This window comes from Amblyomma americanum, chromosome 1 (assembly GCF_052857255.1).
Source record: "Amblyomma americanum isolate KBUSLIRL-KWMA chromosome 1, ASM5285725v1, whole genome shotgun sequence".
NCBI lineage: Eukaryota > Metazoa > Arthropoda > Arachnida > Ixodida > Ixodidae > Amblyomma > Amblyomma americanum.
In genome coordinates, this window is record NC_135497.1 from 285,139,922 (window position 1) to 285,716,637 (window position 576,716).

Genomic DNA, 576,716 nt, shown 5'->3' on the forward strand with positions numbered 1-576,716 from the left:
CTATAGAGCACCATGTATACGGCATATCTCAACGTGAGGAAAATAACGGGTATTAAGAGCAACACCACCCTTCAACCTGTCAGTCGACTTTAATGAGACCCCGCCTCGTCACCGTCATGTGCTGTTGCCCGCCCTCTTCAAGGCAACGTGGTGCGACACCCCCATGTCGAAATGCTCGCGATTATTCCTGGAGTTAGCCACTATGAAAACCAAAAATGAAAGGAAAAAAAGTGGTTGGGTTTTAACGTAGTTAAACTGAGTAGAAGTGCGAAAGCATGTGTTTAGCCTGGCTGGCTCATGGTTTTTGCTTTGCTGGGTCGTCATCACGTCTGGCGACGATATTACACTCAAGTTAAGCGCTGATCAAGGTTTAGCTGATTTCATCTGTTCGCGCCGCAGATGGAAGTTGATGAAGACGACGATGTGCAATGCACAGCGCGAGAGTGTGTTGCAGTTTAGCACGAGGCGTGCTCGGCTGGTGGGGATAGGATAGTGCTTTCGTGCAGTGAGTGGCCAGCGAAGCACACCTGTTCGTTCCGCCGCGGGTTCGAAACCCAGTCCCGGCAGTATTTATTTTATGTCTGCATGTGGCTGTTGCTATGCTAGGTTTTGCAATGGTCACCTTCAAGGTCGAGCTTTTCACAAATTGGGTGAGCCGGTTAGACCTCGTGAAGTAGTATTTTCGCAATAAAGGATAAATTTCAAGGTCTTGTTCACCCTTTGTGAACTACAGGCTGTGTTGTTGCGTCTGCTTTTACATTAGGCCCGACAGGCTCCTCGTTTACTGCTCCGCTCTTCTGATTCGCTCTGCGTTCTCCCTTTGAAAGTTCGCGGGTTCGCTCGCGCTCTCCGGGAACGAAAAATCTCGCCTTCGATCCCGGCGGCTGTAAACAACCGCACTGCGCCTGAGCCCCATTTCGCCGCAGCCCGTGCGATCTGATGTGGCTGCAGTTTCACAGCCACTGGCAAGCGAAAGCCTGCGTACGAACAAATGCGCGTCTCAGGGCAAAGAATAACGTAGCGACATTTAAAAGCAGACATATTCCAAGAACGTATAATACACGCACCCGATTATCGATTACTTGCATTGCGAAATAGTAGCAGGTTGGTTAGTCTCGGAGCTTTTGCAAAACTCTCGAAGCTGGTTACGAAACTTCAACTTTATACCCGGCTCCATCGCCGTGGCCACTTCGTGGAGGACAAAACGCGACGGCGCCGCATTTGAGCTGGACATCCAGCTATTAGTGGCGTCCTTGCAGCTTTTATTTCTCCGTTATATTCGTGCTTCGGGCTGCGCTGCGAAGCGGCTGAATGCCGCAGCTGACGCAGTAGTGCGGTAACCGCCAAGTTTTTAGTTTCAGTTTATTCACTTCATATTTGTGAAATGCAAAATCCGGAAATACTGATTGATCTCGTAGCAAACGGCTCGTTTCTGGTCAAAGAACTGTACATACAGGGTGACAATTCAAAAGGCAGAACCTATAAAAAATGTAAGAATTTTCTGTCAACGTGAGTATGCAAATTTAAAAGGACAACAGTGTTAAACAACTGATCATAAAATACTCACCGTGAATGCATGCAGGTATAGCAAGCCTATGCAATAAAAACAAACGGACACTGAGTATTTATTAAGGTCTTGCGCGACTGCAAAAAAGGGAGCAGGAAGGTATGTAGGACTGCAGAAATGTCTAGCGAGTAAAATATCTATCATCAGGTAATTTTTCTCTTAAGCAGCAAAACTTCTCTTGTCTTTACAAGTAGTGAGTGTTCCTTATTTTAGTACCAGCAAATTGCAAAAATCATTCCCCTCTGACTTTGTGTGTTGATCGGAGATTGAAATTTCCGAAAGACTTCTAGTGAACGAATAGGGGAACGAACAATGCTACATGAAAATGGCCGTTGTATTTTACTTTGTTGTGAACCGGAACAGATGTTTTTAAACGGATGTAATAAAATAATAAAGGAAATAAAGGTAATAATAAAGGAAAAATCCGCAACTTGCGAAACAGCGGCTTGTTGCAATGGTTCTAGTTGGATTATTTAATACGGACTACAACATGCTTTTGCAATAGCATAATGAGAGCTCAATATGCTTTCTAGGTCCCACCGCGAGCTTTGCCAGGATAAGATATCATGTCGATATATTTATACAGGAACCCCTGTATGAAGATTGCATGATGAAGACTAAATGTATTCGTCACCACATATTGACGCTCATTAATATAACTTGCAAGGAAGCGAGAAATGTTATGATGAAAGCTATCGTGAATTAACTTTGTTACTACAGAATGACGAACTGTGTCGAATAACATATGCGACGTGGATTATGTTATTCATTATGCTAAGGAGCAACGTTGGCCTTTAATTACTTGGACCGTCATGTTCACAGTTCTTATTTGCTAGTATAACCGCCGCTTTCTTTAGAACTCACAGATATTTAGACACACTAATAAAACGATTAGAAAGAGAGCATAAAACGAGACGAAGGATATTAATATATTCTATAAATAACCGTAAGCTTATAGAATCTCGACCTGTTGCTTTGTTCACAGGCATTTTTTGTAACGCTCGATTAAATTTTTCTAATTCAGCTTTTAACATCGGAAAGCTATTAGGAGTGCTGGACGTGAGATTGGTTCCGTTATTTTAGTCCGTTATTTTATCTACAACCCTTTTTCTTTACGCATTCACCACATTACGGGAGAAAGAGTAGCCGGTTCATTAAACGGATGGCGACATGTACTCATATTGCTGCGAAGGAAGAGCCAGACGTTGACACGCCGGTTGTTTGGGAATTTTCGCCAGTAATATAATCGAAGGGCTGTGGGTTTGTATGGCTCGAGTGCTAATAAGAGGTTGCTGGGAAAAACACTGCAGCGGCTAAGGTGGTGTTGGACGCCAAACGCAGTACAGAGCACACAATAGTGAGGAAGACAAGACGCCGGCGTCAGGCGAAGCATCTGGACAATGATTTTATTTCGGAGACGTTTGACACATTGACAAGTTGTGACCCAGTATGAGTCAATATCGCTTTTTAATAAAGTTGTAGTCTTCCTTCTTCATGCTGCCGCCTTGCTCCTGTAGATTTCAAGTTCCTGGAAAATCCCTGTGAGACAGGAATAAAAAAAAACACTAAATTATGTTCTCACGTTGGCAAGCCCAGCTTTTCGTCTGGAACAGCTGTTTCCTTATTGGACACCCGACGCATTCTGCAAAGAAATTAAGTATATATTTATATGGACAAGGCAAATGAAATGAGGGGCTCGTTTCACAAACATATGAAGAAAGCCAACAGTCACCGAAACCAAGGTGCATAGGGGAATTTGTCTATTTTTTTTAATTGGTAGTGCCAATCAATTGGTTTAAAGAAAATTACTTATAAAGCAGCAGAAAAAACAACCATGTCACCGGTTGGATCCAAACCCACGATATTCGGAGGTCGTAGGTTCGGATCGCACCGGCGGCATGGTTGCTTTTTCTGCTGCTTTGTAGGTAATTTTCTTTAAACCAATTGATTGGCACTACAAATTTACAAAAAATTGAAACATTCCCCTATGTACCTTAGTTTCGGTGACTGTTGGCTTCCTTCATATATTTGTATATATATATATATATATATATATATATATATATATATATATATATATATATATATATATATATATATATATATATATATATATATCAGTTCGGGAGATCAAGGTGCCTTAATTAATAAAGCGCTCACTCCCTACTGATTAACCAATTTATCGGAGCATTCAATCAACCTGAAGAAATAAAATCGCTCCTCAAGACATCTGTAAATTTTAAATTCATAACCGCTCGTCTGTCACACCACATTTCTGCATTCGTAAACACCTCCCTCATGCCGCGACGTCACGAAGTTGCGGTGGCGCTGATGCCAGTAGCGACTTTCGCGCGGTAGGCAAAGCACGTTCCTCCCGTACGTGTCGACCGTAGCTGCCGCAGCTACCGGCAGGACGGCGCGGCCGCACCGAGACCGCGCACTCCAGAAGCAGCATGTATTGACCAGCTGCGTTGCTGTGGGATTCGCTTAGTAGCGTAGAAAGGGAGATTAAATCAGCCTCGACTGGTTTCTTGTAGATTAATACTGCAACAGGCCGTGGTATAATGTTTAGCGTGGGTCTCGATTGACACTGCCATTCAGAGCACGCGCCAAAGGTTTCGTACCGGGGAAGATGTTACCCTCACTCGCCTATACATCAACATTGTACGCTTAAAACACGACAAATAAAAAAGAACAGTGCAGATTTAGCTGCGCATGTTGTTATCACCCGGAGCCGTTTTGGTTAGCATGGGGCGCCGGCCGGCTCACTTGCGACGAAGGAATGCGTTTTTGTTGATTGCACAGCACATTTTAACGAGTGTGGCAGTTATACGAACATGCAAGGGAGCGTTAAATATTTACCTGAGACTATATTTTAATACGAACGACCTAATTTAATTTCATTCGTGCAGAGATGTATGATAAATTGGGCCGCTCTTGCACGGTCGCTGGCCGCCGCGGTGGCTGAGTGGCTATGGCGCTCGGCTGCTGGCCCGAAAGACGCGGGTTCGATCCCGGCCGCGGCGGTCGAATTTCGATGGAGGTGAAATTCTAGAGGCCCGTATACTGTGCGATGTCAGTGCACGTTAAAGAACCCCAGGTGGTCGAAATTTCCGGAGCCCTTCACTACGGCGTCGCTCATAGCCTGAGTCACTTTGAGACGTCAAACCCTAATAAACCAAACCAATCTTGCCCGATCACGTTAGTATGTTTAGAACAGCGCACATTAGTGTGTGCGAAAATGCACGTAAGCACATTTAGCTCTTCCCATTGCATGTTGTGTCATTAGCTAGTTAATGAGGTTGCGCGTGATTGCTAAGCTGTTTGCAAGAAAACAGCCGCGGGCAGGAATTGCCCGATTTGCAACGTTCTTTGGTCTTCGTTTTTGTCACCGCATGGCAATGGCGGGCAAACGATACCATAAAAGCACGCGGTGACAACGGCGAGCACGCCTAACTGTCTCCAGCATATGTTTAGTGTGCAGGCGAGTGGCATTTTGCGACCTGTGTCGCTGCGTCTTTCAAACCCCTGAGTTCCTCAGCAACCGATTCGTTAAGGGGGTAAGCTAACTGTCGGGTGAAGCACTTTAACGAGGTATTGGGGATTAAGCTAGTAAATGCAGCGCTAGCTGGTGTAAGGCACTGCACGGCAGGTGTGTCAACGGACGGCGAGCGCTCGTCTGCTCGGCCGAGAGAATGCCAAAACTTCCTCTCACTACTGTCCTGCTTTAAGAACTTCTTGGCTTGTGCAGCATGTCAAATACTGGTGATGTTATTCAAAGTCTAGAGTAGAAATCAACGGCAGCAACGCTACTACCAGCCACATGCATCACGATGCGTAGTGCTGAGCCCTTAAATTTCCCCGAACAGGCTGTACGTGTCCAACGCGAGCCCGTGTAGTTCGAGCTAAATTACCACGGTTAATGTATGAACCACTGTTATGAGTGGCGGAAACTGAACAAACGCCGACAAGCCTGAACACCCGCGCAAAAGACCTCCCCGTGACGCCCTCTCCCTATAGCCTCTTGCCCACCGCGAGCGCGCTAGGTACTGCAGCTGCACTTTGTACGCAAACATGCAGGTGGTCTATATGACCTACGCAAAGCTCTCTGAACAAACTCATAAAGCAAAAATTGGGTACACTTAAAGTGCACCTTAAGGGTATGATGTGATAGCGTTAATGGTTATTTCAGTGGCCTGGGGTCCTCCTTGCATATAGCTTTGCAGACACGGGCACTGTTGTTTTATTTTATTTTAGTTATTTTTAATTTTCGCTACACCACAAGACACACACAAAAGGCCTCTCTTTAATGAAGTCTAATGGACGTTTCTCAGTAGATCGGGGTAGCGCGCCTGACTAACGACCTAAGGGGCCGAGTGCGAGTCCCCGGCACGACCATTGTTCTTTTCAGCGCAATTGCTTTTCTTTCTTCAGACGTATTCATCATCATAATCATCATCATCAGCCTGACTACGCCCACTGCAGGGTAAAGGCCTCTTCCATGTCTCTCCAATTGACCCTTTCCTTTGCCAGCTGCGGCCACTGTTTCCCAGCGAACTTCTTAATCCCATCCGCCCACCTAACTTTCCATCACCCAGCTACGCACGCCTCCTCTTAGAATCCACTCCGTTACCCTTAAGGACCAGCGGTTATCTTGCCTTCGCATTACATGTCCTGCCCAAGCACATTTCTTCCTCTTGGTTTCGACTAGGATGTCAATGACACGCTTTTCTTCTCTCACCCATTCTGCCGGCTTCCGGTCTCTCAACGTTGCACCTATCATTTTTCTTTCCATAGCTTGCTGCGTTGCACTTATCTTAAGCTGAACCCTATTCCTTAGCCGTAGGTGAGTGCCGGTGATATACAGCTGCTGTATACTTTTCTCTTGAGGGATATTGGTAAACTGACATTCATGATCTGACAGAACCAGCCATATGCGCTCCACCCTATTCTTATTCTTCTAGTTATTTCCCTCTCATGATCCGGATAAGCGGCCACTACCTGCCATAAGTAGACGTAACGTAATCCCCTACCACTTGCAGCACTTCGATACCAATTCTGAACTGTTGTTCCCTCGCGAGACCGTTGAACATTACTTTGGTTTTCTGCATGTTAGTTTTAAGACCTACCATTCTGCTCTGCCTGTCAGACTCATTTATTATGCTTTCCAGCCCATCTCCTGAGTAACTCAGCAAGGCAATGTCATAAGCGAATCGCAGATTATTTAGGTATTTTCCATTAACTCTTGTCCCCAACTGTTTCCAATTCTCACCTCGGAATACCTCCTGTAAACAGGCGGTGAATAACATTTGCGAGATCGTGTCTCCTTGCCTAACGCCCTTATTGGAATTTTATTGCTGACTTTATGAAGGATTATGATAGCTCTGCAGTGGCTATAGATATCTTCCAGTATTTTCACATAAGACTCTTTTACAACCTGATTTCGCAATTCCTGCATGGCTACTGAGGTTTGCATTGAGTGCTTTCTCGTAATCAATAAACGGTATATGTAGGGGTTGGTTATATTCTGCGCATTTCTCTATCACCTGACTGATACGGTGAATATGATCTGTTGCCGAATATCCTTTACGAAAGCCTGCCTGATCATTTGGTTCATTGAAGTCTAAGGTTGTCCTGATTCTACGTATTTGCGATTGCCTTAATAAATACCTTGTAAGCAACGTACAGTAAGCTTATCGGTCTGTATTTTTTCAAGTCCGTTACGTCTCCTTTCTTATGAATTAAGATAATGCTAGCGTTCTTCTAAGCTTCTGTTACGGTCGAGGTCATAAAGCATTGCGTATACAGGGTGGCTAGTTTTTCTAGCACAGTCTCCCCTCCGTCCTTCAAGAGTTCTGCTGTTACCCGACGATCACCAGCTGCTTTCCCCGTTTGCATGCTCCTAAAGCTTTCTTTACGTCTTTCGTTACTCGCGGGATGCCCCATTGCTGTGCTCTGCTGCCTCTCTCATTAACGTTTTGAATACTTTGGCTACTGCTTAGAGTTGTGCAGAACGCTTTGGCCACTTTAAGTACCTTATTCATATTGCTAACGACATTTCTCTCTTTGTGTCTTAGCGCATATACATCTCCATGTTAAACTTCTTTATGTTGGGTTCCTTGCACTTATTTATTAACTTCGATAGTTCTGCTAGTTCTAATCGGTCTGTAGGGTTAGACGCTTTCATTCTTTGGCGTTTCTTAATCAGATTTTTCGGCTCCTGAAATAGCTTTTCTGTATCCTGTCGAACCATCCTACCGTCTACTTCTACTGCGCACTCCGTAATGATAGCTTTGAGATTATAGTTAGAGCCGAATATCTTTTCTGCAGTGATATCCTGAGTTCTTAAGTTTCCATCTCACCTCTAACTCGTCAATAGACTTCCGCGTCACTAGCTTCTTCCGTTCCCTCTTCACGTCTAAGGTAATTTCAGACCTCACAATTCTGTGGTCGCTACAACGCACCTTTCCGAGGACCTCCACATCCTGCGCGATACCAGGGTCAGCACATAGTATGAAGTCTATTTCATTCTTAGTCTCACCATTGGGGCTTTTCCACGTCCACTTCCTGTTCTATCGTTTCCGGAAGAAAGTATTCATGATCTGTAAATTACTTTTCCCTGCGAACTCTAGTAAGAACTCCCCCCTGCTATTCCTGGAGCCTATGCCATAGTCGCCTATACCGCCTGGTCTCCATGCCTACCTTCGCATTGAAGTCTCCCATCAGTACAGTGTACTGTGTTTTTACTTTGTTCTTTGCCGATTCCACGTCTTCATAGCAGCTTTCAACGATCTGGTCATCATGGTTGGATGCAGGCGCGTAGGCTTGCACCACTATCAGCTTGTGCCTCATATTAAGCCTACTTGCGATAGCGGCCCCGCTCTTGTTAATACTATAGAATTCCACTATGTTGCCAGCTATACCCTGATTGATGAGGAATCCCACACGTAGTTCTCATCTGTCCACTAATCCACGATAGCACAGTACTTGAACGCCCCTTAGTGCTGTATACGCCTCATCGGTCCTCATAACCTCACTAAGCCCTATGACATCCCATTTAATACCCGCTAGTTGCTCGAACAGGATTGCTAGGCTAGCCTGACTGGATAATGTTCTGGCGTAAAACGTTGCCAGGTTCAGATTACAATGGCGACCTGTCCGGAGTCAGCGATTCTTAGCACCCTCTGCTGCGTCACAGGTCTCACCACCGCCCTGGTCACTTGCTCCGCAGCCGCTGGGGACTCAGGGCCGAGAGTTAATTGGCTTGTCCATAGAAGGTTGTGGCGAAGTACTACACCAGGATGGCCAAATCCTGCTCCGGTGAGAAAGTGCGCTGTCGGTTCCGGTCACCGAGATCAGGCCGCACTTCAGGCCTGGTTATGCAATTCTATCGATACACGCAGTTTTTTTTTAAACCCGATGGAGAAATAATACGCGGCGCCGGGATTCGAACCCCCGGCTCTCTTGCCGCGAGGTTGATGCTCTACCTCTAAGCTATCGCAGCACCCCTAGAGCATTACGTAACGGTACAAGAATGATGTCATGACCCCGTAGAGCAATGAAGAGTCGTTTAGTGACGTCATAATTGATGTACTGTGTGAGCGTTTTTGGATGTTTGAATTACCCTGGCCACCGCCTTTCTTGTAAGGAAAGTAAATAAACTTCAGCTTGAACCCACGCGTGGTCGTGTGGCTGTGACGCCTAGACCTTCTCAACCGATCCCGATTTTCTCCGCTCAAAGGGACTCAACACAGTCGCGCTAGAACCTACAACGACTGGTTAATATTTATGCAAGCACTTTCGCTCAGGACGAGTAATGGCGATTTTCTGCACGGCCAATGGCGCGGGTTACTTTTTGGCTGCCCCGTTCCTGCCTTATGGCCGTACCCAGTATCACGGCCGGTTCTGGATGACCTCTGCACTGTCTCTCTCTTTTTTTTTTTTTGTGCGAGGTGAGGGCGTTGTCCTAGAGTGCCCTTGGAACTGCGTTCTTCCGCGGTCGTTGCTGCGGTCTTCTGGCGCGCTGTGTTTGTTTTTTATTTTTTACGGTGAGTAAACAACAACAACAGGAAAGAAAATAAACACTCAACAGCAGGGCGCTCACGCTGCCCGGATAGGATAGAAAGAGGAGCGGTGATTAAGATCTGCTTTCAAAACCTGCCAGAAAAAAAGAAGAGATGGCCATGCAATGAAAGAGTAATCCGCGAACGAAGCGTCGCTGTTTTGTTTTGTTGCACCGAGTAGAAAGAAACAACGCGGGTACATAAACAAAGATAACAAAAAGTAACAGAAGAGGAAAAAAGTAAACCGGAACGACGAAGACACGAGGTGAGAGTGAGAGAGGTGCACCGTGATTAGGCGCCCCGCGGCGCTGAAGCGTCCCTCCCCGGCCCTGTCCTGCAAGTTTCGAAAAGCTGCGGAACCAGCCTCTTCCACCGCGCGGAATTTCTTACTGCGACGTGGAACGAGCGCTAGTCTGCGGGGAATGTACGGGGCGCACGGTTCCGTAGCAGCGGTGAGAAGAACGGTGATTCCAGGCTACTTTCATTTTTCTTTCCGTTCTTTTTTTACGTCCGGGGAATATCCTGCGACGCGGTACATGACCGCCACTATAGATACTCTACCCAAAGGAATGACGCGCCTTCTTATTCTTTTCCCTTTCGCGGCCTTCATCTTCGGTCGTAGACTCAGCGAAGAAAAGAATACATGAGAAACAGATACGAAAGTACGGACTCTGGCTATGGACGTGCGATGGCGATTTCGTAGTGGGAGTTTCAAAAGAGATGACGCGCGCAAGCTGATCGAGGCGCATTTGGTGGCAGTTGACGAAGCCGCCGGGATGGGAAAGTCTCTTCTTATCGACACTATTTTTCTTCCCCGCAGTAATAAAGAGAGAGAAGAGTAGCGGTATTACAAGGTGGCGCGTTGTTTAGTCGTCACACGACCACGAAATGCGCCAGATAAATATGCCACGCGGCGAGATTCATGCCGGCAATTATTTCGTTCTAGCGGAGTTACGAAGTTGTCATTGAATCTTTCACTCTGCTCAAAGACGAGTTGGCGGATACTCGAGGAATTTTTGGTTTTTATTCTAGAGAGCAGCCCTTAGACGCCCGTTCCTATTGCGCGCGTCGGCGTTGTCGGCTTAACACGCCACCTGACAGCCTTGGCAGGTAGTAGCAGAGCGAAACACCACCTGCCACAGCAAGAGGAGAGGAAAGCGACAGCCAGAAGGTGGCTACCACGGAGAGATTACGAAGGGTGGCTAGCAGCGTAACATGCCACCTTCCAGCTGTGGCAGGTGGCGTGTGAAAAGCTGGGCTCAAATTTCCAATCACCGGCAATCGTAATCGTGTACATGTGCGGACGAAATGAAACGGAGCACACTCTTGCGTTGTGACATTTTTCACGCGTTGCCTAGTTGAAACTGCGTACAGTGGTGGGTACAGGTTGGTAGTGGACGCGAGTGCGCTTTCCCATGGGCAAATAATGTTTATTCGTGTCCGATAGGGAAGGCGTGGCTGCTAGTTAAAACATAAGAGCGCGCTCCGTTTACTTATGACAGCACCTGCACCTATTCATAGCAGTGCCTGCAAGTGTCGTTCACTGCTGAATGGGGACTCTTGAGCCGACGAAGCAGCGTCGTAGCCTGTGACCTGATCGAAGCTTCGTTCATGAACAAAAAATAATGGAGGGTGCACTTAAGCTCCGCCTTAAGGGCATGGCGCGATAGCGTTAATGGGTAAAGTGTGCATGTATGCGCAATTGGTCATTCTCGACATTACGTTCATAGATCCCTGGGAGTCCTCGTACCTCCAAATTGCTCTTTCCGAGCAACCTCTTGCTGCGGTGGGTAGTTTGCTCACAATCCGGAGGGCAGGTTGTGATGACGTCACAAGGTCACGTGACTTAGTTGGCAGGAGGGCTACCTGTTTATAGCGGCAACCGTGGCTCTTCTGTGAGCTCGCTGGCGCCACTTCCACTTTCCTTTTAAGGGCCCGTCATATAATGGCTGTCGGACTCTTTGGTAAATACTCGTAATCAGTGGGACTATAGGAAGGGGCTCTGGTGAATATATACTTTGCGCGGTGGAATATAATAAGGGTGTCTTTTTCAAACCACGTTCACTCACCGTCACTTGCTCTCGCTCACTGCTAGGGCGGCTTCTATTCCCTGACACTCAAGAAAGAGAGGCGACGCATCCGCCCAGGGGCATTACTCCGCGCAACGCGATGAGACACAAGCCCGCGTGCTTGCCGCCGGGGCATCCCGGGCGCCACGTGCGGAACTTCCACGAGCTTATTCGAGTCCTTTGCACCTTATCCTCGTCCCGAATGACGGGTAGAACTGCAATAGAAGCTGCAGGTGGGCTGCCAGGGAAAGATAGCTTTTCGTGTTTCCACGGCACTCGTGAAGAACGCGCAACAACATAAAAAGATGAGAGAAAACGGCACGACATGATTGAGTAGAAGAGTCAGAATATCCCAAACCTCTGGACAATGCGCGGTATAGCGACGCGCAAATAATGATAGAAGTGTTCTTGTATTTTATTATATATCTCATACGTTTACAGAACCACGAATACAATCGTAACCACATGAAACCCAATAATGCGAGTAGATGGCCATCTTAAGCGCCGTGGTGAAGCGTACACGTGTTTAGAGGCGATGGAAAAAAAGAAAGGCTGAAAAGAAAAATCTAGTGAAAACCGGCACACCATGCTACTATTGCGTCTTGCACGGACGTACTTTCCTGACTACATTAGTTTATTTTTTTTTAATCGAGATGTGCTCCAGTTTTTCGCACACCGGGTGAATATATATAACGAAAAATTGCTACATTATACCGGCCTAGGATGGTTTTAGCGATCAATTGTTTGGGTTTTTTCCTTCCCTGATAGCAGTGCGTAAGGCAGCAGAAGGTTACCACGCGACGCACGTGCCTTACAGCTGTGTTGCGGAGCTTCTGTAGAGCGCGACGTTCGTTGAAGCCCGAGTATGGGTACACGTTCTTGGAAAGGCCGTGCTGACGAGCTTTATCCTTGGTCTCAGTGGGATACGGTATTCTTCGTGGACCTACGGCAGGCGTCAGCAAATTACGAGGCCGAACTCTCAATACTGCTCCCACCTTGAAACGACCCGCCCCCTGAGCGAGTCACGATCCGTGTCCACGTGTGAACAGCTTTGGGAGCATGACGTGCCATGTGCTGAATCCCGATGTAATTTCCACAAGGCTATAACATCGCAGTGAGACCGGCTATTACTCGACAGTGTTGATTTTTTTTTTTCAGAGACCATTGTCCGAAGACCAACGACTTGCATAGCACTTTTTCCACTGCCTATTACTTGGATGTGTCTGCCGGGTAACTTCGTAGCGCTTGGCAAGTTGGAGTGGTTAGGGTTAAAATGATAGATCTCATGTCAGTATCAGCTTTGAGATCAGTCAGCAGCTTACCTTCCTGTATGACAAATGGTCACCGTACTCACCAGATCATTTACAACTCCATGGAAACATCAAGTTAGTTTTATTTGTTACAATAAATTTTATTCAAAAGTAGACTGAACTTGAAACTATCATGCGGAAAATTCCATGAGAAGGATTTTTTTTTTTACTGGCGAATCAGTTCGTCAGAAAAAAATGTCATTAGCCTCCATGCAACTGTTCCCACCGAAAGCGAAGCACCAAGTGGCGAAAGCATTTTTTCAGAGTACTGTATTATTTTGAACAGCTTGACAATATAATTTCAAGCGATCAAAAATCTTTGTTGTTTTTTCATTTTCCGAGCGGAAAGGAATGCGGCGTGAGTTTCATGATTTGCAATCCGAGTTATGGGTAGCCGTTCGCTTCAAAAACGATCATGGTTTCTTTATTATGGGTTTTTTTTGTGGGCAACCGTTCTCACAAAAAGGCGCAGGCTTCAATGTTTATTTCGAGGAGTGCTTCTTCCGCCCCATAACTCAGAGAACCCGACGCTGAATTTTCCTTCTTGTCCTTTTCATTGTCTTTCTTTTTCGCGAAGACGACCGAGAAAACAGAAATCACAACTGCAGTAAAGTTAGGTTGCTCTACCACACACTTTTCGGCAATGAAGAGGTAGCTACAGCTCGTGTCAGCAAATCATGGGCCGCACGCTCAACGCATATTGATCGTTACGAACGAACAATACGCACCTGGCCATTTCTTACAACGTTTCAGTGTCACCAGTGACATCAGTTCGTAACTGATTCGTGCCCGTGGCAGTGAAGACCGTAATAGCCGGGAGTATAATAAGCGGAAACGAATGCCGTACAGGCACTGTTCAAACGCGCGAACAGCTTTCAGATGTCGGTTCCTGGTTTCCTGGCGCCAACTGTGGCTTCCGGTTCATTGTCAATAAATTGTTAACCTGAGTACACCCTTACCATAAGATGAATTATTAATAGCGCAGCAAAGCTGAATGACATGCGGACGATGCTGCCGCGTTGGCGATGCAACAGCTGCCACCCCGTCCTAGCAGCGCTTTTTGGACATTAACCCAAGCGTTATTCCACTAACCAAAATCACAATGCACTATTTCATGCCAGCAATTTTCATGTCGCGCCAACTATAAGCATTTTATTAATCGCTGGTTAGAGGCATAATGTAACCTTAACCTTAGCTCGAAGCTAGCTGGAAGGCTGCGCACTGATACACGAACAAGTGTAGACCGATTACGTTAGTAACCTTCCGAAAGCCGGTGGAAAATATAGTCATCGAGTGTTTACACTTACGACAGTGCGCGACCTTCAACTAAAGCCCGCTTCATAAAAGCCAGCTTCACGGCTCTGGCGGAGACTTCCCGAGGCCATTCATCACCTGTTTCCTTCAGAATTATTGGAGCTTTTGAAATTTTGCTATTGAGGTCATCCACCAGAAAGTCACGCTGGCGGCTTTGACAGAGTAAATTTATAGGACAGAGCGAGGAAGAAATAACTTTTATTAATGCACAATGTTCGGCGCTGACATACCATGCATGATATACGCGTGGCTCTCCTATAGTACCGTCGAAGTCGGTGTGTCCATGTGCAGAAGAAATACGGAGAGAGAAATGACGATGAGAGAATGAGCACTATGCAAAGTAGCGAGAAGCCTCACGCTCTCTGCGAAGTCACTTTTATCAGCACTTAGATTATGTGGTATCATCAACTTTTCAAGTTTTCTGAAAGCTAGGGCAAATTTACGGAGGCATCCGTCGCTGTGTCTCTGTAGCTTAGGCATTCGTCTGCGGGATGAAATCCCGGCCGCATTTTGCTGGACACGACATGCAAAAGGCGCCCATGGGGTGGCGGCGTCACTCATACCCCACGTGCAGCTTCGGAACGTCAAACCTCATTAAGCAAGAAATGTCACAATCTTGAAGGAAGGCAGCTGAACATCATTTCATTCCTGTGACAGTTCTGCGGTGTATATACCGTATACGCTGCATTGTGACGCTGGGCGAGAAGTGGCCTGCGGTGCCGTTTGTCAGTACGCGCTAAACACATACTGGGTGAACCACGCTCAAGGTTAAAGGATGCCACTACATAACCTTCGACCGCATTATGTCGGGAATCTTACAAGGAAATGTCTACCAAAAGGCAAACTAATTCACTTCATACATTCCCCGCTGCAAAGCTTCTGCGTCGGAATCCCGAAAGGATGGCGCCCAACGGTGTAGATTCCTATCGGTGCGGGCTGGTTGCACTAACAGCTTGATGCTAATTTTTAAACATGCTGGGTCAGGTTCAGAACTCACCGCGTAGACGTCCTGATGTCTCTCAAAGGAGCTCCTCCGGCCAATGGTGTCGACCGATTTTCATTACGCCGCAGTTAATTAGATTTAGACCTGGTTATTCCCTATTCATCTGCACCCCCTGTTATTTCACGCCAGCAGGTCTGAGGGTATCGATCAAGAGAGAGAGGGGGAGGATCGGTCGACGCCATTGGCTGGAGGAGCTCCTTTGAGGGGTATCTGCCTCTTCGTACTTTACTTGTATCCGGTTATAATACCCTGATGGCCAATGTTTAATTTTATTAGTTCGGCACTGTAAACTTTCTTGAAGTATCCAAATAATTGATTTTGGTTCTAGATTATGCTCATTTAAACTTTCTACAATTTCCGCTACAGTTTATCGTGTGTTGTGCGATTTTATATATTTGTTCAACCCATTTCTTTTTGGCTAAATAGGGCTACTTCGATGGCGTGAAGATTATTTATGTATCATAAAACTACATTCTAATAATTTTGGATGTTTCATTTACTTTTTTTAACTATGGTTGGTTTACTGTATTATCAGCGACTGCTGCTTCATACTTTGTACTTCATTTTTATTTGCCATTTAGCGAGTCCCAATACATTCGCTGGCTCTGTTACCTCCTTCTGCATGTAATCTATGTAACAGATTATAACATGCTGAAATAAACTTGATTGAATTTTGCTTGCGCTCATATGCTGTGCTTCACTAAGAATGGGTCAGCTGGGTACCTGCGTCTCCTCCCCCCCCCCCCCCCTTTGCGTTGACGTCAGTTTTCCCACCATATCCTTCATTCTCTCCTGATGCCATCTGATTCACAGTGACAACGCGCAAACTAAAACACAGGCTTGCAGTATATGCACTGTAGTGGGTGAACATTGCGGTGAGCCCATAAGTTTTAAGCTATTCATGCAGGCTGCAAGAAAATTCAGATTTTCGGTCGTTCGCGTGCTGCGTTGAGTTTTAACGCCGCGAGAAAATCTCCCAATGTGATGGTTATTCATCAATTTGATGCTATAGTTTGGCACAGAAAAAGTTCGAATGGCGTGGTGACATGGTGTGGTGATAAAATTTAAAAAGGGTGTATATTTTTGTTCATTTTTGCACACTGCATCCTCACATAAGGCTATGTCAGTAGGGGGGGGGGGGGGGGAAGGAGCCCTAGGCATAAACACATCAGTCACAGTCAGCAGTATATAAAAATCCTTTAAAAAAATAAAGAAACACGAAGTGCAAACAGGTAATTTGTGATGAAAGGTCTTCTGCTTGAGAGCGCACATTCAGCACGCATTTTTTTGAGTCCTGCTCGCAGTGCAGCAAACTAGACTTGCAGAAGTTTCGACAATCAAGGCGGAAAAGATAGAGAACAAAACTCTGCAGTCCATCTCAGTCGCATTAAAACAGGCCGACATGCCCTTGTCGCGAAGATGTTCGTTAACTACAGCCGTTAGGTACACCTATCGCAAAACCGAGAAGAGTTAGCATTTGCCTTTAGAGGAAAAAATTCAGGGGCACTTTGGCGATCTAAAGTGCGCGAGGTGAAAGCCTTTCTGCGCCCACTTTGGCTGCTTCTTTTAATTATTTATTAATTTATCATTCTTAATTTTCATTCGGTTATTTATTTTTATTTTTTACTTTTTAATCTGTTAAATTTATATTACTGACATTTTTATTTTTCGTATTTGTAAATTTTTGTGAGTTATATTGGGTTTTATTTTTATTTTCACCTTGTTTATTTATTTTTATGTATTTGCTAATTACTAATTAATATCTAATTACAAATTAATCGCTAATTACTACTCACGCATTACTTAGTAATTCCTAAAGGAATATGGGTTATAGCAACTGTGCCATACTGATGACGTCACAGTGTGACAGATTTCGCGAACGGCCGGACGAACAACAATGAGTCATTAAAGGCTTTCGCCTTAAAACTGTTGGCATACGGCGATGGCTACTTGTAGGAACTAAACATTTGGCTTAGAGCTTGTCAAAAAATGGCCTAAAACGTTTGGCAGCCAACCTGGCCAGAGAAAGAAGCAACAGCCATATCCTGTTTAGTTAACTGGTTGGATACTTTGTGCATGGCATCGGAAAAAGTCGTTCAATAGCTATAGACGATTCTGATCCACACAGTGAAGCTCTTATAGCAAAGATGGTCAAGCTGGCACGACCGGCTAACGCTTATCAGCGTGCTAAGACGGCAATGAAAATGCTTCATGCGGCAATGTAACCTAAATATTTCCGTTTGTATCATAGAGGACAGTGTTCACTTATAAACATTCTAAACACAGATATTTTTCGCATCTGATTTGCTGCCCTTGAAAGCTTATAGTAGGGCTGCCCACACGTAAATTTGATATTTATACAAGCTCTAAGTTGGCTGCGTAATTATATTCTAACGTGACTGCAGGGTCAGCTGCTTCAGTTGAACACTGCCCTTCATTTGTTCCGTGCAGTAGAGCGAGCTGTCGGCTCAAGCAGTGCCATTTCAAGTGCGCAAAAAATGGAATGGCGGAGGCGTACGTGATTCTGGCCTAGAGGTTACTGGCAGGTCTATTTCCAATTATCAGAGTTTTATTCTTTTTTCTCTTCCGTAGTTTTCATCAATCTACACAAAGGCCACTAAGACCTGCTAGGGTTATAGTTATAAATTAGTGACGGTAGGTGAATGCACGGTGCTACAAATCCAGCTCTTACAGCAGGCACGAAAACGAGAGACGCTACCTAATTGTTTTGAAAAATTGCAAGCTGAAAAAAATAAACTCCGGCTACATGGCGGAATGCCTTAGCAACAAAGGGAAGAAAAAAACGTTAGCAATAATCAATGTAGCCGAAGAAGTGTAAAACTAACAGTTGGAAGGCTCGTAGCACATAGTTGTGTGGGGCTCAGTGGTTCAGGAAGAAAAATACTTAATTTTAAAATGTGTTATTCAGACAGAGGTCTCCAGGATTTCTTCCATTTCCGTTCAATATAAAGAGATAACGCACTTCCATCTACTCAAGTATGGTGTATATACGCAAGACCATATACGCCAGAGTCTCTGAAGCCTGTTCCCAAAAGCTTCCGTTTCTCTTGAGCACTAACAAACTTGCATAGGGAGGTAGTTCCATTTCGCTGTGTACGCGATTTAGAACATACCTAACAATTCTGGACAAACCCATTTTGAGCGGGAAACCGTTTCTGAGCGTAATTTATCAGATAACGCAAGATTTCGCTATAGCAATCAATATATCCTCAGATCACCCGACGGCAGTCTTGTTTTTTGTTTTCTAATAACGCTTTTGCTATTGTCAAAAGCGCTCGCCATTGGTTTTCAATGAAAGTGTTGACTATTCGATGCGATCGATGGAAACTCTTCAAAAGAAAGATTTTGCTACATATCACAAGACTGCTCCATTACCATCAATATTTCCATAACAGATGATCTTACATTGTTCAAATTTTCAAAGTTTTTGTCCAAGAATGTTGGACATGATTGTATTATACGTACTATATACCGCTGTACAAAACACACTAAGTGAAGACTCGGTGTATTTTTGTTAAACGAGCTTCGTTTCTCCTTTTATCATTTGCCTCTCATACCGGTTTTGTTAACACTGTTTAGGCCACTGTGTGCCCAGCCGAAATCTAACATATAGTCCAGTTACTATAGAGTTCTTCGCCTCCTGAGCAAGCTAAGCGTAAGGATGGCCATTCCCGTATTCTGCACCACTTTTGAGCAAAGAGAGAGGGCAAAGAAGGAAAGGCGGGGTGGCTGACCAGAAGGTGCCGCATTGCTACCCTGCACTTGGAAGAAAGGAAGTGGGACACAGAGCGAAAGCAGAAAAAAAAGAGATCTGAGCTGTAAATGGAGTAGACAAGAAAGTGTGCGAGCGTTGGTTAAGATTCATATTTGAAAAAGCAGCGCGATCAAGAAGAAAACGCGGAGGAAAGAGCGCTTGTCCCGTGTGCTCTTTGCTACGTGTTTCTTGTTGTTCGCGCTGCTTTTTCTGATACGAAGTATGGAAAGGAATTATGACTTTGAGTAAGACAAAGTCATAGCCTATCGCGTAGGAACGACGCCCTCCTTCGGAGCCTTCTATCGCTGCGGCCACCATGCAAGGAGAGAGAGAGAGAGAAAACTTTTTTAGGATCCCCAGTTCCGGTTCGGTTTTGGACTGCCATGTGTGCGGCCTATGCCAGCTATACTAAAGACACGCTCTCTGTGCCTTGCGTAGCATCGACAATGAAGGTTTTTAGAATAGGGTGATGCTATCGGTTACAGCATAGGGGAATAGCGGGGGGCCCGTGCACAGGCGCAGGACACTACCCAGAGGGAGGGGTGTTATTGTCCTGCGCCTGTTCATTGGCCCCCCGCTAATCCCCTATACCCCTAACCGATAGCGTCACGCTGTTCTAAAACTTTTTAATAAGTTTACTAACATCCCTTGGGTATATTCAGACCGTCAATTGACGCTTTTCACTTTCTTGTTTTCCTATTTTATTTCCGATTCAAAGTTATGCTTTATTTTGCGCATGCTATTGGATCTCTGACTAGCGGCTTCCAGACCGGTTTTTTTTCCTCTATAGCTAGCTAGGAGCTGCCTTGTTGGAACTGCTCCACTCAGTCACGCAAATAGCTCAACATATATATCATGCAACTTGCTTATAAGAGTCAAAAGTGTTTAGGTGGTTTATATCCTACGCTCGTCAAGCACAAGTTTACGCCTATATAAAGGATGGTCTGTCTTACGCGAGGGGAAAGCTGACATATCCAGGAAAGGCGTATTTCCGCGTGTTCACTAGTACTCCGTTAATGAGTGACTGACATGGCGATTTAAACGCCGCGGTGGCTCAGTGCCTTCGGCTGGTGATCCCATGGTCGTGGGTTCGATCACGAATGCGGCGGCCGTGTTTCGATCGAGGCGAAATAAACAAAAACCACCCGTGTGCTAGCTGGACGATGACAACGCGCGTTAAAGAGCCCCAGGTGGTAGACATTAATTGGGAACTCTTTACTACGGCCTCCCTTACAGCCAGCGTGTCGTTTCGGGACGTGAAACCCAACAATTTATTTACACTGGTGACTTACAAACCTATGAAAGAACCTATGGCGGGCCATTTGGTGACATAGTTAAGAATTTGGTTTTCGGTGTGGTAGCACAGATGGTAATTTCTGATTGGTAAATCTCTTTAAACTGACGTTTTGGGTAGCCACCGCGGTGGCTGAGTGGTTATGGTGCTCGTCTACTGACCCGAAAGACGCGGGTCTAATCCCGGTCGTGGCGGTCGTATTTTGATGGAACCGCAACGCTTGCGGCCCATATACAGAGGGCAAAACACATTTTTAGAACAACCGGACTCTACTCCGCATCTCCCAAAGCCGCTGCGACCAGGAAGACAAACAGTAATGATGAAATCCTATGAGTTTACCTGGGCATGCTTACATCTAGACCACTTTTAACCAAATGCTGCCGCTAGATATCACGTGTTGAGTACGAAACGCTTCCAGAACGGGTTCGAGACGACTGTTTTGGCCTCTGTGATGTGCGATGTCAGTGCGCGTTAAGGGATCCCAGGCGGTCAAAATTATCCGCAGTTCTCCACAGGGGCGTCCCTCACAGCGTGAGTCGCTTTGGGACGTTAAACACCAGAAACCAAACGAAACCATCAAGCTTTCGTGTAATTTCGCCTTGTTTCTCAAGCAGCTGAAAACTTATACAATAATTTATAATGTATAATGACATATAAATACGGCGTCGTAAAACAGTTTTATATTTGACCCTGCACCGTAAGCAGATTCTGTTGGGGGGCTTCCTTCTGCTTTCTCAATATCACGTTCACAAGTCATTGCTAGGCCATATAGATGCAGTGTTCAGTTTCTTTCGTCAGGCCACCGTGGTGGCTCAGTGTTTATGACTGTCGGCTACTGACCCAGAAGACGCGGGTCCGATCCCGGCCGCGGCGGTGTGGGGGCGAAATTCTAGAGGTCCGTGTTACTGTGTGATATCAGTGCAAGTTAAAGAACCCCAGGTGGTTGAAATTTCTGGAGCCCTTCAATACGGCGTCCCTTATAGCCTGTCTAGCTTTGGGACTTTAAACCCCATAAACCAAAACTAAACCATCTTAGATCTGTTCTAAAGTAAACGAAATGAGACATTTTGTGGCTGTACAACGTCCTTCTTTCATGCTAACGACCACTCGGCGTTCTCCCATGCCGTACAAATGCGAGGGACGCAGGTCCAGCTGCTTCATACAGTCTTTTTTTTCAGCTAAAATAAATGAGAGTCGCAGACTGTTTTTCAGAGCAAGAAGCTATTACAGAGCTGTCCCGCCGAATGGACAACAGCAGTCCATCGCTCCTCAGAGCGACGCGGAAAAATAACTTCATTCCCGAGTGGGATTCCGACCTCCACCGGCGAAGCGAGAACCGCTTCGTTTCCCAATGCCTCACGGAAAATCGGCCATTGCCATAACCCTCAAAGCAGGTGTGTGCGGACGTGCTCTCGTCGACGAAAAATACAAGAAAATGATGCGGCGGTGGAGGGGAAGAATGGAGGGAAACAGTGAAAAGCGCGTTAGTGAATTAAGCTTATTTTGGCGAATTACTGAGTGAGCTTTCAAAATGAAGGACGACTGCTACATGTACAGGAATTACTCCTTTCTAAGCGTGGGTTCCAAAGTCAAAAGGCGGACTTAAGTAGTCAGAAACCGAAACTAAGTGGACTTTCCCACCCCTGCACTGGAGGGAAGGTGCGAGCGGCAACAAGACCCAGGGGTGGGTGACGCCGAGCAAGAACTGGACAGACTTCGTGGCCAAATCGAGCACCGGCGTCAGCTTCTCACCTAATTATTCGGGTCAAGCCATATTAACCGTCAGTATCTCTTTCTTACTTTAGAAAGTTCAAACCGCCTAGAACAGAGACATACAACAGATATGACAACGTGAAACTCAAAGCTTAATGCTCCGAATTGAGCGTGTTGGCACATACTTGGAAATAATGACAGCAGCGCAAATAAGGGACAACCGACGGAGAGTAGACAAAGACGAGCGCCTAACTTCGAACAACTTTTATTGTGAACGATTCACAAATAGACATGCTGTCCGAGCCAGCGGTTATCGTCTGCACATCAGCAAATATGCCAGCTCTTTGTCTGAGAGGGTGATGGAGGCCATGCTGACGCAGCCCTCCCCAAGTCTAGATAACCGTTCAGATTCTATGATTTCCCGGGCGACAAGTGTTTTGCTCTTCTTAACAACGAAAGTGTTTTCTAAGCCGGGCGAACAGTCCTTGCAGGTCAGACAATGACTTGCCAGAACACGTTGAAAGTCTTATGCTTCACGCGTATTTTTTACGTTCTTTGCATGTTTCCTTAAGCTATTGTTAACACACCTCCCATTATGGTCAACGTACACTTTTCCGCACCTTACGGGATAATGATATCCTACACATTCAACAGATGGCCCCCCGTGATTCTTGCCGTAATCATGTCGCTGGATTGCTTCCAGGTCCGCCATTCTCCACAGCTTTCACATCATGTGGGGTGCAGAGAACACGACCTTCACGTCGTAACGCTGGGCCGCCTTTTTCAGTATGTGCGATAACGTGTGAATGTAACGTGTCACAGCTACATTCAGCCTAAATGCTGTACGCGGGCTTCACACGTGTGCGGCTCTGTGCGCATCTTTTTGAAAAGGTCTTCTGTGACCGAAATAAATAGATTCTGGGGACATCCGTCGCTCAGCACTCTTTCGGCTTGATGGTTGTACGCTTCTGGGATAAGGTGCGGGTAAGATTTGACGAGTGCGTTCTTTGGGCACAACGTGGCAATAGCTCGTTTATCGAGCTTAGAGTGGGCGTAGTTGAAAGGCAGAAGAGTGTTGTTGGCGCGTGGTTCATAGCACCAGCAGACACCAACACCTTTAAAACGGAACCGAATATCAAAAAGCTAATTTAGTCATTGACAGGAAGTTCGTGCGCTAGATCAAGGGGGCTCATCACCCTTTTATACACAGACAACGCCTTTCTGCTTTCACATTCAATGATCACCGCTTCACAATTTAAAACAACTAAAAATTGCCCACAAAACGGAAGATTTTGAAGAGCATTCTTGTCCAGAGCGAGGCGTAAAGGAGACGACTGAAATGAGCAAGTACTGTGTCACTAAAGACGGGGGTGGTGCGGAACACAATACATACACCCTGCTTTGGCAAGCGCGGTGTCCCTTCAAATTGGCTGCAGGTTGACCGTAAATAAAAAGTTAAAAGTTCTGAAAATAAATTTGAACGACTGTTTCATTTTGGAAACAAATGGAACCGTATCTGTCAACAGCATGCACAACGCATTCAAGAATGAGGTGGTTATGGGATAAAGAATAAGCGAGATCTCTTTTGCAAATTGAGAAATCCTGGCTGCTCTTGTCGGTATTAGTGTTCAGAAATTCTAAAACCTGGTTGGAGTTGCTCACGATGAAAGGGTAATCCACAGACAAGAACGTGAGATGACGCTGAAACCAGGGAGCAACAAAGTGCTGCCATGTTCCAGGTTCAGAGTCAGTGGCCTTTAATGGTACATTTTTCGCGCTAAAAAGGCCTTTAAACAGTTCTTGCACTTCTCGATGGCCTTCACAAGTTCAGAAATGTTTAACCTCTCACGCCGTTTCTTTGCGCGAGACTTTAGTTTGTTCAGAGACGCCTTTCAATTGGTAACGAACACAGAGGAGACAGCATCTCTCGATTTTGATTTACATACTTCACTAGGTAAAACCTAAGTCTAGCCGTTAGACGCGTGGCATCTTTTCTAAGCGACCCATCTCTCCGCGTTCTCCCGGCTGACAAAGAGGGTGGTCGTGTTCTCTGCACCCCCCAAGCTGTAAAAACACTTCATAATGACGGACCCGGAGGTAACCCAGCAATGTGACTGCAGCAAGCAGAGGCGGCCTCTGGTTGAATGCACCGAAGGCTTAGTATTTCAGTTTCCATTAAGGCACACAAAAGTATATGTTGGCCAAAGTGGGAGATGTGTCACCGATAGGTTAAGGAAGCACAGTAAAGAAAAGTAAAAAATCCTCGTGAAGGAATAAATTCTGAAGATTTTCTGGCAAATGATTGCCTGACCTGCAAGGACGGTTCGCTCGACCTAGACAACACTTTCATTAGTAACCCTTTCAGGCCCAGTGATTCCTATCGGGATCACAAAATTTAGAGACCACCAGTCTTGAATTGAGCGAAAAAGTCCTACTGTTTTTGCAGTAGTTCCGACATTTAGGAATTCATCAACATCCGTTAGCACTCTTTCACCTGACCGGCATATGCTAGTAGGTACGATAGGGATGTAGAAACTGCGTACGCTTTATTGTCATCTTCGCTTGGCGCCAAGTTTCCCTTGCACCGAATAGAAGAAAGAAAACTATTTTTATTTCTTTCTCTCTAATCCCGAGTAAGGGTACAAGTAATGCTCACGTTACTCATTCAGAATAAATTCTATCAGCAAAACGCATTTACAAGCGCTTAAATATTCAGAAAAGAATAATTATTCCAAATGGAATCGCTAGGACTTCGATGCCCTGTGGCAGAATAAGCAGCGCGGACGTATTAGAGTTACCTTTGACTGTTTGTGTGAATTGTAAACATCGCTTCGTCGGCAGTCTATATGTAACAATGAATGTTTTTTACTCCGAAGATGTCTACATTCAGCGCATGCACTTGTCATGCGGAAAGGGAATTTCCAGAGATTCCCACCGCACATGTAGAGGTGCCGATTCATCCAATGAAGAATATACAGCATTCACTGCATGTAGGTCAACAACAACTCAAAGAGAAAGCATAACACAAGAGCACTGAACCTCTATGGCAGCAAGTTGAAAACTGCAGGAATACATAGAACCGAGTGGCAGCGCAACCGCGCCGATGGTTGAAAGCAAACATTCAATCTCTATGACAGCTAAGTGAAAACTGCAGAACGACGCAGAACAGAGGGGCAGCGCTGCTACGCCGAAGGTTGAAAGCAAGCATTGAAACTCTATGGAAGCAAACTGAAAACTGCAGGACGACGCAGAACCGAGGGGTAGCGCAACTACGTCGAAGGTTGAAAGGCGTACAGCGTCCAACCTTCGAAAAGCCGAGCAACTCCGCAAACAGCAGGTCATGTTTTGCGCCAGAAAAGACACCCTAGAAAAATCTCTATTGTGGATGCAGCACGATACTGCTGAACAAGGCAGAAATCATGAATGCGAACTCCCACCGCAAGGAGCACCTTCACCGTACGAATACTTCAAAGGTTTCTGCATTGACTTAATCTTGAATAATTTCGCTTGAATGATTTTTAGTCAGTGCAGTAAGCTAGATGCGGTGAGTTCGATGTTGGAAATGTGGTTACTGGGGGCGCGGGCGCTCTGCTTCTTACATGGCATCTCTCAGAAGAACCAGTGTGTGTTGTCTTCAACCAACACGAGAATTCCGCTTGCATAGGACCGCACACCAGCTTGCACATAATAAAAAAATAACAGAGGAACAAGCTCCGTGTCATGTCATGCTTATGTATTCCTGGCAGGAACTGTGGCACAGTCTACTTCCGCAGAGAGAAAGTGGGTTCAAATCACTTGATATTTAATTTGATTGTCAAAGGAATAAAAAAATCGTACCCCCACCTTCCGGAAGACGTTGAAGTAACGAGCGTTAGCTATTTGGTAACGCAATCTATCATCCCTGCGAGGTACTACCACATGATTAGGCTACTTTTCTATACCTCACGGCGAGCGAGCGCCTATCGCCTTGTGAGCTGCCGAGTGCTGACGTCATGGCCGCCATGTTAAGCCTAACTTTAACTAAATATTAGTCTAATTAGGCGATATTGGCGTCAAACATGTTCTACACATCGAGCCCGTTACGAATATGCCATTAGTTAGAGGATTATGTGGTCTGTTAATTAATTCAAGCAATTAAATTTTCCCTAACAAAAACTAAATATTAACTTCATTAGTTAATAGTGTTGTCTAACGTATTCTACTCATCCAGAGGATTCCAAATATCTAGTTGGTTTTATGATGACATTATTAATTACTGAGTTATAAGTGATTAAACATAATCACGTGACTAGTTAATTATGGCCTCACAAAATAAGTGACCTCACCAATCAATCACCAATTCGATATACTAACGGCGCCATCATTCAATCACCACTTGGGTTGCTGTATCGATTTACTAAGGGGCCGCCATCTTGAATTCCTCGGACTTAGAATATTTAACGCCGAAGGGAGGTGGTAGCAGACCCCAAGAAATCGAGAAACGTGATGAATAAGACTAAGCATTTCGCACCCTCCTCATCATGAGTGTGAAGGACGCATGATTTCGAAACTTGAAATAGAATCATGATTTTGCATGATTCTATTTCGAATCGTGCAAGGCACTTCCAAAAAATCGACAGAACTTCGATTTTCTTAACTTTTCACGATTATCTACTTCCTACACATGCAAATCTATGGATACCAATGTTTTACATTGAACAGTTTTAATTTGGGTTGGAAAGGGTTAAGAAGAGCGCAAGAGAAAGACATATCAAAAGGGAAATGGTAGAATCTGAGCGAACATTTAACTTGAGGAGGGCTGCGTCAGCATGGCTTCGATCACCCTCATAGAGAAATAGCTGGCATACTTGCGCATGTCCAAACGATAGCCTCTTGCTCAGCTAGCATGTATGTATTTGTGAATCGTTCACAATAATAGTTGTCGGGAGTTCAGCGCTCCTTCTAGTCTACCCGCCGTTCGTTGTGCCTTTGTTGCGCTGCTGTCAATATATCAAACAAGGTGTGTGTATTGCGCGAGAAAAAAAGAAAAATATTTCATCTGTTGCTCCTGAGCAAAGCTAAGCGGATGGCTTTGTGAGAGGAACGTGAGACTGCTGTATACAACACGCATATAGTATTCTTGGCCTGCCTGTCTAGATAACTTCCTGCAATATGCGCTCGCCATTCTATGAAAGATACAAGGGTTACGCGCATCAGTAATTTAGTTGCGAGATATCGCCTGCACTACCCTGTCTTTTTGGTTTCAAATGTGGGCGTTTCAGTTTGCAGTGAATATGATCTGTAGCTGATGACGCCCCCTTATCGACCAACATTGTTTCCTGAACTCCACACACACACAAAAAGGAAGTGCGAGATGAGCTACAAGTGACGCAAACAATACCGTACTCTCTGAATGCCGTGAAAGAGGCTCTCACTGGCATCGCAAGTGCGTTCCGATGGGGCAAAAATGCTGATGACGTTAAGTTCGGTCAAAATGCGTTTAGTCTCGTGCATCAAAGTAATTTCGCCCCTTCTCTTTCGCACAATATTCAAACAAAAGGCTGTCGCAATAATGAAGCGTTTGTGAGAACAGCAGCAGCATGTTTTCAGTGCTCCTTACTAGTTCGAGTGTAACGAGTACAAAGAAGAAACAGCGTGCAATGTCGCGCTTACTAAATTACAACTCAACGCCCTTACCTTCACGAGCGAAATTAGTGCACTAATTAACTGAGCAACATTGACAAGTGGAGCCGTATATATGCGGCCGGTCTTGTTTTCTAAACTGAACTAGACATACCTCATAGAACGGAGCAGTATTATTGAAGTATGCGTCTATATAACGTGCGGTGATAATCAAACCTACGACGAACATATCGCCTTGGATTGTTCAAGCCAGCTGCGTCAGCACTCTAAAGCTCTACGGGGCAGAGACATTTCTCGATTCTGGCGGTCGAGGCTTCGGGTCATCAGGAGCCAGTTTACAATTCAAATCTCTGGACACGCACGCTGAAACCTGTGTGCTATTTGCGAATGTATTACATGGTCATCAGCGCAACAGCAGAAGCGAAGGGATCAGTTTGCGTTCCAAGATAAGTAGCTACACTTCTCGGAAGGTTATTCTAGAAACGTCTATGAGTTTAGCTCGCTCAGTTTAGATGCATGTATGCCAACATTGTGTGCGGCAAGTGCATACGACTGAGAACAGGGAGCGTGTGATAAAACCGTCCTTGAACTCAAATGCAAGGAGATCATGAGAAAAAATGGGCCTACCTTTGGTGGCACTCTAGTGCAAAAACTCGTTAAGCAGAGCTGGTCACGTGTCCACATTAGGGGCGTTAGGCTCACCTTGGCAGCTCTTGAAACGCAACTCTCGTCAGTGAAAAATGTGCACGATGCCACTCGACAAAGAAAATAAGGAAAAGGGTGGGCGAAATAAAGAGAGGCATTATGCAATGGAAAGACAGAAGACGTTCATGGTCACTCCCACCCTCCCTCCCAACGGACAGCTATTTCTCAACAAACTAGCCAAAAAGAAACTACGACCACTAAAAACCAAGAAGCGAAGTAATAACCAGCTGGAGCTAGCAGCAAAGCTCGTTTTAGAAAAGTCCAAATCGATAAACAAGGCGTGTGCATGTACTTTGATGATTTACAACATGAGCGGTACAGGCGTTCACGATGGGCTAACAGGAAGAAAAAAATATCGAATCGCAATAAAGCCCCGGTCGAGTCAACGAACGCGCATCCTTTGATGCGGTTAACGTTGCAATCGTTTCTTTATTTCCTTTTCTTCTTTCCCCTGCTCACGGTATATATCTGTCCGCGGGCACTGCGATGGCTTTGGCGCATCCCCCACGGCCCGTCCCGCATGTACGTCACCTTTCCGGCGAGCCTTTCGCTTTCGACATGATCAAGTTGGGGTGAGTGAGATCGAGAGGGAGAGGGCAGGAGGAGAAAGTGAAATGCAGAGCGGGGAAAATGGAAAGCGTCGCCGGCGCACCTGGCTCAAATGACCGGGCAGCCCCCGATATGCGAAACTGGAGGGGCTTCGCTTCGCTCTTCAGGCGGTGGCCGCCCCCGGTCAGCCAAGGTCCTTCGCGGAAGCAGCCCGCACGAACCAGTCGGAAAGCTTTTGCGGGTCGACGTCATCGCCAACGCGCCCGTTTTCAATCCCTTCGCCTTTTTTTGTGTGTTTTTCTTTATTCGTTGACTTTTCGCACCGGCCTTCCCAACGGCCCACGAATTCACGAGCAGCTCATCTCAAATTAAGAACAAAGAAATAGAAGGGAACAGCTAAATGGCAGTGGGAGAGGAGGAAAGAGACGAAGCTATATTACAACCCCCCATTTCCGCGCAGCCCACTCGTCTGTGAACGAAATATCGCGCTTTTGTTTTGTTCCAACCGCGACGGGTCCGTGTCCAGCGTTCGCGAGCCGCCTGACAATTCAGCAGCCGTTATGAGTGCTCAGCGGATAGCTGGTGCGTTACTGTTGCTGTGCGCCTGTTCATCGACGTTGCTGACCTTCGTCAGCGCGGCGGCCAATGTGGAGACGACCTCATCGACAACGTCGACGACGCCCTCTGCCCCGACGTCAACCTTCAAAAGCCTGGGCGCCGACTTGGACGATGTGGCTAAAGTGCTGGTCTCAAAGTTTCTACCCAGCGTGTCAGACGTGATCGCGAGCCCGGAGTTGAGCGTCGCCTGCTCAGCGAGCATCGCGAAGCTCCTGCTGGCAGTAAGGAACAAGGATGCCTGGGCCATAAAGAGTAAGCGCCGCGACTACGCGCACGTTTCGTGGAAGGGATCAACTCTTGCGCCTGTGATGCGGCGAAAACGGGGAATCGCGTGCCCCCCCCCCCCCCGCTTCAGCCGCTCCGGAACGGAAAAACGCCGCTAAGGTGCGCGCGTGTATACCTGAGGAAACGCGGTTGATCGACGGAGGTTAAGGCCCTGAGGGGCGTACCTGTGGTCGTGCAGCATGATTTATGATAGGGAGTGATTAAAAAAGGGAAACGCGAATGCCTTCGTCGCATGTGGTTTTTTTCTTTATTTCTACTATGCTGTCCCTAATTAAGGGTTCGAAGGGGGATAGTTGCAGCCTTGTATCTATGCAAGAAGAAACACTGTAGGAAAACACAGAGATCATGGCAGTAGCAATTTGTGCTCCCGACCGAAAACTGACGTTAAGAAGGAAGTAGAAAACTGGAGTTTTGTTTTGTTTTTGTTATTTGCGCGTGCGTGTTTTTTCATCGTTCGGCGGACGCGTGCTGGCCGGCCTCAGGTGGCGAAGCAGCCGTTACGTACTTGGCTCCGCGCATATCTCACCGGCGGGGAGCGCGTTGCCGCTCCACCACATGGCTTCGGCAGCGCGCTCACCGCTGGAGCAGGTCTTACTGTTGCATAAGAATATCAGCCGCTGCTTAGAGCATCCTTATAGCTATATCAAGGACATGTTAATCATGTGCGTGTCAAACCTAGCTGACAGAGTTCAATTATTACTGTTATTCGGTTTACTGGTGTCTTTATTCCAACTTGACAGTCCGATTGATCACCTTTTTGCACGTATTGGGCCACCATTAGTATGTACTGTGAGAATCGGTTGAATTGCTTATTATATTAGACTTGATGGCCAGGATTGTCTAGAGCCCTCAAGTGATGCGCATCGGAGCAAATAAAGTGAACTATCAAAGCAGCAGCTCGGCGCCGCCTAGGTGGCTCACTGGTTACGGCGCGCGACTGCTGACCAGAAAGACGCGGTTTCGATCCCGGCAGCGGCGGTCGAATTTCGACGGAGGCGAATTTCTAGAGGCACGTGTTACCGTGCGATGTGAGTGCTCCTTAAAGAACCCCAGGTGGCCGAAATTTCCGGAGCCCTTCACAAAGGCGTCCCTCATAGCCTGAGTGCTTTGGGACGTTAAACCCTCATAAACCAACCAAACCAACCTATCAAACCATCTGCTACGTGAGGGGTGCACTGTGTGCGTGCCTCGTTTGTTTGGTATGTTTGTTCGGCTGCGCCAAATCGCAAGTATTTTCGGTGAAACTGAGTAACTACTTTCAAAATGCTGTTCCTCTGCTCCGATAACCCCAGCTTAGCGGCTGTGGAAGCGGAGCTTCATAATTTATTCTTGCGTTCGAAAAGCTACTGCTACCGAAAGTTGCTCTGTGCTGATGTCATCTGCCGCGCTTTTTGTTTGAAAGGGGCGTCTTGCTTCTGTAGCAACGGGTTTAGCCCTTGGGAAAAATTCTTGCTGCGGATTCTGTGTAGCGAACGGAAGTCGATCTTAAAATCTTTTTGCGTGAGTTAGCGGGTGTCTGGATTCGTCCAAGAGGTGTGAAATGAGACGTATAAGTATAGCACAACGCAAGGGAGCCAAAGGCGAAAGAACGTATACGTTCCCGATAAACAAACGTGAACAAAACGAAAATTCTAGCGGGGTTATAGATTGCAGCCTTTGTAAAAAGATTAGAGACCAGGTGCGTTTGCTTCTAAGCTGCTTAGTGGGGCCTTTGTGGCAACCGTGGAAGTTGTAACTTTCGGATATGAAGCGACAAGAGGTCTTCTTACCTTCGGTGTGACGCTAGAAGCAAACCCCCCTTGGGCTCTAAGCTTTTGACAAATGGTGTGCATCTCTTGCGCCCCGCCCCCTTAAAAAAAGAAAAAAAAAGGGAAACGGTCTGAAGAGCGAAACAGTACTGTGTCAAAGGAGTTCACGTATCGAAGGCTTTAATTTCGCAACCGACATGGAATTTCCGGCAGGTGACTACCAGAGGTCTTAATTGGGCGCGGCAATCCCACTTAAAGGCAGATAACTAACTGAGACTCCCAGCGGCATTCAGTCATGTCACCGGGGAGAATCTTTCAAACCTTACGCACACTGCTTAACGTCGCGAAGGGTGCTCGAAGCTAATTCGATATCCCGCCGAAGCTTTTCGTTTATGAAAAGCTAAACCAGCTGCAGTTTTCTTGCAGCTTCAAACGACGCACGCGTTGCGCGTTTTTGAAGTTGCACTCCGTATACATGCGCATGCTTAACGTACAAAGACTGCAGAGTTAAGCAGTTAAAAGGATCTCGTTTCGGAAATTGCAAATCAAAGCGTAAAGGCAGAGCGAGTTTTGCGTTAAAACAGGAACCCAGGCGTAAGAAAAAATATATAGGCAGAATATTTTTTTCATTTACACCCCAAAACGAAATAACAGGGACATATAGATTCCATTAACAGGTGTCACACTGTACATCGATATAAAAAGAGAACAAATAAAACACAGTCATGAGAACTCCCAGCAAAGCAAACTGTTCTTCAGAGTTGAGTGAAACTGTGAAATGAGATACTGTGACACAATTAGGCTGTTTGCATGGCCAAATAGCGAATACGGCAGCACTCGCACGTTGAGTTACTGGTCATTTGCTGATCGCCATTCGCAGTTAAATAGGCGTTCTGTCCCGAAGAATACTGTCTTATTCATGTTATGTAGGCGGCACATACGGATTCATGCACGCGCATTTTTTCTTCCCACGCGAAGAACGAATAGCGTTTGGGCGCGTTCGACATTCCAGAGAAAATGATCGGACGCAATGATAATAGCGAACGACTGCGCGGGAGGGAGTCAAGGTGCAGTCAAACGGGAGGCTCGATTCTGTGAAAAGACTAAGGCTTGACGGGCAGATGCAACAAGCTATGGAATTATAGTATGCGAAAGAGGAAGCGTCGGGTCAGCGAACGACATGAACTTGAAAACGATTTTTGAATGATACCAATGTCCAGGTGCCTTCATGCATGTGATGTGGGCTTCTTATTTTCTGGATAATGTTTTAGGCTCCTGGTAATATGTAGGCATATAGTCACAGCATAGCCACACCCCCTCCATTTTCCTTACACGCGCATGTGGGTGCATAGTTCACTCCATGCAACAAAATGAACGTACAGGCAAACAGGATAGGTATATCACACGTAGCATAAACTGAATTGGGTCACCGCCTGAATATCAAGCATGCATTCAACATGAAGGTTATACCATCGTGCTTTAGAATATAACCACACAATGCAGAGCGTAGAGAACGGTATAACGCGGATAAGAACAGCAGGACTGCGCACCGCGCTACAACACCGTCCACCATGTAGTTTTGTCCAAAACAAATAATTGTGCGCGATTTTTTTATCGTATTTGCGCGAATACGTCTTGATGATCTGAAAATTTCGAAACAACAGCGGCACACACGCGCCGTCCAGTTAGGGCGCTGAAATACCTTTCTAGCGGTTGTTGATATACGAAAGGTTATTAGACTTAACGATAAGTTTAGCATAAAACTTTATCGTTTAATGTAATACTAAAAATACACTTAGTATTACGCGAAAGCTGCGACTAGAAGAGCGCTGCGTACAGCTAAAGCTGATTTAGGGCCGGGCGCGGGTCGAATGGTGATGGCGGTCGTGTTGGCCGCAAACTGGACGAGGAGCAACCAAACTCGATTAATGGAATGGTGTAGACTCTTGAAAGAGCAGTGATATTAAATATGGAGGTTCATTGTCTTCCACTGTAGAAAAGGTGTACAGAAGAGAAAAAAAGAACAAGAGAGAGAGAGGTTGCGCCGACACAAAATCCGATAAAATGAATTGTATTTTGCCCCCCCCCCCCCCCCCCGCTTCGCAGCGCCGCATGCTTGATCATTGCAAAGCAGGGGATTTATTGCTCTTTACACGTAATCTGGGCAGAATTGGCGAAGAGGGTACTTTTTCGGGCAGTGGACGATGCTGATGAAGGGCCTGCTTACCCGCACCGATGGAAACAGAGACGGGCCCCGCCGGCCAACATGAAGCACGCCGGACCGGCTGAGACGGCGTTTAACAGCCGCGTCACGCCGTACCCAGGACGCAAGTACCCACGACGCAGGAATTCACGCGGACGCACTTATTTTTACGCAACATAGCGAAACACGGACACTTCAACTGGTGGCCTTATTGAGATACGCTGTAGTTCACCTGCATGCAGGGAGGAAAGCCCGGTAATGAAAACGGAACCGAACACGTAGTGTGTACGCGCCTGGTATACGGTCCCTTGGTGCGAAATAAAGGCCGTTTCTGAGGCACGCTACAGTCCCGAGGAAAACATCTTGCGTACTGTGAGCCACTGTAGTTCGCTGTGCGCAATATATAGTTATGAAACACAAATATTCGCGTTAGTTTACTATGCCCAGTGGTCATCGCATATCCAAGAAAACAACGGTTGCGACGTCAATCAATGCATGCCGATTGGATCCGCAGTCGTGGCCTAGTGGTCTGGGCGTTCGCTGCGGCTGCGGGAGGTGGTTGGTTCGAAACCCACCGCCGGACACCCACCGGTAAATATGGGTACAAGCCACCCCCGGCCCGGCGCCCGGCTTCTTCAGGGGTGTGTGCTTGGAGGAGGCGCCGCAAACCCCGCGGCGCCCCATCGGGGGCAAACCCAGTTTCGAACAACTCAGCCTGCAAAGGTGGTTCGTGTTTCACTCCCCAGTGAAGAGTTCGACTCAAGACTCGTACGCTCTAACCAGTGTCAGGTTCAAACACTAAGGTCCTTCGTCAGAAGCGATTCAGAGTATCACTACGGTCATGGGCTAGTCCGTCTTTTCGGCTGTCCGACTTTGTGAGAAAAACCTTTGCACATGTAGAACCCCGGTGCGCCTACAGAACCGAAAGGATGTTGGAAGTTTAAAATTACGGAGATGCAACAGCGGCAAAGGAGGGGGAGAAGGAAGGGATGAGTGGGCAGTGGCAGCTCCGTCATGAATTCAAAGGCGGCCACGTGGGAGGTAGTGTGGATTTTATAGCTCCTCCTGGTTACTCGATACGTGTGCGGCATGCTGGAACAAAATTTTCCCCCTTTTTTTTTCCTGAGCCGACCACTTTTTTCTTCTGGCGTTAGCTCGTTACTTACCTCTTCACGCTTGGGGAACGCCCCTAGATCGCGCTTTTATGTGGGGCTGACTTTGAACAGGCTTGTATGTCGTTTTTTTTTTCTGATTGAATGCAGAAGAGCGCCGACTCTTTCGAATCACATTTGCCAAGTGGGCGAGCCCATGAGCTGTAGACAGATATTTGTCGATTAGGCGCTGCCTACAAATGTATCCCGCACTTTCGTAGACATGTGTGCCACTTTGTTGTGTATTAACGATTTCAGTGTATGGATAGTACTTTATTGAGGCCTTACACTCGAGTTACTTGAGGGAGACAAAGTGAATTTGACGAATAATGAATTTCGACGCCCTTTCCCGGCACACAAGTAGGTTGTTGCTGTTGTTGGTGTGTTCGGTAGCATATCTCGCAGGCCGTGCAAGTTTGTGAAAGCGAAGGGGGTCACACACCTTGGACAAGCACATAGTGTCCAAAAATCCGCGGCTGTCGTCTTTATGTGTATTGCATGCGGCCAGAAACGAGTTGCGCAAAGTGGTACGACAACGCGGCAGCATCTGCATTCGAAGAGCTGTAGGATGCTTTGCTGCTTTGCTAGGACGCCTCAGCAAGTTGTAACCACCTTTTGCCGTTAGTCCTCTGCATGCCCCTTCGATTTGCACAGGGATACTATGCGATACCGAAAGCAAGTCTAATAACGGAAGACAGAGACGACTCTCAAGCTTCTGATAACGTTCTACTTAATGTCAATGAGGTTTTTAGTGATCGCTTCTGCATTATGCACGAAGCTAAGGTTCCGCGAACTTGCGGGATGATTCCTTATGTATAATAAAAGTAGTTGATTTTAATGACAGGACATTGCAAATAAATCAAAACCTTGACTCTTGATTAACAATTAAGCCACTCAGCGGTTATCAAGCTTCACAAGTTGCACAAATAACCCAACACGGAGTAATGCTGCTTTGCTCGTGACCAGCAACAGACGCGCTGGCAGCGTTTAAGATAATGGTGCTGTGTTTGCACACAAATGCAACGGAACAAACCAAGTGAGTTTAATTTTTACACGAAAGATGAATGGGGAGAAATGAAAGCAACAAGTTAAAATCTGACGCGTTTGAAGCGACAAATTCCAGACACTATAGAATTACTAATGCGCAAGGTTAATCACATGTGTAATGCTCGAAACGCACAAGCTCGATGAGAATTAGTGGATGTCTTTTAACACCTGCGGAAGATATGTAGAGGGTCAAGATTGATATCCACTAATTGCTGTCACCAGAAAACAGTGACAAAGGGAAACGCCGGTATGCGAGGACGGCAATATTTTATCACCAGCTGCATGAGGAAAAGCAAAGTTCTAATTTCATGGAGCGTGTAACAGTGATAACACGCTTGTGTCGTGCTGTATGCCACATCCGCACTTTTAATTAAGCGCGTGCAAGTGGAGACGCAACAATAATTTCCGCCATATTCGGCAATCTGGTTTTAGAGCAGGATCCATTTTCGTTAACGAACCGACTCTTCTCGTTAGTCTTAGGGGCGGCAGAATCGTCAACCGAAATGAAAAATTGCGCAGATTTATCGCTCACACATTTTGCCGCAGGCGACAGACACGAAGTAACAAGGACGTACTAACAAAGTACGAAGTAACAGACAGTAACAACGACGAATTCACTACGAATTGAGAGGTCTTGTTTAAAGGTACGCCACCATTGTGGAAACGCTATCCTTATGCGTACGTAAGAGCCACGTACTCTAAATTCGCGAGCTTGCATTAAAGGGACTATGCAATAAATTAATTGAGGTTACATAAAGCAGACGAGAGATTAGCATTCGATCACTCGTCACACCAGTGCAAGAATTTTTGAGCTAGCGGCAATAACAACGTAGATATAGCAGATTAAAAATTACGCTCCTCCTCTCTCCCCTCAACTCGTACACGCGGGATACCAGAAAAAAAATGAAGAAAACAGGTCTGGGACTGGGCCCCGCCAATGAACACGTCATGCGCTGACGTTCGGTTTGCAACTTCCGGTTGTCGCACCCAGCGCCCCAGCAGCACCATCGGCGGCTTGATTGCGGCGCGCGTCGGGTTTCTTTACTGATCTCTACTAGGATGCCGCATTCCCGCGTTCCAAATTGGGTGCAAGTGAAGCCATCGGAAGTTCGGAGGCATGTCCCGAAAGTTCGGTGTCTGCTGTGCATTTCAATGCAAAAAGTTGCGTCTTTCGCCCTTCCGTTCTCAACTTTTCGCTTTGTTTTCGTGTAACGTCTGCTGTAATATCAAAGGAATAAGCAAGCTCAACGCGAAAAATGTGTGCATTGTTTGGGGAACCCTATAATTTCAGAGAAACCGAAGATAACAGGCATGCAGGTCTCACCATGCCGCGGCAAAGGGGTACGTGCATTAAACACTATTTTCTGACTTGGTTCTTGTCTTACGAGCGTAATCAGCGTAAGTAATGGAATGACGATCAGTCTAGGCCATCTTATAAACAAATTTTCGTGTAGCAAAGAAAAGGCAATGGCGCGGGAATCCTGACACTCGAACTGCCACTGTCTCAGTTTCGGGTTGATGGCGGACGATGTCTCTTCTCATCGACGGCAGCTGATGTTATCGCTTTAGGGTGTCATTTACCTTCCAGACGTGCTTTTAATATAACTCAATAGCACAACCATGTTTCATCCACACCGCGCAAGAGAAACGACTGACGAGAAAGACGAATGCTGCAGCACATGTGACAAGCGCTGTTAGAAGTCAACTGCACCAAGCATCACGAATAACAGCCCATTCAGGCATAATTTGCTACAGTACGAAGCAGTACTTGATACACTAGCTCCGTCGAAAAAGTAGTACCGTATACCTTAATTTTGGATGCGCTAATGTGTACCAACAGAACACCGACGGCACCCCACCATATTGTGGCCTCGCCCCCACTCCGGTTCGGTCTAAACATAATTCGGTAAAATGGTTACTGCTAAGTCAGCTGCCTAATGAAGGCTTCCACTTATTCTTTCTTAAATTTATACCCCATTGATGGAATAACTTGGGCTTAGAACGCGACAACATGCATCACAACAAAGAGCAGAGTTGACGACGCTAGCGCAACGGGACGACACAGAGCTGAGTAGACGAGGCTCCATACGTACTGTGTGTAGCGATGTTCTGTCGTCTGCTAGTGTCGTCCAATAGCGATGCAATGGAGCCTCATTTTTGAAACGTCTTTCCCGGGGACTTTGCTGCTCTCCTCATGCAGTTGACGGCGCAACAGGTAGGCATTGTCATGAAAAAAGACGAGAGCATCGAAAAGACATGGTGCTAAGTGGAAAACGAAAACTAAAACAGAAAAGCCGCGCTGAGGTTCGATTTCATGCACTGCCAAAGGCTGACTTCCGGGACATGCTGCCCAACTTCCGGTGACTTCACTTTCGGGCGCCCGATGCGGCATTCAGCCCCCTAGTGGAGATCAGTGGGTTTCTTTGCTTGTCGTCTGTTGTAGTTGGCAATAATGGATCCTGACGTCGAGGCGCGACTGCTCGCTCTTACGGCCGCGATGGGCATCGAGCCCTATGCGTTCACGCCGTACCGGCTGAAGGCCAGCGACGACAGTAGCGACTCGGCGAGGCACTGCGTGTGGCTTCGGAACTCCCGACAGAAGGAGGCGACAAAGGAAAATTGAAACCATATGCGCGAAGGCAATGCCCTGGCTCGCGCTTGCCCGAGAGGATCGCGCGGCGGCACGAGCAGACGATTTGCACGGCTACCGGAAGTGTGCCTGTGACGTCGTGGCTGCCGTGGCTCCAGCGGATGACCGCGTGTGGTGGCCTAGCGACGTCACGGCACAGGACTATTGACGTCTATTTTCACTATTTTACTTTCAGAACCAGTCATTATATAAGAAAACATCAATCGGCTCACAAATTAAAAAAGCACGGTTTTTAAAAATTCATAATAAATTGTCGGCTCACTTCCGAACACTCATACATAGTGTGTATGCTTCTTAGCATCATTTCTAAGCATTGAAAACATTTGCAAGCGACTTTTAAATCATTACATATTCCCTTTAAGAGTCGATTTGAAATAGTTTGGCGCATCCGCGTTACGAAGCACCCTATTTTTCAGCGTACGCTATTCCTGTGCGTATGTTCGCATACGCTGCAGCAAAACTGCTTGCCCCAGTTTTGTACAAGTAGAGGTAACTGGCGTTTTTCTAGAAGATGAAAGTTGATTACTTCTTATCAGCGGATATTTATTAGTAGGGTATTTAGGTAATTTGTGTGAAATAAAAATTGACCCCACAAAATGCATGTAGGGCGGAAAACATCACAAATCACTGTCTGTGCTTTTCAGTGTTGCTCTCGAACGGGTTTCTGCCGAGTAACCTGTTCGAAGGCGGTCTGGTCAACCTCGGCTCCTACGAGCAATGTCTTCGCACCAGCGCGGTAAACAGAGTGGGCGAGAAAACCATAAGGGGCCAGTATTGTTCTTTGCACTTCAAGCCGCCTGTCGAAGCCTTCAAGTCACTTCTCGCCAGGTTCAACGAGGTCGGAGAACTTATGGTAAGTGGTGCTTACTCCCGGTTTTAATCGCGAAGGTCATCTCAGAGCGACCATTTCAAACGACACTATGTAACAGAACGAGTCAGAAGTTCTTTTCCTAAGTTGTGTGCATCTTCGGTTACTCTTTTTAGCGTATTATACTTAATAATAACATGAGGCGCGGCCTGCGAAGTCAAGAGAGTTAAACAGCCACATCCTCTCACTCGCACTTCTTGTTGCTATGTTTTTGCACCGTACCGCTGTTCTGTATACTGAGCTGTTCCCAGTAAAACAGCTCCGTGCCCTTTTTCTGCTGAGAAGGCAAAATATTGTGGATTTTTTAAAACTCCACTGACGGATAAATTTTCCTTTTAAAGAAGCATCACTTGGTCAGACCAACGCAAGTCGGTAAACACGATTTATCAGAATGTTTTGATATATGACAGGTGAATTTTTTCTTCTATACAAGTAAAAACTAGCGAACTCTATATTATTTGGTTTTTGAGAATACATCTGAATTTTTTCGTGGTGGCAATAGCCATTAGGGGTGAAGATGACCGGGCGATGACTTCCCCTTTGTGTTCTATGTTGACCTTCCTGTATTCAAGAGCACTGTTGACGATTTCACATGTATTCCACCGACTTTCACGAAATAGAATTGCATAATATTGTTTTTTTATTAAGTAAACTTTTATGAAAGGTTATACTACTAAGAGGAGTTTTGTAGAGTGGAGTTTCATAATGCGGAAGTCACATTAAAGGGAGATGAAGTCAAGTATAGTTAATACTGCACGAAAATATATTCAACGACATTTAAATAAACTTTAATTGAGCAGAACTTCATTGTAGAGAGCTCCTGCCAAATGGGGTCCGCAGAATGAAATCCCGTAAATTGGAGCCTAGAACACTTGTATTGCTTTGAATGCGCATTTAGGCGCATTTGTTTTTTGGAGCAAATCGCCTTCGGCGCGCCTTTTTGTCTCTTCCCCGCTCTCAATGTAACTGGTAATATTTGTCATTATATTAGGTTACAGTTTAAGACTGCATTGAAGCTGCGCCCGCATTCAGGACCGTAAACAGGATTCCTCCATGACAAAGAAGCATTACGTTGTCAAAAGTTTTTTGCTACCTGAACAATAAGCAAATCACAAGAAAAATTTATAAGCTGCTCAATTTTAATGCCTGACTTGTTTCATATAACCAGATATTAAAACGTTGATTGTGTTTACTGTCGTCACTCGCCAGCGGAGTAATGCATGACGCCCTGGACCGCGGCCCAGTGTTACCAAATGCTGTTTTTTAAAGCTGTATCCGACTATAGAACCACAATGGGTGAATTTTGGCTCGTGTTTGCTTTTGTAGCCGTCGCCTGCTTGGTTCATCTTGCTCATTCTGATTTAAGGGACGGCAGAGATCTCTGATTAATACTTAATAACCAAGTCAACTTGACCAGAATTACCTAAGATTTATTATGTTGTAGCCAGCGGTGGTGAAGTACAGAAGACTGAGCCTTCTGTATTTTTGGGTCTTTATTAACAAATGAATTTACTGGAGACTGACAGAAAGGAGCAATAATATTTTGTAAAGTCATGGAAAAAAATTTGCGACATGCTGGTGCGCGAAAAAAAACATTTCTGCGAGGTCAGACCAACCAGTTCAATGAAAATCCTGACAGCATGAGGGAAGATGCATGTTCCATCCGCTGGAGCGAATAGGTACCCGCCGACTGGGTATCGTGACAATACAGCGGCCATGACTTTACAGTTAATTCGACCAGCTACTGCTGCGAGCATATTCACTGCAGTCCCCAAAACAGAATTGAATGAGCCCTGAAAGTCCGCACTGCTGTGTACGACAATGCGTAGGAAGCCACCCTTCAATTCCGTCGTACGCAAGAAGAAAAATGCTTTCACCAAATTTTGCCCGAAACTTGCGACTGTGGGGTCTTCTGATTTTCCGATCTCGCAACTTAACGCACACCTGCCCCCCCCCCCCCCCCAACCCCCCTCCCTCCGATCATTATGCGTGCATCTTAAATGAAGAAATAGAAGCAATAACCAGCAACGAAATAGACCGGAGGAGTAGGCAGTTTCTGGCCTCCCCGCGAAAGCAAGATAAATTACCTTTTTTTTTTTGTGCAGGGACGCGAAAACCCACTCACAAGGACGTCCCGCGAGAAATTCGCAAGCACAGATTTTCGCGTCGGGATCTGCACCCCGTCGACGTGCTCCGAAGAAGATCTCCAAGTAGTGACCAGGAAAAGTGCGTATATCGGATGACTGCACGCCAGAATGCTCAGGCAAGGCGTTGTAATTGTTGACAGTTCTGTGTCATAACCACTGGGTGATAACGTGAGGCCTAGGGACTACTGTAACACGGAAAGAATGTGCACAAGCATCACAAGCCCAGGGTATCTGGACAAGCACTTCTAGTTTGTGCGGCTGCCAATACGTGTTGCATGTCGCTGAGCATCAAGAATTAACACGAGATTTACTGCGGGAATTTTACATACAAGTTATTGCTTTATTGTTTTGGGGGCAAACAACCCTTAATAATCTAAATCGCTTACACATACTAAAAAAAAATGCATTCGCCTTATAGCAGGAGTCGACCCGCAAGCGCACACAGGCTATTATTTCATCTACAGTTGAGTCTCCTTATAACGAAGTTGAATGTACCCGGCTATTACTTCTTTATAGCCGCAGCTTCGTTATAACCCGCGTTGACCGAGCTTCCAAGGAGAATCCTCATTCCTGTTTTATATCAATTATTTTGCTATAAACTATTGAGTTATAACGAGGTTCGACGGTAGTTTAATTTAGCAAGTGTGCATGATCTTTATTTACATGCATTGGCGAAAGGTATAAACAACAACCACAAAATAGTCACCAATAACTAAAATCTATAGAGCAGTTAATCATTTCAACATGTGCACGTGACACACGTTTCCCAGAAGTCTGTAAGATCCCTTAATCACGAAGTTTCGGTCAACAAATGCTACGTTATTCTCCACCAATATAATCAAACAACCTTGAACTTAATCGAATTCACGTAAGCCACGCTGGCATCTCCGAAGTTAAGTTTTTTCTTTGAGCAAGTATCAGCCAGCTAAAATTGATTAACACTGCCCAAATAAGTATTTGCCATTTTCCTGTTAAACCAATTGCCCCTTTAACGGTGTATATGTGCTTTGCGTTCTGATTAAGAAAAATTTCTTTCTTTGTATTTACTCTACTTAATATAGAATTGTATCAATTCCACAAGAAAATTTTGTAAAACTTAATTCCTATGCATGCGGCGACCGTAATAACGAACCGCACGACCGCCATTTTTGTTACAACGGTGTGCGTTTTGTTCAGTGAAATCCAAGAGTACCTGTTTTGATTGAATACGAACCTGTGGTCACTGTGTGCCACGAAAAAAATGGGGCTCTAACTCAATCAAGGGTCAGTTCTTGTTCGATCCTCCTCCGCTGTTTTACAGCAAAAAAAAAGGAATTTAATTTTAATGACTCATGCATCTCAGTGATTCCCTATGGCCGTCATAACTGTTCTGTGTGAGCGCAGGAAGTATTTTATGAGTCAGATTCTGCAGCGCGTAGGAAGAGTAAGCCATCAGTACCAACATATTGGCGCACCGTTTCATGGGAAGCTTTAGTTTCGTGTTGATTACAAAAGAAAATATTACTATTTCAGTTAAGCGGTGTTCGACATTTGCGGCCGGCAGATGGCGGCAGTTTGTGATGTCCAGGAAAGCTGAGCATGTAGTTTCCACCTCTAAGGAAGACAAGGACAATTCGTCGTGGTGAAATGAACGTAATCAACAAAAGTTCTTGCGGTACTTATAAACTGAGAAAAAAAGAAACAAAAGCCGGTAATCAAAAGATGGCTGCCGGAAAAGGAGCGAGGCACATTGTGCGCGCCTACTGCACTGTACAGTCGCGCTCAGTATGAACTGCAACGCGACGGCGAGGCGAGCGCTGTTTTTCGCAGTCATAGGTCGCCTGGCACAAGCAGGAATATTGAAGAGCGCCACATGCCTTCAATTTTCAGTGGGATTAGCCTCTTACAGGAGCTGCGGGGCGCACGCTGTCCCGTAAGTCATGCACTTACAGTAATTCATGCGTTACAGGTCGCGTAGAACGCGCCTGTGCTCGTCCTGTCTTCTTTTTTTTTGGATTCACAGCCATACACGCGTTCCCATTAAACACGGTCTCTATTATTTTTCTTGAACATGCGCGGACCATATTACCAAACCGCACGTGTGCCATTTTTGTTACAACGGTGGTGGCACGTTGCTTATGGCGTCATGCGCTTTAGAAAAAAGTCACCGGGCAGCCTCATGCGGTGAATTTTTTTCTGCGTGAGGTTTCCTCTTATTTACTTTGCTTCCTTTTGTTGTCTTCAGTGCTCGGCCAGTACGGGTTCGACTCCACAGTTAGAAGCTGCCGTACGGACAGTCCGAAGAACATCACAAAGCTCCAGGCAGCGTCAATGTGAGCATTGCCCATCTTTACTCATCGTCATTGGTCTCTGCTACAATCGCTACCAGTTCTCGACTGCTAGTAGCGCAACGCCTTTGCCGCGAGTCAAGATAAAGAAAATGCCGTAGAGAGTTCTCCGTGTACTCCGAATGCACGGAAGTGCACAAAACGTGCTGTAGTTTCGCAGTACATCTCTTATTTCCATTGGACGCAATCGGGCGCGGGTAGCAAGTCGACTTAATGTGATTTCCACGTTTCAATGTCGGCATTTGGTGGAAACAAAGCAGGATCGGCATCGTCAGTGGCTTTGCGTGCCGCGAAATGTGCACCCCGGAATGTAGCGCATGCTCGCTGCATTAATATCCAAAATATCCTAGCCTGTCGTAGCTCTCCTATGAGATGAGAAACGATAGCTGGCCTGCTCATTTTTATTGAGGACAGTTTATTGGGTGCCGGCGTGGAACAGAGCGCCGCCTTGAGGATGTCGATCCGGCTTCGCCAACAGCCTGCAAGCTCGGGAAAAGTGGTTACTCTGGACCTGGTAATCTAAGCATGCTTTCCTGGACCGATCTTGCTATGAATCATGCACCTGTAACGCATGAGCTGTAGGTATAGTAGCAGTTGCTCATCTATGCACATATAGAAGAAAAAAAGAAAAACAACCCTCCATCCTCGTAGTCATCTCGATCTCGTCATTAACGTAACCCCGGCGAAATGCAGTTCAACTCAACTGTCTCTAAAAAAAAAAAAAAGCAACGTATTACACCTGCCTGCGCGCTGGCCCACTGAAGTGCCTGACTTTCCTACGGCGCACAGCTGAGTTGTTGTTAGATTCCTGGCATCACATTATTTTGCGATCCGGTGTAAAGCTGCGCCGGGACAGAGCAGATGTTGCGAAGCCTGGAAAGTTGGCACAGACTGGATGAGAATTGGTTGATAGGTCAGTTGGATCATTCACCTTTAGATATGAAAAGTTTTGTGCATTTTAATCTCTCGCAGTAAAGTACAGCACTCGAAGCACAATTTGGCGCAATCAGCGGTAAGTTCATGGCTATTCTGTCAAACTAAAAACACAATAACTGCTCACACTGAAAAAAATTGGCTTCTAGAAAAATGCGGAACTGTTTATGGAATGTGGTTCGAAGAATCAGCGCTTGGTCTTTAAATATAGCTCCGATACGTTCCTACTCTTTGAAAGGTGACAATAGAGTTCATGAGCGTTACAAAACAACAAATTTCGCAGTCATAGTGTCTTGTTCCTTACTCGTTGCCTCCGTAGTATTATTACTCAGTAGTACTCAGTAGTAATATAAGAAAAGGAGTGCCCGTGCTAAACAATTCATCCCTTTTTCATCGTAGCCTTATTTTAATCAGAGTAATATTGACAGACTCGTGGTGAGGGCTATGTGGCATCAGTAGGCTATAGAGTATATATGCGGCCATATTATTACAAAGGAACGCCTTTTACATCGTACTAAAAGCCTTATCTCGAGCAGAAAAATTACACCATAACCCTAGTTTTACTTCATTTTATGTCCTGTCTTTCCTCGTTCTGTTTCCAGGGCAGTTCTGGGAACTGTGGTTCTTACGGTGGTCGCGGCTACGCTCACCGAGTGGGTCGTGCAGGCACGGGCTGCTGGCACCGTGAAACGAAAGGGTAAGAGATACGTGCTGAAATCATGGCGGAAATAACTTCGCAACGAATTTTCCGTAAGCGCGAAATGTGATTGAATACCTTTCTATGACGCTCTATAACACCAAGAATGTAGGGAGGAAAGGCTAGGAGACGCTCTCGCTATCCGATTCCTTCATCCATGAAACCAAATGACCGCGCAAGCCACAGAGTGCTTTTAATTCTTGTGTTGCTGTTCTGGTTTTGCTCATATGTTTCTCTCGGGCGATCACAGGGTATGAGAAGGCTTAAGGTGGCGTTGTAAAGTCGTTCGGTCGCATAACTAGCATAAAAGCAGTGATTAGAAAGCTCAGGTTACACGCGTAAACAAACTTTTGCAAAGTTCGCGTTTCTGCTTGCTTTGGTTTTATGAGGTTTAACCTCCCTAAGTTACACATAGGCTACGAGGGACGCTGTAGTGGAGAGCTCCGACTAATTTCGACCACCTCGGGATCTTTAACGCGCAATGACATCGCACAGCACACGTGCCTCTAGCACTTCGCCTCCAACGAAATGGGACTGCCGCTGCCGGGATCGAATCCGCGTTTTCGGGTCATCAGCCGAGGGCCATAACCACTAAGCCACCGCGGCGGCGGCATTCTTGTTGATGAATTTGATCTTTGTCGAAATGAAAATGGTAGGTATCCGAGGAAACTGTCCATTGAGGTCCGTGTACAAACAAACGCAACAAAGTTAGGAAGATTTCATTTACAATTAAATATAATTTCCCCCAGTTAATCAGCCTTTTTGTAGAGCGAAACAAATCGGACTATGCCTTCCTCCTTCTCTTCAGAAATGGCTTGTTAGGCTTCATAACAGCGACGAGTTCTATCGTTTGCCTTTTACACTCATCAGAATGCAGCCGTCGCTGGCGATAGCCTGAGACTTTAAGATAAGCCGTGCACACTTGGAGGGCAATAGCGTTGTGAGCGCGTGCAAATCTTGTGACACGCGTACTATCACGATGGAAGGAAACGCGAACCGCACAGCGCATACGCGCTCCGCTGTTCGTAGTTTTTTTCCGATCACGTTTTAACCTGGGTGGTTAAAAAAACTCGTTAGAGGCGTCCTAGAATGCGTCAAGGGCGACTCTAACGTATTTTTTGCTACCACCGAAGCAAAAGCGTGGTGAAAAGAAATGCGAAAAGCGGAGCCCCCAGGCTCCGCTCTGTTCCCATTTCCTTCCATCGCTCCTTACGTGCGTTTACATGTTAAGCGCCAAATTTTTTCTCCCCAGTCATGAAGTAACAGAGGACCTTAGAAATTAACGTAAGTATTACCTGAGGCAGCGAAAATGGTCGACGGCCAAAACAGGAAGGCAAATGCCGACAAACAAAAAAACCGACGTAAAGATGAACGACTGGAATTCTGTCGACGTCCACACATCGCCGCTTGCGCCGTCCCAGAAGTGAGTCGGTAAGCAAGCGGTTTTTCACATCTCTAGCTGGCAACGCTCGCCTGGAAATTGCGCAGTCGCGGGCGCGTCGAGCCGCCAAGTGATGGATCGGCATACAGCTTTCGCACTGGCCCGCTGCCCGAGCCAGTGGTCGCTGCGACAGCTTTACACTCCCGTGTTCGTGCACAATAGCGGTGCCTGTAAATAGAGGCGCGTCTTACGTCATCCGAAGCGCGGTAATCAGCAGCAGATGTGGACTGTCGTAGCAGGCATTCGGAAAACGGTTCCGCTAGCTAACGACTCTGAATACTTCCGCAGAAATTTCAGAGATTTTAGTCTACCAGAATGAATTCAAAATTGTATGGTGTATTTTTTCCCCGGTGAATGCGCTTGTCTCGGGAAATTCCCCGCTGCGTGTTCAAGTCATGATTGCAGCTCTGTCACGCAGCTGATAGAACGGAAGCAACAGAAGATAAGAGAAACGAAATATAAGAGCACATCACACATACAAATGGGCAGCGGCCTTGGCGTGAGCTTTCAGCCCCCATGTCTTGTTGATGATGGTGATGGCCTCTGGCTGTCCTAGTAAATTTTTCTTCTTCTTTCTTCAATGGCTGAAGGTCTCGCCATAAGCGTCAGTGCTTCCTTATATCTCTCGCCTTTTATTTCCTGCCTTGTTGGTAGAAAAGTTGAGCTTCGGGACTGGGAGTTCGTCGCCTGGGTGAGGGGAGGTTTTTTGCAGAGCAGATGTTCGTGACCTGTTTGCCGTTAGAGTGTCGCAGTTGGTGGTGGTGTTTTAGCAATAGCTACGAAAAATCGCTCGGCTACTGAGCCGGAGGGCTGGACTCGAGCCCGGCAGCGGCGGCCGTGTTTCGGCGGAGGCGAAACGCACAAAGGCGCCCGTGTGCTGTGCGATGTCAGGGTCCGTTAAAGCTCCCCAGGTGGTCGAAATTAATTCTGGAGCCCTCTACTATGGCACTTCTTTCTCTCGTTCTTCTTTCACCATTACCTTCCTTCCTTTCATTAAGGCGTGTTTCGGGCGTGCACCGAGGTGTGAGACAATTACTGCGCCATTTCTTTTCCTCAAAGAGTAATTTTAAATTTTCATGTGATGGTGAACTATTTCCCAATTGCAACTTTACACGCAGCGTGTGCAGCGATTCAAAAACCAATTAGCTCATTTTAAACAATTTTATCTTTACTCACAAACGTAAGAAAAACGTATGTTGAATAACACTCGGTGACCGCCAAATTCAATACGCCAGCTTGATTTTCACATAATGTCCCGCGTAATTCAAAAACTTAAGTTGCGAGAAAAGCTCTTCGTGCCAGCTAGTTTGTCTTCCTGCTCTTTCTTTTCCTCCGAGAGTAAGAACCGACCGTTTCTAGTGACCTTTCCCACCCCGTTCTTTGTTGCCTCCACCAGATGGCACGGCACTGGGCACTCTCCTCTACTTCTCCGCTCTGAGCAACACGCGCTACCTGCTGCGCACCGAGAACACGGAGAAGAACCGGCCGCTGCTCTTCCTCGGCGGCTTCAAGGTGGTCCTCATTCTCTGGGTGATCTACGGGCACTCCTACATAATGGTGCAGCTTGAATTTGCCCGTGAGTAAAGCGCGGACTCAAAACGGCCCGTGTACGTTGCGTGCGATACGCTGGCAATGTTGTTCTCGAGATTCACATATAATCTCACTTTCCACGTTTGTAGCTTCACCGTCTTTGTCCTGGTATTGCGGGATTGCCTGCTTACGCCAGTAGCTAGGCATACCTGCACAAACATGCCTTCTTATGGGAACCAGTTTTTCGGCTACAAAAAAAAGATACAAACGATAAAAAATTAGCCACGTTGATTGCAGCAACTTTAAATCTGTCGAGCACATTTCGAAATGAGGAACAAGCAAGAGTTGCATTGCGTGCTTTAACGTACCGGCAGACACGGTATAAGAAAACCTCACGGACGGCTCTTGGCCTTGCACTGTGCAAATATATCGTTCGTCTCCTTTGCCCCTTCCAGCTCCCCCCCCCCCCCCCCTTCAAGCGCGCTGTCATTTTCTTCTCGTTTTTCTCTTACAGAGGACCTATTCGAAATCGGCGCTGTTTTCAGGAAGGTCGCTTCACAAATCATCCCAAACGGTTTTCTGAGCGTGTCCACATTCCTGTATCTAAGGTGAGAACTGAAAGGCAAAATAAACTAGTGTGAAATGAGTAAAGAATTAGAGGCGAGACATTGCCGCGAGAGCAATGAACCATCGTGTTTTTCGTTTTTCAAAATTTTTAATCTTGGTGGTTTGTCAAATACAACGAGACACGTATCTCGATGCACCTTGTGAAGCACGAATTGTCCCGAACGCGTAAAATGTTAGGGCCGTGTTTATTTAAGTGTGCTAGACAGTGTGTTCTCGAGGACCCTTCGTAATGCTCGAAAAAAGGCTATATTTTATTCGTCACTTCATTTTGTCACTTACCAAGGAAGAGCCGTCACAGAGAACACATCGCGTTAGACACCAGGCAACGCGGCCGCTTGCTGAAATTCAGAGGCTCCGGACACAGAAGAAAAAGCTCATTAGAGCTTTTACAAGTCGAGCTTTCTCGGGCAAAAATTTTAAAAATTGGGAAATTGTAAGACACTGTTGTGGAAATATTGATGGTAATGGTCCATTATTCTGATATGTAGCAAAATATTTCTTCTTAAATGTTTCCATCGATCGCATCGAACAGTTAAGACTGCCGTAGAAAACCAATGGGGAACGCTTCTGACGATAGCAAAAACGTGAATAGAAAAAAATACAAGACTGCAGTAGGATGACCTGCGGGTATTTTGATTGTTATAGTGAAATCTTACATTACATAAAAAAATTGCGTTCACAAACAGTTTCCTGTTCAAAAATGCTTTTGTCCAGAATAGCTTGGTATGATTTGCACGTAACGTGCTTCAAAGCAGGCTTCAGACGTTTCAGGTTTCACAACTCAGAAGCAATGTGTACTGTACAAGCATGATGAGCTGGGCTAGTCGGTACGAGTCCATATTGCACAAAAACCACCGCACGAAACTGGAAGAAAAACGGCGATAGCGCTGTGTGTCGTACGCTGGTTTTTCTCAAGTATGGATTTATGAGCATCGTGAAAAATGCTGAAGTCGGGCGAAATTGCTTGTGATTGTTGCTGAATCAATTCCCTCAGCAGCTCTTGCTGCTGCCCGACGCAGCTATACTCTGTTCAAAAGCAGGTTTTCTAGACATCCGTTCTCATTGTTTTCTCCCTCTCTTCAGTGGTTTCGCCCTGACGTTTTCACTGCTTGGCTTCCGGCAAGGGTTGTACAAGCAAAACCTTCTCGTCGTTTTTATTATCGGCTGCTGCAAACGTTATATCCGGTGCGTACGATAAAATCTTTTTTCATTAATTGATTCCAAGAAGTATACAGTTAACTGAGTTGGAGTGACTACGGAGTTACGTCAGTGGGTAACTTAGCCCGTAACTGGGTGTCCACTGAAGTGATGCTTATTTCAATTACTTTTTATATGAAGCGAAATGTGGTCTTTCTCTGGCGGCTGTGTTTTGCTCTTTGCCTTGCTTTCCATCTTGTGGCAGAATGAAAAGGCAGCAAGTCGTTACAAGGCAACCCAGATGAGCTTAATTTAATATCGGAGGCTCTCTAAACAGTTCACTGACCTTATTTTTTCCCTTTTTGGTGAAAATCTGCAAGGACGCACCTATGCTGCCAGTAAGTTCGTATCTGTAGCAAGGTGCTGTCGATATCTGCTCTAGAAACGCCGTATTTCAGTTGTGTAAATCAGGTTTTTGAACACCACTCCACAAGAAACACTACGCGTCCTTTCATTGCGTGCTCTGTGCGACCAAGCATATATAAACATGTAACAGCATTACTGGTTTATTCACAACGTCCAGGCTTACAATACCAGTAATTGGAGTCATCCTGGGCACATTCTTGCTGCCTCTGCTAGTCGACGGTCCCGCAGATGAAGAGTTTGTGGGGAGCGAAGTGCAGGGCTGCATCACGAATTGGTGGACCGTGTTCGTGCAAGCCAACAACTTCAACTCGATGGATGACATGGTACGTACAGACACTACTGCCAGTGCGTACCAATGTACGCGGCGTTAGTTCAGCCTACTGTGTGGTTTTATTTCATCGCACTTTATCAATGGCGCACATTCTTCATTATGCGCATGAAATGAAGTAGCGCACGTGATACGGTAGTTAAAGTGCACCTGCACTGCAACATTGAAACTGGTGCAGTCCAGAGGATGTTTTACACAGTTTCAGCGCGCACTCGCGGCACTGAAGCTCCTCGGTACTTACTGCGATCACACTAGTGAAGATGCCGCAGAAGCAATAACATTCCAGAACCCATGACCTTAATACTGCGCTCCTTACATGCGCAAATTCGGATTGATAGCATCTGCGGTTATGCACTATTTTGGGGTGTGCACATAATGCTCACATGGTAAGAGGTGTATTTTCATAGCTATTAGCTCACGCGGTGTTCCAAGTTCAGCTGATTCTCACAGCGCAACGATTGCCTTTGGTGTGCTTAGCTACATCGTTTTCAAGATTTAGCTAAGTACCGACAGTTGCACTGCATAACTGAACTATTCTGCGCGGCTGCGAAGCTAAAGAAGAAGGCACAATAAATTCGTGAGATATGCAATGTCGTGCTGATCAACTCGGAAAGCAGCAGCATTCGATTGAACTGAGTAATCCTTTATTTCCAAGTACGTTGCTCCGTACTGTAGTGCGCGATAGTCAATTCACTGGTCATAACAAGGCTACCCAATGTACGACGAAAAAAATCTTTCCGTGAAGTTTTTTGTCAGAAAAGTGGTGATTGAAATACCCTATACGCATTTCCAAGGTTATACGTGCGTAAATCGTTGTGGGGTGTCCACATATGAAGCGATGCTATGGTACAACCGCGGACACTTAAACGAGGCCGTTCCCTCACGACGCAAGAACCAGGACAGCGCATGAGCAGAGAACGCGTGAGGGCACTGCGCGTGTTGTAAGAAATTGAACGCTTCGTTTCACTTATTTCTGCCTTCGTAATATTTTCAGTGCCTGCAACATCTGTGGTACGTCAGCGCTGACATGCAGCTTTTCTTCTTCATGGCACTTCCTCTGACGCTCATATTTGTCAGGTAAGCCTGCTTTAAAAGTTGGAGCTCACGACTAACGGCTCACTACGAACCTATTGGCGCCTGGCTCTCTGCCTCCATTTTATTAGTTGAGACATTATTCGGGTGACTGCTTTTAAAGGAATTTGATAACAGTCCTATTCGCAGCTATATTTCAAGGCAGCACTACTTTTCGGTTCGCAGGTGTTGGGATTCGTATACGATGACTAAAAGGTTCAAATGTCACAAAGTATTATGACAGCAGTGGAGCCAAAGCACTGGCAGGTTTCATTCCTAAAGAGTGACGTATCATCTGTTAGGGATTCATGAAAAGGTAATTTTTTTCATGGCTCCATGCAGGCACCCGAAAATAGGCTTCGCTCTGTCTGCTGCGGCAGCTGTGGGGTTCACGGTGCTGACAACGCTGCAGATTTACTATTGGGACGTCGCATACTCCATGACTCTGGCGACAAATGATCAAAGGTGAGCAAATGAGAGAAGTTCGTTCCTCGCATCATTACACATTATGAAGTGATTCATTCCCTGTAGGCTCTATTTTAAACTTACCGTCACGCGCACATTTTCATCCCAAAACGCCATCGCGTAAAAATGAGCGTTGTATGTTCATGACGGTGCCATTATGAGAGAAATGAACACTTGTCAGGGCAATAGAACTGCTATTATATTGTGTTTAAATAATAATGAAGCAGTCGTTTTTTTAACGCTAACTATTGTTTATTCTTTCTCTATTATATTTCTTTATTGATTTTTATTTTATAACTACATGGTATGCTTTCATTTTGCTTTCAGAAAAACGTATCTTTCTCTAGAGCTGATCTATTATAAGCCTTTCACCCACGTCGGCACCTACGTAGTTGGCCTTGTAACAGGTTATCTCGCCCTGGAATACAGAAACAAGCCTATTCACAAGGTGAGAGTCCATTATTTAAACATTAATCTTTACGCAATCATTACATTGCGAAGTGCGTTTTAAAGTTGTCACGTTTGTTACGGACACTTCTTTGTCATACAGTATGCTGGGGTATAATGCAAAGCAGGGAGTAATACTGAAAAAAGTGCTCAACCGAAAAGTGGTACAAAAAAAGGATGATAACACAAATCCAAAGCTCCGCTGCTGAGGTATCAGTGTCAGTAAAGAAAAAGCCTCCCAAACGCCTTAACGCTAATTGGAATCGTTCTGATGACAAACAGGTACCTTTCGCTGAAAACGCGGCTTTTACGATCTTTAAAAGGTCAAGCGAAAAAGTGCAGGAATCACTACCGCCGGTTGTTTTCCTAAGAAAACTGCAGTAACATAAAGGCAGTTATTAGCGCACGGGTTACTGAGGTTAGGATGTACCCCTTTTCACTTCCAGGTGGCGATCGCAAAGTCCTTTTCGATTTTGACTTTACGAATTTGAATCGAGTGTCGGGAAAAACTTTACATTCGCGGTCTAGTTTTCTCAGCAATAAATGCGTGTGTTGCTGCCAAACAAAATAGCCGAGGAGAGCCGCGCAATCGATATTTTTTAAGTACATAATTTGGAAGGAGCTTTCCTCAGTGTCGCTTTAAGTTTACCTTCAAAGACAGTACTACAGCTTAATGTCATGAATGTATAAAACTACCATAATTATATTAGCACCCACGTTAGAAAGGCTGTACGCCAATTTGAATGAATGCTTTTTGCCCTCGAAGGAAAGTAATTTGGACAAAAATAATGTATAATGTATTAGAAATTTAGTTAGGTATGTGTGCGGATTATTCACCTTTACACACGTTACCGAGGAAAGAATGAAATTCTTGTGAGTATAACGAGCGGCGAACTCTACAACGTAGTCAGGAGAAGGGGACATTGCGCGGACATTAGCCTCTAAAGCACTCGTAAAGAATGACTGGCTCGCACTTGTTCTACGTGTCAGTAACGTAACAGGACTTTTCAGTTTGAGCCCTCCCGCAGCGGATTCATTTATTCTGTACATTTCCTCGTTTCAGATATTAGAATGAGGCATTTCGCTAGCAATTTCGGGGTATATATATTCCACGTATTCTGTCGGTCATCCTGGAGTAAGTTGAAAATTGCGGTGCTTGGCCTTCAGAACGTCTTTTTTGTTTTATGCCTCGATATTTTCTTTAACTGATTATGTGTTCTTTTATACCAGGCTTGTTTTTTTTTCTAAACAGCTGTAGCTGCACTCGATTTGCGGAACACAAACATAATATTTCGTCCTGCCAACCTTTCCAGGCTGTCCAGGCGGCTCAGTGGCTGATGTCCATTGGGTTGGCATGCTTCGTGATGTTTGTGACGGTGCACTGGAACAGAGGCAACCCCCCTAGCGACGTGGTAAACGCCCTGTACGGCGGCTTCCACCGCCTGCTCTGGGCGCTTGCGCTCGCCTGGCCCTCCTTCGCCTGCGCCACTGGACGAGGAGGTGGGCATAGGCACGAGCTATGCTCTGTTCAGTGGTTGTTTCGAGGACATGCGAACGAGCAAAGGGACGTCGTGCTGACTATACAGAGTGTCTGTATGCTGTCTGCACGGCCGATATGAGGCGGCTTAGTCTACTGCGTGATAGAGTGTGTCGTCGTTGAAATTTTATTTTTTGCATAATTATACAGGATGTGCAGCGGGCACCCTGCGAGCCATGGCGGCGCATATGTACGCGTACTACAAGAAAATGCTCAAGCACAACGAATAGGTGCTAAGATCTTATCGTTAGTACTTAGGATGCGTTTTGTTTAGACCTTGTATTTGCATGTAAGGTAGAAGTGACATGAAAAATTAAGACAGCCAATAAATGACTTTATAGGTAAAAATACAAAATCTGAGCCGTCATTCCGGAGGAATTATTCCCTACATAAACAAGTACGCACCGTGTTGGCAGCAAGGCAGCAGCGAGGTAGAAGATCGTCGATATTATGCGGAGTGTATTGCTGTAACCCTTGACAACCCGCCTTGTGGACAGACATAGGTTGTTGAGCATTCTACTATGCTTGCATGATCAAAACGCGGGAGAGGGATGCGGTGCGCAAAGGTGGCTTAGTCGTTCCTACTTTACTTTTACGGAAAAGAATGAAGCATTGTCTCTATACTCTAAAAAAAATTGCAGAGGTCGTTTCACATGTCTGCTCGTTGATGGAATGACTCTTGAATATATCAGTAACAAGAAAATGCGCATGGACATAATGATTGAAAATATTTCAAGCCCAGCGCAAAAACCAAAGGCAGTGGTGCAATACAAGGCAGTGGTACAAGGCAGTGGTCCAAGGCAGTGGTCCCTGTGCGCCAGCATTCGCGCAGCCCGACTACTTGCTAGCCTTTTAGAAGTAATTTTAAGGCGATAGCCATTAATGGGTCATACTCGCGGCGTCTGACCGTCCGTCCGTCCGTGCCCTGGAACGGTGCCAGCTGTGGCCTCTCCCCTTTACACTCTCTCAGCAATCACGTGATGGCACAGCGGCGTGCGCGGGAACGCTCCTTTGTCAGACGTCTCGTTGCAGCAGTCGAGTTGGTCGGATGGCTCCCAAGCGGCCCGGTGTTGATTCCACGGCAAGCGGTTAAGTGAAGAGCCCCAAGAATGTGGATTCCCCCGCTACCAAACGCCAGAAGAATGAGCGAATGTGCATGCGGCGGGCTAACATGTTACCGAGCACCAATGCCAGGGAAGCGGAAAGGCATGGTATAGTCAGTCCAAAGGGCACAAGCTTTCGCGTAACACACTTTATAATTTACGAAGTTTCCTTGAATTTTTATTTATTCCAACGCTAGTGTAAGCGAGCTTTCCTGCAACTTAGCACCAGCTAAAACCGCTTGTCCATCCCCCCCCCCCCCCCCCCCCCTCAGTGAAGAAAAAAAAAAGATACTGGGGACATTACCACGACTAAGGCCGTAACTGAGAAGATGACATTGTTCTGACGGCAGACGAAAGAAAAACTATCTGCTGATATATTGACTTTGTACTATTACCTTCTGATCTTACGATGTGAACTCCTCCCTTTTGTCCCTCTATAGTCTGCGTACTGGCTACTTCACATTTTACCGCACAAATTTTATCTCAGAAGAGTACAATCCAGGGACTTGTGGGCTATCGGTGACTGCCCGTTCAAATAACCAGAAAGATTTGTCAACATGTGCTGCTTCGTAGGCCAGAGCTTGGCCAAATGGTGCCGCAGAAGAGCGAATGCTCTTGCCATCTGTATTGTTTAAGCACGGATCAATTCATTATAGTCTAAAGGCAATTGCATTTTTTTGTGCTTGACTTTCATTCACAGGAATCTTGAATGGTTTCCTCTCATGGAAAGCCCTGAGGCCACTGTCCCGTCTCACTTACTGCACCTACCTCGTCCACCTCTGGTTTTTCCTGATTCGCATGGGGAGCCTTAAAACATATTTTGATCTCGGCGAATACGTGCAGGTAAGTCTTTGCGAAAAAACTCCAGTGCGAGATTGATAGTTTCAAATAAATTCTTTAAGTGCATTTTTCAATGGCCTGAAAAGACACGGCGTGCACAACCGCAGTTGCAGTGAAAACTGTCGCGACCACAAAGTTTATCGACCCACTTTACCCCCTTAAAACAAAGCGGATGAAGTCAGTTCGATATCCGTTTCATTGGCGTCGTATTCTGTGTCTACTAGTAGCACACGGATGGGATAAATCGTCGCATACAATATTGATTGCAGTATAAGCTCTGAAACTACGAAGCACTTACCGAAGCTACATAAGGGAAACCTCGACCCGGACCCCTCTCCCCCCCCCTAGTTTCGAACCATGTTTCTTCCCTCAGTGGATCTCTTTCATATATATTAATCTGTTTCACTTCAATGTTGTGCGCCCGAGTAATGATGGAACAGTAAATTCTTAACTCAATACATACCGTAGTTCGTGTGTTCTGTGAAGCAAAATGTATCAATGAGTACGTGCGCCTGTGAAGCAGCATCATGTGTTTTGAATGTTTCGTCCTAATTATGGCCTCACCGGCCATTAGTATAACGAGGAGAAACTACAACGTGAGTAAGCCAACATAACGATTTATAAAGGGCTGCATTGAGAAAGCTGTCCTCGACTTTTATGTAATAAGGCGCTTTTTGTAAGATCATAATTAAGCATTAAACGATTACAAAAGTGAGCAGATCTGCAAACTGGCTCACTATTGAACTTCACTCACTTTCATTTCATTTCATTCCTATGCTCACTGGTATGTGTGCTGGATTTTGCTGTTGAGAGGGCTTAATTTTTGTTCAAAATAGTCCTGGAAGAATTATGACAAACTTCAGGAATAAATCGCGGATGATGGAAGGGCACCTTTAATAAAAGTACAAGTTGAGGCATCTTCATTATAAACTGCAATGCCGAAAGTGCAAGACATATTGATACTCATGTAATAACAAATTGGTGCCGTGTGTTTCTTTCAGCTGATGACGTCGCTGGGGATATTCTGCTACAGCGTATTTTTCGGCTACCTGCTGTATTTGTGCTTCGAAGCCCCAGGCTACCACCTGCAGAGGATTTTGTTCAACATCCCCACCAGCTCCAAAGAGTCGCGGGAAAAGAGCGATGACCATTCAGGCACTGAGGTTGACATCGAGAAAGCCAGCTGCAAAATCAACAACAGCGACCACGGCGGAAAATCCAGAAACCTGAAGCCAGTCGATAATCCGGGCTTCGAAACAGACGCCGAGAAGTCGCGCCTGTAATTCAAGATTTGGCTGTTGTGTGTTTTCCTGCCAGCACGTTCTTTGTTGAAAATTGTCTATGATTTAAGGTGATTTAACAAGCTACTTGCTCTACCTATGTCGCCACCTGAAATTTCCGAGCATGTAAGGTGATGTAGGGAACTAATTACCCTGCTAGTGCCGCTGCCTGGTGCACGGTGAACCTTGGTTCATGACGTAGATGGATAGGTGCGTGATACTGTGCTCTGATACTGACTGAGAAAGTACGTTAGCGCGCACCGTCTCCCCCCCCCCCCCCCCTTGTTCCCGTGCGCGCTTTTGGCGACACTTTTCGTAAGTGCGGCTGGTCGGGTACTTGTATATATTGCAAGCATATGAAATTGTTTCATGAGCAGTTGACTCCGAAAAAAGATAGGGATGTTTAAAGACATATTTGCGGATTTGTTTTAGTGTTTTGAAAAATGTCTGCGAGAAATGGGATATCGAGAAGTATAGCAGGTGTCTAGAAATTTGTGGAGCGCCCGGGACATGGCACTACAGCCGCCCTTCGTCTTGCACACGGCCAATTGATGAAAAAAGAAGGTATGGGACGTCACTGCTGCAAGCGCAAAGCGTTAAAGTTCATCGTATGGAACCTTCTTTAGAGTTTCCCTTGGCAGTACACCAAAGTTATCACGAGGAAGCTTCTACTGAGGTGCATCTTTGTACGTGGTATACATGGTATACATTGTGACAGCCCCTATGGCCACGGGAACCGCGCACAAGTGGCAGTGAGGTGTCACGTTTTATAACGAGTGTCCATCTGTCCGGCCAAGAGAGGGAAATTTAACTTTATTTTCTCTGGGCGCGGCGTCTCCCTTAGTATCCATTGCAGGACGCGGAATCGGCAAACTTGGAATCACCATAACTGAATAAAAGCCTTATTTGCGGTAATTTTGTCCCCCCTCGCAAGCACTAAAATTCCACAAACGAATTAACTGAAAAGGTTACGCTTGCCTCCTCAGGCACATTTTCATCCACTCCTCTCTCAATAAGTACATTTTCATATGCGGCTGTATTTTTCAGGTTCATGGTGATTTTGCTCTTCACTTCATTTTCATTGAAGATTGTCTGGTTTCGGCCCTCTCTTTCTGATCTGGAATGGCTGTAGCTATTTCGACACAGAAACTCTGACTAAACTAATACTTCGCGCATCATCTGAAAAATACGAAATTTCAACATTTTGTTCATAAAGAGACATCTGAAGCAAATGTATAGTTTTTACTTTTTTTGCAGTGTATTGTTAAATTTATTTCGAGTGGAATGAATCACGGCTCTGTGGCGACAAGTTTTATTCAAAGCGAATTATTTTTCCCAAATATGCTGTCACATGCTTACTCAGTCTTGTTAGCCATGCACTTGGTGATCAGCACAAAATGTTATCGCACTTGGTCAAGCAGGCGTTTAAAACGCTATGTGCCTAGTCTGCGTGCAAGTTTTGTCGTGCTATTGTTCATATTCATTGACCAGAAAAGTTGGACGAATCTTCTCCCCTCCCCTTTTGTTTTGTTTCTTATTCACTGTCGCATGTATTAGCAGAGTTTACGCGGTAAAAGCAACAAAAGAAATTGTACTAGAATACTTGGGCATGTGATTTCTACGATCGGCTGCATACATTGTAGTACTCAAAATTGTACCCTTCGACACGAAGGGCCGCAAAAAAAAATCAATGGTTCAGTGTGTGCAGAAAAGCAAGGATATTATTTTGCAGTAGTCACTCCACATTTTGTGTAACTGTCACTTCAAGGAGAAAGGTGATCTAGTCATGAGGCGCAAGCCTCTTCGAGCCTTCTTTTTTGTTATGGTACAGAATTTCTGAAATAAAATACCTGTGGACATCACCTGTTTGTGGTATTGCATTTTAACTTCAGCTCTAACGGTATTTCTACACAGTCGATACGATCTTCAGGATGAGCTCAATAATCGTGTTGTTGAACGAATGTCGTAAGCATTCAGACACTTTCTCCACAATATTCAGGATACAAGGTGCGATTACTAGGATACAATTGACAGTAGAACAATGACCAATATGCTTTATCTGCTCCAAACCTCGTTCGGTCAAATTAAAAATTCCAAAGCATCCATCATGGAGAGGATATAACGCATGTATTAAGAGGCAATCGTCGCTGCATGCAAAGCAACGCAAGCTTTGTTGAAGAATCTCATTATACTAGAAGGCAAAAACCGTGCTAGAATATTCGCCACTTTTTTTCTCCGTTGTACAGCACCACACATGATGACGCCATGCATGCAGTACGGAAGAAGTGGTCTGGCGAACCGGCTTTATCAGAACAGTGAGGCCTTATTAGACAAGGCGCTCTGCGCTTGCTTTCAGCCTTGACACGTCTCATTACTAAATCTGATTCATGTAAAGACATTTATTGGCTAATATACGGTCCGCTTATAGGAATCAACGAAATGGCTTGGACAGCGGGTGCGTGTCAGCAGTAGAGAGCCAGCGGCGCTCGATCGTAATTTACCGACTTAACACAATGACCTTTGGCCTTCGCGACCTCTCTAGTTCGATGAGGACGTGTATTTGAGTAAAGGAACTCCGTTTGCATAGCTGTCACTACAGTTCTCCGTGCAGTCTTCGGCAAAGATAATTGAAAAAAAAAAACTAGTCAATCGCCCATCGTGAAGCAGGCTGTTACTGCGCTACAGCAGGCTTCAGAGATTTCGAAGTTCGTCACCCGCGGCAGGGTTTTCTTCCTATCATTCAGAAAACTGCTGGGTTTAGCTGCTTCAGGCTGCGTTTAGTAGAGTTTACAACACAAGGTTGCCTATTATTCCTCAGTCGGGAAAGCTAAGAAACAATCAAATTACGAAAGGGTCTCTGTATGAAGGCAGCGAGGCTCGAAACCCTAATAAGCGCACACTTGCGTTGCCAACAAAACATTTTTATCAAGCCGTTACTGGCAAAAAAAAATAAGTACGTTTTACACACCGATGTCTTTCCTGTGCGCTACTTTAGTAGAGCTTTTTATGCTGTTCTACCTGTATTTTTCGTATGGCGACTCAATGTTCTCTTGGTCGTGTCTCCGTTTCATCCTCGAGTGCGCCCTCTGTCAACTCCTTCGCTGTAAGTTCGGTGCTGATACCTTATTTCGGTGCTGATACCTTATAAAACACAAATGCGAGCTTAGTTTACAACTTCTGCCCTCCGCTCAGCGCTTACGGTGTCTTGCTACTGATTTAGAAGTATTTGTGTTCGATCCCCAGTGCGGTGGTCTCATTTTGGTGTAGGCGAAATGCATAAACGCTCGTATTCTGAGATTTCCTGACCGCTAAAGGGACACTAAAAGAGAAGATCAAGCTAAGCAAGCCGGATAGATTATTCCTCGAGAACATTACCGGCATTTTTTTTTCTGCGCGAAAAGGTGGCTGCGCTGCTGCGAAATCCAAAAATGAAAGTCCTGAAACCCTTCCACATTCAAAGCGCCTGCGAAAATGAACTGCCGCGATATCATTTCTATGACGCCTTTGCAATCCCACCAACAGAGGCTCAACTTACAAAGACCGAAAACGCGGCCGGATTAGTGCTCACGGCGATTAGTGATTATAGGCGGCGATTAGACAGATTAGTGTTCACGGCGGTAAGCTCAAGTGCAGGCCGCCTCCGCCAGTACAATTGGGATCGGGGCACTCCGCTGCATCACGTCCATCTGCGGCTCGTTGCAAGGCGCGTGTACTGTAGAAATGGGCTCTGTGGGTGCGAAAGAAACGGCAGGTACTTATCGAGCGAAGCCGTAAACTGCAGATCAAACTGCCCATCACGCTCACACATGAATGTATCGGCGACGATAACGCGATCGTGTGGCCTTGGGTGCGTTGTGTGCTGTCGTGAAGTGTAGATACATGTAAACGTAGAGGGATCCTCAAAAGCATTATACCAACAATCGCGCTCTGGCGTATTCGCTCAACACTGTATCTGAGTGCAAATTGGACTCGCATTTCTCATAAAACGGCGCACAGTGCTGTCGATTATCGCGTGTTTGTTGACTAACTACGCAGTAAATATGATCGCAGATTATCCTTGTAATTGTCTCTGCTGTGGTCGTTGCGATTTCTACTTTCGTGAATTGTTTTCTGTGGGTTGCAAGCAGAAACGAATCAGGGTACGTTCCGCCCAACCGTAGTTGCCGCCAGCCGGCTATAGCTGTCGGCAGGGGATGCCAGTCTTGACGAACACTCATACGCTGACTGAACGTTTTCCTCGCGGGAAACCCTGCCTTGCGTGCCAGCACCGCATGTTCTTCACGCATGATGAGCCGCGTTGGAAAACTTATGAGCCAGATGAGGGGTGGTGGCGCGTGCATGTGGTACTTCTCAGATATTTTTCACTGCATGTAAAAGCATATTCGCCTTTCCACTGAGGAGGAAACATATAAAACCATGCGCTCGCATAGCGCTTCACACGTTGACGACGTGCACGCATGCGCGTGTCTGCATGGGCGCCAACTAAAAAAGAAATAGACAAAGACTTTCAAATTTTATTACGCCAGCAGCGTGCACAAATAGCCAATTCGAAGCCTGAAGTGCGAACGAAATCGCTTCGACGGCCTCGTAGCAAGCACACGCAGCATGAATGTCGTTGAGAGCTTGCGGTTCTGAACTTTCTGCATACAACACTTAAACGCAGCCTGTGTGCGCAGAATGCGAGGCGAAATATTCAGCGATCGTGTTTGCGACTGACCTTTCCCTCCGTCGTATTTTCTGCGCTGTTTTAATTACGAAACTCTGCGCAATGTCGGCTATGGTCGCTGCGCTGCTTTCCTCGTGTTTAGACCGTAATTGCCGATCGAAACGGCGAAATAGCTTTCCTCCAGAAAACCCGCGATTACGTCACTCGTCGCCGCTGCGGCGGTTTCCCATGTACCTCGCTTTCACGCAGTTTTCTGGCTTATAAAGGCGTTGTTTTAGGCAAAAATGATATATTTGCCAGTAGGTGACCCTGACCTGTTAGCCTACACACTGACCGTTTGGGCGACCTTTAGTATATAGCCTGACTTGGTATACCCGTTCAGTGTTCCTTTAAAGAATTAACTACATTCGGTAGAAATTAATACTGAGTCCTCAACTACGGAATGCTTCGTAGCCACTTTCATGGAACTGATACGTAATTTATTAGGTATACTGTTACTGGTTTTCATAATCGGGACAGTAGTTTCAATTCTTATGAACAGAGTGCGCAAAAGAGTTTTTGAGCTGGCAGTAACGCGACGCTACTAGCGTGGGCCACTGGCTGTTCCTCCCCTTGCCCGGCCATAATACGTTCCGGCGTGCTTTTATAATCATATTCGTTAAGAGATAAATTTTCCTTCAATTTTTATTTCAGTTTAACAAAGTTCCCACTTTCTCTCAAGTTTTCGCCTTGGCCCTGTAGGAATGCCATTGCATCCAAAAAGGCGCGAACCCAGTGTGGTAGCTACTTCCTTCGAAGAGGCGTAGAGCATCGTAATCAGCATTCTCGACCCACCGCGCATTGTATTCCGAGGTCGTCGCCGAATCGATGGCGGAATGTTTCTCTCAGTCACGGGCTGTGTGTTTCTCTGCTTCACCGCGGTGTCTACGCGGTGCGCTAAACAATCGATCTCAGAGTGGTCCCAAACACGTGTATCACTCGCTTCACAACAATTTCTGAGAGAGCTGCGCGGCGAATGTCTGGAGACAACCTTGGCTGCAGGGCAATAGCACGCACAACAACGCATATCCTCACCAAAAAGAGACATTCATTTTTTTTGTTCAAAACTGACTAAATTTCTTTGCTAACCCTACAGTGTCAATTTGCTACAAGTGACGCCAAGCGTAGGGCTCCTGGTAAGCCTCTGACCACCTGGATTTTTTTAAAAGTGTACCATAACCTTTGCGCACGAGTGCTGAAGCATTTCGACAGTATAGAAATTCAAATGCGGCCATGTGACCAGGATTTACACCAACTAACTCAGGCTCAGCGCCCGAACACCGGAGCCGCTGAGCCACAGTGGCGGGTCACCGACATAGCCTCAACAGTATTTCACTACAGGGACCCCGGAACAACAGAGGGAGGGGCAAGGGGGGCGGTCGCCACCGCCCCCAATATTTTTCCGGAGAAGCGCCCCCCCCCCCCCCCTTCCAGTCTCCAACTGCTTGCACTTGGATCAGATTTCTGACAATTGAAAGACTTCAGTTCTAGGACTCTTAATTCAAATCACAGGGGGGCTGAGCTACGTTTCTTCTTAGCCAGTTGTAAAATATTCCATATATTAGTAACCTAAACTAGTCATGTCCCAACAGAAGTCGACTGACTGACCAGTGTACGTGATCATGAATAGCATTATTCAGACAAACTATGCACAAACTTTTTAATGCAGTTGATCACTCCTCATGCGAAAGCTTCTCATTTCACTTCGTTTTATATTGCTGTGAATATTTTCACCTTTTTCTTCGTGCACACTCAGAACCGCCGGCACGCGGCTTTATCATTCTGTTTTGTAATGCGAGATGCGACCAGACTTATCTCCACTTATCGTGGCCGCGTGCACATGCTTCCACATTTTTGTAGATTGTTGCAGTTGCTATTCGTTCTTTATCGAAGGTTACTTGCTAGTTTTAAATTGAGTACGGCCAAGAACTGCAGGCATTCATTTCGATGACTGCCGAGCACGTTTGTGGCTATCGCCACCGCCGAGTCATCCAGTTCTTAGTGGGCGCGAGTCACACCCTTAACAGTTTCTTTTGGAAGCCTTTTCATTGTCTTCCTGACTGCTAGGTTGTCGTCACCTCAACGTAACAGTTTCCATCAATCTTTCAACATTAAAAAATAAACAAATATAAAGTTTATTATTTAAATGAGTATTAAATAAATAAATAACAAAATAAGTTTGAAGTCTTGCCCCCCCCCCCCCCTTCTCACTAAAAAAAAAGTTCTGGAGTCCCTGTTTCACTACCATTCCTGCGATGATTACGGGATAAACCCACTGCTTTCGTCGGTCCCATGCCCAACCATTTTCTTTCTTGTGTTTATACTGAACAGATTGAGTGTGGAGTGACTTTTCAACGCTATGGCGTTAAAGGTCCCGTTCATCAGAAAATCCTTTGCCAGCGTTGTCGGCGTCGCCGTTGTGAGCAAAAAATTACGGTAATGGCTCTGGCAGGTGCTCCCCAGAGAGCAACGTAAGAGGCACGTGGGCCACCTAGGTCACGTGACCTTGCGTTGTCATCACAACCGGCAGGTGGCAGGTGGCAGTTAATGATTGGTTGCTCAGGAAGAGCCACCTGGGTAGCACAGGGCCCAGCGCTGGGAGCACCTGCCGCCGCAAGCCAGTGGCGCACCGCTTATCCGCTGCATCACTGCGCCAGGAGGGGTATGAGAACTTCAATGGATTTATGAATGTAAAGTAGAGAAAAATTCCCTGCTTGGTTGGAAGACGAAGTGTCCTTGTTAAGGTGCCTTCACATCGCTCTTGGGAAAATCACGCCTGCCGCGTAACCACGTTCCCTATAGCAAACGAACTGGATTCACGCCATCCGAACAGGCTTCGGACGCGCAGTCGCCGCCTGATTGCGTCGCATACAGTAAATGTCACGCAGTTATTCCTGGACCTGAACTGCGCACCGAGGCCGAGGTGACGTGCTGGCGGGGGTAGCTCCGCCTGCGCCGCTTGCCTCGGCGGCATTCCCGCCAGTACAACAGCCCACTCAGCATGGGCCGGACCTTCAAAAACGTGCCTTTGTTTCATCAGATACGGCGCCTGCCCTGCCTTCTCCAGATGTACAACAGCTTGTGAGTGCTTTACCCTCTGGACGGAACACAGATACGGCTGCTCAGCCTATACTTCTAGATCGACCTCTACCAATACCACATGGCACGTTGAGCACTCCAATGGGCCTGTCATCAGCCCCGCCAGTCGGGCCGCCGGCCCTCCGCTCTCCTCAAAAGCGCCCTTCGGGAGACGCTGCAACGGGTTCCTCTTCGGCCAGCGGCGGCTCACAAGGCAAACGTTCCTGCCTAACCACAGACCTCCCAGTTGTGTCTACCCACGGCTCAGTGAGTTACAAAGCCACTATCAAATCTCTGGCAACGAAAAGCCTTACAGATATACCGACCAGAATTCTGCAAGCAAACCTGGATGCATGTCTCGGAACGGAAGGTTTTCGCGGCTTTACGGCCAGAAAGAAGTCCAATACCATTGCTGTGTGGCTCCCGACCTTAGCTGCCGTGGAACGTCTGCAAACGCTAAAGTGCATTACAGTTAGCAGCGAGGTCTCGGTACCGGTACAGGTGTACCTGGTTGATGGATCCGACTTGCAACGCTGTGTTGTCTACAACGTCGATGCTAATGAGGACCAGGACGCCCTTCAGCGTGAGCTTTATCGTCCCACTCACCGAGTGATCCAAGCACGTTATTTGTGAAAAGGGCGCTCATGCATCGTCACCCTGCAAGGCCCACCAACTCCGCCGGCCTGCTTGTACTATTACGGCTGCATTTTACGGCCTCGGCCAATACAAACCAACCGCCGTCTACTGCTACAGTTGCTTCAGACCTGGCCATATGCGTAGATCCTGCCCTTTCACAACTCAAGTGGAACCTGCATCAGAAGGCGCAGCGGCGTACAGATGTGGCCTCTGCAAAACTGACGACCACGACATCACATAACCCACTTGCCCCACAAAGCAGAAGGAAACAGAAAAGATTCGTCGTGGGTATTCTCAGCAAATGACTGATAATGTGAATACGCCCCTTGTGCAGACTTCCAACCGCTTTGCACCTCTCCAGTCGGATGATAACGAGTGGCCCGAACTTCGCGTGCTGCACACGCATTAAACTGCTACCCAGAAGACTTATAGCGATAAAGTGCGTAAGGACTGCCGACATCAGCAGGCTACAAAACAGCGTAGAATCCCGGAAGCTCTCAACGATGACATGGTAGCAGTTGGTGACCAAATTGCACGCCTTTTGGCAGAAGTCTCAAGGCTCCGACAACACCGTGAACTGCTTGCCCGCCGTAGACACGCAGCGGGATCTGGCACCGCCACTAGAAGTGATGAATCAGCACCGAACATGTCCCGCCCACCAGCTTCTTTCACCGCTCCTCCCAGAGTACCTGCTACATTGCCAGACAATTCTACAGCGTCCCTGCTCCGCTTCATAGTTTCCCAGTTATCCAACCTGACATCTGTTCTCTTGCAACGCTTGGTCTACTAACCGAAGATGGCGCGTTCCGGCTTTTCTGGTGTTCTCCAGTGGAACTGCAGAGGCCTCTCCACTAAAGTGGGAGAGCTCAACACCCGTCTTCGCTTGCACAAGCTCCAGGTGTGGGCCATGTTACTGCAGGAGACCAATGCCTTGCCAGAAATTCCGGGCTTCAGTGGTTACGCGTCGCCTTCGATGAACGACCATCGTGTGCACACTGCTTCCCCTCCGGGAAAGGCGGCGGTGTACGTTGACATGCGTTTCCCACATGTATGCCTCTCTCTGGAAACTTGGTGCACCTCGTATCAGGAGGTAGTTGCAGTTGCTGTAAAATTACCGAAGGCAACTGCTGTGGTGGTATCCTACTACGTAAGACCAGCGGGTGGCGCTCCCTCCCGTATTAATCTGGGCTGGTTATTGACTGCGCACAGGAAATACCCCGGGTGTCCGATTTTAGTCGGAGGTGACTTCAACGCCCCACACCCAGACTGGAGGTACCCTACTTCGAGCCCCCGCGGCAGGCGTGTGCAGGATGCCTTCGCGGATGCGTTGTTTATTCTTCTAAATCACCCCAGTTCAGCAACGCGGGCTATGCGTCACAGTCACAGTACCACCTATGCTCCTGATTTAACGGGGTGATCTGGCACCGACACTCCCTCGTGGCACCTTGAGCCTGACTGTTGGGGCAGTGACCACCACCCTATAATCATCGGTGTCCATCCATCACGTGCTCGCCGGTTACGCCGCAAGTGCACGGTGGTCAACTGGGATTGGTTCCGTGCTATTCTCCAGGATCTCCCTGCAGAGTCGTCACCATCGCTTGTTGACCGCATACAATGCGCGTTAAACAGGGCTACCACCTGCACCTGGACAGACATCGATCGACCGGTTCCAGATATCGGTCTGCTAAACTTGTGGGCTGCTCGCTGACAGGCCGAGCTGGCAGCCTCACGTGATCCCACATCTGCACAGGCACGTATAAGACTGAACTATATTACTGCTAAGGCTTGAAAATACGAACGCGATCTATCACGAAGGCAGTGGCATGCGTGGTGCGAGCAGTTTTCTGCGAAGTGGTAGAATCCATCTCTCTGGCGAACTTTCCGTGCAATGGAACACGGTCACCGTCGCCCCGACGCACCTGGCACCGCATGATTCGCAGCTAACTTGTCTCCGGATGAATTGGCCAGAGAAGCGGCACAGAAATTCTTTCTTAAATATGATGCATTGCCGCCCTCAGCTACCCCATCTAACTTGGCAGGGATTCCAGCTCACGTAGATACACTGCCATCAGCACCAGATGCCGAGGGTATTGCGTCTCCTTTACCATGCCTGAGTTGCTTGCAGCAATAGATGAGTCTAAACGAAAGACATCGCCCGGTCCGGATGCCATTTCATATGAGGTGTACAAGAACATGAGTTGTGCTGTCCTCCCTCAACTTCTCGACACCATTAACACAGTATGGCTAAACGGCTCAGTGCCTGACACCTGGAAATTGGCCACTGCGATCCCAATTCCAAAAGCAGGGAAGCCGCCAACGGACCTTGGCAACTTCAGGCCTATTTCTCTAACATCAACACTGTGCAAGCTGACAGAGAAAATGGTAGCCACACGACTGTCGTGGTGGCTGGAGCACCACGGTTTCTACCACCCCGCCCAAATTGGCTTCCGTCCATTCATCGGCACTGAAGATGGTTTAGCTGTCTTGGAGTCTCAAGTTCTCTCATCAACTCGCTGCCACAGTGTACGTACCGTCCTCGCCATGGATATCGAAAAAGCTTACGATAATATAAGTCATGCTGCCATTTTGCATTCTATTGACATGCTGAACTTCCCTCTTCCAGTATGCAATTTTATAAAATCCTTCCTTGAAGGCAGACGATTTGCCATACGCCTCAGTGGTGACTCCATGGGATCATTTGTATCTGTTCCCGGTGTACCCCAAGGCTCGGTGCTGTCACCAACACTGTTCAATATTGTCTTCCTTCCTCTTGCATGGCGCTTACATGACGTCCGTGACGTGAGTTTCTTACTGTACGTGATGAGGTTCACTGGTCACTGACCAAGGCCAACAAAATAATGACGTTTCGGGAGCGCTACGGCTCTTTTGTTCACAATGAGCAACCAGCTGGACGTCCTGTGCTTTTTGTAGCGGTTACTATCGTTCTCAGGCATTTCACGTAGATAGGGTGCAATGTGCCGTCATTCTTATTTTTTGTGTTGGGCGTAGTCTGGATGATTAATGACTCGAGATTTCGGCGGGCTGATGATATCACGGTATGGAGCACTCACCATGACCTGCTAACTCAAGCGGCGGCCCTACAGTCAGCCTTATATATTACCGCCAATAACACTATGCAAGTCGGCCTACAGCTTTCAGTGAGGAAAACTACGTTCATGTCAGTGGCCAACCGCTGGGGACGTCGTAAACTCGCTGCCACGCCTATCCGTCTCCAACTATCTGGAACCCCAGTTCAAGAATCTTCGACATGGAAAATTCTGGGTTTGTCCATACATCAGTCCGGAACGGGTACTGCCTGGCTTTCTCAGGCTAAAAAGCAGACTTTGGGCTTAATCAGACGTATCGCTCCCAAAACTGGCGGCTCTCGCTCCCATGTCGCACGATATTTGGTGAAAGCGGTTTTGCATCTGCGCCTCATTTACCAAGCACAGTTCCAACACTTAACCAGAGCTCAGTGGGATCATCTGGAAGCCGTCAATCGAGAGGCAGTGAGAGCTATCACTTGCCTTCCACGCATCACGCCGATCGTGGCACTTCAAGAAAATGCTCAGTTAAATACCTTTGACGAGCTTGTGCAGCAGCGCCGTGATGCTCGTAGCCTTAAGGCCACCCTTTTGCATTCACCGCGAGCACTCCGGACCTTTGTTTCATCACACACCACACTGTCGCCACCACTGTCAGTTATTCTTCCATGGGACTTTGTGCAGCTGAGCGACAATAAACCTACTGATCTACGTCGCCCAACCTCACCTTATGCGGCATCGTCCCTTCGTGAGCGAATCGCGGAACAAGATAGTCACCTACCCCGCGGCTCAATTATTATATATGTTGGTGCCATTATCCAGGGCTGTGTAACGACGACTGCACTTTACTGTCCCTGCCATCCTGAACTTAACAAAACGGCCAGGTTTCAATTCGCGGAACCCGCTACTTCCTTCTGTGCTGAGCTGCTTGGTATACAAGATGCTCTTCGCTCTGTAGTCGCCGTTACCTTGCGCCCTGCAGCCCACATTATAATCCGTACTGACGCCTTTCAAGCAACTCGTCTACTCCGACGCGTCAGCCGCAGCCCAGAAATATGCCAGAATATACATCGCCTGGCGGCTCGCATCCCGCAAGCCATTCGAATTGTGTGGGTCCCGCGTGACATACTCAAGTCACAAAGATCTGCAGATTCAGCAACCCGCTTGCCAACCCTACCCACGTCAATGCCTCAATTCCTCAGTATGGATGATGCTACCCTCCTTCTCACAAGATAGGAACACCTCCTGCGCCGCACACGTGTTCTCGTCCCTCCGTGTGCGATAACCCTCCACCGCGGTGTTACCCGTGCTGAGGAGGTAGTGCTCCGGAGGATCCGGGTCGGAGTTGTCCTCACTCCTGCCGTTACTCGGACGTGGCCTCAATTTCGCCACTTATATCCTCTCCTAGGCTGTCCAGTCTGCAACTCACAAGACACTGAGGATGACATTCACCACTTGTTGTGGGTTGGCCCGGCATTGAAGCCAACTAGAATTCGCTACCTGGCAGCAGCGGGTCTCCACCCAGACAACCCATCCTCATATACTGATTCGACGCAGGGGCCACATCGCCGCTCCCTCCTTGCCTTTATTAGATCGGCACACCTTTCCTTCTTTATTTAACACTTGCCCACTCTTTTCATTTCTTTCTTTTCTCTTTTCTTCCCAACTCCCCTTATGCCCAAAGGCAATAAACAAGGCTATAAAAAAAACAAGTAGACAATGACCTACTGTATATATAGGAATTAACCCGTTACGCTATCGCGTCATACCCTTAGGACAGAGCTGAAGTGTCCCCTCGAATTTCTTTTTTTGAAACAGGAGGGTTTGTGATGCGGTTAGCGCAGGACATGCGAAATTCTGATGTTGGCGTTTCTCTCGTGGTTTCGAAAACATGTTTAATGTAAGCAGCGCTAGTTCTCTACTGCGTTATTTTTCGAGCAGCGCGGTCGTCTCGTCATTACAAAACTGTCTACAGGATCGAGTAGGCCACGTACTAAACAGCGCGAAATTAGACGGTTAAACTTGCGTGTGGCCTCCCATATAGCTCACCTACAGAAAAACAGCGAAGTTCAGCGCGCATTTTGTGTTTTTAACAATCATGTTAAAAAACGGCCGCGGCTTAGCTTGGTTAAGCCTGGTGATTGCGAAGCTTCTCGTTCTTCTTCCGTCTCCGTAGCTCGCTGATGCTTCCTCTTTGCATTCTGCCGAGCTGCCTTGTTCGTAGGTACCATCGTAACATCTGGCTGTATGACTGCCTTGGCGAGAGGAGCGGAGCTGTTTTATACAGCTGGTTTGACGTCACTCTGACCGTAGCGCCCCTGGTGAGAGGAGCGGGAGTTAGGCTGCCGTTGGTGGCTACCGCCTCGCCTCGCGACGGCGTGAGATGGGGCCCCGTTTTTACACAGCTGGTGTGACGTCACACCGACCGTAGCGCCCCTGGTGAGAGGAGAGGGAGTTAGGCCGCCATTGGTGGCTACCGCCTCGCCTCGCGACGGCGTGAGATGGGGCCCCGTTTTTACACAGCTGGTGTGACGTCACTCTAGGTCACATGGTGTGAAATCACGCAGCGAGGTCACGCTAAAGGTCAATGGTGCCTACCACCGCCTCGCCACGGAACGGGCTGAAGTGCGACCTAAAGTAGTATTGCTTCGCAATAAAAAATGGGGGGACATTTAAGATCCGCCTTTAGAGTGTGACGCGGGGGTGTAAATGGTTTATTTGCTACTTTCTTTCTTAATAGTTCCTCTTTAAAACTACACACACTCTTGAGCCAACATCAGCCGCCGCGGTGGCTCAGTGGTAATGGTGCTCGAGTGCTGACACGAAAGACGCGGGTTCGATTGCGGCTGCGGCGGTAGCAATTAGATGGAGGCGAAATGCTAGAGGCCCGTATGCTGTTAAAGAACCGAAGTGCTCGAAGTTATCCGGAGCACTCCACTACGGCGTCTCTCATAGCCTGAGTCGCTTTGAGTCGTTAAGCCTCGTAAACCTAATCAGACTAAACCAAGATCATATATCAGTAGGTGCAATAGACAACGTACAGCACACACACGCGGTCTCCCGTTAACCAAGTCGACCGAACGTGCCTCAGTGGGCTGTGAGTAGCGTGTCTGACTCTCAACCTGAGTTTCATGGGCTCGGTTTCCAACTAATTATGCCATTTTTGATTTTAGCGTAATTAATTTACCTTACATCCTTACATGTAATAATAATATTTTAGTCATAGCACGACCTCGTAATCACCACTTAACTCAAGTTTTAAATTTTCATTCAACAGCCAACGTGTGATGTCACTTTGCTCTCGACCAATCGGGATTTTCTCAACATGCCAAAGCTAAGAACTACGTCAGTTTCTCCGCTGAACAGGAGCTTAATGGTGTCGCGTAAACATCATCGTTCTCGCTATTCGTGTAAAGTATACTGGGTATACCGCAAGGTTACGTGAAATTGGTCGAGCAGCCTCTCGGCTTCCTGCCAGCCCACTCAGTCATCATGAGCGTACTGGTCAATTACTGCGCCGTGCTAGCCGCTGTTGCTGAGTGGTTAGCGCGCTCGGCTACTGAGCCAGAGTATGGGTTCGAACCCGAGCGCGGCGGCCGCGTTTCGATGGAGGCGCAACGTAATAAGCGCCCGTGTGTTACGCGATTTCAGAACACGTAAAGTTCTCCAGGTGGTCGAAATTATTCCGGAACCCTCCACTACGCGGCACCTCTTTATCTCAAACCTCTTTCAGTCCCAATTCCCCTCCTTTCATTGCGGGGCCGTTGAGGTGTTCACCGAGAAGTAAGACGGCTACTGCGCCTTTCATTTCCTGATAACCAGTGCCTACGCCGTAGGCCCCACCGGCAGCGACAGACGGGATGTTCTCGTCGCGTTCGTTGTGGTCGCAGTAATGAGTCTGGCAAGGTAGTGAACGATTATAGGAATTCAAAAGTGGTTTTATTTTCTCGTAAAATATGTGAGCTTTGAAAACATTATCGGGAGAATTTCTGCTGTGAACACAAAAACTGCTGGTTTGTATGTGCTTGACTGATGTATTTGCCTATGTATGGGCCCCACTAATGACTAGAATTACCTTAATTCACTTTCGGAGCAGCCAACCGCTCATAAAGCTCGAAGTTGGATGGTCGCTATGCAGATCTCCCCCGTCCACTACGAATTATACGTCATACCACAATGCGCCTGACCCAATTCATATGAGGCTACACCAAAGATAACGCTACGAACTGGCGGGAAAACAATGCCAGTGTTCTTTTCTGGACTAGAAAGCACAGGCGCAAGACGGCAGCTCACGCTTTGAAAGTAGTCAGTCAGCTTTATAATTGGTAAGTGATTAGAAAATGGCGTGAAAATGTTGCTTCATCTCAAGCGAGCGTTCCATTCCATTTGAGTGGGCCAGCTTGAATATTGAGACACAGACGTAGATAAATATAAATAGCACATATGCCACTCTGCAGCGCCAATCAAACCCAGTTAATGAAAGCAGGTGGACTGAATATGCGACACTCACTGGCTTTGTGAAAAAAACGACATAAAGGCTCTAAAAACAAAATATCCTCGGTGAATGGCAAGGAAAAATGTTGCTTGACTCCCACCCAGGGCGAAAGCAAACAGCGTCCTCGTCGCGTAGAGTAATACCTTCGTTAGACGGACGAAGTGAAGCGGCCTTCGAGGGACTGTCACTCCTGGTTCGCATCATTCAGAAGAAGACACACAGCAATTCTAATGACACTCGCCAACATGCCCCAGAACGCACACTGCCCCGTCCACGTACGCAGCTTCAGACCACTTTCAGGGGTTAAAAAAAAAACGCCTGAAAACGAGTTTATTGGCGTAATCCTAAACGTATGAATACATTTTAATGCTAAAAAGAGTATGTTCTCGGTGTTCCCGCTACAGGTAAATGCCACATTCGACCACATTTGGCTGGAAGTCCTTCATGCTAGGCTACACCACTTGCTGGGCTAGTTGGTGCATATTGAATAAAGGAACAGTACCACAGCAGCTCGTCTTTTTTAACGCTGTGGACTTCCTTTATTCAGTAGGCTGCAATTACAATTAGATTTCATTATATGTTGTTGAAGTTGCAGAATTTCTTTAGTCACCCCCCAAAAGTATTTTAAAAGTTTTTCGTCAACAAGTTTTGAGGTCCTCAAAATCCTTTTGGGCCCTTTAAAGTACATTGCATAAATAAATAAATAAATAAATAAATAAATAGCTCTTTTGCACCTCAGATAATGTTTCATGCCAGCTGATAGTTCCCAGAGGAAGAAAGATTCATGACTCGTCGATGGGTGCGGTTAGCGCTTTTCTGTGCATCTATAGGGCAGCTTGTACCTCCGCATCCCACCACGCTTTGCCTGACACATCCCCTCTGCATTTCCTGCGCCCTTCATGTTGCTGCATGGTGCGTTTGAGATCGTCAAAGAATCGATCATAGCTGACATGAACTCAGAAATCAATGGTTTTCTCGAACCCCAAAGCAACCGTTTCGCACATCCATCCAGGTAGGGACCTTTGTGCTGGTTCCCGGTGCTGTTTCGTCTTCTGACGCCATGTCGACCTCCCGAAGGTTATTTTGAGGCAGTAATGGTCGCTGCTGGCACTGACCAGGCCCTGTTCGACGATATGTACGCAGCGGACGGGGTGTGCCGGCTTATGGAACATAAGTGCGCAATCGATGCACGACCGGCTACTTCTCGCACACCACGTGAACTGTCCTACACAGTCTGGTCGAAGGTTGACCACCTGCAGCGATAATGCCTCTGCGGCCTGCAGCAGCAGTGTCTCGTTTGCATCCTGAAAGCCATCGGGCCCCTAAATATGAGAAATTCATCCACAATGAACACTTCTATTTCACCTGCCCATATACATGCATCGTTGATAGCACATTTCACGACTTCTGACCTGCCTGCATGTTGTCTGTTACTGACACCGACCGTGACTGGAATACCAGAGTGTTGCTGTACATCCATATATGATCTCGGTGTGGGCAGTAGAGCCTAGTCCACGAGCTTCCCGATATCCACAGGAAGCCCAGACCTCCTTATTTGCGATCGCAGGTGTCCCGATACTGGCCAGCCCGTCGCCAGTAAGAGTGAGCGGGTGGCTCCTCGAAGTACTTCATATGCGTCTCCACGACAGCATATATTGTCATGTCTTCGGCATCCAGCGTTCAGTACATCAGGTCCCATTTCCTGGCCTTCTCTAACTGTTGAGACTCAGAACGCCCACTATCTGACTGAATGCCTTCGCGCGGTTATGGTGCCCACGTCTACGAGTTATTGGACAAGATGGTAGGTGGCCGGCTGTGTCGTCACATCTCTCAAGCAGTAGTGCGCGTCATTGGGTAGCCGAGCTGGTGGCCTCAGTACATTGTCGCCAGTAGTATCCATGTGGGGTACATCAACTGATGACTCAGACGACAAAGAATGGAGGGCGGAAATGCGGACAAAGAATGGAGTTGGAACTTGGCAACATACTTCATGGGAAGCTGGCGTAATGCAGTGCAGCTCTAGACTGCTGTAAACAACGGGAACGTCACCCCGTTTGGAGCATTTCTAATGGTATGCAGCGTCGCATACCTACTGTAACTTTGTGCGGGTGGCTTGTCTCTTCTGAATTTTTATTTGAAGGCAGTACCGCTTGGAGTGTATTTCTTCCGTCGAACGGGATTATGCATGTCCTATGTTGCCGATTGCTAATAAACGTCGAAAATTTGCTTTGCCCAAAAAGAACGAACACAATACCGAAATGAAATGGTGTTGATGTCTACAGGAACTGCTGTGTCTGGTTTATTTTCGATAGTCAGCACTTTGTTGCAGCAAGTGTCGAAGAGAGAGAGAGAGATATATAAAAAGGAAGAGGGAAAGCAGGATTGGTAACCAGAAGGGTGTTCTGGTTGGCTACCCTGCACTGGGGAAGAGGGACGAGGCGATTAAAAAGGAAGAGAGAGAGGGGGCTATGGGCACAGTCACAGCTGGTCTCTCAAGCGAATTGGTCTCAGGGAGCAAAGCAGTGCCTTGCAGGCCTTCAGGGCAGTCGAATGCTGTGGCCACGGCCCCAGGATCTTATCCCCTGTTAAAGGGCGAGGGTCAAGGAGGTCCAGTGCACAACGTAGCTTACATCTTGTGGTATGCAAAGCAGGGCACTCACACAGGAGATTGTGCAATTGTCTCCTCGCAGCCGCATCTTTCACAAGCAGGGCTGTCAGCCATTCCAATCTGAAAAGTGTATTCCTTCGCAAATGCAACACCGAGCCAAAGACGGCAAAGCAATGTTGCTTCACGACGCGGTATATTATGGGGAAGACGAAGGCGCAGTCCAGGATCCAATGCCCTGAGGCAACGGTTGAAAAACTGGCCAATGTTGCACGCAGAAAGTGTGAGCTCCAGCGCCAAGCTTCGTAGCTCACACGCTGCGTCGACTCTTGGTATGGGAATACAGACTTGAAGTCCGTTATTGTGGGCAGATCAGGCAGCCTCGTCCGCGTGTTTTGTTTCCTTTGATACCGCAGTACCAATATGATATGGCGATATGGCGCAGTGGCACAGCTCGCGAATCAACCAATTGTTCATGCGACCCGCATGAACGAGACTGTGGTGGGCCCGATTTTTTAAATCTTTCTCCTTCACCGAAGACGACAGTGCCGTGTCTTTTCTGATGCGGGACGCGCTCATAATAAGATTTTCTTCCACCGCAACGTTCACAGCTTCATCACGAACGATTGAAACAGCAGCTTGCCGCTATGCATGAGTAGCAACTAGGTTGAGGAAGAAGTGCACGAAACTGTGCCACCTTTACTTGTCGTATGTATTAGTGCTGCAAAACGTAATACGAAATGCATTTAAGTGAGAACGCCTATATCCTTTAGCAGCACCAGTGTGTACTCTGTCAAGCAGACGGAGGCAATGGCGTTAAAAAAGCCGAATGCCGTGAAAAAGTAAACAGCAGTAAAGTTGATTCGCTTGGTATCATCCGCTTTTAAAAAAAGTTCCGAGTGCGGGAGAGTTTCATTCACGCGCTTTGCAGTACAAAGTTATGAAATGCGCAGATATATCAGTCGGTACGTTCACTCACAGGTGATGCTACATGCCCGATCCTTTTGGGGCTTTTGCCTTGTATACCACGCACTGAGGTGGCATCGCGCGGGTGGCTTTCTGTCGTATGCGGCTCCTTGATTTAAATACCTTGATCCCATGCCTTAATCCCCTTCATCATCATCAGCCTGGATAAGCCCACTGCAGGGCAAAGGCCGCTCCCATGTATCTCTAATTAACTCTGTCTTTTGCTAATGTGGCCAACGTATCCCCACAAACTTCTTAACCTTGTCCACCCACCTAACTTTTCGCCGTCCCTTTCTACGCTTGCCTTCTCTTGGAACCCATTTCGTTACCCGTAAGGACCAGCGGTTATCTTGCCATCGTATTACATGCCTTGCCCAAGCCAGTTTCTTCCTTTTGATTTCGACTAGGATATCATTAACCAGCGTTTGTTTCGCCACCCACTCTGCCCGCTTCTGATCTCTTACGCTACACCTGTCATTTTTTTTCATAGCTGGCTGCATTGTTCTTAACTTAAGATGAACCCTTTTCGTTAGCCTCCACGTTTCCGCCCCATAGTTCAGCACCGGTAAGATAAAGCTGCTGTATACTTTTCTATTGAGGGATATTGGTAAACTGCCATTGACGGTTTGATAGAGCCTGCCATATGCGCTCCACCCCATTCTTATTCATCTTGTTATTTCCCTCTCGTGATCCGGATCTGCTTTCAGTATACCTGCCTTTGGTAGACGTATTTCCTTAGCACTTCCACCACTTTACTACCAGTTGTGAGCTGCTGTTCCCTTGCGAGACTGTTGAACATAACTTTGGTTTTCTGCATGTTAATTTTTAGACCCACTGTTCTGCTCTGGCTGTCAAAATCATCGGTCATGCTTTGCAATTCATCTAGTGAGTGACTCAGCAACGCAATGTCATCAGCGAATGGCAGATTATTTAGGTATTCTCCATTAACTCTTGTCCCCAACTGTTCCCAGTTCAGGCCTCGGAATTCCTCCTGTAAACAGGAGGTGAATAACATTGACGAGATCGTGTCTCTTTGCCTGACGCCCTTTGTTATTTGAATATTATTGCTGACTTTATGGAGGACTATGGTAGCCATGCAGTTGCTATAGATATCTTCCAGTATTTTCCCATAAGGTTCTTCTACATCCTGATTCCTCAATGCCTGCATGAGTACTGAGGTTTCCACTGAGTCAAATGCTTTCTCATAATCAATGACGGCTATATATAGGGGTTTCGAGCCCGAAACCAGGCTCGAAAACAGAAGTTTCAAACCGAAACTACAAAAGTGTTTACTCGGGAACCGCGAACATCGCTCACAGTCGTCCTGTATTAAATAATAACTGTGCTAACTGTTAAAAATATGTATAAAAACATAGAAAACGCCTAAGAGTGGTATATAATATTTTCTCTACCGCATTTTCCCGTATTGAAGTTTGAACTTCACTTAGCGAGAAAAAACTGTGCTGACTACAATAATGTGTTGTAAGATGGCGTACGATGACGACTTACCGGTGTGGACCGCTTTGCTAGTTCAGCTTTACTCTCTGCTTCTTAAAGGTTTCCGGAGCGGCAAAGTTCTGACACACTTCGTGCACATCGCATACAGCACTAAACAATCGAGCTGCTTCTTTTTGTGTGTTATTTACTGCATCCGTAGCCAACACTGTAGTACCCAGATGACTTCTTGTACTTCCAGGCGGATGACACGGACATGTTTAAGCACTCACAGAGGTTACAAAGCCCGCTTGTTGTGCATGACGCAAAGGCACGTCGTAGCGTTTTGGCAGCCCGGCGAAAGATGGCGCCCGCTGTCTGGGTTTGAGAGTCTTTGCGAAACGGCCTTTTACGAGCGTATCGTATTCTGGTCTATACATAGAGTTTATCTGTATTAACTGGAGGGAAAGCGGGAGGTCCTGCTCTTCATCCACCAAGGACGCCCTAGGCATGCCGGGAAGACAGAGGGTTCGGGTTTACATCTGGTGGTTTGTTGACTGCGCTACGGATTAGATTTCTTGGTTGTTCAATTTCGTTTTCATTGATATTTTGTGTGCTTTGTGGTGGTGTTGTTATCCAGCTACTTATGAGTTCATTCGCGATCCGAAGCACATGAAGGCGCTTTAATCGAATTGAGCTGAGCACAGTGACTGGTACCTGCTAGGCCTGAAGTTCGTTTGCCCCATCGCTTGGAGCCATTTATGCAGCAAGCTGGGTTTGCTCAGCGGGAACCTGTGCTACCTGTGCACTGAACGGTGATAGAAGGAAAAAAAGTATTTCTGTGAATTTAGAAGTCAACAGTCTGCCACTGTGACAACTGTGCACATTTCTCGTAGGAGTCTCGGAGACACCTTTTAGAAGTGCAAAGTACTTCGACAAGCGCAACTTATGCTAACCGCACTCGTCGAGGATTGTATTCACTTCAATTAAAAGTCTGGTGGTGGCCGCACATTTCAGGCAGGAACGACTTCCACTTCATGAATTCACGCAAATAACCACATGTTGCACTTGTCAGCATGAACATTGCCGCCAGTGACGAGAGACAGGTTTCCGCTTCCTAATTCATGTTTTTCTCCGCAAAATCTGTGAGCGCAGCGCCAGGTTACGGTGAGAACCAAAACTTAACATGTGCAAACTGGTTTCTCATAGAATAGTGAGGATTGCGAATTTCTCATGGCATGAACCATAGCCTGCGCACGAACATCGGGCGCGAACCTGCAAAAGCAGACGACACCATTGGAACGTTCCTATTTTTCAGGTCTGCGAGAACAGAAGCTTCTAAAGTGCACTTTTTTAAGCGCGTAACATTTGTTTAACAATGTGTGCCCTTAAAAGTGAGTCATTAAACGCAAAATAATTGTTTTCGATGGTTAGCTAAATTTGGCGACATGAAGACAAAACCATTTCTCACGATTGGTAAATTCGGTGGTCGTTTACGCCTATGTGGATTTCTGCATGCTCATTTATTGCAGTGTGCAGTAACGACATTTTTACGCCTATGTAGGGTAACGCCATTTTATTACAGGACATATTGGTTATAAAATAACGTTTCCTCGCAATATTTTTTCAACAAAAATTTGCATTTCTCCAGTTGCAGTAATGTTTTAGGGCTAACACTAGCTAACCCAAGTACTTACATCACCTTTGTCTTCCCTGCATTCCCGTTGTGGATGACGTGCTCTTTAAGAAACTCGGATAGACGGGCGGGGGCACCAGCTTTCCCTCTAGGTATTATTTAGAAACTTTATTGGTCTATTAGCTTTACCGAGCGTCATCGACATCAGCTCTCATTCATTTTTGGCAGTAGCTCAGCGCCGCAGAAGTGGTACTTCAGGAGGAAAAAAAGTGTAATCGGTCGAAGTGGAATAAATTTGGCCTTTTTATACACTGGGCGTAAGGGCGCAGTATTAAATGCTACTTACAACTGAGACATTCTTTACATACTGAGAGACACACATGGAATTTCCCTGTAAATTAAACATCTGAGCATATGCGCAAGCGAAACCATGAACTAACCCCAAAATTCTTCATATTGAAACTCACGTACAGCACTCTCACTATCCTCTGTATCTGTGCATGACGTGAGCCTTTCTCGCGCACTTCTTTTCACGCCTGACGTGGCGCACAAACCGGGTGGAAGCCATGCAACACACTCACTGAGTGGCATAAAATACATCTGTGTCGTGCTTGACGGGCTTGGTGAATACTGAAATCATACGCATCATGCCAGTGGGCTGTCACGATATTGCCGGAGCCCTGTGTCGTCAACCAGGCTTTGTTTGAGAGCGCAAAATACGGATATAATAGCGCCTCTTTCCGCCGCGCCACGGAGAGCGGAATGGTCTTTTCCCATTACCGTGGAGGCGTTACTCCTGGTGATGTTGGCTCACTGACCAACCAGGAGAAGCGACGCGACCAGCGTTCTTATAGCGCAAGGCAGCATAGTTTTGTATTGCAACGCTGGGATATTGCTGAATGCGAGTGTGCGTGTGGCTATGCCGTGGCGGTCATAGGTGGGATTAGCCTTGCGGATTCTGCCAGCCATTGGTCCACCCTAGCGACACTTATATGTTAAATGAGGTCCACAGATCGGGCATATACCTGAGGCCTGGCTGATCTACATCACTATACACACACTCGCCCAAAATAGTCAATAGCCAACTGCTGCTCTCGCGACATGGAGCCAAGATCCGAGTCCTGGAGGAACTTTAAAAGAAGGCGCGAAGCTTTCTTTCTACATGACTTTTCCGCGTGTGTCGACTACGTCCTGAAGGAAACTGAGGGGCTCCTGTATTTTTGAGGGAAGCAAACTGCACACACCTTTACACGCAGTACATTGGACAGCACATAAGATAATGTTCTATATTACCGCACACACCACGTGTTGAACATAGCGGAGACGATATCAGACTCTATTTTCGTCTCCAGGCGCAGCACACCCTCCTGCTTCCCTCTTGGTCCTACCGCATTATCTCCTCACTACTCGCCTTTAAGCAGCGCACTTTGGCAGTTTAATTGGTTATGAACTCCTCTTGAAAAACTTATAATGTTCACCAGAAAAGATCTCGCCCTGGGTTTTGCTTCAGGTGCAGTATATAAAGAAGGTGTGCCGACGCTGACAGAAAATGACTTGGCGAGCGCTTCGACGCAAAGTTGGAGCGAAAAAGGCTGCAGACAAAAAAAAATCATTTCAAACTCGAAAAATTGTATAAAATCCCCGCTTACACAACTAAGTTATTGCATTAATTGTTCTTGCTGCGGTGAACCAAACAGAATGCTCGCAATAGCGGTGAGATCATGTGACCAAAATGGCGGCGACCGTGCTCCCGCTCTGTAAATCGTCTGTAGATATACGTTGGAAATTTCGTGTTGACACTTGCCGTGCGTAACGTGCGCAAGGAGGAAAAGTGAAGGCGTTACCTAGTTAATAACTATCGGTTTCAAATACCCTGTGCTAACTGGACACGCGTCCACTTCGGCCTGGTCTGATTGGTTGCAGCCGCAAATGCGGAGGTGCCGGCTGCGTGCCGAGAGCTGACCCGTATTTCCAGTTAATTCATCTTGACTGAAAGTGCCCACGCCATATCATCAATAATTGTACTGCAAAAAGTGAATATTAGAAATACTGTGGTATAAGTACCACCGATTTAAGCTAAAGCGTTCGAAGGCAGAAGCAGGCGGCTGTGCTTGATTAAGAGACGGTGGAGCTTCGACCCAACTAACGTGAGTCGATGCGGCGACGGCATTTTGCCATTTTCTGGAGCAATAGAACGTGTGCGCTCAATGCCACGCCCATTTTGAGATGTCTGCTCAGTAGACACTCCCAGAATATGGGGCCTGATGTTCTGCAACACACCACAAGTGATTCCACTCACTTTATCTATCAGTGCACGTGTAATCGAATAAATGCGTTCGTGCTAAATTCCGGACATGCGTCCGTATTCTGCGACTCTTGGCAATTTCCAGTCGCTGAGTCCTTTCATCGCCCTGTAGAAGACTCAAAATTCTAACAGCATCAGGAGCACCTCTGTATAAGGTTTCGCCTCGTAGTCACAACAGCTCATTCCGTAATCAGGAAAAAGGCTCAGCACCATAGGAGACGCCTTCCTCCTGTTTTAAGCCGCCATCACCATAGCCTACGCTGCGCGTACGGGCATTCGGCCTTTTCTTCTTGATGTTTGCTTTCCTGCCTCATAGCAGCAGGCCGAGTCATTCCGACGGCGGCGAAAGATTTTCGGCGCTGTCCACTCTGGACTGTTCCTTTCTCCTGCAGACCGCCTCCATGATGGCCGCCGCGCTCCGTGCTCTGCTTTGCGTGCTCCTGGTGGGCTCCGCAGCGAGCTCGTACGCGGGGCCGGCGCCCTACGCCGGGACAGCCTCCAAGAACATGATGGACGACTTCGAGCGGCTCATCCACTCGTTGGTGCCGAGGGTGATGCCGGCTGTGTCCGAACTGGTGGGCAGCACCAACGTGAGCACCGCCTGCGCCGCGGGCCTGTTCAAGGCCTTCCTGGCGATAAGGAAGCACGAACCCTGGGTTCTCAGAAGTGAGTGGTGCACGCTGCAGACATTGGCTTGGCCATAGACGATCCTGAATTCGAGGTATGAGCGATGACAGAGCTTGACTCTTGTTAACGCTCATTTTTGGCTATCTTATCGTACCAACTCCCTTGTTCTCGAAAAGCTTGATTTCGCTTCGCTGCCGCAGTCGCACCACAACGAGGCGTAATTGTAATGACTGGATTTTAAGGTGCAAATGCTACGCTCCGAGCTATGAGAATACTGATATTGCGAAAGGCCCCTGGCTAACTGCGACCACCTGGCAGGAATCTCAGCATTAGAAAATTCCTGCATATATCTTCCATCGTAACTAGACCTCCGCTGAACTCGGGAGATGAATGTCATAGCTGCTGAACAACCATGCGGCGATGTTAACCAAATTTTCAAGATATGTTCTTCTGGTCTGCTTTTCTTTGCCCTTCTGCTGGGCCTAGCGCCGCCTATCTCTAACGAGTGTGTACCTATCGTTTTTGCATTCATAATAACTGAAATCTTTTCTAGGGCCTCTTTACTGCCCTGGTAAGCTGTACGTGACAATAATTCTCAGAGACTGCATGGAAATGATCAAAGAGAAAATGATGAAATTACTTATGCGCACATATGATGTCTCGTTGAATGGGAAGGAAGGCCAGATGGTGCTATTTGTAATTCGAAGAATGAATCTTCAACTTTCTTTGCTCGTATTGGCGCGAAAACACGCGTTCGTGTTACAACAATAAGTACGAGTGCGAAATGAAGCGGATTGCGTAATCACTCCATCACGCGGTTCGCCCACTGCTGATTCGTCTTCTTGTTTGGGGCGCATAGTTAATTTTTTTGTGGTGCTTCAGTAAAACACGCAACATCGTCGAAGCCACACTTGGCATCAACCATTCAAGGTCCGTATCCAGGAAGTTGTTAGCCCGCTTAAGAACAATTAATGATTTGCCGCCGATTAATGCCATCCAAAGGAACCTCTCTTGAAGAGGTTATAAACTTGACTTCAGATCATATGACGGTGGCTGTATCACACACAGCACTGCTCGAATTTAGTGGGCCAAATTACAAAGTGGCTAGAATAGGGGACGAGGGCTGTCCATGCACGGAAGTATGGCCTCATCCGTATTGTTTTTTCACCTTCATTTTGACGTTTGCAGGCATGAGATAAATTCTGGAGTGGACAGTATAGTTTTCAAGCTTAAAAATTTCACGTTATTGCAATTTGACTACAATGTTAGCCCATCCTTGTGGTTTTTCTGCCATATCGTGTGGCTACGGCGAGTAAGGAAGGAAAGAGGTATGGTGAACACATGACAGGCTAGGGAGCTAGTCACATACTCAGCCCAATTTGCCCATGACCGTTTAGTTTCCTGCGCATGAAGAACTGAGATTGAAAAAAAAATGACTGAAATTAAGCGCTGTGAAGGACTCACCTTAGGCGACTGTTCTCTTTTCATCGGCGGTACTGTCTACGCATCTTTTGACCCGACTTATCGAGTGTAGGAATATTTCACACAATCTGAGAAATCTTAAAGCCACGCCTGGGGAAAAAAGTTTCCGGGACGCGAGTTCTAGGAAAAAGGCTTATTATAGCTCCACCTCGCTACGCCCCTTAAAAAATGGCCTATAGACAGCCTACACACTTTTTATAGACTCTATTGCCTTCCTACCGATATTTATTTGTCTCCTCATAGTCTATAGAAGGTCTAAAAAAAATGTCTTCTAGAAGTGTATGGCCATCAATCTATAGATGGTCTATAGACTGTCTATAGGATTTGTATTGCCTATACACTGTTCTCTTGGGTTCGTCATGGAGAGTCTACAGACTTTATAGACAGAAGTATATGGACAGTGTACAGACTGTTTAAAAACGTTTTTGTAAGAGCCAGTCGCCTGATATTGTATGAAGGTATTAAAGGCCTAAATGCTCCTTCCTCTCTTCACAATATCAGGCGACTGTGTAGCGAGGCGGAGCTGCAATAAATGTTTGCCTAGAGCTCGCGCCTCGGAAAAATCTGTCCCCAGTAGTACAATAGTGAGGATGTGAGATTAAAGAAGGTTTGAGCATCCACTTATTGACTACTCCATAAATATGTGCGGCAAACAACGCTTGTTTTGTTTTCTAGCTAGTTTTTCTTTTGGTGTATAATATCCAAAAGTCATTTTGAAATTCAGTGCTGAACCACAAAATTCAATCTTGTACAAAATTTTCCTCCTCACACTGCTTACTACTTTAGTTACACCAGCGTTGAAGGCAGCTAGAAAATATTTGGATGACTGAGCACTAATATAATTTTAGCACTTAAACTTAGGTCATTACACACTACAAATGCACGAAGTGGTGAAATGACAACTAACGACACGAAGGCAGATTTTTCGTTTGGGATTGTTCGAGCCGGAGGATAAAAGCGCGGAAATGCGACGAATCGCGCCAAAACCATTCAGCCCTGTTCGCGTTTCATTTTCATTCTTTCCCTGTTCAATAGATGGAGCCACCACGCCGCAAAAGTGCTGCTCAGTTCTTATAGTTGCGATAAATTTGGGAATCGGCGCGTTTGTCGGAAGGTCTTTTTATGATGTCAGTATCGGCGTCAGATTTTCACTTTTCCCTCCCTCGCTCAAACACAAAAACACAAGCGCGAACTTAATGACTCCTTTTTTACCGGTTGCTCTAAAAGTGCACAACGAATGATCTGTCATCGTCTGACCTTCCATGCTTAATGTTTAATTGCACTGCTATGGTATGAAGGCCACAGCGGGCCCCCAAGTTTAACGGTAAGGATCGAATCCATGCATGAGTTTCTACTAAACTAGCCTGCTACACCCAGTAAAGAACGCGATCAGTAATACTCCAGGTAGGAAATACACTGACAGTAAGACAATGTGGTTACAAATAGGCAATTAAAAAGAGGAGGTGGGGCGGGAACGCGAAAAAGAAAGGTGACAAAGGAAGCGCTAAACGCATCACGCCAGTAAGCGCATAAAGCAAATTTGATTACTATATGGCGTACCTGTATTTTTCCAGACATATTTGAAGATACCAGTACAAGACAATATAATGTTTAATCCTTTTCAAGTCTGAAAATCGTTTTGATGACGCTTAGGACTTGTTCTGATCGCTCTTTTCCAGTATGGCTTCTGTTATCCGGCAGAACTTTGTAGGCATGCTCATCAGTCCTAAACTGCCACGTACAAATGCAAGGGCGTGATCTTCTGTAACAGCAGTATTACCTCCAGGCAGGTTTTACACAACTGTCTTCGCATGATGTCTTCGTGCAATGTCCTTGGACGTCTCTGTGCAATATCTTATCAAAATAAAATGCAAAGTGACAAGAACCGCCTTTTCATCGCCAACGTGGTTCGTGCTCCTTCCCTCTCTCCCCTTTCATCCACTTTGCCTTGATTCTTTTTTTTTGTACACAGTTTCATGAAATTGGAAAAACTTAGTGTGCGTTCGTGCAACGACTTTGTTGACAAAGCCGAGCTTCACACAGTGCAGAAAACTGCGATATTTTGGCCTTTCTGCACGTATATATGGCAGGCAGTGTCAACTAAAAGTTAATCTGCATGTATTTTTTTGTTCAGTAGTTAGCCTTGGGGATAGAAGCTGAGTTATTTGATTAAACTAAAGGCAGCTAAACCAGACATTATTCTCGTCGCGCGTATGCGGGAACCACATTCGAGAGCTCAGCTGCGTGCCCCCGAACCGAACGGGACTAATCGCAGTCTGCATCAGCTCATTATAGTAATTGTTTAAATACGCGTCTGCTTAGGATGCTGCTGATTTTTACGCGTGGTCTGCAAGTACTGTACTTGAAAAATGCGTTACTTCGGCCTTAGGCGATTCTTCTATGTACTTCTTGTCTTTCGTGTTTGTCTTTCGCATGTGCTATAATCCTTCGTGAAACTATGAACCATCTAGCCCGTCTGCAAATTCTGTTGAAGGTATAATATTCATTACCTATTATAACTGCTGCTGAATGATTCAAACAAAGCGTTTTTCGTAGCGGCGAGCGCTTCCCGATAAAAATTGGCTGCTGTGTACAGCGTAGATTTACTGCGACTGAGCATGTTGTAATGCGTAGGGGAATTCTCCGTTACCGTGTCCATTTCAGAGCCAAACGAACCGTTGTCACATAATGAAAAGAGCAGCGAAGAGGTTCTTTTTTGATTCTTTATATATCCACCAGCTACTGGCTTTCCTGGAGTTTCCTGGGAGATAAGCAACTTTTTTCGCGAGGCTTCAAAGGAGAGAGATAGACATATAACAGTCTATTGGAAACTAATAAAGAGTTTTATCCATCCATCCACATAGTGTTTCGCAACATTGGAAATGGCAAAATATGAAAACCTTTTTACTGCCTGGCTGCACTTTATGCCCTAAAAATGAGACTAATAACCACTATCGACCAAAATAAAGAATAAAAAAGGGTATGCAGTTGCTGGGTGATTACATCCTGTCCTGCCGGCGTTTTGCACCCCAGATAATTAAGAATTTGCAAATTTCTCTCGCTCGATTAGGGCTGCCGTTTACTATTTCCGTCCTCCTCTCCATCGACGCCACCGTTAAAGGGCTCGTCCTAGATCCGGTGTGTGAGTTTCTTTAGAGATATATTATGCAAACCGGGATATTTTTGCGTTAACGCTTCTTTTTCCTTTCTCGCAAAATTTGTTTTTTTCCTTATTTATTTGTTTCCTCGATTTCCATTCCTATCATCCCAAAATCTTTCAGAATCCGTTGCACACCTTCTCTTATTTCTAAATCTTTATTTATGAACTGCTTGAGCTAAGTCTGAGCAAAGTTTACTTCTGCTTAAGTCATCACCAAACTCTGGCCAATCTCTGGCTCCTTCAGAGGCAACGACATCAACTAAAAGCACTTAGACCCGCCGCAGCTATAAAGGGGCAGCACCCGATGCCACTGTCAGGTACGTAACGTGCGTTACGTACCTGAAAGCGTTAGGAAAAGCGATAGAATGCACCGACTGGAATGCAAGAATGCGCGATAAGTAGCTTTCAGAACGCTTCAGCAGCACGTATACCGGCATCAGATGCATACTTTGCCTCGGAGCCGGCTAGCGCAGCTCTTTTGTGTCGTGCGTATGCAGCATTTGCTTGTAAAGGCTCCTAGGGGATGAGGAGTCTACTGTTGAACTCGCGTTTCGTTTGCGTCATTGTTCCGCAGATGCGACCGCACCGGTGAGACAAACAAAGAGGAAAACCGAGAGCGAGCGCCGAAGCGGTGTCCTCCGTCACTTTATGGAACCTATTGGCGGTCCTGGCGACTTCCGCGTGGCAGCACATATATTTACCCCCTACACTTTCCTTGACCTACAAGGGCTTTGTGCGCCTTGTTTGTATGTTTGGTTTCACTCTCCCCGGCGGCTCTTAAGATGCCCTTTTCCTCCTTAGTGTGGTGTGGGGCCCCGCATCTGGGCGCACATCCCCCCCGCGTAATGGCAGCGTTGAAAGCGGTGGCTGAGTCCCCAGCCGGCACCTGGGCATGCGCGAACCGTCGCGCAGGTGCTTTTGTTCCGACACCACTGTATCGAGACTCAATGTGCTCTAATGGGCATATATATGGTGCTTAACATCTGTTAGTGGCCGCGAATTTAGTAACCTTGAAGCCAACTCTCAGGCAGACATCCCCAGTGCCCATCGAGGTCGAAGGCACAAGCAGGGGCTGAGATCGCACGACATTAAGGAATTTCTTAAAGAAGCTTTGCACGCTGAAGCTGCATCTTGGCTACAAAGAACGCCCGTACCACATTGTCACATTTAACGCTCACGGCAAGCTTAGAACAGGCCAGTGTTTGTATTTTTGGCTATATCAAACTGCGGCTAGAGTGGCGAAGAAAATTAGCCGCGAATTTATGCGCAGATGCTGAACACGGCTTAGCCACCAATCAACTGCGGAGGTTGAGGTCACAAACCCCGTCCGTTGAGTTGCACAGCGGTCGAGAGGGAAGCGTGGGCTCACACAATCTGGGGGGAATAGGTTCCAGGCCAATGCGCACTGGGCGGCACCGAGAATATATGCGCCTGTTGGCGAAACAGATCCTCTCATTTGCTTGCGCGGGGTCAAAAGCAATAGCACAGATACTATTAAATCTTTACTTTCAAGATATAAGATAAATTTTGTACTCAGTTGCACAGCATCCAAACAAACGTCCTTCATCCGTTTTCGTCGCAAGTAATCTAATGTCGCGCATGAATGTTACGTTTTTAACACCGCTACTCCCTGTACTCGCTACTTGAGACGTAGCGTTTCGCCTTACACAGCTGACTTTACTCTGTGCGAAACTTTGGCCTGCAGAGTCACAAGTCTGCATTTTGGCCTCTGGCCAAGCAACCTTAACTTACAACCTTCAGTCTATCCAAAATATGGGCCCTGCGTTGTCGAGTATAATTATCATTTTCGTTATGAAAAAAGTGGGGGGGGGGGCGAAAAAATATATAGTCCAAGAAAATGCGCCAAGACGACATGCTCTGATGAGTGCCTGTCCCTCCATACTTTTTTCCTGTTCGTGCCTCTTTCACGTTCTTTTTTTATGGTCACCCAGGTTTTTACATCAGTGAATGGATTATTACCGTTGTCACGCCTGCATCAGAACAGCGGTAAAGCTGTCAATCTATCCATTTTCTTATACTGCTGTAAATACAGCTGCCTTTTCTTATTTCACAAAGTTTAATGCGCCAATTTAGGAAAAAAAATAAGGAGCTTATTCTTTCCCTTTAATGTCTGTCATTAATGTTCAAGCCCCATTGCGAAATATTAGTGACGCGCTGCTAAACTTACAATAAAAGCGATTCATTTATGAGGCCAATATAAAACGGCTGAAATTGCCTTCTCGCAGCCACCGCCTCCATCTCAGTCCGCACACGTCCGAAGAATGCCATCGGTGAAGCATTTTGTTAATCTTTTATCATTTCTTATACTTTTTGCTTCTCATGACTTTAACCTCATTTCTCCTGCAACACCCATGGGCTTCATAATTTGTCAATTAATAGATAAAATAAATAAACCCAGGCCGCACTTGTAGAAATGCTAGCACCGAATAATTGCCAAATGCGATGGTAATTTAGAAAGTACGTCAAGCTTTTCGAGCAGTTAAGAGAAGAATAAGGACAGGTGAAAGATCAAGTGAACGTAGACTTGCTGAAAGACCTCAAATGTTTCTGCATTCAGGGAGTTCAAAACCCTGCATATAAGGCTTCATGGCCTCAATTGTGCCGGCCGCATCGAAGAACGTCCATTTAATACTAACTAATAAGAAGGTAATAAACCTATTAGCCCATGATCTCTTATGTACAAGATGTCTACTAAATTATTCAGTAATAGCGCCAGGGAAAGCCTCGGCAACAGTTACCCTACGGTAAAAGTTAGGTTTCGGAAAGGGTTGTGGAGAATAGCTCATACTGATATCACCGAGCACGGCAAAGAGGTGTGCACAACATGCGTAGAAAACGCACCTAGAAGTGGGTTTTGTATGTAGCATAAATTGACAGGTGATCATACAATGAGATGTTACAAATTTTCGATGGGAGTACTGGTTTTATGCTTCGCTGTCACATTTTCGCTTTCCCAGTGACAGCCTTGCCCCTGGGTCTTTGATTTTGGTTTATGCGGCTTAACATCTCAAAGCTACTCAGACTATGGGGGCGCCGTAGTGGAGGGCTCTTGATTATTTCGTGGACTTCTTTAACGTGCTCTGACAACGCACAGCACATGGGCATCTAGCATTTCGCTTCCTTTCACCATTTGATTTATTTGATTAATTTGATTTCACCGTCTCTATTTTGTTCCGCTGCTGCGTAGGGGCCTGGAGACTTCTGGAGGGCGGTGTTAGGTTGAGGCTTTGCGTGGGTGGCTGTTGGGTAGATCCTTCTGGAGTGTGTAGGTGGGTCGGTTTAGGGAGGGTTCGGACACTCAGACAGCGGCATTTTCGCCGAAGGAGGACTGTACTGCTAAAACAGTAAAAAACTATCACTTTAACCCAGCAATGAGTGGTAACGCAGGCATCGTGCAAGCAAGGGATTGAAGGAGCGTAGGTTAATATGACAGAAAATACCTTCCAGGACTGCCAGGTGGCAATGATCTTTTATATATTAGGAATGATAAAAACTGATCACCGATCACAAAGGGTGCCAAAAAAGAATGCATACTTTCAGTTTTGATCTGACTGTATATCCACAGAAAGTAGCCAGGGAGTTATCTTGAATGAAGTAGGTTTAGGAGTTATTAGGAAGCTAAGTCCATCCGATTCACTGATGGTATCGTCCTACTAAGTAAGCGGCGATAAATTACAGTTCATGATTGGCGATTTGAACAGGCAGTGGACGAAGATAGCTTTGCAATTTAACGTGAACAAAACTAAAACCATCAGCAACCCTCCGCGAAAATAATAACTGCTTGAAATAAGAGTTTTACTGGAAGTGGGTGAGGGTTTCATAATTTTTTCCAAAGAAAGCAGATAACGGAATAATCCTGCCACTGCTTGCCTATACGGGGCCGGAACTTACATGAAATTGGAGAAAGTGCCAGTGCGTATAAGACCAGCGCAGCCAGGTATGGGTTGGAAAATAATGAATGTAAGGTTAAGATACAAAAAAACAGCATTAGTTAGATTGCGAACACGAGTCGAAAGGGATGTAGCTCAAATTAAGAATACAAAATGTACCCGGACTAGACATGTGAGGCACACAACAGATAGCGGACAGTCCCTTTGTCGTATAGTTCAGTCTAACCTCAGCAGGCTGCACTTCGTAGGGGCCTCGCCCATTATATCCATTTAGAGTCGTATTCAGCACCAACGCTACAACATCATAAGCAGAAAAGTGCAGGGCACCACACAACAGCGGTGTCTGGCATTCCTCTCATGGTAATATTACTCCACGTTCCTGGCGCAAGCATCTCGAAGAGTGCTAAAAATAAGTTTCTACATATAAAGAAACTATGACAGCTACCAAGATGCGCCTGTTCGTTCTCTAAATTCAAAGTATGGGACCAAGCGCCCATGAAGTTCAGCAGGATTCTCAAAAAGCCAGGGCCCACGAAGCGTTGCCACACGGTTTTAACAGCACACCCTTGAGCAGATATCCAGAAAAGAGAGAAGCATCTTACTTCTAATGCTGACGGAATGAAAATCTAGAAAGACAATTTGAATGATGACAGATTTCGTTAATCTTGGCTTGGAAACCACCCATTTACATCAGTGCGCGGTATCGACGGGGCACCGGAACAAAAAATTCCTATGTCGCCATACCATTCGCGTCGCACCTGGGTTTGTTAGTGACTTATAAGCAGCCCATCGGAACGGAAAAATGAAGCGGCCAGATATGGTTGGTTTGCGTGCCCATCGATTCTTGGCGGTATATTGCGGCTAGTTTTACGGCACTTGTTAGCTCGCAAGAGAATTCAGCGTATTGTTCATTCTTGGGTCTTGTCCACAACGCAATTCCTGAAATTCTAGAAATGGTGCAACCCTGTAAAATGACTGCTTCTATCTCTGCTACTTACACCGGGTGTTTAGGCGAAGCCCGCGACTAATATTTAAAAAGAGGCTTGATGAGATATAAAGGTGGAATTTAGCGCCTTAGTAACACTAGTGTTAGCGGACATCAGAAAACAGGCGAATCACGTCAACTACTACACTCAGCACCTAATTTCTAATACTTATCATTTTTAACTATTTCACTCATTTCTAGTTGACTGTTAGCAATAGTATCAGTTTCAGAAACGTTACTACCCTCAGAACTGTGGCTCAAGATATTTTGGTCATCCCGGGCTTCTTGTGCTTCTTTGCCGCGCGCACAGCAACGCCTACCAGTACACGTCACTCACGCCCACGTGCGACGAGACCCTATCTCATTCGAACTGCGTCGCTCGCAGCTGCAGTCCAGACGGGAGAGGCGAATCATGCGGTGTACACGAGAATATCGAACGCTGCATGATGCGCGGCGCCATAGGATGAGAACGGGAGCTCTGACCTTGAGACCAGCGACAGCAGGGCAGTTCTTTCAAATGTGCAGCAAACATGACATTGTTGGTTTTCGAATATTCCACTGATTGGATGACAAATTGGTAGATTTGGTTTATGTTAGAAAATATTTGCCGTGCTAGTTATGGGCTTTCAAGGAATAACAAAATCACGAAAATTTAATTACATGCAGACGATTACACACATGAGCAGGTGGCGTGAATTTTTCACCTTATTATTTCACCAATTCACACGGGTATGGAAGAATCACAGGTTTCCGACAAAGAAATACGAATGCACCGAATTCGCCCTCGAGCACATACGCACATTCTTGGTACTGAAGGGAGCATGTCGAAACCTTTGCGGGTGAGTTAAGAGAAAGAAAACGCTCAGAAGCATATATCCGCCTTTGCTTCGGGTGCGCGCCGTTTGAAACGCTACATGAGCGGCGTCCGAGTACCCAGCTTCCCAGGTACAGAATATTTTTGAATGGAACTCATCTGCTGCAACGAAAAGTAATTTCGACAGAATTAATTCAACAGTTACGGTATTAACGGTAAGTTATGGCGAACGAAAAATTACGCGCTGGTGATTAGAGCAGTAGTAAGAGAGTACGCCTTAAAATTACTGTTTTGTTAGACACCCAGGCTACCATTTGGGATACAAAGGAAGACAGACACTCTCGCTCATCTGTTTTGACTTACTTGTTTACGCTTCTTTGTCGAAACAAACTTCTCATCACTAAATGCATCATTTTAAACAATCAGATTAGGATGCATCACATTATCAAGACCATTGGTCGTGTTCTTTATTTCATAAATGACAGCATTCTCCCCACAAATTCACCTCTAGCGTCAATGCATCACACGGGATCTCATTAATTATTCTGAAATAACCACTGCAATAATGAACCATAACTCTGACTAGTTTTACTGGAGCAACGCATCAGAAGCTGCTTTGTTGTGTTCTAGCTAAATGCACTTATGAGGTTTAAGATTGTCAGATTTGCTTTGTATAGAAATTTCAGCCAAAACATGTGCTCTTTAGACTTGAAAACATGTGCTGAAGGCTGTCGCTGCCATGTGCTCCGAGCATGCCACACGTGCGCACACCAGTCCAGTGAGAAACACGGCGACTCGCAGGAAGCGCTTCTTGTAATGTTCGCAAACAAGCAAAGCTGAATTTTTTCTTGCTGAACGACCAGGCGTCATGAACAAATTGAAAGGCCTAATATCTTAGTCAGCAAAGACTCTTCCTGATACAGTGGGTACAGTGCATGTGCCAGAGCTGCTAACGTGTTGTGAACCTTACCTGCTGGAAGCACAAGAAACATACACTCGCCAAAGAAAAAATATTTAACACATGACGTTTCGAGACCCGTACGGGTCCCTTGTTCACAATGAGGATGGGCGGAATGGGCTGCTACTTATAAGCGGACTTGACTGCACAGTGAGTGGGCGTAGATATCGGGGAGATTCCCTCTCGTTCTGTTGATAGCATTCTTGGTCGTCCGTATGTAAAATGATCCGAGAAGTAATCGTGAAGATAAATCTTGGACACAATCTTGGACACGAAAAAACCTTTATCTTCACAATTACTTCTCGAATCATTTTACATACAGACGACCAAGAATGCTATCAACAGGACGAGAGAGAATCTCCCCGATATCTACGCCCACTCACTGTGCAGTCAAGTCCGCTTATAAGTAGCGGCCCATTCCGCCCATCCTCATTGTGAACAAGGGACCCGTACGGGTCTCGAAACGTCATGTGTTAAATATTTTTTCTTTGGCGAGTGTATGTTTCTTGTGCTTCCAATATGCTTCCCCCTCACCAGACAGGATTCTGTCGAACCCTTGATTATGTAACCTTACCTGCTGCTCGCTATTTGCCACTGGCGCCAACATGGTGCTACATATCTGTGGAAAACACGGGGCCAGGAAATGCGAAAGGAACAAAGAGTTTGCTGCGTGGTGTCAGCGAACACGTTTTAATGCAGGCAGTATAAGCCTAAAAACAGTATTGACCAAAGTTATTCCGCCTGCACCAAGTAGTAACAAGGTGTTCCGAGCTGCTACCACTGCCCTGAAGTGCTTGCGTCCCTGAAAAATTCGCATGTAGCCGAGGCAGTGCACGCCTTGCAGTTTACAGTGCTGAGAATAAAAACTAACAGAAAGAACATCCCCTTCCTTCTTCTCTCTGCGGTTCGGAATTTTGTAATCTTAAACTCAGAAACAGTGAGTCCTCTACTATTTTAGCACAATTTTTCTTCGCTGAAGATTTTTTACTGCGTTTGTCATTTGTGTGTCTTACTGCCCCCTCAATCTTTTATTTTCATTGAGATGGACTTCCGACTGCTTTAATGCTCATTGGATCAAGTACCGCATTATTTTCGTTGAACTTGTGTAAAAGGCTCCGCTCCCGGTGTTAACATTGCGACCTCACCCTGCCTATTTCCCTGTCTCCGTACTATTTGTTTAAATAATTACGGTTTAAATAAGATATATTAAGTATCTTCCGAGTGGCCAGATATGTTTGACCGATGTAATTTGTTACTTCAATGCCTGCGGAAATGATACGCCATCTTCGGGTCATATGCACTTTTGTTTAACAAATCTGGGCTGCTGGAAGACGTGTGTCGCTGCGTGTCAAAGCACACTGGCCGACCCCGTTTCACGACGTGCTCCTCTGCGCGCAGTGCTGCTGTCCAATGGTCTGCTGCCGGCCAACATCCTGGAGGGGAGCCTCGTCAGCGTCGGCTCGTATTCGCAGTGCCTCAAGACGCGAGTGCTGGACGACCAAGGCCGTATCACCTTCAAGGGCCAGTATTGCTCGCTCTCCGTCAAGCCCGCCAGGTTACTGCTCAGGCAGCTGGTCGAGAGGTACAAGATGGCCGCCGAACTCACGGTAAACCCAGCCGGCTTTCTAGCGAGCGGCCAGCAGCGCGTACATGGCAGGGAAAGGCTGAGTAGCAAAGAAAGCGCGCGTGTTGTAAAGGGAAGTATATTCTATGAAGCATAAAGGCTATACCGAGTAGCGTACTTTAAGAAAATCGGGCTTTAGTATGATGTTACTAAGAATTTCGTTCTTGCGGCAGCACCGGCGGATCGGCCGGGCGTTGATTACTCACGACGAAATGAACGACCTAACTGCTGATTACAAGGCATAAGCTTAGTTTTCAGCACTGTGTGTGGTTTGTGTTCGAAATACGCCATTTTATATAGTAAATTAATTTTATTCAGCACCAACGTCCCAATTTATCTCTGTAAAAGTTAACAAAACTCGGCAGGCTGTTCAGAGAGAAGGAGGAGGAAAAAACTTTTATTGCTCTATTAAGCAGAGGTGTTAGCGGCTTCCGGATGTCTTCATCCTTTGGGTTGAAGTCCCGGTTGATCCGGTGGTTGGTTCCCTTGTTCCAGGGCCCTTACTGAGCCGTGCCACCTCGCATGCGTGCTGCACTAGTCCTCTTTGGACCGACAGCTCGCTGCTGGTGAGCAGGCCCTCCCACTGTTCCGCACTGGGCTCTTTTAACTTATGAAAGGAGAAGTTGTTCTTGCATTCCCATGTGATGCGGTATAACGTGGGGGTTGCCCCGCACCACGTGCATGTGTCCGCGTATTGGTTCGGATACATTTTGTGGAGTGTGTGTAAGTTGTGGAAGTTTCCTGTCTGCAGTCTTCGCCATCCCACTGCTTCGTGTTGTGTTAAGAGTGGGTGTGGCGGGGGATACGTTATTCCCCTGCCTCTGTGATAATTCAGTATCTCCACGAACGTTGGCTCCCCCGTCGTGGTGGGTTCCGAGTCCGTTGATGTATCCGCTCGGCTAGTAAGCTCGCGAGCTAGATCATCGGCCCTCTTCACTCCGGCGTGTCCCGGTACCCAGGGAAAAACTCCTTGCCCGCCGTAGAGCGTCTTCTAAATTTTAATGACGCTGTTAGCCAGTCAGGATTTTTCACTTGATTTCTTCAGTAAGCTCTGCAAAGTTTATCTTTCGCACATGAGGGAATCAGGAAGGGGGGGGGGGGGGGGGGGCTTGCCAATGTATTTTTTTCGTGAAAAAAAGTAGGTGATATTTTTCAGCTTATTAGAGTTCATTTTTTTTGTAGAGGTTATCCTCATATAAAATTTTCGCCTGAACAAAGAGCCCTACTATGAATATCTCACTCATTTATTTGCGACAGCTTAAATAAAGAAACAAAAATTTTCCGCCCGCTACCAGTGCCTATGAAGATATTCGCGCCAAGGGTGTATACGTTTTGAGAATCAGTGAGCATTTAGTTTCCTGAGTCGTGCAGATCGGCTGACTGCCACAAAAACAGCCCACACAGAATACAAGGTCGATGACAGCGTGTCAGTCGTCCAACTGTGACGATTCTGAAGCGGGAGATTAAACTCTCCACCCTATTTTCCCAGTTGCCAAAAGCCTGGTGATATGCATATATTTTTCGGTGCCCCATGAGCTGCTTGAAAAGCCGTTTCTTCTTCAATGTAATTGAGGCGCTAGAAGCGTCCATCCAGTATTCTTTCTCCTTCAAGGTTTTCTGCGCTGCTTTGTAGCAATAAGTTCTTACTGAGCTCGCTCGCATCTATACTGCGCAGACCGGAATCACTACGTTCACCAGACCACCAAAAAATTTTCACAGTCGCAATGCCCACTATGATGCTGCAGTGTTCGGACATGATTGCAGAATGGGTGTTGTAAACGCGCTGAACCCACGTAGTTCGTGCCCAATATTTTTTTACATTCTGCGTCCTGCGTTCCGACTGAGAAAAACAGCTGCCAAAGACCAATTGGTTTTCAGCTGGCAAATGCCGTTCAGAAAGTTTACGCCACAAAAAGTGGTGAAGGGCCTACAGGGCTTACCCTGTAGGCCCTTCAAGTGTGGTGAAACCTAGACGCGTACAGTGGTAGTAATGCTTACGTAGTAATTTGGGTGGCGTCAGCACGGGAGTAGACACAAACACATGAAAGACGAAGCATAACGGTGACACACAAGTGGGATGCAGAACATCAAGTGAGGTGACAAGCTCGGAGAGGCTAGAAAGAAACTGCAAGACTGGTTGTATCTGAGCTGGTTGGTACATCGCTGTACCTGTGCTTACGCCACTCAAGCGATGCCTTCTAAGGCCACAACAATATTATATTGCAGCCAATATTAACAAGACAATATCAGTCTCAACGACTAGCGGCACCGCTTTGAAGCAAGCTACGCCATACGTTCTCCGTCTCCAGTCATGACTCACAACCCTTAATTTTTCATTGAGGTTAGGAGGACCATTGAACACCTTGGCACTTTTTGGCGATGACAAGCATTATTAATACTTGTCGTTCGAAGGCGTTGCTTGTTATCTTTGTAAAGAGACGTGTTCTGTTTGAAGTCTTTACCTCTCACATGCTTATGTAAACTGTAAAACTGTCTGGAAAGCTTCTTTTGTGCACCATCAAGGAACGACAAGCATTTTCTAGAAACATTACTTACGTGCTGGGTTGTGAAATGTACTTTGTGTGCATTTGTAGATGTGTAGTATAGCGTAACATCTTGTCAGTATTCGAGTGTTTTGTTCACATCTGCTACAAGAATAGCGCGCGCCGCCTTAACCCCTCCTTATTTGTTCAACGGCTCAACTGAATGTAAGTAAACAAGGGTGATTTGACGACTTCGAGCGGATATATTATTAATCACGATGTACGCTCGAAAACAGACTTTAAGACCCCTGCCTTACGCTTGAATAGCGGCACGACAGCTCGATGCGAAACCAAAAAGCATGTTCCATAAAATTGCAGAAAATTTCACCTTAATATTGGAAGCAGTCTTCTAGTCACACGTTATGCGTTGATTATTTATTCCCAGATATATAACTGTCGGTATGGCTCCCAAACAGAGATATGGCTCGTTAGGGCACTGAGGAGTAATTTTGTTTTGTTTTTTTCTGTGAGTTCAGAGTGGTTGTTTCGGCGTTTGTCAATAGACGACGGCTCTTAATACCCTTTTCTTTTTTAGGCGTCACTCATCCGATGTCGTTTCTTTTCCGATTAAATCTAAACATCAGATTTTATTTATTCCCACTCTCGTGAACGATGGATGCATTACTCTTCCCCTTTTTTTTCCTTTTGCCAAGGTATGTAAAAAGGTTATGCAATGCTTTACAGGACACGTACAGCCTTGTCAATGGGACGACGAACGAAAAGGTTAGCAATCCAAACCTGAGACTTGGGATATGTACTCCGTCTACGTGCTCGGCGAATGATTTGCAGTTCATCACAACGAAACGTAAGACCTTCCAATGGTTTCTTCTCTGCACTTTTTAGCCGAAGGATAAAGTGTGATACTAATGTGGCTTAAGCTACTCTACAACTGTAGAATGATGTAGCTTCATTCCCTAAGGGTTAATATTTATTCTTCGGGAAAAAAGTACGATTGCTTTATTTTTGTAGAAGGGTCGAGGGAGGCAAAAAAAAATCACGGTTAACTTACTACCACCCAAAAAATAAGAGCTAATCACTTTGTGTGTATTTTTTGCGCGGTGTTTGTGCCCAGAGGGGCAAGGGCCTTGTCAGGAGACTAATAACATCCTTTTCTCCTGCCCCGCGGGAATCACCATGTATCGCCTATACCAACAGCGGATAAGTGAATAAAAAATGAGAGGAGTCGAGCTTGAAAGGCAAAATGGTAGGCCGACACAGCAAGTAAAGATTAAAATTAAATCGGTATTTTCATTAAGAAAACAAGGATGCGAAATAATCTAAAGCCGCGTGCAAGTTGTAGGAGCTAACGAAAAGCGGAGAAACTAGCACCAAACTAGAAATTCTTTACAGCACTTTGTCGCTGACGCGAGCGAGAGCTGCTCGTTTGGCACGACACTGACATTACGTGGATGGAATGTCCTCGTGCAGAATATTCGATGCATTTGGACAGAGTAAATGTATGAGCTCAAGCTGCGGATTGTTCAGATACGTGCGTAATTATACGTATTCGTTAAACTTTTGCATCGTGAATTTCTCGAACGAATTGTCACCGCACAGAACCTACTTAACGTGAAGCTTGTTGTGAATATTAAGTAAATGCAAATAATGATCTCAGGTTGTTTAACTTTCAGTGTTTCACTATCGGCTACCGAAGCATACTACGCGGCGACCGTATTTTGATGGAAGCGAAATGCAAAAGACTCTCGTGTTGTGTGCGATTCTTGTACACATTGGAGCACTCGGAGCGGTAGAAATTAAGCTCACCGCTGGGGCAAACCTAAAAGCCCACAGGCACTTTCAGGACGTTGCGGACTACATACCATACCGATGTATGCCATCGGCGCAGATACCAGTGACAGCGTGCTCGGTCGCAGCTGTCGAGCCCCGCGTTTGGCACAGTGATGGTCTCGCGCTTTGTGAAAACGCTTTGCGTGATGGTCACGCGCTTTGTGCAAACAGCCATTGTGAAACGCATGTCAAGGCACTTTCGTGAAGAAATTAGCAACAGTACTTTTGCATGCTGAGCACACGAATGTAACTGCAACTAGAAGTTTCCTTAGTAGCGCTTTCGGCTACTCGTAAAAAAGTAATTTCTTAACACTCCCTAGAAATTTGATTTAAACAACGTAATGCACTTCTTTGGTCGAATGTTTAGGGGAATCCCCCACTCGGCTACATTGTGGAAGCTGCATTACTTCACTTTGTAGGCGTATGGCTACGCGTGGGTGGATGTCAATGAGTAATTACTCCATTATTACTAAATCTACTTCATCTTAGATGATACCCCTAAACATTGGGCCAGATTTTTCCCGTTTCGAGTTGTTGACCAATTCGCTCTCGCCCTACTATGTGCATACCGTATGTGCATACTATGTGCAGCCCTCCTCGTTAGCTCAGTTGGTAGAGCGACTGCTACGGTAAGGCGGTGGTCCCGGGTTCGAGACTCAGACCAGGACGAATTTTTCTTCAACTACGAAGTTTTGGGGAAGCTGTGTAGCTTTCCTTACCAGACATATGGCTGCGCTTGAGTGGATGCAATTGAGGATTGACACTTGCAATTTTAATGCACTTCTTTGAAAGTTTTGAAGGAAATGAACCTCATTAATAATTCCCAGGCAGTGAGACAATTCATTGTGTCTTCAGTGGCTGCTGTTTTCAGCTCAACTCAACAGTTTGCTGGCTACTATGTACCGGACTCGGGGTGTGGCACATACGGGCCTTTCGCGTTATCTCGTTTCCATGTGATATCCGTATATTGTGTGGGCATGTCAGTTTAACTTGCGTGATTAAAAAAAGTGTCTGGACATTTCATCGAGAGGGTCCGCGCTTATTGATGCAGTATGGACTGAGTGCCAATAAAGCAAACGCCTGCTTCGACACGGTGCTCAAGCTTATACGGTGCTAATTCAGCCAGTGCTCGACGTGTGTAGAACGCCCTGAGCGGCCAGAATATCACTCATGCCCAGCTTTGTAGGACATCAGCAACTAGCGTTATTGGTTGGCGGCCAGTATTGAACTTCCTCGCTGCAGAATTCGAACTATAAATTTTTTCCTGCTCTCCCTCCAGCTATTTCCATTGGTCATAGAAAATCAATAGGATATACCGAACATTCGAAATTCCCGCGATGATTCTGAGTGTTAAGTGCCACGCAGCGTGTGGTGGCAGCCTTGCAAGCTGGAAGCGTTCGTCCAGGTTTCCTTGTCTTTATGATTTCTGCGCCATGCCAGATATATCAGACACTATATTAGACAAATCATATATTTGCAGCAACCTGGACAAATTTATTGCCAGAAAAACATGAGAGGCAGCTCTAACTGTGTAGCAGAATAAGTTGAAATAGCTGATATACTAACATGTTAGAACGCATTAAAACTGCAACATAAGATGGAGACGTAAACATGGAGAAACAAGCTAAGTTTTAAATTTTAGGCGTGTTTATATGCGTGCACTTTGCTTCGCTGTTAACACGAGCACAACATATCATTACGCCCTGCATCAAAAGCAAGACAAGAAAAAAGAAAGGAAACAATCGCCAACACGCTGCTGAGTGTCGGGTGCTAAAAGTTCTGTTATGGGGATTATTCATACTATGAAGACAAAAGGCTACTTCCTTTTCCGATGTTTCTAATTATTCACAAAAATTATTTCGTACAATCAGCCCAGGTAGCCATTTTCAGACGAGGGCCTTTTCTTGCTCCGCATCTTCGAAGGTGTTCCTATCGTCGACATTTCAGAGGAAAAATCAAAATCAAAATCAAATCAAAAACATTGTATCCTCAGGGCGTGTCCTGCGGAGACAGAGACTAAAGGCTGATACAGCCTGACGAGGTCTCTGCCCCCGTTTTGTTCATACAGCGTAGCAAAAAGGTGCACTCGACATAGAAATTTAGGTTTTCCATTCGACATCCAACAAAAATGACTTAGAATATGCCAGGAAAAAAAAACAAGCAATACTACTCATATACACAGTTCACAAATATCATGTGCCCAGACAAACTTCATAAGAATTACAGCGCGTTACAGGCATTCAGTGAGCACTGATGCCGCAGTACACACGGCGCATAAAAAGAAAAACCGTAAATCAGGAAGAAAATGCTCATATTATAATAAAAACGGTCTACGGAACGCATGCGGTTCTCACAAAAGAAGTTCTATACATTCTTTTTAATTTAAGAGTGTTATCTGTCCGATTTATTATGCCTTCATGTTTATTTATAATATTGATTGTTTGGTAGGTCAATGACTGTTTAGCGTAATTTGTTCTAACCTTCAGTAGCCTTCTTGTGTGATGTCTGAAACCGTACTGGTGATCAACTGTTACGCCGAGATCTTCGTATATGTGTGTGGCGTGTATATGTTGAATTATTTTATAGAAGTATATTTGGTTGCCCATGATCATGTCGTGCTTTGCAAATAGGTCCCTAGTGTGTAAATTGCGGATGTCTCCTATATAATTTTCAAAAATACGTAGCATTCGTTTTGTAATACCATCAACTTATAATAGTTATGTTGAGTAGTGGTGCCCCAAACTAGCGAATGATATTAAAAGCTTAGTTGGAAGCTGTTCGCGTAACATCAGCGAGAAACAAATCAGTGTTTCTGGTTATTCAAATAAAACTAAACACAGATTAGTTCTAAACGCGGTGTTTGAAACGAAGTAGAGTGACGCCGTTGTTGAGGGATTTTTGCATCTTTGAATGCAATATTGTGGGTTACCGAGGGAAACAACAGCGCTTACAAGCTACGTAACTGCTCACCCGTTTTCTTTGTTTGTGGAGACAGTATCAGAGACGTCGTAGGTAAACAGCATGAGCTTTATTTTGGCATGCCAAAGTCTCTTTAATTAGGAGAAAATATGGGGATGGTAAAATAAAAATGTCCTTCTGGAGGTTTGCTTTTGAAATTCACCGGCTTTAGGTGTGTTGTAAGCCATATTGTTTTGTTTTTTATTTCTCCTGTCTGCTTCAGTTGTTGCCCCGTACGGCATCACAACAGAGGTGAAAGGCTGCCGCACGAACGACCCGAAAAAAATGACCACGCTACAAGCTGGCACAGTGTAAGTTATTGAACGTTCGTGAAGCAAGAGTTGAAGTTGCAGACTAGAGAGAACAAGAACGGTTTTGAAATCTTAAAGGGAAGCTGAAACGGTTTTCAAATCGCATGAAACGCTGCGGTTGGGAAGAAAGGACCTTGAAAATCATGTGTGTAAATTTTTTCCTGATTCTATCCGCAAACAGAGCTTGCTTCGCTGCGGCCCGCACTTTGGCGAACGACACATCAACGTAATCTTCTGCCATCGCCGTTTACTTTCTCTTGTTCCGTCGTTCCCTGTAATGCGTGAAGCCTGTATATTAACCATTTTTGGCATGGTACTTCTTTCGAACAGCGCTCAGCACACAGCGTGGTAAAATCCGTCGGTTGTTCTCCCCCAGCCTCTTACACGTTAACCAGACAACCTGGTGGTACGCAGAATGCCGAAACTGCCTGCACAAAATATGTGCAGCAATATTTCTCTTTTCTTTATATTACTTTCTTACCTGTTTGTAAACTCTTTGCCTTTTCCAGCTGGTTCACATCCATGCTGAGCTAAAGCCACTTCCAGCAATGCTTTACTGAGGCACAAAGTCGAACTTTTTTGAGCTCGTTACGCACTGTGTGCCTTTTTGCTTTTTCCTGATTGCTTGCACCTCATGGCAGCACAAGCAATTCTCTTAATCTTTCATCAGCGCGTAGCACATGCAGCCGCACCTAGCTAACGGAACAAAAAAGCGATTATATAAGCCTAGTATACTTGAGCAAAGCAAACATTTGCATTCATGAGCGCTTGGTTATGGCTGCCGATCTACAATGGCGCCAGAATTCATACAAGTTTGTCCTTGATTCAGAACGGCAAAGTGGTCGAGCAGCGGTACGCATATATCTGCCACAAGTAATTCTGCTCGTTATCTCGATACGCAACAACAGCAACTACATCTCGCAGCACACTAGTTTTAATGAGCAGCACTGCGAGCTCCGAAACGCAGCCATAATTATTTTGAAAAGCGTTTTCAGCTCGAAAAAAAAGAAAACAACCCACGGGGGTAAGTGCAAAAGTTTCATGGTTGAACAGTAGCCCGAACATGCGACAGAAGGAAAGCGCACACGGGAGCTTCCTCCCGGCCGCCTCGTCTCTTCGCGCTGTAGTACAGCAGTGCACCCACTCCAACTCATGCAGTTTTGCATTCTTTTGTAGTTCTAAAAGGCCTTCGGGGGTAATTAAGCAAGTAACTATAAATAAATAAACAAATGCTTTACCTCGCGCGACTCGTGTAAGCGTGCCGGTGATCTGATTTAGACCATGTTTACAGGTGTTACAAGAAGTTGGTGGCCAGGCTTTCATGCAGCAGCGGTACACAACAACGTTTCGGCGCGATTTTTTCTTCTTTTATTGCCACTTGCCACTTATTGCCACCTACACAAAGATATGCACGCGCATGCACCTACGCAAGACATACGTATCAGTCGAGATTTGGTTTTCGTGTTACCCTGGTAGGACGTGAAAGGACCATACTGGGTTAATGAAATTTCCGGCTTGCAGGCGCCGCCATGCGGTCGCTTCTCTATTAGCTCCTTATTAGGTGGTGGCGCCAGTTTTCTGTTTAGTCTGTAGTTCTCAACGATTTCGGAATAGGTTTGCGCGCGCTAGTCCATATTCCGACAGTCCGGCGGTTCCACGGTTACCCGGAAGCAAAGAATATGGGAAGGTGCCGACTACCCCAGAGTAGACGCAGATATTGATAGCAGAGAAAGCTGGGAAGCCCTGCTGCGCAGCGAAGAACCCGCTCGGCAGAAAGAAGCCAATCCGCCTTGCGGCTGATGCTGCAAAGAGAAAAAGTCTCTTTGTTAGCCTTTAGTCCCGGAGGCTTCGGCCCCCGCCCTCCAGGCCTGCGTGCCGGGGGCGGTGAGTAGTAAGGTGTCTTCATTTCCGGTGGAAATAAAAACTGTCATCCACCCATCCATCCAGTCGAGATTTCCAACACGTGATAATGTCGAGACTTGACTTTCGCTGCCGGCGCACTCCGCGGTGTCGTTGGTTCCGCCGTTTTCTGAAGCTGCTGATGGCTGGAACATGCATGGTGAAAGTCCAAACTGTTCAACACTACTTGAATTATCCATAATTTTCAAAACGTAGTCCTTAAAAGCCCGCTAAAGCAACGCGCTACGCAGCAACGCCGTCGGTGCCGGCCGGAGATCCCCGTGGATGACGTCACGACGGTCCCGACCAATCGCGGGCAAGAGCGGCGTTCGCTCGGGGCCCTGAGGCGAGGGGGCGCGTTTTCTTCTAAAAAACAGCTTTGTGCGTTTATTTCCGCTCTTTTTGAATGAGATATTCTGTTTCAGTGGACTAAAAACTATAAAATGACGTAGAGAGGTCATTTTTTTCGAAAAGTGCTTCAGCTTCCCTTTAATTTGTGTTTTATGGCGCAATATTGACCGCTTTGGTGCTGCATATAGCTTATCGTAATATTAATAAGTTGACTGAAGTGTTTAACGAAGAGAAGATCCACTTCCCAGAAATAACCAGCTAAGGAGTTGGAGATTTTTTTTATCTTGCGTATCTTTTCTTTCTTCGTGAACAGGCACGTATTAAGACAAAATCTTACACAGTACCTCATTTTGAACTGCGTTTCAAATTTACATCTCCTTAATATGTTTAACAAAGTATTTATTTTGTGCTTTGCCCTGATATGACGTCATTTTACAGGGCATTCCTATGTAGCCTCGCCTCTCTCGTAGTTCTTGCCACCGCAGTGGAGTGGTTGCTAATGAGGAGACCAGTCGCTCGCAAGAAACACGAACGTGAGTAGAAAGTGCTGAATAAGAAAATGCTAGCTTTTTATGCTATCAACCTATTTATTTTCACTTATAGTCCCGCTTAGTAAAACAATATATTTAAGAACGCAAACCCCCCTTTGCCAGGCACGTGTCTTCACTAGCTAGTAAGCACAATCGCTCATAACGCAGGGACAAATGTGAATAAAATAAAGACAGAAGAAAGATGATAAAGATGGGAAAAAATAGCGTACTTTTCATTTTGTGTAGGAGGATTAAAGCTTTTCCCACTGATGTTACGAGGTAGAGGTGCTTCTTATGTATTTCCTCTTGCACTGCAGGAGGTTGGGGTGGAAGCGAGGGAGGAGGGCATGGTGCTACTCGCGCTCGACTATTTAGGCCTTGGCCTTTTATTTTGTCACCGATGCTAGCAAGCGCATATTATTTTATTTTTCTAACAGGAATTTCTCTCGAGCTCCGATGAGTTCAATAGCTTGCTACCATGCTCGCAAAGCAAACATTTCTGGCATTTCCTTACCTATTGTTTGAAATTACATTCTTCCCGCTGTGTATTATCACAACACAAGCTCCAGTTTCCCTTTCTCGAAATTTGTCTCTGGAATTAGGAGACGGCTGCTCAGTGAAACAATGCGAAATGTAACAAATATACTCACTGATTTCCTTTGCTTTTCCTAACCACTATGCGCAGCAGAGGTACCTCTACGGATACTGCTGATGTTCTCGGCTATCAAAAACATGCGCGCCCTGCTCAGGACAGCCGTACATGACAACCCACTGAATTTTGTTGCTGGATTAAAGGTGCTTCTGGTGCTGTGGGTTGTCTACGGCCACGCCTTCATCATCATGCCGATCGAGTTTGCAGGTATCACACCACTAGTTTACGCACTGCCAATTACTTGATCCGTACGGTGAACTGCGGTGGGTATTCAAAATAATTGAACTCAGTGTGCTTACTTACACGGACACATGACAGACACCATGACGCACAGCAAAAAAAGAAAAGAATGATACAAAGAAAGAAAGAAGAATACATAGCACTAGTGAGGCGGAAGAATATATATATATATATATATATATATATATATATATATATATATATATATATATATATATATATATATATATATATATATATATATATATATATATATATATATATATATATATATATATATATATATATATATATATATATATACATATTAAGGAAGCCAACAGTCACCGAAACCAAGGTGCATAGGGGAAAGTTTCTTATTTATTTTTTAATTTGTAGTGCCAATCAATTGGTTTTAAAGAAGATTACTTATAAAGCAGCGGAAAAAACAACCATGCCGTCGGTGGGATCCGAACCCACGACCTTCGAATATCGCGTCCGGTGCTCTACCAACTGGGCTACGGCGACGGCTGTCCAATATGCTGCTTTCGCGCGGGTATTTATGTCTTGCGTGTAAGCGAACCTTGAGAATGTTCACCAGCGCCACCCTCGTCCATAGCGGTGGACGTAGCACGTCCTGTAATAGCGCGAGTGCGACGTAGAACGTCATCTAACGGCGAGGGCTCCTGTTAGCGATATTTCTGCAGCCGTGTTCAAGTAAGTAATGCTTGTTTCACTGAACTAAAACACACAATTCCAAAGCACACAATTTGGGGTTTCTATACTCACGATAGACGCTGCTTAGTTCTTCGCGGATCTGCAGAGGGAACATTGTCCTAACAAAACTTTTCTCTTACAGACGATCTATTTGCTCTCTTAGATATCTTCTCCAAAACTTCAGCACAGGTACTTCCGAACGCCGTGCTAAGTGTCTCCACCTTCTTTTTTTTAAGGTAACTTCTGCTTCCTAAATACATTGTGTGTGTACAATTGAATATAGAAAAAAACTTTGCAAATTCTTGAAGAAAAATGAAACCTGTAAGGCTTCTAACAAAGCGTCACTTCTCAAATATGTATGTATTTATTTTTCACAGTGGTTTTGTCCTGCCATTCGCGGTGCCCAATCCCAAAAACCCAACCAGGAGGAGAGCCATAGGCACGGTGTACCTGATGGGTGTAATAAAAAGATACATAAGGTAATTGCTCCAAATTAACTTGCCAATATGCGCTTCCGCGACATTCGACGTTTCTGTCGGGCCTAATCTTGAAGTACCGCACAATGCGACGTGAGAATTCAAATGCTCGAGGAGCTTGTACCTCGTGCACAGTATGTTTTGTATTGACATTTTGTTCCCAGCTATGTAAAGTACTTTTTGAACCATTAATACCGACCGTAAAACAGAGCGCAGCAGGGGAAAAGGTTTAACGAAAATGATCCGTGCACTCCCTGCGCGACGTGAGTGCAACAGAGGGTGATATGAGACAGGTATTGCACGAATCATTCTTTCAGACTGTGGAAGATCAAGCACTATAACAAATAGAGCGTTTGCTATCACACTGGTTTAATAACGTCCTTGTCCCGTTCTGGATGGCAAAAGCTGAAAAGAACCACCGATACGAAGAAAGGTCAGGTGCTTTTCATAGTCTCGCTGTAGACATTTCGTTGTAGGTACCAATGCTGATCGACAAGGGCTGCTGTACATTTCTAGTGCCTTTTGCTTGAAGGAGCAGGCCCTAGAAAAAATTGTTATGAGTCAAGTCATTAAAACGCATTTATGCTTTCGGGGATTGATAACAGTCATCCTTATACTACATAGTTCACGACTATTTACTGATAAAGTTTCATCGTTGCGGCCTTTCCTTCGCTTTCTTGCATTACCCTGCGAGCGAGAACAATGGTGAATTCGCAAGTGCTGATCGAGCTCGACTCTAGATAAGATCAAACTTAAGTGCCGACAGACTGTTCTGCGATATATTTCTAATCTGACATCTATCATATTCACCGCCGGCATTACGAGTGTCTGAAAACTCACGCAGTCCGCAGTGGGACCGAAGTGTGATATCCGAATGGTTTATTTAAGTTACAGACCAACCTTGCTTTAAACTTTACTCGATGGGAGAAATAATCGAAGAATTGATTGCTGATATTGATTGATAATTTAATCAATTTTCTGATGAACGCATGAGCTGAATAATTAGCTTTGCCCTTCAAGTTATATCAATGGTATGTTAATGCTGAGAAGCGAAAGCAGCGAAAAGTCTTTTCAGAAGCGGAAGTCAAATGAAATTTGCGGGACGCTTTTTGTTTGTTCATACTTAGAACACGTGAAAGGAAAAGCCATTCAGCCATATGTCCCGTACAGCTGTGATACCATTCATTTCTGTTCCATCTCGATCAGTGAAACAGTTAAAATAAGTGTACCAGATAGTGTCTGTGGTGTCGAAGAAATTTAGCTCGCTGAATTGTTTGCTCAAGTAATTTTCAATACCATTGTTCTTGAAACTACACCTTTCTTCTAGGGACCCTGCCGCGAAGAAAAACAAAAAAGATAGATGTGCAACACCTTTTCCGGTTTCTTAAAGCTTGTGAAGATGTGACTGCGGCTTCGTTGTACAGCAGCTGATTCGTTGCATTCGCACTAACATTTCTGTTCTCTCACCCCTAAGGGTCATGCTGCCCTCAATGGCACTGATACTGTGCTTTTACCTCGTGCCGCTCTTGGTGGATGGCCCCGCCGACCAGGACAGCCTGGCCCTGCACGTGCATAACTGCATCCAGAAACCTTGGGTTGTGCCAGCACTCATCAACAACTTCCTACCACTTCACCTCATGGTGGGTGCGAACAGCGATACGTGCTCTGCAGATAAGCTATGCTCACTCTGTCCTCTTCGGTTAAAATCCAGGAGAGGTGTGAAACCTAAGAAAAAGTGAGCTAGACAGTTTGGAATTTAAGTGTTCGCGTTGTTCGTTATTGAATGATTTCATTAGAAAACACTTTTATATTAATAACGCTTCAAGAACGGAGAAAAGCGCCCCATTCTGAAAGCTTTAAAACAGTGTAACCAAGACTGTAAATCGTAAGGGGAACAATTCCGAACAGAATAGTGTATGCGATCTAAAAGAGAGAGCGTGTACAAATACTTAAGCGTAGTGGTGACATTACCGTACATTGCATCTTCACCTCGTGATTTTGTAGCTATCCTGTTGTATTTTTTTTTTTTCAAATGATGAAATGGGGAAAGGTTGAGTAAATCTGCTAGCATGGCATATAGATTTGGCAAGAAAGAATAATTACCCTTCAGAAACTGGATATTTTTACGCGCAATGCGTCTGAAATTTAGTCAGTCCTGTCACTGAGCCTGTAGCAACAATAGACGTCCGGAACGTCCCGAGATGACCTGACACGAAGCGCGCGCCCTCCACCACTGTGTTACCTTGGGCAAGCAGCTTCGCTCGCTGATTTCGCCTCGGCTTAAGCCAGTATGAAGGTTATTTTCCTCTCTCCCGAATACGCAGAACCGTGTAGTTACGTAACCCTCAAGCCTAAGTGATCCCAGTCACGCAAGATTTGCACATGCCGGTGCGATGTCGTTAAGCCTTCTTTCGGAATTCACGGGACAGCAGACATCGTAAAGTGGAAGGTGCCTATTCAGTGTTCGCGCTCCTTCCACTGAATAAGAATTTAAAAAAATGACAAAATAAGCGCCGCTTTTTGACGCCTTTGGGGAGTCACGACTTCGAAAAGAACACCAGAAAAAGAAGAACGTGCTTTGAGGCGCCGGAAGATAAAAGTAGTTCGTGATAATCCCTTCGTGATAAGCACGATGAACGTGGAAGTAATGAGAAAATTAGATAAACTGCAGACTTGAGTGGGTTCATTGTTTTTTTCTGGGTTTTCCTGGAGCCTCTTTGCATTAGGTGAAGGTTAGCGGAACCACGACAGTGGCTTTGATAAAATTATCTGATGTCTCACTCTTGTCAACACAATTCAATGCGTATTGTTGGGGCTAGGTATAGCTAAGTAAAGCCTTATAAAGGAACACAGTGCTCGCATAGCGTTTAGTTAAAGTGCAAAAATTACTATGATGAGAAATAAAAACTTACTAGAACTATGTCACACAAAAATGCAAGACTACGGAAGTGTTTATTTTCGAGACATGACTGGGTATGGTAAGGAGTAGGTAAAGGTTCGCTGGAATTGTCGTGAGAGGCCACGTTTATGTGAAGCTGACTGTCTTCTATCATCTTTCTATGACTTCCTTCTTCGTATTACAGTCGGCGTCTTATTCATCTGCTTCTTGTAATAGGACCGTAACAAGAAGCACTTAGAGGAACGTAGTATGTTTTGCGTTCTGATCAAACTATTTGCTGCGGAATTGTATGTAACATGCATTGAAATACGCCTACTTCTTTTGATTATTTCTTATTGTTGTGTCCGTGGTTCAAATCACGACGGCCATAATGCAGATAGGGAGTACAGTCGCTCCTAAAATTTTTGCTCTTAAACAGACGCCTTGTTCGGCTATAATGTTATCGCTCCAACATCACACCGCCATTTTAAAATGCGCACACTTGCGTTGCAGTGCTTGAACCACCTGTGGTACGTCTGCGCTGACCTTCAAATATTTATCGTGATCGGTCTTCCCATGGCGCTGATGATATTAAGGTAAGCTTCTGTGTATCCCAGCGGGTACTCTAAAGCTTTCTTACACGCATATTTCCCGCATTCTTGGTGTGCTCTTCGACATGAAGTGTTTTACCTTTCCTTTCCACCAGGTGACTAGGAATCGCTCTTTAAAGCATACCTAAACCGATACGAAAATCTATTCAAAGCCGACAGCGAATTTCCGGGCTCATGAGCTCGTCGAAGCAGATGAAGCAAAGACACAGGATCTTGCAGAGACGATAGAATAAATGGGTAACCTCACTTCGTTCCAGTGGGCGTAGTGCGCATAGGAATAGCAGCTGCTCTACCATTTGTAGACCAGATGCTTTTGGTTGCCAAACATTGAAAGAGAAGAGCTAAGTTAGGAACCACGACAAATATTGTTTTTCGCTTGGCCAAGTATACGCCTGCTTGTGTGTACTATCGCGATCAAAAGTTTACGGGACACAAGTATGAGGGAAAAAATTATTTCAGCGCAATCACGTAATTCCGTTCCCTGAAATGCGTCAATGTATGAGGTAACGTGCATACTCTATCCGCTGGTAACACTGCCAAGCTACTGCGTAGAGAGGACGAGTCGCAATAAACACCTTTCCGAAAACACGCGTCCCGTAATATTTTGATTACGATTGTACCTACGTGCATCACACAGTCTTGTAAGTCGATAGAAGGCCACATCGCTCGTTGCAATTGTAGCTCCCAGGCTGCAGTGGTATACTCCTGTGTCTCTATTGCGGTTCAGAGACCTTATAAAGTGTAGAGGAAAATTTACTTTGCCTAGGGCTATAGAGCAGTAGGCGCTCAGCAGTGCACTCGTTTATACAGCACGAACCCAGCAGCTGGTCCGGTGACGTGAAGCTTCTTATCAATACTTATCCAGCTCATCCTAATAAACTGTGCAGTGGGGTCACTGTTATTCTACTTAACACGAAGTATTCGGTGGTGAAAGCTCCATGGACCACGTTCACGAAGTTTCTCATACGGCTTCCTTGTCAAGATGCGTTCGGGACACGCCTGGACCTTTAGCTTTCGTCTCGCCGTCGGGATTGGCCAGAGCACTCTCGAGTCCAGGTACGCTGTTTACCGTTTATGGAGACGTTGGCTTCTGAATAATTTACCATGAACTGTTAAGAGAAGGCGCGCAAACCGCGTCGTGTACCTGAACACTGTTTCTGTAACGCGACCGCGGAGCCACTCATTGAGCTGCTTAGATAGCACGACCCGTCAGTGTACTGTGCATTGTTTTCTTGCAGTTAGAGTACAAGATGAAAAATACAAACTCCAAAGCGTGAACGTAGCAATTCATTTGATATTATCAACAACCTAAATTTTCTGTGGTGCGAGACGTGCCGTACAATGACCAACTTTACAGAATTACTCTCGGTGGACGAGCTCGAATCAGTCTCAGATCAGTCTGTTATCCGGTGGCGACCGCCCATGTGCCGATCAAGGTGACCAACTAGAGTGTAGGGAAGACGCGTATCATAGTCGAGCCAAGGTTGAGGCATACCGATGGCTACCGAGAGGGTAGCTCACGTGCACGAAAATTGGCACGAAGCGACAACAAACGACAGAATTCGAAAACCTTTGGCCTTCTTTCCTACTCAAACGAGCATCCAGTCGGCCACAATACCGGCAACTTTAGCTGGTTAAGCCGAAGACGCCAGTTGTCGCAGTGACCTTCTGTCGCGCCGATAGGCACTGGACGGAATGATTTTCCGTGTGCAGATAGTGGAGCGCTTGCGGGCTCAGAAATGAACGCGGATGTCATTAGAATGAGCGTGCCTGCTGGCGAAGAAACCATATTTCGGCACTGTCTCAGACGTCAATGCCTTGAAATGCTAGCCGGTCTATCCAACGATCAAATTACTTCATTGGTAGCTCAGGGAGTAGATTTGAATTGCTGAGAGTGCTAATGTTCCCATTACTTGGAAATTGGGACAAGTGCTTCTAGTTCCCTTGGCTGCTCACCACGTGTTGCATGCCTTTGAACACACAAAACTAGCGCGTTGACATCACCTTTGATGTAAGAGGAAATAAGAATGACCTAGTGGCTGCAGAACAGAACGTAGGCACTTTCTTGAGCTACTCGGTACATGTTCATTAGGTAAACGCACAGCGCGACTGAGACGGGGCAAAAGAAGTAGACAGACACAGCGCTGTTAGCAGGTTTGCTGACGCACTTGTCTTGCTCCCGATGAATCATAAGCAGTTCAACGATTTCCCGCGTATGCTGGTACTTATGCTTGTACAGTATGGTTTCGGGCTTAAAGCAGGGATGCAGTTTTCGCATGACAGCCAATGTATGGCCACATTGCTTTTGGGAGGTGCACATTCAAGGAGCGGTCGTGTTCCCTCAGGCTGTCAGACAGCGCTGTGTCTTTCTACTTCTTTCCTCTTTTCTCATTCGCGCTGTGCCTTTACCTAAACAACAGAACGTGATTAGCCGCTATGCTTAGCTGCACTGGCTAGGCGCTGTCCCGCATTTCTGGCGATGTTAAAAGATGCAGCATAAAGCCTGCGAAGCGAACGCAAACCAGCATGATTTCAGTGACCGCTCTGGTCACAAAATTGTCGCCAGCTGGTTGTTTCAAAGAAACTTATGTAACTTATTTTCGTCTCGAATATGTCGTTAAGAGAATGAGCCAAATTTCCGGCCACAGTGAAATTTTTCTGCTTTTATTGAGTCGAGTTGGCCACCATGGGTCTTGGTTGTAGAAGCGATGCAATGTTTGAGTAAGTGAGTACACGCAATGGTCGTGCCATAGGATGGATGTTCGTCAAATGTAAGAAACATCACCTTCAGTCTTCAGTGCTCCACCTGAAGAAATGATGCTGCCGTTTGTCTGAGGCGCTCACTCCACAAAGAGGGCCTAAGCCTTTGGCGTTGCATAGATTTAGTTCTACAGATTTCAGCTGTTATCCAGAGATAGGATCGCTTATCCTATAACATAACACTGGACGGAGAGGCGTTAGGCAGATCGAAATGTTGGGAACAGAAGAATCATGAATTGCCGCCTTAGCCTTGATTTGAAAAGTAAACGTGGAAATAGACCAACGAGTTAGCAGTAAGGTGAAAATCGCGGCAGTTCAGGATCTCGCTCAAGGGAATGTTTTCCGCTTTAGATGAGGAAGACAATCATCATTGTGAAGTACGCATTCAAAGAAATCACGTGAAACTAATTTATGTTAAATAAGTTAATAAAGATGAATATCAAGGCAGGTCTTATTGAAATTGTGTTAAATTCAAATTACTTCTGTCAACGCACCGATTTCTTGTCCGTTCGATTAGCAACGATTTTCTTCCTATGAATTTTTCTTCGTGCCGCAGCGGTTGCTTATACGTCTGAGCATCTACCTCTAATTTCATCATATACCTCTCAACTTAACTCTCTACCTTGTACTATACTGCTTTTCTACCTTCCTTGCTGTGTTAGTGGTTTTGCCCGCCTGTTGTTAGTTCCACGGATCAAACTTCTTTGTGGAGCCCCCTTCTTTTGTTTTCGGGCCGCGTTTATTTCAAGTGATCTGACTGTTGCACGCGTGTGTTCCCAGGTATCCGAAAACTTCGTCCGTGCTGTCGTGTGCTGTGGCGCTGTTCTGTTGCGGCCTTACATCGTACCAGATCTATAAGTGGGGAGTCACATACTCTGTGACTCTGGGGACACATGACGCCAGGTAAGGCTCCAGAAGCTCCGCTTACAAGCAGCCTGCTTACGAATGCAGATGAACGATCATAATGATGATGATTATGGAATTTTATAGCGCAAGGGCGTCTATGTCAAAAGAGCGCCATGGCACAAGTTATTTTTCGATTACTCAAGGTGGGGTCAAAGACACATTTTCCAAGCATATCACCCCTTACTAGCCGAGCACCAGGCCAGGGGAAAGCTTGTACCCACTGTATCACCGGTGGGTACCCGGCGGCACTGGGGATCGCACCCCGCACCTCCCGCAAGCGAGGCGCATGCCCAAGCACTTGGCCACCAAGATCATGAAGCGATTTGTCGGGGTCAAATGGGCAGCATAAATTTTTCACGGCAGCAGGTATGTATAGCCCAATTAGTTTAAGATAACTAAATGCCTATACATCATACCTCCGGGCAGGTAAGGTTGTTTCGAAGATAGGGAAGATGAAAACTACATATTTTCAGCGTTTTAAACCACCAAAGAGCACACGTTATGCGCGAAAGTTCTTCGCGCCTTACATCTGCTCTCGATTATTAAGAAGAAACTGAAGGAGGCCAGCCACGTATAACATGCAGAGCATAATCGCGCTGCTTGCGCCGGCGGGCGACGCTACCGCATTTCTGACATTTTTGGAGGCAGCCAACAATACGCAAAGCCTTTGCAAGAGAAACGGTGCGAAGGCGAAGAGCACTTCTCCAACCGTATGGCACCGACCTCCCTGGCGGTCTTGCGCGCTGGTAAGAGGTCTTGCTTCGAAGGTTACGCCAGCGTGTCGCCCTCATCCCAGCGTTAACCTGGTCGTGACCGGCACAGTACCATGCCCCTTTCGGCGACTCCTGCCCCTTCAGTCCCGCTCCTGTCTGCGAGGCGGACACTAAGCGCTTGCTCTGGACCTGCCCCTCTTTGTGCGCCATCCGGCAGATACACCTACACAGGTCGGCCGGGGGGGAGTGATCGCCGGATATTGAAGACTGGGTATCTGGACCGCACCACTGGATTTTATTAGACTTCCTTTGAGAGCCCAATGTGTATCTATATCTGCCAATAATACTATGTCAGCAGGTACACTGTCGCAATAAAAAAAAATACAAATACGGCGCTGGCGCATAATTTTTACCCACAGATAATTATCGCTCAAAATGTACAGCTGCAGTATTCCTATGACTGGGGCCATTGTCACCGAGAAATCTTTGCAAAAAAACACGGAGATGCAGAAAACGGGTCAGAACAAAAACAGCTCAGCAAGCACATGTATTACATATGCCATTGAACGCTGCTAAACCACGCATAAAGAGTCAAACAAAGCAACGCATACAACAAATTACCAGGCCAGGACCACTATCAAGAGAAAGACGCACATTCACAACTGGGAATCTCAAGAAGTCAAGTTGCATTCGGCGAGCAATGCCAATTACAGAACGCTATGAATAAAACCGGTACAAAGGGCCAGAGTAGTAAATCAAGAAAAGGTAAAATCAATAAAAAATGACGTGAAATGAAATAGGCAGTAAATGCGTTCACAGAGAAGATAAATACAATCACTGGCCTGGAAACTGCGATGAGACTAGGAGGAGAAAAAAAGGGGGGCTCTTGGAGAAAAATTGAAAACAAACAAATGGATGGCATGCTTGCTCAGTCGTCGCCTACTTTGATCGCGTAGAAGCCTGCGTCATCTATATTACTGTTCAGTCTTTAGTTTCAAAGAAAATCAGACCCTGCAAGATCGGTGTGCAACCACGGTAATTGCAATGCCTAGAGATACTTCCTTTCGAATTATTGTGTACCCTACTTGATCATTAAAACATCACCGAGCTGGTTGTTGTAAATCGCCCTCGTGAAGGGTAGCTGACAGATGATACCCGATACACCCTTAAACAACCCTTCGGAGCGCTTTCTGAGCATGAGCCCTGTGAAAGGCTGTGAAAATTGAAGTCAAAAGTCGATTTACGGTAGCTGTGGGCACAAACAATCGCCTTGTCCACGTTTTTCGTGCCCCGCGGAGAAACGGGCCCACAGGCTACATTAAAAATCGACGAGGCATTTCGTTGGTGAACCGTCTTGACCGACGAGTAACACGCTTCTTCAAGCATTTGTATTCCTGTGCAATGCTCCTGGTCTCATTCGCAGTGCCATTCGTTTTCTAACGTGAAGCGGGCGTTCAAGCTTCGCCTTACAGTCGTCTGTGCTTTATGTAATCCTTGCATTTCCGTCGTACTCACAATTCCTTTGTTCTTGTGACGGAGATTTACGCGCGCTCGCTGCCGCGCTGTGTTTCCAAAAAAGCTCAACTGCAGCACGACTTGAAATCGACTTATTGCGTGTTAATGTGCCAGCATAGAACAATTAAATGACCCTCCGTGTCCAGGTGGTGGATGACGGCGCGTACCTGGAATTACGCAGGAGAGACGTATGATGAAGACTTATACTGTAGCTTCGATTGTGCTCCTCCAGAACGAAGGAGAAAAGGAAATGTCGGTAGCGTGGGTCACTCGCCAGATTTGGGATGGAAGCCGTCTAGGAGAAGGAACAGCTGTGATAAAATGGCGAAATGGCTTGACTGCGACGCCTGCAACTCTGCTACGTTAGCCTTTTTTTCCAGGAAAGTTTTCTCTGACCGCTTGCTTGTTCCCTGGACGATGCCTCGCAACCACCGGTGCCTAGCAGTACATTTCGCTTTAAGGGTTTTGGAGACCTTTAAACGAAGCCCGAAGCACATTTCACAAAAAAAAACTGCGAAATCTCTTGATTACCAGTTGGTACTTATGTGAAATCGCCAGCAGCTAGAGCTTTTCTAATGTCACTTTTATAGCGGTGTTGCGACCGATCAAAAATTTCCCCTTCGCACCTCCGAGGCTTTACATCTCTCTCGCCATTCATCGTCTGCTGGGAGCTACGTGCTTTCTCAGGCCCTCTGAGGAGTTCGGCCAGTGACCGCACTTTGTATTTTCTTTTCCTTTTTCTGGTGCACTGAAACTATAATTGCCATCTGCGAGGCGCACGACTCGGAGCGTCTTTTCTGCCTGCTCTTACCGCCGCTCTACCCCCGTTGGCCCCTGCCATTCGGGATGCAGAAAGGATCCAGCTGCCCGCTATGAAGTGCACAAGTATAATTGGAAATAAATTTTTCGGAGCAAAATCGCAAGCCCCCTTTCTTTGTGTAGATCGTTTTCTTCCGGTTTGGTTGTAGCTTTGCAAGTGATCTAAAATTGTGAAGCCATGACGGATGTGATGCTGCGACCATAGCCTTAGAGGTTTCGGAGCATCTGTTGATACCATGGTAAGATCGGCAAATGATTCCATGATGAGGGCCATGACAGCGGAGCCAGTATGGCTCGAAATTGTTTCGAGCTTTAACTTCTAATACGTAGAGGATCCACTTTGAGTATGCCCTGTGGTTAGAGTTAAATGGCAAACGCTCTGCTGCGCCCGAACGCGTCGACCCTCGCACGTTTTTAGAGAAGAGCGAAATACCAGGGTACGGTACCCACATTAGGGGTCGGCCCTGAAGGCATGCCAGGCGCTCTTTCGGTTCCTGAGGGGGTCGTACTTGCGCGACAGACAGAATTGACTCTGGAATACCCAGATCCTGAATTTATGCCCTTTTTCTCTTACATCAAGTTTTTATTTACCCTTTCCATCCTCCTCTCATTTCCCAGGTGTAGGGTAGCCAATCTGAACACTCTTCTGGTTAACCGCCATGTGTGCCCTCTTCCCTCTAATCTCTCTCACTGTTTTTAGCTTGAACTTGCAGGGCAGATAGAAGGGCACAGCGTAGGCGACGACGGTGCAACTCCTGCCAGCAATTCTATATAACTCTGCCAAATTGGCTTCACCCAGCGGGCTTGTTCGCGAAGTGCACAAGGATCCGTACTGCTACGGGCTAGTTGGTTTGTCATCATGTAAGGAAGAAGCGCGGAGACAGCAAGACGATGATGAAGCGCCTCTGTCGTCTTCATTGTCCTGTCTCCGGGCTGTTCCTGACCGTCATTTGTTCGTGAAGTTGGAGCTAAGCGATAATATCAATAGATTTCCTCTGAATTATAACAATAAAAACAGCGGAGAAGTCCCTGAAAGAGTACAATTTATTTCATGCACCCACTCACAGTGTCGAAAAGGACATTAAGAGAACAAGCCGTCCTTCAGCAACTTTTTTTTGCCCGCAGGAATGGTAAAATGGGAAGAAAACGTTGTATTGAGGCACATTCTCTAGCAAGCAAGTAAGAATTAAATGCTGAAATATTTTTCCTGTACTTTATGAGCAAGAAGTAAGGGTTCTTTAGAACCATTACATTAACGCCTACACCATATTTCGGTTTGCACGCAAAATATATGCAGCGACATCCAGTGATGTGGAAGCAAATTTTCCTTCAGTGTCACGAAGTCCTCCACGATGACATGGCTTCGGTGATTAACTCCAACCACACTTCTTGTTCGCTTTCGTAACAGGCAGCCGAACCAAAGGAATTATGAAGGCTTGGCGATTGCCTTATGTGAGAACCGCCTTCCTGCGACCAGGGAAAACTTGCACGTGTCAGGTCTGTCCATACATGACGGCATAATATCACACGCTTTCGTGAGCGTGCGGTGGAGGAAAGACCCGTTTTCGTTTCGACAGTGGGATAGGCGCAGAGCTTAGGAGCTCCATGCTGGAAACAAAAAAAAAGCGCTTCGATCGTGCGCCTTTGAAGGGTTACTGAAAAAAAATTTAAAAATTGAAGAATACGCTCGAAGTGCGCTCTCACAATGCAATTATGCCGAGATGTAGTCGCCGCTTTGTGAAAGTTTAAACCGATGGTTCAACTTTCGACACTGTGAGTTCGCGCTAGGTCGCCTTGTCAAACTAGAGGCGAAGACTGTGACGTCATAACACTCTCGTCAGCCAGGCAGCAGGCTCTGGTCACATGAAGTGCGTCGCCGCACATTTGTGGTACATGAAACCTTGTCCTGGCGGCTAGGAAATGTGCTCAACAGGCGCACATATAGGCGCGCATGCACGCACGCACGCACGCACGCACGCACATGCGCGCAGACACAAACAAACAAATTTGGGATAACAGGCTACGAGCCAGCGGCGTCAAGCGAGAAGTCACCGAAGACAGCAATAGACAGCCGACGTCAGCAATATACTAGGCTTTTTTCTTGCATGATCAACATTCAGTGGCAACAGCCGTTAAAATAGCGCTACGTCTGACGTAAAGGGCACAGTTTTGCTTGCGGAGATGACACAGAAATGCTGTTATTAATGCTGTTTAGTATCGATCATTAGGTAGTTCATCACTTCATGCGGTCCGACGCAATTGGAGGGTCATTACGTAGCCTTTACTGCCGCACTTCAAGCGGAACACGAAGAAACTGCACCTCCACTCCAGTCGGAAGTTGAAGAGCGCCCTGTGCGCAAACGTGAACGCACGCAAATGCCAACGCGCCAGTAATAATTCAACGTAAGTACAGTGAGCTCAGCGAACGAGAACGCACAGAACTCAGCGAAGCATTTAATTAAACAGTTGAGTAATCTAAGCAGCTCTTTGCCTCGCTAATAATTGACACTTTATGCGCGAGTAACCAACTTAACATTTTTCCAGCGTTGTTTATTCTATCAGAGTAGAAGTGTAACGCTCAAAACAGGGACAACGAGAAGAATTTTGTCGTGCTTTTTCGCACCCGTATCTAGCTGCTGTCAAAGTGAGAAAGCGCTGTTGATAAATTGGCGGTTACATTTAGTTATAGGCGCTGTGGTACTCAGTACAAGCAGACTTGCGATTGTTCGCTGTTTATTAGCGCTAGTACGAAAATAGCAGCTGCCTCAAGTCCCCTCCCTCTCGAACACGTAGCTGGCCTCGTCTGCTCTGCGTTCTTTGGAACCGCCTCAAGCTTTAGGCGTTGTCTTTGGAACGGCATGCTTAGGATTCTCAACACAGCTGCAATAACTGCGAAGTATCCGCGATAAATGAGCTCGCAGAAAATGAAGTCGCCATTCAAAGGCATCCTGGTTGGCCATGACGGCTGAGCACTAGCAGCAACGAATCTCATTTCTAGTCATCTGCCAGAAACGGCTGCGAAGGTGTGGATCAACCAATGACGCTGTTATGACAGCCTTGGGCGTAGCATGTTAACTAGAACTTGGCGCAAAAAAGACACCACGAAGGAAGGCAGACATAGGATGTCTGTGTTCGTACTATGTTTGTCTTCCTTCGAACTGTTCTTTTTTTGTGTGTGTGGTATGCGCTTCTTAAGGTGGACGACCAGCTCGCCCAGCAGAATGTTTTATTGAGCGTAGCAGTACCTTAACATTTTGCTCCGCCTCTGCAAAATGCTTCATTACGAAGACCGGCCGTGAGAAAGCGGCAAGTTTTACACAGGTAACTTTATCTCGTCAGCCATCTGCGTGCAGTTCGTGCGGAAGCAGCGGGGGGGGGGGGGGGTGTTGTGACGTCACATCTGCAGCTCCCATAGGAGGCCGCCAATTGCGGTGGTACAGTAGAAAATCGCAGAAAAGCGTATTTCTCATCATTTTTTCTGAACAAGCTTGTCGTATTCGTCAGTTTCAGCAGGCTGCATAATTTTGCTTCAGTATCCCTTTAATCCTGATTCAGTGGCACAGCAGTTGTACAGCCTTCTCTCTCTGGTCTGCACAAAAATTCTTTACTTCGATCGTGGTCACTGTGGTAAAAAGTGGCATATCACCGTATTAATTAATGGCCTCATTACTTGGAGAGGTCAGTGTCCTAACGTCACATTTTGGATATAGGCAACAAAAAGCGTAGATGTCGTCATGTTGACGTAATAGTCAAAAACGCCGAAACTTAGCATGAATCGTTATAGGTGGGAGGGTTCCTAACTTGAAATAAAGCGAGGTTTAGAAAACTTTCAGAAGCAGCTTTAAAGCAATGATGAGTAAGTTTGTGTCAAATAATTAATCAAACGAAGTATTTCGAAAGAAAGTCGCACGTGCATCGTAAAGAGGACACTTGAAGAGCCTTTTTGTTACCATGCGTCACGTGGATCCTAAGCTGGAACGCTACGCTCTTTTGTCATTTACAGGAAAGTGCATACTTACTGTCGGAGGGTATAACATAACATTCTGAGGCCATTATGAGGAGTGGCCTATAAATATACTAAATTTTACAAGGGTCGCCTCAGGCAGATGTCATTTGGTTTATCACAAAGCTTGCAATGTTACATGTAAACAAGTATCGTTTCGCTCTTTTCGAGCAGCAGCGCAGTTGAGAGTTCGTTCGCAAAAAGCGTATTATAGGTATCGATAACTGAGTACACCCAGAACAACAAACTCAGAAGAGATGTTTATTTACAAAGACAAAGAGGTCGGCCTGAGTTAGGACGATCTGGCCGGCTACGCTTCACTGGAGGAGAGGTGAAGAAAGAGAGGCATGATGGATGACGATGTGAGCAGAAGGTTGCGAATGCACAAGCACACCACATACACCATATATCACATATTATTACATGCGATGTATAAACTCAGCATTTTTTAGCCTTCATATTAGTGGCGAAAATCAAGTGCCGCGCATAATTTCACAGCTAATGGGGGTCGAGTAATCTGCAAAAATTTGCAAGCTAAAGGCAGAGCAACCAATATTGCGTAACCGTTTTTCAGCCCCAGGGCACCTCGTAACAACCTCCGCCACACACGAAACACTTTTCGCGTCTTCTTACGTCACTGCAAGAAGAAATAAAAGGGATATTGTCTGGGCCTGCACAGGGGGCGGTTTCTAAGCGCAGCCGTTCGGGCAGCAGGCTAATCAGAGGGGTACGTACGCCACGTGGACAAACCATACCGCAGAAAAGACCGCTCTCTTCCTCGTAAGGCGATCACCAAGGTCGCAGCCCAGCTGCTAGATGGCGATGCGGAGGCTGAATGTAATTCTTTGACACCAGTCGCCAGCCTTTCCTCGACTACTTTTATTTTTTCTTTGGGTGTGTGTGACTGAGAGCAAAGTTTTCCTCCCTAAGCTCCATTTGCCCCGAAGAGAAGGGCTTTCTCCTGGCCGGCATTCTAGACACGGGCTCCCGCGTTCTTTGTTCGCTTGTTTTCTGCATTTATAAGAAAATCGAAAGGCACGTACGCGCCACGGACTTGGCACAGTTTATTTTTCGTCTTTCCTGCCAAGCTATCGGTACGGTCGGCTATCGTTCGCGTGACGCGGTATTGGACGAATTGTCTCGGCTTCCGCGTGTTTTCTGGCTGGCTTCTACCGAAAGGATCACTTGCATAGGTGGCTGAGAATCTGAAGCTCCTCGATGCGTGATGCGGAGGGCGTGATGACCTCGATTAGAAACTGGCATCTGCGTCAGGATTGGGGTGTACGCGACAAACAAACCGCTCCTGTTCACGAGAGCCCCTATTTCGGTGCGTCCGGCAACAATCAACAGAACGCGATGTTCCCTCCTGTCTTTTCACAAGCACGCATCTCACCGCCATGAAGTCAGCTTACGCAAATTATGAACGATTTAGGTCAGCTGTCACTATAATTCTTCTACTGTGTCTTGCCCTTTAAAATCTAAAATACTAAACGTGCGGGAGGCGCTGACGCCACTCGTAATCCAAGAAGCGACATAGCTCAAGCAAACGTCGTAGGCGAAAAAGACAGCCTTCTGCTTGTATTGTGCATCCAAACGCAACGACAGTACCTGAAAAAATTAAAGGCGCGGTCGAGAGGGAAGCAATTTTTAGCGAATCCTCACAACGAGGCTCCTGATTCAAGTGTGGTCGAGGCGCAGACGAAAGACAGAGGCAGACAGGACAAGGCGTTAGCTAATATTTTAGAAGTTTTATTAAAAGGCCACACCGGCTTTTACGCAGAGACCAGCCGTAAAAATAGAAAAAACCCACAAAAGACATTAGAACAATGTCGTCTCTTTCAGTGTCCCTCTAGTTACAATATATACGCATTGTTTCCTTAATCCTTTGGTGACATTTATGTGTAACTGTGTCTGGTGGACTCTCAGCCATACCGCGCGCAATGCTGACGGCTATATAATGCGCATGGTACCGGCCTTCTCTAGTTTACGCGACTCAGCTATTTTATCTTCCCTGTCCGTCTTTCCATCGGCGCCCCTCTGCTGTTTTCGTAAAGAAATGCTCCAACGACATTCGTGGTCGTGAGCCGACTTACGGCCTGCCGCTGTCCTCGTCACATTGTGCTCTTGCTTCTTCAACTATTCGTTTAATCATATGCTATAGTCAGGGACAACTCAAGAACAAAGCGGCTAACACCCCTGGCATGGTATTGCCAGGGTTGGCGGGCATCAGGAAACCGGTGAATCATTTTAAGCAGTAAGCTGGTTAACTAATTTCCAGGCGGCTGGTTGCAATTAGAGATTTCTAGCCGGTCGTTACAAAATGCCATATCACTATTCAAAATTTCGAAATGCAGTTGCCCTCGGCGCTGAGGCCTAAAAAAGTTTGGCTACATACATGCGCATTCGAAGAGCATGCAGGCAAAGCAGCCCCTCCAGTGCACGTAACTAGTCGAAAGGGACAAATTCTGTCGAGCCACAGCGGCGAGGGTAATGGCGTTTTCTAATTCTAAAAACTGATATGGCTATTACTAACGAGCGGCTACAAATCTCTGATTGCATCCAGGCACCTAACTGTAAGGGTTACAAAGGTCATCATTGAAAATTAGTTAACCAGCTTGCTATTTAAAATGATTCACCAGTCTTCTGGTATCCGTCAACCCTGGCAGTACCATGCCGTGAGAGCTATATTTTTACCTCAAAAATCCTGTTTTTAAGAATTACTTAGTCTTTCCTAGAACACCCGGTATAGAACTCGAAGGGTATCGCAAAAAAAGGTCGATATATAAAAAAAATCGATATATAAAAATGGCAACAGAAAGCTTATCTGCAACCAGGAAGCAATAATGTATTGGACCCGCGCTAGTGACGCGCTTCTTGTAGCGACGTCCGGTGCACAGTACATTTGGTGCTGCTTCGAGCACGCGGTTGTAGCACTTTCAGTGGTCGCGCTGTTAAAGCGCCTGGATGCGATCCAGGCATTGTGGCTCCCTGATAGAAACTTTAAAGCGTTAGCTCTTAGCTCGTTCCTCAGTTTCGCTCCTTCGTCGGCGTCCACGTGGTCAGGTGCCTGTGTTAGCAGGTGGCAAAGTGGAGAGGGAAATCCCCCTCTTGACATTTATGGAAAGAGAAAGGATAGGGAAAATGGGAGAGAGGGACAGGGAAAGAGGGTGAGAGGCGACGGGTGGCCTAGTGGCTTGGACGTCCGCCTCGGCTGCGGAAGGCGGTTGGTTCGAAACATACCCTTAGAGAAGCATGGGGATCACTGTCCCCCGACCCGGTGCCCGGCTTCTTTCTTTGCCATGACACCCCACCCACGCTCAAACATTCTAAAATCATCCTGTGATTTTTTTTAAATGGCAGGTGAATAAAAGTTTTTATCCACTCGGCAACATGCATGCCATGCGTTTCATTCAGTGAACACTACACGAAGGCGAACACGGACAAGATAATAATAATAATAATAATAATAATAATAATAATAATAATAATAATAATAATAATAATAATAATAATAATAATAATAATAATAATAATAATAATAATTGGTTTTTGGGGAAAGGAAATGGCGCAGTATCTGTCTCATATATCGTTGGACACCTGAACCGCGCCGTAAGGGAAGGGTAAAGGAGGGAGTGAAAGAAGAAAGGAAGAGATAGGTGCCGTAGTGGAGGGCTCCGGAATAATTTCGACCACCTGGGGATCTTTAACGTGCACTGACATCGCACGTTAAAGATCCCCAGGTGGTCGAAATTATTCCGGAGCCCTCCACTACGGCACATCTCTCTTCCTTTCTTCTTTGACAAGATGGGAAACACCACAAAGCGCCGACTTCTACAACTTTTATTGCTGCGCGCAGCGTATACATGTACGGTACAGCGCGCATGCGCAGCAACGAAAAAGAATGTGACGCTAAGACTACGTGCAATGCATGCCAGCAATCTTCGAAGTGCGCTTTATTCTAAAACGAAAACAATCATAGAACGTAGTCAACAATTTCCGATTACCATAATTACTTTTGCACTGGTGCGCGCAGCCTTCATATCACCGCTCAAAGCCGGGCTAATCTGATGCATTGAGCGCTTGGTATCGCATCATTTACACAGCGTCGGAACTTGATAGGATTGCTGGATTTACATGAGCATAGCAGGTTCCCGCATTGCAAATGCACTGCCCGTTTTGAGTTCTTTTCGATGATTTTGTAGCATGCTTCACAACTTAGGTTGCAAAGCTGTCTTTATATATGTTCATTATTATTATTATTATTATTATTATTATTATTATTATTATTATTATTATTATTATTATTATTATTATTATTATTATTATTATTATTATTATTATTATTACATGAATTGCATTAAGGATGTTGCACGTTTTGCACATCTTTTTTGTTTACTTCTTTCAGGACTTTTTTCTGAAGTGCTACTGTCAACTTTGGTATTGTGTTCTTTGTTGTCCTATTTACCCCTTTGCTTCTCAGCGCAGCAGATCAGCAGTTATTTATTAATATGCTTATTGCCATTATAGCTATGCTGATATGAATACTTCTGCTCCTGCTAACAGAATTTGTGAGACTAGAAGAATTCTCGTACAGGCTATGCACTCGTATGGATGGAGTCGCAGGAAATTTCATACAGCACTACTGACCATGCTCGTATTACCCTGCCCTTTTCTGTGCAGCCTCAGCCTGTCCCACTTGGAGTACATCTACGTGAGGCCGTTCTGCCACGTGGTATCCTATGTCGTTGGGATTTTGGCAGGGTACCTGTCTGTCAGCCACACATCAGTGTCCTTGAACCGCGTAAGGCATTTGGCTTTCTGTAGACGCACCACCAGTCCGCTTAGAGAATGGATCCCTATTCGAGATAGAAATTAAAGCTCAGTAATCATGCGAGTCGCTCAAAAGTTAAACGGAGCAGGCGAGAGTCGGAGTCGGACCAATTGAATCGCAGGGCGCTCTAGCCGCGTAAGCATTCATTAGAGAGGTTTAACACAGCGTGATCCGCGATCCATACCGCATACCGTTTCCGGGGGGGGGGGGGGGGGGGGGGTTGCGTAAGCTGCGCATGCGTAGACGGCCGCGATAGGCTCACACCCGCCACTACATAGGTAGAGCTGGGCCACTGCGGAAGCGGATCACTTTAGCGGAGCGGATCGCGGTACATCGATGGACATATAGGCAATATTTTTTATGTTTGCCTTATCAGCGGCCTCGGAAAAACGGCTCTACTTTGAGGTGTGCGCGTCAGCAGCGCGACGAATTCGCTCCTGTGCAAAGCTCAGCCACGGCGCGCATATGAGAAATCGGTATTAACGTTATCCCGTTCTTGCCAATGCAAAAATGCGCGGCAAAACAGCACGCACCGCTGTTGCAGCAGGCGATAGCTTCGGCAAGATGAACGGAAGTGATAAATTCTGGCACGAAGTGTCAAAATCGCCGACGACGCCCCTACTGAAAGCAGCACTGCTTGGCCAGGCCAGTGCCGCTGATAAGGCGAACATTAAAAAAAATTACACCCGTTAACCGCCTGTGCTTTCGGTGCTATGAGTATACATCGTCTCTCAGAGCACGCCATGACTGAATCTGAACATAGCTCGAGTTCTCGGTTTAACTCGCGAGGGAGCAGCAGTAGGTCTCGTGCGCTGGTGTGAAGGCGCCACCGCTCTGCTAAACCGAACATTTTCTTTCTGTTCGGTCTCAGGCGTCTAGCAGGAAGGCAGGAGCGCGAAGCGAGAGCCGTGTGCGGTTTTGAGGCATCAGATGGTTTAAAACCGTAAGATAGTCCTTTAAAGGCAGTAGAGCGGAACTAGGCCAACATTTGTACTCGTTACTGTTGAGCGCGTCTACAGCGTTTCAGAAGAACTTGCTGGTGCCGCATGGCATTTCTATATCATTAGAAATGCAAGACCGAAGCGAACAGCTAGCTTCGTTGGGTACTTTGTTACACCGCTCTTCGCTATGTTGGCATACGTGAAGCAACGCAACGCTTGCAAAAAAAAAAAAAGTGGTACGGTTTACAATGCGCGCATATCAGCGCTGGTGAAGGACGTGTAAAGCAAACGAAGAAGCTTTACAAACTTTGCACTTCCGTCTTTTTTTCTTGTGTGTGCTATTCTGAATACACTAAAGCGACTTGGTTAATAGCGCTTACCTACCAGGCACGCCGTACCGCTTTGATCCAGCATCTTCTCGTCTCATTATCTAAGGACTTCCACGGAAATCGAAAAGATTCCACCTTTGGAAGTTTCCGGTTATATTGTTGTGGCTGTTCTAGAGAGAACAGTACATAGAGGGGACATCATCATGGCTACATCGCCGTGCGACGCAATAGCAGTCACTAGCAGTCGACGCGGCGAAAAAAGACGCTTTTTGGGGCTATTCACCACAAGAGGCGCCACGTGTACGCGTGAAACCCCAGCGTGTAAGGTCCATTCTGACTGCGTCGGTAGGCGTTGTAATTTTATGTGCTAACCATTCAAAACTGAAATATCTAGCGCTTTGTTCGAATCAGCGCCTCCCCCCAAAAAACTGCCAAACAAGCCCTCAGCGAAGTATTTTATTATCATGTTATATTGGCGTCGTAATACCGTGAATTAGGTTCTGGTCGTTCTTTCATGCTAGTTAATAGCACCGTTTTGAATAGTTAACAGAATACATATTTAAAAATGCGGATCCATAAGTGTCTCCAAAAGTGTCGCCAACAGAGTCGCACAAACGACGGTCCACTGTGCAGAGAGGGCGAGACGAGAGGACTTTAATAACGGCCGAAACAAGAACCTGCAGATGCTCTAGCCGCTAAGCGGGCAAGCGCCAACTGTCTCGCGCTAAACGCCGAGGCCAGACACTCGCACCAGTGGGGAAGAAGTTGGAGTAGCCGGGAGGGCGGACGGTGGTGAGGACAGTATCGCGAAAGACGCACGACAAGACTGCGCGGTCTTATAGTGGTCCCCCACTGAATGATATCTCTCACCTCATTTTCCTTTTGACGCATCTTTGTAACCTGTTTGGTTTGTGGGGCCCAGTGGATGCAGACAGCGCTGTGGTTGCTGTCCCTGGCGCTGTCGTCGTTCGTGATGTTCGTGACGGTGCCCTGGAACCGGGGCAACCTACCCAGCGCCGCCGTGAACGCTTTGTACGGCGGGTTTCAACGGCTGCTCTGGAGCCTTGCCTTGCTCTGGCCTTGCTACGCCTGCGCTACAGGATACGGAGGTGCGTCACAGGTGGCCTGCTCTGCCTCTCCGCCTCATTTTCATTGCCGTGACTGCACAGCCTCGTCAAAAAAAGAGAAAAGAAAACGTGGTGGCAATTCCTTTGAAACGCAGAGCCGTAGGTCACGTAGAAAGAAAACACATTTTTAAACACGGGCTAGGCCTGGCTCTTCCCAGTCTGACTTTTCCAATCTTGTTTCATATCATGTCCGCGAAAACATGCGATACCGTTATAATGCGTGCCTTACGAAAAAAAGTGTAAAGTATTATTGCGCCGATTGTGCGATGGAATTGCTATTTGACGCCTCGGGTGTGGGTAAAAACCACATATTTGGGGGGGTGTACAGGAGGGTCCAATATTAGGGTGAACACTCGAGTGTGTGGCTGCGCTCTTAGGAGCTCCAGTGCGTCCATAGCGGCGCGCATGGAAGCGAAGCAGCAGACGACGCGAAGCACCAACTTCTGCGCCTTTGGCACTTTGCTGCGATGCGCGGCCGGGACGGAGGCACTGGCGCTCCAAAGAGCGCAGCCACACACTCGAGTGTTAACCCTAATATTGGACCATCCTGTACGTGCGCTTCTTGCGTGAAAGGGGCGAGGAGAGACGAAAGAACACAAATGGCGTGTGTGGTGCGCGCACCGCACAGTTTCCGACTCCGGCGCCCCAAAGTAAATCAACTACCTCACTTGACAAATAAACGTCCGATATGATCCAACTATAGACACAATATATAAATGCGCTTCGTCCTGCCGCTGAGATGAGCGTCCGACGGTCTGAGAGCCAATCCATATTGAAAAAACTACGAAAGCCAGTCGCGCTCCATGATACAGTTCCTGCGAATCTGTTGCACTGCCGTCCTGGCTACAAAAATTCGTGAGTGTTTTACGCTTCGCACAAATTTGACACTGTGTCGCTCGCAGGCGGGCACAGCATGCCTCTTCAATTCCACAAGGTAGCGCGTCAGAACCCTTTAATCACGCTTCGTTTAGGCGGCAGTTACATACGCGTGATATGTCGATATGGCGTTCTGCACTCATAATTCAATACTGCGGGGATCTTACGCTGCGTCGTCTAGTTCGTGTCCTGTCGTCTTCGTTCTTCGGGCGCTGTTTATCGGCTAGAAACTCACCCCACTACGCGGGCCGCGTTGACGCGCTTTTGTCTCCCGCCGGCCAGCAGCCGCAGAAGAAAAAGGAGGCAGGAGTCCAAGAAAAAAAGTAAACACGTAAAAAGTTAGTTGACAGAAGCACATTCAGAGACAAGAAACCGATGTGAATAAGTAATGAAAAGCCCGACAACTAAAACACGCCTTTTTTCAGTTGTTTTCTTTCTTCCCTCGTATATTCGAAGTCTTTGGGACCATAACACGCAAAGCTAACTATTGACGCAAGCAGAGATGACTGAACCTATTTAGGAAATACGACTGCAGATTATCAGACAGAAAAAAAGAGGAGCGGGTGAGGTTCCTACGGAACACATTCTTAGGGCCAACGGGCCGCACGGCAACGTCTGGGTATTTGAGACCTCTACAATAAAGCAGCAAAGCCGCGGTCACTCGCAGAAGTGATGAGCTAACTGAGAATCTCGAAGGTGATAATTATGCTGCCTTCAAGAACACATACAGGGTATATGAAACTGGGAAAGGTCGCTGTAGTAAACTTCGCTTCCAGCACTTCTTTTGCTCATCTCAGCAGCTGCCGATAAAATGATTCAACGTGCAGCTGAGGAGGGACGCCACCTCTATTTATCTAAGGTTGAGGTGAAACTGGCATATAAACAGCATGCTTAAGAGTACGGCTGTAGCAGTGCTCGAGCGGGTTGCCACGTGTCTTTATTTTTTATATGTATTGCGCATGCGTTTTTTCCACTGTAAAAAAATACCGTTAGTGTAACAGTTAAAATGCCATTACAACTGTTGAATCAAGGTGTTTATCAAATACTGCACAGATTTCTGATCAGAAGTTTTCGCCCTAAGCGAAAACATGAAAATCAGAATAAAGATGAAGCTTATCACTCGTTTAGAAGCAATAAAAACCACAATCTGGCTTCCTGTGTAGAGCGGCCAACAACATGCTTTCAGTCACGCCCTCTTCTAGTGCTGCCAGGTAATTTTAAACCTAGGCTCAACACCGCACAAGGAATGAAGCAGCTCTAACAAAAATCAGGCCACCACCCCCCTGAAAAGAGCGTAATTCAAGCAGCAGAAATCGGATTGTTGTCAGTGTCCAATTGGAATGCGTCCTTAGTTCATCCCTTGTGCCTAGGTTATCAGTTATCAGGAATGTTGGGAGAAAACGTTGACCAAAGGTGCAACTAATACCAAAGGTGCAACTGATACTCCCCCCCCCCCAAAAAAAAAAGCGACGCTATGCTCTTTCCTATGTTCTATGGCGTGTGATTTTTAGCCCCACACTGGCTATTAAAGTAGGAAGATTGTTCGCATTTCATTACAGATATGGCTATATTCTTCACAGTTAAAAGCGGCTGGTCAGTTCTGTGATTCGCAGTAATTTATTAAAGGTATCTCACAATGCCATTGGTTACCTCCGAAGAGTGGTAAGAGAGCGTCCGCAGCTCTGGGTCTCTGTTTTTCATCGCCTGTGTTTCTGCAGTGCTGAATCGCTAATCGCCCTGCTTCCAGGTTGGCTCAATAGTTTCATGTCGTGGACCGCGTTCCGGCCCCTATCAAGGCTGACGTTCTGCATTTACCTCACACACGTTCCCATGTTCTACATTCGGGCAGGAAACATGAGGACAAACTTCGAGCTCAGCGAGTTTTTTCAGGTACGATTTTCATTTGTAACCTTGATCACATTTTACAGCGAAGCCTCTGTGGCGAAATTTGTATGTGGATTGTTTATTTTTTATTTTTTTTAGATTGTGGAGTGAAAAGGCACTTGCATGTGGTGCCTAAGCATTTTTCTAGGAACCGCTTTCTCCTGTGTAATATCGAATGTTATGAATGAGAAACGCTCCATAATGTACCGGAGAAAAATTTCTCTCTTAAAATTTGTTATTTTGATCACACTGCATGCTTATTGGAAGTCCACCTACTCCTCTGCCGTGGTGGCTCAGTGGCTATAACGTTCTGCTGCAGAGCGCTGTAACGAGGCAGGATTCCGGCCACGGCGGCCACATTAAAAAAAAACGTGAAAGATATAAACGCCAATTTACTTAGAATTTTGAGCTCATTAGAGGAATTCGGCTGGTTCAAAATAAACGCAACTTCGCCGCTGGGGTGTGCACCATAGTCCGTAGCGTGGCGCGTAGAAGTTCATCACTCATGTTAGCCGTTCCATCCAGTTTGACCGCCATTTGGAATGCGTTAAGTACTATAAAAGTCAAGCCCCATTTGTGCTAATGAAGGAAAGCTATCAATACCGGAAGCCCTGCGTCGTACATTCTTTGAGGTGTTGAAATTGGCGCCAAAATCAACAAAAAAACTGAAGCTAACGAACCAAAATAGCTCGTTTTAATATGCTTGGAATATTTGACTGAGAAAAATTACGACACTTTTATAATTTTATTCCTGCTAGTTGCGTAAACATGGCCTTAGATCAGGTGATGTTTGTCCGAAATCAGCACCAGAGGCCGCGCCATTTGTGCTAAGATTACCACTCCGAGTGGTAATTCTAACACGTAAGTTACGTTCAAGTCTAGCTGATATCAAAAGTTAGAGTAGACCGGAGGCGTCTTCTGATGCATGCTTCACAACTTAAAATAAATTATTGTCTTAATAAGCTGACCCTTTATTGCAGTGTTATGATGAAAGAGTGTTACAAATATTACGCATGTTAATGCTTGCAGAGCAGTGCTTCAGATAATGAAAAAAAAATGGTAATCATAAATTCATATGTCCCTAGAAGTGGAGTAATATTTAAGTGATGCCTTGAAACAGAAAAACAGAGAGACTGGATGCCCATATTGGTAGAGAGAAAAAATAACAATCTGGTCTGAGCGACTTCAGAAATATTTTCCCAGTAAAATCAGATGACAACTAACCTAATTATAATCTGACAGGAAGGCATCAATAGGCCAAAGCCTGCCCTCATAGCGGCGGTAAAATAGAGAATATAGTCGTGACACTCATGGATGTTAATAATGGTTCCATAAAGAATTAAAGAAAAATTGGCTTTGGTTTAGCTCTGGTTAACCCTAGTTGAATTGCGAAAGCTTCCTTTCCTCGGCACGTCGTCTACGCAGCGTCTCATTCCGATGCTCTCGAGAACTCAAACCGGTCTCTTCCGCAGTTGAAGAGTCACTCCGGGACGTGGCACGACTTCTAGCCGCATCTTCGTTACGACGCTTCTCGAGTCGTGCGGCGCGTTCTTCTGGCGTCTCTCGAGCGCGTTGTCTCTTTCTCGCTTCGTTCTGTCGTTGTTGCGTCTGCTTCGCGCTTTCCATAACGACTACAATACAATGAGGCGAAGCGAATATATATATACCCCCCGCGAGGCGACACCTCCTCTCCCTCTACCCCAACGGACATATTTGGTGGAGCGAGCGGCGACGGCAGCGGCGTCGACGGCGGCGCCATCTGTTGGAGCGCGACTGCGGCGTTGCTAGGCGATGGCGGCTGAAGGTCGTTCGTCGGCCAGAGGCATACGGCATACGGCTGAAGTGCGCGACGAGCCTAAATGGCTCGCTGGCTGGCGTAGTAAAGCTTTCGGTTTAAAAATGCTGATGCGCACGGGGCCAAATTCAAAGCCATAAGCCCATCTGCTGCAGCAAAGCCATACAGAATTGAGCTAGAAAAACAACACAAAGAAAGACAGACAGGACACAGGTCTCTGTCTTTGTGTCAGGTTTTTAGCGCAATTCCTTACGGCTTCACAATACGATAGCCAACTAGCCCGACAACAACTTGCTCGTGTGAAGCAGTTCAGGAAAAGTGATTAGTTTATGTTGTTTTCACTAGGTGCCGTGTATGGCTTGGATTATCCGAATTTTTCGCAACACTTTTCACACATAGCAAACGGTACGGTTAATCAACAAACTGGCTCCTTTGAAGTCATATATGTGTTTCCCCGCAACGGTATCCGTAAGAAACTCTTGAAATTTATTACAGGAAGTGAGAGCGCTTCAGATATTGCGCATGCGAAGTTTGGACTAGCAAGATGAGGAAAGCAGTACGAACCTTCCTAAAATAAATAGTTTTTGGGCAAGACAGTGTTGCGTTAAATTTAGCAGGAGCCGTTAGTATGAGGTACCGGATAACAGTGGGCAGGAATAGACAAGATTTGTGGCTATAGGGAAGAAGAATGCTAGTATGGCAGTTCCCTTGGGGCATAAACGCCATTATACAAAACCGGCAATGGTGCATTGATAATGGAAATTTAAGCATGCTCTTGATATGACTTTGTATTTATAAAACTAGTGCTTGCACAAGCTACATACAAAACGCACCGAGACATGAGACTCCGTCAACAGTAAATAACGTCCGCTGGCCTAGCCTACTTACAGGCCAAATTTATTCCAGCTGTTAATTGCTCCTTGGCGATTTCTGTAGGCTGAAACAGCACACCTAGTTCCCTTATCTGGCTAGTTCCTAAGATGGGGAAATTCTCAAATTTCTCTTTGTGCATTTTATAGCAGCAGCCTTTCAAGCTCACAATCGTTTTGCGAGTGAAAAAAAGCCAATTAGGTCAAAGCGCGGAATAACGAACTGCGCACTCCATTTCATTTAAACGTGCTGAATAAAACGACGCACCATTTCGAGCACGTCACTCATAGCCTGCAGTTTTGTTGGAGCTCAATGCATTTTGTGCCATCAGGGTTCATTTTCTGTAATTCAAAATGGAGGGATCATTGGACCATTGAGGGCGCCCCTGGAGACGAGATGCTTTCTGACATTAGTTTTCCTCCTTCACCCCCCTTTTCCCTCAACGCACTCTTTGTACGGCGTAGCTGAACGCCTCCGTCGGAATCTACTGGTTCAGCGTCGTCTTTGGACTGCTGCTGCACTTGTGCGTGGAGGCACCGGTGGCGCACCTGCAGAAGTTCCTCTTCGAACGAGACTCTGGCGCGGGCAGGACGTCTGCTGAAGCTAAGCCGTCGCCTGTCGAGAACGGGGAGCAGCGTTCAAAGCTCTGAGCCCACAGAACGAAAATAAAAGGTTGGCCGGAGCTGATTCACCCCGCTTAGTATTGGGGGCTGCTATTGTTACTTCGCTTTCCTCAATATTGGTTACTACACATCTTCAGGTCAAAGTACCATTTTTTTTGTTTCGGTGAAGGAAACTCACAGACATGATGCACGACTCACGATGCGCATAAGTTATTGAATGTAACCCATCGCTTGCTTGTTAATTATCATGCGAGACCAATAAAGGAAGTAAAATTATAAATGCCTCCAGAGTCTCTCTGAACTGAGTGTCATTACCCGCCGTGGTCAGTGCCCGTGGCATTCTTCTGCTGAGCTCAAGTTGGAGGGTTCCACTGCAGCTGCGGCGGATGCGTTTAGATGCAGCTGAAATGAAAAACGGTCGTGCGCTATAATTTTGGTGCACGTTCAGGAACACCGGGAAGTGGGAATTAATTAGGAGCCTTCCATTACGGCGTGTCTCAATAGCTCAGGATGTTGCTAGACATGGAAGAATCAATCACTCGTCAAACCTTAGACTCACGTAACGTGCACTGCTATCTTGCAGTACTTTATTAAGCCCAAAGTTCGTTTCACTCTTGAAATTCCAGTGAACATTAAACCACCTTATAAATTCGAAAGCATTATATGGCTCAATGGCAACGAAACCCGATGTCGGCGTTGGCCAGAAGCAGTGGTCCCAAACATCTCAGAGGATGTCCTCATAGTGGTAACAAAAAAAGTAAGATTTCCTCCGCAGGTGCGGACAATTTAACCCAGGAATTTCAGATTGCGAGCCTAGCACACAACCCATAAGCCACAAAACAGCACTGCTTCTTGGTGAACAAAACTTAACCTAGTATATGCGTTGCCTCACGACTGTATGCTAGGGAGTAGGTATGCCATTAGAAAGAGAGAGAGATAAAATAAATAAATAAAAGTTAAATCAAAATAAACAAAAAATGCGAGCGGCAAATGCCCCTCAAAGAAGTCCCCCAGCCAATGGCGCCGACAGATTTTCATGGCACCGCGGTTAATCCAATTAAACCATGGTTATTCATGGTTATTCCACATTCATATGTCGCCCACTACGATGTCACGCTAGCTGGTACAAAGAGATTAACCACGACGTCACCAGAACCGGTCGACAAGCAGCAGAGATTGTGGAATCAAACTAGACATTTGGCTTCACTCCAGTTTCCTTCGAGGTTTTAGAACTCGCTGTCTCTTTGTTAACGCGTCTATGAGTACAGGTTTCGAAGTGGCTATTCATCAGATACACCCCGTAACGTAGGAACTGCAGCGGAACAGTATCTAATATAACGAGCAGACGAAGCACGGCCGCCCGTCAGGTGCGCCATGAGCGGAGGTATTTGCATCGTGAAATATGTGAAGGGAAAAGAAACAAATGACGTCGTGATTACGTCAGCGATGGCGTTTCACTGGACGTGGTTGCAGAAGAGGGGGCTATAGTTTTGAGTGTGCCGATAAACACGACAGAATAGGAGGTGCAAATAAGGTAAAGGGTATATTCTGATTTCCGATAACTCCGCTTCAACAAAGCGCCTTCGAAATATTCCTCTTGGCGCAGACTATAAGACAGTGTCCTTTAACATCGAATGCATACCAAACCTTTACTGAAAAGTGTTTTCGGACTAATTTAATTTTGAAGACTTCAAATAGCGAGGAAAACTGAATTCGGGATCACTTTACACGTGAAACGCAGATTTTGTCCCCGTATTGCAGGTTTAAAACATGGCTGCAGCGATATTGATTAAAATGCAGCAGTAATTTGCCTCACAGCGGTTAATTCAATGGTATCTTATTATCGATCGAGGGGACGAAATCTACAGTGATGTTCCAAGCTCGAGCAGTGGTGTCCCGTCGACATGATCGCCGAATCAGGAGAATACACGACCATAATTTTCGGAAATACCAAATAGCGTCTAAAAATTGCTGAATGGAGATGGTGTTACTATGAACCGCACGTTGAGAGGTTGTCGTTGCCACCGCGTGCCAGCTCATGCTTAGCGCAGCTGTACGTGAGCGCAAATAACGAGCGGAGGACCGGCTAGCCTGAGTTCGTAATGCAAGCCAGACGCGAAAAAATTCCCATGAATAATGGTAGCGAAGAGGACAAACGCAGAAGCGATGTTTGCGGGAGAGGACCGGCGCAAGTTTCTTCCGATCCCGTCCCGTCGTCTCCATTTCTTTGCCAGTCGTCATTTGCCCTACCATGTTTCATGTGTGTAATATTGCATTTAGCTTGTTTAGTTGTCTTCTTCTTGTCGGTTGTCTTGTTCGATTTCTAGAACAACGAAGTTGAGCACTGGGACACATTTTGTATATGTTCGCGGAATGCATTGTGCATTCTCGTATTTAACTTGTAAAGTAGCCCCCCGCAGGTTCGCTCTGGGGCTTCCTGCTGAACGTTACCCTTATACGTATTCACGTATTTGAAGTATACGTATTTGAGACAGACAGACAGACAGACAGACAGACAGACAGACAGACAGACAGACAGACAGACAGACAGACAGACAGACAGACAGACAGACAGACAGACAGACAGACGGACGGACGGACGGACGGACGGACGGACGGACGGACGGACGGACGGACGGACGGACAGACAGACAGACAGACAGACAGACAGACAGACAGACAGACAGACAGACAGACAGACGGACGGACGGACGGACGGACGGACGGACGGACGGACGGACGGACAGACAGACAGACAGACAGACAGACAGACAGACAGACAGACAGACAGACAGACAGACAGACAGACAGACAGACAGACGGACGGACGGACGGACGGACGGACGGACGGACGGACGGACGGACGGACAGACAGACAGACAGACAGACAGACAGACAGACAGACGGACGGACGGACGGACGGATGGACGGACGGACGGACGGACGGACGGATAGATTGATTGATTGATTGATTGATTGATTGATTGATTGATTGATTGATTGATTGATTAAATGACTCATTAATTCGTTGACTGAATGACTGACTGACTGACTGACGAAACAAGAGGTATGAACAAGTGGAAGCGCAAGGGAATGTTATGCGATTATTGAAGCGGTGCCACTACCACAATTATCCTCGTAGTGTACTGTACCTCTGCTTAAGTTAGTGCGCGGCCTTGTTTACAATCACTTGCGCTAGCTCACAGGTTGTGCATGCTTTGATAGCTAATAACAAACAATTTTTTAGATGCCAGCGGTTTTGAGGCACGCCGCACTGGAGACATTCGGATTAATTTAGAGTGCTTGAAGTTCTTAAACGGGCAGTGAAACCCCAATACAAGAGCGTCTTCGCATATTGCCTCGGTCATTGTCGACAGACATGGACGCTGAAACCGATATCGAACCGGAAAAATACCAACATTTGAGGTAGTTGGTACAACATATTCAAAAACAAAACAGCGCAGAAAGACGTCGGACGTCGATATTAAGCTGGTGGCGTCTGTTCTTTCTTGATTCGTCGTCTTTTAGCGCCGGTAGCGATCGCGGCTTCGTGCTCAGGCCGAAAACGAAAGAATGCTGGTGTAATAATATATCAAAAGCAAGCTGCGTAACATATTTCTCCCACCAGACCTGCACATTAAAAAAAGAGGGTGGGGAGACAGGGTAGCCAGCCACATCACTACCCCGATCGATCCTTTGCTTTATGTCTGTTCCAAAAGGAATGCCTTAAAAAGCCATAATTTGTAAAGTACTGAACATTTTATTCATATTTTGACAAATACAGATGAGAGATTTATGAATAGAACGGTATCATTCAAAATATTTTTCAGCAGACTGCCTACATTTCTTTCAAAGTTGAACCCACGCTGTGGATTCATTTTAGAAATATGCTTCGGTTTGTTTTCTCAACCATGCTTGTGTGGCTTGTTCAACTTCCTGAACGTCGTCAAATCAGTGGTCGTACTCACTTTTTTTTCATGGGGACGAATAAATAGAAGTCATACGGAGCCAGATACAGGCTCTACGGGGGTGAGTGCAATAGACTAGCCCATTTGTCCAAACACCTCTAAAGTATGAAATGAGGTGTGAGGGCGCGCATTGCCGTGCTGTAAATTGAGATTTTCCAAGAATCTCCAGTATTCATTTTTTTTTCGTATAACTTCCCTAAGCTTCCGGAAAGTTTCAATACCGCGAGCACCGTTCGCAGATCCGCCGTCCTCAAGAAAATCAGTATTACACCTCTTATGTCTCAGAAGACTGTTGCTATCACCTTTTTCGTGACCTCCGCGTTTCAAACAATTACGCGTATGCATAGGCGACCCCGTACGATGCCATTTTGATGATTGCGTCTTAGTCTGTGGATGTAAGTTTCATCTCCTGAGTCGTTATATTTGAAAGAAAGGTGTCCTTTTGGGCCTTATAGAGATCCAGTAGCTCTTTACTGACGTTAGCTTTTTGTTCGCGTTGATCAGGCGTTGGTTTTCTTGGAACCATTTTGCATAGTTTTTTCAATAATCTATATGTTCAATAATTGTTTCTATTGCATTGAAATATGGTGTCTATTGCTATTAATTTTGTGCCTATTGCAATTTTTGTTGCTTTAATTTTAGGCTGATGTTCCCCCTCTGCAATACACGCTCGGGCTTTTAGGGTATTTTTTTCCAAATCAAATTAAGGGTTAATGAGTCCAGAATTGGCACAACCCTCAAACTGTACAGGCAAGGGTCCCAACGTCCAAGGACTGTGCCGGGAGTCTCGATAGATCATTTCAAAATAAAGAAAGATTAGCAGCAAAATCAGTAAAATGATTAAAGCACACAAGAAGCAAGATACGAGTAATAACACGCAGAAACGCAATGTCATTATGACCATAGTACCAAAATTATATAGAAACAAAAAAAACAAAAAGCCAGTTTTGCAAAACAAAGTCTTTCAGCTTAATGAGGTGTTCAATGAAAATTGCATTGATTTCCAGAATTAAAACGCTGTTCAGGTGACGTCATTTTTGTATAATTAGGACATTTGGAAGCATAAAATATTTTCTAGGCACAAATGTAGCAGAGTTCAAGTTGCTTAACAAGATATGATTGATAAATTGGAAAAGCAGCGTGGGACTTAACAGCTTAAAGAACATGCATGATGCCAAGGTGATTGAAAAATGTGATGGACTGAAAAGATATTGTGATCATGTTACAAGGAACGAGCATTTGCATAGAAAGAGCTGCACGTGATAATGTGGATGGCCTGTTTTATAAGTGTTGCAGGGAAAATAAGTGGCAGTGGTAAGTATTTCCCAATGCAACAATGCCGAAAGTGACTTGACTAAGTATGAATGCATAATACAATGATCAGAGTAGGTTACAAAAAAAATATAGACAAGCTTTAATGAGTATTCTAATGCCGAATGGCAGACTTTTTTTACATGATCGATGCGGTAGAAAATTTAATTCTTTAATCCATAATGACGCCGGGACAGCTGGTGTACTGAGGTGCCGAAGTAATACTGGAACAAAGGGTTAAAGCCGGTGTGCTGGAAAGCATCTAGTGGCTAGTTTTAAAGACTATAAATTTGGTTTTAGAGGAATTTATGATCATTCACGACACCAATTTTAAACCTTACTTGATACGGCATTCAGCTGAAAAGCTAGATCGACAATAGGTTTGTTAGACAACGATTTGTTAGTAACATCAGCGTATAATAGACAGTGGGCTGGACTTATACAGTCAGGAAGATCGTTAATATATAATATGAACAGCAACAGTCCCAATATAGAGTTCTATCGATATGGATTATTTGTTTAGGATCATGCAAATAGCTCTTGAGAAGGTGCGCCGCAGGGTCTGCAATCCGGTAAAGTTCAAATTTAATGCAAAGCATTACTACTTTCACTATGTGTAAAGCAGGCGGCATCTGTTAGTACGTAAGTGGATGTACCGCAGATGTTACAAAAAGTCACAGCGATGGCAAGAAAAATAGAGTGGCGTCATCGAGCGGCCGTAGGACGCACACAGCTTACTGAGCAGTAGTATTAAGTGTTTTTTATTAAAATAATAATAAAAGGAAGGAAAAATTTTTGCTAGCCCCGGCATCTGCCATCGATACTGAAGCACCTGAGCTGGGGCAGCGGAAATAAAGGATAGCAGGCAGAATGGAGAAATGAAATTAAAGAGGTGAGGGGACAGGAAGACAGGATAGGGGGAGAAGTAATATACACAAACTATTTACACAATAAGAAATGTATCTAGGTTGTGCGCGTGATTAGTTCATGATGAAGCAATAAAAGCACACGCGCACAGCACTGTGCTGACTACCACTGGACTGGGGCGTCCAGTTGTTAATCGTTCAAGGTAGAATTCGCGGAGCGTTCGGTCACTGCGTGCAACTACCTGGCGGAGAACAGACGGGACGTTAAGCCCGTGTGTTCGAGGAATGCAAAGGTTCGCTCACGGGTGCGCGCACTGCCCTGCGGCCACAATAGCGTCTTTAGGCACTCTGGTAGTATGCCCAGCGCCCTATAGGCCGCAAGCATATCGCGACGAGCATCGGCGAACGCGGCACAGTGAAGGAGCAGGTGCTCTAGTGATTCCACTGCACCGCATCCGTCACACACATCACTCGTCGCGATTCCGTGACGCTCCCGCCGTTCCCCGGGCCACACAGAGCCAATGCGCGCGAAGGATCATCACACGTTGCGACCGCGTAAGTGCGCGACAGCCGGTGACACTTTCGATGCGCTCACCTCCTGCGATGCGTGGGTCGGGGTGCTGATTTCGGAGATGGTCATGGATGACCGCACGCACGTCCTCCAGTGCAAGAGGCAGATCGCTGGCAGGTAGTTGGTGTGCGGCGGTCGCGAGGTCGTCCGCTTCGTTGCCGGCGATGCCGCAGTGACCGGGCACCCACTGTGCACGCACGGCACATCTTCTGTGCGCGAGGCGCTCGATGCGCGAGCGGATGTCCCGCACTGGCGGGGTACCGCGGCCGTTGGACTGCAGTTGGCTGAGGGCGGCGCGGGAGTCGCACAGCAGAGCACTCCTGGGCGGCGGAGGGCAGAGGGTGAGCAGCAGGTGCAGCCTGACCCGGATCCCTATCAACTCCGCCGCGGTGGAGGAGCCCAGGAAGGTTGCGTGTTGATGGCTGTGCAGTCGCAGGGCGGGGATGGTAACCGCCGCTTCAAGGGAGCCATTTCAGAATTGTCTCTATGTCTGTTGTTGCCAGGAAGGAGCAAAAGTGAACTGCACAGGCCTGCCCACTGGCTCAAGCTGAGCCACAATCGCTACCGCGTGCAGATAGTAGGAGAGTTGAAAGATGGGATAGATAGACAGGATAGTAAAGACGAGCAGTATAATGACCCAGGCCGATCCCGGAGGCAGTGCAATACCGGGCTAACCGGTGGCGGAAGTGAAGCAACCTTCAAGCACACCACCACATTTCCAAAAATAAGTCCAATTGGGATCCGTGTCAGATATTCTACGGGGTCTCCTATGACAATGCTATGACATCAGAATTACACATAAGTCGTTCTTCTGTATATACCCCCCCCCCCCCGCCCGACTAAATTCGCACCAGAATTAGGAACAACCGTTCATCGTACAGCGCTCCGGGCGGTGTCATACTATTCCTCGTAACATATAGCTTACATGTGCTAGTTAGGTTGGAGGCTAGCTTGCGACAGGGATTCGAGCCGACGACATATGCACCTAGAAGTGTTTGACTATCCAAGGGTGAGGTCCACGTGTCCAGCGAGATGTGAAACAAGTTACTGCGCCATTTCCTTTCCTCAAAAACCAATTTTTCATATAAAAAGTTTGATGCAACCGTTCATCTTACACTGTTGCGGGTGGTGTCATACGATTTCTCATTGCATACAGCATATGTCTCTTGGTAAGGTTGGAGGCTATATATCACGACAGGTATTCGAACCAAGTGTCCGAATGTTTCACTCGGTCTGTTGTGGATTCAACGTTTGTGCAATCAGCGTTCGGAGGCACGTCTTCGTTTCATTTCTCAGTGCGCACCCTGCGTCGAGGTCGAACGCTCACGATGACACACTAATGCTTTCGCCTTCACAGCACGTAAGCAGCCTTAAGAGCCCACTGAATTTCTTTTAAGCAAAATGGAATGATTAATAGTGTCAAAACCTTTAGTACATTCTAAGAACATAGTACCAACAAACCAATGAAACCCGAATTTCAATACTATGACTAAAACGAATTAATTAATTAATTAATTAATGTTTTAGCAAACTACACAATTCCCTGACAGTTAATTATTCGGTCATGGTGGATGTCATCAACCGTGGCTTCGTTGTGAGGGTTGGTTACTGCAGACTGTCTCCTAGCCCGCGGTTTTTAATTTTTCAGGCAAAGAAGTTTCCCCACGTTGAAACCTTTTCGTCCATCTTGTTACAATGTTTATACCAACTGGGGACTCTGTGTAGGCAGTCTTCTGTCTTTTGTGAATGTCTGATGCTGAACAATCTTTCAATGCCATAAATTCTATTATAGTTCTCTGTTTCTGTCCCGTTTGCATGCTTTTGCTTAAAATTAAAAAATAAATTTCTGTTTATTAGGTAAGGCTTTATTTACAAACATATAATTATTTAAATAAATTTCGTGAAATGCCATTCGTGCTCTCGGCAAGCTGGGATAACTTTTGGAACACGCGTTTATACATGAATCTTTCCACAAAATAAAAACACCATTTATATGGTCTCGTAACGTTTAATTCTGCCGGTATGGTGGATGGTGGAGCACGGTCTAGCGAGTCGCACAATATCGTTTGCCGAAAATCGTTCCATCCTGCCTGTCATGTGGCAAAATGCACGGCTTTAGTACGGAGGCATTTCTTCAAGCGCTACTGAACGAATGCGCCTGAACGCATACTTCGATCTACCCTTACCTTTAATGTTATATTTCAGCCTGCGCGGTGAGTCACCGAGAGAACCATTTTTCGGCTTAGTTGCCAGTTTAAGCACTGACCCACACAATGACGCCCTCCAATGTGACCGGCGTAGAATTAAAAAAAAGCAGATAACCTGATTACAGCAAGCCAACTGGTGCGCCCAAGCATCATCGAATCATAGCCAATACCCATGGCACTGTTACTCTCTCTCTCTTTTACAGTGTCCTCAATGGCACCGGAAGGCTAACTGTGAATGTGAGCATCCTTAGAGGAAAGGTCTCCTAAATGGGATTGCCCAATGAACAAGAAAAACAAAAATCAAAATTCTGCCTGAGGTCCCACAAGGCAAACCACACGACACATCATCAGTTGCGGAAACAGATTATGGATAGTGGCTGTCAGCTGACGAAGCGTGCCGCCACACGCCAACACGCGCCGGCAGACGCCTCGTGAACCCTCCCTGCCCCCCGCGGTCATTTAGGCGTCGTGCCAAGCCGGCCATAATCTTGCGATTCAAGGGCGCCTTTGCGGGGATCCAAGGGCCACGTCTATTGGCGTGAAGCTGCCGATACACTTTTGTTTTCTTCTCTTGTTTCTCTCTCTCCATCGTGGACGTTAGCGAGCCGTCTCGGCGTCCGGTATTATAGATTGAGGAAAGCATGTCTGTACAATAGACGACCAATGTTTTCCATCATTATAGGATCCATAAGATCCTTCGCCGAAGAGAAGAGTGTACTTCGAGGCACCCTTGCGCATGTTGGGAACACATCCGCCGGGCACCTTCGCAATGTAACTGCGCTAAGGACGAAGTTATCCTGTGCGCGTCCAGAGGCAAACGTGGTGAGCACCGCAACGCGTTAGCCCTATGGTGGCGACTTCGGAACCGACACCAGTGCAGCTCCCGAGCGTCTCCAAAGTGAGCCCGCGTCCGACTATCCCTTTCATCGGGTCACGCCGTCAGCGTTTGTCAAGATTAGCGACACGTGTATTAACTATTAGACCCGGAACTGCGCACTAAGATTTCTTGCTTTTTTCAGACATCAACTTTGCCTGAGGTGATCATGATTCAGAGCTTCTGGCTCTTCTGAGAGGCACCGGAGAATAACTTGGATTCTCTAGTGAATTTTTTTTTTTACCATTTGAATCCTGCACTCTGCGGTAAGCAGCGGCGAACAGCGCTCAAATAATGAATCCGGCTTTGTTACTAGTAGCCGCCTCGCTCCTTCTGGACCGCACTTGGAACAATGCTCCTTTCGTCTGCGGGGAAGAGACGGCAACGAAGAGCCTCGAAACGGAGTTGACGGATATCGGCGGCATGCTCATGAAAAAACTGATGCCCGTCGCGTCGGAGCTGGCCACGAGCCCCGAGCTGAGCCCCGAATGCGCTGGAAGCCTGTTCAAGGTGCTAAAGGCTACAAGAACGAGAGAGCCGTGGGTGTTAAGAAGTGAGTGCTCTTTCTTCCGCTTCGTATATCTTCCATTAATTACTCTTTCGGGGTGTAATGCCCGTCATGGAAGAACCTAAGACAGAAATAGTTTCGCTTAGTTTTCGCGGAAAACAAATGAGAAGTTTTAATTGTTTTGAACGCCATTTTTCTGCCCGTGTAGTACGGCCGCGCAATATATCGGCCTTCTCGCCTTTGTGAATTTTGTGAGGGTGTCAGGGCCTCCGTCGGATGCGTACGCTTGCGCGGTGCGTGTTGCTTCGCAGCCATTGAGCCTCACTTTTTGTGCGTGTTTCACGAACATGAAGCGTATTCGTGAAAGGTTACGCGCGTTCCACTAATACGCTTCGTGGCTTCGACTTTTTTTTTTGTTCTAGAATGTCGTTTAGTTCATTTTGACCTGGCGCCAAACGTCCTTTGCCTTTTCATTAACATGTTTTAGAAGGGCAGCGCTGAATGGCCCCTTCCGCCCAGCCGTTTATATCCTATTTCATTACTTAGCCGCCAGGAAGAGAACTGTAACCTCTCCTTGTGGCCCAAGTGCTAGCCTGATAAATGCAAACTTTTTCTATGTATGTGCAATGACCAGCCACCCTATGCGTTGAAAAACCAAGAGGGAATTAAATTCATCACACTTTGTCTTAAGAAAGCACATAAGTTGGCCGGTACAATTCAGAATTATATTTACTGAATTATTTAATATTTTATTACAGTTAGCACAATATTGTGGCTTTCACTACATTTTCTCTGCCTACACTGAAAAAGCACTCAGTTGTATATTTTCTTTCCTTGCTCCCGTACAATACAGAGAACATTGTTCTTTTATACATATATTTCAGAAAAGCAGCAAATAAACAAAATTTAGGGAAGTATTACCTTCCGCTGAAATACTTTCACAACTGAAAGCATGTTGAGTACAACGCTTTCAACAGGAAATAAGAAGGTCCTGAAAAGAATTTTAAGTGCAAGACCAGAAAAAAAGGAGGCAACACATGCATGGCCAACTAAACAAATCCTCTTCTCGACAGAAGCGACGATAAAGGCTTATTAGATCAACAACGTGACGATTCTGCGGTCGAAAAAAAGAGCAATGTTCAGAATCTCATTGACCGGCAGCCTTTGCTCTACTTAATACGCATCTATAAATGCAGAGTGAAGGCATATGGAACAAAAAAAAAAGATAAAGCGGCAGTGAGGGCAGCGTTTAACCTACGCGAAATGCACTTTACTCTATGTCTTAGGCTTTGCTATTCATCGCCTTAAGGTTTAAATTAATATCTTTTTCTCTTCATTCAATGCGGGGTGTTTTTTTTTTGGAAGCCAAGTGTAAAGACGGGCGCGAACCCCTTTCTCATGCTCAGAACACGCTTACAGAGTAAGCCCAATGAACTGCTTTTTTTGTCTACACGCCGTGCTAATATGTTCCTCGTTGCAGTGATTCTTGCTAACGGATTGATTCCAAACAACCTCCTCGAGGGGAGTCTCATCAGCCTGGGCGGTTACGAACAGTGCCTCAAGACTAGGGTGTACAACTCCGAGGGAGAGTTGGTGCACAAGGGCCAGTATTGCAGCCTCTTCGTCTATCCGCCCTGGTCCCTCCTGGAGACTTTCGTTAAGAAGTTCCAGGCTGTCGGAGAATTTTCTGTAAGTCGCTGAGCTCACCTGAGGGTATAAGCTCCGGGTAAATATTGTTAAGCGTCATCAGTGTTCCCAGCAATAAGAGTGTACCGTTTAACCTTGGACTATCTGATCAGTTCACGGAAAAATGGGATGACTCCCTCGGTGCTTCGTGTTTCTGCATGCACTGACCGAAAATGGGGAGTAAATTTTGAGGCTACCGCGGGCGGCCCTGTTTAGACTTAAGCCCCAACCAAGCGTCAGAACAAATTATATTCTTTTGCTGCTACCTTCCTTTTGCAGTTACTTAGATGCCAGACACTCGTGCACTGAACGCGCGCTTGTATACACATAGTTTGATAGAGTTGAGGATTACTAATTTATGCGACCACGCTGTCGCACATCACGGATGGTACACGAAGGCCGTGTGTGAACGCATGCACTCAATTCAGACGCATCGGTAACTTTTTTAACGGTAACCTTTTATGCTTATTATTTGCTCCCATGTGCTTTTTGAGTATTTTTGTTATTTTCCGCGCTGCAAAGCGCAACTACGTTTTCGTTGTTGAAGCAGCATCACAGTAGATGTGCTCACCAAACAACTCAACAAACTGGCTCTAAAGAAAAGTATAAGTCCTAGGGAAGCCTTCCATTTAAGCCAAAGAATGCACTGTAACAGAAATTTCTGCGGAGGACAGTTTTTCCCGAATACGCACCTACGGTGTCATTTCCGCGGCGGGATTGCCTGCCGCTTCGTCAACCATGCATACTAGTCGTGCAAGTCGTCGCGAGTGGCCCGGCTTGAGTGCGAACCCTTGCGCTTTTATCATGCGAGCAATCATTTTGGCACACGTAAGAAAGCATACGTGTAACTCTTGGCAAAAACCCTACTAGGAAGCCTTTGGAAATCTGTCACCGCTCTGGATGTTTTAGCCAGCGGCTATGATTAGACACGACGAGCCACCTTTTTTGAGTGCACGTAATGTTTCGTAGGCTAATCTGAATCCCTTCATGATCCAACGAACTGTGATATGGGCTGTTCTTGCTGTCATACAGCACTAAATTGCATAATTAATTTCCACCTAAGAGGAAAAAAAGAAAGAAAATAAAACACTTGCTATGGTCAAAAAATTTCCATAGTTCCCTCTACAAAAATTTCCTGAGAAAAATATCCCTCTAGATAGATTCCAAGGTGTCTTTTGGGATTTGAAAATCCTTAGGGTTGTGTTAAAAAGCCAACTCTATTCCTACGATCTGATTTAAAATATCTGTTAGTTCTCAACATGTTTATGAAATAAGCCACTTACATTACTCATGCTTACTGACGCAATAATTTTGTGGAGGTTGTTTGAAAATAGGGTCACTTGTCCTTAAGTGTCATTCTTGGAGACAAAATTGCCTACTGTGATCATGATACGTAGCGCGAACAGGACGAAGGACAAAGAAAGAGGTGCACAACACAGGAGCTTACTTCTGACTGAAGGAAACCTAAGGTGACCAAGGCGAAACGGAACACTCAGTGTTCCGTTTCGTTCCGGTCCGTTACCGACTCGTCCAACGTTCCACTCTTGTGAATTATATTTCCTACTGTGCCTATCTCTACGATGGAATTCTGGTGGTTACTGCGGATTCTTTCCACCACGTAAATAAAATAACGAAAGGCTGCGAACACAGACATTTCTGCCCGTTGTACAAAAAAAGCGCATAAAGATTTGCAATAGCTCTGCTTTCGTTCGCAGATAAAGCTTTTCCAAGCATGCTGTACTGCGACTTCTTGGGGTGCTCCTTTGCCCACTTCGTTGCCAACTGGGATATTCCCGTACCAGAGGCTCTTCGTGTCTTTTCTTATGCGAAAGCATTAGAGCCCTCATGTCGGAAATGTAGTTCTGTCCGTCTGAAGCATCAGCTGGCAGTGGCAGGTGGCAAAGCAGAGACGGAAATTCCCCCCCCCCCCCCCCCCCCCCCACACACACACTTTAAGGGAAAGAAAGTGGGAGTGGAAAGACGAAGAATGGCTGGGTGGCTATGGGTGGCGGATGGCGAAGTGGAGAGAGGTGAATCGTCTTTCCACTTACAGTGGCGTCAGGTGGCGAGTGGGGGAGAGTGGAGCTGGGGTACGGCGTACCACATGGTGACCGGCGGACAGGTCTGTACGCATGGTCTGAATCCGTCAGCGGTAGCAGCTACTCCGTTCGGGGGCAATGCTTATGCTAATTAACGCATACTCTGCCGCATCAATCGCACTGGTTGTCAATAATTCTTGAAGCGAAAGCTTCACTACGGGACCTCGGGCTTCAATCGCGGGCCGTGCAAATTTCACCTTCAGTTGAGTTAGAGGCCGCTGGAGTTAATTGAATTCATTGGCGTTTGCGTTGACAACGTTATAGACTCCGTGATTTGAGAAAAGGAAAGACTCATAACTGGCTCCCAGGGTCAGTGGACACCTCAATCACGCTTTCAGGCACGTGGCGATGGTGTCCATCTGCAACAAACTACCTTCGCACTATATTCAGTGCTTAGCAATGCTTAACCGGCAACAATTTTTTTTTCAAGTCCAATTTTATTTTCATTGTATCGAATGTCGCTACAAGCCACCACGGTGGCTCAGTGGCTATGCTGCTCGGCTGCTGACGCCAGACATGGGTTTGATCCCTGCCGCGGGGTCGCATTTCGATGGAGGCGGAATGCTAGAGGCCCGTGTCCTAGCGATGTCAGTGCACGTTAAAGAACCTCATATGTTCAAAATTTTCCCTAGCCCTCCACTACGGCATTCTTCATAGTCTGAGTCGCTTTGCGAAGTTAACCCCACAAACCAACCAAAGTCGCTACTAGAAAATTATTGGCTAAACAAGGCTACGGCTAAGTTAAAACACTCGTCTAAAGCTGTCAAGTCCACTCCTCTCTTCACGACGGCATCCCTCTTTTTTCTCCCCATCATTCTGCCCTCTCTCTCGCCTCTTTCTTTCTCTTCAACTTTTGCATCTTTCTCTCTCTCGGCTTGGCTTGGTGCCGATCCGCCAGGGGCACCAAGCCAAGGATAAACATCTACAACGGACTTAGTGTGGCCTCCTAATAACGACGCCTTAAAATTACATAACGGAGGAGGTCCCATACCGGTCGAGACAAGCACGCTTCAGAACGCTAGATTTGAGCGTCACGCACTGCCTTTCTTTCCAGTTTTTCATCTTTTTTCTGGACGCATCTTGAAGGCATGAAATAATTGCTTTAGTAAATTGAGGTCACTGTCATAACTGCTAAGCAACGTTTTTCCTTGGACACCTCTTTTAAAAACTGCTTGTACATGTAAAGGCCCGGACGCTTTAAAGCGAGATACACCTACACCCCACAGCGTCCCTTATTGCAGCGAAAAGCTGCTATAGGTAGCTCACCAGCGGTGGCCACACGTCCTTCGTCACAGCGCCACTACAACGCATGCGCGAGCGCTCCTCATGCGCCTGTGGCCTCTTCGTCATCTTTGCTGCTCAGAGGGAAGGTCGCGTGGTGTGTGCATCTCTTTCACCGCCATGGCAGACGCGTGTGAGAGTTGGATCAGCAGCAATCAGCGGCTGAGATTCGACGTGTTTGTGGGCGTGAGTCAAAGCGTCGTCCATAGCAAAATCCAGCCATGCGTGAAGCGCAACGCGAAGCCGCTAGGCTGTGCGGTCAAACCGGACATCGTCGCCAGATTAACGCTCAACACGTCCGAGAGTATCGCAAGCGCAAGGGGAGAGCATCCGGATTAACTGTGCTTTTGGCCTTGCGCGAACCGTAGACGAAGCCGCCGCCTGCTAAACGTGTGCTAACGGATGAACAGCGTTCTCTCAAAGTCGAACAGCAGCGGGAACGCCCCTGCATGGAGAGATTTTCGCTCGATGCAGATTTTTTTTTCGTCTCTATCTCTCTGTCTTTAAGTAAAGGACCCGGATTTCACCAACCCTCAGCAATCCCTTCGATCATTTGTCCTCGCGTATCCATTATCGGTACGCCCCCTAAAGCAGTGTCGAGTTTTTGTTCGTTACCGCAACAGTCGTGGAGTTTATTGCAACTCTTCTACAATCGAGAGCTCAAATGATTGAGTGAAAGCAAAGATAGTGCACCCGTAATAATCTTTTTTTCAGCCTTCAGCTCTGTTGCTACTCCTGTGTCAAGCTTTCCCAAAACTTCATGAATTATTTCCGAGTCTCAGACTATACGTTGTGCTATTTGTCCAGCTTGTTGGCGACAGCTTCTGATTGCTCCTTTGCAAAGGATACAGCACCGATTTTCTTGTTGTAAATGACATATCTACGCTTTTTTACCAAGTTAGGAAGCAGTGCCCGCCCCCTTCTCACTTTTCTGAAAAAATTTTCTTTTATTGATCCGGCAGAGACCATACACCATGGTAAAAAAAATGTAAGGCACGTTTAAAGCGATAAAGATGGACAGTGCATGTGCATCCTAGATGGTTCATGCGCATTCAAACATGAAAAAAAGGGAAAAGGGCCACATCTTAAACACCTTGATTCTAAGTAATCAACAAATAGCCACCCTAAGGACCTGAAATTTTTAGGAGTTTACTTTTCAAATATCTGAAACTGGTTTAAGCGTATTCATCAGATGAGAGTGGTGCAAAACGCAACGCAGTTTAGAAACCCATCGCGTCGTTTGATTATTAGCGAGCATTAGTAAACAAATGCCACAAACGTATTGCCGCCTCCCTGACTTCTCGCAGAGTAAAGATGAACAGGCCAGCTGAAGAGGAACTTAGTAAAATTTGAAAAGTTACACACTTAGAAATCTCACATTTTGCCTCAACCCGCGCGGATCAAAATGAGACAGCGCACAGAACTGAATAAGAGACTGTTCGAAAATTAATACATTACTCAGTCTTGCAACAAATTCAAAGGAAGTTTGCCGCATGGGTATAAGACACTCTTTCTGAGGTTATTAGCACGACAGACACTATTCCTAAAGCTAATCTGGCACTGTTGTGTTCCATTACCTGCTACAGATTGGACGATTCTACAGCCGTGTTCCTCGCGTAGCATGGCTACACGATCCTTCCGCAATCCTGCCTGCTTAGCAACTTTTTTTCTGCTTTAGTGTCGCAGTTGTTGCTCTTTCGCTTTTTGTGTGTTGAATCCACATGTGATTTGGTTCGGTTCATGGTACATAAAGACGAGTACTTGCACGTGACTGTAAGTCAAACTGAACAGAGCTTGCTCCACTATCAGATTGCATTGTGAGTGCAACCTTTTTTTTCTCACCAGAAAAAGTGTGCCGCTTAGGTTCCAAAGAACGTCATGCAGCTCCTCAGCTCCTGTCCTTCATATACCTCACCTTTTGTGTTCTGTGGAGGGCGTCTTAAGGACACCAGAAAAAAAAAACACTTGGTGGCACTGGCGCTGTTTGATGCTTTCCAGAGCTCTCTTGGTGTCTTCCTCACGCCATTCTTCCATCAGTCATTTAATTTTAAGTTTGGACCATCCTAAAGAGCCATATATCGAGGGCAGAGTGGTTTTGCAAGCAATTAAGCAAATATCTTTACTTTATAGGCTCCGCCGAACTCCAAGCTGTCACGTTTTGCCTCATCTGTAGCCTGCTGCTAGAATAATTTCCGCGGAAGAACACGATGCACGAATATTTCAGAACTTTGCATAACACAAGCGCTCGTGTTGTCGTTTCTTTCCGTTGTCCTTGTCTTGTTTGCGCTGTTATTTAGAATGAGTAGATACCAACTCGCCCAGGCTTCTCCTTTGACAAGAAATAACAAACACTTGTAATAAAAAAATTCTCATCCTATTCCAGGACGTCTGGTTGTTTAAGCTGCGCAGTACCAAGGAAGATGACATGCATAAATTTGCGTCTCTTCGCACGCTTTTTCGTTCACCAACGCTCACTTCGCAGTTTTTTTTTCTTGTTGGAAAATACCAATCTTTTCAGCGTTAAGTTGAGTTCCAGTGAACATGTGGCGGGTCGTTCCAACTAAATATCCAAATAATTCGATTCTTATTAAAGTTGATTGTTAATTTGCCCTCGGTGTCAATTTAAGGCTTAAAAGATTTCGTACGCGTATGCTTCTTGAAGCACCATGGGGATAACGCACGTAACTTATAAAAATTATTTGAACTTTTGTATCTCAATGTGCGAAGTCAGATAGCTGTCTTGTCCTTACACAAAGTTCGCATGTTTGCGTGATCTGACATTTTTTGATAGACTGATTTCTTCCAAGTAGGAGCATCCACAAGTCGAGCTGATCTTAAACTCCTTGCAAGCCTGCAGCGCTGCTTTCTACGGGCGGCAGTACTTCTGGGCCCAATACCGCCTCTATACCTGACAACACGCCGACAACAAATTCCGCTTCGCGGATCTCGCACACTTTACGTTAGCTGCATAATGTTCAAATAACTGCCACCGCCGTCCGATTATGCCGCCGCTCGGTATTAAGGCGAAAGCCATACTCCCATCTCATACTCCCGGTCGAGATCTTGTCCGTCCGTTACATCGCCAGCCGGTAGTCACAACAACGAAAACGACGTCATATTGTCCGTCCATTCGTTACGCTCTTCAACTCGACATGAAAAAAACCTTTATGCACGATGGGATTCAGCCACCATCCTTCCATTCCACAGCCGAGCGTTCTAACGACTACGCTACTTTATGCCAATGAATATGTAGCTCTCCTTGTCTAGGACGCTGGAGAGTGTTTGCGGAAGGGCATCAAATCAGACGGGTGCCTCACAAACGCCCTCCAGCGTCTCCAGCATTTAAGATTCACAAACAATTGTGTACCTAATCAACATCTTAACCACACATCAGTGACACAAGCAGCAACACCGCGCTAAAGGCTTTCGCCTCACCGCACTTTAGGTCAACAGAGTGCCCCCTTGAACTTTTTTTTCACGCAACTTTGACTGCCCTGAATCTGAAGCACTAAGTCCAGCAAGTTTTCAATCTTAAGCGCAGCACCATCTGCTCAAGACTGCACAGTCCCGATTTTCTGCGAAGGCTTTGTGAGTAGGAAATGACTTCAAAAGTAATTATGAGGAGTCTTATAAGGAAGCAGATTAGGTGGTGAGGTATACTGGACTACGAAGGCTTCATATATGAAACTTCATAGTGATGAAAAGATCTTTATATTTAAAAAACCCAAAAAATCTTTCAAAAGAAAAAGGGTTTAAAGGAGGATATTCGACCAAAATAAATTACAAGCTGCAAGACGAGAACGTTCGCTTAATTATGAATTTAAAGGCCATGGACTTCAGGCAGACAACAGTGTAGTGACGGGAATGACCTCAACGATAGAGTTGTCGCAGTACAAGACTGACATCAGCATTTAGAAAGCTGGGGCGAGGTCACGTTTGAGTCACATCATGGCTGACGTGACTCGGCAAGACAAGCGCTGTAAAAGATGTTGTAACTGCCAAGATTATCATGTATAATTGCGGTTCTTGGGCCGCTTGTGCCGGTCGTTGGTGTAGATCGTGACTAACAGCTTTATTTTTATTGGTCTTGAGACCGTATATCTTTCAATGAGCCGGTAGTAAAGAACAAAACGCATTTCAGGCATGACAGCCTTACGACAACTATGTAACCTCAGGACAAGAATAAAAGTCCGCATTGCGAAAGGCCACATCCTCGTAATGCAAGTTACGAAATCGTCGCAAGAACCAAAATGGCAAAACCGCGAATTAGGGAGGCGACGAAAAAATATGTGTTCAGACAACGAATAAATGCTGGAAGCCCCAAGTGGGCTCCATAGCAATTTCTAAAAAGTCACGAATCGTCTGAACCCCAAAGACCAATTTCTCCCGAGCGCCATTTGCCGAAAATTTTCTGAGATTGTTAGTTTCAGCGGAGTCGCAAGGAACAAGAAAAAAATACACCTCTTACCAAAGTGCATGATGCACTTTATAGCAACCATGGGGCCCAATATACGCGGCTGCTCGCAGGTGACTACAGGTTGCGACTGGGCACTGCACTGTTTACTGTGCCATAGACTATAGTATGTGAACAAATCGCTGGCGCCAGTGAATAACAAACTTTCCTCGTGTGTGAGCAAAGTTTTGCACTGCGCACCTGAATGGATGGTGCCAACTCCCTCTGCAGCTCCCCACGTTTTCAGTAGACCGATTTCCTCGTTGCCGCCGTTCCTGATGGTGTGAAAACACCAAATTTTTCATTGCGTGTTTTTTGTTTGCTGTGATCCGCAAAGTATTAGCGTGGGCAACCGCATGAAATTCGCCTATGCCGGGAAAAAATAACTGATAACTGATTTTTTTCTGCAATGTAATTTCAGTTGCAGTCTGACTAAACGATCGTCGGCACTGATGTAACGAGTAGGCGTGAAATCACGCGAGCCATGCAGCGATGCTCTATTCGGGGCATTTCTACTTTTTCAAGGAATTTCAGGAGTAATGCATTTTTCCAAAAAGAGAATACTTGCAAATTTTTAAGAACCGAAATTTCCTCGCCTTTCCCTTATTGCTGGATCTTTCAAAATACGGCAGGAAAAAAGGGGAAGAAATGGAACATTTTCGTGCCTAATTAAGGGAATGTTTGATTACGGCACGGAACATTACTGCAACCATGCAAAACCTGCGATATAATCTCTACTCCGTCGCATTAATTCGCTGCAGTTCTTATTCTACTGTAATGCGGTCTCTAAACGAATTAAAACGACGAAGCAGCGGTTATTTTGCAGGTTTCGTATGCTTCAAGTCATATTTATAGTCTTAAACCTGTAGACCCTTCCTTCTACTCATCTGCGTAAAAAAACATGCCCTGCCTCTACACCTCTTCCTTTATTTTTCTTGTTCACTACTATCTTTAGGGCAGATTGAATCCCCTCGAGATCACCACAAATTCAAAGATAGGAAGGAAAGCGTTACGAATTGGATTATGCACACTAGACGCCTGCTCCGAAGATGAAGTCAACTTCCTTGCTGCTGGAGGTAAGATTGGTATGAATATTTGAAAGCATGGTATTGTATCTTCTTAAACATTAGTAATCTGCTCCGTATATGTAGCTCTTTCCTCCATTCTATATTGAAAAGGTTCACCTCCAGCTTTCTGGGACGTGTTCAATGCAGTTCTTTACAAGCCCCGGCTCGAAGTGCCGCGATTTTCGTAGAGAGCTGCTCGAAGAAGAAAAGTACAAAAAAATAAACAACTAAAAAAATTAGCAGTGGCTTAGCTCGGCTATGGCAGGATATACGTAGCGTGAGCTACGCTGAGCCGCTGAGTAGCAATTTCGCTCTCCTTTTCCATGGCTATACCACACTGGCAAACGCCCCGCTATATGTATACCCCCACTGATACATCTGTGCATGCGCACAAAATGAGAGGCGCTATCAAGCGGCTCTTGCGCAGCGTCAGACTTATCTACTGCGGAACGGAGGCGCACAGCTGGGTACGCACCGGCGCCAGTGCGTCTGCCGCGGCTATGACCGGCGAGGCGCGCGCGGCGGCGGCGGCTCCGGTACGCCAGCTGTGTGCCGTGTGACGTCACTGCTCCTCGCGCATGCGCAGCACGGCTCTCCTGGAGCCACGCAAAATTGCTCAACCTCGGCCAGTGTAACGTAAAAACCTAACGGAAGGAGTGCTTGCGCCGGCGAGTAACGACTAGTTTTTTTTTTTAATCGCCCCAGACATGCAGCTCAAAGAACTCATCAGCTAGCTTAGACACGTCCACAACCGCTAGTTTACGCGGCTTAGTGTGGTGTTTTCCTGTCGCGTGAATGCTCGGTACTTTTACAATCGAGGGCCAAGGGTCCAGAATTATGAGCCCTAGCTCTCGCAACATATGCATTTCCTGGCTAGTTTTCTTACTCGGGGCGTTTACGTCCTGAAAAACGGACCATGATACCGATGCCTTATGTAGGCCGCCTCTTTTTATACATTGCCTCCTTTGGGAACAAAATTTCAGCCACGCATTGAAATCCGGCTTTGTTAGTCACGTGAAGCACGGATTCTGGAAGTTTCTTATTGCAGGAGATTTGCAAGATGTTGCACGACACATCCTTTATTCGTGAAAGAAGAGAACGCCGCCTTAAACATTAAGCTTGAATTTCTCTGGCGTCATAACATTGGCCTTTCGCATTTTGTTAAAGCAGCCTCTCTTTCTCCGTAAAAGCCGCTAGGTGCATTGCGTGACACGCGCTGCGAAGTAATGTCCACGTTAATTCTGTTTTTTTTTCTGCTCCTTGCAGTTTTCAACCAATATGGAGCCAACACAACGGTTACTGGGTGCCGAAATGATGATCCAAAGGAATTTACGAAACTTCAAAAAGCTTCGATGTGAGTACTAAATACGGCTGGTAATGAAACTGCGCAAAAAGAAAGGGTCAAAATTGAACAGAACAGTGGAACTGAGAGCCTTGCGTCGTCGCCTCTTTTGCCCATACTCGACAAATTAACTGAGGGGATCACTGGCCTTTGCAGGCCTTCTCGCGTGGTCACAGCACGCGCGAAGGCTAGCACGCAACTTCGGGCCTGTTTGCTTAGAATAGAATGCCCCAAGTACCTGCAGTTTCAGCCCGGGCTGGTCAGTCTATAACCATATATGCATAACACATCCTCTGCGGGTAATAACATTTCTAATTCATACTTTAACCCTTTATAGCAAGCGGTTTTATTTGTTGTAAAATCTTAGCGGTGTAATATTATTCGTCGCTTTTAGTGACATTTCTATTATTTCATTTTGTTGCTAATCTTCATCTCATATTTTCTTCTTTCAGAATTTATCTGAGCGTCCTCGGTCTTCTCGTTGTCATCGGCACACTTATTGAATGGATCTTGATCAAGCTTCCGGCGCCTGACAAAGAAGCCAATTTGTGTTCGTACTCTAATTATGCATACTGGGCATTGCTATGTAGCGCAGGCAAAAGCTGCTCTAATGCAACGTTATTTATTTCCCAGTTGAATGAAGTCTGAAGAGCTTTTAGAATAAAGCTTTTAGGTAATATTATTAGCGTACAGTGACATTCTGTGATATTTTCATCATCCCTTGTGCAGTTGCGAGAAACACAGGACGGATGAAAGAATTACACATTATGGGGAATTCGCTGTTATCCGATTAGAATACCTGACGGCGCCTTGATTAGAGTACGTGCGTAAACTGATTGCCCCAGCCGCCTTCTTAGGGGACATTCTAAGCGTGCAATTATTTAATATGTCCTTTGTAATAAAATGATCGGTCGTGCAGTACGTCCTATAGCCACGATAGTTGTGGCATGATGCAAAGTCACCTGTTAGGTACCCATATCTGTCTAACTTAAGAAGGCTAGAAGTGTTTGCGATTCTTTTGTGTATTCAACAAACCAGCCGCTAACTTCTGCAACTGCTACCCGCATGTCACTAACCGGCGTAACGTAAAACAACGAGACTCGTCTACTTTGGCTTCAAGAAAGACGACGCCTCAGCCTGTATTTCTGAACTTTCGTGAACGATGAAACGTTTATACCATCTCGCCGGCAACTCCCATTTGTCCGTCGTTACGGGGCAGATGTAAACACAGTTGAAAGTCAAGGAGCCTAAGCAACTGTCCGCACATTTCCTGGCCTTAACATGCTTCACCGTCTCTGTTTACGTCCTACCCCTTTGTCCTGCCTGCCAGCAGTACGCGTTTGGGCGCCGCTCAAGCTGTTCATGTTCTTCTCGGCGATCAGCAATACGCAGCGGTTGCTCAAGACCGAGGCCCGAGCAGAGAACAAAAACCTGGTTTTCCTGAGCGGGTTCAAGATTTTCCTCATCATATGGGTCATCTACGCGCACTGCTACGTCTTGATACAACCAGAGTTTGCGCGTAAGCACTGCGATTCTGCTCTACAACCCCAATGATCTAAGCAGCCCCTGATCAGCGCGTTTTCTATTTTTTTCAATACCAGAAATTACGCTGACTCGAAGAATCAAGGCAGTTTTCCTCTCCTCCTTCCTTTCCTCCTCTCTTGTTCTTCCCCGTGAGCTAGCCTTCACGCCTGCTTCATGGCTGTGGGGGAGATTTCCCTCCTGGTGGCACCCAACGACTGAACGCGCATGAACTGAAGCAGCCGAAAACGGCCGCATTATGCGCCGCATGCAGCTCCGCAGATCAGTGCATTCCACCATTTTTAGAGCAAATCCATCTGGCTGGTGCCTCGTCGCGGCATTTAATTGAATTCAGCCGTTCGAAAGGCGCTTATTTCGCGCGAAGCGAGCGATACGCCTGGCATTGAAGAAACTCACAGGACGGTAACGATTGTGCAACGCGGTGTTCAGCGATAGCAGTTTAGGCGTTTAGTTTTGGGCATATATTCCTGACGCACTGGTGTAGCGATCCAGTGATGCATCCCTGCACTGGCAGGCGCGTGTTCTAGCAGAGCCACCCGTAGGCTCATGCGACCCAGGCTGACCATGACATAAGGTCGCGCTACATTAACGCCACGTGACATGAATGTACGTCTCCGGCTTTCTCATCGCCATCGGCGTAACCGCTGGGTGCTTTAATGTCCTGGTCACGTGTCATTCATGTCACGTGACCATGACATTAAAGCACCCAGCGGATACGCCGACGGCCACGGGAAAGCGAGGAACGGGCGCCTAACAGCTATCGCTGTAAAAGCAAAGGATGCGCTGCCCTGATCAACCTGCGCCCCATGTCAGTAAACATGGCGTCATGGAAGGCTTTCAAAGGCATGCAGCAACCATTCTGGCCGGCAGTTTCGATGGAAATTGACTGAGTGACTTCGACTGCATAAACCTAACTGAACAGCGCGTAATAAACTAAAATTCAGATTTTTAATGTACAATTTTAGTCAAGCCAGTGACCAGAAACAACCCGGACCTTAATTTTTGGAGATGCAGTGTATGGCGTGGTAACGATGGGGATCACGTCGGAGCAGGACATTCATGACTTCCCGGAAACTCTCGAAAATGGTTGATCTTCGCAGGATTTTATTTAGCGGATTCAAATCTTGGGTGACACCTTGAGAACGCTTTTTTTCCTATGATGAGTTTTGTACGTCTTTGGTTTGAAGTAAACAGGTATGGCAGGAAAAATAAAAGGTGTTTTAGAGGAATAATTTAACCAGCAAAAATAAGAAAACAAAACTGCCTTGGAGAAAAACACCCAAGAGAGTACTTATCTTTTGCGCTCAAAGTTAGCTGGACTATTGTAATAAGTTGCGTAGCCCCTCTCCTGACATCTGTAGTACTGTTTCCCTCTGTACCAGACATAGCGCTAAAAAGGTGCCCCACCCACACTAGGAATCTTTCCTAGGAGAACAAAAACTGAAGCTATGCAGTGAATGAATGGCACGTCGCTTCCATTAGCACAAGTCTGAAGACATTCACTAATATATTTAGTGAAAACAAAAACCTTCGGCATATTTAAGCGACCTGAATTTTTTCAGTGAACACTGCATCAGAAACAACTCTCTACGTGCGCTGATCGCAAAACGTGCCTGGTAACAACCTGTTTCAGCTGATAGCAAAACATATACAAAAATTGTAATTGTAAGAGAGGATGTTTTTTTGCGACTTCCCTTCAGTTGAGAAAAGTCATCAACGTCACGGCTAATTTTCCTTTTACACCAGTCCGCTTGTGCACACTTAGTAAGCGCTTCTAACATACGTCTATTCCATTTGCAGGAAGCCCGTTTGTGTTCGTCGACCTTTCTGGCAAGGTTCTCTTTCAGCTTATGCTCAATGGCCTTCTCAGCGTATCAACATTCCTATTTTTAAGGTAGGCGTGGGAAATAGACACAGTTGAGTCGCGAAGTGTTTTATTTTATATTGATTGATCGGAGTTTTGACCACTTTTTGTTGCTTGTTCTGTTCCAGCGGATTTGTTATGTCATACCTCATGCTGCAATCACGCTCCATACTACGCAAGCAAAACCCAATTGCCATTTACATAATTGCAGCTGTACGGCGATACTTCCGGTAAGAGCGAATTCGACACTGCAATAATGACAGAAAAATATGTATATTTTTTTTCAGTTTGAATGCAAAGGTAATTCATTGAGATAGTGGTCAAAGGACGAGAAAGGTAAAAAAAAAACCTGCCCCTAATGGCAGTACCTTGCTGTAGACTCCGGGCCCCTAGTGGCAGCGGACACACTGCCCTTAACTACAAGCAATGGAGATGCCAAGTCCAATTCTTTGTCATCCTGTATGGCAGCCTGCTGAATAGGAAAGGATTTCCGAACGCTGAAAGTTTGTCCAAGAACTGAATGTAGACTCGTTCAATAATGAGCTAATCGCAGTCTTTTCAGCCAACACGAATTTCGGTGGGAAAATTCTCAACGGTAGAGGGGAACGGGGCTCCTGGTTCCGTTTTTGCTATTGAACTCTAGTGTTCATTTGATGAAGACTTTTTTTGGCGCCAATTGTTGCCAAGAACGCCACGTCGAATTCTAACACAAAGCTCTGTTGAATGGCCACATCGTTTTAATGCTATTCAAAGGAAGTTGACAGATTCCTGTTATTTTTTGACAGGAACAATATCAGGAGCCACTCTAAAAATTTCTAAATACTACTCGTCACGCAAAAAAAAAACGCAGCTTTCGAGGGCTCATAAGGCCTCTTGGAATTTGGTGTGAAGACGCAACCACTTAGCACCCGTACAAACGACGAGGCTCACAACAAAGTAGTGGCTGCGTTATACACGTATGAATAAGTGCAATCAGGATATAGCGAGCGTCTTCATTATGCCATTTTTTTAATTTTCAAAATTAGGTTTCTCAGCCGCATGGTGAACTTAAATGGCCAACGCTTTTTACTGTTGAGTCTAGGGACTCCACAGATGTATGTGGGCAAAAGAACTTGCCTGTGCGGAGCAATATGAATTTTAACATGTTTTTGTGTACTGAGAAATTTGCTTCAATAAAGAACGAGAGAGGGAGAGAACAAACATAGAGTAATAATATTCATGCAGTAAATATTCTTTATTAATCGGGTTGTGCGCGGCTTGGCTTGCTTCTGAGTAACACGAAACAAATAACATCCTCAGGCATGTTTCTGGCATCATTTCTTTTCGGCAGTAGGAGTTACGGAGCTGGCATGATTTAGAGGGAGGTTGGTATTCCTTTTTTCTAACGTCGTGGACATATATCCCGAAAATAATACCGATTTCTCTATAATGAAATGGCCAGAAGAGTGAAAGGCTTGCCTGTGTTCTAGATAAGTTTTAAAGAGGCAGGTTTAGAGCGTGTGATAATAAAACACATAACTTAATTGCTAGGCTGGCACTAAAAAGCTTTGTTGTGAAGACCACGTCCTTCTAAAAAACAGCGTGACAATGGCGAAAAATATTTCTCTGGGATGTTCTGAGCCCGTTTGCTCTTATAAATGCGTTTGCTGTGTAGGAACTGAATCGGCGGCCGTATTTTGTAGCGGTTATTATGATAATTACCCCTTTTCCTCTCTACCATGAGTAAATGGATGCTCAGTGCGTTCCTCGCAAACGGGGCTCAGTAATATTTGGTCTATTTTTTTGCCGTTTATTTAAAATAACTTGCTTGAATTCAGCTTTTTTTTAAATACAGATTCCAATAACCTTTAAAGTATTTCGACTTGCCAAACATTTCGAATGCTAACCGTTTATCCTTAAGTCTTTACTATCCTTTTACGCCACAAATCCTCGAACTTGATTTTCTTGACATCCACTGCCGATGCATTAACATTGTCCCCATTATCCCATAACTCTAAAGCATCGTGGTTTCTTACTGTGGTTGCATATCGTCATCTGTATGGATACTGTCACAATCTAGCTGAATATGCTCAATTATTTCTTCAGATTTGTCACACACTGAACGTTATTGATTATCTCAGGCGTATTCCTTTTTGTAGCTGCGTATTCTAAGAAATCTTGATCTCGCTTCAAATAGTAAAGTCTTGCCTCTGGAATTATCATACAATCATTCCTCACTTATTTCCCTTTTCCTCCTTCTAAACAGGTCCACACTCTGCTTCTTCTCCTCTCAAGTGATCCGTTTCACGACCTCTCCCTTTTTGACCATGCTTGAGCGCTCTTCATTTCCCAGTTCTTGTTTCTTGCATACTTACCAGTTAGTTTTTGAGCCCATTTCTTCCACTTTCAGTTAATGCTCATCCTGTACAAGTCCTTAAATGTCTTGGATGCCCATCGGTTTCTGTCCCTTTTCCTCAGTCGTTCTTCGCACAATATTTTACTCTCTTCTTTCCGCTCTTCACAAAATGTTTATCCCGTGTCCCCCTTGTCCTGCATTATTTGTGGGTCTGCAGAGAGCACCTAATGATTATCTCCCAACAGCTCTTTTGTTCAGTTCTTGCCCTAGTAGAACTTCTGACCTTAGGCAGACTACCGCATTTCCAAAAGTAAATCCTGGCACCATTATTCCTTTCCAAATACGCCACACTTATAGTACCCTGATAGTGTAATATATGCTCCATTATCGCGGTATCTCTCTTCCCTTTCGCCCTAGTTGTCTCTTCGTGATTTTCCATGTATATCTTGTCTCCGTTTGCCCATACACCGAGATATTCGTATTCTTGGACCCTGGGTACCAGATGGCATTGTACTTTGAGCCTCTTATTAGTGGTACTGTTGAATATTATCAGACTTGATTGATTTTCGCTAAGCATAAAGCCAAGAGCTACCCCTCCGTATCCACAAATATTTACCAGGGCCGGTTTATTTTCACAGCTTCAAAATATCAAGTGTATATACATATAAACCTGGGAACTGTTCACCTAGTTTATGCAAAAATATCCTGTTTCTTTGGTCTTTCTTGTGGCGTTATTTCAATAGTTATCATGTAAATCATGCGCAGCATCGGCGATAACGGGTAGGACAAAGCTTTTGACAGAAAAAATGATCTTCTACTGGTCGAAATCAAGTGCCTCCATTTTGGCGTAAATCTTCATCTGGATAGAATACTTTCTTAGCAGACCGTTAACGTTGGCATTCGTTCAAACAAAAATAATTAATTGATGGCAACTTTCGCATCGGGCGTACTACAATTGTGAGGTTTGATTCCCCTTCTTCTCCCAGTTTATACTGTTACGGGCCGCAGAGGATACAGAAGCGGACAATGGCGTGGGACGGAGCGTTCGTGCTGCGTCTTCTAAGAACTTTGCTGCTTTTACCAGACCACAAGTCACCCGAATATAATTTCTGAAAGCTTATTTATTTGTAGCCGCCGCGGTGGCTGAGTGGTTATGGCGCTCGGCTGCTGGCCCGAAAGACGCGGGTTCGATCCCGGCCGCGGCGGTCGAATTTCGATGGAGGCGAAATTCTAGAGGCCCGTGTGCTGTGCGATGTCAGTGCACGTAAAAGAACTCCAGGTGGTCGAAATTTCCGGAGCCCTTCACTACGGCATCTCTCATAGCCCGAATCGCTTTGGGACGTTAAACCCCCTTAAACCAAGCCAAACCAAGCTTATTTATTTAATTCATGTTAAGTACGGTCACTAAATGCTAGAAGATTTCAAACTGGGCTAGTTGGTTGTCATCATGTTCTTTCATTGTTCCACTTTTGACACCACTTAAACACGCGAGGAGAACAACACATAACACGGATACACAAATTATCAACTGAATTTTATTCCGGAATACATATATAGACATTTCAAGTGAAATCCAAATGACAAAACATAGCTATTGTATCATCTGTGTTATCATATCAATAATCACAAATCATGTCACGCATTACTGGTCTATTTCCTTTCTTTTTACTTTTCCAAGGATTACTTTTCTTGTCTGCAAAGCGATATCGCCCTTCTTTTCCTAATCCCATGCAGTAAGCTTCCGACAGCTCCCTGATTAGCTTATCTCTCGATTTCAGCAGAACTGCAGTATGATGGAAGTGAGGGGTACATTTCAGCGCTGCTCAGTAGCAACCACCGTGGTCTAAGTGAAATCGCGTCTGTCCCAGTGAAATCGCGTCTTGATCGGTGCGACCGAAGAATTTCCAACGTATTCCAGTGAGCTCTCATAGCAACAGTGCCCGTTCCGACATATATAAGCAGCTTTAGTACGCCCCGTAACAACTGATAATATAAACATACTGGAATCTTTTTGGAACGCACCGTGAGACACTTGTTTTTTTTTTATTCTGATAGGGATGGAAAGAACACGAAGGATGAATCAGAAAAAGAATACGCTCAGAATACCAAGCCCGGTGTCTCCAATTACCAGTACTGGGGTTGTACCACGTAAAAGGCTCAGGACATAATCTCAGTTACTGTGCAGGTTAAAATTTCAAGAACAGCCTCCTTCAGCACTTAGAGGTAGATTGTATTTTCCCCTGTAAAACTTCTGTTTTAACGCGATAGCGCTGAGGGGTTCGTGTCGCAGAAAATCTGGCTTCGTCGTTGACCGTAGCCGAAAAAATCCAGAAAATTCCCAGAGAAGCCACATAGGAGGCAGGTCGGCTGCCTAAGTCACGTAATCTTGTGGCGTCATCACAAGTTGAACAGCGGAATAGGAGCAATCCACGCACCGCGGCAGGTGGCAGTTAAATTAGTGATTGGTAGCGAGAGGTTTCTCGGGAAGAGCAACCTGGGCCACACAAGCCCCACCGGTGGCAGCACCTGCCATCGCTTAACCGCTGCACCACTGCGCCAGGAGTCGTATGAGGACTCCCAGGGATTATGATTGTTAAATGACTATAGACACCTAATTTTATTGCGCGTTTTCTTCTGCCAAACGATGCGTTAGACATTAGAAAACATATGGATTAGAATGCATGGATTGCCGCGTGGTATTTGCCTATAACCGATAAATAGTTTATAATTGAATTTCTTCCCTCATACTGTTTCGGTTTCGGTTTCGTCGACCGAACGACTATTTTGACGTCAAGTTGATGTTTTCGTCGAGTGATCCACTAGAAAAACTGAAATATAATTGCTGATATCTAGTTTTAATTCACTACGACATTTAATCCGGCCTTTTAGAAGACCTGGAATGACTAAAAACGACCTGTCAGCGATTATTTTACACCTTTCTAGTGGATCACGTGGCCAAAAAATCAAATTAACGTCACAGTCGTCGTTCGGTCGCTGAAAGAAAAAGCGAAACAGCGTCAAGAAGAAACTCAATTATAAATTATTTAGCGGTAGTAAACTAATACCACAGTGTGCTCCATGTATACGAATGTCTAACGCGTCGTTTAAAAGTAGAAAGCACGCAAGAAAAAATGTGGTGTTTATAGTCATTTAAGTATAGAGAATAAACAATTCTGCATATATAGGCATAAACTTATAAAACCTATCGCATCATACCCTTAAGTGTCCGCTCCAATTTTAATGTGTTCACTCACGTCTTTACAACGAAAAATCCTCGAGCGACAAGAGTTGCCCCAAATTTAACTCACGGTGTTTGCTGCAAGAACAATGGCATGGCTGTAAGCAGCACAAGCCGTCCATTGCCGCGGGAGTAAATGCCATCTGCCACACAGAAGCACACGGAGAAGGCGAATCCCTGTATGCTAGCGCCGAGCTAGGTCGACAATAAATTAACACATTATTAACCGCTGAGGGATTGTGTCCAGGACTTTGTTTACTGACAGGTCACTGGTTAGTACACTCACGCTAAAGGCTCAAAGATATTTGCACAAGATGGAGCGCCAGGTGTGCATGCTGCAAAGGCAAAGCAGACGAAACTTTTGTCTATTTCTCACAACTACTTGCTTTCGTTTTAGTCATGTTTTATCACTCATACCGCAGTTGTCCACGCAGGTTGATACTACCTATCGTATCGGTGGTGATGGCCTGCTTCCTGTTGCCATACTTCGCTGACGGACCGGCTAACCATGAACTCTTGCAGCAACAAGTGAACGGCTGCATCGACCGCTGGTGGGCTGTGCTGTTTAGCTTCAATAACTTCTACCCCCTCGACAAGATGGTGAGGACCCTGCCCTGTTCAGCATTATTGTGCGTACAATGGGCCGTGGCGAATTCACTACGCTGTTTACGAACCGGAACGGTTCCAGAAAGGCTGAGGCACTGATATGCCCCAGGACAAATAAGATGACAGCCAACTACGAGCTAATACAGCCTGCGACTCCCGGTTTCAAGTTGACATGCTAATCACTCACTGACCCGTTCGCTATAACTTTGAAAATTGTGAGAAAGAGGCGAGGCGCAATATTGTCCGATCCTAAGCCCGTTTAATTAAAAAGACAAGTTACTTTCGTTGGAAAACTAGGCTGCGCCCTACCACGTTTCCACCCCTGCATTTAGCTGTGTTGCTCGTTAAACCCCACTTCAAAGTTTCTGCATACGCTTGTATGAAAATTCTTTTCAAAGTACAGTAATCTACATTTTTAGGTTGGCACTACACTTGGGACGGTTCGTTCCTTTCCGAGTCAAAGTTGACGCCTCCTAGCGGCATACGAAACTTAGAATAAATAACTTTTTGGTGCCGGCATCGCCGCGAGCTGCTTCCAGCCCCTGGCAAGAAATTTTCAAGACGTTTAATATGCCGAGGTTGTCTTCTGTGGATGACTAGTATCTTTTCTTTTGCTGAGCAAAAAAAAATGGACACTTTCAAGCGACACGATATTGTGCCCGTGTTTCGTACTGAAATAATGATGTGCTCTAAATAAAGTATTTTCTCCCTCTTTCTCCAAAAGAGAGCAGCGACAACTTCCCTCAGAAAAAGTTAGCCTGGAGAGAGAGAAACAACTTTATTGTAACACCAGTCAATGAACGCCAGGAGAGAAGTCCATCTCCCCTGTCGGCCCTAGCCGTCGGCCGGGATCCCTTGGGATACAGCAGCAGCAAGGGCTTGATCGATGATGTCTTGCTGGACGTTGGGGTCTGGGCTGCGGAGCAAAGCCTCCCAGGATTCTATAGTGCGTGAGCTATCATATTTAGCCGGGCACGTCCACACCATGTGGACCAAATTTGCTGGCTGATCGCAAAATTTGCACTTTGACCTGAATACTGTAGGATGCCACTTGCTGTAGAGTACTGGGTTGGGAAAAACCCCTGTCTGTAATTTCCTCCAAAGAACCTCCTCTTTTTTATTCAGCGTTTTGTCCGCTCCCGGATAAATCTGACGATTTAGTCTGTAGTATTGTGTGATTTCCTGGTATGCGTGCATATCCTCTGTGCTGTTTGTACTTCCAGAGATTTGGGAGGTCCCAGGGGTCGACCGGTAAGTGAGACCTCGGGCGACCGAATGAGCCTCCTCGTTCCCTTTAAGTCCTTGGTGAGCTGGTGCCCAAACGAGCAGAACCAGTTCTCTGGGTCCTCCTTCCCTGCTTAATATACGGATGGCAGTCTCCGTCACCCTCCCCGATTCGTAATTTCTCACAGCGTTTTTTGAATCGCTAATGACCACCTTGACCCCTCCTTGGCTGGCGGCTAAGGCTATCGCCACTTCCTCAGCTTCTACTGTCTTGACACCACTGACTGTGCAGCACGCCACCGGGGTTCCGTCTTCCTTAACCGCCACAGCCGCGTGTGCGGCTTTGCTCTCATATATTGCAGCGTCCGTATACAGGACGTCCTGTCGACCTGTATACCTAGCATGTAATGCTTCTGACCTGTCTTTGCGCCTGCCTACGTGAAAGGCGGGGTGCATGTTTCTGGGCAGCGGGGGGATTTTAATCTTGTCCCTGATTTGTCATGGTATGTCTCGTGAGCGGGCATGTTCATGCTTGGGCTCGTAGCCCAATTTCTCTAAAATTTCCCCCCCCCCGTTTCAGAACCGAGTAGCCTTTGATGCTGAGCGGTAAGGGCAGCCTCAATGAGCTCCGCGAGAGTGTTGGAGACCCCTAGCTTCATAAGTCTCTCGGTGGATGTGTTCGGGGGTAGGCCGAGTGCGACCTTGACACTTTTCCTGATAATGATTTCGAGCTTGTTCCGTTCCGCTCCGTTGAGTTTCAGGTAGGGTGCCACGTACACTATCCTACTGATTACGAAGGCTTGCACGAGTCTCAAGAGATTCGCCTCCTTCATCCCAGCGTGCCTGTTCGCTATTCTTCTGATAAGACGACACGTCTGATTTGCACTAGCTTCTAACCTAGCAAGCGTTTCATGATTCTTCCGATTCGCCTGAATCCTTAGCCTGAGGACGCGGATACTGTCAACCGCGGGGATCTCTCCGCCATTGACATACAGGTGGATGTCTGCCTCGTGCTTTTGGTGAAGCCGCCGTTTTCCAGGGGGCATCAGGAACAGTGCTTCCGACTTTTCGGCCGAGCATTTATATCCCTTGGGTTTCAGGTACTCTTCAATGATGTCAATTGCTTTTTGCAGAGAGCTTTCAATTTGTCCGTCACTCCCCTTATTTATCCATAATGTTATGTCATCCGCGTATATTGTGTGGTTTAAATTCTCAATGTCCGCCAACAGTTCGGGGAGTCTCAACATCGCAATGTTGAAGAGGGTCGGTGATAACACCGAGCCTTGCGGCGTTCCTGTGTTACCAAGTATAATGTCCTCGATGGAGTCTTCCCCTATTTTGAGAGTGGCTTTCCTGTTCGTAAGAAAGTCCTTGATGTAACTATACACTCTCTTACCTACATTTACTGAGTTCAGATTCTCTAAGATCGACACGTGCCTCACGTTGTCAAATGCCTTTGCCACATCCAACCCCACAATCACTTTCGTGTCTCGGGTTTGCTTGTCTATAATTTGGTCCTTGAGTTGCAGCATCACGTCGCATGCCGACAGCTTTGGTCGGAAGCCGATCATGGTGTCTGGGTATAGCCCGTTGTCCTCTATGTACCTACTGAGCCGCGTCTGAACGACATGTTCCATAAGCTTACCCACGCAGGAGGTGAGCGATATCGGCCTGAGGTTCTCGAGGCCCAGTTTTTTCCCCGACTTGGGAATGAAAATGAGATTTGCGAGTTTCCACTCCTGTGGTATCGTCCCTTTCAACCAGCACTCCTGCATGTACGTTGCGATGTTGGCGATGGACCTGTCGTCTAAATTACGAAGCATTCTGTTGCTCACTCTATCCGGCCCCGCTGCTGACTTAGTCCGCAGGCGATTAATCTCCGCTCTGACTTCTGCCAGGGAGAGCGGGGCGTCTAATTCCGAATTCTCTCCCCCTTCATAGTCCGGGAGGGGTTCGGGTCCGGCGAGATTTATGTACCTGTTGCGAACTTCTTCTAATAGTTCCTTCTTAGTGCCTTCAAACTGATGCGCCAGTCTTTCCAGCTGTTGTTTGGACGCTGACTTTGTGCTATCCGGATCTAAGAGGTGGCGAAGAAGTCGCCACGTTCGTGCGGTACTCATATTCGTCTCCATCTGATCGCAGACGTTCCCCCAATTCTCGCTTCGTGAGTGCGATTGCGTGCTCTTCAATTTCTCTGTTTAAAGCCGCTATCTGTTTCCTGATATTCCGATCCCATCTCCTTTGTCGAAGTCGATCCTCCAACCCTTTCTTTTTCCTCCAGAGATTTATTAATCTCCTGTCTACGGCTTCGTTGTCCCCCTCGATTTCCACCGCTTCGGTGGCCTCTTTAGCAGACCGTACCACCCCATCGCTCCATTCCGCAATGTCAGAGACGGGAGCCGGGTTGTCCCTGAGTGCCCTGAAAGCGTCCCAATTTACGGCCTCTACCTTCCGTTTCCCGGGAATTGTCGGGCCTCCTTCTACCACCACTTCTATGATCTTGTGATCGCTTCCCAGATCCTCGTTTGTATTGCACCACGTGGCTCTAGTGCCGCTCCCCGTCAAGGTGAGGTCAGGTGTTGTGTCACTCGCGACACTATTTCCCTTCCTTGTGGGTTGCAGCGGGTCGGTTATCAAATCCAGATTATGAGTCTGTATGTCGTCCCACAATTTCCTGCCCTTGATTGAAGCCTGTTTATATCCCCATGCCGAATGGTGAGCATTAAAGTCCCCCACGATCAACAGCGGGTTGTTCTTTATCTTACGTCGCGTCGTTGCGAAGAGATCCCTGAATTCACATTTCCTTTGTTTGGGAGAACTGTGGACATTTAATACGAGCAAGCTACTTTCTCTCTTTCTTCGCGGTATCAGTTCTACGAGAGCATGGTCTATTTGTGTACTCCTGATGTTATGCTGCACCGCCGTGATGTTTCGTTTGACTAGGGTGGCCACCTGCGTGTTTTCACCCTCGCCTACGTATGATTTGTACCCCGACAATTTTGCTTTTCTGCCGCATTCTTGTAGTGCTATTAGCTCCGGTCGGTCCCCGTTCCTCAGGATTTCCTGCAAGACAGCACGCTTGCGCGTGAAACCTCTACAATTCCATTGCCAAACGGTGGTTTTACTGGATCTGTGAGCCATGATTGCCAATCAGCTGATTCATCTGGTTTCCTAGTACTTGTTGGGTGAGGTGTTCGTACGCCCGGTCCCTTTTCGCAAATTCCTCCTTAAGTTGTTCAGTGAGGTTATTATCCCTCTGATGTATTTGCTCTGCGACACTGTTATCTCGTTGATGCGGCTGCTCTGAGAGGGTTTGGAACATCCCTAAGATGCGTTCTTCAAAAGCCTTGCGCCATTCATTGTCCTGTCTAGATTTGGCCTCAAATTTTGCCTCCAATTGTTCTATTTTCATGTCTATCACTTTCTCTGTGTCCATATCTATTATGGGCTTCTCTACTTCCTTCGCCCTCTTCTTAGCCGGAGGCTGAGCCGCACCCTGCTCCTCTGATGCTCTTACAACTGGATTTTGTGGCATCTGCGATTTTTTCGCAGGTGCTGCATTAGGCTTAAGCGCTATTCTAAGCTCCTCAATTTGCTTGCTCATCGCTGCGAGCTGTGCCTTAAGCAATCGATTTTCTTCCTTAATCTGGAAGATTTCTTCATCGCGTTTATCCTGGGAGGCTTTGCTCACCCAACCCACCTTTCGGCTCGGAGACTTGGGCCTCGCTGGGTTGTTGACGACAGCGCCTCCGGAGGGGCCCGCAGTCCCGGGTTGGGCCTTCTTTTGCTTCTCCGCTTCCCGCAGATTCGGTAGACGCGGGAAGGACTCTGATCTCTCTCTCGACTCGCTCTGGTTTCCTGACTGACTCCGGGATCTCCCTTGATGCTTTTCGAACCGGTTCCTTCCTACTTCGGTCTCCTTCGCCTTCCGCGCTTCCTCTTCCATGACTTCCATAGCCAGCTTGGCCTCCCATTGCCTCTTCTTTATCGTATAAGGGGTCCTGAAAGCTTCCTTGCATTTCCGGTCTGCTGTCAAGTGACCTTTGCCGCACAATTTACACTTGGGCTCGCATACGTGATCCTCGGGTGGGGCTATGATTCCGCATCCCAGACACTTAACTTGGGCGCTGACACATACGTCCGATCTGTGTCCTAGCTCGCCACAGCGGTAGCACACCTCGTACCGCTTCTTGTAGAGCACGCACTTTAGGGGTACGTCGTAACAGTACACCCACCTCGGCACTGTCTCTGTTTGAAGATGACGATCGCCGAACTGGATTTGCCCATCTTCCTAACGCCAAGTATCGGCGGGTTCCTCGGGTTGCCGAAGGCCTCTGTCAGTTCCTCTATGGTCAGTTTCGGGTCGATGCCGTGCACCACACCCCGCCCGCAGTCCTCGTGCGGCGCCAGGTACGCTGTGACTTCGTACTCGTCGTCGTCGATATGGATAGACTTAATCTTGGTCACCTTCCAGACAGTGTCCATGTCTGGGGTGCTGAAAATCAGGGTGCCTTGTTTGTCGTTATGAATCAGCACGTCCTTGTCCTGCCCTTCGACCCATGGAATTTGCGCTGCCATACGCACCGCCGCACTCAACCTCGTAGTCGGAACTTTCGCGAGCGCCAGCCCATTCTTCGGCCGAATAATTATCTTGTAGTCATTAGCCGGCAAACGCGGAAGGTACGACGCAATTGAGCGCTCCGCGTTCTTCTGCCCCAGCTTTTTATATGCGGCGTTCGCCTCCGCCGCTATCTTTTTGCCCTCTCCGGATTCGGCTCCGCGTTCCAATCTGGCGTCTCCATCTTTGCCTCCTCGCCGTTCGCCTCTCGTGAGGTCCTGCAGTTCTTTAACATGTTTTCCCACTTTAGTGATCCAATCCGAGGTTCTCAATTCTTCGGGTGTAATCTCCGTACCCTCTACGGTCACCTCCATGGTCATGCAACGGCGTTTCGAAGCGAGCGCGGGGGGCTTCGGCTGTCGCCGAGCCGTCGCGTTCGTTTACCGCTAGCGGTCGGCTTAGCTAGGCGGGAAACATGGTCGACACAAAAAGGCCATAAAATGTTCAAACGTCCACTCACGTTCATGAAAATGTCACCCAGATGACCCTTGTGACTTTCCACAGGTGATGGCAAACAATTATTCCATGAATCGGCACAATTTCCACCAGGCAAACCAACTTTCCACGGAACCGACGTGAGTCACGTCCGCACTCCCTGGCCCCCTGGTGGCCGACCTTAGCCTGGAAGAACTGGAATTTAGCCCCTGTAAAATAAACGAAAACCGCTCGTCTCATAATCTCGGCACGATATCAATTATTGCCGTCAAGTGAAGGGCGAAAAAATACAATTAAGACGCGAAAAGCATAAAGAATAGCTCTTTATTGATAGAGACTGAATACTTTTTCACACTTGATTTTTCAGTCTGAAGACGCGGTGACCGTACTTCAGAAATGCTGACGAACTTTACCTACATTTCTTACCCGGCATCTAATACTTCTGCGTTTTTATCGCGCATTTCAGTTGTTCTTTTTGGGTTTAGTTCGACGCAGATCGTACAAGTTAGCCGTGTTTTGATTCAGGCATATGTAGTGCCTGAGGTTCACAGCAGGATCTCTCTTTTAGCATTGCTCGTCAAAGAATATATTGTTTTATAGAGAATTCATGAGGCGCTTTAGTGTTTTACAGAGCTAGCTCTTCACAGGGGCTCTTCCCATGTCCACCTTGTCAGTACCAAGACGACGGGGTCTAATGTTTTATGGCCGTAATGACGCTAGTAATTTGCTGTCAATGCCGTTGTTTTGAGTGTCCGAGGAGAATGAAAAGAATGCCTTGGGCAAAATACGAGCATCATTGGCACGCATGCAGAAAAACATTCACTGTTTCCATTCACTCTACTCTACAGCTATTCAATTCTGCCGGCAACTTTTTTTGTTGTAAGGATTCTCTCACACGTTTTTTCTTCTCTTCCTTTTACAGTGCATGATCCACTTGTGGTATGTGAGCACGGATGTTCAGATATTTCTCGTCATATCGTTCCCGCTCACCATCCTTTTTGTGAGGTAAGAACGAGCGCTACTTACACATGCGCTTGGTACGTTCTTTCTTTGTTTATTTTTATGGTAAGATCTTGACTTTAAAGGACCAGCTTAATGTGGCACGGCTTCGTGATTATAACTTGTGATGTTTAGCGAGGCAGACCATATTTTCGTATACCTCGTTAACTACATCTTAAACAGATTTGGCAATAAGGCGGCAAATTGCGAATTAGATATTTCTATCGAGAACCTGTCCACTGATTTTGGCGTGCTTCATGTTCCATTTTCGTGGCATAAGTTTGAAAATTTTAATTGCCCTCAGATTTGAGGAGTGGTAAATATGAAGTTTGTGCACAATATTATTGACCCATTACCATAGGCTCTTACTATCTCGTTATGTCTAGAATAAGGTGATGGATATCAACTTCTGGCAAGGACGGCAAGACGACGCCGGTCATTTCTCCGCCTACACAAGCTTCTGTTTTTTATTTTCTAAAAGTTCATTCACAGCACTGAAACTAGCAGAACCTTATACTTTTTTTAACGATGTGTACTGATTGCAAGATACTGCATTTCTTACGGTTTCAGCGTACAGATTGGCTACACTGTAATCTATTTTACACTTTTAACGGTGAATTGTGGTGTCTAGGGCTCATATCTCTACAGTCATCTAAGAGGGCAATCACTGGCAAGTAAACACCTGCACAATAGGTGCTTTAAAAATTAACGCCCACTCTGAAAGGGTATTTCAATGAATCGGCGCCCTTATGAAAGAGTGATGCAATAATCATTTCACGAGTTTGCTTAGGTGTGTACCATTCTCAAGAGTCTTTACATATACACAGAGGAGCTCTCCTGCACCTTCCACGAAACGCGCTCCGCCCCGCAGTACTCAGGAGTGCATGACACACAAAACCATAACGAAGGACATGCTACGTAACTTCAGTACAGAAATGTTGAGCGGACATCGGACGCTGAACCACTCGTCTCCACGTATGGAGAATAGAAAGACAGTACTTAGTGCAAGCACGGTTGTGATGCACCAGCAAGCTTCTTGATCTTTACGCTTGCACATACTCCTAGCATTAGAAGCCTCGCAGTTAGAGCTAGTGGCGCGGAGAATTTGTGCAAATGTTATTTTATTTTGCAATAAACATCTGAAGCTGCCAAGATTAAGCACAAGTGCACTCACCCAGCTGCAAAACATCTGTTATCAGAATGATAGCGTTGATTAGCGTCGTACTTTTCGCAGGTGTAGTTAGTGTTTCTAGGAACCCTGAAGACCGCTTGTATCCCAGCGACCTCGAGGTTTACAATGGCAGTAAATCAACCCATTTAACACCCCAAAAATAATGGACGGTGCAACAAGGCTGCCACCCTGTTTCGCCAGAAGTACGTGTTTTGCAAGGATGGTATAGATAGAAGGTGTGTAGATTGGTTTACAGTGCAACATGTAGGCTTTAGATGTTAATCAGTGTATGGGAATATGTAGCTGTCGTGTAGCGCATGAAAAGTAACTCGTGTAAAGAGCAATAATTTTTACTGTGGAATTGCGCACTCAAAAATTAAGCTCTTTGTAGACTGCAAACTATTCGCGTATTGAAAGTACTATCCACGTAGCGTGGATGAAGTTCTGACACGGGCATAGGATAAGCGAAAATGAATTTCTTTCCAGGTGGCTTTCGACTGTAGCACTAAGATTAGGAGCATTTATGCATGTCGGTAACTCATGAAACGGCAAATTTTCATCATCAGTGGATTCTGCGCTTAGCAGTTACAGTAGAGATGAAAACACCACCCGAGCTACCAGCTGGTACTTTTTGTCGCTCTACTAAAATTTTTCCCAGAAATAAAATTTGAAATTAGTGGTGATAAAATACGTGGACTGCGCAAAAAAATTATGCGCCCCGTAACAACATCAAAGCTCTATTTTATTACTGCAGTACACAGAAAATATTCCTGCTCACACATGCGTTCAGAGCGATTGTCAGTAACTGGAAAATGCATGCATTCCCACTGGGTGAGACGCATGCTAATACATAATTCGCCATAATCTGAAAACAAGAGATAAACTGCGCACACGCGTCATAGCACGGCGTCATACTCCTTTGCTCACTCTGTCTGAAACGAAACCCAAAGGGCTTGAGACGTCAGCATTATTGGTGCCTGCGCAGTTTCTACAGTAGTTTCAATTAATACACACACGGCCTGCTAATTAGTGGTTTATACTCGAGCATCTCACTGCAAAATTAGAGCCACGTGCCTCTTACCGCATGCCATAATCGTTGGGTTTTGCTTCATTCGGCTTTACAAAACTATTTATGCACCGAAGTTCTGTGGAAAACACGTATTTTGTGACTTATTATGGCTCTAAACTCTAGCCGCTTGCCCAGTCGGGGACAAAAGTCTCTGTACCGCGTGCTCTGTAATTGAAGCAGATAGCTCTTTTACTAGCGGCCGGCTGGAGACCACACTCGTAGAGATGAAAGCCAAAATCCTGTTTTTTTTCCTACATAATTGTGGTCTTCTTTCCGCAGCTAGAAATAGAGCTATTGGCTTCGTTTGTCGAGCACGCGGTCCATATACTTTTGTCTCCGACTTTACAAGGCCGTGTAATAGAGAGCTTTTATGGATGCTGAGACGAGTATGTGACATTTTCTCCAGCTTGATGCTTCAGCTCAACTTCAAACAAGCGGCATTTTTTTATGCAGGCATCGAACCCTGGCATTGTTGATGTCAGGCGTCATTTCTCTCGCCTTCTGTATATTGGTGTCGCTGCAAACTCATTTCTGGCACCTGCTTTACTCAGGAACGGCAGCCTCCAATGATGTCGTGTGAGTACACTTACACGGTTAATTCTCTTTTCTAAAGATTTTAGGCAGCTTATTTGCTCCGTGTTGCCTTACTTTTAAAGGAAGGCTTCTAGCCAGCCCTAGTCAAATTTGGATTATATTCCAAGTAATAGAAATGAAAAAGGCCCCCATCGTAAGAAGCCATTTTTGACCGCACTAAGGCCTTACTCTTCGGCAGCAGCATGAGAAAGGACCGGCTACTGGTGTGGACGCTTCCAACTATAGTCGACGTTTTAAATATCTTATTTTAAGTCGCAAAATCTTCGTCTGCTTTTCGCGACGAAACGCACCGTAACAAGCTGTCATAGCCATCGGTCCTTCTGCCATTTCTAATATTGAGGCCATAGCACAAGCTTCCCTGAATTGGGCCCTCTTTCCCCCGATGTAGCTTTGTGGTTGCTATAAAGCTGTCATAGATTACAGCCAGGGCAACACCGACAAATTGCGAGACCCCAAAACTAATTTTGCCAAACAGTGTATCAGGCCTACTGATGAAAAATTTTATTCTTTCTTCTCGTCCTCTAGGCGGCTAGTAGACACCATCGAACTAGTCTACTTCCGACCATTTACACACGTTGCAACCTACGTTCTTGGTGTCGTCATTGGCTACATTGCCGTTGATTACGGCAAGGCAAAGATCGGCATTGTAAGTGACTTTTATTACTTCTGTCCGGTCTTTTATAACATAAATAAAAAAGAGCATCTTCGCTTCGATCTCGAGCCGTATTTGAAAAATATTTGTAGGCAGAGAATTATCTCGCGCTTCAATTTGTTACAGCCTCGATGATTTGATTTGCAAGCCTTTATTTTTTACTTTAGCTTACTATAATGACTTAAGAAAAGATAGCAAGCTCGAATGCCGAACTCTGTGCTAGGCTGTAAAGAAAAGCACCTGCAGAAAAAAAAAAGCAATCTTGAGGCATTTTTATTTCGCCGCTTGCTTGAAAGCAACGAATACATCACGTGTATGATTTGTACTTGGGTCCGTAAAAATAGCGTTTCTGATCATATTCTAACTGAGGTATAAGAGCATGAGTTGAGTGCGGTATTTTTCTTTCACTGCGCGAGCTTTTCTCCACGTGCTTCCCAGAAGAATGGATATCTTCGTTTGAGGCGCGTAAGCCCAAGAACAGCACAGAAATAACAATAACTAGCGATGCGTAATGCAATTAAAACTGTAATAACTTTGTGAAAGCAGCCGCCGCAGCGGCTCAGTGGTTATGGCGCTCGGCTGGTGGCCCGAAAGACGCGCGGGTTCGATCCCGGCCGCGGCGGTCGGATTTCGATGGAGGCGAAATTCTAGAGGCCCGTGTACTGTGCGATGTCAGTGCACGTTAAAGAACCCCAGGTGGTCGAAATTTCCTGAACCCTCCACTACGACGTCTCTCATATGAGTCGCTTTGGGACGTTAAACCACCATAAACCACACAGAATATTGTGCAAGCCATAAGTAGAAACAATTTAGGAGGTACAACGACAGCCGTGTAATGCGTTGCGCATAACGCGTTTTTGTAGGTGGACACCACAGCCACGTGCGCTCCACTGACCCAGGAAGCCAGTTACGCGCCTTTCCTCAAAACCAACGGAGGGTTTAGGTTGCGAAAAACGCAACACTGGGAACTAGACTATTTGCTTCGTGCAAGCCCTCGAGTGGGTGAAGTGTGCCAGGAACGCGATCGAACGCGAGCTGAAGAAGGCTAAATACGCACCTCGGAGTACAGGCGCCAAAACGGGTCTGTGAGACGCCCAATTGGACAGTTGCCTGTGAAGCCTCAAAATGGGCCTGCCACTCCAGACCTCGCGGCCGCTAATGCCAACCAGCTTTCGCTGATTAATAAGCAGAACCGGTAAGCATAGGTGTAACAATATTTGCCGTCTCTTCAGCTCTGTCTTTCATCTCGTTGTGGGGAAAATGCAGTGTGGGCTTGTACCAAAAAAAAAAACCACGCGGTTCTAGTCATGTGGACGCGATAGTGGGCATGACAAAGTCGCCAAAATATTCTTATCTCCTCTCTGGTCAGACGCACCATCTGACTCTGCTATAAGCACAGTTATTGCAGTCCAAGATTTGGCGGAATGATGATGTTCGGAACACCTATGGAGTCCTTGTTCACAATGAAGAACCGGCCATGAGGATGCCGCTTACGTAGCTTTTAATTAGTCGGCATAATTATTTTGCATAAGCCAGATGAAGATTTCCTTTTGTACTACTGCAGAGTGTATTCAGATTCCAGGTGCAGCGGAGCTGGCAAATTTCCTTGGTTACAAACTATTTCCGTGTTATCCCAGGCGATTTCATGCTCTAATTTTCGCGCGTGCTCTGCCACAGCGCTTGAAGCCGTCCAATTCTTGCTGACATGACTACGCTGCTCTTTTAGCCGCCTCGATAGATTTCTGGTCTCCGCGACGTAGACGGAGCCACAGCCGTCGCAAGGTATCTTGTAAACTATACCTCGGAGTTAGAACGAGCCAGAGCATCCATTGCATTCACGAGGTCCTCGCGCAATTTACTAAGTGACAGGTGGCCACCATGCATCTACTGCTTTTTGAAAACACGTGCGATGATTCTCTTCAGCCTGATATATGCAGACAACCGCCGCTCATTTCGGTCGAGATGATGCCGTTACATCTTGTGTGTGCTCCGGCTGGAACACCTTCAAATAAACCATTTTGCCTATCTGTTCCTTTCTAAGTCGCTTCTTATCGTATCCAGTTTCTGCTTGAGGCTGTGCTCATGAAGACCAATGCGAACTGCCCAGTTCACAAGTGACGCCATGACTGAACTATTGCGGGCTAGTGGATGCATCGATCTAAAATCTAGGTAGTACATTCCGGATTGCGTGGGCTTACTGTACGCCGGCGGGAGAGCATGTTCTGAGGGAGTCCAAAATTGAGATACTTCCGTTGTCTTTTCCCTCAACAGTGAACTTAATGAAGGCGTCTACACTGTTCTGTTCTACACAGCAAACACTCGGACCCACTGTGGGTCCATCGATCTCCGTTAAAACAACAAAGTAACAGAAGCAACTGAGGAGAAAGCATTGCAGTCTTTCGAAGCACGACCGACAGCGTTTCTGAGGTACGTCGACGAGGGCTTCTGCATCCAAGACAAGAGAAATTCAACCATTTCTGGATCACCTGAACAGTTTAGAATAACTTTACTATTGAGAGAGAAGGCAAAAGAAGTATTCATCTTTGGAGCCGCCACTACATGCTGTCCCTCCGGCCTCATGTTTAGCGTGTACAGGAAGCACACCCCTACTGGAAGGAGTGCGCTCGATTTCAAATCGGTGCATCAGTTAGCCCTCAAACGCTAAATCTCGGCGTATCTTTGGAACAGGGCAGTCCGCACGTGTTCCGCTCAGCACAGCCTTAAGCAGAAACTTGATGCGAGAAGAAGCGACTTGGAAAGTAGCGGATACCCGGCTGCATCTAGAATCCTTGGTAATAGAAACGACGCCGGATACACTCGGCAGAACAAATGGAAATCTTCGCTCTGCTTATGCAAGATCATTAAGCGGACTAGTTACATCGACATAAGCTGCGTCTTTTTGGGCGGTTCTTCGTTGTGAACAAGGAACCTGTATGGGTTCCGAAATGTCAACAAACGTTTGTGTCATTGTCAGTCAGCGAAGATTCTTTCTGCTAGGCGCATTTGCTGCGACAGAATTATGAATATACACGATGCTCAAATGTTGTTGTTTTTGTATTGTTATTTATGCCTATCACAGCCCATAATATATTTTAACATGAAGTTCAGACTCCTGAGGTCGCATAGCGCCGTGCCGATTCGTTCATTATGACATAATCATGACAGAACAATCTATAACATATGCATTGTAAAAATCCGAATAAAGGCAGCATGGTTCCAGCCAACACAACATTCAGCACATGCATGACAACGTCTTAGTAATAAGCCCAAATTTCTCATTGGCACTCTAAATTTACGGAAGGCTAAAACTTCCAGACAGCTGCACGCCACTAGTCCACAGCGGCATATTTTCTTTCATTTTTGCGCAGGTTATGCAATTTGCACAATGGATCATATCGCTGGCACTTTGTGGCTTCGTGCTGTTCATCACGCTGCCTTGGAATAGAGGAAATCCACCAGATGACATCACCACAGCGGTCTACGCCGGCTTCCACCGCCTGGCCTGGTCCCTTGGCCTTGTCTGGCCCACGTACGCCTGCGCCACAGGCCGCGGAGGTGAGAAAAGTTGCGCGAAAAACGAAATACATCGTTACCACCTTTAGCCGTGACTGCTGGCGAGAAGCTTGAGTTTCGATATTTCCGACCCCTAGACTTTCAATGTGCTCCATATGACAAAGCATTTGCGAAGCGAATAACATGTCGGCGGCCAATCAGGTAGTAGCAGATACTCACCTTAGATTTTACAAGCAACCTGCAAATCACAACTAATGACGGGAAATAGGTCTCTCACTTTCGGCGGATACAAGTCGCCGTTAAGAAACCGGGTTGCCGGAAGGGAGCAAGCCCATGTTCGCAAGCTTAATAAAATACCAGGTTTCTTGGATTCAACGTCTCAAAGCGACTGATGCTATGAGGGACGACGCAGTGAAGGGCTCCAGATAATTTAGGCCACCTGGGGTGCTTTAACGTGCACTGGCATCGCACAGTACACGGGCCTCAAGCCTTTCGCCTCAATCGAAATGCGACCACCGCGACCGGGATCGAACCTACGTCTTTCGTGTCAGCAGCATATCACCATAACCACTCAGCCACCCGCGGCGGCTTAAATAAAAAATCTCTCGTGGCGTCGTAGCATTCATTTTCACTGACTAACTCAGATTAACTTCACGGGACGCTTCACCTTTTATAAAACAGCAGCATGCAGTGACGGCAGCTGCTGAGCGAATGGCCATTTTAAATGGTTTTTGACCGTGTTCGTTAAGAATACTGGCATCGTCAATTGTTCGGGTGAGCTAAACATTGTGCCAAATTTTTGTCGTGGACAGCCTCACCTCACGCTAAGGCGTTGCAGTCTTAATCAGTGTAACCAGGCTCTCGGCATTTCTCCCGAGGACCTGAGTAACGCTGCTGAAGCCGCATTTTCGGCTTGCACTGCAGCGACGCCAAACCGAAATTTCACGAAGTCCCTGCTGATTGAAATAAATTATCGCGAGCATTGCGGGCAGTCCCAGGTTTCTTGGCACTTGGGGGCTGCATGCGGGGAAAAAAAAAGGAGTCCAAGAGGTAAAAAGCGTAGTAAACTGTTTTTGTGTGGAACTGACCGTCGAGTTCCTGGCACGGAGAAGCCATGACGAAGAGACACGCAATACCTTCGCGGCTGCTTTCGGTGAGGCGCAGCGCGAACTAGTGCTCGAATATAATTATTATCGTCACTGAGCGATAACAACGTTCCTTCTCACTTTCAACATACGACTGTTACTTTCTTGTGCAGGCCTTCTGAACGCATTCTTCTCATGGAAGGCATTCATCCCGTTGTCTCGGCTCGTCTACGGCGTCTACCTCGTGCACGTGCCACTTCTGTACCTGCGCATGGGCATGATCAAGACGCACATTAACCTTAACGAATTCTTTCAGGTGAGCGTCGAGTATTGGCACTTATTTTGCGACTTAATAGCGCCTTGTCGTTTCTTTTCGTTCCTTGAAACACTGCGTGGACCGGATGAACAGAAATTAAAAACCTGTCGCAAGCGTTTTTTTTTTTTTTTTTCGCGGCATGAGAAACTTCAGAAAACGCGAGTAAGGCGTTGACTGATTGTAAATAATCAGGACTAGTGCCGAGCCAGGAAGCGGAGACAGGAAGCGTCAAGGTAGTGTGAAATTTAAATGCTCGACAAAAGAATTAGAATGTTAAAATTAGTAGTTTATGACACATGCCATATGCTTTACACAAGATGCGTGCTCAAGCATAGTACGAGAAAACTGGAATATAGACAATTTTCTTGCTGGTATGGAACTTGCTATCGACGGGAAGATCTGTTAAGCTGAGTGTCTACGTCGAAGGTACATGTTTGATTGTTTGTATGCTTAAGTATGCACTCAGAATTGGGTAGATTTCGTAGATTCCTCACGTTAATGTGGCGAAACAACACACCGGCTAAATCGAAATGCAGGTTTGGGGTAACTATAAAATGCGCCGTCACTTGTGTTCGACTCGTTTAACTTTTTTCCTATAATGCACTGTTGCCTGCTTTGCGCAAAATTTCACAGACCTTCCGGCTGCTGTCACAACCACGAGTCGATAAACCGATATTTTCCCGTTCCAGCTGAACACTGCAATCGGCCTGTTCGGCATGAGCCTTTTCCTGGCGTACCTGCTGTATCTTTCCACCGAAGCGCCCGTGCAGCGCTTCGAGCGGCTGGTTTTTGAGGGAAAACGGAAAGACGCCATCATGAATGCAGCCAAGAAGCCGCCAGCCTTTCCGCAGGCTAAAATGGCGATTGTCGAAGTGGAGACCAAGAAGGTGCCACCCAGTGACGACGTGGAGAAAAAACCAGCGTTTGATGGCCAACCAGAGGTCAAGCTGACCATAGAAAACGATGCCACGAAGACGGCGTTGAAGCAAGCTGGCACTGACAACCAGGCTTTTCAAGAAGAGTCCGAGAAGTCAAAGCTTTGATTGCTACTGAACAGACGCGAACCGACAAATCAAAAGAGTGAAATAATCGAAACAAGAGGCTGCCTTCAGCAGCGTGACTACAAGCAGTCCAACATCTCTACATCTTTGGGCTTACGGTGGGTCGAATAGTCGCAGCGAGACTGTTTCCCCCATGGCGTTGTAGAACATGTCTCAGTGAATGAAGTGGTAAGTGATGAAGTGGTCATCCCATGGGGAGATGACAAAACTGTTGGACTTGTTAACAGGTTCTCGCTTTCTCTGTACTTCTCTTTTAAGCGACCTTGCGTTCTTTGTCTGCACAGCGCAATTGGTGCATCTCTAACCGTAGATGTACAATTACTCAGCTAGTCGCAGTGATCTTCGAAGGAGAAATATTTTTGTTTCAAACCCAGACTGACAACAGGCATTGTTTTGCTGAAGGAGAAATAAAATGTTATAAGCGCCACTTGCCTTTTGGCGTGTATTTTGCATGAGAGCGCGTGCGTGCGTGCGTGCGTGCGTGCGTGCGTGCGTGCGTGTGTGTGCGAGCACATGTACGTGTGCATGTGTGCCCGTGTGTGTGCGCCCACCGGCACGCTGTCGGCTTGTCATGCAAACTGGAGTGAACACCGTGAACCACCGAGAGATTTGCGCAACGAAGTGAGCACGTTTCCTTTGTCAGGTACAGTGTTGCGGCTTCCGAGTTCTGTCGGCTGTGATTACCTTCATTATATCATTCAAGCATTTATATAGACAGTGTATTAGTTTTAAGTTTTTCGGGAAAATATGGCTGATGGTTAAGATGCCTCAGGCGTGGAAACAATGCCTTTAGGACTTGTAATCAGGAGGAGGAATTCGCCGAACTATGGGCAGAAAAAGAAATTGCCAGTTTCGCCGCACTACTGAAGTGCTGGCAGAGGTAGCCTACCTAACGACAGCACTCCCGACGGCCACCAGGTGGCACTACCGGACGATGCCCGGTAGTGCCACCTAAGAGATGTCGGGATAATGAAAAACATATGGCATTATGGGGGTAGAAGAAACATGAAGTACTGAGAGGTATTTGGAAAGGAATAATAGTGCAGGGGCTCCTTTCGGAAATGCGGTTCTATGCTTAAGGGCAGGAGATCAGTCGAGATTAGAAATAAATCAGAGAGCTGTTGGGAGATTAGCACTAGGTGCCCAGGTTAAAAACGCGGACAGGTTAAAAACGCGGAAAGTAAAAATTAAATTAATTCAATAGAAAAGAAGGATAATGTAGAACTATATCGATACTGGAAAAGGCAAATCAGAAAGGCGGCGTTCTATGATAACTCTAGACGCAGTGCCCTAATCTTTGAAGCTAGGTCAGTATGTCATATAACGCGCAGCTACAAAAAGAAATTTAACGAAGAAGATGACACATGTGATGTTTGTGGAAAATCTGTAGAAACAATCGAACACCTCGTACTAAAATGTGATGGTATTCATCGCGATGTGGATGCAAGCACAGTCACTCTTCCTGAGGCCTTAGGGTTTAGAGATAGCAATCGTCATATAAATAAATCTGCGGTGGAAGTTAGCAAAAAGCGATGGGAAGATTGGTGACTCAAACGCAGAGAGGTGACATAAGGTAACAGGTGTAGGAAAATGTATATAAAGAAAATGAAGAATCTTAAGAACAATTTACAACACGATTAACAAAAAATAAAGAAAAAAAGCCGAGCATGGTAGCAACTACCATAACCTCGTTTCAAAGGGGACGCTGCTACGTTATATCTATCCACCCGTTCATCCGTAATCCTGGGCATGCTCAGCTGAACGTTTCCGCGAGTTTGTGCTTTTTGGAACTCGCCATTATAATAGGAATATTTTTTGTCATTGAAATTGGGTACAATTTAAAGATAATAATAATAAACTGTTCAGCGCTACGTTGCGTTCTAGGTTGCTTTAGAAATGTTTCTTTTTTAGAAGTAGAAAGAAGGGTGCACATATGGGACATTCGCAAGAAAGAAGACGGGACAGGCACAAATGACCTATCCAGCGTTGACCGCACCTTCTTTGTTGTACTGGGAATCGACAATGTTGTCCATGTTTTTAGATACGTTGGCAATTTTCTTGTCCTCTTGAAAAAACAGAGCGATTCTGTGTATGAAGATGTCATTCTGGCAATTTTAAACCTCGTTGAGAGTAACACTTTAGGATTGATCTTTACCCATAACCTCCCTGTCAATAACATTCTGCAGTCGCTGGACTTAAAGCTCCCCTTCTTTCATGGACATGTGTGTTGGTGTTTCTACACTGGCGCAAGAAAACAAGTGTTACCTTATGATTTCGCTCAGTCTAAAATCACTAAAACAGCCATTTCTGAACAGATTGTCGAGAAAGCTCTAAAAAAGCCTTGTACACATGCCATGCAAGCCAGCTTTGATATGCAGATTTAAACGTTGAAAGATGCTGGTTTTTCTGATCAAGTTTTGCAGGCGGTCGTTGAAACGCTGGCAAAGATGGTAAAAGCTCCTTTGAAATTAAATACTTATATAGCTAACAAAACTAATAGGCCAGTAGTAACTCGTCATGTTCACAGGACTGCACACAGTTTTAAGAAAGCAGAAAACAAGCACGGTGTCCCACTGGTTTTCTCAGCGCCCTGCAAGCGGAGTCAACAATTCACCCGCACTGAAAGGCATACGTACTACCGAAAAGAAGCAACATGGCTGCGGCGTGAAGCACTAAAACTCCTATGTGGACTGCTAAGTTGAAGTAGTGTATCTGATTCCCCTGGCATGTGGCAAAGTCTAAGTAGGGCAGACAGGCCGCTGCATCAATGCACGCACTCGTGAGCATGAAAGGTTAATGAAAACCAAGAACAGCGTCACTTGCCCATCCATTGCCTAGCCCACAAGTATAAGCCTCTGCTGAAACATGCCAAGATTCTGCGCAAGTGCAATAAGGAAAAAAGCGCGAGAACTTCTAGAAGCGTGTTTAATAAAAAAGAAAGGAAAAGAATGCATCGCTGACACGTCAATCAGACTTTATAATAGGGAGGCACGTTTCCTCGGTAGCATGATGATGCAAACCCACATTTTCGTTTGCTTCTTTTTTGCTACAACTGTCTGCTTTTTATTCCCTTTGGTGTTTGTGTTGGCAAGCATGTGTATAAACGTCTGTTTCCTCGAATAAACCCCAGTTGTCAGTCTACGCCTGTCCCGTCTTCTTTCCTGTGAATGCCCCATATGGGCAACACTTTTTTCTACTGCCATGAACCGACTTGCCCAACAAACGCATCGTGCTGTTTCTTTTTTCTTTTCCAACATATAGTTCTGCAAGCCGGAACATCCAAGGTGAGAAGAAAAGGAAGTGCATTAGTTGCATTCGTTTCACTGCATTAATATTAAAAGCACGCTGTATAAAAAAACGTCTACCTATCTCAGCTATGTCGATGTCCTCGGCTGAAATACAGCGCTTCTTAACACAATATACTTCCTGCTCCCTTCAATATATCTCCATTAAATGCATTCCCGGTATTATTCAGAAAGAAGGATAGTGTTAGCCGCTAAGTATCTTAGTCCGACGCATTGACGCAAATATCTTAAGTTTCAGTTAATGTGACGAGGGTGTAATGGTAAAAACAATACTCTCAGTGCAGCAACTCGGCTACAGAAGTCCTTTCATTAGAGCACGAAACGTGATGAAACTGTCCATTTCGTTTACTTTTATATAGTTGTCTTGGGGGGATGTAGCGGGTTCACCGTGGCACTGTGGAGCTAAAAACGTTGTGGGAGACCGAACCACAAAAGTGCGGTGAGAAATTCACCCATGAAGCTGGCCCACCGTTGCCCCGACACAAAGAGGCAATCGCAGGTGACAGTGGTGTCTCGAAAGCCTGAACGCGTGCCCGCAATTGTACCGGCACACCGAGAAAAGAATGACGTATGTTAGCACCAGAGAGACAAATCCACAAGAAAAAACACTCAAACTATAATGTACTTGTGTTTGAGGATTATGTTTGGCCAAGCAGAAGCAAGCAATCTATGCGTATTTACCAATCTGAGCACACGGCGGTTCTTCCGGGTAAGGCGCAAGAGGCCTTCCGGCTCTGAATTCGCAGATTTTAGTCAGCTGAAAGAGACTTTAGTGGAATGGCGACTGCGGCTCACATGCTCATTTTCACTGTGTTCGCGCCTCTGCTGGGCTACTCTGCTGTACTACCTGAACAGGCACGGTCCAACATTGAGAGGGATCTAACCGACGTGTTCGATTTACTGCTGAAGAAAGTATGGCCCATTGCGTCCGAAGTGGCAGCCACCAGCAACATCAGCGTACCTTGCACGTCCGCGTTGTTCAGGATGTTCTCGGCATTCAAACAGCAAGAGCCTTGGCTGATGAAAAGTATGTAGACAGTGACGTAATGTTGACTGCATTTCTTTTTATTTATTTTTTGTCGTTGTGAATGCGATGCTAGTGAATACGAAAATGTTCGCGCATGCATGCAGCATATGGCGTAAAATGCACATTAACTGGCATACAAAATTCAATTTTTATACACTGGGTATTGAAGCGGTACGAACCGTTTTAAATCAAAGTATGAAGTGTGTCTTGCTGCATTCGTTCGCTGAATTCACTAAGTGCTCAAACACCGCACCTGGTCCCGCTTGTTGCTTTCTTTTTTTAGTTTCGCTGGAACTTTGGCTACGAGCTTAAATCAGCGCTGCTTCTAACATTATTGTGCGTCCTCGCGCCTTTTTCTTTTATCAAGTGACGCGGCTCAACAAGTTTAATTTTTAATCTTAACTGCACGATCACGTTGGCTATAATTAAACGTAAGGTTCTCTCTCTTCGGGGGCATTTCGCAACGTGATGGTGTAGAGAGTGGGCAAGCACACATTGTTCGGGAATATATTAAATAGTCCAAAACATACTTTTTCCCTCGATCTTCCAAGCACTGCAGTGTAAACGGTACTCACACTGCAGTATAAGCATCGTGCAGTTAGTACCAACTAAAATGTGTGCGAAACACTTCTTGGCCCATTAACGCGTGCATTCGAATCGCTTGGGATCCTTCGCGGCTTGTGTTGGCACAGAATCGCACCTGCTACATTTAAAAATGTAAAATGATGTCTTCGGCCTGTTTATATGCACTCAAGGCTAGCGAAGTACTTTCCCGAGCGTACTTTCAAAAGCAAAAACTTAGCTGTCGTTTTAGCATTGCTAAGCACGAAATATTGCGTGAAAACATAGTTTTTTGCAGGTGCACACCACCGCCACGTAACTCAAAGCGCGATTGAGGTGTCCACTGACCCAGGGAGCCAATTATTAGCGTCTTCAACTTTTTCACCTTCCGTGCCAGTTAACCCAATGCTCGCCGGTGGCCTATGCTCCGGTGCTGCGTTTCTGCAGCAATGTTGGCAACGCCAAAGCGTATTGCTCTAGTGCCCTGTTTCTGTTACAAAGTTGTCAGCGCCAACGCATGCAGCGCGCATCTTCTGCCACGACCGCCACACAGATGAAAGCGCGAATATTAGTTTGACTGTAGTATTAGTTGATGAAGAATACGATGTCCCAGGAGGGATTGGGAGTGAAGAAGAAGAAAAAGAAGATTAGGGTGACGACGGCAAAACCTAGCCGCAAGTGTTCCTGAGGTCACCACAGGGGTATTAACCGTCTTTGCAAGGAATTCGTTTAAAAACAGTTCTGTTCACGGTTGTGTAAATTATCACCACAGTTATGCAATGCCTTCAGAGATGGTAAAACTGAGTGTTAAGCTCTGGAATATATCTACCACATGAGTGAAATATGTTTACAGGCTACGGTGCTTAATTATTCCTAGCTAATCACCGCATTATACAAAAACATAACGATGCGGTCACAGGGGGACGTTAAACAGAATTAAGTAAGCTCAGCGTTTTCTGAAGCTGTACTCAACTCTTGTGGTGCGCCCTGGTGAACACAAAACCTCTTGAAGAAACGGTCATCAGCAGTCTGAGGCTTCCCTCCCCTCCGCCCTTTGCTCATTTTATGCTGTGAAAAATTCCATCACCATGCTCCTATAATATCTACCCTGGAATTTTGAGTACATGAGTTGCAGATGGTAGTAGAGAACAATCACTGCTCGCTAGTAAAGACTGAAAGAGAATATGCAGACCCAGACTCCAATACAAGTCACCGACTTATGAGCATCTGAAAATGTATTGCATCTATTGCACAGTGCCCCGCAAAACCCTATTGCATATTTTACGCTTTTCGCTTTCAAATGCCCGCTGAATTGCCAACATCTCCTGCCTGTTACTCATGCATTATGCTCTGTCGGTGGTATTTGAAGCCATTTATTTATTCATTCTAGTAGTAGGTCGATTTCTGTTGTAGAGCCAAATGTACCACTACATAGCTTTTTTTTGTTGCTTTTTCAGTTGATGGCAGGCTGTAGTCAGATGTAGACAGCACGTTAGGCCTGCAAGTCCGCGGTTTTTCTGCAAAAGACTGAACCTAAATGAACGTGTTTTATTTTTTTGAGAACCTATTATTGTACCTTATTACACTACCTGAAAAAGTAAGCTTGTAACATTGCAGTTAAAAGAATAATGATCTTTATCAATATCACCCAACATGCAGCATATTATGCGTGCGAACCCTTTACATACTGTAATCTCCTTTCCTGACAAAAAAGGAGAACTATAGAGTTGGCGATCACTGATCAAGTTAAATGTAGCAAAGACAAATGATATGAACAGTTCAGTGTCATATCTTTATGTTTTCCTAATTATTTTATTTATTTACCGTTTTAATGTAAGGAAATGGAGCTGTTTTGAACAGAGATGGTACTCTTAACTCTTTAGGTACACCCCCTTTCCACATTGACATGAGGACTGCCGTCAAATGATTTCCTTTCTTCATTTTCTTCCATTCACAGTGTTTGTTTGTTTTTTTACATTTCATGTAGTGCTCCTTGCCAACGGCTTCGTACCTGGCAACGCATTCGAAGGCGGTGTAGTCAGTCTCGGCGGCTACGAGCAGTGCCTCCACACCAGAGCCCGCGGCTTCATTGATGGCACGCAGATTAGAGGCCAATATTGCTCGCTTTTCCTGCATCCACCTCGCCAGTTGATGGAAGACCTCGTCCATCGTTTCCAGCGAGAAGGAGATCTACAGGCAAGAACTTACCAGCATTCTCCTTTTGTGTCGCTTTGCCGATTAGAACATTTTGAAACACTGCCACTTTTTGCTGAGCAGACAAGGGAAGAGAAATGTGGTGCTCGTCACGACATACATGACGAAAGCCAACAGTTACCGAAACCAAGGTGCATAGTGGATGTTTTTTTTTATTTGTGGTGTCCACCAATGGGAGATTAATAGGGTAATTAATTAAAGATAATTGATTATAAATAAAAAACAAACACACGCTGCCGATGGAATGCGAACCCACGACCTCCGAATTTCGCATGCGGTCCTCTAGCTACTGAGCTACGGCGACGGCTGTGTAATGTGCTGCTTTTGGGGGTATTTATGTGTAGTGTAACTGAACCTTGAGAGTGTTCACATGCGCCATCTCCGTCCACAGAGGCCGACGTATACGTCCTGTATTATCACGAGTGTCACTTGAAACGTGATCTAACGGTGAGGGCGGAAGCTGTGCGAGAACCCTCTTATGCTACCTATGTCATCTAGACTGCTTTAACCGAGGCCCACGTTACCTATTGAGTGGACAAGAGAAGAGAAAAGAGAGGCTTGTTATGACATAAATGACGGCTGATTTTCGAAAATATAGGCAACAAGAGTACTTTTAGTTCAAATACACTGTTTGTGTTTTTAACACAGAAGAAACACTAGTGTTGGCCGTAGGTTGTGGGCAGAATGAAATTTGTTTTAAATATTTCTTGAGGTACAACGTAATACAAACTGCTGTAAGTGTGTATAGCATTTGTTAGTGTCTTCGCTGTGGTGAAGTTATTTTGGCTAACGTCCATTGCCAACAACAGCACAAAAAGCCTGGCAGAGCGCAATAAAAATTCTTTCAGGGCCGTTTCAACCCGCTGATTCCTAACTCTGGTGCTGAAGATGGAAGACAAAGTGTCCGCATTGGGATCTGCGCCCCGTCTGCATGCACTGAAATCGACCTCACCCTTTTGGCATCAAGCGGTATGGCTTCTTTGTCCAAGCTTTTAAGTAACCGACAAACTGCTCAGACCTCCAAGTTTATTGCAGAATGCGGTGGTATGTTTCACAAGCAGTGCAGTGCAAAACTGCCGTTGTCGCAATCGTTTAAGTGCGAAGGCACGAGAAGAAAGAAGAAAAAATCGCAAACAAAGGGGAGCATGTGAAAAGGAGCGGAATATCTTGTGCTGTGAAGAAATAAAAGCATCTGTTCCCGGGGTTGTCTCGACTTTAATCTCACTTTTTTAATGGCGTAATTATTCAGTGCGTTCTTCCGAGCATCATTTGTTTCATCTTGTGCATGTTCGCTTGTGTAATATCTCAACATTAAAAAAACAATGCTTGAGGGCAGTGATTTGCCTGATGAATGAAAACTCGCGCATAAATCGGGACATCAAAATTTAGTATCAAATTACAACTGTCTGCTCGACCCGAGAACAGTCGGCAAGATTCTGTACCAGGTGTTTTTAGCAAATATTGTGCATAATCTTAACAAATATTCATTAATCGGTAAGAAATAATGCAGTGCATTTTCTTGTGCCCCTCAGTTAACAGAACTGGCGCATGATAGAGCCTGTTGATTAAAAAATTTACTTTACTTTGAGTGTTCCCTGATTTAAGACAACTCCTGACATTGTTCCTCATGTTTTAATATTGGAAAAGTTATCATAGTAAAACAAAACAGTAAAGATATAAATCATATGTTTTATGGTATATCTTCTTCTATGAGTCTGTCCCCGGTGACTGCGTACCTACTTTTACTAATCGTGGTGACTGTCTTTATATCTACAGTGTAAGCTTAGCAAGGTAGCTTACAGGTGTGGGAAATGGGGCATGAATCGCCAGAGAAGTGTTCGCACGCGCTTCACTACGAAAAAGACACCTCACAATCTTGTTCACAGAATTGATGCACAGAATTTATTGTTCCTCAGCGAATGGAAATATCTGGCAGTTTACTTAATTATTGAAATGTGTTAGGACTGGTACGTCAATTACATAACTGCGAAGGCACGTCACGTTTTAGGCTTCCTACGCAGGAATGCTGTATTACTTTACAAACTAAAGAACTATTTTGGTTTGGTTTGGTTTTGTTTGTGAATGTTTAACATCCCAAAGCAACTAAGGCTACGAGGGACGCCGTAGTGAAAGGCCCCGGAAATTTCGACCTCCTGGGATTCTTTAACGTGCACTGACATCGCACAGTACACGGGCCACTAACAAACTAAAGAACTGTTATTTCATTCTAAGGCCGATACTAGAGTACGCATGTACCGTATGGTAGCCTAATTCCAAATCCAATGTCGATATATTAGAAAAGGTTCAAAATTTAACTGTTCGGTTTGTTTTTAATAACATTCAGAGTAAATTTAGTGTATCATCAGCAAAGAGTTATTTAGAGTGGGACTCGTCTCAGAGACACAAGTACGTCTTAAAGTAAAAAATTTTCCACAGTATATTTAATTGCAAATCCGGCGTCAGTCGGAAGTAGCAATTTTTTCCGCCTGACTGCATTTCGGCGAAGAGGAGTCACATATTGAAAGTAAAATACTAAAAATATTATTACCGCTGTGGTCGCAGAAGGGTTATTGCGCTCGGCTGCTGACCCGAAAAACGCGGGTTATATCCCGGCCGCGGTGGCCGAATTTCAATGGAGGTGAAATTTTAGAGGCCCGTGTGCTGTACGGTGTGAGTGCACGTTAAAGAACCCCAGGAGGTCGAAATTTCCGAAGCCCCTCACTACGTCGTCCCTCATCACCTGACTCGCTATGGGACGTTAAACCCCAATAACATATATTTCTTTCCAAAAACAAGAATACATTGCAGCAACACGATGTATTGATATCGTCTAACAATGCTTTTGGTTCCTGTATGTAATATTCATGCTTTATTTTAAGTGCTCACTTGGATTCATTATCATATTATTTAGTACCACAAATTGTGCTGCGCTCTTTATTATTTCCTGCCTGTCATTGCTCTCTATTTTTCATGTTGGCATTTCTCCGCCTTGCTCGCATTTATAGTAGGCATACCGATGTTGTTAAAGTGATAACATCATCATCATCATCAGCCTGACTACGCCCACTGCAGGGCAAAGGCCTCTCCCATGTCTCTCCAATTGACCCTCTCCTTTCCTAGCTGCGGCCACCGTATCCCCGCAAACTTCTCAATCTCATCCGCCCACCTAACTTTCTGCCACCCCTTGCTACGCTTGCATTCGCTTGTAATGCACTCTGTTACCCTCAAGGACCAGTGGTTATCTTGCCATCCCATTACATGCCCTGCCCAAGCCCATTTCTTCCTCTCTCTTGACTTCGACTAGGATGTCATTAATACGCGTTTGTTCCCACATCTACTCTGCCCGCTTCCAGTCTCTTAACGTTACACCTATCATTTTTCTTTCCATAGTTCGCTGCGTTGTCTTTCACTTAAGCTGAACCCTTTTCGTTAGCCTCCAGGTTTCGGCCCCGTACGTGAGTACCAGTAAGATACAGCTGTTGTATACTTTTCTCTTGAGGGATATTGGTAAACTGTTATTTATTATCTGAGAGACCCTGCCGTATGCGCTCCACCCCATTCTTATTCTTCTAGTTATTTCCCTCTCGTTATCCGGATCAGCAGCCACTCCCTGAGACCGTTTTCCCTTTCCGCTTCCAGCACCTCGCTACCAATTGTGAACTGCTGTTCTCTTGCGAGACTGTTGAACATTAATTTGTTTTCTGCATGTTAATTTTAAGACCTACCGCTCTGCTCTGCCTGTATAACTAATTTATCATGCTTTTCACCTCATCACCTGAGTGACTTAGCAAGGTAACGTCCTCAGCGAATCGCATATTACTTATTTATTCTCCTTTAACACTTATCCCCAGCTGTTCACAATCCAGGCTCCCGGAACACCTCCTGTGAAAAGGCGGTGAATAGCATTGGCGAGATCGTGTCTCCTTGCCTGACACCTATTGCTTATTAGAATTTTTTGCTAACTTTATGAAGGACTATTGTAGCTGTGCAGTCGTTATAGATATCTTCTAGTTATTTCACATAAGACTCTTCTACACTCTGATTCCGCAATGCCTGCAAGACTGCTGAGGTTTCCACTGAGTGCTTTCTCGTAATCAATGAGCGCTATATATAGGGCTGGGTTATAATCTGCGAATTTCTCTATCACCGGATTGATAGTGCGAATATGGTCTTTTCTTGTTGACAGCGCGTTAAAGCACAGGGACAGAAGAAACACAGAGGACGACGTCACAGGCGCTGAACTTCAACTTTATTCAAGAATCATCGAAACACTGCATATATACCCATGACAGAGACGCCACCAAGCGGCGAAAGTTTTATGCGCTCGTGGAAACAGAGATGATAAGGCAGGTGGGGCAAAATGACAAAGGCTAAAAAAAAACCGAAAAATTTTGAACAGAGCAGGAAAAAGCAGAGCAAGAAGATGCAAAAAACTTTACCAAGTCATTTGAAAGAAACACTCCGACACGTGAAAATAGTGGCGCAGATGACAGACAGAATTTTGAAGACGGTTCCCGAAAACATTGAACCAAAATATACGCGTAAAACAAAATCAAACGTCGCGAAAAAAGAAAAAAGAAAAGCATAGTGGCAAGGAAAAACCAACAATGAAAAAGCACAGTGGTGATTGGATAGGCAAACGAAAATTTAACGATACAGGTGAAGCCTACAATTAACGCGGCTAAACACAGAAGATAAAATGCACTGGATAGATAAAACGATAAAAAACTGGGAGGATCATGAAAGATGAAGCCAACAAAAAACACGGCTAAAGCTAAAAGATGAGGTGCATAAAAACAGTAAAAGCGAAAAGGAGAGAATAGTGGGAAAAAAATTTTTGTTTAACTCCTTTGTAAAACCATTACTACTTCAAGCAGGCCCCGATAGAAAGATTAACTCTTTTTTCGACAATGAAACCGAGGGTGCACTTACACATTCACCCTCGTGCCTAGCAATCTCGGTTGCTTCCACTATTTCACGTGTCAACTTGTTCCTGTGCTTTTTTATCACAGTGGCTTTTTCGAACAAAGGATGGCATGGATTTTCGAGTATCCTTTACGAAAGCCTTCCTGATTATTTGGTTGATTGAAGTCTAAGTTTGTCCTACCATTGTGGGCGACTTCTGTGTTTTTTCTTTCTTGTTAGTCTTGCAGCAGTATGGAATCCAAGCCAAGGTGAAAGCATGCAGGTCCGGTGAAGCGAAGGCGTGGTCTGGGGCTCAACTGCTTTCAGTGTAAGACAAATATTTTGGCAGCCCAGGGAGAACTGTCGCAAAGAGAAAATGGTATTTCTTGTTTCCATTTCCGCAGAGTTCTCCTTTCAGCACTGATCTTCCTTGTGGTGGTGGCCACAGCAGTTGAAAGGTGGCAAGTTGGACGCAAGTGTTCGCCAGGTAATGCGTGCTGCGCATTGTTTCTTAACAGATGCCAGAAGCTTGGCTCGAGTTGACGCCCCTTAAACAGCTCCTAAAACAGGATTAGAATCTGCAGCTGCAGTTTTACAATATGCCGCAGTTCTTCCGTGAGGCGTAAATGATTGAAAAGCTTGCTCCCATCGTCCTCTGCGTACTGCACAACGCTTATATTGTCGCAAAATTTATTCCGGGAACTTCACTGATTCATAACTCCCAAGCAGCACTTACAGGTAAACTATTAATTACTGATCTATAAGCGCCAGTGAAAGCTGTTTGAATACGTAGAGCTTAATGGTTGGTATGATCTGCCTGTCGCAGTAATATTGCTGTGTTATTACGACCTCACTGTATGCACAACCCCCGTCAGGAAGTCTGGCGCTGTGTTTATTCGGCAATAACACAAAAAATTCTATTTGGTTCTTTCCCTGTTAGAGTTATAGCACATTGTCCTTTTATAGCTATGAGGCTTTAAGTTTTCCTATGACATTTTTCCCTAGAATAAGCTGTCTCATTACAATTTTATTCTATATAATGGCTACGTAATTTCTTGGCTCCTGTTCAGCTGCTCCGCATTATACTTTAACTTGAAATAAGCAGCTGAAAGCATGGTTTCCAAATACTTAGGTTATTTGCTATGTTACTTCTCTCTCGTGCTCAGTCTTGGGCTGCTTCCTAACCGCACAAGGTCTTCACTTTCACATGCCTATTCTTGCTGCATGGCTAATTTCTGTCCGATTCGTGTCCTTCTGTGTGAGTTAAGCCTCTGAGCAAAAATTCTCTCTTTTCTTCTGCCAGAAAGAGTGCTGAAGGTTTTATTGACATTTTCGGCCATATCGAACACAAGAACACTGCTGGAGACGAAGAACACCGGGCTGAACGAATCTCTTCTGTTCTTGAGTGGCCTCAAGGTATTTTGTGCTTACTGGGTTATCCTCGATCACGAGTACATCGCCTTGCAGCCAGAGTTCTTGCGTGAGTATTTATGTATACTTGTATTGTTCTATTTTTCATGCATTCTAAATATTTATAAAACGTGACAGACCGGTTCCCTTTACAAGGTGCTACCAGCGCGACCTGCCAGTAATCCAGGGGGAATGTATTCGATGGTCGTAGGGGAGGGCTCGTTTCACTGCCATTTATCTACATGCGGCTGCAGTCACCGGTTAATCAAGCGCCCATCAGCACCAGCGAGCCAATTTAGATTAACTGCTTTTGCTGATGAATGGTTTGCGCACTGGGCAGGGTACCCCTAAGGAGGGAATTCATTCCCAGTTCTGAGCCCGTGCTGTTTCCTAGCAGTGGCATTGAGCTAAGACATGGTGCTGACAACGCCACTGTGCAATCAGTTCTTCGAGGAAAGAAAAAAAACCTAATCAAATTTTAGAAGTCCCTAAGAATTTTTATGGTTGTATTATTATGACAGATACACATCTGAGCCTCATAGAAGCATAGTTTAAGTGCATTACAGTGTAAGCCATCCAGTTCACAAATTTCGAGGAAATGTATTAGGCGACGTCAGCTCCCATAGCCGCAGCGCATGCAAAATTAGCGATTTTGAAAACCGCGGAAGCGCAGTAACGTGGCACTTACGAACTGCGCAAAAACAGTAATGAATTACATGCTTCACTGCATGAGAAGTGATAAGAGAAGTGTACGCAACCAGCTTGGGCTCAAAACATTTCTAACCTGTGTAGAATGCACTAATTTAATAGGAAAATGAACGAAGACAACTTGCTGGCAGTTTCGCAATTTCCTAATTACAATAAAAATAAATATTCAAAAACTCTAATAAGCTAAAAGGGTCCGCCTTTCTATTTATTAATGATTACTCGGCCGAAATTTGGGTGAGGCTTTGACATTTACCACAGAGCGTGAAGAAGGAACAAGGATACAGCAGACAGCATATATTGTAGACTAAACAAAAAAGGAATAAAACATCAAGCGAAAATCGCTTAATTTATTTCATTGATATTTTAGCCCACATTCGTCTAGTGTCATAAATGTAGGGACTGATTTTTGCGCTGTAACTTTAAAGAGACACTGAGGAGAAATTGAAGTTGGCTTATATCAATAGAATACCAGCTCCTGATCACAACAACGCCACTCTTACTGAAAACAAAGCTCTTGTAAGGTAGAAAATAGCGAGAACCAAAATACAGGTATCGCCGCCACAGGCCAATCTCGCAAGTACAAGCGTTATAACGTCATAGGACAAGAGACGCCACCTTGGAGGAAATTTCCTTCCTACATAGAAGCCGCAAATCTCGGAGGCTAACAAAAGAAGATTGTGTGGTTCGATATTGAAGTAAGTTTTGTTTTAGAACCGATAGTGTATTTTTATCACACAAGGAAGACCGACAAAAGACAACCTGAATGTTGTAAGCAAAGAAAACCGATCCTTGGAGGCTCCACAGGCGGCCAGGAAAGTTTCGATTTGTTATGGCGCTTCGCGTCTATGAGCTTTGCGTGCCCCGTGGTTTAGTTTTTGACGCGCCTCCATTTACAAGCGCCGAACAGCAGAGCAACTCGAAGTGCCGCTACAAGTGCTACTTAACCTTTGAAGGAGCTTGTTAAGGCTGGTCAGATGATCGCCACGGTCGATGAAAAACTATGATGGCACGATGGTCGGTGATCGTACAAGGCAGTTCGCAGTATAAAGAGCCCATGTGTCTTCGCAAGCTCGCCCTGCGAAGCATTCCCGGCTGTGCCAGTCAACTTCAAGCTACCAAACGGAAATCGTTTATTAGGGACGGGAGACAAGGTACAAGGCAGTTAAGAAAAAGTGCTGAAAGCCTAGCTGTGTTAGGCCAGGATATACGTAGCGAAAGCGCGGAGACTTCGGCATCAGAAGAGTGCATTCACTAGAGGCGCCTATTCATGGTCACATTTAGAGCAGTCGTGGAGGTGAAGAGAAAGAAGCCGTTCTGAGCGGCTGTGCTTCAACATGCTCCATGCTGGAAACAGCGCATCGGCCGTTGGCCGAGGTCTACCGACGTCTCAGGACACTACGGACTCGTACAAAGTTGTCCTTCCCCGATTGCCAACCGGTAATGTTGTCCTTCATACCGTTTTCCTGCATGCTGACCTTAAGGGTCGCCCGTACCGAGCACCTGACTTCCGTGATGCACTCGCACAGATATTGTATCTCCGGGAAATTTTGTGCATTGGTCAATACCAAATGAGCCACGTGTGGATGGTTACCTGCGAGAGTAGTTCTTCCAAACAGAAGCTTGTTAACAAAGCGGAGTTTCCTGTCAAAGGACTGCGGTGCATGGTGTTTGACCCGGATACTAAGAACGTCAAGGTTAAGCTCCTTTGGCTTCCCCGCTATATGGAACACCGGAGGATTGTGGAAGCATTAGAGCCTTATGGCACGGTCCAGTCTGTGGAGCGTGAAAAGTGGCGGTGCCCAGGGATGGAGCATATGGAAACGGCGAACCGTGAACTCTCCCTCACACTCAAGGATGGAGTGTCAGCTAGCACCATTCCACACACACTTAATGTTTATGGAGTGCAGGCATTAGTCCTTATCCCAGGGAGACCTCCACTGTGCCTCCGATGTAGCCGGGTTGGACATGTCCGGCGCCAGTGTCGCACGCCTCGATGCACTCAGTGCCGACGCTTTGGCCATACTGCGGAGAACTGTGTCTTGAGTTACGCTGACAGGCTGCGTAAGGCCAGTGGTCACGGGAAGATGACGTGGCATCAGAACACATTATGGATGTGTCTGAGGTTGTGGACGCGACCGGAGAACTAAGTCATGAGCATCGAATAGATGGGGAACAGAAGACTTCAACACCTCAAAACAACACGGGATATGAAGCGACTGGCCATCTAGCATCCACGCCTCCAGGACAAAAACCGCCGGACCCGGGCCCCCCCCCCCGAGAGTGTTACAGAGACTGCTGTGCTTGCTGCACAGGAACACCTCGTTGCCACAGGTCAACGTCCGGATATGCCTCCTGTGGAGTCAGTCGAGGCGATACAGCCAGTGAATGCTCGCCGATCCTCCTCTGATGCTGATTCTGCTTCGTCGTTGGAGGGTAACGGTGAGACGTGTGTGGCGTCGATCTCTGGCGTGTCAGGTTCTCTGTCGGCTGTCAGTGTTGCAGCGAGTGATGTGCTCCCCTCGGGTTCGTGGGCCGAGGCCCTGGCTGTCTCAGAGGAAGACATGGACAGCACCGCACCTTTGAAACGTCCTGCAGATGCTGACGAGGTGTGTATCGATGGCGCTGACCAGAAGGCACAATGTGTAGAGGCCACGGGAAGGGTGGTGTTAAAGAGGAGGGCGATGTCTGCCCGAGAGGCCGCCAATTTGGCGGCGGGCCACCACATTCCAGGGGATGGCGTTTGTTAAGACTGGCACCAAAATGGTGAGCGTCGCAGCATATCAAGTCGCTACCCTTAACGTTAGGGGTATGCGTAATCGTAGGAGGCAACAGCAGGTACGGCATCTCTTAAAGAAATGGAGTGTGTGTGTAGCCGCTATCCAGGAAACAAAGTTGTCCTCTGATGAAGAGACAGCAGCTGCTCTTGAGCCTTTTTTGTCGGAATACAGCATTATTGTTAGCCACGCGAGAGGCTTATCCGGAGGTTGTATGCTATTCCTGGCGAACACGCTAGAGATGACAGCCATGTCTTATTGCATAGATGACGAGGGGCGACTTATATGCTGTGATCTCACAATTTCAGGTGTACAGTGGCGGATTATTTGTGTTTATGCCCCCACAAAGCAGTGCGATAGAAGGTTTTTTTTCTGTCATTAGTTGAACATTTGTGCACGGACCGCAAAATTATATTGTTGGGAGATTTTAATTGCGTTTGTAGGGATGAGGACCGTTCAGTGGTATGTAAGAGATACGACCATAGTGCTGCATTACTTACCGATTTGGTTTCTGAATATAGTCTTGTGGATGTGGGGCAGGAAAAAGGCGACAGTATACATTTCACTCATTTTCAGTTTTCCTCTAATGCTCGCCTTGACAGAATTTACGTTTCTGTTGACGCATTAGCAAGTGTGTTTGGCTACTGGGTGCGGCCCATTTTCTTTAGTGATCACTGTATGGTGTCTCTTCAGATAGGAAAGTACACTCGGCATGTACTTCACCCTCGATGGGAGTTGTGGAAGATGAATAACTGTCTGCTCTCAGACGAAATCTTTCAGCGTGCTGTACCTACTTGTTTGAAGGACGTATGGTCACGCCGTGATCTTTCCATTTTTCAAAAGTGGGACTTGTTTAAACAGGAGATCAAAAACTTGGCAATTGAGGCCTCAGCAAGAATCGCTTTCCTGAAGAGACACCACCTTCGTGAGCTTGGGCGCACCCTAACGGAGCTACATGAGCTAGAGAGGGTAAGCCCGGGTGCCTATCTCGAAGAGATTAATAACGTAAAAGCACAGCTTCAACAATTTGCGACAGACAGATATAAGGGGGCCTTGATACGATCTAGGTCCCGAAGGTTTCTTGATGAGCAACCTTCTTGTCGGGCCCTGAGTGATGAAAGAGAGAATGCCCTTGCGAAGGAAATATTTGAAATTCACTATGGTGATTGCACATACAGTGATGCGCCTGGTATTCTTGCTGCTTTCTTCGACTGTTATCGGAAGCTGTTTGGCAGTTGCGAAGATCCAAGTCAGGGTTTCGATTACAGTTCCTTGCTCGGAAACTTCCCTCGACTTGATGATGAGAAGTGTGCTATAGTGAAGGGACCTATCACTTTGGATGAAATTCAATGAGCCATTTCTGCCCTGCAGAGTCAGAAATCTCCTGGGCCAGATGGTATTACTAGCGAATTCTATAAAACATTTTCGCCTTGCCTAGTGCCTGTTTTGATGGAAGTTTTCAAAGCATCTTATGATGTGGGTGTCCTGCCTCCCACTTTTTATTCTGGGCACACAATATTAATTCCCAAAAGCAAAGATACTAATCGGTTGAAAACTGTTGAGGGATATCGTCCAATTTCCCTTTGCGATGTTGATTACAAAATTTTTGCCAAGGTTCTTAGCAGTCGTCTGCAGCTCGTCATTATGGACTTGATAGGTCCGCATCAGGTCTGTGGTAATAGAGGCCGCAGTATTCAAACACATATCCATATTGCACGTTCAGTATTAGAGACAGTATCAGATGAGATAGGCCAAGTAGCTCTTATTCAAATTGACTTGGCTAAGGCGTTTGATAAAGTTCGGCACGATTTCTTGTTCGCGGTCTTGGAGTATGCAAATATTGGTGACGTCTTGCTCAAAGGCATAAGACTGTGCTATAAGAACTCCTATACAAGGGTTATTGTTAATCAGGAGCTAACGAAACCAGTACCACTAGAAGCATCTGTTCGTCAAGGATGTCCACTGTCTCCATTGTTGTTTGCCCTATATCTGGAACCCCTCTGTCTCAGTATAATTAACAGCGCAGCTATCCGCGGTTTCTCTCTGGCTCAATGTGAAGTTAAAGTTTTAGCTTACGCTGATGATGTCGCCCTCTTTTGTTCTGACATAAAGAGTGTACTCGAGGCTCTAAACTTGACTAAACAGTTCTGCGATGTATCAGGCGCGGCTCTTAATTTAGAGAAATCCAAAGGCTTTTGGTTGGGTCATTGGGGAACTAGGCCAAGCCAGTTCGGTGGTATATGCTGGAACTGTAGCCCTCTTGAGTACCTAGGCGTTCCGCTGCACCAAGTTCGCAACAGTACAGCCTACTGGGATTCACAAACTGTAACTCTACGGCGGCAAACACAGGCTTGGATGGGTAGGGAACTCTCAGTGTTTGCGAGGGCACAGGTCTGTAACATTTTTTTGTTTGCAAAGCTCGCGTATGTCCTTCAAGTCCTGCATTGTGCGAGGAGGAAGGTGCAAGCAATACATAGAATATTTGCAGCATTCGTTTGGCGCTCTCAATGGGAGCCGATGAGGCGTGACAACTTGTTCCTTCCCTTAGAGGGTGGTGGAGTGGGCCTTGTTCACCTGTTCGTGCATCAACTCGTTTCCCGTTTTTTTCTTTTTCAAATCGGCAAACGACCCGTTTCTGGTAGCTGTGCTCATTAGGCGGCTTAGTTTTCATTTGCCTTACTTATTCGCACCGACTGTGCAGGCTCGTGAGGGGACTTTATGGGGATTTCTTAAGGAGGTTGCTGACACTTTCAATTTTCTCACTGTGCGCTTCTCTTTAGATTACCTGTATAGCCTCTCGAGAAAGCAGATGACCCAGGCTCTCACTGAGTCTTTGTTCCCTACACCATTGTATCGGCAGCCTTATCTGGGGTCTTTGGACATCAGTGTTCTAAAGCGTGTTAGGCGGATGTGCATTCAGGCAGCCGCTAAAACGTTCTTTTTCAAACTACACACAGCGACGCTGCCTGTCAAGACATTTCTTAATGACAAGGGGATGTTTATACCCTGGAATGTGAATTGTCGTCTGTGTAACGTGCCTGAGACAATTGATCATTGCTTCATCCTGTGCCGTGATGCCATGTTCTTTTGGGACATACTACAACGAACTCTTAAGAAGGACATTGAAATTACACCATACACTATTAGATTTCTGCCTGTTGACAAAAACTCTGTTGTGCCTTATGACGTGTTTGTGTTGATGGGACTATTCAGTCTTTGGAAAAGCCGTATGATGGACAGACATGCCGAGCCACCAAGATCGTCCAAATCTGTGTTTCGGGAACAGTGTGCGTTGGTGAGGAGTGTATATGCTGCTCACGACGAACCTCCAAGCTGGCTGCCGTGCCTAGATGCTTGTGTGTGCCTCCCTGAATTTTGATGTTTGATGGGGATGCAGTGGTGAGTTAGGGCTATGGGGGGCTCATATTAAGCAGCCCGGTAACTTGAGACGCGAACTAGTCTGATTGAAGTTTCCTCCTTTCTACAGAAGTTCTTCCATGCAATAAAGAAAAAAATTTAGAGCAGTCGTGGCGAAGCGGTAGCATCTCCGCCTCAAGCGCCGTAGGCCCTGGTTCGATTCCGAGCCTTGGCACGTGCCTTTTTTTTTTTACTTGGTGAGTGGGCGGGGGGTTTCAGTGGCTCCCATAGATGCCGCCGCCGAATACATTGGTTAACGGTTAAGCGCAGGCTCGGTTAAGGCGCGTTTTTACTCTGGCGTAACGCGCGCGCGCGCGCTGTACGGCGACGTCAAGTCGGCCAAAGCGAGACCCTCTATACTCCAACTGCTCTTGACCGCCGACGCGTTCGGCGGCTTCGGCGCACTCTGACCGCACTGGCGGAGACTTGGAGCATGTGTTTATTTCGCGCCGAGTGCGCCAACCGCCGCCGGCAGGGCAAGACCGATTCGGCTCCGCGGTGAGGTGCGCGTTGTGACGTCAATAAATAGCTTCGGCAGTTGGGTGGGGCTGTTCTTTTCGAGCTCTCGGCTAATTTAAGCTCGAGCTATCGGCTTATTAAAGGTACATGCAAGTGGGCGAGAGAGCCCGATCCAGTGGACCCCGTACCTCCGGAGACGCGCGGAAGCCGTTGAAGCGTCATGCGTCGGCTTTACTTTCAAGCCGCCAACTCTAAACGCGAGCGCCCTTGAGCATCCATTCGTTTTTTGCGACAAAAAATAAACAAATAAATAACCTGGCCCTTGCAATCGTTGGAGACCTCGACGCCGCCTGCGGCACCGTGCAACAGCGCCGTTCAAGGAATAACAATCCGTTGGCCCCAAAGCCCCGGCCAGCCTCCGATGGGCGCGACGCGCCGGCCTTTTCCCGGCCCCTCGCGACTCACCCGCACATGGGGTTATGATATTTATTTTGCAACGGCTGCTCACTGAGGAAGGGGGAAACGACCCGCCGGCACCTAACCTAACCGTGCTCCCTCAATAGCGTCGCACGCTCTGTGGGGCTGAGGTCGCTGAAATGCTGGACGGAGTTTTTGCGAGAACTTCGTTGTCGGGTTCGGGAACGGGGCCCATCGTAACGCTGGCAAGACGCCGGGGCAAACGTAAACGAAGCGACGGTAGCGACCCCCGATAGATGTCTTCAACGTGCGGCGGCGGTAGCTTTCATTTCGGCGGCTGCTAGACCGCACCGCTAGCAACCAGGAATCATGGAGTCTGCGTTTACGTCACGTCCACGTCACTCCGTCCTATGACGTCGTAAGAGTGCGCCGTGGCGTAATAAAAGTTCCCGAGTTTGAATCGGAGCGGCGGGAAAAACTTTTTCAACTTCGAATCCAAATTTCTTTGAAATAAATGCATCTTTCGCTCCCGAACAAGCGGCAACAAAGCCATGAAATGCTGAACTATCAGATTTTGCTAACAAAAAAATTTGATAGAGTTCTCCTCACTGTCTCTTTGAAAGTTTATTGAAAAAAAGCTTGCGCCCGCTCGCGTAGCTTCAAGATGCTGAACATTAAAGATGTTGTAAGGTCTTTCTTTGCGAGCGTTGCGTTGTGTGCGTTCATTTTTGTGCGTTTGTATGCTCAGAAACAGCCGCCAGTCTTCTCTGGAAGCAGCAGGCAGATTCGGCCTTACCGTCTACATTTTGATTTCGCAAGAAAAGCAAACAAGATTCGTGCATTATCATGAGATAACCACCAGCGTGATGAAAAATGTGACTGATGTGGATGTGAAACGTTTCAAGCTCAATTGGCAGTGCATTCGCATAGTGTACCACATTGCATGACTGCTCAAAAGTCGAAGCTTAGAAAAATATTTCGAGCAATAAATGTATAATTTTGAGTTTCGAAGTGAAATAAACACTTCCTATCAAGAAGTATTTTAAATTTATAATCAAAAAAAGACTCTGTGGTTCCGGGGACCTTTCGCGTGTAAATCGAACGTGATAACCACTACACCACAGAACCGAGCTGCGTAGCTTTCCCCGGGGCTAGGTTTTGTAACAATTCTTTTGCTGTCGCGAATTACGTTCACTGCTTTTGCTGCCGCTAGTGACATTCGCTGCACATGGCAATATGTCAAAGGCGGCAGCTAAATAATTGCTGCAAGCACATCCTCTAGAATTGCATTGCCCCCTGGCCAATGCGCGTTGCCACTGTGGGCAGAAAAACAATCCTGTGGGCACTTAAGTCAGCTTTCGCGGACGAATGCAAAAACATCTGCTTTGAGTAAAGGAAAGGGCGCAGTAGTTCTCAGATCTCTACTCAAGAAGGACGTTCTGGCGGGCTAGTTTGTTCAAAATGAAGAGAATGAGTACACAGTCTGCACTTTGTCTTTTTGTGTGCCTTACGTCCCGTCTTGTTCGCGCAGTTTGTACTCGTTAGAGAGTTATAGCATATCGTTACCGTGTTTACGTTACCGTTTACCGGACCCGGAAAGCGACGTCTGCGCAAGCGCCGCCACTTACCGGTCCGCAAGCACTTTACGGAATCTCTTTTAGCGTTGCGGAGAGTTAGCGTTCGCTCGTAAACAAACATGGCGGAGCCCTGCACGGCCGCTTCGGACCAAATACAGCACCACCGCCGCGTTCTTCGGCGCCATTTCTGGCTATACATGAAGGCATTCCCTTTTAATTTGCAAACTCTCACTCATACGTTGAGGTTTGAGTAACAACTAGGCCATGTTTATGAGATTATTTGCCGATTTTTGAGCAGTTAAGCCTGACTTTATATCGTGTACATAGCCAAATAGCAACGACTACACTGGACCTCTTCAGTTTTGTGTCCGATTCAACTATTTTTCTATACTTTCACGAGTTTTTCCTCGAAAAAAACTGATAATTCTCTTACTATATTTATCAGTAATTAGAGAAAATAAAAAGTTTATCCGGCCCGGAGTTGGCGCGCTTTAACTTAATCCCACTAGATGGCGCCAGTGTGTTTGCATCCAGACACAAAAAGAAGCGACGATGCGGCACGGCAAACAGGTGTCGTAGTTGCATCTTTTACACCGCTCGTAACGCAACGTGCGCTGTGTATGCAAGCTTACTGAGGTCTACGTAGTGAAAATCTCTACGGGCGAGGGTAGGCAAATGTGTCTAGCTTCACGGGCACATTTGAAAAGCCGCTGAGTCGGCTGTTAGCTAAAGTGTAGTCGTACGTCTTTATATGCAGAGAAAAAGATTATTAAAGTGGCATCTCACTTCTAAGAAATTATTGCAATGCATCCGTATTTTTTTTATTAAAAGCTGGGCATCCGCCATCATCATCACTCGTTTTAGCCTTACGGTAACTTGTTACGGGAGAGACGGTACGCTAAAGCAATTTCTGGCGTGCACCTATTGGCACGCGCGAGGAAAGCAGAGACGAGGCGTCGGGCTTGGAGTCTCGGTGCCAACTAGTTTTATTCTTTCTTTTTTGCGCCGGCCCTCTCTCGGCGGCCGGCTGGCTACGGTCGACTACGGTCGGCTACGTTCCGCGCTGGCAGCACCGCGGCTTATCCGCGGCATATTTGTGTTCACCACAGCACTCCCCCCCTAGTGAGAACACGAACGGAACCAACACGAGAAAACACTCGTGCGATTAGAGGTTGGGGCGACTTGGCGCATTTAGACGTCTGCCACTGCGCGTGTGGTAGGTGCGAGTATCAGGCGTGGATGCATTTTCCTCCCTGGTGGAAACCGCTGCCCTGGTGGAAACCGCTGCCCTGGGACGAGGCACTCTTGTATGGGTTCCAGGCGACGGGATGGAGGTGGGTGTCATGAACTGCGTTTCCATGTACGCAGCTTTAAGTCTGTCCAACGAGACAATTTCCCGCCGCCCCCGCATTTCGATAGTGAACGTCTTCCGCCCACGACGAAGAAACTTGAATGGCCCATCGTACGGTGCTTGTAGTGGTCGTCGTACAGCGTCGTTCCGCAGAAAGACGTGACTACATGACTCAAGCTCGTTGCTCACGTGTGTCCTCCTCTCTGCGGGCTGTCGCGGAGGTGTAGCTCGGAGCTTGTTCATGATGTCGCGAAGGCGAGATGCGTAGTCGCTGGTGGAAATGCGAGCTCGCTGTTGGCCAGATGCAAAGAAATCACCAGGCAGACGTAGCGTCGTGCCGTAGACAAGTTCCGCAGCGCTGCAGCCGATATCTGCCTTGCACGTTGTGCGTATGCCCAAGAGCACGATAGGCAATGCTTCCACCCAAGAGTCGTGTTCACTTGCCATGAGTGCTGCTTTCAGCTGCCGGTGAAATCTCTCGACCATTCCATTGCTCATCGAGTGGTAGGCCGTAGTCCTGATGCGCGAGACGGCGATGAGTTTCGTCAGGCTGGCGAACAACGCAGACTCAAACTGGCTTCCTCTGTGCGTTGTAATGGAGGAAGGCGCACCAAAACGACATAGCCAGTAGTTGACAAAAGCGCGAGCAACAGTTTCGGCTGTAATGTCGGGAATCGGGATAGCTTCTGCCCACCGCGTGAAACGGTCGACCAAAGTGAGCAAGTACATTTGGCACTGACAAGGTGTCAATGGTCCAACTATGTCCATATGGATGTGGTCGAATCGAGCATCTGGTCCTGGGAAAGTCTCCAACGGTGTCACCGTGTGAAGCTGAACCTTGGACCGTTGACACGCAAGACACTCGCGAGTCCACTGTCGGGAATCGCGGTTGATGCCAGGCCATACGAAACGCGCCGTGAGCAGCTTCTGGGTCGCCCGGATTCCTGGGTGTGAAAGTTCGTGTAACGAAGCGTATACCTCACGACGGAGGCAAGCAGGCACGTATGGTCGAGGACTACTTGTAGATGTATCGCAACAAATGTCTCCTGCTCCGGGCAAAGGAAACCACTGTAGGATGAGTGACGTCGATGTTTCCTGCATACGGCGCAGTTCGTCATCGTCGCGTTGAGCTGCCGCCACTTTTGCGAGGCCTATTCCCGTGTGAGTGAGGGCATTTACTGGGCTGCGCGACAGAGCATCGGCGACAGCGTTGTCTACTCCCTTTATGTGGCGAATGTCCGTGGTGAATTCCGATATGTAGGACATCTGCCGCAGCTCGCGGGCTATTTGCGTGCCGCCATCAGATTTGAGGGAGCGTAAGGCGTAGGTGAGAGGCTTGTGATCAGTCATTATAAAGAATTCCGTCCGTTCTAAGTAATGACGAAAGTGCCGGATTGCTGCGTAGACGGCCAACAGCTCGCGTCCGAAAGTGCTGTAACGCTGCTCGGTGGGTGTCAATTTCCGAGAAAAGAAAGCGATCGGTTGCCATACTCCTTTGTTAAGTTGTTGAAGGACAGCCCCCACAGCTGCGTCCGAGGCGTCGACCGTGACGCACTGTGGGACTCCCTGTTGCGGGTAGGCGAGAAGTGTGGCGTCGGCGAGGTGTCTCTTGATCTCTTGAAAAGCCGCTTCGGCGTCGTCCGTCCAGAGCAGCTCCCTAGCAGCTCCTTCGTGTGTCGACAGCAGAAGGTGGAGAGGGTGCAGAATGGCCGCGCACCGAGGTACGAAACGTCGGTAGTAATTTACAAGGCCAAGGAACTCGCGCAGCTGGCGCTTAGTGGTGGGTCGTGGAAACTTCTCGACAGCTTTAACCTTGTCTGGATGAGGTTGAATGCCAGAGCTTGAAACAACATGGCCAAGAAAAGTCAGCTTCTCGGCACCCAGCTCGCACTTGTTAGTGTTAACCAGGATGCCATGCTCCGCCAGGCGCTGAAACACTGATCGCAGATGCGCCTCATGCTCGTCCGGTGAAGTGCTTGCGATGAGTAGGTCGTCGAGGTATGCATGGCAGAAGTCGAGGCCATGCAAAACGCTGTTGATAAAACGCTGGAATGTCTGTCCGGAGTTTCGCAGGCCGAACGGCATGCGCAAAAACTCGAACAGGCCGAAGGGCGTGGTTATCGCCGTCTTCGATACGTCCTCTGGAGCCACGGGGATCTGATGGTACGCCCGCACGAGGTCGATCTTGGAGAAAATCGCCACACCATGTAGGCTGGACGTCACATCATGAATGTGAGGTACCGGATAGCGGTCTGGCACGGTTGCTCGATTGAGGGCTCGATAGTCGCCGCAGGGTCGCCAGTCTCCTGGTGTTGACTTCGGCACCATGTGCAGTGGAGACGCCCATGGGCTAGCGGACGGGCGGATTATGCCGAGCTCGAGCATGTGGTCGAATTCCTGTCGAGCTGCTCGCAGCTTTTGCGGGGACAAGCGGCGTGGGCGTGCGTAAACTGGTGGGCCTGTGGTGGCATACATTGTGTTTGACGGCCGCGCTGGCCTGTGGTGGCCGCGTCAGTTCGGGGAATTCGCCGAGGATGCCGGTGAATCGTGTAGCGCCCGGCGGTGCTACGAGCGTGGGGCTGAGGGGAGGATGCCTGGATGGCTTCCCGCGCACTTCTGCGTGTGACAGGGGGTCCTGTAAGCGCCGGTTGCGGACATCGACAAGCAGTCCGAAGTTGCGCAAAAAATCCGCTCCCAGGATGGCAAATTTTACGTCAGCCACGACGAAAATCCACCGAAATGTCCTCTTGAGGCCCAGGTCCAGTAAGAGAGAGCGTTGCCCGTACGTCGGTATCGTCGTATTGTTGACAGCTTGCAACGGTGCTGCGCACGGTCGTTTGCGATCGGCTGGCGACGCTGGCACGACACTAACTTCCGCCGCTGTGTCGACTAGGAAACGAGCACCTCTTTCGCGATCGGTCAGGAAGAATACCGATGGGCGACTGTCCGGCAGGGCGGGGGCACTGGTCACCCTTAGCGCTGGCCCGGGGCGTTTCCCGAATTTTCACAGGGCAGCACACAGTTCCGTGCAGCGTTGCCGAATTTGCGGTGGTACCAGCACACCCTGCGTTGTTGTGGTTGTGATGCGGTACGCTGTAGTGGTCGCTGGTTGCCGCTCGAGTGCAGCGCTGCGACGGTGTCTGCGAAGCGAGAAATTTCCTCTCGCTTCTCTTGCAGGGAATTGGCGGACGGTGCGTCAGCGTGCACCGACGCGACTGTGGGCACGGCGACAGCCATGAGTTTGTCGGCGAGCTCGGCCATCTTGGCAAGGTCTGTCTCGCCCGACGCCGTGAGGCCTATCCGTACGCTTGTGAGAAGCCTTTGCAGGAACAGTTCCCGCACCAAACGGCCGTCGCTTGCTGTCGTGCCGCCGGCCATTTGTTGCATGTGGCGTAGCAACTGGCTGGGCCGGCGGTCGCCAAGTTCGGCCTCCCGCAGTAGCTGCTGGAGACGCTCCGGCTCTGTAGGTGTGACACGGCGAATCAGTGTCTCTTTTAGCGTCTGGAGGCGTTCTCTGCGGGTGGTGTTAGCAGTAGGTCCCGCACCTCGCTGGCTGTCGCAGGCGGAAGGCTGCCCACCACGTGGTGGTATTTAGTGCTGTCAGCAGTGATGCGGCGTACAGCGAACTGCGACTCAACTTGCACGAACCAAAGTTCCGGGTCGCCAGTCCAAAACGGAGGTAGCTTCACGTCAAGTACGGCTACCGTGGGACTGCCGGCGTCGCTTGGCTGGTTCATGGCTATCACGTCCGGGTCACCAATTATTGGCACGCGCGAGGAAAGCAGAGACGAGGCGTGGGGCTTGGAGTCTCGGTGCCAACTAGTTTTATTCTTTCTTTTTTGCGCCGGCCCTCTCTCGCCGGCCGGCTGGCTACGGTCGACTATGGTCGGCTACGTTCCGCGCTGGCAGCACCGCGGCTTATCCGTGGCATATTTGTGTTCACCACACAACGCGCTAACCTGAAAGTCCGGCGTCCGGTAACACGGCAAACGGTAACGTAAACACGGTAACGATATGCTATAACTCTCTAAAGATCTCGACATGTCGGTGAACCCCTCAACCCCGCCTTAAACTTTTTTTTACTTATTATGTGTCCCGTGACACGGCATTTTCTTCTTTCTTTTGCGGCCACGAATTACGTTCATTGCTCTTGCTACCGCTAGTGATATTCGTTGCTCCTCATGGCAATATGTCAAAGGCGGCAGCTAAATAATTGCTGCAAACAGATCCCCTAGAGTTCCATTGCCAGCTGGTTGCTTAACGTCACTGGTAGCGGAAAAACAATTCTGAGGGCAGTGCACGTTAAAGATCCCCAGGTGGTCGAAATTATTCCGGAGCCCTCCACTACGGCACCTCTTTCTTCCTTTCTTCTTTCACTCGATCCCTCCTTTATCCCGTCCCTTACGGCATGGTTCAGGTGTCCAACGATATATGAGACAGATACTGCGCCAATTCCTTTACCCAAAAACCAGTTATTATTATTACTACCACTTCAGTCTGCTTACGTGGAGGATTGCGAAATCATGTGTATTGAGGAAAGGAAACGTTTTTGAGGAAAGGAAAGGGCCCAGTCGCTCTCAGACCTCGACAGAGCGGTGGACACCTCAACCCCGCCTAAAAAATTTTGGGATCCATTTTGTGGCCCATGACTCAGCTTTTTTTGTGACCTATGGCTCAACGCATTGTTTTGAGACTCACTTTGTGACCAATGACTCAGCACTTTTTGCGACCCATTTTGTGTCCATGACTTATGATCATGACTCATGACTTTGATGAACACGACTCAACTCCTTCCTCATGCACTGACTCCTGTCATGACCACATTGATTATGATTCCGGTCATGACTCGTGACTTCGGACTGATCACTCAATTACTGACTCACATGACCATGACAATGATCTGACACTCTATTTATTTATCATTCGTCATACACATTCAATCATGACTACTCTACACTAGCTGATGGCGTCATATCATGCGACACATTTTGCGTCCACTTTTTGGGGACGCGCCATCTTCAATCAAAGGCTAGCAATGCTTTCGCACTAATAATTGTCTGAAAACCAAGCCCGAGAACGCATTTGCCAGCTGGTTCTGTGGTGTAGTGGCTATCACGTTCGCTTTACACGCGAAAGGTCCCCGCTTCGATCCCGGGCGGAACCACGGTTTTCTTTTTTCTTTTTTTATGGCTGATAGACAAGCAATGTCAGCTGCTTACTCTGGTATTGTAGCAATGCCGACCTATAATGAAGATGTAAATAGCGAATTAAGAGAAGCATGATTGCCAAATCTGGCCATCGATGCAGTTCCAGTGCATGCGTAATACGTGATATTGGGGATCATCAAGCTGCCTGTAGTCGTGACTTCAAGCAAAAATGCCTTACCGGACACATGTGAAGTAAAGCAGTAGGGGTTTCTCTTCTTTGGAGCTACACCGCATTTCCCGATAGCGGCGTTCCTGTTTTTATTTTACGTTCGATATTCAAGACATTAATAACTCCTGTCTGATGATCATTTATCGATTGATTAACCTTCAAGAGCATCATGATGGCAGCATTTTTTTCAACAAACTGCTGTGCGGCATTAACCCTGCAATATTCTAAGCATAAGCATGCATGCATTTCGTGATGTGCGTAATATTGTCTAACCAGGTCAGAGACACACTCTGGCAAATTACAGCATCTCACATACCACTACATAGGTTGGAATTAAACCTAGCCTTGGAGAAGCTTCTTTCGAGGGCACTCTCGGTCTGCGTGAAGGAAAGAAAATTCTGGGAGCTAACGAAATATGTAGGGGAAAGAAAAGCTTGAGTGTCTGGACTTAAGACATGAAGGATTGCTAATACTTCACAACATTGAAAAAGCTACAACAATCGATATCTTCCAAGCAATAATTATTTTCTTGCCTGTTTTTCTGCTACAGACTACAGGTAAGCATGCAGGTATGCAGAATTTTCAGCCTTCGGTTAACGCCATAGCCATCACACATGCAACGCACTGTACACGTTACTGACAAACTCAAAACAAATAACACTACACGCATATGGGTCGTGTTCGTCGGTAAATTACATAGCACGTTCCATGTACGATGTACAACCACATAGGCCCAGTTCCGGTACTTTTATTTGTCATACCCATGTTACTTAGGCGTACTGCTCTGGCTAAAGGCGGAGATGCTAGCGGCATTTCGCTGATAGTTTTGAATGATAAACTTTCCCGTCTTTCTAAAATTATAACCATTTTGGAAATTTACAAACATGGCACCAAGCTTGCAGATGGCATCCAAAGCACTAGTTCCAAATTATTACCTACTTTCACTTACCTTTACTGTTTTGAAATGCACATCTGGTATTTAGCTGCAATGAATCTGCCTAGGCTACTCGATCAAAATTCTCGCTAAAATACAGCATGGTTTCAGAACGGAAGTTTGTTGAAGGCAGTTCTCTCTAGATATCAAAGCTAATACTTTATTCGTTATTGTACTTCCAAAACCTCTCAGTGCTGCGTGTTGTTGCATGCCAATTCAGCTTGTGCGATAATAAATCTGAAAATGTTTAAAGCTGAGGAAACAACACACTGTTCCGACTGGTATTCATTCGGTGCCGTTAGAAGTAACATCCCTTCTGTTTCATGAATCACCACTGCGGCCGCTTTATTGTCATTTGTTTTTGTGAATATTATTTTCACCAACGTTTAATAGAAATTGCAAGCCATTTTTTGATGTCTGTTTTGTACACCAGGATGTCTAATGTGACGGACTGCGCACAGCTGCAGGATGGGCTTGGTCGCGTCGCGTAGTGGTGTCGGGAGATTGTGACACCGAAAGCTCAAAACTGCACTCATGTGCGCTGAAAACAAATCGTGAACAAGTTAACAGAAGCTGTTCACCCAGTAATGAAAACATTAGCACACATATTTTGAATAACTGCTGTTAACCCCAGGTTCACCCAAGATCATATGTGATCCGAATAAGCTAGCAGCCTCGTCAGCAGTGCCTGAAAGGCTTTCGGCTGCAACGAAATGTTACCAACGTAAGCAATGAGGTTAAAGTATTCAGCTACGGATAGTGTCTTAGCCTTATTTTACAGTACGCCAACGATGTTTGAGATAGGTCTCTTCGCATGCACTTTGTAGCTCTAATAGGTGTCCATTCTATTCATTCTCGGCTTCTCCCTGCGAGGGGGGATCGACTGCTTAACACGACCACGCAGAAAAAGGAGTTGAGCTGTTAAGCTGGATTTATCTGACTGTAAAAAACAATGCCCTTCGCCTCAAGTTTTTCACCTGAGTACGAAACTAAAATTCAACTGAGATGATTCACTCTCCCCCTCTCCCCATATCAATAATTGAGTTTCTATCGCTGTTTCAAAGTTCTACCGTGGGCGTCTAGAAATATTGATTTGTTTCAAATATTACATTATCCACGCCACTCTTCCCCTTCCTTTGCATTAATATTTTTGAACGATGCTCGCAGGTTCAAGAAGTAAAAAATGGCATTTAACACAGAATAGGCGCATCGATCGTACGGAGTAGACTCTGTTCTCAGGGTGCCAAGCTACCTGGTGAGGACTAATGAGGCAGCGAGTCAATCTTTTTTTCCCCCTGCAAGCTAAGTATTATGTCAAAGTATAAAAAGAGAAATGTATGTACGGAAACCTTAATGAACGAAGTGCAGCAGGAAGAAATTATAGGGCCCCTCTGACCATGCAAGCTAAATTGCGGGCTAGTTTGTTCAAAATGAAGAGAATGAGTACACAGTCTGCACTTTGTCTTTTTGTGTGCCTTACGTCCCGTCTTGTTCGCGCAGTTTGTACTCGTTTGAGAGTTATAGCATATCGTTACCGTGTTTACGTTACCGTTTACCGGGCCCGGCAAGCGACGTCTGCGCATGCGCCGCCACTTACCGGTCCGCAAGCACTTTACGGAATCTCTTTCAGCGTTGCGGAGAGTTAGCGTTCGCTTGTAAACAAACAAGGCGGAGCCCTGCACGGCCGCTTCGGACCAAATACACACCGCCGCCGCGTTCTTCGGCGCCATTTCTGGCTATACATGAAGGCATTCCCTTTTAATTTGCAAACTCTCACTCATACGTTGAGGTTTGAGTAACAACTAGGCCATGTTTATGAGATTATTTGCAACGACTACACTGGACCTCTTCAGTTTTATGCCCAATTCAACTATTTTTCTATACTTTCACGAGATTTTCCTCGAAAAAAAACTGATTTCTCTTACTATATTTATCAGTAATTAGAGAAAATAAAAAGTTTATCCGGCCCGTAGTTGGCGCGCTTTAACTTACTCCTACTAGATGGCGCCACCGTGTTTGCATCCAGAGACAAAAAGAAGCGACGATGCGGCACGGCAAACAGGTGTCGTAGTTCCATTTTTTACACCGCTCGCAACGCAACGTGCGCTGTGTATGCAAGCTTACTGAGGTCGTCGTAGTGAAAATGTCTACGGGCGAGGGTAGGCAAATGTGTCTTGCTTCACGGGCACATATGAAAATCTGAGTCGGCTGTTAGCTAAAGTGTAGTCGGTACGTCTTTATATGCAGAAAAAAAGATTATTAAAGTGGCATCTCACTTCTAAGAAATTATTGCAATGCACCCGTATTTTTTTATTAAAAGCTGGGCATCCGCCATCATCATCACTCGTTTTAGAATTACGGTAACTTGTTACGGGATAGACGGTACGCTAAAACATCTTCTGGCGTGCGCCGCGCTAACCTGAAAGTCCGGCGTCCGGTAACACGGCAAACGGTAACGTAAACACGGTAACGATATGCTATAACTCTCTAAAGATCTCGACATGTCGGTGAACCCCTCAACCCCGCCTTAAACTTTTTTTTTTTACTTATTGTGTGTCCCGTGACACGGCACTTTCTTCTGTCTTTTGCGGCCACGAATTACGTTCATTGCTCTTGCTACCGCTATTGATATTCGTTGCTAATGTCAATATGTCAAAGGCGGCAGCTAAATAATTGCTGCAAACAGATCCCCTAGAGTTGCATTGCCAGCTGGTTGCTTAACGTCACTGGTGGCGGAAAAACAATTCTGAGGGCAGTGCACGTTAAAGATCCCCAGGTGGTCGAAATTATTCCGGAGCCCTCCACTACGGCACCTCTTCCTTCCTTTCTTCTTTCACCCGATCCCTCCTCTATCCCGTCTCTTACGGCATGGTTCAGGTGTCCAACCGTATATGAGACAAATACTGCGCCAATTTCTTTACCCAAAAACCAGTTATTATTATTATTACCACTTCAGTCTGCTTACGTGGAGGAATGCGAAATCATGTGTTTTGAGGAAAGGAAACGTTTTTGAGGAAAGGAAAGCGCCCACTCGCTCTCAGACCTCGACAGAGCGGTGGACACCTCAACCCCGCCTCAAAAAATTTTGGATCCATTTTGTCACCCATGGCTCAGCTTTTTTGTGACCTATGGCTCAACGCATTGTTTTGAGACTCACTTTGTGACCAATGACTCAGCACTTTTTGCGACCCATTTTGTGACCATGACTTATGATCATGACTCATGACTTTGATGAACACGACTCAACTCCTTCCTCATGCATTGACTCCTGTCATGACCACATTGAATGTGATTCCGGTCATGACTCGTGACTTCGGACTGATCACTAAATTACTATGACTCACATGACCATGACAATGATCTGACACTCTATTTATATATCATTCGTCATACACATTCAATCATGGCTACTCTACAGTAGCTGATGGCGTCATATCATGCGACACATTTTGCGTCCACTTATTGGGGACACGCCATCTGCAATCAAAGGCTAGCAATGCTTTCGCACTGATAATTGTCTGAAAACCAAGTCCGAGAACGCATTTGCCAGCTGGTTCTGCAGTGTAGTGGTTATCACGTTCGCTTTACACGCGAAAGGTCCCCGGTTCGATCCCGGGCGGAACCACGGTTTTCTTTTTTTATGGCTGATAGACAGGCAATGTCAGCTGCTTACTCCGGTGTTATAGCAATACCGACCTCTAATGAAGATGTAAATAACGAATTAAGAGAATTGATTGATTGATTACAAACGTCTTTATTTCTTCAATGTTCTCCGAACATGTGGGTGGACCGCCTAGTCCGGTAGTCCACTGGCTGCTGCTGCTGCGCTGGCCCTCCCCACCAGCCAGTGCTGACGGTCAGGATCATCGCTGAGCAGAATAGCCTCCCACTGCTCCTCCGAGGGGTTGGGAATGGGGTCAACTAAGGGATTATATTGGCATGCCCACACCATATGGTAGAGGTTAGCTACCGCTCCACAATGTGGACACTGTGGAGAGTATAGTGTAGGGTACCACTGGTGTAATTTAGCTGGTGTTGGGTAGGTGTTGGTTTGTAGTCTCCTAAGGGTGTTCTCTTCTAACTTGTTGAGGGATTTGTGTGGTGTTGGGTACTCCTTTCTGGCTGTTCTGTATGGCGCAAGATTGTCAGCATACACTGCTAAGCCTATTAGGTCGCGGCACCCTTCATGGTCATCAGGGGGAGACGTCCGGTATAGAAGAGCTCGGGCATGCCTGTGGGCGGCTTCGTTTCCTCCTGGTAGTTCCAGGTGACCGGGGAACCAGATTACTGAGACCTGGTTGGGTGGATGCTTAGTCAGCAATGACAACCCTGACTTGTGAATTAATCCGTTATTGAAGTTTCGACAGGCGTTCTGGGAATCAGTGAGCACAACGGCGTTGGGGTTAGATGCTACAGCTAATGCAATAGCTGCCTCCTCTGCGTGAGTGGGGTTAGATGTTTTCACCGAGGCGCAGTTCACCATCGACCCTGAAGGCGTTGAGACCACAATAGTCATGACTCCATTATTTGGTCCTGCTGCGTCTACGTAAAGGGTGTTAATTTGCTTGTCCCATTTCTTCTGCAGGGATTCACCTCTTGCTTTCCTCCTCTCGGTGTTATATGCGGGATGCATATTCCGCGGAATGGGGTGCACGTTTATGCGTCTTCTCACATCGCGTGGGACCTCTTCCCTTTGGTCAATTGTATAGGGCAGATTAACATGGATTTTATCGAGCAGTTCTCTGCCGGGTTTTGTGAGTGCGAGCCGATTCAGTTGTGAGAACCATTGTGCTTCCCACATCTCTTTGAGGGTAATATGTACTCCTAGAGCCATGAGCTTTGCTGTTGGCGTGGAGTTTGGTAGCCCCAGTGCCATCTTGTAGGCTTTCCTGATGAGTACCTCCAACTTTTCAATTTCCGACCTGGAGAGGTTAAGGAATGCCGTCCCGTACATTATCCGAGAGATCACGAAAGCTTGCACTAAGCGGATGGTGTCCCTTTCCTTCATGCCATGGTGTTTATTTCGGATACGATGTATCATGCGGAGGATTTGTTCGGTGGATGTTGTAAGCTTCTTCATAGTGGTGGTGTTCTGTCGCCCCTGCGGGATATACTGCCCTAGTATCTTGATCTCCGTGGGTTTCTGTACTGGGTGGTTCTCTATATACACCGAGATGTTCTGCGCTAGGGGTGTCCTCGGGTTCTTCAGGATTAGCAACTCGGACTTTTCCGGCGCACACTGGAGACCTCTCTCCCTGGCGTACCGGTCCACCGTGTCGGCTGCTGCTTGAAGACGCTCCTCGATCTCGGCGTCACTCCCCGAGTTGCACCAGACAGTGATATCATCCGCATATAATGTGTGTTTGACGCCGGGGATTTCGGAAAGAAGGCCTGGTAGATCTTTCATAGCCAAATTGAACAAGAGGGGTGACAGTACCGCCCCTTGCGGAGTTCCCCTCGGGCCTAGAGTGATGGGATCTGATTTTATTCCACCGAAGTTTATAGTGGCTTGCCTGACTGATAAGAAGTTTTTGATATAGTTGTAGGTTCTTGCGCTACAGTTGGTATCGGCGAGGCTTTGCAGGATGTTTTTATGTAGAACGTTATCGAACGCTCCTTTCAAATCAAGTGCCAGGATGGCCCTTGTCTGTGACTTGGGAGGTGTCTCAAGGAGGTCTTTGTACAGGTACAAGAGGGCGTCCTGTGTCGATAGGTGAGGGCGAAAGCCGAATTGAGTATTAGGTAGGAGGTTGTTTTCTTCTAAGTATCTACTCAGTCTCGTGTTGATGACCCTCTCTATGAGCTTCCCCAAACACGAGGTCAGCGATATCGGTCGTAGATTATCCAGTTTAAGGGGTTTGTTCGCCTTCGGAATGAACCGAACCTCGGCTGTCTTCCAGGATATTGGTAACGTTCCTGTAGCCCAATGCTGCTCGTTGAAGCATTCCACCAGCGCGGTGATGGTGTCATCGCTGAGGTTAAATAAGAGCTTCGCTGTTATTTGATCTGGACCTGGAGCTGCATTTTTTCTCATGGCCGCGATTTCTGCTTTGATTTCTTCTTTCGTGAGTGGGAGGTCCAGCTTGGGATTTGGCAGTCCAGGATACTCCGGCTGTTCCACGACTTGGTCCGTGCACAGATACCTGGTCTTGAGCTTTTCGATCAACTCTGTGTCCGTACCCGGGGTGGTGTGTACGATCTTCGTGAGCCTGTCTTTAGTGGCCGACTTGCTGCTGCTGGGGTCGATTAGGACACGTAGGAGCTTCCAAGTCTTTGACACACCTAGCTTCCCCTGAATACCATCGCAGAGCGAATGCCAGTTCTGTCTGGTTAAGGATATGGCATAGGATTCTGCTTTTTTGTTTATCTCCTCTATTTTTTTCTTGAGTTTGCGGTTAAGCCGTTGTCTGCGCCATCTCTTTGTCAATGAGTGCCTCGCTTCCCATAAATGTAGAAGGTGCGGATCGACCGCTGGGCAATCTTCTGTCGTGCAGACCTCTTTTGTAAAGGCTTTCAAAGAGTGCACCTCATCTTTAACCCATTCCTCTAGGTCGGTAATAGTATTTGCAGTAGATGCCTGGGCCTTTCTCCACCTGTCCCAGTTCGTAACTCTTGCGATACCTATTTTGCGCTTGCACGCGTTTGTGCTTATCTCCAGAGAGAGTATGAAGTGATCGCTTCCCAGGTGCTGTTCGGTATTCTTCCAAATGGCGTTTTGTATGTTCTTGGTGAACGTCAGGTCAGGACATGTATCTCTACTGACACTGTTTCCCAGCCTCGTAGGGTAAGTGGGATCGGTGAGGATCGATAACCCCTCTTGCGCCACTACTTCTTCTAGTTTTCTGCCTTTCGGTGTCGCCGCCGGGTAGCCCCATGAAAGGTGTGGTGCGTTGAAGTCGCCTCCAATCACGCAGGGGGCATGGCCCGCTAAGGTCAGAAATTTCTTTATGAGGGAACCCAATTTTGCGTTCCTGTCTTTTGGAGGGCTGTATACATTCAATACGTGCGTGCTTGCCGCTCCTCTCTGGAGAGGAAGAATAGTTATATAGCAGTGCGCAACATCCGGTTCGAAAGTGTCGTGCAATATGGCAGTGTATAATTTGTGCACTAACGTGGCAGTTAACTGGTCGTGCTGATAAGTCACATAGTCTTGGAGCTTCATAGGCATTAGGTGGGGTTCTTGAATTAGGATAGCTGCCGGTGGGTCAGATTCCTGAGATAGAAGTAGATTAAGAGCAGCCTGCTTTCTCCTGTATCCCCGGCAGTTCCACTGCCAGATCTTTACTCTAGGTTTGGCTGGCATGTTGAATCCGTATCGGATGGTTCGTCCACGTGCATTGTACGAGCGAATTTCGACTTAAGCCTTTTATACGCAGGTTCCTTCCGAAGTCCAGAAATTGCCGTCTCCGTGTATCGTCGGTTGTTTGCAATCTGATTTCGAATGTCTTGGAATTGAGCGTTCACATAAATTGGAAAAGCTTGAAACTCCTCCTTGAAGGACCTCAGTTATTGGATGATTTGTTGGTAGACCTCGCCTAAGGCAGGCTGGGAGCTAGGTACTGCCTGCTGTTTTTGGTTTTCAGGAGTCGGCTGAGCTACCGGCGTTATTGCGTTAGTAGTTGCTCGCTTAAGCTCTTGGTTTTGGATTGTTAAAGCGGTCACTTGTTTTTTCAGACTTTCTATCTCGTTTTTGAGTGCTGCTAACTCCGTGTTATTCTGAGGGGAGGAGGAGTGAAGGGGAGGCCATTCTGCAAAGCTCACCTTCGAATCTGAAAGCTGGCCCGAGGACGTCTTCTTCAGCGCCCCGATGGGCTTGTTGAGGTTCTCCTGCCCTTGTTCTTTACCCGCCTCCACTTGACTGGCGTTCTGGTTGGAGCCTGTTGCCCGGCGTCTTGAGCTCGAACGGCCGCGAGAGGCGGAACGAGAGTGGGAGACTGATGACGACACTCCTCGCCGTCGCGATGTAGGCTGCCTCTTCTGCCTCGTCCTGCTCCTGCCTTCTTGATCTTCAAGTTTTGTTGTTGATGACGCGTTTGATGACGCGGTACTAGTGTTCTTGTTCAGCGGTCTCTGGAATTTCTCCTTGCAGTCTTTTGCGTAAGTCTTGTGCGGACCCTTGCACAGCGCGCAAACGGGTGTACACTCGTGCGTCTCATCTGGACTCGGCGTTCCACAGGTTTGGCAAGCAGCCCCCTTGGGTTTCGGGCAGACGTCTGCTCGGTGACCTGGCGTTCCACAGTTGATACAAGCAGCCCTCGTTTTACGGTAGATGTAGCAGCGGCGCTCTGACCACCCGTAGTTGACCGTGAAGGGAACCTTCTGCCCGGCGAAGACGATGACTGCCGACGTAGTCTTGCCCAGTCGGCGCGCTCCCAGGATTGTATGGCTGGGTGAGGAGACGTCTTGGAAGATAGAGTCATTACTCACTTCAGGCTTGATATTATGTATTACACCCCTGCAAACATCCTCTGGCAAGGCAACGTAGGCGGTGATCGTTATACTCTTGCCGTCGAGGTACAGACAATTAAGCTTGGCGAGACGGAACGCGTCTTCCTCACAGTGAGTACACACCATTATAATGTTCTGCTGGCTAACAACGCGCAGCGTTGGCTTTTCTTGTAGAGGGGTGTTGAGGGCTGCTTGGATCCCTAATTCGAGATCGTAGGAGCGTGGAGCCACAGATTGCAGATCCACCGTGGTTTTAGGTCGGATGATGACTTTGTATGGAAAATTCTTGAGACTCGGTAGACGCGGAGGTCTCGGTGCAGGAGGCTCTCGGCGTTCTTTCTTCTCCTGCTCTTCCTTGGGAGGTGTGGATTTAGCTTGCGCCGCTCTGTCGTTGTTGCGCCGGGACCATATGTTCCAGCCATGGCTGTTGTCGTCCTTCGGGAGATCCTGCGGGGGCATCAGCTGCTGCTGGGATGTTGGTACATGACTGAAGTCCATCTCCGTCGGGTCGTAGCCTCTTAGAGAATTCATCGTGGTCGTGGCAGTCCTGGATGAAGTGGGAGCACTCACTGGCGAGCGTCGTTAGACCCGCGTTGCGCGAACGCTATGCCGCGCATCCGCGGGCGCACCGGCGTCTCCGCGGCGATAAGGCACCCCAACCCCTTGGCCGTTAGGGTTAGCGCTCCTCACGGGGTGACGAGAAGTAGACAGGCTGTAGCGCCGAAAATGTGGCACTCACAGGCTCACTGGTGGTACCAGGCCGTGTCAGGCGTTGAAGGCAACTCGTGGATGATAAATATATGGTGATCCAATATTCTAATCCGCCACAATCGAAGATTGTCAACGGAGCCCATGAATCGCACGTCCGCTCGTGACGAACGCTTGCAGCGCCCCCCGAATTAAGAGAAGCATCATTGCGAAATCTGGCCATCGATGCAGTTCCAGTGCATGCGTAATACGTGATATTGGGGATCATCAAGCTGCATGTAGTCGTGACTTCAAGCAAAAATGCCTTACCGGACACATGTGAAGTAAAGCAGTAGGGGTTTCTCTACTTTGGAGCTACACTGCATTTCCCGATAGCGGCGTTCCTGTTTTTATTTTAAGTTCGATATTAGAGACATTAATAACTCCTGTCTGATGATCATTTATCGATTGATTAACCTTCAAGAGCATCATGATGGCAGCATTTTTTTCAACAAAGTGCAGTGCGGTATAAACCCTGCATCTCTCCAAGCATAAGCCTGCATGCATTTCGTGTTGTGCGGAATATTGTCTAACGAGGTCAGAGACACACTCTGGCAAATTACAGCATCTCACATACCACTACATAGGTTGGAATTAAACCTAACCTTGGAGAAGCTTCTTTCGAGGGCACTCTCGGTTTGCGTGAAGGAAAGAAAAATTCTGGGAGCTAACGAAATATGTAGGGGAAAGAAAAGCTTGAGTGTCCGAACTTAAGACATGAAGGATTGCTAATACTTCACAACGTTGAAAAAGCTACAACAATCGATATCTTGCAAGCAATAATTATTTTCTTGCCTGTTTTTCTGCTACAGACCACAGGTAAGCATGCAGGTATGCAGAATTTTCAGCTTTCGGTTAACGCCATAGCCATCACACATGCAACGCACTGTACACTTTACTGACGAACTCAAAACAAATAACACTACACGCATATGTGTCGTGTTCGTCGGTAAATTACATAGCACGTTCCATGTACGATGTACAACCACATAGCCCAGTTCCGGTACTTTTATTTGTCATACCCATGTTACTTAGGCGTACTGCTCTGGCGAAAGGCGGAGATGCTAGCGGCATTTCGCTGATAGTTTTGAATGATAAACTTTCCCGTCTTTCTAAATTTAATAATCATTTTGGAAAGTTACAAACATGGCACCAAGCTTGAAGATGGCATCCAAAGCACTAGTTCCAAATTATTACCTACTTTCACTTACCTTTACTGTTTTGAAATGCACATCTGGTATTTAGCTGCAATGAATCTGCCTAGACTACTCGATCAAAATTTTCGCTAAAATACAGCATGGTTTCAGAACGGAAGTTTGTTGAAGGCAGTTCTCTGTAGATATCAAAGCTAATACTTTATTCGTTATTGTACTTCCGAAACCACTCAGTGCTGCGTGTTGTTGCATGTCAATTCAGCTTGTGCGATAATAAATCTGAAAATGTTTAAAGCTGAGGAAACAACACACTGTTCCAACTGGTATTCATTCGGTGCCGTTAGAAGTAACATCCCTTCTGTTTCATGAATCAGCACTGCGGCCGCTTTATTGTCATTTGTTTTTGTGAATCTTATTTTCACCAACGTTTATTAGAAATAGCAAGCCATTTTTTGATGTCTGTTTTGTACACCAGGATGTCTAATGTGACGGACTGCGCACAGCTGCAGGATGGGCTTGGTCGCGTCGCGTAGTGGTGTCGGGAGATTGTGACACCGAAAGCTCAAAACTGCACTCACGTGCGCTGAAAACAAAACATGAACAAGTTAACAGAAGCTGTTCACCCAGTAATGAAAACATTAGCACACATATTTTGAATAACTGCTGTTCCCCCCAGGTTCACCCAAGATCATAAGTGATCCGAATAAGCTAGCAGCCTCGTCAGCAGTGCCTGAAAGGCTTTCGGCTGCAACGAAATGTTACCAACGTAAGCAAGGAGGTTAAAGTATTCAGCTACGGATAGTGTCTTAGCCTTATTTTACAGTACGCCAACGATGTTTGAGATAGGTCTCTTCGCATGCACTTTGTAGCTCTAATAGGTGTCCATTCCATTCATTCTCGGCTTCTCCCTGCGAGGTGGGATCGACTGCTTAACACGACCACGCAGAAAAAGGAGTTGAGTTGTTAAGCTGGATTTATCTGACTTAAAAAACAATGCCCTTCGCCTCAAGTTTTTCACCTGAGTACGAAACTAAAATTCAACTGAGATGATTCACTCTCCCCCTCTCCCCATATCAATAATTGAGTTTCTATCGCTGTTTCAAAGTTCTACCGTGGGCGTCTAGAAATATTGATTTGTTTCAAATATTACATTATCCACGCCACTCCTCCCCTTCCTTTGCATTAATATTTTTGAACGATGCTCGCGGGTGCAAGAAGTAAAGAATGGCATTTAACACAGGGTAGGCGCATCGATCGTGCGGAGTAGACTCTGTTCTCAGGATGCCAAGCTGCCTGGTCAGGACTAATGAGGCAGCGAGTCATAATCTTTTTTCCCCCTGCAAGCTGGGTATTATGTCAAAGTATAAAAAGAGAAATGTATGTACGGAAACCTTAATGAACGAAGTGCAGCAGGAAGAAATTATAGGGCCCCTCTGCCCATGCAAGCTAAATTGCGGGCTAGTTTGTTCAAAATGAAGAGAATGTGTACACAGTCTGCACTTTGTCTTTTTGTGTGCCTTACGTCCCGTCTTGTTCGCGCAGTTTGTACTCGTTAGAGAGTTATAGCATATCGTTACCGTGTTTACGTTACCGTTTACCGGGCCCGGCAAGCGACGTCTGCGCATGCGCCGCCACTTACCAGTCCGCAAGCACTTTACGGAATCTCTTTCAGCGTTGCGGAGAGTTAGCGTTCGCTTGTAAACAAACATGGCGGAGCCCTGCACGGCCGCTTCGGACCAAATACAGCACCGCCGCCGAGTTCTTCGGCGCCATTTCTGGCTATACATGAAGGCATTCCCTTTTAATATGCAAACTCTCACTCATACGTTAAGGTTTGAGTAACAACTAGGCCATGTTTATGAGATTATTTGCCAATTTTTGAGCAGTTAAGTTTGACTATATGTCGTGTACATAGCCAAATAGCAAAGACTACACTGGACCTCTTCAGTTTTGTGCCCAATTCAACTATTTTTCTATACTTTCACGAGTATTTCCTCGAAAAAAAACTGATAATTCTCTTACTATATTTATCAGTAATTAGAGAAAATAAAAAGTTTATCCGGCCCGGAGTTGGCGCGCTCTAACTTAAGGCGGAACCGCATGGCGCGTTTTCCGCGAGCGAAAAACGCGACGCGCGGTGGACGCCCGCGTTGCCGTCAACGCGCGAGCACCCGCACGAAAAAAGGGGAGCGCCGCCTTCACGGCGCGTTTTCCGGGTTGCCAGACAACGTAACTCCCAACGACATGAATTGTCCCTGCTACCGCATATGTAATATGCCCTTAAACTTACACAACACTGCAATAGAAATAATCTTAGTGTAATTACACAACGACATTTTTTTCCGAAGTATATTTATCAAGCTTAATTTCAAGCAGGAAGAGTGTGTACGAAACTGCGACTATAGGCTCCGTGCGCTGCAGTTTGGTGCGCGCGAGTGGTGGTGGTGGTAGTGGTTTTATTAAAAATAATAGTAAAAAGGAAGGAAAAGATTTTTGCTAGCCCCGGCATCTGCCATCGATACTGAAGCACCTGAGCTGGGGCAGCGGAAATAAAGGACAGCAGGCAGAATGGAGAAATGAAATGAAAGAGGTGAGGGGACAGGAATAGAGGACAGGGGGAGAAGTAATATGTACAAACTATTTACACAATAAGTAATGTGTCCAGGTTGTGCGCGTGATTAGTTCAGTTTAGAGGAATTAAATCACACACGCGCACAGCACTGTGTAGGTTACAACTGGAGTGGGGCGTCCAGTTATTAATCGTTCAAGGTAGAACTCGCGGAGCGTTCGGTCACTGCGTGTAACTACCTGACGGAGAACAGACGGGACGTCAAGCCCGTGTGTTCGAGGAATGCACATAGGCTCACCAAAGTTCGCTCACGAGTGCGCGCACTGCCCTGCGGCCACAATAGCGTCTTGATGGAGTCTGGTAGTATGCCCTGCGCCCTATAGGCCGCGAGCATATCGCGACGAGCATCGACGAACGCGGAGCAGCGAAGGAGCAGATGTTCTAGTGTTTCCACTGCACCGCATCCGTCACACACATCACTCATCGCGATTCCGTGCCGCACCCGTCGTTCCCCGGGCCACACGCAGCCAATGCGCGCGCGGAGGATCATTGCACGTTGCGACCGTGTAAGTGCGCGACAGCCGATGACACTGTCGATGCGCTCACCTCCCGCGATGCGTGGGTCGGGGTGCTGCTTTCGGAGATGGTCGTGAATGGCCGCACGCACGTCCTCCAGCGCAAGGGGCAGATCGCTGGCAGGTAGTTGGTATGCAGCGGTCGCGAGGTCGTCAGCTTCTTCGTTGCCGGCGATGCCGCAGTGACCGGGCACCCACTGTGCACGCACGGCACAACCTCTCTGCGCGAGGCGCTCGATGCGCGAGCGAATTTCCCGCACTAGTGGGGTACCGCGGCCGTTAGATTGCAGGCGGCTGAGGGCGGCGCGGGAGTCGCACAGCAGAGCACTCCTGGGCGGCGGAGGGCCGAGGGTGAGCAGCAGGTCCAGCCCGAGCCGGATCCCCATCAACTCCGCCGTGGTGGAGGAGCCCAGGAAGGTTGCGTGTTGCTGGCTGTGCAGTCGCAGGGCGGGGATGGTGGCCGCCGCAGCAAGGGCGCCACCTGGTTTACAGCTGTGGCGAAAGGCGGACGCAGCCGACGCAGCTCTCTGTTTCAGTTTGCAGTGAAGCGAGGCGAGCGGTGAGGTGTTTCGTTCGAAGGCGAAAACAAACTTGGATAATTATGGGTGCTCGACCTACTGCTCTGTTTAGCAATGTCACAACAGCTATAAAAACACTGCAGCAAAAGGTACCGAATATATTGTTACGATGAAGTGGCAATGGAAGACGAAGTGGCCTCTCGCGTGAAAGGACGAACGAAGAAGAGGAGGTTAATGCAGCTCCCTGTTTGTATTGGTGCTCCCTGCTAGGAACTATTTATTCTAACCCCCAACACTTGTAATTAAATGTAAATAGTATTCCCCCGTAACAATATTTGAACACTTTCTTTGGACATCGTGCATGCTCGCTCACGCACAGATTTTCTGCTGGAAATGAGTACACTGTGGAATTAAATTGATGAGTGTGAACTGGGAGAGGGTTGACACTGACTAGGGTGTTTTGAACGTGCCATCATTGGTAGGAGTTGCTTTAGGTCTTTATGTAGAGGGAAGGAATGCGCTCAGTCAGCTACAGGAAATGGTCTACGGTGAAGTTCTTGGATCTAGCATCTAAAGTTTGAGTCTTCGTTTGTTATGCTCATCTGTGGTTCAGTGAGTCAATTTTGTTTCTAGTTTTTTTTTTGTGCTTGTGTGCATGCTGTGGGAGCGACGTCGTACTTCTGATTATACTTATGTTGTTTTCACATTGTTTCACCTAAGGTTTTGTGTATTTATTTGAATCATTTTATTTCCTACAGTGGCTTAAAATTTTGTGTCCTTATTTGTTGCATTTCTGAGATCTCAAATCCTGTTCTGATCCAGGGAAAAGAAAAATAGAGAGTGGTTCAAATTTCCCTCTATACATTTCTTGGATTTCACATTGCTAAACCCTTAGTTTCTGGAATTATTATTTTTATTTTAATGAAGTTTATCGTCTCAATGCAACTCAGACTATAAAAGGCGCAATAGTAGGAGGTTCCAAATAATTTGAACCACTTGGTTTTTTTTAACGTGCACTGACAACGCGCAATACGCGGGCTTCTAGAATTATGCCTTCATCGAAATGCGACCGCCGCAACCAGGATCGAACCCGAGTCATTTAGGTCAGCAGCTGAGCACCATAACCACTGAGCCACCGCCGCGGCCTTTCTAGAGTTAAGTATTTACCAAAAGAAAAATGCGACCGAAATATTTCATGTAATTGGTGCCTTCACGAAATCTCTGAAAAGAAAGTCCTAACTGGGCAAGATACTTAGCAAGAAACCCATCGTATTTTTGTATGCTTAGAGCTATGCTTCTCTGAGAGGAATACACAAAGTAAAGCAGTGACGATCCTGCAGGATGTAGAGCATTATAATATATGTGTAGTAAGTGCGTTTTTCGCAATTCTAGCAGACCATTCACATAGTGGATGTCACAGTGGGCGTAAATTACATAGCTGATTTCATTATATGAGTCAATCAGAGCCGGGTTTCTCAAACTGTAAAGGCACTTAATTAATCTCAATAAGGTCAACTGCGCTGCCAAATATTGCAGTGCCCTCGGGACTGCAACACAATCATGGCTGCTCGGAATCGGTGATCAGCGCAACCTGAAAGCAATTGAAACTAAACGTAGCAGGGGTGGCGCCAAGGCTTTCAATGCCTTGAAATCCGCAGAGAAGCAGGCGTTGACTCATCGCGGTTAGTGCTCGTCTGCTATGCGGTCGGGCTGACGCGAACGCACCGGCATGGAGGAAGGCGCAGGGCCACCACGGCCCGTCTCGAGGAGAGCGGGCTCTCCCCTCGAGAGACGGCCGTGACTGAGCGTCCGGTTAACGCCGCGAGTGCCGCGAGGCGGCGCTGGCGATGTGGTCGCTGCTGGCGCCACCATACCAGCGCACGACTGCATGCCAAGAGGCCACTGCTTGTTTACAACTCGACATAGAAAATGGAGTGTCGGGCGCTTACTACAGAGCAGAAGAGGCGGTCGCGTATATCCCACAGGACGCGACGCCTCTCCACTTCCGTGATAGGGGCCTCGTTGAAGACTGCTTTCTCAATTTTCGATGAACACGATGCGCGCGCGAAACAGTAGCACGTGTTTTTCACGTGCGCGCCGGTTCTGCAGAGCGAAAAAAAAAATGCGCCGAAGAGGTTAAGTCGAGATGCGCAGAGAGTAGGGCCATCTAGTGGCAAAACCAAAAACCAAAAATGCCATGTGACCAAATACCACGTGACTTACTTGAAATCTGATTGGCGGACCCGCCTCGGACCAACACCCTCTCAATGCTAAGGCCTCTCCACCGGCCGCGTGACGTCACGCCAAGGGACCGTGCAGGCCCCGCGCTCCGCGATTTCAGCGCGCCGCGCCCGTCTGCACTATTCGGGTACTGCCGTACGTAGCTGCCTTATAAGTGATTCCTTCATTTTCATTTTTGTCGTTGCTGCAGAAAAGAAATTCGCTAGTTTGTGCGCGCCTTAGGCTATCATTTTATCTGCTTTATATATTTTTTTTATTGCAGAACACCTTATTGTCAAGAAAGTTCGAGCTGCTAATACAGTTTTTTATAATAAACAATTTAGCATACGGCCGCCAATTTCGCATTATTGGTCATTATAATAAAAAATTGATTAGTTAATTTCAATTAATCATCTAATTATTAGGTTCTATCACGTACATGATGTCTGCCGTGCGGTAAAATCCATCCGCACAGACCGCACATGCGTATATCTAGTTGTTAAAGTAGAATCGTGAACATTGAAAAAAAAAACACCGTCTACTGCGCATTGTGTTAGTTTTATTCTGTATTGTGTTTTGCTTAAAGCTTTCACACACAGCAATAATGACACTCACAATAATGTTGCGCTGTTGAGTATTTGTACAGCTAATCTGACCCTTACAATAAAAAACGACGAGACACCAGCAATGAAGTGTGCGCAAAGCATTTTTATTGCTTGGGAATAAAACTTACTTCTTCTTAAGCGTTGCTGCTTTCCGGGCTGCGGCCTTCTGCTGCGCATTGTCTTGTATGGCATCATTTCTTAGTTTGCAAAAGTTGTTTAGAACAACGTTGGTTGCAACGCGTACTACCAAGCGCAGGAGAGTTTGTGCAGTGTGGCCATTTTCACATGTCTCAATGTCGTGTTCGTCCAGGAGGGAAATCGTCTGTGAAATCACGACACCACGTTGATTTCTACAGGAGAGAAAATCTTCCGCGGTTGCTCCAAAAGACAACTTCTCTGCAACTAGTTTAGTCATCAGTACCATGTGAACTGTGCATGGCTGGGGAAACTTCAGCCCTCCTCTCGACAGGTTAGCTATCATGGCAGTATTTTCCGCTTCGATCTCTCGATTTTCAATCACCAATGTGCTGAAGCAAGCAGAACATGAAAGCTTCTTTAAAGCAGCATGAGCAGCGTATCCTGCAATGTAGACAATAGCATCCATGTCAGAGTGGGCGTGTGTAATATCGTCGTCGCTGACAGCCACAGAAAAGTTGCATGGGACAAGATCCTCACTTACGTCTTCAAACTCTGTTTCCTCGCGTGGAAATGTCAAAAGTTTTTGAAGACGAAGCTTCTTCTCACATTCGTAGAGCTGACGCACGGAAATGTGGTACTGTGATCCTGCCAGCTGGCGGTAACGGCCGAACCGGTCTTCTAGCGCATCCGTCTGAAATTTGCCCAGCAGTACGTACTTGAAGTGAAGTTCTTCTAAGCAGTAGCGCGAGAGTTCTACCAGAGAATAGCATGTCAGTCGCAAAGCACTGTGAGTCTCTTTCGTCAGCGAGCCACTGGTGATGTTTATTCTTGCCCAAGCGTCCAACCAGTCCACAACGCCGCTCAGGAAAGCTAACTGTGTGTCATCAACAGACCTTACAGGGTCTTGCATGCTGTCCCTTAGCCTCTGGCCTTTGCAAGGGGTCTTAACATTGACTATTTGCCACCATGTGAGGATAACGTCAATGAAAAGAGCAGTCGACTCAGCTTGAGGAATCTTGAACGCGGAACCATGTGTCCTGAGGGCATTTGAAACAAACTGATTAATGACGTCGAGAGCGAGCTTTACATTTTGCCGCTCCATTGAGGTTGGATTCACGGCTTTTGCGTTCAGTCTGTAAGCAGCCTTCACAAGCGACGTCTTCTCTGAAGAATAAAGCTGCCGCACAGCTGCGAAAGAAGCAGCTTTCATACGAGGAGGCCCTTCGGGCATTGCTCCACTCAAGTCCATTTCAGGGAAATAGAGGCATGTTCCAGGGTTTTTCTGGTTAATCCAATTGTTCCTAATGCACTTCAAGAGATGCACAGGATCGACCACGTAGAAAAGAGGGCGAGCGTTATCGGCTGGATGGGGATAGACAATGCTCACCTGAGGACTTGTAGCAAATAACGACATCATCTTGCGGTTCAGAGCATTGTTGTCCGTTATCACAGCGATAATTTTGAGCCCCATTTTCTCAACATTAATGATTATGTTCTTAGCATGCTCGTGCAAAATTTCTGCGCTCAGTTTGCTCACAGGTAATATGTGAATGACGTCCTTGTTTGCAGAAAGGAGTGATTGTACCATGAACACATGGGCTGTTGTTGCTGGTTCCGTTGAATGAACCGACGATCCTACTATTGTGCCCCCTTTGTAGTCGAAGTATGGTTTTATGTGGATCTCATCGATCATCAGGGTCACTGTCTTCTCGTGGTCTTTCATTGATTTGACTCGTTCTCGGATGTAGGAGAGACAGTGCGGTTGATTTTGCTCCACAAGAGGGTCAGCTTTGTAATTTGAGCAAACACGGCGCAGTGTGGAAGGATGGGGCAGAATGATTCTTGATGCAGCTCTTGTGAAGTGATATGCGTGAGGAGAAATTGAATTCAAAATACTGGCGAATACCAGCAGCTCTGCGCTATACACATGCTGTTTCGCGAGGAGAAGCTCTATCTGCTCAACCAGAAATTTCAGCAAAGAAGACTGTTCTTTCGTCGTATCACTGTCCTCAATGAGGTCTGCAAGCAGTGAACCGACAAACTGCAATACTTTAGTATGTTTCGACTCTTTCGTCACCTCAGGTATATTATGCAAGCCTATCTCGAGTTCTTCTAGCAGCAAGGACAGGCTGGAGGTGTCGCATACTTGAGCTGGCAGAATCCTGCCTGAAGGAAGCGACAGAAGCTTCACTCCATTCAAGAAAACAGAAAGTGACAGATCAGGGAGAACTACCAAGGCGCATTTCACATTAGGTGAAGGATCATTCTCGATGAGAAGGAACCTAACGCACTGCTCATCGACAGAAACGGTCCAGAATTTCGTGTTGCAGATTCCAGGCAACTTAGATTTGAACTCCTCGTAAGATGAAACTTTGTTTCTTTTCTGTTCAAGCTCATTAGACTGAAGTGACTTCCTCATAGCCTCCTGCAAAGCAGCGTTTTCCCTTCTTGCTTTTTTCGTCTCTGGCGATTCACTCCGTCCAGGCGTTGAGGACAAGTATTTTGGGCAGTTTGGAAAAACAGAAGGCGCAGCATCAATCTTCAACTGTAGCCTGTCACGCTTCACCTCTATTATTTTCCCTGTCAGTTCATCTTGGTGTGACAACGTCGTAATGAAGTCGCCTGCGTGGAAGTGCAGTTCACACACCTGCACGAGAAAATGAAGCAAGGCCATTCGCCATGACTCTCCATTGCCTAAAACACTAAGTAAAAAGAGTCTGAATAGTGAACAGCTTTTACATATTTACACAGCTTTTACACAAGCCTTATGCACATCCACAGAACTAAATGCTTCCTGGACAATTCATACATAAGTGTAAGAAGTGATATCATTGCCTACAAAGACAGCATGCCTTTCCGGGAGCGACAGCTCACAACTAAGATAATTACCAGCGCCTATTAAGCAATATTTCAGAGTCTTACCCTCGAATGCTCTGTAGGTGTGAAATCCTTCCGTGGAATGGCTCGCAACCAGGCTTTTCTTCGTACTTCGTCTCTTGGGAAGCAATAAACACGTACTTTGGGACCATTCTGGTAGTTCCCGCGGCACCCGGGAACACAGCACCGGCCCATGTTTCACGAAGTTGCACTCGCTACACGGCAGGCAATCAGTTTCCCATTCGTGCGCTAGCACAGGTACGCACGCCACACAAGAAACGGCCACACGAAACAGACACAGCCGTGCGAGGAGCGAACGGAAATGCACCCAACGCCAGGCTGAAAGACTCAAGCAGCAGCTAGACGCTCACTGCAAGACTGCGTTCGTGTCTGTGCTTGCCCGGGCAAGCGCGAGCACATCGAGGGAGACAACCGAGCGGAGCGGAGCCGCGCTTGGTGAGCAGCCTGACCGGACACTTGGCGTGACGTAGCGCGTGTGGAAAGGAGGGCCTGGAGAGGCCTGAAGAAAGTATTTAGAGGGTGTTGCTCGGACACGCCGCGCGAGGCGTTTTATTTCTACTCCGAGCAGCAGCACGCGCCGGCGCAATTTCGTGCTCGGCACGCGTCAAAACGACGCGCGCGTCCCAGTATCCGCGCGTCAATCGCGCCTGAATCGCGCCATGCGGTTCCGCCTTTACTCCCACTAGATGGCGCCACTGTGTTTGCATCCAGACAAAAAGAAGCGACGATGCGGCACGGCAAACAGGTGTCGTAGTTGCATTTTTTACACCGCTCGCAACGCAACGTGCGCTGTGTATGCAAGCTTACTGAAGTCTACGTAGTGAAAATGTCTACGGGCGAGGGTAGGCAAATGTGTCTAGCTTCACGGGCACATTTGAAAAGTCGCTGAGTCGGCTGTTAGCTAAAGTGTAGTCGGTACGTCTTTATATGCAGAAAAAAAGATTATTAAAGTGGCATCTCACTTCTAAGAAATTATTGCAATGCATCCGTATTTTTTTATTAAAAGCTGGGCATCCGCCATCATCATCACTCGTTTTAGAATTACGGTAACTTGTTACGGGAGAGACGGTACGCTAAAACATCTTCTGGCGTGCGCCGCGCTAACCTGAAAGTCCGGCGTCCGGTAACACGGCAAACGGTAACGTAAACACGGTAACGATATGCTATAACTCTCTAAAGATCTCGACATGTCGGTGAACCCCTCAACCCCGCCTTAAACTTTTTTTTTACTTATTGTGTGTCCCGTCACACGGCACTTTCTTCTTTCTTTTGCGGCCACGAATTACATTCATTGCTCTTGCTACCGCTAGTGATATTCGTTGCTCATGGCAATATGTCAAAGGCGGCAGCTAAATAACTGCTGCAAACAGATCCCCTAGAGTTGCATTGCCAGCTGGTTGCTTAACGTCACTGGTGGCGGAAAAACAATTCTGAGGGCAGTGCACGTTAAAGATCCCCAGGTGGTCGAAATTATTCCGGAGCCCTCCACTACGGCACCTCTTCCTTCCTTTCTTCTTTCACTCGATCCCTCCTTTATCCTGTCCCTTACGGCATGGTTCAGGTGTCCAACGATATATGAGACAGATACTGCGCCAATTCCTTTACCCACAAACCAGTTAGTATTATTATTACCACTTCAGTCTGCTTACGTGGAGGAATGCGAAATCATGTGTTTTGAGGAAAGGAAAGGGTCCAGTCGCTCTCAGATCTCGACACAGCGGTGGACACCTCAACCCCGCCTTAAAAAATTTGGGATCCATTTTGTGACATGACTCAGCTTTTTTTGTGACCTATGGCTCAACGCATTGTTTTGAGACTCACTTTGTGACCAATGACTCAGCACTTTTTGCGACCCATTTTGTGTCCAAGACTTATGATCATGACTCATGACTTTGATGAACACGACTCAACTCCTTCCTCATGCATTGACTCCTGTCATGACCACATTGATTGTGATTCCGGTCATGACTTGTGACTTCGGACTAATCACTCAATTACTATCACTCACATGACCATGACAATGATCTGACACTCTATTTTTATATCAGTTGTCATACACAGTCAATCATGACTACTCTACACTAGCTGATGGCGTCATATCGTGCGAGACATGTTGCGTCCACTCTTTGGGGACACGCCATCTTCCAAAATAGGCTAGCAATGCTTTCGCACTAATAATTGTCTGAAAACCAAGCCCGGGAATTCAGTTGCCAGCTGGTTCTGTAGTGTAGTGGTTATCACGTTCGCTTTACACGCGAAAGGTCCCCGGTTCGATCCCGGGCGGAACCACGGTTTTCTTTTTTCTTTTTTTATGGCTGATAGACAAGCAATGTCAGCTGCTTACTCTGGTATTATAGCAATACCGACCTCTAATGAAGATGTAAATAACGCATTAAGAGAAGCATCATTGCGAAAGCTGGCCATCGATGCAGTTCCAGTGCATGCGTAATACGTGATATTGGGGATCATCAAGCTGCCTGTAGTCGTGACTTCAAGCAAAAATGCCTTACCGGACACATGTGAAGTAAAGCAGTAGGGGTTTGTCTACTTTGGAGCTACACTGCATTTCCCGATAGCGGCGTTCCTGTTTTTATTTTTCGTTCGATATTCAAGACATTAAGAACTCCTGTCTGATGATCATTTATCGATTGATTAACCTTCAAGAGCATCATGATGGCAGCATTTTTTTCAGCAAACTGCTGTGCGGCATTAACCCTGCATCACTCCAAGCATAAGCCTGCATGCATTTCGTGTTGTGCGTAATATTGTCTAACCAGGTCAGAGACACACTCTGGCAAATTACAGCATCTCACATACCACTACATAGGTTGGAATTAAACCTAACCTTGGAGAAGCTTCTTTCGAGGGCACTCTCGGTTTGCGTGAAGGAAAGAAAAATTCTGGGAGCTAACGAAATATGTAGGGGAAAGAAAAGCTTGAGTGTCCGGACTTAAGACATGAAGGATGGCTAATACTTCACAACTTTGAAAAAGCTACAACAATCGATATCTTCCAAGCAATAATTATTTTCTTGCCTGTTTTTCTGCTACAGACCACAGGTAAGCATGCAGGTATGCAGAATTTTCAGCTTTCGGTTAACGCCATAGCCATCATATATGCAACGGACTGTACACTTCACTGACGAACTCGAAACAAATAACACTACACGCATATGTGTCGTGTTCGTCGGTAAATTACATAGCACGTTCCATGTACGATGTACAACCATATAGGCCCAGTTCCGGTACTTTTATTTGTCATACCCATGTTACTTAGGCGTACTGCTCTGGCGAAAGGCAGAGATGCTAGCGGCATTTCGCTGATAGTTTTGAATGATAAACTTTCCCGTCTTTCTAAATTTAATAATCATTTTGGAAAGTTACAAACATGCCACAAACTTGAAAATGGCATCCAAAGCACTAGTTCCAAATTATTACCTACTTTCACTTACCTTTGCTGTTTTGAAATGCACATCTGGTATTTAGCTGCAATGAATCTGCCTAGACTACTCGATCAAAATTTTCGCTAAAATACAGCATGGTTTCAGAACGGGAGTTTGTTGAAGGCTGTTCTCTCTAGATATCAAAGCTAATACTTTATTCGTTATTGTACTTCCAAAAGCACTCAGTGCTGCGTGTTGTTGCATGTAAATTCAGCTTGTGCGATAATAAATCTGAAAATGTTTAAAGCTGAGGAAACAACACACTGTTCCAATTGGTATTCATTCGGTGCCGTTAGAAGTAACATCCCCTCTGTTTCATGAATCAGCACTGCGGCCGCTTTATTGTCATTTGTTTTTGTGAATCTTATTTTCACCAACGTTTAATAGAAATAGCAAGCCATTTTTTGATGTCTGTTTTGTACACCAGGATGTCTAATGTGACGGACTGCGCACAGCTGCCGGATGGGCTTGGTCTCGTCGCGTAATGGTGTCGGGAGTTTGTGACACCGAAAGCTCAAAACTGCACTCATGTGCGCTGAAAACAAAACATGAACATGTTAACAGAAGCTGTTCACCCAGTAATGAAAACAATTAGCACACATATTTTGAATAACTGCTGTTCACCCCAGGTTCACCCAAGATCATATGTGATCCGAATAAGCTAGCAGCCTCGTCAGCAGTGCCTGAAAGGCTTTCGGCTGCAACGAAATGTTACCAACGTAATAAGCAAGGAGGTTAAAGTATTCAGCTACGGATAGTGTCTTAGCCTTATTTTACAGTACGCCTACGATGTTTGAGATAGGTCTCTTCGCATGCACTTTGTAGCTCTAATAGGTGTCCATTCTATTCATTCTCGGCTTCTCCCTGCGAGGTGGGATCGATTGCTTAACACGACCACGCAGAAAAAGGAGTTGAGCTGTTAAGCTGGATTTATCTGACTATAAAAAACAATGCCCTTCGCCTCAAGTTTTTCACCTGAGTACGAAACTAAAATTCAACTGAGATGATTCACTCTCCCCCTCTCCCCATATCAATAATTGAGTTTCTATCGCTGTTTCAAAGTTCTACCGTGGGCGTCTAGAAATATTGATTTGTTTCAAGTATTACATTACCCAGTCAAAACAAACCATTGGATTCCAGTTAGAAATTACCAATTGGAAATTTCCAAATGTGTTTTCGACACCATTGAAAAATACCAATTGCACTATTCCAATTGGCCGAAACTAACTGGAATATTCCAGTTGGCCGAAACCAATTGGACTATTCCAGTTGGCCGAAATCAATTGGACTATTCCAGTTGGGCAAAACCAATTGGACTATTCCAATTGGTAGACACCAACTGGTCCACTCTATGGCCAATACTCACTGGGCTGCTCTGATTGTCGGGCACCAGATGGCTATTAAACAGTCAGGAGGCAAGCAGTCTATTAACTGTAGCAGTTTATTATTGGTATTTGCATGAAAATACTTTCGCTACAATAATGCCCCATGGGCATGTAGGTATAAGAATGAATAAATAAATAAATAGTCCTGAAAGAAATCTTGTTGCAGCTCCTAGCTGGAAGGCTCCATTTCTTTTGCGAGCTCCCTGCAATCAAATAGAAGCACGACACAGATTGCATTACTGCAGAGAATCTACAGATCGAAAAGCAAATAACAAGGAATAAGATTTAATGTGTGAACAAACGAAATCCATTAAGCTGCACACTAAGATGCTCTTTCTGGAATCAAGTCATGGATGAGCATTCAATGCAGTAACTGCGTGAGTTTTGATACAAGCAATCACAACAGAAACAATAATTTGTGCGTCATGAAAACTGCAGCATGGGAAAGCTTGTTTTTGTTCAGTTGTTGGCGATTCATAAAGCATCACAGGTACTTGCTATGTTTTTTTTCGTAATTACGCAATGCGATCAAATTAATAGCAAAATGCAATAAACTGCATTCCAGGAGTCATGTCCTGCGCTGCAAATACAGCACTTTTATAAATGTATACTCCTGAAGATTTGTATTCTCCAGATCATCAACGCTGAATAAGTGCGTAAGCTGCAGCCATCCTCCACGAGCAGAAAAAAGATTCAATCATTTTACCTATTCCTATTATCAAACTACGTTCGTTCATTAATTGCTTTGCACACAAAGATGTGACCACGTGCTCTGCTTCCAAGCATAGATCGCGGACGTAGACTCTAAAACAGCTTCACAATTAATGCTTAACATTTGCATCAGGCACACACATATCACACAAAGTTAACAGCGAAAAGTGCAGGTAATTACCTCCTAAGCATGAGAATGCGGGCCGGATAAAAGTCTGCTTCTCCTTCGGCATCTGTCCACTTCACCTGATGATAGATTCGCGAATCAAGTCTTGGGCATTTTCAGGTGCAAAGTCCTTCACATCCGTGACGGGCACCACCGCACAGCTTATATTGTCTTCATACCTGATGTACGCAAAATCAGGCGCACTCGAAGACATCGCGCACACAGGTATCCTAGTACTACACCTAGAGCACTGTACTGCAGCGCAAGAACCAAGCCACCACGACCACGGCGACCACGCTTACTGCGCGCGCCATGACACACAGTTGTGGTGATACGAAACTGAGGAATCATTTTATTATTCTAGAGTAAAACTTTTGAAAGTGATTAACAGCAGCAAAACTTTTTAATACATTTTTAAAATTAAGTATTGCGATTTTGTTTATAAATTGTTAATATTTGACTTTTTTGTGCAGTACTCTGCATTATGTGAAAATGTGGATAACATCGCTCACCAGCTGACTGGATCAGCTTGAACTGCAATATGGCGATCTATGGAGTGAGGCTATGAAGGAGCTGCCAGTTTCTAAAATATTGACTGTTTGTATATTTGTAAGAAAAGGTGAAAATGCTTGTCTCGCCAGTGCCGAGTTCATTCACAATGTAAACTCAATATTGCCACAAATCTTTGTACTGTATGTTTGTTCTTTCATGAAAGCTGCTGGCACACAAATTTATCTCAGTTGATCGCACCGAGGTGGAGCCTTTTCTGCGTTGTTCCAGACTTACGGTAGCTTTGCACGCCGTATCTCAGAAGTTCGCTATCAGCTTTAAGTTGGACACGGCCGAGAACAGTGGGCACTCTGTTCGGCGACCGCCGACGATACTTGTTGCTTTCGTCGCCTCCAAGTCATTCGATCAGTTCATTGTGGGCGCAAGTCACCCGAATGATATTCGTTCGGAAGCTGTTTTCGTTATCTTTCTGACCGCTGGACTGCCGTCATCACAACGTGACAACTGTTGGACCAGTTCATTTGGGAGCAGGGAACCAATTGGGTAGTCCAGTTGGAACAAGGAAAAACAATTGAGCTGACCAGTTGGAATATATGTCCAATTGGAAAGTTCAGTTCGACCAAACTTACAAAATCAAGTGGATGGTCCAATCGGAACTAGAGAAACCAATTGGGCTGTCCAGTTGGATTCATCAATCCAACTGGCTGACCAGTCGGCTCCTAATGGGTCCAGTTGGCTGACCAGTTGGCTCCCAATGGGCTGACCATTTGGGTCCAATGGGTCCCTTTGGCTGACCATTTGGGTCCAATAGGCCCCATTGGAAACTTCAATTGGACCCAATGGGTTTTTATGACTGGGTATCCACGCCACTCCTCCCCTTCCTTTGCATTAATATTTTTGAACGATGCTTGCGGGTTCAAGAAGTAAAGAATGGCATTTAACACAGGGTAGGCGCATCGATCGTACGGAGTAGACTCTGTTCTCAGGATGCCAAGCTGCCTGGTGAGGACTAATGAGGCAGCGAGTCATAATCTTTTTTCCCCCTGCAAGCTGGGTATTATGTCAAAGTATAAAAAGGGAAATGTATGTACGGAAACCTTAATGAACGAAGTGCAGCAGGAAGAAATTATAGAGCCCCTCTGCCCATGCAAGCTAAATTGCGGGCTAGTTTGTTCAAAATGAAGAGAATGAGTACACAGTCTGCACTTTGTCTGTCTTTGTGTGCCTTACGTTCCGTCTTGTTCGCGCAGTTTGTACTCGTTAGAGAGTTATAGCATATCGTTACCGTGTTTACGTTACCGTTTACCGGGCCCGCCAAGCGACGTCTGCGCATGCGCCGCCACTTACCGGTCCGCAAGCACTTTACGGAATCTCTTTCAGCGTTGAGGAGAGTTAGCATTCGCTTGTAAACAAACATGGCGGAGCCCTGCACGGCCGCTTCGGACCAAATACAGCACCGCCGCCGCGTTCTTCGGCGCCATTTCTGGCTATACATGAAGGCATTCCCTTTTATTTTGCAAACTCTCACTCATACGTTGAGGTTTGAGTAACAGCTAAGCCACGTTTATGAGATTATTTGCCGATTTTTGAGCAGTTAGGCCTGACTATATGTCGTGTACATAGCCAAATAGCAACGACTACACTGGACCTCTTCAGTTTTGTGCCCAATGCAACTATTTTTCTATACTTTCACGAGTGTTTCCTCGAAAAAAAACTGATAATTCTCTTACTATATTTATCAGTAATTAGAGAAAATAAAAAGTTTATCCGGCCCGGAGTTGGCGCGCTTTAACTTACTCCCACTAGATGGCGCCACTGTGTTTGCATCCAGACAAAAAGAAGCGACGATGCGGCACGGCAAACAGGTGTCGTAGTTGCATTTTTTACACCGCTCGCAACGCAACGTGCGCTGTGTATGCAAGCTTACTGAGGTCTACGTAGTGAAAATGTCTACGGGCGAGGGTAGGCAAAGGTGTCTAGGTTCACGGGCACATTTGAAAAGCCGCTGAGTCGGCTGTTAGCTAAAGTGTAGTCGGTACGTCTTTATATGCAGAGAAAAAGATTATTAAAGTGCACCTCACTTCTAAGAAATTATTGCAATGCATCCGTATTTTTTTATTAAAAGCTGGGCATCCGCCATCATCATCACTCGTTTTAGCCTTCCGGTAACTTGTTACGGGAGAGACGGTACGCTAAAACATCTTCTGGCGTGCGCCGCGCTAACCTGAAAGTCCGGCGTCCGGTAACACGGCAAACGGTAACGTAAACACGGTAACGATATGCTATAACTCTCTAAAGATCTCGACATGTCGGTGAACCCCTCAACCCCGCCTTAAACTTTTTTTTACTTATTGTGTGTCTCGTGACACGGCACTTTCTTCTTTCTTCTGCGGCCACGAATTACGTTCATTGCTCTTGCTACCGCTAGTGATATTCGTTGCTCATGGCAATATGTCAAAGGCGGCAGCTAAATGATTGCTGCAAACAGATCCCCTAGAGTTGCATTGCCAGCTGGTTGCTAAACGTCACTGGTGGCGGAAAAACAATTCTGAGGGCAGTGCACGTTAAAGATCCCCAGGTGGTCGAAATTATTCCGGAGCCCTCCACTACGGCACCTCTTTCTTCCTTTCTTCTTTCACTCGATCCCTCCTTTATCCCGTCCCTTACGGCATGGTTCAGGTGTCCAACGATATATGAGACAGATACTGCGCCAATTCCTTTACCCACAAACCAGTTAGTATTATTATTACCACTTCAGTCTGCTTACGTGGAGGAATGCGAAATCATGTGTTTTGAGGAAAGAAACGTTTTTGAGGAAAGGAAAGGGCCCAGTCGGTCTCAGATCTCGACACAGCGGTGGACACCTCAACCCCGCCTTAAAAAATTTAATTGGGATCCATTTTGTGACCCATGACTCAGCTTTTTTTGTGACCTATGGCTAAACGCATTGTTTTGAGACTCACTTTGTGACCAATGACTCAGCACTTTTTGCGACCCATTTTGTGTCCATGACTTATGATCATGACTCATGACTTTGATGAACACGACTCAACTCCTTCCTCATGCATTGACTCCTGTCATGACCACATTGATTACGATTCCGGTCATGACTCGTGACTTCGGACTGATCACTCAATTACTATGACTCACATGACCATGACAATGATCTGACACTCTATTTATATATCATTCGTCATACAGCTTCAATAATGACTACTTTACACTAGCTGAGGCGTCATACCATGCGACACATTTTGCGTCCACTTTCTGGGGACACGCCATCTTCAAAGGCTAGCAATGCTTTCGCACTAATGATTGTCTGAAAACCAAACCCGAGAACGCATTTGCCAGCTGGTTCTGTAGTGTAGTGGTTATCACGTTCGCTTTACACGCGAAAGGTCCCCGGTTCGATCCCGGGCGGAACCACGGTTTTCTTTTTTCTTTTTTTATGGCTGATAGACAAGCAATGTCAGCTGCTTACTCTGCTATTATAGCAATACCGACCTCTAATGAAGATGTAAATAACGCATTAAGAGAAGCATCATTGCGAAAGATGGCCATCGATGCAGTTCCAGTGCATGCGTAATACGTGATATTGGGGATCATCAAGCTGCCTGTAGTCGTGACTTCAAGCAAAAATGCCTTACCGGACACATGTGAAGTAAAGCAGTAGGGGTTTCTCTTCTTTGGAGCTACACTGCATTTCCCGATAGCGGCGTTCCTGTTTTTATTTTTCGTTCGATATTCAAGACATTAAGAACTCCTGTCTGATGATCATTTATCGATTGATTAACCTTCAAGAGCATCATGATGGCAGCATTTTTTTCAACAAACTGCTGTGCGGCATTAACCCTGCATCACTCCAAGCATAAGCCTGCATGCATTTCGTGTTGTGCGTAATATTGTCTAACGAGGTCAGAGACACACTCTGGCAAATTACAGTATCTCACATACCACTACATAGGTTGGAATTAAACCTAACCTTGGAGAAGCTTCTTTCGAGGGCACTCTTGGTCTGCGTGAAGGAAAGAAAAATTCTGGGAGCTAACGAAATATGTAGGGGAAAGAAAAGCTTGAGTGTCCGGACTTAAGACATGAAGGATGGCTAATACTTCACAACTTTGAAAAAGCTACAACAATCGATATCTTCCAATCAATAATTATTTTCTTGCCTGTTTTTCTGCTACAGACTACAGGTAAGCATGCAGGTATGCAGAATTTTCAGCTTTCGGTTAACGCCATAGCCATCATACATGCAACGCACTGTACACTTTACTGACGAACTCAAAACAAATAACACTACACGCATATGTGTCGTGTTCGTCGGTAAATTACATAGCACGTTCCATGTACGATGTACAACCATATAGGTCCAGTTCCGGTACTTTTATTTGTCATACCCATGTTACTTAGCCGTACTGCTCTGGCGAAAGGCAGAGATGCTAGCGGCATTTCGCTGATAGTTTTGAATGATAATCTTTCCCGTCTTTCTAAATTTGATAATCATTTTGGAAAGTTACAAACATGGCACCAAGCTTGAAAATGGCATCCAAAGCACTAGTTCCAAATTATTACCTACTTTAACTTACCTTTACTCTTTTGAAATGCACATCTGGTATTTAGCTGCAATGAACCTGCCTAGACTACTCGATCAAAATTTTCGCTACAATACAGCATGGTTTCAGAACGGAAGTTTGTTGAAGGCAGTTCTCTGTAGATATCAAAGCTAATACTTTATTCGTTATTGTACTTCCAAAACCACTCAGTGCTGAGTGTTGTTGCATATCAATTCAGTTGGTGCGATAATAAATGTGAAAATGTTTAAAGCTGAGGAAACAACACACTGTTCCAACTGGTATTCATTCGGTGCCGTTAGAAGTAACATCCCTTCTGTTTCATGAATCAGCACTGCGGCCGCTTTATTGTCATTTGTTTTTGTGAATCTTATTTTCTGCAACGTTTAATAGAAATAGCAAGCCATTTTTTGATGCCTGTTTTGTACACCGGAATGTCTAATCTGAGTGAGTGCGCACAGCTGCAGGATGGGCTTGGTCGCGTCGCGTAGTGGTGTCGGGAGATTGTGACACCGAAAGCTCAAAACTGCACTCATGTGCGCTGAAAACAAAACATGAACATGTTAACAGAAGCTGTTCACCCAGTAATGAAAACAATTAGCACACATATTTTGAATAACTGCTGTTCACCCCAGGTTCACCCAAGATCATATGTGATCCGAATAAGCTAGCAGCCTCGTCAGCAGGGCCTGAAAGGTTCTCGGCTGCAACGAAATGTTACCAACGTAATAAGCAAGGAGGTTAAAGTATTCAGCTACGGATAGTGTCTTAGCCTTATTTTACAGTACGCCAACTATGTTTGAGATAGGTCTCTTCGCATGCACTTTGTAGCTCTAATTGGTGTCCATTCTATCCATTCTCGGCTTCTCCCTGCGAGGTGGGATCGACTGCTTAACACGACCACGCAGAAAAGGAGTTGAGCTGTTAAGCTGGATTTATCTGTCTATAAAAAACAATGCCCTTCGCCTCAAGTTTTTCACCTGAGTACGAAACTAAAATTCAACTGAGATGATTCACTCTCCCCCTCTCCCCATATCAATAATTGAGTTTTTATCGCTGTTTCAAAGTTCTACTGTGGGCGTCTAGAAATATTGATTTGTTTCAAATATTACATTATCCACGCCACTCCTCCCCTTCCTTTGCATTAATATTTTTGAACGATGCTCGCGGGTTCAAGAAGTAAAGAATGGCATTTAACACAGGGTAGGCGCATCGATCGTACGGAGTAGACTCTGTTCAGGATGCCAAGCTGCCTGGAGAGGACTAATGAGGCAGCGAGTCATAATCTTTTTTCCCCCTGCAAGCTGGGTATTATGTCAAAGTATAAAAAGAGAAATGTATGTACGGAAACCTTAATGAACGAAGTGCAGCAGGAAGAAATTACAGGGCCCCTCTGCCCATGCAAGCTAAATTGCGGGCAAGTTTGTTCAAAATGAAGAGAATGACTACACAGTCTGCACTTTGACTGTCTTTTTGTGTGCCTTACGTCCCGTCTTGTTCGCGCAATTTGTACTCGTTAGAGAGTTATAGCGTATCGTTACCGTGTTTACGTTACCGTTTACCGGGCCCGGCAAACGACGTCTGCGCATGCGCCGCCACTTACCGGTCCGCAAGCACTTTACGGAATCTCTTTCAGCGTTGCGGAGAGTTAGCGTTCGCTTGTAAACAAACATGGCGGAGCCCTGCACGGCCGCTTCGGACCAAATACAGCACCGCCACCGCGTTCTTCGGCGCCATTTCTGGCTATACATGAAGGCATTCCCTTTTAATTTGCAAACTCTCACTCATACGTTGAGGTTTGAGTAACAACTAGGCCATGTTTATGAGATTATTTGCCGATTGAGCAGTTAAGCCTGACTATATGTCGTAAACATAGCCAAATAGCAACGACTACACTGGACCTCTTCAGTTTTGTGCCCAATTCAACTATTTTTCTATACTTTCACGAGTTTTTCCTCGAAAGAAAACTGATAATTCTCTTATTATATTTTTCAGAAATTAGAGAAAATAAAAAGTTTATCCGGCCCGGAGTTGGCGCGCTTTAACTTACTCCTACTAGAAGGCGCCACTGTGTTTGCATCCAGACACAAAAAGAAGCGACGATGCGGCACGGCAAACAGGTGTCGTAGTTGCATTTTTTACACCGCTTGCAACGCAACGTGCGCTGTGGATGCAAGCTTACTGAGGTCTACGTAGTGAAAATCTCTACGGGCGAGGGTAGGCAAAGGTGTCTAGCTTCACGGGCACATTTGAAAAGCCGCTGAGTCGGCTGTTAGCTAAAGTGTAGTCGTACGTCTTTATATGCAGAGAAAAAGATTATTAAAGTGGCATCTCACTTCTAAGAAATTATTGCAATGCATCCGTATTTTTTTTATTAAAAGCTGGGCATGCGCCATCATCATCACTCGTTTTAGAATTACGGTAACTTGTTACGGGAGAGACGGTACGCTAAAACAATTTCTGGCGTGCGCCGCGCTAACCTGAAAGTCCGGCGTCCGGTAACACGGCAAACGGTAACGTAAACCCGGTAACGATATGCTATAACTCTCTAAAGATCTCGACATGTCGGTGAACCCCTCAACCCCGCCTTAAACTTTGTTTTACTTATTGTGTGTCCCGTGACACGGCACTTTCTTCTTTCTTTTGCGGCCACGAATTAAGTTTATTGCTCTTGCTACCGCTAGTGATATTCGTTGCTCATGGGAATATGTCAAAGGCGGCAGCTAAATAATTGCTGCAAACAGATCCCCTAGAGTTGCATTGCCAGCTGGTTGCTAAACGTCACTGGTGGCGGAAAAACAATTCTGAGGGCAGTGCACGTTAAAGATCCCCAGGTGGTCGAAATTATTCCGGAGCCCTCCACTACGGCACCTCTTTCTTCCTTTCTTCTTTCACTCGATCCCTCCTTTATCCCGTCCCTTACGGCATTGTTAAGGTGTCCAACGATATATGAGACAGATACTGCGCCAATTCCTTTACCCAAAAACCAGTTATTATTAGAGAGCTTTAGTTTCGCGTACGCAGAGGCTTCACGTACGTAGAGCTCTTATGGGTGACCAGTGCGCATGCGCAGAACGCAAAGGGTATGGGCGAGTCTCACGTACGTACGTGAGGTTCGGATTTTTATGTTGCGGTCTTTGCGTTGCTTGCGTACGCAGCGTTGTCAAACATGGCGGCGCCCTGCCCCCCGCTTCACAGCGATAACAGCTTCGTCGCTAATCCATCGACGCGATATCGTGTTCTAAACTGTTGTATTCGCCTTCGATTTGCCCATTCTTACCCTCGCATAAGGTTTCAAGCGACAAATAGCTTTTGTCTTTCAGACAGAAGGGCGATTTTTCAGCTGTTAAGCCTGACGAAGCAGCGTTGGTCGTCGTCATAGCAACCGTCTCGCTATGAATGGCTTGGCTTAAAGACTTGCCTTGGATGATTTAGGCTACAACCAGTGTCTGTGTTTCTTAGTAGATGGCGCTAGGCGTAACGCGCGGCTTGTTTCGCGCACGTGTAACTATAAGGGTTTCAAACCACCTGCGTGCAGGCTACGTAGACTCCTCACGTTTGCGTACGTGAACCCTCTACGTACGTGAAACTAAAACTCTCTGCTATTATTACCACTTGAGTCTGCTTACGTGGAGGAATGCGAAATCATGTGTTTTGAGGAAAGGAAACGTTTTTGAGGAAAGGAAAGGGCCCAGTCGCTCTCAGACCTCGACAAAGCGGTGGACACCTCAACCCCGCCTTAAAAATTTTGGGATCCATTTTGTGACCCATGACTCGGCTTTTTTTGTGACCTATGGCTCAGCGCATTGTTTTGAGACTCACATTGTGACCAATGACTCAGCACTTTTTGCGACCCATTTTGTGTCCATGACTTATGATCATGACTTTGATGAACACGACTCAACTCCTCCCTCATGCATTGACTCCTGTCATGACCACAATGAATATGATTCCGGTCATGACTCGTGACTTCGGACTGATCACTCAATTACTGACTCACATGACCATGACAATGATCTGACACTCTACATATCATTCGTCATAAACTTTCAATCATGACTACTCTACACTAGCTGATGGCGTCATATCATGCGACACATTTTGCGTCCACTTTTGGGGGACACGCCATCTGCAATCAAAGGCTAGCAATGCTTTCGCACTAATAATTGTCTGAAAACCAAGCCCGAGAACGCATTTGCCAGCTGGTTCTGTAGTGTAGTGGTTATCACGTTCGCTTTACACGCGAAAGGTCCCCGGTTCGATCCCGGGCGGAACCACGGTTTTCTTTTTTCTTTCTGTATGGCTGATAGACAAGCAATGTCAGCTGCTTACTCTGGTATTATAGCAATACCGACCTCTAATGAATATGTAAATAACGAATTAAGAGAAGCATCATTGCGAAATCTGGCCATCGATGCAGTTCCAGTGCATGCGTAATACGTGATATTTGGGATCATCAAGCTGCATGTAGTCGTGACTTCAAGCAAAAATGCCTTACCGGACACATGTGAAGTAAAGCAGTGGGGGTTTCTCTTCTTTGGAGCTACACCGCATTTCCCGATAGCGGCGGCGTTCCTGTTTTTATTTTACGTTCGATATTCAAGACATTAATAACTCCTGTCTGATGATCCTTTATCGATTGATTAACCTTCAAGAGCATCATGATGGCAGCATTTTTTTCAACAAACTGCTGCGCGGAATTAACCCTGCAATACTACAAGCATAAGCCTGCATGCATTTCGTGATGTGCGTAATATTGTCTAACCAGGTCAGAGACACACTCTGGCAAATTACAGCATCTCACATACCACTACATAGGTTGGAATTAAACCTAACCTTGGAGAAGCTTCTTTCGAGGGCACTCTTGGTCTGCGTGAAGGAAAGAAAATTCTGGGAGCTAACGAAATATGTAGGGGAAAGAAAAGCTTGAGTGTCCGGACTTAAGACATGAAGGATGGCTAATACTTCACAACTTTGAAAAAGCTACAACAATCGATATCTTCCAATCAATAATTATTTTCTTGCCTGTTTTTCTGCTACAGACTACAGGTAAGCATGCAGGTATGCAGAATTTTCAGCTTTCGGTTAACGCCATAGCCATCATACATGCAACGCACTGTACACTTTACTGACGAACTCAAAACAAATACCACTACACGCATATGTGTCGTGTTCGTCGGTAAATTACATAGCACGTTTCATGTACGATGTACAACCATATAGGTCCAGTTCCGGTACTTTTATTTGTCATACCCATGTTGCTTAGCCGTACTGCTCTGGCGAAAGGCAGAGATGCTAGCGGCATTTCGCTGATAGTTTTGAATGATAAACATTCCCGTCTTTCTAAATTTGAATAATCATTTTGGAAAGTTACAAACATGGCACCAAGCTTGAAGATGGCATCCAAAGCACTAGTTCCAAATTATTACCTACTTTCACTTACCTTTACTGTTTTGAAATGCACATCTGGTATTTAGCTGCAATGAACCTGCCTAGACTACTCGATCAAAATTTTCGCTAAAATACAGCATGGTTTCAGAACGGAAGTTTGTTGAAGGCAGTTCTCTCTAGATATCAAAGCTAATACTTTATTCGTTATTGTACTTCCAAAACCACTCAGTGCTGAGTGTTGTTGCATGTCAATTCAGCTTGTGCGATAATAAATCTGAAAATGTTTAAAGCTGAGGAAACAACACACTGTTCCAACTGGTATTCATTCGGTGCCGTTAGAAGTAACATCCCTTCTGTTTCATGAATCAGCACTGCGGCCGCTTTATTGTCATTTGTTTTTGTGAATCTTATTTTCTGCAACGTTTAATAGAAATAGCAAGCCATTTTTTGATGCCTGTTTTGTACACCGGAATGTCTAATCTGAGTGAGTGCGCACAGCTGCAGGATGGGCTTGGTCGCGTCGCGTAGTGGTGTCGGGAGATTGTGACACCGAAAGCTCAAAACTGCACTCATGTGCGCTGAAAACAAAACATGAACAAGTTAACAGAAGCTGTTCACCCAGTAATGAAAACATTAGCACACATATTTTGAATAACTGCTGTTCACCCCAGGTCCACCCAAGATCATATGTGATCCGAATAAGCTAGCAGCCTCGTCAGCAGGGCCTGAAAGGCTTTCGGCTGCAACGAAAGAAGAAAGGGAATTTTAATGAAAGAAAGGCGGAGAGGTCGGCCGGTGGTAACAGGGCCCTGGCCTGCTACTACACACAGGGGAAAGGGAAGAGGAGGAAAAGGAAAGTGTGAATGAAGGCTGATGATGGCATAATACAATGAGTTTCACGGGTGATCTCTATGCACACGCACACACACACACACACACACACACAACACTGGCTGGCGCTCGCATCGCGGTTACTGGACACACATAAAACTCAAAACTGGTGTCTGCAACACAACACCGACACATGTCATTAACCATGTAGGTTGTGCACAGGCGGTCACAAACGAGTATCCAGGCCTGTTTCACACAAAAAGTTGAGCAGGGCTTTTGTCACACGCCACCAATCAGAACGTCTCGTCCTTGCGCCCAGAAGAGTTTCCTCAGAGAGAGGGCGAGAGTCCAGGTTTTTCACGGTCGCCTCCAATGTTGTTCTTTCAGAAGTATACTTCGGGCACGCGCAAAGAAGGTGTCCAATAGTCTCTGGTGTGTTGCACTGTGCGCAATTTGGGTGAATTTCGATGCCGATCTTGTGAAGATAGTGTTTGGTGTAGGCAACGCCAAGCCGTAGCCGGTGGAGTAAAGTCCCATGACGTCGCACCACCACAGATGGGAAATGTAATCGTGAGCCAGCGTCAAGCTTACACACGCGGTCCTGTTGATGACTCGGATCATGCCAGTGCGACTGCATTGCCGCCTGCATTAAATGCGCCAACAAGGCTCCAATGTCTGATCTTGAAAAGGCTATCTCAATGAAAGCACCATCACTATGTGCCATCCGAGCCTCGGCGTCAGCACGCTCGTTTCCCGCTATGCCGCAATGGCTCGGTATCCATTGAAACTTTATGATATGGCCGCGGTGGAAAGCCTCGGCTAACAAAAGCACAATCTGTTGAACCAGCTGCTCGCATGCTCTTGGTTTTAGATAAGTTTGTACGACCTGTAATGCCGATCTCGAGTCGCAGAATATAGTCCATTGCTGCGCTGGCTGGTGACCAATATAAAGGACGGCTTCTCGTATGGCTGCCAATTCGGTTGCCGTAGAGGACGTTTTGTGCATGAGCCTGAAACGGTGACATGAGGCATTTCCTGGCACTATCACCGCTGCAGCTGAAGAAGTGGTCGTAACGGATCCGTCCACGAAAACATGCTGGGTGTTAGTATACATAGATGTAATGTATGACAGCGCCAGCTGTTTCAGTCCGACTGTTGGAATGTGCGTTTTCTTTGTTATCCCTGGGATTGTTGTCCGTATAGATGGTTTTGGTACTGCCCAAAGTGGCATCTCCGCAATCTGGTGTGGCGCGTAGTTCGAAGGCAGCGCATTGCGCTGCATCCAAAGGGCTCTGGAAAAGGCTGCATCTGGACGCACCGCACTAATGTTAGTCAGGGGGTGATGACGATGCCTGGTCAGATGCCGCAAATGCACACGAAGTGGCTCCTGTTGGAAATAAATTCGTGCTGGGCAGGCGCGGGCCTCATAAAATGTGCCCCATGTAGAAGTTTTACATGGCAAACCCAAGCATACTCTTAAAGCACGAGCCTGCGCGCTTTCAAGCACACGCAGGCCTGATAGTCTGACCCCCGAGAGAACGGGTGCACTGTATCTGAGAAGGCCGACTACCAGCGCCTGGTACACGTGTAGTAAAGATCGCTCAGAGGGACCCCAACATTTTCCTGCCATACACCGCACAATGCTTGCAAAGCTGTCGAGCTTTTTCTTGAGCACAGAAATGTGCTTCGTCCAGGACAGGTCACGGTCTATCGTAACACCTAAGAATTTGTGATGTGTTACGTATGGAACAATTTGCCCATCGATTGTGACCGGATACCACGCCATTATCTTGCGTGTGAAAGCCAATGTTACGCTTTTAGTTGGCGAAAGTTCAAGCCCCTGACGGCGCAAGTACGCAGACGTAATGGACACCGAACGCTGCAATCTTGCTTGCACTTGGGGACGCGTGACACTTGATGTCCAGATGCAAATATCGTCTGCGTAGGCGGATATTGAAACAGTCTTCGGTAGTTGTTTGAAAAGGCCAATGAGCACGAGATTGAACAACGTTGGACTGAGCACTCCTCCCTGAGGAACACCACAAGCAACATGATGATCTGCTGTGTCACCTTCAAGAGTCTCCATGTAGACTGTCCGGTTTGTCAAATAGCTTGCAATCCAATTGTGTAGACGTCCGCCTATACCACATTCTTCGAGTGCATTTAGTACTGCATCATGCTGAACATTATCGAATGCGCCCTTTATGTCGAGGAAAAGAGCAGCAGTCAACCTGTGACGGCGTTTTTCATGTTCTACCGTTGACACGAGATCAATTACACTGTCGATGGCAGACCGGCCTTTGCGGAAACCCGTCATTGTGGAAGGGTATAGCCCATGTTTTTCAAGGAACCATTCTAGACGGGTTAGCACCATACGCTCCATCGTCTTGCCAATACAACTTGCCAGAGCTACTGGTCTGTAGGATGTTAATGTGAGTGGCGATTTCCCTGGTTTGAGCAAGGCCACAATGCGGCTTCTTTTCCACTGCTGTGGTACAGTGGCAGAGGCCCAAGAGTGGTTGAACAATGTTAAGAGGGCTTCCATTACCTGTGGGCCTAGATGACGAAGCGCATTGTATGTTATTCCATCAGGTCCTGGGGATGAAGGATGCGTGTTACCAACGTAAGCAAGGAGGTTAAAGTATTCAGCTACGGATAGTGTCTTAGCCTTATTTTACAGTACGCCAACTATGTTTGAGATAGGTCTCTTCGCATGCACCTTGTAGCTGTAATTGGTGTCCATTCTATCCATTCTCGGCTTCTCCCTGCGAGGTGGGATCGACTGCATAACACGACCACGCAGAAAAGGAGTTGAGCTGTTAAGCTGGATTTATCTGTCTATAAAAAACAATGCCCTTCGCCTCAAGTTTTTCACCTGAGTACGAAACTAAAATTCAACTGAGATGATTCACTCTCCCCCTCTCCCCATATCAATAATTGAGTTTTTATCGCTGTTTCAAAGTTCTACCGTGGGCGTCTAGAAATATTGATTTGTTTCAAATATTACATTATCCACGCCACTCCTCCCCTTCCTTTGCATTAATATTTTTGAACGATGCTCGCGGGTTCAAGAAGTAAAGAATGGCATTTAACACAGGGTAGGCGCATCGATCGTACGGAGTAGACTCTGTTCAGGATGCCAAGCTGCCTGGAGAGGACTAATGAGGCAGCGAGTCATAATCTTTTTTCCCCCTGCAAGCTGGGTATTATGTCAAAGTATAAAAAGAGAAATGTATGTACGGAAACCTTAATGAACGAAGTGCAGCAGGAAGAAATTACAGGGCCCCTCTGCCCATGCAAGCTAAATTGCGGCCAAGTTTGTTCAAAATGAAGAGAATGACTACACAGTCTGCACTTTGACTGTCTTTTTGTGTGCCTTACGTCCCGTCTTGTTCGCGCAATTTGTACTCGTTAGAGAGTTATAGCGTATCGTTACCGTGTTTACGTTACCGTTTACCGGGCCCGGCAAACGACGTCTGCGCATGCGCCGCCACTTACCGGTCCGCAAGCACTTTACGGAATCTCTTTCAGCGTTGCGGAGAGTTAGCGTTCGCTTGTAAACAAACATGGCGGAGCCCTGCACGGCCGCTTCGGACCAAATACAGCACCGCCACCGCGTTCTTCGGCGCCATTTCTGGCTATACATGAAGGCATTCCCTTTTAATTTGCAAACTCTCACTCATACGTTGAGGTTTGAGTAACAACTAGGCCATGTTTATGAGATTATTTGCCGATTGAGCAGTTAAGCCTGACTATATGTCGTAAACATAGCCAAATAGCAATGACTACACTGGACCTCTTCAGTTTTGTGCCCAATTCAACTATTTTTCTATACTTTCACGAGTTTTTCCTCGAAAGAAAACTGATAATTCTCTTACTATATTTATCAGTAATTAGAGAAAATAAAAAGTTTATCCGGCCCGGAGTTGGCGCGCTTTAACTTACTCCTACTAGATGGCGCCACTGTGTTTGCATCCAGACACAAAAAGAAGCGACGATGCGGCACGGCAAACAGGTGTCGTAGTTGCATTTTTTACACCGCTTGCAACGCAACGTGCGCTGTGGATGCAAGCTTACTGAGGTCTACTTAGTGAAAATCTCTACGGGCGAGGGTAGGCAAAGGTGTCTAGCTTCACGGGCACATTTGAAAAGCCGCTGAGTCGGCTGTTAGCTGAAGTGTAGTCGGTACGTCTTTATATGCAGAGAAAAAGATTATTAAAGTGGCATCTCACTTCTAAGAAATTATTGCAATGCATCCGTATTTTTTTTATTAAAAGCTGGGCATGCGCCATCATCATCACTCGTTTTAGAATTACGGTAACTTGTTACGGGAGAGACGGTACGCTAAAACAATTTCTGGCGTGCGCCGCGCTAACCTGAAAGTCCGGCGTCCGGTAACACGGCAAACGGTAACGTAAACCCGGTAACGATATGCTATAACTCTCTAAAGATCTCGACATGTCGGTGAACCCCTCAACCCCGCCTTAAACTTTGTTTTACTTATTGTGTGTCCCGTGACACGGCACTTTCTTCTTTCTTTTGCGGCCACGAATTAAGTTTATTGCTCTTGCTACCGCTAGTGATATTCGTTGCTCATGGGAATATGTCAAAGGCGGCAGCTAAATAATTGCTGCAAACAGATCCCCTAGAGTTGCATTGCCAGCTGGTTGCTAAACGTCACTGGTGGCGGAAAAACAATTCTGAGGGCAGTGCACGTTAAAGATCCCCAGGTGGTCGAAATTATTCCGGAGCCCTCCACTACGGCACCTCTTTCTTCCTTTCTTCTTTCACTCGATCCCTCCTTTATCCCGTCCCTTACGGCATTGTTAAGGTGTCCAACGATATATGAGACAGATACTGCGCCAATTCCTTTACCCAAAAACCAGTTATTATTAGAGAGCTTTAGTTTCGCGTACGCAGAGGCTTCACGTACGTAGAGCTCTTATGGGTGACCAGTGCGCATGCGCAGAACGCAAAGGGTATGGGCGAGTCTCACGTACGTACGTGAGGTTCGGATTTTTATGTTGCGGTCTTTGCGTTGCTTGCGTACGCAGCGTTGTCAAACATGGCGGCGCCCTGCCCCCCGCTTCACAGCGATAACAGCTTCGTCGCTAATCCATCGACGCGATATCGTGTTCTAAACTGTTGTATTCGCCTTCGATTTGCCCATTCTTACCCTCGCATAAGGTTTCAAGCGACAAATAGCTTTTGTCTTTCAGACAGAAGGGCGATTTTTCAGCTGTTAAGCCTGACGAAGCAGCGTTGGTCGTCGTCATAGCAACCGTCTCGCTATGAATGGCTTGGCTTAAAGACTTGCCTTGGATGATTTAGGCTACAACCAGTGTCTGTGTTTCTTAGTAGATGGCGCTAGGCGTAACGCGCGGCTTGTTTCGCGCACGTGTAACTATAAGGGTTTCAAACCACCTGCGTGCAGGCTACGTAGACTCCTCACGTTTGCGTACGTGAACCCTCTACGTACGTGAAACTAAAACTCTCTGCTATTATTACCACTTGAGTCTGCTTACGTGGAGGAATGCGAAATCATGTGTTTTGAGGAAAGGAAACGTTTTTGAGGAAAGGAAAGGGCCCAGTCGCTCTCAGACCTCGACAAAGCGGTGGACACCTCAACCCCGCCTTAAAAATTTTGGGATCCATTTTGTGACCCATGACTCGGCTTTTTTTGTGACCTATGGCTCAGCGCATTGTTTTGAGACTCACATTGTGACCAATGACTCAGCACTTTTTGCGACCCATTTTGTGTCCATGACTTATGATCATGACTTTGATGAACACGACTCAACTCCTCCCTCATGCATTGACTCCTGTCATGACCACAATGAATATGATTCCGGTCATGACTCGTGACTTCGGACTGATCACTCAATTACTGACTCACATGACCATGACAATGATCTGACACTCTACATATCATTCGTCATAAACTTTCAATCATGACTACTCTACACTAGCTGATGGCGTCATATCATGCGACACATTTTGCGTCCACTTTTGGGGGACACGCCATCTGCAATCAAAGGCTAGCAATGCTTTCGCACTAATAATTGTCTGAAAACCAAGCCCGAGAACGCATTTGCCAGCTGGTTCTGTAGTGTAGTGGTTATCACGTTCGCTTTACACGCGAAAGGTCCCCGGTTCGATCCCGGGCGGAACCACGGTTTTCTTTTTTCTTTCTGTATGGCTGATAGACAAGCAATGTCAGCTGCTTACTCTGGTATTATAGCAATACCGACCTCTAATGAATATGTAAATAACGAATTAAGAGAAGCATCATTGCGAAATCTGGCCATCGATGCAGTTCCAGTGCATGCGTAATACGTGATATTTGGGATCATCAAGCTGCATGTAGTCGTGACTTCAAGCAAAAATGCCTTACCGGACACATGTGAAGTAAAGCAGTGGGGGTTTCTCTTCTTTGGAGCTACACCGCATTTCCCGATAGCGGCGGCGTTCCTGTTTTTATTTTACGTTCGATATTCAAGACATTAATAACTCCTGTCTGATGATCCTTTATCGATTGATTAACCTTCAAGAGCATCATGATGGCAGCATTTTTTTCAACAAACTGCTGCGCGGAATTAACCCTGCAATACTACAAGCATAAGCCTGCATGCATTTCGTGATGTGCGTAATATTGTCTAACCAGGTCAGAGACACACTCTGGCAAATTACAGCATCTCACATACCACTACATAGGTTGGAATTAAACCTAACCTTGGAGAAGCTTCTTTCGAGGGCACTCTTGGTCTGCGTGAAGGAAAGAAAATTCTGGGAGCTAACGAAATATGTAGGGGAAAGAAAAGCTTGAGTGTCCGGACTTAAGACATGAAGGATGGCTAATACTTCACAACTTTGAAAAAGCTACAACAATCGATATCTTCCAATCAATAATTATTTTCTTGCCTGTTTTTCTGCTACAGACTACAGGTAAGCATGCAGGTATGCAGAATTTTCAGCTTTCGGTTAACGCCATAGCCATCATACATGCAACGCACTGTACACTTTACTGACGAACTCAAAACAAATACCACTACACGCATATGTGTCGTGTTCGTCGGTAAATTACATAGCACGTTTCATGTACGATGTACAACCATATAGGTCCAGTTCCGGTACTTTTATTTGTCATACCCATGTTGCTTAGCCGTACTGCTCTGGCGAAAGGCAGAGATGCTAGCGGCATTTCGCTGATAGTTTTGAATGATAAACATTCCCGTCTTTCTAAATTTGAATAATCATTTTGGAAAGTTACAAACATGGCACCAAGCTTGAAGATGGCATCCAAAGCACTAGTTCCAAATTATTACCTACTTTCACTTACCTTTACTGTTTTGAAATGCACATCTGGTATTTAGCTGCAATGAACCTGCCTAGACTACTCGATCAAAATTTTCGCTAAAATACAGCATGGTTTCAGAACGGAAGTTTGTTGAAGGCAGTTCTCTCTAGATATCAAAGCTAATACTTTATTCGTTATTGTACTTCCAAAACCACTCAGTGCTGAGTGTTGTTGCATGTCAATTCAGCTTGTGCGATAATAAATCTGAAAATGTTTAAAGCTGAGGAAACAACACACTGTTCCAACTGGTATTCATTCGGTGCCGTTAGAAGTAACATCCCTTCTGTTTCATGAATCAGCACTGCGGCCGCTTTATTGTCATTTGTTTTTGTGAATCTTATTTTCTGCAACGTTTAATAGAAATAGCAAGCCATTTTTTGATGCCTGTTTTGTACACCGGAATGTCTAATCTGAGTGAGTGCGCACAGCTGCAGGATGGGCTTGGTCGCGTCGCGTAGTGGTGTCGGGAGATTGTGACACCGAAAGCTCAAAACTGCACTCATGTGCGCTGAAAACAAAACATGAACAAGTTAACAGAAGCTGTTCACCCAGTAATGAAAACATTAGCACACATATTTTGAATAACTGCTGTTCACCCCAGGTCCACCCAAGATCATATGTGATCCGAATAAGCTAGCAGCCTCGTCAGCAGGGCCTGAAAGGCTTTCGGCTGCAACGAAAGAAGAAAGGGAATTTTAATGAAAGAAAGGCGGAGAGGTCGGCCGGTGGTAACAGGGCCCTGGCCTGCTACTACACACAGGGGAAAGGGAAGAGGAGGAAAAGGAAAGTGTGAATGAAGGCTGATGATGGCATAATACAATGAGTTTCACGGGTGATCTCTATGCACACGCACACACACACACACACACACACACACACAACACTGGCTGGCGCTCGCATCGCGGTTACTGGACACACATAAAACTCAAAACTGGTGTCTGCAACACAACACCGACACATGTCATTAACCATGTAGGTTGTGCACAGGCGGTCACAAACGAGTATCCAGGCCTGTTTCACACAAAAAGTTGAGCAGGGCTTTTGTCACACGCCACCAATCAGAACGTCTCGTCCTTGCGCCCAGAAGAGTTTCCTCAGAGAGAGGGCGAGAGTCCAGGTTTTTCACGGTCGCCTCCAATGTTGTTCTTTCAGAAGTATACTTCGGGCACGCGCAAAGAAGGTGTCCAATAGTCTCTGGTGTGTTGCACTGTGCGCAATTTGGGTGAATTTCGATGCCGATCTTGTGAAGATAGTGTTTGGTGTAGGCAACGCCAAGCCGTAGCCGGTGGAGTAAAGTCCCATGACGTCGCACCACCACAGATGGGAAATGTAATCGTGAGCCAGCGTCAAGCTTACACACGCGGTCCTGTTGATGACTCGGATCATGCCAGTGCGACTGCATTGCCGCCTGCATTAAATGCGCCAACAAGGCTCCAATGTCTGATCTTGAAAAGGCTATCTCAATGAAAGCACCATCACTATGTGCCATCCGAGCCTCGGCGTCAGCACGCTCGTTTCCCGCTATGCCGCAATGGCTCGGTATCCATTGAAACTTTATGATATGGCCGCGGTGGAAAGCCTCGGCTAACAAAAGCACAATCTGTTGAACCAGCTGCTCGCATGCTCTTGGTTTTAGATAAGTTTGTACGACCTGTAATGCCGATCTCGAGTCGCAGAATATAGTCCATTGCTGCGCTGGCTGGTGACCAATATAAAGGACGGCTTCTCGTATGGCTGCCAATTCGGTTGCCGTAGAGGACGTTTTGTGCATGAGCCTGAAACGGTGACATGAGGCATTTCCTGGCACTATCACCGCTGCAGCTGAAGAAGTGGTCGTAACGGATCCGTCCACGAAAACATGCTGGGTGTTAGTATACATAGATGTAATGTATGACAGCGCCAGCTGTTTCAGTCCGACTGTTGGAATGTGCGTTTTCTTTGTTATCCCTGGGATTGTTGTCCGTATAGATGGTTTTGGTACTGCCCAAAGTGGCATCTCCGCAATCTGGTGTGGCGCGTAGTTCGAAGGCAGCGCATTGCGCTGCATCCAAAGGGCTCTGGAAAAGGCTGCATCTGGACGCACCGCACTAATGTTAGTCAGGGGGTGATGACGATGCCTGGTCAGATGCCGCAAATGCACACGAAGTGGCTCCTGTTGGAAATAAATTCGTGCTGGGCAGGCGCGGGCCTCATAAAATGTGCCCCATGTAGAAGTTTTACATGGCAAACCCAAGCATACTCTTAAAGCACGAGCCTGCGCGCTTTCAAGCACACGCAGGCCTGATAGTCTGACCCCCGAGAGAACGGGTGCACTGTATCTGAGAAGGCCGACTACCAGCGCCTGGTACACGTGTAGTAAAGATCGCTCAGAGGGACCCCAACATTTTCCTGCCATACACCGCACAATGCTTGCAAAGCTGTCGAGCTTTTTCTTGAGCACAGAAATGTGCTTCGTCCAGGACAGGTCACGGTCTATCGTAACACCTAAGAATTTGTGATGTGTTACGTATGGAACAATTTGCCCATCGATTGTGACCGGATACCACGCCATTATCTTGCGTGTGAAAGCCAATGTTACGCTTTTAGTTGGCGAAAGTTCAAGCCCCTGACGGCGCAAGTACGCAGACGTAATGGACACCGAACGCTGCAATCTTGCTTGCACTTGGGGACGCGTGACACTTGATGTCCAGATGCAAATATCGTCTGCGTAGGCGGATATTGAAACAGTCTTCGGTAGTTGTTTGAAAAGGCCAATGAGCACGAGATTGAACAACGTTGGACTGAGCACTCCTCCCTGAGGAACACCACAAGCAACATGATGATCTGCTGTGTCACCTTCAAGAGTCTCCATGTAGACTGTCCGGTTTGTCAAATAGCTTGCAATCCAATTGTGTAGACGTCCGCCTATACCACATTCTTCGAGTGCATTTAGTACTGCATCATGCTGAACATTATCGAATGCGCCCTTTATGTCGAGGAAAAGAGCAGCAGTCAACCTGTGACGGCGTTTTTCATGTTCTACCGTTGACACGAGATCAATTACACTGTCGATGGCAGACCGGCCTTTGCGGAAACCCGTCATTGTGGAAGGGTATAGCCCATGTTTTTCAAGGAACCATTCTAGACGGGTTAGCACCATACGCTCCATCGTCTTGCCAATACAACTTGCCAGAGCTACTGGTCTGTAGGATGTTAATGTGAGTGGCGATTTCCCTGGTTTGAGCAAGGCCACAATGCGGCTTCTTTTCCACTGCTGTGGTACAGTGGCAGAGGCCCAAGAGTGGTTGAACAATGTTAAGAGGGCTTCCATTACCTGTGGGCCTAGATGACGAAGCGCATTGTATGTTATTCCATCAGGTCCTGGGGATGAAGGATGCGTGTTACCAACGTAAGCAAGGAGGTTAAAGTATTCAGCTACGGATAGTGTCTTAGCCTTATTTTACAGTACGCCAACTATGTTTGAGATAGGTCTCTTCGCATGCACCTTGTAGCTGTAATTGGTGTCCATTCTATCCATTCTCGGCTTCTCCCTGCGAGGTGGGATCGACTGCATAACACGACCACGCAGAAAAGGAGTTGAGCTGTTAAGCTGGATTTATCTGTCTATAAAAAACAATGCCCTTCGCCTCAAGTTTTTCACCTGAGTACGAAACTAAAATTCAACTGAGATGATTCACTCTCCCCCTCTCCCCATATCAATAATTGAGTTTTTATCGCTGTTTCAAAGTTCTACCGTGGGCGTCTAGAAATATTGATTTGTTTCAAATATTACATTATCCACGCCACTCCTCCCCTTCCTTTGCATTAATATTTTTGAACGATGCTCGCGGGTTCAAGAAGTAAAGAATGGCATTTAACACAGGGTAGGCGCATCGATCGTACGGAGTAGACTCTGTTCAGGATGCCAAGCTGCCTGGAGAGGACTAATGAGGCAGCGAGTCATAATCTTTTTTCCCCCTGCAAGCTGGGTATTATGTCAAAGTATAAAAAGAGAAATGTATGTACGGAAACCTTAATGAACGAAGTGCAGCAGGAAGAAATTACAGGGCCCCTCTGCCCATGCAAGCTAAATTGCGGCCAAGTTTGTTCAAAATGAAGAGAATGACTACACAGTCTGCACTTTGACTGTCTTTTTGTGTGCCTTACGTCCCGTCTTGTTCGCGCAATTTGTACTCGTTAGAGAGTTATAGCGTATCGTTACCGTGTTTACGTTACCGTTTACCGGGCCCGGCAAACGACGTCTGCGCATGCGCCGCCACTTACCGGTCCGCAAGCACTTTACGGAATCTCTTTCAGCGTTGCGGAGAGTTAGCGTTCGCTTGTAAACAAACATGGCGGAGCCCTGCACGGCCGCTTCGGACCAAATACAGCACCGCCACCGCGTTCTTCGGCGCCATTTCTGGCTATACATGAAGGCATTCCCTTTTAATTTGCAAACTCTCACTCATACGTTGAGGTTTGAGTAACAACTAGGCCATGTTTATGAGATTATTTGCCGATTGAGCAGTTAAGCCTGACTATATGTCGTAAACATAGCCAAATAGCAATGACTACACTGGACCTCTTCAGTTTTGTGCCCAATTCAACTATTTTTCTATACTTTCACGAGTTTTTCCTCGAAAGAAAACTGATAATTCTCTTACTATATTTATCAGTAATTAGAGAAAATAAAAAGTTTATCCGGCCCGGACTTGGCGCGCTTTAACTTACTCCTACTAGATGGCGCCACTGTGTTTGCATCCAGACACAAAAAGAAGCGACGATGCGGCACGGCAAACAGGTGTCGTAGTTGCATTTTTTACACCGCTTGCAACGCAACGTGCGCTGTGGATGCAAGCTTACTGAGGTCTACTTAGTGAAAATCTCTACGGGCGAGGGTAGGCAAAGGTGTCTAGCTTCACGGGCACATTTGAAAAGCCGCTGAGTCGGCTGTTAGCTGAAGTGTAGTCGGTACGTCTTTATATGCAGAGAAAAAGATTATTAAAGTGGCATCTCACTTCTAAGAAATTATTGCAATGCATCCGTATTTTTTTTATTAAAAGCTGGGCATGCGCCATCATCATCACTCGTTTTAGAATTACGGTAACTTGTTACGGGAGAGACGGTACGCTAAAACAATTTCTGGCGTGCGCCGCGCTAACCTGAAAGTCCGGCGTCCGGTAACACGGCAAACGGTAACGTAAACCCGGTAACGATATGCTATAACTCTCTAAAGATCTCGACATGTCGGTGAACCCCTCAACCCCGCCTTAAACTTTGTTTTACTTATTCTGTGTCCCGTGACACGGCACTTTCTTCTTTCTTTTGCGGCCACGAATTACGTTTATTGCTCTTGCTACCGCTAGTGATATTCGTTGCTCATGGCAATATGTCAAAGGCGGCAGCTAAATGATTGCTGCAAACAGATCCCCTAGAGTTGCATTGCCAGCTGGTTGCTAAACGTCACTGGTGGCGGAAAAACAATTCTGAGGGCAGTGCACGTTAAAGATCCCCAGGTGGTCGAAATTATTCCGGAGCCCTCCACTACGGCACCTCTTTCTTCCTTTCTTCTTTCACTCGATCCCTCCTTTATCCCGTCCCTTACGGCATTGTTAAGGTGTCCAACGATATATGAGACAGATACTGCGCCGATTCCTTTACCCAAAAACCAGTTATTATTAGAGAGTTTTAGTTTCGCGTACGCAGAGGCTTCACGTACGTAGAGCTCTTATGGGTGACCAGTGCGCATGCGCAGAACGCAAAGGGTATGCGCGAGTCTCACGTACATACGTGACGTTCAGATTTTTACGTTGCGGTCTTTGCGTTGCTTGCGTACGCAGCGTTGTCAAACATGGCGGCGCCCTGCCCCCCGCTTCACAGCGATAACAGCTTCGTCGCTAATCCATCGACGCGATATCGTGTTCTAAACTGTTGTATTCGCCTTCGATTTGCCCATTCTTACCCTCGCATAAGGTTTCAAGCGACAAATAGCTTTTGTCTTTCAGACAGAAGGGCGATTTTTCAGCTGTTAAGCCTGACGAAGCAGCGTTGGTCGTCGTCATAGCAACCGTCTCGCTATGAATGGGTTGTCTTAAAGACTTGCCTTGGATGATTTAGGCTACAACCAGTGTCTGTGTTTCTTAGTAGATGGCGCTAGGCGTAACGCGCGGCTTGTTTCGCGCACGTGTAACTATAAGGGTTTCAAACCACCTGCGTGCAGGCTACGTAGACTCCTCACGTTTGCGTACGTGAACCCTCTACGTACGTGAAACTAAAACTCTCTGCTATTATTACCACTTCAGTCTGCTTACGTGGAGGAATGCGAAATCATGTGTTTTGAGGAAAGGAAACGTTTTTGAGGAAAGGAAAGGGCCCAGTCGCTCTCAGACCTCGACAAAGCGGTGGACACCTCAACCCCGCCTTAAAAATTTTGGGATCCATTTTGTGACCCATGACTCGGCTTTTTTTGTGACCTATGGCTCAGCGCATTGTTTTGAGACTCACATTGTGACCAATGACTCAGCACTTTTTGCGACCCATTTTGTGTCCATGACTTATGATCATGACTTTGATGAACACGACTCAACTCCTCCCTCATGCATTGACTCCTGTCATGACCACAATGAATATGATTCCGGTCATGACTCGTGACTTCGGACTGATCACTCAATTACTGACTCACATGACCATGACAATGATCTGACACTCTACATATCATTCGTCATAAACTTTCAATCATGACTACTCTACACTAGCTGATGGCGTCATATCATGCGACACATTTTGCGTCCACTTTTGGGGGACACGCCATCTGCAATCAAAGGCTAGCAATGCTTTCGCACTAATAATTGTCTGAAAACCAAGCCCGTGAACGCATTTGCCAGCTGGTTCTGTAGTGTAGTGGTTATCACGTTCGCTTTACACGCGAAAGGTCCCCGGTTCGATCCCGGGCGGAACCACAGTTTTCTTTTTTCTTTTTTTTTATGGCTGATAGACAAGCAATGTCAGCTGCTTACTCTGGTATTATAGCAATACCGACCTATAATGAAGATGTAAATAACAAATTAAGAGAAGCATCATTGCAAAATCTGGCCATCGATGCAGTTCCAGTGCATGCGTAATACGTGATATTTGGGATCATCAAGCTGCATGTAGTCGTGACTTCAAGCAAAAATGCCTTACCGGACACATGTGAAGTAAAGCAGTAGGGGTTTCTCTTCTTTGGAGCTACACCGCATTTCCCGATAGCGGCGGCGTTCCTGTTTTTATTTTACGTTCGATATTCAAGACATTAATAACTCCTGTCTGATGATCCTTTATCGATTGAATAACCTTCAAGAGCATCATGATGGCAGCATTTTTTTCAACAAACTGCTGCGCGGCATTAACCCTGCAATACTACAAGCATAAGCCTGCATGCATTTCGTGATGTGCGTAATATTGTCTAACCAGGTCAGAGACACACTCTGGCAAATTACAGCATCTCACATACCACTACATAGGTTGGAATTAAACCTAACCTTGGAGAAGCTTCTTTCGAGGGCACTCTTGGTCTGCGTGAAGGAAAGAAAATTCTGGGAGCTAACGAAATATGTAGGGGAAAGAAAAGCTTGAGTGTCCGGACTTAAGACATGAAGGATGGCTAATACTTCACAACTTTGAAAAAGCTACAACAATCGATATCTTCCAATCAATAATTATTTTCTTGCCTGTTTTTCTGCTACAGACTACAGGTAAGCATGCAGGTATGCAGAATTTTCAGCTTTCGGTTAACGCCATAGCCATCATACATGCAACGCACTGTACACTTTACTGACGAACTCAAAACAAATACCACTACACGCATATGTGTCGTGTTCGTCGGTAAATTACATAGCACGTTCCATGTACGATGTACAACCATATAGGTCCAGTTCCGGTACTTTTATTTGTCATACCCATGTTGCTTAGCCGTACTGCTCTGGCGAAAGGCAGAGATGCTAGCGGCATTTCGCTGATAGTTATGAATGATAAACATTCCTGTCTTTCTAAATTTGAATAATCATTTTGGAAAGTTACAAACATGGCACCAAGCTTGAAGATGGCATCCAAAGCACTAGTTCCAAATTATTACCTACTTTCACTTACCTTTACTGTTTTGAAATGCGCATCTGGTATTTAGCTGCAATGAACCTGCCTAGACTACTCGATCAAAATTTTCGCTAAAATACAGCATGGTTTCAGAACGGAAGTTTGTTGAAGGCAGTTCTCTCTAGATATCAAAGCTAATACTTTATTCGTTATTGTACTTCCAAAACCACTCAGTGCTGAGTGTTGTTGCATGTCAATTCAGCTTGTGCGATAATAAATCTGAAAATGTTTAAAGCTGAGGAAACACACTGTTCCAACTGGTATTCATTCGGTGCCGTTAGAAGTAACATCCCTTCTGTTTCATGAATCAGCACTGCGGCCGCTTTATTGTCATCTGTTTTTGTGAATCTTATTTTCTGCAACGTTTAATAGAAATAGCAAGCCATTTTTTGATGCCTGTTTTGTACACCGGGATGTCTAATCTGAGGGACTGCGCACAGCTGCAGGATGGGCTTGGTCGCGTCGCGTAGTGGTGTCGGGAGATTGTGACACCGAAAGCTCAAAACTGCACTCATGTGCGCTGAAAACAAAACATGAACAAGTTAACAGAAGCTGTTCACCCAGTAATGAAAACGTTAGCACACATATTTTGAATAACTGCTGTTCACCCCAGGTCCACCCAAGATCATATGTGATCCGAATAAGCTAGCAGCCTCGTCAGCAGGGCCTGAAAGGCTTTCGGCTGCAACGAAATGTTACCAACGTAAGCAAGGAGGTTAAAGTATTCAGCTACGGATAGTGTCTTAGCCTTATTTTACAGTACGCCAACTATGTTTGAGATAGGTCTCTTCGCATGCACTTTGTAGCTCTAATTGGTGTCCATTCTATCCATTCTCGGCTTCTCCCTGCGAGGTGGGATCGACTGCTTAACACGACCACGCAGAAAAGGAGTTGAGCTGTTAAGCTGGATTTATCTGTCTATAAAAAACAATGCCCTTCGCCTCAAGTTTTTCACCTGAGTACGAAACTAAAATTCAACTGAGATGATTCACTCTCCCCCTCTCCCCATATCAATAATTGAGTTTTTATCGCTGTTTCAAAGTTCTACTGTGGGCGTCTAGAAATATTGATTTGTTTCAAATATTACATTATCCACGCCACTCCTCCCCTTCCTTTGCATTAATATTTTTGAACGATGCTCGCGGGTTCAAGAAGTAAAGAATGGCATTTAACACAGGGTAGGCGCATCGATCGTACGGAGTAGACTCTGTTCAGGATGCCAAGCTGCCTGGAGAGGACTAATGAGGCAGCGAGTCATAATCTTTTTCCCCCTGCAAGCTGGGTATTATGTCAAAGTATAAAAAGAGAAATGTATGTACGGAAACCTAAATGAACGAAGTGCAGCAGGAAGAAATTACAGGGCCCCTCTGCCCATGCAAGCTAAATTGCGGGCAAGTTTGTTCAAAATGAAGAGAATGACTACACAGTCTGCACTTTGACTGTCTTTTTGTGTGCCTTACGTCCCGTCTTGTTCGCGCAGTTTGTACTCGTTAGAGAGTTATAGCGTATCGTTACCGTGTTTACGTTACCGTTAACCGGGCCCGGCAAACGACGTCTGCGCATGCGCCGCCACTTACCGGTCCGCAAGCACTTTACGGAATCTCTTTCAGCGTTGCGGAGAGTTAGCGTTCGCTTGTAAACAAACATGGCGGAGCCCTGCACGGCCGCTTCGGACCAAATACAGCACCGCCACCGCGTTCTTCGGCGCCATTTCTGGCTATACATGAAGGCATTCCCTTTTAATTTGCAAACTCTCACTCATACGTTGAGGTTTGAGTAACAACTAGGCCATGTTTATGAGATTATTTGCCGATTGAGCAGTTAAGCCTGACTATATGTCGTAAACATAGCCAAATAGCAACGACTACACTGGACCTCTTCAGTTTTGTGCCCAATTCAACTATTTTTCTATACTTTCACGAGTTTTTCCTCGAAAGAAAACTGATAATTCTCTTACTATATTTATCAGTAATTAGAGAAAATAAAAAGTTTATCCGGCCCGGAGTTGGCGCGCTTTAACTTACTCCCACTAGATGGCGCCACTGTGTTTGCATCCAGACACAAAAAGAATCGACGATGCGGCACGGCAAACAGGTGTCGTAGTTGCATTTTTTACACCGCTTGCAACGCAACGTGTGCTGTGTATGCAAGCTTACTGAGGTCTACGTAGTGAAATTGTCTACTGGCCAGGGTAGGCAAAGGTGTCTAGCTTCACGGGCACATTTGAAAAGCCGCTGAGTCGGCTGTTAGCTAAAGTGTAGTCGGTACGTCTTTATATGCAGAGAAAAAGATTATTAAAGTGGCATCTCACTTCTAAGAAATTATTGCAATGCATCCGTATTTTTTTTATTAAAAGCTGGGCATGCGCCATCATCATCACTCGTTTTAGAATTACGGTAACTTGTTACGGGAGAGACGGTACGCTAAAACAATTTCTGGCGTGCGCCGCGCTAACCTGAAAGTCCGGCGTCCGGTAACACGGCAAACGGTAACGTAAACCCGGTAACGATATGCTATAACTCTCTAAAGATCTCGACATGTCGGTGAACCCCTCAACCCCGCCTTAAACTTTGTTTTACTTATTGTGTGTCCCGTGACACGGCACTTTCTTCTTTCTTTTGCGGCCACGAATTAAGTTTATTGCTCTTGCTACCGCTAGTGATATTCGTTGCTCATGGGAATATGTCAAAGGCGGCAGCTAAATAATTGCTGCAAACAGATCCCCTAGAGTTGCATTGCCAGCTGGTTGCTAAACGTCACTGGTGGCGGAAAAACAATTCTGAGGGCAGTGCACGTTAAAGATCCCCAGGTGGTCGAAATTATTCCGGAGCCCTCCACTACGGCACCTCTTTCTTCCTTTCTTCTTTCACTCGATCCCTCCTTTTTCCCGTCCCTTACGGCATTGTTAAGGTGTCCAACGATATATGAGACAGATACTGCGCCAATTCCTTTACCCAAAAACCAGTTATTATTAGAGAGCTTTAGTTTCGCGTACGCAGAGGCTTCACGTACGTAGAGCTCTTATGGGTGACCAGTGCGCATGCGCAGAACGCAAAGGGTATGGGCGAGTCTCACGTACGTACGTGAGGTTCGGATTTTTATGTTGCGGTCTTTGCGTTGCTTGCGTACGCAGCGTTGTCAAACATGGCGGCGCCCTGCCCCCCGCTTCACAGCGATAACAGCTTCGTCGCTAATCCATCGACGCGATATCGTGTTCTAAACTGTTGTATTCGCCTTCGATTTGCCCATTCTTACCCTCGCATAAGGTTTCAAGCGACAAATAGCTTTTGTCTTTCAGACAGAAGGGCGATTTTTCAGCTGTTAAGCCTGACGAAGCAGCGTTGGTCGTCGTCATAGCAACCGTCTCGCTATGAATGGCTTGGCTTAAAGACTTGCCTTGGATGATTTAGGCTACAACCAGTGTCTGTGTTTCTTAGTAGATGGCGCTAGGCGTAACGCGCGGCTTGTTTCGCGCACGTGTAACTATAAGGGTTTCAAACCACCTGCGTGCAGGCTACGTAGACTCCTCACGTTTGCGTACGTGAACCCTCTACGTACGTGAAACTAAAACTCTCTGCTATTATTACCACTTCAATCTGCTTACGTGGAGGAATGCGAAATCATGTGTTTTGAGGAAAGGAAACGGTTTTGAGGAAAGGAAAGGGCCCAGTCGCTCTCATACCTCGACAAAGCGGTGGACACCTCAACCCCGCCTTAAAAATTTTGGGATCCATTTTGTGACCCATGACTCGGCTTTTTTTGTGACCTATGGCTCAGCGCATTGTTTTGAGACTCACATTGTGACCAATGACTCAGCACTTTTTGCGACCCATTTTGTGTCCATGACTTATGATCATGACTTTGATGAACACGACTCAACTCCTCCCTCATGCATTGACTCCTGTCATGACCACAATGAATATGATTCCGGTCATGACTCGTGACTTCGGACTAATCACTCAATTACTGACTCACATGACCATGACAATGATCTGACACTCTATATATCATTCGTCATAAACATTCAATCATGACTACTCTACACTAGCTGATGGCGTCATATCATGCGACACATTTTGCGTCCACTTTTGGGGGACACGCCATCTGCAATCAAAGGCTAGCAATGCTTTCGCACTAATAATTGTCTGAAAACCAAGCCCGAGAACGGATTTGCCAGCTGGTTCTGTAGTGTAGTGGTTATCACGTTCGCTTTACACGCGAAAGGTCCCCGGTTCGATCCCGGGCGGAACCACGGTTTCCTTTTTTCTTTTTGTATGGCTGATAGACAAGCAATGTCAGCTGCTTACTCTGGTATTATAGCAATACCGACCTATAATGAAGATGTAAATAACGAATTAAGAGAAGCATCATTGCGAAATCTGGCCTTCGATGCAGTTCCAGTGCATGCGTAATACGTGATATATGGGATCATCAAGCTGCATGTAGTCGTGACTTCAAGCAAAAATGCCTTACCGGACACATGTGAAGTAAAGCAGTAGGGGTTTCTCTTCTTTGGAGCTACACCGCATTTCCCGATAGCGGCGGCGTTCCTGTTTTTATTTTACGTTCGATATTCAAGACATTAATAACTCCTGTCTGATGATCATTAATCGATTGAATAACCTTCAAGAGCATCATGATGGCAGCATTTTTTTCAACAAACTGCTGCGCGGCATTAACTCTGCAATACTACAAGCATAAGCCTGCATGCATTTCGTGATGTGCGTAATATTGTCTAACCAGGTCAGAGACACACTCTGGCAAATTACAGCATCTCACATACCACTACATAGGTTGGAATTAAACCTAACCTTGGAGAAGCTTCTTTCGAGGGCACTCTTGGTCTGCGTGAAGGAAAGAAAATTCTGGGAGCTAACGAAATATCTAGGGGAAAGAAAAGCTTGAGTGTCCGGACTTAAGACATGAAGGATGGCTAATATTTCACAACTTTGAAAAAGCTACAACAATCGATATCTTCCAATCAATAATTATTTTCTTGCTTGTTTTTCTGCTACAGACTACAGGTAAGCATGCAGGTATGCAGAATTTTCAGCTTTCGGTTAACGCCATAGCCATCATACATGCAACGCACTGTACACTTTACTGACGAACTCAAAACAAATACCACTACACGCATATGTGTCGTGTTCGTCGGTAAATTACATAGCACGTTCCATGTACGATGTACAACCATATAGGTCCAGTTCCGGTACTTTTATTTGTCATACCCATGTTGCTTAGCCGTACTGCTCTGGCGAAAGGCAGAGATGCTAGCGGCATTTCGCTGATAGTTTTGAATGATAAACATTCCCGTCTTTCTAAATTTAATAATCATTTTGGAAAGTTACAAACATGGCACCAAACTTGAAGATGGCATCCAAAGCACTAGTTCCAAATTATTACCTACTTTCACTTACCTTTACTGTTTTGAAATGCACATCTGGTATTTAGCTGCAATGAACCTGCCTAGACTACTCGATCAAAATTTTCGCTAAAATACAGCATGGTTTCAGAACGGAAGTTTGTTGAAGGCAGTTCTCTCTAGATATCAAAGCTAATACTTTATTCGTTATTGTACTTCCAAAACCACTCAGTGCTGAGTGTTGTTGCATGTCAATTCAGCTTGTGCGATAATAAATCTGAAAACGTTTAAAGCTGAGGAAACAACACACTGTTCCAACTGGTATTCATTCGGTGCCGTTAGAATTAACATCCCTTCTGTTTCATGAATCAGCACTGCGGCCGCTTTATTGTCATCTGTTTTTGTGAATTTTATTTTCTGCAACGTTTAATAGAAATAGCAAGCCATTTTTTGATGCCTGTTTTGTACACCGGGATGTCTAATCTGAGGGACTGCGCACAGCTGCAGGATGGGCTTGGTCGCGTCGCGTAGTGGTGTCGGGAGATTGTGACACCGAAAGCTCAAAACTGCACTCATGTGCGCTGAAAACAAAACATGAACAAGTTAACAGAAGCTGTTCACCCAGTAATGAAAACATTAGCACACATATTTTGAATAACTGCTGTTCACCCCAGGTCCACCCAAGATCATATGTGATCCGAATAAGCTAGCAGCCTCGTCAGCAGGGCCTGAAAGGCTTTCGGCTGCAACGAAATGTTACCAACGTAAGCAAGGAGGTTAAAGTATTCAGCTACGGATAGTGTCTTAGCCTTATTTTACAGTACGCCAACGATGTTTGAGATAGGTCTCTTCGCATGCACTTTGTAGCTCTAATTGGTGTCCATTCTATCCATTCTCGGCTTCTCCCTGCGAGGTGGGATCGACTGCTTAACACGACCACGCAGAAAAGGGAGTTGAGCTGTTAAGCTGGATTTATCTGTCTATAAAAAACAATGCCCTTCGCCTCAAGTTTTTCACCTGAGTACGAAACTAAAATTCAACTGAGATGATTCACTCTCCCCCTCTCCCCATATCAATAATTGAGTTTTTATCGCTGTTTCAAAGTTCTACCGTGGGCGTCTAGAAATATTGATTTGTTTCAAATATTACATTATCCACGCCACTCCTCCCCTTCCTTTGCATTAATATTTTTGAACGATGCTCGCGGGTTCAAGAAGTAAAGAATGGCATTTAACACAGGGTAGGCGCATCGATCGTACGGAGTAGACTCTGTTCAGGATGCCAAGCTGCCTGGAGAGGACTAATGAGGCAGCGAGTCATAATCTTTTTTCCCCCTGCAAGCTGGGTATTATGTCAAAGTATAAAAAGAGAAATGTATGTACGGAAACCTTAATGAACGAAGTGCAGCAGGAAGAAATTACAGGGCCCCTCTGCCCATGCAAGCTAAATTGCGGGCAAGTTTGTTCAAAATGAAGAGAATGACTACACAGTCTGCACTTTGACTGTCTTTTTGTGTGCCTTACGTCCCGTCTTGTTCGCGCAGTTTGTACTCGTTAGAGAGTTATAGCGTATCGTTACCGTGTTTACGTTACCGTTAACCGGGCCCGGCAAACGACGTCTGCGCATGCGCCGCCACTTACCGGTCCGCAAGCACTTTACGGAATCTCTTTCAGCGTTGCGGAGAGTTAGCGTTCGCTTGTAAACAAACATGGCGGAGCCATGCACGGCCGCTTCGGACCAAATACAGCACCGCCACCGCGTTCTTCGGCGCCATTTCTGGCTATACATGAAGGCATTCCCTTTTAATTTGCAAACTCTCACTCATACGTTGAGGTTTGAGTAACAACTAGGCCATGTTTATGAGATTATTTGCCGATTGAGCAGTTAAGCCTGACTATATGTCGTAAACATAGCCAAATAGCAACGACTACACTGGACCTCTTCAGTTTTGTGCCCAATTCAACTATTTTTCTATACTTTCACGAGTTTTTCCTCGAAAAAAAACTGATAATTCTCTTAATATATTTATCAGTAATTAGAGAAAATAAAAAGTTTATCCGGCCCGGAGTTGGCGCGCTTTAACTTACTCCTACTAGATGGCGCCACTGTGTTTGCATCCAGACACAAAAAGAAGCGACGATGCGGCACGGCAAACAGGTGTCGTAGTTGCATTTTTTACACCGCTTGCAACGCAACGTGCGCTGTGTATGCAAGCTTACTGAGGTCTACGTAGTGAAAATCTCTACGGGCGAGGGTAGGCAAAGGTGTCTAGCTTCACGGGCACATTTGAAAAGCCGCTGAGTCGGCTGTTAGCTAAAGTGTAGTCGGTACGTCTTTATATGCAGAGAAAAAGATTATTAAAGTGGCATCTCACTTCTAAGAAATTATTGCAATGCATCCGTATTTTTTTTATTAAAAGCTGGGCATGCGCCATCATCATCACTCGTTTTAGAATTACGGTAACTTGTTACGGGAGAGACGGTACGCTAAAACAATTTCTGGCGTGCGCCGCGCTAACCTGAAAGTCCGGCGTCCGGTAACACGGCAAACGGTAACGTAAAGCCGGTAACGATATGCTATAACTCTCTAAAGATCTCGACATGTCGGTGAACCCCTCAACCCCGCCTTAAACTTTGTTTTACTTATTGTGTGTCCCGTGACACGGCACTTTCTTCTTTCTTTTGCGGCCACGAATTACGTTTATTGCTCTTGCTACCGCTAGGGATATTCGTTGCTCATGGCAATATGTCAAAGGCGGCAGCTAAATGATTGCTGCAAACAGATCCCCTAGAGTTGCATTGCCAGCTGGTTGCTAAACGTCACTGGTGGCGGAAAAACAATTCTGAGGGCAGTGCACGTTAAAGATCCCCAGGTGGTCGAAATTATTCCGGAGCCCTCCACTACGGCACCTCTTTCTTCCTTTCTTCTTTCACTCGATCCCTCCTTTATCCCGTCCCTTACGGCATTGTTAAGGTGTCCAACGATATATGAGACAGATACTGCGCCGATTCCTTTACCCAAAAACCAGTTATTATTAGAGAGTTTTAGTTTCGCGTACGCAGAGGCTTCACGTACGTAGAGCTCTTATGGGTGACCAGTGCGCATGCGCAGAACGCAAAGGGTATGCGCGAGTCTCACGTACATACGTGACGTTCGGATTTTTACGTTGCGGTCTTTGCGTTGCTTGCGTACGCAGCGTTGTCAAACATGGCGGCGCCCTGCCCCCCGCTTCACAGCGATAACAGCTTCGTCGCTAATCCATCGACGCGATATCGTGTTCTAAACTGTTGTATTCGCCTTCGATTTGCCCATTCTTACCCTCGCATAAGGTTTCAAGCGACAAATAGCTTTTGTCTTTCAGACAGAAGGGCGATTTTTCAGCTGTTAAGCCTGACGAAGCAGCGTTGGTCGTCGTCATAGCAACCGTCTCGCTATGAATGGCTTGGCTTAAAGACTTGCCTTGGATGATTTAGGCTACAACCAGTGTCTGTGTTTCTTAGTAGATGGCGCTAGGCGTAACGCGCGGCTTGTTTCGCGCACGTGTAACTATAAGGGTTTCAAACCACCTGCGTGCAGGCTACGTAGACTCCTCACGTTTGCGTACGTGAACCCTCTACGTACGTGAAACTAAAACTCTCTGCTATTATTACCACTTCAATCTGCTTACGTGGAGGAATGCGAAATCATGTGTTTTGAGGAAAGGAAACGGTTTTGAGGAAAGGAAAGGGCCCAGTCGCTCTCATACCTCGACAAAGCGGTGGACACCTCAACCCCGCCTTAAAAATTTTGGGATCCATTTTGTGACCCATGACTCGGCTTTTTTTGTGACCTATGGCTCAGCGCATTGTTTTGAGACTCACATTGTGACCAATGACTCAGCACTTTTTGCGACCCATTTTGTGTCCATGACTTATGATCATGACTTTGATGAACACGACTCAACTCCTCCCTCATGCATTGACTCCTGTCATGACCACAATGAATATGATTCCGGTCATGACTCGTGACTTCGGACTAATCACTCAATTACTGACTCACATGACCATGACAATGATCTGACACTCTATATATCATTCGTCATAAACATTCAATCATGACTACTCTACACTAGCTGATGGCGTCATATCATGCGACACATTTTGCGTCCACTTTTGGGGGACACGCCATCTGCAATCAAAGGCTAGCAATGCTTTCGCACTAATAATTGTCTGAAAACCAAGCCCGAGAACGGATTTGCCAGCTGGTTCTGTAGTGTAGTGGTTATCACGTTCGCTTTACACGCGAAAGGTCCCCGGTTCGATCCCGGGCGGAACCACGGTTTCCTTTTTTCTTTTTGTATGGCTGATAGACAAGCAATGTCAGCTGCTTACTCTGGTATTATAGCAATACCGACCTATAATGAAGATGTAAATAACGAATTAAGAGAAGCATCATTGCGAAATCTGGCCTTCGATGCAGTTCCAGTGCATGCGTAATACGTGATATATGGGATCATCAAGCTGCATGTAGTCGTGACTTCAAGCAAAAATGCCTTACCGGACACATGTGAAGTAAAGCAGTAGGGGTTTCTCTTCTTTGGAGCTACACCGCATTTCCCGATAGCGGCGGCGTTCCTGTTTTTATTTTACGTTCGATATTCAAGACATTAATAACTCCTGTCTGATGATCATTAATCGATTGAATAACCTTCAAGAGCATCATGATGGCAGCATTTTTTTCAACAAACTGCTGCGCGGCATTAACTCTGCAATACTACAAGCATAAGCCTGCATGCATTTCGTGATGTGCGTAATATTGTCTAACCAGGTCAGAGACACACTCTGGCAAATTACAGCATCTCACATACCACTACATAGGTTGGAATTAAACCTAACCTTGGAGAAGCTTCTTTCGAGGGCACTCTTGGTCTGCGTGAAGGAAAGAAAATTCTGGGAGCTAACGAAATATCTAGGGGAAAGAAAAGCTTGAGTGTCCGGACTTAAGACATGAAGGATGGCTAATATTTCACAACTTTGAAAAAGCTACAACAATCGATATCTTCCAATCAATAATTATTTTCTTGCTTGTTTTTCTGCTACAGACTACAGGTAAGCATGCAGGTATGCAGAATTTTCAGCTTTCGGTTAACGCCATAGCCATCATACATGCAACGCACTGTACACTTTACTGACGAACTCAAAACAAATACCACTACACGCATATGTGTCGTGTTCGTCGGTAAATTACATAGCACGTTCCATGTACGATGTACAACCATATAGGTCCAGTTCCGGTACTTTTATTTGTCATACCCATGTTGCTTAGCCGTACTGCTCTGGCGAAAGGCAGAGATGCTAGCGGCATTTCGCTGATAGTTTTGAATGATAAACATTCCCGTCTTTCTAAATTTAATAATCATTTTGGAAAGTTACAAACATGGCACCAAACTTGAAGATGGCATCCAAAGCACTAGTTCCAAATTATTACCTACTTTCACTTACCTTTACTGTTTTGAAATGCACATCTGGTATTTAGCTGCAATGAACCTGCCTAGACTACTCGATCAAAATTTTCGCTAAAATACAGCATGGTTTCAGAACGGAAGTTTGTTGAAGGCAGTTCTCTCTAGATATCAAAGCTAATACTTTATTCGTTATTGTACTTCCAAAACCACTCAGTGCTGAGTGTTGTTGCATGTCAATTCAGCTTGTGCGATAATAAATCTGAAAACGTTTAAAGCTGAGGAAACAACACACTGTTCCAACTGGTATTCATTCGGTGCCGTTAGAATTAACATCCCTTCTGTTTCATGAATCAGCACTGCGGCCGCTTTATTGTCATCTGTTTTTGTGAATTTTATTTTCTGCAACGTTTAATAGAAATAGCAAGCCATTTTTTGATGCCTGTTTTGTACACCGGGATGTCTAATCTGAGGGACTGCGCACAGCTGCAGGATGGGCTTGGTCGCGTCGCGTAGTGGTGTCGGGAGATTGTGACACCGAAAGCTCAAAACTGCACTCATGTGCGCTGAAAACAAAACATGAACAAGTTAACAGAAGCTGTTCACCCAGTAATGAAAACATTAGCACACATATTTTGAATAACTGCTGTTCACCCCAGGTCCACCCAAGATCATATGTGATCCGAATAAGCTAGCAGCCTCGTCAGCAGGGCCTGAAAGGCTTTCGGCTGCAACAAAATGTTACCAACGTAAGCAAGGAGGTTAAAGTATTCAGCTACGGATAGTGTCTTAGCCTTATTTTACAGTACGCCAACGATGTTTGAGATAGGTCTCTTCGCATGCACTTTGTAGCTCTAATTGGTGTCCATTCTATCCATTCTCGGCTTCTCCCTGCGAGGTGGGATCGACTGCTTAACACGACCACGCAGAAAAGGGAGTTGAGCTGTTAAGCTGGATTTATCTGTCTATAAAAAACAATGCCCTTCGCCTCAAGTTTTTCACCTGAGTACGAAACTAAAATTCAACTGAGATGATTCACTCTCCCCCTCTCCCCATATCAATAATTGAGTTTTTATCGCTGTTTCAAAGTTCTACCGTGGGCGTCTAGAAATATTGATTTGTTTCAAATATTACATTATCCACGCCACTCCTCCCCTTCCTTTGCATTAATATTTTTGAACGATGCTCGCGGGTTCAAGAAGTAAAGAATGGCATTTAACACAGGGTAGGCGCATCGATCGTACGGAGTAGACTCTGTTCAGGATGCCAAGCTGCCTGGAGAGGACTAATGAGGCAGCGAGTCATAATCTTTTTTCCCCCTGCAAGCTGGGTATTATGTCAAAGTATAAAAAGAGAAATGTATGTACGGAAACCTTAATGAACGAAGTGCAGCAGGAAGAAATTACAGGGCCCCTCTGCCCATGCAAGCTAAATTGCGGGCAAGTTTGTTCAAAATGAAGAGAATGACTACACAGTCTGCACTTTGACTGTCTTTTTGTGTGCCTTACGTCCCGTCTTGTTCGCGCAGTTTGTACTCGTTAGAGAGTTATAGCGTATCGTTACCGTGTTTACGTTACCGTTAACCGGGCCCGGCAAACGACGTCTGCGCATGCGCCGCCACTTACCGGTCCGCAAGCACTTTACGGAATCTCTTTCAGCGTTGCGGAGAGTTAGCGTTCGCTTGTAAACAAACATGGCGGAGCCATGCACGGCCGCTTCGGACCAAATACAGCACCGCCACCGCGTTCTTCGGCGCCATTTCTGGCTATACATGAAGGCATTCCCTTTTAATTTGCAAACTCTCACTCATACGTTGAGGTTTGAGTAACAACTAGGCCATGTTTATGAGATTATTTGCCGATTGAGCAGTTAAGCCTGACTATATGTCGTAAACATAGCCAAATAGCAACGACTACACTGGACCTCTTCAGTTTTGTGCCCAATTCAACTATTTTTCTATACTTTCACGAGTTTTTCCTCGAAAAAAAACTGATAATTCTCTTAATATATTTATCAGTAATTAGAGAAAATAAAAAGTTTATCCGGCCCGGAGTTGGCGCGCTTTAACTTACTCCTACTAGATGGCGCCACTGTGTTTGCATCCAGACACAAAAAGAAGCGACGATGCGGCACGGCAAACAGGTGTCGTAGTTGCATTTTTTACACCGCTTGCAACGCAACGTGCGCTGTGTATGCAAGCTTACTGAGGTCTACGTAGTGAAAATCTCTACGGGCGAGGGTAGGCAAAGGTGTCTAGCTTCACGGGCACATTTGAAAAGCCGCTGAGTCGGCTGTTAGCTAAAGTGTAGTCGGTACGTCTTTATATGCAGAGAAAAAGATTATTAAAGTGGCATCTCACTTCTAAGAAATTATTGCAATGCATCCGTATTTTTTTTATTAAAAGCTGGGCATGCGCCATCATCATCACTCGTTTTAGAATTACGGTAACTTGTTACGGGAGAGACGGTACGCTAAAACAATTTCTGGCGTGCGCCGCGCTAACCTGAAAGTCCGGCGTCCGGTAACACGGCAAACGGTAACGTAAAGCCGGTAACGATATGCTATAACTCTCTAAAGATCTCGACATGTCGGTGAACCCCTCAACCCCGCCTTAAACTTTGTTTTACTTATTGTGTGTCCCGTGACACGGCACTTTCTTCTTTCTTTTGCGGCCACGAATTACGTTTATTGCTCTTGCTACCGCTAGGGATATTCGTTGCTCATGGCAATATGTCAAAGGCGGCAGCTAAATGATTGCTGCAAACAGATCCCCTAGAGTTGCATTGCCAGCTGGTTGCTAAACGTCACTGGTGGCGGAAAAACAATTCTGAGGGCAGTGCACGTTAAAGATCCCCAGGTGGTCGAAATTATTCCGGAGCCCTCCACTACGGCACCTCTTTCTTCCTTTCTTCTTTCACTCGATCCCTCCTTTATCCCGTCCCTTACGGCATTGTTAAGGTGTCCAACGATATATGAGACAGATACTGCGCCGATTCCTTTACCCAAAAACCAGTTATTATTAGAGAGTTTTAGTTTCGCGTACGCAGAGGCTTCACGTACGTAGAGCTCTTATGGGTGACCAGTGCGCATGCGCAGAACGCAAAGGGTATGCGCGAGTCTCACGTACATACGTGACGTTCGGATTTTTACGTTGCGGTCTTTGCGTTGCTTGCGTACGCAGCGTTGTCAAACATGGCGGCGCCCTGCCCCCCGCTTCACAGCGATAACAGCTTCGTCGCTAATCCATCGACGCGATATCGTGTTCTAAACTGTTGTATTCGCCTTCGATTTGCCCATTCTTACCCTCGCATAAGGTTTCAAGCGACAAATAGCTTTTGTCTTTCAGACAGAAGGGCGATTTTTCAGCTGTTAAGCCTGACGAAGCAGCGTTGGTCGTCGTCATAGCAACCGTCTCGCTATGAATGGCTTGGCTTAAAGACTTGCCTTGGATGATTTAGGCTACAACCAGTGTCTGTGTTTCTTAGTAGATGGCGCTAGGCGTAACGCGCGGCTTGTTTCGCGCACGTGTAACTATAAGGGTTTCAAACCACCTGCGTGCAGGCTACGTAGACTCCTCACGTTTGCGTACGTGAACCCTCTACGTACGTGAAACTAAAACTCTCTGCTATTATTACCACTTGAGTCTGCTTACGTGGAGGAATGCGAAATCATGTGTTTTGAGGAAAGGAAACGTTTTTGAGGAAAGGAAAGGGCCCAGTCGCTCTCAGACCTCGACAAAGCGGTGGACACCTCAACCCCGCCTTAAAAATTTTGGGATCCATTTTGTGACCCATGACTCGGCTTTTTTTGTGACCTATGGCTCAGCGCATTGTTTTGAGACTCACATTGTGACCAATGACTCAGCACTTTTTGCGACCCAATTTGTGTCCATGACTTATGATCATGACTTTGATGAACACGACTCAACTCCTTCCTCATGCATTGACTCCTGTCATGACCACATTGAATATGATTCCGGTCATGACTCGGGACTTCGGACTGTTCACTCAATTACTGACTCACATGACCATGACAATGATCTGACACTCTATATATCATTCGTCATAAACATTCAATCATGACTACTCTACACTAGCTGATGGCGTCATATCATGCGACACATTTTGTGTCCACGTTTGGGGGACACGCCATCTGCAATCAAAGGCTAGCAATGCTTTCGCACTAATAATTATCTGAAAACCAAGCCCGAGAACGGATTTGCCAGCTGGTTCTGTAGTGTAGTGGTTATCACGTTCGCTTTACACGCGAAAGGTCCCCGGTTCGATCCCGGGCGGAACCACAGTTTTCTTCTTTTTTTTTATGGCTGATAGACAAGCAATGTCAGCTGCTTACTCTGGTATTATAGCAATACCGACCTCTAATGAAGATGTAAATAACGAATTAAGAGAAGCATCATTGCGAAATCTGGCCATCGATGCAGTTCCAGTGCATGCGTAATACGTGATATTTGGGATCGTCAAGCTGCATGTAGTCGTGACTTCAAGCAAAAATGCCTTACCGGACACATGTGAAGTAAAGCAGTAGGGGTTTCTCTTCTTTGGAGCTACACCGCATTTCCCGATAGCGGCGTTCCTGTTTTTATTTTACGTTCGATATTCAAGACATTAATAACTCCTGTCTGATGATCATTAATCGATTGAATAACCTTCAAGAGCATCATGATGGCAGCATTTTTTTCAACAAACTGCTGCGCGGCATTAACTCTGCAATACTACAAGCATAAGCCTGCATGCATTTCGTGATGTGCGTAATATTGTCTAACCAGGTCAGAGACACACTCTGGCAAATTACAGCATCTCACATACCACTACATAGGTTGGAATTAAACCTAACCTTGGAGAAGCTTCTTTCGAGGGCACTCTTGGTCTGCGTGAAGGAAAGAAAATTCTGGGAGCTAACGAAATATCTAGGGGAAAGAAAAGCTTGAGTGTTAGGACTTAAGACATGAAGGATGGCTAATACTTCACAACTTTGAAAAAGCTACAACAATCGATATCTTCCAATCAATAATTATTTTCTTGCTTGTTTTTCTTCTACAGACTACAGGTAAGCATGCAGGTATGCAGAATTTTCAGCTTTCGGTTAACGCCATAGCCATCATACATGCAACGCACTGTACACTTTACTGACGAACTCAAAACAAATACCACTACACGCATATGTGTCGTGTTCGTCGGTAAATTACATAGCACGTTCCATGTACGATGTACAACCATATAGGTCCAGTTCCGGTACTTTTATTTGTCATACCCATGTTGCTTAGCCGTACTGCTCTGGCGAAAGGCAGAGATGCTAGCGGCATTTCGCTGATAGTTTTGAATGATAAACATTCCCGTCTTTCTAAATTTAATAATCATTTTGGAAAGTTACAAACATGGCACCAAGCTTGAAGATGGCATCCAAAGCACTAGTTCCAAATTATTACCTACTTTCACTTACCTTTACTGTTTTGAAATGCACATCTGGTATTTAGCTGCAATGAACCTGCCTAGACTACTCGATCAAAATTTTCGCTAAAATACAGCATGGTTTCAGAACGGAAGTTTGTTGAAGGCAGTTCTCTCTAGATATCAAAGCTAATACTTTATTCGTTATTGTACTTCCAAAACCACTCAGTGCTGAGTGTTGTTGCATGTCAATTCAGCTTGTGCGATAATAAATCTGAAAACGTTTAAAGCTGAGGAAACAACACACTGTTCCAACTGGTATTCATTCGGTGCCGTTAGAATTAACATCCCTTCTGTTTCATGAATCAGCACTGCGGCCGCTTTATTGTCATCTGTTTTTGTGAATCTTATTTTCTGCAACGTTTAATAGAAATAGCAAGCCATTTTTTGATGCCTGTTTTGTACACCGGGATGTCTAATCTGAGGGACTGCGCACAGCTGCAGGATGGGCTTGGTCGCGTCGCGTAGTGGTGTCGGGAGATTGTGACACCGAAAGCTCAAAACTGCACTCATGTGCGCTGAAAACAAAACATGAACAAGTTAACAGAAGCTGTTCACCCAGTAATGAAAACATTAGCACACATATTTTGAATAACTGCTGTTCACCCCAGGTCCACCCAAGATCATATGTGATCCGAATAAGCTAGCAGCCTCGTCAGCAGGGCCTGAAAGGCTTTCGGCTGCAACGAAATGTTACCAACGTAAGCAAGGAGGTTAAAGTATTCAGCTACGGATAGTGTCTTAGCCTTATTTTACAGTACGCCAACGATGTTTGAGTTAGGTCTCTTCGCATGCACTTTGTAGCTCTAATTGGTGTCCATTCTATCCATTCTCGGCTTCTCCCTGCGAGGTGGGATCGACTGCTTAACACGACCACGCAGAAAAGGGAGTTGAGCTGTTAAGCTGGATTTATCTGTCTATAAAAAACAATGCCCTTCGCCTCAAGTTTTTCACCTGAGTACGAAACTAAAATTCAACTGAGATGATTCACTCTCCCCCTCTCCCCATATCAATAATTGAGTTTTTATCGCTGTTTCAAAGTTCTACTGTGGGCGTCTAGAAATATTGATTTGTTTCAAATATTACATTATCCACGCCACTCCTCCCCTTCCTTTGCATTAATATTTTTGAACGATGCTCGCGGGTTCAAGAAGTAAAGAATGGCATTTAACACAGGGTAGGCGCATCGATCGTACGGAGTAGACTCTGTTCAGGATGCCAAGCTGCCTGGAGAGGACTAATGAGGCAGCGAGTCATAATCTTTTTTCCCCCTGCAAGCTGGGTATTATGTCAAAGTATAAAAAGAGAAATGTATGTACGGAAACCTTAATGAACGAAGTGCAGCAGGAAGAAATTACAGGGCCCCTCTGCCCATGCAAGCTAAATTGCGGGCAAGTTTGTTCAAAATGAAGAGAATGACTACACAGTCTGCACTTTGACTGTCTTTTTGTGTGCCTTACGTCCCGTCTTGTTCGCGCAGTTTGTACTCGTTAGAGAGTTATAGCGTATCGTTACCGTGTTTACGTTACCGTTAACCGGGCCCGGCAAACGACGTCTGCGCATGCGCCGCCACTTACCGGTCCGCAAGCACTTTACGGAATCTCTTTCAGCGTTGCGGAGAGTTAGCGTTCGCTTGTAAACAAACATGGCGGAGCCATGCACGGCCGCTTCGGACCAAATACAGCACCGCCACCGCGTTCTTCGGCGCCATTTCTGGCTATACATGAAGGCATTCCCTTTTAATTTGCAAACTCTCACTCATACGTTGAGGTTTGAGTAACAACTAGGCCATGTTTATGAGATCATTTGCCGATTGAGCAGTTAAGCCTGACTATATGTCGTAAACATAGCCAAATAGCAACGACTACACTGGACCTCTTCAGTTTTGTGCCCAATTCAACTATTTTTCTATACTTTCACGAGTTTTTCCTCGAAAAAAAACTGATAATTCTCTTAATATATTTATCAGTAATTAGAGAAAATAAAAAGTTTATCCGGCCCGGAGTTGGCGCGCTTTAACTTACTCCTACTAGATGGCGCCACTGTGTTTGCATCCAGACACAAAAAGAAGCGACGATGCGGCACGGCAAACAGGTGTCGTAGTTGCATTTTTTACACCGCTTGCAACGCAACGTGCGCTGTGTATGCAAGCTTACTGAGGTCTACGTAGTGAAAATCTCTACGGGCGAGGGTAGGCAAAGGTGTCTAGCTTCACGGGCACATTTGAAAAGCCGCTGAGTCGGCTGTTAGCTAAAGTGTAGTCGGTACGTCTTTATATGCAGAGAAAAAGATTATTAAAGTGGCATCTCACTTCTAAGAAATTATTGCAATGCATCCGTATTTTTTTTATTAAAAGCTGGGCATGCGCCATCATCATCACTCGTTTTAGAATTACGGTAACTTGTTACGGGAGAGACGGTACGCTAAAACAATTTCTGGCGTGCGCCGCGCTAACCTGAAAGTCCGGCGTCCGGTAACACGGCAAACGGTAACGTAAAGCCGGTAACGATATGCTATAACTCTCTAAAGATCTCGACATGTCGGTGAACCCCTCAACCCCGCCTTAAACTTTGTTTTACTTATTGTGTGTCCCGTGACACGGCACTTTCTTCTTTCTTTTGCGGCCACGAATTACGTTTATTGCTCTTGCTACCGCTAGTGATATTCGTTGCTCATGGCAATATGTCAAAGGCGGCAGCTAAATGATTGCTGCAAACAGATCCCCTAGAGTTGCATTGCCAGCTGGTTGCTAAACGTCACTGGTGGCGGAAAAACAATTCTGAGGGCAGGGCACGTTAAAGATCCCCAGGTGGTCGAAATTATTCCGGAGCCCTCCAGTACGGCACCTCTTTCTTCCTTTCTTCTTTCACTCGATCCCTCCTTTATCCCGTCCCTTACGGCATTGTTAAGGTGTCCAACGATATATGAGACAGATACTGCGCCGATTCCTTTACCCAAAAACCAGTTATTATTAGAGAGTTTTAGTTTCGCGTACGCAGAGGCTTCACGTACGTAGAGCTCTTATGGGTGACCAGTGCGCATGCGCAGAACGCAAAGGGTATGCGCGAGTCTCACGTACATACGTGACGTTCGGATTTTTACGTTGCGGTCTTTGCGTTGCTTGCGTACGCAGCGTTGTCAAACATGGCGGCGCCCTGCCCCCCGCTTCACAGCGATAACAGCTTCGTCGCTAATCCATCGACGCGATATCGTGTTCTAAACTGTTGTATTCGCCTTCGATTTGCCCATTCTTACCCTCGCATAAGGTTTCAAGCGACAAATAGCTTTTGTCTTTCAGACAGAAGGGCGATTTTTCAGCTGTTAAGCCTGACGAAGCAGCGTTGGTCGTCGTCATAGCAACCGTCTCGCTATGAATGGCTTGGCTTAAACACTTGCCTTGGATGATTTAGGCTACAACCAGTGTCTGTGTTTCTTAGTAGATGGCGCTAGGCGTAACGCGCGGCTTGTTTCGCGCACGTGTAACTATAAGGGTTTCAAACCACCTGCGTGCAGGCTACGTAGACTCCTCACGTTTGCGTACGTGAACCCTCTACGTACGTGAAACTAAAACTCTCTGCTATTATTACCACTTCAGTCTGCTTACGTGGAGGAATGCGAAATCATGTGTTTTGAGGAAAGGAAACGTTTTTGAGGAAAGGAAAGGGCCCAGTCGCTCTCAGACCTCGACAAAGCGGTGGACACCTCAACCCCGCCTTAAAAATTTTGGGATCCATTTTGTGACCCATGACTCGGCTTTTTTTGTGACCTATGGCTCAGCGCATTGTTTTGAGACTCACATTGTGACCAATGACTCAGCACTTTTTGCGACCCAATTTGTGTCCATGACTTATGATCATGACTTTGATGAACACGACTCAACTCCTTCCTCATGCATTGACTCCTGTCATGACCACATTGAATATGATTCCGGTCATGACTCGGGACTTCGGACTGTTCACTCAATTACTGACTCACATGACCATGACAATGATCTGACACTCTATATATCATTCGTCATAAACATTCAATCATGACTACTCTACACTAGCTGATGGCGTCATATCATGCGACACATTTTGTGTCCACTTTTGGGGGACACGCCATCTGCAATCAAAGGCTAGCAATGCTTTCGCACTAATAATTATCTGAAAACCAAGCCCGAGAACGGATTTGCCAGCTGGTTCTGTAGTGTAGTGGTTATCACGTTCGCTTTACACGCGAAAGGTCCCCGGTTCGATCCCGGGCGGAACCACAGTTTTCTTCTTTTTTTTTTATGGCTGATAGACAAGCAATGTCAGCTGCTTACTCTGGTATTATAGCAATACCGACCTCTAATGAAGATATAAATAACGAATTAAGAGAAGCATCATTGCGAAATCTGGCCATCGATGCAGTTCCAGTGCATGCGTAATACGTGATATTTGGGATCGTCAAGCTGCATGTAGTCGTGACTTCAAGCAAAAATGCCTTACCGGACACATGTGAAGTAAAGCAGTAGGGGTTTCTCTTCTTTGGAGCTACACCGCATTTCCCGATAGCGGCGTTCCTGTTTTTATTTTACGTTCGATATTCAAGACATTAATAACTCCTGTCTGATGATCATTAATCGATTGAATAACCTTCAAGAGCATCATGATGGCAGCATTTTTTTCAACAAACTGCTGCGCGGCATTAACTCTGCAATACTACAAGCATAAGCCTGCATGCATTTCGTGATGTGCGTAATATTGTCTAACCAGGTCAGAGACACACTCTGGCAAATTACAGCATCTCACATACCACTACATAGGTTGGAATTAAACCTAACCTTGGAGAAGCTTCTTTCGAGGGCACTCTTGGTCTGCGTGAAGGAAAGAAAATTCTGGGAGCTAACGAAATATCTAGGGGAAAGAAAAGCTTGAGTGTCCGGACTTAAGACATGAAGGATGGCTAATACTTCACAACTTTGAAAAAGCTACAACAATCGATATCTTCCAATCAATAATTATTTTCTTGCTTGTTTTCTTCTACAGACTACAGGTAAGCATGCAGGTATGCAGAATTTTCAGCTTTCGGTTAACGCCATAGCCATCATACATGCAACGCACTGTACACTTTACTGACGAACTCAAAACAAATACCACTACACGCATATGTGTCGTGTTCGTCGGTAAATTACATAGCACGTTCCATGTACGATGTACAACCATATAGGTCCAGTTCCGGTACTTTTATTTGTCATACCCATGTTGCTTAGCCGTACTGCTCTGGCGAAAGGCAGAGATGCTAGCGGCATTTCGCTGATAGTTTTGAATGATAAACATTCCCGTCTTTCTAAATTTAATAATCATTTTGGAAAGTTACAAACATGGCACCAAGCTTGAAGATGGCATCCAAAACACTAGTTCCAAATTATTACCTACTTTCACTTACCTTTACTGTTTTGAAATGCACATCTGGTATTTAGCTGCAATGAACCTGCCTAGACTACTCGATCAAAATTTTCGCTAAAATACAGCATGGTTTCAGAACGGAAGTTTGTTGAAGGCAGTTCTCTCTAGATATCAAAGCTAATACTTTATTCGTTATTGTACTTCCAAAACCACTCAGTGCTGAGTGTTGTTGCATGTCAATTCAGCTTGTGCGATAATAAATCTGAAAACGTTTAAAGCTGAGGAAACAACACACTGTTCCAACTGGTATTCATTCGGTGCCGTTAGAATTAACATCCCTTCTGTTTCATGAATCAGCACTGCGGCCGCTTTATTGTCATCTGTTTTTGTGAATCTTATTTTCTGCAACGTTTAATAGAAATAGCAAGCCATTTTTTGATGCCTGTTTTGTACACCGGGATGTCTAATCTGAGGGACTGCGCACAGCTGCAGGATGGGCTTGGTCGCGTCGCGTAGTGGTGTCGGGAGATTGTGACACCGAAAGCTCAAAACTGCACTCATGTGCGCTGAAAACAAAACATGAACAAGTTAACAGAAGCTGTTCACCCAGTAATGAAAACATTAGCACACATATTTTGAATAACTGCTGTTCACCCCAGGTCCACCCAAGATCATATGTGATCCGAATAAGCTAGCAGCCTCGTCAGCAGGGCCTGAAAGGCTTTCGGCTGCAACGAAATGTTACCAACGTAAGCAAGGAGGTTAAAGTATTCAGCTACGGATAGTGTCTTAGCCTTATTTTACAGTACGCCAACGATGTTTGAGATAGGTCTCTTCGCATGCACTTTGTAGCTCTAATTGGTGTCCATTCCATCCATTCTCGGCTTCTCCCTGCGAGGTGGGATCGACTGCTTAACACGACCACGCAGAAAAGGGAGTTGAGCTGTTAAGCTGGATTTATCTGTCTATAAAAAACAATGCCCTTCGCCTCAAGTTTTTCACCTGAGTACGAAACTAAAATTCAACTGAGATGATTCACTCTCCCCCTCTCCCCATATCAATAATTGAGTTTTTATCGCTGTTTCAAAGTTCTACTGTGGGCGTCTAGAAATATTGATTTGTTTCAAATATTACATTATCCACGCCACTCCTCCCCTTCCTTTGCATTAATATTTTTGAACGATGCTCGCGGGTTCAAGAAGTAAAGAATGGCATTTAACACAGGGTAGGCGCATCGATCGTACGGAGTAGACTCTGTTCAGGATGCCAAGCTGCCTGGAGAGGACTAATGAGGCAGCGAGTCATAATCTTTTTTCCCCCTGCAAGCTGGGTATTATGTCAAAGTATAAAAAGAGAAATGTATGTACGGAAACCTTAATGAACGAAATGCAGCAGGAAGAAATTACAGGGCCCCTCTGCCCATGCAAGCTAAATTGCGGGCAAGTTTGTTCAAAATGAAGAGAATGACTACACAGTCTGCACTTTGACTGTCTTTTTGTGTGCCTTACGTCCCGTCTTGTTCGCGCAGTTTGTACTCGTTAGAGAGTTATAGCGTATCGTTACCGTGTTTACGTTACCGTTAACCGGGCCCGGCAAACGACGTCTGCGCATGCGCCGCCACTTACCGGTCCGCAAGCACTTTACGGAATCTCTTTCAGCGTTGCGGAGAGTTAGCGTTCGCTTGTAAACAAACATGGCGGAGCCATGCACGGCCGCTTCGGACCAAATACAGCACCGCCACCGCGTTCTTCGGCGCCATTTCTGGCTATACATGAAGGCATTCCCTTTTAATTTGCAAACTCTCACTCATACGTTGAGGTTTGAGTAACAACTAGGCCATGTTTATGAGATTATTTGCCGATTGAGCAGTTAAGCCTGACTATATGTCGTAAACATAGCCAAATAGCAACGACTACACTGGACCTCTTCAGTTTTGTGCCCAATTCAACTATTTTTCTATACTTTCACGAGTTTTTCCTCGAAAAAAAAACTGATAATTCTCTTAATATATTTATCAGTAATTAGAGAAAATAAAAAGTTTATCCGGCCCGGAGTTGGCGCGCTTTAACTTACTCCTACTAGATGGCGCCACTGTGTTTGCATCCAGACACAAAAAGAAGCGACGATGCGGCACGGCAAACAGGTGTCGTAGTTGCATTTTTTACACCGCTTGCAACGCAACGTGCGCTGTGTATGCAAGCTTACTGAGGTCTACGTAGTGAAAATCTCTACGGGCGAGGGTAGGCAAAGGTGTCTAGCTTCACGGGCACATTTGAAAAGCCGCTGAGTCGGCTGTTAGCTAAAGTGTAGTCGGTACGTCTTTATATGCAGAGAAAAAGATTATTAAAGTGGCATCTCACTTCTAAGAAATTATTGCAATGCATCCGTATTTTTTTTATTAAAAGCTGGGCATGCGCCATCATCATCACTCGTTTTAGAATTACGGTAACTTGTTACGGGAGAGACGGTACGCTAAAACAATTTCTGGCGTGCGCCGCGCTAACCTGAAAGTCCGGCGTCCGGTAACACGGCAAACGGTAACGTAAAGCCGGTAACGATATGCTATAACTCTCTAAAGATCTCGACATGTCGGTGAACCCCTCAACCCCGCCTTAAACTTTGTTTTACTTATTGTGTGTCCCGTGACACGGCACTTTCTTCTTTCTTTTGCGGCCACGAATTACGTTTATTGCTCTTGCTACCGCTAGTGATATTCGTTGCTCATGGCAATATGTCAAAGGCGGCAGCTAAATGATTGCTGCAAACAGATCCCCTAGAGTTGCATTGCCAGCTGGTTGCTAAACGTCACTGGTGGCGGAAAAACAATTCTGAGGGCAGTGCACGTTAAAGATCCCCAGGTGGTCGAAATTATTCCGGAGCCCTCCACTACGGCACCTCTTTCTTCCTTTCTTCTTTCACTCGATCCCTCCTTTATCCCGTCCCTTACGGCATTGTTAAGGTGTCCAACGATATATGAGACAGATACTGCGCCGATTCCTTTACCCAAAAACCAGTTATTATTAGAGAGTTTTAGTTTCGCGTACGCAGAGGCTTCACGTACGTAGAGCTCTTATGGGTGACCAGTGCGCATGCGCAGAACGCAAAGGGTATGCGCGAGTCTCACGTACATACGTGACGTTCGGATTTTTACGTTGCGGTCTTTGCGTTGCTTGCGTACGCAGCGTTGTCAAACATGGCGGCGCCCTGCCCCCCGCTTCACAGCGATAACAGCTTCGTCGCTAATCCATCGACGCGATATCGTGTTCTAAACTGTTGTATTCGCCTTCGATTTGCCCATTCTTACCCTCGCATAAGGTTTCAAGCGACAAATAGCTTTTGTCTTTCAGACAGAAGGGCGATTTTTCAGCTGTTAAGCCTGACGAAGCAGCGTTGGTCGTCGTCATAGCAACCGTCTCGCTATGAATGGCTTGGCTTAAAGACTTGCCTTGGATGATTTAGGCTACAACCAGTGTCTGTGTTTCTTAGTAGATGGCGCTAGGCGTAACGCGCGGCTTGTTTCGCGCACGTGTAACTATAAGGGTTTCAAACCACCTGCGTGCAGGCTACGTAGACTCCTCACGTTTGCGTACGTGAACCCTCTACGTACGTGAAACTAAAACTCTCTGCTATTATTACCACTTCAGTCTGCTTACGTGGAGGAATGCGAAATCATGTGTTTTGAGGAAAGGAAACGTTTTTGAGGAAAGGAAAGGGCCCAGTCGCTCTCAGACCTCGACAAAGCGGTGGACACCTCAACCCCGCCTTAAAAATTTTGGGATCCATTTTGTGACCCATGACTCGGCTTTTTTTGTGACCTATGGCTCAGCGCATTGTTTTGAGACTCACATTGTGACCAATGACTCAGCACTTTTTGCGACCCATTTTGTGTCCATGACTTATGATCATGACTTTGATGAACACGACTCAACTCCTTCCTCATGCATTGACTCCTGTCATGACCACATTGAATATGATTCCGGTCATGACTCGGGACTTCGGACTGTTCACTCAATTACTGACTCACATGACCATGACAATGATCTGACACTCTATATATCATTCGTCATAAACATTCAATCATGACTACTCTACACTAGCTGATGGCGTCATATCATGCGACACATTTTGTGTCCACTTTTGGGGGACACGCCATCTGCAATCAAAGGCTAGCAATGCTTTCGCACTAATAATTATCTGAAAACCAAGCCCGAGAACGGATTTGCCAGCTGGTTCTGTAGTGTAGTGGTTATCACGTTCGCTTTACACGCGAAAGGTCCCCAGTTCGATCCCGGGCGGAACCACAGTTTTCTTCTTTTTTTTTATGGCTGATAGACAAGCAATGTCAGCTGCTTACTCTGGTATTATAGCAATACCGACCTCTAATGAAGATATAAATAACGAATTAAGAGAAGCATCATTGCGAAATCTGGCCATCGATGCAGTTCCAGTGCATGCGTAATACGTGATATTTGGGATCGTCAAGCTGCATGTAGTCGTGACTTCAAGCAAAAATGCCTTACCGGACACATGTGAAGTAAAGCAGTAGGGGTTTCTCTTCTTTGGAGCTACACCGCATTTCCCGATAGCGGCGTTCCTGTTTTTATTTTACGTTCGATATTCAAGACATTAATAACTCCTGTCTGATGATCATTAATCGATTGAATAACCTTCAAGAGCATCATGATGGCAGCATTTTTTTCAACAAACTGCTGCGCGGCATTAACTCTGCAATACTACAAGCATAAGCCTGCATGCATTTCGTGATGTGCGTAATATTGTCTAACCAGGTCAGAGACACACTCTGGCAAATTACAGCATCTCACATACCACTACATAGGTTGGAATTAAACCTAACCTTGGAGAAGCTTCTTTCGAGGGCACTCTTGGTCTGCGTGAAGGAAAGAAAATTCTGGGAGCTAACGAAATATCTAGGGGAAAGAAAAGCTTGAGTGTCCGGACTTAAGACATGAAGGATGGCTAATACTTCACAACTTTGAAAAAGCTACAACAATCGATATCTTCCAATCAATAATTATTTTCTTGCTTGTTTTTCTGCTACAGACTACAGGTAAGCATGCAGGTATGCAGAATTTTCAGCTTTCGGTTAACGCCATAGCCATCATACATGCAACGCACTGTACACTTTACTGACGAACTCAAAACAAATACCACTACACGCATATGTGTCGTGTTCGTCGGTAAATTACATAGCACGTTCCATGTACGATGTACAACCATATAGGTCCAGTTCCGGTACTTTTATTTGTCATACCCATGTTGCTTAGCCGTACTGCTCTGGCGAAAGGCAGAGATGCTAGCGGCATTTCGCTGATAGTTTTGAATGATAAACATTCCCGTCTTTCTAAATTTAATAATCATTTTGGAAAGTTACAAACATGGCACCAAGCTTGAAGATGGCATCCAAAGCACTAGTTCCAAATTATTACCTACTTTCACTTACCTTTACTGTTTTGAAATGCACATCTGGTATTTAGCTGCAATGAACCTGCCTAGACTACTCGATCAAAATTTTCGCTAAAATACAGCATGGTTTCAGAACGGAAGTTTGTTGAAGGCAGTTCTCTCTAGATATCAAAGCTAATACTTTATTCGTTATTGTACTTCCAAAACCACTCAGTGCTGAGTGTTGTTGCATGTCAATTCAGCTTGTGCGATAATAAATCTGAAAACGTTTAAAGCTGAGGAAACAACACACTGTTCCAACTGGTATTCATTCGGTGCCGTTAGAATTAACATCCCTTCTGTTTCATGAATCAGCACTGCGGCCGCTTTATTGTCATCTGTTTTTGTGAATCTTATTTTCTGCAACGTTTAATAGAAATAGCAAGCCATTTTTTGATGCCTGTTATGTACACCGGGATGTCTAATCTGAGGGACTGCGCACAGCTGCAGGATGGGCTTGGTCGCGTCGCGTAGTGGTGTCGGGAGATTGTGACACCGAAAGCTCAAAACTGCACTCATGTGCGCTGAAAACAAAACATGAACAAGTTAACAGAAGCTGTTCACCCAGTAATGAAAACATTAGCACACATATTTTGAATAACTGCTGTTCACCCCAGGTCCACCCAAGATCATATGTGATCCGAATAAGCTAGCAGCCTCGTCAGCAGGGCCTGAAAGGCTTTCGGCTGCAACGAAATGTTACCAACGTAAGCAAGGAGGTTAAAGTATTCAGCTACGGATAGTGTCTTAGCCTTATTTTACAGTACGCCAACGATGTTTGAGATAGGTCTCTTCGCATGCACTTTGTAGCTCTAATTGGTGTCCATTCTATCCATTCTCGGCTTCTCCCTGCGAGGTGGGATCGACTGCTTAACACGACCACGCAGAAAAGGGAGTTGAGCTGTTAAGCTGGATTTATCTGTCTATAAAAAACAATGCCCTTCGCCTCAAGTTTTTCACCTGAGTACGAAACTAAAATTCAACTGAGATGATTCACTCTCCCCCTCTCCCCATATCAATAATTGAGTTTTTATCGCTGTTTCAAAGTTCTACTGTGGGCGTCTAGAAATATTGATTTGTTTCAAATATTACATTATCCACGCCACTCCTCCCCTTCCTTTGCATTAATATTTTTGAACGATGCTCGCGGGTTCAAGAAGTAAAGAATGGCATTTAACACAGGGTAGGCGCATCGATCGTACGGAGTAGACTCTGTTCAGGATGCCAAGCTGCCTGGAGAGGACTAATGAGGCAGCGAGTCATAATCTTTTTTCCCCCTGCAAGCTGGGTATTATGTCAAAGTATAAAAAGAGAAATGTATGTACGGAAACCTTAATGAACGAAGTGCAGCAGGAAGAAATTACAGGGCCCCTCTGCCCATGCAAGCTAAATTGCGGGCAAGTTTGTTCAAAATGAAGAGAATGACTACACAGTCTGCACTTTGACTGTCTTTTTGTGTGCCTTACGTCCCGTCTTGTTCGCGCAGTTTGTACTCGTTAGAGAGTTATAGCGTATCGTTACCGTGTTTACGTTACCGTTAACCGGGCCCGGCAAACGACGTCTGCGCATGCGCCGCCACTTACCGGTCCGCAAGCACTTTACGGAATCTCTTTCAGCGTTGCGGAGAGTTAGCGTTCGCTTGTAAACAAACATGGCGGAGCCATGCACGGCCGCTTCGGACCAAATACAGCACCGCCACCGCGTTCTTCGGCGCCATTTCTGGCTATACATGAAGGCATTCCCTTTTAATTTGCAAACTCTCACTCATACGTTGAGGTTTGAGTAACAACTAGGCCATGTTTATGAGATTATTTGCCGATTGAGCAGTTAAGCCTGACTATATGTCGTAAACATAGCCAAATAGCAACGACTACACTGGACCTCTTCAGTTTTGTGCCCAATTCAACTATTTTTCTATACTTTCACGAGTTTTTCCTCGAAAAAAAACTGATAATTCTCTTAATATATTTATCAGTAATTAGAGAAAATAAAAAGTTTATCCGGCCCGGAGTTGGCGCGCTTTAACTTACTCCTACTAGATGGCGCCACTGTGTTTGCATCCAGACACAAAAAGAAGCGACGATGCGGCACGGCAAACAGGTGTCGTAGTTGCATTTTTTACACCGCTTGCAACGCAACGTGCGCTGTGGATGCAAGCTTACTGAGGTCTACGTAGTGAAAATCTCTACGGGCGAGGGTAGGCAAAGGTGTCTAGCTTCACGGGCACATTTGAAAAGCCGCTGAGTCGGCTGTTAGCTAAAGTGTAGTCGGTACGTCTTTATATGCAGAGAAAAAGATTATTAAAGTGGCATCTCACTTCTAAGAAATTATTGCAATGCATCCGTATTTTTTTTATTAAAAGCTGGGCATGCGCCATCATCATCACTCGTTTTAGAATTACGGTAACTTGTTACGGGAGAGACGGTACGCTAAAACAATTTCTGGCGTGCGCCGCGCTAACCTGAAAGTCCGGCGTCCGGTAACACGGCAAACGGTAACGTAAAGCCGGTAACGATATGCTATAACTCTCTAAAGATCTCGACATGTCAGTGAACCCCTCAACCCCGCCTTAAACTTTGTTTTACTTATTGTGTGTCCCGTGACACGGCACTTTCTTCTTTCTTTTGCGGCCACGAATTACGTTTATTGCTCTTGCTACCGCTAGTGATATTCGTTGCTCATGGCAATATGTCAAAGGCGGCAGCTAAATGATTGCTGCAAACAGATCCCCTAGAGTTGCATTGCCAGCTGGTTGCTAAACGTCACTGGTGGCGGAAAAACAATTCTGAGGGCAGTGCACGTTAAAGATCCCCAGGTGGTCGAAATTATTCCGGAGCCCTCCACTACGGCACCTCTTTCTTCCTTTCTTCTTTCACTCGATCCCTCCTTTATCCCGTCCCTTACGGCATTGTTAAGGTGTCCAACGATATATGAGACAGATACTGCGCCGATTCCTTTACCCAAAAACCAGTTATTATTAGAGAGTTTTAGTTTCGCGTACGCAGAGGCTTCACGTACGTAGAGCTCTTATGGGTGACCAGTGCGCATGCGCAGAACGCAAAGGGTATGCGCGAGTCTCACGTACATACGTGACGTTCGGATTTTTACGTTGCGGTCTTTGCGTTGCTTGCGTACGCAGCGTTGTCAAACATGGCGGCGCCCTGCCCCCCGCTTCACAGCGATAACAGCTTCGTCGCTAATCCATCGACGCGATATCGTGTTCTAAACTGTTGTATTCGCCTTCGATTTGCCCATTCTTACCCTCGCATAAGGTTTCAAGCGACAAATAGCTTTTGTCTTTCAGACAGAAGGGCGATTTTTCAGCTGTTAAGCCTGACGAAGCAGCGTTGGTCGTCGTCATAGCAACCGTCTCGCTATGAATGGCTTGGCTTAAAGACTTGCCTTGGATGATTTAGGCTACAACCAGTGTCTGTGTTTCTTAGTAGATGGCGCTAGGCGTAACGCGCGGCTTGTTTCGCGCACGTGTAACTATAAGGGTTTCAAACCACCTGCGTGCAGGCTACGTAGACTCCTCACGTTTGCGTACGTGAACCCTCTACGTACGTGAAACTAAAACTCTCTGCTATTATTACCACTTCAGTCTGCTTACGTGGAGGAATGCGAAATCATGTGTTTTGAGGAAAGGAAACGTTTTTGAGGAAAGGAAAGGGCCCAGTCGCTCTCAGACCTCGACAAAGCGGTGGACACCTCAACCCCGCCTTAAAAATTTTGGGATCCATTTTGTGACCCATGACTCGGCTTTTTTTGTGACCTATGGCTCAGCGCATTGTTTTGAGACTCACATTGTGACCAATGACTCAGCACTTTTTGCGACCCAATTTGTGTCCATGACTTATGATCATGACTTTGATGAACACGACTCAACTCCTTCCTCATGCATTGACTCCTGTCATGACCACATTGAATATGATTCCGGTCATGACTCGGGACTTCGGACTGTTCACTCAATTACTGACTCACATGACCATGACGATGATCTGACACTCTATATATCATTCGTCATAAACATTCAATCATGACTGCTCTACACTAGCTGATGGCGTCATATCATGCGACACATTTTGCGTCCACTTTTGGGGGACACGCCATCTGCAATCAAAGGCTAGCAATGCTTTCGCACTAATAATTATCTGAAAACCAAGCCCGAGAACGGATTTGCTAGCTGGTTCTGTAGTGTAGTGGTTATCACGTTCGCTTTACACGCGAAAGGTCCCCGGTTCGATCCCGGGCGGAACCACAGTTTTCTTTTTTCTTTTTTTTTTTATGGCTGATAGACAAGCAATGTCAGCTGCTTACTCTGGTATTATAGCAATACCGACCTCTAATGAAGATATAAATAACGAATTAAGAGAAGCATCATTGCGAAATCTGGCCATCGATGCAGTTCCAGTGCATGCGTAATACGTGATATTTGGGATCGTCAAGCTGCATGTAGTCGTGACTTCAAGCAAAAATGCCTTACCGGACACATGTGAAGTAAAGCAGTAGGGGTTTCTCTTCTTTGGAGCTACACCGCATTTCCCGATAGCGGCGTTCCTGTTTTTATTTTACGTTCGATATTCAAGACATTAATAACTCCTGTCTGATGATCATTTATCGATTGAATAACCTTCAAGAGCATCATGATGGCAGCATTTTTTTCAACAAACTGCTGCGCGGCATTAACCCTGCAATACTACAAGAAGTAAAGAATGGCATTTAACACAGGGTAGGCGCATCGATCGTACGGAATAGACTCTGTTCTCAGGATGCCAAGCTGCCTGGTGAGGACTAATGAGGCAGCGAGTCATAATCTTTTTTCCCCTGCAAGCTGGGTATTATGTCAAAGTATAAAAAGAGAAATGTATGTACGGAAACCTTAATGAACGAAGTGCAGCAGGAAGAAATAATAGGGCCCCTCTGCCCATGCAATCTAAATTGCAGCAAAGTCCGCAATTAAATGGCGAAATGACACATATTAAATGGTTTAACACGAACGCTGGAGTGCGCGTCCTGCACAGACATTAGAGCTGCTGAGCGCTGGGCGCCGGATCCTAGACCATGCTGCACAGTGTGTTTGTGTCGGTTGGAGGCAGTTGGTGGCCTGCTTTCCCCATAACATCGCCTCAGACCCTGATGCCGATGCACGGCGGCGCTAATATCAATGGAAAATACGCGCTCCAACGTTCGTGTTAAGCGTGCTGCCGGCGGTATAGACATGGGACATAGCTACCGTGATGTGCAAAAACAAAACCAAAATTGCCGTATAGTTATTGCTTAACAGGAAGACTAGAAGGAAATATCAAACGATCACAAAGAGAGGTTAATTCCCTTATCCTGACGATACCTGTGTAATGGGGACCGCACGCTATAAATAAAACGATTAGTGTTAATTGAGTTTCGTACGATCTTACTCAGCCACTGTTTCAACAGGCCGATAACGGCGGTAAGGGTTAAGCAGCTGTACTCAGGGCGTTGGCAATGTGCGAAAAATATCACATTGTAGAATTGGATTGAGGTTTTTGCTTAGTAAATGTTCTTTCCTGAGTTTCTTCCTTTACTTCCCTACCATCTGTAACTAACACCGGTGATGTCAGGGCTAGCAAGCAATATCACTCCCAGGCTTCGGAATACAGAATGTTCGGTTAACAAAGAGAAAAGTGAGAGAAAACTGGAACGGGAAACAAGGAGACAGATACTGCGCCATTTCCTTTCCCCAAAACCAATTATTATTATTATTAAACAAGGCATTGAATAATGTGTTCCTAAAGTCGTTATTTTAACGCACTTAGGAAAATATTAAATTCATTTTTTTCCCTATTTCCTTCAGACAGCCCATTTGAACTGATGCGCCTATCATCGAAGCCCTGGTTCCAGTTGATCATGAATGGAGTCTTGAGCGTGGCAACGTTTTTCTTCATGAGGTAAAATTTTAACCGGAAGTGTCACAACAGCCTCCCTGTTTGGAGGAGAATGGTTTTCTCGCGAACGTTATTTCTCAGTGGCATTCGGACTTTTACTTCTATAATGATTTACAGAAACAAGGTTGCAGTGCTGAAGCTACGAGGACCATCGCCACCGCTGATATATAACTCTGCAGACACGAACTATTCCTTAAGAATACCGGGTGTCATAGTGAACACCTTCAAAAATTTATAAATCTATGGTGGTCGGAAAAGGAAAATATATTTTCAGAAGCAAGCTGTCCGGATGTCAGTTATTTTGTAAGCTGAGCTCATTAGCTTGCGAAATAAATAAAAGTTACAATTAACCATATAACAGGAACTTTTTTGTTGTTAGGACCAGTGGCTAGTTCGTGGCCACGATAAAGGCTACGAGGTATTAATTTTTGAAATGATGAAAAAGTCGTTCTCTGAAACCCTGCAACGCGAGGAAATCTCGTGCTCTTTTTGCGCAGAAAGCCGAAACACAGCGCACGAGGCGAGCAGAAATTTCAGTGCAAACAAAACGTCCGCTGGTGACGTATTGCAATCCCTCCAGCGGCCAATTCGAACCGTCGCCGCTATTGCATAGCAGCGTGCCATTTGTTTTGCTACGTCGCTTTCAAAAAGGATGGCGCCGTATTTCGCGATGACCTTCCTTTTGTGATGCGGCGAGCGGCGAAGCAAAAGAAGAAAAAAACATGCTGCGGTACAATAGCGCAGACAGTTAGCATTGCTTTTTAATATTGGACTTCCGCCGCGGCTGAGGGTTTCGTACTCGAAAGATTTTCTTTTTCGACTACGATTTTTATAGGAGCTTTTGGAAATGCTCGCAGAAACACCCGGCATATGCACTCCACAGAGCTGTTCAATAACGTTTTCTGTACAAGTTTTAAATACGGAGTTTTCACTATGGAAGCTTGAATATACATCGACTATATAGAACCATCATAAAGAGTACCTAATCCAGGCGTTACAAGGAGTGCAAAACTGAGCAGCACGTTTTATAATATCCCAATATGATTCTCGGCTTAGCGCTATTAACATGAAAACTTTCATTGGTCTAACTCCGCTGGCAGCTCGTGGTAAGATAGCAAGATTTCTCCTATTTCAAAAACTATATCATGCTTTCCCGAAATTTCCTGAGACACTAATTCCCCCCGCCCCCCCTCCTCTTTAGGTCATTACGACGTCTGTTCAATTGCCTAAGTGTTCAGCGCATTCATGGTCCATCTAACGCTTTCAATAAATCATTTTCGTCTACTTCCATAGCGGAGTGGAACGCACTTTACGACGAAGTGGTCAATGAAAGAAACCCTGTAAAATTTAAACACTTATTGTCAGATTATTTCTCTGCAGGGTTCCTGTTCTAAGCTCTCTTGTTACCTGTTTATTACCTTGTTTCCATATCTCACGGTGTCAACAACCGTGTCAACTTGTGCTTGCTATTTATTGTTATGTAACTTATTTTTATTATTTTTGTGAATCGTTATTACCATCTGCTCTCTCCTTCCCCTCTCTCATGTAATGCCCCAACAGGGCCCTTAAGGAAACATAAATGATGATGATGATGATGATGATTTACCACTGGTTTCATACCAATTGAGGCATTGCGAACGTGATCTCAATTTTAAAAAATAGGCATTGAGTACTCGTCGCCATGAAAAAGTGAGCATATCACCACATATTTATTAGCAAGGGGTTCGTTTCCAGACGACAGCTCATTAGGCCGGCACGTCAATACGGGGAAACAGATTTACACCGTTGATTAAATTCTCTTCGTAATGATATTCTTGGACAAATTCTTAGTGCATGAGGCGAGTGTGTGCCCATGTAAACACTCAGTTCAAAAACACGTACTGAATCGCGGCGAAACAAGTTTTCTCCTTATGCTATATATGTCCTTGTTAGAGTCACTCACGCCGCCTGGTAACGCCGAATGTTGCGCCATTCCCCAATTAAAAGAAGTCATTCTTTCAAACCATTCTTCTTTTCAGTGGTTTTGCCCTTTCCTTCTCCAAGGCTATTTCACAACCAACACTGCGAGCTTTTGTGGAGGCGGTAGCGCGAAGATACATTAGGTGAGTATTTGTCGTGGCCTTCAAATGCTTCAGTTTGCTGTTTAAGGAAGTTCGCTTTTGCCTTTCTCGGTTCTTTCGCCATGGATTTGCTTGGCAGAGCGCACGAAAGAAAGCACTTCAAAAAATTATATTTTTGTTATAGGTTTTGCTGTTGCGTATTCTTAAATATTTGATCTTTACTTGTAAGCTTTCTTTTGCACAAGTCACTTGGTCCTCTAGACGCAAACACGCGGCCCCGACTCGTGAACGCAACACGCAAGGGCACCTATGGCCAAAGAGTGCCATAGAACAAGGTATTTTCGATTGCACAACGTGGGGTCAAATTAATAAATATTTAAAGAAAGGCTTTCACTGGTAAATTCATAGTTTCCTCGGAAACGTTTTGTCACTGGAGGCGGATGTGAGCAAATGGGCGTGTGTTGTTATTTTTACCGTGGTTTGTCCTGGTTTACATCGCTTAAAACAAAGAAAAACACGCTAAATGTGGGCTCCCACCTGTATATGGCCTGCTCTTCCTTAATAATCAAAACATGCTTATGCACTACATTAAAACACTCTATCGCATACATTAGGACTCTAATACATTAACAAAAGACTAATAGCAAACTTAACGTTACAGCTAAGTATGACAGTCTAATTACAGATCCCCCTTAGAGATAGCCATATCAGTCTTATGATTAAACCCGCCATCACTCAGGGGCGTACTTGTGCTTTTTTTTTCTGTGGCACCCGGGCCGGAGTGGCGAAAAGGGGCGCGGTGCATGTGGCAGCACTGCCATCCAACCAGGAAGGTGTTAGAGTCTTCATCAACTGGCGCTAAGCCACGTTTATTGCGATCCTCTGTGCGTGGAGGGGGGAAGGTCCTGGCCCCCTATTGCCGCCCAAACCAGATTGATACAAGAAAGTGCACGTGACGGGGCACGACGTCAGCGAGTAAGATGTGCGACATGAGCTCGTCAGTGTGGCTGCTGGCGGCCTTTGGCAGCCGGTTTCAAATTCATTGGCTGGAATAGCAAGAATTCCTTGCGCCGAAGTACAGGGATCCAGTTTCTCGCAATCTAAAAACTTCTACCGGCATCATAAACGACTAACTACAAATATCTAATCAGAGTTAGTAATTGCGAAACGTTAACCATTAGATTTCAGAGAAATAGTTTGCTCACAAAAACCATATTTCCAAATATCGCTTCCAGTATCCGCAGAAGCACTTGGTAATACATCTTTCCCCTTTTAGGCTTTTCCTTATATTGTACAGGCGGTAGAAAAAGTTTGCGGGATGCGTGTGATCGGGAGTAAATTTACTGCAGCGCTGGCTCGCGCCCCAATCGCCTTTCACTGATGCCAGCGAACGGGCCACGCAAACCCCACAAACTTGCAGGTTTGGCGCTGCGGCGGAAAGTTGTTTCGGTATCTCCCTATTATTTTCTCATTCGTCTGTCAACAATTTCCCCAAAACCAGAAATGACGAGTCGTCGAACAATAGCTAGGAGTCGCATGTGTGCGTCCTCTTAGTCGCACAGCCGCCTCATAAAGGCTTCAAGCATTTGTATATGAAATTAAAGCTTGATGGGAACCTGTCAGCATCGAGATATTTCCCAGGCCTCGATATATGGTCGAGTACGCGGAGCGCGTTCGGTATGTCGAGAATTCCTGACACTGGGCGTTAAACGATTATACGCTTTGTACACGTCGTGTACAGGTTGAGGTTGAGGTTGAGGTGTTGAATGCTACAGGTGGGGGTAGCCTTGCTTTATCTGCCGGTAATTGCTCCACCGCAGCGTCCCTTCGATATTAACAAAGGGACGCTGCGGTGGAGCAATTGCCGGCAGGTAAAGCAAGGCACACTCTGCGTCACCCTTGTGTTGCGCGCTCCAGCAGTGTACACCTGGCAATAAAGCTAAAATTAGACAGGAGCCCATGATTTCCGGGTACAGTGCTCGTGCCCATCTTGCTTGCACGTCTGTGTGGCACCTCTTTTGAGCAAGGGTTGCCTCCAGAACCTAGCAGACGCGACGAGGTGTCACATTTTTTCAAGGGGAGTGCGTCCCTCGAGTGTTCTACACATCAGCGCTGTGTGTTTCCTATGTGTCCCTTCTGCGTCCGCGTCTTTGCGCTGTTTAAAAAAGTACGACCCAGCAACTAGCCCCCACGTCTACCCTTGTACACAAGGGTGACGCAGACTGCACTTCTTTTTTAAGTTTATACTAATTAAAAGATCTTGCTGAAACGTGTACCTTCAGCAGCTGCTTACAGCTCGCGCAGGAATGCAGCAGCCTCGAGTCTTAGTCGGCGGTAAAGCCTAAGCTTGTCAAGCGTTCGTGTGCAGATTGACGTGCCCATTGATGGTTGTAAGAAAAGAAAATAAAGCTCTTCTGGTTCCGCCCGGGATCGAACCGGGGACCTTTCGCGTGTAAAGCGAAAGTGATAACCGCTACACTACGGAACCGCCTTGCGTAGCACTTCCCCGGGATGTGTTTCCAGCAATTATTTAGCTGCCGCCTTTGACATATTGCCATGAGCAACAAGTGTCACTAGCGGCAGCAAGAGCAATGAACGTAATTCGCGGCAGCAAACGAATTGTTACAAAACCTAGCCCCGAGAACACCTGTGCAGCTCGGTTCTGTGGTGTAGTGGTTATCACGTTCGCTTTACACGCGAAAGGTCCCCGGTTCGATCCCGGGCGGAACCACAGGAGATTTTTATTTCTTTTTTTGCGCTTACTTAACCGGTATATGATCCCGTGATCATGACAATCATCTGACACTCTATTTATGTACCATTCCCATCGCCGGCGCATTGCTAGCCTCTGCCTTTTTCACAAATTCTTCAACGGTTCATTGCACGAAGCACCCTACATCGTACGCCGCATGCACATATCTCAGCGCACTGGTCATCCGCTCCAAGTTGTCCGTCCACGCTCCCGTACTACTACATTCTCGGCCTCGTTTTTTGCCCGAGCAGCATCTGACTGGAACGGCCTTCCCCACCAAGTCGCCGCCATTACCTGTCCATCAAGATTCCACCAGCAGATAACGCAGATGATGTTAGACTAGAACCTCATGTTATATCCGTAGCCCCACCCCTTATGTAATACCCCTGAATTGGGGTCTTTAAGGAAATAAACTGAACTGAACTGAACTGAACTGAACATTCAATCATGACTACTCTACACTAGTTGATGGCGTCATATCGTGCGACACATTTTGCGTCCACTTTTTGGGGACACGCCGTCTCCCGGCTTAGGCTAGCAATGCTTTCGCACTAATAATTGTCTGAAAACCAAACCCGAGAACGCATTTGCCAGCTGGTTCTGTAGTGTAGTGGTTATCACGTTCGCTTTACACGCGAAAGGTCCCCGGTTCGATCCCGGGCGGAACCACGGGTTTCTTTTCTTCTTTTTTTATGGCTGATAGACAAGCACTGTCAGCTGCTTACTCTGGTAATATAGCAATACCGACCTATAATGAAGATGTAAATAACGAATTAAGAGAAGCATCATTGCGAAATCTGGCATTCGATGCAGTTTCCTGTGCATGCGTAATACGTGATATTGGGGATCATCAAGCTGCATGTAGTCGTGACTTCAAACAAAATTTCTTACCGGATTCATGTGAAATAAAGCAGTAGGGTTTTCTCTTCTTCTTTTTTTGGTATAAATAGAGCTACACCGCATTTTCCGAAAGCGGCTTTCCTGTTCTTATTTTACGTTCGATATTCAAGACATTAATAACTCCGGTCTGATGATCATTTATCGATTGATTAACCTTCAGGAGCATCATGATGGCAGCATTTTTTGTCAACAAACTGCAGTGCGGCATTAACCCTGCATTACTCCATGCATAAGCCTGCATGCATTTCGTGTTGTGTGTAATATTGTTTGACCAGGTCAGAGACTCACTCTGGCAAATTACAGCATCTGACATACCACTACATAGGTTGTAATTAAACCAAATCTTGGAGAAGCTTCTTTCAAGGGCACTCTCGGTCTTCGTAAAGGAAAGAAAAATTATAGGAGCAAACGAAAAATGTAGGGGAAGGAAAAGCTTGAGTGTCCGGACTCAGAACACGAAGGATTGCTAATACTTCCCAACTTTGAAAAAGCTACAACAATCGAAGGTACACGTTTCGCGGTAAAACCCAAGCTTGTCACGCGTTCGTGTGCAGATTGACGTGTCCAGTAATGGTTGTTGTGCTGGCGGCGTTTCTTCTGCCTCTACTCGCCGACGGCCCGGCGGACACGGAGCTGCTGGCGGAACAGTTGAACGGCTGCTACACCAGTTGGTGGACGCTGTTAGTACATGCAAACGACTTCATGCCTCTTCGCCAAATGGTAAGCGAGAGAAAATAGGCTGACTGGAGATCCGGCGAGCAAGAGACATGTCAAAGGTTCACGCGCTCATGCACAAAAAAAAAAAAAAAATCTTCGCACGAGGCACCAGAGTCAATGTCCGAACAGCATTTCGTTTCGGGAAGCAAATTGTTATCCGATCCGTATGCCTTTGAAAATAAACCATCTAAAAAGCCAGTGTTAAAACAACGTTTGTTAGCAAAGAGGGCGCTTTCTTAAAACGCTTGTTTTTCCTCTTTCATTTTTATTTCCTTTCGCCAAACATGTACAAGCAAGAAGGCAGGCATATATAACGCGGCTCTAAAGGCGTACAGACGCACAATTTCGAACCCAAAAATTATTTGATTTTTTTCACGGGCATAAAAGGATGCCTTCTAGCCGGTTTCAGTCGCAGGCGTTCAGTGCAAAATAATTCAATATGGTTCTGAATGTTGTCCGGTTACCTGGTCAGCATTTCCACCCGCATCATGTGATGTCAAGATGTACTTGGCCCCATTATTTTTACGTCAACGAACCCAGTGGTTGTGGAAAGGAAGAAACAGTGCTTGCTGGCGAAGCCGACGTCATCAGGAATGCGGTAGTCGAGGCTGTCCTGTGGCCCGTCGCGTCAAGGCACCAACCGAAACCGAAACTTACTGCAAGTACAAAATTGTTTGATATTAATTATGAATGCTGCGCACTAGTGTTATGAGGTCGTTTTTAAAGCAAAAAAGGACACCCAAAAATTTTGTGTCCCGACCGTTTTAAAGACTGCACGCTGGAATACGAGTTTGAAAAACAGATGACAAGCTGCGCCACGTGTTCTTTGCATGAAAAAGGTAGAAGAGTGTTACGCTTACATTATTAACTGTTGTTGTATTACTAATATACGCGTATTATTCATTGCAGTGCTTGAATCACCTGTGGTATGTAGCTGCTGACATGCAGATATTTGTTGCGGTAGCCCTCCCATTGGCGATACTCTTAAAGCGGTGAGCAACTAAGAAGCATACGCATCACTGTTATATTGTCAGTAAGAATATCTAATGAAAACTACCAGTAAGGGACATAAGCAGATAGATTTTTTGCTCCCCCCCCCACCCCCCTTATTTTGCGACCTTTTTCAGGCACAGAAAAGCGGCATTTGTCCTGGCTTTTCTGGTAGCAACTTCCTTCGCAAGCTTAGCTGCGGCACAAACTTACGTTTGGCATCTGTTTCATGGCATCACCTTCGGAAACAACGATATAAGGTACGGACCAAGAATTAAATTCACAAGAAAAAATGTTTCGGAAGCACAAAAAACACCTAAAATTCGTTCTTCAGAGAGTACCCTGTTTGATCTAAGGCACAACGTACAGAGCATTTCCTAGCTTATAGTTTTTTCATGTCCTCAGGCGATTTTCAAACACATTGGAATACATTCACTTCAAGCCCTTCGTCCACGTACCAACCTATGCATGCGGGACCGTGTGTGGATTTCTCGCCGCCAACGTGAAGGAAAAGCGACTGAGCCAGGTAATTTATACTTGCGCCGTAATAGTGCTATATATAAGCCATTAGCCAGTAGTGTAAAGACAGCGCTTATTCTGCGGAGAGTGCGTGCCGTTAGGGAATGCTAACCTTGTGGCTTACCAATGCAAGTGAAGCAATGTGGGTGGATTACGAAATGACACAATTACCACAAAATAAATTCTACAGCATTATATGAAAACACCACAGCACCCACAGCACAGAAGGCTTCCACAGTACCAGATAGTTATAACCGCAGGCTGTTTCATACTATATACGCAGCGATATCAGTTCTAAGTTTTTATGTGTCTGTTGCTCCAAATAATTCGTGAGCCCATGAAACATTCGACGCTATGCTTCCGTTGAGTAGTTTGGTGAGGCCGCGAGCACAGATTTGTTTGTATGATTCCTATCAAACTCATTGAAATAAGTCCAATGTTACATCAGTTAAGGCTGCGATTTGTGCAAGTTGTTACTGATTCTTTTTTAAATAGCCCGAGAAGGCAAGACAGACGAAAGAAAGAACAGGCAACTGAAGCGCTGAGCCGCCACTAATTTTTTATTGGGAGAAACGGTCCTTATAATCTTTCATTTCCAGAAAATTCACAAACTAATTCCCGTTTCAGTGATTCTTCATGCAATCTCGCCCTTCATTGCAGGAAAGGCACATGCACTCCACTTTTTTTTAACACCGTCTTCATCGGCAAACATAAAGACCAGCCAATACGTGAAACTTTAGAAGCCTTCCATAGTCACAGTAACCCAGACGGCTGCATAAGTGATCCATCGATAACTCTCAATGATAAGCAAATCACCAATTTATTCGGGAAATACATCTAACTTTCATGACCGCTTGCACCACGGGAAGGTGGTGAGTGTTTTTCACCACTGCGTATGATGAGTAGCATTTATTTCTTCTTTTACGTTTGGTGTTTGTTGTTTTCCGGGGAAGGAAAGCTTATAAGGAACGTTCCTCGAAATAAAAAACATTTCCGAGTCAGGGCTTGGGTCGCGTATTCTTTCTTTCGTCTGTCCTGTCTTCCCGCGCTTGTTAACAACCAATCAATGTTACGTCATTTGACTAACTTTTAATTGAACGTGTCATCAGACTGCACCGTGACTGAGCGCACAAAAATAGGCGGAACACAAAGGAAAAAACGGGACGAACAAGGTCCAACAATAAATCTTTACGGGGAGAGAGGAAACCTGTACAGCTTTCAGAGAAACATCGTAATTGGAAGCAAAATTTCGTCCTGATCTGGGAACTCAACCCCGCCTGTCCGTAGGTGGTAGTTCTGCCAACTAAGCTCACCAGGACGGCCAGCAGACGGTAGCCTGGCGAGGACGGAATGATGCGCAACTGGAAGTTTCCTTGAATTACGAAGTTTCTGTGAAAGCACTACAAAAGAGCAAACGATCCTCGGTCCGTGGTCACAGCAGTCGACTGCCCTCAAGGCATACAAGGCACTCTTTGCCTACTTGAGAGCGACTGGATTGAGTGACAAATTGTGAAAGCGTTGTGCGTGTGTGTGTTATGCCTTTTTCCCTTCTCTCTTCCTCCTTTTAGCCCCCTAATCCCTCTTCCCCAGTGCAGGGTAGCCAACCGGAACCCCTTTCTGGTTAACATCCCTGCCTTTCCCTCCTCCTCTTTATCTATCTATATCTTTCATTTGCAGCTGTTTGGCTGCGCTTTGATGAACGCCAAGGAAGAATTGCCGCCTTATTTCATATCTAAAATATCCCAAGGAGAATTTCCTGAAAAACTGGGCAAATTTACACTTTCTTCGCATTTTATTCCTGCTGAAAAACATTAAGTTCGTTCATATTGAGCAATTCACGTAAAGAACTTAAAGGTTTCAAAACGAAAACTTCTAAGTCCAACAAGACAAACAGTTTTGAAGACGTAGTCCTATGTTGGTGGTGTGGGTATCCCAAATACCGAATTTTGAGCAAATGCTTGTTTTTTTTTTTGTTTGAGTCCGTGCTATGCTTTTGTTGTGTGCACCCATGAATACCGGGTTAAGAGAAAAGCGCCATTTCTATAATCTTTTGAAATGGCTATTTGGGATGTTATTGCAGACAAAGGGGGACCGTAATTGTCGGGCTTTATGTCGATATGTTAGCCGATATGTTGGCGGCGGCAACTCGCACCGTCATGTGAGCCACTGGCTGACGCAGACGAGAGACCACCGCCAACATATCGGCCTGCCGCTGGTGAGAGGCCGTCGAGTCAAGGCTGCAGGTGATTTCGTTTGCTCAAACCACGGACGAGAGAGCACGATCTTGTCGCGCAAGTGCGTTAGTCACGTGGTTTTCACGGGCCTTCTTTGGAGCTGGGAAAAAGCACACACTTGAGGGTTTCCATCGTAAGTGCTGGAATGAGGGTTTCTGAAGGTGCTCGACACCTCTTCAAATTCATTTTGTTGTCTTAAGTCAACCCGCCGCGGTGGCTCAGTGGTTAGGGCGCTCGACTACTGATCCGGAGTTCCCGGGTTCGAACCCGACCGCGGCGGCTGCGTTTTTATGGAGGCAAAACGCTAAGGCGCCCGTGTGCTGTGCGATGTCAGTGCACGGTAAAGATCCCCAGGTGGCCTAAATTATTCCGGAGCCCTCCACTACGGCACCTCTCTCTTCCTTTATTCTTTCACTCCCTCCTTTATTCCTTCCCTTACGGCGCGGTTCGGGTGTCCAATGATATATGAGACAGATACTGCGCCATTTCCTTTCCTCGAAAAACAATTATTATTATTTGTCTTAAGTCAATACTTATTAATTTCGATAAATTAACTTAATGAAACTATTAATTAATTGCGAAACAAAAATTGCATGTGGTGTGCAAGATGGCTGTCATCAATATGCAACTGGTCTTACTTGGCTGTCTCTAATACTTCATTTTTTAACCCTTGGCTCAAGTTAGCTGGGACACCCGGCATACAGGGTGTCCCAACAAACTTTAGACAAAGTTTTAAAATATGCCGCAGCACTCTAAAACGTCGCGACCAAATGCATATTGCTGGATATTGTATGGAGCAAGTCACACTAAGTTTTGAATTCTTCTACTTGCATAATCAGTTAAAATTATTTAACCAACTTCGCAAGCAATGAAGATAGGCGATAAAAATCCAGAGAAAGTTGCAGACCGTTCCACAAAACGTCCGATTGGACAGTTTCTAACTTTCCACCTATTACGTATCAGCTTTCTTTCGTTAATTTCAGAAGTCCGCGAAATACAAAAACAAATACCACGTGACATGCGCGCTTGCGCGCCGCGACTGCAGTGCTCTCAAAGATTCCGTGTAGGAACGAACAGATCATTTAACCCGGTGTGCTGCCACTTAAAAGGATACAGGGCAGCGATGCCGCAGCTGGCTGTGACATTTCACGATATGCTTCCCTTGGGGAGTTCATGATAGAGATAAGCAGACGCGGCCCTTATCACTTGCGCTGGCGTAAATTTCACAGCCAGCCCCTGCTTCCCAACCCTGCTACCTTTTCAGCGGCAGCAAAACCGACCAAATGAGCTGTTCGTTTCTAGGCGGAACATTCGAGAGCACCGCAATCGTGGCGCGCAAGCAGGCATGTCACGTGGTATTTTTCTTTGTATTTCGTGGGCATCTAAAGTGAACGAAAAAGCTAATGCGTAAAAATGGAAAGTTAGAAACTGTGCAATCGAATGTTTTGCGGACCGTTCTATAACTTTTTCATTGGAATTTTTCGCATATCTCCGTTCTTTTGTTGTTGAATTAATCTCAACGAATTATGCCATTAAGCACAATATAAACATAGTGTGACTTGCTGCGTACAATCTTCAGCAACTTGCACTTGGTCACATCATATTTGAGTGCCGGGGCATATTTTTAAACCTTGGTTAAAATTAGCTTGTACATCATGTATATACAGATAAAGCTCGCCCCGTTTGCAGTGAATGGTGCCCCGTGTGAACGTGTGAAGTAACAGCCATTACGCGTAGCGTTCATCCTCTGCAAACAGCAAACGGTTGTCTCCATGTTGTGCTTCTTTCAAATCAATGACAGCAATGTGTTTCCGTCTCTCATGATTTTTTTCTTTTTCTGCCGTTTAAATAGGCGAAACATTTTACCGTTAAAAAAGAGCACTTGTACCCTGAGTGGCTTCAACGCCTCGTTATGTGCGAAGCTCGAAGCTGAAAAGTGCCTACTCCAAGCATGTTCTGATTTCAGGGAACGAAAGCTTTCCTCTGGATTCTCTCCGCCGGTTTGGCTTGCCTAGTGATGTTCGTTACTATTCCGTGGAACGACGGTCGTTTCCCCGCCGACTCTGTCAGCGCCCTCTACGGAGGATTCCACAGACTGGTCTGGGCTTTAAGTCTTTGGTGGCCGTTCTTTGCCTGTGCAACTGGAGAAGGGGGTACGTGCACTGTTCATGGCCAAAGGAGCCTCGTTGTGGTCGGGAAACGATTCCACGATTTTCTGCGGTCTAGGAATAAAACATGCGGAGCACTCAAGGAAAAAAACAGCCAGCATTAAGCAATTCTTTAGTTACGACGTTAAAAGAGGTCGTTTTGTTGTCAACGGGCCAAAGGTCTTGTTCTGGCTCATATATTTCCTTTCCTCCTCATATAGCAGCATCTAAGGTGGAAAAAAAGATGATCTTCAAGTCCTAAATGAAGCAAACACCACTTCCTTGTCTTTTTTTTTGCTGTTGTTAATGTGGAGTGGCCTTTGCGCGAAATGCGCAGTTACTTACATGAGGACACGTATCGAAAGGACGAACAATTGTTGCAAAGGAAAAATCGCCAGCAGTCTGATTTATTCACATATTCTTAGACTCTGTCCCTGCAGGTATTTGTGATCAAGTGTTGAACGTTTGTTAGATTCTAATATATATTCCGATCTTCCGCGGCTGGCGATTAAGCTGACTCTGTTCATAGTCAGATACGCAATCGCACCTCGACTGGTTCTATTGGAAGATAAATAAGGGGCGGGTTCACACTGAACTTCGTGATTCAAAAGTGTTGCAGGAAACATGAGGTCTGCTTTTACCTCTCCCCTTTCGTCACCGTAAACAAGTCCCCCAAAGCAACAAAACTCTGACAACTCCAGGCGACATAAGACATTAGTTCAAAAATATGTGGTCATTTTCCTCCTGATAGAGTACGTTACAGTATCAACTATTGTTGGTTTTCTGTGCTCCCACCTGACGTAATGCATGGTGCTCGTACGTACTATTTTCAAAGTGAACTGAACCTTTTAACCGCCAAATAATTACCAAAAATCATACCAAAATCGCCAAATTTTAGGGCTGTTATTGACGAAAATGAATGCTGGTAGGCTTAAAACACACTGAGGGCTCGAAACGCTTTTCATGCACAACTACCGCCTTCTATTGTTAAAAACTCCAACCAACGCAATTCCCGACCGTAGCTCGTCTTTGGCGCAGCTCAACACAGGGCCGGACGAGTGTGACTCGTCTTTGACGATATTGGCACAATGTGCCATAATGCCATAACCAGTACAGTTGGTGGCTAAATGTTTAAAGGGACACCGAGGAAGAATTCAACTCGTCTGTATCGACAGATTGCCGCCTTCTAAAGACAAAGGGGCTGCTCTCAGTGAAAGCGGAGCTATTATAAGGAAAATAACGGCAAAAAATTAAATACAGCTGTCGTCCCAGTACGCCGTTTTCGCAAGTAAGGAGCGGTGCGTTGACACCATAGAGTTTCTTACTATTAACTAGAGGGAAAGCTGGCGCACCGCCTATGGGAGTTTGCATGGAGCTTCCTCGAGACCACCTGTACCACCATGGGCGCTCTAAGCATCATGGGGCGGAGAGCCACCGACTGCAGAACCACAATTCTTTGCCAAAAATTAATAAAAATAAACCTTGTTTGATAATCAAGAATCCGCTAACATTCAGTATCCTGTCTATAAATTCCAACAAACGAGCATAAAAGCATGTAAATGTAAAGTTTGCCCAAAATAAGCGATGGCTGGCTCTCCTATTGGCCAAGTATTGCAGACAACAAAAGCCAATATTTCGTGCTTAACAGGCGCACTTTTAAAAATGAACATGTTTGCAGAAAAAATGTCGCTTTAACACTTTAAGAGGTTTTTTAATGGCACTTCGGAAACGAAAAACCTTTTATTGTCGTCGTGTGCTGTTGCGTTTTCGCTACTATGGCTTTTGCGCACTACGTTTGCGCCGAAGTCATCTGCGCCGTGGACAGAACGGGAAATCTCAGTAACTCCATTCTCTGTTCCTGTAAAAAAAAAAGACTGTCCCGCACAAAGTAGCTCATCGCCCCATGATACTTTGAGCACCCATGGCGGCTCAGGTGCAGCGCCGCCAGCTTTCCCTCTAGTTAATAGTAAGGAACTCTATGGTCGACGCAGCTTTTGGGCGCGTATCCCGCAGGCTTGGCAACTCCGCCATTCACCTCAGAACGGCGGTCACACAGTCTTTTTCAGTGTAGACTCTGCGAGTTTGAATCGAGTGGCGGGAAAGCATCGAAGTGCAGTTTTATCAGCAACATATGCGTTTTTTGCACCAAAACGAACATCGATGTAGTGAGAAAGAGCCAATAGAAAATTGTTTGATTGGGAACAAAAACTGCTATGGAGCTGCTCGCTACACATAGTAGGCAGGCTTTTTTCAGCTGCTCAATATTCACAAATTGTAAAGCAATTTTTTTTTCACCTCCTGGTTTTTCTGTTCCATTCCTAAACTTTACATCTGATCCTACAGGCTTCTGTTATCGGTTGCTGACGTGGAAGGCATTCCTGCCGCTGTCCAGGCTGACGTACGGCATTTATCTGACCCACGTGCTCATTCAGCTACTACGCATGGCGAACACAAAGACGCCAATCAACGTGGACGAGTTCTTGCAGGTATGATCCATATTATAAGAGTCAATTGGCACGAGCCTTCTGTCGCTTTTACGACCTTGCATGAGAGCACCAAACGAAGACCACTACATAATACGACGGGGGCATAAATAATAAGCAGCTCCTGAAGTTCGCACCACGTTACACACAAGCAAGAAGCTGAGTCTCTTATCGGAAATGTTAACAAAACAAAGGGGAAGCTCCTAAGACCTAGAAAATTCTTATAGTAGCACACAGCGCGTTGTGCTGCTTAGGCCTTACGAAAGGAAACCTTCACCGGCGCACATAGGGCTTAGTGCGCTTATTATAGGAAAATAATAAATTAGACTGTAAAGACAGCAGAAGAGCCGTCGCTTTCTGCTGCTAGTTTACCAATTGAATATGTGCGCAAGTGCTTTAATGATCTCTATTCTGATCTCATTGCCAAGGCAGGGAAAGTAACATGTTAGGATTTGCAGCTCGTTTTGTTCTGGTCCATCTTGCTGCATGTTGCGTTTATAGTTTTTTTTACTCACTATTCGAGTATAAACATTATTAAAATTATGAGAGCGAGACTAAAAACATATAATACCGCCATAAAGTGGTTATTATAAGTACACTCCCTTTCAACCTGAAGTTACGTCTTTTTCTCCTAAGGCTACCAGCAGACTAAGTAGCCGACCCACTTCCAATGAATCCTTTGAACCTGGAGGGTTAACACGCTTTCCGTCCTACATATCGCGGAACGAAGCAGATGCCTCCGCGAATAAACCCCATCTCATCTTATCTAAAATTTTTGCATAAGCACGAGTCCGTGCAATGCAATTTTTTTTCTTTCATTCCATACCGTCCTTATCTGCTGCGCCGTCTAGCACGTCCCAGTGGTAACAGGGGTGTGGCAACGTTTTAGTGACAGAGGAAGGGTGAAAGCGCTCAAAATGTAACTTAAATGAGACCATTTTATTCTCCCGGCTATGATCTTGTATCCTTTGTCCCCAGCCCGGTAAGGGTGAGGACAAAGCGGATAAGAACTGCTTGCGAAGTAACAATCGGATGAATGATGCACGGCGCAGTTGAGAGATATAGCAAGCTTAGAAATTCTAGTGCGTTTAGTGATACGTTCTTTTTTTTCTTTTGTGCCATATATAACTGCTGCTATGTCATGAGCTCAAGTACGCTCAATTATTGCTCAATCTGCAGCGAAAATTCGGTAAGAAACTATACTTCTTTAAGTGTCCCTTGCTGCGCTGCTTTCACATACAAGCAGGAGTGCCGACTTTGCTCCTGTCCGGCGAATGGAAGAAATAAAAACAAAATATTCACCTAAATACCGGAGGAAACGCGCTGCTTCCACCCGCGTTGTTGCTCCTTTATACTCGTACGCAAGCACGAAGGTACACTGCCCTCTATTAGGTTAAATTCTTGCATCCCCGCTTCTATTCACGTTTTGAATTACATGTATGCGCGAGGATTTAATTAATATACCATGGATGCAGGCACGAGAAGTACGGCGTGTGCTTTTTTTTTCTCCTGTGAATCACGTTTCGGTGCGATAGGCACGACAAAGTGTAATCTACGTATGCGTCAAACGCGAAATATAGAATGCGGCATTAAAGCGAATGGGGCATTGTTGCGTGACACCTGCAAGCACTGCCACTAGATACACAACATTGTCTCCCTTTAACAATTCTCTTGCAGCTGAGAAATTCCATCGGAACGTTTGGCCTCAGCATTGCTCTGTCGTATGTCCTGTACATCATCTGCGAGGGCCCCACGCAGCAAATGGAGAGGATCCTTTTCAGAAAGCGACCGCCATCCAGGGTGTCAGGCGCTGCCGCCGAAAGTGAAACTGCGGCAAAACCACCTTGCGAAATTGAAGCCAGCACTGGTGCCCCGAAATAGACTATTCGGTCTGCGGCCCATCAGCAGAAAAATAGCGCAGATGTAGCAGCTGAATAATAAACAAACTATTATCGAAACATTTCACGTATTTTTATTTCACGTGTGGCTTCCTTCGGCTTTTCTGAAACAATTGACCTGCCTGCTCGCACGACGGTTGTTTCGTCGCAAATGCTAGCTCGCAGCAAATGAACATTCTGTGGTTTTCGGTGTGTGTTCGCTCAAGTAAAGTCTGGTTAACTGCTGCGCCAAACAAATCACGATGAAGACTCCTAATTAGTCTTTTCGCATAACTGTAAGCCCTGCTCTGGTGGCAAGAGAAAGAGGACAATAAAGAGAGATGGAGCACATATTCATTTCATAATTTTCACTGTTTTTTTTATCCCACGAATATATCCCAGACAGTACAAATAGTCAGGGAAGTGTTTATTAACTCAAAATGACAAGGGATGCCAGCGTCATTCGGACATTTAATTAACAGAAACAAAATATTGTACTTAAAATTTTATTCATATAAAAAAAAATGCCTCGTATGCATCAGCCAAAATGTGATTTCAGCTTGTTACAATATTCACATTAAACATTACCGAAAAGAAATGACAGATCAGCCAACGCTGACAATATCAATGTTTGAATACATGGCAGCAAGAAATCAGGTCGCTCATCGCGCAGACATTGCGAATATGGCGCTCGGATGCTGAGCTCCTACGTACTAAGATATCGATGTATCTCACCCTCAGCTGATCGAAATAATTTCGCAGCCTACCGCTGCTCTGGCGCGTAAAACCACATTATTGCCTTCATAATGATTAGCTGCTTTAAGGTGCACTAGATTTCTTTTTTTTTTGTAGTATAACCTCCTTACCCAACTTTCCGATGCGGAAACCGACAAGAACACTTTGCAGATCCCTGCTTAAAATGAAGCTGCGGGAAACGGTGGGGTCTGCTTGTACTCTTCAGCGATGTTACTCTTCAGTAGATGCCTGTAAAAAATGGTGGTATAGTACACATATTCCGCACCCTGCTGCGCACTTATGACGCCTGTCGCTCCGTCTATAATACTGTGCACGTTGCATGCGATCTATACGACGATTACTCGGGCTAAGTGACACTTATTACATGTTAAAAAGTGCAGCAAAGGACAAAACAAGAAAGGACAGATGTCGAACGCATCCTCCAGTGTGAATTAGTGACTTTCAGGCAGCGAATAGCCTCCAGGTGCAGATCTGTGGTCAGGTGCAGCAAAACTCGGATAAGAACGTTTGCTTTTGTAATGCTTTCTTCCCTTAGCAACGTTCGCTTTAGCAGTAGCGAAATAATTGTGAACGGCGATTTCAACGTTTGCCAGTGCGTTCGAAATAAAATATCACGTTAACGTTCTTTAGGCAGCATACCCATAGGTGCTGCTTTTTATTACACCTACTTTAGAAAATATGCCATCTTGGGAAGCTACTTCCAAGAATTGGTTCACCATCCTCAGTTTAGTTTGAAGCAACTGAGGCACAGTTAGCAGAGTGATGTAGAGCCAAGAGTGCGAGCGATGGGACGAAGTGCAAGAGACAGCGCCTCCCTCGCCTGCTTGTTCTTTCGTATTGCCTTGCCCTGTTGGCTAAAAGAGATGGGCTCAGCACAACGCATGCTTTGAGGACGAAGTAGTATAGATGCTGGATCGACGCTGTACAACTGTGAGTGGACTGCGGGCTTCACGTGACACTGCGTGACGAGCTTTTGTGACAATTTATGAGTAACTTGAGCTGTTGCGGCATCATATTTCTCTTTTTGTTCAATTTTCTTGCTGGATCTCTCTCTCCGCTTGAACGATAAAATGTGCGATAAATGTGATGCCTCGAGGTCAGGCTCCAGAGATCGAGAGAAAGAAGAAGAGAAGTGGAAGGAAAGGAGGGCATATTAAAAATCGAGCTGTTCACTACAATATACGAAAAAAAGTGGTAATGTTTCAACGTAGCTAACCGAGTAGATGTCTGAAAGCACCCCTTGCATGAAAGGTCTGAAAACAAGAGAACTTGAGGTTTCTAAAGTCACCCTCAAGGTCATCCTCCCATTGGAAACAGCTGGCGCGACGCTCCTGCGAACTTACCCGAGCTTCCACCCATTGGCTGCATATTGCGCGAGGCTCCTCGGAACTACCAGAGTTACTCTGATGCTTCCCATCAGATTTTTGGTTGGAGCCGTGTCAAGTAGTGCTTTCGTTCCAAAACTGCAATCTGCAGAGCGCTTCTTACGGTTGAATTGGGCTGGCAGAACGTTCATGTGAGAATCTGAACGAGTGATGCACGACCAACCATGCATGGATGCACGGAGCACAGGCTGCAAATTATTTCACGGAACGGCAAACACAAAGAATGCGCTGCTGCTAAGAACACACTCCGGCATGCGGTAAGCTGCCCACGCTCTGAATTCGCGTTCACGAGTGCCTCTGGTACCGCAGCCTTCTTCTCGATCCCAAGCGAGCCGACTGCGTGGCCAGCTGAGAAAGGAATTAGGGTTCTCCTCTTCCGCATATGGCTTCTCTTTCTTTTGCACCTTGGCTCTGGCTAGTTGCGTTGTTTGTGTTAGGAAGTACCACCGCACCGCATGAACTGTTCGCGTCGTTGTCTTCCTCATTAGCCTGCGTCGTCTTAACGGTTATGTAGCGCCGCCCTTGTCCTTCGCAGTGGCCGTGACGCTGCCGAATGCAAAAGACTCACGCAAGAACCCGGCCGCCGATCGGCGTGCAGCGACCAAGCGTGCCGCCGTAGCCCGCGCGGCGTGCAACGATTTCTTTGCTCCTCATGCCGCCCCCTAGGGCGCCTCTCACTGGCATGCTCAGTCCCCTCGCCTACTTGCCTCTCGCACTAGCCGAAGACGAGTCCGTGTTTTTGCTTCTCTCCTTCCCTCCTTCTCGCCATCCTCATCGCTACTCGCCCGCGTTTCGCTCTCATCAATCTGAGCGCAGTCGTGCCTAGTGCCTAGCGGAGCGTGCTGGGAGCAGTGTTCCGAGTCGAAGACCCGATGATGCGGACAACTCGACACTGGAGGTCCGCCGGAGCTGCACTCTGCGCCCTTTTGTCCTGTCGTTAAGTTGTTGCCCTCCCCATCTACTGGTCATTCGCCTCCTGCCAAAGCCCACAGCGTCCGCGTAACTCTGCGCGATTCTGTCTTGCTCGACTGCGTGCTGTTAGACAACGTCAGAGAAAAAGCAAGCACTCCGGCTTGCCCGTCCCGCTGACGCTCTGCACGCAATCATCCCAAGCCAGTCGCGTGGCGTCTGGGGACAAGCGATGGGCAAGGCAAGGAACAGCAGGCTTCCGCTCCTGAGCTACGTGGTGGCCCACCTGATGGCGGCAGCGGAAGGCGTGTACGAAACCACCACTTCCGCAGCGGGCGCAGCTGTCAACCAAGCGCCCCCGCAAAGCTTCGAGGCCGACATGGACGAGGCGCTCAGCCTGCTCTCTAAGAAAGTGCTGCCTCTTGTGTCGGAGTTTGTGGGAAGCGCCGAGCTCAGCGGTGCCTGCACCTCAAGCCTGATCAAGTTCTTTCTGCACCTCAGACTCAAGGAGCCCTGGGCGGTGCGCAGTAAGTATACGAGAGCACCGGGAGGGAAAGGTGGTCGTGGCCACAGAAGTTGTCCACTCACGGAGGGAGAAGTATGTTGCGACACTCATTTTTGTCTAAGCCACTCCGCTAAAGGTTAGGCAAACCTGAAGTGAAATCACTTGATTCCGGTGCTTGGGATGCGGAAACGAAATCTGGGTAGAAATTTTCGTCTTCGGTATAACGACTTCTCTACAAGTTGCCAGGCCAAGCCCCTATACTAGGGACATGGATTACGCTCCTTATTTCGCGGAAGACGCAAATCAAGGTTGCTTTTTTTTCCGCGACGTCTCTGATCGAACCACGTGTCGTTTCTACATGTCACAAGTAACAAATAACCATATAACCATGTGTAAGTGCACCTGAAGAATGGAAGCAATACTAACGCGAACAACTCTAGTAACTTCCTGATGCTGCATTGTGCGCGGTCTATACTCGGCGCAAGGCGCACGTGCTCGTCCACGCACACACACCAGGGCCTTGTCTCGATGATAGACGGTTAACGCCACCTGGTCGGTTGTAGGACTCACGGACATACAATTCAGAAAGCGTCCTTTCATTTCCTCCTTTATGTACGCCCAGGCGCAGGAGTGTGCTGAACATGAAAGTCGCAAAATTATTAAACTTCCTCAATAAGTACATAACTAGTCGAGAGACTGAAACTGAGCGCAGTGATGATGAACCAAAGTCAGACCTTTTCGTTTCCAAGTAAATGCGCTGAAAGAAATCATTTAAGTTTTTACACGTGCTGCCTGATTCCGTAAGCAACTGCAGCTACTACTATACCAGCTCGAAGGTGGCATTAACAGAAACAAGCCGTGTTCAAGTGGAACTAAAGGCAAATGGGTAAGGTCACGCGAGAACACGCTTCGCCTCAGGGACACTTCCCGTGAGGTCATGTGTCAGAGCACATACTATGGTTTACTCAGTGGTCGTGTGCTGCGGCATGCGGTGAGGAGACAGTTACTGACTGTTTCAGCCACATAAACCGTCCACATGCTCACTGAAACCGTTCCCAGTACTGTTTTTCGCCTCACAAGCCGTTGCCAGAAAACCCAGTTTTTTTTTTAAGTCAAAATTGCGAAGTGTATTTAAGAACATAAGGCGGCAGAGTGGGGAGATTTATACTGAATATCCTGGAGCGACAATACACGCCGTGAACTTTATTAAAATATCAAACACTGGCACCACTCGAACTGTACGTGGGAGAGCAACCCCTAGCTTGTGCCTCATAAAACAACATTAGAAGCAGTATGGCGTGCACTTCTAACCTGTTGAGATCGGCGCCTGAATAAATGTGTAACCACACGAAGGACACAAATCTACTTTCAATGGCTTTCAGTTTGCGGTCCTCTGGCCTTGGTTTCCTCTTGATTGCTGGCTTCCGAAAGTAGCTTTGTGTTCGGCCAGCTGGAATCGCCAATCAGGATTACATTCAGTTTTCCCTCTCCAATCACTAGCCTCCCACTTGAAGCGCTCAGAAGTGTCTAAGCAGCACACAGAGAGGATGCGGAGTAGAAAGCATATCTAGTCACGTGGCACTATCTAGTCACGTGGCAGCCACAACTACAGCTTAGTAGGGTGGCAGGGTAGGTCTGTGTAGCGGCGCTGTATTCAGCTTTAGGCTACTCGTCACGCGGGACGCGCCGTACATATTTGTTAGGACGAAGGCACCCACGTCATGATTTCTTTAGCAAATAGCGGTGTTACAGAGGGCCTAGTTTTCCAGGTAGCCTCGGCGGCCAGAAACCAGCTTCGAGACACTGCATAGACCGCAGCAACTCATTGCGGTTGCAGAAAATATCGAATGTAAAAAGAGCCTCAGCGATAAAGCACAAATTAAGTACGTATCACCACAAGTAGGATCATCGGCGCAAGAGCAGGAACGCGTTAATTAATATTTTCTGGTATGCAGTGTCATCACAAGTTAAGGAATAAACTCTAATTTGTAAGGAAAGTATCTTGCAAGATAAAACTCGCAGACACTCTTTCATTGCAGCAATGGGCATTTGTTTCTGAAGCATTAAAGCGGACCAACCCGCCTCTGCGAACCAGGTGTCTTGGTATATGCTTTCGTTCAATGCGTTTAGCTGTAACCTATTACGCAACGCGCATTCTTATTTGCTGAGGTTGAGATCATCAACACCTAAAAACGTGTCGCCACCACTCATCTTCTCAGTGGTGACGGCCAACGGGCTGGTGCCGACCAACCTGCTAGAAGGGAGCCTCGTAAGCCTGGGCGGCTACGAGCAGTGCCTGAAGACACGCTTCCGCGGCTACGAGGGCGAGGTGCTCTTCAAGGGCCGCTACTGCACGCTCTTCAGCGAGTTGCCCAAGGACGCCATGCGCGGATTCGTGGAGCGCTTCCAAGCCGCCGGCATGCTGCGCGTGAGTCCTGCATTGTCCACGTGCACTATGAATCAGCATACGCTGCAGTAAGCGGTATAGAGTTGATCTGTAGCACAAGGACTGCCAGTTGCGAGGCTTTCACATGCTGCGATAAGCCTGCCTGCTCCCCAAAGCAATACCTGCGCCAAGAGCATAACCAGTGCAGCAGAGACATATATAAGAGTACGAATGGATCGTGGGTTGGATGAATTGATCAATAAACAAGTGCGTGCAAGGACTTCAGCGTTTACAATGTGAGAATTTTTTAATTCTTCAGTTTATTTCCTCGCAGGGCACTTTGCCCAACCAAACGCGGAACACCTTTGAAATCATTTTAGCTAGCGCTTAGTGAACACATGAGAAAAAGAACACTACACTTGACGAACACTTTTCTTCAGCTGCCGTTTATTCGAAAAACATTCAATTTAAACCACCTCAAAATGCGTTTCATAATGAAGACAAGTTTCGCAGCATGAATAAAACGCCCACAGAAGACGAGGAACAAACAAGACAGGACTATGCAGCACAGTCCTGTCTTGTTTGGTCCTTGTCTTCTGTGTGCGTTTTATTCATGCTGCGAAACTTGTCTCTATTATGAACTGCAACCAACTAGCCCAAACCACCGTGTTACTTCAAAATGCGGATACTCACACACGCGCAGTGGCAACGCCACGCTTCAGGAACAACATTTCTTTTTTTATAGATTCACAGACGGGGTTCTGACGCATTTCGAACCTTCTTTATCAATGCACATAGCTCCAAAAATTTCACGTTGCGATTAAGTTTTTTTTATTTTACCTAGAATGCTTGTTTCTTGAAAGATTGGTGTGCAACGTACAGGGTCAGGGTCGCCATGGTACCGTTCGATAAAACAGCGTTTGCAGTGCGCAGCGAGATCCCCCCCCCCCCCCCCTCCGCTGACATGGATTCCGTTGCCAAGCGGTGCTCTCTCATTCGTTCATTATATGCATCGTCCTGATTGCCCATTGCCCAATATAAACCTTGCCACAAGTGAGCGGGATTTTATAGACAACACTGATTTTGCAGGGTATGAACTTCTTTTGGTGGTTCGTAGTGCACATGGCTTCATTGCCTCGCCGTTCACGAGCGGGCACAAGCGCACAAGTTTCCTCGGGGCAATCAATCACTGGTGTGTGCACTAAGCGCTAGCAAAAGTGATTTCAAACGCTTTCCAACTAGCCCAAGTTTCCGCCTTAATAAACGCGGAACAACAGGCAGCTTCTCCAAGCAGGAGATATTCGCGCAGTTGGTGCAGTTTTTGACGTAGGAAGTGTCTATGAGGTTTCACTAAGCACACCATGGGCACTTATCAAGCGCTAGAATGCGTAATCAGCGTCGAATCTTTGTGTTACTTGTGTCAAATGGCGCCATTAGCTGGGCCATATGCATTGCGGAGAAACCGACTTATCAATTATGGAAGCCTATTATGTGGAGGTACACAAACGTATATTTACACATATGATACTCCATATGACATGACACCCAGACGATTCGCTAATCTTCGAGGGAAAATCTTTGAGGAATGCCTTCAGAAAAATCTTGGACTGGGCCTGTAAAGAAACGAAGTTACTCCGACTCAGTCAGTTTATATCAGCTAAGGACAGGGCGAACGTTCCATCGAATGTCTGCATGTGTACAACGATATCGCTATGTGCGCAGGTGGGCAGATCAGTGCTTGCAGCCTCGCGTAAATGTGGCAAGATCGCAGAAAAAGATCTCAGAGTATGCTGCGAAACAGCGTGATCAGCGAAGGGTGACATTCTTGTAGCCGCATGGGACATGGCACGACGACCGTCGGCACTGGCTGCCGTCAAATGTATTCACAGCCCACCTTCCGATTAGGCAATCTTTCGGCGCGCACGCTCGGTCGCTGAACTGGGACGCAGGTGTTTGATGATGGCGCCGCGCTTGACTCACGTCGGTTGGGGGCCACTGCTGCTGGTGCTGCTGTGGTAAACATCCTGTATTCATATTAAAAGCAGCGGACACCGTGACAGGCGGCTTCTTATACCTTTCGCAGACCGGTTGTTGTATACCTCTATCAGTTTCGACGCGGCAGTCACCTAAAGAGAAAAACAGACCCTGAACCGTTCAGAGGTCGTCTTCTAACATTTTTGAAGGGAGAGAGATGTGTCGGAATTAAAAGCGGCAGGAACAAAAACGAGAACACAGCAAGACGAGCAAGTTAGCCACTGGATCATAAAAAGCCACTTTCCTTGTTGTTTTTTTATGGAGCCGGTGCTGTAGTTTGCGACTAAACGTATTACGGCAGTTCTAATGCCGAGTTTTAGTTCTTCTAACAGTGAGAGAAATTTGCATTAAGACGTGCAGAAGCAGACAAACCAATGTAAACAAGAATATATAAAGTGGCTTTTAAGACTTCCTAAGCAACACCCTGACAAGTGATGGGTTTAGCCGAAGCAAGCAGGCCGCAAATTGGATAACTTCTTTATTAACCGTTATTTGTACGGAATTCCTGAAGGAGCAAACAATTTGAGGTTGAGACAACGTGCATCAGCTCTGTACCAACAAGAGTTAGCTACGGCCCCGTATCACACCGAAATCAGTACAAGAACGAGCACATATTGGCCCTTGCATTCACATCGCCGCCCGCTACATCATTTACTCAAATTTTGCAAGACGCGGTGGCAAAATAGCGCGAACGAGACCCATCAAGTGGCTGTGAAAGCATGACCAAGAAAAAGCGAATTGGGATTGATGTAGTATGAGGCAGAAAGTCTGTATAATTTTGATTCTACCTAATGCCTAATCTTGGGCGTGCTGAGCAAGAATGAAAAGCAATTTAGCGCAAGTACTTTAACGGCGAAAAGCAAGAGAAAAACTGAGGTGAGAGGTGATTAACCTTTTTCTCACCATACCCATTAATTCTGGACGAAAGCATTTTTCAACGGGAAAGAGTTTATGAGCGCAATTTTTCATATATGGTTCGATTTCATTATAGCAATCTGTATATCCGCAGATCTCCCGACAGCAGACTTACACTTTTTGCTGTAACTTTTTTGCTATCAGCAAAAATGTTCCCGATTGGTTTTCTATGGCAGTCTTGATGGCTCGATGCGAGGGCTAGAAAAGCTTAAAGTGATTTTGCTACGCTTTGGGAAAATTGACCTTTATCTTAAATATTTCCACAACAGTACCTTACAACATTCCAATATTCAAAATTGTTGTCCAAAAATGCCGGACATGATTAAACACGACTACGAGTTATTTCTCACTTGACTTTATTACTGGTTTATTTTAAAATCTCATGATTTAAAATGTGAATTTGCTCTTTATGCCGTTTTTAAACATGAGAGTGATGAGAAAAATCTAAGTGCAGGCAAGCTGACGAAACGGCTTCTTTATTTTGGCCTTTTAGCTTTACACGTCACTTGTATAATGAAGCCAGGTCCTCTTGTCGGAGCATTGGCTAGCAGACTGAGACTCTTCCTCGATCCTTGTTTATTTTGCCTTGTGTTGCCAAAAATCCCGTCTACCTGTTCTCTCTTTAATTATAACGAATGCAATTTATAATGGCGCCGAACAATGAGTTTTAAAGATAAGAACTTCTTGTTTTTTACTGCTAATGAACTAAGGTGACAAAGTGTATTGTTAGTAACGCATGCTGTTTTTAGTTTGCAACTGCCTCGCTGAAAACTGTTACAAACACGGTTGGTGCACAATTGGTTCTGCTGTATTCTTCCTGAACGAGCCGTTTGGCGATGCTCTTGAGCTTGCTATAGTGGAATGAAATTCAAGAAAGAAGCTGCTAACTACCCTGAAGCGAGGCCCTCCAACCATTGGCGTCGACCGTCATGCCGTAGAGGTCCACCGCCTTGCACCTGCCGTGGCTGGTAGCTGGAGCACGCTTACAGGTGCAAGCGCGACACCATGATAATAGGTCGACGCACTTGGTTGGAGGGCATCCTTTCAGTTGCATTAGCAAGCTTGTTCCTTAGCTGTGTCCCTTATGTTTCCGTCAAAGGCAAACAAAACGTGATGCCATGTTCTAATGGCACTGGCGCCCATAGTATTTACGCTGAGTGCCGCAGTATGTTAGTGTACGATTGTGACATACAGTTGAAAGGCACGCAGTATGACTTATTCACGATGCTTCAAATGAATATTTGCAGACAATTTTCCGTGCATGACGAGCAGTTTCTGCTCTGTAAGTTTACTCATTGGGTCATAATTTTGTATGCACATGCGTAATGATATTCGCGACGAAATTTCTGCAGGGGCGGCGGAATCCACTGACAGCGACGACGGACACGGCATTTCAGAGCATCGACATCAGAGTGGGAATTTGTGTGCCGTCGCTGTGCTCACAGTCCGAAGTAGATTTCCTGTTCAGTTCAAGTAAGAGCAGTAGATAGTATCGAGGATGTGATTATATTCCAATGCCTTGAATGCGGACATACTCACTTTCGGTCACTCCTCTTTATCCTGTGCATGCACATTTATTGACATGAAAAGATTAGAATGAGCTCGATGCTTCTAAATCAGGCTGGTTCCTTGGAGAACGAGATACTTGTGTAAACGTTAACACTCTTCAATATCTGTAAAAGCGCTGTTCTCTGTTATAAAATATTGTTTCCTAGCCGCAGATTGCAGGTATAACAGAGCGCTTTGAGGTTGTTAATGACTGCGAGCACATTTATTTGGTCCCAGCAGAAGAAAAAAAAACAATGTCGGCTTTATTGTTCGAGAAAGAGGACCCAGGGCTCACTGCATGATTGATATAAAGCAGCTTTTTGCTGCCTAAGGTAAACTGATTCTGTCTAAGGAAACTGGTTAGAATTTCAAGGTGTGGGCATAAAACAGTCTTCGGCCACCAGAATCCAAAGTGTAACTTTCCATGTAAATCTCTTATGAAATGCGCAAAATGACGCAATAAAACTAATCTCTCTTACGCTTTAGGCGTCTTAAATAGACTAAGGTGTTATAGTCCAGCTACTCTAAAGTGACAAAAAGTATGGTGGAGCTGCCATAAAAAAAAAACGTAAACCAATAAGCTCCTGCCTGTGCCACTACGTATAACAGGCTTACTCTAAAGTGACATGTACACTACTCTCTTATACAGTCACGCCTGAGCTATCTCACTTGTGTGGCTAACTACGACAAAAGCAAATTTAGATTCTCTGCAGCCAATCAAAAAAATTACATTACGTGCTATTGGTAACCTGATGTTTTCCGATAATTGTGCGCACTAGTTTAAATATTTTGGAACACTCAAAGGACGTAAACTCTACAAATAAAGACTAAGTCTTGAAGTTTATCGCCAATACTGGTCCGATAAAAGTCTTTTAGAAACAAAATACCAGAAAAAAAGTTCATACAATTTTAGAAATAATATTAAACCAAGCCCCGTGCTCGAACCAATTATGGATATCAGATATTACACTGTCAGATACAGGAGTTGGTAAAGCACTATCTAATTATGCACTACCCATTAACCAATGCTTATTCATTAAAGAAATTAAAAAAAAACACTGAATAAATTGTTTTTAAAAGAAGATTAGCGTTTAAGAGTAACCAATGACTTCTGTCCAAATGTCACATTCAATCATAGGTATGCATTTATGTTTAGATATATTTTCGTAGCCATGCGTTGCTAGTAAAATTGTATGCCCAATTTTGTTTTTCTTGCCTGTAGAGATTTTTGACCTGCACAAAAAAAATAGATAAAAACACATTTAGTCTCGAATATTCGATCTTTTAAAAACAATATTTATGCGGTTTTGACCTGTGCTTGAGTCTCAACAGCTGTTTGCCCCACGGTGACTTGACCACGTCAGGCGGTTTAATGCCTCTAGCCACGTTCCCCAAGACAATAGTTCTGTATTATTGTCTCGAACGAATGAATGAATGAATGAATGAATGAATGAATGAATGAATGAATGAATGAATGAATGAATGAATGAATGAATGAATGAATCGGTCATGGGTATTTTAATGTTAACATACTGTTTCTTTTTTGATTTAGTCATGAGACAATACGGAGTAAATGCCACAGTTCGAGGCTGCAGAACGGATGATCCGAAACCGCTTACGCTACTGCAGGCCTGCTCAATGTAAGTGTCGGTGCCCGAGTTGTTCTAAATTGTTACTGTACCGGATGAAAACCACTCCAAGAAGCTGACATTTCTTTCAGCGCGCTGTTTTCTTCTCTAGCGCTCCTTTTATGCGTCGGAACAATCACAGAATGGTACCTGGAACGACAGGACCCTACAAAACCCTCTAAGAAAGCTGGTGAGTACTGAATCTAAGAATGAAAAAAGGTCAAAGATTTCTTTTTTTTTAATTGCCGCTTGATGCTGAAATTTTTACTCTTAATTTTGTGAGCACAAATGACAGAAAAAAAACCGCGGTTGCCTTTTGTAATGTTGGTACAAATCAAGAAATCCACATCTGCCTAAATAAAATGGGAACTTTCGCTGCATTTAGCCCCCTTTACTGCCGCGAAGAACGGAGAAGCGGTGCCTACACTTCTATTCCAGGACAGTGTGTGCTAACATAATAATGCAACACAGCCAGCACCATAGCTCATTTTAACTGCATGCAATACAGCGGCATAGAATAAAAATAGAAATATTGAAAAACAAACACTTTGAAAAATCAAGCGAGTAAGGCTTGCAAGAGTGGCCCAGATGAATTCGCATGCGTACGCCGAGGTCAACCAGCATAACTATCCACTTCGCGTCCTTGTGAGAGTTCGCAGCACACCATCCGTCGAACAAAACCATCAACCACTCCTGAGGGCAGCCTTAATGTTCGGCAGCATACTAACTCTACTTTGGCAGTTATAATTCGGTTGGGAATCAGATAGCTGGTTACAGCCTCAATAGATTTTGATGCATCGAAAAATCTACTTTTCTGCATATCATATGATTGGTCTTATTCACGGCCTCGTGTGTCTTGAAATGGTCACGTCGCATTTCCACAGTAAGAGTGCTGCATATGGCATGCCATTTCTCACACATTTGAGGACAACGGCAATATTTAAATGTCCTGACCACCCGTCCTTGTCAATGCGGACCTCTGCAGTGGCTGCACCTGCCGCGGTTCTGTGTTGGTTCTCGGTAGCCTCCAACACGCGACGCCTGTTCGACGTGAGCTACTACGAAGGAACACCGCGGCAAAATTTGCTCTTCTTCAGCGGAGCCAAGCTGATCCTGTGCTTTTGGGTGGTCTTCTTCCACTCTTACACACTCATCCAGCCCGAGTTCTACCGTAAGTTTCAACGTGTGCGGCACGAAAATGCGACACTCCCTGGATTCCATCGACTGTTTGTGTGAACAGTACCAGAGTTCATTTTTACTCCGAGTTTCCGCACATGACGTAACAAAACAAGCCACAAACCTTTCTACCCCAGAGGAGGCTTCGCTGTAACATGCACTTCTACAATGAGTGGCTTTTTTCACTGCAACCTCTTGAGCAAACATTGAAGCTTGAGTGCACTGGTGTGACACTTCGTTCCGAAAAGCGTACTCACAAGGATGATAATATAAAATGAAGAAAAAAAAACGAACACGGGGCTCAAAATCAATTCATTTTAATCAAGCGCTTTTGCAGCGCACGTGGACGTCCGGGCAGGTTATCAGTAGGATACACTCAGTGGCATAATATAATCCCGTCTCCTCCAGATAGACTGTAGCGCGAACTATTCAGGGGCACAACTGTCCTGGCAAGTTGGCTTTTTAATGCTAGAACTTTTGTAGCGTCGACACTGCACAGGGCGTAAGGACAAGACAAAATATTATCTCTCACTTCTAGAGAGCTTTATTCTGATTACAACGAGCATATACGCGTACCTTTAGAATTAAATGTATGAAAGAACAAGCAAAATGCAGACGTGCCAGCTGCCAACTGGACTTGCTTAGGCCTCCGTGACGACGGCGGCGCCGGTCCCAGTGGCTAAGCTGTATTGACAATTTAATTCAAAACGGCGGCAACTAGTCATTTTTGACAAGGATGTCCCGAGTTTGAATCGACTGGCGGTAGGAGTTTATGAATCCAATTTTCTCTACGATGAATCGGGATTTTGTTGCCGGACAAGCATCAACTTAGCCAGCAAGATTCATAGAATGTATTTTTTTTTTTTTTGCTGAAAACAGTACCTGGATAGAGTTGTTCTCAGTACCCCTGTAAAGTGGTGAAATAAATAATGGGCGCAAAAGAAGATCGTTATTTTAGGTTTTCATTCTTTCTAAGATGAAGTCCGCTCCAATATACTCCGTGCACGCTCTCAGTGTTTGCGGTGCACACAAAAGCGGGCAGGAGCATGCGCAACAATTCTGGATAAAAACTTCTAGAACGGCAAATAATCCATGAACGCAATTGTTTTCTGTAATGTAAGGTTTCACCATAACAATCAATATATCCCCTGATCTCCCGTCGGCGGGCTTGCCTTTTTTTGCCATTCACATTTCTGCTGTCGTCAAAAGCGTTCCCCATTGGTTTTCTACGGCAGCCTTAACTGCTCGATGACGGCGACGGAAAAACTTTAAAAGAAACATTTTGCGACACGTCGGAAGAATGGACCATTCATTACATTCAATATCTTCATAACAGTACCTAAAATTTTCCAATTCTCAAAATTTTTGTCCCAGAATGTTGGACATGTCGCAATTACTCGAAGCCGCATTGGTGTGGTGAACAGATATGCGAAGCGGGCATTTTTTTTTATTTCTCGCGCTGAAAGGGCAGTGTTGCATTGACTAAAATATTGGTAGAGAGCTGTTCGCCCCAGCTTCACGTCTTCTGTACCGAAGTTTGAATTTCTTGCTTCGCAGAGAACCTCTCTTAGCAGCCTTGCCGACCGTTAAGTGCTTCTCGTTGCTTGCGCCGCATCTGTGCCCATGAGGAAGCAGGCACTCAGATGTGTCGCACTTCACGCAGTGGCTTCAAGGCCGGCTTTGAGCGTCATATTTAAATCAAGCAGCGCGCACTGTTCCGCATGATGGCCTGGGACAAAGGACAGACTACGTACAAAGAAGCTGACAGCTTCTTTCAAGAGGCGCACGGAAGGCCATATTTCCGCGACCATCATTGGTCGTCACAGCACGTGTTGCGCCTCTCCCAGGTTGGTAGTATGTTATTGGAACTATCATGAGCGGCAGGCGCTTTTAAATTTAACTCGTCTCTTACCTCGAGAAAACAAGTAATTTCAGGGTGGTGTGAAAAACGTTTATTCACCCATATACATAAAAACCTTTCTTTCCAGCGCATCATGGTATAGCTAATAGAGATCCCTTTTTAATAACATAAATAAAAAAAATCCTATGTACTGGTTACGAAGAAAAAAAAACATTTTCAAAATATACTGAGTCAGAACATAAAAGAGAATAAAAATCGGGAATGCGCATTTTGTGTGCTCCTACGTCAGAGACGAGTATTCAAAGTGATAGAACTCATGATAAACATTCCGATTAGTAAAGAAAAAAAACCAGTTCCTCGCCCGAAGCGCTTTGGGATATACTCCGCGGTAGTCCAAAGGTCCACACTGGGCCGTGTTGGAGAAAACTCGAGCCGCTACACTCCTGGCGGCACGGAATCGTTCAAAACGTGCCGGATACATTCATGGAGGAGCGGAAAGCCGCCACTCTCCTCGGCAGCGGCGAAAACGAAAGTTACAGATGGACAGCTGTCGATAGTCCGGGCAGGGTGGAGCCGTACGTTGTCTCGGTCCGGACTGAAATGCGACGAACGTACGTCATCTATCCACGCAAAGCTGTCGATTACATCTACAAAGTCGATGCTGCGGAATCGCGAGAACATCGCCGTTTCTGAGTAGGGTCGGTGCGAGACGAGGGCGCCACCTTCATGCTCGCCGTATTCGCGGCGCCTTGACAGGCTTCGCAGAGAGTTTACAAACACTCCCTCATACGGCCGACGTAAAAGCCGAATCGGATAATGAAGTACAGCACTTTTTAAACATACAGCGGTGCTTTACTCGCCCAGAAGGGGCCAAACTGGCGCAGAATGGGCCATTTCGCGTCATCATTCAAATTGAACGATTTGAATAGGAGCGGTGAGGAAAGCGTTAAGCGGTATTTAAGTGGAGATGCGATAATAGAGCTTACCTTGAACAAAACTCACGTCATTGCTTTGGGTACAACTCCTGCCTTCCTGTTTAAATACACTAAAAAAGCAGAAATGTTGCCACTATACGTCGCTTATTCAGCGCATCGCTTGAGATTTATTTGCAGAAAACGTGCTAAATCCCTCTTGCTGAGACACTTTCGGTTTAGACCTGTTACCGGAATTGTCTTTTGTATGCGGCGTTCCTTATGCTGGTAGTTCTCATAACAAACTATAACATATTTGTGGGGAGAATCGGAAATTTTTTTCTCATAATAATGATGAGACACTTTAAGAAACCGAGAGCGTAGTTTTTTAGTTACTACAACAGTCGGCATGCTGAACCTACGTGATAGCGCCGTCACTTTACCCCTCTAGGCGAATACTGTTGTCGACTTTCTTTTCCACGACCAGATTACAGTGTGTTCTTGTATAAATAACATCAAATGTTCTAAACGTGAACTGTATTCTAGGATACAATCTGCTTGCGCTGCTTAATTGGATGCATTAAAGACTTTTCACGAATTCAGGCGGTCAAATTTTGGTTATGCTGTCAGCGCTTAACATTTTACATAGATCTGTTCGAAACATTCTAGTCTTGTACCTCTGAAATATCCCGAAGGCACAATTAACATTCTCAACAGCCCGCAGCAGAATTTATTATTTATTTACTCACCCTCAGGGCCGAAGGGCATTACAGAGGGGAGTGGGTGAATCAAAGCAGTACAAAACATAAAACAGCAAAAAGATAGAACAAAACTAAATGGTCATTATAGGATAAATATTCGCGAGTGCGCAACAAGATATTAGAGTACGAAAACAGCACCAACCCAACAATGCAGTAAATTTGTTCATAAAACACAAAAAAGTAAAAACAAACCAAAAAACGACAGCAAACATACACTGTTAAAGATTGGAGCAAAAAAGGTTAGTGACAGCTGCGCGAAAAGCAGCGACAACCGCAATTCCGCAATGGCACGAAGAAGGCGAAGTGCTAGCAATGAAGGGGCATTTAGTGGGACATGATTGAATTTCTACCTTGATTGAGTTATAGGGGTTTAACGTCCCAAAGCGATGAGGCTATGAGGGACGCCATAGTGAAGGGCTCCGGAAGCTTCGACAACCTGGGGTTCTTTAACGTGCACTGACATCGCACAGTACACGGGCCTATAGCATTTCGCCTCCATCGAAATTCGACCGCTGCGGCAGGGATCGAGCCCGCTTCTTTCGGGCCAGCAGCCGAGCGCCATAACGACATAGCCACTGTGGCGGTCAATTTTTACCTTGAGGTTGTGATGAATGCGTGATGAAGGGCAGGATGATCGTGTTAGAAGCTGCTGTCAGAGATACAGGTTGTAGTGAAAAAACTTATGAAATAAACATAGCCGAAATACTTTTCTACAATTCATTAGAAGAGGCAATGACAGGGAGGCCTTCATGGCAGTCACGCTGTAAGTGCGATGATAAGTAGACAATATAAAGCGGGATGCGCGATTCTGCACACTTTCTAGTTCAGTAATGAGTGAAAGAACGCCTGTGTCACAGAGAGAAGCTGCATATTCCAGTTCTGGACGAACCAGTTTTGTAATGGTTAAGTTTTAGTGCGCTAGGACAACATTAAATGTTTCTTGTAAGGTAGTCAAGCGTACGGTTAGCATTATTAACTAGGTGATGGACATGCAGTTTCCATGACGCCACTAGTTAAGTGAACACCTAAATATTTGTAGGAAAAGACAGATTCAAGAGGAGGATTGTTGAGGTAGTACGTAGGAGCTGCTGCGGTGACGCGGGCGGCACGCATGTGCTTAAAGTCGTCAAAATAACGGCCTGAGGGGCAAGTTGGTGCATGATGAAATGAACGGCGGCGCGAACAAGGACACTAAGACTGTGGTGTTCTTTTCTTGTTAGTGTCCTTGTTTGCGCCGCTGTTCATTTCATTTATTCATTAAACTTGTCAATGTCGAGATTCATATTACAATGCTGACACCATTAGGAAATGCTGTTAATATCCAATTGCAAGATAGAGACGTCATATTTGTTGTGAATTTTACGATAGATAACACAATCATCCGCAAAGAGGCAAATTGATGAACTAAAGTTTGCCGGCAAGTCATTTATACATATGAGGAAAATCAAGGGTGCCAAGACTGAACCCTGAGGCACACCGGAATCAACTGGCAAAAACTGAGTCAGTATTATTTGCCGTTACGAATTGAGATCTGTTAGTTAGAAGAGTGTGCAGCCACGAGAGCACGTTAGCGTCTATGTTCAATCTATTCAGCTTAATGAGAATTAATTCATGTGAGATTTTATCGCATGCTTTAGAAAAGTCCAGGAATATGCCGTCTGCCTGCGACCCTCTGTCAAAATACAGTGGAGGTCATGAGTGAAACATGAAAGCTCTCACAGGAGAATGTTTTGCGCAATTAGCTTCTGAAAATGTGCAAGATGAGAGAAGATGACCTTACATGGAATGCTAGTGAGCGATACTGGACGATAGTTATTAGGAGACTATCACCACACTTATGCAGAGGAATAACCTTGCCAACCTTCCAGTCATTAAGTACGCCGCCTGTACCAAGCGACGGCTCAAAAAGTTTAGTCAGGATTATAGAAGAGTACATCTTTGTATATGACAAATATTCCGAATATATGTTACCGCTCCCACAGGATGAAGACACCTTAAGCCTTTCAATTATGCGTAAAATTCCTCTTGTATCAAAACTGATTGCGTTCATCAAATGAAAATCTATATTGGGATACTCGGGAAACATGGTAGCGATTGGACTGACCGAAAAGGACGAAGAAAAATATGGAATTTAATACAGAGGCACATTCATCCCCAAAAATAGCTGCACCATCTGGAGATCTAAGATGGGGAGCAGAAGAATCTCTCCTTTTGACTGCATTCCAATTTTTTTCTTTATTTATATAGCATCGAGAATAAAGTGTGGTTAAAAAATGAGTCACTAGCATTCCTAAGGCTGTTCTGTATGCTGTCGCTCAAGGCGTTACGCTACCATATATTCGTAAGCAGGACGAAATTAGAGTCGTGAGGAACACAACTGCAGATTTATCTGCCCGTCATGCCCACACAGTAAAGCTCAGGCAGCAAGGCACTACATATTATTAACGTGAATTGAATATACTTTAATGTTAACGCTGCTGACTTTGAATGAACACGAACTTCTCTTTTTCAGATTCCGGCTTCAAAATATTTGACCTTGGAGACAGAGTGTATTTCCAGCTTGTAACAAACGCTTTTCTATCCATTTCCAGCCTTTTCTTCATTCAGTAAGTCGTGCAAGCTGACACTTGCAGTTGATTCTCTGTCGAGAACACTTCACAATCCTGCTATGTACTTAACTGTTACGCCACTAGTGCATCGATGTTTTCCCAACATTAGTACATTCGACACGTTGATTTTGTCACCGCGCCACCTTAAGAGCACCCGCCATTGGATAGCTTGTCAGGCGTGTGAACGGCAAGTTGCGCGCTTGCTGCCACAGGGGAAAAACGGATGAAAAAGGGTAGGGTTTTAACGAGGCTAAACCGAGTAGGACGTTCAAAAGCACTTGAGGGAACACCGCCTCCAAAGCAACCTCATGCAAGGTCAAGGTCAAAGCCCAAGGCCAAAGGTGATATGTCAAGTCAAAAGTTGGGGCCTCATTCATACCTTGGGTTTTTCAGCTTTGCTAGTGAAATAGTGCTATTGCACCACAAGAAGCAGGAGAAGCCTTTTTGTGATTGCGTTGGTCGAATATCTGAACAATTCTACGAAGGAAAACGGAGAAGAGCCTAAATGAGATGTGCGCACTTCCCGATACGATGGAAGCTTGCACTGAAAAATAAAGTATGCTTCTCAGGAACGTTTGCTGGACATTCATTTTGATTAAACAATATATCACCATCTTCTTCCTGTTTTCACATACCCATACCAAGGCCTTTTTGCTGTTGGCCGGCACTTCGAGGGACCTTAGAAAACATTTGGGTCATTCATTTTTGTGGTTTAACTTGAAGTATCGCAATAATTCATGTATTCTAGGTTTATTACCAGAACCTTGAAAAAGGAATGCGGGTAGATGAGAGCATTCTGTTCATTACGAAAAGGCAGCGACATCCTTCTTCAGGCATTTGCATGTAAAACGACACCGCCGTAATAAAATGCTTCTTTCAACAGAGGATTTACGTTTTCGTACATGGTCAATGTGGGCGATCAAGAGCTTCTTCCGAAGAAGTGCTTGCGTTCCTACCTGCATATCTTAGTCCACCGATATGTCAGGTAAGCATAGTACACAACTTCAACATCCGTTCTTAGGCGCGGCTTTAAGGTGAGGCACAAACTACATTGCTTACTGTGTTTCTACTTTTATTTACTCCAGACTGACGGTGCCCGTTGTATTAGTGGTGTTCTTTGCATTCCTGCTACCAGCTATGGCTGAAGGACCTGCTGACCAAGAACTTTTTGGGAAACAGATAGACAGGTGTGCAAAAAACTGGTGGACGGTAGTCACGCACATGAACAACTTCAACGCGCTCAACGAAACAGCAAGTATCCGCATTTACACTTTTGCCTGATCACTTTGCAAGCAAGCCCGTGTACCACCGAACGGCGCGCATCCCTCACGTGTTGACAAGCCTATGCAAACGAGTTGGAGTTGTTGCACGTTGGAAAAATAGCGCAAAAAAAGACGGCGACGAAATAAAGAGGATACACACGAGCGCTCGTGTGCGTCCCCTTCATTTCGTCGTCGTTTTTATTCTTGCCCTATTTTTCCAGCTTGCCTCATCTGTGGGCCTTCAGCGAATATATTTCTGAAGTTTGTCTTTTTTATCTTTGAGCCTCATTCAAAATTATTCATTTGTAGTTCACATCGTCGATCCGAAAGCAGTAATGCTTCGAAAATCTACGGCAGATCTCAATAAATTTTGCTCAGAAAATTCACGAACGTCAACAACTACCCGAGCGAGGCATCTCAGGTTCATTTAGACTTATACTACAAAAAAAGCAAAGTACACGACAGAAGTATCTACGAGGGGAATAAACTTGTAATAGTGTTAGTTTAAAAGCTCCACTTCCTTGTTCAATTAATACTTCTTACCAATCTGCTGGGCTGCATGCTGTCCTGTGTGGCTTTGAATGCGATATTGAATATTAACACAGTGTATCTTTCTATGCATTGCAGGATGTTCTTGTGCTTCCTTGTTCCGTATAGAGAGGTATACGAATTATTAAACCTAATTTAGGCGTATGCATACGAATGGAATCGAAAGGCTCGATGCTTATTAAATAACGCTTGGTTACCAACAGTTTGGAAACAGAGAAATTTACAACGCTCGTGCTCCAGTCGATCTTCAAGCTCCTCCTGATATTTCTGATATAACAGAAAAAAACTACGCTGCAGGCACGCATATCATGCCCCTTTGGCTAGTATAAATGGCGAAAAATATCTAGTGCGGACACTGAGATGAGGTTACTCAAAAGGGATTAAATACTGAGCAATATACACGAAGGATGTCTGTTCTTCCGTACCCAGACATTCAGGACAAATGCATTTTTCAACGAGAAAGAGTTTATGAACGCCATTTCTTCATATATTGTAAGATTTCACTATAACAGCCAATATATCCACAGATCTCCCATCGGCAGGCTTGCATTTTCTTGCCATTAACTGCAAGCGATTAAAAAACTTTAAAAGAAACATTTTGCTACATACCGGAAGAATGGACCATTACTTTCATTATTTACTTGACGGTACCTTACAATATTCCAATATTCAAAATTATTATCGAGGGATGCTGAACATGTTCTTGGTTGAATCACTGAAAATGTTCTACCAAAGAAACAACATTATTCCTAAACTGTCACTTGATTTTCTGGCTTGCCAATGCTTTAACCTCTGCAAGTGGCGCGCATTTGGAATCTCAGAACACTAATCTATTGTGCTCGCACTATATACCGTTCCGTGCTCACTCAAAAAAGCATTGAGTTATGCTAAGATATTTGACATGTTTGAACGCAGTTTGGTTTCCTGCGAGTATGTTCAAGTAACCTGACTTCTTATACTGAGGAAGAAAATTAGCTGTGTAGTAAGACGAGCGAAAGCTCTGTTAAGCGTGGTTATCCAATCTGACGCATTTCTTTATCGTAAAGATAATCAGATTCCGCTTGACGGCGAAGATACTTCGTCGAAGCACTATAGCTATGGCCCCTTGCTCATGCATGGCTTTGGGTGAAGGAAAGCATGCTCCACACGCTTTTATACCGTAGCGCACGGCGCGTCACGCGATTTCCAGCAGCTGCGAGAGTGCCGTCGGCTCCACATACGCAGCTGTGGTGAGGCGCATCGAGTCACGTGACGTGACATCAGAGCCAAGCCTCCGCTCCTCCTAGTTTGAAGGTCAAATTTCATAGCCACATGACCTTCCTCTTTGTACAGGCGGACTAGAGCTTTCGCTCTAAAATATTTTTTTTCTTTTAGTCATTCCGCTGAAGTAAAGTGCTCAAAATTGCTATTCTGTTGATTTCAGTGCTTAATACACCTGTGGTACGTCAGTACGGAGATGCAAGTCTTCGCCATCACATTTCCATTCGCCATGCTCCTTTCAAGGTATGCTCACCAGTGTTTGAATATTTTCTCTAGACTGTTCTTCCATGGAAAATCCTATTCATACGCACTCATAAAAAAGAGGCTGAACTCCTGCCTACAATGTCAAGGCCGTGAGTGATTACGTCTACATAGCACAAACGTAAAACTCTTTTTTAATTTTCTCAGATTCTCTCAAGATAAAACATTTACACAATAGGTTATTGAAGCTTATAGTACGGTATCTCGGCTAGAGAAAACATTATAGTTTAAGGCTTTTATAGCTTGTTTCAAGTCAAGAGGGTTTTCATTTTTCTGCACGATGTTTTAGCGTCCAGTGACTAATACGACTTGGCAAGCAGTGATATTGCATATGATTTACTCAACATACCTGTACTCTGCTGTGTAAACTTCTTTAAGCAAAGCTGAATTGTATAATTCAGTCCAAAAATATAAAGAACAAGGGTTGGTACCGGTTCAGGTGCCACAATCTCTGGCGCCCTCTCCGCGTAACCACCGTTATAATGAAAACTTGTGTTTTCATAGACGGTGCTCCAGACCGGCTCTCCATTTTCCCTTATTCCATTCTGATCACTCTCTGCGCCACCTGGCCTATGCCGGCGATAACAAAGATCTCGACATCCTTCAGTCAATTATTAAGTGTAAAAACAATGAAACATTGATCGAATCTCTATACGCTGTTCCAGTTCACGAGGAATTTTTCGTTCGCTTGATACATTCTCGAGCAACCAGCGTTTATAGCAGCGTCTTTCGTCTAGATTTGATGTTTTGACAGTTGTTGGCGTCGTATGTCCTCTAAGTAATTTCGTGCTCGACATAAGTGGCAACTTTATGATCAGAGACTTACCGTGGTGGCGCAGTGACTGGCGCTTGGCTGCTAAGCCCAAGTCCGCGGCAATGAATTCCAGATGCGGCTGCCGCACTTCGAGATAAGCGCACTGCTAAATGTGCCCGTGATCTGAGGTATGTTTGTTCAAGTGGAAAATGGCGGTTGAAATTAATCTGGGGCCTTCCACTAAGGTGTCCCTCGTAGCTCACTTTGCTGCTACGGGACTTCAAACCGCACTACTACTACTACTATGAATACTATTACTACTACCATTACTATTATTATTACTATTACTACTACTTCATTACTAAATAACAAGGAACATGTAAAAAGCCACAGCTCTCAACCGTACAACGTTAAACAAGCCGGCGTTAAGTTTTCACCTATTGGATGAGTGAACATGTGAAGCAATCTTATATCGGTATGCGGTTCTGCATACGAAGTTTTCTCCTCCGCAGAAGCCGTACATAACTGAATTCATGCTTGCAGATTTCCAAAAGCCACTGTCACGGTGCTTGTGCTGGCCTCATTCGCCTGCAGCACCTTCACAGCGCTGCGAACGTACTTCTCGAATCTGCTCTTTGGCATGACAACGGGCACGAATGACGGAAGGTACTGTTGTGCTCACGCATAACTATGTCATGATTTAATGGATAATCTTGTTGTCGAATTTATATATTTTGTTCTTGTGCGCCATGCAAGTTATAGCGACTGTAGCGTCGATCAGAAAAATAAAAAAAAACTCCCTCGGCCTAAACGCCCGCTTGTTCGGGTTCAAATTTCGCACAAAAGTGACATTTGGCGGTCCGTTTTGTTTTATATTACGTCCGTGTGGGGTAACTGCCTGATTCGGTCAGAAGTGATCAAAAATCTCCATCGTCTGCAGTGACGGCGGACTAGGACAGCAAGCTTTCACAGCAGTTGCACCGGTAGCGTCATTTGCACCCAACGGAGGAACGAGTGTTCTGCCGTTAGCTACCCCTGAGGCTCAGGCGAAACGCAAGGGGGGAAAAAGCGGTTCGCGATTGGTTTGAAAGTACTTTCTCGAATACTGTACCAAAACTGGTCGCAGAAAACATTGTTAGCGCGCGACTGCCGCACTCCCAGTGCCTTGCGTCCCTTCCATGCGCTTCTCCGCAGCCTCGGTAGAGTCCTCGTTCGTCCGGAGAGCACGAGATGGCGCTACCAACCCTATCGCTGCGAAAGCATGCTGCTTTGCTTCGCCATCGCCGCAGACGATGGAGATTTACGAAAAATTTTGACCGAATTAGGCAGGTACTCCACCCAAATGTAATACAAAACAAAACTAATCGCCAAATGCCACCTCTGTTGGAAATTTCAGTCCGATGAACCTCGCGGGTAGAGAATTTTTTTCGATTTTCTCTGATGGACGCAACAGTCGGTATTTAAGAGGTCAGAGTCTTCTTATCTTTTGCAGGCGTGTCTTCAAAACCCTTGAGCTCATATACTTTAGGCCAATAACACATGTGGCGACATACGTAAGCGGAATACTGGCAGGGTACGCAGCGGTGAAATACAGCAAAGCCAGAATACCTCGTGTAAGTATGCCTCGGCCGCAGTCACATTCGACTCCTCCATTCATCCTACAGTTTTCGGTATAAAAACGATAACCTATAGCTATGCAGTCCCAGAGTTATTAGGCATGAAAACTACTGTTCCGCAGGTTGTCATGGTTTCCTTGGAAAAAGCCAGTGTCTTGCGTCTATGTATTTAGCTCAGTTGATGATCCTTTTATTTTCTTGCAAATTTCACGCCGTGTTTGTTGAGCCTTGAAAACGACTTTACTTCTAAGTTGTTTATGTTTCGTGCTACATCATTGATCTGCAAATATAATGCGTTACAGGCCATTTGATTATAGCGCGCAGATATCTTCCGTGTACTACACTAAAGCTTGTCGTTGAAGGCTGCAGTCGTTGAAGACAGATTTACAAAGGCGGGGTTGGAAACTTGTGACAGCCGTACTGTCGCCGCGGAAATACCGATCAGTATTGGTGAGCACCAGGTACATACGTCGTCCTAATGATTTGTCAGTGCAATTGAACAAGATCTAGCTTCTGTCATAAGGCCCCCAATATTTCTTCTAAACTTCCACAAAAATGCGAGCGCCGCTGCGAGATGAACGACATAATCACAGGCGGACTGCATGCATAATTTTTTAGTGCCTGTGGTCACAGCAAACTCTGGTATACCAGATGTTTCAAATTATTCGCTACAAATTTTTCGTTTAAAAGCCCAGAGAGATAGACCGGTGTGGTCTGCCTAGGTGGACTGTGCGGCAATGCGCACGTCGTATACGTGATAGAGTGCTATTAAAATGCGATTAATGAAATACACTAAACACGTTTTTTTTTCTATTTTAAGGGGCAAGATTATGTTGCAGAATTCAAGGAGGCCAATGTAGAAAGTAAACCCTATTTTTAAATTTTCGGAATTGACTTCGTGGTTCAAGATACTGAATGTCAAAAGATGACTTTGAAGAAGACTTTTGAAGTTGTCTTTTTCATGCTTCACATCGATCAAATCGCGTCTCTGCGCATGATGTCGTCACGGAAACAACGTCAACGTCTTCTACATAATAAAACACATGAACTGCTTAAGCCTTGCCTTCAAGCGATATTTGATCAAAGTGTAATGTGTCAAAAGCCAACCTAACCAGTTTTTAAAAGCTTTTTCTTCCCGTTCGATATCTCCAACCACACCGCCGATTCCGATTTTTTAAAATCTTGGTTCGCTTTCCATATTGGCGGCCTTCAGTTTCGCGATGTACTCTTGGGCCCTAAAGCCAATAATGAAAAAGCTGCCTAATTAATTTTAGTAGCCACCTTTTAACTGCACTCTATCAAGTAGACAATGTCCGTCTTGAAGTACATCTGCCTGCGCAGAGAAAAACGAGATATCTTTCACGGCTTTTAAAAGAAAAATTGGCAGCTAATAATTTGAAACACCTGTATATTAGTTTCGATTTTCTTTTTTTTTCTCTTAAAGGTGGTGCAAATCATACTGTGGGCTGTGTCGACTGGGGCAGCGTGGTTTGTTCTATTTGTGACGTTGCCGTGGAATCGGGAAAACATTCCGGGCCCCATCACCAACGCTATCTACGGAGGCTACCACCGACTTCTATGGTCGTTATCCCTGTGCTGGCCGGCCTATGCATGCGCTACAGGTTACGGAGGTACGTGAAATGTACCGCACGCCCGAGACAATGTAATGGTTGTGACAATCTGAAAAAGAAATTAAGATAAACTTCACATGTCAAAAAAGTCACCGACGACCAATGCGGTGCATGTAGCGGTGTACGCGTTGGCATTAGCAAACGCATATGCCACCGACTCTGTGACCGATGTGAGTGGACGGAGAGAAATCACTGACAGAAACGCAATCCTATTGCCGATTGAGTGTATGAAGTCCAGTCACTGAGACCCCGACGATGAACCCGTTACAGCATCTCACCGGGTTCGTTCATGGTCAAAGCGTGGGGACTGCGATTTAGTCCTCTCATTGCCTCTCCACTTTGCTGATTGGCCGCGGAGCTTCCTCCTCTATACCCCGCCTCCCCTCTCAACAATCTACTCAGTGGCATCACGCACCAGACCGACAGATTTTGCCTTTTGAAAAAAAAAAGAAATCTACATTCAGTTAAGCACCGCGATTGATAAAAGCGTTCATAGATTAGGACAGAAGCTTGAACAAGCCCTTCCTGGCTAAGAAGGTACTGTTAACATAGTCGCTTGAGCATCATAATGTCATACAGCACAGCAAGCACCGAAAGCGATAAGCCAATGCGGAATTGCGCCTCCCACTTGCAATTCCATTTGTCCTTGCGTTTCTCTGGATATGTATCGTATTTTCAGCCCTAACTTTGATCTTGCTTCGGTGGCTTCAAATCTGATGCCGTGTTTGTAAAACTCTGCAGAAATTGAGTACAACTCAGTTCGCATTCTGTTGCTGTCCGCTGGAGGGGGCTTTAAAACGCCTCAGCAAAATCTGGCTTTGATGAATCATTTCACTTCAAAACTCCCACCTCGCAGGTATCTTAGGGCGGATTTCATCGTGGAAAGGGTTTTTGCCCCTCGCAAGGCTCACTTATGGCGTGTATTTGCTTCACGGAGTGTTCCTTCTTCTTCGAATGGGCTTGGTCAAGACTCGCTTCAACTTGGACGACTTTTTTCAGGTGAGCCATGGGAGTCGCAGAGTGAAGACGTGATAGCTTCAAAGACATGCTGTATAGTGATATAAAGCTGTTCGCAAAAAAAAAATGAGAGAAATCAAAAACGAACACGCCACCAAGCAACATCTTGACTTTACTTGTGAGGGCGAAAATTAAAGGTGACATCCACAGTATTCATGACTGAATTTCAGAAAGCTAGAATGCCCCCATCACACGGGCAACTTCAATTCCCATCGAGTCAAATTTCGAAGGCGTTCCAGATGCGCCGCTGCCACATGGAAAATTTCAATCACCATTGAGTAGTGAGCATGCAGTCCGACAGATGGCGCTAGGCGTAGTAGCGTGTTGGGATGCCTCGCGGGGTGCCTGGATGGGCGAATGCATGAGCCAGTGCCTCTTTCTAAGATAAAGACAACACACTTATCGGCGACTTGTTGCTTCTACTCTCTCGTTTGCGCCGAGCGCAGCACGGCGGCGGGCTGTTTGGAACAAAAAGTCGGCGTTACTCTTTGGAATTCTGAACATTTGGTACTCCAACAAGATAGACTTGTACCAAAGAATGATGAAATAGTAAATTTTAGTCTGTTACGCAATAGTACGTAATAGTTCCCGCATCAGCTTCCGATTATTCACGGTGCCTTGTAACCAGTAGTTACTTTCGCACAACGAACACAGAATATCTGTACGCAGTTCATTAAATCGCAGGCTCTAAATAACGAAAAAGTTTCCAACAAACATGAGGCTTTATCTCGAGCTGCAGCAAAGCCGCATCTCCCCCTCCGGTATGAAACAAACGGGGAAAAGTGATGAAAAAGGGCTCCATTCGTTTATTCAACCCAAAAATGGTATCGGTGTAATCCATCGCGCATGACTTCGTGGCGACATGCCCCATAGTGTTTTTTTTCTTCTTCTTTCTGCCTCTCCTGCTGCCAGCAGCAAAGATGTGCGATTTTATTGTTGCGACCGGCGACTCTGAGGCGACAAACCGCCGTCTCTGGACGATCGGAGGAGATGGGTCTGCGGAAGAGAAGAACGCAAACATTATTGCTCCGACTCCCCTTTGATAGTTTAACACGCAGTGTTTGCATGATCCTCCATGGAAGCAGCAATGAGCCACGAGGGGTTATCGGGGGCCTTTGAACCGAATTTCATTGTTGCTCTGTCCGAGGGAGGGGGTCCCCTGCCGGACGTCCTTTATAACCAGTACCTAATTTGCGCTCGTGCATTCCCACACTTGCTGTTGGGATGAGTGGTTGTTTATTGATATTTGCATAGGCTACCGAGCGATCTTTACTTTTCCCACTCAGTTATTCAGCCCAGGTGTGCGGCTGTGGATGCATTAAAAGAACCAACATGGAGGGTCTTGGAATGGTGGGTGACTGCATCTTAGGTGTTGGTACTGAGTTTGCCTCGGGAATGGCTTCTTTTTGAATCAGTAAACATAATAGACTTACGACACGGCTGGAAATATTGGGGCCGCGTGGGATATGAGCGCTCATGCAAAGACGTCGAATGCGTGTCCCCACGAAAAAGAAGACAGACATTCTGAGACGACTGACAAGAAATAGTAGAAACTTACTGGTTTGGAGGAAGTGTTTCCTTTTCCATAGCGATTGGCAGGCTGAGTTCTACACAGCATGACATCGATGCGTCTGTTGACCAATTCCGAAGGCGGAAACTCTGGGACCATATACATGTGGTTATTGGGGGCTCATTTAAACATGTTTCTTCGAGGATCAGTTTTAATATTTTTCTTTTGACTTGTTTTTCGTCTGTTATAAATGAACAGTTAACCTAGGGATGAACTTCGTTCTCGACTAAAGCGACTTAGCAGCTACAACTCAGAAAAATATCCTAGCATCTTGTCAACAAATACGTCCAGTCGAAATCATTCATATTTAAACGCAGTTTTCTGCATGATTTTGTAGTTGAACATTCCACTAAGAGATACAATGAAGAAATCATGACCGTTTTGTTTCAGACGTGTCCTCAGCTGTCCATCCCAACGCATTGTGGCAACGGATCGTCTGAAAGGAAAAAATTGCCGTTAATGCGTGAAATTCTGCATATTTGGTGCTGTAACAAGACAGACGGATCCAACAGAATGTTGAAAATTTGGATGTTAAATGCTCAAAAATAGTGATTATTTGGAAGTTCATTCTCCACGCAGTCCGAGATACTTGTGAGCAGCCGTTACATTAGAAGGATGAGTGCATCATAATTCTTCGCAATTCGGGGACCCGTAAACTCCAAGTTATGAATACGAATGAAAACGAAATAGCCACTCTTCCCTTCCAGTGCAGGCGCACTGGCCACCGCAACAGCTCGCCATAACTTCTCGATCGCCGTGCAGTTTCAGCGACTGCAACACGCGTAAAACACACTGCAATCAGCCTGAAGGTTACCGCCATGAGAAAAACAAGTATGTACTGCCTCTTTGCAGTTCAGTCCCGTTGTTTCAGTGGCCACTCGTAGCACGGAGACCGCACCATACGCACGACGGGTAGTACGTGACCGGCAACGGCAGAACTAACATGGCGCAATGAAAGGACAGCAGCGGCGCGGAGTGTGTCAAAGGCTGTCTCCGCCCTATCAGCGGAGGTGCGATTATGGAGGCGCCCTACAACATGTAGTAGAAACAGGAAATCAAACAGTAACCAATAAGTCACGTATTTGAGTAAGACCGTTACTTAATTGAAGGTGGCTCAGGACAAGGTATTCAAACATCTCACAGTTCGGCACAATCCGCTGAGAGCGATAGCGAGGCGATGACGAGCGATGATGCAGGCTTGGTTTAAACAGCATCAATTTTTGGTTGGCTAAGCTGCCACAGACGAGTGACTGTCCAGGACGTCCCTTCCATTTTCATGGCTGGAATCGCTAAACCCGCTAAGAGGCGAAAACAAGACGGGGCATAACAAATGCAGTCGATTCTTTACATCTGGCAGTCTGCGAAACTGCCATTTTTACTGCTGAATAAAAATTAGTTCTTGAACAAGCTCGCGCAGTTTTAAATTTTACATTTAAAACGATATGATTTTCTGTGTTTACTTCCAGTTTAATTTTTTTTTAACGTGTGGTGAGTGCGAACCTACTCTGAAAGTCCATGAGATTCGAATGATCATCCGGGAACTTCCTTCGAGTTATTCCCCATCGAGTTCAATGTTCACTGAAAACCGCTGTGTGACACTGGTCTATCCCCCATTGAGTCTGTTGACAAGTGACTGAATGCGCATTGAAAGTGCGCGCGTAATAGGGGTGACTTCTCTTCCATGGCCCCCATTCGGGCGCATAGCCGAATGTTTTCTTTCGCGTCATTCCGGGCTGGCTGCTATTTATAGGCCAGGTAAAGCCGTTTATCTTATCGCGGTTTCGGCTAAACCGGGATTTCTCATACTGCATGCCAGATGTGCCGAAATAAATACTATCCAAACAATAATAACAAACTGTCATTATATTACACGATCGCAAAAATTACCCTAGCGGCAGTTCATTCACTCGATGGCTTCAGAAATGCTGCACCGCAATACATAAGTAGGCGCGTTGCCATAAATTCAAAAGAAAACGAACCGGCATCCGGCACTGCCTCACGTGTAAGGCGTATTCGTGGCAACAGCTGTATTCGGCGGATAACAAAGCAATCCTAGGCTTCTTCGTACCACGCGGCCCTGGCGCTCACGCTGAGCTTTATTCACGGCTTGCTGCTCTTGCTCGATCCCGCAGAAACTACGCAAAACTTTCGCTTCTACCCGCTTTCGCGCCCTTTCCTTCTCTTCATTCAGCGCGCGCTGTTTCACACTGCAAGAAATACTTTCCGCTTTCAGTTCAGGGAGTTCCTCGCAGCGCACACATTCACATGTCCGCATTTAGCCAGACTACAGCGTGTCCTGCCTCTCTCTGCTGCATGTTCTGCCGTCTTCCCTGTAGTCCTTGAAGCACAAGCGTTGCCTTCGTGGCGGCCATGTGCTGTTCCTTCGAGCGCCCACTCCTCCCCTTCTCATGCGTACCCTTGCACTCCTTCATGGCTCATTACAGGTAGGGCCGTTAGACTCCAAGTTTAAGGACGGATACGCAGCTAATACCGCCGATAAGAGATAACGCTTGCCTGCACTCTAAACACGAATAAGCCCTATACGGCAGTGAAATTGGAGTAAGCTGTCCGTTAGTGCACTACCCTTTAGGGGCAGAGTATGATGCCCAAGTTCCGGATAAGATTTTGACCACGAAATACACGGAGCTCTGTTATCGACCCCTGTGACGCAGACATCATTGCACTAACCGAAACCTGGCTGCACCCCAATGTTCAAAGCAGTCAAGTATTTTACAGGTAATCACATTTCACAGTTCATCGCTGTGATCGTGTTGGTGGCGGCGTGTTGCTCGCGATAGCTAAATCCATTCCTTCCTACCCTATTCACAATCAAACCGACTTCGAATCTACGTGGACATGCGCAGAACATGGCCACAATAAATTTATTTTTGGTGTATGCTACCGCCCTCCTTCGTACTCGTCCACTTTTGTTTCCGAGCTTCATGACGCCCTTAACACAGTATCAACACGCCATCCTACTGCCATCCTACTGCCATCCTACCGTCACTTGCCTCTCGTCGCTATAATTCTCGCCTTTGTCTTTTTCACTAGATATACTTCCATAACACCCACCTGCGCAATGAACTAATCTCTAATCCGTCCTATCACTCTGCCCGCGTTGACTGCTCTCACAAAGTTGGTATTATTTCTTGCCGTACTAATGCCTGTTCCCACAGTTTTATTCCCCGCACATCACAGGATTGGAACCGCCTTCCCGGACTTATCGCCGGCATTGAAGACCATCATCACTTTAAAAATGCACTAGCTAACATCGTATAATTAAGAGCCTAATCAACTTGTATTTTTTATTTTTTGTTGCGTTGCTTGCTTTTGTTTAATGTGTTATCATTTTAATCACTCCCCTCTGTAATGCCAAGCGGCCCTGAGGGTATTAATAAATGAAATGAAAATGAAATGAAACGCTGACTCGTGTCAGGGGAGGTATATTCGCACTCCAACGCATAGTAAGTTGATGCATTTAGCAATGGAAGGAGGCTTTTAAACGCGGAACCGGAAGTCACAGGTTAGCAAATAGGGGAGGTTGAAACCTCAGTTAAAATCTTCGTAACTACGTGAACTTCTCATGGTTCGAAGAGAGAATCCTTTTACGTCGCCAACTGTAGGTATTTCGCATTTTTAGTGATGGAAATCTAACCCAGGGAATGGCCAGCATGCCCTGCGCCTGAAAAAGATTGCGCTAGAGGACAGCCTACTCGCTTTTTACTCCTTTCGTGTTTAGAGTGCGTGGTTACTCTTGGGTGTTTCAGCTGCTTCATGGCACTGCATTTTAAACAGCTCTAATGATTTGGGAACAAGGCTGGCATCATCAAGATTATCACTGATGCCTCCTCTTAAACAGTCACCTATAGGCGGTCTCACCGGTAGCAGCAGCTTGTGAATGCGCCTAAGGAACATAGTCAATTATGTATTGACATTAATTAACTGTGTGCCTAATTATCTGTCGCATTTTTTCTGTTATAGCTTTAAGCCGAGCTCTATGGCGCTGCGGCCGCCGCAGTGTCTTGACGCGTACTTTCAGCTGAATTTCCGGGATCAGTGATCGCTTTGTATGTGTCCTTGTGAAAGAAACAAGACTTTCACACAGTCTACCATATGTGACGAGTCAGTCCAGCTGAGTCAGGGATGTTTTGTATAGATTGAACAGTGAATGAACAGCAGTGACTACTTTGCCAGCAGGCACTGAGCTGAACTAAGTATACCTACACCCTGTCACCCCGCTCTAGTGATGGCTCGCTCTCTGGCAGCATACTAAATGCGACCCTTGGGCTTCACTGTTTCTCCCCTTGCTTCTGAACCGCAATATCGTCTTTTTTAGGCAACAGCATGCTGCCTAATATCTTTGGCAGCTAGTTCTTCAATGATGTATAACCATGAATACAATTTTACGGGATGCAGACACGCGGAAAATATTATTAATGCGCTACCGCACAACCCAGTCACCTGCCTTTTTTGTTATAAAGGTTGGAGACTGGATATAACCTCATGCTTCAATGCTTTTAAGTGAATGTTTTCACGTGACCAGGTAAGAATAATTTGTTTTCCATGAACACGAATTCCACTGCCTTCGGTCCACGGCTGCACGCCGGTGCTCTCCAGCTGTGGCGGCTCACCGAGCTTTGCATTTTATTACTTATTTGAGCTACATGCATTTTCGTGATCTAAAAGGATAACGACGTCAGTTAATAGTCGGTATTTGCTTTTGTTCTTTTTTAGCGTTCTTGTAGCTGTAACCGCCCTTTGTTTACAATCCTTGTAACATTAACTAAATAGCACAGATTCAGACTTCGTATTCCCTTTTTCCTGAGGGAATTCTAATCTTATGTAACCACAGCACACGCATGGGATCTCATATAATGAAAATACCGCATAGCTTGGCCGTATGCGCACCAGAGGTTCAACTTTATCTGGCGGCTATTGCTGTAATATCAGTCATGTTAACTCCTGGCTGCTGCTCTGAGCCTTTAAATGTGAGCGTACGCCAATGGAGCGCGACCGATCAGTTAAATATTACAAAGCATGCATTTGTCCATGTGCCTACCAGGGGGAGAATATTTCTTTCTTTCGAGGTTGCAGTTCGATTTGCGTGTGATTGAACCTATTTGTAACTATATCCGTTTCTATTCCTTTTTCAGCTGACAAACACGCTAGGGATCATAACCCTCAGCTATTACTTTGCATACCTCCTTTTCCTTGCCTGCGAAGGCCCCATTGCAAATATTTTCGAGTGCGTTTTAGATCACAAAGATACAAAAACATCACAATCAGCCACAGCACCTTCGACGACGCTGGCAGCAAATCAGCAAATCAGACGGCTTCCGTGAAAGTCTTACAAAGCTTTTCCCGGATTTGAGTGTTACCCACCTGCTGCCGTCCTACAATATAGGACCAGACAAACGTACACCATCTATCTTGTGCCCTTCGTATTCATTATTCGCTATAACCATCAAGGAGTAATAAAAAAGAAGGGGACATCTGAGCCATTCTTGAGTGTTTCTTGCGTCCGTGTGAATTTTTCTTCACCCAAAATCAGCATCTACGCTTACCCTGAACTGATGGCACGAAAGAAAAAGGTTATTGCATGATATAATTTTAGCTTCCATTTACGGAAAACTCCAACGAACGTCACTCGGAACCTGAAGGCAAAACTTTCCAAAGTATTCAGCAACTTTCCACCCGAACAGCATCCAGCGGAAAACTACATTCCCATAGCACTGCCCAGACCTAGTTTCGAGCCCGTGCGCACACTGATAGAGCGACTTCGTTTCATGATGCTTCAGACCATTCGGCCATCGCCACAGTTCGTTTTAAGGTTTGGTTTATAGGGGTTTAACGTCCCAAAGCGACTCAGGCTATGAGAGACGCCGTAGTGAAGGGCTCCGGAAATTTCGACCACCTGGGGTTCTTTAACGGGCACTGACATCGCACAGCACACGGGCCTCTAAGAATTTCGCCTCCATCGAAATTCGACCGCCACGGCCGGGATCGAACCCGCCAGCATTTCGTTTTAAACATGGCATTTAGTGAAATATGCTCTATGTACACCAACTATATCCAGTGTCTTTAGAAAGCAGTATGAAATTCAGTTCAAGACATGACCCGTGCAAGTAAAGAAGCACTAGAATGGAGGCAAAGTTAAACACGTGAGCAAGAGGGAGCGACACTCCCGTTTGAAGTCTGTCTGGGCATACACTTCCATGAAATTAACAACCATTGGGCGGAAATGGGCTTTTGTTGGTAAAACAGATTCACAATGCCCGTTCATCATTCTTGTTTTTCATAGGCTGTGCAGCACAGTAAGAAACGACATTTCTTGGGTTTCATCCAAATATTGCATAGCTGTAAAGTATAGTATGAGGAGTCAAATTCTATTTTCAATGTCCGCCGTAGAACGTCCCAGAACAGTACTGAGTCTTTAAAACCGATGAAGCAAAGCTCAATCTTTTCTGGAGCGTCAGAGAAGAAAAAATTTACTGAAGGCACAAAAATGTCCCTTTTTTCTAGTGACGTCATAACGGGAAATATCCCAGTGTATAGGTTAAAGAAGAAAGCGTTTGTACACGGCGAGCGAGGCATTTTACGTACTCCTGAAAGTACTATCGGGGACAAATGTCTTCGGACCGCCCCGCACGGTCGCCGAAGCAGCAAGCGCATCGTCGCGCGCTCTAGCGGTGACGCGCCTGGTGACGAGGCGGCGCTGCGCGCATGCGCATCCTTTCTTGCCTGCGAGTTTGTCCGTTTACTATACAAATAAAATCAAATTTTTTTTTCTGCCTTGAAAAGGTACAGACAGCGGAGGCGCAGAAAAAGCTGTATCTTACAGCTTGACAAAGCCGCAGCCCCCTTTAGCTTGGCAGCGGCTTGACAGCAAGGCTTATAAAACAGAGGCAGTTGGTTAACGTATTAACAGGTATACAATAAAGAAACTACAAATAAAAAAAAAGTGAAACAACATTATACAATATTGAATCGACATTCGCACTCGACAAACACAGATCGATAACAAAGAAAAAGAATAAACATATTCTACATGGCGACGTACACAGCACGCAAAGATTTTTTTGACGAACTGAAGAGGTCAAAATTATTATATGCATATGTATTTAACAGGGAAAGAAGAGTGAATTGCAGGCGTTCTCTGCCTGAATTTATTCGAGGAGTCGACACCACCATACCTTGTCGTGTAGCTGGCTTCTCGGGCATGTAATTCAGCAAGGTTACGTATGTAGTTTACATTCCTACGTGTTTCTAGTTTAAGCCCGATACTTAGACGATATCTATACAAGTTGTGAATTTTTACCACACCACTTTCTAAAAAGAGATCTGCGCTTGGAGAGTCCTAGGGGACATTGTAAATAAGACGAAGGAACTTTTTCTGTAGAATATAGATACGTTGAAGACAGCTATCCGTGCCTGTACCCAACACTAAGTGGCAGTAGTTTAAATAGGAGTAGAAAAGGGGAATTAGAGGGGTAGCTTTATTTTTCTTGGAATAGCATATCTCAGCAGACTTATGGCCCCGGTTAGTTGAGCCAGCTTTGTTGCTATATAGTCCACATGGTGATCCCATGTCATGTTGGAAGGAAAAACTACTCCTAGACATTTAAAGTGTTCGACCAAATATATACACCGCGAGCTTAGTTTAATCTCGGTGGAGGAAGGAAGCACTTTATTTTTAGGACGAAAAATTACAGCTCATGTTTTCTTATCATTTATACGCATACATTTGGATTCTGATCATTTTTGTAATTCAATCATGGTTTCATTGCATTACTGAACAAGGAGATCAAGATCATTTCCAGTAAAAAAAAATGCTTGTGTCATCAGCGTAAATAATAAATTTCGCAGCGGAGTAATGTTAGAGATATCATTTAGATACATATTAAAGAGTAACGGTCCCAATATACTGCCTTGTGGGACACCAGAAGTAACACGTTTTAGTTCAGATTTCATATTGTCTATTAATACAGCTTGTTTTCTGTGCGATAGATATGACTTCAGAAGCATCTGGGTCTATCCTCGAATACCATAACATTTTAAGTTTTTTAGGAGTATACAGTGGTTCACTAGATCAAATGCCGTCGAAAAGTCTACGAATACAGCAATAACGAAAACCTTCTTTTCAAACTGTGGTAGTATATATTCCTTTTGATCGAGTAGCGCTAATTCGGTTGATTTATTTTTACAAAATCCAAATTAATTTGGAGACAAAAGGTTATGTTTATAAATAAAATGAGACAACCTTGTATGTAGCACTTATTCAAGAGCCTTCGAAAAGATAGGGAGTATAGATACTGGTCTATAATTTCCTAAATCGTTGCGGTCACCTTATACAGAATCGTTACTTTGGCTATTTGCATTTTGTCAGGAAATATACCGGTAGTAAAACATCAACTAAATATATTCGCAAGAACAGGGCCAATAACTGCTACAACATGCTTCACAGGCCTGATTTGAATGCCATCAATGTCACAGGCATGGCTGGTAATTAAGGTTCTGTATGACTGATATAACTTCTGCCGTTACCGGGTTCAAAAATATTGTATCGTTATTGTAGGAACTAATGTAACTATTGCAATCATGTGATGGTTTGGTATGAGAGATTGTTGTGAAAAAGTTGTTAAAGGCATCTGCTAGCTCTATACCAGATATGTCTTTATCATCAAGCCTTAATGTGCGGGGGGTAGTGTATCGGGCTTGCGTGATAACACGATAACAATGTGCCTGACATGCGCAGTGCTTAAACCGCGCTATCACGAAGGCTATATATATATCAATGCTCCGCAATAAACTTGCTCTTCTTGTTCTGGCCTTCATGCTGTCGAGTGCCGTCATTGCGAACTGATACAGGTAGGGTGCGTTTGCTCGCGCCTTAGTAAGTAATTTAATCTTGACCACAGCAAATCGTGGCGACCATTTTTAACTTCGAGAAATTTCGCGTAGTAATATGTGCGTGCCAGACGTAACTTTTTTGTTAACCTATTCCTGAAATTCTTAAACTTACTCAAGTCATATCTGCAGAACGCGTGTTTAAAATGATCCTGTAGACCTTTTCTTTCAGTTTAATTTCATGGTACAACTCAGAAGTTATCCAGGGTTTGCGAGTTTTACGGTTTGTTCCACGCACTTTTTATGGGAAGCATGTATGGTATAGTTGCGTAAACACTTGGAGAAACTTATTGTAAGCCTCATTTACGTCACTGATATTGTCAGTGCTATCACACTTAACTTGTGACAGTGAACTATGAAATAAATTTAGGGTAGCATTAGTTATATATTGATGCATAGCTTTTTCTTTTCGGTACTTTACTGCTCGAGTTCTATATACACATACAAACACTGGAAGATGGTCACTGAGTGCACATGATATTATACCTGAGTCAGCTATTGGTTGGGAGGAGTTCGTAATCAGCAGATCGAGAAGAGACTCGCTTTCTTGTGTAATCCTAGTTGGAGTGGTTACAAGGTTAATAAAGCCGTTAGAAGACAAGACAGTGTTAAAGTCTCTAGCCAAAGAATTGTCCCTCAACATATCAATATTAAAATCCCCTCCAGCTATTAGAGTGTATTTGCCGTCTGTTATAAACGAAAGAAAGCAGTCGTAAAATTCCAAGAACTTAACCACATTTCCCTTCGGAGGACGATAGCAAACTGAAAACACGAACCTGCCGGTACAGACAGATAGGACCTCAAAATCATCCGTAATTAGGCTATACGAGTCGAGCTTGTCGCTTTAAAAGTTGTTAGACACCAATAAGGCTACTCCACCGCCACGGAGACCAGAGCGGTTTAAGTAGTAAGTTGTATAGTTGGTCATCCTAGAAATGTCACAATCATTTTTGCTCCAAGTTTCACTGAGCATGATCACAGAAAAGGGAAACGAAAATTCACTAAAGAATTCCTCTAAACACATTGTCTGCTTTTTTACAGAGCGTGCATTCAAGTGAACAGCTTTAAGCAATGTCGGCGCAACACACGAAGCTGTGCGGTTCAGATCGCTGGGCAGACGACACATGTGCAGCATTTTGGTTATATTTCAAGAGGAAAACAAAAGATAAAATCAAAAATGCTATAACCGATTCAAGTCGCTCTTTCCCCTTACGTGAATAGCCCTCATCCCTTCACGTTTTCTGACGAAAACCTTTCCATTGACATACCAAGTAAACTTATAGCCTTTATCTTTGGCGCAGTCTTTTGTTACTTGAGGAAGTTCTCTGTTGCGCCGTGTTACGTTTTCTTGCAAGAAAATGGGTGGATCGCTTTCCTTCAAGTTTTTTTTATACGTAATCCAGTTTCGTCTTGTCGCTTGCCTCGTGAAACGCACAATGATGCCTGGCACCTTATCACGCTTCGCTGGAAGTCGATGAACGTGTGCAATTTCCCGTTCCGTCAAGTGAGGCACTCGAAGTTTATCAGCCACGTTATTTAACATGGCTGTCAGGTCCTCATCCTGTGCTTCTTTTATTCCATGCACTTCTAAGTTCACCTGCCTGCTCCTGAATTCAAGGTCATGTATGTCCTTTTCCAACTGGCCTTGGGCTACCTGTTTCAGGCCATATTTTTCATCAAGCTCAGTCACCCTCTCTTTTAAGTCTTTAATGTCAGGCTTTCAATGGCAGAACTTTTGCTCAAATTCATCAAACTTCGTAGAAATGAAGTTCAGACTCTCTTACATGCTCTCAATTTTTTCCTGCCAGGGGCATGAGCCGTTCTAGTTTTTAAGTGATATGAGTGCCAGTTTCATATGTTTCGGAGTCATCGTCCTCTTTGCTACAGGTGTTGCTGCTTTCTGCACTCCTGCATGACGGGCACTGCCACGTTTTATTAGTAGCCTCATACTTCGATTTGAAGGACTTCTCAGTTAAAGCAGCACATTTTCCAAAGTGATAGGTGCTCTCGCACTTGGAACATTCCACACATGGCTCACCATCAGGAATGAGGAGATTATATGTTTTACAAGAAGCAGACCTAATTACAAGTGTACAGAGGTAGTCGCAAGATGGATTTCAGTAATACAGAAAAGCATAGCAAAAGCAGTGAATGGCAGTAGATGGCAGCAGCTACAGCGGCAGAAACAATATTAGAATGATTACGAAAACACAACGCTATTAGCCTGCAAAAAGAACAGTTTTTCAGACGATGTTCACAGCTTGCGGCCGCTGCTGCCAAGTGACCGGCGACCGAGAGTGCACCGCTTTTTCATGGGTGGAGCTGGCTGGCTGCGCATGTGCAGATGAACACCGCCAGGAATCCCCTTGTTTCAGGGGTGGATCCACGGGCAATTTGCAGTCGGCAGACGACGCAGCACTTCGTACAATCCTTCAGCGGGGCCTCGCTGCAGACAGCACTGCAAAAAGCGCAGTTTTTCAGACGATGTTCACAGCTTGCGGCAGCTGCTGCCAAGTGACCGGCGACCGAGAGTGCACCGCTTTTTCATGGGTAGAGCTGGCTGGCTGCGCATGTGCAGATGAACAACGCCAGGAATCCCCTCGTTGCAGGGGTGGATCCACGGGCAATTCGCAGTCGGCAGACGACGCAGCACTTCGTACAAACCTTCGGCGGGGCCTCGATGCAGACAGCACTGCAAAAAGCGCAGTTTTTCAGACGATGTTCACAGCTTGCTGCCGATGCTGCCAATATAGCTTCGGAGCCGCCGCTTATCGGTCGTCTGGAGCGCGCCGGCAGGGGCCGTTGCTGCAGTGGCACGCTGCTGACTCATCGGCGCTTACAGGCACGTGTCGCTCGCTTGCCCATACGCTTGCACACGTCAAAGATAACTCTTGTCGCTTGTCATGGCCACTTCTCCGGTCATAATAAAGCAATAAAGAGACTATTACAAAGCCGCAAACAGCGCATTTAAAGCGCCAGTTGTGCGCTGCTGCTTCTCTACATTTGAATAATCAGAGAAGACGCTTCAGACTTGAGCGAGCAATGAGCATCACCCATATAGAACGAGGAAAATAAAACCGGATAATGTTGTGGAGTGGGGAAAAAGAAATTAGAAGGACGCTTAAGCCTCTCCTTAAGAGTCAATGCAATAGCGCCTTCTTTTTTTTCTCATTTATTTATTACAAAACCCCAATTACCAATCAATATCTAGGTTACACTTTACGACATAATACAGTCGCACATAGTCACTGACATGCGCACGATTTGTTTCAGTACAACGAAGCCCCGTATCACCGCCTTTTCATTCCGCGCATAATTTTTACTTTAATTACTTTAATTACTAATTATCATAACATCAGTACACATCTCCAACACTCGTTACAAAATCATAAACGTCCCCACGCGTTCGCTAGGCGCCCCTCTAACGCGTTTGAACAAAAGGCCCTTTGTACATGACGGATTGCTTGATCCTACCTGGGTAAGTCGGACTTTAATCCTGTCAGGGTGGGTATAGTACTTCTATGCAATAAAGAAAAAATTGGCGGTGGTTTAGCTCCGGTTAAACCAGGAGTGACGCGATAGCTACAGCTGGCTGAGTGGAACTTGGTCACGTGACGAACCACGTGATCAGCACGACACCGCGCCGCCGGCAGCTGCTCCGCACCACGTGACGAACCACGTGACAACGCGGCGGCGCCGCCAGGCTGAAGGCTCGAAATGCTACCGTAATGTAGCTATCGCTACAAAAAAAGCGTTCGTGGCTTTTGCGTTGCGTGCCTGCCTGGCCCGCAGAGGTTCCAGTTCGACCACCGATGCCGGCTATATTTTTTTTTTGTAGCGAAAGCTACATTTCGCCACCAACTCATAGTTTCGCCGTGCTCGCAGTCCCACCGTGGTCGCACCGTACCACGTGACCAACAACGCGACTGGTCACGGGACCAACCGCGTGACCAGCCACGGTGCCACCTATGCCTTAGCTTTCGCTACATATATCCTGGCATAGCCGAGCTAAGATACTGCAATTTTTTTTCCAGCTTCCTTTGAAACTTCTGGCATTTTTCGCGAGTGACACACGGCGACAGACGACGCCGGGTTTTCAGCAGAACGAGCTGTCACGTAATATAGGTAACAAGCTGCGCGGCCCTTACTCACGTCTGCGTGGGCTATCAAACAGTCAATTCGTGCATGTGATATCGCTAGCCCAAACACGTGTTGCCTAATTGTTTTAGGTGCTGTGTGCTTGGTAGCCATCCTTAACTGTAGTGCCCTATCTTAAAATCACCGGAAAAATATGTGGTCGGACTACAACTGCTGTATGCAGTAATTTGAAGGAATCAGAAGTAATATGGATTAAAAGTGTTTTATTCACAAATGAGAAGAATGTACGCAAGACACAAAGAAAACTAGTCCGTTGTGAAATGCCAATGCAAAGCGATCACTTGCGCTTTCCGTCGCGGCATTGAGTTGTAGAGCAATGCAGTCACATCCGGTCCTCCACGTAACACCTCCCATTCCTCCTTCACTGCATCCCATAAGGATTCGGCCGTAGTGGGAACATCACGGTGGGTGCTCAGTTGTTGTTTGAGTAGGCCCCATACTTTTTTTATTGGGTTTAGGTCAGCTCCTTTGGGGGGCCAGTTTAGCTGGCGCACTACGTAGCGGTCGAGGAGCCCTGTCACTTTACGGGCTGTGTGGACTGAAATTCGGTCCTGTTGGAACTGAAAGTCACCACCAGGGAAAGGGCCGTCAAGAACGAATGTCAACAGGTGATGAGTGATAATGTTGCAGTACTCTTCTGATGTAAACGGCACTTCGAAGCGAATAAGCGGGCCGAGCCCTTCATTGCTGACCGCCCCCACACGTTTACAGTGCACCGCCTGCTGCAAAATAATGTTTTAAATGTATTCCGGGACGTACCTAAGTGTAGAGAAATAAGGAAAGTGATGTTTCGTCTCAGTAAGGAAGATATGTTGTACTTAAAGAGAGGAAATAGCATAAGCAATCATTAAAAAAAAGGTTCGACATGTCAAGGGGGAAAGGCGTAGACACGACACATGCAAAGACTATTACTGAGGTGTAGTGAAGGGAACGTATTATTGCCAGTATCCAACAAACGTGCTCACATACAAAACCAAAGGACAAGTTACGTTGAATAACAAAATTAACTCTGGTTTAAAAAATGCGCCACGGGTGTACTAGGAAAGTTATCACTTCTGTATCTAGATATACGCAATATCAGCGCGCGTTACAGAAGCCAAGGCGGCCGAACCTACCCTGACGCCTACCAGATCCCGAGTAATATGCAAGATGCACCCGCATGGTCGTACTACCAAATCGTTGTGTTTTAGAGTAAAATTATAAGTGATATTAAAATAGACATAAAAAAATTAATACTGGAAAGCGGCAGCGCGAATCAACAAGGACGAAAAGACACGAGAACGTAGGACAAGCAGTACAAGCGAGAACAAAGGACAAGTTCTCGTGTCTCCCTTTCGTCCTTGTTGCTTCGCTCTGCCGCTTTCCATTATTATTCACCAACTAGCCCGCACTAAGATGTTAATCAAACATTAGTTTGCTCCGACAACGTATGGAGGCGAGCGCTAGTACTTTATGGATGAAGACGCAGATTTACCCAAATCCCAAATTAAAGATGCATATAATTTGGGAATGGCATAATGAAGAAGTCAAAAATCAGCGCAAAGGGAGGTGCTCAGTAGAAAACTAATTACCTATACTTCACAGAAAGCGGTATGAAATAGACATATTACACGCAAAGTTTTTAGGCTGTCAATACTAGAAATTCTCTGAAAATTCTCGGAAAAGAGAGTGTCCGTATCTAAAATTTTATCCACGAACAGCATAGTAGATTGAACCTTCGAACTGAGCCTTTGTTTATACATGCACCTTCTGTTCAGAAAATGCTTTGTTTTTAAATAAACACACGCTTTCTCCAGCAGACTTAAGCGTGCTCACCGGCAGTTGAGTGGTCGCCACACACGTCGTTGGTGGTCCCAGCGAGTGCTGAAAGTCGATTCGTCTGAGAAGACAGCTTCACCCCAGTCTTCCACTGATCAACGGCTTGGGCAAAGGCCAACCTTTCTTTGCTCTTTTTTTCTGTCAGGTGTGGCTTTTAGGCTGCAACGCAGCTCTATAGAGACCTGCTTCCTGCAGTCTCCTCTGTATCGTCCTTCATGAAACATTGAGAGCAAGAGCGTCCTTTAGTTCTTTTGCACTGGAAAACGGGTCGGCAACTACCGCAGGCACAATTAGTCCGTCCATTTCTTGTGTCATTGCTCTTGGTCTGCCGCTGCGTTTGGCGTCACCTAGCCTCCCTAATCATTTTTATAGGCTCGGATTATCCTAATAACAGTGTCTCCTGCGCCATTAGTGCGCCGAAAAATTTCCCTCTGGGGAACTCCTATGAAAAACGCACAATGCGCCGTCTTTGTTCATAGCGCAGCTTTCGGCGCCATGGTGCTGACTGAAGTGCGGGCTGGAGAACGGGTTGTTCCAATGCCTACAACCAGGCAGCCACCGCCGTCAGAGCATCTAAGATAGCCGTAAGAGCTGACGAAGGGCTTCCTGCATTCGCAAGCAGCGGCAGTAGCAAGCAGTTCGTCAATCGGCAAGCGAGACGAAGCGAAAGTCAGATGGCTGATGAATCGTATTTCCTAAAAGATTACCGAGGTGAAAGTATGAGGCAGAAAAAGCGTTTTCGTTTTGTCATTCTGGATCAGAGTCGTAGCGAATAGTTAAGCGTTTCAAGAAGGAACAGCAGAAACCAGTGCAGCTATCTGACATGTGCACGGTGTACAATTTGAAGGGTGGCTGGGACATCCGTGTGGGGCCGTGATACGTCATACGCCTGCTCACGGAAGAGTGTGTGGAGAGCGAAAAGCGACGATACCTCGGGTTCCAAACAAAATGCAAACGCGTCCAGTCTAACTTGGCATCCATCACCATGGCTACAGGAGAGTTCTAGCCTGTCCACGAGACTGGAATGCATTTGGCGCCTAGTTTCCTGAACACCCAAACTGCCTGTATAACAATAAAGCCAAATGACTGCAAAGTACTCAAGAGTTGGCGCTCCGAGTAAAAGCTCCCTTGGATATGTGCACCCCTGGAATAATCCGATAAGTAACCCCACGAAGTGTATGCGCCGTTGAAGCCGCCACCGAGAAGAATAGTGATAACCCAGTAGTGTCTCCTTCGCCTGTGTCTTTTTGCGCTGTGTCCAAAACGGCATATGCCACCAAGTCACCCAAGCATTTGCATACCCGCCAAGAATTGTTGTACCACGTCGGCATGCAAACCGTCTTTGAAACAGTTAACTTGAATAACAGTTTATCACGGATAAACATAAAAATCTACGAACCGAGAAACGTAGTTGGTACTTCTGGCCCGCCTGGTAAAGGACGATCACAAAATGCACAGCATTTTAGCCGACGCGGTATCAAATGGTGGCGCTTGCATTCACTCATACACGACATGACTGTTTCACAGCCCACATAGACACAAGTTAAGCCCGCACAGCCTGTTTCCTATATTTTTATTCGGCCTGCAGCATTACACTGGTTAGTTTACGGCGTCTTGTCTGACCGTTCAAATGTGAAGAGGCCGCATCATGCGACACGCACTCTGGATATTTCATTGTTTGCCGTTTTGTAATTAGACAGTTTTAGCTGAGAGCTTTTGCGGCCAGCGGAGAGGAGTGGACGAGCGCAGACGCCTCTGCGCATGCGTACGTCGCTGGGCTGGCCAGCGTTTTTACGGAGCGAAGCTTACGCCTGCTGGGAAGCCCTCTCCAGCGGAGCGATAGGAAGCGCGCGAGCGCGCGCAAGACCGCGCGGGCGTGTATGGGTATTCAAGATGGAAGCCGTGACCACAAGCAGCGGCGCTGCTTCGTTGTTGAATAATTAACTAAAACGCATAATCTACCTTTACTAAACAGTTTCAGCGCATTATTAGCAGGCTTAATTGATTTTCTTTTCACTCTAATTCGAACTCTGACCGATAGGAGGAGCAGCAGAGCAAGCGATAATTGTGGGCGAAGCTCATTGTTGTTTGAGGCCAGGTCAGGAGTTTTTCGGACTAAGGTGCCAACCACAAGGCAGCGCTTCTTCGGCGTCGCGTCAGCGTCTCGCCTACCGGCGTCGACGCTCCGGGCTGGCTGGAGAGGGCAGCCGGATTGGCGTTGCTGGCGCCGATCCGGTGGAGCGCAGTGTCCCCTGACGATTTTTGCCTAAACCGTCCAAATGCCGCACACAGCGATGCGTCACAAATAAAGAGTTAAAACAATTTTTTACGAAGCGTAAAGGGACTATTTTCAAGCTCAGGGACTTAAAACAGAACTTTGTTTGAGGTTTGCCTGAAACAACATTATTTTTTATGTACACAGGCTGAATAACATTGGCAGCAGCATCAACACAGTCACCAGACAGTGGTCTTCGGCGAGTCGCCTTGGAGCTTCTTCCTTCTTTTTTGAGACGAACGATAGACAGAAAACTACAGTCGTTGCTTTTGAAAAAGAAGCTACTCCTTCTTATTATACTGCAGAAAAAGCAACGGCAGCGTAGACGCTGGTGGGTGCGACCGGTCTTCCAGCATCGCAAGCAGGAAGGCCTGTATTTTACGGCGGTAAGTGACTGATTTCATCAATTTCACTTGCAGTCGCATTTTCTCGTGCGCAAAACGGCCAATAGATGCGGCACTATTCTCTAGACAAGCCTGCTCGCGTCTGTTGCTCAATATCAGTTGCTGGGCGAGTTGGTATTTCATGCTTTCATTCGCACAGCGCGTGGTGTCTCCCCTCTTGTCCGTGTTCGTCTTCGCGCTGTGTGAATGAAATCACCTCTGTAACGTTAAGCTGCTGACATCGAGGACGCGGTATTAATTCCAGGCTGCGGCGGATTTAATAATCAGATAAGCCTCGAATTTCGCATGATTCGAAATTCGAGGTTTTGTATATTTTGTGTTTGTACCTGATGTATATTGCCACCTTACCCCTATCCTTTCTTTCTATCACTCTCCCCCTTTTTCCCTTTCTCTGTCCTTTCTATCACGCTAGCCGTAGCTCAGGTGATTCAGTCTCGATGGCTTGCCACTGTTAGGAACAACTTTTCCTTCCACTGTTACTTTTTCTATTAACAAAGAGCCGCTAAGGCGCCTCTTCCATCTTTCACTTTTTCATCCCTTCCTTCATGACAAGCTTGAAGTTTTTCCCTTGAATTAAAGTTACTGTGCCTTTTCTTCCATTATAACCAACGTTTCATTTCCAAATTTTCAGTCTATATATATAGAAGGGTCAATTAGCATTGGAGTTCTATGCATTCCATAAGCTGCTGTCTTGTTATTGCAGATGCAACTGATGAGTGAAGGGGACCATGATTTTTTTTTGAAATACCACAAAATGTCACCGGAGATGTTTGACACCCTTTTGTCATTCATGACCGATAACTTAACGCGGCAGTACGTCGTGAGAGAGCTGCTTGAGCCGTGTGAAGGGCTCACAATAACCTTGAGGTTAGTAAACTGCCAAAACACACATGACATGTAAAAATGGTAATAGTAGGAGAATATAGTGAGGACAATGTGCTTTACATAGCGCAAACAGGTTTCTGTTAGCTTGCATGGTATGTTTAAGGCTAAAACGAGGCTTTTTTCTCCTAGAACACAGCTTGACCTTCCTGCTACGCGCGTGACTTGTGTTTGTATTTTGCAACATGCACTTTACAAATTAGATAATTCATAAGCATGCCAAGCGAGTCTTCTTATGCTCCCAAAACTTTAAAGAGTAATATGACCTCCGCCAAACATTTACGAAGCACCCCCTAACCGCAGTGCCTACCCAGGTAGTGCTCTGAAATATTCCTTATTTTCCTGACACGTTTGCACAACACCTCTTGTATGGCAGTGATTGGCATTCATGATCCCCTCCACCTCACCTTCCTCTTACTCTTAAACAAGCAAGACATGCAATGCATAAACACCCAAAATCTTTCAGTGAAAATATCTTCAAATTGAAGTACTGGTTAGTGTAATGAAGTTTTGAGTATGCCCATATACTGAGGAGGAGGAGGAGGCTGGGGCAGCTTAGTAGAACTACTTCCAAATATAAAGTACATATCATACTGATATTATTAACAGTGTTATGCTCACCGTAGATTAATTCTCCTTTTAGGAATACTCAAAGAAGTCCTTGTGTATGGATGAATTAAAGACTAGTTAAATGGTGCAAGGTCATCTGGATGCAGTAGCACAATTCCCTCCACTTTATTGATATTGCTTTAGTACTGCAAAACAAGCTTTGCGCAGCCTTCGTGAAAAACCTATAGGCCACATGGACAGCAATGTAAAAATTGGAAGCCAAAATTAGTGCTGCATTGTGGCATACATTGCACAATAAATGGTTTTGAAAAAAAAACCTGACCGCTGTCGTCACATCGCAAATTGCACAGGGGACTGGCACATTGTTGCTTTTAAAGGAAGCACTTTAAAAGAAAAATGGAAAACGGATGAAGAGGATTCATATTTTGAAACTTATCCTAGTACCTCAGTTACTTAGCGTCAGAACAAGACATCGAGGATATTGCCCTGGCCTACAGAGTTGGCATTGAAACAGCTCGTGTCACCATCCACCTCTGTTGTCGAATAATCTGGGCCAGACTCAAGGACCAGTTAATGAAGGTGAGAATCCTCTAGTAGCATTAAAGATGTTTAGTAATAAAGCTGTTGTTGTGGTGAATAATTAATAACAGGCAATAAGCATACTGGTGTTATCTTTTTCACTATCTGAAAAGATTCTGATTTCATTATCTTTAATAGTATATTGTCAAAATTTGTTTGGTGCATAATAAGGGAGAAAGTACTTATTGGCATCCACCAAAGTGCACCCATACGACAAGACAGGAAAGCTATACAGCTTTCTCAGAAACTTTGTAGTTAAAGAAAAATTCGTTCTGGTCCGGGGTTCGAATCCGAGACCATGCTTCACCCGAGCAGTTGCTCTGCCAACTAAGCTAACCGGGACGCCAAGCTTATGGTTGGGCGAGAGAGAATTGATTAATAACTCGAAGTGGGAACAGTGTTGATGAAATGTTTTGGGCATCCCCCAGGTGGAGTAGATTTGTAATAAGGGAGTAATTACTCGTCACTCATTGGCGTCCACCCAAGCACAGCCATCCGGCATATACACACCCTTTTCATTGTCAGCTCTATGTGTAGAAGCCCTTATTCGCAGATTTCACACTTTCCGTTACGCATTAACAGTGCAAGCAATCCTGTGCTCATTATGAAGGGCTCATGTGCTGAAGGAGCGAGTAGTTGAGCTGGGAACAGCTTATTTGCATTGCAGTACTTGTACTGTAGCATATCTCTGATACCTGTTGCAATTTACTTGCCAAAAAAAATATTCAGGTACTCTCTGATTCAGTATTCTTACCATTGCCTACAGCTGGCATAAGAATGGTTGAGCCACTTACAACACATATGAGGCTACTTTGTTTGTGCTGTTCACAGGTGCCATCAGAAGGTGATTGGGTTGAGATTGCCGAAGGCTTCAAGAAACGGTGGCAGTTTCCCAACTGTTTGGTGGCCGTTGATGGTAATCATGTTGCCATCATGGCACCTGCTAACTTTAGAAGTGGTTGCTTCAACTACAAGTTAAAAATATTGCTTTAAGCAAATTTAAGTACTTTGTGCATTTAATCAACTTACCAGTTACTTTTTGCTTTTTACATGCAGCATAAGGACTGTTGGCAAGCTACATTTATTTAGGTGTATAGCTCATTCCCTAACCAGTTAAAGTAATGCATCAGTGACAATGTTCTCAAGCAGCTAGTTGTTTAGTGGTGCGAAATTTGGTTTGTTTTCTGAGAGGGATATTGGAGATCAATGCAGAGCGTTGATAAGTTATGGGTTATACATTCTTTCATGAGTGTGAATTGTCATGTTTTAGTGTTGCACCTCTGAGCAAAGCTGTGATAGCTTAAATTGGTCAGGAGTATCTGAGGCATGCAGTGTGGTTCTCTAATGCCGCGGACCAAATAGTTTCACGTGTCAGTGTGATAGGCAATGCATTACAACTGCTGGTCACAAGACTAGCTTTGTGGTACGTGTACATTGGTAAGGGGCTACCTGGATGTGATGGCACTGCCATGAACGCAGTGATTTATTCGGTAAACCATTAAATAACACTTATGCTATGATATTAACCACTTAAAATGATACGCAATTTTTAGTGGCATGTTTTCTTTGTCTAGGCATGTAAGACAAAAGATTTGATGGAGCACCATGTGAAATTACATGCCAGTAAATAGTTTATAATTAAATTTTTAATCTTATGCAGTTTCAGCTTTAACACCCGAGCGGTGGCTGTGGCAATTGTATTACAGGTCACTTGAGGTGTTACAAAAAACCTGCAATATAATGCGACTTCATTGTTTTCACTGGTTTTCCAGCTTGAAAGCAAAAGCATCAATGACTACAATATTGCAGTTTATTTAAGGCCTTATGGCCCAGTATGACATTTTAAACACTCTTGGAACTAGATGAAGAATTGTGGGGTTTAATGTCCTGAAGCGACACTTGAGCTTTGAGACATGCAGTGGTGAAGGGCTCTAGATTAATATAGATCACCTGAGCTTCTTTAAAATGCGCTGACTGACATTGAACTTGCAGTCCCTTGGCTCAGTATCTGACTGCCCTGATTGCTAAGCCACTGCGATGGGTCAGCTCTTGTTACTGAGAATGGAACAGGATGACAGAGGAAATTCCGTTATAAATTATTTTGCCCGGTGTAGGTAAATTCTTTGTGGCAATTTCTTTACTAATGTGATATGCATCATTGGAAGGAAAGAACATACACTCTGTACCGGTACTTTTCTTTTTTACTAAACCTGACAATAGGATATTCACGATATGTATTTGCAGTTGTTGCAGTACTCGGTGTTAAAAAAAACGACATTTTAGAGCCAGAGGATGACCATGACATTTACACTATCGTTCACATATTTGATTTTGTGTAATAATTTATCTTCACTTTTGGTGCGTCGACATTCTGGCTGTAGTAACTGGACACACATCTCCTGCCAACCTCCTATATTTTTTTTGCGCTATAGACAGGTACAACTTCAGAACAAAGTGGCAAACGCCCCTCAAAGCAGGCCCTCCAGCCTGTGGTGTCGACCGTTTGACATGTCGCGTTTATTCTCCTAGCATGGCATCACGGGTGGCTAGCAGGTGGGATGAACATAGGTGAACACAGATGAACATAGATAGATGAATGGGGATGAACATAGACCTCATGACGCTTGAAGACCCTTTTAGAAGTGCTTGCTGCTTCATTATAGAGTTGTACCGGACTATAATGTACCTGAAGTGTCTGAAAATTCTTGCTCCCTGTAAACACGCTTAGAGGGCTTGGAATGCTATTGCAATAAATTTCTCAGAAATGTTGCCGTACACCTGCTTTTTGCTTGCATGATCGGGGATGGCTTTTATACTGGCCCACTTTCTACATAAATGTAGGGTAGCTAATCTTAAATTTTAAGCTGCACTAAGGCGAGTAGGCGGCATTAATTATTTTAGCAGCTAAAACTGCATTCATTGCATCTGGCTTACGTGGTTGTGGTAACTCTACTTCTCTGCATTTCAGCACACGTTCTCTATTCTCCTAATGGCCATCGTAGATAGCTGCTATAAGTAAGGCCTCATTGATGTTGGCGCCGAAGGCCACCAGAGCAATGGTGGCGTCCTGAAGAATTCAGATTTTGGAAAAGCTCTGGTTGCTGGCGAGCTTGGTCTTCCACTGGGGTCCCAGCTACCCGGAACAGGAAGGATTGCTCCATATGCCTTCGTTAGAGACGAGGCTTTCCAGCTGCGGAGGCACTTCATGCGGCTATTCCCTGCTAAGCAGCTTCCAGATGAGAATAAAATTTTCAATTATAAGCTGAGTAGACCAACGTATCTAATCTCATTTATTTTGGATGATGTCAATTTAAAATGTTCTGGATGCGTATAGTCATGTTGCAGGCATCAAGAAATAGTGCATAATTTTTTTATGCACCAATCTTAAAAATGGCTTGCGAGAACTGAGTCTATTTCTGCAATAATTTCTATGGAAGTGGGCAGATTGCCTGGAGTAGTAAAAAAATTTCTACTTAACCTTATGCTTTTGATACTGCGGGTTCCTGACTTTGTGTACTGTGTGTTTACACGATATGTGTCTAATTTGATGGGTACAACGGCTGAAAATTCCCTTCATGTTCTTACAAAGGTGCTGAGTGGAGGCATTGCATAAGGAATGTAGTACCAGGGAGACAAAACATGCAAAATACAAGGTAATATAGATGCAAACACGAGTGCATCGAGATAAGGAGACTATATGACATGCATCTGTGCTGCAGGAGAAGACCGGCTAGGAGAAGGGCTTCATAGTATTTTTTGGAGAACGCGACTTGTAGTGTGTAAGATCACATAGCTGCATGTTGTTTCATTATTTTCTGTTATTAAGCATAGCAGAAACGTGCAAATATATATGTATACCTGATAATATGATGCCTGCTGTCTACGAACAGCACAGGTGTGATGTATGCCCCACCCTGTTGTGCAGAAGCTACTGTGCGTGTACAGCTGGTATGCTGTAATCTGGTATACATTCAGATTAGTACATCTCCGCTGTGTTTAAAATGCTCCAATCTCGCCAGCAGTTTGAATCTATGTCACTGCTATATGCACATTCGTATGTGTTGCTTTCCTCTTTCAGCCTGAGACAATGATCTTTTTACAGGAGATGAGCAGAATATGCATTCGGCATAACTGCAGCTAGGTGGAGAATTCTGTTGAGGACAATCAACCTCCACCCAAAGAACGTGGACAACATAATCAAGGCCACCTGCATCCTCCACAACTTTATCCTCACCTTGAATTCCCAAGTTAATGGGTATGTGATTAAAAAGGACAACTTTGGCAATGTAGTGCAAGGGCGATGGCGCCAAGTCTGGCATCTGTGCCACTGGACGGGCCAGAGCCCAGATACTTTCCACTTGAAAGTACTCATGCTTGGAACTTCCCGTGCGAAGCTGCCGATGCCAGGAGCCTGTACCTGACATATTTCTGCAGCACTTCTAGTGAGGTACCGTAGCACTGGAGCCAGCCTGGAGTTTCCAAGGCTACCTGCCTCAAACACCTTAGGGACCAACGGCTTCTTCCTCGACAGTGATGGTATGTTGTGCAATATAACATGTGCAGTAAATTTCAGTACTGTCCTAAGAACCCACATTGATTGCCATATTAACCCAGGGCCACACCCATAAAGATTTTGGTTGTTAGGGTTTGCAATTGCAAAGAAAAAATTGAAGTTGGTGTGGATCATCCACAACCACTGTCACTGAAAACAGCTTTTCTAAGGTAGAAAATTCAAAAACACAATGCAGTGCAGTTGTGGCCCATCAATACGCCGCCGATAATGTGGACAAATAGAACTATCGCCAAGTTTTCTGTGGAACAAACTTCATCGTTATGTTATTTACGCCTTGTTAATATAGAAACAATCAATGGCCAGAGTGAAAAAGCATGGAATATGGGGCCTATGTACTTCTTCCAGATTAATATAGACAGCAGTGCCCTCCGGAAATCATGTTCAACCCCCACCCCCGCCCGCAAGCTCGAAAATTACTTTAGGCCCCTCCCGACAAAAATTCCTGGTTACGTGCCTGGTCTGGACCGCTCCAAACAGATATTTTCTTGCCTATATTTAGAGTGCAGGCCACCATCTAAACGCAGTGTAAATGCCTTAGTGATGCCTTTTTTTCCGGTTTCATGCTTTACTATGACAAGGGACACTGTAGATGTGCTTAAGATTAGCTGTACCGCATGAATGGATGGCACACTCTGCAGCTTGTACTACGTTGAAAGCTGTACACGGCAGCTATCACCTGACTGAGGACAGCCACGTACTAACAGTTTATGGGATGTGAATAGTCGAAGCAGAAGACATGCCATTAAGCCATGATGTGCCGTCACGCATGTCATTGACATTAGGCAAATCAAACTGCACATTAGTTTGAATATGATGGTGACCAGGATAATGCACTTCTAGCTTCTGATATTTTGTTCAACTTCATCTTCAACGCCCACTAAGTGAAACTACCTTGTCTGAATACTTTTTTCTTTCCAGTTAGTTATTACGGACAACTCGCTTTATGGGCAGTTTTGGCGGAAACCAAGGTGCCCGCATAAATGAGGGGCGACTGTTCTGTCAGAGACAAATGAAACACAAACAAGGCAGTCAAACTAAAGACAGCAAAACGAGATTTCAGGTGAAGAAGCTTGAACGCGAAACCACACGATTTTTACTTCGGTGGTGTAACAATCACAACTTGGAAGTGTTTATGGAGCCTACCTCTGTTTTTTCTGCACCACCTAATATTGTTCAGTTGTGTTTGGATTACACTCGTTCGCACTTCACATAACATTGATAGTATGCATGCGTCGCGAATATACGCCATTTTGCTAGCGAACTTTGTGATGGCAAGGCCAAGTTTAGGTAATTCCGTTCAATCCTAACATCACATCTTCGAATTAAGTTTTTAGAAAGCAATGTTCCCTTTTAAATTCTATATTATTTTCCAGAAAAAAACATGAACATTACCACATATTGGCACAGAACCGCAAAATGAACGGAGCTGTCTTTAGTGTTTCTTTTTTTATATTCCCAACTTTTGACACATTACATCAACTGCTTTAGGTATGTGGAAAGAATGACTATGCAGTGCAACTGGCTTGGCCGTAATATATTTTTTTGCACCCTGCATACAATTTACGCAGTTTAACTTAACTACACTCCAAGCATGCAGACCTGAAAAAAATGTTATCGTAAATGCTCCAAGATGCAGCTTTTCATTTACTGATTGCAAAGGATGTTGACCAGAGGGTGGGTTTTTTGTTTTTGTTTTTTCACCCAGCTTAGAAAATGATTTCGTAGTTTTCCTTTAACCTAATGTCATCCTCATGTGACCCATCTAGCACAACAGATATGTGTACTGTGTAAGATGAAAATCATGGAACATGAAATTATGGAGCTGCTTTCATGTAGGAGACAAGCTTTGGTTTAATCGGCAAATTCTTGCATTACCTGCAGAACTCTCAGCTGCATTTCAATCCTCCTTTCTGGTTTAACTCTTCCCATGTGGTGCACCAATGACACAGTGAAATTTTCATCCAGATCTTGTGGTGTATTATTTTTAATTTGTGCTGAAACCTATTCCAGCTCTTCACGGAATGGCTCATTTTTTCCTTTCTTCTGTAGTGGTCTGGCTTCTGGTGGACGAGGTGGTGGTGTTAGCGACAGCGGCTTGTCCAGCAAGCTCTCGTCATCTGGCGCGACAGCGATATCCGTGGCTATCCGCTGTTCAGCGGTAGAGGCTCCTGCCTGGCACTGGCTGTTCTCACTTGGTGGAGTAGACACAGGCTCCATGTCACAGTAGCCTGTGACAATGTTCTGAAGCAGAACCTGTGCTGTCAGGTTGCCGAATGTTCTGTAATTATGCATAGTAAAATAGAACAGTGCAAGACATGTGCATTAATTCCGAATTCTGATTAGATGTGCTACATCTGTGTTGTTCAGCAAAGTAAAAGAAGCCCAACTACTTAGCCTGCTTTTTACAAGCAAGGAAGAACTATTGTTGGCAAGAATACTCCAGGCATTCCCCCTGAGGCATTCCCCGTGCCATGGTAAGTGTAATGTGAAAGAAATGTAAATAAGCTACAGTAGCCATCCCCATCCCGGCTTATGAAATTTTCCAAAAAAAATTTGGGCATGCACTTGCAGCATGCAGCAAACAGGTTAAAATTTACAATTATTTCCATGCAGAAATTCTACAGTGCTACTGTGTGTAGCACGGCTGAATCTGCGGTCGTCTCCGAGCCCTCGTAATCACTGGATTTGTTACGTCGCGTTTGCTTCTGTATATATGTAACTTGGTCAACTGCAATAAACTCGTTGTTCGCCCAACTGCCGGCCTGGCTACATGGTGGCAGCGGAACCCAGCCAATATGGCGATGGCGTCCGCGCTACTACCGCCCCCAAAGCCTATGGATGCATCGCACGACCCTTGGACTGCCTGGAAAACTTGGAAAACTGAGTTTCTGCTATTTTCGACAGCTACGCAATTGAACAAGCAGCCGAAAGACGTTCAAGCAGCCACGTTGCTAGCTGCCATAGGCCAAGATACCCTGAAGTCGTACAGTACCTTCAAATTCGAGGAAGCGGAGGACAGAAATGACGAAGTGTTGGTTAATAAATTTGAGGAACATTACAAGCCCGCAGCGAACTTAACATTCCAAGAATTTCGTTTCGCTTCAAGGAACCAAAAACAAGGCGAGATGCTTAACAAGTGGCTAACAGAACTGCGTGTGCTAGCGAAGAACAATGAATTTGGGAACCTTGAAGACCGCATGTTGCGTAGCCGAATCATTTTGGGCACTCAGGATAAGAGCCTGCAGCAAAGACTGATCGGGGAAAACCCGACGTACCAAAAGACGGTCGACATTTGCCGCGCGCAAGAACAAGGCAAAGAGCACTTTCGTGAGATAAGTGAGGCTACGGGCGCCAGCGACGGCACCGTAGTAAACGCGGTAGCAACAAGAAAATACGTTTACTACAAGTGTCGGGGTGAAATGCACCGCAGTGACACGTGCCCAGCGAAAAGAAAAACATGCCGGAAGGGCGGAAGGCTGAACCATTTCGCTCGAGCGCGCAGCGCCAACCAACAAATGCTCGATTTACGGGCCGAAGACGATGGATTTTTTCTGCAAGCGTTGGCTATCGGTGCGATAACTACCGATCACTGGAGCGCAACGGTCTACATTGAAGGCCATCCCATCATGTGCAAGATAGATACTGGCGCCAATTGCTCTGCCATTTCAAGAAGAGACGTTGGAAAGCTGCCAGAAAAGCCTCAACAAGCCTGAAATGTCAAGCTCGCAGCATTTTTTGGACCCAGAACAGCCGCGCATGCGAAAGTTCAATTTATGCTTTCAGAAAATGACAGAACCAAGGAACAAGCGTTTTTTTATTGTCGAACAAGACGTCCCTGCTACTTTGAGTGGTGCAGCAGATGAAAGTCTCGGCTTCATATACCGTATGCAAAACATGCAGCAGGAACTGTACCCGCCAGCGCAACCTTTTGCAGACGTCTTCGGTTTGGTTTATGGTTTATAGGGGTTTAACGTCCCAAAGCGATTCGGGCTATGAGGGACGCCGTAGTGAAGGGCTCCGGAAATTTCGACCACCTGGGGTTCTTTTGCGTGCACTGACATCACACCGTACACGAGCCTCTAGAATTTCGCCTCTATCGAAATTCCACCGCCGCAGCCGGGATCGGGCCAGCAGCCGAGCGCCATAACCACTCAGCCACCGCGGCGGCGCAGACGTTTTCGAGTGACTCGGGAAGCTAAAAGACTTCGAGTATGACATGAAGCTCAAGCCAGACTCGGTGGGCGTCGTCGTTCCAGCAAGGCGAGTTCCTGTGGCTCTTCAGGACAAGGTAGCGGCTGAGCTATAGCGTATGGAAGCACAAGGCGTCATACTAAAGGTAACCGAGCTTACGGAGTGGTCTAGCCATATGGTTACAGTTGTTAAGAAGGACAGGGTTAGAATTTGCCTGGACCCTACAGCGCCTAATAATAAAGTGCTGCTGCGCGAACATTACCCAGTGCCAACCCTAGAACTCGCAGCTGTCCGGTGCTAAGTACTTCTCACCGCTCGACGCGGCGTCAGGATTTTGGCAAATTAAACCCTCTGAATCAAACTCTAAACTATGTACTATGAGCACGCGTATGGGCGCTATCGGTTTCTCCGAATGTCTTTCGGCATTGCGTCAGCTCCAGAAATCTTCGAAGCAGCTATGCATCGCTTGCTGGAAGGCTTACTGTGTGTAGCAGTCGTAATGGATGACATACTACTTTGGGGCCGCACGAAGGAGGAGCATGACCACCGCCTGCCGCTTTTGTTGGCACACTATCTCGAAAACAACCTCAAACTTAACCTCAAGAAATGCACATTTTTGCAGCTGGAAGTCCGCTACCTAGGGCACATCCTTAGCACAGAAGGCCTCCGCCTGGACCCAGGTCGAGTGAAGGACATACTGGAAATGAAAGAGCCAGAGAACAGTAAGGATCTCCAAGTCTTTCTAGGCATGATGAATTGTGTGCAACGTTTCATTCCTAACATGTCCGTCGTGACTGCCCCACTGAGAACTTTGCTGCGCAAAGACATCGCATGGGTTTGGACCGAGGCTCAGCAACGAAGTTATGAAATGTTGCGCCAGAGCTTAGTGAACGCACCAATCCTTTCTTTTTTCTATGCAACTAAGCCGGTCACCCTTTCGGTCGACGCGAGCCAAATGGGAGTTGGTGCAGTGCTTATCCAAGACGGCCGCCCCGTCGCTTTCTCGTCACGCTCACTAACACAGGTGCAGCAACGCTACGCACAAATTGAGAAAGAAACTTTGGCAATTGTGCATGGCTGCATCAAGTTTCACGATTACATCTTCGGCCAGGGAAGTGTAACTGTTGAAACTGATCACTGCCCCTTGGTACCGATATTCAGCAAACCAATATATCAGTGTCCACTTCCGCTACAGCGCATGCATTTGACTTTGCGGCGATGTCATATTAAGCTGATCCGCAAGCCAGGGAAAGAGCTGTTTTTGGCTGATGCCTTATATAGGTTCCCTAGAAAGCAACTCATGCAAGAAGAAACAGAAATTTCAAGTAAATGTGCTTGAATACATTTCAGCTTCGCAACAGCGCCTGAAGGAAGTTCTTGAGGCCACCAATGAAGATCCTGCCCTCGTCAAGCTTCGAGGTTACGCTGAAAAAAACTGGCCAGAAAAAGGCGATGTACCGCAATATGTGCGTCCGTACTGGTCCTACAAAGGAGAGCTGCACACGCAAGACGGTCTTTTTTTTTTGCGTAGCAACAAGGAAATCGTACTATCTTCAAAAAAGCGAGAAATTATGCTGCTGCTTCACGCTGCGCACCCGGGAGCGGAAAAGATGAAGGCATGGGCAAGAGAGGTCATGTACTGGCCAAATATGTCACAGGAGATCGGGCAGTTTTGCAAAAATTGCGCTGTCTGCCAAAAATGCCAGCCGCGAAATGAGAAAATGCCGCTTTACTGCCACGACCTCCCAAAGCTGCCCTGGGAATTCGTTGGCATGGACCTGTTCTTCCATGAGGGTCGTGAATTTGCCGTAATTGTGGACTTTTATTCCTTCTTTTTTGAGATCCGCAACTCCGTCAGAGCACTGCTAGTGCTCTGACATCATGGTGCGCTGAGCTGTTCTCCACACATGGCTTACCGCTTAAGCTCTGCAGTGATAACGGCCCACCATTCAGCAGCCGGCTTTTCAAAAATTTCCTGCAGTAGCTAGGCGTTGCCCATGTTACGTCAAGTCCGTATCATCCCCGCTCCAATGGTATGACGGAAAGAGCAGTACAAGAGGCCAAAAAGCTTCTAAAGAAATGTTCACGTAACCGAGTTGACTTTCATATGGCGTTGCTCGAATGGCGCAACACCCGCAGAGATGATATTCTAATGTCACCTGTGCAGAGACTCATGGGACGGCAAACCAGGAACTTGCTGCCTGTGCCCACCAGCCACCAAGTACCAGAGGCAGTATCAAGCAAAGCCGTTCACAGCAGGCTCCAGGAGATCCTTCAACGCCAAAAGGTCTACTATAACCGCGGAACGAGGCACCTACCACCACTGTCTCCGGGGCAGCCAGTCACTACATAAGACACCCTCCAGCGAACCTGGTCGCCTGCTCTTCTTTCGAGGCCAGCCAGCACGCCCCGTTCAGCGATACTGAGAACGGAAGATGGTCGAGAAATCGGACGCACAAGAGAACATCTGCGGGACTTAACGACCTATCGCGAAGACAGTCCAGGAAGGGCTCCCGAAGACTGCCCCACAGAAGACCACCCCTCTCAAGAGCTGCGCAGAAGCATGAGGACTCGCCACGAGCCCTGTCGATACCCGCAACCTTAAAAACATAATTAATTTGTGTCCTAGTAAAGTGGAGGTGCAGCACGGCTGAATCTGAAGCCGTTACCGAGCCCCTTTAATCACGGGATCTGTTACGTCACGTTTGCTTCTGTGTATATGTGACTTGGTCAACCGCAATAAACTCGTTGTTCGTCCAACTGCCGGTCTGGCTACACTGTGTACATCTAAAAGCAACTGCTAATCATGATCCAATATCGTAGGGAGCCTGGACTGGGCTCTTCGTACGTTCGGCAGTAGCAGCGGCACAAAAAAAAAGGGAGACCAAGTGCAGAGGAAAAAAATTTCAGCGAGTAATAGACACCGTAATTGCAACGGGGCATGGAACAAATCGCTGCAGGTGCACGTGCTCCCGCTTGGGCCTCTGCTAATGGCTACGCTTCTGTCAATCAGGCCACTCCAGTGGCATGAATGAACCTTGTGTAGCGAAGGATTTACAGACACCCTATTTCATTACATGAAGGCGAAGCTTGCTTCCAGCACATAAGTTACAATATTATTCGAAGTCGCTCTCTGCCGCAGAGATCTCTCAACACATAGCAGTATCAGACCCAACAACAGGAAGGCATCAAACCGATTAGGTTTTCTTTGCGTCACTGATTAGAACATGCATCAGACATGCGGCCTTCCTTCCACGCTTCCTCGCAAAAACACCATTAGGTCGTAATATAGCCATGACACATCGCCGTTGACCGATTCCTCGGCCTCTTCGGCTCCCGCACCACTTTGGTGACACACCTTGTTCGCAACGAGAATCCTGCGAAACTTGTCTCTCAAAGATTTCCAATGATTTTGCATTAAATTTTCTGAAATAAAGTCATTCAAAAGATTCCTCACAGCCCAACACTCGGTCAACCGGAGAGCAATGCAAATACGCTTACATGCGTTAGGTAGCACGACGGCGGCAACTTCGGCCCACGGAATAATTTTTGTCAATCTGTTTTTATGGTCTTTGCGCTTCATTTGCGAAAGCACTGGTCTGCATTCAACATTCCTTATCAGGGTTTCGTTGTCGATGATCGACAGCGCCATGCTTGCATGATGCAGACAACCACACAAACAAAATGCGCCGACGCATAAGTAGGGTAAGCCCGATTCCGTAAGTCAACTTCTGTTTCGCCGTTACTCATTGGTTCCCACTTGCGAGGCACTTCCGGCGTCGACGCTGAGATCTGGCCTCGCCAGATATCTGCGCCCGCCTGCGTCGCCTCGTTCCGAGCGCCAGAATTTCGCCTCCCGGGACGCCGGTAGACGAGGCGCTGTTACGTTTCGCCTACGACGCGCGGTATAGCCGGCGCGGATGCAACGAACGCCGCGGCTTCGTTCAAAATGGCGGTCATTTTGGGCCCGTTCAGTGCTGCCGTAACGCCTCTCGCCAAGCGCGTCCAGGCAGGTTTCAATGCCACGTGTCGTCGTGTGTGTGTGTGCATGTTGGTGCCCACGCTTGTCAAAGCGCGGCAGCCGGGGAGAGGAGCTCCCCAACTGGGAGGCGAGGAGGTCTGACCGGCGCCGGCCCGGCGGACGCGCACGTCACGTCTGAACATGTCTGAGCGTCGCCGTATCGGGCGCGTCATCCCAAGCCGTTCCTTCTTGCCCTCGACTCCGAGGGTATAAAAAGCCGCTGCCCCGGACGCCAGAGAGACTTCGATTTCTTCCTTCGAGTAACGTGGTCGCCCTGACCGGCTGCTCTTTTGCGATGCCAGAATAAACAAGTTTTTCTGTTGCCAGTCGACTCATCCTTTGCCGGGACCTTCGGATGTTTCCAGCTTTGCCCAGGCCGCCAGGCCAACGCTACCCTTGGGGCTTGCAACCCATTTGCAACAGCGCTGACGGGACGCCGAAAAAACGCTGCCATGTGGTTGGGCCTTAGCGCTTTGCCTCCATAAAAACGCAGCCGCCGCGGTCGGTTTCGAACCCGGGAACTCCGGATCAGTAGTCGAGTGCCCTAACCACTGAGCCCTCGCGGCGGGTTTTCACCAACTACCTGTTGCAAAACGAATGCAGGCTCTCGTACGCAAGAAGTACACACTTAACAGTGTATTCACTGTACTGAGAACAGAGCTAGGAACGCGGGTCGAGATAATAGCTCGAGAAGATTGGCTTCGCTCTGCTAGATATGGGTTCTTAAACGTTTCGGTGTACTACAAAGCATGCAAACGTGGGAGCGAGAAAAATAACGAATTCGAGTCGAGAACGCTACAAAAAGTAAACCGTATCGACATCCTTGTCGTGGGTTTATTAGCGCTAAAAAACAGCATAATATCATGCCAACACGGCTGCGGAACAAATCACAGTAAATATCCAGAGAAGCATGCGAACACGCAGCAGGCGATGATAGCATAGCGAGCAGTACATGACTATCTGGACACATTTGTTTGCCTTCACTGGGACTCACATAAAAAATGGCTGCGCTGGCATAACAGTCTTACATATATAGCGTGTTGATCCGGAAAACGTGGAACACGTAATTTCCTCTTTCTTGTGACTTTATTCGATTAACCCAGCCAGCCTCAGTCCCCGCCCCTTTGCGTAATACGTACGAGACTTTAAGGTGGAAATATATAGTGAAATTTCTTATGGTACTTGTGCTTCAGCTTCTGCCGGCAATGAATCACACTTCATTACTTTTTTCACTCAGTTTTACTGACTGCAGCCTATTAGTCAGGACATCAAGGTCGCGATCCAGTCTCTACTCAGCACTGGTGAGGACGAGTAGCTTTAAGAACGTAACTAGGACATATGCGCTGGTTGAGCCCAGGTATTTGTGTTCTCTGTCCTCATCACTAGACTTCAGTCCCCTCTCTCTTCTCCAGCTTCCCTCTCCCCACAGGTCGTTTGGAACTCACTGTCTCATGCGACGTACCCTCGAAGCAAGGATTTATTTTTGTAGCGATAGCTACACTACGCCACCTCTTCAAGTCTTCAGCGTTGCAACCCCTTGAGCTCCGTGGCGACGCCGTGGCTGGTCACGTGGTTGCTGACGTGGCTCACGCTGTTACGTGGCTACTACGTGTGTAAAACCATTGTGTCTTCACTTTCAAGCCGAACCTAAGCGTAGCCAGGCAGATGTAGCTCTCGCGTCACTCCAGGTTTAACCATAGGTAATCCACAGCCATTTTTTTCAACGTAATGAATTAACTCACACTACCGTCAAAGGCAAGGTAAGTTAATGTAAGATAGAAAATGTCGCGTCAGAAATTCGACCACAAAAATAGTGGTCTTCCGAGCTCCCTTCAGTTGACCTTGAACGCCTTCTTTATAGTTTACCGTTAAAGCGTGCAACGCCGCAAAGAGAGAGAGAGAGAGCGAGTGGAGAGGTTTTATTAATGCGAAAGCATTGTGTGTCCCATTAGCACAAAATCGGCTTCCGCCGTCTATGGCACGAAATTCTGAAGTTGTCAAAACGCCGCTGTAAGATGTCAAAACACATGTACGCGAACATGAAAAGTCATGAATGAGAAAACGTAACGTATTATGAGCTATGAAAGTCATGACTCGTAGCCATAGTCATGGTTCATGATTCATAATCATTCTGCAACGTTGCATGACTCAGCACTTAACAAGTTACGAAATACAAGGTGTAGCGATCGTACAAAGTATGCATACGGTGGTGGTGTAAATGTGCAGGCGAGATGCATTAGTAGTCTGCGATTCGCTGATGACATTTCCTTTGCTAAACCACTCAGGAAATGAACTGCAAAGCATTATCAGTGGGCTACTAGACAGGCAGAGCAAAACGGAGGGTCAAGATATTAATGTGCAGAAAATTGAACTCATGTTCAACAGTCTCGGAAGGGAACAGCAGTTTACAATTGGTCGCGAGGTGCTAGAAATGGTAAGAGAAAACGTCTACTTAAGGGAGGTAGTGATTGCAGATCCGAATAACGAGAGCGAAATAACTAGAATAAAAATGAGGTGAAGCGCATTTGGCAGGTTCTCTCAGATCATGGAAGGCAATTTACCAATATCCCTCAAGAGAGAAGTATAAAGCAGCTGTATGTTACTGGTACTCACCTAGGGACAGAAACGTGAAGGATAGCGAAAATGGTTCAACCTAAGTTAAGGACAATGCAGAGAGCTATGAAAAGTAAAATGGTAGGTGTAACGTTAAGATACCGGAAGAGGGCAGGGTGGGTGAGGAGCAAACACGGGTTAATGACATCCTAGTCGAATTCAAGAGAAAGAAATGGGCTTGGCCAGGGCATATAATGCGAAGGCAATGTAACCGATGGTCCTTCACACTTTCCTGCCCGCACCTATTCCCATCGTAGCCTGCTATCGATGGTTCCAAATTCGTATTTTCCCGCTTTGGAAGTGGATGGATGGATGGATGGATGGATGGATGGATGGATGGATGGATGGATGGATGGATGGATGGATGGATGGATGGATGGATGGATGGATGGATGGATGGATGGATGGATGGATGGATGGATGGATGGATGGATGGATGGATGGATGGATGGATGGATGGATGGATGGATGGATGGATGGATGGATGGATGGATGGATGGATGGATGGATGGATGGATGGATGGATGGATGGATGGATGGATGGATGGATGGATGGATGGATGGATGGATGGATGGATGGATGGATGGATGGATGGATGGATGGATGGATGGATGGATGGATGGATGGATGGATGGATGGATGGATGGATGGATGGATGGATGGATGGATGGATGGATGGATGGATGGATGGATGGATGGATGGATGGATGGATGGATGGATGGATGGATGGATGGATGGATGGATGGATGGATGGATGGATGGATGGATGGATGGATGGATGGATGGATGGATGGATGGATGGATGGATGGATGGATGGATGGATGGATGGATGGATAGATGGATGGATGGATGGATGGATGGATGGATGGATGGATGGATGGATGGATGGATGGATGGACGGATGGATGGACGGACGGACGGACGGACGGACGGACGGACGGACGGACGGACGGACGGACGGACGGACGGACGGACTTATGAAATTTTACTCCTGTCCTGATTTTAGCCACCAATCAGATAACCTTCGCTGGGTTACTTCTACCCGCTTAAAATCTACTTTCCCTTCACTGTCCTTAAACCCCAATGCCTTGGATAAATCGGCTCCGCTGCTTTCCACTGTAGGGTGAAGCCCTTTACCGAAAAGTATCAAGTATTCAGCCGTTTCCTCCTCCTCTCCGCACGCAACGCACAGCGTGTCTATCTCGTGATACCAGACTCTATATGTTTTAGTCCGCAAAACTCCCTTCCTGGCCTCAAACAACAAAGAGGTCCCCCTACAATTATCAGATTTTTTGTCCTACAATTATCATAGTGCTCCTTTACAGTTAGCGCCATCCAGTGGGTAAAAAAAGGAACCTTTCTTGCAGTGTTGCTTTGCGTTTTGTTTTTTCCGAAGCGTGACTATTTTTAAAGCCCCCTTCGGAGTCACGTGACGGCGCTCGTTGTTTACATCATGTCGTCGACGTCGCGCCGCAGCTGCACGGAAACGGCGCGTTTCCACGGAAATTGATGCATCTGAGAGCTCGTTTTTGCACAAGAACAGCAGCAGTGATAACTCGGAAGGCGACTTTGGTTCATCAGACTATAGCACGGACAGTGAAACTGCGTCAAACCGACCCGGAACGTCACATCCATGCCCCGGTAAGTTTCGCTTTCTCCTCCGAAAAGTTCCGCATTTGCTGCGCGCTGATCGAAAGAGATCAGTGTTCTGAAGGTCTCAACTCTTATCTGCAGGGTGTAAACGTTTTTCGGGCGGGATTGCTTGCCGCCGGCAGCGCAAAGAGTCGTGTTTTCGGCTAGAAGACAGCCAGGCGTCGACCTCGGCGTTGCGCGCCGGAGTGCCGCACGGCGCTTCTTCAGAGCCGTCAATTTCTTCCTCCTATTTTTCACCGCGGAAATAATCAATGAGATATGCAGGAACACGAACAAGTATGCGTGGATGCATATTTTGAAGAAACCGTCCTACAGCGAGAAAGATGGATCTTGGCGAGAGGTCACTCCAGAAGAGATGACAAACCTCAAGGGCTGCAGCACAAGCCCCAAAAATGGAAAAATACCGAAACTGAAAATTGTGCTATGAAGAAAGAAAGGTAGAACAAAAGACAAATGTTTCCTGTGAGACATGCGCAGCAAAGCTCTTTCACGGCTACAAGGAACTGTTTCGTGCGGTGGCACGATAGTCAGTAAGCTACTGTGTCCTTGACTATCTCGGCGAATACTGTACATGTAAAGCTGAAATTTTCTACAGTGTTGCATCAGGCCCTGTTTTAAAAAACGCATATCTTGAATTTTTTCCATCGTTGGTTTGTGTGAAGAAACTTTGATGTTTTTGTGCGCTTTCTTTTTGTGAATACAAATTTTTTCCTGACAATTTTTTTTCATCACATACTCAATAAACCTGTTGATTTAAACTTATACCATTGCGAAAACAATTTCTTCTTCTACAATGTGATACTATACACTTCCGTATAAAGCAAGTTTTGTTCAAGAAAAAAATATTAATGACACCACCCAAACAGCACCACTTTTCCCGCGGGCAGGAAGGTGTTAAAGGTATCGAACTGGATTCCAAGAGAAGGCAAATGTAGTAGGGGCGACAGATAGGTGTTCAGAGGTTAAAAGTTTGTGAAGATAGGGTGGCAGCAGCTGGCACAGGACAAGGTCATTTGTAGAGAGATGGGAGAAGTCTTTGCCCTGCGTTGGGCGTAGTCAGGCTGCTGTTGCTGACGATGATGATGATGATGGCGTGTCAGCAATTGATCCGCCTAGGTAATTGATTTAAGTGGTTCGTAGCCATGACTCATAGTTACTGTGCAACGTAGCATGACTCAGCACTTTAATGCTTTCGCATTCTCACATATAGGCACTCTTAAGTGTCTCTGGTGAATTTTTTAAAGCAAAGCACTTAGGTGCTCACAAGAAGTTTCGAAACTGCAACTTTATCCCCGGCTTCTACGTCGCGCTTCCTTAGAGTGATGTTAGTCCACAGTGCTCTTGTGGGAAAAAGTAGAAATAAATATTCAGCGCCTTCTTGCTTCTGACAACAACTTGATCTGCAACATTCCGGATTGCCAACGTTTGTTCGGAGTCAATGCCGCTCTGCCTTAGATTTAACTTTTTCCTCCCGAGGAGTCTCTGTTATGTCTTGGGCGCCTGTTGACTGTGCAACAAAGAGTGATCATCTACCGATTAGTTTCAAGTTTGCGTGTAAATTAACTCTTCCTGAGCGACATCAGCGCACGTTAATAAATTACAGTTGCTTTAAAGACACGCTAAAATAAGCCCTCCAAATCACTGCAGACCCTTGTGCTCAGACAAGTGCCGAAAGCAAGGCTGCACATCTATGTTCAGTACTGGGCCATGCAAGGCAAAAGTTGGAATTTTTGGTTAAGAGAACCAAGGGTGCAATCGCGAACAATGTGTGGAATGCTGAGTGCACGCGTGCATATAGACGACGGAAAGCAGCTTGGAAGAAACTTCTCATCAATCAGTGCCAAAAAAAAATTGGTTGGATTATAAGTACGTTGCAGCAACATTTAAGCGCACTGTCGCCCGTGCAAAGGAGGAGTATGATACAAATCATTGTTATTTCCTTTCACAATCAGGAAATAAACAAGCTTTGTTTAATTTCATGAGGCGCAACAAGGTGATTCTCCCGGCTGCCAACATTAAATCCCTCGTTCAGTCCCCTGCTGACATCGCAAAGGCCTTAGGGAATATTGCGTGTGGCCTAGAGCTACGCTTTACATCTGCTCTACCTTCTCCTGCTATATTCACATGCACTTCAAGTGATCTCACTGAGGTCTTTATGCCTGAGCTGTCGCAAATTGTTCTGCGCTTATCCCCAACGGCTCGTGCGCCGATAAGGCCACTTCATGTATGATCAAAATTTTGTTTAATGAATCTCCTGCAGACCTGTTGGCTCTAGTTAACCATTCTATTAAAGGTCCTTGGATACCGCATGAGTGGCGTCTTGCTGAAATAGTTCCATTGCTTAAAACGCAAGGGAGAGAGAGAGAGACTCTTTAATGAAGAAACAGAGAATTTAGCCGGCGTTTCAATATCGCTGGCATGCTACTCTGCGTAGGGAGGGGAATTTGGGAGATAAAGACTGAAGGAGAGCAGCGTGGAAGAGGTGGAAAAAAAAGAAAAAAAAACGAAGATAGAATGCAGCCATGAAATGGGTACTAAGGATGCAGTGGCGAGTATTGATGTAACCTATGGAATGATGGAGTGCATAGTCCGACGAATGGGCTGACGAAGTTCACTCCAAGAAGAATGCATGAAGGTAACCTGCAAGTGAATTTAGAGCTTATCGAGATGTCCAATGTCTTTTAAATATGTAAAAAGAAAGTTCATTGCAAGTCTCTGTTGCCTGAAGCAGGCTAAGGGGCCTAAAACTTTGTCCATTGTTAGAGGCACTGGGCAGAGCTTCTGCATGCAATGTTCATAGTACGCACGCTCGTTAGCATACGCAGGGCACTCAAGCAGGATATGTTCCACAGTTTCTATCGAAGCACAGTTGTCACAATGCGGACTGTTCATTTGTCCAAAACGGTATCGCAGGCCATTTGTATATGCAGCATTCAGACGAAGTCGGTGATAAAGTGTTTCGAGTTGTCGAGGAATTCTGGGTGAGAGTCTTGATCTAAGATGTGGGTCGATTGAGTGAAGAATTTGGTACTGATGTGTCGGCAAACTCCAAAGCCGATACGTTTCTTCGTACGCAAAACTTTTAGCCATTTGGGACGCATCAGATTTCGTGAGAAAACTTCGAATGTATCTCTGATGTTGATGGCCCTTACGGGCCGCTTCATCTGCTTTTTCATTAGCCATAATGCCACAGTGAGCAGGTACCCACTGAAATGTTATGCAGTGGCCTGCGGTAATAGCTAAATGATGGATATACCCAATGTCCAGGGAAACTGGCTGGTGATTCGTTTTCTTCAGCAGGTTGGCCAGGATCTGCAGAGATGCTTTTCAATCGGTGAAGATAGCCCAACGGCCGGCGGTTCGGCGCAGGATGTAAGAAACAGCTTCCTTAATGCCGTGAAGCTCAGCTGTTGTAGAGGAGGTCCTCCGCTGCAGCCGGTAAGAAAGGGCATGGCCTGTTGAGGGCACATAAAGGCCACAAGAAGAAGTTTCTTTAGTAGTTGAACCATCGGTGAAGATATGGGTGTGCTGCGCATATTCTTCGATTAAGTAGGCGAGAGTAGCTTGCAGAAGTGCTGCCTGTGGCATGCGGCTCTTTGCATTCACACCTGGAACAGACTTCTTCACCTTTAGAGGAGAGAGTGTCCATGGAGGAAAGGCCAGAGGTAGTAGTTTCTGAGGCTGATTAATAGTAGGAAGGGGCAGGAGCTGCACTGCCTGGCCAAAGCTAGAGTTGCTGTGAGTTAGGTGGAGACGGTGTAGGAAGTGCTTCTTCCCTTGCAGGACATGACGGAGATTGGTACGCATAGTTTCCTGGGCGGCAATTACCTCTAGTGGGAGACATCCTGCCTCCGCTACTGTTCCTGATGCAGAGGAACCCTTTGGGAGGCCAAGACATATTCGCAGGCAGTTGTTCCGTGCGGCATTGAGAGTCTTATTGCTTGATGTAGATAATCTTTGAAGCACTGGTAGACAGTAGCGCAAGGTTCCTTCAACGTAGCCTTTTCAAGCAGAAGCATTGATCGGCAGTTGCTACCCCACCTTGTTCCCGCCATGAACCTGAACACTTGCGATGCTGCAGTAATCCTCGCACGGAGGTTTTTGATCTGAGGTGACCATGACAGATTATAGTCGATTACAACACCCAGGAATCGCTGAGATCGTACATATGGCAGCGATCGTCCGCCTAGGAGCAGCGGATATCGAGTCATCGTTTTTCTTGTAAACGCCATTGCAACACTCTTTTCTGGCGAGAGACGAAGACCTCTGGAAGCCAGGTACATCGAAATGTGCAATAGTGCTCTCTGAAGACGTTGCTGGGTAATATAGCGCGAACGTGACGCGGTCCAGATGCAGATATCATCAGCATAAATTGTTATGCGGACCCCTCGCGGAAGGTGTCTTCTTATGTGAATAAGGACAATATTGAACAGGAGAGGGCTGAGCACCGCTCCCTGTGGTACGCCCCTCTCCACTGCGTGAAAGCGTGTTGGACCGTTTGGAGTGGTAATAAAAATTTGTCGTTCTTTTAAATAATGCCCAATCCACTTGTATAGCCTTCCTCCAAGGCCAAGACTGCCAAAGGCTGCGAGGATTGCATGGTGAAAGACGGAGTCAAAAGCGGCCTTGATGTCTAGCAAAACGGCTGTTGGGATGTACCCAGCATGAAGGTACTCCTCAATTGATGAGACGAGGGCGATGATATTGTCAGTCGCAGACCTGTTTCGACGGAACCCGTTAATTTCTTGGGGAACTCATTTCGGCTTTCTAGGAACCAAGTTATGCGCTTGCAGATCATGCGCTCCATGAGCTTACCTACGCAGCTCAGTAGGGCAATGGGCCGGAATGATGCGTAGCTTGTTGGCTGCTTACAGGGTTTCAAAACGGGCACGATTTTCGCCAGCTTCCATTCCGTGGGGACCTCACCAGCCATCCAGGAAGAATTGTAATACTCCAGGAGTCGAAGACGGGAGGTGTGGGGTAGCTTTGCAATGGCGTCATAGGTCACCTCATCATGACCCGGAGACGTGTGCCTGTTTGTCTCCGCGATAGCTGTGGATAGTTCTTCCATTGTGAAAGGCAGGTCTAACGCTGGCACTGCCGCCTTTGGGATGCCTGTTTGACCATCTGCGGAGAGTGTCGAATGCCCTGACTTTGCCGACAGCAGCTTGCAGTATTCTTCTGAGACTTCTTTTATAGATTTTTGTTCGTGAAGGGAGAGTGCAGCGAAGGGGTGGAGTTGTTGAAGTGGCGTGCGCATACCTCTAACTATCCGCCAAATATTGGTTACCGGTTTGCGCGCATCCAGCGTAGAACAAAAGTCACGCCACTTTTGCCGACTGAGTTTATCCATGTAGCGTCGAATGTGACGTTGTGCCCGTCGGCATGCACGTAGGTCGTCGAGGCTTTTTGTGCGCAGAGCTTTCCTTTCAGCTCGCCTGCGTATAGCGCAAAGCCTTTGGAATGTGTCATCATTTGAAGGTAGGTTATCATTTTTAGCTGTAAGTTGTGTACTCGCCCTCAGGCAATACGCAATTGTCGATGCTAATTCCTCATTGCGAGTTGCCGCAGTAACTCCTCTGCTTACAGCATCCTTGTATGCGTCCCAGCCTGTAGATTTTATAAGGAATTTCTTTGGGTTCCTCTGCGCATGGAAAGCCTATATGAGGATTGGGTTGTTCAATTTGGTGTGCTCATATGTACCTAGAGAGTCGTATTAAATTAGCTCGCAATAGAAAACAGTTTGCTGCGCTTGTCACCTTGGATGTCAGTAAAGCATACGACAGCGTTGAGCACTCGACTCTGTTACTAAGATTACAAGAACTGAACTTTCCAAGCTATTTTGTAGCCTAGATTTCTGCTTTTTTGGAAAATAGAGAACTTTACTGCTGCCAAAATGGTGTTTCCTCAACGATATCTCCACAGACAAGAGGTTTACCGCAAGGATCAGTTCTCTCATCTGTTCTTTTTAACATTTTTCTAAGCCCAATTCCATGCATTCAAAATGTGAAAACTTATGTGTACGCCGACGATATTGAATTTTTGCATCAGCAGGTGACATTCACACTCTTTATTGAACTCTGCAAAATTACCTTAATGTTCTTGACAACTGGTTAGGAAGAATTCATCTGTCCCTCAATGTGAAGAAATGTGCATTGTTGGTATTTCCGGTTTCTGTTCCTGTAAATATCTGCCTGGTCTATAGAAACAACATAATAACTCAAGTTCAGACGGTGAAGTATCTCGGAGTGATATACGACTCTATTATGGCGGCCACACATTGAGCAAGTTTCAGCAAAAGGAGTTCGGGCCATTGGCATCCTACTCAGGCTTTGTAGTGCTAGGTCAGGCATGAGAAGGCATACACGTCTGATGATTTATAAAATGTACGTCCGCCCAATTTTAAAGTTCGGGTGTGTTTTATTCTCAGGAGCTCCTGCCTATAAACTTCGCCCTCTTGTGCTGTTGGAGCGTGAGGCGTTGCGCCTCTTTCTGGGGCTTCCAAAATATGTCGCCAATGCTGTTCTGCACCTTGAGGCGCGAATCCCATCGTTATCAGCTAGGTTTCGCCTTTTAACAGTTCAAACATTTTTAAAATTGTGCGACTCACCTCTTCACGCTTCCAGTATAATATTTCTAAGTCAACCTTCCGCCTTTTTCAGTGCCGCCTGGTCTCGTTTTCGTACTCCGCAGATATGTTACGTGCAGTCCCTTCTTGATCCCATAAATATTCATTTCACAGATGTCCGCCAAATGTATAACAACTCATCATCTGTCCAGATTGATTTCGATTACTATTTCCCATCGAATGCAAAGTTGCAGCCCTTCCCGCTTCTTCAGGGTCTGTCGCAGGACCACCTAAGGTCATTTCTCTCTCATGTTCTTATTGCTACCGATGCCTCGCAGGATCGCGAAAAGGCAGGTGTGGGAATTTTTTCGCCTTCACTGGATTGGTCTTTTTCTATCCGTCATCCTGACTTCACTCCAATTTTTCTGGCTGAATTATTAGCAGCAATCTTAGCCTTACGAAAATTAGAAACTACCGTTTCCCAGGTCTTGGTTATGACAGACCCTCTGTCCATTTGCTCTTCATTATCCTCACCCACTGAGTCTCGGGCATTACGCCTCTTTAAGTTCCTGATTCCGCTCCATCTAAATTCGGTAAGGTTGCTTTGGGTACCATGTCACATGGGCTTTTACTTAAATGAGGTTGCAGATTCCTTAGCAAGAGCCTCTCTCTCCGGCCCAATTGTTGCTGTCATGCCAACGAGTGCATATACAGCTGCAGTGAGGTTTCGCAGCTAGACAATATTTGAAGAATTTGCTGCCTCGGCTCTTACATCATCTCCCGAATATCAGCATCTTCTGCATTTTTGGAGTAGCAAACACTGGAGCTCGCGCAGACTAGAGGTCTCTTTCACGGGTTTGCGTTGCCGGGTTCCCCTTCTAAATTTCTACCTTCACAGATCTGGCCTGGCGACTTCCCCATTGTGCCCTTTTTGTGCCGAACCTTAGACAATAGATCACTTCCTGCTGTTCTGCCGCCGCTTCTCTCATTTGAGGAAGCGTCTTTTGCAAATTCCATTTCATCAATTGGGTTTGCCTGTGTCCTCCGCGGTTGTTCTTTCCATTGGCGCTTCTTTGCTTGGACGAAGCGACATGAGTGTGCGCTCTGCTGTGCAAAATTTTCTTCAAGAAACGCAGCGACTCCCATTCTAATTCCTTTTTCCCGCTCTCAGTCAGTACGACATTGAAACACTACAGGCATTGTATACTATTATGCACATTAAGCCGTTGTCCCGTCCTCGATCTCAAAGTTAACAGGACCCCTGTCCTTCCGTCTTCCAATCTATCAGACTACATACTATTACCACTTCTTTTCCCGTCAAAACTTTCCTGTATCCAGCAATTAACCGCCTGTGTCTTGGCCACTCCCCCGTAGTGGGTATTTGCCAGCAATGTCTCAGGCTTTCCTTCCTTCCTTCCTTCTTGAAGGCTGCTCATGGTGTGTAGGCAGGAGAAGGAATCTGAAGAATGATTTAATGGCAGTTGGCCTAGCATCTTCAAGCAAGCACATGACCCGCAAAGGCATTACAGTGAAGACAGCTTAATCCTCTTAAAGTTCATTTCGCAGGAGCTAACATTATGGGCTGCCGTTGAGACCGTGGTATAGGTATCCATCTTTACGTGCGCGCATCGCGCACTAACCACCGCTTGATGCTGCCGTAAATATTAGCACTTCATTGTTACTTATTTATGAACTTCACTTAGCCACTACTGCGGTTTCACGACCGCGTGGGCACAGTAATTAAACTCCGAAACGAAGAGGAGCTTTACCGCTGGTGCATCCGAGCCCTTCTGTTTCTCTCTAGTGAATGACTTCCTATCTAACGCTCAAAGTTGTATTGGGTTAAGTTGTAAATATAGAATCTGCAATTACAAAAGCTGTGCGAAAGTGCCTCTGCAACTGATATTTACGCTGCGCTCTTTACACTGCATGAAGGTTTTAGACGTGTGACGACTTACTAGTCGAGGTAAATATAATAATAATAATGATAAGAATAATAATAATAATAATAATAATAATAATAATAATATTTGATTTTTTGGGAAAGGAAATGGTGTAGTATCTATCTAATATATCGATGGACACCTGAGCCGCGCCGTAAGGGAAGGGATAAAGGAAGGAGTGAAAAAAGAAAGAAGAGAAGGAGGTTCCGTAGTGGAGGGCTCCGGAATAATTTCGACCACCTAGAGTCATATAGAGTCACGTATCATATAGACCATATAGAGTCAGGTACCCCGAAATAGACACGTTGCGCGTTGCGTGCAGAGAGGAGGAGAAAACGACTGTACACTTGATACTTTTCTCTAAATGGCTTCACCCTACAGAGGAAATCAGTGGAACTGATTTATCCAAAGCATTGGGGTTTAAGGACAGTGAAGGGAAAGTATATTTTAAGCGGGTAAAAGCAACGAAGCAAAGGTTAACTGATTGGTGGCTAAAATCAAGACGAGTAAAATTTCACAAGTCATGGCTCGGTGGCTTGAACCGCCGCCCGATTTAAAATGTTCAGCCTCCATCCATCCATCCGTCCATCCATCCATCCGTCCGTCCGTCCCTGGACACCCGTTCTACGCACAGGTCAGTTACGTAAAACCTGCAAAATATTACCGCAGCTCGAATCCCTGTGTAACAGCGGTGTCATGCGATGTTGATTTGTGCTATCACATGCGAAAATGCCGCGTTCAGTTTAATTAGCTTTTTGCTACTTTGCATAACGTTCTGTTGCTGCTTTCTGGAGATATTGAGAGTAATCCTGGCCGTTATCCTGCAGAAAACATGACATGTACCAGTTCCGAAAGTGCCTATATTTCCGAAATTTACGCAGTGGTAAAACGTTTGGAAATGAGTCAGGCAGCATGCCTTCAAGAACTTGAAAGCGGTAAAAGAACAGCAAAATTCACTGAATGCATCACTGCAAGCTATTGCTAGCAGAGTTGCTGTCCCAGACAGGCATATGCATTCGTCGAGACAGATTAAATCCGATGCGGCACACTCCGCTGCATGCTCTGTTGACCTCTTGTGTCAGGATTTGGTTAAAATTAGGGTGTCGCTTGATGACTCGAACAAAAGATCTAGAAAAAACAACTTGCTTATATTTGGCCTAGATGATTCTTTAAACGAAACTTGGTGTGAATCAGAACAAATGATACTGGCCTTGTGCCAAACCCAGCTAGGTGAACAGATTTCTTTCGAATGCATAGAGCGTGCTAGGCAAGTTGCAAGAGAACAAAAACCGCCCTATCATTATAAAGTTCTGCAGTTTCAAGAATAAGGAGCGCATTCTATCGCCTGGTATCTAGCTTAAGGATACCAGTTTTGCATTTTGTGAGGATTTCTCCTCTGTTGTCAGACTTTCGCGATTTAATCTTGTACCTCACGCAAAAGCCATGAAATGCCCTTTTAAACTGCGGCACGATAAGCTAATATAAGTTCCACAGTTACTGCGTCATTTCTTTTCTTAAAAAAATGTTTGTCCGCCCACATGTATGAGACAATTACTGAGCCATTTCCTGTCCTCAAAAACCAATTTCCCTTTTCAAGCAGATTCGGCTGCTTTTGACGCCGACCAGGGCGGTAAGCGGCGCGATGAGGTTGATCGGTACGGGACCGATTTCAACCGACGAAAGCGATTGTCCGGACCCCGTAGTCTCTCTGTTACCGGTCCAATTGGACTTATTTTTATAAATGTGTCGGAGAGTTTGAAGGATGCTTCACTCCCGCCACCGGTTGGCCCGGTATTGCACTGCCTCCGGGATCGGCCTTGTCTTTAGCGCGTCTTTACTATCCTGTCTTTCTATCCCATCTTTCAACTCTCCTACAATCTGCACGTGGTAGCGATCGTGGCTCGGCTTGAGCCAGTGGGCAGGCCTGTGCACTTTCCTTTTCTATCTTCCTGGCAACAACTTCTCTTCTCTCAACCGACGAAAAAATTCCGCGCCGAGAAAGGTGGCGGCAGCATTCGAAGCAGGACCTCTTCCCTCGGAATGTGTCGTTGTTGCTGACTTTTTCAGCGCGTCGCTGGCCACAAATGGGGCACTGGTTTTTCGCTTCATCTTATCTCAACTATAAGCAGACATATAAGCGCGGTAGTTCAAGGGTTAGGGCGCTAGGCTACTGTGCCCGAGTACCCAGGTTGGAACCCGCCACGGCGGCCCCGTTTTAAAACGGATGCTTGGGCGAGTTGGTAAGTCATTTTAAAACAGAACAGCGCGCACTTTGACAGGGACTACGAGGAAGACACGACACACAGGAGCGCTGTGTCTCGTCTGTGTCGTGTCTTCCCCGTAGTCCCTGTCAAAGTGCGCGCTCTTCTGTTTTAAAAAGGTACCGTGTTGATGGGGGCAAAACGCCAAGGGGCCGGTGTGCTGTGCGATGTCAGTGAACGTTAAAGATCCCCATGTGATCGAAATTATTCCGGAGCATTTCACTACGGTACCTCTTTGTTTCTTCTTTCACTCCCTTTTTTATCCCTTCCTTATCGCGCGGTTCGGGTGTCCACCGAGATATGCGAGACAGTTACTGCGCATTTTCCTTTCCTCACAAACCAATTTTTATTTTTCATTTTTAAATGTGCTTTATTTTTTTTAGTGGCGATTCGGCGGGCACTAGGCTTAAGAGCAGCGTCGGTTTGTTGACAATAATGGTTCCCGTTCTGACAAGAAAATGGCGCCACTCATCATCACCCTGACTACACCCACTGCAGGGAAAAAGCCTCTCCCATTGTTCTCCAATTAACCCTGCCCTTTGCCAGCTGCGCCCCCCCCCCCCTATGCGTGCAAACATCTGAATCTAATCCGACCACCCAACCTCCTGCCGCCCCCTACTACCCTCGCCTTCTCTTGGAATTCACTCCGTTACTCTTAAAGACCAACGGTTATTTCTCCTTTGCATTATATGCCTTGCCCAAGCCCGTTTCTTCCTCTTGATTTTGACTAGGATGTCATTACCCGCGTTTCTTCACTCACCCACTCTGCCAGCTTCCTGCCTCTTAAAGTTACGCCTATCATTTTTCTTTCCATGGCTCACTTCGTTGTCGTTAACGTAAACTGGACGCTTTCCTTTAGCCTCCACATTTTTGCCCCGTAGGTGAGTACCGGAAAGATACACACCCCGCCGCGGTGGCTCAGTGGTTAGGGCGCTCGACTACTGATCCGGAGTTCCCGGGTTCGAACCCGACCGCGGCGGCTGCGTTTTTATGGAGGAAAAACGCTAAGGCGCCCGTGTGCTGTGCGATGTCAGTGCACGTTAAAGATCCCCAGGTGGTCGAAATTATTCCGGAGCCCTCCACTACGGACCTATTTGTTCCTCTCTTCTTTCACTCCCTCCTTTATCCCTTCCCTTACGGCGCGGTTCAGGTGTCCAACGATATATGAGACAGATACTGCGCCATTTCCTTTCCACCAAAAACCAATTAAAAAAAAAGATACAGCTGTTTTACTCTTCTCTCTTGACGGATATTGCTTAACTGCCATTCATCTTCTGAGAGAACCTGCATTTGCGCTCCATCCCATTCTTATCCTTCTATTTATTTCCCTCTCATGATCCGGATCAGCTGTGACTACCTGACCTATGTAGACGCATTCCTTTACCACTTCCAACATCTCGCTGTCAATTGTGAACTGCTGTTGCCTTGCTAGATATTTGAATAAACTGTGGTGTTTCGCCACTAGGCCGGCTTATCGTTGCGAACCTGCTTGCATACGATAAAGCAAACGTGGGAATGTGCTTGCGTTTAAGGTACGTAAGCGAGCATAAGGTTATGGTCCACAGGCTGCGTCGATTTTTGTATGCTCTTTTCTCACCATATCTGTGTACGCCGCGAGCGGCGACGTGGTGTGGAAAAAAATTACAAGATTGTACTTATGTCTGCAAAAGAGCGCAAAAGCCAAACCCTTTCCTTGTGCTCATTCTACCTTTATTTTTTATTTTCTGTTACTCGCCACTGAGGCTCAGTGGTTAGCGCGCTCGGCTACTGATCCGGAGTACGCGGGTTCGAGCCCGACCGCGGCGGTCGCGTTTCGATGATGTCGAAACTCTAATGCGCCCGTGTGCTGTGCGATGTCAGTGCAAGTGAAAGGTCCCAAGGTGGTCGAAATTATTCCGGAGCCCTCCAATACTGCTCCTTTTTCTTCCTTTCTTCTCTCAGTCCATTCTTCATTCCTTACCTTAGGGCGCTATTCAGGTGTCCGCCGAGATATGAGACAGATACCGCAACATTTGGTTTCCCAAAAACCAACTTTCATTTTCATTTTCCTTACGGGTCGGCTCGAGTGTCCACCGATATAAGTGAGACAGCTGTCATTTCCTTTCCTTAAATTGTCCAACGGGCAACGCGTCGCGCCGAACGGACGATGGCGTTCCGTTCCGTGGAATCCTTGGGAACGCTGCAAAACGCTGTCACGCCCCACTCTTAAACAGAAGCTTAGGCGTCCTCTAATTTTTTATTTTCGTTTCTTTTCCTTTACTTTTTGTTTGTTTTTCTTTTTATTTAATTATTATGCTTATTTTTTATTCATTTCTAATTTCTGGTTTATTTCATTACGTATACGTTACATAAGAACTGCTGCTTAATTAACTTTCACAATTTTCTTTTATTTACCACAGAACCAACGGTTGGCAGTTCGTGTGGACATCTTACCTCTACAACTTCTCACTACAGCTTTCGTTTAAAAATTCTGTCTACAACTTCCGTTACGCCACTTATGGACCAAGAAAGGCTTACGCCTTAAAAAGAGCAACAGCAGGGGGGCGGTGGTCGCGCCTCGCCAGGGCACGAAACGATAAAACAGGTCCTTTGGTTGAAGTCTAGCTCGCGACAGGTGCTCGAACGAAGTGGCCAAGTGGTTCATCTTTGTGAATACGATAGGATAGGAAAACTTTAATGTCCAACAGAAAGACGGTAGCCAGAGGGCTACCCGACTAGACGACGGCCGAAGGGCCGTCGTACGATCGTTTATAAGCGGCTTCCGCCTCGTCCGGCGAACGGATGGGAAGTTGGTCAACTTCAACTTTCAGGCGGGCGAGCGGGTCCGGCCGGCGACCGGATTGCAGCTATTGGCTGCTTTTTCCGTGACGTCAGTGACGTCTCGCTTCTGCCGGGGCTGGATGGCCGTCCGTCGACTGAACTGGGGAGCGATGCCTGGGCAGTGGCAGTTTTGTCGCGAAGCATATTATATTGGCCACCTGTTGATGTTACGAGTGTTCAGAGCGACTGCGAACTTCGCCGCGTGCAGTAGTGGCGAGCGACAGTTCCCCTAGTTGAATTCTGTAATGATCTACGCTGATGGAGTTGACAGAGCGCCTCTTCAAACCGACGCAAGACCTACGCGTTGGCGGTGTCACGAAGTGTTTATATGGAGCTGTTAGTGGCTGTTGCAAGCGTTCCTAATTCCTGCGAGGATCATCACGGACTGTGGCGTGTAACAGCTAATAATAATAATTGGTTTTTGGGGGAAAGGAAATGGCGCAGTATCTGTCTCATATATCGTTGGACACCTGAACCGCACCGTAAGGGAAGGGATAAAGGAGGGAGTGAAAGAAGAAAGGAAGAGAAAGGTGCCGTAGTGGAGGGCTCCGGAATAATTTCGACCACCTGCGGATCTTTAACGTGCACTGGCATCGCACAGCACACGGGCGCCTTAGCGTTTTGCCTCCATAAAAACGCAGCCGCCGCGGTCGGGTTCGAACCCGGGAGCTCCGGATTAGTAGCCGAGCGCCCTAACCACTGAGCCACTGCGGCGGGGTACCTCAAACTTGAGATTTCGCCGTGGTGTTGCTCCGAGGAGGCACATGACATCAGAACGCGCGCCTCACCGCGGATATTTTTCTCTCTCGCGTGCTTCCTAGTCACTACTGCGCATGCGGCACAAATAGCACCGAGCCACAGGTGTTCCGCCGATTCGCAGCGCCGCGCCTTCCCTCAAAATGCAACTTTCAATTTTCAGTTTTATCTTCTTTCCTATCCGCCGCGGTGGCTCAGTCTGGACGACTTAGTTGTCTTGAGAAGATTTTAACCTCTCCCGTGTCAGCCAAGTAGCCTGCTGCCGTTTTCATCATTTCTACTTTTGTTTTAGCATGTAAGAATCGGCAATAAAGAAAAAAAAAAGCCGCGGTGGCTCAGTGGTTAGAGCGGCCGTCTACTGATCCGGAGTTCCCGGGTTCGAACCCGATCGCGGCGGCTGTGTTTTTATGGAGGAAAAACGCTAAGGCGCCCCTGTGCTGTGCGATGTCAGTGCACGTTAAAGATCCCCAGGTGGTCGAAAATTTTCCGGAGCCCTCCACTACGGCACCTCTTCCTTTCTTTCACTCCCTACTTAATCCCTTCCCTTACAGCGTGGTTCAGGGGTCCACCGATATATGAGAGATACTGCGTCATTTCCTTTCCCCCCAAACCAATTATTCTTATTATTGTTCTCTCTTCTTTCCCTCCCTTTTTTATCCCTTCTTTTACGGCGCTGTTCGAGTGTCCACCGAGATATGCGAGACCGTTACTGTGCCATTTCATTTCCTCAAAAATCAAACAAAACAAGTGAGCCGACGGCGCTCCTAGAGTTCATTGGCGTTGAAAACCTTGCGAAGGCCGTTCATTTTTATGAAAGGAAAGGTGCACAACCGGCTCTGTGGGCCCGGCTCTGTGGGTCAGTGGAGACCCCAATCTCGCTTTCATGTACGTGACGTGGTGTTGGTGTCCAACTGCAAAAGCCTGCTTTGATCGCGTTTCTCAATCCGGATAGGCAGCGCGCCCTTCCTGCCACCCTGGGACGTCGCATGCATGCAGTTAATAGAATATCCACAGAGATTGATCAAAAAATGAACGCTGCGGTCTAGCTAGTGCTGCAGTGCCGCATGTCAGCCACAACGCTGTCAGCTCTAATGCATTCAGACCACATCTCTCTCTCACCACCTCCACATGTATCAAAGCCCGAATGAGGCATCCGCATATCCAGAGAGCCAGTTATGCGCCCTTCCTTTCCTACCCGCCGCGGTGGCTCAGTGGTTAGGGCGCTCGACTACTGATCCGGAGTTCCCGGGTTCGAACCCGACCGCGGCGGCTGCGTTTTTATGGAGGAAAAACGCTAAGGCGCCCGTGTGCTGTGCGATGTCAGTGCACGTTAAAGATCCCCAGGTGGTCGAAATTATTCCGGAGCCCTCCACTACGGCACCTAATTCTTCCTTTCTTCTTTCACTCCCCCTTTACCCTTCCCTTACGGCGCGGTTCAGGTGTCCAACGATATATGAGACAGATACTGCGCCATTTCCTTTCCCCCAAAAAACAATTATTATTATTAATTATTATTATTCCTTTCCTCAAAGCCATCACCGTCTAGAACATTGTCAACGCCAACGCCACTGAACACAGTGAACGCCGACATTTTTCGCTTTGCATATCCTGGATTACCTGCGCTAGTCCACGTTATTTCTTAAAATTGCCCTGGATAAATAGGACTCCAAAGGGCCGGGTTTGGAAAGGTGTTTGTAACCGGCGCCAGTTGATGGCTTGATATCTTGTCAAGGATCTATAAGCTGGAGTAAGCTCATGGCAAACAATGGTGTGGCGTAATTTCTCTGTATGCCACCATGCGATGCCTTTGTGTGAAGCCCACTTCGCTCAGGTCCGCCTGGAAGGAAAAGCCTCCGGCGAACTCGTGGGCCGTCTCATTAGCAGACAGCGATGCATGTGCTGGTGACCAGACTAGTGTAATTTTCCGGTCAATTACATGACGGCTTAGAATTGTATTCGCTAGAGCAGAGAACCGGCCCCTACTGAAATTTAGTATGAGTTCCCGGGTTTGAACCCGACCGCGGCGGCTGCGTTTTTATGGAGACAAAACGCTAAGGCACCCGTGTGCTGTGCCATGTCAGTGCAAGTTAAAGATCCCGAGGTGGTCGAAAATGCTCCGGAGCCTTCCACTACGGCACCTCTTTCTTCCTTTCTTCTTTCGCTTCCTCTTTTATCCCTTTCCCTACGGCGCGGCTGAGGTGTCTAACAATATATGAGATAGATACTGCGCCATTTCCTTTCCCCCCAAACCAATTATTATTATTATTATTATTATTATTATTATTATTATTATTATTATTATTATTATTATTATTATTATTATTATTATTATTAATATTATTATTATTATTATTATTAGCGTCCCTGATGAAGGGATTTGGAAATTGGTTTTAGGGACAGGAAATCGTGCAGTACGAGTATCTGTCTCACATATTGGTGAACACATAGTCGTAAGGGCAGGGATAGAGGAGGAGCTCCTGCCTCGGAATGCGTTGTTAATAATGATTGGTTTTTGGAGAAAGGAAGTGGCGCAGTATCTGTCTCGTATATCGTTGGACACCTGAGCCGCGCCGTAAGGGGAGGGATAAACGAGGGAGTAAAATAAGATAGGAAGAAAGAGGTGCCGTAGTGGAGGGCTCCGGAATAATTTAGACTACCTGGGGATCTTTAACGTGCACTCACATCACACAGCACACAGGGGACTTAGCGTTTTGCCTTCATAAAAACGCAGCCGCCGCGGTCAGGTTCGAATACGGGAACTCCAGATCAGTAGCCGAGCTTCCTAACCACACAGCCACCGCGACGGGTGAATGCGTCGTTGTTGCTGACTTTTTCAACGCGTTCACTGGACACAAATGGGACAATGATCTTTCGCTTTGTTTTACCTCATCTATAAGAAGACATAAGCGTGGTGGCTCAGTAGTTAGGGCGCTAGGCTACTGAGCCAGAGTGCTGGGGTTGGAACCCGACCACGCTTGTCCCGTTTTGATGGGGGCGAAACGCCAAGGCGCCCGTGTGCTGTGCGATCTCAGTGCACGTTAACCATCCTCATGTGATCGAAATTATTCCGAAGCATTTCACTACACTAACTCTTTGTTCCTTCTTTCACTCCCTCATTTATCCCTTCCTTACGGCGCGATACAGGTGTCGACCGAGATATGCGAGACAGTTACTGCTCCATTTCTTTTCCTAAAAAACCAATTTTTATTTTTCATTTTTAAATGTGCTTTTTGGATTCTTCGGCGGGCGCTCGAAGCGAGCGGACGTGTTTTTTAGCTCTCTGCTCCTTCGGACGCTGGGCCTAAGGCTTCACGGCGCTGCGGGGTCTCCCCATGGAGGCCACATACACCGTGAATGAGCGAAGGCCTGTGTTCGGCGGTGACAATGAGCAACGCAGGGCAGGCCGCTCATGCTCACGATCACAGAGACGAACGCCAACCAGAGCAAGGTCGTCCAGCACCATTCGGCGAATGCAGGCCGAGATCGCTGATCTGCGGGACACGGTGAGGTGCCTGACGGCGGCGCTCATCACCACCTCGGAGAACCTCGAGTCCCCCATCGGGACCTTGGACGTGTCGCCGGCGGACCCACGCGTTCTAGCCTTGAGGAACACCATGGCGTTCGCTCACCAGACGCAGAACTCCATGGCGGCTCCCTCCCCGCCATTTCTGGCCACCACTACGCTTCCTGCCGCCATTGCTACACCTGGGGAACCGGTTGTGATGCCCTCTCCCCCTGATGCTGCTGCTGTGGGCTCACCGCGGACACCTGCTGCCGAGGAGAGCATGTGTACCCCGATGGACGAGTCTGTTCTCAGGAAACGGTGACGCTCAACGGGGTCCGAGGAGGAGAGGGACTCGGAAACCAAACGAGACATCGCGGTGGCCAGGCGGGAAGCTCGAAGTCCCCCCAGCGTCACTGTTCCTTCTCCCTCCACACTCAAAGGAGCAGGGCCTGCCCAGCACGAGCCCCATAGAGCCCACCTCCAGCCTGCTGCTGATGCTGCTGCTGTTGCTGCTGGAGCGACGGCATCCGGAAGAAAACCGGGTGCGACCTCACCAAATCCCGCCGCACGAGACCAGGCTGCGGCTGGGGCTTCGTGTGCTGGCAGCGAGCGCGCCCAACACCGCGGCGTGCCGCAGCAATACGCCGCAGACAGCGGCGACGCTGATGCTGGGGCCAGCCTGGTCCCGTAGCGCACCATCACTACCAAGGCGCAGTGGCGTCGGAGAGCTGCCCTGGAGCGAGCCGCGGTTGCCGTGGAGGTCCCGGTGGGGACGGTGCTATTTCGGCCGGCGAACCGGGGCACCGCCTTGCCTTCACCAGGGAACAAGGCTGGGAGTTGGCCGAGGGGATCGGATCCCGTCCGGGCATCCTCGCCGTCCGGGTAAACATGCGGCGGAATGTGGTGGCAGTGGACGCGGGGAGCAGCGATGCTCTCCAGGCCCTGCTAGCCACAGCCGTCATCCGTGGCGTGCCGGTCTGCGCCAAGGAGCCTCCTCCTCGGAACCAAAGCTCCGGCCTGGTCTTCGGTGTGGACGGGCGCAGGACGGCGGAGGAGCTGCTAGCGGCGGCGGAGTCAACGGTGCCGATGGTGACGGCGTCTCTGTCTGGCAGCACACTCGCTCTCCATTTTGCGGCGCCGACACCACCGGCCTTCATCACCATATTCAAGCGCAGGCTTGTGGTCCGCCCCTGCCATCCCCGGCCGCTCCAGAGTGCCAAGTGCGCCAGCCTGGGGCATGCCACTGAGGTGTGTCGTGCTCCTGCCCGATGCACGCGCTGCGGCGGGCCGCACGAGCCTGGTACCTGCGCAAGCCCCGCTGCATTAACTGCGGGGGACGGCACGCAGCCATTGACCTAGCGTGCCCGCACTGGCAGCGAGAGCGTCACGTGGCCACTTTAATGTCCACATCCATGGCACCGATGTCCAGGCGGGGTGTCCGAGCCGTCGTCCAGGCTGAAACAGCGGCCCCAGCCCAGCATCATCAGCAGGTGGTGGTGGTAGTGGTTTTATTAAAAAATAATAGTAAAAAGGAAGGAAAAGATTTTTGCTAGCCCCGGCATCTGCCATCGATACTGAAGCACCTGAGCTGGGGCAGCGGAAATAAAGGACATCAGGCAGAATGAAGAAATGAAATGAAAAAGGTGAGGGGACAGGAAGAGAGGATGGGGGAGAAGTAATATGTACAAACTATTTACACAATAAGAAATGTGTTCAGGTTGTGCGCGTGATTAGTTCATTTTAGAGGAATTAAATCGCACACGCGCGCAGCACTGTGTTGGCTACAACTGGAGTGGGGCGTCCAGTTATTAATCGTTCAAGGTAGAACTCGCGCAGCGTTCGGTCACTGCGTGTAACTACCTGACGGAGAACAGATGGGACGTCAAGCCCGTGTGTTCGAGGAATGCACAGAGGAATGCACGGAAAGTTCGCTCACGGGTGCGCGCACTGCCCTGCGGCCACAATAGCGTCTTGATAGAGTCTAGTAGTATGCCCTGCGCCCTATAGGCCGCGAGCATTACGCGACGAGCATCAGCGAACGCGGCACAGTGAAAGAGCAGGTGTTCTAGTGTTTCCACTGCACCGCATCCGTCACACACATCACTCGTCGCGATTCCGTGACGCACCCGTCGTTCCCCGGGCCACACGCAGCCAATGCGCGCGCGGAGGATCTTTGCACGTTGTGACCGTGTAAGTGCGCGACAGCCGGTGACACTGTCGATGCGCTCACCTCCCGCGATGCGTGGGTCGGGGTGCTGCTTTCGGAGATGGTCGTGGATGGCCACACGCACGTCCTCCAGCGCAAGGGGCATATCGCTGGCAGGTAGTTGGTGTGACGCGGTCGCGAGGTCGTCAGCTTCTTCGTTGCCGGCGATGCCGCAGTGACCGGGCACCCACTGTGCACGCACAGCACAACCTCTCTGCGCGAGGCGCTCGATGCGCGAGCGATGCTCGAGCCCGTGCGTCAGGGGGCTGGCCACGAGAAGCGGCCGCAGGCTCGGGCCGCGCTGTATGGGACGCCGGGCAACCGGATCGCCGCTGCCGTTGCTTCGGTGGCTGCTGCTGCTGGAGTGTTCCCCTGACGGCCTGCGCATAAGAAAGCACGCGCGGCGCCTGCTGATATGACACGCGGGGATACTGACCACTATACGTCGGCATTGCGAGAAAGCAGAGCACACCCCTCTGTGCTCTGCAGCAGCTGGCCAGAGTCGTCATACACGAGGAGCTGCAGGACCATCTCCTCGTGTACACCGACGGCTCAGAGGCCCGCGACAGCTGCCCCCTTGCTGCGACGGCTGCCATCCCCGCCCTGCGACTGCACAGCCAGCAACAGGCAACCTTCCTGGGCTCCTCCACCACGGCGGAGTTGATGGGGATCCAGCTCGGGGCTGGACCTGCTGCTCACCCTCGGCCCTCCGCCGCCCAGGAGTGCTCTGCTGTGCGGCTCCCGTGCCGCCCTCAGCCGCCTGCAATCTAACGGCCGCGGTACTCCACTAGTGCGGGAAATTCGCTCGCGCATCGAGCGCCTCGCGCAGAGAGGATGTGCCGTGCGTGCACAGTGGGTGCCCGGTCACTGCGGCATCGCCGGCAACGAAGAAGCTGACGACCTCGCGACCGCTGCACACCAACTACCTGCCAGCGATATGCCCCTTGCGCTGGAGGACGTGCGTGCGGCCATCCACGACCATCTCCGAAAGCACCACCCCGACGCACGCATCGCAGGAGGTGAGCGCATCGACAGTATCACCGGCTGTCGCGCACTTACAATGTCACAACGTGCAATGATCCTCCGCGCGCGCATTGGCTGCGTGTGGCCCGGGGAGCGACGAGTGCGTCACGGAATCGCGACGAGTGATGTGTGTGACGGATGCGGTGCAGTGGAAACACTAGAACACCTGCTCCTTCACTGTGCAGTGTTCGCCGATGCTCGTCGCGATATGCTCGCGGCCTACAGGGCGCAGGTCATACTACTAGACTCCATCAAGACGCTATTTTGCCGCAGGGCAGTGCGCGCACTCGTGAGCGAACATTGGTGAGCCTCTGTGCATTCCTCGAACACACGGGCTTGACGTCCCGTCTGTTATCCGTCATGTAGTTACACTCAGTGACCGAACGCTCCGCGAGTTCTACCTTGAACGACTAATAACTGGACGCCCCACTCCACTTGTAGCCAACACAGTGCTGTGCGCGTGTGTGATTTGATTCCTCTAAAATGAACTAATCACGCGCTCAACCTGGACCCATTTCTTATTGTGTAAATAGTTTGTACATATTACTTCTCCCCCTATGCTCTCTTCCTGTCCCCTCACCTCTTTTATTTCATTTCTTCATTCTGCCTGCTATCCTTTATTTCCGCTGCCTCAGCTCAGGTGCTTCAGTATCGATGGCAGATGCCGGGGCTAGCAAAAATCTTTTCCTTCCGTTTTACTATTATTTTAACAATCAACCACTACCACCACCTAAATGTGCTTTATTTTTTTTAAGTAGGGGCACGATTCTGCCGGTACTAGGCTTAAGAGAAGCGTCGGTTTGTTGACATTAGTGGTTCCCGTTCGGACCAGAAGATGGCGCCACTCATCATCAGCCTGACTACAACCACTGCAGGGAAAAAGCCTCTCCCATTTTTCTCCGATTAACCCTGTCCTTTGCCAGCTGCGCCCACCCTATGCCTGCTAACTTCTGAATCTCATCCGACCACCCAACATTCTGCCGCCCCCTGTTACTCTTGCCTTCTCTTGCAATTCACTCCGTTGCCTTGAAGGAGCAGCGGTTATCTCTCCTTCGCATTACAACCCTTGCCCAAGCCCATTTCCTCCTCTTCATTTCGACTAAAATGTAATTAACCCGCCTTTGTTCGCTCACGTACTCTGCCCACTTCCTGCCCCTTAACGTTATGCCTATCAGTTTTTATTCCATGGCTCACAGCGTTGTCGTTAACTTAAGCTGAACCCTTTCCGTTAGCCTCCAAATTTATGCCCCGTAGGTGAGTACTGGTAAGATACTCCTGTTTCACACTTTTCGCTTGAAGGATATTGCTTAATTGCCTTTCATGTTCGGAGAGAGCCTGCCATATGCACTCCATCACATTCTAATCCTTCTAGTTATTTCCCTCTCATGATCCCGGTCAGCTCTGACTACCTGCTCTTAGTAGACCCATTCCTGTATCACTTCCAGCGCCTCGCTGTCAATTGTGAACTGCTTTTGCCTCGCTAGATATTTGAATAAACTTAGGCGTTTCGCCACTGGGCCGGGCTTATCGTTGCGAGTCTGCTTGCATACGATAAAGTAAAAGTGGGAATGTGCCTGCGTTTAAACTACGTAAGCATGCATATAGTTATGGTCCACAGACAGCGTGTATTTATGCTCTTTTTTACCATATCTGTGTACGCCGCGAGCGGCAACGTGGTGTGGAAACATTACAAGATTGTACTTATGTACACCGTGCGCAAATTCAGATAGCTGCACTGGTTTCTGTTTTTCCTTCTTGGAACGCTTAACTATTCGCTACGATACTGGTCCATAATGACACTACGAAAACGCTTTTTTTCCCTCATTACTTTCACCTCGGTAATCTTTTCGGAAATACGATTCAGCAGCCATCTGACTTTGGCTTCGTCTCGCTTGCCGATTGACGAACTGCTTGCTACTGCCGCTGCTTGCGAATGCAGGAAGACCTTCGTCAGCTCTTACGGCTATCTTAGATGCTCTGACGACGGTGGCTGCCTGGTTGTAGGTATTGGAACAACCCGTTCTCCAGCCCGCTCTTCAGTCAGCACCATGGCGCCGAAAGCTTCGCTATAAACAAAGACGGCGCATTGTGCGTTTTTCATAGGAGTTCCCCAGAGGGAAATTTTTCGGTGCACTAATGGCGCAGGAGACACTGTTATTAGGATAATCCGAGCCTATAAAAATGATTAAGGAAGGCTAGGTGACGCCCAACGCAGCGGCAAACCAAGAGCAATGACACAAGAAATGGACGGACTAATTGTGGCTGCGGTAGTTGCCGACCCGTTTTTTCAGTGCAAAAGAACTAAAGGACGCTCTTTCTCTCAATGTTTCATGCTAGCCGATACAGGGGAGACTGCAAGAAGCAGGTCTCTATAGAGCAGCGTTGCAGCCCAAAAGCCGCACCTGGCCGAAAAACAGCGCAAAGAATGTTGGCCTTTGCCCAATCCGTTCAGCAGTGGTCAGTGGAAGACTGGGGCGAAGTTGTCTTCTCAGACGAATCGACTTTCAGCACTCGCTGGGATCACCAACGACGTGTGTGGCGACCACTCAACTGCCGGTGAGCACGCTTAAGTCTGCTGGAGAAAGCGTGTGTTTATTTAAAAACAAAGCATTTTCTGAACAGAAGGTGCATGTATAAACAAAGGCTCAGTTCGAAGGTTCAATCTACTATGCTGTTCGTGGATAAAATTTTAGATACGGACACTCTCTTTTCCGAGAATTTTCAGAAAATTTCTAGTATTGACAGCCTAAAAACTTTGCGGGCAATATGTCTGTTTCATACCGCTTTCTGTGGAGTATAGGTAATTAGTTTTCTACTGAGCACCTCCCTTTGCGCTGATTTTTAACTTCTTCATTATGCCATTCCCAAATTATATGCATCTTTAATTTAGGATTTGGGTAAAGCTGCGTCTTCATCCATAAAGTACTAGCGCTCGCCTCCATACGTTGTCGAAGCAAACTAATGTTTGATTAACATCTTAGTGCGGGCTAGTTGGTGAATAATAATGGAAAGCGGCAGAGCGAAGCAACAAGGACGAAAGGGAGACACGAGAACTTGTCCTTTGTTCTCGCTTGTACTGCTTGTCCTATGTTCTCGTGTCTTTTCGTCCTTGTTGATTCGCGCTGCCGCTTTCCAGTATTATTCTTTATTTCTATTTTAATATCACTTATAATTTCACTCTAAAGCACAAGGATTTGGTAGTACGACCATGCGGGTGCATCTTGCATATTACTTGGGATCTGGTAAGCGTCAAGGTAGGTTCGGCCGCCTTGGCTTCTGTAACGTGCGCTGATATTGCATATATAACTAGATACGGGAGTGATAGCTTTCCTAGTACACCCGTGGCGCATTTTTTAAACCAGAGTTAATTTTGTTATTCAACCTAACTTGTCCTTTGGTTTTGTATGGGAGCATGCTTGTTGGATACTGGCAATAATATGTTCCCTTCACTACGCCTCAGTAATAGTCTTTGCATGTGTCGTGTCTACGCCTTTCCTCCTTGTCGTGTCGAACCTTTTTTTTTAATGATTGCTTATGCTATTTCCTCTCTTTAAGTACAACATATCTTCCTTACTGAGATGAAACATAACTTTTGTTATTTCTCTACACTTAGCTACCTCCCGCAGTACACTCAAAACATTCTTTTGCAGTGGGCGGTACAGTGTAAACGTGTGGGGGGCGGTCAGCAATGAAGGGCTCGGCCCGCTTGTTCGCATCGAAGGGTCGTTTACATCACAAGAGTACTGCAACATTATCACTCATCCACTGTTGCTATTCGTTCTTGACGGCCCTTTCCCTGGTGGTGACTTTCAGTTCCAACAGGACCGAATTCCAGTCCACACGGCCCGTAAAGTGGCAGGTCTCCTCGACCGCTACGTAGTGCGTCAGCTAAACTGCCCCCCAAAGCAGCTGACCTAAACCCAATAGAAAAAGTATGGGGCCTACTCAAACAACAACTGAGCACCCACAGTGATGTTCCCACTACGGCCGAATCCTTATGGGATGCAGTGAAGGAGGAATGGGAGGTGTTACGTGGAGGACCGGATGTGACTGCATTGCTCTACAACTCAATGCCGCGACGGAAAGCGCAAGTGATCGCTTTGCATTGGCATTTCACAACCGACTAGTTTTCTTTGTGCCTTGCGTACATTCTTCTCATTTGTGAATAAAACACTTTCAATCCATATTACTTCCGATTCCTTCAAATTACTGCATACAGCAATTGTAGTCCGACCACATATTTTTCGGTGATTTTAAGATAGGGCACTACAGTTAAGGATGGCTACCAAGCGCACAGCACCTTAAACAATTAGGCAACACGTGTTTGGGCTAGCGATATCACATGCACGAATTGACTGTTTGACAGCCCACGCAGACGTGAGTAAGGGCCGCGCAGCTTGTTACCTATATTACGTGACAGCTCGTTCTGCTGAAAACCCGGCGTCGTCGCCTGTCGCCGTGTGTCAGTCACGAAAAATGCCAGAAGTTCCAAAGGAAGCTGAAAAAAATTGCAGTGTCTTAGCTGGGCTATGCCAGGGTATATGTAGCGAAAGCTAAGGCATAGGTGGCACCATGGCTGGTCACGCGGTTGGTCCCGTGACCAGTCACGTTGTTGGTCACGTGGTACGGTGCGACCACGGTGGGACTGCGAGCACGGCGAAACTATGAGTTCGGGGCCAAATGTAGCTTTCGCTACAAAAAAAAAATTAGCCGGCGTCGGTGGTTGAAATTCGACCTCTGCGCGGCAAGCATGGCAAGCATGGCAAGCAACGCAAAAGCCACAAACGCTTTTTTTGTTGCGATTACGGTAGCATTTCGAGCCTTCAGTCTGGCGGCGCCGCCACGTTGTCACGTGGTTCGTCACGTGGTGCGGAGCAGCTGCCTGCGGCGCAGTGCCGTGACTGATCACTTGGTTCGTCACGTGGTTGGTCACGTGACCAAGTTCCGCTCACCCTGCTGTAGCTGTCGCGTCACTGCAGGTATAACCAGAGCTAAACCACCGCCAATTTTTTATTTATTGCATAGAAGTACTATACCCACCCTGACAGGATTAAAGTCCGACTTACCCAGGTAGGATCAAGCAATCCGTCATGCACAAAGCGCCTTTTGTTCAAACGCGTAAGAGGGGTGCCTAGTGAACGCGTTGTGGTGTTTATGAATTCGTAATGTGGGTTGGAGATGTGTACTGATGTTATGGTAATTAGTAACTAAAGTAATTAAAGTAAAAATAATGCGCGGAATGAAAAGGCGGTGTTACGGGGCTTCGTTGTACTGAAACAAATCGTTCGCGTGTCAGTGAGTATATGCGACTGTAGTATGTTGTAAAGTGTAACGTGGTTATTGATTGGTAATTGGTGCTTTGTAATAAATAAATGTGAAAAAAATGAGAAGGTGCAATTACATCGACTCTTAAAGAGAGGCTTAAGCGTCCTTCTAATTTCTTTTCTCCCACTCCACAACATTACCCGGTTTTGTTTTCCTCGTTGTATATGGGTGATGCTGATTGCTCGCTCAAGTTTGAAGCTTCTTCTCTGATTATTCAAATGTAGAGAGGCAGCAGCGCGCAACTGGCGCTCTAAATGCGCTGTTTGCCTCTTTATTGTCTCTTTATTGCTTTATTATGGGCCGGAAATGTGGCGAAGACAAGCGACAAGAGTTATCTTAGAGCGTATGGGCAAGCGAGCGACACGTGCCTGTAAGCGCCGATGAGTCAGCAGCGTGCCACTGCAGCAACGGCCCCTGCCGGCGCGCTCCAGACAACCGACCAGCGGCGGCTCCGAGCTGGTAACGGACATGTTCGCAGGTAAGAAAGGATGCGCATGCGCGCAGCGTCGTCTCGTCACCAGACGCGTCCCCGCGAGAGTGCGCGGCGATGCGCTCGCTGCTGCTCCGGCGACCGTCCGGGGCGGTCCGGGGACTTTTGTCCCCGATAGTACGTTTGCCCACGCAGACCAAACTATACAAAGTAGTACATGAGCGGACGGAAGAGCATAGAAATCAATTCTTTGTACAACAGTTTACGTGGCACTGATGACAAGCACTCAAATGGAAAAACAAACCAGTAAAAAACGATCGGAAAAATACACCTCATCGAATAACCCCCCTAAACATGGATGATCACAAATATCAGAATACACAATAATAATCGGCAAATATTAACTTATTATACAATTCAAAAACGCACAAACTGTCAGGTGGGAAGTGTCTTTAAATAAGATGAAACGCTAAACAACCTGTCGCGCATAAATATGAACTAAACCGTGACCACCAGTGCGGACAGGTGGGAGAAGATTCTCACATCTCAGATTCAGAAGACAAATCCCACACAAGAGTAGCAAGCCTTCCGCGTGAAAGCGCTGTGCAGAATGTACCGCTCAATAAATAAATTACAGTCGATATTAAATTTTCGTGTCCAGAAACAGGTTACAGGCCGTCACTGTGTCGAATATCGAAACACCATGCTGGGAAGAGTTTGAGCGCAGTGCTGCAGAGATGGCGCGTGTTTTGTCAAATAATGTGGGCAATCTTTATCGGAATTCAATGGGGCGCCAAGGCATTTTGGTGGCTTACGAATCCATGCAGCACAGTCATAATAAGCATGTGTAGAGCTCCAGATACCAAACCACAGACCACAACTCTAAGAATGATTAACATAAGTACCTCAAAGTGAGCCAAACTGTTCTGTTAAATGGAGAACTTCAACTCTAGTTGGATAGGCAGCAGAGAAAAACGCGAGAACATCGGCATGAAGCAATACCTTGTGTTCGTTACCCAAAATACGAAAGCAACGTACTGCACCACTGTTCGCAATACCCATACACAACGGTTCTAGGTACATAGCGAAGAGCAGCAGAGATAACGGGCAAACTTGTCAAAGCTCTCCTTATTTCCTTTTTAAAGTCCTCCTGGCTTATCAGCGAATGCTTGTTCCGAAGCGCCCACTACGGCTGAAACGTGTTATGAGCGCAGTCGCCGATTCGCGCTACGACCATGCAGTGATCGGAGAAAAGAACAGGTTTAACATCGCAATAAATGCACCGATTAGAGAGCGCTGCGGAAATGTAAACTCAGTCAGGACGAGCGTCGGAGGCTCCTCTAATCATGCTACTGAAGGTAGAAGACAGCCCAGCATCGATCAAACCTGCTTTTTTCAGTGATGCACGATAGCACTGCAGCGGTATTCTCAAATATCTGACTAGGGCCAGTACAGTCATTTGAGTTAATAGAACGTAATGGTCCATGACGGAGTCCCAATATTATAAAAAAAAGTGCCGCTCGATTCGCCCGATCATAGAAAGCAGACACGTTGATAAACCTTGACGGTTCGCCGCGCAACTCAAAATCGCAACAAATAAGGAGCCCCTTTTCGTCAACCCGGTATATAAGCTGAAGTAAGACTTTTTCACAGGCTAGCTAGGTTCATGATATTTGAAATAAGCGTGCGCTTAACAGACGAAGACACAGACATAAAAGAAACAGAGACGAAGCATAAAAGTAACAGATGCGTCCTTGTCCCGTCGTCTCTGTACATTTCATGTCTCTGTTTTCGTGTTTTAAGCGCACATTCATTTCAGTGGCTGGTACATAAGGTCAGAATAAGGAAGAGAATTTTTCGCGAATAGAAAGCAACCTGCCGAAAGGCCCACCGCCTTAGACACGCACACGCTGTAATCTGCTAACAACGGCAGCAGGGTCCTCTCGGTACTCTCATCAGTTTCTAACTCGGTCTCCTCTAAAGCGACGAAAGCTAACCGATTTGCCGAAAACAGCCTGCGCAGCTTTGTGTCTCTGCCGAGAGCGGGGCCTGAAGACATTCAATGTCGCGATGTCGTTGTTTGATTTTCTGCATCGAGGTTTTTGCGTAGCGGGGACGGTGCCTTCATACTCGTAATACGAGGCGTAACAGGGCGCTTCGCGGCCACACGTAGATAATGCATATCCCCATCAGAGCTGTCTTCAGGGTGTGAACTACCAGATCAGGTGCCTGCATGGCGCATCCGCTAGCGGCAGCTGCCGCTTCAGAAGCGCAGTGAGTAAGCATCGCGAAAGGAGCAATGGCTTCTCTTGTTTCTATATGAGGCACCTGACCGCCGCAGGTGCGCGTGCCAAGAGTTTATTCACCGTCACAGCGGCTTATTGCCGCCGGTGTAGACAGGCGAGGTTCGATGTCTGCAGGCAGCTGGTCCGTGAAGCCTCGGTAACTCGCTCTGTCCAACAGGTACGGCGCCGTAAACTGGACTTTTTCACTAGGCGATGAACCAGCACTCAGTGACCCGATGAGCGACTGCTGACAGGCCATCGGCAACGTCCAGAACCTCTGTAACACCCGTAAAATGCTGCTGCAAGGTGTCTTCAGTTGGATGAGGGCCACTATGGAGCTTGTCAGCACACGAAACTACGCACTCCGCAGCAGTGTGTCCGCGCGGCTGGCGCGGCGCCGTGCTTTATGAACACATCTGGCACTTTTGTTATCGGGCGTGTTCGTAACCACAGCGCTGAGCGTTGCTGTGTGCCACTCGTGTGGCACGTCAATAGTGCTCATCTTTTTTACTCGCGACTGTACGGAAGTAACGGCGTATGTGACTCACCCTGTGACAACGGAGCTACAAGGGCGGCCTTCCGGGAACCAAAACCAGGCACTGAATTTCACATATGGTCGAAATGTCGGGCACAGCGCCTTCCGAGAACCGAAACCAGACACTGAATCTCGCAAATTGATGAAATATGGGGCAATTCGCGGACAGTGACGTCAGCCAGTGTCAAGGCAACGCCACGATTTAAAGTCCGCACCTCCTCTATTTCTGAGACTCTCCAGTTCTCTGCTGTGATGGAGGTCACCTTGTGGCAAGTTCTGAGGGCATCCCGTGTGTATAGAAATCCTCTAAGTGTTTTGGGAGAGAAGCCTAAGCTTGGCGCTCTTCGGCTTCGGTTCAATGATGACGCAATGATAATGTTTCACCAGATGCCCTCGGCAGCTAACGAGCTTAGCCTTGGCCTACGCTGACCAGCGTGTCGCCATCCATATATGTGTCATTGGAGCTGCCCGATAGAACTTGAGTCAGTGAGGTCAATGCGACACCACGTAAGGTATTCCAGAAGTCCTGGGCATGACAGGGACGTTCATCAAGGTCTGCATGCAAGAAAATGTAATTGTAAACCAGCCTATCAGCCGACAGACGGGGAAGAACAGTATGGTAACCGTTACTGCGGGCCAACGCCGTAGCAGCACCTCGGCTCACGGCCGATTCATCCATTACTACGAAGACATCAGGAACGCGACCGCGCAAGTCACCGTCTGCGTCTTTCCCATCTCCACGGCCTCGGCGGCTCTCTGTTCTAACGGGTATAGAGGTATATAGCACTTGCAAGCGGCTAAATAACTGTCTTCATTGTCCATTCGCTCGTTCTGCTCTTCGAAATGCTGGGCGGCAGCAGTGCAGCAAGCATGGCCTTGCATTGGAGCCGGATAAATCAAAAGACAAAAAGGCTCGTCGACGTTGCCAATGGCAGCTATATGAACGCGTCGCTCAGACTGAAGAATAGTTCAGGAGCGTAAATTGCTGGGCTAGTGTGTACCTCCTTTTCTTGTCCTGCGTCTGTGTTCCGCTGGTTCCACCCTGACAACATTATGAATCAGACTGAAGAAGAGCGGGTTAGCGCATCAGTGCGTCAAGCAGCGAAAGCAGCTAGAGATGCTGAGAGCGCTGTTTACGCTAGAAGAAAAACAACTGATGGCTGCGGCACGTACAGCACCCAACGGACCTAGCGGATACCTAAGTTCGCCTACCACCATCTATAAGCCGTCCTAGAATATGTTACGCCTTTCCTGCTGTCAGTTTCGTGCTTACGCCTGCTGTCGAAGAAAAGAGAGACTGCAAGTTTTTCCTCCTCTTAGCTCTCAAAGTGTTGGCCACCAAAATAATAAGGTTCAGCTGCTCTCAAGCAAAATGCAATGGTTACAAACACATGCGCATACAGATTGCATACCTATATTCCACGATGCATGCATCGAGCATTTAACGTTTTCTGTGGTGTTCGGAGCTCACCATCATCGATGTTACTGGCGATACCTCAGGTGTTGCCGTGGTGACGGCTGAAACGCCACGAGGAGCCAAGGAGAGTGTGTGTGTCCTCGTGTCATCAATAAACAACGCAGTGCCGGCGTCCGTTTCAAGTCTTGCGGGCATGACTAGAACTTAGCTGGAACCAGTCATTTGAAAAGGCTGAAGCTGCATCGTAACACCAAAGAATCGCATCGTAACACCACCTTCTACATCTCACAACAAAAATTTGTTGCGCCTGGACTTCCTACAGAAAGCGCATATCTTGCCTATTATGATGCATTCCCAGTATAGGAGTATAAGCTTGAACTTAACGACAAATCCTGAACGGCACAAATGCCTCTATGGTTAAACATTATCTCGCCGCAGCACAGCGCTAGCTTAATGTGTGATAAGTGCGGCAGTTCAAATAAGCGCTCTTCACTTGCATTTGGGAGTAAGTCGCGCATTAATGCGTAGTTTCTTAAATTAAGCTTCATATTATTGAGAAAAGTGATCTCTTTCTTTCTTCTTGAAGCCTATTACAGTCTGTCACGCACTACTGTAGCTGCCACATATAGTCATGTAAATTGGTAGTGCTCTAGAGGAACACTCTTCATTAAGCTGTTGAAGTCACCACGATATCCTACCGAAAACTCTCACCAAAAACCAGCAACCGCGATTCTTATCTGGACCGCAATTAGCATTGCTACTAGAAAAAAAAACTCTTGCCTAAATTTTCTTTTTCGAAGTCCAACGGCCATTTTCTAATCATTACACACGCCTCTCACCTTGCATCATTATAACAAGGAAAGAACACAAATCAAAATACGACCGTATAAGCACTCATCGGGTGTTCTGATCCACAAATAAACCACGGCTTACGACACGCGTGCTGGCAAAGAGGCAAGAGGCTGGGTTGGACACTGGGCGTCGCATTTCACTGCATCACCTTCCTTCACTGTGGATGGAACGACGAGACATGCACGTGAAGGAAGCCATGCATATGCAGCCCCCGGAGCGGTGATTTCCTGCGTCTTTGAGTCGACATCGCGTCCTCGCACGCGTCCTTTCGCCAGGCCCACCTTGAACGAGAAGACGTGCTCGCCCGCCCATCCAGCATGGCGGCCAATTTGTCGCCTCTCCTTCTATTTATAGCACTGTTCTTCAGCCCAGCTCACGCGCAGCCACCCGAGGTAACGACCAAGGACTTCGAAGCAGATCTGCAAGCACTTGACGACTACATCGTGAAATATCTGCTCAAGCACGCGCCTGAAATTGTGTCCAAGGTCGATTTGAGCACCCGATGTTCCACCGGCCTTCTTAAGTTGCTCATGGCGATCAAGAGGCAAGAACCCTGGGCCATCAGAAGTGAGTACCTGAACGCTAAGTGCTGCTACTGTAGTGACTGGCGTTGCATTGTGGTTAAGACCAATCGGCGGAAATGGGTACAGTCGTAAGTGTCCTTTTTTCCCCATATATTCTCCTTGCAATGTGAAGTACGTAAAATATATCAAGATGAGCCTTAGCCCAGGTAAACGTGCCTGGCGTTACGAAATCTGCGTGGGCTCTCAAAAGCAAGTCTCCCGAGCTGGATTTAAGCTGTGTCATTTCACCCGACGGCCATTACCTCAACCTGTGACTAACGCCAACCATTGCTAGCACGTAATCTGCATTACCTTTCTCGCTCACAGACTTCAGGACGCGCGTTGCTACTGGAAAGCTGCATGGCGGTAATTATTGCGGGGATTAACCTATTTAGTAAAAACGTAATGGTCATAAGCTTCGATCAATTTGCATCCCCATGCGCATCGTCATCGATGTGACGTCGCTACGTGACACGGTAAGAAAAACTCTGGATCATTACTGGGCGTGCTGCAGTCGAAAGCAGCTATCGTCGGCTGCCTTTCCAGACAGTGGCTTTTAATTTCGCAGCGATAGTTTCATGAAGGACACTGCGAGATTCACAGCGTGATGCGCTGGCGTTGAGCAGATCGCAGATCTGACTGCGTTCCGGAAAGAATAGAACCCTGCTGTGATTTGTGGCTGGGCTAGTTTGTTTTTATGATGCTCACATGAACGCAATAAGTCTTCAGACACACAGGAATAAAGAAAAACAAGATAGGGATGGGTGCTGAACGAACGACAGAGTGCCTGTCCTGTTTCATCTTTGCGCTCTTTTTCACTGGGCCTTAGCTCTGGCCTCAAATAAAGCTTTTTCCTACACCTCCTTTCTCCTCGCCGTTTCATATTTTTAACAGTTTGCGTGCCTATGCAATTACAGAGCCAGGCGGGAGTCCGACTGGTGGCCCTCTAAATTACCATATTATGACACGTCGCTGCTTTCTTGCATGTCCTTCCCGTTATACCATAAGCTGGCTTCATTTACCACAACGCGCATTGGAAACTTTATCTGAAATGTGCTTTATAAGCTACTTCAGGAGTATCTACAGGCCATGTTGGAGTACCACGTTGCTACCGACATAACGAGTACCTGAACGACCCTGGTGGCGGCTTGCCGACTCCCTTTAAGAACGGGGGCCACGTCAGCTTCTCCTGTTCACATCATTTCCTGTGAGAATAAGTGGGAACAAGCTGTATAGGAGGATGCAAACCAATATTGGGATAAGACGCAAGAAGAGACGGATGGTCAGCAGTTTGCATCTTTGCCTTCTTTCCTTGCGCGTTCACGTCAAATTGCGGCCTGAACACTACTTTCTCTTTCTTCTATATGTGAAACAAACCAAACTAAAAAATTGAAGACTACAACACAAAACACTTCAGCACCAGCTACACCACCCTTGACTCAAGCCGTCGTCCCCGAAGTTTTTCTTCTTTTTTTTCATCCATGAATAGCTAAAGCTTTCTTTTATGCAGTGGTGTTCTACGTAACATAGACGCCAACATACGTCAGCCCTAAATGCCCATTTAGATACCTCGTTCTACTAAGCGGCTCGATCCCAGAGGATTGTCGATATTGTAGTCAAGGCTGGTAATGTACTATCGGCGTCAAATGAAATGCGAACAGCGGAGCGCGTGGCAAACGGTCCAGCTTAGGCCGTCTGCCTGTCGCTATCAGTCACAGGCGCGCTCTTCCGGTTCGCGATAGTTTTCTTTCGTTTTGTTTGACTTTCGCTTCCTCGCTTTGCCGCTGGAGCGCCACATGCATGCTTTTCACCGATCACGACTTGCACAGCGTAGATTCGCTGGCGGCACTAAGTGCAGCGAGCGGTCCTATCTCCAAGTTTGCCACGCTTTGATTTTCATTCCATCACTGCCGCGTTATCAGCGTCCGGTTCCAATGCGAAAGGCGAAAAAGATCGAATGGTCGGTGTTCACCGTGGCCGTTGCCGAATCGCTTTTTTCTGATACCGGGCGTAACTTTAATGCCGCCAGAAAACCTTAAATACGCTGGGATTGAACATTCATGCGTCGTTTGAAACAGAAAGTACAAAGCGTATGACCCAAACAGAGAGCCCGAATTGTTGCTCTTTGCAGTCAACAGGTAGCCCACTGTATACGATGAATAGAATTTGCCAGGCAGTCAATATGGCAGAATTTGCCAGAATTTGTCAGGCATCATGAACGTGGCGCTCCAGTGAAAAAGCCAGAAAACGAACTCAAAAGAAAGCAGAAGCAAAAGTATCGATAACCGGATGCGCGCGCCTATCGCTGATAACGACAGGCAGACGGTATAAGATGGACCGTTCGCCACGCTTTCCGCTGTTCGCATTTCATTTGACGCCGTTAATGCGTTTTTTCATGCTTAAAGCTGCCGGCACGATGCTTTGTCGCTCTGTTCGCGGTGCCAGATGCGATCAGATTTATCTCAAATAATCGCAGCCACGCGCACCTGCTTCTACATTGTTCGATCTGGCTGTAGTTGCTTTTCGTGCTTTATCTCGAAAGTTATTTGTCAGCTTTATATTGAGCACGACCGAGAGCAGCGGTGGTTCTGTTCTTCGACGACCGCCGAGCGCTTTTCTTGCTATCGCCTCAGCCGAGTTGTTTTCATTGTGTTCCTAGCTGCTGGAGCAACTGCTGTAACGAACTGATACAGAGCCATCGTGTTTTGTTAGTTTTGTTTGTTTTTTCCCCAGAAAACAATGAGCGGCGTCCTTACATTTATTTTATTCTTTTTTGTCCCAAATCGCAAGCCCAAAATTTTCAAATAGATAAAACATCGATTTATTCAACTGGTCATAATGTGTTGGCCGGAATAGGTCTGCGTACTCCGCTCAGTCCACATGAAGCAGTAATACAAGGCTCCACGCTTTCACTCCATATACCTAACTTTAAGCTCAAAAAACAGAGCCTCCGCAATTCTAGTACAGTCAAGTGTACCAAAACGTGTGTTTTTTGTTCAGCACTCAAAATCAAAGGCAAAGTTGCAGTTCTGAACTTTTTTCAATTTCTTAAAGGGATACTGAAAACAGCTCCATCCCATTACTGTTCCCAGCAAAAATTCATTCTTTGGCTCTTTGCAATTACGCTGACGCTTTTCCGGCCCAAAAAGACGCATTCATCGGCGAGAAAATGGACATTAAAATCTTCCCGCCGGTGTATTAGAACTCGTGACATCCTTAGCGCAAAAGTTTCCGCCGCTTCTAAGTGAATGGCGGTGTAGCACAGCCTCTGGGATCCGCGCACAAAATCGGTGGTGACGCACGCGTTTAACTTGCGAAATCAGCCGGGTATGGCGGCACGTGTATTTCCCTTGTTGTTATCTTCTATCTCATAAAAGCTTCGTTATTGATAAGAGTGATCTCGTTACGATTAAAACGCCGTACCCAATCAATGCAGGCCAGCTTTTATCTTTTCTCGGTGTCCCTTTCAACCATCCATGTCAAACATTTCTACGTCGCCCGAATATTGGGCAAAATTGTCAACTTCTCACAAAAACTTGCTCAGGCTCGCACTGACCTTCCTCATTAACTTTTTCTTCAGTGCTTCTTGCAAACAGCTTCATCCCAAACAACCTGCTGGAGTACAGCGTTTCCAGCCCAGGAGGCTTCGAGCAATGCCTGCGCACCGCAGCACCAGCAATCGACTCTTCAGCCACATTGAAGGGACAGTACTGCACCATGACGCTAAGGCTTACCAAGCCGTTCGCGAAAAGTCTGGTGAAAAAATTTAACGCCATCGGGGAGTTGGAGGTAATGTCAACTTTCTGCATTAGTTTCAGATGACAGAATAATGAATCTTAGCGAAAGGCCAGAAATTTTGCAGCGCTATCGCAACCCGCGTCCCTCCATATGAACTCGATGTTCAGCGTACTTTTGTGTAATTTCTTGACGCCCCATGATTAGGTTCATTACTTATACTGTCTCACCTCGTGGCGAAAAAACTAGCTTCTTGAAGGCAGCTCAATCTCATGAACACAACATGCTCAGCAGAACCTTTCTATAGTTGCTGCTTCTCTCACCCTCCATCTGATACTGACATACCGTGAGCAGAGTTCTCAACATTTTTTCAATTACCAAAGCAACATGTAGGTAAATATCACGCGTGCTATTTTTGATATTGCTATCGGTGTGGGCTACAGTGCATTCTTTTATGAGGGCCAATAAATATACTGATTAACTGACGCATTGAGACCCGCCACAAACTACAACTTGTTTGCCACGTTTGCATCGATGAAAATGTACACAGCCTATGTACAAGTCTGCAGCAGTGAAAGAAAACAAAGAAAAATTAAACAACGCTTCTGTCTTTCACCTAGGGCCGCTTCGACATATATGCGTTGCCGGACAAGATCAGGGGAAGAGATTATGCTTTCTTATTGGGACTTTGTGGTCCTTCCACATGCAGCCAATACGAGTTTGGCATGCTCATTGACTCAGGTAAGCAGCCGCTGTTGCCATACATTTTGTTGCGTTTTTTTACAGCATGTAGAGGTCATAGTTGTGCCATATTAAGTAGTGTCAAACAGTGTCCACTCCAGCACCCGGTGTGAGAACGGAGAGATGCGTCTATTGGACATTTTTCAGATTGCTGAGTGCTTTTCGATGGGGATTTGCTCGTCGTTCTTACTCTTGTCGGTATTTTCTGCCTTTCTAGCAGCTCGGGATAAGGTGCACTATTTCATTTCATCTCACTGAGTGAAGTTTATGAATCATTCTAGCATATTTTCTGTTTTGTAGATAACAAGATAAGAAAGACACGAGCGCCCACTCCGCCACCCACCAGCGCGTTTGCTGGCGTTGTTCGTGGTGAATTTCAATGGCAGATCCTGATAGAGCTTTTCTATGATCATTTCGGAGCAACGTTACTGAGTGGCAGTTGGGAGCGTGGACTGCGCCTTGCAACCTCACATAGGGATCAGGTCCCATACTGCACCGTTGAACCAATAGACTTGCATCACCAAAACCAGCAAATTTCACCTCAACGATCCTGTAATTGAAACACGACAAAACATAGCCGTGTCTCTCACATGTGCCTGCTTACTCCGGTATCGTCTGCTTGCGTGGGATCATCCAGGCAACCGTGCATGCCAAGAACGCTGCGCAGCTGCACTCTCCAGAGAAGTTGCGCCTTGGGAATGACAGGTCGAGCTCCGGCGCCTCGGGCACACAGTCAAGTGATGGTGACCCGGAGAAAGTGACAAGTGATGGCCGCTTAAGACGCCGTAAAAGGCAGGAGTCTTCCGAGGAGAACGAGGGTTGAGAAAGACGGTAGAAGCGTCTATTAGGGCGTTGGGTTTCGAGCCGCGTGGCGAAGTGGGAGGATAGGGGGTTCAGGGCAGGAGGGAATGGCCCCGCTTGGTGACTATATTCTCGAGCTAAGATGTCCGCCCTGACGTTGCCATTGAGGCATTTGTGGCCTGGAACCCAGGTGATGACGAGGTCTTGATGGAGAGTGTGCCCCGGGATGCGTAGCGCCGGTCGTGGTACACGGCCGCTTGTATACGCTCGACAGGTGGTTTGAAAGTCTTTGAATATGTGAGCGTGGTTAAAGGGCGTGTCACTCATTTTTTATCGCGAGAGCGACGGTGATCGCTTTAGCGGCGGTTGGGTCTAGGGCTGTGACAGAGGCTGCCAGAAGTGGAATTTTGGTGCTGCCTACGGTAACACAGGCGGATGCCTGTGGGTGGGCATAGGAGCAAAATGAACATAGGTAGCAGTGGAAAAGATATTTTTTGCCTCATTACGGTTTGGAGACGGATATGAACGACCCGTTTATAGATTTTGCCGAGGAAAGACGTAAGGGAGATGGGACGGAGTGCCTTAATAAAAGAGATTTGTTGGGCTTGGGAACAACGATGACCTCTGCGTGTTTCCACTCTGGAGGGAGGTTGCCAGCGATCTGTAGTTGCTGATTTAGGTATATCGTGAGGACTTGAATGTTATCGGTGGAGAGGTTACGTTTGATGGCATTCGTAATTTTGTCCGCTCCCGGGGCGCTAGACCTGGTGGCCGACCGTACAGCGGCATAGACCTCCTCATAGGTGATAAAGGCATCCTAATCCGGGTTGAGGAGGTCGGTGTATGGAGCAATGGCGGCGGGCAGGTGACAGATACGAAAGTTTCGTGAGCGAAGCTTGTCGAGCAGAGCTTGTCTGGAACCTTTATAACTGTGGGCTATGGCCTGCAGGGTGCGATTAGTGGCGGCTTTGGGGAAAGCGAATGCATGAAATGCTAACTGCCTAACCACTTATTCGGTGCCAATAGTCTTTCACAATCAAGTGCTGCTCAAAATGCCATTCACATGCCGCGCAGTCCGCGGTTAACAGCTTGTCGGCTCTACGTAGCCTTGGTCAAATGTTTAGAAGCCCCCAAGGGGGAGTAAATTTGTAATAAGGGAGTATTTACTCATTGGCATCCACCCAAGCGCAGCCATACAGCTACAAAGAAAAACTATACAGCTTTCTTAGAAACCGCGCAGTTAAAGAAAAATTCGTCCTAGTCCGGGGTTCGAACCAGCGACCACCGCTTCACCGGAGCAGGCGCTCTACCAACTGAGCTAACCGGGAAGGCAAGCTTATGGTAAGGCGAGAGCGAATTGATCAATAACTCGAAGTGGTAACAGTGCTGGTCCCGTCCTGGTTAGCTCAGTTAGCCGTCCCGGTTAGCTCAGCCGTCCCGGGTAGCTCAGTTGGTAGAGCGACTGCTCCGGTGAAGTGGTGGTCCCGGGTTCGAAACCCGGAGCAGGACGAATTTTTCTGTAACTACGAAGTTTCTGAGGAAGCTGTATAGCTTTCCGTTGTAGCCGTATGGCTGCGTTTGGGTGGATGCCAAGGAGTAATCACTCACTTACTACGTAGGCTTCTTTCCCACGTGCATCTCCGCTCAGGGTGTGCAGGCGCCTAGAACAATGAGAACAATGACAGCTTCTTTGCATTTTTTGCTCGGGTGCATCCAGTGCTAGGCACAGCAGTGGTTGAGACGTCACTTTTCACTCACCGATGCAAAGTGTGGGCGCGTTAACATGATAACAGTACAAGAAACAACCGCACAGAGCAAAAAGGCGCTACCAAAATACACCACTGAAATGCATTAGTCGTGCATGCTCGGGCTGGTCACCTTCAAGCGTGGTCGACGACAGCGCAACCGCTTCGGTCGACATTTCCAGTGGCACGCGTTGCAAGGCACTGCCCTGCGCTCTTTGCACTGGCATCTTACAGTTCACTGTACCCACGGTGAGAAAGGGCTTTTTCTTCATGTCGCCAAATATGGCTGACTGTCGAAACCAATATTTTGCGTTTAACAGGTACACTTTTCAGAGTAAATGTTACTTCCGAAAAACTTATTACTTCAAGTAATGCATTTGAGGGGCTTACGTTTTTGCAATTTGAAAAATTGAGATGTTTCATTGGTATCGTCTGCTATTGCGGGTTCGCGTCATGAGAAACGCCCTAACCTTCACCCTTCTTTGAGAAACTTGTTTCCGACTGCTAAGTGCCGGCTCTCATTATTATCCTGGCACGGCGCTCACGGATTTTGCGAAGAAAAACATAGACTAGGAGGGGGAACCATTATTTACGACGTTACGACGTAAACAATGTGAAGTTTGGTCACCATCACTAGTCTCTCACGGAAGCCCGTTCCAATGGGAAACAAAAGATTATTTCCGTTTCTCAATAATACAGCCTGCCGCCATGGTGGCTGAGTGGTTATGGCGCTCGGCTGCTGACCCGCAAGACGCGGGTTCAATCCCGGCCGCGGTGGTCAAATTTCGATGGATGCGAAATTCTAGAGGCCCGTGTGCTGTACGATGTCAGTGCACGTTAAAGAACCCCAGGTGGTCGAAATTTCCGGGGCCCTTCACTACGGCGTCCCTCATAGCCTTAGTCGCTTTGGGACGTTAAACCCCCACACATCGAACCACACCAAACCGATAATACAGCCAGAAGCATAACACAGGTGGGTAAACCCATGCGCCGCTCCACGTGAATTGATCGATGTTCTTCACAGCGAACACAGATCACGTCTGTGAAATTTACCCCTCAGAAGCACAGTTACTGTACATGTGCATTCTTTACGGTGATGACATTTTGTTCCAGATCAGTTAATTCAGCTTCGGATGCTCCGGATCTCAAATGAACTCCCTGTGTAACTGAGTAACTCCAACACCACAAAGTGTACAAAACATCAATGAAAACAAAACTGAACAATAAAAAAAGTTTAATCCGCACCACAGTCAACAAACCACCACATGGAAAATGAAGCCACGTCTTCCAGGCATGCCTAGCACGTCCTTGGTGGATGAAGTGCAGTGGGGCCAACTTTCCCTCTCGTAAAGTTTTAAAAACTCTACAGTGAATACACTCCGCAGTTAACCGGCAACAAGGTATCATTGTCATTACTTTCGTCATCGCCAGTATCCTATTGATCTAACACCTGCATCAATGGCATGAAAAATAGATAGCTTTTAAAGTGCCGTTTCCTCCTAAGCGACGCTTTACCTATTTGGTTTGCAATGCCACCAGCGTTATCGAACGCAAGGTAGGCAAGGGGGGAAGGGGCAGTTTGGCATCTGAGGCACTCCTGAAAACCAGACAGGCACAATTCTTGTTGCATTTTTACCTTTCTCTAATATGCACTCGAGAATGCTCTCTCCTGTCGTTTCTTGCATAGGAGCGGGCAAATAGCAGTCCTTTCACCAGATGACGTCATAGTAATCAACCAATGAAGCAGAACGCTCAAGAAGTTGCCATAAATTGAAAACAAGTCCAAATAACATGAAATAGAATTTTGGGCGCGTTTAGCAAGCGGTCTTGGCACTGGGAATGGTCTTGCCGATTGCTATGAGCTTTACGATCAGAAGCGCATTGTGGAACCAGGATATTCGCCTATTGCAGGCAGAGAACATCCTTACGTCGCTGTTTTCCCCCACTTTCAGACGTTGTCAGCAACAACGATTGTCTTCATTTCGAACAAGACTGCATTCCTGCTGTCCGAATTGCTTTATTTTGTTGTTCACTTTTTTTATTGCATATAGTTTTACTTTCTTTGACTAGGTGGTTCTGACGTAGCCGTTGTGTTTGAGTGCTTATTTTATGCACGATAAGAAATCAACAGCGAATAAAACCGACCGCACAGCGCGTTTCACCTCTCCTGAGGTGTATTTTTTGCATGTTCTCTTTTTTCAAGTTATTATCGGCATAGCTATGTAGTTCGAACGCATGGAAATGTTAAAAAGCCAATTATGACGCCCATAACTATTCATAAGTATTCCAAGAGTATTCCAAGAATACCTGTTTATTATCTTTTCTCAGTCCACCCTTCTTCCGCAGTCCGTTTTATGCCGCGAACGCGTTCGTTTTGGATTCTACTTTCTGTAATCATCAGCACGTTTCTGCATAATAATGCATGCTGAAACACTATGGCACAAAGAATGGGAAATAACAGTTTGACAACAAAGCAGGATATAAATTTTACTGGTTGTTTGATCCTGTGACAATTTTTGTACGCCTACTCGTCGATTGTCAGTACCTAACCGCATTTATCTTACCAACGAAGTCCCTTAAATGTATTGTTCTCCCTATTCAACAACGTTTGTTTTGTCTACGGCCTCACCTCATTGCAGTGGCTTCAACGTACGGACTGAACACCACAGTAACAGGTTGCCGCACTCGAACTCCAACAAAAATCAACACGTTTCAGGCCATTAGCATGTAAGTGCTGCAAAAGCGCATGCACATCTCTCATTGGATGTTCTAATTGTGTGTTGAACTTTCAGCTTGGTACTAGGCTTAATAGCCGTACTGGTCGTAGCCGGAACATCTGCAGACTTCCTACTTCGAAGGATGTGCGGCTCAGACCAAACTACCAAACATGGTGAGAAATGCTGCTTGCTTTCAAAAACGATACATTACTCGAATTTGCAAAAATTAAGAAGGTTTTTATTTATGTAGCCTGTCAGCGAATCGACGCGATTTTGTTGGCGCAGATACAAGTGTGTTATTGAAGTGGAATCTGGTTAACAGTCCGGCTTGCCTTGCTAGGTTTCTACACTAATGTTACCGTGGTCAAACGGAAACAATTACTAAGCCGCCGTGGTGGCTCAGTGGTTATGGTGCTCAGCTGCTGACCCGAAAAACGCGGGTTCGATCCCGGCCGCGGCGATCGCATTTCGATGGAGGAGAAATGCTAGAGGTCGGTGTACTGTGCGATGTCATTGCACGTTAAAGAACCCCAAATGGTCGAAATTTCTGGAGCCCTCCATTACAGCGTCCCTCATAGCCTGAGTCGCTTTGGGACGTAAAACTTTCATAAAACCAAACATTCCACCATCGCAGGTTGGGTATGCAGCCCCTGCCAAGATAGCGACTGTATCTCGGCAGTAATTTCACCATTCCTAGGTGTCATTTCCGATGGCACCGCCAAATTCTTGCTTCGCAGTACCCATTTCCTGGGATCATGACAGCGCACGGTTATTACCCGCCCGTGGTAAACGCAGTTCCTACAAACAGGATACGCTAAAGTGCAGCTAATTGCGGCATTGCTTCGCAAGACTAACCCAGTCAGCACTAACAGGATCCTCCTCTTCCTCATCATCATCATCATCCAGGGCGCTGATACAGCCTGCAGCTGAAGCGCATGCAGTTCGCAAAAGCCTGCTTCTACGTGTCCGTGTCATAACCCAAACATTTAAAAGATCGATATAATGTTTTGGTTGTATGTACCATCAACGTCAAATGAAACGTCGAATAAGGCAGTTGAAACCCAAACACCAAGAATATTAACTGCTGCAGAGAAAATATATGCGGCGTCTAGAAAGACTTTCATAGAGCAGGACTTGCGCCTTCGAAGTGAAAATCAACTGTTATAATACTCAGTCTCCCTTCTCAGCGAGCTCCTTTTGGTGCTCGTGCCTAATTGCCTTAGAGCTTATTTCACGCTGGGAGTGCATGTGATGATTTCCGCCTTGAATTAACGTTGCAGTTTACAACATCAGTTATTTGTCAGATTGAAAGCGAAGTCGGATACGTTCTGGATCGATGATGCGGAGTTGCATAGCATGAACAAAATTAATGCATACGTGCGCTTCCAACTGTCTCATCAGAAGCTCTACAGCATCAGGCAGTTAGTCACTGGCTCGCGCTTTTGCCACGGGGTGTGCTGCTATCCCACCGCAATTCAGCGCTAACATCTCGTATGAACCAAAACACATTCGTTCGTCTCTTTGCGCTGACAACTAATGTTACTTTTCTATGTAAACAGTTGAACGAAGTGTACGCTTATATTCATCAATAGGGTAAGTATCCATGTCGCGCTCATATTCAAGTAGGAACGCACAGGGTTCTTTGCAGTTGAATCTAACTTTATTGTACATCAAAACGCATTGCATGTTTTTTGTCTTATTTTTCGCTACATAGCTTTCTTTCCCTTTCTTCACTAAAAAGTGCTTAGTGCTTCCCTCCTAAATACATCTATCTACCGTGCGTTCTCACCGTCTTTCAAAGAGTAAGAGAGTCAAAGAGTTTATTCAGACAACATATGGTACAGTTGCCTAGGGCGTAGACCAAAAGGCAAATGGATGCCTGACAAAGAGTCTGCGCCTTTCTTGCTCCCATTCGAGAGCACATGACATTCAGCGCATAAAATAAACACTAAACGAGATGGAAATACAGAATGGTTGGTTAACATTGAAACTGGAGTTTTTCTTATTGAACATTTATGTAGAATTGGACAGAAGCAACAGAATAAAAACGAGAAGAGTGGTTATGCCTGAAGTAACAACAGAAACATAGTGATGCTATTTTTGAAAGCTTTTAATGACTTACTTTCCTGAATAATGTTTACAGCAGGATGGTGATCGTTTAAAAAACTCGAAATTCTGTAGCTAAATTTCTGGGTACCGTACTTCGTACGTATTTGTTCCTTACTATAACATATGTGCCGTGTGTCGTAGGTGTGTGTTTTCGTAAGATACTGATGACAAAAAGCGGTAGGATTGAAATGCATTTGTACGTAAGTAGCTAACGCTATCTTTTTCTTCATAACATTCCATAGTGTAAACAATTGGCGTTTTCTAAACAATGGGGCAGTGTGGCTATGGTATGGTGCATTATCTATTAGTCGCAAAAATTTCTTTTGTAATAAGATTATGTTTTCTATGCTTGTTATAGGTGCTCTGCTCCAGACAAGAAGACAATAGTGGAAACGCGAATGTACCAGTGTTTAGTATAGTTGTTTCTTTAGCCAGATAGGCAAAAGGTCCTATAATTTATACATAATACCAATGGCCCAAGAGATACCAATGCGAACATTTTTAATGTGAGGTGACCAGTCTAGATGTTCGTGAAATATGACACCAAGAAATTTGTGTGATATTGCACGTTCGGTAGATTCATCGTGAAATTGGATAAATATTTCTTTCTTAATACACTTGTTACGAGCGCGGAATATAATGGACTTAGTTTTTTTAGTATTTAACCCTAGTTCATAACCATGGAGCCACGTGGACAAATTTTCCAGCCATACATTGGTTTCTACTTGGAGGAGTTCTATATCTTGTCCGCAGATGAACACAATGGTATCATCAGTGTAGAGTATTATTTTTGGCGTAGAGAGCACGTTAATTATATCGCTTTTATAAAGCAGAAATAACAGATTTCTCATCTATAGCCCATAGTGGAAAAATGACAAAGTTATTATCATTGTTTTATTTCCACAACGTTCAACAGTGCTTCTTTCGTTCTTTCTTTCTTTCTTTCCTTCTTTCTTTCTTTCTGTCTTCCTTCCTTCCCTTCCTTCTTTCTTTCTTTCTTTCTTCCCTTCCTTCTTTCTTTCTCTTTCTTTCTTCGACGAAGGCATACATGTGGAAATTCTGCTGTACTTTTCTGCGAGAAGGAACACCAAGCGCCTCGTGTCCGGGAGCAGCAGGGCAGGAAATGAACCGCTGCAGTTCCTAAACGGGCTGAAGACTTTGATGTGCCTTTGGGTCATTCTAGGACACACGTACATCATTATGCAGTTTGAATATTATCGTAAGTCGGCCTTGGCCAAACAATTCCTTTGTTTTATTTTATAGCCTGCAGTGTAGACTGTCGCGCTCGGCTACTTCGAAATATCGCTTCCAGTAACGGCCAAACTTTACTGAGTCGAAATCTTTCTTAGTTGAATAAAAGGTAAGTTGTTATTGATTGCGCCAGCTAGCTAGGTTCATCTCTCTCGTAGAGGACGCTCTAATAATAGCCATAAGTCACAGTGAACTCGATATGATAATCCTACCTGATGGTATTATTGTAAATCTTGGAGGTCCGAATGCGCCTCGTTAAAAATAAGAGGTGGTAGCACACGAACGCGCAACACCTGCGCTAACTGTTTTTTGATGATTAAGTAGTTTCATCTATAAGAGACAACATAATAGGGTCAAAAAATTAGAAGCATACGAAAATTTAGAGACCAGGGAAGACACAATATATATCATGTGTTCAAAGGAAGTCTTTCGCGATTTTTAAGGAACATACGACGTGTAGCAAAAGAAAAATGCCGCCTTGGCAGGAAAATTGCGCGACCAACCGGCCAGAACGTGAGAGAACGCTGTCTCCGTCAACCTCATTATTAATTGCATTCAATTATTACGCTTTTTAGCTACCGCAGCGAGCGTGTATATAAATATAATATATTCTACTTATGTCATTTATCTCCTATACTTGCATGAGATCGCATTCACGCGAATTCACGCGAGGCAGCAGTGTTACCCAACAGATTAATGTTACAGTCACCACCTATAATGATTTGCAGCTTATTTGTAATTGTGAAATTCAAGAGCGTTTCTAAAAACTTAAAAAAGCGGTTTATGTTCCCATTAGGTGGTCGGTAAATGACAGCAAACAACTTATTTTCACTTTGAGTTGTTATAACCTCGTAATCAGCATTAATTTCAGAAAAGTCTGGCTGTACAGCACATGCGAACTGTTTTGATACCAGCTGTAGTACACCGCCACCACGTCGGTGGGACCTATTCAGGAAAAAACTCTCCTATCCCGGGAGATTCAAAACATCAGCTGTAGAAGAATACCACGTTTCGGTAACCATAATAACTTGAAACTTGAAACGGAATTCGGCAAGAAAAATAACCAGTTCGTCGTTTTTCTTTCGCGCACTTTGGCCGTTGCAATGCAGAACACTGATATAACTGTTGCCAGAAGGACAGGTAACATCGTTAGGAGCAGCCATCAAAAATAATCAGACAAGTACAAAAAGAGCAGGCCGTAGGCACTCAGGGAGAGGCGGTTGCATTGGGAGAGGCGGTTGCGCTGCGCATCTTATCCAGGTCGGGCTCACAATCAATTCGGATAACTCGGGACGTTTCGTTTTCCGTGCGTAAACCCTGCCGTTCTTTACCCATGCGTAACGCCAGCCCACCTCCCGTTTCCTGCCAATTGTCATCCCAAGCAACCTTTTCATTTTTGGGCACAGATGCTCATTAACAAAGACAGACTGTTTCTCTGAGAAACCTAGTTCATCTGCACCGAACCGAATTCTCCGTGCTTTCTGAAGAATGGCATCGCGCTTAGCGCGGTTGTTGAATGCTACTACAATGTTTTTGTTTCTATTCGTGTTTTGCTGCGGCCTTTCTTCGACAGTATCGTCGTCGCCGTCTTTCTGGTCAGCGGCAGTGCTTCGCACAGGCACCCGGTGGCAGATTTCAACATCTTCTTGCGTTATAGATTCGCCAAGTGCGTCACCAAGCCTGCCAAGAACATCAATCAAATTTTCGTTTTCGTTCTCAGGAATGCCTTTAATCTCAAGGTTTTTTTTCCTCGAGTACTGATCCTGTGCGGTGATCCGCACCGAGTTTTCATTTGCCATCTTTTTTAGTTGTTCAAGTTCTTTGATCAGCTCCTCATTTGTCACTTTCAGAGCGGCATTCTCTTTTTTCAGATCAGCACAGTCTCTACGAAAGTCCTCGACATCTTTGTTCATGTGCTCTAGACTAGCCTTCAGTTCCCTTATTTCTTTGCGCATTTCACGCTTGAAATCGGCTATCTCAGTTCCCATGATGAACAACAAACACGTTTACTCCGGTCGTAGGTAATAGCAACTGGCAATAGCAACTGGCAGCAGAAGCAACGGGAAAGACTTAGAAATAGTAATGCAACAAAGTTGCGAGAATTCCAACCTGCGAAACAAGCAGAAAATGAGCGTGTGCTCGGTCCGCTGCGTCCGCTGCCAAGTGTCTCTCGAAGCCGCTGCGTCGTCCTTTTCACAGCCTCGGGTGAAGACGATGGTCACGTGGTCAGACGTAGGGGGCGTCTCCGGCGTCCAGCACAGTCGCACCAGTTCGTCAGTATCAGCTGTTTTGTTTCCCGCTGGCTTGCACTTGATATGAGGCGTATGTGTTCACGTGCGCCTGCGAAACAAGCAGAAAATGAGCGTGTGCTCGGTCCGCTGCGTCCGCTGCGTCCAAAACTGAAGGTGCTGATTTGGTCACATGGCCCCTTTCTATTCTGAAACTGCTCCCAACGATAGAGGCAGTTATCGTTTGATGCTAGAAAAGGAGCATGGGCACAGCCTCAGAGTACTGGCACGGTACTATTTCATCCTGTAGCGCGTCTCTGCAGAGAATAAGTTATCTGTGTAATGCCACGTAGCTGGCAAATATTTCAGCTAGCTGCCATCAGCCGGTTCTAAGCAGCGTAGGGGAGGAAAATCACTCACCTTGACAATATTAATTAATAAAGCTGAGGGACGAAACCGAAATGCTTTTAACATACGTGCTCTTCGCATACAGGCCGACATTAGAAGGGACATCGATCGTGATGCTTAGCCTCCTGATGCAGCCCTGCCATTTCCTCTTGCGATTTTCTTCAAGTTCTATTTCGAGTGGCTCCTGTCTAGCAACCGAACTTAATGCTCTTTTGCAGATTCTCTCCGACGGTTCGTAGAGATAATGGACCAACTGCATTTTCAGATTGTGCTCGCCACCACGTTGAGCGTATCCACATTCTTCTTCGTCAGGTAAGCCAAGTAACCACAGCTTATTGCTCCTTATTCATCATTCCTAGCATAGGCGACATTTACCAAACGCCTCCCTTTCCTCCCTGTACGAGAATAGCGGCTTTCTACTGGCGTACGTCATGCAAGAAAAACGCTCAGCTGCCCGTCGGCAAAATCCGGTCGTCGTCCATGTCATGGGAACCTTCCGTAGATATGTAAGGTAAGTTCTAGACAATCTCCTACCTTTTACAAATAAGCTTTTGTTCATTACAACCGAGTGCTTCATCTTAAGAAATGTTGCAGAATACATATCATGAAAGGTGCCAAGAATTTTGATGAAATCACTCTCAATCAAAACATTTTCAAGTAATCGCTCTACGATATAAATAAGCTATTTTTCGCAATCTTAACATTCATTTCTTGACGGAACACACAGACGCACCTCATTCGGTGATCTGTGGAAGCACTTGCCAACCTCTTGCGATGTGTAACTTTATCTCTTGCTACTCCCTGGTTAGCATTTATTTCATCTCATCATTCAAGTCTTCGAGCCGCCACGGCGGCTGAGCGGTTATGGCGCTCGGCTGCGGGCCCGAAATACGCGGGTTCGATCCCGGCCACGGCGGTCGAATTTCGATGCAGACGAAATTCTAGAGGCCCGTGTACTGTGCGATGTCAGTGCACGTTAAAGAACCCCAGGTAGTCGAAATTTCCGGAACCCTTCACTACGGCGTCCCTCATAGCGTGAGTCGCTTTGGGACGTTAAACACCCATAAATGAAATCACATCATTCAAGTCTTCACCTAAGAATAGGACATCTTGAGGTGTAGTTCAAGCTGTCTCGTTAGAAGTTGGAAATACGCTGTAAATACGCCAACGATCATGTGAGCGCACCATTAGTCGGATGCCAGGTGGCAGAAGTCCTGGCGTTCCAATGTCGTCCAAATGCCGACGCCAGAGTGCAAAATGGAAAAAGGATTTGTTCAAATTATTGTTTCATGCATTGAGGGATATTCATATAACTTCGAACTAATAGATTCGACGATAGCAGTAAATGAGCCTTGATGAAAATGTTTGTCGGGCCTGTTTTCGCTTATTTCACTTCACGGCGTTTTCTTCGAAATATTTGTGTCACTTCGTATCGTTGCCCCCTCCCTTATTCTCCTTTGCTTACGATCCCCTGAAATATTGCACAATAAGAAAATTATAAAAGGCAAGCAATGCCTTTTGCTACACTCTCCGACAAAGCTGTACCGAGTCCGTTTATTTCAAGTTTTCTTTTACTTTTGAATACTTTATATCTGTAAAAAATCTTCCTATCAAATATATAACTTTGATTTACTTGTTACTCATTTACTTTACACTGTTTTTTGAAACCTGACCATGCGATATAGAAATAACAATATCTATGATCTTCCGCTCCAGCACTAAAACTCGATTTCTCTGAAACGCACAACCTCGATTTTTTATGTCCGGTTGAAGAATATCCATCATTTTGTTTTGCACTTGACCGCCACTGCAAGTATATTTCACAAAGCATGAAACCGATCTCGGTACTGATTTCTTTTAAGGCGACATTGCTATAATATGAAAAGATTATGAACGCCTGACAATGCATTTAGCCAAATTTACACCTTGACTCGTCGTGTCTCACATATCAGTCGCATACACTTCCATAACATCTAATGGAGCATCAAGCTAGTAGAATCATCACGTAGCATTTATAACAATGGTGGCGCTTGACTTTTTAAGTAATCTAAGAATTGCCATTTATATATTACAATTTAATTTCGGTGTTCCTGCTGGCTTCTTGCACCGCTTGCGTCGGTAAGGTTGTTTATAAAGGATGTTTCACCTAAGGGTTTAGACAATTTTCAAAAATAGCCTTTTTGAGTTAGACGAGTGGATTTTTCGACATATCATTGTTAGCGGTGAAGTACATCAGAATACAGCTAAGGCTTGCTAACTAGTATGCTAGTTAACTAATACTGAATAGTTAACTTTTTAACCATTACTCTTAAGCTTCATTGAGATTATTAAGAGGCGTGTAGCCCCAACATAATTAATATCTATGTCAGTTTTTATCATTTCGAAAGCGCGGTCACCCACGGCGCTCTGGCCCGACAAATTGTGGCTAAATCGCGCCGAAATACATGCGCTTTCGAGAAGCTTGAAGGCAAAGCAACCTCTCCAATGCACATAACTCGTCAAAGTAGCCATGATTTGTTAGGCCACATCGCCGATGATAACCGCGTTTTCAAAATTCTAAAAACTGATATGAATATTAATTACGGTGGGCTGCGCACCTCTTAATAATTAAGGAGTCTAATAGTTAAAGTTAAAAGTTAACTATTCAATACTAGTAAACCAGCCTGCTAGCTAGCGCGTCTTAGCTGTATTCTGATGTACTATATCGCTGAGAATGCTATGCCGAAAAAAAGTGCCCTTCTGACTCAAAAAAGTTATTTCTATCAATTTTATTTATTTATTTATTTATTTATTTATTTATTTATTTATTTATTTATTTATTTATTTATTTATTTGTTTGTTTGTTTGTTTGTTTGTTTGTTTGTTTGTTTGTTTGTTTGTTTGTTTGTTTGCCCTCAAGGCCTAGGGCATTACAGAGGGGAGTGGATGATTGAGATAAAAACAATACGAAAAGGAAACGCGAAACAGATAAATTAATGATCGACATACACAATGCTCGCTAATGCGGTTCTAAAATGTGTAACGTCTACAAGGCTGGCAACCGATCCGGAAAGGAGGTTCCAGTCTTTGGGTGTTCGAGGAATGAAGGAGTTCCTGCATGTTTTCGTCCTGATTGGTGCAATTCCAACCTTGTGCACGTGCCCAGACGAGATGAGATGTACGAAGGCAAAGGGACGAGTGCGCTACGAATCTTGGGACAAATATGAAAAATTTTATCGAATAAGGAAATGCGAGAAAATTTCCGACGAAAAGGTAATGAAGGTAGGTTTAGAATGTGTTTTATTGATGATATGATAGCAGTACGATGGTAGTCATGCAGAATGAAACGAACGTAATTATTATGGACAAGCTCCAGGGCATAGGTTAGGTTAGCACAACTAAGGTCCCAAGTAGATGCTGCGTATTCTAGTTTGCTACGTATTAGTGTCTTGCACGGGAGGACTTTAAGCAGAGGGGGGGGGGGGGGGTGCAGAAGAAAACTTACGGCGAAGATGATTGTTAATTATGGTGTCAATGTGAAGGGACCAAGTAGGATCAAAAGAAATTTCGATGCCGAGATATTGATAGGAAGTGACGGATTCGAGCGCACTGTTATTTATGTAATAGACACTAGGACTGCAGGAGTTTCGAGAGGCGCGTAAGGATTTACATTTAGATTTATTAAGGATCATTTTCCATAAGTCACATCAATTAGTAACAGCATCCATATCACGTTGCAAGGCATTAGTATCATCCGAACTGTTAATTTCCCGAAAGACAACACAATCATCAGCAAGTAAATGAATGTCGGAAGATACACAGTCAGTAAGTTATTAATGTATACTAGGAACAATAAAGGACCTAACGTAGAACCCTGGGGCACGCCAGAGCCAACATAACATAATGAGGAGTTGCGGTTGTTAGATGATACAAACTGGGAATGGTTTAAAGGAAATTGTTCAAGCCAAAGTAGGATGTCTTAGGTGAGACACCCTGTATATCTGCCCTTTATTAAGAAATGGCAAACGTGTATTAGCGCTTAACAGACGTATTTATGAAGCTGCTTTGGCATTTAAGTACCTTATCTGCACCCTAAAGCGACAATCAATATTAGTTTTATGTGCACTTAGAGAAGCACTGCTGCTAGTGAAAATATTATTTTTATCTCATGCATCGCACGAATGCTTTCCTAGGTGGTACTGTTTTTGGTTCCTTAGTTGAGCTGTTAGCAATGCTCTTTTTTGGAGAGAATTCTTCAGATTTCTGTGCAGCTAGGTCTTCAATTTGACATGCATTTTGTTCACACAACCTCGTTGTGCTGTAATGTTTTCAAGAATTGCCTGACGCCTTTTGATACTGCCTGACTTTTTGAAACTGAGAGCTTCGGGGCGAGACCTGAACAGGACTCTCAGATAATAGTTCATGTGCATTTTGTGTCAAGTCCTGCGCTTGTTTTCCACAGGCTCATCTTTCCAGCCATGGTCGTAGTGCTAGTGTCCGCTCTACTTCCCCTAATGTTCGAAGGGCCTGCTGACAGCAGCATGTTGATGGAACAAATCGGTGGCTGCCGTAAAAGCTGGTGGGCCCTTCCGCTTCTTATAAACAACTTCAGGAGATTAGAAGAGACAGTAAGTAATTCGAAATTTGTTATCCTTACACTCTTGCGTCTCAGTTCAAACTTCATCCATCGTCGCTGTGAGGTTTATTTTTTTCTAATGTAGAAGCCGACGGCCACAGTTGGTCTAAAGTATAGAGAGCGTTTTCTGTTTTACTTTTAACAACGGAATTGAACCAACACATCGGTGAGGAATGGGGCTCATCATAATGCTTAAAAAAAACCTTGCCCTCCATAACAGGGGCGTTAAGTAGTGGCCACATCTGCCAACGAAGCACACAAGAGCACCAAGAGAAGTTTCTTAAACTAACACTGAGGTGATGCGTTTTCGGCGTTTTCGGCGCTGTGGCTGAAAATCACTGCTGCAGTTGTCATTTATTTTCTCCCCCCTAACAGTGCACCACCAAAACGAAACAAACTGCAGGTGTCCCATATGGAAAAAAAAAGTCTACATGTGCACGTTCAGCATGCCAGTGTTTCCTATATCTGAAAAGACAATGATACTCATACCTAGAGCAAAGAAAACGGTGCTAATGCATTCACTAAACAAGAGCTCCAACCATAATGAGCTGCAACTCAACAGCACACCAGTGGGAAGGGAAAGAGTTTTGGAAGTATTGATATACAGAAGCATCACTGCGCTTATGGTCAGCCACACTGAAATTATTCATCGGACGTATTTTTCTCTGCTAACAGTCAGCGCTAATGCTGCGCCCCATTAATGAGTTGTTACTGACTTTCCCAGCTGTCCACTCTAATCAGTGCATTTATATTGTATCGGGGGATCTTTTTGGTGTGTTAACGTCAGCGCTAGTCCTCTCTTCCATCCCTCTATGTCTGTCGTTTCGCGCAGTTTCTTCATAATATTTAATTACCTAATTGCTCAACCACCCTCTCTATTCACTCATCTACTGGAATCATTAATTACTCTGGACCTTCTTTTTATACACAAGCTCTGCATGAAAAAGTTTAGCTTTTGTAAATAAAAATAAAAAGCTTTTCTCATGGGTGAATCTCACCGGAGAAGTAGCTATGGGTCATGTAGGCAATAAAAACCTAGGAGGTTCAGAAGCGAAAGCACAGTAACATCGCACGCATATGATTGATGACGGCGATTAAAATATGAAAACAATATAAACGTTGACTCGGAACACTGTAATCACAGCCCCAGACGCCACGTAGTTATTCCCACGACTTGCAGAGTGGCATTTTAAGAAGTGACGCCACAATTGCAGAGTACTCAACAAGTTCAGAAAACGAAGGAAACAAAGGAACGATAAAATCGGCGTACGACGTTCAGCGAACAAAATACTGTCTTTCCGCCTCCCATTCGTTTTCCCGACAAAACGAACTGGCCGTGACAGATGTGTAAAACAGGACATAGAATTCATGTGCGCAAGGGCTCTCTTGGCTACTTCACGCGCCACGAAGACACCTGTTGAGCCCTGCGCATGCTTCCTGGAAGCTTTAGGCAGAAAAAGCAACTGTCTTTTGCACTGCCCCAAGCACTAAGAGCGCATATGCATATAAGACAAATTTTATATGACTTTTACGCAGGTTACGGGGTTCTGTAGTCTTGAAGTACGCTATAAATAAAGTAAAATAATAGGTCACCAATTGAGTCTCCAGTTATACGCTGTAGTGGAATGGTCGGCAAAAAAATTGCAATAGACTACGCCCTTTTTTCTCATGTTCCCTCCCGTGCCATTCAAAACTGTTAGGCTGCTTACGCCATACTAATCATAAAAACGTCTCTCCTTTATTGATTTTCAGTGTCTCATTCATCTATGGTACATATCTGTAGACATGCAGGTCAGTACATTTGTCGCCTTGCCCATGGCCGTAATCATGATTCAGTGAGTATGACGATACGTCGATTCAATATGGCGTTTTATTTTCTATCTTCATTTCTCCCAAAATTTTTCGCATTTCCCCCGTTCGCTCACTCGAAATTTGTAATGCGAAGAAAACTGCTATTTGTGCAGCTTGTTTCTCGCCTCTTTTAACTCATAACGGCTTCCCACAAGTTCACACTGTTCTGCAATGGCTGCTCCACGTTGCATAAACCCTCTTGACTCATGAACACACTGCGCTGCAGTAATGTTTATTGTGGTTCCAACTTGTCGCGCCAATAAAAACCAACGACAAGCTACTTGACCATGAGCATCAGTGAATAATCAGCGGTGTAGCTGCATACCGCACTGACATTTATGGTTCCCTCCCAGCGTGCCACGTGCGTGAAAATAAGTGGCCATTTTATTATCACATTTCAGTTAAAAACAGCAATTCTTTAAATTATGAAAGGCAACACAGTTATATGGTTCTGTCATTCACGTTGCTTTTCATGTGCGTTTAGCTGTCGCATTGAAATAGGACATATACTATCTGTAATAATTTAAACACGGGCTATGAGAATTCATAATACACTATATTTTAGCCACAGACTTGGGAACTCATATCTCAAATGTCATTAGTATGTACGTTGTATTTAGAGGAGTCTTCCAATGCAGGGCACATTTCATTGAGTGGAGTAATTACTCATTAGAGTAGGATGCTACGCCTAATACATCGGGTTAACTTCGAGTTGTTGATCAATTCAACCTCGTCCTGCCGTCAGTTAGCGTTAGCTAGGTTAGCTCAGTTGCTACAGCGACTGCCCCGGTTAGGCAGTGGTGCTAAGTTCTGTTCCAGGACAAGGACGAACTTCTCATCAGCTACGAAGTTTCTGACCGAGCTCTACAGCTTGTTTTTGTCGCCGTATGGCTGAGCTCAGGTGGACGTTATTGAATAATTACTCCCTCGAATGCCATTAGTGTGATATTTAGCCTTCGCGTAAGCATTTAAATTATGTCAAACTAATTCACGCAGAGTTGATTCTAAATATGTAACCATTATCGCTTGTTTGTCACAAAAGTATTGCTCCAGTGCACTTTTTCTCTGCACGTTCTATGAAGAAATAGCGTTTCGTAATGCAGTTGCAGTATATTTAACTCCAGAGAGCATTTGCTACTGGACGTATTTCCACGAAATTAAACTGTAAAATGGCTGAGCGCTGGTGTCCGACACGTAATGAAGCACATACAGTGCGAAAGCGCATTGTTTAGTACGTGGACATGCTAGATACCATATTTCCCAGAAATAAATGGAGCACCTCAAATGCTATGGTAGGAGGCATCGAAGCCGAAGTCAGGGGCGAGAAAATAGATCGTGCTACGCCTCTCTAAAGCCATTTTGTGCATAGGACTCTGCATCTGGGGTGAGTGGAAGAAAAAAAATCTGAGACTATATTATGCAATCAATTTCGTTTTCGTCTCATTTGGTCTTCTGTCATTGGTCGCTGCTGCCGGTGAGGAATCCCGTTGGGAATGGCGTCGCGCTGGTCGAGGTAGAAAAGCGCCCATGGCAGAAAAGCGCCCAGAAAAGCAGCCTTTGACAATCAAATACAATAGCGGTTTAGCTTGGGCACGTTTCGCAACATCGAAGAACCTTTGTTTTATTTTTTTTTTTGCTACATAAAATCGTTTTGCCACCGAAGTGCTTTCTTTGCAGTCAAATAACGGGCATATATGAGATTTAATGCACGGCTCTAAACACTACGAAGCTCAACTGTGGAGACGAGTGCTGAAGATTCCGCTCCCAATATGTTTTAGCAGTGAGCTTGCACCACCTAACAACAATGGTTGTTCGATACATGTGGTAGAAGCTGCGCGTTCGTGCCATTTCTAGCCTACGTTGTTGGTTCGGACGGTCAGATCACAGCAAGCAAAGAACACTGAAAAGCTAGAGAGAGCTCAGCTCGCAACACTGTCCTCGTAGCATTGATGCGTACCACTACCTTTCTGCGTCGATTGTTGGGCCTCTTATGTGCCAGGATCCTATCCTTAACCCTGAACTATATGTTTATCGTGCTCTTTCTTAAACAGCCGACCACGCATCACGTTCGTTTTGGGAGTGCTGTTTACGATCGCAGGTTGTATCTTGACGGGCTACTTTACGTTCAAATGGGATCTGTTATATTCTCTCACACCTGGAACATCGGACGTAGGGTGAGTGATCTTGCCTCTGTTTCGGTCTGCCTTAGTTTCATAAAAAAAAATACGTTGGACGGATAGTTCACGGTCCGCAGCTAGTACATCATTTGGGGATACGAGTATCAAGGCAAGCAACATAGGCTTTACATGAGAAAGACATCATTTCCCGCCTTAAACAATGTCCTTTGCTTTCAGAACTCTTCATAAGAGAGGCGGGTACGGTAATTCTCAAGCAGCCGAGATAAGTTTTGGGGAGAGCACCAGCTCATCTGGAAAGTTTCAGAGATAAACCACTAAAAAATTCGCGGTACCTACCAAAGTACAAGCGTAGACAGTTGGGCTAGTTGGCGTGAGGTCATCTTGAGAAACAACGTGAAAGACAGGACAAGCGAGACGGACCACATGAGCGCTCGATATGTCCGTCTTCCTTCTCCCGTCTTTCGCGCTGTTTCTCAAGATGAGCTTGCTAAGAGGTTTTAGTGAAAGCTTGTTGCATGCGGCTAACTTATGAGCAGCTTTAGTTGTTAGCAGGCGACCTCGCAAGCCTTAGTAAGTCACATAACTAATACTTCTAACTAACCTAATCATACATATAAATGTGCTGATCGTCAGAAAAGTTTGTAGCCTTATCATCTGAAGGAAGTTAGTGACAATGAAGGAGCTCACGAGGAAGGAATGTCTTTTGGGTATATCAGGTAATCAAATTGTTGTCCTAGATGTATGTCTTTTTCACGGATTGCCTCCTTAGTAAACTTTGTCCCCTTCTACGTAGCAAATTATGCAGCAAGGTCAACTTCATACTTCTTCTCACCTTTCCATTCCGGAATTGCTTCTTAAATACGCTCCGCACAAAAGTGGATCAGGGCCACATTGTGACCTGTATATTTAGTAAATAAAAATAATGTACAGCATAACCGGGACCTCATTCTTACCTCTACTTTGTGTTAACGTCTGAAAGTGGAGAAAAACACATTTGCGTTGATTTGCGTTGGAACGAGCAAGTGGAAACTCGGACTGGGAAAGAAAAGGTTGTCTGTCAACTTCAGCAGAAAATTCGATGCAAAAGCTTCTTTTTTTCTCGCACGGGTGCTTGGTTTTTGGACCCACGAAGTCTGACACTAAGAATATTAGACGAGAATCAGGTGTTTCAGTCCGCAGGACCCGCCATTAGGGTAGTGCATCCAATATGGAACTCATGGAAAGTAAATTAATCTTTTGGAACTGCTTGAAAAGCCCTAGTTGTTTTTTATACTCAGCTTTTCATAGTAAGCCAACATGACTTACACCTTTGTCATTTAGAACCAATTTATTCTGTTTTCCATATACATAATATTGTTTTCTTCCCTACAACGCGTTAAGATAGGCTTACTTTCAAATAACGCAGCAACAGTACTCACCGTTACTGGCATCGTTTAAGTATTGGTTAGCATAGCCATGCACGTATTTTGGCAGTAACCGGTCATTTAGGCAGAGCTGCACAACGGTGCACTATTATATGCCACTTCTGTAAAAAATGAATGGCGCTGGCGTCTGGAAGTCTCATAGGGGCACGCGAATACTGTAGGGCACAAAAACAATACAAACCAACAGATAATTGGTGAGCCGCCATAAAAGAGTTCAAAGCCACTTATCTTAAGGTTCATGTATTATTGATTATCATTCTCTAGGCGACTTAATGATTTCGGCTACGGGCTGTGCCTTATATTCCATCTCACAACTCGTTCGTCGTGGAGTGGAAGCCACAAGCGCGAGGAACGGTTGGCTCACGATCGCGCGAAAGAACAACACTTGGGGAATGTACCTCCTCGCGCGGATAGTTTGCACTCTACTGCGAACGAATTGTCAGATGGAGAACAGTAGTGTTAGTACGGAACAATATGCGTGCGTTAATTAAAAGTCGAGTGGCTGCTCTTGTTGTGACATGATGCTTAGTCTTCTCGGTCAGCACCTTTTCGCCCCCACCCTCCCAAACAGATGTGAAGTGTCGGCACCTTCTTTAGACCTGCGTTTTAGTTTTATCTGCACATGAATAAACTTTCTGCTGGACTTTTGAAATATATGTCATTTGTGAGGAGTCTTCTGGGGCCAAATTGCGGAACGCTCTCAATCTTAAAAAAGCCTGAAAACAGCCTAAAGGCCCCGCTCCTATTTATCGGCCCTGGCCACGGTCAGGGCTCACCAGTAGTAGCGGGGCTTTGAGGCTGCTTTGAGAGTGTCTCCAGATTGAGAGCGTTCCGTAATGCATCCCCTAGACACTTTTTGTCTCAGAGGACCGTTCAAACATTGGGCATGTGCAATTATGAATTTGACAGTAAATGACAAAAGAAACAAGCCAGCCATCAGCGCCGACCACTAGAAGTGATGATTTAAGATATTTCGTCTTAAAAAGTTGGGGCAAGAACAAAGAACAGCATATAAAAAGCAAATTTGGCAAGCTTAAATATTACAAAAAATTGTGTTCGAAAAGCGCTAGCCTGCAATCAAAGACAGGACTAGGCGGGAGGAATGCATAAACACTCCGGACGGAACGCTACTATAAACTACAAAAAAACAAACTAGTTACAGCAAGTCTAGTTCAAGAAAACGGGTCGCAGTTTAGACAATCTCCCACCTGAGAGCCTCACGCTGCGTACACAGTACAGTTTGTGTATTTCGTGATATTCAGGTGTCCTTGGTATCTGAAGACTACTGTAGTTCGCACAGGCCTCCCAAAACTTCGACATTTAAACGCTAGACCAAATGTTTTTACTGAGCGCTATCATGAGGCTTTGTCGGCGTTGTTGGCATTTCTGGCGAAAAAATAAATGTATTTTTTTATTTCACTCCTTTTCTGCCTCCTTACACCAGCAAGGTCCTTGATACTGTGGAATACATCCATTTTAAGCCCTTCGCACATGTGCCCAGTTACGTCAGTGGTATGCTTTGCGGTTATCTGACCGTTCGCTACAGGAAGGCAAATATACCGAAGGTAGGTGGATGATAATTACCTCTCCTTTACTGTCGGTTGTGTCTACCGGTTGCGGTACCTTCACCCCAGGGAATTAAAAGATCTGTGCATTCTTCTGCACGCACCGTAATAGCTCGACGAGAAGGAAAAGCAACGCTGATCATGATGACGGCATCTCGGCAGAAATTAACCGGACATCCTCCGCGCAAAAAAGCTCTAATATATTTATGTGAGTAGCATACATTCATAAGCTAGGTGGTACATCGCAGAGGAGACTGCGGTAGGTACTGTATGAGGAGCAGAACAGGTACATAAACGACACTGATACAGCTGCTCCAGTGCATAACGGGTACGCACCTGTAAGTACAGCTGTCTTGTTTTTATTGTAACTCACTCCTGTGAAAAGAGGAGCCTCTTTAACGAGCCTCCTTCAGTAACGAAAGACGTAATCTGCGGACGAATTCCTCGTTTCTCCTAATTGCTTCCTGCTGTCAACTTGTACAGATTTCTGAAGTTCTGAAAATATTTTCCTGTCTGTTTCTACCACCAAAGGTGTATATGATTATTGAAGTCTTGAAAGCAAATTTAAGAGCGAAGTCTTTTTCAGGCACTGTTTTGAAACGTTTTGCTGATTTAATTAGTAGGGTTATTGTATGCGTTGGAACCACCGTGCAAACCCAGCGCAGTGGTGTTCCATTCGGAAAATGGGAATCTTCATGCGTGTTCAGGAAATTTTAAGAACCGAAGTTTTCAATATTTTTTCAGTTTCTGGACTTTTCAAGCAGCTGCAGGGAAAAAGGTCTATATACCGGGTGTTTTTTTAACTGTTTACATAACGTTATTTTAAACCCTGCGAGAGATACTTCAGTGCAGTCTATGCAAGTGGATTGTACAGCAAGGCGGACATTATGTACATGATAGAGCTCAGTGATTAAAAACAATTAGGTAAAATTAACTTATCAACTTTTTTACTGTTCGTTTTAGTGGCCAACATTATATTACGAAATTGAAGGCTGTGAACATAAAATATGAGTCCAGTTCTCAAATTTTCTTTATCGGCAATGCATTTCGAAATATTTAATCTCACAAATACGCATTTTTTGCTCGTAAAGTGGGCTTCCCGCAAAGCACATTTTTTAAAATGGCGTTGCTTGCATTTTTAATACAGCAAACACTGAAGCCCTTTGTCTATTTTATGCCCTAAAAGCAGGTAACTGGATTTCCACGTCAATACTATGACCAGTGACGCCATTTTAAAAATGTGCATTGCGGGAAGCCAGCTTTATGAGCTAAAAATGTATATTTTTTACGTGAAATATTTCGAAATGCATCAGCAATAAAGAAAATTTTAAAACTGGACTCAGCTTATATGTTGGCAGCCTTCAATTTCTTAATATAATGTTAGCCCTTGAAATCAATACTAAAGGTTGATCTGTTAATTTATTTAATTTTTTAACCACTGAGCTCTATCACGTACATAATGTCCGCCTTGCTGCCCAATCCAACTGCACAGACCGCACCGATGTATATCTCGCAACATATAAAAATGATCTCTAAACGATTAAAAACACGCACCCGGTATTGAGCTCAGCAAGGTATAACGTTGGGCGAGTAGGTACTTGATTTTTTCCATCGCCAAATGGCGCACAAAAAACGCTAGGACATCAGTACAGAGGTTTTTTGGTCTGCTTATGGGAATTTTTGGTTGCAGCATGTCTCCCCCATTCATGTTCGCTACGTCAACATTCGCCAAGTTTAATAAACTTGCTTTCTTATATAATGCAGTCGAGCCCACTTTAACGAACCTGACGGCCATCCAAAATGCGTTCGTTGTATCCAAAATTGATAGTATAGTAAGTGAACTTGCCCCACTACAGCCAATACTTAGTAAGACGAAAATGGCGTTTATTTGTTTAAAAATCTGTTGTGCACGTCTTTTTCTTCAAACCAGAGCTCATCAAGCTGCTTCCTAAGCTCTCCCGCGCAGTCATGTTCCCCCGGCCGACGCCCATACTGCGGACGAGCCACTTTAGGGGCGCGATAATACCAATACCGATTGAGGCGTTCACAGAACCTGGTTGTAGGTCGTCATCCTCGCCATTAACCCTCGACAAAGTTGTAAGGATGCAGCGATGAGCCTATCGCCTCGTGACTGGCAATGAAACTTCTCCAGTCGCTGTGATTGGTTGATCACCAGCCCTTGTGAAGTAGTTTTGCTTTCTAAGCTGCCGCTGTCTCGAGCTGACCAAGTTTCTGCTTCCACTAAGGACGCTTTGCCCAGCCGACACACACGCACGCAGCGACTGAACTCGGAGTTTGTCGGCGCGCGCTTGGCCGGCGGTTAACTGCAATGTCGAGGCGGCCGTTTTCATTGGGGGTCGTCAATTTTTTTTTGGGGGGGTGGGGAGGGGGAGAGATCACGATAGCTGAGAGACGCTCTTCAGCCATCGCGCTGGCGGGAAGCGTGCATTTTTCGACTGCGGGGCTGAGTTTACAGAGCCTCCTTGTTCGTTATAACCAAGCGGTGCGGCCATAGTTCTTCGTTTTATGAGATGCAGCGTCAAAGCCCTAATATATATTTTGACGGTAGCTCCCCTCGCTTTCGTATTAGGCGCGCGTTCGTTATAACCACGGTCGTTACAAGTGGGCTCGAGTGATAACGAAACATGTTATAAATATAATGAATGTCTAAATAATTTTTTTTACAAAACTAACGCTGAAAACGTCCATTGTGTCAAGAATAACTTGCTCAGGTCGAAGTTTTTTCGGAAGCTAGGAGCGAGGAGAATAGTCTCCACTAAGATGTTCATGTCTGAACTCCTGTTAATCAAAATATCTCTGTAGTAACTTCGACTTCGTGCTGTGTGACAGATCTTGGGCACAGTTTGAGCCGGACACCTATTCTCGGTTGCCTCAAGTAACTCTGAGTCATAGGTCATAAGCACCTCATGTTTAAATCGTAGCTTTTCCACGAGTGTGCCATTCGAAATCGTCAGCAGCGCCGCCGTCTCGCTCGGTTTGCAGCTCTTGCAGGGCTCAGCGTGGGTAGCGTCGCTGGCGCTCAGCCTACTCGTCATATTCGTGCCCACGCCATGGAATCGCGGACACATGCCCGCCAAGATAATCACGGCGGTGTACGCCGGAGTGCACCGGGTCATCTGGACGTTGCCTTTCTGGTGGCTACACTACGCCTGCATCACTGGACGCGGTGGTAAGTGTGGCTCGACCTCGCGGAGATTGCGCTTCCAAGAAAAAAAAAAGGTCATCCTTTGCAGAGTAGTCGCTGTGGGGAAATCGATGCTCGCACAAGTTTTCCAGTTAATAAAGAAGGCAGGTAACGAACATCAAAACTGCTTCAGAATACACTTCACCCTTTGAAAGCACCTCTCGTTTATTCATGCGAAAGTCTGCGTCTTTGTATAAGAACGGAAGAAAAATGCAAAGCAACAATGTATCCATTCTATACAAATAGTCTTCAAAATTCCTGCATGACAACATGCAGATAAAAAACATTTTGAAACGTTCTCAACGATTCTAAAAATATATTTTTTAAAAATACCAGTGACAAGAGCTCGTCAATTCATAGATCCTGGCGCAGTGTTGCAGCGGTCAAACGATGCGCCACTGCACTTCTATGGTAGGTGCTGTAATGGATGGGACTTGGCTTGCTTGGGTGGGGTTGAGACCCAGGTTGCTCTTCCCGAGCAACTTCTCAGCAATTATTTGAGCTGTCACTTGCCACGGTGGGCAGGCTGCTCACCTACCCACAACTCGGTGGGCAGGTGAGCAACCTGCCACAAAACCGGCTTCAGACAAGCAGTCTGACAGACGAACACACAACGGCTGAATGCGGGGATTGGCCTCTATAAGTGCTAGCGCACCAAAACAGATTTTTTTTTGTGCTGGTAATTGCTTGCTTTTAAAAAGCTTGAAAAATTTGATTTTGAACAGCCTGTAAGAGCGCCTGTTGCCCAGTCCCAAATTCAATAAACTGACGCGCCCTCATGTAGCGCACTGCCTAAGATTCCCGAATAAAGCGTTTAAGTCAGTTACTTGTTTTCCGTGTTCCTGGCAATAAGATTTATGTCTCGTCGATGAATTAAATTTCGCACACTTTTATGCTGTCCGCAAGGGAAGGCGAACGAGAGGCACCTAGTGGGCGGGGCCTTGATCTCCATTTCACTTGAGTAATCTACCCTGTTACTGGGCGATGGCCTCAAATAGTTTTCTACCCGATGCCTCCTTACTAGAGGACTTTTTCTGCAACTATGGTGTTTGTACTATCTGCCTCTTTTTTTTATATTCCTTTTCACTGACTGAACGTGCTGATTCCGGTGTGAATCTAATTTTCTGCATGAATGTTTGCTTTCGTTTCTTTTGTAAGGGTTTTTAAACGCACTGCTGTCCACAAGAGTGTTCCGAGTGCTTGGACGGCTTGTCTACAGCACGTATTTAATTCACTTCCCCTTGCTGCTGGTGCGCATCGGAATCATCAAGACGCCCCTGCAGGCTGAGGAATTCTTTCAGGCAAGTGCGACCGTATGGTTTTATACGTAACCTTAAAAAAACTGATGCTCTCGAACAAACCCACTAAACAACGAAAGCAGATTCTTTTGTAATTTTCAGGAATGAAAGAGTTCTTTCCCGCACAATATGATTGTTAGCTTCTGTCGTAGTTTCACGAGGCGATCAGACCAACACAACAGCCTCAAGTGGCTTTATCTATACATCATCTATTCAGACAGTTTATTGTCGCGCGCTCGAGGTATCTGGTTGATCTTAATAGTTCTGAGCACAAAGTAAAGTGACGAACTTGGTACTAGGTACAGCGTTGCGCTCGGATATAACGCTGCAAAAGTTTTCTGCTCTTCTGTTTTTATACTGTAGACAGCTGTGCTACATTTCACATTGTTTGGTTTATGGTTTATGGGGGATTAACGTCCCAAAGCAATTCCGGCTATGAGGGACGCCGTAGTGAAGAGCTCCAGATAATTTCGACCACCTGGGGTTCTTCAACGTGGACTGACATCGCACAGTACACGGGCCTCTAGAGTTTCGCCTCCATCGAAATGCGACCGCCGTGGCTCCTCAGTGAGCTGGCTCCAACGTCAAAAGCGACTCATTGGTAAATACCCGTAACCAGTGTGACTACAGAAAGCGGCCCTGGTTTGTACTTTACACGGTGTGATGGAATAAATTAAGTTCTCATTTACCTTCACTCACTCAGTCATTCACTATCTCTCACCCACCCACTCACTATAAGTCAGCCACTAACTCATTCTCTCACTTACCAATCCACTCACTCACTCGCGCACTCTCACTCACCCACGCACGCACTCACACGCTCTATCACCCACCCACCCACGCCCTCACCCATTCATTCACTCACTCACTTATTCGTTCCCTCAATCCGAACATACAACTGGACCGCAGGTTTCGGGTTTTGTTGAGCATTTGCAGCCATGCACTCTTGTTAGCAATATAACTCACTCACTCACTCACGCACTCACGCACTCACGCACTCATTCCCTCAAAGCAGAGTATATAACGATTAGATATAACAAGTGGACCGCGGTTTCAGGTTTTGTTGAGCATTTGCAGCCATGCGCTCTTGTTAGCAATATAACAACTTGTCACTGTAGCGCGTTACGTGAAGAGGCGTATATATTTATTTTCTTCGCAGACGCTGGACTTCATTGGCATCTCTGTGCTGAGCATGACGCTCGCGTTGTTGCTTAACGTTACGTGCGAGACGCCCATCGAGCAGCTGGACAGGCTGGTCTTCCGCTCCGTCGATAAGCGCATCATGAACGACCTCAACTCTATAGACGCCAAGAAGCAGCCACTGCCGGTGGTCATCGAAAACAACCACGAGAAGTCCCGCCTCTAGCGCCGCCTCCTCGCAAAGGTCACAGAACGATGGGGGAGGAAAGCAAAGACGAAGTTTCCTTCCTCGATTGCCACGAGAGTTGGAACCGTGCGACGCTTAAGCTCGGGAGTAGCTATAAAATAAAAAAAAAATCGGTAACTCGAATTTCCTGACTGTTTGAACAATAAAACAACCTAACGAACTTTGTGCGATCCTGAGCGGGCGAAAGCTGGGCATGGTGGTAAGGGTCCATGGCGAGTACAGTAGCGCGAAAAAAAAAAAGACGAGACAGGTAAGAAAGGCACACACGCCAGGCGCTTACGATTCCTTCAGAGACAACAGCAAATATCAACAAAGTGACTTAGTGCAACGCTTTGTACAAATACTTCTCAAAAGAAAGAAAGCAAAAAGAAAACAAACCGAGGAATATGTGTTATCTTAGGAGGACATTTCTTTCCTCGAAAATAGAATGAATATGTGGCTTACACATTAATTTTTCTTGGCAATAAAGTAAGCTTCTACTATTTCTGGAGTCATTTGATCGGGGTGTGAAAACATTACACAAGTTTGCATCAGGCGATCTTGCTGGCGGTGTTCACGCACATGATATGCAAGGTATGTATCTGAGCCATTCCGGTTGCTCGTGGGTCCTGTCCACACAAATGTATCCGCGAAGTGCGGGAACTGACCGAGGCAACGCCCTTCTGCGGGGTTAGTGCGAAGTAGGGGTCTGCACTGACGCTCCGGGTCACACCACAGGGAGCGCGGCGCCCGCCAGGATTCAGCAGCCACAAGTCCAGCGCCATCACTTCGACAAAAGGGAATGGATAGCAGCATGGAGGGGTCGCCATGCACCGCTTTCGCTGCACCGTCAGCGTGATCATTGCCCGCGAGACCGTAGCGAGCGAGTAATCACTGCAGCACAACGCGGTGCAGACTCGGTGTGTAGCCTGTTCAAGCAGACGACGAGCTGCTCCTGAATGCGCGATGATTTTAACGGTTTTAGTGCAGCGCGACAGTCAGTGAAGATAACCCACACTTTTGGGAGTTGTTGCAGAACATAAGCAAAAGCTTCTCGCAGAGCAGCCCGCTCGGTAGCAGTAGTCGAAGTGCGGTGACTTATTATCGCCAAGATTGTGCTACGTGTTGATGATATCCAGACGCCAACTGTTGATGAAACGGGCGTGACAGAGCCATCAGTGTAGATGTGGCAGTGCGTACTGTAGCTTCCAGAAATGTGCTCAAGGGTGAAGTTTGGTTTTATGGGGGTTTAACGTCCCAAAGCGACTCAGGCTATGAGGGACGCCGTAGTGAAGGGCTCCGGGAATTCATACCACCTGGGGTTCTTTAGCGTGCACTGACATCGCACAGTACACGGGCCTCTAGAATTTCGCCTCCATCGAAATTCGACCGCCGCGGCCGGTATCGAACCCGCGTCTTTCGGGCTAGCAGCCGAGCGCCGTAACCACTCAGCCACCGCGGCGGCTCAAGGGCAAAGTATTTAGGCGCTGTTCCGGGAGTGCTGATTTTGTCCTTAATGCTAGGTATTGCTGTCTTGATTCGCCGTGCAGCCAGCTTCCACGTGGTGAGGATAACGTGACAGCGCGCTGGTACTGCGACGGGAGAAGCTCGCAGACTTCGGTCATGCAGTACGCTGCAAGCGGATGGCGAGGATCACGCGCCCCAAACCGCACCTGGGCAAGAAGCAGATTTTGGGTTGGTAGCACTGATTGAGAGAGACGTCTGCTCTCAGCTGCAGTACCCACTGTGGAGGTGTCCTTGGGAAGGCCGAGACAGACCCTCAAGACTTTAGCTTGCATATTTTCGAGTATTTTGATGTTTGTTTGTGAGATACAATCGAAGAGCTCGGAGACTACAGCGCAGAAGGCCTTCACATAGCGCTCTATACAGCCGTAGTAATGAAGGTGTAGAGCAGCCTCTCCTGGTAGTCGAGAGCATACGAAAGATAGAGGCTTATGAGCAGAGTTTGATCTTTAGCTGTTGGACATGTGGAGACCACGAGAGGCACTTGTCAAAGATCACACCGAGAAATTTCTGCCTTGTGACATATGGTATTGTGGTGCCAGCAACTTTGAGCACGTAACGCGAAAGATCGAGCCTTTAAAATGGAATTTCTGTGCACTTTTCTGGGACATGACGAAACCCCGCTTGCTTTAAAATAATTCAATAGAGCCTATTGCCCTCTGTAGTCGTGCATGCACAATGCGCCTGTTGCGTCCGGAGCAACACGCACAGACGTAATCTGCGTACAGCGAGACTTCAACTGTAAGTAGCAAGCATTTGTCTAAGCACTAAGTAGATCTGCATGTGGATATGGTGAATTAGAGCTCCACATATTATCTGAGAGGGCATGCAACAAAGCGACATGCAAGTTTGAAAGTTGAAAATAGGCAGTATTTCCCAGTGGGTGATTCGTTTATCTCTTCCTGACATGTAACCGGGAAACAAGCATTAAATAGCAAAATGCCTCAGTAAAACGAGCTTCTGGGCGAGTTGGTTACTTGTCTTAGGCATCGTAGCAGCGCGAAAAAACACACAAAAAAAGAACCAGACACCAAGAGACGTGCGTGTCTCTCGGTGTCTAGTTCTTCTTCCTTTGTGTGTGTGTTTCTTTTGCGCTGCAACTATGACTAAGAAAGCAAAATGCCTCTTATGTAAAAAGGTCAAGACACCATTTTCCAGATCCGAGCTGCTTGTTCGCAAGTCGTTCGCTGTGCATCTCGGAACAACTGGGAAAACTATGAGCCCATTTGCTGCAGCGAGTAATTTGCAACTGAATATTCTGAAGTCGCCCTGAACCGCTTAAATGAAACATTACGGACCAGTATTTTGAAGTATGCAGACAGCGTTTTTTGCGCGTTTTAAGTATTGTTTATTTGTATCCGGTGCACCGGATTCAAAGGTTTCAAAGTAAGACCATTTCGAAACAGCATGACATTTCGAGCTCTTTCGACACTCTAAACAGCAAATTATTTTCCAGCCGCGTCGGTTGTTTGCACTCTGCACTCCGCACGCGTCGCTTGCCCGAAGCGCATTAGGCGTGCGCACATTCAGGCACGCCGTGCGCCAGAGACAGCAGCGATAGATATGGTTTGGCGCAGACGCGAGAGCCGTGGGAAATCAATGACTCCCTTTAAAGAGCCACAGCACAGGAAAGAAACGCTCAAAAGAACACGTTTGCACAGCAAAGCTAGTAACTGCTTCTGCTCAGCCAAACAAGCCAGCACGCTGTTCATGATCGGGCCAGTAGCTATGGATGGCTTTGCTTCTCCAGTATGGAGGCGCATATGACAAAATAGTCAACAAAGGGAGCTCAAGCAGATGGCACGTGTGTGCGGTAAATCCCTAAAAACAATGGAACACATTTTACTTGAATGTGGCAGTATCCTTCCAGCTGTCGATGCAGGCACAGTCAGTCTCCCCCCCCGATATGCTAGGGTTTAGAGTTAAGAAAGTTAATGCGAATGAATCTTCGGTAGACGTTAGCAAAAAGCAGTTCTGAGATTGGTGGCTCGCAGAAAAACAGAGCGGTGAGGCTAAGGTAAAATTTCAGGATTAGAAATGTTTCAAACATAAAAGTCAATAGTATGTATATGTAAAGAAAAATGAAACATATATAAAACCGTTAACTTTGACAGATTGGTTAGAAAAATATAAAGAAAAAAAACCCAGCATGGTGTCACCTGCCAGCACCCCGTTTGAAAAGGGACGCTCCTTACACATATTCATCCATTCATCCATACCAACGCCATCTTCCGGTGCTTTATTCTGCGAGTAACGGAGCAAAGGACGTGCTTCCTCACTTGTGTTTTGGGGCAGGATATCGCACCACTGTACCCCAGCGGTTGCTTGGGCACGATGGCGACGTTTATCTCTCAGAATGCGCCAACAGTGGTTCGGCAGCTTTGAAATAGCGATCCGCACGGTACACCCCACAAGCAAACCCGCTGGCCTGCAAAATTTTGAAGACAGTGGCACGTACTCATTAACTCGCGTTTACCAGAATGCTGAACAAGTGACGGCCAACGCGACAATAGCAAATACATCAAACAAAACAGGCAAGACAATAGCAAATACATTAGAAGAAAACTTTCTTTCACTGAAAAAATGTAGTATCCCTTGTGTCCATCATAACAGCCATAAGTGAAAAATTTTAACGTATTTTAACTACCAGTAGCCCATTGGTATTTATGGCAAGCCTGTTTTTTTTTTTTGCTTCGATCGCTTCGGTATAAATATAACCTTTTACGAACGACATCTGTGCTGTTCTTATAGTAAAATTAAACCAGAAAAAGACATTTTGCTGCCCCATACGAAAGCATTTCAATATACCATTCTTTGGAATAAAAACCAGCGCGAAAGAAGAACGGGACGGAAACGAGGGAATATGGACAAGGTTTTTTCCAAACATGCATCCTCTCCAACTTACCCAGTTCAGCATCCTTGTGCATTAAACCATTCAAGATCTCCGCCAAAAGTTCTAGCCCGCGATCGAGAGATTGTACCATTTAAAGTAGGAAGACAACTCTGACCATCATATGCGAGCACTGCACGGTGCCGAATTTTTCCCACTGTGATCACAAGAGTTGTCGATACCCTGCTTCAGAGGAAAAAGTAAAAGCACACCAGGAAACCCGAGGAAGCCACAGAAAGCAAGCGTGAAAGTGGTGCCTTCCTTGAACAAAGTATCGCCTAACCTTAAGAAGGTCACAATTAGGCGCAAAGTGCGACGGCGCGTACTGGCTCAAATAAGCTTACTCGTCTTTGCCCTGGTGTCGCCATTGATGGGGGACAGAAAACGAAGGAGCAGGAAACAACATTCTTCCCTCAACGTTTAATGTACCACGGTGGCGACATATGAACGCTGTTACGACGTGAGAAAAGTTGTATCGGACAGACTGGCAGGTGAGTCAACTACCGTCTAGGGGAACTCACCTCGAGAATTCGAAAGCACGGGGGCGTGCATACAGCCCCACATGTCAGCCCTTGCGCCTGTCTGCTTTTGTTCAAACAGCGAGTATCTTAAAAAAATTATGGAATTTGCATGTGCTTTCATTTTTAGAACACGTTAAACTCTTGAGAAAACGGAGCGGAATACGTTTTTATTCCCGACAAAGGTGCTTATAACCTTGAGGGTTACGCGATCCGGGCATAGTGTTATCACTATTCCGTTCCAGCCTGCTATTTTGGTGCTATATTCCTTGTTCTTTCTTTCTACCTTGTCTCAGAGTGGAGCATTTGCACATGCGCTTCGAGTGATCTGTACACCTGATCGATCTACCTTTCAATAAAGGGGAGCCGCCGCGGTAGCTCAGCGGCTACGGCGCTCGGCTGCTGACCCGAAAGACGCGGGTTTGACATCGGCAGCGGCGTTCGAATTTCAATGGAGGCAAAATTCTATTGTAGAGGCCCGTGTACTGCGCGATGTCAGTGCATGAACCCCAGGTGGGCGAAATTTCCGGAGCCCTTCACTGTGGCGTCCCTCATAGCCTGAGTTGCTTTGGACGTTGAACCCCCATAAACGAAACCTTAAATAAAAAGGGGCTGTGCGTTCAGCTCGTCCGCGGTTTTCTTCTCACCGTGTGTTCTCTGAAATTTGCGTGTTCTTTGGCTGCTCAATAGAAATAAATGCCCTGCCACATTGCAAACTCTGAACTTTCGCCCAGTGTATGCCCTTAATATCACATTGCTGCGACCTCCATATTCGTGCCATGGCTTACCGGTTCGGTTGGCTTACCGGTTCTGTGGCTTACCGGCTCTCAAGTGTTTATTTATTCTTCAGCACAGAATTCGTGCTCGTCTGGCGAGCAAGTGCTTTTTTTCGGACACAAAAGCTACGATTTCACATTGCTCGCTTCTGGTGTGCTACGTAAGCGTCCAGAAATATTTCACTCATATTCGATAGTCACCATGCATGTTCATTTCGGTGTCGACAGAGTATCAGCAGCTAGTTGTTTGTGGCCTTAATGTTTTTCTTTTTCTTTTTTTGCAATAGCAGCCTTTGAAGTGAGCTTCGAAACGTCTTATCGACGTGCTAACCTTACCAGTGCGCTCTGCGCATTACCGTGGTATACTTTTATTTGGTGGCACAGTTTTTACTGCGACTACCTAGAATTAAATCGAATACACTTTTTCTGCTCTGTAGCAGTACACAGGAAAAAAAAATGACACAACGTTTGGCGCGTCATTTTCAGGTACGTATATTAAATTTACTGTGTCACGGGGCTGTTTTGTACTATGCCACTGCGCACATATTAAGGATGTTTGGCAAGTCTAGTTACGCCTATTTCTTTCGCGTTGTGTCATAATGGTTATCAGAAGGGTGAATGGGGGAACTGCACTTCCCCTAAACTCCTCCTCCACTCGAGGGCGACATTTCTGCAATAGATAAACTGCAGTAACGATTACTTCCGCTGGATAGCGCTATCACCTAGCGCCCCTTCCAAGATTTATTCATAAATCCGCTCGTGTGACGTCTACCGATATGTTAGGACCACAGCTATCCATCACAATGTGCGCGAGACGCTAACTACTGAACGGGCGTTAGCCGAAATACAGAAACTCTCGCTGACACTTGGCTATTTTCTTTTTCTTTTTTTTTCGCAGAATTCTTTCGCATACTCTTTTTTTTTTGGCACCATGTACCGACTACCAACAAGGAACTGATGCGAACATTCAATGCGTCATAGTTGTGCAACCACCTCGGTGTCGGACAGCAAAACAATACTCGAGTGAGCAGCTGGTCATTGTTTTCCATTTCACCGAAGCGCCAATATCAGCCACCTTCCCACAAGGAAAGCGTGGGTTGCGTTCAAGGAAGCAGCCAGCCGCTGTGTGCTTTCAGACATCGAAGCCGGCCTTTGCGTCCAAGGTCGGTGATGAATTCCCGCTCCGACAACAGGAAAACCTCTGAAAGTCAATAGGAGCCTACGGCTTGTTCGCCGCATTTCCGCGTCGTTCTACAAATACGTATACGGTGTCGTACTCGAGGAAGGAAGTGCCGGATTAACCGCGCACGAAACGCGTTCCGCCCGACCGTAAGCCGCAGTGCGTGGTTCCTTGCCGTAAGAGATTTCGTCAGTTTACTCAGCCAACCGTTACATTACTTGAGTCACACACTGCATTTTTCATCATTTTTTTATTCACTTACTTTTTAAAATATATGCCAATGCAGCAAGGGAACTGTCTCCTGCATCGCTGTCTTCTACATCGATTCCAGCGCATCTGTCGCGACGTGCGGCATCAACTCGTATGAAAAAGAAAAAAAAATTTAACGTGTCACCAGTAAAGCATGACATCTCTATTGCATCGCGCAAGTTTTTCACTGTGGTGGCTTTCGACCCTAAGAAGTTGCTTCTCAGGTTGCCTGTGTCGAACGTTAGGTGCGCTGGCCTTATTTCGTGGAGTCCAGAACGCGCTTACTCGGAAGAGCAATGACGCGTTAATCATCATTTCCGGATATGACAAGGAATTATGGCACCACGGGTAGAATTTTATTAAGGAGCGAGCTGAAGTAGGCCAAGCTCCTGTCACATTTTTCAATTACGGGACCGAATCGTCTTCCCAGCGATAAGGGACGTGATTCCGTCCTCTCAAAGGGAGAACACTAGATTACGATGATGGCGGTGACGATGACGATGACTAAGCCGGACTATCCGGTTCTTCACAGCACCTTCGGTGCCGCGGCGCAGTGGAGTTTTGTACATTCGGGAGGACAGTTTGAATTATATTATTTATCAGTTTTAAGCTCGAAATTGACAGCCTGCTACTTATTCCCGACCTCTACTCGGTTTTTTTCCACACACTGGTCCTCATCATTAGATGCCTGTGACCATGCATAATCCTCAGCAAGCTGAGGCGAGCTGGTTGTACTGGCCTCACTTGAATATGCAACCTAATATTCTGGCTCGGTGCCTTTGGCAAGGATGAATCAAGATGCTACAGGAAACTCCAGGAAATGCAGCAGTTGGACACTCAGCCTTCTGCCTATGTTCTTCGGATAGGAGGGAAATACCATCCCTGTCATTAGGCGACACCAAAGTGAATGTTGTCCCATCACCGGTGAAAATTTGTTAATTTGAAACACCAAGCTTTTCGTCACGACTTTGTCAGATTCTCATAGTGGTCACTGCTCCAGTAACTTCCGCTAATGTTCTTGCGAAATCGCAAGCACTTCCGTCCCTTTATTCGAAAGCCGTTGGAATTACGACGATTTCCTCGCGCTGTTTCTTCACCCTCTTCCAGTGCCGCTGCCGCTATAGAACATTTGTTTTAATAGTAATGAATGTCATTGTGACTGTGAGAATGCAGCCAAATAATCTATTCAACATACAATATGCATCGACAATCATTTTTTATGTTCCTTTAATGAGAGTGAAACTTGACTCTGCTGACGCAAAACAATCGCTAAAGCTCTACAAAAACATGGTTTACATAAAATAACTTTAGGCAATATCCAACAAGTAAACCTTTACGCGTTTAATTCTCTATGAATTCACTACCGGTTGCGTCGGTAGGAAGCAATGCGATTTGGAAAGTGCGAAACGTGCCGCAATCTTTTTTTATATGTTTTTGATTGTTTTTGATATCTGCAATGCTTTTTTCCCGGGGCATGCAAAACGTCCATGTGGCAGTTAGCATACGCGTTAAGATCATCTTGTAAACATGAATGCGAAGTGTTTCACGACAGCAAATTGTACAGTGGTGACTTCATAGCTGGTCTAATGTTCCGTCAATTTGAGTTTACCAGTCGTCCTGCAAACCGTTAAGTGTCTCAAGGATGCCTGCTGCATTTTATCAAAATATTTAACAAGGAGGCTTGCAAATGTGCATCTTTGTCAACAGTAAGGAGCCCAAGGAGTTTTCTTCTGAGAGCCGTAAAGTGGGGCTTCTGTACCAGCCGTGAGAGTCCTAACTTTGCACTGGCGGAGGACGAGAATTCCTCTCACTATTTAGAGATTATACCCGCCGCGGTGGCTCAGTGGTTAGGGCGCTCGGCTACTGATCCGCAGTGCCCGGGCTCGAACCCGACCGCGGCAAAGGCGCCCGTGTGCTGTGCGATGTCAGTGCACGTTAAAGATCCCCAGGTGGTCGAAATTATTCCAAAGCCCTCCACTACGGCACCTCTTCCTTTCTTCTTTCACTGCCTCCTTTATACGTTCCCTTACGGCGTGGATCGGATGTCCGCCGAGATATGTGAGACAGTTACTGCGCCATTTCCCTTTCCTGAAAAACTAATTTTCAATTTCCTTTAGAAATCTGGAACGCTGATGTAGAGCGAGGTACAAAGCATTGCCCAGAAGCTTTCTCTGGTATCTTTACTTTTGACAAAGGCTGTACTCGGTTTTGAATTACCACCTTCAAAACTGCCGCTGTCACCAAGTTGTTAACATACAGGAACTCTCATCATACCTCGAAGAACACAGACGGCGCTGCATCCCCTCCTGCAAATATAAACCCCTCGGATGTTCCTATATACAGCTTCACAAAGGTGCCTCTACGTGTGCATCAGGAGAACTGCTGATGAGCAAACCTATCTAAGCTACTCTTCTGGCTATTTAATTAGTTTGTCTGCAGTAAAACTAACCAAGTATGGATGCGATGCTCTGTTGCAGACATTATATCCTGCCTGAACACCAAAATTAAACTTTGTAGTTGCAAGCATGTATTGTACGGGCGCAAACTTCAACGTAAAATGTATGCTCGGGTTTTGTAGCGGACGTCCAGAGAAAGATGCCTCACTGTCGACACAGAAGCCTATCTTATAGGCGTGTAGTATAGCTTAAGAAGTTCCAGCGCACAGTAGCTTCCTGTAGGCGTCTATGTAACGTACTGTGCTCACTGGGCTTCCTGGATGCAAAGTGCACGTCAGTGCGGAAAGAAACGGTGCGCACCAGCGAAATGTTATGATATTGGACTTAAAAATGTTTCGCGCTCAGCGGCAGAAACGCGTTTTTTTTTATGTGTCGATCAATAACAACTCCTAGCCCATGCATGCACAATTCTGTAATCCTTGGCGGCGCTTAAAAATCTATGTGCTAAATTGTGCTGCCCCATCAGCAAAGCGAGCGGTATACGACTGCCTGCCAACGCGGTCATCGGTATAGCACTGCGTGACAATCCCAACGACCGTCCCTGGAATCCGCAAAGCGCTCGCGGCGTGCTGTATAACCCATTAGATAAGGCCTGTCTTTTCTACAAGATACAATGTCGCGTTTACTCAGGCAAAAAAAAAGAAAAGAAAAAGAAATATTGGTTACAAGTGGTGTTTCCAAATTGAGAATTCACAATTGTGTATACTGAGCCAATTTAGACCTCCAATTGGAAGCTGCAATGGCAATGTCTGCCCCAGTCAAAGAAAATTCATTGGGTTGAAATTGAAAATTTTCTGAATCTGTATTTGGAACCAACTGGACAGATGAGGCATTCCAATTGTAAACCGTTATCACAAGGCTAACTGTTGGCTTCCAACTCAAGTGGCTGCTCCAAGTGGTCCAAAGGAAAATATGCATGACACTTCAGCCATAGAGACACTACAGGTCTGAAGAGGTGGCACAACCCCAGAGATTTTATTGTATGTCCATTGAAAATACTTTTTCCTTTGACCTTATTTACCCCATTCATTGGACCCTCTTCTTGAAGCCAATGACACTTGATTAAGCTACTAATAGCTTTTCTACAAGAGCCTAATTAGCTCGTTATTCTGCGTTTGTAGAGAACAATATGCAAATCCACACACAAGAAAATTATTGGCTTCCATTTTAAATGCAATTATCAATTGGAACCGATTGGTAGCTCCAATTTAAATATCCAGTTGGACGCTCCACTTGGATGATTCAGCTGGAACCGTAAAACCAACTGTAAGTAAGGAAACCAATTGTGCTACACAACTGGATTCATTAGTCCAATTGGCTGACCTATTGAGTCATTTGATTCCAACTGGAATGCCCAACTGGACCCAATGTATTTTCGTTTTTTTTTTTTTCCTGGGTAATGCAAAGGCGCCCCATGTTTTGGCTTATTCTGAAGCGTTCCCTTCGAGAGCTTTAGAGATGCATTGATTTATCGTTAGTAAAGAATTGTGTTAACAGAACAATGTACAAGTAAAACAGGTGGCTTATTGGCTATGGTGTTCGCCTCCTGAGCCCAAGGGCATGGGATCGAATTCCGGCCGCGGCCGTCGCATTTAGATGGTTGCGAAATTCAATGGCCCTGTACTGTGCGATGGCAGTGCCGGCTAAAAATCTCCATGTTGTAGAAATTACTCCGGAGCATTCCTTTACAGCGTCTCTCACTGCTCATGTACAGCTTGGGACGTTAAATGCCACATACCAGCCACCCAAAGCACACATGGGTACAGAAACTGCAGCAAGAGCGGCGCTTCCAAGCACTAAAGCAACTATAAAGCAGTTCTGCCTCTCCCTTCCTTCGCCCGCGCGTCTTCGTTTCCCTTTGGCTGACAGCGCAGACCCAAGGGTGGTGGACTACTAGCGGCATCTATGTTCTGTCTGCCAAACTTCTGCCAAGGTCCCTTTGAGGTTTCCTGCGGCCAAGGTTTTCCGTTCCCTTCGTGCTTTAAATGGGCATGAGAGCGCTCAGCGTGGAGTGTGCGCACGAATTCATGCGTTTTTATGACCGCAAATGGCAAGTGCTGGACGGAGTAATTTATGCGTTTCGCATCCAAAGGCCCTGATAGATACGGCCACCCCTGGAGCCCGTGAACGAATCTGCAATACTCGAGTGGCTATGCGAACACGAGCTCGGACAGCCGCTCTCAGTGCGAAATTTACTAACAGCCGGGTAGATGGCTTTCTGAAAGCATCATCACGTCTCTCTCTCTCTCTCGCTCGCTCCCTTTTATTACACACACACAAAAAAAAAACAGATGGCACTGACGCAGAGATAGCTCGACTGTTGGATTCCAAATTACTGGTAGTGACAGCCAAATGAGAAACAGATGCAGCCTCGCTCTCTGCTTCCGGTCTTCGACGCGATTCGTGCTGTGCCAACGTCAAATTTCTTCAAAAATACAAGAAGAATCGCTACTAAATCGCATAGCTTCTTGTTTAGCAATGCTGTTGGAGATCAGCACACGTGCTCGTAGGGAAATACTCAGTATCTAGGAATCATCCAGAAAAGGTGTCAAGCATGCAACGAAGGGCTCAGTGGTCATGAGCCTCAGTAGCTCACCCACAGCAGCCGTTAAATGCGTGCGTGCGTGCGTGCGTTCGTGCGCGCGCGCGTATCGTATAGGTCACGTCTTCGCGCTCGCCTGTACCCGAGCGTGTGTCGCCGCTTGTGCGCACGCGTGCTTTGCACATGCTGGTGCCGTAAGTCATAAGTAAGTACATAACTGTAAGCAATTAGCTGAAATACCTGCCTAGCTGCAAGTAGCTTCAACTTCGTTAAAACAACTGAAAACTCCCTGCAGCCTGATTAAAAGAAAGAGAGCCTTCAAGAAATCGAAAATAATTTCCCCATCAGCACTGAAAACTAGTACTGAAGCTAACAGGTCTCCCAAAGTGCCATTCTGAGTGCCGTATAACGTATTTTAGTACAGTTCTGCTTATTTAACAACATTCTACGAAACAGGACGGGAAAAAACCGTCTCCTGAATTTTATACTCAAGCGTCCAAACTTTAAACGAATGATTGAATGAATGAGATCATTTTTTTTTTCAAGGAAATTCCTATGGAGACAAATGCTGAAGGCTAATACAGCCTGAAGACGCCCCTACCCCCGTTCAGTTCAAATAGCACTCCGCATTGGGTGCATTTTGAATACTTGATGGTGGTGGTGCTGAAGACTTTTATTGTTAATAATGGTGCGGCGGGAACAACGGAATTCCCCGGCCTGAGCAGAGCTGGAACATAGAAAGTGCATTCATAACTGGGTATAAGGGCGGAAAAAATAAATAGCTTCCAAACATCCCATAGCAAAAAAGCTGCAGTGTACAAATACACACATCATATATAAATAACACCGCACAGCAAAACAGTAAAACATCGAACACGTTACAAGTATTAAATAAACTGTAATGCAGAATTACACAGTTGAAGTTGAAAGTTTATTTGTCATTCCAAAGAAGTCGCAATAATATACAACGAGAGGTCGCAAGGTACAAGACCACAGGTGAGACCTCCCATTAGAATAATTTTCAATACACAACTAATCAGAAAACAGAAGCTAAGGAGATCAATCTGCATGAATTATATTGCGACGCAACGCAGACAATATATAACAAGGTATACAGTAAACTGCAAAACCGACAGATTTAAATAAAAGAAATATATTACAGAAGAAAGTACAACTACACACGGTAGGACGCCGTGATAAATAGGATAAATAAGATTGGTGCAACAAAAATCACATAATAAGAAGGAAAAGTTTTAATTTCTACCTAAAAAAAGAAAGTATATCAGTTTGCTTCATGCCCAAACTTAAAGAATTCCAGAATGATGGGATAGAAAATTGAAGGTTCTGACCTTAGGTAGTGGAAAGTTATGGCGCAGCGCAAACCGTGTGACGTTGTTGTTTATAATCATGTCGGGATGGAAGTGGCTTAGCGGGAGTTGACAACGAAGAATCTTAAAAATAGAATACCGATATTATAAAAATAAAGGGCGGATGTGGGTAGAACCTTTAAATCCATGAACAAAATGCGCGAGGGTGAGTTTCGAGGAGAAGACGGTTAGTATGCGTATGGCTTGCGTTTAGATTTTTATTAACGACCTGAGATTAATGTGATAAGCGTTACCTCAGGATGAAATTCCATAGTTTAAGTGGCTATGGACGAATGCATAGTAAAGGTATAATAATGTATGCATAGGAAAATAACTTCGTGTTTGATTAGAACGCGTAATTCATACGAAATTTCCATGCGTTTCCGCTAAGTGGTAATGGAATTTCAGATGAGGGTCAGCGACAACACCCAGAAATGAAATGAAGTATTTGGAAAAAGAGAATTCAAGCAGAACGGTGACTATATCATGAAAACACCATGGAGTACTCTACTTGGCGCATCTTTTTGACTACAAGAAAAGTTCTGTACATGTTTTTGAGCTTACCAGTGTGATAGGTGCAGTTTCTTACATTTGCTTGTTTATCCAAAATCTGGATAGCTGGATACGATACCGACTGCTTGCAAATAATTAGCTGTAATTTTGGGAAGCCTCCTTGCATGTTTAAAACGCTATCTTTGGTCAACCATCGTACCGAAATTTTTGTGATCGTTTGTGGAATGTGCATGTTTGATTATTTTGTACAGATAAATTTTGCTGGCCATAAGTCGTGTTTCAAAAACAGTTCCCTGGCTCCTAAATCACGCATACCTCCTACATAGGTTTTGAAAATATGTAACACGCGCTTTTTTAATATTAATAATTAAAGAATGAATTCAAGGAGAGGATGACCAGTATCCGCCCTATGAAAATGTGGAATGCGGGAGCCTTCCATATTTTAAAGAAAATTGGAAGCAAATATAGAAGAAAACTGAATGACTTTTCTTTTGGTTTACTTTTAAATGTTGTAGCCAGTTAAGCGCTAAATGTTGAAATGAATGAGCGCGGAAATGAGGCGCTTAAACATACAGTTTGCAATATGCTGTGCAGCAACGCAGTAGCAATGAAACTATATAAAAGAGAACTAGCCTGCTATAAAGACCTCTCATCAGACGAAGTCGCAACATGGTAACACAGCCTTAAAATGAAATGGCAGCTTTATTTAAGTTGCTGCGCTTTTCTTTGAGGCAATATTATCAATTATTGCAAATATAAAAAAGCAGGCACGAAGAAAGGGGAAGGAAAAGGCAAGCAACCACATATTACATGCATAATAACAACGCCTGGTTTTTTTTCCCCTAGAAAGATGAGATATAAATACTCTACCCAAAAATGTATATTTCGAAAAGCAAAAATGGATGCAAACTGGAAGCTTCTGCGGACCAATATGCACTATATCTTCTCTGCATCCTTGTGACTGGATTGCGCTGCCGCTCTCTTTATTAATGCGTTAACATTAGATGGATCTCTGAAGGCGGAAACGGCGACAGCCGTCACGCGTGGCGTGGAGCGAGCCTTGTGACGTCATCCCAACCTGCCCACCGCGGCAAGTAGCAACCTTCCCACCGGATTGTGGGCTTCAAAAGGGATGCCAACTTCGAAATGGATGTCATGGCGTTTTCACACATGTCGCGCAAAGTCGGTTAGAAAACGCAGAGGAATGATGCACACAAAATCTTGAATTTGAACAGAGTTTTAGAGAACCATATAGAGAGTTTACAGGTATCAACATAATACCGGGCGACCAGCGCGCATGCGCAAAACTTAAAGAGCGGTTCGAGTTTAGATTCAGCCTCCGACCCAATAATAATAATAATAATTATTGGTTTTTGGGGAAAGGAAATGGCGCAGTATCTGTCTCATATATCGTTGGACACCTGAACCGCGTCGTAGTGGAAGGGATAATGGAGGGAGTGAAATAAGAAAGGAAGAAAGAGGTGCCGTAGTGGAGGGCTCCGGAATAATTTTGACCACCTGGGGATCTTTAACGTGCACTGACATCGCTCAGCACACGGGCGCCTTAGCGTTTTGCCTCCACAAAAACGCGGCCGCCGCGGTCGGGTTCGAACCCGGTAACTCCGGATCAGTAGCCGAGCGCCCTAACCACTGAGCCACCACGGCGGGTCCGACCCAAACGCTGGATTGGAAAAAATATCGCGCGCACACAAAGACGTCAGGGTACGGTGATGCAAGAACATTGCGGCGCCCGTCGAAACGGCAGTTGTTCGTCCTCGCAGCAATGTTCCTAGCTCAGATGGGCCACAAATAATCCACATTTACGTAGTAATTTGTTATTTTTATTGCTTAAGTTGTTAGTTTTATCACTCCAGACGAGAAGAGGGAGATTTTATGTGGATATGAAAACCACGGGAACTCTCTAACTTTGTGCGGGCACCTGAACAGTGCAGAGAGGGAAGGGACGAGGGATGAATGGAGAGAAAAAAAAAGGATAAAGACGCGCCTGACACAACCACGATGCAGCAATGCAATACAATGAAATTAATTTTCATTGCTGCCATGAGTAAACCTTTCGGTGCAAGTGGACCTCGATACTGCAACAAAATTTCGGGGTTCTAATCAGTATACATCCCTATGCGCGCCAACAACATGGCAGCAACTACGGGAGTATATTGGCTCAGTTTGTGACTGTAACTCTAGCATAAGAAGCCTCTTGGCTAAACAGAAGGCTTTCATTTGTCCTTAAGGTAGAGCGGCTACGACAGCCTTCCATAATAAATAAAAGAAAGAAATGATCTTGGTTTCTACTGGACTGTGCTGACGTTCGCAAAGTTGAAAGCATAAAGCATAACGCAAGGCCGTCCGAACTTATATGAGAGCAATGCACAGCGCGATACACTTCCGCGCTTGCGGTATCCGCCGCCCCGAGGTGTTAGATGCGGGCGTGTAGCTTCTTGCGTGCAGCGCCTGACCTAAGCGGATCATGCACCGTACTAGGCGGAGCTCTGCAGCTGACAAAGGCAGGAAACACGCGCGGCCTCTCCCCTAGACACGTGGGGGCTGTAGGTCATGTTAAAAGTAGGACGTACGATGCAACCACATCGCTAACGCTTACCGACGAGCACGCCGGGGTGGCAGAACCCATTGCAGTGCGTCACCGCTTGACATGGGGACCTTTATGTAAAAATGTATGCGCACTTATAAATTTTGTTAGGAATCAAAAGACCTCAATATCCACATGCATTTTAAACGAATTGATTACAATGAGATGCCCCCCTCCCTTCGCAACGCACTGGAAGGTGGCTGTTTTCGACATAAGTACTCATGCCCGAAGCAAGCACCTTCTACTTGGGCAGCTGACATTGCTGCATTGCCGATATTCTCTGATGATGCAGAAAAAAATCACCGCGGCCCTCGGCAACATTCCTCGGACAACCATTTTCGCAGCAAAGACTGACAGCGAGACCCTCCTCTTTTCGGGACCTGGACAGAGACCCCGTTTGGCGCAGACACAGATCAAAAATGAGATACGCACCATGATAAATCTCTGGAACCATTTCATTTACGTTCAAACGAATCCGGTGAGGCTTTTGTACGTTTAAAGTAGTTCACGACGAGCGCAGCCCTCAGGAGGGAGTCTGTTCGTGTGCTGCGCTGACGCTCCGACAGATGACAGCACTTTCCCATCAGGTGCGCAGACCCACACGTACTGTGATCATCATAGATGAGGAGGAAAACCGCCTCGGCGCGGCGGAAGGTTGACCGATGTTTTTCTCCAGAGGCGGGTCCTCTGTACTGCACTGGGGTAGAAAATCGCGTGCTGGAAACGGCTCCATTACCGCGAATTTTGCGAAAATTCTGGCGTAGCGGGAACGAAGGCGATGCTTCGAAGTTCTCAAATAATGATGCCATCACAGGAGTGATCTTTCGATATCTAAGCGCTACGGTTCCGGTGCCGTCTGCATTAAATCCTTAAAAGACTCATTCGGATACAATCACGTTATTATCGACAGTCTAGGCTTCGCCATTAGCATGGCTAAACTTGTAGCAAATGCTGAAGCTATTACTTTTAGTTGATACGTTACGCTTTTCCTAAAATTGAATGGCTTTTTTAATACAGCCATGTAACGCCCATTCTAGACCTTTTGTTTGTTAGTGAAGTGCTTACAAAATTCTATATTCTTTTCGCACCTGCCATATATGACCACACATTGCTCTCTCATGGAATAAAATAGCAGGCAAGAAAAAATGCACAGCTGCTCTAGCTAAGGAATAGTCGAGCTGATGACGTTGCTAGTATTGACTATGCCGATGCCAATCAAGGAATTCTTAGCAGTGATACTGAGAGTGCCTGGCGGCATTACTTCGCATTTAAATTCTGTCTTTTGCAGGAACAAAAGTTACGGCAGCCAAATTGTTCGCACGATATTTTTTTTTTTTTGGGGGGGGGGGGGGGCGGACAATAGCACAACGTCTTACGTTGGTTTGAACTATACACACGCTCAAAGATGAGCCTCTACCTGTACACATTACGGCGCTGTGGAAAATCACCAATCGCTTGCTAAATGGCTTTTCAAATATGAGCGTATATAAGTGCAGATTTATATGCTCGAGAAGTTTTCCTGTCTTTGCTCAAGCATGACTCAGCCCTCTGTGCGGAGACGGCCCTAAGAACCCGCATTATGTACAGCCTTAGTTAGAATTCGTCTGGCCCCACGGTTTTCTTTTCAGCCATAAAGTGCAAGTACAGTGATCCAGAGCTTAAGCTATAGCTGAAGCTCTGAATCACTGTACTTGGAGGCAAACCTTGTCCTCACCTTTCAATACATCTGTGTAGTTAGCCGTGCCGCAAGTGCGGCCCTTTATGGCTCAAAAGGAAAATGTGGCCCAAATAATTTTGACCAAGGGGGTACTTGCTGCGCAACTGAAGAAGCAAGGTTGCATGCCTTGCAGCGTTTGGTAGCAAATGCGTGTAGAATGCTTTAGCAAAGCGAAATGGTGGAATAAGAAAGGACACAAGCTTGCCTCATAAAATGATCATACATTCTGAACCTTCGTCACCGAAATGTTGTTTTGTGCTTGAAGCACAGGAACTTCTTGCACACTTCCGATATTTTGAGGAGCATGTTCCATGTTCTGTGTTCTGATTTGCAGGCTCGACCACCAGTTTTAATGTAGCTTCAAACTGAAAATTTATAAAATAGATAATTACTGTATGTGAGGGTAGCGCAAAACGGGACAAGGGACAAAGAAAGACGCACACAACGCAGGCGCTCACATACTGTGGATCACCAATACCGACTCGCCCATGTGTCTACCCTTGCGATAATAATTATTGGCATTTTTTAACAACCTGTCGTAATTGATTTCTGGACTTTTTTGAATGCCAAAATTATTAGATATCAACGCTCCCCTAAAAGCTGTCAAAAGGTAGTAATCATTTGATTCCCCGCTTGAGTTCCCTATCTCGTCACGAGGGGGGGGGGGGGGAGCGAAATGAATTTATTTTACGAGGTTCTGTCCATCTAATCAGATAGGCCAGTGATTGTGTCTGAGTGCGTGTGTCACGCTCCTTTTGAAACAGCTGGAACTTCAAATCTGGGCTCCCTAACAACTCACCTCTTCTCTTCTAGTGAGGAAGTTACTGTACCGGGTCTGTCGGAAAGTAACTGGAACTCTGCGTCTACTAGCGAATAGTACATTCTCAGCCCTTCCCACTGGACATTATCTGCTGTCCACAGGTAGTCTGCCGACATGCCATGGAGTGATCGGCGTGACAAGCCTCTTGTCATGTGGCTCCTATCGTGGGGCAAAGGCTAACTCGAACCCGGCCTCCTTCGGGCTAGCGTGTCTTCGGGCCGAGGAAAGATGGAACTTGAAGTTTGAGAAACGATAACAAGCGGGTTTAATGGCACTTTGACGAAACTTATTTACATATCAAGAAAAGCAAAAACTAAAAAATTATGAGATCATGTGTCGAGCAACTGTATGAGTCTTGTCGCCAGGGTCCGGAGCGTCCTTTCTCACTCAGCACGCTCCTTAAATCCCCTAAGCTCCCGCCCTTTAATTAGGCGGTGGGCAATACAACATGAGGCGCACTTCTCCAAGATGGGAAAAGTTGCATAGCACTGTGGCAAGCGGGATCACTCGTTGCAGAGTCGACCCGAAGGAACGGGCGAGGAGAAATCGCAAGTCCGCTGCTGTTTCCTACCTACAGTGGTGCAAGCGTGGTACAAGCGGCTCCCTGTCTCCCAAAAAACGCATGTGATCCTTGCGGCGCCGCGGGCCTCAAATGCGGCGAGCTCTGTATGGTGTAACCGGCTCCTGACGGACACGGCTACTTACTTGACGGCGCAGCTCCTTTTATTCCCCCGTCGTCTGTCCGTCATCGGTCGCTGTCCCCAGGCGTCCTTTACCGGAAAGCAGTCAAAGGGAAGGTTCATCGCCGATCGAAGTGTGAGAAAAATTCCGCAGGCTCTTTCCCAGCGATGCACTCTTCTTTGGGGTCGTCGGCCACTTGGCGCCGTCGAAGTTGCCGCTGCTGTCGCCGCCAAAATTGTCACCCCTGTTGAAGGAACCTCCACCTTAATATACTTTCGCAGGAGCGCATCCCGTTCATAACACCCCACACATTGTGAATGAAGCTGAGGTCAGGCGACTGCGAGAACCGGCTGAGGACGGGGATACTTCGCGTGTGCACAGTCTCATAGGTATATGATACTGCTAGCCGTTTCGCGGTTCTTTCTGACGGAGGCTGGTCCCATGGCCGAAACGTCTATTGCGCTGTCACTTCTCACGTCTATATGAACAACAACGGTTCAGACATGAGAAGGGACAGTTTAATACACGTTTCGGCTGCGGGACTGGTCTTCGTCGCAAAGAAGCGCGGAAAGGCTAGCAGTCTCATATATGGGTGGTGATATCTGTGTGGAAAAAGGGTGCAATCTTAGAATAGCGCGAACTCAAACCTTGGTGGTAATCTCTCGGTGACGCATTGCAAAATGTGCAGTACGCCACGAAAGGAAAAAAAAGCATAAGTAGCCCGTAGAAGGCACGTGGCGAAATGGCAAAATAGATTACAATGGCGCAAACAAGCAGCGATTACATGCCGTGAATGTATACGTCAGGAAAATTTGATGTACGTTTTTTTTAGAATGCGGAGCATTAAAACACTAACAAAGCAATGCAACGAAATTAAATGCAAACGTAGCACAGTTCCATATGGTGCCATCTGGAATAGTTATGTAAAAGAATGAAGAAATCCACACAAGAAGACAATGACATACAACGGTGGGAAATGCGCTTAGATTACAAGGAAAAAAAACAAATACAAATGCAACTGCGTTTTACCGAAACACATCATGCACAAAGGTGACGTGTTGCTTCAGCGCCAATACTTACAACAGCGTGATACATCGGGTACCCGCCAATATTTTTCAACACCTGTTTACCTAGAGCAGAGCTTCCTTCGTTACCAGCTATAAAGGGTTCTAGATGGGTAAGGAGCGCGTCCGAGATATACAATCTGGGGAGGCTAAATCTTTTCATACCAAAAATCACATATCGCATGCGAACAGAGTCAATATTTAGAAATCACTGTTACGTATCTGCAGTCTACGAAGGTAGAGCTTGTATACACATACTAACCGACGCCTCTTTCTTTCACGCAAACCGTGTGGGCGACACGCGTAGCCGCATTGGACACACGCGGCTGGCGAGTAAGCAAACGTGTGCCGCCACGCGCCGCCACCTTGTCCAGCCAACTTCTCTCGATCAACAAACTTGGACAAAGGCGTCGAAATAATACACTTCCTAGTCGAGGAAATGACCCTCATCTGCCGAGCAGATTGTTCGCTTTGCCCAAGTAGCCTTCATTTCTCCGTTTCGCTCTGCTCTGCCTTCACTGTGCGGTCGAAGAGCGAGGGGGGGGGGGGGGGTGGATATGAGCCAACAAGGCCGCCTGAACGTTTCCTGTCAGCGTGAAGCGTGCGCCCTCTTTCTTGGCGACCGCGTGCGCAGCGCGATTCCCGAGGAAGCGGGACTGGCCGAGGGAGGCACGCTCGCGAGTCGCGTCCTGCGTCGTCCGGCTTCTGCTTCGTGAGGCGGGCCGGGCGTCGCGATGTTGAAGGCACGCGCGTGTGAGCTGCGTTTCCCCTCCCGCACTGGGGCCCCATACCGCTTTGTGCCGTTGTCGGATACCGAAAAAAAAGTGCACTGGCGATCATACGAGGTGATGTGACGAATCTGCGTTGGCAGTATTGGTTGTAGTACTGCATTTCGCTGCTACAATGATCGCCTTCCGGCTGCGATCTTGAATTGTATTTCGCTGTCGTTTTTATGCTCCAGTGCTGCGTGGGCTTCTCGTGGGTGGAGGCGTCTGGAGGGTGAAGATGGGTGGAGGTCAAGGGGGGTCGCGTAGTGGGAGGAGGCCTCCTGGAGAGTGTGGGTGGGTGTTTGGTGGTAGGTGAAGGTTCTGGCAGGTGAAGGCCGGTTGTTTAGAGGTGGATGGATGATTATGAAGGTAGGAGGTGAGTGGACTACAAAAGTGGGCGTGTAATGGGCGGAAGAATCCTGGAGCGTGGCGGAGTCACACATCAGACGGACAGATTTTGAGCACGTAATGCTAGTAACGGATTAAAAAACGCTACAAATTACTCTACGTGGGGAAATTTCACTCCGCCGTATGCCCACTATAATGCGGCCCTGTACTTGTTAATGTCTGGGAAGGACATTACGAGGCGCTCATGCCTAATGGACAAGACAGGCTAGTCGAGAAATCAAGCAGGGGAGAGGATGCGAAGAAGCGGTACAGTGAGGTCAGATTTCTCCGAAGTCTGAAGAATAACTCTTAGCGTGTGCTTCGTTTATGGCGACTGCTTGCATTACGTGCTCCCGGCTATTCATAATTGACCTGCGAAAGGGATCCAGTGGTCTTGTGTCCGCCATGCAACGCAGAGCACTCGAAAAAAAACGAAAAGGTCACGCCCATTGAATCGCCTTGTCTGTCCGGATCTCGTTCTCGAGCGAAAACGCAGTTCTTTATGGAGCTCAAAGACTTTTTCCTTTGTGTGTGTGCATGTGTGTGTGTGGGGGGGGGGGGGGGGTGCGTGCGGAAAGAACGACGACCAGTGATTTATTTTGAGCTGCCCTAACGCATTCTCATTAGTAGACCCGAATGCATGGACATGAAGAAAACGCTCTGACCGTTGTCGCCTTTCGACCTTTTCAGTGATCCTCCGTCAAGCGCCGCCTAATAAAATGTTCCGTCATTCTTCTGTCAATGTCGAAGACGTACTCTTGAGTTTCTGAAATTCAAATCACTAGTCCGCTTGCGCCATTTCAATAACCCGACAGGACCAAGAATTGAGGTAAACTGAGGGGGCAATTTCAGTGGTATAAATATATATCTAGATGTTGTCATTCCCATGTCACTGTCGAAAACTGCAACGTAGGTTTAGAACAAACTGAGTGGAAAAATTCAAGCTATTTTGTCAAACGTGATTTTGCTATAGTAAAATGAACAACGTACCGCTGTGGACAAGAGTAGGGGACCTCTTGTCCACTTCTAAACGCTTTTTCAGCAGAAATAACAATGAAATAATAATATTTGTAGTTTGTTGAACTGTGTATAGCCTTGGATACCTTTTTCAAACATGTACTGCGTCGTTATCTGGCCTGCAAATGGAGCTCTGGATGGTAAAGCAGGTCTCACACTTTTGGACTCGGCGGCGTATATACTGACGCTCCGACGAACGCTGCATTTACATAGGAGGCACTGCGCCAACAATAAAGAATTGTGACTTCCAATTGCCATTGCAGTCCACCGGCATTGCTTTTGTGGTAGTATCCGACACACTTCACAATTTCCGTTTGTTGTAAGAAGTTTCCAACCGATGGCAGATAAGAGTTTTAAACTGATTAAATCCCCATGACAGAATGTACTCTTTTATTATAATATCTAAGTGTCCATGATGGATTCAGAAACATTAAGGCAAACAGTTTTTTTTCTGTTTTTCAGTTCTTTCCGGCATAAATAACGGTACACCTTGTACGCTAAATATCGAAACTGTCGTGTACTGATATTTCTCGCCACATTAAAAAATCCCATCGGAGCTCGAGGCTAAGGAGCCTTCCAGTACGGCACCCCCACAACGTAATCACGCATCCGGCAAGTAAAAATAATTTCTTTGCTGGAACTCACTATGATAGTGGCATTCTTATTAGGCACCGAGGCTATTATTCCACAAAGATGGTGTGCTTAAACTGATAGCCCCAATGTAAATACCAAGCACTGCTTTTTAACAAACATTCATGAGAACACATTATTATAACGGGCACATTTCAAGTGCAAAAAGCTGTGTGCATGGCAGTCTCTATAATGGCAGGCCTGACTGCAGCATACGTATATTGCGATACATGGCTCTTTTTTACCCGCGGGGAGGGAGATGGTCATCATCATCATCATCATCATCAGCCTTACTACACCCACTGCAGGGCAAAGGCCTCTCCCATGTCTCTCCAATTAACCCTATCCTTTGCCAGCTGCATCCACTCTTTGCCTGCAAACTTCTTAATCTCATCCGCCCACCTAACCTTCTGCCGCCCCCTGCTACGCTTGCTTTCTCTTGGAACCCACTCCGTTACCCTTAAAGACCAGCGGTTATCCTGCCTTCGCATTACATGCCCTGCCCAAGCCCATTTCTTTCTCTTGATTTCGACTACGATGTCATTAACCCGTGTTTGTTCCCTCACCCACTCTGCCCGCTTCCGATCTCTTAACGTTACACCAATCATTTTTCTTTCCATGGCTCGCTGCGTTGTCCTTAACTTAAGCTGAACTCTTTTCGTTAGCCTCCACGTTTCTGCCCCGTAGGTGAGTACCGGTAAGATTATGCTGTTGTACACTTTCCTCTTGAGGGAAATTGGTAAACTGCCACTCATGATCTGCGAGAATTTGCCATATGCGCTCCACCCCATTCTTATCCTTCTAGTTATCTCCTTCTCATGATCCGGATCAGCTGTCACTACCTGCCCTAAGTAGACGTATTCCGGGACAATTTCTAGGCTCTCCCTGCCAACTGTGAACTGTTGTTCCCTTGCTAGGCTGTTGAACATTACCTTGGTTTTCTGCATGTTAATTTTTAGACCCATCGATCTGCTCTGCCTGTCTAACTCGTTGATCATGATTTGCAGTTCACCTCCTGAGTGACTCAGCAAGGCAATGTCATCAGCAAATCGCAGATTATTTAGGTATTCTCCATTTATTCTTATTCCCAACTGTTCCCAATTCAGGCCTCGAAAAACCTCCTGCAAACATGCGGTGAACAGCATTGGCGAGATCGTGTCTCCTTGCCTGACACCCTTCCTTATTGGAATTTTATTGCTGACTTTATGGAGGACTATAGTAGCTGTGCAGTTGCTATATATATCTTGCAGTATTTTGACATAAGGCTCTTCTACCCCCTGATTACGCAATGCCTGTATGACTGCTGAGGTTTCCACTGAGTCGAACGCTTTCTCGTAATCAATGAAAGCTATATAGAGAGGTTGGTTATATTCTGCGCATTTCTCTATCACCTGATTGATAGTGTGAATATGATCTATTGTGGAATATCCTTTACGAAAGCCTGCCTGATCATTTGGCTGATTAAAGTCTAACGTTGCCCTGACTCTATTAGCGATTACCTTAGTAAATACTTTGTAGGCAACGGATAGTAAGCTGATCGGCCTGTAATTTTTCAAGTCCTTGGCGTCTCCCTTCTTATGAATTAAGATAATGTTTGCATTCTTCCAAGCTTCTGGTACAGTCGAGGTCATAAGGCATTGCGTATACAGGGTGGCTAGTTTTTCTAGCACGATGTCCCCTCCATCCTTCAACAGATCTGCTGTTACCTGATCCTCCCCAGCTGCTTTTCCCCTTTTCATTGCTTCTAAGGCTTTTTTTACTTCATCTTTCGTTACTGGCGGGATGACACATTGCTGTGTACTGCTGTTCTCATTAGCGCTCCGATTACATTGGCTACTGTACAGGTCTGTGTAGAACTCTTCGGCTACGTTAACTATCTTATCCATATTGCTAATGACATTGCCCTGCTTGTCTCTTAATGCATACATCTGGTTTTTACCTATGCCTAGTTTCCTCTTCACTGTTTTTAGGCTACCTCCGTTCTTTATAGCATGCTCGATTCTCTCCATATTAAACTTCCTTATGTCGGCTACCTTGCGCTTATTTATTAACTTTGATAGCTCCGTTAGCTCTATTCTATCGGTAGTGTTAGATGCCTTCATGTTTTGGCGCTTCTTAATCAGATCTTTCGTCACCTGAGATAGCTTCCCGGTATCTTTTCGAACTGTCCTACCGCCTACTTCTACGGCGCACTCCGTAATTATTGATGTCAGGTTATCGTGCATTGAGTGAACATCAAGATCATCTTCCTCAGTTAAAGCCGAGTATCTGTTTTGCAGCGCTATCCTAAACTCTTGTGCTTTCCCTCTTACGGCTAACTCATTAATGGTACAATGGAGATGGTACAATGAGTTAATTCGAATTGCCTTTCGTCGTGATTCTTTTTGTCCCTCGTTACTGCCCACTCCCGCGCTGTCACTGGAACCAGTCAGTCAGACGCGCGGATGGTAAAACTCTAAAAGAATGGCGCCTAAAAATATTTTATCATATTGATCTTGCATTCGTTACGTGCCTTCAACCCACTGCTTATGAGCAAACTTAGAGCACAGGGCCCGGCTAATTTATCCGAGAAAACAGTGCGCAGAAACGAACAACCTCATTCTTCTCGCTTACCCCCCGTACATACGATTGGACATCTATACTCATATTTAAAGTAGCACGTGATGAAAAAATTTATGAGCCCGATAAAACGCAAAAGAGCGGAGGTTTATTACTCACAACTCAAGCGATAGCTACTGCCAAACTGTTCTGGCGTGTTTCCCTCTCAATCGGTCTGAGAATCGCTGGGCATTGCTTATATGCAGTTCTAAACGCAAAAAATAAAAAAAATACGCGTCTAGTTTTGTTATTCATCCTTGGTTAAGAATCTTCATCGTTTACGTCATTGATTTCAATTTGTCTACAAAGCGCGCGTCGACCATCTACCGCCCCCTTTTACAGCGGACGTTTGCAAAGCCAGACCGGGACAGACAACGCATCTATCTTGCTTCTCGTTTACTTCGTTCCAACCTCAAGAAACGAAAGACCGTTTCACTCGCACGGGGTTCCCATCACCGAGAGACAAAAGCAAGCTTATCGAGAAATTTTAGAACAAGAGCGATTCTGCCTAGGCTGACCCCAGCCAGAATTATTCCTTCATAAAGCCGTCATATTGGGTCAATTGAGGCGCTCCCTTTAGGTCGTGAAATTCGGCAATAGCTTCAGGAAATGTTTCAGTATATAAGCCTTAAGAGTTTTGCAGTGCACGAACTATGGAGGGGGTTTTGAACTTCCCAAATGAATAGTTGAACGGTTTTCTAAGAACAAATTTGCGTGTAGCCTCAGAACAAATCGAGTCTATTATACTGGCAAGATCAAGCTTGAGCGTCGCTGTTCCCAGCGTTACAGCCCATTTGGCCTGGGATAACGTGACCAGGCAAAGCTATTCGAGAGTTGATCCAGCCCAGGTTTTACGATACTAGCTCCCAAGCTTTCCTCTAATGGTTTTAAAAACTGTATTTTGTCATTTCATTCAGTATGCGCACTGGAAGTTCTGTACGTGGGGCTTCTGAATTCCAAGGCCTGCCGATCCTGATAAAAATGCACGACCTCATTTTGGTTTATTACTGTCACTATGGTTGCTCATTTTCACATACGAACATAGTTTTTACCATTAGCTCCCATTCAAAGCGCCATGCACTGCATGCCTGCCGCAGTAAAGCGGCGGCTGTACTGCGCAGGCCGCGAGACCTTCGGCTCACTGACTTGGCTCAGTGGCTGCATTTTAATAGGGAGAAACGGCCCCATAATGGCGCGTCTGTACTGGTAAATGTATCGCAACGGGGCCACATTACACCGGGACGTAAAGCGCGAATATTCGGGCAACGTTACTACTTTTGATAAATGGACTACTTAGGCCGACAGTAACTGTTCTTATCGCTTTTGGTTGCCCTGGTTCGCTCAGTATATTGTGTTATAGTGCTTGTGCTGTGACAGGTTCATCTGACATAGAGCGCTTTCTAAATTCTATTGTTTCAAAACTCTTTTTGCTATTTCTATTGTTACTGAACACCGACGCAATTTTTGTTTTGGTATATTGGCGGTCGTTGGTAGTATAACATCGTTAGTAAAGGGCTCTAGCTGCCATGCATTGTCCACGTAAGTGTAGTTAGTTCCCTTTGTCGTGGCCTTATTTTCGCGTTTTAAAACGAGAACGTCGGACATTATTAGAGAGTTTTAGCGTAGCCGGTTAGCCGTACGGCAGGTACTGTAACGCGTTGCCGTTGCTACCGTTGCCAGGCTTACCAAGCCACATTTGTCGTACGGTAGCAATTGCCGTAGTTACCGTGTTTACCGTACGGTGGAGCTAAAGCTCTCTACTAAATAACCTAAAACTAAATAAACGGCAATAGTGCAGACATCCAGAATTACCGAAAGAAAATCCATGCGCGCAACCCTTATAAGAAAGATCTATACACATTCTATAGATTTTTAAAGACTATTGCTTTCCTAAAGTTATTTCTTTTTTACCATTCTCAGTCTGCAGACTGTCCATAGACAAAAAGTCTACTGAAAGTGTGTGACCATAAATCTATGGATTATCTGTAGACTGTCTATAGTATTTGTATTGTCATATACTCGTCTGTAGGATTTGTCTCTATAGACCTTGTACAGAAATTTTCGTCATTGAAAGGAAAAACAGGGCACAGGCGAGAGGATGCAGGGTCGACGCTAACTTTGAAATGAAATTTTTCTCCGAGACCTGGAGCGTACGTACTTGTTCGATCTTCACAAAAGGAAGAAGAAAATATAAAGAAAGAAACGTCTCGGGAGACATTGATTGCTACCCGCCGCTTCAGTCATGTGCCGCAACACCCATAATTCAATTTCCTTTGCAGGTAGCCGCCGTCACTGTTTTTTTCTACACCTTCACAATTGCTGATTTTTTAGGGGCACACCCCCCGCCCCACAACCACTCCTTCCAATTCCTGCCGAGGAAACCTATTTGCGCTATAATCACTTCTCCTTCTTCGTTATATGTTTGTTGCAGTGCGATTTCGTACTGTCGCTGGAGAGCACACGGCCTTTGTCCTTATTCCTGCAGAGTAAGTGCGGGCGGAAGCCATCATCACGCACTTGTGAGGGATACTGGGGGCGTTAAGCCAATGAATATAATGATTATGTTTGTGCAAGGCCAAATAGCTCCATGTCACAAGGTATTTTCGTTACACAAGGTGAGGTCAAACACCCCTTTGCAAGTCCTTCAGCCCGGTGGGCACACGGTGACACTGGTGATCGAACCCCGCACCTTCCGCATGCGAGGTGAATGGGAGGCGGAGCGTGATGGAAACAGTTTGTCAGTTAGCAAATCGCCGGCCAGTAGCAAAGCCTAAGGTAAGGCAGAATCCCCACCTGTCGTTCTGGCCCGGAACGGGCGGGTTACCTTGTAAGCGGGTAGCCGAGGTAGCGTGGCCTGCCAGTGAACGTGAAAAAAAACTGATATGAGCTCACCGGTGACGGAACGTGTGGCGGCGAATAATGCATTCATAATGGCGCCAATCAAGAGCTTCCCGTGCTAATCTAACGGGCGCGCGTACGTATCGGCATGGCACCCAGAATTAAACAACTCAAAAACCGCAAGCCCCATCAATGAAATATTCAAGGGGCTTCATTTTGACGTCAAGAGTAGAAATAAAAAAGAAAGCCCCTTGCAGTTTTTGTCTCCGCAATTAATAATACTTCTAGCGCAAGAACTGACGATGTTAAATTTTGAAATGTTAAATTTTTATAGGTTAAATTTTCAAGAACTGAACGGAAGCAAAGCTTAGGTCTGCGGGCTATTTATTCTGCATATGCTCATTTCTTAAGTGCATCCAACCTTCGCCATAGGGCACACTTGCAAAAATTCCAAGAGCGCAGCATAACTTTTAGTTTAAAATTTTCTTATGGGCTTTTTCACGGTGTCAAGGAATATAATTTGCCCTATGAACAAAACATAAACACTTCTGCAAGAAACAAAATTGCGGCGCGACGACCAGTTAGTCATATATTATGAGAGACACAAGGTCCCCGTTTTTTTACGTGCTACGTCATGATGGAACCTGCTACTTAAGGACGCATTTAGTTCTGGTTGCCGAAAAGGGCTATTGAAAGTGCTAAAGTGTAATGTTTTTTGGTTAATGTAGAATTTAAAATGTTGTCTGTTGCCTCTAGTTTCGAAATTACCTGTCGCCAACTTTGGCTCATCATTAGCGAGGTTGTCTCTTTAGACGCGGGACATTTCACTGATGTTGAATTCCAATGGCAGATCGAGAGCGCTCCGCCGGATCACAAACGGAGCGCGTAGTTCAGGCGTAATTCAGTTTTTTTCCCTGTTTGATTGAAGAGTGGAATTCATTACCTGGGTACATTCGCTGATGTTCATCCCGAACTTTCGCATCCACCATTTAAGATCCACAATCCTGGTCATCCATGGTTGTTCTTCTTTATGTTCCCTTTTTATCTGCGCATCATATATTTTCCTTGGAAATGTATGCATTTGCGCTTCCCGCTGTTTTTTATACCCGGATGTACTCTTTTAACACGCTCCTGCCAGATCGCATATTAGCGCTGCAGTTTATATAAATAAATTGGGGCTCTCCGCTTGGCCATTGATTTAGGGCGCCATCACCAGGAGGTATTAATCCATAATTGAACCATTATGCTGCCGCTGCCGCGGTTCAGCCTTATGTATCCTGAAACGCCAGATGTGAAACTGTTTCACGCAGTGGTACGTGGCGGTAACAATCACATTCACTCACAAACATTCATTTTGCAATCAAGAATGAGACAGTTTGATCTTTAGCTTGCTTCGCTCGTGGAACGCGAGCCTTCAGTCTGGACGGAGGTCTTCAAGCTAGTGAGCATGGTTCATTATGCTGACTCTTTCTCCGTATCCAGAACTGTATGGACACGAATATCTGCTCCGCATGGTGATAAAAATAAAAGAAGCAACTGATAAAAATAAAAGAAGCAACTAAGTTAACAACCACGTAAGCGCTCTCGGACCTTGCCTTAAACGCCAATGTATCACATGAGACAGACAACTATACTCACATATTCCCTTCTAAATCACGAATTTTATTTCAGAGGTTACGAGCTGGGATTAAAAAATGAAGGGAGGTATATTCCTTCTGTTCTGTTTTCTTCGGCGTCATCCAAGAGTGGTTCGAGTATTACCGGAGGACAGCAGCCGAGCATGAGCTCATAATACAGGTTAGAGAAGTACGCCGATTCAGGCTCATCGCCCGAAGTATTCGCTACTTATGGCTGCATATGTAGTGGAGGAAAGGGTGCTCAAAAACTGGTCACTCTTATTCACTGCAACCATGGCTGAGCGCCCGAACTTGAGCTGCTGCGCGACCTCCGCGACTTGCCGGCGTGGAGTCGGGCGCTGCAGCGCGCTCTCTGCAGGCCGGGAACAGGCCTGCAGCGGATCTTATGTACGAGACGAACCGCAAATAAACCGGTTGGCTTCGTCGAGCGAAGAACGACATTTATTTCTATACGGAACCATTCGGTACGTTTGCCGTTTCGCGGCGTCGTTTGTCATACAATAAGCGCCCCGGGCTGGGGCACAGGAAGGGGGCCGATTTCGTGCCTGCGCCCTCACCCGAGTAAAAGCAAACTCGTCGGCGCCATCGTCGCTCACGTTTGACGCGCACGTCAGCCGGGCGTATACGTTCGCCGCCGAAATTTTGCCGGGGCTAAAGAAATTGCCCCCCGTGCGTGCGTCCTTAAACAGTTGGTCTTGACACGCAAACGACGGTCGACGCACGGCGGACCCACGCGCGGTCGATTGTCTGCTAACCGCCTTCGCTGTGCGGCTCGCGTCACACGGTGGGGCTCGCGGAGCGAAGCAGCGCTCAAGTGGAGCAGATATTGAGCCGAGATATCGGCCGCCGTCTCGGCGAATGGCGCCGCCTGCCGCAAGGCCCACGGGCAGCGACGGTAGGCACGCAGTGCTGCCGCTGCGCGGGGCCCCGCACTACGCGTTTAGTGCGAGGCGCGGTTCTCAACAGATTTCGATCGGGTATTTGCCTCAGCCTGGTCCGTTTGGCGGGGCAGGAAGCAACGGCGGATCTCGCGCGTAACGGAAGGGAAGAGTTACAACAGGAACGCCACGCGGGAGCCATCTGCAAAAAATCTGAGACGCGAAGAAAAACGGGGTTTTTCTCCCTATCGAAATTTGCGCCCCGCGCCGCGCCCGTGTCGCCAGTGTTTCAGGAAGAAAAAAGAAAAGAAGAAACAAATTGATACAGTGAAAGTTTGATCCGCTTTTCGCCGAAGCGCTCTATCAGGGATCCGAACGGGTGACGTACGCGCAGTGCGCGAGTCTTGAAAGACGACGTCGTCCTTCGGCACCGCGGCTTAGTGCAGCGCATCAGTGCGGATACCGGGAGGCGGGTCACCGGAGCGCTTACGTCACGGTGTGATCGCCGCGGGTCGGGGCGTGCGCTTGGCGTCGCCACGGCTGCGCACCGCAATAATAGCCAAGGGCTATTGTCTGCATTTCGCTTTGCCCGCAGCAAGGACGCTGCATATACAGAGATGCGAGTTGAAAGAGCTTATCCAGAGCTTATTGGTCGCTGCTTGTTGCGAAATTGCCTCTCTGGGCATGACTATCGCGGCACGCTGCTTAGGAGGATTGATTTATGACGTTGAAAATCGGGCTCGCCGCACGATGCTACCGGACGAACGATACGGCACCATATTCAGGCTTAGGCGTTTCGTAAGACGTACGCAGTGAAGATAAGACGCGAGAGTGGTGCGAATGCATAAGGGAAACAAAGTATCTCAAAATAAACCAAGCTTCGGTGTTGAACATTTGATGCAGGAAAGCAATTCTAAGTGATCTTAATTCATTTATTATCGAATGTTCACGCATCCCCAAAAAATGATTTAAAGCACTTCTGGATTTTTTTATGAGACCAAGGCAAGCCCTCTGGTCGAAATGTTGGCTAGCGGACTGAGGCTCCCCCCTCCTCCCCACTTTTTCACCCTCTTTCATTTGGCCTAGTGTTTCTTTTTTACCATTTCTACGGGACACTAGAGAAGTAGTGAGAAACTGTGCCTAAATTAGCCTTGTGTTAGCTACAAGCATAAGACAAGAGCTTCGTGAGTGTTTAGAGCACCTCATAAAAAACAGGTTGACATGATGTTTTTTTTTTCTTAATATCTACACATTTTTCTTAGATAATTCAATAATCAATGAGGTACTTAGCAATTAAATCTTATATAATGGTTAATTTTGAGTATTTCAACTACCTACTATCGCCGCAGACAAAATGACCGTCATGCCGCACAGTATACCTACAGAGATTCCATTGTCCTATCTTCTCGGCTGTTGCAGAAAAACCTGTACAGGTAAAGAAAAAAAAAACGACCAGTATATAGCACGTTGCTCAAGTATTTGCGCGAGTACAAATAAAAACTTTCACCAGAAAACAACGCCCACGCAAACAGCCCTAAACATCTCTACCAGGAAAGAAGAGCGCTTCTCGCTCAAAATTCTCCCATTGAAACAAAGCAAACAAAACCTAGTCCTGTTCGAAGCCCTCTAAAACTGATTCAATTCCACATTATAAAGGTACGTTGCAGAGTACCAAGTAAGAAGATCTCGTTCACGAAAAAAAATGTACACAAATGTGACCGGCACGTGTGATGTCCTTGTTTCAAACAGCCCCTACTGGTGACTGCAATGCCATTCGCATAATATGTGTTGCAACATTGGCCAGACCAAGGTGTCCGCGACTATAGCGAGCACGCGGCTGGATGACGACGCAGTGACCACAGTCACTGGCTGTTTAATCTTTTTCATTAAATATGTCCTGGAGCGATTCCGCTATTGCTCACCAACTTACACACTCGACTCCATTCCGGCCACTCCCGCGTTGGCCTGGATGTTTTTTTTTTTTAAGTGGCACCAGATGAAGGTGGTACAACAACATGCAGCTTTTGCTTTGCTCCGCTACCGTGCGTCTAACCCATCAACGGTTATCCTTTCCCTATTTCTTGAATGCAGTGCACGTTGTCGGACATCATCTCGCCTAGCACCCATCCTAAGCCGGCTATCATTCATCAACACAGCAGTAACTTGTAGTACAAGATAATTTACGACACAACCGTCTTGAACGCCAGCACAAAATCCTAGTGACACAACGCCGCTAGCTGCGGAGTCCGCCTTAGATTATCCCAGAGGACACGATCGCACTTGATGCACTTGAGCAATCTTCCACAGTGCACCGTATCTTCATGTGCCACACGTAGCACTGAAGAAAGTCGCGTCCCGCGAACATAACTGAGCGGCAGTCTCTGTGGCAAGGCGCACAGCAAGACGCGAGTTAGACTCAAGGAAAGCCGCGAATGAAATGAATACAGCGATAAGACCGAAGAACGAGAAACGACAAGAGACAGGCCAGGCAACCGCTTCAGCCTACCGCAAGGTTGAGCCACTGATCCAATGAGGTCGTGGCAGCACCGGCGAGTGGGTTGGACAGATCGGTCCAACTTTTTTCTAGATTTCGAGGAAATGCTCGATCGAGTTTGTCACAAAGGGATACACGTGATGCTAGAAGGTATACTAATGAATAAACAAATTCTCCATTCGGTCGATTCTTGCTTACCTAACCGAAGAGACCGCGTCCTTAAAGGTAATTTCAATTCTTCACCACCTGCGGTTCGTTTCGGGAGCGCCGCAAGTATATCTGTTCTTGGAGACCTTCTTACTTTGATTTATCTAAATGATAACCCTATGTTAACCGGCAAGATGCCGTTTTGTTCGGTGATAGTCGTATTGCGTATTATATTATTTAGTGCCTGCAAGATGAGACTGCACTAAATGATTACCTTTCTTCAATTAGTAACTGATGTCAGCCCTGCTGGTGTGTGAGCCTAAATGACTAAAAATGCGCACATATGGCGGTAACAAGTAAGTAAAAGCCATGAATTTGTAGATATACAATCATTAATGCAGAAATTAGGTGGATGAAAAATTTGATGATGCAAATTTTCTAAGGTGTGCTCATGTAGAATTCGCAGTTTGATGCCATTAGAAAAACTACGATTGCTTAAACACCGTCTGAAAAAATGGGCTAGTACGACAAAACCTGCAGCTTACACGGCGCCTTAATGTTAGGCCATCGGTCCAGCATGCTGATACTGTGCGGGATCCCACAAAACCACCGACATTTATTACACTGAACGTGTGCAAAAGGGAGGCCTTATATTTATTAATGCGAAAGCATTATATGGCTCATCCGTCCGAAAAGCCGGCGTTCCGTCCACAAGAAATGGAGTGAAAATCCACGTGACCTGATGACGTCATCGGCATTGCCTACATCATCCAGAAATAAAGGAAAATGAGATTTCTGAAATAAAATTTCCTCCGAATAATGATTGGAACCGAGGCCAGCGCGAACAGATAAGCTTCGCTGGTCACTTCATTACAGCACTACGCCATCACCGCAGCAAACAGCCTGCGCTTAACTGCCAGTCTCTCGCGCTGGGTTTGAGTATCGTCTGCTTCATCAAGTTCTCGTTGCGCGGTGCGAACAGATCAGCATTGCCGTCCACTGCATTAGAGTAGTACGCCATCGCCATAGCCGAACTCCCGCGCATGCATTCGCATTCACACCACTTAAGTATTCTTAAGGGCCCTCTGTAATTTTTTACAATGCCTGCGGCAAACACATCTCTGTCAATCCTTATAGAACACGATCTGGCCTCCCGACACTACAATATCGAACTACATAATATAATATTGCTATACAATGTTGTTAGCTAGCAATCAAACAAAAATAACATGAGACACGTACGTGCATTTTAATAAGTCAAGGGAAGGAATAGGCAAGCAAATGAAAACAATTTTGAAGCTGCAGACAAAAACTGTCTCTGAATTTTTGCTGCGATTCTAAAACAGTAGCCACAAGAGGAATCATAAAGTGTCAATGTTCTGTCCGCCCATTCCTGAAAAACTCCTCTGGGTTTAGCAGCATAACTAATATGAAAATAAATATTGTTCATGGTATCACCGGCCTCCTCACCGATGTTTTCCTCAAGTTTGTTATTGTTACAATTGTCTGTGACGTACTTGCGTTCGTTCGTTGATGGCCACTCACCACTCACACTTTTCTTAATTATTATCTCTTGAGTTGCAGTTGCAGCCATGTATTCGCTCGTGCGTCGACTTCAAAGGGGCAGTAGGCAGTACCGAATGAATAAATTAATTAAAAATAAGTAAATAAAGACAATGGTCGCTAAAAAAGCACTAATGAAAACTCCGTGTTTGCATAGCCAATTACGACTCACCTAAGGATTTAAAGTGACTTACACTTTCCAGAATACTGGAAGGACTCTGGTAATACTTGTTTTGGGTTCATATTTCGTAATTTTTTTTTTGCCAGTGTTCGACCGCAGAACTGATGTAGCATTCTAATGCTTTCATATCACAGCCTTCATAACTTCATCACTGACAGAATCGTCTTTTCTTGGGCTAGTTGGTTTTTCATGCTGTAGGTGTTTGCAGCGCACACGAAACACGGACGGACAGAAAAGCTCAGTTGAAAGTCAGCGCTGTGTTTCGTTCCCTTTTCTGTCCGTCCGTGTTTCGTGTGCGCTGCAAACACCTACATCATCATTGACAGTTGGGTTTGGATAGCATTTTAGCCTCGCTCTTTTGGCCTACGTTAATCGGCCTTGTGATCTTCTTACCCCACTTCGGTCCGCTCAGTGCGTGAGAGATGTCACGTAGTCTACCGTGCCTCCCAGAGAATATATATATATATATATATATATATATATATATATATATATATATATATATATATATATATATATATATATATATATATATATATATATATATATATATATATATATATATATATATATATATATATATATAAGTCAGGCGCAAATCAATGAGAAATAGCGTTGGTTATACGGGACTATGAAATTAAAATTTTGTGCGCCCTTATTATTCATTTAAATCTCATCAGAGTTACATGCTTCTTGCGCCCCACACCTAGGCAGCAACTGGACAATGGGATAACTCCTGACTGCCACGGCTGGAATTTTGTTTAACGTCTTGTGTCGACCTGAAAACGACGCTATTGCTAGCAGTTTGGGCGGGGAACGCGGCAACCGCAGTTCATCCCGGAACGGAGCCTGCAGTCGCTTCCATTTTGCATGGTTAACTTACACATGCGACCGAAGTTGCTCGCGGCTTCCGCCATGCACCTCACTGCAACCGGCTGCGTGGCTACACGCCGGCCTCATGTAATACGCCATGCGTTTCAGGAAAGCCCGCCACTAATTTTTAATGATCGCGCTTTTGAGTAAAAGGAAGATTTTTGCGTCATAGTAATACCAGTGCTGGCGAATCTCAATATACAGGTGAATCATTTCAACCTGTCAAGTGATTGACAAAATTTTGATGTTGAATTTTTAACTGTTACTGATAGGCACCTGATGACAACTAGAGATTTGTAGCCGGCCGTTAGTAATAGCCATATCAATTTGTAGAATATATAAAACGCGATTACCCTCGAAACTGCGGCTCAAAAAATTTGGGCCATTTCTCGCGCCTTCGAAAACTGCGCCTGCGCGGGGCTCAAAGCGACGTCCATCAAGGCGCCGTACCACGTGACAAAACACCCCGCTCCTTGTCATTGCGCTCTGCACCACTGGCGGGGTAGTGATTGTCACATGGTACGTCGCCAGGGTGTGTCGCGATTTGATGGACGCTTCGCGGTCTGCGCGGGTGCGCTGTTTTCGAATGGCGCGAGAAATGGCCCAAAATTGTTAAGCCATAGCGGTGAGGGTAATTGCGTTTTCTAAATTCTAAAAATTGATATAGCTATTACTTACGGCCGGCTACAAATCTCTAATTGCAGTCAGGCGCCTATCGGCAATATAGTTAAAAAGTTTACTGCTAGAATTAAGTCAATCACTTTACTTGTTAATGTGATTCGGCTTTTTTTCTTTTTTTTACGTCCGGAAACACTGGTATTACTATGTCGCAAGAAGCTTCATTTTACCTCAAAAACCACATCTTTAAATATTAGTGGTGGGCTTCCCTGAAATCAGCGCTTGTCTGATGTATCCTGTCCGTCCTTCGTGTTTCCTTCGCGCTATTTTTTACATCACGTACTTCCCTGAAACACCTGGTATGTCGTCAACAACTTCACCAGAAGCCACAGCTATTAGTTAGCTGTAAATAAATCGTCTCAATACTAGAATATTTGACGCCGACATCAAACATGAGAGCCATCGCGATGGAGAGAGTTCTGCCACTGGCCGCGGAGGTCACAGGTTCAAATAGCGGCCCCAAGGAGAAAGTGCGGAAACGTCAGTGCACCGAAATTTCGGTGCGTGCGTGTGCGATCTTCTTGCAGTTTGCGCAATCTGCGAGCTGCTCGCGACACCGCACATTACCAATTTGATGTGGTCTCTACTCTAGTGCCCTCCATCACAAAGCCTCTCGCAGTTCGTGAGTTGCTTCACCCTCTGAGCAAGAGGACCCGAAGGAACTGGCTCAAAAGGGGGGCGCCGTGATGAAGGGAACTACAGAGTGGAGACTGCAGGGTACTAAACCACCAGCACTGGCGCTGCTGTTAGAGGAGGTAAACCTTCGAATTCCTTGTTAGCCTTACTGCCTTCATTCTACGCCTTCATTTTTTAATGCAATTATTTTGTGCATTTAAAGCCTTCTCCTGGCGACTTAACGACCCGCCAGTCACTGCAATCCTTCTGGGCTAATAGCTCAATCACGGCACCCCTCCCCACAGTATCGACGCCCCTGATTGCCCATAAGACTGTAGTTGCCAATTGGCCGCATCTGGAAGTGATCACGCTGCACGACTATTAGTCTAATCATGGGTGCACTGTGTCCACCGGTGTTCGGGGCGCGGCCCATTTTTGCTACTATCAAGGCTCGGTCACGGATGCATAAATACCTAAGAAATTAGCGGCGCGGAGAGCAGTCAAGGTAGTTTAGCTTGTAAGTTTGCCACAAGACACAGACAGAGGCCTTTCTTTTAATACTGCGTATAATGCAGATATCAACTCCGAACACCGTGGACATGAAACATGTTGATCCCGAAATAGTGTTGGTCGACTCGACCTTCATCGTGATTATTGCCAGGACGGAGAGGTCATGAGAAGAGGACAGGTGCCGCAAGCAAGGCGCGGCACCCCTAGCGGGGCGACTGCTTTCAAATCGAGCTGCTCCACCACTCCACGCCTACGACTATTTGGACAACGCCGTGACGACCCATATTGAGTTGTAACTGGCATTGATGCATTGGCATTACAAGCCCCGCTGTGAAGGAAAGCGTCCGGCGTCGTCCGGCTTCGTCCGTCGGCGTAGTGCTGTGCACACCTGCCACCTGTCAGGGTTGGTATGCGGAAGAGCCACCTGCCAACCGCGGCAAGTGGCAAAGCAGGGAGAGAAAAATCTCCATATCCACTTATAGGGAAGATGAGGAAAAGTCCGGAAGGTGGCTGCCACCTTCCCGGAGGGAGGGAAGAACCCAGATGGTGCCTACCGTGGACGGAGGAGGTTCTGACGTGGGCGGAGGAATGCTCAACCTGAGGGTGGTTGCCACTGGAACAACTGGCGGGTGCCTACCGCGGAGGGTGGAGGGCCAATCAGCCAATGCCAATCAGCCAATGCCAATCAACTTTTGCTTAGTAATGCGCTAAGCCGGGTACAGCGCCGTGATGAAGGGAATTACAGAGTGGAGACTGCAGGGTGCTAAACCCACCAGCACTGACGTGCTGTTAGAGGAGGTAAAACTTCGAATTCCTTGTTAGTCTTACTGCTTTCATTCTACGTCTTCATTCTTTATGGAATTATTTCGTGCTTTTAAAGCTTCCTCTTGGCCACTTAATTACCCGCCAGTTACTGCAATCTTTCGGGGCTAACTGGCAAGTGGCTGCAGTGGAAGGTAGAGGGCCAATCATCCAATGCCAATCAGCTTTTTTTGAGTAATTCCCTAAGCCGTGACCTCAGCTTTAGCTCTTCAAGCAAGGAGAAGGCCTATATAAGTGTATATACAGAGTGTCCCAGCTAACGTTAGCCAGGGTTTAAAAATATGCCGAAGCGCTCTAAGACGACGCGACCAAATGCATGTTGATGTCTATTGTGTGTAGCAACTCCAATTATTTTTTGTATGGCCTTAAATGAATAATTAGTCGAGATAAATTAACCAACTTCGCAAGCAACGAAGATAGGCGAAAAAGTTCAATGATAAAGTTGTAGAACGGTCCGCGAAACGTCCCATTGAACAGTTTCTAACTTTCCATCTACTACTTATCGTGTTTTGGTCTCTCTCTGGAGACGCCCGCGAAATACAAAAAATACCACGCGGCATGTCCGTTTGCGCGCCACGACTGCAGTGCTCTCAAACGTTGCGCCCAACAAACAAACAGCTCATTTAGCCGGATTTGCTGCTGCTAAAAAGGTGACAGGGCTGCGACGCGGGCGCTGGCTGGCGATTACGGGAGCGCAAGCCATAAGGACTCTGTCCGCTGGTCGGTATCATCAGGCGCCGCAAGGGAAGCATACCGCTGGCGTAAATCGCACAGCCAGTTGCTGCGTCGCTGCTCTGTCACCTTTTAAGCGACAAAACACGGGGCTAAATGATCTGTTCGTTCCTACACGGAACATATGAGAGCACAGTAATCGCGGCGCGCAAGCGGGCTTGTCACGTGGCATTTTTTTAATGTTTCGCGGGCATCTGCAATGAGCGAAAAAAAGCTTGCATGTAATAGATGTAGTAAACGTTTGCCGGTGGTGTTGGTCCGGTGATTTCCAGAAACTGGATGCACCGCTGGAAGACTTCTCGATGATATGACTTGCAGGCGAGGCGATTTAGTGAGAAACTAACTTTTATACAGGCTATTTACAGATGGGTAGAAACAAAAGTCAGTATACGCCCACAACTATCCGCGGCCGGCCTAGCCGACCGCCTGCACAGAGGCGAGGGACACCGCGTACCAACAGTCAAACTGGCGCGCCTTGCACCAGCTCTCAACGGTCACTCCCTCCGCACTCGGCCAGACCGAGCGCCTGCCAGCTAGGAGTAGCTAGAGACAAAAAGCACACGGGCGCAGCTCCCTTCGCGGGTACACCCCGAAGATGCCCGCGCCCCTTTTCACACGTAAAAATAAACTGATAACTGCGGCTTATCAGTTTTGACGAATAGGAAAGATCAGAACTGATGTCAGCGTTTTCCCTTACCCCCGAGTTCCTCCCTAGGTGGTCGCGCAATCCTTCGCCAAGGAGACAGGGGTCCAAGGTCGAGGCCGGCAGATAGCCCCACCGTCCGGAGCGGCGAAGGAAACCGCAAGGACGAATGGGGAGACTAACCAAAAAGACATAAGTCCCCTTCTAACAGCGTGCACCAAAACAAAACAAAATAAAACAAAACCAGACGCGCAGCCTAGGTCACTGCCCTCTCGCGGAATATTCGCAACACATGTACAAAAAGATGCGACAGCGCGCCGAACCCTACAACCCTACACCTTCCCCCCAAGACTCCGCTAATCTATTCAGAGATAAGCCGAGGCAACAAACAACAAAAAGGGTTCGGCAAGTGCCGGTTGAGTACCTCTGCACAAGCAAGCAACCGGAGCCTGCGCGCCCGCATGCTGCGACCCTTCGTCACACTCACACCCATCCCGAAGACAATGCTAATGACAATGCTAATGACAGTGCCAATTACAAATACTCTCAATCTTGTAACTAAGACAGCACATCATTCTCGGGGCACTCAAACATCTGTAATATGCAAACAAAGACAGTTCCGAGCAGTTTATATCACACTGTCCGTAATCACTGAAACACACAAGGTAAAATCAGCATAACTGCCGCACAAGAACATTCGGTCATGTCCATGAATGTAGTCCCTGAACACTGAGTCCTGTCAACTCTGGATCCCCCACACCCACCTACTGCATCCGCGCTTACTCGAGCCTTTTGTTTCATCTCGAGACGTGCTACCAAGGCTATAGCCGTGTTGCATACCTGCGCACGGGTCCTTGTTGGGACATGGCGAGGCCTGTTAAAGGTGGAGTGGGCATGGCCAACGCAGCCTACGATTCAGCGGCGTCCTCCCGGGTCGAACACTCGCACCCGCCGTCTACGACCGAATATCGGTGCGGCACAGGCGGTCAGTGCAGTGACATTCCGTTTGCGCTGCTGTCTATCCAACTTACGACCCTTGTTGGCGGTCAGCGCACTCAGGCCACGCGCCTTCACTATGGACAGAGCCATGTTCTCTGAGGCCTTCATGCTTTGCGTGCTCAACTGCTGTAGCGTCTTTACGCTGGACGCCAGTCCCTCGGGCTGCATAGGCAAAGGCATGCCAAGATCGTGCCGTGATTTGGCGTGCGTCGCAAACTTTTGACGTGTTTCCGTGCTCTGTTCACGGTAAAGGACGCAGACACTGTCCACACCAGCTGATCTGCCGTATGGCAATCTCTCCACTGTAGCATTGCTTGTACCCGCGTCCGCTCTCAGAATCAGCTCTAGTCAGCTGCGACACCTGCGCCTCAAGCGACGGCGCTACCGCTGAGCTTGATCTTTCATCCGCGTCATTGGTGAAACACCCCCGACGCACCGCTTCCATGTCGATGCGCAAAGAAAGTTCACACTGGACGCCTGCGCCTGGCGAGCCGCCGTTTTCCTCATGCTCATGAGGTTCAGCGCAAAAGTCCGTCATGCCCTCACGTGCGTCGCCCGCCGGATAAGTTTTATCGGCCTTCCCCTCCACGGGGCTCATCTCCAAGCCAGCAGGTAGGGACCGCTGTTCTCTTTCAACCTGGATTGCTGACTGAGCAGCATCCGGCAACTCAGCGCCAGCAATCTCTACATTGTTTGCCGGGACTTGCGCTTCGCTCGAAGCGCTTTCGATACCTACCGGCTTCAAGTTGCAGCAACTAACCACCTCTTCTGTTACACTGCTCAGCGATTCGTTGCCATCTCCTCTACCCGGAGGGGGTGATCGGCTCTGAGCTCGCTCCAGCGGTACCACCTCCTGCTGCGCGCTTCGCTCTTTCTGGAGAGATTCTTTCATCTCCTTGTACTCTTATTTGGCTATCGCTAGTTTGCGCTCGAGAGATTCCAGACTGACATCGTCCAGCTTATTCTCGAGGTAACTACCTCGCCCGGATCATAAGGCGAACCTGGCATAATGCCCACTCGAACACCTGAATGTGGCAGCAATCTCTACATTGTTTGCCGGGACTTGCGCTTTGCTCGAAGCGCTCTCAGTCCCTACCGGCTTCAAGCTGCAGCAACCAACCACATCCCCTGTTACACTGCTCAGCGATTCGTTGCCGTCTCCTCTACCCGGAGAGGGTGATCGGCTCTGAGCTCGCTCTAGCGGTACCACCTCCTGCTGCGCACTTCGCTCTTTCTGGAGAGATTCTTTCATCTCCTTGTACTCTTGTTTGGCTATCGCTAGTTCGCGCTCGAGGGATTCCAGGCTGACATCGTCCAGCCTGGACCATAAGGCGCGCCTGGCGTATTGCCCACTCGAACACGTGAATGCGGCCATCACACCCGTTGCTCCCTAACCCTGCGGCTCTAGCGCTACGGAGGCAAGCAAATGGGAAGGGGGACTCACTCTGCCGTCGCATCGCTGCCCATGGCTCCTGCGACCTCTCCGAACTTCTCAGTCAGATGCCGCCTCGTCCTTTCCCACGGCTGCAGCACTCTCTTCCTCGGATGCCTCTTGTTGCTTCCTCGTTGCTCCGCAGATTTGCACCAGTCTTCGTCCAAGCCACTCCTCAACTGGCGTCCCCTCTTCGACTCCAACAGCTCCAGAGGCTTCGCACCAGGATGTCGCCTCTCTTCGCTCCCAACAGCATCCGAAGCCCGTCACCAGGAGCTCCCTTACTTCCTCCGCAACGGCGCTCACTTGTCACGATGATCAGCCGCAGCGGCGGGGCCTCTCACAAAGGTGTCGCCCTCCGCTGGTGTCCCATAGCGCCCGTGTCCGCTCCGCAGAAAGCCGTGTCCGCTTGAATCTTCCAACTGCCGCCGTTGCTCATGGATACCACTCTGTGTCTATTGAAGGCCTTGTCTTCGGCGTTTCACGCCCGATGCGGTTCGCACCTTCGTACCCCCTGGCCTGTCGTCCTTTCGGTGTCTCGCCTTGGATGCCGAACTTCGTCGTTCTCTCCGTGGATGTCTTCGTCCGTTCCTCGGGGCCGCTGCAGAGCACCAGTACTGTCGACTGCGCCAGTAAAGGTTGCCGGTGGTGTTGGTCCGGTGATTTCCAGAAACTGTATGCACCGCTTGAAGGCTTTTCGATTATATGACTTGCAGGCGAAGCGATTTAGTGAGAAACGAACTTTTATAGAGGCTATTTACAGATGGGTAGAAACAAAAGTCAGTACACAGCCACAACTATCCGCGGCTGGCCTAGCCGACCGCCTGCACAGAGGCGAGGGACACCGCGTCCCAACAGTCAAACGGGCGCGCCTTGCACCTCTCAACGGTCACTCCCTCCGCACTCGGCCAGACCGAGCGCCTGCCAGCTAGGAGTAGCTAGAGACAAAAACACACGGGCGCGGCTCCCTTCGCGGGTACACCCCGAAGATGCCCGCGCCCCTTTCCACACGTAAAAATAAACTGCTTACTGCGGCTCATCAGTTTTGACGAATAAGAAAGCTCAGAACTGATGTCAGCGTTTTCCCTTACCCCCCGAGTTCCTCCCTAGGTGGTCGCGCAATCCTTCGCCAAGGGGACAGGGGTCCAAGGTCGAGGCCGGCAGATAGCCCCGCCGTCAGGAGCGGCGAAGGAAACAGCAAGGACGAATGGGGAGACTAACCAAAAAGGCATGAGTCCCCTTCTAACGGCGTGCACCAAAGCAAAACAAAATAAAACAAAACCGGACGCGCAGCCTAGGTCACTGCCTCTCGCGGAATATTCGCAACACATGTCAAAAAAGATGCAACAGCGCGCCGAACCCGACAGATGTAAAGTAAAAAACTGCTTAATCGGACGTTTCGCGGACCGTTCTACAAGTTTCTCATTGGCCTTTTTCGCCTATCTTCTTTGTTTGCGAAGTTGATTAATTATTCTCGACTAATTATTAAATTAGCCACAATAAAAAAAGTGTGACTTGTTCATACAATAGGCATGAGCATGCATTTGGTTGCGTCGCCTTTGAGTGCCTAGGCGTATTTTTAAACCCTGGCTAAATCTAGCTGGGGCACCCTGTATTAGAAGGGGCCTTCTATAAGTGTCGTCAGTATTGATTGTTGTTCGCATTGTAAAAGAAACGCAGGGGATCGGTCGAGTGTCTGAACGCGCCATGGACCTCAATACTTTGCGGGAACCAGACCTTCTCTTAACCTTGCAGGAAATGGGAGTGGAACTGTGCAATGAAGTTTTCAAACCGCACATAATACAGGTGGTACTATAGATCGCAGTTGACGAGGTGGCGCTAAGAGAATGCTCGGAGCTCATTAAAGAAATAAAAGCAGATGACGAAAGACAGCGTAAGCAAGAGCAGAAACATCTTGAGCACGAAATTCAATTTCGCGAGAAGGAGCTCGAGCTTGGAATTCAAAGGCTCGACCATTAGTTCAAGAAACCGCAGATGCTTGAGGTTAGGGTTGAGCAGTCGACAGCAGTCGACAGCGTGTCTTTCGGGTCAGCCGGCATGAGCACCATAACCACCGGGCCACCGCGGCGGCTCCTTCAGTCGTTGTTGTTTTTTTTTGTCGCATTGTTTGAATAACAAAATATGTACTTCTGTCGCTAGAGACGAGTCACCGAAGAAGCCCTCGAGTTTTACTTCGACCCTGCTGATAACTCAGTGCCAAGGAGGATGGAAATTCTCCATCGAGTCAGGAGGAGCCTCGTCTCAACTGATGAAGATGAAGATATGCAAGTACCGTCTACGAGCGTGAAGAAAAGACGGGAGGCATACCAAAAGAAACGACGGAGAAGAAGCTACGTACCACCTTGGAAAACAGCAGATGTTGTGGATGAATATGAAGTTCATGGCGGCCATTCATCCTGTAGTATAAGAACACCCACCAACGCTGTGGTAGCACACAATAAACGGGAGCCATCCCACTAAATAAAATTATCAACGATAGATGTGATGCTTTGAAGTTTCACTTCAATCATGGCGCCATCGATGCGATTTTTTGAAACAAACCGGTATGCACCGCAGAAGAACAGGTGTGAGCGGCTAGATATAGAAAGAAATGAACTTGAGGCATTCCTTGGCATGATGCTCCTAACGAGTGCGAATCTGCAGCACCATTTTTATTTGTACCGAAGCAGCGATAGCTTTTTTTCACAAGCACAAAATATCTGAAGTGATGACATGTAAGAGGTTCCAAGACATCTTGAACAGCGTACACGCAAGTGACATCACCAAACAGAAGTGGGACCGCGACAAGAAACCGCCGCAAGAAAGGCAAAATTACGACCCAGCATGAAGTCTTCCATCATATGAGCAAACTTACAGCAGCTTTGCACGGCCATTAGAAGGCGAACGTTGGCCTGATATATATTCGATAAGGTTGTTTATATGTAACTGCACATAAATATTTATATGCACAATCTACAAGTATTCGAAAAACATTTAGATATTATAAAACAAACAAGTATACACGTGCTAAATGCCAATATATATATTATCACTCCACAGCATGGTATAAAACACGGAGAGTTATTTAAAAAATGCACACTCATCGCTCTTTTCGAACTGAAACGCTAAAGTTGAAAGTTGCAACGTTTTTAAATATTTACAGAATCGTTCAGTTCATGATTTTTGTTTTTAACTTTTCAACACCCATGACTGGCGCTACGCAATAGGAAGTTGAAAATGTTTTTTTACTCATATTGGCCTCTATGAGAAGCAACGAGAGAAATTTTCTTCTAGACTGTAGAAACGTTTGTGAACATTCTCTCTTTTACCAACTTTTTTTTTTTACAGTGCAGGGCACGTCGTATACCCTCGTAGTCCACTATGCATGTACACTGGCGTCATTGTTATTGGATGACTATATTGGGGAGCATGCGAGTCCTTCGAAGGCGTATATGCGCAAGTTCGCCTGGACGTCTCCGGCGACGCCAACACGCCCAAGTCCTCAACTTCGGGCGCGTGCAATGCCGTCGCAAGTGTGTCTGCGGTGAGCGGTTTATCGCCGCAATGCTGCAGTCCCCTTGCCCTCCGCCTCGTCGTAAACCTCTCGTCCGCAGCGCGCGCGTGGCGGCCAGGAGCGCCCGTTATTCACTTTCCTGCCCGCCGCCAAGGAATGGCGCGGCCTGCGGCGGCGCAGGAGCATCGTCTAGGCCGGCTAGATATCGCATACCCGCTGGGAGGAGCGGCGGGGCCTTACGCCGCCGGTTACATAAGCGGCCGCCGGTTCCTCTTTCCCGCCGGGGTCACGGTAGCAACGGACGATAGCAGGTGCGCGTACGGAGCACGCATCTGACTTCCGCGCCTCCCGGCCCATCGCTCCCCTTCCGCCTTAGATGGGCGCCGCAGCGCACCGAATGCCGCGCACGTTGCCGGATCCCTATCGGAGGGCGCTCCAGCTTCGCATTGGCGCTGATCCGCCCGCGGAACATCGACTCTCGAGACGCCGTCGTCGCTAGAGTAGTGGCTCGAATTGCTGGCACCGAATAACGTTTAGTTGGCTAACCATATGGGGTAATAAAATGGCGATGAAGGCCGCTGATACGATCCGTGTGGGAAGAAAAGTTACGGAGGCTAAGCCGTAGCGCGTTAAGGTAGCTTTCTAGCTTAGAAAGGGTGTGATTACGAGGAAATTTCCGCCACTATTTACTGCGGATGTTAACAGAGTTACCAAACAGAATTTTTCTGGTGTGACGTCATGGGGACAGTGCACCGAGACAGAACTGTACGTAAAAACTCATCTGTAAATAAAAAAAAGTTTTGTAGCAACCAACCGTTTGAAAGAGTATTTGAGCAGTTGTTGACAGGGCAGGAGAAATGTGGAAGGCAAGAGTCGGGCAGGGCGGTATCTGGCACTCAAGAATGACGAGAGTCTTGCTTCGCGTGAGCAATGTGTGAATGTTTTCACGGACATTGAAACCGTCTCTGGTGTTTGCAAGTACGAGATGCGCGCTATTTATTGAAATCGGCTGATTCTTGTACAAAAGCGACAAAATGGCGAAAGCGGTGCATTTTGAGCGTCCGATAAACTCCGAAATGTTAAAAAGCTAAACAAAGAAGACAGTAACGTCAGGTAGATTTCCTTCTGAGATAAAAGTGTTACTCTTATTGCAGAATGGGGCCTATTTTACGCTGAAAATTATTCCAAGCGTTACACGTGCACCCTCTGCAAAATGCCGTCTTTTTCTGTTCCACGCACAAAAGCGCTGACCGCAGAAAGCGGCTCCAACCTTCAAGATGCCCTACGGCTTGCAATGAACGACTAGGACGGAGCAAGAGCGCTAGAAAGAGGACGTTCGATGAACGTATTCTTGTCGGCGTTTATTGAATGTTGTGAAGTGCACGAGCATATATAAATAGAGAAACAAGTGTCGCTTACTGCTGTGTAAACGAGATGCGCAGCAAACTGAAAGCTAGACAACATCACCGTTCGGCATACGCTCTCGTGACAAGATGACCGCATTAAGCACGCGGCTATTACAATACCGATACCGGCTATAATAATCCCCCCTCCATTTCCCGAGTCATCAACAGGCCGATACCTGATGGCAACGCGTTCATTGTAAACCGCCAGAGGGAAGCGAAAATAATAAATAACGCCCGTGAGTGCAAGCAATATTATCGTCCACAAATATGTACACGAAGCATTTTAGCTCGAAATTCGAAGCTGATGAATCGAGCGAGAGCTAGTTCCGCTAGTCGTCCTCTTACACCATGCTGCACCATTACGTGAGACACAAGTTAGTGTGAACTGCTTTGTTAAACGGGCAGGGGGAGGATCAGCATCTTCCTGAGCTTCACAAAAACACAACGAAAAACAAACAAAAAAGATACGTGGGCGCACTTGGCCAAAATGGTTAACGTGCGCCGTAAAAGATGAAAGCTCCTCATCCCCATTTCACCACAACTCCTGCGTCCTGATGTGCTTCTACACCGACCTAGAAAAACAGGAAGAGATTGCGAGAAAGGGAACGAGTATACTGAGAGGGAAGGAAACACTGATGGCTTCAAGATGCGAAGCAAAGGGCGCAGTCGGAGCAGGACGCGCATGCGACGTGGCGTTGCGGACGCGTTGCCTAAACTCTGCGCTCGGGCGGCACGAGCGGACGCTAACGCTGCTGCTGCCTCCGCGCGTGCCCGGGCCGTATCGCCACGTGCTGGGCGCTGCGCTGCGCACCGGCCCCGGCAGTGCTTGGGATGCAGCCAGCGTGCACTGCGTTCGCTCCATGCTCCGCCCAACTATACAGCAGTCTGGGTCAGTTGTCTCCGGCGGCGTTCGACGCGGCTTTGTATCGTTGCGCGACGCTAGCGGAGTAAACACTGTGCCTCGGTCGCATCCGTGTCGCGCACTGACGGATAGCAGCGAAGGCCGTGCGCACCGGCTGAGAAATGTAAGACATCGCCCGAAGGACTACGCTGGCACCCTCAGAGCACTAACGTCTGAAGAAGCGACCGATACACTCGCACAAGAGGGAGCGAATAGAATGTCGGTGGGGGGTAGGGCTGCGTGGTTCCTGGTTCGTGTTTCTTTTTTCCGCTTGAGGAGCCTCTGCTATTTCTCGTTAACGTTACGCGTGCTCATGAGGCGGAGCCTTCATCTCCGCTTTAACACGCACTGCGCGCGAGCGTGAGGAAAATTCGCTTATCACTTTAAATGCAGCCCGCGAGACATAACCGCCAGCCGTACAGTTAGCAACCAACTGGGCAGCTTTAATCCGCGCAGTAATTGGCCCCAATCGCACGCACGCGCACTCGTGCATGCAGGAGCACACTTGCACGCGCGCTCTCTCTCGAGACACAGACACACGAATGGGAGGCCGCGCTATCGCGCGAGCCGCCCCGCTCCATCTCGGAGGGCGTACAGCTATCCTCGACGAAGAAAAACCACACTGCACGACACTGTTCAAACAAGAGCGCCCGGACCGGTGGTTTCTCCGGCAGCACCAATCGATGCGGAGGGGGCGAAATGTCTGCACTTCTCTCGCCCTCCCCGTACGTATACCTCAACCTTTTTGATCCGATGTCGCAACTGCGCGTACGCTCCAACGAGGGCGTTACGCGATTGCCTCGAATACGCATCAGTCAGCGGGTACAACGCGCAACTTTTTCCTGAAACCGAAAGGGGAGTGCTCCACATCTCCGCGTGGAGGTCGTTAATCAGCGGCGTGTTTGCGTTGTTGCTGCCATCAACCACACCTAAAATCTATCTGAACCATATCGAAACAGGCAGCTGAGGTGAGTTGCAACCGTCCCCGCACTTTGATTTTTTTATTTCGTCTATACTTCTCTTTCGTCGCGACTGCCTTGAGCCCGCGCAAGCCACTGTCCTGCGAAGCGAAAGCTTTCAAGGACGCTCGAAGATCAGCTTGACCGGCTGGCTGTGCCATTTCGTGAATGTGGACGCTCGATGAATAGGAGTTATTGGAATGGTGACGTAGGTTATCGGTCTTGCGAAGCGGCGCCAGTCTCAGGCAACAGCAGCTGCTCCTGTAACAAGTGCGGCCTTGAATAAGGCAAAAAAAATGTGCAATGAAAGCTTTCTTTGCAGCGCACTCCTACAGGTTTTTTGTTTGTTTTGCTCGACAAACTGACCGGTGCACTCAACGCGGCAATTTCTTAATAGCACATCAACGTTAATAAATGAACTTGACTTTTTTGATTATAGTCCTGAGGGCGTGTTATATGGCTTACAGGGGGTAGCCAAAGCGAAAAGAGGAGCTGAGGTAGTTATGTGGAGAGATGGGCATCCTCTCGAGGCCGTCCTCACCCTCACCTCGTGAGAATTTCACTCGGTGAGGTGAGGGTCAGGGAGGATGGCCGGATGAAAATACGTGAGGACAACGGTGAGGGAGGGAAGACATGATGAGGTGAGGGCGAGGGAGGAAACACATAGTGAGGCGAGGGCGAGGCAGCGAAGATAGGATGAGGTACGGCAAGGGAGGGCAGAATTCATTATTCCAGGGCGAGGGTGCTGGCCCAAACTGCACTCCGGGCTAACGCTTTGCCTGTGCCGTCTGTTATGAATTCCCATTTTAAAGCGCTACTTATTAGGATGAAGTTCCCGGGGAAGACGTTGTTCCTGCACTCTGGAGGTACACGAGGCGAACACGAAACGCGGGTGCCGTACACCTTCTCCGTCGCCGTGATGTACTACACCACCGAAAAAAGCGCTCTTCTAGCTCAGAAACCTTTTTTCTTTAATTGTGTAAAGTATTGGGGGGAAACACCTAGTATAGTGCGATAACAAGCGGCCACTGGCTGAGCCGTGGGGGTGACTTCCAGTCCAACGGGAACCATGGTACCGCAGTCAACATTTTCATTATCAGCCACGAGTCTGTCGGATGATCAGAGTGTAGAGTAAAACACGTAGAAATTATAGATAGTAAGGCTATTGAATTACCAAGTTCTGGGCCTTTTTTGCCGGAACGAAGCCAGATTTCAGCTCAGTGAGGTTTCACTGAATTGGCTGCTGCGCAAAAAATCCTTTTGCGAAATTCCACTGCCGAATCAAAGCCTGTTGGCGGCGTTGGTGTGGAATTTTTTTATTCACGCTGTGAGTAGTTCAGTACACTCATATCTTTCTATATTCTATTTTCTCTGGAACTGCGGGATGGGAAAGCGGTGCCGCAATGTGGTGGGCAAGGGCGACCACTGTAGTCTTACCATAAAAATAAAGCAGCACCTTAAAAACCTTGGTCTGAATCATCGCTCGCTCTGCCTTGCATTGTACGATGTGCTAAGGAGAAAAAGTTGTACTGCTCTCCAAATAACATCAAAATCTCTAGGTTTGATTCTGTTCCTGGTAAGAGCTGTGACCGCGTAATCGCGCGCCTGATTTTATTAACTAAATGTCTAGCAGACATGGTAGGTAATTGACACTCAGCGTTTGAGTAAAGCGTAGACGTGCAAGCAAAAAAAATTCACGGGCGGTTTCGCTGGGTGTTAACCATGAATTATCGTGCTCTAGCACCGTTATTCCAATTTCGCATGGTTTATCCTGACTTTCTGCGCTGTTGCTTGGCCTGAACATGCTTTCTTTGGTAGATATGTCATATGATGTAAGTATGCGTGTCATTGCATCATTTTAGACTTGTTCTGCGGTAGAATTGGTCATTCTTTACATTCACAGATACCTGGGTGTCCTGACTCCGCTCCAGGAGCAGAGGTGCAGCGGTTACTACGCGCCACTGCCCTCCTATGGCAGGTGCTGCCAGCGGTGGGGCTTGTGAGTCCTATGTTGTTCCCGAGGAATCTCTCGCGGCTAATCATTAAATTGAACTGCCACGCTGGGTCGTTTGCTCACAATCCGATGGGCAGCTATTGATGAGGTCACAACGTCACGTGACCAAGGTGGCCCACGTGCTAGAAGCAGGCTTCGGACAGGCAGACAACCACTTTTTGGCGGATTGGAAGCAACAGAGCACTAAAATGGCAACCACATGAATCTTTCACTCCATGCAGACTCGGGGAATTAGTGATTACCATTATTCGGCCGAAATGCTGCATTCTAGCGAGCCGTTTGATTTTCAAGTGGCCTCAATAATGTTTTATTTTAAGTGACCGCATAAGGGCCTGACTGCAGCGGAAAGCCGACACCGCACCGGTGGAAGACACTAAAGAAATAAAAAAAATTTTAACTGGGGGAGCGGGATCCGAACTCGCGGTGGCACTAAAAAATCAGTTACGCCGTCGCCACGGGTTTTCTTTAAGTATGACATTTATAAGATTGAAAATATATTCTATCTACATTAACTAAATTATTTACAGTGCTTTTAGGGTACGCCACGAAACACGTCGCAAACACGTCCGGTTTTAAGTCGGTCGGTTCATGAATTTCCCTAATTTGAACTATCAGTTGCGAGAAATCCTAATATCCTGCCTGTACGAACTGCCAAGCTCTCGTGCTGTGCTTGCAATGTCGTCGTCTTCGTCACATAGCCGCGTTCACGAGAGTTGTTGAAAGTGCCACTCTCACACTGTAGTTCGAAAGCATGGTCTTCATCATTTTCATCCGTGCGCGTGGAAGCGTCATCAGACGAGCATGTATATAGCAAACCGCACGATCTGGCGGGAGATTAGAGACAGTGAAATTGAAAAGACCCAGTGCAATCGCAGTGTCATCGGGTAAGGGTAAATAAGCGACCTACAAAATTTCCTCGTTCTGAGTCTATTCTGTGCCTAGCACTCATTGTAATTATCGTGGTAAACGCGACTGATTTGTTTTCTAAACACTCTTAACGTACATTAGTTTCTGTACACAGGCACAACAACGTGCTGACTGATTCTAGCAGTCCATTTTTGCACAGTGACCATGGCAGCAGCAAACGGAGCAGCATGATAAGCTTTTGTTTTTGCTTTTGCTTTGCCATCCTGGTTAGTGGTTCCAAATCTGCACATTGCTGCAGGAGTGACGATCTCTTTCTAGGGCTGCTGCCCTGCCCACCGTGTGTGTTCAACGTTTCCTTTCTTGCGTCATCGAATTATCAAAAGTTTTGTTGTCTTATGGCGGTGTTGAAAAGAAATCCTGGCCCGATTGAAAAGCAAATGCGAGCGGAATTGCTAGAAGGCCAGAGCAAGGCTAATTCAACAATGGGGGGCCTGCAGGAGTCTCAATACGTAACTGAGTAACTGAGAATAAACTCTCTGGTTTAACTCAGCGAATTGATGGAACTGAGATATAGTTGTCGGGCCTAAATGTCTTAGCCACGGAGGTAAAAGACATGAAATCGGCAATATCGGAACTTCAGGAGAAGCTTACTACAGTTAGAAACCAGATAGACGATTTAGAAAGCAGAGGCAGGAGAAATGACCTGATAATGCACGGAATAAGAGTTTAGCGAGGAGACTAGCAAGGAACTGGCAAGGGACGTAATTGATGGTGTTTTTTCCTAGAACAAGGTCTAACAGTGAGTGGTGTCGAAAGATGCCACAGGGCGGGTAAAAAAAGAAATAAATAAGGCGCGGCCAGTCGTTTTAAAACTCATCGACTTCTATGAAAAAAATTTCAACATTACGATCATACTATTAACTCAAAAACACCAAAATCAGCTCAAAATCCAAACACAAAAAAATCTCAAAATCATTAGCTGATGACTTTTCTAAACGAGTTAGTGAAATACGGAAACAGCAGTGGAAAAGCTGTGAAGAAGAGGGGAAAGAGGGCACCTAGCTTTAAAGCTAATCTATGATAGGCTAAGCGTTAATAACGTACTGTGTGGTTGGGATGAAACAAGATCTCCTCGCTTTAGGCTTAGAAAGGAATCAAACTGACTCCGGACTAAGAGATCTCAGACCCTGAAAATACTAAATGTTAATTGCAGAAGTGTCATAAGCAAGACAACTGAGTTGGAGGCCCTTCTGCTTTTGCACGACCCTGAAATAGCGGTTTTGACAGAAACTTGGCTTAACACTATAGAGTGTTTGAGAGTGAGTTAGTTACCACTGGCTACAGCTCGTACTGAAAGGATCGTGAAGGTAGAGGTGGAGTTGTCAGCATTCGGTTTAAATCCCCCCTGTTAATTTTACCAATGACTGATGTACCCAATGTAGAGGGCATTTTTTGCACAACGTACGATGGAAACATTAGATATATTATTGCAACAATCTCCAGGCCCCCAACTTTACCATTGCCGTGTTATAGGAAATGAAACAATATGTGTACACATATGTTAAACCAAATAATCGTATTATACTGTCAGGATATATTAATTTTCCTCAAGTAGACTGGTCAATTATTTCAGTTAAAAAGCACGATCCCCATTGTGAAGCTATGTTGGGCATTGCTTTTGGCTTCGGCTTATTGCAGATTGTAGAAGATACCATATTTCAGGGAAATTGTCTATCAATATTCGACCTCTTTTTTGTTAGCGGATCAGTTACTGTCAAAACAACTAGCCAGATAGTAGATAGAATATCGGACCATAAAGCTGTACTGCTCACTATACTGCAGACGCCGCTTTACATAAGAAACCTAAACATTCATCCTATCGAAACTTTTCTCGAGCTTTTCTCGAGATACATTGTAAGAATCTCGGACTGTTGATCACTAATGACTTCACTTGGACTAAGCACGTTGATTACATAATGGCTAATGTTAAGCGCAAGTTGTTCTTTCTGAAGAGAGATTCGATACTTCCTACACCTTCTGTCCGACTGCTGGCATACAGAAACATAATTCTGCCGATACTAGACGATGCATGCGTTATGCGGGACACTTTCACTAAAACTTACACTAATAAGATAGAAATGGTGCCAAGGAAAGCCGCTCACTTTATTTTTTTTATTATAGATACCTCAAGGGCCCTTGAGGGCTTTACATGAGGGCTTTACAATATTTAAAATAGATTTGGACGTACGTAAGGGACAGAACTGTTAACCAAAGCGAACTTGCCACCATCAACGGAAAGAAACCGTGTGTCACAACTAAAATTGGTCTTTTGAATTTATTAACGGCCATATAAGGCAGATCTTACGAGAATAATTTATTTTGCATCTGGTTACGGCACTAGGCGAAGACGCACAGTAAGGCCATTTACCACGCGTAATAACCGTTTAAAGTATTTTTCCACGAACAGTAATTGAAGGGAAACTCTTACCAATGACCACGTTTCGAAATCATCTATGTCGACATTTATTTCCAGTATTGTTTAAAATCTGTTGTGCATGCTTATTTTCCAAAATTTTCAAGCTACGTTTTTCTACTTTGTTCTTGTGTTTACTGATACCGCTGATACCGCTGATAATGCTTGCTCTGAATATATGAACATTCTTCTCGGTCATGGCATTGATTAATTATTAGACGTACCAACTCGTTGTGCATCTGATTCGCATGGTACGCTCATTGACCATGTGTTGTCTAACGTTTTTTTACCTCAAACTTTTGGAGTCATTAGATTCAATATAACTGATCACTACCCGCTATTCTTGCTTACAGACAGCTCAAATGAAAGCGCACCGGAAAAATCAAATAGATACTCCTTCGACAAAAACCGATTTATTGATTTGATAGCCAATGTTGACTGGAGAGATGTGTTGCAAGAAAACTGCGATAACGCTTCGCATAATATTTTTTCGAAGAAATTAATCGATGCAGTTGACACATGCACAACAGTAACGTAATTGGTAAAATGGCATTCGGCACCGCGAAATCCATGGATGACTAACGGAATACTACGCTCTATTAGAAAAAAAAATTAACCTTCACAACAAAGTGAAAGCGCAACTGTTCAACCTCGCTTTAAAACAAAGATTCAAAATATACTCCAAAACGCTATCTTCTCTACTCAACTCAACGAAAAACGAGTTCAACTCAACGAAAAATGTCGCCATTCACCACCTCCCTGCAGTGCGCCAGCGTGACCAACAGCCTAAACCCCCCTCCCCCGCGCCTTTCGCGTCACAGCTGTCGTTCCTTTGACCCCCCCCCCCCCCCCAGCCCCCTGCCCTCCATACTTAAAAGACGCTAGCTACTGCCCTCAGTCACCCCTGATGAAGGAGCCGAGTCGGCTTCGAAACGTTGGGTTAAAGTTTAAATTTTTGGTTGGAGATGTGCAGCTTATTACATGGATAGGCGTTGCGCCCATCCTGCCACCCTGGAAAGTGGCAGTTAAATTAATGATTGATCGCGAGAGCTTGGTCGCCCCAATAAATGCTACGGCCTATTGCTGCAGTGCCGCGTGTCTGCCACGACGTTGTCAGCACTAATGCATGCAGCCCACATCTCTCTCTCTCACCACCGCCTCGTACCTCAAAGCGCGATGGAACTTCATCGCAGCGCAAGTTCATGAACAAGCGCTCTCATACGGCAAACGTCTCACATCGCACCCACTGTCCCAGGCGTCCACTGTCCCAGGGAGCCAGTTATGCGCCTTCCTTTCCTCAAAATCATCGGAGTGTAGAACGTTGTCAACGCCTGCGGCAATGAACACAATGGCCCCACGATTTATAGAAAATGAAAATGAAAATTGTTTTTTTTTGGGGGGGGGGGGGGGGGAACAGGAAATGGCGCCGTATCTGTCTCACATATCGGCGGACACCTGAAGCGCGCCGTAAGGGAAGGGATAAAGGAGGGAGTGAAAGAAGAAAGGAAGAAAGAGGTGCTGTAGTGGAGGGCTCCAGAAAAATTAATGTGGATTATCTCAGCCAATCCAGGATATACAGGGCGAAAGATGTCGGCGTTCACTGTGTTCATTGGCGTTGGCGTTGAGAATGTTCTAGACGGCAATGGCTTTATGGAAAGGAAGAGCGCATAACTTAACTGGCTCCCTGGATGTGCGGACGCCTCGTTCGTGCTTTGATACATGTGGCGGTGGTGAGAGATGTGGCCTGAATGTATTAGCGCTGACAGCGTTGTGGCTGACATGCGGCACTGCAGCAATAGCTAGGCCACAGCGTTCATTTGGGGATCAATCTCTCGCGATCAATTATTAACTGTATGCCCCCTCCCAGGGTGGCAGGGAGGGCGCGTTTTCTATCCAGTGTGCCGAACGCAATCAAAGCATGCTTTTGCAGTTGGACACCAACGCCACGAACCTGAAAGCGAGATTGAGGTCTCCACTGACCCACTGAGCCGATTGTGCGCCTTTCCTTTCGTGAACATGAACGGCCTTTGCAAAGTTGTCAAAGCCAATGAACTCTATGAACATCGTCGGCTCACTTGTTTTGTTTGGTTTTTGAGGAAAAGAAATGGCACAGTAACCGTCTCACATATCTCGGTGGACACCTGAACTGCGCCGTAAAAGAAGGGATTAAGGAGGGATGGAAGGAAGAAAGCGAAAACTGAAAATTGAAAGTTTGATTTTGAGGAGAGGCGCGGCGCTGCGCAACGGCGGAACACCTGTGGCTCGGTGCTGCTTGTGGCGCATGCGCAGTAGTGACTAAGGAGCGAGAGAGAAATATCCGTGGCGAGGCGCGCGTTGGGACGTCCTGTGCCTCCTCGGAGCACCGCCACGGCGAAATCGCTAGTTCGCGCACAGTAAAGCTTTCGCTTTAATAATTTCGAACACCTGGCGGTCTTTAACGTGCACTGGCATCGCACAGAACACGGGCGCCTAAGCGTTTCACCTCAATCGAAAAATTGGAAAAATGAAATGAAAGTTGGTTTTTGGAGAAAGGAAATGCCGCAGTATCTGCCTCATATAGCGTTGGACACCTGAACCGCGCCGTAAGGGAAGGAATAAAGGAGGGAGTGGAAGAAGAAAGGAAGAAAGAGGTGCCGTACTGGAGGGATCCGGAATAATTTGGACCACCTGGGGATCTTAAACGTGCACTGACGTCGCACAGCACAAGGGCACCTTAGCGTTTCGCCTCCATCGAAACGCAGCCGCCGCGGTCGGGTTCGAACCCGGGTACGCAGGATCAGTAGCCTAGCGCCCTAACCACTGAGCCACCATGGCGGGTAGATTAAGGCACCCCAAGTTTGACCTTGAAATGACCATTGTCGAATTTGGCTGCAGGTGATTATGGTGTGGGTGTAAAACAGGCTCGGGTGGAAGACAGCCTTGGCCTAGTCTCAAAATGGAATTGGAGCACCTCCAAATATGAGGTTGGCCACCATCGGAAATTTCAAAATTGAGTTGGTCCAAGTTCGAAACCGACCTGGGACAATGCCAAAAGGGGCTCGGCCTACCCCCGAAAATTTGAAAATTAAGTGACCCATGTTCGGAAGGTACCTGAGACACCCCCGAATAGGATTTGGCCCACCCCAAAAATTCGGGTTGCCTAGCGTGATTTCGCACAATATTTCGTGCATAGGAATGCTAAACCACCAGTCATTGTTTTAAGTGCCAAAACACTTCTAGCCGCACTCCCTGGGTTTCAGCGGCGAGTTCATGTCTGTGAAGCCTCCGAGAAACAAGTGTAACTGGCTCACTTGTTCAAGGGAAACCTCAATAGCGCTGTGACTAAACGGTGGCATCCACCTAAAAATTGAGGGAGTTATGCGCCTTTCCTTTTCTCAAAACCAGCGGAAGCTTTAGACACCGCTGATTTTGAGGTGGTGGTGTTAAAGCTTTACTGAATGCACTAGTGCGGGTTTTAAAGGAGAGTGGAGGGTTTCACCACTCCCTTGCCTGGATGGTAGTCCTCATTCCGGGACACCATTGGTGGTAGCCGCTGCCCGCGCTCTTTGAGCCAGAGCCCTCTGGGACTCCAGGTCCAAGCAGCCGGACAAAGTCGGCTCCCAGCCTTCTCTCGTTGGTTGATTTACTCTCTTTATGTGCGAATTTTTCTGGCAGGCCCATATCATATGATATGCGTCTGCCCACATCTCACAAACTTTGTGCTATTGGGGATATGCAACTCGATTCCTTCATTAGTAATAATGTCCATCGTCCTTCGTTTCGTTAAGAAGGTAAACTGACACAAGTTCTATGTTAGGCCAGGGTTGTGGGATTTCAGTAGCCGCAGGACAAACATCGCCGTCTTATAAACCTCACAGGACGAGCAGTACTCAAGCAGACCTCAATCCTGCACGTTGTGTGCAATGTCTTAATACTGTGTCTGTTTGCGTGTACTCTGTGCTGCATCAACAACCTGTCATCATCGTTTCACAACGTCTTCTATTGTTTCATAATCTGGAATGAATTCTGTTTACTCTCTGACCAATATCCATTTTTCTGTTAAAGTGCTACACCCTTAGGTGGTAAATGCTATAAATATATATACCCAGACTAAACGATGTCGCAAGAACATTTCAATGGTGCAATTTCCTTGCAGTGCAGGCGCTGGAAGGAGTGGCATGACCGTATTGTTCTCGATGTATGAGACTCCGTTTACCCCATACGCGCACCCCCTCTATGCTGTCCCTTTTACCAAACATGCACTGCCTATATATCAGCGACTTAATCTATAAAAATGCAGAGGTACACTGCCCGCGTGCTCATTCTCTTTACCTTGCGACAAGAGCAGAAACGCCACATCCTAGGGTTGAAAACCCAATGACCCCATAGATGCCTCGCATTTCTAAGAATAATGGAGGTGATTTCGCCTGCACTCACCTTTCCTCGCTGTCTTTCAAATGGTACCACATGGGAAAGATAATTATATATATATATATATATATATATATATATATATATATATATATATATATATATATATATATATATATATATATATATATATATATATATATATATATATATATATATATATATATATATGTGTGTGTGTGTGTGTGTGTGTGTGTGTGTGTGTGTGTGTGTGTGTGTGTGTGTGTGTGTGTGTGTGTGTGTGTGTGTGTGTGTGTGTGTGTGTGTGTGTGTGTGTGTGTGTGTGTGTGTGTGTGTGTGTGTGTGTGTGTGTGTGTGTGTGTGTGTGTGTGTGTGTGTGTGTGTGTGTGTGTGTGTGTGTGTGTGTGTGTGTGTGTGTGTGTGTGTGTGTGTGTGTGTGTGTGTGTGTGTGTGTGTGTGTGTGTGTGTGTGTGTGTGTGTGTGTGTGTGTGTGTGTGTGTGTGTGTGTGTGTGTGTGTGTGTGTGTGTGTGTGTGTGTGTGTGTGTGTGTGTGTGTGTGTGTGTGTGTGTGTGTGTGTGTGTGTGTGTGTGTGTGTGTGTGTGTGTGTGTGTGTGTGTGTGTGTGTGTGTGTGTGTGTGTGTGTGTGTGTGTGTGTGTGTGTGTGTGTGTGTGTGTGTGTGTGTGTGTGTGTGTGTGTGTGTGTGTGTGTGTGTGTGTGTGTGTGTGTGTGTGTGTGTGTGTGTGTGTGTGTGTGTGTGTGTGTGTGTGTGTGTGTGTGTGTGTGTGTGTGTGTGTGTGTGTGTGTGTGTGTGTGTGTGTGTGTGTGTGTGTGTGTGTGTGTGTGTGTGTGTGTGTGTGTGTTTAACGTTCCGAAGCGACAGATGCATGTCTCGGCTTGGGAACCTAGTGTCGTTTCGGTGCTTTCAACTAAGCAATGTAGATTTCACTTCGCTTTCCTATGTCTCTCCTTTCGCCGTGCCTTGCACTCTCCTACACCCTCGAGGCTGTGAGCCTAACAGCATTTTCACGCATTACGCGATGGCGTATACAGCTCGTTCGGTCGAAAAGCCGTCGGCGTAGTAATAGTCGGCACAGCGTGTCGGAAATAATCGGGGGCTGCGGAAAAAAAATCGCAGCATGGTAATTTGTGGTTCCAGTGATTGATGATTGACTGGTGTGTAATAGGCAATGACGAGTTAGTGAAATCGTAATTTATTGAATAATTAAGACGAAGACGAATAAAGACGAATAAAGACGAAGCTTAAGCATCCTCCAAGTTTTTTTTTACTCACCAAAGCGTCCAGCACCTCTTCCAGACATGAAAATCTTATTTCGGATTAAATTTAGAAGCGTCTTCATTATCGTAATTGGCGTAATCCTTGTGATTCAGAACGGCGCCTCCCGATCGAACGATCAGTGTCGCCACCCTATCAAAGGGATGCTCTATCGAGGCAGCATGAGATATAAAAAAACGGTTTTTGAGGAAAGTAAATGGCGCAGTAACTCTCTCACTTCTCAATGCACACCTCAACCGCGCCGTGAGGGATAGGATAGCCAGTGGAACGTCGCCGTGTACAGCGGCGAGAAAGAAAAGCTCAGCCAGGAGGGCAGCGTCGCGCCACTCGGCCCAGCAAGTGAAAACAAAAGCTGGAGAAAAGATACACTTTTTTGTACTTACATTTTGCATTACTGTTTATTTCAATTACCAGTTTGTGCAGCTCCTTGAGGACAGCAATTCTGATTGAAGTGCCCGACCTTAATTGTAGATTTCAAGGACACTCTGCCTAAATATGTTAGCTGAATCAGCACACTTTTTTGCGCTGAGTACTAAGATATTCCGTAGAAAACTGCGGGTGTGACGGCGTCGTCGAGCGTTCGGTGGGTAGTCCTAATGAACTGAACAAACAATTAAAGGAAGGTGTATCACTCCGCGCTGTTTTCTCCCTCACCCTCAATTTTGAGTCCATGGACTTTTCAAACCCTCATCCTCAATTCCAAAAATTTGCTGGCCTTCCCTCGCACTACATCATCGGTACTCCCTCACCTTCTCCTTCACTATCAGTCGTTTTAAGTTCATTGTTGATGTCAGTAACTTCTGGCGTTATTATTGAGTCAAAAAACAAGTCCTCAAGGCACTACTGGACGAAAGCGTACATGTTTATATTGTTGTGCGTGTATTATTGCGATGGAAAGAAATGCGAACAGAGCGGAGCCTAGGCGCTCCGCTGTTTGAATTTCTTTTCATCGCGCTTTTACCTGGGTGGCAGGAAAACGATATGTCAGAGTCATCCTAGAATGACTGACGGACGACTCTAGCGTATTCTTCCTGCCACCGAAGTAAAACCACGATGAAAAGAAATGCGAGCTGTGGAGCACCTAGGCCTCGCTCTGTTCGCATTTCTTTCCATCTCCCCTGTACGTGTGTGTAGTGTTGTTTGAGCTAATACGTGAGACAAAACCGAGACAGTTACGAGTTGAGCCCCAAAATATCACTCTGTCTTTACTACTGAAACGAACTGCATGCATGCATGTGCCCTGCACTTATAACATTTCATTGTTATCTATATGCACTGCTCAAATGAGACAGCGCGTTGTTGTGTCTGCGTACAAAAACTAATGTACGCCAAGAATATTTAGAAACAACGCAGTAGTGTTTACAAGACAATTACAATAAGTGCTAAATACAGAATAGACACACAACAAGGAAAGTTTGTAGGTCGCTTAATTACTCTTACCCAATGACATTCCAATAGCACTGCGTCTTCTGAATTTCACTGCTTCTAACCTCCCGCCATTTTGTGCGGTTTGTGGCATGCTCGTCTGACGGCGCTTCCACGCGCGCAGATGAAAGGGGATGGAGACGACACTTTCAAACTACAGCATGAGAGACTGGCAGTTTAACGCGCGTGAACGCGGGTACGTGACGAAGACGACGGCATCGCAAGCACAGCTTTAAAGTTCTACGAGCTCTTCTTTTTTCACCAAAATGCTGTCTGTTATTTAACTGTCAATATTGTTCTGTTGTTTTCATTCATTGATTTTTCAAAATTCACGATTGATGCGACAATTTTGACGTTATCTTCCATGGAAACTTCTTTGTTTATTCAACTACACCTTGGCCAATCCCCCCGCGTGGGTATATACCTGGGGCGAAGAAGAAGCACAGCTTGAGATCTTGGGAGTTTGTTCAGGCAGGATGTTAAGGTTTCTCCCAACTGATTATTCAATTACGGGAAGTGTATGAACCAACTTACTTTAAACAGGAGTGGCACTCCCTCTTGGTGACATGCTCAGCCTTACCTCGCGTCTAGTGGTATATTGCTCTCTTTTTGCGATGTGTTTCGTGGCATTTCCTTAATGGTTTGTAAATAATTTAGTTAATGTAAATGGAATATATTTTCAATGTAATAAATATCATGCTTTAATAAAAGTTGTGGTGATGGCATATTGGTTTGAAGCAGCGGCCAGCGGAACTGATTTTTTAGCGCTGCCGCGGTTTAGCATCCCACTCCCCCAGCTATGAAGTTCTTTATTTCTTTAGTGCCTTTTCCCAGTGTCATGCCGGCTTTCCGCTGCAGAGAGGCTTTTATGCTGTCACTTAAAGTAAAACCTTATTCAGGACACTTCAAAATCAAATGGGTCGTTAAATGCAGCAAATGGGCTGAATAATGGTAATAACTAACTCCACGAGCCTTGAATGAAGAAATCCTGTGGTTGCTATTTTAGTGGCCTAGCGCTTCCACTCTGCCGAAAAACGGTTGTTTGTCTGTCCGCAGCCTGCATATAGTACGTGGGCTACCTTGGTCACATGACGTTGTGAGGTCATTACAAGCTGCCCCGGATTGTCAGCAAACTGCCCACCGTGGCAGTTCAATTAGTGATTAGTCGCGAGCAGTTACTCAAGAACAATGTGGGTATCACAAGCCCCACCGATGACAACAACTGCCATCGCAGGGCAGTGGCGCGTAGCTTAACTGTTGCACCTCTGCGCCGGGAGCGGAATCAGGACTCGCAGGGATCTGTGAATGTAGGGACTGACCAATTCTACCGCAGTAGAAGTCTAAAATGACGCAATATCACGCAAACTGACATCATATGACATATCAACGTAAGTAAGCCAGTTCAGGTCAAGCAAAAACATAGAAAGTGACGATTTACCGTGCAAACTCGGGGCTAATGGTGCTAGAGCACGATAATTCGTGGTTAATTCCAAGCTAAAACATCCGTGATTTTTTTTGCTTCCACGTCTACGCATTATGCAATCCCTGAGTGTCATTTTCTACAATGCCTGCAAGAAATTTGGTTCATATAATCAGGCGCGCGATTACGTGGCTACAGCCCTTACCAGGGAGAGGAATAAACCAAGAGATGTTCCTGTTATTTGTAGAGCAGTGCAACGTTTTCTTTTTTAGCACACCGTACAATGCAAGGCGGAGCGAGCGATGATTCAGGCCAAGGTGATTAAGGTGCTGCTTTATTTTCATGGTAAGACTACAGTGGTCGCCCTTCCTCAACACATTGTGGCACCGCTTTCCTATACTGCAATTCCAGCGAAAATAGACAGATGATACGACTGTACTGAACTACTCATGGTGTGAATGAAAAAATCCCACAACAACGCCGCCAACACGCTTTGATTTGACAGTGGAATTTCGTACAAGCATTTTTTGCGCCGCAGCCAGTTCTTTGAAACCTCACTAAACTGAAATCGGGCTTCGTTCCGGGAAACAAGACGTAAAACTTCGCAATTCGACAACCTTACGAGGCATGATTTCTACATGTTTTACTCCCCACTCTGATCATCTGACAGACTCGGGGCTGTTAATTAAAATGCTGACTGCGGTACCACGGTTGCTGTTGGAGCGGCGGCCACCCGCAAGGCCCGGTAAGTGCCTCCTTTTTAGCGCACTATACAGGGTGTTTCACTTTACACAATTTTGAAGAGTAGGCTTTTTGAGTTACAAGAACGCTTTTTTCGGCATAGCATTGTCAGCGCTGTAGTACATCGCGGAGACGGAGAAGGCGTCCGGCTCCCCGCCTTTCGAGTTCACCTCACGTACTTTCAGTCTGCAGAAACTACGTCTTCCAAGGGAGCCTTCACCCCAAGAACTAGTCTACACAGACAAAAAACGTTAGCCAGGGGTATAGTTCGGACCCCCACCCTGTGAAATCCTCATGAGGTGAGGGTGAGGACGTCCTCGTGAAGTTCTATATCCACGAAGAAGATTCTAATCCGTGAACATTTCGCGCCAGACATTTTGAAACCGTCTTATATTGCTGAAATGGCGCTTACATAATACGAAGCTCCAGGGGGAATTGATGGCGCTGGCATAAGGAAGAAAGAAGTTTGCGCATTCGTCCTGAAAGAAACCGCTCACGTCGTGTCGTGCAGTGATATCGTAAAAAAAAGAAGATTTACTGCAAATGACAGGGAAAGTGTAGAAAAGTTTACCGCTCGTAAAGTCCGCCCTTTGAACATTTCTATACGATAACTGGCGTATATTACATAAGCGAACTCTACGTTATGCGTTTGCGCTGTTACTCTTTCGAGTGATTTGGCAGAACAATTCTATTCCATAACATAATTCCACAAACACCCGCCGCGGTGGCTCAGTGGTTAGGGCGCTCGGCTACTGATCCGGAGTTCCCGTGTTCGAACCCGACCGCGGCGGCTGCGTTTTTACGGAGGAAAAACGCTAAGGCGCCCGTGTGCTGTGCGATGTCAGTGCACGTTAAAGTTCCCCAGGTGGTCGAAATTATTCCGGAGTCCTCCACTACGGCACCTCCAATTCTTCCTTTCTTCTTTCACTCCCTCCTTTATCCCTTCCCTTACGGCGCGGTTCAGGTGTCCAGCGATATATGAGACCGATACTGCTCCATTTCCTTTCCCCAAAAACCAATTATTAGACACCTGCGTTCATCTGTGCCAGCCGAGCTGCGTGGCAAGAATGTTATAGGGCACATGCACGCACTAATCTGGCTATAGACTACTGAAAGGAGTACGTCCAGCTTTGGTCAAAAGTGTTCAGGACACATAGTTTGTCATCCCGGTTATGGTGCACTTATGATATCAAGCGTTAATTTCCTGCAGGGTGAGGAAGGGGAAGGGAAGGGTGAGTAGGGAGCAGGGTTAGGGGTGAAAAATGTCCCTGTCCTCACTTTTGAGCTCCCTTTGTTGTTTAAGGATGTCATATACGCTGCACATTAAAGCTCAAAATAAAACAATGTAGACTGAAGAGTGGTCGTAAGGCTGTACAATATGAAAAAGCTGGTGTGCAAGAGAGGACCGTGTAACACATCACGCTCGCAATTAAAAAAAAAACGGGGGCAAGCACGTTTCATCGTGTCGTCATCTGTGCTGCATCCTTTTCCAGCTCTACCACCGTTTATTATTTAAAAAAAATGAATGCTTTTTTCATTATATAGCTATGCCTCAGAATTTCGCGTGACAAAGTTCGCCTTAGGCCGAGTAAAAGTCTTTGGAAACCCGTTTTCTCAGTCGTTCGAAGTGGCCTGAAAACAATGACAACTGGTAGTGCAGCCATGTTTGATGTAGAAATCATATTTTCAATCGCAAATCGGACGACCTTCGCGGCAACGATTGAACATCTTCAATAAGCCGATGTGCTGGCCTTGAAATATTTGTTTGCACTAGTTTAAGTGAAAAGCACGCACAACTTGCGCTGCTGCTCAGCCTGCGCGACAACACTGCCCATCCTGCGAGCATGCTAATTCTTGCGTTTGACGTGAGACAAAAGTAACGCAGCTTCGCACAATGAAAAACGAAGGCCCCCGAAAGAGAAGTTCGTCCAAGTTTAGCCGAAGAGGCCAAACAGCAACCATACCGAAAAGACAGAGCGGCCATCACCACGCGTCTTCTCCAGTTGTTGAACAGTCCGTTTGGACCGGGAGTGCGATCGCTCGTGGAATGAGTGCAACAATTCGACAAGCCTATGGAAGACGCATTAGGATTTCTGCACATCCGAGTCACTAAAAATAGAATGACCAAGACTACATGCATACGGCACAAACACATCATCATCTAACAATTTTACTATTGGTTCTTGAGGAAATGGTCTCGGAATTGTTGTGGCGCATCTAATCCGCCTTCTCTGGGGATGGGATGAAAGATCTAAAGGTTGAAACCGTCCGGAACCGAGGAGGGGTTGTAACATTCTTATCAGAGACTAATCAGCTGCCGTATGCTTGATACTACATCGATGGATCCAATATATTCGACGAGTACAAGCGCCACGACTTGTGTTACAACCTTGTGTTACAATGGTCCTCACTTAAACAGCTATCAAGTTATAAATCCCCAATATTGATTAGTGCAGATGACAGATGCCTTTCCAAAGCCGCTGTGCAGTTTTTAGTTTCTGCGACCAGTATTTGCCAGCCTGATCCGGCATCGCCTGCGCCTGGTTGATCGCACTGAACGGCTGCATCTACGTTCCACTAAATCGCATTCGTGTCTCCGTAGAAGGAAAGGATTATGGACGCGTGTGCGCCCGTTTCTTGCGAGAATATTCCTTTCTTTCGACTTCCTTTGCTTCGACTCGTCAGATTATTTCTTATTTAGAATCGAGACCATAAGCTCTACTAACAGACGGTGTTCATCATGTGCGGATTAATCGCAACAGCATTCTTACGCCCACTGATCATACATGGCGCACCATGTGAAGGCACCACCAGCCGTCACTTTCGAACGGCGTTTGGCAAGCTAAAAAAAATGAAATTTCGGTGCTACTGCCTATGTGGTCCTCCTTCGTCTTGTCCGCTGTGTTCCTTTACGTTGGCTCATCACAGTATGAAAACCAACCAGCCCAACAACAAGTTTTCTTTGGTGAGTGCCCGGTGTATTTCCCGGAGACACGCACCGAAATATTAGGTGCGCGCTTTGAATTGTACTGCTAGTTGTTAAAGCCTATCACTTCTGTAAATCTGTCAGGACAGCCTCCTTGGGGCTTGATTAGATCATAGCGACGCTTGCCTGGTGCCTTTTCCACTTTCCTCTTCCGAATGTTACCTTCGTTGCTCCCGGATTTCTCCACTGGCATAGAGGGGCGTGATGTAAATTGTTTCTTAAGTGCATCATTCTCTAGTTACAATAACCTTGCAGCTGCGATAAGCTAAATGCGGCCAAGAAAACCTTGAGTACATGACATGCTGCCAAAAGAAAATAAATCCGCAATTCGCGACATTTCCACAAGACGAGGCGAAGATCGGCGTCGTATTCGTCGATTTCTTTGCCCACTGCAGTTGTGTTCCTATAGCAAGTTGCTCAAGAATGTATACTACTCCAGCTCGTAAAATCTGCACCCAGTGCGTTACTAACATGCATTCGCAGTGAACACCTCAAAGCAGCGGCAACAGCAGCGTTAGCGCGGGTAGCTCGGCGAGCTGACTAGTGCGTATACAGCAATCGCGCAGAGAACAATCCACGCCGGCCATACAACTGCTGCGGAAAAATCCGCCCAGCTGATTAGGAAGAGTAAAAAGTACATGCTGACGATTATCACGATGCTGTAGCGCGGCTCTTCCGCTTTTGTTTCCCGCGCGCCCGGCAGCGCAACCGATCCGGAACCGATGGCGAGACAGCTGGTTTCAATCTCCTGCCAAGGAGGTCGTCGAGGCCTCTCGCTGGGCAGCAGCAGCAGCAGCAGCAGCAGCAGCATCCGCGCCGGCCAGCATCGCGCTCGTCTCCCTGCCCATAGCTCGAAATTCGGCACGAGCCGATGCGTATCCGGCGCTGCTGTGAGCTGTTCGCGGAGGCGCGCCTTTCCTGATCTGGGGCGCGGCCTGGTCCTGGATCTTTTACGCCTGCGCAGCCATCGGAAGGGCAAGTGGGCGAGGCAGCGGAACGCTTTGGGAAAGTCGGCGAGAGTGTGGAAGAGTTAGCTGTAATGTTTCGTGGAAGCCCCAGCATGCGCCATTCTCTATGCTGCTCATGAACGCCGCCTATTCGCCTCAGAATATCCTAGAAATGAGAACTAGATATGAACCTTCACCGGGGGAGAACAGCGCTGGAATGTGTGGTCGTAAGCGCCCGCAATAATTTGCCGGACTAAAGATGCGACTAATTATTAGATTTATCGTGACGCCGATGCTTACATTCGAGATGCATTTTTATGCTTGCTTCCGGACCTGTCTCAGTCCTTTAGAGCATTTCAGGTGTCGCCGCGCCGATTATTTTGCGTGAGCGCACCGTTGCAAATGACGTTATCGGTGAATTATATGCGGTTGCGACATAGATATCGTGCGATGAGGCCATGAGAAGCTTTACCATAGTGGGGACTGCTTCAGCCATCAACCTTTTAGCTGCTCATTGAGTCGATCTGATCTCTAGAAAAAAGTGTAACTATAACCATGGTTTCTGGCGATCTATTAAGTGGTCAGTATGCAGAATACATGTTATAATGCCGTTAGAAAACAAAGTCTCGATGGCTTACTTTGTTGTCAGCATGCATAAAGTACCGTTCATGAGGCTCTGGTGAATCCGGGATAGTTGATCTTCCCGCTGATTCGACCCAACTCAAGCGCTTCATGTGAGTTGTGATGGGTGGGGTGATGGATGGCAACTGGGTACTGAGACAACACTCCGGCTTCGACTGGGGGAACGACAGTTGAGATAAGAGGGGTCCGATCGGAATCGGAAGGTGTAGAGTGTTGCAGGTGTTAATAAGGGGCTTATTTGTACCTTGCGCGAGAGGTGAACCTGCGTGGTGTTGAGGGCTGGCTGTCCAGCAAACCATAAAGCTTTAAATAAACGTCCATGAGATGTTTACAGTAGGTATTTGGCACCACCAGCGGGCTTTTATTTTAGTTTCCTTTTCCGAAACTCTACGCACCTGCAATACTAAAATTAGTGTCCATTCCGACGTGTAGTACATACTGCAGATATACCAGTGAGATGCATGCGAGGTTTTCATGGACTTCCATTACAGTGAAGACACGAGCAGTCTCTGTGGCGTGGACACTTACGGTGTGAAACAAATGTGATTGAATCTACGTGATACCAAAATATGAAATGATAATTTCATAGAGTTGGGTGTTTATGGCACTGGGGGCGCAAAAAGCACACAACACTGCAGAAAAGCTTTCATGCATGAACGCCTTGATTATATTTTGGTACAATTTGAATTGCTCTTCCAATATAGAATTTTGCATAACGACACCATCTTGACATTTTACGGCATAACATATTTCAAGAGCACTCCAGCACTATAACCCCGGCTGGGCACGATACTTAAAAAAAGTATCTTCGATACCGACACCCGATACTACCAAAAATTGTGGTTCTGATACCGATACAAGGTGCAGTACTGAAATTGATCTCCGATGCAGATACTCGATGCTGTATCGTCGATACTTCAGTACATCACTAAAATCGCCAGGATTAATGAGGCTGGTAATATGATTAGCTAAGTTAAGAAATTTCTCCTGGATTTCTGTAATCTTTAGTTTATTGGATTTAGCGCACTGTTTTTGAAATGACATAAACGAATCCGGCCACACGGATTTATTTAAGCTCCAATTTCTTTAAGCTCCACTGTCTGCGCAGCACGTTTTTCACAACTTTGGATTGAAGCCATGGCGACATTGAAACGACTCCATAAGCAGCCTGGATAAATCCTCTTTTTTTTTTAAGCGTTGTTCATGCGAACCGGTCTGTGTGCACTTATCTACAAAAGAATAAACCTGAAACACTTTTCTGATGCTTTTCGTTTTTACTGCAGTATTTAGCGATTTGCCTCTGACGTTTTCTTGTGCTAAAAGGTGCCAGCTCAGTGCACTTTGGACAACCGAACAGCTTTTCCCCCAGCATTGTGTTTGACAAGCGTTTGAAGTTGAACATTCTGCTTAAAAGCTAGAAGAAAAAAGAGAACAAAAAATAAAAGGGTTGAAAGTTTTTATGAGGAACAACTTATCTTACTAATCTGGTTTATTTAGATGCTAAGGTATTAATTAATAGCACTTGCTCAAACCGCCGACCCGAAAAAGCCCCGCGGTGCGACATTGTTAAAAGCGATGCAAATGAAAAAAGGCCTCTCCACAGGAGTAGACGAGCACCTTGCCGTGTTGTATCTTACGAAGGTGCCTTTTAACAACGGACAGGAGTGAAGCATACAGTCACGTCGACTCGAGGATTGTGGCGGTATAGTTAAGAAACTCAAGTTCCACTGGCTTCTATTGAGAGCTATGGCTCGTTGTAGTGCTTGCTTCTCCAAACGAAAGGAATGCGCGAGCTGACGAATTTGACGCTGCCGGCGCTGTTGACCCCATTGACCCGCGTGCGGAAGAGTGCGTGTAACAACAAATTTTCTGTGATCACCTGAGCAGGACGGAGAAAGTTGTCTCCTTCTGTTGGCGTCCACTGAAACTTGAAATAGGGGTGAAGCTGTGTGGCTCCACTACAACGGTGAGTCTCTCACCTCGTCCGTTCTGTCCCCGAGTCTGCAGAAGCGCCATAATTACGTGGTCTATATGCAAACAATGAACGTTTTCCTCGGTGCGCTACCGCCTGAGCGAGCTCCGTAAGCCCAAAGTCTTACTCACAGCAGCGTCAAAATCTGCGGCACATCTTTTGTTTTATTATAGAGTATCGGTTTATGGTTTACGGGGGCACAATTCCCCAAAGCGACTCAGGCTGTGAGGGACGCCGTAGTTAAGGGCTCCTGAAATTTCGACCATTTGGGGTTCTTTAGCGTGCACTGGCATCGCACACTACACCGGCCTCCAGCATTTCGCCTCCATCGAAATGCGACCCCGCGGCCGGGATTGAACATGCGTCCTTCGGGTCAGCACCCGAGCGCCGTAACCTTTGAGTTATTGCGGCGGCGAGTATTGAGTACGGTTAAAATATCCGATACGCTAAATATGTAATTTCGATGCATCTGATTTCTAGTAAACAATATATAATACCGATACACAAAATGTATCGAAGATACATGCATCTTCGATATTGCCCATGCCTGACTATAACGCAAGAACTTGAGAAATCTCTTCACTCACCCATACCAACATACCTTCGTTATCTATGCTTATATAGCCCCCAGGAACGACGTCCTCATGATGGCGAGTGGTTGACTGCTGCTTAGCGAAGTTATCAAAATAATTGTGACTTTTCATTCATTCCTTGTATTATAAGGTGGGGTAGGTTAATCTACAATGCTCTATTAGCTGAAAAGTGCAGTTAGTGCCAAAACACTAAAGTAAGCTCAGGTAGCAGATGTCTGTTTATGCGCATAAGCCCTCCCATTCAAGCGTCTGCGTCAATTCTATACATGCATGAGACGTACACCCTTTGTCAAAAGTTTAGAGCACAGGGGGTATGCTTCTGAGCCATACCCTGTGGCTTGTAATGCATCCTTATTTATTAAAATCTCCCGATGTTAGGAAGATTTTTGGTCTGCCCCTTCTAGTGGGTAAGGCTTCCAAAAACGCTACAGAAACCCGACTACATGGCTTAGATGCAACCCCTAGAGCTCTAATCTTGTGACAAAGGCTGTACGTTATAGCGATAATGCTGTAAAATACGCCTAGGCTAGGGCGAACTGAACAATCTAAGCTGCTCTGCCCAACAACCGTCTGGAATTAATAAATTTTGCTTGAATTGCTACTCCAGCTATTTTTGCCCGCAACATTGTGCAAACGCAGTAAAAGTGAGAGGCTTCACTCTCCTTGAATGGCACTTAATACTATCTGTGCATAGTCTGAGACTGATGTAGATACAACGTTATGACCATGTTGTTTAGTTGTTTCTTTTCTATAAAAGTTGGCAAGCTTGTGAGCGATTACACTGCCCGAGGGCACACAGAAACTGACTCATTGCAATGGCATACAAAAAAGGGGTTTATTGTCTCACATCTTTGGGTATCCGTTCCGCTGCCTAGGCGACCAGACGTCCATCGGGGTCGAGGGTCCGGCCAAGAGAGGGCCAAGCTTGTCAACTAGCTTGTCATGGTCGCCTCCCTAGCGGTTTTCCCGGCTGCGGTCGGGAAGGAAAGGTCGGAGGCAGCGAACAGGGGAGGTGAGGGAGAGTGGCGCGCACTTCAAACGTCCTACTCGACGCGGGTCGCACAAGCTGGACGTCTGAAAGATGATGCCTATGGACGTAGCCGTTTAGACTCAATCATGACGTCGCTGGAATGTTTGTGGTTTGCTGGGTGCTGGGGAGGAAAGGGTAGGGAACAAAGGTCCACAGGTCTCAGATACTGGTAGCGGGCCTTGAAGTCTCGTTTATGAAGTGAGGGGCCCTCTTAGGCTGGGTATTAGGCTGCTCTGTATTCTTAGAAAACCGCAGCGTCTTCATCACGCCCATGCTTGAAAACCATCCGACACTGGGAATAGCTGTGGCACATTGCGTGCCTTCAGCCTCCTAGCTTAATAACGCATTCAGTCACTGCGGAGCGGTCGAAATGCACTAAAGTAAAAAGAAAATATGCCCGTGGCTTTGTTGACGAAGCAAGACTGTTTATAAACTTGTTTCATGCATGACAATAATGAATTGCCATGAGGTTTGTAAGAAGTTCCGAGCGAATGCGCTTATACTGTAAGAGTTGCATCGGGCGGTACCCTAATCACTCAGAAGAAAAAGGCCACACGGCTGACAAAGTTGCCCTTCTATTCGTAGCAAAAGGGACGCCATTAAATCATTCTGACCCAGTGCAGACTTAAATTCTTCGCATGCAATGCGGCTATTTTATGGAGAGTTGTCACGTTGAAATTTATTTAGGAGATGGCAATAAAAGCCCCATTTGTAGAATGTCCTAATGATCGCCCCGAAGAAACTCTCTAGGATATGGGAAGCCCAAATCACAAAGAAGAAGGTGGCCGTAGCGTGGACTTAAAGTCTAGTGATCTCGTCCGACGGCCAAACATTCTTGTACCTAACACCGCTGCTGTAAACCGAATCAGTGAGCGCTGCAGCACCAGCCTCTCGTTGTATGAAAAGACATTATGGCGAGTCGCATTCCCTGCTGTCCATACGTAGTCTATGCGTACGCGCGATACCTTGTGGAAGCTCGAAATAAAAAGCGGGAGACCCTTCAGCGACTGCCTAATGTATTTACTCGCGATGTTTCAGCAACGCGTTTGTTCCGCTGCTAATTCGACACGATACGCAGCCTCATTTGTTGCGGCTCACCAAGTCGAAATTGTTCCTCGTATATGCTTAGCAAACACCGCCTGCGCTCGCGCGCTCTCATTTTCTTTTCCACATGTGCACTAAGTATCGTAGATTCCAATCTGCGCTTTAGAACAAACTGATTCGAAAGGCTTAAAGCACCCGCGAATGATTCTCGCGCGCCGCACCTCATCGCGCACGTCTGCTCTCGGAACCGCGGGAGCGGCACTTGAATAGTGAGGCGTGACCCAGCGATCCTTGACAATTGAACAGGACTTGGTCGGCCCGCTGCTGTCCTGTAAGGGCTCCGCGATTCCGACGCGCGCCTCACGTTCGGCGCAGCCTAGCTGCTACCTCGTCCACTATCTCGCCCAGCGTGCTCCGCGGAGCGGTCACGACTGCCGTGTTTCCGATCGGCGAATTTCTCCAAGTAAGCGACTCGAGAGCCCCTTTCCCATGCTCCTCTTTCTTTCGCTGTTTTTCTTCCTCTCTCTGTTCTTTCTCATTCCCCGCTTGATCTTCCAATCTGTCTTTCATCGCACGGTCTCTGCTTGTCGGTGCAACTTTGTATGTATACTATATACTTGCCCTGATTTCGTGCTTCTCTGGGGCCCTGCGCGGTGCGCTCTGGGACTCGTATCTTGCTCGCCTTTTCCGAATCTCTGCGGAAAGCGAGAATGAACGGTGTTGTGCAGGTAATGATTTTCCGCCGATATCAGTTTTATGCGTGTATCACGCCCTCGTTCCCTCCTCTCTACGTGTTGGGCTGTTCAGTCTTAGTTGAAAGAGAAAGGCTCGTATCAGCGTTGCTCTTTGAACTGGCAAGCTACCGCTCGCGTAGTGCATTTTACTGCTGCGCTCACAATCTAATACTGCGCGTAACAGAATTTCCATTATCATGCATTTCTCCAGCCAACGCAGTCTCTAATCGTCATTTTTCATTTTTTTTCACCGCGCGTTCTACCATGGGCCACGTAAATAAGCCGTCTCATCCCACAAATATTGGTCATGCTTGAATGCAAAACTATGCTATAATTCAGTCGCATCGATACTCATGGTAGGTGGACTATGTCTGTCCTAGTTTGCTTGTGTCACCGACATATCACTAAAAGGCATAGGTAAGTTGTTCTGCTTTTCTTGGTTTAACTTCATAGTATCAAATGCACCCATCTTTTACGAAACGTTAGACATCTAAGATAACATTGGCAAAAAAATTATCAATCAGACACTGCGCCACTGCCCCGCACAGTCAGTCAGTCAGTCAGTCAGTCAGTCAGTCAGTCAGTCAGTCAGTCAGTCAGTCAGTCAGTCAGTCAGTCAGTCAGTCAGTCAGTCAGTCAGTCAGTCAGTCAGTCAGTCAGTCAGTCAGTCAGTCAGTCAGTCAGTCAGTCAGTCAGTCAGTCAGTCAGTCAGTCAGTCAGTCAGTCAGTCAGTCAGTCAGTCAGTCAGTCAGTCAGTCAGTCAGTCAGTCAGTCAGTCAGTCAGTCAGTCTGTCTGTCTGTCTGTCTCTCTGTCTGTCTGTCTGTCTGTCTGTCTGTCTGTCTGTCGTTGCCAGGAAGAAAGAAAAGGAAAGTGCACAGGCCTGCCCGCTGGCTCAAGCCGAGCCACAATCGCTACCACGTGCAGATAGTAGGAGAGTTGAAAGATGGGATAGAAAGACAGGATAGTAAAGACGCGCGGTATAAAGACCAAGGCCGATCCTGGAGGCAGTGCAATACCGGGCCAACCGGTGGCGGGAGTGAAGCAACCTTCAAACTCTCCGCCACATTTCCAAAAATAAGTCCAATTGGGACCCCATAACAGATATTCTACGGGGTCCCAATTCGCCAAATTATCTCGGCAGTCAGTCCGGCCCGGCCCATCAATCTGGCGTGTGGCCCGATTCTAGCCCAGGCCCGGACCGACCCCACCAACAGCGCCAGTGGCGAGTTCTTGTTTGTGTAAACATATTATGCAAGGGACGAAACGGTGGACAGGGACAAATACACCTCGTGCCAAAAGGCTCTACAAAGGGCGTCGAGTTGCTTTCTTTCTTGGAGGGCTTCAGCATCAAACACGGAAATCAGAATCAGAACCTGAATCATGTTTATTTATATAAGAAGGAAATACAACCTGCATAAATTTATATTGAAGGTGGTCCCGTAGTCAGCGACTGTACTGGGACCTCCTACATTGTTAATCAATATGCTAATATAAATGAAAACATAGCAGTAGTAATAACAAGTTGATGAAACAATCGTGCCGCTACATATTTCCGCGGCGAATCACATATTATATACAGGTGTGAGTAGGCATATACAACAACCTAGCAGAATAATGAAAATAGAAGTTATACAGTGCTTATAGTTATACAGTTATTCAGTACTACTTATACATTACAAAATTACTAAAAAAGCGAAAAACTGAACAGTGAAATAAGAATCACCAAGTCGTTTGTCTCTGTGCGCGAAAACCGTAAAATGAAAAAAAAATGAAACCAAAGAATGCAAATATGCACGCCATGCGAAGGTACATCTGTCTTGCCCTCGTTTTCACGAAATCACCACGGGCTAAAAGGTAAATAAACGATGACGATTGTTATCAATAAAGTATGAGGTAGTCATACTTTATTGATAACAATATGGTGAGCTTATTACGACGTACCTGCGTACCCCGCACATAGGAGCAAATTTGCAGTTTGACCTAACATGGCATCTTCACGTAACGTTACTCTAGCATCTACTAACCGCACATTTGGAATAATCAACCACAGACTAAAGCAAGCGCTTCAAAACTTAAAAAGCTTGCGCACACCACATAATCACAGCTAAAATTGAACACGCATGTGCCATATGGGACCCGAGCCAGGGCTTCATCATACGTAACATTATATCCCTGCAAAACACTGCTGAGCGTTTTATTCTTCTTTAGACTATTCCCTGTGGTCCATTGTTACATCTTCAAAAAGTCGTGTCGAATCGGATCCCCTATCATTACGGCGGAAACATACTCGCCTAGCGCTTTTAAATAAACTTTATCACCACGATCGTTTTCATGACGACTTCTTTCCGTCACCCTCTGTCATTATCCGTCTCCGATATCACCCTTACAAAGCCAAACGTCCAGCGAGACACTCTGCTCATAAAGCACAATCATTTATACCCGGAACCACAGTTCAATAAAGTATGAGGTAGGATATATCTGCTAGGTGGCGCCGCCCTGTTTAGCTGGCTGCCTATCGAGCTCCGCTTTCACCTGCCCCTGGCCTAATCCAGGGCTTCGCCCGCCCCTGGATTTCCTCTCCATCGTTTCCGGAAGGCTTCCGAAGCACGTGGATACCATCGGCATCACGGCCCGCTGCCGGGCTGGCCCTTCAAGCGCCTCCAAAAGTCTGAAGCGGCGCGGCGCCTCGCTAACCCTAACGCGCCGCGCCTGCACCTCTGCAATGCAGCGTCTCACGAAGCCCCTGCAGCCCAGACCCACTGATGCCGCCACCGCGGGGCCTACTCCAACCGCCCACGCCACCGCGCAAAATCCTGTCGCAACCAACACTGTGAGCGACGCTGGGAGCTCCGGATCGACGGCCGCGGCGCAGCCGGCAGCGTTCGTCGTCGCCGCAGCGTCCACTGCTCGCCAACTCCACGCTCTAAGAGACGTCAACACCTTTGGGCCCATAGACGCGTCGCAGCCGCCTGCGTTCGTCGACGCCGCCGGTGCCGCCGCGCCTACACCAGCCACATTACCCGCTGACACCAAGACCTGCAGCCCGGCACCAGCGTCACAGATTGCGCCTCAGGCTGACGATTCGTCGGCAGATATGGACTTCATGGCGTCCCCGGTAGACGACACTCCATCCCCGGAAATCGGCTGGAGCACCATCGGTGCCAGCCGTAAGCCTGCTTCCGCCACCAGACCCCGCTCCGAGCTCATCACCGTTGGCATACAACTCCCTCCTGGTACCCTCAATCCCAAGCTGCCTCTCTACGACGTGCTCACCGCAGTCACCTCCGCTGCACAACTTTCCTCCAAGACCAGTGCAGACATCACCCTTCAGGCCAAGCCAGCCCAAAGCCTTGTGTTTTTAAAAACTCATTCTCCTCTCACCGCCCACCTCCTACTTTCTATCACGCACCTTCACCTTCACGGTAAGCCTGTCAGCATCAAAACTTATTCCCCCCATCCTCCCATCTCATGCCTCGGCGTCATCCATAACGCCGGTGGCCACTTCACTCCTGATGAGCTCATGCATGATCTAGAATCTTTCAAAACAGATATTCTCGCTGCTCGCATGATGGGATCCACTCAATCAGTGCTCATAACGTTCGCTGGTACCGTCATCCCCCACTTTGTATATTTCAAACGCGTTGCCTTCCGGTGCCGTCCTCATAAACCTAAGCCTCCCACCTGCACCCGTTGTCTCACTCTAGGCCACCGCGCCCACCAATGCCCCCAGCACAGCGTTCCGGCAAAGTGCCGTCGCTGTGCTGCTCCTCTACCCGCTGACCCTTCCGCTCATGTGTGTGCCCAGCCCTGGTGCGTTCATTGCCAGGTGAACACCCACCCATCCCTCGACCCCACTTGCCCCTTCCTCCTTGCTAAACAACGCGAGTGTGCTAAAGCTGCATACCTCCGATGCCTAGCTTTGCGCCGGGCCACTCAACCCACCACCCCCTCCTCCTCCTCCTCCTCCTCTAATCATGAATATCCATCAGCTCCGATCACGTCACCACCAGGCTCCTTCGCCGCCATAGTTAAAGGATCCTCGGTGCCAGCGTCCCTCTCTTCCACTACACCACCCTCTCCATCCTTGACTGACGCGAGCCGCTCCTTCGACCTCCGGCTCGCAATGCTGGAACGCCAGCAGCGAGAGCAGCAGCGCATTTCCCACGATCTACAACAGCAGATACATGCCTTGACTCAAACCCTCCAGACAACCACCTCCTCTCTTACCTCCCAGCTTAGCAAGCTAAATGAGCACCTTGCCACGTTCCCCACTCCCTCCTCCAGCGCCCAGGTCGCCCCTTTGGCTGACCTTGTCGAAACCACCACACAGGCACATCACACTCGCTTGGTTCAGCTGGAAACTTCGGTTCTCCAGATTCTTACCACCCTCCAAGCACAATCAAAGCAATTGGAATCTTTCACATCTATGCTCCAATCCGTCCATGAGTCACTGCCCCCGGAAAAAAAGAAGGAACGCGTACCATCGCGTTCCTCTCCACTCTCATAATGGCATTTGGCGAGGACCTCGAAATTGTGCAGTGGAACTGCCGAAATCTTTGCCACAATAAGACCCCCCTCCACCAGTACCTACTCACCCGCCCCTCTCTGCCTCATTTTCTCCTTCTCCAGGAGACCCGGACGGCCCGCAATGTCCCAGGCTACCGCGCCTACCATGCCACTACGGCCACGCCACTTGCGTCTATTTATGTACGCAGTGACGTGCTCGTAGAGCAAATTAACATCCCCTCCACCCTCCTTAAATATTTAGTTTGTGTTGTTTATTACCACCCTTCTTCCCGCATCTCACTCGTCCTTTTGTCTTTTTACAACCCCCCTGTCACTTCCTCTTTATTCTCTGCTCTGGGCAAATTCCTTCACTCTCTTCCTTCTACCTCCCATCTCCTCTTTGGTGGTGACTTTAATGCCTCTCACACACTCTGGGGCTACCCACAAACCCTCAAACCCGGCCGCCTCCTGCATTGTCTGGCCCAGGAACGCCACCTCACCCTTCTTAATACTCCTGGCTCTCCTACTCGAGCGGGCATTGCCTCACAACGCCCCACGACACCCGACCTCACTTTCTCTCGGGGTTCACTTTCCTTTCACTGGCAGGTGACAGCCGAAACTCTTCTAAGTGACCACTTTCTCATCCATATCACCACCTCTATTTCCCACATCCCTCGCTGTCATCCGGTTATTCACACTGACTGGCATGCTTTTCGCACTAATCTCGCCTCCGACTCCTTTCAATCCTACGAAGACTGGACGTCGCGCATCTCTGCAGCGCTCACGTCCAGTAGCCGTCGCGTTCGCTCTCGTTACCCAATCCAGGACCCAGATCCACACCTTATCCGTTTATGGCGTCGCCGTAAACGTCTTCAACGCTCCTTTCGCTCCCAACCACACAATGCCCAACTTTCCTCCCGGATCACTGCTCTGCGGGCTGAGATCGTCGCCCACTGCGCCTCCCTCGAGCACTCTCGTTGGAGTGCTCTTTGTGATGGCCTTGATTCTGCATTGCACTCGCGATCCGCATGGTCTCTCTTTAAATCCCTCCTTGGCAATAAGCCTGCCCTTGCTCTTACTCTAGCTAAAGCCCTCACTCAGGGGACTCCCTCCGAAGTTTTTGATCAACTCGCCTCTCTCTACCTCCCGCCCCCTCTGGCACCCTCCTACCCGGTGTACTCAAGTGGACCTAACCCCGATCTGGACCAATGCTTCACTCTCCGGGAGCTCGAATCTGCTCTGGCTGCTAATTCTACACGCTCGGCTCCCGGTGATGATGCCATTACATACACCACACTTCGTAACCTTCCTGACTGCGCCAAAGAATTCCTCCTTCAAACCTACAATGAGGCCTGGGAGAGCGGCTGCTTGCCGAGCTCCTGGACATCCTCCCTTATTTATATGATTCCAAAGCCGGGCAAACCTCCCTCTCTCTCTAACCTCCGCCCAATCTCCCTGACGTCGTGCGTTGGTAAGACCCTTGAGCGAATGGCTCTGACTTGCCTCTCTGATGTTCTTGAGGCACGGGAGTTCTTCCCCCATTCTCTCATTGGCTTCCGACGACGCGTCTGTGCAAAGGACATGTTTCTGATTCTCCAGCAAACGTTCCTGTCCCCTACACCCACTCAAATTTACGCACTTGTGACTGTCGATGTTCGCAAGGCCTTTGACGGTGTTTGCCACGATCACATCCTTTCTCAACTCGCCTCTTTGGATTGTGGCTCCCGCATGTACTCCTATATCCGCTCATTCCTCTCTAAACGTGTGGCTCGCTTTCGAGTAGATACCCACTTGTCTAACCCACACCACCTCACCCGTGGCACTCCTCAAGGTGCTGTTCTCTCTCCTACCCTTTTCAATCTCGCTATGGCCCCTCTCGCCTCCCAGCTAGCTGAAATTCCCGACCTTCATCATATATTTTACGCCGATGACATCACTCTCTGGTGTTCATCTGGCTCTCCCGGTCACGTACAGGACACCCTGCAACGTGGCCTAGATCTCATCGACTCTTTTCTCACCACCGCTGGCCTCTCTCCTGCTCCTGAGAAATCCGAGCTTCTCCTTCTCAACCATTCCTCCTACCAGGGCTCACACAACCACTTCGTCTCTCTCCACCTTTCTGGCTCTCCCATTCGTGTCGTCACACAGTGCAAAGTTCTTGGCTTCCCTTTGCATGCGGCTAAGAATGTGCAAGCCCTCCACCGCGCTGTCACCACCTGCCACTCTGTAACTCACCTCCTGCGGCGCGTGGTCACTCGACGCTCAGGTGTCCACGAGGCTCACGCGTGCCGCGTTGCCCACGCGCTGGCCCTCAACAAAGTCTTGTACTTTGCACCCTACGCTTCCTTCAATCAGACTCAACTTAACGCTCTCGAGACTGCCCTTGTGGGCCTCTACAAGGCAGCTCTCAACCTCCCTATCACTACCTCTACCACTAAGCTCTTTGCCACAGGCCTCTTCCATCCTCTTCGTTCTCTTCTCAGTCTCCATCGTGACTCGCAACTTGCCCGGCTTTCCCTTACCCGTCAGGGTCAGTGGTTATTGACTCAAGCGGGTATCTCGCCCATTCCAATCTCCCCGTTTACCTCTCCTATTCCCACCCCCGCTCCCAATCTTCGTATCCTTCCCCTCCCGACCAACATGTCCCCCGTCCTGCACGCCGGACGTCGTCATGCGGCCGCACAGCACCATTCCCCTCTCTTTGATACCCAGGGTGTAGCTTACACGGATGCCTCCTTCGTGGCTCCTCGAGGTTCCTGCGGCTACGCCCTGTACCATCCACACCTCCCTGCTCCTGAAACCCACACCAGCGGGCCGTATCTACACCCTCCAGACGCATTGTCCCTCGAGGTCCTCGCCATTGCGCATGTTCTCCAGTCATTTGCCCTCCTTCCCTCTCTCCAAGAGTACACAGTCTATTCAGACTCACAAGCCGCTATACACCACATACAGAAACGCACCCTGACCCCTTCTCTCCAACAGGAGGTCGAACGAGCGGTCTCCGCACTGCAGCCTTCCATCGTTTTCCTCCGCTGGGTCCCTGGGCATTCAGGGATTGACGGCAATGAGCTGGCCCATCAGCTCGCCCGCGACACACTTTTCCGGGCACCGTTGATCCCCTGGCCCAAGCCCTTGGAGGACGGTGGGAGGATCACCCTTCGCCGCACCATAAAAGAGGTCTACCTTGAGCTCCGCCTCGACAAACGCCTTTACCCTCCTCCTCATCCATCACTCACGGTGCCGGAGTCTCGCCTTCTTCGGCACATTCAAATGAATGCAGTTATCACCCCGTCCCGCCTCTTCCTCTATCGCTATCGATCGGACCCTTCCTGTCCCAACTGCCCCTGCATCTATGCGGACCTGGCCCATTGCCTCTTCTATTGCCCGGCTGCTCAGCAGTCAGGTTCCTTCCCCCCACCCTTTCTATCCATCACCACCTGGCTCGACTGGCTTGGCGCTGAAGGGGAAGAACAGCGGCTTCTGGTCGCCCAGGTGGTCGACATGCTCGGCCTATAAATTATGGTCGAATAAAAGTCTTTACTACTACTACTACTATGAGGTAGGAAAACGAGGAGTGTGCAAGTGGCATGCACTTAGGTTTAGTATAATGTAGGGTCATCCGCAAGTCTGAACATCACGTTTCACACTGAAAAGGACTGGTCCCGACGGGGTCACGAGAAAGTTCATCGGGGTCTGATCCCGTACGGTGGTCGAGCAGCAACTGGTTAATAATCGAAAATGCCCAAAGCGCAAAGCAGATTTTCACGCGATAGCGTAAGGAGCTCGTTCTGAGGAAGACCGGGCGTCGTCCTTCGTCGTCCTGCCTCAGTCGAACACAATCCCAGAAGTCTAAAGTGAAGCGAACGAATTGGGTTGGGGCCGGGTCCAAATGAAACCAAATTGGCGAAAAGGTTCTTCTAATGGGGCATTCGCGGATGTAGAAGTAATTCATTGCAACTATTTCGCCGGCACTGGCGTTCGAACCCAGGCCCTCTGCGTGCCAGGCGGCCACGCAACTGATAGGCCACGAAGGGTCGTTAGATGTGTTAGAGGGGCACCTAATGAGCGCGTTGGGGTATGTGTCACTCAGTGCCATCTGTTTCGGATTTGTGCTCACATTGTAGTAATTTATACATATATAAATGTATATATATATATATATATATATATATATATATATATATATATATATATATATATATATATATATATATATAGTTGAAAACGCTTCATTTAGCCATAGATTTCAAAATAAATCTATGGGTAAATGAAGCGTTTTCAAATTTGAATTTTTGCCTCTAGCAACCAAATACGTTTATCTTTATATATATATATATATATATATATATATATATATATATATATATATATATATATATATATATATATATATATATATATATATATATATATATATATATATATATAGTATTACGAGTAACGCGACTGTTCATTTTAAATGTTTATTGTTGTAACAGTTTCGGGAATGGTATTCCCTTCGTCAGGGCAGGCTTACAATGATTGTTACATTGATTGTAAGCCTGCCCTGACGAAGGGAATACCATTCCCGAAACTGTTGGAACAATAAACCTTTAATATATATATATATATATATATATATATATATATATATATATATATATATATATATATATATATATATATATATATATATATATATATATGCTTATTAGACGCCAGAAATTGCGCGGAATGAGAATTCGGTTTAATGGTGATTCATTGTACTGAAGTTCGTAAATGGTGTGTATGTCGATGTCGACACAAATAGGAAAGAAAAAGAAAAGAGAAAAAAGAGGAGAAGGCGCTATCGTGGCTGACCTTAAGGCGAATCCTAAGCGTTGTCTTAATTTGTTCATCCGTCTGCCTCATTACCCGGTCAGTTTAAACCTCCGGAAGTTGCCGGCCACCGAGTGCCTTGACGGCGGCACGAATGTGGGCCTTCGAAGTTCGAAGACTCCGATCCGTTATCGGTTCCAACCAACAAAGCAGCCCCTCTAGTGTGTATCGCTCGCGGAAGCGCCTCATCGAGCCTGTTCTGGCACTCTGGTGCGATTTGCTCAAGATACGTTACAGTAACGTATACTGATCGGCTTGCCTGCAATGGTGCTGTCAGCTTTCGACAGAATATACTTCGGCGCCTTACAACTTCCTTTGTTTGGCTCCTGAAGCGACTATAATCAGACCAGTTTCTTGAAACGCTGTAATCCACAGACTCAGCGGATGACCTTAACGTCCGGCGGCCACTTCTCGCACCTTTCAGCTTTTCCTCACTAATGGTTATGACTGGACACAAACGTACTCACTACCGATGACACATGCTGTGGAGTTCGCTGACCTTTCTGCGAACTCGTTGGTCTTGTGTTCTCAAGGAAGGCCGCGCCGCGCCAGCGGGGTCGGAAGTCCCCAACAAAGGAGCCCGTCCCGTCCCTACCTCCCCTTTGTGCAGCGGACGTCCTCGTTTACGCCGCGCCGTCACGGGGATGACCCGCCGGGAAAAACGCGAACCAAGTACAGCTGACGACATGTGGTTGTTAAGGGGTGGACGAGGTTTCGGGGGCGCACGAGATATTAGCCGGGTGACCGGGAACCCACTATTCCTGTAACGACTGTCTACTTCCCTTAACGACTGTCTTCTCTTTGTTGCTGTCAACAACCTGAGTCATCGCCTCGTCGGCACATGTTTCTAGCGTCTGTGGTGCCGTGGGGAACGGAAGTCGCATTTGTGTTGTTTGTGTAGTTATTTGAAAACTCCTTCCCAAATGTTTTAATCAGAACTCTTTCCCCAATCTGTGATTAGTTGGCGGAAACCTTATTTTCCTTTCCCTGACCACTGATTGGTGAGGGGTGTCGTTTGTTATCTTATTGGTTGCTGTCCCCGCTAAGGGTGGAGACAGAGGGTTTAAAACCAAGCGCTCTGGGTTGAGCGGGGGCTGAATTCGTCTGATCCACGATTTAGTCATGTAAATAGTTTTCTCCTTGCTTTGCTTCTTCTCGTTTTTTTACCTATGTTGTAAATAAATAGTTAACCTTCTCCTTTCCTTGAGTAATGTGAATGTTTGCGAGTAGAACCACCGGGTCATCAAGAAACCCCGATTTCATCATCAAGTAGTTTCCTCTCATCGCCACCGGAAGGGGAAATTCAACCCATGCCGGCAAAGTGCATTCTTGTAGAAATCAAAGCACCAGGTAATAATAAATATATGAGAACAAGAATCCTTATAGAATTCATTTTCAGCGTCATACTTCGGGCACACCTGGATTAACTGCATATTCTGATTTTAGGCATTTTATCAATGTTACCAATACTTCTGGAAAAAAGAGACTTTATTTCCCCGGATTTTCTTTCAGCACTGAAAATTTCGAGCATTGAAAATATACTACAAGCTCGAGCACAGCCCGTGCCCAAAAACTAAAAGCTCGGGCCGGACTCGGGCTTCGGGTTAGGGCCGAACCCGTGCAGTTTTCTACCCTGCGGTTTTCCGTACTCGCCACCACGGGGTCCTTTTACTGTCGGCACTGACCAGTTTTTGCCGCGTTCTAGGCTGAAAAACTGAAAAAGTTCTGGAATCTCGCCCCAAAAGAAGCAGTATTTCATTAGTTTATTCAAGCATTCTACCAAGGTGACCAGCCACAGTTATTCAACTTTGTGGGCTCGTATTACGCTGGATCTATTGCACTGCTGACTCTTGCATTTGCGTAATGCGTGCGTTTATGTCGGTCGGTAGCAAGGAAAAAGAAGTGCTTGCTAAAATTTGTCGCTCATGATAGCGATCTTCTTTAACTCCGCAGTATAGGCGAAAGAGCCGCCCACCGTAAAGAGCGAACTGCATGCGCAGTACGCTCTAGGAGATCCCCGCGCTTATGGGAGGGATAAACTGAACCTCTTGTGAACGCCAGTCGTATGTAAAGAAAAAAATCTAAGCAACATCAATCTTTGGTGCAGTCGGCAGTTTATACTTCGACTTAATCTGCATTACAACGACGCAAGCAGCAAACGTTTCCGCCGTCATTGAACGCGAGAAAGTCGCCCCACCCCGCGACCCACTAGTATTATATTAACATAATTTTTTTGTGCGTTAAGCGCGCATCATGTGTGCAGGCAGCCAAGGACGGTGCGGCTGCGCTCTATAACAGAATGTTATAGAATATGGTGGGCTTATATGGGCCCACATGCTTTGTGAAGCACTGCCGCCCAACACGCACACCGTATACTGACTAACTGATGCATTTCGCCAGTAGCCTTTTCCCTTTTTTAATCACTTCAGTTAGGAACCTACCAACAAACTGCACATTACAACTTACTAGCAAACGTTTCCGCCGTCATTGAGCGCGAGAAAGTCGCCCCACCCCGCGACCCACTAGTATTATATTAACATAATTTTTTTGTGCGGTAAGCGCGCATCATGTATGCAGGCAGCCAAGGACGGTGCGGCTGCGCTCTATAACAGAATGTTATAGAATATGGTGGGCTTATATGGGCCCACATGCTTTGTTAAGCACTGCCGCCCAACACGCACACCGTATACTGACTAACTGATGCATTTCGCCATTAGCCTTTTCCCTTTTTTAATCACTTCAGTTAGGAAACTACCAACAAACTGCGCATTACAACTTACATTTATCGAGCCATGGTAGTCGATAAAAGTTCCGAGAACGAAGAGAGCTATCTGAGCAAGTTTATAAGAACTTCTGACGAAGTAGTCGTTTAACTACACATGCGCACCTTGCTTTACAGCTTAGCAGCAGAAAATTTAACAGATGCAGCGTTCTGTACTGAATCTAGCCAGCGTTCCGTAAGGGCACCAGTTAACATCGAGGGCACAGGGTGCTGACGCTCGCAACAAACCAGACGGTCGTTCCGATGTGATTTAGGTGGCTCTAGGTTATTTAGCTGGCTCACTACATTTGATCCGTCGTTTGCGCGTCAACGGTGAATTTGGCAGCACGCGTCAGGAACCGCACGCTCTGTTATTGACGTCAAAGTGTATCTGCCCTGCAAACATATGGCAAACATATAAAAATAAATATTGAATCATGATTTCGCGCGGCAGCACTTTCTGAGGAGACCAGTCCGTATCGCGGCTACCAAGTTCGAGATTTGTTCTGTATTTTTTGTTTGTGATTTTTATTACTTTCCCAAAATGGATAAAAAACCTGGCTAGAATTAACGACGACATGACAGCGGATTTTCATAAGCTAAAAGATGAACTCCGTCAAGAAATTAAGAAATCCCGTGAGGCATCCGAACGAGACCTTCGCACTGAACTTCGTGAAACAAGAACTGAACAAAAATCCTCAGCCCGAAGGATGGAATTCATGGATCGCACAATTGAAGAACTGAAAAAAAAGTTAGATGCTGAAATTGCAAAAACATGGCACTAGAAACCGAGAACGAGGCACTTCGGGCAAAATGTGAGTATCTCGTGAGAAATGCAGAACACGACAAAATAATTGTGAGTCTAGAGCAGTACTCGAGAAATGCCAACATCGAAGTAGAAGGCATCGAAAGACTAGAAAACGAGAACGTTCTTCAGTAGTCGCTAAAATAGGAAATGCCATCGAGGTCCCGATAACCCCTGATGATCTTGAAGCTTGCCACCTAGTGACAGCTCGCAACCAAGATTACTCTAGCATAGTAGTGCAGTTTAAATATCTTGAAAAACTGCACCGAAAAACGCGTGCAAAGGCAAAGAATGTTAGACTTAACAATGAAGACATAGGCTTCACTGGCTCAGAACCGGTGTATGTAAACGAGTATCTCAGACACGCACTCAAAAAACTACTGGGTGCGGCCAGCAAAAAAAAAAAAACTGAGCATAAATGGAGGTCGGTCTGGTCATTTAACAGCAAAATATTTGCGAAGAGGACAGGATAGTCGAAGATATTACATATATCAGGAGAACGTGACCTTTCAAACATAACAAGCTCAGAAGTAGCTAGCTCGGAAGTAACCCCTTAGACGGCAAGAATGGACCATGAAACTTTCGCTTTACCAGAATCCATTAGACCTGTTTCTTCACCAAGCGCTTCACTTGTACATATGAACGCTCATTCAGCAATAAAGACGACGCCATTAGTAATCTTTTAAGCCAATTTTCGTTCAAAATCTACTACATGATGTTCACTGAAACTTGGTACTACAGAGGCTGTAACCCTCTTATTCTTGATGGCTAGAAAGGTTGTTGTTTTATTCTTAACCGCCCAGACCAAAAAAGTGGCGGCACTGCCTTATATACAGAAGCTTCTAAAAAATATGACATTATTCCAAAATTAGGCAAAGTTATTGCGGACTATGAAATGCTAGCGCTGCTATCCAACGATGAAATTGCATCAGTTGTATACCGCCCACCGAGCGGTAGTATATTTTGCTCTCTCAGTTTTTGTAGCGATAGCTACATTACGGTAGCATTTCGAGCCTTCAGCGCGGTGGCGCCGTGGTGGTGGCGGCGCCGCCACGCTGTCAAGTGGTTGGTCACGTGGAACGGAGCAGCTGCCGGCGGCGCGGCTGATCACGTGGTTGGCCACGAGGTTGGTCACGTGACCAGTCATGTGGTGCGGGGCAGCTGCAGCTGCCGGCAGCGCGGCGCGCCAACGAAACCGAGCTGGCACAGCCGTGCGCATGCGCCGTGTCAAGTGGGAATAACAGGAAGAAGGAACGCCCAGCGAAAGCGAAACTGAGCGGCGAGAGACTGACTCTGCAATTCAACTGAGCATGTTCCACTCGGCCAGCTGTAGCTATCGCGTCACTGCGGGATTAATCAGAGCTAAACCACCACCAATTTTTTTTAAAACAGTTTTTGGAATACGTCTCTGAAAATAGATTCCAACTCATATGTTCTGGGGACTTTAACATATATGTTTTAGAGCAGAGTAATACAACTTTGGACTTCACAAATAGGTTGTCCTCAACTGGTTTTAGAAACATAGTTTCTACACCCACTCGTGTCATGTTATCGAGTGCATCTGCACTGGATCTAATTATCACAAACATTAAAAAGACTGTTCAATCGCATCAGATGTAAGTTATCATATCCCTGTATTTATGTTTTATTCTAGAGACACAAACAAGAAAAAAAAGTACATTTCGAGATTCGTTTTCTTTCCGGTGCATAACTGCTGATGCCATCGAATCATTCCAAAATGAACTATAAGCCTTTTCAGCGCTCAGAAAACACGGCGTGCATAGTGAGCAGGTGCACATTTCGCTGCCTTGACGGAGAAGCACTCGCTCCGATCGCAATCACTTTCACTACGCGGAAACTTGTCACTGCAATGCTATGCAGATAATGCACGCACAGGAAATTCACCGCGAGCAGAAGGTACTCGCCGCTGTCCGTGATGGTCCTCGCAATAATTAAGAATAGGAACGCTTGCAGCAACTACGAACTGCTCGAAATAAACGCTTCGTGGCATCGCCACCGTGTAAATCTTGCGTCGCGGCTTGAAGAGTGTTGGGCGACGCGTATCGATCATCCCCCAGCCCTGCTTGCATACGTCCTTGGAATCGACGCAGTTTGAGCATTTCTAGGGAACTATCCAGGACCCAACGAGGCGGCTTGCACAGACCACTGAAACCACTTGCACTTGTTTACAAGCCCGCCACACGCGGCCGCCATTTCTTTCCTTCCTCCATGGTTGCCGCACATAGAGCAGCCGAGCGATAGCTGACAAGCGTCAGGCCGTGACATGAAGGAGATGCGGCGGCGCTGGCGTCAGGAGTGATTTTCGTTGTGTAGGCAAAAACTGGGACCGTCCGCATTGAGTGCGCCACGTTTGCGTGTTTTTGGCATAATTCACGGCGTGACGATAAATTGTGGTGCAGTTGGTTGAGCGGCATTGCAGAAGAAAGAAAGCGACAAAAGTTTCCACGAGTTTATTGCAGTCAGATATGCGTGAAAGCGACGGGCAGGGGCCGAGGAGCAATACAAGTTGGGCGACGGATCGGCTTCGCGGATGCCATTGTGTCTCTGCATTGAAATCTAATCAGTTGGTTCGCGTCTTTTGATCCGCATCGCTGCTCTTCGGTCGGGTAGCGAAAATTGCAAGGATCAAGTAACGCCTGCAACTCGATCGCTCTCATTCTGTCGTGCTCCCAGCATAAGTTAGGCGCGAAATTCAGTACGCTTGAGGTCGTAAGTTGAATGCAGGGGGCCATTTTCAGATGCTAATCACCCGGACAACGTCCCGCACATCATTTCTCGCGCAAAAAAAAAAAGAACTGCTTCCAGTCACCTTCAGCGTACCCAGAGTGCCGCTAAGTGCGCTACGTTTAAATGAATACCGGATTCGGGTAGTAGCACGCACGACGCGCAGTTTTTTTCTGTTTTCATTTTCGCGACCTTCAACAAGTGTGTCGTTTCAACACCGGTCCAGCGACGCTAGTATCTCGGCAAAGTCGCGCAGTGTTGTTTCCCAGATTATTTGAATTTTCATTTGCCGGTCTATCAGAGGTTGGCGAACACAGCAAATACTACATAAAAAGCCACTCCAATTAAGCGGAATATGCAGACATGAATGTAAATTCTAAAATAAGAAGCAAAATGATATATTTATATCGCTTAGCAGAGTGGGCGTAAATTTCGGTTGGAGCTCGAGGAAAACGCCTACGCATGTGCTTGTGCACCTGTCGGATCACATTTGCATTATTTAATTCTGACCGCGAAAGCGCACGAAAAGACAAGCACGGCAGAATAAGAGAAAGAAACATACGAGAGAAAGACATACATTCTGTCGTCCTTGTCTTTTTGAGCGCTTTCACAGTCAGAATGGAAAACCAACTCGCCCACTCCCTGCCAAATAAGTGTTCAGTAATTTCCAAGTTTTAGTTTGATTTACGGGGGTTTAACATCCCAAAGCTACTCAGGCAATGAGGGACGCCGTAGTGAAGGGCTCGGGAAATGTCGACCCCCTGGAGTTCTTTAAAGGGGCTGTTGAAAGGGGGGTCTCAACAAAGATGCGATGTGCCTAGGATAACAAAAGGGCGCCGCTTCACAAATATCCTCCAGCAAGAATTTTTTAGTCGTTTTGTGGGAGCTGAGTTATCTGTAGTCAAAATTTGAATTTCCGCGTCTTGGCGCCTTTCTCTCCCCTCTCGTCACTTTTTGCTGGCTGAAATGTCGGCGCTCCTTCGCCGGCCCCTCGCGCTCGCCCCCTCCGCCGACTGCCGATGCGCGCGAACCAATGCTAGCAGTCCGCTGCTGACGTAACGAGCGCTACGTGACGTAACAAGCGCGGATGCTGACGTAACGAGTCCGGATTCGGGTGAAAGCCTAGCACCGCAGGTCGCCGCGAGGCGCGGAAGGGAGAGTTTTAAAAATTGTATTGTAAATTATCGGCTCGCTTTTGGGGTCTTGTAGGCGGCATTAACGCTCGTTAGCCTGTACTCTATACATAATGCGAGCATTTTATAGGCAACCTCAAACACCCTTTTCAGGGACACTTTAACGTGAACTGACATCACATGGTACACGGGCCTGTAGAATTTCGCCTTCATCGAAATTTGACCGCCGCGGCCAGGATCGAACCCACGTATTTCGGGTCAGCAGCCGAGCGCCATAACCGCTGAGCCACCACGGCGGCTAATTGCCAAAATCTCCGGAGTTAAGCGGCTCGGCGAAAACAGGAAGCACCTTACAAGGTTTGTCGCGTGAGTAAGCTGATTCGCGTCTTGCATCACGTCGTCCTATCGTGCACTAGCACTCAGACCTGTATCGGCCCAGAAGTTGAGAATTGTGCACAATTAGCCTTTCGCCATACCTCGCACTTTCGCCCGGTGTAGCCGCTCTGTTACTTGTCGGGAGCGGATAAGCATCCGATGCAGCGCTCCGCCTGCTAATTCCGCCTACGAACAGATCGAAAAAGTGCAGAACTATTCTCCGAGCATCAACAAAAATGTTTCTAACCACACGCTATAGGCGCATTTTGAAATATTCGCATTCGCGAGTTAGTTTCGAAGGCAGCGTCGCTTGGCGCAATGTATGTATGTACGCATGCCGCACTTTTGCCTACATTCCACGTCGCTGCCGATCGCAGCGCCACCTTTGTTTGCAAGCATGACGTTTGTTTATAGAGAGCAGCAATTTTTGCGGTCGACGGATGTGACGTCCCGTCACCTGATGGCATTTTTGGGCGTCGGCTGCTCGAGTGAGTGGGCGGGTTTCGCCTCCTCACATGTGTCACATATGTCGCAGTTATTGACGCGCAGCGTCTAGGCTCGCTGAAAAGGTGTCTGCGGACAGCGGAAGTGACGGCGCGAAACTGAGCACGCTCCCCCCGATGTTCGTATAGCACAGCATATCCAGCAAGCCGAAGGTGAATTTTGTGTTGTACAAATGCCTGACGGTGTTACCATAATGCTGGTATTCATTGCGCCCAACACGTGCAATGGTGAAGGAATACGTGTGGTTAACTCTGGTTTACCCTAATGCAATACACCGAGTCATCCACGATTGTCATTGGAGCACATACATGGACTCGGTCTTTGAGCAGGTCAAGATCACCTCGCATCGTGTGAAGGAAATGTGCACAATTGCTAACTACTATACAGACCACTAGACTGTCTTCAATTGCATTGTACCTGATGATAGTGAAATCATTACAGATTTATCTTTGAATTGACACGTGGCCTAATGTCTGTGTACCCTGTAATTTTTTTATGCTGCTTGTTAGGCAAGTAACTCGTTTCCTCGCTAAATGAATGCTTGAGATAATAGTACACCATTTAGCAATTACTGTTCGCGCGCAGCTTGCCCGCGAATGCGCCCATTACGACGACTGCAGCCCCATTCAGCGGATGTTTTCACACCTGTACATAAACAGTACTGCTCGTTTGCGTGGCATAAAACGCAGGGTGGCCTTTACTTATTAAGGCGAAAGCCTTTAATGGCTCATACTCACGGTGACCGTCCGTCCGTTACGTCCAAAGCCTGGAACAGTGCCAGCTGTGACCCTCCCCCGCACCAGCGCACACCTTCCTCGCACCTCGGCGAGAGGTGAGTTTCCCTACTACTATCATCAAAAATTAGCTGTGCTTAAACCCGGTTGAACCTAGTAAGACGAGCGAAAGCTCTGTTAAGCGTGGTTATCCAATCTGACGCCTTTCCTTATCGTAAAGATAATCAGATTCCGCTTGACGGCGAAGATGCATCGTCGAAGCACTATAGCTACGGCCCCTTGCTCATGCATGGCTTTGTGTGAAGGAAAGCATGCTCCACGCGCTTTTATACTGTAGCGAACGGCGCGTCACGCGATTTCCAGCAGCTGCGAGTGCCGTCACTCCGCGTACGCAGCTGTGTTGAGGCGCAGTAAGTCACGTGATTCGATAGTTGCGAGCGAGTGCCTTCGTCTCAACCAGCTGGCTCAACGCGCGCAGCTGTGGCGAGGTGCATCGAGTCACGTGGCATGACGTCAGAGCCAAGCCTCCGCTCCTCCCGGTTTGAAGGCCAAATTTCAGCAGCCACATAACCTTCAGATTTGCACCGCCTGGTATGCACGCTACCCTCAATTTGTTTCCCGTAAATCCCACCTGGAGGCGACACAGTAAATGTAAAATAGCGAAAGTGCGACGATCGAAAAGGCCAGGGGGCGTTGCAGTCGGACAGATCGCTTTTGCGGCGTCATTTGCCCCTCCACAGACGTGTTGTACCAACCTGCGCTGTTCCAGTGATCCAACTCAGCGTCGACTGAACTAAACGGATTGGCGCGCGAATGACCCCACTTTGGGTAGACACTGTGTGAGTACCTCTGCTCTTTTTACACCTCCCTCGGTCAGGCGCGTGCTTCTCACTGCGTCGTGCAAGTTGCGCTCGTCCTGACTGCAATTTGAGGGTGTTCATCTATTATTGCAATTTTCACACGACTGCTTTCCGACCGGGCGGGAACAACGCAAAGGAAGCGCGATTTTTTTTTTTTTTGCAGCCTGTCTCGTGCAACAAATGGGAACCCTTGGATTGTGCTGCCATCCAAAGGCATATTCAGATTCCTAGGCGCAGCTGGTCGAAGCTAGGAGCTCTAATCGGAGCTCTAATCGCCGGACCAGTCGGTAATATCCCTAATTCATATCATTGTTTCTTCTGAAATCGAGACTACGGGCAGAAAAGACATGACTGGTGTTCAAAAATGATCATCATCATCATCATCAGCCTTACTACACCCACTGCAGGGCAAAGGCCTCTCCCATGTCTCTCCAATTAACCCTATCCTTTGCCAGCTGCATCCACCCTTTGCCTGCAAACTTCTTAATCTCCTCCGCCCATCTAACCTTCTGCCGCCCCCTGCTACGCTTACTTTCTCTTGGAACCCACTCCGTTACCCTTAAAGACCAGCGGTTATCTTGCCTTCGCAATACATGCCCTGCCCAAGCCCATTTCTTTCTCTTGATTTCGACTAGGATGTCATTAACCCGTGTTTGTTCCCTCACCCACTCTGCCCGCTTCCGATCTCAAAAATGATAACATAAGGATATGGACCCCGGAGTATTTGCAGTGCAGCATTTACTAGAGGTTGGCGTCATCAAATGTGCACGTGGAACCCACACGTTAAACTGGGGAAAAAAGCGTGAGTGTCTAATTTCATTTTGTCATTTACTGACGGCCATGATATAAGAGTTGAAACACGTGATTTTTATTTTTTTCGGATGCACATTCATTTGTGCCTCCCATGGCACAAGTACAATGGTCAGGCTAGTGCTGGAGGTATATGCTGCGGGAAAAAAAGATAATCCTAGCTCAACTACTCTAGAAATGGTACGGTGCAGTTTCCAGGGCAGGTGATATGCCTACGCGTTTCCGGTCTACGGCCAGCACTGTCTCTATAACCGAGCAGCTGCTAAAATTTTTTTATGAGACACGGCGATGTTTTCACGCACGACGTAAGCCTTCTGACGACTATACTATGGTTTTACGGACCTGTCCTTTTAAAATTTTAACGTACTGTAGTTAAAGGGACACTACAAGAGAACACTAAGACACGCTAGACTGATAAGTTAGGGTCACGTGAAAGCAAATGTCATTTTTTCCTAAAACAAAGCTATTGTAATCCAACAATTTACTCAAAAGCAAAGTACATGTGGCGCCGCCAGTCGCTGATTTCTGCAACCGCGGTCGGTGGTGTGCCTACTTCACTATCTCATGGAACGCTAGTTCAGCGTCAATGGGCAATTAGCGTCAAAATACTAGGAAAGCAGCTCGGCAAGCACAGCCTAGAATTCGAAATCTCGAAATTCAAAAACTCAATACAGGCTGAAAGGCTACGCACAGCAACGGGTTCTGAATCTTCCGCCTCGCATTGTGCTCAGGCTGAGCGTGGCCGTTGCACGCAGCAGGTTCAGAACTGTAAGCCCTCAACGGCATTCACGCTGTGTAGTGCTTTTGAGGCAGTCAGTGAAGTTGGACAGCAAGTCAGTTATGCGCATGTGTTTTTGAAACTGGACCCTACTGCACCGTTTTGGAAGCTCTCCCAGAGCAGTAACATGGCCCTCGCCAAAGGCGTTACTATACCCACAAGCTGTTATAGAGACGCGATATTCAGGCTGTCCCGGCTGACTTTAGCCAGGGCTTAAAAATATGCCGTTGCAAGACGGCGCGGCAAGATGCATGTTGCTGGCTTTAAAGGGAGCAAATCGCACTTTGTTGTATTGTGCTTAATTGCACAATTAGTCAAGATTAATAACCAACTTCGAAAGCAACGAAGATGGCGAAAAATGAGAAAGTTGTAGAACGGTTCGCAAAACGTCCGAATGAGCACTTCCTAGCTTTCCATCTATTACGCGCAAGCTTCTTTTCGGTCATTGCAGATGCCCGTGAAATACAAAAAAAAAAAAAATACCACGTCACATGCCCGCTTGCGAGCCGCGATTGCAGTGGTCTCAAATATTCCACATCGGAAAGAACAGATTTAGCCCCGCGTTCTGCCGCTTAAAAGGCGACAAGGAAGCCATAAGCAGACCAGCCCTTATCGCTTGCGCTGGCATAAATAGCACAGCCGACGCCTAACTCTGTGCACTGTCACCGTTTCAGCGGCAGCCCAAACGGCTAAATGAGCTGTTCGTTTGTAGGCGTGGCGTTTGAGAGCACTGCACTCGCGGCGGGCAAGCGGACATGTCACGCGGTTTTTTTTTTATTTCGCGGGCATCTGCAGTGAGCAAAGAAAGCTAATACGTAACAGATGGAAAAGTTCGAAGCTGTTTAATTAGACGTTTTGCGGAACGTTCTACAACTTTCTCACTGGAATTTTTCGTCTGTTTCCTTTGCTTGCGAATTTGGTCAATTAATTTCGACTAATTATGCAATTAAGCGCAATAAAAAAGTTCCACTTGCTCCATACAACAGCCAGCAATATGCATTTGGTCGCGTCGTCCTGCCGCGGGGGCTAAAGTTAGCAGGGACACCTTGTATATGACTAATCATGGTGGAAACCTCCACGGTAACAGGTTGTAGGTTGGCCTGCTTGTCATCGTCCTCAACAGATTCGTGGCAGTGCGAGAGTTCCCGTACTTCGCGTACTAATATTTTCGTCAGAGTATGACTCTCCGATGCCGGCGTCCTCAACCGCACCACCCAAGTCCGCCCAGGCGACATCAGGTCCGGCCATTTGCGCATCGAAGACACGTTGCAACGAATCTATATACATGCCTCCGATAACGCGAGTCTTCGGCAGCGCCCTCCGCCGTTCTTTGGATCATAAACTTTGCCTTAGGGAAACAGCTGTTGATGCACTCTGCAGTCAGATAAGAACTTATTCCACGGCGGGGAACACTCACCCGAAGTGGCACGTTGACACCCGCTTAGTGAAGCTGCGCCTATAGGACACCTCGAGCACGTGAATTATGCCGATGTCAAATGGCCTGCAGGTGTCGCGTTCGGTCGCCGAAGAGCGTGGTCACCGCAGTCGGAGAAGGCATCACATGCTGTCGAGCACGAGAAAGACCCTCCTATTTTTTTTTTCAAGCCACTCGGCGAACAAGTCGCAAATTTATGCCCAGTGGCTCGCAGGTGGAAAAAAAAGTTGCGCATCGTCCAGCCCTTTGTGCCGTCCGCATGAGAGCGTAGCTTTCAAAGCACCTCCGTCTTGCTAGTCTTCGCTAGGACAAGCGGCAGCGGCCGGTCGCTGCCCAAGCTTCGTGCATCGAAAGTCGGTAACGCGGCGCTTATCTGTACTTTCCACCAGCCCTTGGCGCTTCCATCCAAGGCATGCGCTTTTGACGGCCGCATCTGGCAAAGTGCTTCGTCGGCAATCGATAGTCAGTAATTTTGTTATTTGCTTTTCGTCCGGGGCGCCGCGTTCTTCCCTTAGAAAGGGGGAGTCACGCAAGCTTGTCGCTCTCCGCTCCTAAAAGAAACGGGAATTCCCGACTCCATTGGCAGAATTTACAGCGCCTACTCGTTCGCTGTAGCGAAGTTGTGCGGCCACACTCGTTCGTTATACCTGAGATGCCGTGCCATTGACAATTGCTTTTTGGGGAAAGGGAATGGGGCCCGCCGCGGTGTCTCAGTGGTTAGGGCGCTCGGCTACTGACCCGGAGTTCCCGGGTTCGAACCCGACCGCGGCGGCTGCGTTTTTATGGAGGCAAAACGCTAAGGCGCCCGTGTGCTGTGCGATGTTAGTGCACGTTAAAGATCCCAAGGTGGTCGAAATTAATCCGGAGCCATCCACTACGGCACCTCTTTCTTCCTTTCTTCTTTCACTCCCTCCTTTATCCCTTCCCTTACGGCGCGGTTCAGGTGTCGCCGATATGCGAGACAGGTACTGTGCTATTTCCGTTCCCCAAAAAACATTATTATTATTAAAGGAAATGGCGCAGTATCTGTCTCGCATCTCGGCGGACACCTCAACCACGCCGTGAGGGAACAGATCTTTAAAGGAGGGACTAAGAGAGGAAAAGAACTAGTGCCGTGGTGGAGGGCTGTGGCAATAATTTCGACCACCTGGGGATCTTTAAAGTGCACTCGCATCGCACAGCACACGGGCGCCTTCGCGTTTTTGCTCCATAAAAACGCAGCCGCCGCGGTCGGGTTCGAACCCGAGAACTCCGGGTCAGTAGCCGAGCCCCCTCCACTGAGCCACCGCGACAGGTACCGTGCCATTGCCCTGACACAATTTAATACCCAATCGTTTTTTGCCTCAGGAGTGGCGTGGACAGGATGTCACCACGGGCTGTGCACAGAGCGTTTCCTCCTGTGCTATCGATTATGCAATATGAGTGTAATTACGATTTGTAATGATTAATAATGATTCAATGGAAAGTTTAAATCACCGAATTACTAAATGAAATAAATAATAAGGCAGTTAATTTCACTAGTTACTCCGAGTAATTCCTCCTGAATGGCAGGAACAATAAAATAACCGAAATATTTGTTTATGAACCATAAAATCTAGTTTGTTTATTTAACTAACTAAATAATAAGTAATTATTGACTAATAATTACTGGTTCAATAATAAAATTCATAGTTCTTAACTTACTAGCTTTATTGACTAATTGATTACCTAATTAAAAATCACCATCAATGATTAATTGGATTTCTAAGCAATCCAAAAGTCAACAGAACTCGAAACGCTCTCGCATTTATGCACATAAGTAGACTGAAGTGCAGCTTTCATTTTTTTTAGGGTTGATCCGTCCTCAGCCGTAATAACCGAGCTCTTATCAAACGCTTCGAATCTTCGATCAACAAGCGCCGGGGCAGAACCTCGGGTGTGCAGCCCTTCTCGCACACGTTTGGTCAACTCGTTCTCTTGGACGGCGGAGATTTAGCCATCATCATCAACATCATCAGTCTCACTATACTTACTGCCGGGCAAAGGCCTCTCCCATGTCTCTCCAATTAACCCTGTGCTTTGCCCGCTGTGGCCACCCTATCTCTGCAAATATCCTAATATCCTAATCTCATCCGCCCACCTAACCTTCTGCCCCCCCCCCCCCTCCCCCGGGTTACGCTTGCCTTCTCTTGGAATCCACTTCGTTACCCATAAAGGGGCCCCGAAACACATAATCAGTGCATTGTTGTGCCTGTTGGTTGCATAGAATGAGCTATAGTGATGCTATTAGCATCGGTCGTACCACGTATACTGCGGTTTTTAATTGGCTCGCAAAAAAAATTCATGGCGCTGACGGTGTCACCATGCAGTGACGGTTTTTATCAGCGGATAGGACATAACTGGGCGGGAGCTTGATTATTAGACAAACAGTAAATATACTGCAAATTGTGTAAATAGAGATACGTGTCAAGTTTTTGCGCTTTATATTACATCAACGAAACCAACTTGCTTGCCTTAGATAAAAGCGCTGTAAAGCAAGTAAAATAGAAATACACCACCAGAGGCTCTGGCTACTTTTTACGTCGAAGGACTTTGCGCCTCTCTGTACGCATCCTATGACCTAGCACACAACACTTATGGCTACTCTATATATATCTGAGAATGGCTTTGCGGAATCGATCCGATCGAGCCATCGCAGTCTGCAAGCGTTCGCTTCCGTCCCAAGGAAGAATGCAAAGAAAAAAGCCATTTGTTTCACATTTAGCAGTGCTCATCGTCAGCTTGTGGAGGATCACCGGGCGGCGGCGCCAGATCGCGCCACCTTCCCGTCAACAGCACACGCGCCTTGCTCGCCGTGACCAATCAGCGCGCTCCTAGCGACGGGCCATGGGAGGCAGTAAGCAGTAGCGGTACACACTATGCTAAATGTATCTAGTATCTTGCGCAGGCCGTCACTCCCAACACTCAGCCGCAGTATCTCGCGATCGAGTTCGGATCCATTTCGGATCGCGTCGGATCCATAAGTCAGGGAACGTCACTGATCAGTGTTCCCTTCTGCGCCATCTTCGTGACGGTGAAGCATCGCTGGGTCAGCTGGGCGTTCACGTGGTTGTCGTAACCATGAAAATGGCGCTACCAGCCTTGGCAACAACGAGTTACTGCGATTAGGCACCATGGTGTGCAAAAGAGATAGGCTGTTTGATTGGTCCCGCCCCGTGTCGTCATTGGGAGAGTGAAATTGAAATGGGAAGCCGCGCGAATATCGAGTGGAGGGAAGCATTTTGTTTGCTTGTATTTTTAAATTTCTTCATTGCATAACTCTCATTCCTATGCATCGATTCCTGTAATTCTTTTTGAGTCAGCATCAGTGTGACATTAAGAATCCACCTGAAGTATAGCTGACATCCGTTCAAGCAGTGTTTCTCGGCTCCTCTAAGGACCAGCGCTTATCTTGCCTTTGCATTACATGCCCTGGCCAAGCCCATCTCTTCCTCTTGATTTGGACTAGGATGTCATTAACACGCATTTGCTTCTTCACCAAATCTTCCCGCTTCCGATCTCTTAACGTTACACCTAACATTTTTCTTTCCATGGCTGGCTGCGTTGCCCTTAACGTAAGCTGAACCATTTTCGTTAGCCTCCACGTTTCTGCCCCGTAGGTGAGTACCGGTAAGGTACAGCTGTTGTACGCTTTTCTCTTGAGGGATATTGGTAACCTGCCTCATGATCTGAGAGAACCTGCCATATGCACTCCACCCCATTCTTATCCTTCTAGCTTTGCCCTCTCACGATCCGGATCATCTGTCACAACCTGCCCCAAGTAGACGTCTTTACCACTTCCAGCACCTCGCTGCCAATTGTGAACTGCTGTTCACTTGCTGGACTTGAACATAACCTTGGTTTTCTGCATGTCAATTTTTAGACCCACCTTTCGGCTCTGTCTAAATCATTGACCATGATTTGCAGTTCACCTCCGGAGTGACTCAGCAAGGCAACGCCATAAGCGAATCTCAGATTATTTAGGTATTCTCCATTAACTCTTATCTCCAAGTGATCTTAATTCAAGCCTCGGGATACCTCCTGTAAACAGGCGGTGAATAGCACTGGTGAAATCATCTTTTTCTGGCGCCCTTCCTTATTGGAATTTTATTGCTGACTTTATGGAGGACTATGGTAGGTGGGCGGTTGCTATATATATATATATATATATATATATATATATATATATATATATATATATATATATATATATATATATATATATATATATATATATATATATATATATAATCTTCCAGTATTTTGAAGCAAGTCTCTTCTACAGTATGATTCCGCAATGCCTCTATGACTGTTAAGGTTTCCACTGAGTCAAATCCTTTCTTGTAATCAATGAGATTTATATTACTACAGAAATGAACGAATGGCGTAGTAGCGGCCTTAATCGGTGCCCATCTCAACTGCGCACTGAGAGAAAGAGTAAAAGACTCAGCAAAGAGAGATTCTTGCTTCAAGTGTGGAAATAGCGCTTTTTTTTTTTCCTTTCCAGGACTCCATACTCCGTTTCCTCTGGACATGAACCTTCCCAACAGTGCATAATATACCGCGGTTATTCTGCAAATTGTTGGCTCGTAATTGTTTTCGCACCACTGAATGTAGTTTCGCGCTGAGCCTTTAGAACTCAGTTTAAGTTATTTCACAAGTGGTCGCTCTCAAACTTTGTCACTCTTGTAATGTCGCATTTTTCATAAATAGTGTTGAGATACGACCACACAGCTGAGTCAAACTACACACGGCGTTTGTACGGTCGTCGCCGATCTGCATGCGCGTTTACCAAACAAAATCTTGCACTTTTTTTGCAAAACACACGAGCTACCCTGAGCGTAGTTTTTTTTTCTAAGCTGCTCTTGGGCCCTTATTCTTTTTGTTAGGCAACACAACAATTTACGAAGAAACCGTGCATCTTATTTTCAACATATTTGGCGGTCTCTGCTCGGAAATCGCATGAACTGTATGTCTATGTTTAGAGCTTAAACAATTAGTGTATCCTCTGTGCTTACTAGTTTCTTGTGTATTGTGTGGATGATTAGTAATGTGCTGCATTTAAGATCTCCTCATTCAGAACATTTCTGCTTGTTGCTCATGTTCATTGTTTGCGCTTCGTTTTGCGTGTACGTCTTGGGTGCCATTTTTTTCCTCCAGTGCTTGTGTACCTGTAACAATTTTTAGCGAATTTTTGACGAAGTTTCAGTTTCGTACTAAGTACTTCAATGTTGCGACCTGCTTACCTGCAGCGATTCCATTCTCGAAATGAAAAGACCTCGTTCAAATTGTGAAGTGCCTCTTGATTTTGAATCTGGTGAAGAAAATTTTTAAGTGTATCGGAACAGTGTACCTTAGGGTACGGCTTCCATGCAAACGCTCTACAGTAAAGAAAGATAGCCCTTCGAGAAGACAACCTTTGAAGCCTTCATCGCTGTGAACTAAGATAATGTAGAACCCACCATCTATGTATTGTGCTTGCCTCGTTTGTCATGAGAAATGTAGCCCAGTTGAGGGCAACATTGGAGCTGCCTGATTTTACCAGGAGATCAACACAAGCACAACGACGGCACTGCACATTTTTGGGCACTTCTTTAGAACCTTTTTAGAATACACTACTAATAGTGTGCACAGTCCTCGGCATTGTGATTCCTGAATGTCTCCTGTGTGTTAATGTAGCTCTAGTCAAAGTCTGAATAACTCTTCAATTCAACCCCCAAGCCCCGAATGCTTAAATAATTGCACTAAAATGTAGCCGAATGGGTAAGAATAAAACGCTTATTTTTCCTAACATTCATATTTTATCCCCTCTATCTCCAGAAGTGGCATGCATTCCTGACTACCCTCAACCGAGTTCTATTGCGAGCTCAGCAGTTGCGCAAGAGGACAAGCGTGGAAGGGCGGCCAATACAGCCAGCCAAGACCCCCGGTCCTTCGCCTTTTTGCTGAAACAGCTTATTCCTCAACATCAGACCGCTCCGAGAAAAGGAGTCCTGTTCTGCTGCCGTCTCGGCGCGTACAGTTCAGGAAACTTTGCCCAATTACTGCGCACAGGAGGAAAAGAACTTAAGCGCTCCCAGGGCACAGGGACATTTGCGATGAACTCCGATGTTGGGGAGCACGTGCTTCTCCAAACAGGGGAAATAACTGTTAAGTGCGCTAGGTGTGATTTTACATGTTCTGAGCCCGTGGCACTAATTCTGCACGCGCTGACGCACTGTGATAAAAAACCGTTCAAATGTGACATGTGCCCTCTTGTGGCCGACCGGAAGAATTATCTATCGGCTCATATGTTGAGGCATACAGACGCAGAGGGCTTTCGCTGTACTCTATGCGCATTCACGTGTTCAGATATTGAAGGCCTCAGAGAGCACATGCCCATTCACTGGCCGTGAGGCCTTCAGACAGACGCCCGTTGTGGCATGTTGATGCGATGACGATGCTGCAGCTGGCGAAGGCGATGTGCCTCGCCAGACGAATAAGCATGCACTCTTAGCAGACACAAGAGACGTTTATGCGTCACATCTGGTTGACAGCCACTGCTTTTCTTGATTCTACGTAATTAAAGAGATGAATGCAAAAACTTGAGAGTTGCGGGTCACCAGAGCTCATCGCGTACTGCCGCATGCTCTTGTTGATCTCCGACTTCTTAGACTTTGACACAACGTCAGTGCTCGGCTGTTTGCGGTAACGGCCCAGAAGTGTATTGTGCATTAGTTTTGTAACAATAAATTAGATTCCGGCTTCCTTTGACGCTCGGTGTACGCTTTTTCTTGCCTCATAGCGTCGAATGTCGGAAACGAGGCCACACCACCACAGACACGAGGATGGCCGATAAGGGATTGCTTCCTTACGATTGCAGTCAATTTAAGTTGCAGTTAATAAGGAACCCCATTTCCGACACTACAAATTGTGAGAAAATTGCAAGTTTCTCCAGAAGGCGCGTGCATTGTGCCACTAGCCTATGCTTCTTGGAACGAGAATTGCGTTGCTCAGTTATAGGTTGAGACATTTCGAGGTGGTCAAGAACTATTTATTCTCTTCCCGGCTCAAGAATTCCTTTGAAAAGTCGGGTCACCACCCCCTGAAGCTTGCGCAGGCCTGTGGCGGATGTTCATATTTTCTGCTAACGTTTATGATGAGGTAGTGAAAAAACTTGGGAGAAAGTTTAGCTCCGCCTTTAAGGGTACGCGGTGGAGTTAACAGGTCCTGTAAGCGGCTTCTCTTTTCCATGCAGGCACGGACTGTTTCCTTATAGTGTGGCAGACCACTCGACATACATACCGGTTGTTTTACTTAAGATGTTCTGCATTTCTGTAGTGCAAAATACACTGGCCACGAACTTGCGATTTCGCTGTGCCGGTGCTCCGAGGAGGCGCAGACACCCCTTCAGCCGTTACCTGGCAACCGCCGCAGCTGGGCGGACGCCGCGCCATCTGGCATGACGTCACACCGCGCGCCTTGGCGCGGAACCGCCCTTACGCGCTTAACCGCTAACCAACGTATTCTGTGGCGGTATCTATGGGGGCCCCTGAAATCCCCCACACTCACTGAGTAAAAAAAAAAAAAAAAACCTTTGACGAGGCTGGGAATCGTTTGAGGCAGAGACGCTACCACTCCGCCACGACGGCTCAGCGTTTCATCATGAATAAAGGGGCATCTAGTGAATGCACTGGTTTCATATATTAACTCTTCCGATCCAGAATTCGCCGCGCTTTCGCTACGTATATCCTGGTCTGACAGAGCTAGGCCATGTTAGAGCTAGGAATAGTTAACTTAGACCATCTAAAACCAGAATTATCATTTTCAGAGCAAAAATCAAACATTTCAGGTTAATCGCCTCCTTAATTTATAAAAGCCAGAATATTGAAATCGCAGAATCACACAAAATACTTGGACTCACGTTTAGTAGTAACTTGCACTAGGACTCGCATGTTCTGAACATATGCAAAAAAAATCCACAGCAACTGGGGTGATCTCACGCTGCCGAACTATCCTCCCAGCGAAAATAAAGATCCAGCTATATCCCGCATTATTTGCATCCCACATCAATTATTGTAATCTTGTCTGGGGCGCCACTACAAGTACTAACAAGCACAAAATTCTCAGTCCAAACAAGAATCATCCGGTACATCGGAAATCATCCATACCTCTCGCACACTGGACACTTGTTCGCAACCTATAAACTAATCCCCGTGAGATCTTTGTACGAATTTAGAATTTTACGTATGTTTCAGTCTTCAAACAGCCCATTTCATGACTTTCTAATTGCAAGCGCATCACTAAAGCGCCACGAACATAACATTTCTACTAGAAGCACTAATAACTGGTATACATTCCTCGCTTTCAAACTAATTATAAACATCAGTCACTAAAACATAATCTCTGCAAAATTCTAAGCACGCACATATTTTATACTAAGCTTACGATAAACCAGCTGAGGCCGCAATTTCTTAAGACGTTATAACATCAACATTTAAACACTGCCTTGAAAGTTGTTTACTTGAAAAATATTGTTGATTTTCTTATGTTTTATGTCATTTTTGCTTTCTTAATTAATCATGTATAAGCTTCTTTTTTGTTTCTACTTATACGTGCATTAGGTTTTCCTGTACATGAGCCATTATATTATGTTTAACTTGATATTGAAATTTTCCTGCAAATATTGAAATTTTAAGTGGTGTCTCTCCTGCATCTGTAATATGCACTGAACATCTAATTACATTATCCTTACTGATCACTGATTGCACTGTTCCAGAACTAATTACTTGTCTGCTTACTTGCTTTATGTTGCGTGTCCTCATGTATGAATAGGGCAGTTTTGCTGTGTTATTTGTTTTTTTTTCCTGGTGTTTGCATTTTCACGCTGTCTTACCTTGCTGTGGTCTCTTGGGCCCAGCCAAGCTGGCTCGAGAAGCTTTCTGCCCATGAGTTCCTACCACGTATATGGTGAAATAAACTAACTGAATTGAATTTACTAGAGGCACGTATTCTAGGTCACTGTAATGTGATTTTGCCTTGTCAGCATTTTCTTTTCTAGCTTTCGGCTTCAGCAAAGCCTCACCTGCAGTCGCTCTGACACTTTCAGGCAGGTATAAGTTCGCCTGCCCGCGATGAAGAAAAATAATCAATTGCCACGGAAGAGACCAACGGGCCTCACGCCGAGCCTCACGCAAGCTGCGGTTCATGAATGGATTGAATGGAGGCTAGCCAGCGCTTCGCGACCACCGGATGCCGTCGCCGCGGCCACCGGAAATCGAACCTGCGACCTAGGCGTCAACCGGAGAGTGCCTTGGCCAGCGTTGCGCCGCTCGGGCTAAGGTGAAGGAAGTGCGCAATTTCCACCCTCCTCGACGAGATGGGCGCATCCAACAGGTTTTGAAAGAGCGGGCCCGCACACAAACGGGTGACCCCTGGTCTTTGGGGCTTCTGCACATTAAGCGCATCGGGCGCACGTAACACATGGCCAAGCGCGGGATTAGAGCTGGCCGCAATTGGCGCCTGCCTGCATGAATGAATGCATTTGCCGTAGTGGGGGAAAAAAAGAAACAAAAGAGAGCGAAAGAAGTGAGGCTTATTGCGGGGAACGCAAATCGTTCATACCGCGCTAGACACTGCGGCTCTGTGGCGCGTATAATGGCGATGTAACTTTCCCCTGGTAGTGGCGCGGATGCGGTGAAACAACCCTTGAGAATGAATGGAAATGAGATGGAAATGCGTCTAGGAAGAATATTATGTTGCGAAGAGATGATGTGCGGCCATGTGGGATTTAAACGGGGACAAAAACGAGCGATGTAGCAATGTTTACAGCACAAATATATGACACGCAAATGTTCTCAATCGCGTGAGGAGCTACAGCTATAGGAGAGCATCTTTCTTTTTCTGGCCTTTTCTGCTTTGAAGACCCCTATCGTATTTCGTAAGACAATGATCCTAGAGACACACACACTTTTCACTGTAAACAAAATACAGGTACGACATCAAGTAACACTGCAGTCAGATTAACGCACTTCCACAGTTTAACTTAGTGATGCAATACGCATCACAGCCGCCGCGCTGGCTCAGTAGTTTTAGGGTGCTAGGCTGCTGACCCGAAAGACGCGGGTTCGACCAAGGCCGAGGCGGTTGCATTTCAATGGAAGCGAAATGCTACAGTCCCGTGTACTGTACGTTGTCAGTGCACGTCAAAGAACCCCAGGTGGTCAAAGTTTTCCAGTGTCCTCCACGACGGCGTCGCTCATAGACAGAGTCACTTTGTGACGTTAAACCGTACAAGCCATAAACCAACATAATTTGTGGTAGACAGGAAGGTTTATCGACAGCCTTACACGTTAACTGAATTGATTTTTGACCCCACTGGCATCACTCAAATGCGGAAATAAATGCGCTGAGGATTTTTAAGGCCAACTTAATTTCTTACCAACTGTCTCTTTCTGGCATGACTTGAATTCTGATCACTTGCTCGGGCAGTATTGCACATCAGCGTGCCAAGGCGCTTTCCCAAGCGCCTCGCACCGTAACTGGTGGCATTCGGCCCAGCTCACTCAGATAGCTATTGAAGGTTCGTACTGGGGACGCGAATGGTAAGGTCGATAAACGGCTAGCGGTGGACGCTCCATCACTATGCGATTGGCGCGCTAGCGCTAATCATGTTTTCTTAGCGCTAACTGCCTCTACGAGACCTTGCCACTCGCTTGCATATACATTCACGCACTTTGACGCATAGATGCCTCCGGCGTCCTGCACAGATTCGTGATTTCGCGGGACGAAGGCCGAGGCGAAAGAAAATAATCAGCCGTAATTAGCTGCGCTTTGCTCAGTACCGACTGCGGAAGAACTAACGCCGGCAGAGCTACGAGAATCTCCTGGTATATATAACAACAGCAGTGATGCCAATTAGGTTAGGAGGGGTTTGCTTCTACTTTCCCAAAAACTGCACAAGTATTTTTTATATATATACAAGGTCGCATATACTAGAGAATTTGCAGTGAGTGACGTCACAACTTCTACTTGCTCTCCCTTTGTCTTTCAGGGTGTTTACACTGCTCTACACAGACGCTGAAAATGCGCCGAAAATCTAGGTAGTTGCGAATATATCTAGACGGTGTAGTATTGAGTGACGTGAAGGAAAGCGCGTAGGCATTTGAGATATTATGCAACCGATAAGCTCGCGATCGCATTTTGCGTGTGCCTACTTCATTTCACCAGCTACGGCGTCTCTTAAGCACAGCGTCGGTCAAAACTTCCCAGGTCACAGGCTCTGCTTTCGAGTGGTATAATCGGGCACTCACGGCACCCATGAGATTGCCAAGACCCCCAGGAGTGAGGATGACTCTTCATACTATCCAGAGATTTTCAGCTTCAACGGTGCCATAAAGGCCCCACTACAATGCCGAGAAGCACACCATGTGGTCTGGGAACTTTTGACCAACCCTGCACGTGGGCCAAGCGGTACCAGCGATATTTGTGATCAAAAAAGTCAAAGACGGGTTCGAATGAACCGCGCAAATAGATTTCACTTTAATTTTACAATTATTGGCAACTTCCGAAAGGAGAGGAAGCGTTTGAGGAGGTGCGCTTCTTTTCTTCAGGGCAGCTCGTCATAAGTTAGCGGAAGCCGCAAAAACAAGAGCGCAGGGTTGCGCATTTTGGTGCGACTATCGCGTAAGAACGCTTCTTTTACTCAGCAGCGTACAAACTGCGCGCCTGGTGTATGCTCACTGGCGTCTATGGGTAAGAGCTCAAAAACATTTGTCCAGACTGATATGCTAGTTTGCTACTCTTTTTATTGCTTTGAAGCCCTCTGAACCGCACTGTACTTTTACACTGGACGTATACAACGGCACTCAATAACTAATACATCCTCTCTCTCTGCTGATAGTTCTGTTCGGCATATATCGAACCTATACAATTTTATTTTTTTTTCCTTTTACTTCTTCGTTTTGTAATTACAAAGTTAAAACGGAAGCAGCTCCTTGACGTGCGCTCCTCGGTGGAAAAAAGAAGTACCTCTGTTCTTGCTGATGTTCTACATTGCTGCGTCTATTGCAGTAAGCTCGCTCTCAGTTAGTGTCAATGCGGTCAACCCTTAGGCAGTACAGCTCTTTCCAAGTATCTGCGATGGAAGACTTACACGAACAGCAGAGTGATGTCACTGCAGTGATGCCAGGGGATCAGACGTGCGTATGTGTGCGATCAAAACTCAGATCACTGTTATTAGGAGCAGATTGCAGGTTTCTTGAAAGCAGCTGTCGCCTTGCACAATTACACCACCGCGATACCCACTCTCCACGCGCACGTCGAGTGACGGGTGCGTAATCTTCGAGCACGTGTGGCGGCCGCAATGACGAAGACACGCGTAGCCCCCTTCAAGCAAACAGCCACAACTCGGCGGCATATCTTTCAATTTGCGTAAAGGTTCAAAGAGCCCTTTCCCAGTAAACATTAGAACTTGAGGGACTTTGTCAACGTGTCTCCCTACGGGCCACCCACTACAAACTCTTTTTAGTGCGAAAATACTACTTTTTTTTTCATTCGTTTACCCTAAAGGCCCATGTGGGCATTACATAAAGGGGGGGGCACCACGCAAGAAATACAAAAAAATACAACAGTAAAATAACGATACTTAAAGACCATGCAGCCAAAGGTTTAAGCAGTCAGCAATAAGAAATAAGATATGCCTGAATTAAAACATGCAAACATGGAATACAACTTCCTCAAAGACTTTTGAAGAAAGAAAAAAGAAACACAAAAGCGTCACGAATGCAAAACAAACCGGCCAAAAGATAAATCTTGCTCACCTACTCTGTCCCACTATCTTTTAGTACTGAATGAAATTGGTCGCGATCAATAGTGCTAACTACAGAATGGGGAAGGGCATTCAATTCTCTTATCGCCAGGTGAAGAAACGAAAAGCTGACTGCGTGTGTTCGCGCAAATGGAGGCTCGATTTTTTTTATTGTGGTCAAGTCGATGAAATGCGCGCATGGCAGGCCTAATTAGGGGTGCGGAGAAGGGTGTGGGGTCATAATATAATTTATGATAAAAGGCAAGGCGTGATACCTTACGTCTGCTTTCCAACGTAGGGCGGTTAAGGTTCTCTTTTATTACGGTGACGCCTGAGAAACGCGAGTGCTGACGCGCGATGAGTCGACGGGCCCTGTTTTGCAGTGTCTCTAATATGTTAATAAGGTACCGCTAATAAGGACACCAAGTGAATGACGCATATTCGAGCTTCGGTCTGACCAACATGGTATAAGTAATTAGTCCTGCATCTTTGTTAGCTTTACAGAGGCCGCCGCGGTGGCTCAGTGGTTATGGCGCTCGGCTGCTGGCCCGAATTACGCGGGTTCGATCCCGGCCGCGGCGGTCGAATTCCGATGGAGGCGAAATTCTATAGACCCGTGTACTATAGACCACCCAGGTGGTGGAAATTCCCGGAGCCCTTCACTACGGCGTCTCTCATAGCCTTAGTCGCTTTGGGACGTTAAACGCCCATAAAACCAAACCATGCTTTACAGAGCGACCGGCGAATTAAACCTAAAATTTTATATCTGTCGATCAGAACGTGATATGAGTGCTCCAGGACAGATTAGGGGTGAATGCACTCCTAAGTATTTGAAAGATTTAACAGACTCTATTTCAGTATTACTGATGGTGTAGGTGTTTTACAAAACGTGACAGCGAGTATTAAAACGCATTAACTTAGTTTTTTAGTGTTAATAGTCATTTGCAATTCAGAGCACCACCTATCTACTTTAGACAAATTGTTCTGCAACCTTACGCAGTCAGTGAGATTAGATATTGGACGCTAAATTATTTAACACGGTCCCAACCAAGAGTCTTCTGTGAAGCCTCAGAGTAACTTGGGTAAGCTTGGGTTAGTTCGGTGGAGCGTCGCGCAAGCTGCAGCCGCTGGGAGGAAGCTCAGGTAAGTTCGCAGGAGCGTTGCCCCAGCTGTAGCTGTAACTAATGGGAGGGTGACCTTGAGGGTGACCTTGGCCAAACCTATCTTAGCAATGGCTCATGCTGAAATAATATAAATATTTCCGCGATTGGGTTCTGAGCCCGCGGCGGCGCGAACACAATTGCTTCGCTGGCCACTGCACGAGAGCACCATGCTATCACTGCGGCCGATCACGCCTCGTGCTAAACCGCAACAAACTCTCGCGCTGTGCATTGCACACCGTCTCCTTCATTGACTTCCATCTGCGGCGAGAACAGATCAGATTAGCGTAGCCTCGATCAGAGCTTAACCTGAGCCTATCTTGTCGGTAGAGAGGTACCGACGACCCAGCAAAGCAAAAACCATGGGCCAACCAGGCTAAACACATGCTTTCGCACTGCTACTCGGTTTAACTACATTAAAACCCTACCACGTTTTTTTTTAATCTCAGCTGCCAACACTATCGCAGTTCAGTCTTACCTAAGAAACCTTCAACCGAGCTGTCAGCAAATGCTCCTGAAGTGTAGTAAGGAGAAAGGACTCACGCTCAGGTAGCAGGTAATGCACGGTGTATATACTGCTCAGGGATAAAGTTTGGCGCTCGTCGCCTTAAGAACGCTCTGCACAGCGGGCGCTGTCGTACCTTATTTCGCGTGTTCTGTTATAGTTAGCATTGCAGTACAAAAGTAGTCACACTTTCTCTGCATTTGCTTACGCTCCTAGATGAACCAGGCGAAGATTTCCTTGCGTGAACCGCTCGCTTTGCCTCTATCAGGCGACATGCAGTAAGGCAGGCCGACCTTTCAATGACGATGACGTTATGGACGTGCAGAATCTTTCGCGTTTAGTAAATGCTGGGGCCTTACCTAATTGTATATGTATACGCGGAGGACTTCAGCAGAGGGTGTGTGCTGCGCCATTTGTAGGCAGTGGTTGCTTATTGTGGAAAGTTCATCCTCGCCATTCGGACAATATTACTAGCATAACTAGAAAACAGAGTGGCGTTAGTTGGAGTTCACTGAAAGGAGGCGAACTTTTCGGGCGCAATATAAATTTCTCTCCTTGCCACTTGGCTATAAGAGGCTTCATGCACTGCGCATATGTTCTGCCAACAGCAAGGCAGGCCTGCAATGACTTAAAAGTAACTACAGGGAGCCAGGATCCCGTGCGGAATAGGCTGCTTTGCCAGCAGTGAAGCAATGGAACCAGCCCAATACACGCTGCGTTTCTGCACGATATATATAACCAAGGAAGTCGCTATAATTAGATTTCTCTGTGTGCGTGTTTATTATTTTTTTTTGTTCAGTAAGCCGGCTTTACCGCTCACACGGTCGACAGCTGGCATGTGCGAGCAAACCTAGTCTGCTGCGCCTCTTTCAGCACCTAAGTAAAACAGTGTACGACATCCGGCGCTAATCGCCCTTCTCAAGGCTGGGCTACACTTTTCGCATGGTCACTTCTCTTCCACGAAGAAGATTTTGATTAACAAACTTGTCTGTCAAGTATACTGACGGCTTGGAGAGCAGCTATAGTGCTCCCAGCTTACAATGCGAATCATGTGCTGCGTTTTTTTTTTCCCCGGTTCAGATCAGGTTGAGATTGAGGTTGAGGTCGTTGCTAATTACCGCTGGCCATTCTTACGCTGCCGCGGCTGTTTAGATAACCGTCCAATCGCAGCGCTCCATTTGTGGCACTTTTTCTGATTCGTAAAGGTAGTGCGTCGCCGCTCGTGTGAGCAGCACCGCCTTTCCACAAACGCACCCTTTTGGCTTCCACACGCGGCCAGGCACCCCATCCACTGCTTCGCCTTTGAAAAACAAAAGCGTTTTAATCTCGCTCAGCGGCGGCGGCCTTCTACCCTACCCGGTGCTGCGGGTTCGGCCCTTCCGACACGGTGTATCACAACCAACCGCGCTCCGTGAAGCAACGCAGTTAATGGCTCATTAGTGTCGTATGAACAGCCCGACGCTCAGCCATGAATTCTCTTGCGCACTCCCGTGTGTTCTCCCGCTGCGCTCTTGTTTTCTGCCGCACGCGGGAGCGGCGGCGGCGGCGCCAAATGTGCGCGCGCCGGGACAGGCACCCCAGCGCGGCCGCTAACGCGACGGAGCCGCGCCATGGGCGAGCCGCGAAGGGAGCGGGCGTTCGCCTTGATGCGGGACCCACGCGCGCGCTCGCGTCTCTGCTTCCAGGTGAAGGACGCCCTGGGAGTGGCCGCAATCAGCTTCTTCCTGCCGCTACCGGTGCACCTGCATTACGAAGCGCCGGCAGGCGGCCGCTGCCACTGGCCTCCGCGCCTCGAGCTATGCTCCTGCACCTCCTCTAGAGGCACCTCTCGCCGACCGCGGTTATCCGGAGGAAAACCCCCGGCCCCTCCGCCATTCCACGCGCGCCATCGGCATTTACGACGCTATGTCTGATGGGCGTTGTTGTATCTGGCTACAGGAACTGAGGGGTTGTCTTTCTGGAAACAGGCCTACCAAGAGCAAACGCCCTCAAACTTTTTTTTATTAGAATACACCTCTAGGGCCCCAGATAAGGGGTATTACATGATAGATAACAGTACAACATCGAAGCAGTATATTGGTTAACATATCTGTAAATTATTTCCTCGCGAAGAATAATGACCGGAGAATAATAACCCTCCAGGTGCGATAGTCTCACTCAATTTCGATCTCTTTGCGCGGATTTGCTCCAATGAACGAGTCGAGCCACTTTGTTTGTTTTTTGTATATTTGTCTCCGTTTTTTTTTTTTTACTACAACGCGCCATGGCGTCGATTGGAGTGCACTGAGGCTGGCTCAAACTGTGTGCATGCAGTAGCGCATCTACTGAAAGCTGCTGAAACGCATACCCAGAGGCGCTCTATTCTTTGCTCCGTTAAAGCCCGTTGCGAGCAAGTACATCGCTAATAGTACAGAAATGCAGCTTCCTGTGCGGTACCGCTGTGCTCTACCAAGCTTCTGGACCGCACTCTGTCGATACAGTCACTGACGCAGGAGACCAGTTTTCTAAGCATCGTGAAACCCGCAGCGCTCCAATATGCCTTCGAAACGGCGAGACGTTCTCCAATCCATTGTACTGCAGTGTGTACTGCACTCAAACGTTCAGTAGTTGTGTTGTTGCTTTGGTTTTTATGGCACATGGGCAACTGAGGTCACACTCTTAAGAAAAACGTCGGAGAATTCACTAAGCAACTACTAACCAGTTACTCGTCACACAGATCACTACCTTCGTAGTAACTGAAAGAGGTAAAAGTAGAACTAGTGAAAGTAACTACATCAAGAAACTAGTGAAGAGCACTACAATCGCAAACAAAAAGCTAGTATTGGCTAAGAAAATGGATAGAAACTTTCCGCCTATGTTGCTAGGTTCTTCGTACGGTGGGCTGGTGTGGCTTGTTTAATTTGTGCACAGTGGAAAAATAAAGCAGCTGCATGTTCAATTTAACAAATACCGATACCCATCAGAGCTACCAGACCATGCTGGCCTCGAATCACACACTTAAACATATTGCGCATAACATGCACAAACTATTCGAGGTGGTGGTATCCATCCAACCTTGACGGGCACACAAAGGTCGAGAATGCAAGAAAAGCGCAGACCAGAAATGGCCACACACGTGTGACACGCGTACTGCGCGTACACAGGTGAATCTTTCTCCGCCTTACATACTCCGGAAATCTGACTCTCAATTACGGGCTAGTGGCTGTTATCCGTTGAGCTAAAATACCAGCCTTAATATTGAAGTTTCGATTGTAGAAACAGGTTATTCTACGGAACCGCACGCCCCTGCAGAAATGTTTAATTACAAAACTAATTTATTCACAAAACAGTCCGTGTCAGTTATATTTTTTACTTTTTTTTCGGGGGGGGGGGGTAAAGGAACGGTTACTAACGAGGTACTAACTAGTGACCATACTTAGTAAAACGGTAGCAATAATAACTTTTACTAGCTATACCTTCAAGAATGTAGTAAATAGTTTCGTTTTGTTTACAGGGGTTTAGCGACCCAAAGCGACTAAGGCTACGAGGGACGCCGTAGTGAAAGGCTCCGGAAATTTCGACCACCTGCGATTCTTTTACGTACACTGACAATGCCACACAGTACACGTGCCTCTAGAACTTTGCCTCTACCGAAATTCTACCACCGCGGCAGGGATCGAACCCGCGTCCTATACCCATATTTTTATGTGTGTACCTATATTTGTGAATAATACCTTATGCCAGCAGCCACACTGTCGCAATAAAAAAAAACGTAGTAAGAAAGTAGAAAAACAAAGTAAGAGTTAGTAACTAGTGCACGAACTTTTTACTATAATTTTTATCTAAGAATTGATCATGTGCCAAAAACAAGATGAAAGTGCAATAATGGATCTGTCTCAGCACTTCTTGACACCTACTGCACCCCTTGTCTGTGTTTTCACCACGCCGCACATCATGGCTGATAGTTTCGCGGCAAGGTCTGCTTTCCAGCTTGCGACCCGTAAAGGAAAGAAGTCTTGGAAGTGTGCGCGCGTGCGTCCGAGGAAACGGACATGACACTACTTGAGTTTTACCGCTGCAAGGAGGAACGAAATAAAGAGCGCGTCGTAGACCACGCTGCTGTTTCCCGTGGAACTATTTCTGTAAAGCGTCAGCCACGACCTTAGTGCCAACATCGTGTCACTTCGAGCTCACATCCTTCGTTACACTAAACGAAGAAGAGAAGGTGTCGACAGAGACTTCGCTACAGCGCTGCCGCATTGCGATGGTGGCTTGTTTCTTTTCTTTTTGAAAATAATGACAACAAGGCGCCTCTTACTCACCCGGGGCAGCGTTGTGGTCAACTGCGCATCTCAGTACAGTGCCGTTACTCGGACGAGAGCCGTGACAGTGATGAGATGGCAACCATGAACGCTGAGAAAAAAAAAGCGAACAAGAAAGTAGCACCCTTGAACACGATGGTTACCATATGCATTTTAGGTGCTCTTTCTTTTTTTGCGGGCGAGTGCATCTCCATATACTTTCTAACCAATGGACTGCTGAGTGCTGCACGCGTACACCAAGGCAACGAAAAAATTGCACTGAAGAAAACCACCCTCAAGCGAATCAGGGACAAGAGGACGCGGTGTTGCGGCACTACGCGCGGCGTCACGGTCCATTTGCCACGCGAAACGAGCAGAGCAAAAAAATATATGTATTAAAATCAGCGCTTTGAATGTACGCGCCGAGGCGTCCATCCCACTTGGCGCGTGAACACACGCAACGATATGATCAAACACTCGCTCGGAGGGGCCACCATTTGTCAGAGCGGACCGCGCGCAAGAGTGATCGATCACGTGGCTGATGCGGACAGCAGCCGTCAGGTCTGCCCCCCGCGATTCGCGAGGGAGTGGGCAGCGCAGTTTACACAGGCAGCGACTGAAAAGCCGTGGCAGGGCGCGTTCGGCGACCGCGGGCTGACAGCGGTGCCGGATAACTTCTTAGTCCGGCGCGTTTTCGCCCAGAGGCACGGTGACAGCTGCCGTCGCCTGCTGCCAACAATGGCGGTGTTCAACTGCCGTCTCGAGTCTAGGGAAGCTACTCGTCTGTCGAGCGATCTGTGCTGAGTCGTATTCCTTCCCATTTTTCGTTTCGAGCTGCGACGCAACAGTGCACGAACCTCTCTACTCCCGAACGGCAAGATCGCTCGAAGAAGTAAATGCTATCCGGGAAAGATCCGAGAGAGATCCACACGAGTTGCGAGGTCGCTTAACGTGGAGTGAACTCTGTGTCGTTGACGCCTGCACGGTATTAGCCGTGTCACTGACAGCCGTCATGCCCGATGGACGCCAAACAGCAAATGAATGGTGCTTTACTAACTGACCATGTGATTCGCCTCTGTCGTTCAAAAGCTGACGATTATTGACGTCCTTACGCCAAATACAAATATTGAATGCTGTGCCCTTGTACAGTCCTCCACGTTTTTCTTCAGAGGACAGTGTATTCGCGTGATTTACAAGCGTACTGGGGCCTGAAACAAAATACTTTAGCGCGCGTCTACTTTTCTGCGAATATCTCAAAAATTCTGTTGAGTCTAAGAAGCCGCAGCATAGTTCGTCAACGCGCTCAGAAGTTCCCCATTCCACAGAGGCGGATTGAAGGAAAAGAGGACGGGGGGGGGGGGGGGGGGGGGGGGGGGGGGGCAATCGTTTCACTAACGGAGACATTTTCTGCGAAAAAAAGTTAAAACACTGGACCGGACACTTAACCTCCACCTTAAAGGTATGCGAAGCGGTAGCGTTAATATGTTAATGCCCGTATATACGCAACTGGTCATTCTCCAATTTACATTCATAGATCGCTGGGAGTCCTCATATCGCTCCTGGCTCAGTGGTGCCAAGGTTAAGTGGGGCCCCACTGCCCTGGCTAGTGACTGTTCCAGACACAGCCATCGGTGAGGCTTGTGAGACCAAAGTTGACCTTCACGAGCAACCTCTGGGGATTTCTCTATGGATTTCTCGCCCACGCCGACGCCGATGACGACGACAACGACGCTGGAGAGAGAGAGAGAGAGAGAGAGAGAGAGAGAGAGAGAGAGAAAGGAATTTTAATGAGAGGAAAGGAGTAGAGGCCGGGTTTTCCGCTTAATGGGACCCTAACATTGTCGCGTTAAAAAATGCACAGTACATATGACCACCCCCCCACCAACGCTCTTCAACTGTCTATACTTCTAGGAGTTCTCCATGTACCCATTCCTGCCGTTCGAGCGCTCAAGACAAATGAGTGAAGGGCTGCACGTACACGAACGCCGTGCACACTAATGCCGACAGGAGTACGCGCCGCTGTAGTTCGGGAAGTGGCGGAGTTTGCCCGAGGCTAAGGATACGACAGTCGAATATCCCCCGTCTTTCTACGCATGCCTTGTACGTTGGCGGTAATTTAGTTGAATCCCTTTACATGATAAACATGGTAACACAGCTACTCTCCAACACTATAACGTGACAGTAATAAACGTAGTGATCCTGCGATAAAATTTCTAGCAATATAGGATAAAGCCACTGAGAACGCAAACCACGCGTGCGCTCTGGTAATGTTTGTCTGGAATGGCTGGGGACACAAATCTCTCCGAGGGGATTTTGCCCCACCAACGCTCTTCAACTGTCTATACTTCTAGGAGTTCTCCATGTACCCATTCCTGCCGTTCGAGCGCTCAAGACAAATGAGTGAAGGGCTGCACGTACACGAACGCCGTGCACACTAATGCCGACAGGAGTACGCGCCGCTGTAGTTCGGGAAGTGGCGGAGTTTGCCCGAGGCTAAGGATACGACAGTCGAATATCCCCCGTCTTTCTACGCATGCCTTGTACGTTGGCGGTAATTTAGTTGAATCCCTTTACATGATAAACATGGTAACACAGCTACTTTCCAACACTATAACGTGACAGTAATAAACGTAGTGATGCTGCGATAAAATTTCTAGCAATATAGGATAAAGCCACTGAGAACGCAAACCACGCGTGCGCTCTGGTAAGGTTTGTCTGGAATGGCTGGGGACACAAATCTCTCCGAGGGGATTTTGCAGATATTTGTAGTAAACGACTGAGACTCTCTTATGATCCGACACAGAAAAATTATTCTTCTCGCATGTACAAAACACAGCAGTTAAACACTAATCATAAGCGTCTGGCTTCAGGACATCACTCATTGCTGGGTTGCATCTCGCACCTCGGCGCAGTCACCATAAAGTTGTTGAGGTTCGTTATCCTCCTTAAGCATTGCAGCAACGTCACTTCGTACACATCTTCACCTGCTAAATTGAAGAGTGCCGCCAATATCGCTGTCAAAAAAGGAACTGTGTCACTTTTAGGAAAAAAACGTCGAATTACAGCAGGCATATATATTAAGCGAAAAACTGCGAGTGTTACAGGTTGTTGAGTCCGAGATTACGGCAGTGGGCTTCATTGAAATTAGCGTTCGGAATCGATACTGATGGTCATCAAGCGGCCTCAGGTTCCGAGCACAGAAATATGACGTTCGGTGTTTGTCTCGACCTGGATGCTGTTTCAGTAAAGATGCATCACTCGAGATGCAAGTTAAATTATCCGATATATCTTAGCCCTGAGGTCTTAGCCTTTATACCTTCTCATTCTTTCTCAGTCGCTAAAGCTTCTTGGTTTGTAGGGAGGAGACGGGTCTGGACGGCTATTGCTAGCCCAAGGCAGCTGACTGACTGTTGACGGCGTCTCCCGCATCTGTATACTCCCCCCTTTTTTCCCTTTTTCCTTCTTCCTCTGAAACCCTACCTATCCTTCTCTCTATCTGCACGCCGGCAGTGGTGGTGGTGCTTTAACACCAGTCACAGGCCCGTGCATTTTTCCTTTCCTCTTCCCCTTTCATCCACTTACAGGCCTGCTTTTCTATCGCCTTGAACGGGTGACGTCCTTCGCATGGGCTTCGCTGAGAGTCAGGCAGTGGTTCGTACTCATGAACACCGAGACAGCTCAACAAAATCTTTCCAGCACGTTCAGAGCATCCAGCTACCGCCGTAACTCTCATTATGTCGTATCTAATTGATCCCAAAAGAATGCAGCCTTCTGCAAAAATAAAATTTTGATGAAGCTCTCTGCAAAGGGATTCAGTGCACACATTACAAGAAACTTCGCTCCTAAGTGTGACGCATAAGCTTATGGTTGCTCACAAAAAGATCGCCTCTCGAGTTTACCGTCTCATAGATGCAGTTTCCCGCATTCGATATGCCTGCACCCAAAATCAAGGCTCCTGGTTCTACTCCGCTGTTATCTGGATGCTCTCTATCATCGACTGTCTAAAGTCGAATTTATGAGCACCTATCGGTGCCACTTTGGACAAGCCATCAGTCACAGCTGTGGCAGCATTGCTTCATGTGAAACAGTATAACAAAGGAACACATTTTGTTCGAATGTGCTGTACTCACCAAATAAAACGCGAACACAAAAATACGAGCATGTTAGCTCTAGTAGACGACATACAAGCGAGGTTGTCCAGCACCTCTAAAGGAGAATCCTCGAAAGAAAATTAATCTGCGCTAGTACTGGGCATCTTCAGGAAACATCTTCTCCTTTTGTTGTTCGCGTTTCATTTGTTGACTATAGTACAGCCTGTTAAGACGACAGATGATCTTGCCAGCTCAAAATGGAAGCACTAACGCAAATGCCACTGAGAATGATATGTATTCTAGGTCCCTGAGGGGGGGGGGGGGGGGGGGGGGGGGGGGAGGGGGGGGCTTTCGCAGCAGAGCCGTGCACTGAACCTCAAGTTCCCTTTCTCGCAGGCAATGACCCCCTTGATGAAGTTTAGAATTTTTCAGAATCCCCTTGCCCAATGTCTACGTTCACATTAATGAGCAGAGTTTATACTTCCAAATTTATTTTTACGTAAGCTTCACCTCTTCTCCTGGCATCTTTCTCAGAAACCGCTTACCTCGTGTTAAACTGCCTGTCGGCGATTTTAAACACGCTGGCAGAAATGTCTAATTTTGCTAGGAAGTCCATTATCTCTCGCTCGCTGCTTTCAACGAATAGCAGCCCCTTTAGAAGAGCTTGCTCCATGAGAGAGCTCACACTGGATGTGTTCCATTCTTCGGCTCGTAGGTTAATATAACCAGAGACTGCCTGGGTTTCTCGGAGGACCACAAACATGTTTTCTCAGTCAGAGATGCACCTACAGAGCATATTCCATCATTCTACTCTATATGACACCAGAACAAGTTTTTCCTTGTGATGGGTTGATCTTGCTAACTGTCGTATACCTTGGCATCCAAGTGCTCTCATGATTAAGCCCTCATAAATTTTTCTCATTGATTGCATGCAAAGAACTGTAAACAGCACGCGGCCGACCGTCATCTGTCCCTTGAATTGGGGTGAAGCTCGAGGAGTAGGATTAGCTGGTATTGGACTTTTGAAGCTCAAGCCATGCATGAGCACTGTGAAGAAGATGAATCGGTCAGAACTTCAAGAAAAATATATCAAGAATGAATTGGAAGCGAACAGTTTGCCTAAATACATCATGATTTAAATCAAACAGGACGTGTATGTGTTTCCTCCATCAGTTCACCCCCACCCCATAACAAAACTAAAAGCTGGTATCATCCCAGCCACTCGCCTGTTCATACACTTGGGCATTCCAAATGACCCACTAAGATAATCAACATGGCGAACTTGAGATGATGGGGAAGAAGTGGCACTATTTTTTTTTTACTTTTTGACTACATGCAAACAAATAATTGAGCTCTGCTACAAAAAGTTGGTCGAACGTTTAGGCGAATCCCCCAAGGCGGAGTAAATTTGTAATAAGGGAGTAATTACTCACTGCCATCAACCCAAGCGCAGCCATACGTCTATGGGAGCGCATACTGGATGTGTTCTACCTTGGGGGATACCCCTAAACATCTGACCAACACTGTTTCCACTAAGAGTTATTGATCAGATCGCTCTCGTCCTACCAGTATGCTAGCCGTCCTGGTTAGCTCAATTGGTAAAGGTATGAAGGTATATTGTATGAAGGTATTAAAGGCCTAAATTCTCCTTTCTCTTTTCACAATATCAGGCGACTGTGTAGTGAGGTGGAGTTGCAATAAACGGTTTTCCTAAAACTCGCGTCCCGGCAGCTTTTGTCCCCAGTATACAGTATTATGGCAAAGTGGGTTAAACAATAACCAATAGGCAAAACACCCATTACAGGCGAAGGCAGGGGATTATTCAGGTGTCGGAAGCACGCAGCAAGGCTGGGTAGCAAGCCAGAAACTAAACAAACGATTATATTTATACGGGAAATATTGCACACGTGGTAACACTCGAAGACGTTGGATGCCGACATGAATGAATGACTGAAAAGCTAAAATGGTAATATTTGTAGTAATACGTAGAGGCTAAGACTGATTTACGGCTATGAGAATGAAGACATTGAAAGTCTGTGAACAAAAACTGCGCAAAGGAAAGCACACAGAAAAGAAACATACGGGACGAGATCTCGTTCCGTACGCTTCTTTTCTGTGTCTCGTCCTTCGGGCAGTTTTTGTTTTTTTAGAATATCGTGCCAACTAGTTCCCCACTGCACTTTCCTGGATTGCATTGGAAGTCTACATTTGAATGCCATCTTTCACCAGCACCTCTCAAATGATGCCACTAAAGAGGCTTGCAGAATTTGATTCCAATTATTGACCTACAATCGTTTTTTTTTTTTATCTACGTTGCCGCTGGAAAACATGCTGCGGATTTGCAGAAAAATGTGAGCACTGCCTACTCCTGCATTCCATTCTTTTCCTACCCTTGTCTGCTCATTTTGCCCCAATTAGAATACGGGGGAGCTTTTGTTCGCTTGTGCTAAGTGACGCTCATAGGAACCTGTCACGCTTCTTTCACGGCCTTCAGTTCACCCACCTATCCAGCCTAGTTAGTGAGGAAAGTAAAGAAAGAAGAATCTTGACTTGATTGGTCCCTGCGTGTTCGCCTAACTTAAGCGTTTTCCCGCAAAAAAAAATTAATATTAAAAAGAGAAGAGAGCGTATTACATGTTTCCTCCCTTAAAACAGATTGTCCCTTCTATAGCTGAACAGTAGATCTTCTTCCTCGGTGTAACGCCAAATCCATCTTATTAGTACCAGAATATATTCTTCGTTGTTTTTCTCTGCCAGAAAAAAAAAAAAACCTTGTTGAAATTCAGTCCGAGTATTCGTGTACTTCGTCTCCCACGCCGTGACTGCACCTCCGTGGCGTTAAATACAAAAGGCTATTTTTATTGCTATTATCGCACATCCTGTTCTCGCGTCTGCAACAGTGTCGAGTCACTGCAAGATAGTATCGAGCGGCAAGGTCTGAAATAATCTTTTTTGTTATCTGTCCTCCAGAGCAGTAGTGGGAAATTAAGAAGCACGAATTACTCCGCAGTGAACAGTAACACTGGGCGTCTGCAGTCTGCCCCGACGCCGTTACACACCAATGCGGAGCGTTACTCGCGCGGAAAACCCGGTTCGTTCGGGCAGATCTGGCCATCAGACCTTCCTCCAAGGCAAAGCGCAGCGCTTTTCTGCGTTTCCCTAGGCGGCTCAGATCGAGACACCGCAGCGGCTCTCCGAAGGCTGCCTCCGCCGTCTTTGTTCTCTTGCTGCTGCTACTTCCAGCGGCCACGTCGGGGTGTCAGCTTAGTTGCTGTTGACACAAGGCCTGCCCACGCGCCGGCGGCAGACTGCTCGACATTTTCGAAACTGTGCCGCCTACATCTTGCAACAAGAGGAAGGGAGCGCGCTGGGAATGAGACGCGCGCACAAAAAAAAAAAAGAACAGCGGGCGCCGTCGCAGAAGCAAAATCCCTAGTTTTTTTTCTCGCCAAGTGAAACATGCGTTCATGCCCGCGAGCAAGAAGCTCGGGTCACGAATTAACCCGGCGCTGCGCTCGCTGTCCGCGCTGTCACGAGCCCGTTCCTCGTGCGCGTCGCGACCGCGAAACGGGCGCCGCTTTCCCGCTACGGCACCGGGCGACCCGAAACTCCCGAGGTGCGCGGCGAAAAACCGCGTGTCGCGCTCCCGGCATTCTCGGAAGCGTGGCGGCTGCGGCTCGTGAGACAGCGCGTTGACCCGCGTCTCAAATCGCCCCGTCATGCCCTTGCGAGACGAACAGCAGCGCTTGACTCTCGGCGCGTTCAACGACATACAACGCTGCCCTTCCCCCTCCCTCAGTAGGGAGAAGAAGAGAGGTGTCTCGGCGGCGGCGGCGACGAGAGAAAGTCGTTCCCTCTTTTTTCTTAATCGCGCCGGGCATCTCAGTCATCCGGTGCGAAATCGAGCAGCAAGAGGGCGAAAGGAGGAGGCGGTGGGGAGGAGAAAGCGGCCTTACGGAATTTAGGCCGACTCTCCCCGCGGGGGTAACGGCGGCCAGCCTTGCCTAGGCTGCCTACCAGCGGAGCGCCACGAAAACCGATGCAGACCGGCGTCAATTGCAAACGCTGAGCAGGCTCCGCCGCGTAGTGCACGCTCTTCCGTCATGGGATGGCCGTCAGCCGCCGCCGCGATGCTGCCGCTGCTCGTCGCTATGCTCTGCGTCGCCGTCCGTTGCCCGGCGGCCGAAGTCACCCAGCAGCCCGAGCAGTTTGACAGCACGCGTGTTACCACGGCCCGGCCCGAGGCTGCCGCCAAGCTGCGGGCCGACGACGGCAAGAACGACGTCCAGGAGAGGCCGGTCACCAGCGGCGTCGAGCTTGAGGATTACGACGACAATGCCGACGAGCTGCCCGGTGCCGACCTGAAGACGACCAGCGGCTCCACGGTGCCGACGGATGAAAGCGACGACGATGACGACGACTACGACTCCACGGACGACTTCGAAGATGTGGAGACGGGTCCGACGGAAGCCAGCGAGGCCACGACGGCTCCCGCCCCGACCACTGCCAAGACAGCGAACGTTATTGCTGCGGCCGAAGAAAACGTGGTAACCAAGAGCAGTACTGATGAGAAAACGAAGGCTGCCGCCAATGCGACCGACGTCAGCGTGGTGCAGACCACCCAGGCATCAGTCACAACCGCTTCAACGCCTTCAACGACAGCTGCGACAACTACTACTACTTCTACAGAGGCTCCGTCTAGCGTAGTTGTGATGGCAACATCTTCTCCCACGGCATCCACCTCTACGGAGGGTACCACCACACTCAAGATGGACAGCACTTCCGATGTCCAGAGCACGACAGCTGTTGCGGAGTCTACAACTTCCGGGAAGAGCACTACTGAAAACCCTGATGTTACCACGGCGGTAAAGGACGGTTCCGATGTCACAGCGAAATCTGGAATCGAGTCCGAATTTACCGGAGACAACCAAATCGCTGCCTACGAGGGAGCAGCCTCTTCCCTCTCAGTTACAGCAGTCGAATCGACCACGTCATCGACTACCACAACAGAGCCTTCAACCACCGAGTCTTCTACCACGGAATCAACTACCACGGAGTCGACAACCACAGAATCCACGACTACAGAATCCACAACGACAGAATCGACGACAACCGAAACCACGACCACAGAAACCACCTCAGAATCGACCACCACTGAGACTACGACGACGGAGTCTTCGACAACCCCATCAACCGAAGACTCGACTACCGCCGGCGCTACCTCGGAGTCCGACGACTCGGAAACCAAGACCACGTCTTCCGACTCAACCGAAACGGCGTCCACCCAAAGCGGATCAGAAGGCACGGCAGCGGGAGGAGCGAGGGAGATGGAAGACTTGGATGGGGCTGATGGCCCGCGACCGACGACTGAGAGTCCCGCAGAGCCCACGACGGTCAGGGATTACGAGCCCGATCTGAACGCCGTTATTAACCAGTTCATGACCCAAATCCTGCCGTTAACAACGCGTTTCCTCTCCGACACCAACGTTTCCGCCGACTGCGTCAACCACTTGTGGAAAGTGTACCAGGGATTTCGCCGCCAGGACGCTTGGGCGCTCAGGTGTAAGTACCGCCTGCTTTCTTTCTTTTCCCACTTGAAGTGGAGTGTGACTAATAACCCTACTAAGTATGTTTTTCGTTGCGCTGTTGTGCCGTGTGTTTGAGGCCTTTGAGTCGGCAGCTTGCAGTAGCCAGGCTGCGCCACGAAAGAGAGCCACTGTCTTTACGGCTGGTGCGGACGTTTGTCCAGTTACGGAAGCACTGTGCTCGAGATTCGAGATGCGCTGTGGAGTGCTTGTGTCAAAGCATTCTTTCTTTAGATTTTTTTGTTGGTCGAAAGTTATTACTGTTTGCGTCGTCTAGTTCCGTGTCAGCGACGCAAATCCCACGCTTCTCAACGCAGGGGCTGGCGCTCGCCAAGTTCAGTCAAGTGCCTGACATTTTCATTAAATGTCGCGCGCACCCCTTCTCCAATAAAGCATGGTCTGAAACTTGAGGATTCGGACGGCGCGTTCAAAGGGTCATCCTTGGACAATATAAAGAGGTAGAAGTCAGCGGCAATGCCGTGCTGATCTGACCTAGCAGCTCGGCAATGCCTGCCTGCTCTCTGTCCTAAGCCTTTATTTCGGGTGGGTGTGACGGAAGAATCACGACTGCAGAAACATTCAGAGAGGCGAAAGGCTGAGTGCAACTTTCACTGGCCTTATCAACCTTTCGCTTCTAAGCAATGTCCATCGCATATTTGCACTGTTAGCCGTATATCCGCGCCGCACACCTTTCATTATTGAGGCTGCGTATGGCGTTACTGATCGAGTATTGAACGGCGGAGCCTCTTGATGTATCTTCACTATCCTGCGTTAAATGTCATATTCATCCTCACATAAAAAAATTTCGCGGGTGTCTTGGCCATTACGGTCGCAGGTGCAGACGGTTAAGAACGTTCCGATTCTTTTAAACCGCGTGGTCTCATCAGCTTAATCAGCTAGTGGCCCGAGTGTGGACGCACGCGCATGTTGTTGAAGCGGCTTCGTTAATTTGATCGTGCGAGCTTGTGGGCCACAACCGAATTCCTCTTCAACATATTTAATAGCACCACTAGCGAGCGGCAGCGAAACAGTACGCGTGCTCGCGGCCAGGTGTTCACAGTATGGTCAGTGGTGCGTCGGCCAGTCACTTAGTATAGATTCTGAAACTTTTCGCATGTGGCCTCTACAGTAATTGAAACTTAGTGCCGGTCATTGAACGATTGACCTGCTCTTCGTTGACCTATACATTTGCAAGGCTAGCGATAATAATGCTGTGCCTGAAGTTGAAACACGTACACGAAGAGAAAGTTCACTTATTAGTCTCTCTTCAGCCACCAGTTAGATTAGTTTCACCTGCTTCCTTTCCCTTCGCCTGTCATCAGTCTGTATCTTTCCCCAATTCACGCTTCAGTCGTCGTCTGCAGGCGACGTTTTCAACGAGGTAGATCGACTTGTTCGAACAATTACTCTTGTTCGCGCTTAGTTATCGCCAGCGCCAAAGCGCCAAAGTGGCTCGCTCGCCTGTGAGCTCGTTATACAGATGTATGCAGGAACGCATGCGATTATCATCCAGCACACGAGCAGCTCCTGTGCCTGAAGACTGGAACAAACGGGGAGCCAAGTTGCCACACACGAGGTGATGATAAGCTAAAGGAGTTTCGGACTGCAGTGAGTTTATCAGACGTTTTTAACTGCGTAACTCACTGTGACTAACTTTGCTTTCGCTATCGCCCTCTAGAGGCCTCATTCACAACTGCAGTTTGCCGCTCAAGAATGGGTCGCAAGGGCTAAGAGGGCGTTCATGAATTCCTGACCCTGTTCGGTGCCACTCGTCATTTCCTTTGTTGCTGGAGCGGATATGCGGGGAATCTTGACATTGCAACGTGTAGCTGAAGTAAATGCCTAGCTTCCGTCCCTGCTGTGTAAACATTTATTTGTCTCCGCGACACTGTTCCCGAAGGCACAGCCTGTGTACACCCGCAGCCCACAACAAAAGCAGGGGGCCGGCTCCGCTTCGTGGCAATGCCACACAACAACAGGGGAAAAAGAAAGAACCAACAATAGAACAGAAAGAGAAAAGGAGAAAGAATTCCGCCAGGCAGGCGCGTGTTTTATTCATGCGTCGCCGGTAACTGGCCATCAGCCAGGAGAGATGGCGGCCTTGTGCAGCAGCGGAAGGGCAAGCCATGCGTCGGCAGGAGCTCGCCGATCGCTTCCAATAATGCCCGGGTGGACCGGCTCGGCAGTGCACTGCCGCACGCAGTGCGCTGTTTCGAAACCTGCGTCGACCTCTGTGGGCCGCTCGGCGCTGGGGAAGAGCGGTGAATCACGACCGACGCATGGACGAAACCCCGGCGTTTAGCTGCTCTGGCTGTCTTCACGGCGTGCCATCTGTTCCACGCACCCCC

General features: G+C 46.4%; 8 protein-coding genes, 16 non-coding genes and 1 pseudogene across 24 annotated transcripts; 23 read left to right on the plus strand and 2 right to left on the minus strand.

The window, feature by feature from the left end:
- Positions 1-29,467: 29,467 nt before the first annotated feature.
- On the plus strand, positions 29,468-59,739 carry LOC144115213 (nose resistant to fluoxetine protein 6-like). The gene is made up of 15 exons (XM_077649491.1): positions 29,468-29,854; positions 39,331-39,539; positions 41,660-41,780; positions 43,926-44,013; positions 45,564-45,658; positions 48,496-48,675; positions 49,144-49,237; positions 50,340-50,441; positions 50,977-51,142; positions 52,142-52,224; positions 52,561-52,683; positions 53,011-53,131; positions 54,444-54,630; positions 56,471-56,613; positions 57,612-59,739. Exons 1-15 carry the CDS (start codon positions 29,545-29,547, stop codon positions 57,891-57,893), a joined length of 2,304 nt encoding a protein of 767 aa, XP_077505617.1. The 5' UTR covers positions 29,468-29,544; the 3' UTR covers positions 57,894-59,739.
- A 23,459-nt stretch (positions 59,740-83,198) lies between these two features.
- Positions 83,199-136,307, plus strand: LOC144115214 (nose resistant to fluoxetine protein 6-like). Its single transcript, XM_077649492.1, has 15 exons — positions 83,199-83,460; positions 96,130-96,338; positions 99,583-99,703; positions 103,868-103,955; positions 106,644-106,738; positions 107,421-107,594; positions 108,466-108,559; positions 108,701-108,802; positions 110,274-110,439; positions 112,191-112,273; positions 115,829-115,951; positions 127,685-127,805; positions 130,028-130,214; positions 132,856-132,998; positions 136,122-136,307. Exons 1-15 carry the CDS (start codon positions 83,199-83,201, stop codon positions 136,305-136,307), a joined length of 2,154 nt encoding a protein of 717 aa, XP_077505618.1.
- Positions 136,308-145,867: 9,560 nt separating this feature from the next.
- Positions 145,868-185,255, plus strand: LOC144115216 (nose resistant to fluoxetine protein 6-like). Its single transcript, XM_077649493.1, has 15 exons — positions 145,868-146,630; positions 148,066-148,274; positions 157,060-157,180; positions 158,438-158,525; positions 158,966-159,063; positions 159,847-160,032; positions 161,856-161,949; positions 162,048-162,149; positions 167,927-168,092; positions 175,298-175,380; positions 178,068-178,190; positions 178,734-178,854; positions 182,229-182,415; positions 183,632-183,774; positions 184,464-185,255. Exons 1-15 carry the CDS (start codon positions 146,372-146,374, stop codon positions 184,815-184,817), a joined length of 2,334 nt encoding a protein of 777 aa, XP_077505619.1. The 5' UTR covers positions 145,868-146,371; the 3' UTR covers positions 184,818-185,255.
- LOC144115215 (uncharacterized) lies at positions 172,444-174,254 on the minus strand (annotated as a pseudogene).
- A 7,538-nt stretch (positions 185,256-192,793) lies between the features above and the next one.
- On the plus strand, positions 192,794-317,368 carry LOC144097694 (nose resistant to fluoxetine protein 6-like). The gene is made up of 13 exons (XM_077630342.1): positions 192,794-192,911; positions 197,088-197,175; positions 197,252-197,334; positions 198,151-198,327; positions 300,554-300,647; positions 302,663-302,746; positions 306,911-307,076; positions 307,983-308,065; positions 308,201-308,323; positions 308,469-308,589; positions 312,783-312,969; positions 315,307-315,449; positions 317,124-317,368. Exons 5-13 carry the CDS (start codon positions 300,571-300,573, stop codon positions 317,325-317,327), a joined length of 1,188 nt encoding a protein of 395 aa, XP_077486468.1. The 5' UTR covers positions 192,794-192,911; positions 197,088-197,175; positions 197,252-197,334; positions 198,151-198,327; positions 300,554-300,570; the 3' UTR covers positions 317,328-317,368.
- On the plus strand, positions 214,052-214,124 carry TRNAV-UAC (transfer RNA valine (anticodon UAC)). The gene has a single exon. It is a non-coding gene; the product is annotated as a tRNA-Val (tRNA).
- TRNAV-UAC (transfer RNA valine (anticodon UAC)) lies at positions 218,823-218,895 on the plus strand. The gene has a single exon. It is a non-coding gene; the product is annotated as a tRNA-Val (tRNA).
- TRNAV-UAC (transfer RNA valine (anticodon UAC)) lies at positions 237,359-237,431 on the plus strand. The gene has a single exon. It is a non-coding gene; the product is annotated as a tRNA-Val (tRNA).
- On the plus strand, positions 244,710-244,782 carry TRNAV-UAC (transfer RNA valine (anticodon UAC)). Its single transcript has one exon. It is a non-coding gene; the product is annotated as a tRNA-Val (tRNA).
- On the plus strand, positions 250,135-250,207 carry TRNAV-UAC (transfer RNA valine (anticodon UAC)). The gene has a single exon. It is a non-coding gene; the product is annotated as a tRNA-Val (tRNA).
- Positions 258,253-258,325, plus strand: TRNAV-UAC (transfer RNA valine (anticodon UAC)). Its single transcript has one exon. It is a non-coding gene; the product is annotated as a tRNA-Val (tRNA).
- TRNAV-UAC (transfer RNA valine (anticodon UAC)) lies at positions 266,375-266,447 on the plus strand. The gene has a single exon. It is a non-coding gene; the product is annotated as a tRNA-Val (tRNA).
- TRNAV-UAC (transfer RNA valine (anticodon UAC)) lies at positions 271,798-271,870 on the plus strand. Its single transcript has one exon. It is a non-coding gene; the product is annotated as a tRNA-Val (tRNA).
- TRNAV-UAC (transfer RNA valine (anticodon UAC)) lies at positions 277,223-277,295 on the plus strand. The gene has a single exon. It is a non-coding gene; the product is annotated as a tRNA-Val (tRNA).
- TRNAV-UAC (transfer RNA valine (anticodon UAC)) lies at positions 282,648-282,720 on the plus strand. The gene has a single exon. It is a non-coding gene; the product is annotated as a tRNA-Val (tRNA).
- TRNAV-UAC (transfer RNA valine (anticodon UAC)) lies at positions 288,068-288,140 on the plus strand. The gene has a single exon. It is a non-coding gene; the product is annotated as a tRNA-Val (tRNA).
- On the plus strand, positions 293,489-293,561 carry TRNAV-UAC (transfer RNA valine (anticodon UAC)). The gene has a single exon. It is a non-coding gene; the product is annotated as a tRNA-Val (tRNA).
- Positions 298,909-298,981, plus strand: TRNAV-UAC (transfer RNA valine (anticodon UAC)). Its single transcript has one exon. It is a non-coding gene; the product is annotated as a tRNA-Val (tRNA).
- On the minus strand, positions 305,120-305,192 carry TRNAV-UAC (transfer RNA valine (anticodon UAC)). Its single transcript has one exon. It is a non-coding gene; the product is annotated as a tRNA-Val (tRNA).
- On the plus strand, positions 305,363-305,435 carry TRNAV-UAC (transfer RNA valine (anticodon UAC)). The gene has a single exon. It is a non-coding gene; the product is annotated as a tRNA-Val (tRNA).
- TRNAV-UAC (transfer RNA valine (anticodon UAC)) lies at positions 306,053-306,125 on the plus strand. Its single transcript has one exon. It is a non-coding gene; the product is annotated as a tRNA-Val (tRNA).
- Positions 317,369-320,311: 2,943 nt separating the features above from the next.
- Positions 320,312-337,988, plus strand: LOC144118642 (uncharacterized). The gene is made up of 9 exons (XM_077651520.1): positions 320,312-320,900; positions 323,098-323,306; positions 327,566-327,686; positions 329,314-329,401; positions 329,482-329,579; positions 330,375-330,560; positions 336,611-336,704; positions 337,591-337,692; positions 337,793-337,988. Exons 1-9 carry the CDS (start codon positions 320,606-320,608, stop codon positions 337,986-337,988), a joined length of 1,389 nt encoding a protein of 462 aa, XP_077507646.1. The 5' UTR covers positions 320,312-320,605.
- A 1,576-nt stretch (positions 337,989-339,564) lies between these two features.
- On the plus strand, positions 339,565-351,975 carry LOC144097704 (nose resistant to fluoxetine protein 6-like). Its single transcript, XM_077630351.1, has 6 exons — positions 339,565-340,021; positions 341,337-341,459; positions 342,286-342,406; positions 343,854-344,040; positions 344,897-345,039; positions 351,781-351,975. Exons 1-6 carry the CDS (start codon positions 339,975-339,977, stop codon positions 351,967-351,969), a joined length of 810 nt encoding a protein of 269 aa, XP_077486477.1. The 5' UTR covers positions 339,565-339,974; the 3' UTR covers positions 351,970-351,975.
- Positions 351,976-443,040: 91,065 nt separating this feature from the next.
- On the plus strand, positions 443,041-448,960 carry LOC144097714 (nose resistant to fluoxetine protein 6-like). The gene is made up of 4 exons (XM_077630358.1): positions 443,041-443,091; positions 446,095-446,281; positions 447,455-447,597; positions 448,754-448,960. Exons 1-4 carry the CDS (start codon positions 443,041-443,043, stop codon positions 448,958-448,960), a joined length of 588 nt encoding a protein of 195 aa, XP_077486484.1.
- Positions 448,961-572,740: 123,780 nt separating this feature from the next.
- On the plus strand, positions 572,741-576,633 carry LOC144118654 (uncharacterized). The gene is made up of 2 exons (XM_077651526.1): positions 572,741-574,345; positions 576,452-576,633. Exons 1-2 carry the CDS (start codon positions 572,887-572,889, stop codon positions 576,631-576,633), a joined length of 1,641 nt encoding a protein of 546 aa, XP_077507652.1. The 5' UTR covers positions 572,741-572,886.
- Positions 576,634-576,716: the final 83 nt, after the last annotated feature.

Coding starts and splice junctions, on each gene's coding strand:
- LOC144115213 (XM_077649491.1), top strand. CDS start 29,545: ATGAGTGCTCAGCGGATAGCTGGTGCGTTACTGTTGCTGTGCGCCTGT. Junction 44,014..45,563: donor AAGCTCCAGGCAGCGTCAAT/GTGAGCATTGCC, acceptor TTCTGTTTCCAG/GGCAGTTCTGGGAACTGTGG. Junction 51,143..52,141: donor TCAACTCGATGGATGACATG/GTACGTACAGAC, acceptor TAATATTTTCAG/TGCCTGCAACATCTGTGGTA.
- LOC144115214 (XM_077649492.1), top strand. CDS start 83,199: ATGGCCGCCGCGCTCCGTGCTCTGCTTTGCGTGCTCCTGGTGGGCTCC. Junction 108,803..110,273: donor GTAATAAAAAGATACATAAG/GTAATTGCTCCA, acceptor CTCACCCCTAAG/GGTCATGCTGCCCTCAATGG. Junction 115,952..127,684: donor CTGGGGACACATGACGCCAG/GTAAGGCTCCAG, acceptor TTTTCTGTGCAG/CCTCAGCCTGTCCCACTTGG.
- LOC144115216 (XM_077649493.1), top strand. CDS start 146,372: ATGAATCCGGCTTTGTTACTAGTAGCCGCCTCGCTCCTTCTGGACCGC. Junction 146,631..148,065: donor AGAGCCGTGGGTGTTAAGAA/GTGAGTGCTCTT, acceptor TCCTCGTTGCAG/TGATTCTTGCTAACGGATTG. Junction 175,381..178,067: donor CTCACCATCCTTTTTGTGAG/GTAAGAACGAGC, acceptor TTTTTTATGCAG/GCATCGAACCCTGGCATTGT.
- LOC144097694 (XM_077630342.1), top strand. CDS start 300,571: ATGCGCCTATCATCGAAGCCCTGGTTCCAGTTGATCATGAATGGAGTC. Junction 308,324..308,468: donor TTCGGAAACAACGATATAAG/GTACGGACCAAG, acceptor TCATGTCCTCAG/GCGATTTTCAAACACATTGG. Junction 315,450..317,123: donor ACGTGGACGAGTTCTTGCAG/GTATGATCCATA, acceptor ATTCTCTTGCAG/CTGAGAAATTCCATCGGAAC.
- LOC144118642 (XM_077651520.1), top strand. CDS start 320,606: ATGGGCAAGGCAAGGAACAGCAGGCTTCCGCTCCTGAGCTACGTGGTG. Junction 323,307..327,565: donor AAGCCGCCGGCATGCTGCGC/GTGAGTCCTGCA, acceptor AAATTTCTGCAG/GGGCGGCGGAATCCACTGAC. Junction 336,705..337,590: donor TCCAGCCTTTTCTTCATTCA/GTAAGTCGTGCA, acceptor TTCTTTCAACAG/AGGATTTACGTTTTCGTACA.
- LOC144097704 (XM_077630351.1), top strand. CDS start 339,975: ATGCAAGTCTTCGCCATCACATTTCCATTCGCCATGCTCCTTTCAAG. Junction 342,407..343,853: donor GCAAAGCCAGAATACCTCGT/GTAAGTATGCCT, acceptor TTTCTCTTAAAG/GTGGTGCAAATCATACTGTG. Junction 344,041..344,896: donor ATGCGCTACAGGTTACGGAG/GTACGTGAAATG, acceptor CCCACCTCGCAG/GTATCTTAGGGCGGATTTCA.
- LOC144097714 (XM_077630358.1), top strand. CDS start 443,041: ATGCTTTGCGGTTATCTGACCGTTCGCTACAGGAAGGCAAATATACCG. Junction 446,282..447,454: donor CTGCATCACTGGACGCGGTG/GTAAGTGTGGCT, acceptor TTCTTTTGTAAG/GGTTTTTAAACGCACTGCTG. Junction 447,598..448,753: donor AGGCTGAGGAATTCTTTCAG/GCAAGTGCGACC, acceptor TTTTCTTCGCAG/ACGCTGGACTTCATTGGCAT.
- LOC144118654 (XM_077651526.1), top strand. CDS start 572,887: ATGGGATGGCCGTCAGCCGCCGCCGCGATGCTGCCGCTGCTCGTCGCT. Junction 574,346..576,451: donor GGACGCTTGGGCGCTCAGGT/GTAAGTACCGCC, acceptor ACTGGCCATCAG/CCAGGAGAGATGGCGGCCTT.